Source organism: Saimiri boliviensis, chromosome 7 (assembly GCF_048565385.1).
Source record: "Saimiri boliviensis isolate mSaiBol1 chromosome 7, mSaiBol1.pri, whole genome shotgun sequence".
Lineage (NCBI taxonomy): Eukaryota > Metazoa > Chordata > Mammalia > Primates > Cebidae > Saimiri > Saimiri boliviensis.
This window is the reverse complement of record NC_133455.1, coordinates 12,506,682-13,062,818: the sequence shown is the minus strand read 5'-3', so window position 1 is coordinate 13,062,818 and position 556,137 is coordinate 12,506,682. Positions and strand designations below refer to the sequence as shown.

The window sequence follows — 556,137 nt, the reverse complement described above, 5'->3', positions numbered from 1 at the left end:
TTCTAAAGAGGGGAAAAATGATGGCAGCTGGAATTGGGGACTAAGGTAAGGTTTAATTGCAAAAAGATCTCCAGGGGTCTAATGAGCATGTTCTATAGCTTAATTGCGTTTGTGGTGACATGGTGTATACATTTGTCAAAACTTCTCTAACTATAGCCCTAAAATTGTGCATTTTATTGTATGCAAATTATGGCTCAATAAACTTGGAAAAAATAAAATGTAATTCAAATTGAAATGTGGCCAGGCACAGTGGCTCATGCCTATAATCCCAGCACTTTGGGATGCCAAGGCAGGTGGATCACCTGAGGTTGAGAGTTCAAGACCAGCCTGACCAACATGGAGAAATCCTATCTCTACTAAAAATACAAAATTAGCCAGGGGTAGTGGCACATGCCTGTAATCTCAGCTACTCAGGAGGCTGAGGCAGGAGAATCACTTGAACCTGAGTGGTGGAGGTTGCAGTTAGCTGAGATCGTACCATTGCACTCCAGCCTGGGTACAAGAGCAAAACTCCATCTCAGAAAAACAAACAAACAAACAAACAAAAACCTTTACTTGCAAGCCATCAGGGAGGTCAGGATATAAGCATTAGCTGCCCAATTCTCCTTGCCTGGCACCCTGCATATAAATCCCTTCCCTTCTTCTGCTGCAAACCTTGGTGTGAATATCTGGCCTTATGGTGCCAGATACTCAACCGAGCAGAGCTCGGTTTGGTTTGATAACACCATCCCTCCCCCAGCATACAGGCTGGGAAGCAGGATGGGATAGAGTGAGGCTGTGGATAGCGAAGTAGTTTGGATACTTCTTTTTTTTCTTTGGAGACTGAGTCTCCCCAGGCTGAAGTGCAGTGGCGCAATCTCGGCTCACTGTAACCTCTACCTCCTGGCTTCAAGGGATTTTCCTGCATCAGCCTTATGAGTAGTTGGGACTAGACGTGTGTACCACCACACCCAGCTAATTTTTTTGTATTTTTAGTAGAGACGGGGTTTCACCATGTTGGCCAGGCTAAGTCTAGAACTCCTGACCTCAAGTGATTCACCTGCTTCAGCCTCCCAAAGTGCTGGGATTACAGGTATGAGTCACCATGCCTGGCCTATTTGGTTACTTCTTAATAGATGAGGGGACTCCAATTATTTTTTTCTTTCTTTGGAACATGGAGCCTATGAAGCCTTTTGTCAGCTTTTGAGCCCTGGCTGCCTTTTCCAGAGTTGTCCTGTTACAAAAGGCAAGAAAAAAGGCTTAAACTTCTTTGTCATGTTCCTTATATCATGGAAGTGTCCAAGAATATATTATTTCATGGCATAAAAACATGGACCGGCTGGGGTGGCTCACACCTGTAATCCCAGTGCTTTGGGCGGCCCAGGTGGGAGGATGACTTGAGGCAGGGAGTTTGAGACCAGCTTGGGCAACATAGCAACACCTTATCTCTACCAAAAAAAAAAAAAAAAAAAAATTAATTAGCTAGGCCTAGTGAAAAACACCTGTAGTCTCAGGTATTCATGAGGCTTAGGCGGGAAGATTGCATGAACCCAAGAGTTCAAGGCTGCAGTGAGATAGGATCGTGCCACTGCATTCCAGCCTGGGCGACACCGCAAGACCCTGTCTGTCAAACAAAAACAAAGTGAAATAGGCCAGGTGCGATGGTTCATGCCTATAATCCCAGCACTTTGGGAGGCCCGGGCAGTTGGATCACCTGAGGTCAGGAGTTCGAGACAAGCCTGGCCAACTTGGTGAAACCCCTATCTCTACCGAAAATACAAAAATTAGCCAGGTATGGTGGTGGGTGCCTGTAATCCCAGCTAGTCAGGGAGCTGAGGCAGGAGGATCGCTTGAACCTGGGAGGCAGAGGTTGCAGTGAGCAGAGATCGCACCACTGCACTTCAGCCTGGGTGACAGAGTAAGACCCTCAAAAAAAAAAAAAAAAAAAAAAAAAGCAAAATAAATTCTAAAAATTTAAAGGCAGAAATGTGTGAACCTTAGATGGTAGGGTAGATTCTAGCACATACTAAACAGGAAAGAAGAGAACAGCAACGAACTGATTTTGTGGACTCCCACAGTTTGCTGTTATTTAAGACGAAACTCCTGAACAGGGAGAACAATGGAGTGATGCATCAACATACTTTGTGTTCACAGCAGATAAAAGCAAGACAGCACCTTAATGTGACCACTTTCTCAGGGCATAAAGATTTTCCACAATCATTAGGCATTTCTCTTTCAATTGGCGTGCTTGGTAGTGTATTTTTAGAATTGAAATTTCTCCTTCAGGGGTTGTGTGGTTTGAAGATGATTGCCCTTCCAAGGCAGTTTTCTCTCTGTTCCCCATTAGCAGGGTCTAAAAAAAACAGCCTTTGAAAATCAAGGCTATGTCTTCAAGAGCACAATTTCCAGCTCCCTTTCCTTTGCCAAGTAAAAACTATTTCTAGCACTAACAAAAGGGTAACCCACCTAAGATTCTCCACCAGTTTTTCACTCTGTGTAACTACGATTATTCAAGGAACAAGAAATCATTAAGATTGAACATTTATTGGAACTATTTATGGCAGCCAATCAATGACAGAAATTGGAGTCTATCCATCATAACATATGGAGATAGTCTTGTGGGTTTTTTGGTTTTGTTTTGTTTTTTGAGACAGAGTCTTGCTCTGTCACCCAGGCTGGAGTGCAGTGGCGTGATCTTGGCTCACTGCAACCTCCGCCTCCCAGGTTCAAGCGATTCTCCTGCCTCAGCCTCCTGAGAAGCTGGCATTATAGGTGCACGCCACCACACCCAGCTAATTTTTTGTATTTTTAGTAGAGACAGGGTTTCACCACGTTATTCAGGCTAGTCTCGAACTCCTGACCTTGTGATCCACCCACCTCTGCCTCCCAAGTCTTGTGTTTTCTAAGCTACTAGAGTGTCTCTCTATTCACCAATACTAGTCAATAAAATGAGAACAACCCCATAAGGTGCTGCTGAATGCCTGCTGCAAATTAAATGGGCATATCACTCAGGTCTGTCTGATGTTGCTTTTAGACAGGGTCTCACCCTGTTGTCCAGGCTGGAGTGCAGTGGTATAATCATAGCTAACTGTAACCTCGAGCTTCTGGACTCAAGTCATCCTCCCATTTCAGCCTCTTGAGTAGCTGGGACTACAGGTGCACATCACCATGCCCAGCTAATTTTATTTTATTTTATTTTTTGTAGGGTTGGGGTGTTGCTATGTTGCCCTGGCTGATCTTGAACTCCTAACCTAAAGCACTTCTCCCACCTCAGCCTCCCAAAGTACTGGGGTTACAGGCATGAGCCGCCACTCCCAGCCAGATCTATCTGTATTAGTTATCTATTGCTATGTGACAATATTGCCAGAACTTAGCAGCATAAAATGACCAGCATTTATTATCTCATAGTTTCTGTGAGTTTAGAGTCCAGACGCAGCCTAGGTGGGTGCTCTGTAAAGCTGCAATGAAAGTCTCAACCAGGGTAGTGGGGTCTCCTATCAAGGGCTGACTGAGGAAGGATCTGCTTTTAAGTCCACATGGTTGCTGGCAACATTCAGTTCCTTGAAAGCTGTAGCCGTAGCTTATTGCTCACTGTCAGTGGAGGCCACTTCCAGTTCCCCTTGCCCCGTGGTCCTGTCCACAGAGTAGCTCACAGGATGGCAGCTTGCAAGGGAGAGAATCTCTCAGCAAGACACACATGACAATTTTATGTAACATAATAACAGAAGCGATAACCCATCACCTTTGCCATAGTCACCTGGTTAGAAGCAAATCACAGGTCCTGCCCACAGTCAAGGGAAGGGGAGCACACAGGATATGAACACTAGGAGCATGAGGACCACCTTGACCATCTTAAAGCCTGTCCCCTACACTGTCCAAACTGATTGCCAAGATCACTTTAGCTTAATTGCCAAGATCTCCATCCCATGTCTGACAGATATACCATCTTCTGCCATGAATCCTTTAATTCCAATATAGCATTTACCCCAAATTGATGACAATCTTGGATGATCCTATCTTCTTATCCACTCTTTCTCCTTCCCCTGTCTACCTCCCCTCCAAATACTGGGAATCCACACTGCTGCTCTGGTGGGCACGGCTCCCTGAGCATTGCTTGGATGCTTCCCAGTGAGGTACGCCCATCTCTAAAAATGTGACTGTAAGCCAGGCACAGTGGCTCACACCTGTAATCCCAGCACTTTGGGAGGCTGAAGCGTGTGGATCACGAGGTCAGGAGTTCAAGACTAGCCTGGCCAAGATGGTGAAACCCTGTCTTTACTAAAAATACAAAAAAAAAAAAAAAAAAAAAAAATTAGCTGGGTATGGTAGCACATGCCTATAGTCCCAGCTTCTCAGAAGGCTGAGGCAGGAGAATAGCTTAAACATGGGAGGGGAAGGTTGCAGTGAGCCGAGATCATGCCACCGCACTCCAGCCTGGGAACAGAGCGAGACTCCATCTCAAAAAAAAAGAAACGTAGCTGTGTATGTGGAGGGCCCCACCATCACCACTGTCATCACCATTACTGCTCATTGCCTCCACGGGGCAAAGCACAGTGTCAGACATGAGCAGTGACACAAAAAATAATGAGGCGTACTCAAGATGTATACAATCCACATGAAAACCGCTTTACAGTCTTACCCAAGGGAGAACTGTGACCCTAAAGGGCACAGTGGACAGCTCTTGAAGTTATAAATAATCAGCATACATCGTTTGGATAATAACAAATTTTTTTTAATATAAATTACTTGCAACTAAGAGTGTAAGCTAGGAGTTGAGAGTAGACATCCCTTATCCTACTTTCTGAAACAGAATCCAAAATATCCTGTGTGGGCCAGGCCTGGTGGCTCACATCTATAATCCCAGCACTTCGGGAGACTGAGGCGGGGGGACCGTTTGAGGTCAGGAGTTCAAGACCAGCCTGGCCAACATGGTGAAACCCTGTCTCTACTAAAAATACAAAAATTAGTCAGGCATGGTGGTGCACGTTTGTAATCCCAGCTACTCGGGAGGCTGAGGCAGGATAGTCACTTGAACCTGGGAGGCAGAGGCTGCAGTGAGCCGAAATCATGCCACTGCACTCCAGCCTGCACAATAGACAGAGACTCCATCTCAAAAAAAAAAAAAAAAAAATCAGGCCGGGCGCGATGGCTCACGCCTGTAATCCCAGCAATTTGGGAGGCCGAGGCGGGTGCATCACGAGGTCAAGATGTCGAGACCATCCTGGTCAACATGGTGAAACCCCGTCTCTACTAAAAATACAAAAAAAAAAAAAAAAAAAATTAGCTGGGCATGGTGGCACGTGCCTGTAATCCCAGCTACTCAGGAGGCTGAGGCAGGAGAATTGCCTGAACCCAGGAGGCGGAGGTTGCGGTGAGCCGAGATCGTGCCATTGCACTCCAGCCTGGGTAACAAGAGCGAAACTCCGTCTAAAAAAAAAAAAAAAAAAATCCTGTGTGAACCCCACGCCCACCCCTTGCATCTTCTCAACCATAAACTTGAGGTGGTATAGATCCAACTCCTCCTCCAGAGGTGGGCCTGTATCCAGCATCAGCCAATCGATTTATCCCATACATTTTCCCTATGGTGATTGGTTCAAGATTGAAGCAGAAAACCAACCAAAGCCAATGAGAGGTAAGGAAATGCTTACTGTGGTCTTTGGGAAAGAAAAGTCCCTTCTCTCTTGAGGAAGATGTCAGGTTTTTCTCTTATACCAGTGCTATCCAATAGAAATGTAATGTGAGCCTCATTTGCAGATTTCAATTTTAGAGTAGCTGCATTTTCAAAAGGAAAAGAAAAATATGAAATTAATTTTAATAATATATTTCATTTAACCCAATATATCTAAAATCATTTCAGTGTATCATTAGTAGAAAAAAATTAATCAATATTTTACGTTTTTTTCATTTTGAGTCTTTGAAATCTGACGTGTATTTTATACCTACAGCACATCTCAATTCAGACCTAAATAGATTTCTCAAGAGCCACGTGTGACTAGTGGCTACTGTGAAACCCTGGATGGCAAAGTATAAGGACGTGAAACTAGATCTCTTTACCCATAGCACGAGTAGGTGAAAAAGGAGGACTTTCGGATGAAATTGACCGCAATTAATGGGAAAAAAAGAGCTGGGTCCTCATTGACATCACTGGAGTCATTGGATCGAGCTTCATGTGAAATCAGCATGACCTCAGAAACTTAGTTATGTGAGCCAGTAAGCTCAATTTACTGTTTAAATGTATTGAAGTTGAAATTCCTATTAATTCCAACAAAAGAATCTCAACTGACAGAGAGTGATCAATGATTTAAAGCAATTTATTATGTGCCAACACTGAAGAATGGACAGTAAGCATCAACTGTGCAGAGAAAGGATAAATGCACCTGAGACTAGCCTGGGCAACATAGCGAGGCCCTATCTCTACAGAAAAAATTATAGCAGGGTTTATCAGCATCAGCGCTTTTGAGATTTTGGGCTGCATAATTCTTTCCTGTGGGGCTGTCCTGCACATTGTAGGATGTTTAGCAAGATCCCTGGCCTCTCTAGATGCCAGCAGCACCCTCTACCTCTGGTTCTGACAACTGAAGGTATCTTCAAATATTTCCAGATATTCCCAGTTGAAAGCCACTGCACTAGAAGTTATAAATCTGGAATTAATAACTCTGGAAGACTTGGTGGGATGTACTGATGTGGGAAAGAAATTTTGAGTAAAGGTAGTGATATGAATAAAGGTACCAGGGAAAGAGAATGAAAGGCTCATGAGGAAATGAATCAGGTCATCACTACTAAGTCTCAGCTATGGCTGCCAACAATTAGAGCATTAATTCTTACCTAGAAAATAATTTTTTTAAATATATTTTTTGTAGAGATGGGGTCTCACTGTGTTGCCCAGACTTGTCTCAAACTCCTTGCCTCAAACAATCCTTCTGCTTAGCCTCCCCAAAATGCTGGGATCACAGGCATAAGCCACTACACCTGGTCTAAAAAAATTTTTTTTGTGGGGAGTGGGGGTCAGGCACCATGGCTCATGCCTGTAATCCCAGCACTTTGGGAGGCCGAGGCAGATAAATCACAAGGTCAGGAGACTGACACCATTCTGGGAACACGGTGAAACCCTGCCTCTACTAAAAATACCAAAATTAGCTGGGCATGGTGGCATGCACCTGTAGTCCCAGCTACTCAAGAGGCTGAGACAGAAGAATTGCTTGAACCCGAGAGGCAGAGGTTGCAGTGAGCCAAGATCATGCCACTTCACTCTATCTAGCCTGGGCAACACAGCAAGACCCTGTCTCAAAAAAAAAAAAAAAAAAAAAAAAAAAACTTTTTTTTTTTTTAAATTCTTATTATACACTGTTGGTAGAACACTAAATCAGCACAAACCTTTTTGGAAAGCAATTTGGCAGTATCTATGAAAATAAATGTTCTAACCTTTTATCCAACAATTCTTCCTCTAGAAATTTGCCTTACAGTAAAAAAATCTTTTCCTAACATCATCATAATAACTTAGCAGGGCACAATGGCTCACACCTGTAATCCTAGCACTTTGGGAGATGGAGGTGGGTGGATCACCTGAGGTCAGGAGTTCAAGACAAGCATGGCCAACATGACAAAACCCTTTCTCTACTAAAAATACAAAAATTAGCCAGGTGTGGTGGTGGGTACCTATAATCCCAGCTTGGGAGGCTGAGGTAGGAGAATCACTTGAACCTGGGAAGTAGAGGCTGCTGTGAGCCACTGCACTCCAGCCTCAGTGACAGAGCAAGAAAAAATAATAATAATAACTGAAAAAGGCAAATATCCATTAACAGGGATGTAGTTAAATTAATTCTAGTACATCCACATGATTGAACACAATGAAAAAGTTACTGTGGGCTAGGTGCAGTAGCTCATGCCTATAATCCAGCACTTTGGGAGGCCAAGGTGGGCAGGTCATTGGAGGTCAAGTATTCGAGACCAGCCTGGCCAACATGGCAAAACTCTATCTCTACTAAGAATACTGGACGTGGTGGTGTGCACCTGTAATCCCAGCTACTGGGGAGGCTGAGGCAGGAGAATCACTTGAACCCGGAGGCAGAGATTGCAGTGAGCCAAGATCAAGCCACTGTACTCCAGCCTGAGCAACAGAGTGAGATGCCATCTCAATAAATAAATAAATAGTGACTCTGTGTATACAAAGAAAAGTATCAAAAATACATATGACAAGATATCTTATGGGATGTACCGCGTCATCCCATACAAATAAGATAAAGATCTATTGACATATGCTTGGAAAAAATTAGGGAAATATATATAAAATGTATCAGTGGTTATCTTGGGTAAAACACATATTGTGGTATGGTAAAGAAATGAGGATTACACTCTATCCATTATATACAAAATGTAAAAATAAGTAATTCAAAATCTAAGCTATTGAAACTCTGTTTTGAGCCTTAAAGGAATGTGATTATGGGGCCTGAGTCATGTGATAGGCAGTTGTAACCTAGACAGCTATAATCTTTGTTTCTCTTATTATAGATTAGCCATTTTCCTAACCTATATTGTTTGTAAAATGTTGCAAATGACTAAAAGGCACTAGAGAAGACCCTTTCCCTCTTTAATGCTGATTTTCATTATAGATTAACTTTCCCCTTACCTTTCTCACACAAAGACTTCATAGCTATCACATTGTCTTAAGATGGAATGTTAAATACACTCTTTTAAATTGGAAAGGAAATGCAACCCAGCTGGAAAGCAAAGAAAACAAGCCGTTAGGAAAAGAAAACAAACTGTAGCTAATTAAATTGTAACTCATAAACCAGGTTTGTGTAGAAAATGTTACCACTCTACTAAACTTTCTGTTTTCTGCTTATAAGCAAGAACTTCACTTTCAACTTCAGAACTCTGATCCCATTTCTCTGGAGTCTGTCTCTCCCAGATTGGCTATTCCCAGCTGTTCATTTGAATAAACTCTTTAAGACTGAATTCTGACGCTTCCAAATGTTTCAATTTGGCATCAAAAGTTATTCCATTATACCTGTAATCCCAGCACTTTGAAAGGCTGAGGCAGATCACGAGGTCAGGAGTTCAAGACCAGCCTGGCCAACCCAGTGAAACCCCATTTCTACTAAAAATACAACAATTAGGTGGGCGTGGTGGCACATGTCTGTAATCCCAGCTACTTGGAGGCTGAGGCAGGAGAATCGCTTGAACCTGGGAGGCAGAGGTTGCAGTGAGCCAAGATCACGCCACTGCACTCCAGCCTGGGTGACAAAGCAAGACTGTTTCAAAAAGAAAAAAAAACAAAAGTTATTCCCCACCCAAGCCCCTGGCACTGACTTCTGCAGAACAGGACCTATTTGTTTGGTAAAAACTTTGGGCAGGGTGCATTGGCTCACCCTTGTAATCCCAGCACTTAGAGGAGCAGAGAGAAAAGAATAGCTCGAACCCAGGAGTTTGAGCTCTGCCTGAGCAACATAGTAAGACCCCATTCTTCACAGAAATGAAAAAAAAGACTTTGGTGTGCATCTTGCAGAGTGAGTCTGTTGTGTGTTGGTAATTGTTTAAGAACTAATTAACTGGGGTTCATTTTTTTTTTTTTTAAGAACTAAATTGTAGTGTTTGCCAATTTCTATGGTGTAACTATTCCAATCACAGCCAATTGCAAGCTATCAACATGGTTTCACTGAATGAATGCAGAACTGGAAAGAAGCACACAATTAAGTGTCCTAAGCCTGAGGGAGCCAGTTTCTACACCCATCTCCAGACATTTTTTTTTTTTTTTTTTTTTTTTTTTTTTTAAGACAGAGTCCTGCTCTGTCACCCAGGCTGGAGTACAGTGGTGCAATCTCAGCTCACCACAACCTCAGCTTCCTGGATTCAAGTGATTCTCCTGCCTCAGCCTCCCGAGTAGCCGGGATTACAGATATGTGCCACCACGCCCAGCTACTCTTTGTATTTTCAGTAGAGATGGGGTTTCACGATGTTGGCCAGGCTGGTCTTGAACTCCTGACCTCAAGTGATCTGCCTACCCCAGCCTCCCAAAGTGCTAGGATTACAGGCATGAGCCACCATGCCCAGCCTCTCCAGCCATTCTTGACAAATAATTGATTGATATTGAGCTGCTTTCTATTTTAAAAAGGGTCAGAGTGAGATCAGCCATCTACTGAGCTTTTATCTTTTTGAATGGAATAGGCAAATTGAGAGCCAGAACTGAGCTGTTCCAGAAAATTGAGGAGAATTTAGGTTGTGATGGGGCCACAAAGACAGAGACGGGGAAGGAGGGAGAGGAGAGAGTAGAGAAGGCTGACATTCCAGGGGAAATTTTAGCAGAACAAAGATGTTTAAAAGAAATTACTATTACATGTTGTATGCATTGTAACCCTTCTTCCCTACTTTCTCAAAAAATCTTGAGCAAAAGCCATAATCCTTAATGATGTCTAAGGAACTGGGATCCAGCTTTCTAGGATTTGCAATTAAGTGCTGACTGTAGCCTCCAAGTGCATCCAAGATGAGAGCTGTGGCTACCCTGGGAGCCTTGCCACATTTAGGGTATACATATTTTAGTCATGTTTGATTTTTTGTTTTTAATTTTTATTTATTTATTTATTTTTAGAGACAGGGTCACACTGCTATCCAGGCTGGAGTGCAGTGGCACAACCTTAGTTGACTGCAGCCTCAAACTCCTGGGCTCCAGTGATCCTCCCATCTCAGCCTCCCCAGCAGCTGGGACTACAAGCATGTGCCATCACACCTGGCTAACATCTTAATTTTTGTAAAAATAAGGTCTCGCTATGTTGCCCAGGCTTGTCTCAAACTTCTTCCTTCAAGCAAACTTCCCACCTCGGCTTCCCAAAGTGTTGGGGTTATAGGAGTGAGCCACCATACCCAGCTTGATTTATTTAATAATAAGCATGTATTATTTGAGTAATTAGCAAAAAAAAAAAATATATATATATATATACATTTTTTTTAAGTTACCTGCACCTAAGAACACAGAGTTGAGAGAAATTTCTTACCATACTCAGTAGAACATGGCAGATTCTGGGTTTTTTTGAGATGGAGTCTCACTCTGTCACCCAGGCTGGAGTGCAGTGGTGTGATCTCACTCACTGCAACCATCTCCCTGGTTCAAGTAATTCCCCTGCCTCAGTCTCCCAAGTAGCTGGGATTACAGGCACATGCCACCACGCCGGCTAATTTTTTTCATTTTTAGTAGACAGGGTTTCACCATGTTGGTCAGGCTGGGCTCAAACTCCTGACCTCATGATCCACCCACTTCTTCAGCCTACCAAAGTGCTGGGATTACAGGCATGAGCCACCGTACCCGGCATGAACATGGCAGATTCTTTAAGTGCACGGGGGCACTTAAAGGAAGGAATCAAGTCCTGGAATGTCACCTAAACCAGTTGGGTCTGTTTAGAGAGAGGGTTTTTGTTACAGAGCATAACCTCCCAAAAGCTGCTTTTTTTTTTTTTTTTTTTCAATTCTGTTTTGGCTGAAGTATGTGGAAGCAAATCTATTCCAATCACAACTTTGGACAAAAATGACTCCTATCCATATAATAACAGGACCTGGGAGTATTGCCTGCTGATCCCACCAAAATGTAGAAGGAGAACATCCCTAATGCAACTTAAACTTAGGTTCAAGAAAGGTTGGCCAGGCCAGGCACAGTAGCTCACACCTGTAATCCCAGCATTTTGGGAGGCCAAGGCACGCAGATTGCTTGAGCCCAGAAGCTTAAGACCGGCCTGGGCTACATAGCAAGACCCTGTCTCCAGTTGGGGGGAAAAAGGAGGAAGAACGTTTACCATGGCGTTTATACTTGGAAAATAAATCTCATTTACTTCTTAAAATAGCCTTAAGTACTATATATTAGTTCCATTTTACAGATGATGCAACTAAGATACCATGAGACTAACTGATCCATCCTGAGTGTACAGTTTCATACATTTTGGGAAGTTTGCTGAGTTATGCAATCATCATCAAAACTCAGTTTTAGAATTTTGTTATTATTGTTTTTGTTGTTGTTGTTGTTGTTGTTGTTGTTGTTGTTGTTGTTTGAGACAGAACCTTGCTCCATCACCCAGGCTGGAGTGCAGCAGAGCGATCTCCACTCACTGCAGCCTCCATCTCCCAGGTTCAAGCCATTCTTGTGTCCCAGCCTCCCAAGTAGCTGGGACTACAGGTGTGCACCACCATGCCTGGCTAACTTTTTTTATTTTTAGTAGAGATGAGGTTTCACCATATTGGCCAGGCTGGTCTCGAACTCCTGACCTCAAGTGATTTGCTCACCTCAGCCTCCCAAGTGCTGGGATTACAGATATGAGCCACTGCACCTGGACAGAATATTTTTTATCACCCCAATAAGGTCTCTCATGCCCATTTACAATTAATCCCCATTTCCACTGCCAGCTCCAGGCAGCCACAACTCTACTTTCTCTCCTTATAGTTGCTTTTTCTGGGCATTTCATATAAAAAAAATCATATGTGGTCTTTTGCATCTGGCTTCTTTCACTGAGCATAACGAGGCCCAGGCACGTCGTTGTGTATGTAAGTACTTCATTTCTTTTTATAGCTGAGTAGTAAGGATAGACCACATTTTGTTTACACAGTCACCAGTAAACATTTTGAGTTGCTTCCACATATGGGCTATTATGAATAACGTTGCTGTGAACATTCACATGCAAATCTTTGTATGAAGATATGTTTTTATTTCTCTTGGGTAAATACCTAGGAGTGGGATCTCTGGTGGGCAGCAAGATTCTAGAGTCTTGCAGGGTGTTATACACAATGCTGTGTGGGATAACAGGGCTTTGGTTTTATCCATGATTATTCTGATGTCCAGGGATGTGCTTATGACTCTTGGTCTCTCTGACAATTCTATTTCTATTAAATCAGGGTTTCTCAACATCAGTACCATTGCTATTTTGAACCAGATAATTCCTTGTTGTGGAGGGATGCCCTGGACGTTGAGAAGACTCCCTGGCCTCAGCTCCCACTCACTGCCGAGTTGTGACAAGCAAAAATGTCTCAAGGCCAGACGCCGTGGCTCACGCTGTCAATCCCAGCTCTTTGGCAGACCGAGGCGGGCGGATCACAAGGTCAGGAGTTCAAGGCTGGTCTGGCCAACATAGTGAAACTCTGTCTCTACTAAAAATACAAAAATTAGCTGGGTGTGGTGGTGGGCACTTGTAGTCCCAGTTACTCAGGAGGCTGAGTCAGGAGAATCACTTGAACCCAGGAGGCAGAGGTTACAGTGAGCCAAGATCACGCCATTGCACTCCAGACTGGGTGACAGAGCAAGACTCTGTCTCTAAAAAAAAAAATTTTTTAATGCCTTCAGACATTGTCAAATGTCCCCTCGGGAGCAAAATCACCCCTGGATGGGAATCACAGAGCTTGAATTCACTCAGTAAGTAGAAGTAGTGCCAATCCTGCTTCTGACCTGGGGGTACTTAGTTGGTTTAGCACACGGCTTGGCCTATCTTCCACATTCAGAGTAGGTGTACTGGGTCCTGTCTTGGACTGCATGGCGTTGACATCCTACATGTTACTTTATTTAATTTGTTCTAAATCAGTCGTTCTCTTGTGGATCGGTGTGTATGTGTTTGTTCTCAAATTGGGCCAAGAGAAGTGAAGGGCTGCAGATGGTACAAACTGTAATCTCTGTCTATTTAATTCAGATCAGCTCATCCTGGTGGTATTTATTTTCAAAATATGAGTTTAAGACAACATGTAATAGGTATTTGGAGTGTTTATACAGCTGTGCTTACAAAGAAGCTCAAAGCAAAATAGAGTGCATATTTGTTGTTTTTGAACTGCCAGATACATATATATAAATTATATATATATATATTCTCTTCCAAACAGCACCCTGCTTGCATTTTGAAGAACTGCTTCTCCCTGGCTGTGGGAAATTCATAGGGCAGAGAGTCTAAGTATGCAGCCCTCACACTGTGGAAGCCAAGAGAGGTTTCTGGAGGCTTCTCCTAGCAGATCCCTTCTCTCCAGGCTCAGAGGGATGGGCCTGTGTTCCGATTACTGATGCTGTGTAACAAACAACACCAAACTCAGAGGCTTAAAATGATCATTGTTAATTTCTTATGATTCTAGGGTTGGCCATTTGGGCAAATCTGCTGATCCTGCCTGGGCCCATCCACACAGCTACATCCAGCTGGAAGTTTGGCTAGGCTAGAAGACCGGAGACAGTCTCATTCAGTAGCTGGCGGTGGGTACTGACTGTCCCCTGGAGAGCCTCCGTTTTCTTCCGTGTGACCACTCATCCTCTATGGGGCCAGGCAGAAGCTACAATGTTTCTTAAAACCTGAAGCTCAAACAACATCAAGTCTGATACATTCTGTTGGTCAATGCAAACCATAAGGCCAATTTCAATTTAAAGGAGTAGAAAATAGAGTCCACCTCTTGAAGGGAGGAAGAGCAACATCACATTGCAAAGAGGCGTGGGTAGAGGGCCATCATTTATTTAGTTTTCTTTTTGAGCAGGTTCTCACTCTTGTCTCCCAGACTGGAGTGCGGTGACGCAATCATAAGCCCACTGCAGCCTCAACCTCCTAGGCTCAAGTGATCATCCCACCTCGGCCTCCCAAGTAGCCGGGACTACAAGGTACACGCCACCACACTTGGCTAATTTTTCATTTTTCATAAAGATGGGTAACACTATGTTCTCCAGGCTGGTCTTGAACTCCTGGGCTCAGGCAATCCTCCTGCCTCGGCCTCCCAAAGTCCTCAGATTACAGGCGTGAGCCACTGCAGAAAGCCATTATTATAATGATCTAGCACATCATTTGACCCAGGCCACTTCAATTAAACACTGTCTCTTGGGATTCCAGATACATATACGTGTGTAAGAGTGTTCATGTGTATATGTATACATATACCTATAGGCATAAATACTTGGTTTGAGTTGGCCAGAGTTGATTTCTGTGTCACTTGCAACCAAAAAATCCTAACTGATACACCTATCAGGTCTATCGAGTGGAAGGCCGTTCCCAGATTTTGGCATATCAGGGTATATGTTTACTTCTTCTCATTGGAGTTAAGGGACCAACATCAAGTCCCTGAGACCTATCTTGTCCCCATTCCCAGCTCCAGTGGTAGCTCCTTTTGGCCATGTCTGGACAATGTAATCCCAACTCCTTGACCATACTTGTTGGGACCAGGAATCAAAAGTAATCCTACTGGCCATGCCCAGTAGCACACGCCTGTAATCCCAGCACTTTGGGAGGCCGAAGAGCACTGATCACCAGAGATCAGGAGTTCAAGACCAACCTGGCCAACATGGTGAACCTCTGTCTCTACTAAAAATACAAAAAATTACCCAGGCATGGTGGTGCACACCTGTAACCCCAGCTACTAGGGAGGCTGAGGCAGGAGAATTGCCTGAACCCGGAAGGCGGAGGTTGCAGTGAGCTGAGATCGTGCCACTGCACTCCAGCTTGGATGACAGAGTGAGACTCTGTCTCAAAAAAAAAAAAAAAAAGAAAGAAAAGAAAAGAAACGAATCCTACTAAGCCCAATCAGATTATTTCCCCCAGGACTTAAAATCAGAACATGTGAATCTGTCAGACTATGCTATTGCTTGAATGAGGCCACATAAACTCAAAGACTGAGGATGGTCACCTTCCACCCTATACAGAGAAAAATAGAGACAGTTGATGCGCAGAAAGAAGAGCAGAGATGCTGAGAGAATAGAGATGAGAGATGGTGTGGCATCTAGGAAAGGAAGCCTGGCCAGGAGCAGTGGCTCTGCTCTGTAATCCCAGTGCTTTGGGAGGCTTAGGCAGGCAGATCGCTTGAGGTCAGGAGTTCAAGACTAGCCTGGTCAACATGGTACAACCCTGTCTCTACTAAAAATACAAAATATTAGCCGAGAGTGGTGGTGGTGCACGCCTGTAATCCCAGCTACTTGGGAAGCTGAGGCAGGATAATCACTTGAACCTCGGAGGCGGAGGTTGCAGTGAGCTGAAATGGCACCAGTGCACTCCAGCCTGGGTGACAGAGGGAGACTCCGTCTCAAAATAATAACAATAATAATAACAATAATAAAGGAAGCCTGAGAGATGTTTACTCCTGAGAGCTTTCTGAGCCCTAGTTCTTGTGTCCTGGCCACAGCAATTGGTTCAGAAATCAGCAAATGGCTGCATTCAGGTCAATAACAGAGAGTGAATCCTAGGACTAACGTAAGAGATATCAGAAAATACACTCTTTCTTTTCCTGGATGGTGTGGTATGAAGGTGTGAGATGTACTAAAAAGAGTAAAATCTGGGGGCTGTGCACGGTGCCTCATGCCTGTAATCTGAGCACTTTGGGAGGCCGAGGCAGATGGATCACTTGAGGTCAGGAGTTCGAGACCAGCCTGGCCAACATGGTGAACCCCCATCTCTACTAAAATTACAAAAAAGTAGCTGGGCATGGTGGCACGCACCTGTAGCTGAGACGCCAGAATTGCTTGAACCCAGGAAGTGGAGGTTGCAGTGAACTGAGATTGCACCATGACACTCCAGCCTAGGTGACAAAGTGAGACTCCATCTCAAAAAAAAAAAAAAGAGTAAAATCTGGAGCAGCCATAAGACCACTGGGTGGCCTGTGAAGATGATACTAACACTATGGGAGTTAGAATGGGGAGGCCAGAGCTAGATGTAGTGGCTCACACTTGTAATTCCACCATTTGGGGAGGCTAAGATGAGTGAATCACTTGAGGCCAGGAGTTCAAGACCAGCCTGGCCAACATAGCAAAATCCCATTTCTACCAAAAATACAAAAAAATTAGCTGGATGTGGTGTCACGCGTTTGTAGCCCCAGCTACTTGGGAGGCTGAGGCATGAGAATCACTTGAATCCAGGAGGCAGAGGTTGCAGTGAACTGTGTTCATGCCACTGCGCTTCAGCCTGGGTGATAGTCTGAGACTGTCTCAAAAAAAATTAAAAAAAAAATATATATATATATATATAAAGCTCAGAAACTCCTTTTTTTTTTGTACCCCTGGTCATTGATAAACACAACTCTCCTTCTGCACAATATTGATCCAAAGGTTCAACCAGCAGGATTCAAAAGTGATTTTGGACCTCCAAATGTGATTTGAATAACACCTCAGCTTGTGGGAGTTGATCAGAAAACTCGCTTTATTCTCTTACTATTGCTAACTTATAAAAAAGCAATGTGAGCTCCATCTTATAGATAAGGTAAATTGAGGCTTATGGTGGTGATTTATCAGCTATAGTAGCAACATAAGAAACAGCAAAGCGGGTGGCTCATGCCTGTAATCCCAGCACTTTGGGAGGGTGAGACAGGAGAATCACTTGAGGCCAGGAGTTTGAGACCAGCCTGGGCAACATAATGAGACCTCTGTCTCTACAAATAATAAAAATATCAGCCAGGCATGGTGGTACACACCTGTAGTTCCAGTTACTCGGGAGGCTGAGGTGGGAAGGTCAGCTGAGCCCAGGAGTTCGAGGCTGCAGTGAGCTATAATCATACCACTACACTCCAGCCTGGGTGAATTAGAAAGACCCTGTGTCTAAGAGAAAAGAAAATTTAAAATTTTTCATTATAAAAAAGAAAAAACAAAGAACTAGTGAAGGCACTCACATTTGATGCTCTGTGAGCTCTTAAATCCCCTTTGTAAATCCCATAGTATTTACCTACTTAGACACCTAAAAATAGAACTGGGAGCTCCTCAAAAGCTAAGAGGAGCAGCCCAAAACAGGAAAAAAGACCAGATTATAATTTTTAAATTACAAATGTAGTTTAAATAATCAGGACATGGATTATAGTGATACAGTGCTGGGACCTCATTAGTGACTGACTTCTAAAGAGGTACTAAAATTGTCCAAAAACGAAGACTGTTCCCTCCACAGTTCCACGCATAGAATCAAAAACCATGAGTAAGTATGCAAATTAGCAGGTGCCCACAGGCCCAGGGTCTAAAGAAAATAAATCAAGCAGCTATCCTAAGATAACTTCCAATAAACTTTGCTTTTCCCTTTATTAGCATTCAGTTCAGTTGAGTTCAACAAGCACTTTTTGAATGCTTGCTGCAGGATGCGCAATGGGCATTGCATTTCCATTTGCATGATGGTCAGCTGTCACCTCATTTTCCCCTTCAAGCTCTTCCAAATAAAATACTGTATTCATTTCCAAAGGCTGCCATAACAAAGTAGCACAAGCTGGGTGGCTTAATAATAGAATTGTATTCTCTCACAGTTCTGGAGGCTGGGAGTCCCAAATCAAGATGTCAAGGGAGGCTCCCTCTGAAACGTCTAGGGGATGATGGTTCCTTGGCTTTTCCAGCTTCTGGTGGTGCTAGCTGTTTCTTCACGTGTGTCTGCATCACTCCAGCCTCTCTCTGTGTCTTCACATGATCATCATCTGTGTGTGTCTCTCCGCTCTTTCTAAGACACTGGGCCGGGTGGTTCATATCTGCAATCCCAGCACTTTGGGAGATCAAGGCAGGAGGACCACTTGAGGCCAGGACTTCAAAACCAGTCTGAGCAACATATTGAGACCCCGTCTCTACAAAGGGGAAAAAAAATACCTAGGCATGGTGGTACATGCCTGTAGTCCCAGCTGCTTAGGGGGCTGAGGCAGGAGGATTGCTTGAGCATGGGAGTTTGAGGCTGCAGTGAGCTATGATCATGTCACTGCCCTCCAGCCTGGGTGAAAGAGTGAGACCCTGTCATAATTCCATCTTGAGATCCTTAACTAGTTTCATCTACCAACACCCTATTTCCAAATAAGGTCATATTTTGGAGTTCCAGGTGGACACTATTTAATCCACTACAAATACTGTATCACAAAAGCATGAGTGAGCAACATCAATTTCACTGAAGTTTTTGAAAGGAAGGAAGAGCAGGTTGCGTTTACTCAACCCACTGTAGACACCTTGAAATCCCTGCTGCAGGTTGGGTTCCTGGGAAGCTGACTCTGAGTTGGAGATTAGCATGCAGGACGTTTATTAGGGAGTACTCTGGAATCCCAGTCCTTGGGAAGTTTGAGAAAGGAAGCAGGACTTACAGGAAGAAGTTGAGCTGTGATGCAGCCGCACCAAAGCCCTTAGCTGACCCCTCTCAGGCCAGTAATCCTAGCGCTTTGGGAGGCTGAGGCAGGTGGATCATTTGAGTCCTGGAGTTCAAGACCAGCCTGGATAACATGGAAAGACCCCCATCTATAAAGAAAAAACACAAAAATTAGCTGGATTTGGTGGCGCACGCCTGTAGTCCTAGCTACTTGGGGCTGATGCAGGAGGATTGCTTGAACCTGGGAGATTTATGTCCCCCATTGATTACTGGTTGTGGGCCTCCAAGGAAGGGGGTGTGACCTTGAGTGAAGCCACTCTCTTTTTTTTTTTTTTTTTTTTTTTTTTTTTGAGGCAGAGTTTCGCTCTTGTTACCCAGGCTGGAGTGCAATGGCGCAATCTCGGCTCACCGCAACCTCCGCCTCCTGGGTTCAGGCAATTCTCCTGCCTCAGCCTCCTGAGTAGCTGGGATTACAGGCACGCGCCACCATGCCTAGCTAATTTTTTGTATTTTTAGTAGAGACGGGGTTTCACCATGTTGACCAGGATGGTCTCGATCTCTCGACCTCGTGATCCACCCGTCTCAGCCTCCCAAAGTGCTGGGATTACAGGCTTGAGCCACCGCACCCGGCGAAGCCACTCTCTTTAGCAAAGGCAGTCCCCAGAGGAGGCTGCCAGCCTGCAACACTCCCAGCATCTGGGAAAATGAGTCCTGCTTCCTTGAAGGGTGATCTGGGTAGGACATCACAGTGTCTTCAGCATCTCCTTAGTCATTCCTTCTCTTCTTAGTCATTTCGCTCCCACAGTTGTCAGAAGGGAGAGTTCCCCTTTTCTCTTACCTCTTCACAGTGCTGAGAGACCCTCACATTTCTTGCTCCCACTGAAGCTTTTTCCTCCAAACTTGCAAATGCAAACCCATCTACAAAGAAAAGTCTGCATGCCACCTCTGAGGTCACCTCCGAGGGTATCTCCTTAGAATATATCAAAGGGAGTATTTTCTTATTTATTTATTTTATTTTGAGACAAAGTCTCACTCTGTCTCCCAGACTGGAGTGCAGCAACCTCTGCCTCCCAAGTTCAAGCGATTCAAAAGGGAGTAATTAATAGTTTGTTAATGCTACTTGTTGCATAATGGAATGATTACTGGATTTTGAGTTAGAAGACTCAAATTCAACTGCTAGTGCTACCTTGAGCAAATCACTAGTCTCTAAGAATAGAGGGCAAGAACTGTGTTTTACCACTGATTATGGAGCACCTAGGAGCAGGCTTTAACTAAAGATTCCCTTGGCTGGGCACGGTGGCTCACATCTGTAATCCCAGCACTTTGGAAGACCAAAGTGGGCTGATCACTTGAGCTCAGGAGTTCAAGACCAGCCTGGCCAACATGGCAAAACCCTGTCTCTACTAAAATTACAAAAATTAGGCAGCATGGTGGCACAACTGTAGTCCCAGCTACTTGGGAAGCTGAGCCACGAGAATCAGTTGAGCCCAGGAGGTGGAGGTTGCAGTGAGCTGAGATCACACCACTGCACTCCAGCCTGAACGACAGAGCGAGACTCCGTCTAAAAAATAATAAATAAATACATATTCCCTGAGCACACAAAGGAAGGAACAAATTTTGCCTAACCTTTGATTCCCTTGGGATAATACTGAATTGGTGAGGACAGGCGAGGTCGTGATTCCCAAAGTGTGATACTGGCACTAGCAGCAGCAGCAGCACCTGGGAACTTGCTAGAAACGTAATTTATTGGACTCCGCCCCAAACCTGCTGAATCAGGAACTCTGGAGGAAGGGTTCAGCATTCTGTGTGCTATAGGCTGAAGGTCCACATTCCCCCACAATCCATATGTTGAAACCTAATCCCCAATGTGATGGTATTTGGAGGTGGGGCCTTTGGAGGTGATTATGTCAGGAGGATGGAGCTCTCATGAAAAGACTTTTTTTTTTTTTTTTTTTGAAGGCAAGCTCTACCTCTGTCATCCCAGGCTGGAGTGCAGTGGTGTGATCTTGGCTCCCTGTAGCCTCTGCCTCCCGGGTTCAAGTAATTCTCCCTCCTCAGCCTCCCAAGTAGCTGGGACTATAGGCATTTGCCACTACACCCAGCTAACTGTTAACTGTTTTGTATTTTCAGTAGAGATGGGGTTTCACCATGTTGACCAGGCTGGTCTGGAACTCCTGACCTCAAGTGATCTGCCTGCCTCAGCTTACAGGTATGAGCCACTATGCCCAGCCTAGGATTAGTGGCCTTAGAAAAGAGACTCCCTGGTTAGATGCAGTGGCTCATGCCTGTAATTCCAGCACTTTGGGAGGCTGAGGCAGGAGGATCACTTGGGGTCAGGAGTTCCAGACCAGCCTGGCCAACATGGTGAAACCCATCTCTACTAAAAATACAAAAATTAGCCGAGGATGGTGGTGGTGCACACCTATAATTCCAGCTACTTGGGAGGCTGAGGCAGGAGAATCTTTGAATCTGGGAGGTGGAGGTTTCAGGGAACCAAGAGCCCACCACTGCACTCCAGCCTGGGTGACAAAGAGAGACCTCATCTCAAAAAAAAAAAAAAAAGTTGGGGGAAGGAACGAAAAGAAACCCCCCAGAGCTCCCTTGCCCCTTCCACCACGTGAGGATGCAATGAGAAGACAGCTGTCTAAGAACCAGGAAGTCTTGCTCACCACCTATAGAACGTCATCTTCCTGGGCCAGGTGCGGTGGCTCACGCCTGTAATCCCAGCACTTTGGGAGACTGAGGCAGGTGGATCACTAGGTCAAGAGATCAAGACCATCCCGGCCAACATGGTAAAACCCTGTCTCTACTAAAAATACAAAAATTAGCTGGGTGTAGTGGTGTGTACCTGTAATCCCAGATACTTAGGCGGCTGAGACAGGAGAATCACTTGAACCCGGGAGATGGAGGTTGCAGTGAGCCGAGATCATGCCAGTGCACTCCAGCCTGGCAACAGAGTGAGACTCCATCTCAAAAAAAAAAAAAAGAATGTCATCTTCCTAAGAGGAGGGACCACTGGTGGAACCTAATCCCCTAGAACAATGCCCAAAGCCTACATCTGCACCCTATAAGTGTATATTGAAGGAAGGGCTCAGGGTTCTGCTTCTCTTTTGAGATATTGACATTGTGCTCTGTGGGAAGAAATATCTTCTTTATAAACTAAAGATAACAATTTCTGCAGCAGCCACATTTTCCACATTAAATCAATAGATCCAGAAATGCAGTGCATCTGGCAGCCATGTGGCAAGGAAGTGCCATTTTTAACAAAGGACTTACAGGGTCACTGTTTCAGTTGATATACTTTGCAACCTCACCGCAGATGCCTAGCAAAATATTGTACAAATGGCCAAATTATTTTTGCACATTACTACACTAGAACTGTGCTCAATGTCCTCGTAGTCATGTGTAGATGTGCTTTCAGGAAGAAAATAACATTTATTGTAGGTTTTTAGAATTTCTAATTTCAGAAGAATCATAAGCTCATTGCAGAAAATTTGGAAAATAGAGACAAACGCAAAAGGAAACACCAATCTTCCAAACAGTGAAATATTTTGATGCATGTACTTTCTAGTCTATTTCTATGAATGCCTTAAAAAATGAATTTGTATCATATAAAATGTTTCAGAGTATAATTTTTCACTTAGCATATCATGGATATTATTATTTATTTAATATTGTTCTATAAGATGTTTATATATTGTAACTAAATAATTTTAAATTATATAAAAATATCATGATAAAAAACATTAATAACAGGAGAGCATGAAGAAAAAAGAAAATACTTTTTAAAAAATTTTTTTAAGACAGAGTTTTGCTCTTGTTGCCCAGGCTGGAGTGCAGTGGTACGATCTTAGCTCACTGCAACCTCTGCTTTCTGGTTTCAAGTAATTCTCCTGCCTCAGCCTCCCGAGTAGCTGGGACTACAGGTGAGTGCGACCATGGCCAGCTAATTTTTGTATTTTTAGTAGAGATAGTGTTTCACCATATTGGCCAGGCTGGTCTTGAACTTCTGACCTCGTGATCCACCCGCCTCCCAAAGGGCTGGGATTACAGGCATGAGCCACTGCCCCCTTCTAGGAAGAAAAAAACTTTATGACACTTCTATTACTAAAGGTTTCTTGCATTGCATATCTTTCCAGAATATTCTAGGCTTTTGTATACACAAAGGAAATCACACGATAGTATTGTTCAACTTATTATTTAATGTAATAACACACCTTAAATATCTTTATATGGCTGTATGGTATTCTTGTTATGTAAGTATGCAATACATTTTAAAATTTTTATTATTTTTTTTAATGAATAGAGACAGGGTCTTGCTCTGTTGCCTAGTCTGGATTTGAACTCCTGAGCTCAACTGATCCTCCTGCCTCAGCCTTCCAAAGTGCTGGGGTTACAGGATATGAACCTCCGTGCCTGGAAACTTGATGAAAAATTCATATTTCTTAATTCTTTGATATTACATACAGTGAGGAAATGTTTGCACTCTCGCTCTGTCTCTATATATACACACATATATTAAACATATATATATAACTTGTAAAATGCTTAGAACAGTGCCCACACATAGTAATGTTCTGTGTGTGTGTTTCTTCATCTATATTTATAGGTAATATATATATGGAGATGATCAATTTGGCAAGATCAGCTGGGCAAAGTAGTTCATGCCTGTAATCCTAGCACTTTGGGAGGCCAAGGCAGGCGGATCAGTTGAGGTCAGGTGTTCGAGATCAGCCTGGCCAACATGGCAAAACTCCATGTCTACTAAAAGCACAAAAATTAGCTGGGCATGGTGAACACCTGTGGTGCCAGCTACTCAGGAGTCTGAGGCAGGAGAATTGCTTGAACCCAGGAGGTGGAGGTTTCAGTGAGCTGAGATCGCCCCACTGCACTGTAGCCTCAGTGACAGAGTGAGACTCCATCTCAAAAAAAAGGCCAGGCACGGTGGCTCATACACTTTGGGAGGTCAAAGCGGGTGGATTATCTGAGGTCAGGAGTTAAAACCAGCCTGGTCAACATGGTGAAAATTCCGTCTCTACTAAAAATACAAAAATTAGCCAGGTGTGGTGGCACACGCCTATAATCCCAGCTACTCGGGAGGCTGAGGCAGGAGACTTGCTTGACCCCAGGAGACAGAGGTTACAGTGAGCTGAGATCATGCCACTGCACTCCAGCCTGGCCGACAGAGTGTGACAGTGTCTCAAAAAGAAAAACTGGCAATATCCACCAAAATTTAAATTGCATATTTCCTTTTACTTAATTATGTATACTTTGCAAATCTGTAAATTTTTTAGGTACAAAATTAGTAAGTTGATAAAATACAAAAGTAATAATATATTTTTAATTTTGTTAGATACTGCCAAATTGCCCTCCAAAAGTAGGTGCCAGCTTTCACTTTCACCAAGAATATGACAGTGCCTATTTCTCTACTGTTTTGCCAACACTGGGTAGTATAAATTTTTAAAAATATTCATTAATCTGAAAGGTAAATGTTATATTCCATGGTATCTCCCTAATTACTTTTTTTCAGCCACCAGGCCCAGCCTGCATCTCCCTAATTGTTAGTGAGCTTGATTATGTTTTTATTTTATTTTATTTTATTTTATTTTTATTTTTTGGAGACAGAGTCTCACTCTCACCCAGGCTAGAGTGCAATAGCGCAGTCTCGGCTCACTGCAACCTCTGCCTCCCCAGTTCAAACAACTCTCCTGCCCCAGCCTCCTGAGTAGCTGAGATTACAGGTACCTGCCACCACACCCAGTTAATTTTTGCATTTTTAGTAGAGACAGGGTTTCTCCATGTTGGCAAGGCTGGTCTTGAACTCCTGGCCTCAAGTGATCCTCCTGCCTTGACCTCCCAAAGTGCTGGGATTACAGGCATGAGCCGCTGAGTCTGGCCTCCAAGTTCTACCTCTGATGATGAGAATTTAACCTATTCCCATTAAATTGGATCTATGTTAACAAAGTGGGCAACAAACAATTAATGAATTTGCCTATGAGTTCAGCTTGTATAATAAAAATGTTGAAAGGGAGCAAGGATAACAGGTGAAAGCAAGAGACTATGTCACCCAAAATACTTATCCTAAATGCCCAGCTGCCTAGAATGTTAACAGCACACCATTTCGTGTTGTGTAACCTAACGTCAGACGCTATCCTCCATTACGGCCCTTGCAGTCTTGAGCAGCTCCCTTAAGTTTCTGTACCTTGTTTTTCTTTCATGAACTGGGGAGAAGAAGGGGTGTATTATTTCACAAGGGGGCTGTGCAAAGCAGTCCATGCACACCAGGCCCCGCGGAAAGGCTCAGAGCCAACTGCTCTCCTGATTAACATGAAGCCACTGAATGTTAAGTCGCAGACTCCAGCTCTGCCAACACTCAAGACAATCTCGAGACCTTAATAATCATCGTGCCTAGCACAGAATAGAAATGCGTGACTTGACTGGCTATGCAGTTTCCTACTGACGGCAGTAAAAATAAGAATGAGTTCTCCTCCTTCCCAATCAAAAAGTGACATATGAGATCAGATTCCAGACAGAAAATTGCCTATTAACTCCAGTAAACGTTCTACTCCATTCTTCAGGGGCTGTTTCACCAGTTTAAGAATTTCTTAAACCGGTAGTTCTCAAACCTGAATGCAAACCAGAACCACCTAAGGAGGTTTTTAAAAATGTGGATACTGGCCGGGCGCAATGGCTCACGCCTGTAATCCCAACACTTTGGGAGGCCGAGGCGGGCAGATCACAAGGTCAAGAGATCGAGACCATCCTGGCCAACATGGTGTAACCCCGTCTCTACTAAAAATACAAAAAAAATAGCTGGGTATGGTGGCGTGCACCTGTAGGCCCAGCTACTCGGGAGGCTGAGGCAGGAGAATTGCTTGAACCTGGGAGGCAGAGGTTGCAGTGAGCCAAGATGGCGCCACTGCACTCCAGCCTGGCACCTGGCGAGACTCTGTCTCAAAAATAAATAAATAAAAATACAAAAATTAGCTGGACGTGGTGGCATGCCTATAATCCCAGCTACTCAGGAGGCTAATGCAGGAGAATCTCTTGAACCCAGGAAGCAGAGGTTACAGTGAGCCAAGATCATGCCATTGCACTCCAGTCTGGGCAACAAGAGCAAAACTCCATCTCAAACTAACAAACAAAATATGTAGATGCCAGCTGGGCACTGTGGCTCCCGCCTACCATCCCAGCACTTTGGGAGGCTGAAGCAGGTATATCGCCTGAGCTCAGGAGTTTGAGACCAGCCTGGGCAATATGGTGAAACTCCATCTCTACCAAAAATCCAACACAGGCACGCACCTGTGATCCCAGCTACTTGGGAGGCTGAGGTGGGAGGATTACTTGAGGCTGGGAGGCAGAGGTTGCAGTAGGAGGTTGCAGGCAGTGAGCCAAGATCATGCCACTGCACTCCAACCTGGGTGACAAACTGAGACCATGTCTGAAAAATAACAAGTAAATGCCTAAGCTACACTCGCAAGGATTCTAGTTTCAGTGGTTTGAATAGGGTCTAGGAATCTGTTTTTGTTGTTGTTGTTGTTTTTTACTCTTTATGTAGTTCTAACGCGCAACAAAGTCTGAGAACTTTAATGTGCATTCAAATCATCATTAATGCAAGGTCCTGGTTCCCACCCAGAGAGTCTAATTTGGTGGGTTTGGGGCAGGGGCCCTGGAATACGCATTTTAAACAACCAGTCTAAATAACTCTCATGCCCGCTTCTCCTGTTATTTTAAGGTCTTTTTTTTTAACCTACCGAGTCATAGTTGCAACAGAGAGGGAAAGGAGTTGGCATTTGAATCCATTAGCTCTGCAGACATGCCAAAACACATTGAGGGAGCTAGGTGAAGCTACTGGCTATAAAGAGGTTTGGGACGATTGCACTTATCCGTGCTCTCAACCCACCAGGACAGACACACAAATAGACACACATACGTGCTTCTATATAAGTGGCTACATTCAACCAGTTTGCTGTACTGATGATTGCTAAAATGCTGAAATACTTCCATATCAGCTAATAAATAGCTGCTGCTTGCAAGACCTTATTCCCCCCTATCCACCTGCATGCTAGGACTACTCATCCCTTCATGGAGGTACTCTCACCACAAACCAGGCACAAGAGCATCTCAATCTTCTGAGTTCTCACAGGTCTAGCAATTGAGCCATAGTGTTGTTAAATATTTTCAATAGCCCTTGAAGCTGGGCATGGTGGCTCATGCTTGTAATTCCAGAGCTTTAGGAGGCTGAGGCAGGCAGATCACTTGAGGACAGGAGTTCGAGACCAGCCTGGGCAACATGGAGAAACTCTGTCTCTACTAAAAATACAAAAATTAGCCAGGCATGGTAGCATGTGCCTGTAGTCCCAGCTATTTGGGAGGCTGATGCAGGAGAGTTGCTTGAACTCAGGAGGTGAAGGTTGCAGTGACCCAAGATCATTGCATTCCAGCCTGGGTGGCAGAGTGAGACCCCGTCTCCACATAAATAAATATCCCTTGGCCAGATGTGATGGCTCATGCCTGTGATCCTAGTACTTAAGGAGGCGAAGGTGGGAGGATAGCTTGATCCCAGGATTTCAAGACCAGCCTGGGCAACAAAGTGAGACCCTGTCTCTACAAAAAAAATGTTATAAAATTTGCTGGGAGTGGTGGCACATACCTGCAGTCCCAGCCACTCAAAAGACTGAGACAGGAGGATCTCTTGAACCCGGAAACTTGAGGCTTCAGTGAGTCATGATCATGCCACTACACTCCAGCCTGGGCGACAGAGTGAGATTTCATCTCAAAAAAAAGAAAAAGAAAAAATATCCCACCCACTGCTCACTGTAATACATTTTTCATGCTGGATGTTTGTACACGGCAGTATGAAAGTGTAGAGAAGAGAATGATTAACTCTACCTGGAGGGGTCAAAGAAGAATTTGAAAAATAAGTAGCCTTAAAGTAAATCCCAAAACATAAGGAGATCTGCTTAGGTAAGAAAAACAAAGACCGTTTAGACGTGGAGAAGGAGAGAAGACAGAGAGGTGTAAAGAGCAGGGACGAGGGCGTGGGTAGCATGACATCATTACAGTGTGGGACAAGAAAAAGACCTGGTGGATTAAAGCCAGGTCTGAAAGAAAATGGAATGTCATGTTATATTTAGCCAGTATTACACTGTTTCGCAAAGTATGGTCCAAGAATGACCTAACAAAGAATTACCTGAGTGCTGGCTTAAAAAGCAGATTCCAGCCGGGCGCGGTGGCTCACGCCTGTAATCCCAGCACTTTGGGAGGCTGAGGTGGGTGAATCACAAGGTCAGGAGAACAAGATCATCCTGGCTAACATGCTGACATCCCGTCTCTACTAAAAATACAAAAAAATTTAGCCAGGCATCGTGGCATGCACCTGTAGTCCCATCTTCTCAGGAGGCTGAGGCAGGAGAATTGCCTGAACCCAGGAGGCAGAGGTTGTAGTGAGCTGAGATCACACCGCTGTACTCCAGCCTAGGCAACCGAGCAAGACTCCATTCTTTTAAAAAAAAAAAAAAAAAAAAAAAAAAAAAAAAAAAAAAAGGCAGATTCCAGTTTAGGCCTGATGGCTCACATTTGTAACTCCAGCACTTCAGGAAGCCAGGGTGGGGGAATCACTTGAGCATAGGAGTTCGAGACCAGCCTGGGCAACATAGTGAGACCTCATCTCTACTAAAAATAAAAAATTAGCCAGGAGTGGTGCCTGCCTGTGATTTCAGCTACTCAGGAGGCTGAGGCAGGAGAAGTGCCTGAGCTCTGGAGTTCAAGGTTACATTGAGCCACGATTGCACCACTGCACTTTAACCTGGGTGAGGGTGAGATCCTCTCTCTCTCTCTCTCTCTCAAAAAAAAAAAGGCAGATTCCAGATCTGTCCATCTGATAGCAAATGAGAAAAGCCCATCTCTGCAGTGGGACCCAGAAATCCGTACTCTTTTTTTTTTTTTTTTTTTTTTTTTTTTTGAGACAGGGTCTCACTGTGCTGCCCAGGCTAGAGTGCAGTGGCAAGATCACAGCTCACTGCAGCCTCAACCTCCTGGACTCAAGCAATCCTCCCAACTCAGCGTCCCAAGGAGCTGGGACTACAGGCATGCACCACAACACCTGGCTAATTTTTGTGTTTTTTGTAAAGACAGGATCTCATTATGTTGCCCAGGCTGGTCTCAAATTCTTAGGCTCAAATGATCCACCCACCCTGGCCTCTTGAAGTGCTGGGATTACAGGCGTGAGTCACTATGTCTGGCACAAAATATTTTGCTTCTCAAAGCAGAAGCAAGCAAATAAATAGAAGAAGAATGAATCCAGTTTGGATTACAATGCAGTCATATAATTTTTTTAAATGTTTTTTTAAGATGGACTCTGTCGCCCAGGCTGGAATGCAGTGATGCGATCTTGGCTCACGGAAGCCTCTACCTCCTGGGTTCAAGTGATTCTCCTGCCTCAACTCCCTGAGTAGCTGGGACTACAGGTGCCTGCCACCACACCCAGCTAATGTTTGTATTTTTAGTAGAGACGGGGTTTCACCATGTTGGCCAGGCTGGTCTCAAACTCCTGGTCTCAAGTGATCTGCCTGCCTCAGCCTTTCAAAGTGTTGGGATTATAGGCATGAGACACTGCACCTGTCTTACTTATTTATTTTTATTTAAAGCAGGAAAGAAAGGGTCTTACTATGTTGCTCAGGCAGGTCTTAAACTCCTGGGCTTAAGTGATCCTCCTGCCTTGGCCTCTCAAATTACTGGGATTACAAGCGTGAGTCACCTCGTCTGGCCAAAACATAATTTTTAGTATCTTTTGAGGAAGACGGGTTCACAGAGGAAACAAAAGTGCCTGAGGCCCATGAAAGTCATAATGTGGCCTTGAGTCCACCAAAGGAGAGAAGAATCAAAGCATAGCTCAAGGAACTCTTGAGTTTTGCAGGGTTTTCTCGAATTTTCTATGTGTGAATTTCCTCTGGCAAATCTATGAAGCTGAAGGACTCTTCTCAGAATAATGGTTTTTTTGTGTGTTGTTTGTTTTTGATTTTGTTTTCTTTTGATTGAGACGGAGTCTCACTCTGCCACCCAGACTGGAGTGCAGTGGTGGGATCTCAGCTCACTGCAACCTCCGTGATACGGTTTGCCCTGTGTCCCCACCCAAATCTCAACTTGAATTGTATCTCCCAGAATTCCCACATATTGTGGGAGGGACCCAGAGGGAGGTAATTGAATCATGGGATCTGGTCTTTCCTGTGCTATTCTTGCGATACTGAGTAAGTCTCATGAAATCCAATGGGTTTATCAGTGGTTTCTGCTTTTGCTTCTTCCTTTTCTCTTGCCACCATCATATAAGAAGTGCCTTTTCCCTCTCGCCATGATTCTGAGGCTTCCCCAGCCATGTGGAACTGCAAGTCTAACTAAACCTCTTTTTCTTCCCAGTTTTGGGTATGTCTTTATCAGCAGCATGAAAATGAACTAATACACTCCACCTCCTGGGTTCAAGCAGTTCTCCTGCCTCAGCCTCCCAAGTAGCTGGGATTACAGGCACCTGCCACAACGCCCAGCTAAGTTTTTGTATTTTTAGTAAAAATAGGGTTTCACCATGTTGGCCAGGTTGGTCTTGAACTCTTGACCTCAAGTGATCAGCCCACCTCGACCCTCCCAAAGTATTGGGATTACAGGCGTGAGCCACCACATCCACTCTTGGCCAGAATAACAGCTTTAAACGCCAAAAAGAAAACACATAGGCTTATGAAGGAACCAATTATATTGAAATACATGTTATCAAAATACTTTACAAAACCAATTTGGGATATAGCAATATCGTTTTTATATTGCTATAAACAATTGCTATAAACACATTTTATAACAATATGTGTCTCTATTAATGAACTAAATAATAAGACCTAGCAACAAGTCTAAAAACTGCCATGATTTTAAACTAATAATGAGCATTAATTTTGAGATATCAGCAGCAGCTGTACATGTGGTGTACAAATATCTGTGACTTCTACTACTAACAAAATCACAGGCACTGCCAGGAGTTCCAGACCAGCCCTGGCAAATAGTGAGATATCTGTCTCTACAAAACATTAAAACATTAGCTGGGTGTTGTAACATGTGCTTGTGGTCCCAGCTACTCGGGAGGCTGAGGTGGGAGGATCACTTGAGCCCAGGAGCTGGAGGCTGCAGTGAGCTGTGATCTCACCACTGCACTTCAGCCTGGGCAACAGAGAAAGACCCTGTGTCAAAAAAAAAAAAGAAGAAGAAAAGAAAGAAAAAGAAAAAGAAAAAAAAATCACAGGCACTGCTAACACTCCTGTGGTTCGTTGTCTGCATCCATAATAGAAGGAGAAATGTTGGCTTTCAGTTAAAACTTGGTGAAAATAGAGAAGTGATTTTCCCCACATCCAGGTTCTTGTATATCTGAATTCTATCCATTGTCCCCTGTTGGGGGTTCATGAATCTGAATTAGGAACTTCTAGTTTAATGAGTTTTGGAGATGAAGTGAGGGAGAATGATCAGAGGAACAGAGACAGATCCAAGAAAAACATGACCAAACGTGCAAATGTTTCATAAGAGACGCCCTGAAGTTAAGACAAAGGGAGTGTATGGAGGAGCAACCATTGTCCAGACTGAACTATCAGCCCCTTGAGGACAGGGATTGTGTCCTATGTAATCCAGGGATTAGGGTTGTAGAATCATAAGGACTCTATGAAATCAATGCAACCCATTGCCACCTTTATTTACAGACTGAATGAACGTTGCCTCCTGCATGCCCACATCAGAATTTTTCTTTTCTCTCTCTCTCTCTCTCTCTCTCTCTCTCTTTTGAGAAAGGATCTCACTCCATTGCCCAGGCTGGAGTACAGCAGAATGATCACAGCTCACTGTAATCTCAAACTCCTGGGTTTAAGCAACCTTCCCGCCTCAGCCTCCTGAGCAGTGGAAACTACATACAGGAGCACGTCATCACACCTGGCTCTTTTTTTTTTCTTTTTTTGAGACGAAGTCTCTCTCTGTTGCCAGTCTGGAGTGCAGTGGCATGATCTCGGCTCACTGCAACCTCTGCCTCCCAGATTCAAGTGATTCTCCTGCCTCAGCCTCCTGAGTAGCTGGGACTACAGGTGCTCACCACCACACCCAGCTAATCTTTGTATTTTTAGTAGAGATGGGGTTTCACCACGTTGGCCAGGATGGTCTCGAGCTCTTGACCTTGTGATCCACATGCCTTGGCCTCCCAAAGTGCTGGGATTACAGGTGTGAGCCACTGCGCCTGGCCATTTTTTTTATTTTTAGTAGGGAGACAAGGTCTTGCTATGTTACCCAGGCTGGTCTCGAACTCCTAGACTCAGGCAGTCATCAAGCCTTGGCCTCCCAAAGTGTGATTACATGCATGAGTCACTGTACCCAGCCAAGAATGTTTCAAATATGTGTATGTTTCAAATATGTTTCAAATATGATGATGCTGTAATAAATAAAACAGGAATCTGAAGAGTCCTTAAATCATGGTAGCTTTTAGTCATGTATTTCCTCAACCGGAGTACTTTAAAATTACATGGGAATCACTGGACCTTCAAGTACCCTGTTCCCTCAGCCTAGAGGGCTCAGCCCACTCCCTCTTCTCCTTCTTTGCCAACTCTTACTCCCACTTGAGTCTCACCTTAAACATTGCTTTCCCTTGGAGTCCTGTTTTGACTCTCCCTCAAAATTAGGTCACCCCATTACACGTCACCATAGTCCCGGTCCGCTCCCCATCCTAGCCTACATCACATGTGTAATTAATTATTTCTCTCATATTTGTCTTTCCTTTCTCCATGAGGATTAAGACTGTATCTGTATTCCCAAGTCAGGAATAAATATTTGCAGAATGGACGAGGGGGTGGGTGGAAGGCCCACCTGGGACAGGCACTTAGAGCATAAGAAATCTGTTTCAATATTTTCATTCTTTCCCATTGCCTCATCCATTTTCACTCACTTTGCCTGAAACATGCTTTGTGAATTCCCAGGTTTAATCCCCAGTGCCAGTCCACGTTAACTTCAGGCTCTGAACACAAAAATTGCTGTCACTTTCAATTTGCCCCTCAATGCATTTTTAAGAAATCATTCCCATGGTAGAAATTGGGAGAAAACACAGGAGTGGGTTTGAGGTAGGGAAGTACTGGGGAGGAGGGGAGGAGTGAGCAGCAGAGAATCAATTTGACAGCAGTCAGAGAGGGGTCAGCCGTGGTGGCTCCCGACTATAATCCCAACACTTTGGGAGGCCAAGGCAGGAGGATCACTTGAGCCCAGGAGTTTGTGAGCAGCCTGAGAAACACAGGGAGACCACGTCCCCACAAAAAATTTATGGCCGGGTGCGGTGGCTCACTCCTGTAACCGCAGCACATCGGGAGGCCAAGGCGGGTGGATCTCTTGAAGTCGGGAGTTCGAGACCAGCTGGCCAACACGGTGAAACCCCGACTCTACTAAAAATACAAAATAGCCCGGTGTGGCGCCAGGTGCCTGTAATCCCAGCTGCTACGGAGGCTGAGGCAGATCTCTTGAACCCTGGAAGTGGAAGTTGCAGTGAGCTGATATCACACCACTACACTCCAGTCTGGCGACAGAGCGAGACTACGTCTCAAGAAAAAAAAAAAAAAATAAAGTTTGCTGTGTATGGTGGAACGTGCCTCGTAGTCCAAGCTACTCAGGAAAAACTGAGACTGAAGGATCACGAGAGCCCAGGAGGTGGAGGCTGCTGTGAGCTATAATCGTGCCACTGCACTCCAGCTTGGGTGACGGAGCAAGACTCTGTCTCAAAACCAAACAACAACAACAGCAACAACAACAAAGAAAATGCAAAGAAAAGAAATCAAACGTTTTCTTCCCCATCTCAAACCCCGTGGGCTGACCAGAGGCAACTTCTGAGGGGAAACTTGCTCTTTGCTGCCATCTGGTGGCTGTTATTGGAGCAGTTCCCACAGGAAAATTTTCTAACAATTACGTGGCACCTACTGTGTTCAAGGTTCTGTACCAGGCAATCTATAAATAATTTCTTACATTTGTATATTCATTTACCAATAATGAGGCATTTTCTTTTTTTTGAGACAAAGTCTTGCTCTGTCGCCCAGGCTAGAGTGCAGTGGCACGATCTTGGCTCACTGCAACCTTCATCTCCAGAATTCAAGTAATTCTCCTATCTCAGCCTCCCAGGTTAACTGGGATTATAGGCATGCACCACCATGCACAGCTAATTTTCTGTGTTTTTAGTAGAGGTGGGGTTTCACCATGTTGGCCAGGCTGGTCTCGAACTCCTGACCTCAAGTGATCCACCCACCTAGGCCTCCCAAAGTACTGGGACTACAGGCATGAGCCATCTCGCCCAGCCAGCACCTTGGAACTTTAAATGCCATGTCCAATGCCGCTCTCCCAGATTTCAGAAACAGGACCTCAAGTGCACTTTGGTATTCTAAGACCAGCCATACAGTGTGCTGCCAGTCTTCCTGCCAAGGCAAGTCTTCCTGTTGAGACCACTTTGTGTGTGTGTGTGTGATGGAGTCTCACTCTGCCACCAGTCTGGAGTGCAGTGGCACAATCTTGGCTCACTGCATCCTCCACCTCCCAGGTTCAAGGGATTCTCCTGCCTCAGCCTCCCAAGTAACTGGGACTACAGGCGGATGCCACCAGGGACTAATTTTTGTATTTTTAGTAGAGATGGGGTTTCACCATGCTGGCCAGGATGGTCTCGATCTCCTGACCCCGTGATTCGCCCACCTAGGCCTCCCAAGAGACTATTTTATGTTCCTGTTTGTATAGATCATATCTGAATCTGTTTGTATAAATCAGGGTTTCTCCACCTCAGGACTATTGCCATTTGGGGCCACATAAGTCTTTGTTGTGGGGAGTTGTCCCATACACTACAGAGTGCCTAGCAACATCTCATCCTCCTGCCCACTAGAAGCCAGTAGCATCACCTCAGTTATGATTGTCAAAAATGTCTCCAGTCTGGCCGGGCGCGGTGGTGCACACCTGGAATCCCAGCACATTGGGAGGCCAAGGCAGGCAGATCTCTTGAGGCCAGGAGTTTGAGACAAGCCTGGCCAACATGGCAAAACCCTGTTTCTACCAAAAATACATTAGTTAGATGGGCATGATGGTGCATGCATACAATCTCAGTTACTCAGGAGGCTGAGGCAAGAAACCACTTGAACCTTGAAGGCGGAGGCTGCAGTGAGCCAAAATTGCACCACTGCACTGCAGCCTGGGTAACAGAGTGAGACTGTCTAAAAAAACCCAAATTAGGCTGGACATGGTGGCTTACACCTGTAATCCCAGCACTTTGGGAGGCTGAGGTGGGCAGATCATCTGAGGTCGGGAGTTCAAACCAGTCTGATCAACATGGAGAAACCCTGTCTCTACTAAAAATACGAAATTAGCTGGGTGTGGTGGCACATGCCTGTAGTTTCAGCTACTTGGGAGGCTGAGGCAGGAGAATTGCTTGAACCCAAGGGTCAGGGGGGCAGAGGTTGCAGTGAATCGAGATTGTGCCATTGCACTCCAGCCTGGACAACAGGAACAAAACTCCATCTCAAAAAAAAAAAATTAGCTGGGCATGGTGGTGCATGCCTATAATCCTAGCACTCTAGCCTGGGCAACAGAGTGAGACTCTGCCTCAAAAAAAAAAAAAAAAAAAAAAAAAAAGTCTGCAGTTACTTTCATTGTCCCCTGGGTAGGCTGAATCCTAAGCTGAGAACCACCAGTATAGATCAATGACAGCTTATAATTCAAGGATGCCCACCACCATATGTTTGTGGGAATATACACTGGCACAAATCTTAGAGGGGTGATTTTGAAACTAGGCTTTGGAAAGCAATCATTAAAATATTCAAAATATTTGCATCAGAGGAATGGGAGATAATTTATTATTTATAGCCCTGGAAGTGTAATAGATTGATTAGGAATAAAGGTTTGACAATGTATAAGACTGCAGTTTCCCGTGATAGACACAGATGTGATGGCTGCCAGCTCCCAACAGTCCTCAAAGTAGCTTCGCACATGAGAAACTCTGGATAATTCATTTGAGGTGTGGGCATCAGTCTCGACTGGCTCAGACCACAATGACTGGTCCAAGGATGAGCCAATCAGAGGGCTACCCTAGAGTTCTTCTAGCTTAACCTGAGGGGTCAGGGTCAGGGAAAAGGGTATCTTTCCTTCTTGGTCACAAGGCCATAAAAATGGAAGCCCGGGGTTCAAGACCCATGCCCCCACCTAAGAAAGAAGTTGTTCTCAAAAAAATGAAACCAGTATACAGACAGCAGGATGGATAAGTGGCACAGAAAATCCTCATGATGTTCGGGACATTCCCACAGCTTCCTCGTGCAAGCCAATATAACCATTTTTGTTAATACACAGGGTCTCACTCTGTCACCCAGTCTAATGTGAAGTGGCACAATCATGGCTCACCACAGCCTCAAACTCCTGGGCTCAAGCGATTCTCCCACCTTAGTCTCCTTAGTGGCTAGGACTACAGGTGCATGCCACCATGCCCAGCTAATTTAAAAAAAAAATTGTAGAGATAGGGTCTTGCTTTGTTGCCTGGGTTGGTCTCAAGCTCCTCAAGCAGTCCCCCCTTCGGCCTCCCAAAGTGCTGGGATCACGATCACCAGCCACTGCACCTGGCCCCAACTCTCACTTTTTATTCAAGCTAATTTATATTGAATTTCCGTCTCTTATAACTTTGGGTTCTGACTAACATATCTCGGCAAAGATGTAGAGAACTTTTTTTTCTTTTTAAACAACATCTCACTCCGTCACCGAGGCTGGAGTGCAGTGGTGCAATCTCGGCTCATTGCAACCTCCACCTCCCGGGTTCAAGCAACTCTCCTACCTCAGCCTCCTGAGTAGCTGGGACCACAGGCACATGCCAGCACACCCAGCTAATTTTTTATTTTTAGTAGAGATGGGGTTTCACCATGTTGACCACACTGGTCTCGAACTCCTGACCTTAGGTGACCCACCTGCCTCGGCCTCCCAAAGTGCTCACGTGCCACCACGCTCAGCAGAGAATTTATGTAATTAATGACCAGGAGCACTGGTAAAATATTTTTTCTTTTTTTTTTTCTAAGTCATGAAGAAGATAAACTGGTAAAATTTTAACTTGTAAATGTCTTGAGGAAAGAATTCCTGTGCAAACTAGATGGACCCAATTCCCCTGGAGCCTATTGTGTAAATCCTGGTGTGATTCTTGCAGACTCAGCAAATATGGCTGCCTCTTGGCCTATCCAGACAGCCATCACATCGCCTCCATTTCTTTAAGGTTTTATACTTTCCCAGGCTTTCATGATCATTATCTCATTTGCCTTCCACCACATCCCAACCAGAGAGAGAAGGAGATTTTACCATCCCCATTTCCAGGTGAGAAAATGAAGACACCATGAGGCTAGATGACTTTTTTATGTAATTCAGGGATTTGGGAAGAGATCAGCCGTTCTCAAATTTGATTGGTCATGAACTGTGCCATGAGTGATCTGATGCTAATGGTAAAGTACTATTAGCTGGAGGATGACTCGTGTATTTTTAAATAATACATCATCATCCCTATAACAACCTGATTCTTGCCAGCATTTAATATGCTTTCCCTGTTGGGAGATAAAAGGAGCGGAGTTACAGCTGGCATATTGGGACTTCCCCTGGGAGTGTTAGCATGTGAATGCCTGACCATGTGCAGCATAACAGAAAAAGAAGTGGAGAGTCCATGGAATAGCCAGTTCCGAAAGCTGCTTCCAGCTCTAAAGTGGGATGAATTACCCAAAGTAAACAATGGGTTGATGGCATTCAAATCAAAACTAACCACTTTTCCCTGTCCATGTATCTGACCAATGATCACTCACTTCAAACAGTTGTAGGATGATTAAAAATGTGTCATCTAGGCCAGGCACAGTGGCTCACACCTGTAATCCCAGAACTTTGGGAGGCTGAGACAGGCGGATCACCTGAGGTCAGGAGTTCAAGACCAGCCCGGCCAACATGGTGAAACCGAGTCTCTACCAAAAGTACAAAAATTAGCCAGGAATGATGGCAGGCCCCTGTAATCCCAGCTACTCAGAAGGCTCACGCAGGAGAATCATTTGAACCTGGGAAGTAGAGGTTGCAGTGAGCTGAGATCACACCATTGCACTCCAGCCTGGGCAACAAAAGCAAAAACTCCATCTTAAAAAAAAAAAAAAAAGTGTCATCCATTGACACCTTCGGAAAGAAAGCGGGGAAAATGTGTCATCCAGACCAGGATACTTTTTTTTTGAGACAACATCTCGCTCTGCTGCCCAGGCTGGAGTGCAGTGGTGCAATCATGGCTCACTGCTGTCTTGGTCCCCCGAGCTCAAGCAATCCTCCTGCCTCAGCCTCCCAAGTAGCTGGGACTACAGGCTAGCACCACCATGCCTGGCTAATCTTGTTTGTATTTTTTGTAGAGACAGGGTTTCACCATGTTACCCGTGCTAGTCTTGAACTCCTGAGCTCGAGCAATCCACCCAACTCAGCCTCCCAAAGTGATGGGATGACAGGCATGAGTCACTGTGCCCAGCCAGACTAGGAGACTCTTAAGACAAAAGGGAACATCTAGGGAATGGAACACCAAGGCGACATATTTAACAGAAATTGTGTTGAGCAAAACAGGACTGAAGTTACCCTATGTCTATGCAACTTAAGAAAAGTAAATTTACAAAACCAGAAACCTCCAGTCCTGCCCATAGGAACATGACTCTAAAGGCGAGTTGGATATGTCTTGGGTTCAGTTCCCCCAGAAGCAGACCCTAAGACAAGGACTTGGGTTCAAGTAGTTTATTTGGGAAGTGGAGGAAGCACCTTGTAGGAAGTAGGAAAGTAAGGATACGGGGTTAAGGGAAAAAGGCAACCGATAGGAGTATGTTATCAAGCTAATTACTACTGTGGGCGTCCGGCACGTGATCTCTGTGCTGGTCACGGAGATGGGCCATCCACATGCCCACTCAAGGAAGGACTTGCTGTCCAGGGACTGCAGGGAGTGCAGTCAGCAGACAGACTGCAGCTGTCACCTCTTTCAAGGTCAGCCTCAGCTGCAGAGCCGTGCCCAGCCCAAGGCCATGTCCTTCCCAGGGTAGCCTGCATCTGTTGACTGAGCAAGGAAAGTGTTTTTTTGAGATGAAGTGTTGCTCTGTTTCCCAGACTGAAGTGCAGTGACGTGATCTCGGCTCACTGCAACCACCGAGTCCCAGGTTCAAGCAATTCTCCTATCTCAGCCTCCCAATAGCTGGGATTACAAGCACCTGCCACCACACCCAGCTAATTTTTTTTTTTTTTTTGAGATGGAGTCTTGCTCTGTAGCCCAGGCTGGAGTACAGTGGTGTGATCTCGGCTCACAGCAACCTCCGCCTACCAGGCCCCAGTTCAAGCAATTCTCCTACCTCAGCCTCCCAAGTAGCTGGGATTATAGGCACGGGCCACCATGCCCAGCTAATATTTGTATTTTTTAGTAGAGAGGGGGTTTTACCATGTTGGCCAGTCTGGTCTTGAACTCCTGACCTCATCATCCACCTGCCTTGGCCTCCTGAGGTGCTGGGATTATAGGCATGAGCCACTGGTCCTGGCCTAATTTTGTATTTTTAGTAGAGATGGGATTTCCCCATGTTGGACAGGCTGGTCTCGAACTCCTGACCTCAAATGATCCAACCACCTCGGCCTTCCAAAGTGCTCGGATTACAGGTGTGAGCCACCGCACCCAGCCAGGAAAGTCATTTATAAAGGTCACCCATTCCACCTGACTTGGAGCACTTTGACAGGCACTCCTTGCTCCGAAGCTCCCCTCTTGGTTAGCCAAACCTTGGTCAAACCTGCACTCTAGCTGTATATTTCCCTTTGCCCAATCCTGCTTCTTCTCATTCCTTTCACAGGGACTGATTCCTTTATGTACTTATTTATTTTTGAGATAGGGTCTTGCTCTGTTGCCCAGACTGGAGTACAGTTGAGTGGGATCTCAACTCACTGTAGCCTCAATCTCCCAGGCTCAAGTGATTCTCCCACCTCAGCCTCCCAAGTAGCTGGGACTACAGGCTCAAACTACCATGCCTGGCTAATTTTTGTATTTTTTTTTGCAGAGACAGGGTCTCACCATGTTGCCCAGACTGCTCTTGAACTCCTGGACTCAAGAGATCCAGCCCTCCTCAGCCTCCCAGAGTGCTGGGATTACAGGCTTGAGCCACCGCACCTGGCCTGATTGATTCCTAATGAGCATTTTGTACCCCAAACTCCATATAAGCATCTGCTTCTGGAGAACCTAGCCCCAAACCATGCCTGTGGGGAAACAGGGAGTTAAATAGAACATGTTCCTCAGAGATTCATGGAATGTAAAGCAGCCCCTCTATTTCTAGCATATGAGATTCCTGGGGAGCTCACTTTCCAGCATTGCTGGTAATTCTTTGCTCAATAGAGGTGTAATTAAGAACAGTTTGCCAGGACATCTACAAGCAAAGATTAGGCTCATAAATAGACTGCCTCTGAATTGCCATTGGGTGTTCTTCGATGCACATAGCCTGCTGGGTATACGTTTTAAAGCACCATCTCTAGATCTATCTTTAGTCCCTACCCCTCAGCTTATGCTCATGAAATTAAGTACATCCACATGATGGTAATTTCAAGGGCAACCTTGACCTTACAAAAAAAGGAATTGCAGCCAGGCACGGTGGCTCATGCCTGTAGTCCCAGCATTTTGGAAGGCCCAGGCAGTGAACCATCTGAACTAAGGAGTTTGAGACCAGCCTGGGCAACATAGTGAGAACTTGTCTCTACAAAACAAAAAACAAACAAACAAAAAAATTAGGTGTGGTTGTGCATGCCTGTTGTCCTAGCTACTCAGGAGGCTGAGGTGGGAGGATCACTTGAGCCTGGGAAGTTGAGGCTGCAGTGAGCTGTGATCATGCCACCGTACTTCAGCCTGGGTGACAGAGTGAGACCCCATATTAGACAAACAAAGAAAACAAAAACACAGCACAATTCCAGTATGTTGGTGAATTTCTAATTGGTGGTCTAAGGGAGGCCTTACTGTATGTATGATATGGTTTGGCTGTGTCCCCACCCAAATCTCATTTTGAATTGTAGCTCCCATAATCCCCACGTGTCATGGGAGGGACCCAGTGAGAGGTAATTGAATAATGGGGCTGGGTTTTTCCCATACTGTTCTCATAATAATGAATAAGTCTCATGAGATCTGATAGTCTTATTATTTTTGATTGATTGATACAGGGTCTCAGTCTATCTCTCAGGCTGGAGTGCAGTGGCACAATCTCAGCTTGCTGCAACCTCCACCTCCCAGGCTTAAGTGATTCTCGTGCCTCAACCTTCCAAGTGGCTGGGATTACAGGCATGCACCACCACACCTGGCTAATTTGTTTGTATTTTTAGGAGAGACAGGATTTCACCATGTTGCCCAGGCTGGTTTCGAGCACTTGAGCTCAGGCAATCTGCCCACCTTGGCCTCCCAAAGTGCTAGGATTACAGGTGTGAGCCATTGCACCCAGCCAATCTGATGGTTTTATAAAGGGCAGTTCCCCTGCACACACTCTCTTGCCGACCGCCATTTAAGACCTGCCTTTGCTCCTCCACCTTCTGCCATGATTGTGAGGCCTCCCCAGCCGTGTGGAGCTGTGAGTCCATTAAACCTCCTTTTCTTTACAAATTACCCAGTCTTGGGCATCTCTTCACAGTAGTATGAAAATGGACTAATACAATGTAGGTCCTATAAGTCCCATTAATTCATTCAACACATATTTTCTGGGCACCTGTACTGTATGGCAAACACTGTTCTAACCACTGGGTTTAAGAAATCAGAGGCCAGAGAGGACTGTGCCTCTGTATCTGGGTCTGGTCACAGGGTCAGCTTATAAACCATTCGATGTATCTTTGTGTTGCCTATTATTTTACAGAACAATAATCAAATGTTTTCAATGTGCTCAATACAAGGCTGGGCACAGATGAATACGTGTCTGTTCTAAGAAGATATGGAATGGGGGAAAATGGTCAGAAATAAAGGAAAAATGTTACTCCTCACTAGTATTTATTATTTATACTCTGTTGTGTTCCAGAAGAGATTTAAGGCAGCTTAAAAGGGTACATAAGACATAGCCAGACAGCATAAATTATACATAAGAGAGAAGGAGGAAGAAAAACAAAACAAGGGCGAGGATTGAAATGGGGCCAAAGACAGACCAACACAGGGATAAATATGATCAGTTCCTCTATGCTCATAGCCTGGTGTAATCACTGGTATAGGGGATGCTATTGGGGCCCTGCCCAGAGCCCCCCAACACTCATTTCTAAATACCAAGGATGTTCCTTGTGTCTCTCTGAATGAAGGCTTTGTTCTGGTTGTGGACACACACCTGGTCTGCAAGCAGGATAGCCCAGAAGTCCCAGAAAGTTCCAGTTCCTAGAAATAGCCCTCACTCAGTGAAGGATGGGAGTTGTCAGATAAATACCCCAGCTCTTGGCTGGGCACAATGGCTCACGACTGTAATCCCAGCACTTTGGGAGGCCAAGGCGGGCAGATCACTTGAGGTCAGGAGTTTGAGACCAGCCTGGCCAACACGGTGAAACCCCATCTCTACTAAAAATACAAAAATTAGCCAGGTGTGATGGCAGCTAACTTTTGTGGTGCCTTGGCCTCCTGTAATCCCAGCTACTCAGGAGGCAGAGGCAGGAGAATCTCTTGAACCGGTGAGGTAGAGGTTGAGCTGAGATCATGCCGTTGTACTCCAGCCTGAGCGACAGAGCAAGACTCCATCTCAAAACAGAAAAAAAAAAAAAAAAAAAAAAAAAAAAACCCAGCTCTGTATTTACCCTCCATTGAGATAACACTGAGACGTAAGCATATTCTGTACAGTCTTCCAGGGCTCCCTAGTGAGACCGAGCTCCTGCTGCCCACAGTGGTAACCTGCTTGGTAACACACCTTTTATTGGCTGTCTTCTTTTCTCTGTCTCCATTTCTCTGTCCCCACAATGTTGTTTCCTGGGATCACCTCCCAAATAAACAACCTGTAATTGAATTCTTGTCTTGGCAAGGATTCTTGGGGAACCCAACCCAAGACAATGCACTATGCCCTCATCTACTATTTAATGTAGAGCTCCAGGCTCCTGCGAAGTGTGTTCCCTGTCAGAATTTCCAGGAATGCACAGGAGAGGATCACACACAGAAATGAGTCTCGTCAGTGGCAGGTTTGTGGGTCTTTCCTCCTGTTCTGGATATGCCTACATTAACCAGGCATGATGCTATTTCTGCTGGGTGTTTTTCTGTTTGGTTGTTTTTGTTTCCTGTTTGTTTTTGTTTTTGTTTTGAGACAGAATCTCACTCTGTTGCCCAGGCTGGAGTGCGGTGGTGCAATCTTGGTTCACTACAACCTCCACTTCCCAGGTTCAAGTGATTCTCCTGCCACAGCTTTCAGAGCAGCTGGGATTACAGGCATGTGCCACCACACACTGCTAATTTTTGTATTTTTAGTAGATATGGTGTTTCTCCACATTGGCCAGGCTGGTCTCAAGCTCCTGACCTCGAGTGATCTGCCCACCTCGGCCTCCCAAAGTGCTGGGATTACAGGCTCATGAACCACCATGCTCAGCCTATTTCTGATGGTTTTGGCTATCTCAGTTGAATTCCACTTTAGCCAAAGAACATCCTCACCTCGTACCATTGGGTACCATCTTTGCTATCAGGCACTGTTGGCTTTTATTTGGTAATAACTGGCCCAAGATGCCAAAGCTATATGACATACAATGGTGATGTCCAGTAGAGGGTACCCATACTGTGTTCTGCCATGTGGATGTGCACAAGATGCCAGAACAACATTGCTTGGGGACCACAATGTGGTTTTCATTAAGGAATCTTGTTTTCACTAAATAACCTCTGAAATTCCTTTACTTTTTACTTATAGCCATAATCACATAAAACTCAAGCACGGGTTAGCCCATAAGGAACGGTCCTGATAATTAATCTGAATGATAGCTACCCCACTGTCCTCAAAACTCACTCATTCAAACTTAGCCAAATAAGTCTTGGTGTTTTGGAGGGGGGGTTCTATTTGTTTGTTTGCTTGCTTGTTTAAGACAGAGTGTCGCTCTGTTACCCAGGCTGGAGCACAGTGGTGTGATGTCAGCTCACTGCAATCCCTGCCTCCTGGATTTAAGCCATTCTCTTGCCTCAGCCTCCTCCAGAGTAGCTGGGACTACAGGTACATGCCACTACATCCAGCTAATTTTTGCATTTTTAATAGAGATGGGGTTTCATCATGTTGGCTTGAACTCCTGACCTCAGGCGTGAGCCACAACGCCCGGCCTAGGTTTTTTTATTTAAAATGGAAATCAGTTACAATATGCTAAGCATAAGATGCCAGATACAAAATGTCACATATTGTATGATTCCATTTATAGGAAATATCCAGAATAGGTAAATCCATGGAGACAAAACAGATTGGTGGTTGATAGGGGCTGGGAGGAGAGGAGAACGGGGAGCAACTGTTGAATGAGTATGGGGTTTTCTTTTGGGGTGATAAAAACGTTTTGGAACTAGATAAAGGCGGTGGTTGCATGACATTGTGAACATAGTAAATGTCATGAATTTTTTTTTTTTTTTTTGAGACAGAGTCTTGCTCTGTTGCCAGGCACCAGGCTGGAGTGCAATGGTGCGATCTTGGCTCACTGCAACCTCCGCCTCCTGGGTTCAAGCAATTCTCCTGTCTCAGCCTTCCGAGTAGCTGGGACTACAGGCATGCACCACCATGCCCAGCTAATCTTTTTATTTTTAGTAGAGGTAGAGTTTCACCATGTTGACCAGGATGATCTTGATCTCTTCACCTCGTGATCTGCCTACCTTGGCCTCCCAAAATGCTGGGATTACATGCATGAGCCACAGCACCTAAGCCAAATTGTTCATTTTAAAATGGTTTCTTTTGTAGCCACGTGCAGTGGCTCACACCTGTAATCTCAACATTATGGGAGGCCAAGGAGGGCAGATCACTTGAGGCCAGGAGTTTGGGACCAGCCTGGCCAACATGGCAAAACCCCGTCTCTACTAAAAATACAAAAATTAGCCGGGTGTGGTGGCGCACGCCTGTAATCCCAGCTACTTGAGAGGCTGAGGCAAGAGCATTGCTTGAACCTGGGAGACAGAGGTTGCAGTGAGCCATGATTGCACTATTGTACTCCAGCCTGGGTGACAGAGCCACACTCTGTCTCAAAAAGTTAATAATAAGGCCAGGCGTGGTGGCTCATGACTATAATCCCAGCACTTTGGGAGGCCAAGGTAGGTGGATCACCTGAGGCCAAGAATTTGAGACCAGTGTGGCCAACATGGTGAAACCCCATCTCTACTAAAAATGCCTGTAATCTCAGCTACTTGGGAGGCTGAGGCAAGAGAATCGCTTGAACCAGAGGCAGAGGTTGCAGTGAGCTGAGATTGCACCACTGCACTCCAGCCTCGGCAACAGAGTAAGACTCCATCTTAAATATATATATATATATATATATATATATATATATATATATATATATATATATAAAATAAAAATTTAAATTAATAAAATTTAAATAAAATTCCAAAATCAGTTCCTCAGTCACCCTGTAGCTACAATCCATGTGCTCAATAGCATGAGGCTATGGCATTGCAGGACATGTGACTAGACTATTCCTATGCAATGTGCGTAGCTTTGTAAATCATTTATTTCTGCTTTGGCTTCCCAGCACTTGCCAAAAGCTTTCAAGGTGAAGTGTCCCAGTTTATTTAAGCACCACCTGGCAGTCAATGAAGTGTCACGTTTCTATTTCACAAGAGCTAGCCATGAATCTGATTGCTACTGTTCCACATGATGAGCACTTTTGGGGTGACAGATTGTTGGGTTTACCACACTTCTGAGCAGGTTGTGATTCTGTAATCGTTTTTTTCTGAAAGGCATGAAGCATCAAGAAACTATTGGTCTGGGCTGGGTACCATGGCTCACACCTATAATCCCAGCACTTTGGGAGGCCAAGGTGGGAGGATAGCTGGAGCCCAGGATTTCAAGACCAGCCTGGGCAACATAGGGAGACCCCATCTCTCCAAAAAAATTAGCTAGGCGTGGTGATACACACCTGTAGTCCCAGCTACTCAGGAGGCTGAGGGGAAGGATTGTTTGAGCCCAGGAAGTTGAGACCAGCCTGGGCAATATGGTGAGATCCCATCATCTCTACCAGAAAAAAAAAAAAAAAAAGAAAAAAGAAAAAGAAAGAAAGAAACCAGTGGTCTGCGTTTCAAGAAGTGACATATCACGTTTCCCTGCAGCCCTCACCTCTAGAGAGTTAATGGGAATGGAGGAAGAAGCTCACACAGAGGAGACATGATGGTAGTAAGACATATAAAAAGAACAGTTAAAATGACCAGGAACATCAAACCTTAAGAAACCCCAAGCATAATTCATTAGACTCTGAAGGATCTGATGAGCTCGCCTGATCCACCTTGGATGAATAAGAGCAATTTGCCCTTTTCTTTCAACTACCAAGAGATAAAGATCCACACCAGTCCTTGTTTTCTGACTGCCCTCTCTCAGGTGTCAAAAAGTGTTTCTCTAAGTCTTATCAAAACCTCTCCTATTAGTTGATCTTTCAAACCTCTCTGTTAAGTCTGATATAATGATTGCTGCTCCCTGAATATCAGAACCTTTTACCTGGAAGTAACTTTCTCATTTTTGATGCTTCTATATCTAAATATAATTATCCAATTTGTGGCCAGGCATGGTGGCACACACCTGTAATCCCAGCCCTTTGGGAGGCCAAGGCTGGTGGATCATCTGAGATCAGGAGTTCGAGACCAGCCTGACCAACATGGAGAAACCCCATCTGTACCAAAAATACAAAATTAGGCAGGTGTGATGGCACATGCCTGTAATCCCAGCTACTCAGGAGGCTGAGACAGGAGAATTGCTTTAACATGGTAGTTGGAGGTTGTGGTGAGCCAAGATCACATCATTGTATTTTGGCTCGGGCAACAAGAGCAAAACTCTCTTTTTGTCTCAAAAAAAAAAAAAAAAAAAAAAAAAAACTAAAAAAGATCCAATTTGTAAATTGCCTGGCTGTTTCTCCTCATTTGTCTTTCTTGCTTGTTCTTTGTATGTTTTCCCCTTTCTATCCTTTATCATTTTTATTGGTATTTTTATTTTTGAGATGGAGTCTCACTCTGTTACTGAGGCTGAAGTGCAGTGGCATGATCTTGGCTCACTGCAACCTCTGCCTTCAGAATTCAAGTGATTCTCCTGCCTCAGTTTTCTGAGAAGCTGGGACTACAGGCACCCACCACCACGCCCAGCTAAGTTTTGTATTTTTAGTAGAGACGGGATTTTACCATGTTGGCCAGGCTGGTCTCAAACTCCTGACCTCAAGAGATACACCCACCTCAGCTTCCCAAAGTGCTAGGACTACAGGCGTGAGCCACCATGCTGGCCTCTCTCCTTTATCAGACTGGAGAGAAGAGTAAAATAAAATTTGCATTGGCCACTTTTTTCTTGGCCAGACCAATAGTAGAAATGTATTCAAATTCTGCCTTTCTGGTCGGGTACAGTGGCTCATGCCTGTAATCCTAGCTCTTTGGGTGGATGAGGCAAGTGGATTGTATGAGCTCAGGAGTTCAAGATCAGCCTGGGCAACATGGCAAAACCCCATCTCTACTAAAAAATATAAAAATTAGCTGGATGTGGTGGCACATGCCTGTAATCCCAGCTACTTGGGAGGCTGATGAAGTAGTCTCTTGAACCTGGGGGGCCAAGGTTGCAGTGAGTTGAGATAGCATCACTACACTCCAGCCTGGATGATAGAGTAAGACTCCATCTCAAAAAAAAAAAAAAATCTGCCTTTGTAATATTGAGGTGATAGCTATCAGCACAAATCCATACCTCTCTCACTTATTTGCAACATAGGCCTTGGGTAGTAGTTTTTTTAAAAACAAGAACAACAATAAAATACAAACCACAGTAGCACATTCAATCCTGTTGCTGGCGAAAGTGATGGCTTTTATAGATGCCTCAGAAGAAACGATACATATTCCCAAAAGAGTTGCTGTCATTTATGCCTCTTTCAAGGTTAAACTTGGTTATGTGCAATGTTTTGTTTGCAAGTTTTTGATTGTGAGTAATGGAAATGTCCTATGGCAGAAGGAAGGAGGAAGGAAGGAGGAAGGAAGGAAGAAAAGAAGGAAGGAAGGAAGGAGGGAAGGAGGGAGGAAGGAAGAGAGAGAGGAAGGGAGGGAGGAGGGCATAAGGGAGGAAGGAAGGGAGGGCAGGGAAGAAGGAAGTTAATGAAAGAATTTTGGAGGTATTTTATGGAAGCAAGGAAGAGCTGGACAACTAAACCTTCCTAGAAAAGGAAGAGGCCGGGCGCGGTGGCTCAAGCCTGTAATCCCAGCACTTTGGGAGGCCGAGGCGGGTGGATCACGAGGTCAAGAGATCGAGACCATCCTGGTCAACATGGTGAAACCCCGTCTCTACTAAAAAAAATACAAAAAAAAAAAAAAAAAAAAAAAAAAGAGAAGGAAGAAACCAGGACAGGCACGGTAGCTCACACTTGTAATACTAGCATTTGGGGAGGCTGAGGTGGACAGATCACCTGAGGTCAGGAGTTTGAGAACAGCCTGGCCAACATGGTGAAACCCTGTCTCTACTAAAAATACAAAAATTAGCTAGGTGTGGTGGTGGGTGCCTATAATCCCAGCTTGGGGGGCTGAGGCAGGAGAATCGCTGGAACCCGAGAGGCAGAGGCTGCAGTGAGCTAAGATTGCACCACTGTGCTCCAGCCTGGGCAACAGAGCCAGACTCGGTCTCAAAAAAAAAAAGAAAGGAAGGAAGGAAGAAAAGAAAATAAAAAAAAAAGAAAGAAAGAAACCAGGGTAAGTTTTGAGAATTCAATAGCAACTCATGCTCTTTTCTCCAAAGCACTGACATTAACATCACTGTTTTCCAGGACTCCCGGTCAGATTGACTTTCAACGAACGGCAAATAATTTTTCAGATAAACAATGAATATATCCAGGTGGGACATACTTATACTAAAAAATGACTTGTTCTTCATCTGAAAGTCAAAGTCAACTGGGTGTCAGTCTTATATATTTATTTGCCAATTCTGCAACCATATCCAGTTTGAACCGACTATTCGTTTTTCCTTCCTTTCAGTAGTAGTACCCCCTACCCCAGGAATTTTAGCCCAGCTAGAAATTACATTCTATTTTGTTCTTGTTCTTGTTGAGAGTCTCACTCGGTCCCCCAGCCTAGGGTGCAACGGCACAATCTCCACTCAGTCTACCTGCCAGGTTCATGCAATTCTCCTGCCTTAGCCTCCCAAGTAGCTGGGACTAGAGGTGCCCACCACCATGCCCGGGTAATTTTTGTATTTTTAGTAGAGATGAGATTTCACCATATTGGCCAGGCTGGTCTCAAACTCCTGACCTGAAGTGATCCACCCACCTCAGCCTCCCAAAGTGCTGGAATTACAAGCATGAGCCACCACGTCCAGCCTAGAAATTACATTTCCCTGCCTACCTTGTGCCAGGAGTCCTATGATTAGATTCTTGGCAACAGAATGTGAGTGAAGTGAAGGGTGCCACTTCAGCAGCATGCCCTCCCAGTTCCTCTTTCCCTGCTTCTCAGGCTTAAATGCTGTTTCAGTGCTGGTGTGCCAGCTTGTACTATGCCTATGCCAGGGAATGGCAGAGCAACAACACAGAAAGAACCTGGGTCCCCATTCAGCTTCATGAAGCATAATGGCTGTCTTAGTCTGTTTTCTGTTGCTTATAACATAATGCCTAAAACTGGGTCATTTGTAAAGGGAAGCGACTGGATACAGTGGTCCATGCCTGTCACCCCAGCACTTTGGGAGGCTGAAGGGGGAGGATTCCTTGAGCCCAGGAGTTTGAAACCAACCTGGACAACATAGTGAGACTCCATCTCTACAAAAACTAAAAAACTTAGCTGGGCATGATTGTGTGTGCCTATTGTCCCAGCTACTTGGGAGACAGGCAGGAGGATTGCTTGAGCCCAGGCGTTTGAGGCTGCAGTGAGCTGTGATTGTGCTACTGCACTCCAGCCTGGGCCACAGAGAAAGTCCCTGTCTCAAAAAAAAAGGAGGTGGAGGAAGAAGAAAAGAAGAAAAACAGGGAGGGGGGAGGGAGGGGGAGGAGGAGGGGGTGGATTTTATTAGGCCAGGCACAGTTGCTCACACCTGTAATCCCAGCACTTTGGGAGGCTGAGGTGGGCAGGTCACTTGAGGTCAGGATTTCGAGACCAGCCTGGCCAGCATGGAAAAACCCCCATCTCTACTAAAAATAAAACAAAACAAAAAATTAGCTAGGTGTGGTGGCCGGTGCCTGTAATCCCAGCTACTTGGGAGGCTGAGGTAGGAGAATCGCTTGAACCCAGGAGGCAGAGGTTGCAGTGAGCAGAGATCGTCCCACTACACTCCAGCCTGGATGACAGAGTGAAACTCCATCTCAAAATATAAAAATAAATAAAGTCATCAGTTCCATTCCCATGATAACCCATTAATTTATCAATCCATGAAAGGATTAATTTGACCTAGGAATCTCTTAACGATCTCACCTCTCAATACTGCCACGTTGAGGATTTAATTTCAACATGAGTTTTGAAGAGAACAAATATTCAAACCATAAAAGCCACCTAATCTCCTTGAACCATCTTCTATCTATGGACTAGCACATATAAAAGAAGGAAATTTCTAACTTGTTTAAGCCCCTGTATTTTGAAGCCTGTTTGTTACAGTAGCTTATCTATGAAATAATAGAACTGGGAATGCTGTGTTGGATCTAAAGGGCCTTATGTTTCCTGCCCAGGATGTAGTCATTCGGAAACCCAGCAGGATTCAGGTTTGATACACGGAGGGAGGCTGAATTGCACACTTTTACCTGAATTCCCATGAGGCCTGGCAGCCTTTTGAAATCCCTGCCTTCCTTATTTCCATTAATATCCTTACAGTAATAGGAGACCATCTGTTTCTTGGCACTGAAAACTCCTAAAACAAACTCGCCCCTTATATTCTGCACTTCTCATTTAGATGCATCTTTTCTGTCTTCTCTGCTAAACAGTGAGCTCCAGCCAGGTGAGGTGGCTCACGCCTGTAATCCCAGCACTTTGGGAGGCCAAGGCAGGTGGATCATCTGAGGTCAGGAGTTCGAGACCAGGCTGACCAACATGGAGAAACCCCATCTCTACTAATAATACAAAAATTAGCCAGGTGTGGTGGCACATGCCTGTAATACCAGTTACTCAGGAGGCTGAGGCACAAGAATCGCTTGAACCTGGGAGGCAGAGGTTGCACTGAGCCGAGATTGCGCCATTGCACTCCAGCCTGGGCAACAAGAGCGAAACTCCATCTCAAAACAAATCAACAAACAAACAAACAAACATAGTTGCAGTGAGCCATGATTGCACTACTGCACTCCAGCCTGGGTAACAGAGTGAAATTGTGTCTCAAAAATTTAATAATAGAGCCAGGCATGGTGGCTCACGCCTATAATCCCAGGAATTTGGGAGCTCGAGGTGCGCAGATCATAAGGTCAAAAGATTGAGACCATCCTGGCCAACATGGTGAAACTCTGTCTCTACTAAAAGTACAAATATTAACTGGGTGTGGTGGTGCATGCCTATAGTCCCAGCTACTAGGGAGGCTGAGGCAGAGGTTGCAGTGAGCCGAGATCATGCCACTGCACTTCAGCCTGGGTGACAAAGAAAGACTCCATCTCAGAAAAAAAAAGGCCAGCCACTGTGGCTCACATCTGTAATCCCCCCACTTTGGGAGGCCAAGGTGGGTGGATCATGAGGTCAAGAGATCAAGACCATCCTGGCTAACATGGTAAAATCCCATCTCTACCAAAAATACAAAAATCAGCTGGGTGTGGTGGCACACACATGTAATCCCAGCTACTCCAGAGGCTGAGGCAGGAGACTCTCTTGAACCCAGGAGGCAGAGGTTGCAGTGAGCTGAGATCACGCCACTGCACTCCAGGCTGTCGACAGAGTGAGAGTTGGTCTCAGAAAATAATAATAATAACAATTAGTTGTATCTTATAGGAGGGAAGGCTTCATGGAACTTCTCTCTTCAGGCTCTGAATTCCTACTATCCCGACTTCCTCTGCATCACCATCACATATGACTGAGCCACCTAGGGGCATACCTCCACAGAAGTGTTAGGTCACAGGGGTATGTCTTTACGACCTTCTTTTTAGTGGTCTCTACAGTCTTACAACCCTCTTTCTAAACATCTAGAGGCCTAATACTACAGACTTTTCCTTTATCATACTCAAATAATTATTTCTCTGGGACCTACTTTGCTAGCCTGATTAGAAAACAGAGCCTGAGACAAGATAAAAGTGCTAACACTTTATTCAGGAGTTAAAAGCCTATGGAGGTGAGAACAAGGAAGGAAAGAGGAAAGAGCTGAGATGAAATACAAATCAATGTGATGTGTTGGCTGGGCACGGTGGCTCATGCCTGTAGCCCCAGCATTTTGGGAGATCAAAGCAGCTGGATCACCTGAGGTCAGGAGTTCAAGACCAACCTGACTCCATCTCAAAAAAAAAAAAAAAAAAAAAAAGATTATAGTTTCCCTAACTGCTCTATAGGTTACAACTTCATCATGGTGAAATGTTAAGTTTTCCCTTTAAGATATTCTTTCAGGTCCTACATACCAGTGAAATTACTGACATCAGCTATACTGAAGGACACCATTGGAGCTGAATCACAAAAGAATTCAGTTTCCATGTCCTGATTATTTTGTCCCCCTTACCCTGATCAACAACCAAAATGTTCCTGATCCCCTTAAAAACCCCAGCCCAGAACTCCTTGAGCAGATGGATTTGAGTGTTTCCTTTCATCCCCTCCCTTGGCTGCCCTGCAACCATTAAACTCTTTCTCTGCTGCAAGCCCTGCTGTCTCAGTGTAACTGGTATGTTACTGTACATCAGGCACATGAACCTGTTGCTCGTGTAATATTGCCATGCTGGCCACTGATCCCAATCCTCCACAGCAGGTTACTCATCAGCCTTGCTTCCTTGGTCTTTTCCAGAGAGACCGTGAGGAGCCACATCTAGGAACAGGTCCTCAAAAGGGAGCAAGGAGAAGGAATGTATCTGCTTAGCTGTCTCCCATCTTCCATTTCTTAGCAGCCAAGATCCCTGGGGAAACTAACTCCCCTGTACTCCTTAGTTGTGTAACCTAGCACCTTGCAGCCATCCAGGCTGGCAAATTCCAATGGCATGGCATTACAAATCCGGAAGTAGAGAGGCAATTCAGTGTGGGTAGGGTGCTGACCAGTAGAGAAGGAAGAAGATAATCAAAGGAATCTGGGAAGAATTTCTTTTTCTTTCTTTCTTCCTTCCTTCCTTCTTTTCTTTCTTTTCTTTTCTTTTCTTCTTTCTCTCTCTCTATTTCTTTCTTTCTCTCTTTCTTCTTTTCTTTCTTTTGAGGGGGTCTCACTCTGTCGCCCAGGCTGGAGTGCAATGGCACTATCTCAGCTCACTGCAACCTCCACCTCCTTCAAGGTTCAAGTGATTCTCCTGCCTCAGCCTCCCAAGGAGCTGAGATTACAGCTGCACGCAACCATGCCTGGCTAATTTTCTTTTTGTATTTTTGGTAGAGACAGGGTTTCACCATATTGGTCAGGCTGGTCTTGAACTCCTGACCTCATAATCTGCCCACCTCGGCCTCCCAAAGTGCTGAGATTACAGGTGTGAGCCACTGCGCCCAGGTGGGAAGATTTATTTCAATGCAATCCTCCTGCACCACACAGGTCCACTCATGCCTTTCCATATTGGGCCGCCATCTGTAAGAACAAAGTTGCCCTTACAAAGTTGCATCTGTAAGAACAAAGTTGCCCTTACTCTTTACCATTAAGGGGAGGGACAAGTCCAATCAGTTATAGAGCATATCTCCCAACAAACTCCAGGAAGGCCGAGGCAAGAGGGCTAGTGAAACAAATTCCAGTCTCTGGTAGACAGAATCATGCTCCCTTCACCTCCAAAGATATCCATATCCTAATCCTTGAAACCTGTGAATATTTTACCTTACATGGCAAAAGCGGTTTTGCATATATGATTAAGGTTATGAACTTTGAGAAGGGGAGAATATTCTGAATTATGTAGGTGGGCCCAATCTAATCACATTAGTCCCTAAAATCAGAGAACCTTTGCCAGCTGTAGTCAGAGACAGACATGACAACAGAAGAAGGGCCAGAGTGATGCTTCATTGCTGGCTTTGCAGACAGAGAAGGGGCCACTAGCCAAGGAATGGGGGCAGCCTTTAGAAGCTGGAAAAGGCAAGGAAACAGATTCTCCTCTAGAACCTTCAGAAAGAAATACAGCCCTGATGACACCTTGATTTTAGTCGTGAAATCTATACTGGACTTCTGGACTACAGAACTAGAAGAAAATTAATGTGCATTGTTTTAAGCCATTAAGTTCATGGTAATTTGTTACAGCACCAAGAGGAAACTGATACATAGTCTCTACTGCCAAAGCTAGTTCTAGGGCCACAGTTGTAACCACTCAATGGGTTCATTTTACCCTCTTCCCAAATACAGCCAATTTAAATACAGGAGAATTGCAATAGAGAAAGAGTTTAATTCACACAGAGCTAGCCGAATGGGAGACTACAGTTTATTACTCAAATGAATCTCTCTAACGATTTGGAGGTTAAGGTTTTTCAAGGATAGTTTGGTTGGCCAGGGAATGGGTGCTACTGATTGGTTGGGGATGCAATCATAGGGGTGTGGTCCTTATGCATGCTGAGTCCACTTCTGGATGGGGGGGCCGCAGGACCAGTTGGTGGGTCTGCGTGGAACCACTGGTTGTCAGAAATGCAAAAACCTGAAAAGACATCTCAAAAGTCCAATCTTAGGTTCTACATTAGTGGTGTTATCTGCAGGAATCATTGAGGAAGTAGCAAATCTTGTGACCTCTGGAATAATGGCCACCAGTCATTTACAACTAGATCTTAGCAGAATTCAGGCTCCCCTCATGCTCCTATTCTAGTATTCTTTCATTAGCTTTACAAAGTGGTTTAATTTGGGAGAAGGGAAATTGCTACCTAAATGATAAACTAAATGTCTCCCAAAGTTAGCTTGACTCAAACCCAGGAATGATTAAGGGTAGTTCAGAGGTTAAAGGCAAGATGGGGGTTGGTTAGATCAGATCTCTTTCACTGTCATAATTTTCTCACTGCTATAATTTTTGCAAAAGTATTTCATAATTGAAGTTTATCATCTCTCTCTTCCACAACCTAACTGGGGTTACCCAGACATTCATCCCCAAGGAGTATAGGTGTTTAGGAACCCTTGCCAGGTCACAGTTGTTGTATCTGCCCATTAACAGTCATCCCAAGCATGAAAGCATCAAAGGACACACTAGTGGGTCCTCTGGGTTCCAGACATTTTGTCTCCTGCCCCTGTTGAGAAGCAGCTACCTTAATCCCCAGAACAATCAGAAATGATTATTCCGGGCAGTTCAGTAACTCCCTTCTCTGCTTGTCACTTCAATACAAGGAACCCAAACAAAGTAGTATAAAGTCACAGCATCCAATTCAGTGGAATGCTTACTCTGTCCCCAGGCCTAAGAGTTCTTCCAGAAATTAGAACTCTTATCCTACAGAGCCCAAAGCTACAGAGATGAGAGCACAAAATCTGCAAGTGGGGAACTAGGTGCAATTGTGAGAAAGGCCAGCCCCAGTTTCCCAACCCCAATATACTAACTAGAGAAGCATAGTACAGTATATCACTTGTTAGCTCAAGGAATAAGTTGCATCCTTCAAGACAGCACCCATAACTGGGTGCATTGGCTCACACCTGTAATCCCAGCATGTTGGGAGGCCGAGGCGAGCAGATCACTTGAAGCCAGGAGTTTGAGAGCAGCTTGGCCAACATGGCGAAACCCCATCTCTACTGAAAATATCAAAATTAGCTGGGCGTTGTGGCACGTGACTGTAATCCCAGCTATTCAGTGGGTTAAGGCATGAGAATCGTTTGAGCCCAGGAGGCAGAGGTTGCAGTAAGCCAAGATCATACCACTGCACTCTAGCCTGGGAGATAAAGTGAGACTTTGTCTCAAAAAAAAAAAAAAAAAAAAATGATAGAACCTATCCTGCAAGGTATACTTTTCCAGCACATTAACTGGGCCTTCAACAGGTGCTATTAAGTGTAGATTTTATGATGCAGGTATGGTGAGGCCAATATAGGAGGCAATGACATTGAAAAGATAGTGTGTGTCTCACTCACTGTGCCCAAAAGGAGGGGGCACACCAGACCATGCCTGGCCACATAGGGGAAACACCACTGTGAGAGGCATCTGAACCAGAGTGACTCAATCTTGTGTTTTTTGGGGTGTTTTTTTTTTTTGTGATAGAGTCTCACTCTGTTGCCCAGACTGAAGGGCAATAGCATGATCTTGGCTCACTGCAAAATCTGCCTCCCGGGTTCAAGCTATTCTCCTGCCTCAGCCTCCCAAGTAGCTGGAACTACAGGCATGTGTCATCACCCTCAGCCAATTTTTGTATTTTTAGTAGACACAGGGTTTCACCATGTTGGCCAGGCTGGTCTTGAACTCCTGACCTCAAGTGATTCACCCACCTCAGCCTTTGAAAGTGCTGGGATTACAGGTGTGACCCAGTGCACCCAGTTATGGGTGCTATAGTGACTCAATCTTGAATAGGGGCTGGGTAAAATAAGGCTGATACCTGCTGGGCTGCATTCCCAGGTTAGACATTCTTAGTCACAGGATGAGATAGGAGTTTGGCAGGACTGGTATCACAAGATGCAGGTCACAAAGACCCTACTGACAAAACAGGATGCGAAAGAAGTCGGCCAAAACCCACCAAAATTAAGATAATGATGAAAGTGACCTGTGGTCCTCCTCACTGCTCATTATACACTAATTGTTACAATGCATTAGCATGCTAAAAGACACTCCCACCAACGGCATGACAATTTACAAATGCCATGGCAACATCCAGAGTTACCCAATATGGTCTAAAAAGGGGAGGAATCCTCGGTTCTGGGAATTGCCCGCCCCTTTCCTGGAAAACCCATGAATAATCCACTCCTTATTTAGCATATGATCAAGAAATAACCATAAAACTAGCTAACCAGCAGCCCTTGGGGCTGCTCTGTTATGGAGTAGCCATTCTTTTGTTTATTTCTCTAATAAACTTGCATTCACTTTATGCTGTGGACTTGCTCTGAACTCTTTCTTGCGCAAGATCCAAGAACCCTTTCTTGGGGTCTGAATCAGGACCACTTTCTGGTAATGCCAGGGCTGGTCAGGAACCAGAGGGGGATGAGGGGAAATGTGGGCAAGAGCCTGTATTGTGGTTTTCACAGGGACAGGTGAGGCAGGGAAAATAGGTTTAGGATTAGTCCAGTTGAATAATTTCAGCAGGCTCTGGGTTGTAGGAGCTATCTCTAGTTGTATGGTACCTGGCCCTGGGGTGATTAGCACAGGGAACAGTGGTCCAGAGGATGAAAACAGTAGAGAAAGTTGGGGAAGGGAGCTATGAGCTCTGATTGGTTAGTATGCACTGGAAGGCTCACAAGAGAGCCATTTACTCTCTCTGGGAATTGGCTAGCCCTGGAATGGGCAGGCTCTCCTAGGTCAGCAAGGCCCCAGATATCAAATATGAGAAACAGATCCATATGCCTTAGTGAGGCACCAGTGCAGCCTGAAGTCTCTGCCAGCCACTGATTTCTGTGGGTTCAAAGAAGAGGGGGGATGAGATGGAGGAGACGTGGGACTGGTGAGGCTAGTCCCCCAATATGCAGAGAATGGTGCCTTTGCCCTTTTTTTTTTTTTTTAAAGATGGAGTCTTGCTCTGTCATCCAGGCTAGAGTACAGTGGTGCAATCTCAGCTCACTGCAACCTCTGCCTCCTGGGTTCAAATGATTCTCCTGCCTCAGTCTCCCAAGTAGCTGGGACTACAGGCGTGTGCCACCACACCTGGCTAATTTTTGTATTTTTAGTAGAGACAGGGCTTCACCACATTGGCCAGACTGGTCTAGAACTCCTGCCCTCAAATGATCTGCTTTCCTCAGCCTCTCGAGGTGCGGGATTACAGGCATGAGCCACTGTGCCTAGCCTGGGAACAAGACTTCTAAAAGGCGAATATATTTGGAAGGCTGTGGTCCCAAGGTCATTTTTGCTGGCTATAAGCAGGGGCTCCAGAACCAAAGGGATCACACAGCTCTCCTTAAAATTGGAGGTGTTTATGCCCAAGATGAAACTGAACTCTGTTTGGGCAAGAGATGTGCTTATTTATACAAAGCAAAGAATAACACAGTGACTCCTGGTGGCAAATTGAACCAAACCAGAGTAATCTGGGGAAAGGTAACTCGGATCTATGGAAACAGTGGCATGGTTTGTGCTAAATTCCAAAGCAATCTTCCTGCTAAGGCCACTGGACACGGAATCCACGTGATATTGTACCCTTCAAATATTTAAACTAATGAAAACTAAATCAGTAAAAGTGGATTTGTGCACTTGTAAAAAGAAAGTCGGAAACATACGGTTAATACAACAGGCCATCCTATTATTCTATCAGACCAGTGATTTCTGGGCAATAGGTACATGGTAAGACCAATGAAGCCCATGGCCATAGGCCCATTATCACATCACACCACACTTTCTTTGCTGTAAAAGGGGTCTCTTGGTTCCCAAGGTTGTGTGTGATAGTGATATGATGTGGCCATGTTCCCTTGAATTGTAATAATCCCCAGTGTCGAGGGCAGGGGCAGGTGGAAATAATTGAATCATGGGGGCAGTTTCCCCCACACTGTTCTCATGGTAGTAAGTCTCATGAGGTATGATGGGTTTTGGGGGTTTTTTTTTGCTGTTTTTTTTTTTGAAGGTTTTTTTTAGACAGTCTTGCTCTGTCGCCCAGTCTGAAGTGCGGTGGTGAGATCTCAGCTCACTGCAACCTCTGCCTCCTGGGTTCAAGCAATTCTCCTGCCTCAGCCTACCAAGTAGCTGGGACTACAGGTGCCTGCCACCACGCCCGGCTAATTTTTGTATTTTTAGTGGAGACGGGGTTTCACCATGTTGATCAGGCTGATCTAGAATTCCTGCCCTCAAATGATCCGCCCACCTCAGCCTCCCAAAGATCTGTGATTACAGGCATGAGCCACTGTGCCCAGCTGATCTGATGGTTTTATAAATGGGAGTTCCCCTGCACAAGCTCTCTGTTGCCTGCCACCATGTAAGATGTGACTTTGCTCCTCCTTTGCCTTCAACCATGATTGTGAGGCCTTCCCAACCATATGGAACTGTGAGTCAATTAAACCTCTTTCCTTTATAAATTACCCAATCTTGGATATGTTTTTAATAGCAATGTAAGAGCAGACTAACACAGACAGTATGCCACTATATAACATCTGCAGACCACCAGATGCTGATGCAAGCAGAGACACTTGGAAAGGGGAGGAAAACCTGCTTAAAGGATAAATTTAAAGCTTAAAGTGATAAATTTCTAACTTCTCCAAAGTGAGACGGGTCAGAGAGATGTCCTGGATCTACCACCTGGTGGCCATGCTGATCTCTCTGAAGATTGGTGCCATATTGATCTCTCCTGCCAGCAGCTGGATACTTAGCAATGGCAAACCTAGAGCATCCTTGGTGGACCCACGTTGTTGGACCCACACATGGTCTCCATCCCTGCCATCATGACTACATTTTTCGTGGGCCCATCATGCAAGCTGTGAGGGTTTCGGACAGCCAGCCCCATTGAAGATAGAATTTCTCATTCTTTTTGTTTAACCAGCATATGGCCTTTTACACATAGTGGTTACTCAATAAATATTTTTGAATTTGATTTATTCAAGCTTGATTGAAACCTACAATATGATAGATAATGAGTTAGGTTAAGAATACCAACTTGGCTTGCTCAGATAGTAATGCAAAACAAAATAAAACCAAATAAAAAAAAATACCAACTTAGAGTATCTGTCCTGTGCTGCAGGTTGGGCTCTCTGGACATAGACACTGATAAGGAGTTTGGAGGACAAGGTGTTTAAAGAATGGAAGAGGCAGAAGTCAATCTGCAATGTCAGCCTGATGAGTATTGGTCAACCCAGAAGAAAGCTTCTGGACCAAGAGAGCCATCTTTTTTTTTTAACTTTTTTTTTTTTTTTTTTTCTGAGACAGGGTTTCGCTCTGTTGCCCAGGCTGGAGTGCAGTGGCACAATCACAGATCACTGCAGCTTTGAACTCTGGGGTTCAAGCAATCTTCCCACCTCAGCCTCTCAAGTAGGTAAAACGACAGGCGTGCACCTCCAGGCTCAGCTAGTTTTTAAAGTTTTTTTTTTTTTGTAGTGATGGGATATTGTTATGTTGCCCAGGCTGATTCTGAACTCCTAGGCTCAAACAGTCTTCCCGCCTTAGCCTACCAAAGTGCTGGGATCACAGGCATGAGCCACTGTGCACAGCCTAGCCATCTCTTTATATGCCCTCATCCTTTTAGCTCAGATACAGGTTGCCCTAGGAAGGGCCTGACCTTAAGTGAGGCTAACCCTAAAGGAGCTGCCAGCTGGGAGCCATCTCCTGACTGCACCCCCCACAGCTGGGTGGCAAGTTCTTCCTTAAAGAATTTGAGTAGACACATCTGGTAAACATGTCTGTGTCTACCAGACTCCACCTCTTGCTATGCACAGATCCAGGTCTCCATACACTTTCATGGACTAGCCCCTCCCCTCCATGGGTTCAATGGGCCCCTCTTCCTTTTTTTTTGAGATGGAGTCTCACTCTGTAGCCCAAGCTAGTGTGCAATGGAACAATCTCGGCTCACTACAACCTCTACCTCCCAAGTTCAAGCAATTCTCCTGCCTTAGCCTCCTGAGTAGCTGGAATTACAGGCGCCCACCACCATCCCTGGCTAATTTTTGTATTTTTAGTAGATACAGGGTTTCACCATGTTAGTCAGGCTGGTCTCAAACTCCTGACCTTGTGATCCACCCGCCTTGGCCTCCCAAAGTGCTATGATTAGAGGCGTGAGCCACCACGCCCAGTTTTTTGTTTGTTTGTTTGTTTGTTTGTTTGTTTTTTGAGATGCAGGCTCGCTCTGTCACCTGGGCTACAGTGCAGTAGCATAGTCTCAGCTCACTGGAATCTCTACCACCCGGGTTCAAGCAATTCTCCTGCCTCAGCCTCCCAAGTAGCTGAGACTACAGGTGTGCACCACCATACCCTGCTAATTTTTGTATTTTTAGTAGAGGTGGGGTTTCACCATCTTGGCCAGGCTGGTCTTGAACTTCCTGACCTCAAGTGATCCACTTGCCTCAACCTCCCTAAGTGCTGGGATTACAGGTGTGAGCCACTGCGCCTGGCTGTGGGCCCTTCTTCCAAAATTAAAACTCAGAGATTACCGGAATGAATCACAGCCTTTGCCACTATGATTGGTCTCAAGGTTGCAATTCATTCGCATCCCCTCCTTCCTCCACTACCCATTCTAGATGCCCTCCCCCCAAGCCTCAGCTACTACCTTTGCTGGCTTTAGTGTCTTAGCTGGAGATATGATTTGGACTCTCATCTCTAGAGCTCAACATGCAGGTCAATCTTTAGGGAGCATTCTCGGCATCAACATCCATGGGGGAAGTGAAGGAAGCAGGATTGGACAGAAAGAGAAGTTGGGACATATCACAACTAGATTTCAGCTGATGCCACAGGGAGCTTTGAAGCTGTGCTCATCTATCAGAGCTGTCTCCGCTGGGCCAAGAAAACCAGGCTTTGATTACCTCTACATCAGCCTCTCCTTGGATATAGGCTGCTGTGGGAGATTGAAAGTGATGCTGGGCGTGATGGCTTTCTTCAGCCAAGGGCAACTTCCAGAAAGGGCTGACAGCTGAGACTGGCAACTGTGGCATCTGCCAGCAGCATTCCGAAAGGCTAGGGCAAAAGTCCTTCAGTCCTAAAGGGGAGATTGGAGTGGCCCCAACCACAGTAAACCCTCTTCGTATCTATGACTCAATTCTTGTCTCTCTCTGCCTCTCCAGCTCCTAGTCAGAGTTGTCTCTTGCTAACTCCTCTTTCCAGACTTCTTTTTCATTGTGGTAAAATAAACATAACATAAAATGTACCATCTTAATCATTTTTAAAAATTGACTTACTTTTTTTTGAGATGGGGTCTTGCTCTGTCACCCCGGCTGGGGTGTAGTGGCACAATCTCAGCTCATGGCAACCTCTGCCTCCCGGTTCAAGCCGATTCTCCCACCGCAGGCTACCAAGTAGCTGGAATTACGGGTGTGTGCCACCACGTCTGGCTAATTTTTGTATTTTTAGTAGAGACGGCATTTCACCTTGTTGGTCAGGCTGGTCCTGACCTCAAGTGATCCACCTGCCTCAGCCTCTCAAAGTGCTGGAATTACAGGCATGAGCCCCCACACTCGGCCTTATTTACTTTTTTTTGAGACAGGATCTCCCCCTGTTGCCCAGGGTAAAGTGGTGCATTCACAGCTCACTACAGCCTCAATCACCTGGGCTCAAGCAATTCTCCCACTTCAGCCTCCCAAGTAGCTAGGACTACAGGCACAAGCCACCACACCCAGGTAATTTTTGTATTTTCTGTAGAGATAAAGTCTCACTATGTTGCCAAGGCTTGTCTTGAACTCCTGAGCTCAAGCAATCCTTCCACCTCGGCCTCCTAAAGCGCTAGGATTACAGGCATGAGCCACCATGCCCAGCCCATCTTAACCATTTGTAAGCGTACACTTCAGTGGTATTATGTAAATTCACACTGCTATGAAATAAGTCTTTCCTCTTGCTTTCATCTTGCAAATCTGAAACTCCACACCCATTGACAAGAACTAGCTATTCTCTCTTCCCAGACTCTGGCAACCACCGTTCTACTTTCTGTCTCTATGATTTTGACTTTTTTTCTACATACCTTAGGTAAGTAGACTCCTACTGTAATGATTTTTTTTGAGAATGGCTTATTTCCTCAGCACAATCCCATGAAATTTCATCCATATTGTAGCTTCTTAAAATTTGCCTTCTGGCCTGGTGGCTCATGCCTGTAATCCCAGCATTCTGAGAGGCTGAGGCGGGCTGATCACCTGATTTCAGAAGTTCGAGACCACCCCGACCAACATGGAGAAACCCCATCTCTACTTAAAAAATACAAAATTAGCCGGGCGTGGTGGTGCATGCCTTTAATCCCAGCTACTTGGGAGGCTGAGGCAGCAGAATTGCTTGAACCCAGGAGGTAGAGGTTGTGGTGAGCTGAGATGGTGTCATTGCACTTCAGACACCCCATTTTGTATATTCACTTATCCATCAAGGGACACTTGGGTCACTTCCACCTTTTGGCTACTGTGAATAATGCTGCTATGAACATGAATATATATCTCTTCCAAATCCTGCTTTCAACTCTTTTGGATATTCCCGTATCAACAATGTTTTTATCCAAGATGGGTTTATCTCTCACTGGCTTAATTTCTTTTAGACCCACATAGAGGTGAGAATGAACTGTCTACTGTCTCCTTAGAGAGGCAAGTCTGTCATGCCTGTAATCCCATACTTTGGGAGGCTGAGGCGGGCGGATTACCAGGTCAGGAGATCGAGACCATCCTGGCCAACATAGTGAAACACCGTCTCTACTACAATACAAAAAAAATAGCCGGGCATGGTGGTGCACACCTGTAATCCCAGCTACTCAGGAGCCTGCAGCAGGGGAATCGCTTGAACCCAGGCAGCAGAGGATGCTGTGAGCCAAATCATGCCACTGCCCTTCAGCCTGGGCGACAGAGCAAGACTCCGTCTCAAAGAAAAAAAGAGAGGCAAGTCTGATAAATCAGAACACTCTGGGCCAGGTGCAGTGGCTCCCAGCACTTTGGGAGGCCGAGGCAAAAAGAATCACTTGAGGCTAGGAGTTTGAAACCATCCTGGACAACGTAACAAGACTGTGTCTCTACAAAAAACAAAACAAAACAAAAAATACTCTGGTTGGGTGAGGTTGATGAACATAAAACCTGGTTCATGATTAATTTTGAGCCAACATATACCATCCAGTAGTTTCTGTTTTTTCCACTAAAGAAAAAGAAATCACCTGTAAAGGAAATTTCCCACGTGCTGCTGGAACCTGTTTCACTTTTTGCTATCCCAACTCCCAAGGTTAGTTAATCACAAACAGGACTTTGAGAAACAGCCTTTATGATTAAAGAAAATAAGGCTAAGAGACAGATTCATTAAATGAGACATTAGACCGGGCACAGTGGCTCCCACCTGTAATCCCAGCACTTTGGGAGGCCAAGACTGGTAGATCAATTCAGCCAAGAAGTTTGAGATGGGTCTGAGCACCACAGTGAAACTCCATCTCTACAAAAAAATACAAAAATAGGACAGGCACAGTGGCTCATGCCTGTAATCCCAGAACTTTGGGAGCCGAGGAGGGCGGATCACAAAAATTACCTGGGTGTGGTGGCAGACACCTGGAATCTCAGCTACTCGGGAGGCTGAGGCAGGAGAATCACTTGAACCTGGAGGCAGAGATTGTACCACTGCACTCTAGCCTGGCAACAGAGTGAGATTCTGTCTCAAAAAGAAATAATAAAATACCACTATGCTGAGCATAGTGGCATGAGCCTGTAGTCCCAGCTACTTGAAAGGCTGAGATGAGAAGATTGCTTGAGCCCAGGAGGTTCAGGCTACAGTGAGCCGAGATTACACCACTGCACTCCAGCCAAAGCAACAGAGCAAGACTCTGTCTCAAAAAAAAATAAAAAAATAAAAAACAAAAAAAGGCTGAGTCCGGTGGCTCATGCCTGTAATCCCAGCACTTTGGGAGGCCAAGGCGGACAGATCATGAGGTCAGGAGATTGAGACCATCCTGACCAACATGGTGACATCCTGTCTCTACTAAAAATACTGGGCATGGTGGCACATGCCTGTAATCTCGGCTACTCAGGAGGCTGAAAAAGGAGAATCACTTCAACCCAGGAGTCAGAGATTGCAGTGAGCCGAGTTCAAGCCACTGCACTCCAACCTGGCGACAGAGTGAGACTCTGTCTCAAAAAAATAAAAGACATTAAAAGAGACAGACCAGTTCATTAAATCATAACGAATCAAATGAGGGGACCTTTGGAGTGATGAAGGAAAAGCAGGAGCTGGCAAGGGAGAGAAAAACACTCGGTCGGGGAGGTCGGGCAGAATTAAGAACATTTTGCTAAGAATCTAATGGTACATCGTTTTGTTGGCCTGACTGTAGACCTAGGTTAAGCAATGCCTTAGATAGATAGATATAGATATAGATATAGATATAGATATAGATTTTTTTTTTTTAGATGGCCTCTCACTCTGTCACCCAGGCTGGACTGCAGTGGTGTGCTCACCAGTCTCTGCAACCTCCACCTCCTGAGTTCAAGTGATTCTCCTGCCTCAACTTCCCAAGTAGCTGAGACTACAGACCCACACCACCACACCTGGCTAGTTTTTGTATTTTTAGTAGAGATGGGGTTTCACCATGTTGCCCAGGATGGTCTTGAACTCCTGACCTCAAGTGATCTGCCCGCCTCAGCTTCCCAAAGTGCTGGGATTACAGGCATGAGCCACCGCGCCTGGCCAGCCTTAGACTTCAAACAGCGAAAAAACAAAAATTGTGCTCCTTATGAATTTTTAAACAACAACTCAGGCTCTGGTCTAGGACCTATAAATTTGGAAGAACGCATACACTTCAGGGTTTATTTTTTCTGTTTCTGTTAAGGTTAAACCTAATCGTCATGACTCAAACCAGAAGTTGAAAGAGGCGTCAGATCTTTTGAGCTTTACTTCACTGCAGGTAGCCAGCTGGAATGAGAAAGTGATCAAAGTAAACTTAAAACCTTAGAACTTATTTTCTTAAGGAAATTCTTAACTCAAAAATTCACCCACACAGAGCTATGTGCAAGTGGTTAATTGATACTGAATATATTAATGGCAAAATAGTATTCATACTTCCTAAAATAGCAGAATTGTACCATGGGTAGTTGGGAAGAAGGCTAAAAAATAAATAACAGAAAGATCTTCATATCGCAAAAGATTCTTTCTTTTTTGTGAGACGTTGTCTGGGTCTGTCACCCAGGTTAGAGTGCAGTGGCATGATCTCCACTCACTGCAACCTCCACCTCTTGGGTTCAAGCAATTCTCCTGCCTAATCCTCCCAAGTAGTTGGGATTACAGGTGCCCACTACTATGTCCAGCTAATTTTTGTATTTTTAGTAGAGACAGGGTTTCACCATGTTGGCCAGGCTGGTCTCAAACTCGTGACCTCAAGTGATTCACTCACCTCAGCCTCCCAAAGTGCTGGGATTACAGGGATGAGCCACCGTGCCCAGCAAAAGACTCTTTTTTTTTTTAGAGACAGGGTCTCACTCTGTCGTCCAGGCTAGGATGTGGTGGTACAATCCTCCTGCCTCAGGCTTCTCAGTAGCTGGGACCACAGGTGCATGACAGTTCTCTGGGCTAATTGTTTTTTACCTTTTTTATTTTGAGATGGGAGTCTAGTTATGTTGTCCAGGATGGTCTCAAACTCCTGGCCTCAAGCGATCCTTCTGCCTCAGCCTCCTAAGTACCTGGGATTACAGCAGTGAGCCACCACCTTTTTTAGCCAGCCAGCTAAAAACCCAAATTGATTTTGTGAGACAGGGTCTTTGTTGCTCAGGCTGGAGTGCAGTGGCACAAACACTGCTCACTGCAGCCTCATCCTCCTGGGCTCAAGCAATGCTCCCACCTCAGTCCCCAAAGTAACTGGAACTACAGGCACACACCAGCATACCTGGCTTACTTTTCTATTTTTTGTAGAGATGGGGTTTTGCCATGTTGCTGAGGCTGGTAAAAGACTAATTTTTAACCAGCATTTGTAATGATACTAGATGACTATGCTGGACCTCTCAAGAATGTGTTCTGAAAAGATCAGTCAACTCTAAAGTTTACATTGTTGGGTTCAATTTTTAGTGAGCTGCAGGATACGAACTTTGGTACTTTATCTTCTTGGGATACCCATTTTTCTGAGAGTAATTGTACGTGCTGCTGTACCTGTTCTCAGTTTTGTACCATGGTTCTATACCTTAGATGATTTGCCTGAGGTTCATTACAGTAAAAAAAAAAAAAAGATTGGCAAATAATAATAACACACAAACAAGGCTGGGTGCTGTGGCTCACACCTGTAATCCCAGCACTTTGGTAGGCAGAGGTGGGCGGATCATGAGGTCAGCAGTTCGAGACCAGCCTGGCCAATGTGGTGAAACCCCATTTCTACTAAAAATTCAAAAATTAGCTGGGCATGGTGGTAGATGCCTATAATCCCTGCTACTCAGGAGGCTGAGGCAGGAGAATTGCTTGAACCGGTAGGTGGAGGTTGCAGTGAGCCGGGATCACACCACTGCACTCCAGCCTGGGCAACAGAGCCAGACTGGTCTCAAAAAAAAAAAAAAAAAAAAAAAAAAAAACTCACCTTGAAACACACACACACACACACACACACACACACACACACACACACACAAGAAAACCCAGCACATCTCTGACTGGCTTTCTCCATAGGTCTCCCTTTCAACCTTGGCCTAACTGTGGACAAACTTGAAAAGTTCCCTTTCACAAAAATGAGATCATCTGTCATTTTCAAAAGAAGCTATCCCAGTAAACAAATGAAGCACCAAAAGCAAGAAAAGAAAAAGCCAAGTTGAAAAATTTAGGTTTCTGGGTTTCTGATCTTGTAAAAGCTTCCTAGCTTGCTGAGACAGTTGGTGCTGATCTGACACCCTACTCAAAACAATTTTCTCACTGAATTTTTCTGCTCTTTCTCCTTTGATTCCAATATTTGCAAGTGGGTACCAGTCACCATGAACTTCAGGGGAAAACTGAACTAAAGTGAGGTTGGCAGCCTGAGCCATATGAGTAATGTACCATTTTTTTAAAATTCTACTTTAGGTTCTGGGGTACCTGTGCAGATCATGCAGGATTGTTGCATAGGTACATACGTGGCAAGGTGGTTTGCTGCCTCCATCCCTCCATCACCTATACCTGGCATTTCTCCCCATGTTATCTCTCCATACCCTTCTCACTCCCTGCTGTCCCTCCCCTAGCCACCCCCAACAGACTCCAGTGTATGATGCTTCCCTCCCTGTGTCCAGTGTTCTCATTGTTCAACACCCGCCTGTGAGTGAGAACATGCGGTGTTTGATTTTCTGTTCTTGTGTCAGTTTGCTAAGCAATAGCGAAGACCTGGAACCAACCCAATGCCCATCAGTGATAGACTGTATTCTTCACTCTTCTCCAGGTAGCTTCAAAATAGAAAATCTTCCCCTCACACGTGTAGTTCCAGCTACTCAGGAAGCTGAGGTGGGAGAATTGCTTGAGCCCAGGAGGTTGAGGCTGCAGTGAGCTGTGATCTCACCACTACTGCAGTCCAGGCTGGGTGACAGAGTGAGACCCTGTTTCAAAAAAAAAAAAAAAACTCCTTTCTTAGACAATTGTCAAAGGTTGATTTCCTATACTAACAGTTTGTGGTCATACCAAATTTGGAGCATGTATTACACAAGAGTCTAATGAGATTCCACAACCTAGCTTGAGTCCTGGACACTTAATCTTAGCCTTTAAGTCAAATTCCATTGGTTTAAAAAAAATCTAATTTTTATCATGGAAGTTGTAGCTGTTTTTGATATAAAATTGTATCCTTCACTTTTCGTTTTCAAAACTTCCTCTCATTGAAACAAATCATCCAGATTTATTTTTCAACATCTCAAAGAAGCCCAGTTACCATAATAACCTAAGTGTTAGGTCTTATGTTTAAGTCTTTAATCCATCTGGAGTTAATTTTAGTGTAAGGTGTCAGGAAGGGATCCAGTTTCTGCTTTCGGCACATGGCTAGCCAGTTTTCCCAACATTTATTAAACAGGGAATCCTTTCCCCATTGCTTGTTTTTGTCAGGTTTGTCAAAGATTAGATGGTTGTAGATGTGTTGTGTTGCCTCCGAGGCCTCTGCTCTGTTCCATTGGTCTATATCTCTGTTTTGGTACCAGTACCATGCTGTTTTGATTACTGTAGCCTTGTAGTACAGTTTGAAGTCCAGTAGTGTAATGCCTCCTGCTTTGTTCTTTTTGCTTAGGATTGACTTGGCTATGCGGGCTCTCTTTTGGTTCCATATGAAGTTTAAGGTGGTTTTTTCCAGTTCTGTGAAGGTCATTGGTAGCTTGATGGGAATAGCGTTGAATCTGTAAATTACTTTGTATTTTTAGTAGAGATGGGGAGGCGGAGGTTGCGGTGAGCCGAGATCGCGCCATTGCACTCCAGCCTGGGTAACAAGAGTGAAACTCCGTCTCAAAAAAAAAAAAAAAAAGAAATAAAACTCTCAAAAACCAAATTTCTAATGTTGGCAGGTCAAAAGCATTCTCCCTTTTTAGTCAGAGAAGTCAAATTGATTAGAACACATCTTAAGGAGCATGTAATTAGAACAAGGAGAGTTAGATGAATGCTCTAAGAAAATATCCTTCAATATAGCTTTTTAGATATACTTTGTCACTCTTTGGCCTCATCAATGAGTCAGTAATACTAGAAATCCATTGCTGAGCCATGTTTTAATAGGACTCCCAATCTCTGTGATGCTTCTTTTTCTATTCTTCCAAATAAACCAACTCCCCTCCTGATAGACAAAAAACCTTTTAATTGTATCGAACCCTTGAATTCAAGCCTTACTTTGACTTAGGGGTGATAGTATCTCTCTATTCTGATACAGTGTATATTTATTTCATATACATATATATATATATATATATTTTTGTTTTGTTTTGTTTTGTTTTTTGTTTTTGAGACAGAGTCTCATTCTGTCACCCAAGCTGGAGCGCAGTGGTGCGATCTTAGCTCACTGCAGCCTCTACGTCCCGAGTCAAGCAATTATCCTGCCTCAGCCTGTCAAATAGCTAGGACTACAGGCATGTGCCACCACGCCTGTCTAATTTTTGTATTTTTAGTACAGATGGGGTTTCACCATGTTGGCCAGGCTAGTCTCAAACTCCTGGCCTCAAGTGATCCACCTGCCTCCACAGAGCCATCAAAAATGATGAGTTCGTGTCCTTTGTAGGGACATGGATGAAACTGGAAACCATCATTCTCAGTAAAGTGACACAAGAGCAGAAAATCAAACACCGCATGTTCTCACTCATAGGTGGGCAGAGATTGCAGTGAACAATGATTGTGCCGCTGCACTCCATCATGGATGACAGAGTAAGACCTTGTCTCAAAAAGAAAAGTATCGCGTTCCTATTACATGTTAGGAACTGTGCTGGGCCGTAAGATCCACTAGTGACAAAATTATTTACTTACATAGGGCATAGAATGGTTAACTAACTTCCTTAGGGTTATTCTGGCTAGTAACTGAGGGAGCCTTGACTTGAAACCAGAGCTTACTCTAGAAACCATGTTCTTAACCACTATATTAAAAGTCCTATAGTATGAGTCACAGATATGCCTTGGTGAGGCCATGTCCATTTTCCCTGTACTCTTACACAAACACTGATGGGATACTCTTTGAGGATAAGAAAGGTTTTCTTTTTTTTTTTTTTTTTTTGAGACGGAGTTTCACTCTTGTTACCCAGGCTGGAGTGCAATTGCACGATCTCGGCTCACCACAACCTCCGCCTCCTGGGATCAGGCCATTCTCCTGCCTCAGCCTCCTAAGTAGCTGGGATTACAGGCACACGCCACCATGCCCAGCTGATTTTTTGTATTTTTAGTAGAGACGGGGTTTCACCATGTTGACCAGGATGGTCTCGATCTCTTGACCTCGTGATCCACCCACCTCGGCCTCCCAAAGTGCTGGGATTACAGGCTTGAGCCACCGCGCCCGGCTAAGAAAGGTTTTCTAAAAAAATTTTTTTTTTTTTTTGAGATGGAGATATGCTCTGTCACTCAGGTTGGAGTGCAGTGGCACAATCTTGGCTCACTGCAACCTCCACCTCCCAGGCTCAAGTGATTCTCCTGCCTCAGCTTCCTGAGTAGCTGGGACTAGTCATGAGCCACCACGCTTGGCTAACTTTTGTATTTTTAGTAGAGACAGGTTTCACCATGTTGACCAGACTGGTCTTGAACTATAGATAGATTTCTTTATAGTTTAGAAACTTTAAAAAATTATTTTTCTGTCTGGGCATGGTGGCTCATGTCTGTAATCCCAGCACTTTGGGAGGCCAAAACGGGAAGATTGCTTGAAGCCAGTACTTTGGGACCAGCCTGGTCAACATAGTGAGACCCTGTCTCTACAAAAAAATATTTTAAAATTAACTGGCATGGTGGCACATGCCTGCAGTCCCACCTACTTGGGAGGCTAAGGCAGAAGGATTGGTTGAGCTGAGGAGTTCACAGCTACAGTGATTATGCCACTACACTAAAGCCTGGTGTAAGGCTATATATTTTAGAGACAGGGTCTTGCTCTAGCAACAGAGCAAGACCCTGTCTCTAAAATATATAAGGCTGGGCTCAGTGGCTCACACCTGTAATCCCAGCACTTTGGGAGGCCAAAGTGAGCAGATCACCTGAGGTCGGAAGTTCAAGACCAGCCTGGCAGCATGGTGAAACCCCATCTCTACTAAAAATACAAAAATTATCCGGGTGTGGTTGCACATGTTACCTGGGAGGCTGAGGCAGGACAATCACTTGAACCTGTGAGGCGGATGCTGCAGTGAGCCAAGATCACATCATTGCACTTGGGCAACAGAGTGAGATGCCATCTCAAAAAATTAAAAAAAAATTTTTTTATGTAAGTATATAAATTTCTTAATGGAAAAATTATTAAGATAGCTGCATTACACTATCGTCCCAGAATTCTTAATATGCATATATATTCCACATCTACACATGTGCATCCTACACAAACACAGCCACATTCTCTAGATCACGCAATTAAATTTTGACCCTTCAGAAGATGACAACAATTCCTCTGATCATAGGAGGCACCAAGAAGCAGGCACCAAGAAGCCCATAAAGGCTTTTTACATGAAGTAGGAAGGATAGCAGGAGCAATGCTAACACAAACCATGGAAAACAGATTCACAAGACATTTCACCTACCCACCAGCAAAAGTTTTTAGTTATTCTGGAAACTGGATGATAGATAATTTCCATAATCAGTTTACTCTGAAATTGACAAAGAAAAATAAAGGGAGGAAATTCACTTAAGAAACAGTGTTAGTATGAGCAGTATCAATAGGTATAAATAACTTGCCTGCCAGCAGATTAAACCAGAATGTAATGCGGAAGGAACAAGATAAAACAAATGTTTGGCAAATTCTTGAGATGAAATAAAACTAGGAAATGTTTTAAAATAGCTCAAGATGAATGTTATATGCAGCAAAACACATCGACAATGTGTTTAGAGCCAAGATCATTGAAAAGAAGCAGAAAAATATGAGCACATAGAAAATGAAACCACAAATCTTTCTACACGTGGGCATCGAAAGAACCAAAAATAGCCAACCTGAGCATAAAGCAGTCATTTTCTGATGAATTTGGGCAACGGCGACCACCAAATTATTATAAGAGGGTGGGGGTGGCTGGGAGCAGTGGCTTATGCCTGTAATCCCAGCACTTTGGGAGGCTGAGGCGGGCAAATCACGAGGGCTAGAGATCGAGACTGTCCTGGTCCATGTGGTGAAACCCCGTCTCTACCAAAAATACAAAATTAGCTGGGCATGGTGGCACGTGCTTGTAGTCCCAGCTACTCAGGAGGCTGAGGCAGGAGAATTGCTTGAACCTGGGAGGTAGAGGCTGCAGTGAGCGATCTCACCACTGCACTCCAGCCTGGCAACAGAGCGAGACTCTGTCTCAAAAAACAAGAGGGTAGGGGAGAGTAGAAAGTAATGTAGTCAATGTTGGGAACAATCGCTTCAAAGCAGAGGAGTTTTTTGGTTATTTATTTGCCTATGTGGTATGGCTCTGTTTTGGGCTGGTTTTCCAGAAGAGAATTCCTAAAAGCAGCCAAAGCATCCCTGGGCTCACATCATAGCCCATCGTGTATGTGACCCATTTATATCTTTCTCAGACAACAAACCTCATGGTTAAGTTGTAGAAGCCTGTCATTTTATTTTATTTATTTGAGACAGGGTCTTGCTCTGTCACCCAGGTTAAAAGGCAGTAGTGTGATCACAGCTCACTGTAGCATCAACCTACCCAGGCTCAGGTGATCCTCCCACTTCAGCCTCCCTAGTAGCTGAGACTACAGGCCACCATGCTTGACTAATTTTTAGATTTTTTTTTGTAGAGACAGGATTTCACTATGTTGCCCTGGCTGGTCTTAAACTCCTGGGCTTAAGTGATCCACCCTCCTTGACCTCTTAAAGTGCTAGAATTACAGGTGTGGGCCACTGTGCCTGGCCTAAGCCTGTCATTGTGTCATTTCTTTCTTTCTTTTTTCTTGAAATGGAATCTCTGTCACCAAAGCTGGAGTGCAGTGATGCAATCTCAGCTCACTGCCAAGTTCTGCTTCCCAGGTTCAAACGACTCCCCTGCCTCAGCCTCCCAAGTAGCTGAGACTACAGGAGCACACCACCACGCCAGCTGATTTTTGTATTTTTAGTAGAGATGGGTTTTTTTTTTTACTTCGACCAGGCTGGTCCCAAACTCCTGACCTCAAGGGATCTGCCCACCTTGGCCTCCCAAAGTGCTAGGATTACAGGTGTGAATCACTGCACCTGTCCCAAAGCCTGTCATTTTAAACTAGGGTTTCTCAACTTGACACTGTTGATATTTGGGGCCAGATAGACTGTCCTGGACATTAAAAGATGTTTGGCAGCATCTCTAGTCTCCATCCATTAGATGCCAATAGCACCTCCTACCTCCCAGTTACAACATCCCAAAATATTTCCAGACATTGCCCAATATCTCCAGGGTACTAGGAGGAGGTCAAAATCACCCCCGGACCAAGCTATGGATCACGTTTGTAATTCCAGCACTTTGGGAGGATGAGGCAGGTGGATCATGTGAGTTTGAGGCAGGAGTTTGAGACCAGCCTGGCCAACGTAGTGAAACTCCATCTCTACTAAAAATACAAAAATCAGCTGTGCGTGCTGGCATGTGCCTGTAATCCCAGCTACTCAAGAGGCTGAGGCAGGAGAATCAGGCTGAGGCAGGAGCTGGAGGTTGCAATGAGCTGAGATTGTGCCACTGCATTCCAGCCTGGGTGACTGAGTGAGACTCTGCTTAAAAAATAAATCACCTTCCGTTGAGCACTATTGGTTTAGAGCATAAAGGAGGTGATTACCAGGCCAACTTCTTACCATACAGATAAGGAAGCCAAAGGCTAGGCACATTGAATATCTTGTGCAAATGTTCATAGCTGCACAGCTGGTTAATGACAGATCTAATTCAGAAAGGCCAGATTGTTTGTTATGTTTGTTTTTAGAGACAGGGTCTCGTTCTGTGACTCAGGCCAGAGTGCAGTGGTGCATAGCTCTCTTAAGCCTCGAACTCCTGGCCTCAGATGATCCTCCCATCTCAGCCTCTTCAGTAGCTGAGACGACAGACACATACCACCAAGCCCGGCTAATTTTTCAAGCCCGGCTAATTTTTTTTTTTTTTTTTTTTTTTTTTTTTTTTTTTTTTTTTTTTGTAGAGACAGGGTTTTGTCTTGTTGCCCAGGCTGGACTTGAACTCCTGAATTCAAGCAATTCGTTTACCTTGGCCTCTTAAAGTGTTGGGATTACAGGAGTGAGTCACCACACCTGGCCTATCAGGCTTCATTTTTAAGATCTGTACATAACTGAAATATTTCTGTCTGAACACTGACCTTACCAGGTAAGTACTATCATTATCCCCATTTTATAAATGAAGAAACTGAGGCATAGAGGTCCAAGGTCATCCTAAGTGGCAGAACTAGCTGCAGCCTGGGAAGTCTGGTTCATGAATATTAAGGGGAAAGACTGGAGATGCCTAATTAGAAGGAAGGAAAAATGGGTCAGAGGATGGAAATGAGAGTGATCAGAAAATAACGGGCAGAGGTAACAGGGCAGCTAGACCTTGGGAGTGGGGAGTTCTCACTTGGAAGGGAAAAGTTGGGCAGGGATGCTGATAGGAAAGGATAGAGATTGGAGAAGAGGAAGTTGGAACGCACACTGTGTATCCATGTAGGGACAAGATGAGGTTTCTGTTTACCTTCTGAGTAGCAGAGAAGGAACTTCCCCACATCAGGCAGGGCAGGATGTCTGTTCAAGACTGACGCCAGAAGCTGGGTACAGTGGCTCATGCCTGTAATCCCAGCACTTTGGGAGTCCACAGTTGGCAGATCACGAGGTCAGGAGTTCAAGACCTGCATGGCCAAAATGGGGAAACCCGGTCTCTATTAAAAATACAAAAGAATTAGCCAGGTGTGGTGGCACATGCCTGTAATCCGAGCTACTCAGGAGGCTGAGGCAGGAGAATTGCTTGAACCCAGGAGGTGGAGGTTACAGTGAGCTGAAACTGTGCCACTGCACTCCAGCCTGGGCGACAGAGTGAGACTTCATCTCAGGAAAAAAAAAAAAGACTGACTCCAGTGAACACCAGCCACTGATATTAATATTTGTAGCCTAAAAACCAACTTGAGAACCACCAGGGGTATACACATCACATTTTGCAAAATGTTGAGATCACCCCTCTCTAAAAAATATAAAGTGCTTTGGGTAACATTTTACAAATTTTCAAGACTTTTCTGTTTCCATGACTAGTTCATAAACAAAATATACAACTTAAAACACGTGTGCATCTGCTCGTGCTCAAACACACACATACATCATTGCTCAACGAAAATATCAGGCATATAACTGCTTTATCACACATTTCACCAGCTCCTCATGTTTCTTCAACACTTGGCTTTTCAAAAACAAATTTTTTGGACATGTTTTGTGTTTTACACTTTCCAATTTTCACAGACCAAGATGTTAATAAACAACTTGGGGAAATCGGGTAAATGTTGTCATATTTGTAAATATCAGGATTTCTAAGAAGAAAAAAATGTCATGTTTTGCCCTTAGTGATGTAATAACCCTTATGTGGAAATTCACCCATCGTATGTTAAGTAAGTATGTAAACTGTGGTCATACTCAAGTATACCAGACTATTCAGGTACTAAAACTAACACTAATGCAAATATGTTTTAAAGGAATGTATTAAAATGTGAAGTGTGGGCCGGGCACAGTGGCTCAAGCCTGTAATCCCAGGACTTTGGGAGGCCGAGGCGGGTGGATCACGAGGTCAAGAGATCGAGACCATCCTGGTCAACATGGTGAAACCCCATCTCTACTAAAAATACAAAAAATTAGCTGGGCATGGTGGCACGTGCCTGTGATCCCAGCTACTCAGGAGGCTGAGGCAGGAGAATTGCTTGAACCCAGGAGGTGGAGGTTGCGGTGAGCCGAGATCGTGCCATTGCACTCCAGCCTAGGTAATAAGAGTGAAACTCCGTCTCAAAAAAAAAAAAAAAAAATGTGAAGTGTGACAGAGTAACTAAGAGCAAGTCCTTTAGAGACAGTCACGTCTAGCACTAGCATCATAGTATCATGTACTAGCATATATTGGTGTAACACACTACCATTATAGGATTATTTTGAGGATTAAAAGAGATAGTGTGGCTGGGAGTCGTGGCTCACGCCTGTAATCCCAGCATTTTGGGAGGCTGAGGCAGGCGGATCACCTGAGATCAGGAGTTCAAGACCAGCCTGACCAATATGGAGAAACCGTGTCTCAAAATTAGCCAGGTGTGGTGGCACATGCCTGTAATCTCAACTACTCGGGAGGCTGAGGCAGGAGAATTGCTTGAACACAGGAGGTAGAGGTTGCGGTGAGCCGAGAACACGCCATTGAACTCCATCCTGGGCAACAAGAGTGAAACTCTGTCTCAGAAAAAAAAAAAAAAAAAAAAAGCCTGTAGCTGGGACTACAGGCTCGTGCCACAACGCCCAGCTAATTTTTGTATTTTTAGTAGAGATGGGGTTTCACCCTGTTGCCCAGCTGGTCTCGATCTCCTGACCTTGTAATCTGCCTGCCTCCCAAAGTGCTAGGATTACAGGCATCGGCCACCATCCTCAGCCAGATCTTTCTAATATTTCATGTGATGAAATGGGAAGTACCCATAAAGCACTTCTGCTGTATGCTGAAGTATGATTGTCATCTTAAGGTGAAGCACTTGTACCTCCATTTGAGTTGGGAATTAACTAGCCATATTTTTCATGGAACACGTTTTTACTTGAATAAATGACACAAACTGTGGTATTCAGATTTGGGTATTTGGCAGACATTTTCTCAAGAATTAATGAAGTAAGTCTGTTACTTCAAGGAAACAACTGAAAATATTTGTTACCACTAGTAAAACTCAAGCTGAATAGCTTCCCAATACTTAAAGACTTTTATGATGAGATCAATGGCAGTGATATTAATGTGATTCAGCTGATATTGTGTAATGACACGTGACAATATTTATAAGATCTGCATAACTCATTTTCCCTGTTATGCAATCAATCACACGCATGAAAAAAATCCATTCAAAGTGAAAAACAGATCAATGGATTTCCTTGACATGGTTTTAGATTTCACATTGCAACTAATCTTTAAGAAACTATAACTTGTTGGCTGGGTGCAGTGGCTCACACCTGTTATCTCAGCCCTTTGGGAAGCCAAGGCGGGTGAATCACCTGAGGTCAGGAGTTGGAGACCAGCCTGACCAACATAGTGAAATCTTGTCTCTACTAAAAATACAAAAATTAGAAAAGTGTGGTGGCACATGCCTGTAGTCCCAGCTATTTGGGAGGCCGAAAATATTTTTTTTTTTTTTTAGAGACCAAGTATCACTCTGTCGCCCAGGCTAGACTGCAGTGGTACAACCTCAGCTCACTGCAACCGCCTACTGGGTTCAAACAATTCTCCTGCCTCGGCCTCCCAAGTAGCTAGGACTACAGGCATGTGCTACCATGCCCAGTTAATTTTTGAATTTTTAGTAGAAACAGGGTTTCACCATGCTGGCCAGACTGGTCTCGAACTCCTGACCTTAGGTGATCTGCCTGCCTTGGCTTCCCAAAGTACTAGGATTACAGGCGTGAGCCACCATAGCCAGCAGAAGAGTGTAATGAGATTCTGAGACTAAAAAGCTTAAGAACCACTATCTTAAATAGTTCTGCAAAGTTGGGCTGATTATCCCAAGAAGACAGCGCTTAGAGCCAAACCTACTGTAAGAAATGATCATTTCCCAGTAAGGTTCAGCAGTGGAACACTGTTAGGGAGGAAATTCAAAAGCTAGAGTTAGTACTGTAATAGTTCGTGTTCACAGTAACAGGTAATAACAGGTAAGTGGAATAGATTAGGACCATTGGTTTCAAGGAAGGCAAACAAAGTCCTTTTTTGAAAGATAGGCTGCATGTCTGCATTAAGAAAAAAAGAGCTGAAATACTCCCTGCTTTATTTATTTATTTATTTATTGACAGGTTCTTGCTCTGTCACCCAGGCTGGAATGCAGTAGTGTGATCACGGCTCACTGCAGCCTTGATCTCCCTGGCTCAACCAATCCTCCCATCTCAGCCTCCTGAGTAGCTGGGACCATGGACATGCACGACCATGCCTGGCTAATTTTTTTGGATCTTTCTGTAAAGATGGGGTTTTTGTCATGTTGTCCAGGTGGGTCTCAAGCTCCTGGGCTTACATGATCCTCCTACTCTGGCCTCCCCAAAGTGCAGGGGTTATAGGCATGAGCCACCCAGCTGGTGTAAAGACAGGATCTTGCCATGTTGCCCAAGCTGGTCTTGATCTCCTGGGCTCAAGCCATCCTCCTGCCTCAGCCTCCCAAAGTGCTGAGGTTGTAGACGTTAGCCACAGAGCCTGGTCCTGTTTATTCCTGATGTGTCTCCAGATAGATTAGGGAGAAATTTGTCCTTCTGTGATTCAAATAAGACAAAGGGAGTGGCGAGTGGCGAGTGGTGATTGGATCTCACCAGGGCCCACAATTTGAGCTTAAGGTGGAAGGTCATAATAAAAAGTGTTAGAACATTTCCTTGCTGGAATGGTACCAAGGTCAACCGCAGAAATTTAGCTTTAAGATTGATGTAGGAACCCCTCAATTTTCAGTCTCCTTTCCAGTCAACAAGTGAACGATGCCAGCCCTGAGGTCTAGGAGTTTTTCAGATTCTGGCCTTCAGTCTTACCGTAACGATGTTAAAACTTGAATATTGTTTAGTCCCTGAATTTAATAAGCAATAAAAACCATGAGAAACCATTTGACCCATTTCAGCCTCTTGATGTCCTGAAATTTCCATCTCACTGGGATGAAAAGAAGAAAGGCATGATCCAAGCAAAAAATGGGTTGTCTGTCCAAGAGGAAAAGGAAGCAATAGGGAGGAATTCTAGCTTTAGATGGGATTGTTTCTGAAAACAGGAGACACGGAGCACCACCACCGAGATCAACGCCAAGGACTGACCGGAAGTCACCCAGGAGTCTCTCCAAGCCTTGCTTTAGTCATTCAGGAAGCGTTCCTTCCACATCCACCCAATCCATCTCGGTCACAAAAGACCATTTATCTTCCTGCAGACTGCTTCTATGTGAAGAAAATAAAGAATAATAATTCACGTGATCCCTGGAGTCGGCCTGGCTGGATCTCCATCCTGACTCTACCAATTGTAATGACCTGGGAAGATGACGCCATCTCTCAGTCTTTAATTTCCTTCTCTGTTAAAATGACAAGTGGCAGTACTGATTTTATAAGGTTCTTGTGAGGATTATCTAAAATAATGACGATCAAGCACTTAACACGGACATGGCACACACTGAGTGCCGAATAAGCGGTAGTTATTATTAGGGAGATTCTTTGCTTCGTATTCCCATCTGTGAGCAGTTGTTTTCCGTTATTTCTCCGCAGAAACCCTTTCTCTCGGGGCTGCTGATCTGCGAAGCATCTGGTCCTTCATATCCCTGAGTCATCAGCATAAAGATGCCGGGTTTCCGAAGTCCTCCCTCCTCCTACTGCTCTCTAGGGCTCCCTCTCCTGACTGCTTAGTTCTCCTGGGGGCCCAGACCTAAATTTCGTGACGGCTTGTGTTTCTCGGGGCCGAGCCACCCGTCTTGGAGGAACGTCCTCAGTCCCCTTTGCCCAGAGACCACCAGACAGGCAGCGACGTGGCCCCGAGACGCGCCCCGACCTCCAAGCGGCCGGGGGCGGAGCCGCGCCCGGAGGTGAGCAGGAGGCGGTGGGCGGGGCCACGCTTCGTCCGAGGTGGCAGCGAGGCCACACCCCGAGGCGCCAGAGCTGTGGGCGTGGCCCCACCCGAGGTGAAAGCGAGGCTGAAGGCGGAACCGCGCCCCGAACTGGGTGCGAGGCCGCGCCGGTGAGGCGGCCGGGACTGTTAGGATTGCGCCGTCTGCCTCCTGGGCGTGAGGCAGCGCAGGGGTTAAGGCCGCCGGCGCCACCTGGGCGCGGCTGAGGAGACCTGCGAGCCGGCGAATCCCGCGCGGGCGGGGCGAACAGGTGCCCGCGCGCGTCAGGCGCCGGCACGGGGCGGGGCGAGGGGACGCGGCCGGAAGCCCGGGGCGGGGCGCGCCCGGCCCGGTGAGCGGGAGGAGCCGGGGAAGGCAGGAAGGAGCTCCCCCGGCTGCGCGGTGCGCGATGTGGAGCCGCCGCCTCGGCCCCTGCAGCAGCAGCCGCCGTCGCCGCCGCTGCTGCTGGGGCTGCCGCCGAGCCGAGGGTCATGGAGCGCGGCTGCAGAGAGCGGCCGCCGGCAGCAGCAGCAGCGAGCGTCGCGGCGACCGCGGAGCGCAGCCCGCCCCGTGAGGCGCTGCCCGGCCGGCGGCGGCAGCAGCAGCAGCAGCGGCGGCAGCGGCAACAGGGCGGCTGAGAAGCCGGCGGCGGCGGCGGCGTTCCTCCTCGCTTCCTCGCTTCGCCGTCCCTCAGTCTCCGTTCCCGAGTCCTCCCTTTCCCAGCCTTCCAGTTCCCACCGCAGCCTCCGCTGCTACCCCCTCCTCTAGCTCGCGCGTGAGCAGCTGAGCCCGGGGGCGGGGGAGGGGGCGCGTGCCGTCGGCGCGGGGGAGGGGCGGGCCGGCGCGCGCCGCGCCCAGGGCTCGCGGGGACCCGGGGGGCGCGTGCCGCGGCGCGAGGCGAGGCGCGGGGCGCAGGGCGGCGCGGCGGGGCCCCTCCCCCCTGCAGCCTGGCGCGCGCCGGCCGGGCCGCACCGCTGCGGGCTCCGCGCGCGCGGGCCATGTCCGCCTTCTGCCTGGGCTTGGCCGGCCGCGCTTCAGCACCCGCCGAGCCGGACAGCGCCTGCTGCATGGAGCTGCCCGCCGCGGCCGGGGACGCAGTCCGGAGTCCCGCCGCCGCCGCCCTCATCTCCTTCCCCGGGGGCTCCGGGGAGCTGGAACTGGCGTTAGAGGAGGAGCTGGCGCTGCTGGCGGCCGGGGAGCGGCCGTCTGACCCCGGGGAACACCCTCAGGCCGAGCCTGGGCCTCTGGCTGAGGGGGCCGGACCGCCGCCGCCGCCCGCCCAGGACCCCGAGCTGCTGTCGGTGATCCGGCAGAAGGAGAAGGATCTAGTGTTGGCGGCTCGGCTGGGCAAGGCGCTGCTCGAGAGGAACCAGGACATGAGCCGGCAGTACGAGCAGATGCACAAGGAGCTGACGGACAAGCTCGAGGTGAGTGCCTCCCGCCCGGGATTGGTGGGGAGCAGGGGCCTCCCGGGCGTGCGCCCGGCCCTGGGCAGTTTGGGGAGCCACTCACCCCCACTTCGTTGCTCACCCTACCTCACAGAAAACCTCCTGGAATGAACGCGGGAGGTAGGATGGAGGATTTCGGATTATCAGCTCAGGGCATTCTTTTCAACCCGCTTGACTTCCCCATCCCGCTCACGGCAAATGGGTCCATGCCTGGCTGCAGCCGCTGTGGGCCGTTCTATATATGTACTGTACCCAGCATCTAAAATAGAGCTTACAGTATGACTAATTTATACAGCACTGAGGTGATGTCTGCACACAGAAATGAGAAAGTCGGGAAGCATTTAAAATACGCTCCAGGTTTTCAGAGAAGTAGTTAATCTCTAATCAGGGTGTTAGCTTAAAGCTTTCCAGTTTGGGTGTTGAGGCCTCTAGTTGCCCTTGTCTTAACTTCCTAGCAGCTCAGAGTTGTGGGAAACAAGTGCCCCTAAAGGAGCTTTATATAGCCTTCAAATGCTCAGGGATTAGGAAATGTGGTTCTGTTGCAGAAATCAGGCAAGCCAGGGCTCAACATGTGACCGCTGGTAGTGGATTTCATTTGGGCCTCAGTATTTATGTGTATTTAAACAGTACTTTTATGTGTTCTGGGTTTCAGGCTTGCAGCTGAATGACCAAATGCAACCTATGAGAACCATATTACTTTAACTTCTGTTAAAAATACCTCTGTAGGTATCTGTACTATCTCTGCCAATTCCCTGGGACAGTCTTTCAGAGTTGTTTTCTTGCCCTTAACTAGAAAAGGCCCTTGAATGCAGTATAGAATGCCAGCATTTCTAAATATTAGATTGCAAAAAAAGGGGCAGGGGGTGGGGAGAGGGAGTTGTCTGTGACTTATTCTGCCTGTGCTTTTGCTGTTATTGTTACCTGGTTTGGTTGCAACCAGTTCTTTTCATTCTTAGTTATAGCAAGAGAATAGTACAGACCTGAATGAGGTTTGAAATTGACCCTAATCCAGTTTCATATCACTGCTACTGGTTGAACAGTCAGAGTGTAAACTCAGAAATACTCTGTAATGAGATTTAAGTGTGTCTGTAGTCCAACGACATAAAAGTAAATTCGGGATAAAAAAGGAAACCGGTGAGTGCCCTGTAGTTTGGTTGGCCTGTTAACTAGGTCTGCTAATCGATGAACTCCTGAGATACCTCTGAAAAGTCGTTGGTGAAACCTATAGATAGACTGCCAAAAAGCAACCTAATGAATTGAATTGTTTAATTTTCACTTGAATTAGGGGTCTAGAAATAAAAAGCCTTCTTTGTGTGTGTGTGTGTGTGATTCAATTATACGACTTTGTAAAGAAGCACAACTGCAGAGATTTATACTTGTGATTTGAAATTTCCTCAGTGAAGGACTTGATTGAAGAGACAGCTAACTTGAAAGGAACCCTGTATCAGTTTGATTAGTGACAGATTTCATGGTAATCCCGAGTGTGCGGTTACACACATCCTGGGTTCTCTCTGGAGTCTTTATACATTTCTTCAACAAAGGGCAAAGATTTCAGAATTGTAACAAAAAGAGGTTATATTGTAAAAGAATAAATTGTCTTTGACATTTTGTTATTTACTTAATGGACAACAATAGTTTAAAACTCTTAAACTATTTTTTAAAACCTTAATTCCTCTGCAGGTCAGCATATGAACTCTAGTTTGAAAAGTTCAGTTTAAGTTCTGGAGATAGTCGTACAACAGTGTGAATATAACTAGCATATACTTAAAGATCAAATATCGATCATTGTTGAAACTCAGTGATGAGGGGAGTCAGTTATTTCTTCTAGGTATGTTTGAAAATTATAAAAAATTAACGTTAAAGTTATAAAAATATACATTAAAGATATAATAGAGTTTGCTCTATTAATCATCATTTGCTTGTTAATTCTTCTAGTGTTAATATGAGAGTGACAAACCTGGTTTACAGAGTACTGTTGCATTTCACATCTGCAGTTGAATTTTCCCCACAGAACAATTTTTGAACAACATAGATTTTAGAATGTCTGTTTAGACAAATTGCTTTCTAAAGTGTAACACAAACTACTCTACTTTTTTCTTTTTCTTTTTTTTTTTTTTTTTTGAGATAAGATCTCCCTCTTTCCCCCGGGCTGGAGTAGAGTGGCATGATCATAGCTTATTGCAGCCTCAAGTGACCCTCCCACTCAGCCTCCTAAGCAGCTGAGACCACAGGCGCATACTACACGCATGCCTAATTTTGTAAAAATATTTTGTAGAGATGGGATCTCACTGTGTTGCCCAGGCTGGACTCAAACTACAGGGCTCAAGTAATCCTCCTGCCATGGCCTTACGAAGTGGTGGGATTACAGGAGAAACCACTAAGCCTGGCCTGTATTTTCAATTAAATCAAATACTTGGGAGTATAAAACCAATACTTCAAGAAGCATTTATTCATGAGAAAACTTGACCAGAAGAGAAAAAAAAAAGTTTATAATCTACAAACTGTCAGACACTTGGAGTCAAACATGTTTTCTTACAGGGTAGTTTGAAAGATAAACATGTGAGTGGACTGAGAGAATGCCAGTTTCACTGTTGAATAATGTGACTGGTTTTATTTTAGTCCCATCTTCTCTACTACAAAATTGACACATTTCTAATTTCAGGACAAACAAGGCATTTTCAAGGTATTTTATACGTATTCATTAATTAATAGTAAATACCTCTCTGGTTCTGTGTGCCAAAACTCAGTATTTTGTTTTTTCATGTCAGATACACACTGTTGATGCTACACTATTTTGTCATTAAAAGCATACTGTTAATATTTAAAGTCTTCAGTGGTTTAATACAGAAGTTTTTTTAGCTATATGTCTCTTGGGGTTAAAATAAAAATTCAGGTTAATTGGAAACACGGTAGGGTTTGGGTCATTTTTTCCGCTCTTTAAGTGACTATATTTTATTTTATTACTCATTCATTGAATCAGATGCTTAAAGTTCTTTTTTTTTTTTTTGAGACGCAGTCTTGCTCTGTCGCCAGGATGGAGTGCAGTGGCGCGGTCTTGACTCACTGCTGCAACCTCCACCTCTTGGGTTCAAGCGATTCTCCTGCCTTAGCCTCCCGAGTAGCTGTCACTACAGGCGAGTGCCACCACACCCAGCTAATTTTTGTATTTTTAGTAGAGATGGGGTTTCACCATGTTGGCCAGAATGGATTTGACCTCATGATCCACCCACCTAAGCCTCCTGAAGTTCTGGGATTATAGGCATGAGCCACCGTGCCCAGCCTCGTGTGTGTGTGTGTGTGTGTGTGTGTGTGTGTGTGTGCGTGCGTGTGAGAGAGACAATCTCACTCTGTTGCCCAGGCAGGAATGCAATGGCATGATCTCAGCTCACTGCAACCTTTGCCTCCTGGATTCAAATGATTCTCTACCACAGCCTCCCAAGCAGCTAAGATTACATGCCCCTGCCATCATGCCTGGCTAATTTTTGTATTTTTATAGAGATGGGTTTTACCATGTTGGTCAGGCTGGTCTTGAACTCCTGACCTCAGATGATCCTTGCGCTTCAGCCTCCCAAAGTGCTGGGATTACAGGAATGAGCCACCGTGCCGGGCCCAGATGCTTAAAGTTCTGAAGACATTTAAAAGTTTTTATTTTCATCAACAATTAGCCCTTTTGCTTTTAAAACTTATATCCAGCCATGTCCTTAGTTTTTCCTCCAGAATGTGAAGAAGACAGCAACTTCATTTATAGACTTTTTTTCTTCAGGAATTAAATGTTTGTTGTTAATGTACAGGATCTCCCTTTTCCCACCGTGGCTGAGTGGATTATCTCTTTACTGCAGAGGTCGTTCTCTTCCCTCGGTTATGTTTTCCTCCTCCTTTCTAAGCCAGACCAATTCTCATTAGTCCAGTACTATTTTTTTTTAAGGAAAAAAAAAAAGATGAAAATGAGTACGTAATGGGAGTCACTAGTAGATTTAGGGAAGAAAACCCGCGGGTTCTCATTTGCATTCAGTTCTTGGACCTCTTAAAGAACAGTATTTTTTCTTTGTATTTTTAAAGAATCATGCACTGGACTTCTGAGCATAGTGTCACTTTTTTGGTTTTTGGGTTTTTTTTTTGTTTTTGCAGAATCCATGTCTATAAAAACCTGTTTTAGGTAGGCTAATCTTAATTTGGGGTGGTTTTTTTTTTTTTTTTTAGTTTTAAATAGACTATTTTTTAGATTTTCAGAGGAACTGGAAAGATAATGCAGAGAGTTTCCATATATACTGAACCCAGCTTCCTCCTGTTAACATCTTAGAACAGTATGGTACATTTGCCATAATTATTGAACCAGTACTCAAGTGATTACTAACTAAAGTCTTCAGTTTATTCAGATTATCTTAGCATTTACCTAATACATTTTTCTGTTCCAGGATACCATATTACATTTAGTTTTTGTGTCACTGTAGGCTCCTCTTAGCTGTGACTGGCAGTTTCTTGACCCTATTTTTGATGACCTTGACAATTTTGATATTAACTTTCTGAAATACTACATAACACTGAGAAACGAAGGAGCACATAAGCAGAACTTGACCTTCACACTTCCTGACAATCTCCCTAGAATTTTCTGGCTAATTTAACACTTAATTGAAAATACAATTCTAGGAGAAACTTTCCTTTTCTCAGAGTAGAGCAAATGCCAAATTCTGTACAAAATGGTAAATTCTGTATGTTTATTAATAGGAAAGCCTGAAATTTGTCAAAGAATTGTGAAACATGAAGTAGGAAGTTTGTCTCATGTCCGAAGAAATACAAGGACTGAATAGACTGATCAGCACCACCTGTCCTCAGCCCCGCCCCCAAGTGAATTGGATTGCTTTTGTTGCTTGGTTGGGCTCTTCACTAACAGCTGTTTGCTGAATATTTTTAAGTCACTCTGTTCTTTTAGAACACAAGCCTAATTTATCTGGCCTCTCAGTAACACTGTGATTACTGAGTTCTTGCCATTGCCTTCTGCTCAATCTTTTTCATTTTGAAAAAATTCAGTAAAACCAAGTATCACAATTTTAGGATTGCAATTAGCATTTGTTTCTGCATTCCATCTTGCTGAAGTTTCTACAGTGACTAAACATTCTCATTTTTGGAAGTTAAGCAATACGAGGGATGCATAGAGCAAAAAATTCTCATACTGATGAATAGAAGACCCTCCCTTGTCATTTCTTTTCCCACATTGCTCCAAACAGACTGTATAAAATATAATGTGTCTTTTTCCACAGGTACACTTGAGTGGCTATATCCAGATGAGTTGTCCCCTTAAAGTTGTCAACTTGGGAGTTTTCAGTGAAAACTGCCTTTGCTAATGTGCTCAGAATGTTAATTTTGGATTACTGTTTTTATCTTTTGGCACCTTCCTTTGCTCTCAATCATGATACATTTTCATCTTTTGGGGATAATGACTTTCAGAAACATTTGAAAGTCACTTAACAAAGTAAGGAGAATAACATGGCAGGATGAAAGTAGATAATCTCATTTTTTAGACACACCTCACATGTGAAGTAATGGAACTCATTTTCTTGCATGATTGTAAGCTGCCCCTTTAGGCTTTCCAAAAAAAGCATTCCAAAAAAATATTTTGAGTGGTGAGTACTTCAGTAGAGTAAGAGGGTAGCCTCCCAAGGTAAGGAGATGGCTGAGTAGTCTGAAAGAGAAGATTCATATGTACACTTTAGTTTATTCAAACAATCTTAGTGCTTGATGTCAGCCTTCAGTGTCAGAATTTCCTGTAGAACCCAGTATATTCACATATACAGATATATATACACATGCATAGATGCCTTAGACTTCATTCTATTCTTAACTGAATCACAGTCTCAGGAATTGGGTTCCAGGTGGGTGTATTTTGAACAGTTACACTAGAATGTTTCCGAGAGCACCAGAAGTTTAGGACTATTACTTTCTCTTACATTTCTTAGAGTCCTCGAAGTATAGATTTGACTGTTGTACATACTGTGCTTTTTAAGTAGGAGAACATACTTGCCTCTGAAAAGAGGCATGCGTATTTATCTCAGAGAAACACAAAGAGTCGTTATTTTTTTCAATCCAAAAGAATCTTATTTTATTGAGCTGCTACATTAAACCGTATATACTTTTCCTGCATACCGTCTTTCACACGCAATTTATCAGTCTCTCCCACTAGGATGAAAATTCCATACAGGCAAGGACTGTGCCTGTATTGCTCATTAGAATGTCCCTAGGACAAGGCCAGGTACAGTGGCTTACGCCTGTAATCCCAACACTTTGGGAGGCTGAGGTGGGTGGATCACAAAGACAGGAGATTGAGACCAGCCTGGCCATCACAGTGAAACCCTGTCTCTACTAAAATACAAAAAAATTATCCGGGTGTGGTGGTGTGCACCTGTAGTCCCAGCTACTCAGGAGGCTAAGGCAGGAGAATCGCTTGAAACTGGGAGACAGAGGTTGTAGTGAGCCAGGATTGTGCCACTGCACTCCAGCCTGGCGACAGAGTAAGACTCTATCTCCAAAAAAAAAAAAAAAAAGTCCCTAGGACAGTGCTTGGTTCATAGTAGGTGCTCAAGAATGAATGATTGTATCAGAAATAAATATGCAAGACTTAATGAGCCATGATTTAAGTAGCCCTGAACCTGAACTTGCCCTAATGATTTTAAGTTACATTGTCATATATAGCAACAAATATTTATTGAGCTGTGACTGTGACTTAGAGAACCAAACGGAGTCAACTGACTTAGACACAAATCCCCTCTTTGCCATTTACTAGTACCTACCTTGAGATAGTCACTTAGCCTCTTCTGTGGCTTCATTTGTAAGAAGAGATGATTAATTGAAAAGATCTCTAGAGTTCTTTTCATCCCTGAGAAATTCTGTGATAGTAAGAGCCTGGTATGCCACGCATAATAGGAGACTCCAAAGGAAGCCTCCTTAAAAAAAGAGGAGGGCTGGGCACGGTAACTCAAGCCTATAATTCTAGCACTTTGGGAGGCCAAGGCAGGAGGATCCACCGAGGCCAGGATTTCAAGACCAACTTGGGCAACATGGTGAAACCTCATCTCTACTAAAAATACAAAAAATTAGCCTGGCATCATCGTGCGTGCCTGTAATTCCAGCTGCTCGAGAGGCTGAGGCATGAGAATTGCTTGAACCTGGGAGGCAGAGGTTGCAGTGAGCTGAGATCACACCCAGCCTGGGCCACAGAACAAGACTCCTTCTCAAAAAATAAATAAATAAATTGAAGATTTTGGTTATGGGGCTCATTTTTAATTGTTTAAATGTGTAGTTTACCAATTAATCAGATGACTGGCAAATTTCAAGTGAACTCTCAAGTATAGAACCTTATGCCTAACGATAGGAATAAACATAATAACTTTTAAGTATTTTCAGTAAGAATGGCTTTCTCTTTGTGAAACCAACCTCTTCCCTGCTCTGAAAGAAGAAATATTTTTGTAGCCGTGAATTGAGTAACTTGTCCTGTGTGGCAGGGTGTTTTATTGTGTTCACTGGCTGGGAGAGCATGGAGAGAAAAAATAAAAGGCTGTAGAATTTTTATCAGTGTTTAAATCCTCTTCACTTTTCACCCAGCACTTAGAGCAAGAGAAACATGAACTGAGACGACGATTTGAGAACCGAGAAGGGGAGTGGGAAGGCCGAGTGTCAGAGCTGGAAAGTGATGTCAAGCAGCTACAGGATGAGTTGGAGAGGCAGCAGGTTCATCTGCGGGAAGCAGATCGAGAAAAAACACGGGCTGTCCAGGAACTGTCGGAACAGAACCAAAGGCTATTGGATCAGCTCAGCAGGGTGAGTCACAAATAAAGAATTTAAGATATAAAATACTAAAAGTTGAAATAGGCTGGGCACGGAGGCTCATGCCTATAATCCCTGCACTTCGGGAGGCTGAGGTGGGAGAATCACTTGAGACCAATCTGGGCAACATAGGGAGACCTCATCTTTACAAAAAAAAAATTTTTTTTAATTAGCTAGGCATGGTGACACCTGCCTGTGGTCCCAGCTACTTGGGATGCTGAGGTCGGGGAATTGCTTGGGCCCAGGAGGTAAAGGCTGCAGGGAGCTGTGATCATCTGTGCCATTGCACTCCAGCCTGGGTGACAGAGTGATAGCCTGTCTCAGAAAAAGAAAAAGAAAAAGAAAAAAAAAGCCAGTTGAAATGGAGCTTCTGTTAATGTAAGTCATATAGATGATAAGAGCAATACTAATTTTTTATGCCAAAGTTAAGTATCTTCTATCTACAAGAACTTTGGTATTACTGAACTATGGGCAAGAGCCAAGATGCATGCTTGTGATTAACAAGCCACAGACTTTGACAGTCACTTAACTTGGGAGTGTTCTCATTTTTAAAATGAAGGGGTTGTGCTTAATGATTTCTGACATTTTATAGCTCTCAAAGTTCGTGATTCCTTTACCTAGAGAAAGTCTATCACTGGCAAAATTGTGTTAATTCATTTAGTTCAAATATTACTGTCTTTAAACTTTTTAAGCTTAGGGAAAATTTTTCGAGCAGTTGATTTTTTACTGATGTTGAATTTGTGAATGTACATTTTTTGTATTGTTTAAATATGAAAAGTGTATCTGTATTGAAAATTTGTTTTATTTCCACATTTAGTAAACCTTTATTTGTACCTTTCTAAGGTGGAATAATGGAAGTATTAACCAAAGTCAAGACTGTAAAATCATTTCAAGGAAGTAGGTTGAGGCTAAATAGATGGAAATATAATTTAAATACAGAACCTATCTTTTAAATAAATGCAGGAATGTTATTAATGCCCTGGTCTATAAATCCACCTATTTTAGAAAATTAAGACTTGGATTTACTATTGTACCTCAGTCATTCTTGTATATTGAAAATGAAACTACTAACTCTTCAGTCACCAGAGAAAAAAGAATTTCTCTGATATCATCCCTCAGCACTAATGTTCTCATGAGAGCACTGCCTTGTCTGCATGGTTAGTGTTTGGTGCTTTGGTCTTAGGGAAAAGCATAGATTGGGGAGCATTTTATAAATTCATGGATCTTCCACTAATTTGATGGGTGATGCTGTATGAAATTATGCTAGTTTGTGTCCAGTGGAAAAACCATGTCTCACAAGAGTATGGGAAGTAAGTGCCACCAGTGGGGAAGGGAGGAGAAGAAGGAAAAGTAGAGGAGCGGGAGAAAGAGAAAGAAAATGATGCTTACTAACTTGGAAAATAGTTGCAGGGAAATACCAGAACGTTTGTGAGAGGTGAGGATTCAGGTTTTTAACTTTGTTAAAAGCAAAGAGCTAAACATCTTGCCTGCAGGTTTCTCATCTGGAGAATCCAGTCACCATTTGACTGTCTGGGAAGTAAGAGTTGGACAGTTCAGGAAATCACTTCACAGGGCCAGCTCAGTAACAGGACTTTTGATTCAGTTCTAAAACCTTTTTCAGCAACTGGGAGGGGAATCTCTATCCTCATAAAAATTTTTATATTTTTGAGTGTTTTCATTCATTATTCATGAAAGATTCAACCAGAGAGCCCTGGCTAGTGATTTATTTGTTTGAAAACATTTAATACATATTTTGAGCAAGTGTTTCTTATGGAGACTTACAGAATAAATACAACAAACTAGAAAAATTAAAGGGGAAATTAAGATCTCTTGGGGGCTAAGTTCCTGTTACAAAATAACATGAGCTAAAGCAGACTCAGCCCTATGAAAGATAGGTGACCAAGAGAGATAAAGGGAAAATGCAGATCTCAACATGACATAGCAAAAACTCACAGAGCTTGGGATTTAACTTTGTTACTCATTAACTGGGTGACCTTGTTTGTGCCTCAGTTTCCTTTTCTTTAAATGGGTGTCAAAATTTATGCCTGGACTGGGCGATGTGGTTCACGCCTGTAATCCTAGCATTTTGGGAGGCTTAGGCGAGTGGATCATGAGGTAAAGAGATCAATACCATCCTGGCCAACATGGTGAAACCCCATCTCTACTAAAAATATAAAAATTAGCTGGACGTAGTGGCGTGCTTGTAGTCCCAGCTACTTGGGAGGCTGAGGAAGGAGAATCACTTTTGAAACTAGGAGGCGGAGGTTGCAGTGAGCCGAGATCATGCCACTGTACTCCAGCCTGGTGATAGAGTGAGACGCCATCTCAAAAAGAAAAAAAAAAAAATGCCTCATACAAGTAGTATTGAAATGAAAAATGAGATAATGTGTTTATGTTAAGCAGCATATGAAGGTAAGGATTTGTTTCAGTGTTGATGGCTATTTTACTAAAGCCGTGTCTTTATAATTTGTTCGCTTTGCCTAATTTCTTATAGAAAATCCTGATAAGCTGCTCCCAAAAGAATGTAGGAGGATAACATTTCTACTAGATCTAGATTTTTGTTATCCTCTCTGGCCTTGAATATAGGTTCTTGGTGAGTTTTGTAGCTTTTTCCCTTTTTCAAGCAGGACAGGCCCCTGGGGTTTCCATCAGCAGCAAGTTTAGATAGCATTTTATTAACTGAGTGTACAGGAACCAGAGGAATTAAGTATTTTGAAGTGAATTAAGATTCTCCTAAGACAAGATAATCAGCAGAGGTAGTAGAAGGCGTGCTTTTCTTACAGTGTTTATGTGTTTTTATAAGTGTGAAATGTATAATATCTAAAATATAGTACAATATTTCTTTGATTCTTTCGTCCAGCATTTACATAAATCTCATTGGTTTCCTTGGCCTCCCGGCTACTCTTTACAAAAAATTCTCATCTCATGGAATGATTGGCCATTAATTTGGGTTTAGGTATCATTATGGCTTTCCTGTCCGTCCTGGGAGCATATACTGGAAAAAAGAACTCCCTGTCTCCAACTCTGTGTGATCTTACCTATTCTCAGGCACCAAATGGTCTGTAGTGTGGAGAAGGAGGCAGCCAGATGTTCTATTTTGGAAAGCTGAATGGTGATTGCTTCTGAACAGAGCCTCACGTAGGATATATAATGGCTCACTGTGCACCCTTGATGGCGTCTTCAAGAGTAAAACTCTTGAGAATTCACCTTAAAATAATTTTTTATTTTATTATTTATTTAGGTATTGTGCCATATTCTTTTTGCATTTGTTTTCCCAGAGCCCCTTCCATCATCCCTTTCCCTTCATCGCAGTGCTACAAGTGCTACAAGTGTCTCTAACAAACATCTCCCCAGTTCCTCACTTCCGGGATTGGGGTCATGTGCCTCGTCACTGTGGCATTTGGTAATACCCAAAGGGAAAAGCTGTATTGCGAGCAGTGTACAAAAAGGGCTGTTTCAGAGTCTGAATGAAGCCAAGAAGGGTTTCTACTATAGAACCACTGAGATAGGGAGGCGATAAAGAACATTCAACAGAAAGTTAGGCCTAGGTCCAAGGCCAGGAGAATCGAAAGACTGTGCTTTAAACTAGAAGGAATTAGACCAAGAGATACCTGGAGGAATATAAAGACTGGTGAAGGAAAGACTATTGAAATAAAGAAACAGGCCGGGCACGGTGGCTCAAGCCTGTAATCCCAGCACTTTGGGAGGCTGAGGCGGGTGGATCACGAGGTCGAGAGATCGAGACCATCCTAGTCAACATGGTGAAACCCCGTCTCTACTAAAAATACAAAAAACTAGCTGGGCATGGTGGCACGTGCCTGTAATCCCAGCTACTCAGGAGGCTGAGGCAGGAGAATTGCCTGAGCCCAGGAGGCGGAGGTTGCGGTGAGCCGAGATCACGCCATTGTACTCCAGCCTGGGTAACAAGAGCGAAACTCCGTCTCAAAAAAAAAAGAAAGAAAGAAACAAAGCTCCATTATAGTTCAGGTGAAGCCAGGAAGTTTGAAATCTACGTCTGTGAAAGATTGGCTCCCAATGGGGTGTTCTTTTTATGAACTTTGGTTTATCTGGCTAGGATAGGATTGGTTTCTAAGGAACTTAGCTTTACTGAATAGTTCTTAATATTTAGATATTCAGAAATTCTGGTTTTGCCTCTATCTGAAGTTTAAGTTTTATGGATTTTTAAATTTTTTAAATGTTTATTGTTTTTCCTGATGGCAAAAGAATTCATATTCACTGTAAAATAATATTGAGACAATTGAGAAATGTTCAGTGTAAACAGTGAAAATCTCCCATGATCCTCGTCCAAAGAAAATACTAGTCACAGTTTGGTGTTAATTTTTCATATGTGATACACACACACAGACACACACACACACACACATTGTACATAACTTTTCTACTTAGTTTGCTTCCTTTTAGTTTGTTTTTGAGACAGAGTCTTGTTCTGTCTCTCAGAGTGCAGTGGCTGGAATGTAGTGCCACAATCTTGGCTCACTGCAACCTCCACTTCCTGGGTTCAAATGATCCTCGTGCCTCAGCCTCCCAAGTAGCTGGGATTACAGGTGAGTGCCACCATGCTTGGCTAATTTTTATATTTCTAGTAGAGATGGGATTTTGCCATACTGGCAGGCTGGTCTCAAACTCCTGGCTTTAGGTGATCCTCCTGCCTCCACCTCTCAAAGTGCTAGTATTACAGGTGTTGAGCCACCACGCCCAGCCATTTTTACTTTCATTTTAAACAAAATGGTTTTGTTAATTTTTTTTTCTCTTACTATATCTTGGACTTCTTTAAAGGGCATTTTAAATGGTTGTATATAGTAGTCCTTATAGCATATATGGAGGTACCATGGTTAGTGTAACAGCCATGCTATTGAAGGGCATATGTGTTGGTTACAATGATTTAGTGTTACAAACACTTCTGCAGTGAACATCCTTGTTCATATATTTTTGCACTCTTAACATTTCTCTAGGATAGATTCCTACAAACAGGTTGGCTAGGTCAAAGGGTATGTACGTTTCAATTTGTAATAGATACTATCGTCTTGCCTCCAAGAATGTTTAAATAGTCTGTACCCTTCTCATATCTACCTTCATTAAGACTGCAAAACCTATCATTCTATATGTGTACGTAATACAACTATAAAGAAAACTGAGGTAATTATCATCACAAAAGTCAAGATAATGGTTACCTGGGGAATGTGTGTGGTAGTGGGGGAGGATGGCTGTTATCATGGAGTGGTGCTTGGAGAGGAGGCTTCTGGAAAGCTGGCAGTGTTCTGTTTCTTGACCTTGGTGGGGATTATGTGGGTGTTTGCTTTATAATTGTTAAGCAAGACATATTTGTTTTATGTAGTTATCTTTATGTTATATAATTTAAATTAACAAAGATATATACATTATGTTTTATGTATATATCTTTATGTTAATTTTTAAAAAATCATTCAACATATATTTATAATGTGTACATACGGTGTGTGAAGTCACTGTTCTGAGTGACAGCACTACTGCAGTGAACAAGGTGAATTCTCTGTCCAAAAATAATGCAGGAAGTTGACAGTAAAGAAGGAAATACATAGACCAATCAGCTAGTGGTAGTACTATGAATAAAATAAAGCCAAGTAAGGAGGAGAAAGTGGTAGCTGTAGAGACAACTCAATTTTTAATAGGATTCTCAGGATGGAACCTTTGGGGAGGTGAAGTTTGAGCAGGATAAAAAGGAGCAAAAGAGTATTCCTGGCAGAGAAAACAACATGTAAAAGCCTAGGAACAGTGGAAAGCAGGCTGATGTGACTGGGGTGTGGTCAGCTTGGGAAGGGTTAGGAGAGGAGATGAGAGAGGTAATCGGCAGCCAGATCTCGTAGGGCCTTGCCAGCCACTGGGGATTTTATTCAGGGTGTGGAAAGCCAGAGGTATGTTTTCAGCAAGGGAGCATCATGACCTGATTGATAACAACTTTTAAAAGATTACTCTAGTTACTCTGGGAAGATGGATTATAGGAGCTGAGGATGAAGGCAGAGAGATGGATGAAGAAGTGACTCCCCAGGTAGAGTTGATGGTAGCTTTGATTATGGAGGTGTTGAAGGTTAGATTGGATATATGTCTTAAAGGTAGAACCAACAAGACTTACTAATGGAACAAATGGTTGTGGAAAGGAAGGTTAAAGAAAAAAATAATCAAAAATGACTCTTAGGTTTTTGTCTTGAGCTACTGGAGGAATAGTAGCATCATTAGCTTGAGAGACCAAAGGCTAGAGGAAGGAAAGAGGGATAAGTTGGAATATAAAGTGAAATCATTCATCTTGGACTGTGTGGATAATTAAGATTGAGATGCCCTTTACATACCCATATTAGTCTCACATAAGTAGAACAGTGAGAATTCTGTTGTATTGAGGTGAAATACCAAGTTAAATTTCCACAGCCATCTGAGCTCTCTCATGACCTGAGACCCTGTTCTAGTACCTTTCGTGAGATCACCCAGGAATTTTCTCATTTGCAGTGACTGAAGCTGAATTCAGACGAATGGTCCCCCCACCCCCCACCTACACACTCTCAGCTCCTACAACAGGCGTCCCCAAACTAAGGCCTGGCCCGCAGGCCCCATGTGGCCCCCTGAGGCCATTCCCCCCCCACCCCCGCCCCCCGCCACACTTCAGGAAGGGGCACCTCTTTCATTGGTGGTCAGTGAGAGGAGCACAGTATGTGGCGGCCCTCCAACGGTCTGAGGGACAGTGAATTGGCCCCCTGTGTAAAAAGTTTGGGGACGCCTGTCCTACAAGAACCATCTTCTGAGTTCCTGTCTGTGAGGTGAGATGTGTAGGAGGAAGTTAATGCAAACAGGTGTTTTGTCTGTTCTTGTTTGGAGCTGTTTTCCTCAGTCAGCCTTTAATGCCTTATCCACACACAAAGAATACAGTTTGCATACTAGCTGAAACCAATCTTCCCTGAAAAGACTAATTTTTCTCTGAAGAGTAAACAGATCCTTGTTCTTTAAACAGCTCATTTTGGATTAGCAGCTCTACGCCTAGTACACTTCTTGAAGCAAATTTCTCCCAGGTTCCTTTCTTGGAGTTAAAGACATTAATATAATGTCCATAAGTGTCACTACCACTCTGCCTCTGTTGGGTGATTCAGAACCATCCTTGTTTCTAGGACGCTTTACAGTGAGCAACAGCTGCTCATCAGAAGTAGTTTTAATTGCGGAATAGGCTTTTGTTCCTTTTAAGGTGGGGGCTGCATTTTTTTTTTTTTTGGTTAAAAGTTTGCTTCATTTACAGAAGCTATATGGCAATTTTTAATCAGCCTATTCTTGAAAGCAGTTGTGAAAAGATGATTTCTTAACCAAGTAACAGTAATTTAAATTTCCAAAGGATGTTCTCATGTATGATCTCCTCTAATCCCATTCCTGCCTGTGATAGAAGTAGTGGTAATTACTCTTTTTTTTTTTGAGACAGGATCTCACTTTGTTGCCCAGGCTGGAGTGCGGCAGCACCATCATGGCTTACTATAGCCTTTACCTCCCAGGCCCAGGTGATCCTCAGCCTCCCAGGTGGCTGGGAATACAGGTGCACGCCACCACACTTGACTAATTTTTTATATTTTTTGTAGAGATGAGTTTCACCATATTGCTTGGGTTGGTCTTGAATTCCTGGGCTCAAGCAGTCTGCCTGCCTCGGCCTCCCAAAATGCTGGGATTACAGATGTGAGCCACTGTGCCCAGCCAATAATTACTCTTTATTTGGCAGATAAGGAAACTGAGGTCAGACAGAAGTTTAGTGACTTGCTAAAGGCCTTGCAAAGGTTACGTGTTAACCACTGGCTTGAGGATTGGTTTTTGTACATTTTCCAGAATGGGCAGTCAATTGGAAATAAAAACATCAATTCACGTGTATTTCTGTCTCATTGATTTAGTTGATTTTTTGGTTGCTATTTGCTGGGTGGTATTGTTTTGGATCCCTTTTACATCACTAGGTAAATGAACCCTAAGGTTTTTTGTTTTTTGGGTTTTTTTTTTTTAGCAATTTTTTTTTTGAGATGGAGTTTCACTTTTGTTACCCAGGCTGGAGTGCAATGGCGCGATCTTGGCTCACCACAGCCTCCGCCTCCTGGGTTCAGGCAATTCTCCTGCCTCAGCCTCCTGAGTAGCTGGGATTACAGGCACGCGCCACCATGTCCAGCTACTTTTTTTTTTTGTATTTTTAGTAGAGATGGGGTTTCACCATGTAGACCAGGATGGTCTTGATCTCTTGACCTTGTGATCCACCCACCTCGGCCTCCCAAAGTACTGGGATTACAGGCTTGAGCCACCTTGCCCAGCTTTTTTAGCAATTTTTGTCTGTTATATTAAGGATGTACTAGAAGGATTAAAAAATGGTACATTGAGAAGATCACTTCAGCTAAAACAGCAAAGGGCCTTTTGCATAGTCACTCTCCTCTGTGAAGACAGATTTTTCCAGCATTTCCAGATTATATGGTTGCTAATTAGTAGATTAAACACATTAGGGTGATGATTGCTTATTCTTCCAGCATGAGGGTGTTTTTATTGGTAGCTTCTTGTATTGATTAGTTGAGCCTATCTTAATTATTTACCCAGAGAGCCATGCCTGATTTAAGGGTCTTCAGGTTGGTTGTATGGCTACAAGTATCTGGTTCTGATTTTCTTTTTCAAAAGAGGAAAGCCTAAAGTTCTAGCATATTGGGCCTAAATTTTGGAGGTTGTAAGGCCCAAGATTCAGATTAATTACTGTAGGGGTAGATCTTTTTAATGCTGCTAGATTTGGCTTAAAGTGGCAGTTAGTCTTTTTTTTTGTTTTTTGTTTTTTGAGACGGAGTTTCACTCTTGTTACCCAGGCTGGAGTGCAATGGTGCGATCTCGGCTCACTGCAACCTCCGCCTGCTGGGATCAGGCAATTCTCCTGCCTCAGCCTCCTGAGTAGCTGGGATTACAGGCACGTGCCACCACGCCCAGCTAATTCTTTGTATTTTTAGTAGAGACAAGGTTTCACCATGTTGACCAGGATGGTCTCGATCTCTTGACCTCATGATCCACCTGCCTCGGCCTTCCAAAGTGCTGGGATTACGGGCTTGAGCCACCGCGCCTGGCAGTCTTTTTTTTAACATTGAAATCTGGATTCCTTCAGTTCCTGTAGATAGCTTGGTATATTGTGTAGAAGAGATAAAAACAGAGTTTAAATGAGTTCCCCTTGCCTGATATGAGATGAGGCCCCCAAATTTTATACTCTGCAAATGGTAGGAAGGTTGCAGATGGCAGGAAGGTTGGAGTTAACAGGCAGACAAAATTGGCAGCAAATTATACACTATTTTGTTACTTATGCTAGTTAGCCCATAGTTCTGGTTGCCGCATATTGTTGCTTTGAAAAACAAAATATCCAGTGAATGAACCATCAACAGGAAAGCAAGTAATGTTTTGACACGGATAGCATCTTCTTCATTTCTCTTCATTGGCTAAGAGTCCAGTGCTATCATGTTTTTTAGAGCTAAAAGAGAACTTCTGGTCTATCTGTACCACTGGTTTGTGAAATGTTTTCTCCTAAGGGATTCTGCAAATTTGAATGTGTGTTTTGTTTTTTTTTTTTTTTTTTGAGACGGAGTTTCGCTCTTGTTACCCAGGCTGGAGTGCAATGGCGCGATCTCGGCTCACCGCAACCTCCGCCTCCTGGGTTCAGGCAATTCTCCTGCCTCAGCCTCCTGAGTAGCTGGGATTACAGGCACACGCCACCATGCCCAGCTAGTTTTTTGTATTTATAGTAGAGACGGGGTTTCACCATGTTGACCAGGATGGTCTCGATCTCTCGACCTCGTGATCCACCCGCCTCGGCCTCCCAAAGTGCTGGGATTACAGGCTTGAGCCACCGCGCCCGGCTTGAATGTGTTTTTAAAATTTGTAACACTCCAAAGAACTATTACCAAAATAGTCACCATGGACTCTGTTGAGACAGATGTCACATTGACCACATGTGAGACCACCAGAGCCTAAGTCCGTGCTGCCAGCTTTGCCTGCATGTGTGGAGATGCCAGCCTGCAGTCTCCTTGCCACTTCTATTAACTAAAGAGTATTATGCAGTCGTAAGGTGGGCTGTGTAAAACCAGTCGCATTTGTAACTGCTTCAGGGGGTGAAAAAACAATTTGTTTTCAGTATTTGAAATCAACCAAATTAACAAATAATCAATACTGAGTAAGACTGCCACTATCATTTGTATCCTCTAATTTCAAATTATTTTGAAAAGGTCTAATGTTTCTTATTGTGTTTATAAATTTTATTTAAATTTATAAAATATTTAATAAAAGATTACTGTATCTTTTCGGTTTATTGAGGCTTCACATAAGATTTCATATAGAAAAGGGCTGTGGTTGCCAACAAAAAAATCCTACATAATTTGGAAAACCATTAGTTTAAATCAGCGGTTCTCAAACTATATTCTGAGGAGCCATAGGTCTCTAAGAGGTGCCTCAGGAATAGCTGCAAGGAAGGGCTGAAGGGGTCCTTAATCTCGTGGATTCCTGTCCCCTTCCCCATTTTCACTTCAACCTGAGCGTTTTAATGTTTTACGTATTGAAGTTCTGCATAATATTTTATTTGAGGGAAAAAGTGTTTTTTTTAAATCTGTGTATTAAAGAAAAATGATCTGCTGTAATCACTAATCTATGACTAGTTAAGGTTAGCTGAGCCCCGGGGAAGTTAAGAGATTTGCCCAAGTCTGCAGTCCCAGTCCTCTGCTGCATCCAGTGGGGCTGTTACTGGCTCAACAAGTAAAACAAGCCATCTCTTTGGTAATAAATAATATTATACTAATTGAGAAAAAAAGGGGTGGTATTTATTATTTGTAGAGGAGTAACCCTAGTTACAGTTTTATTTATTAATACTGAAGTTCTTGTGACAGATCAATCACCAAATTTTAGTAGCCTAACAGGAGTTAAAAGCTGGTATTCCTGAGTAGTCAGTGGCTCTCAATTCAAGCAGTGATTCAGTTCTCCAGCTATCTACTTCCATCTTGACTCAGCTGTTTTCAACAGGTGACTTCTAAGGTCGTAGCAGAAGGAAAAATCTTCCCTTCCTGGAAGATTTCTGTGGGCCATGCCTGGAAATGATGCATGTTGCTTCCGCTTATTTGCTTGTCAGAGCTCAGTCACAGGGCCATACTCAGTTACAAGAAAACCTGGGACTGTAGACCAGCTCTGTGCCCAGGGAGGAGAAGAAATGGGTTGGTGAACAACTAGCCAGTGTCCCCCATAATGGAGTCAGTAGAAAGAGTCCGGACTCTCCTTTTCTGAGCTTCAGTTTTCTGAAAAGATTAGAGTGGCTGATTGCTAAGATCTTTCCCATTCTAACTAGGTAGGATTCCAAGGTAGATATAGTTGTAACAGTATCACCTTTTTTTGGTACACATTCACCGTTCTATCCCAAATAGAGAAGCTGTTTGGTCTTTTTGTACTCAAGTAATATCTTTGATTATCACAGAGTTGGGTAAATTCCTTTGAAGTTATAACTTGATCCAGAATCCCCAAAATTAAAAAAGTATCTTTTTCAGAGATTACCTTAGTGTAGGATAGACCTTTTCATAGTTATATTAGGTAGAATAATATTAACGGTTATAATAGATAAACCCTAAGCTCTCAATGGCTTTACATATAGATGTTTCTTTCTCATTCCCTTGAAGCCCAAACAGCATTTCTGTTTAAACATGAGGAAAAGTAACATTGTGTTTTAATGGAAATAATTGGCTTGGAAAACAGAAGACCTAGGTTCTAGCCCATGTTCTATCAGTAACTTTCTGACCTCACTCTGAGTTTCAATTTCTGTCAGTAAAACAAGGAGAATGAAAAAGATGATTGCTTCACTCACGTTTAAATGTCCACATGTATATATGCGATCTCTGTTGGAAAGAAAATTACTCAGGGGATGTTCTCCCATGATGTGGTATATCATGTCTGGTAGCTTTGTAATGCTGCTTTCTTTGCATGCAGAACATAGTCTTTCTTCTCTGGGACCAGGAATGGCTTCTCCTGTTACCCAAATTTACTCCTCTGTGTAATGAGAAATAGAGGGAGGTTGAGATGATTGGTGCCACAACAAAATTTATTTTCCATTCCAGTCATGACACATAAGGTGCTTTCCCTGCACATGACTGACAGTGTGGGGAGTGAGGAGGTGTTTATGTGCTTTTCCTGTTTAAAATTATGCATCATAGTACTAAGGTTTTATGAGGGTGACATTCTTTAATTCTCCACAAATAAGTCAGATTTTCCGCATTGCCCTGGTATGATTAGTTGCATTCAGTGCTGCATGTTTGTCGTTTGCAGAGCTTGAAGAATTCCCCCTATACACACCTCTCATCATCAGTTGCTAGGTTACAGCTTTTCACATTGTCCTGGTCTGGTGATGTTGCCATGGATAACAGTTATTCCTCCTCCTATGACATGTTTCTGGTCAGGCTCAGAGTGCAGGCAAGACGTAACTGTGATGTCAGAGATGTTTTCGCATGTGTCTTTCCCCTTACATTAATGATAAGCTCTAAGTAATACCAATTCTGTGTGCTCTCATGTATGAATTAAAGACATGATATTTCCTCAAACAGTCTGACACTTAGAACCTTTATTCCATTATATATCTTTTGTCTTCTTTTTACTTTTTTTAATTTTTAAAGGGAAGGGAAAGGAAGGGGAAAGCCTTTATTTCATTATTATTCTGCAAAAATGGAACTAACAGATTATAAAATATGACTATAAGGCCTGCTATACTGTGGCCAGCTCATTCCCAACACTCATGAGCACTCTACCTCCTATAGGGTGTGCTATACATGGAATAGCGTTATCCTTGACATTGCCTTCAATGGTAGGGACATTTAGGAATGCTTTTTGTCAAACTCTTAATTTATCTAAATTATAAAGCCTGTGAGATGGGCGCAGTGGCTCATGCCTATAATCCCAGCGCTTTGGGAGGCCAAGGTGGGTGGATCACCTAAGGTGAGGAGTTTGAGACCAGCCTGGCCAACATTGCAAAACCTTGTCTCTACTAACAGTACCAATAAAAATTAGCTGGACATGGTGGCAGATGCCTGTAGTCCCAGCTACTCAGGAAGCTGAGGCAGGAGAATTGCTTGAACCTGAGAGGTAGAGGTTGCAGTGAGCCAAGATCACGCCACTGCACTGCAGCCTGGGCTACAGAGCAAGACTCCATCTCAAAAAGAAAAGAAAAAAGAAAAAATTATAAAGCTTGTGGTCTAAATTTTATTGTCATTTACTGTCACATGATTACATTTCTTTTTCTGAATGGTTTTAGACAATATGAATTGCAGCATAAAACTGTCTTTAACCAGTTTTTATCCCCAACAATTGTTCTGAAGACTGAAATGTAGGTAATAAATAATTTGACTTTAGATTTCTAGCATAATGTTTTAAGATGGTGCGAACCCCCACATGTTACAGTTGTTGAAGGGCAAGATCAACTCATGTTATTTTGTTCCTGTCTAGTCTGACCCTTTGATCTCACAGTTGAAGAAACTGCTTAGGCCCTAGGAGGATGTGACTCATCTAAGGGCACAGCCACTGAAACTGTGGTTTACGTAAATGTGTGTTATAAAAAATATCTTTGAAAAACAGGGTGTAAAATCTTTGCAGTAAAAATAATTCTGTTTACTTAAAACAATTGTGTTTTGTTTTATGCAGTCTGTTTACTTAAAAGCCTAGCAGACAGATATCTATTATAAAAGAGGAACTTCAGTATTTAAAAGGAACCCTGGCTAGAACCTACCTACCAGTTATTTCAAGTCACCTCAAAGTCTTGCATTCTACTTAGTATTTGAATGATTCCTCAAAAACCAAATTAAAATTTAATGTAGCATCAGGTTGAGGCATCTTTCAAAAGTAACATCTGTTTTGAAAACTGGCAGAATTAGAATTTAAAAAAATTCTTGCCTGGGTGTGGTGGCTTACACCTGTAATCTCAACACTTGGGAGGCCAAGGTGAGAGGATTGAGCCCAAGAAGTTCAACACCAGCCTGGGCAACATGGTGAGACCCCCCCCCAACCCATCTCTAAGAAATAACTTAAAAATGAAAATCATTCTTTGTATGTCATGGTAACTCCCTAAAATGAAAGGCATTTATTTACCCAATAGAATCCTTTGGAAAAAAAATGAGTGAAAACATGTCTTCTGAAAATACAGCCTGCTAAAGATATTGGTTATGGACTTTTAACTGTCAGTGGGAGAGACAGACAGACAGGGAAAGACAAAGCCGAAGCCTTCAAGAGAGGACATGTAATTCAAATGCATCTTCCCTCCCTTGCCCCAGGACCAGAGAATTGCGAGTCTGCCCCTTTGTTTCCCTTCCCACTGCCACTTGCCTTGTTAAAGCTTCCTTAACTTTTGAAGTAACCTGAAACATCTCCCTGCCTTTAAGCTCTGATCCTCCATTTTTTCCCATTATCAAGACACTTGCTCCTTGGGAGCTCTAACAACTCTCACTGCCTTTAGGGGACCTCCTTTGCATAACAAATAGTTAAGAAAGGGCATGGCATTCAAAGCCCTGTACCTTCTGGACCTAGCACACATTTCTAGCCCTGTCTCCCTTGCTTTCTACTTATACCACCCTTTGGAATTTCCCCAGTCCTGAAAGCCAAGCACAGTTGCTACTTCCTTCAGGAGAACTTAGCTGTTCCTCTCCCACCAGCTTAGATCTATCCTACTGACCAACTAGAGTGCTTTAATACCTTTCTTTTATTGTTTACATTCTGTCATCTCCTATGGTTAATTCATGTATTTGACTCTGTTGAGTCAAGGACTGTGCACTCAGGGCACTGCCCCCTCCCAGGGCTGAGCACCTTATCTGGAAACTTCATATGTATTACAGCGAGATTCACAAGCCAGCTAAGCATGTTACTTACTTCTGTGGTTCAAATGTATAGCAAACTTGACCATTTATTAAAAGGTTTAACCCACCCAGAGAATTATTTCATTTGGCTTAATATATACTCATTCTTGCTGAATTCCTTTTCCATTGTCTAGATCATTGGTTCCCAGTCTTTCAGTGTAAGGAACCCCCTTTTTAAGACCTAATTGAATGACCTTCTACAATATTTTGAAACAGCCTTATTGAAGCATAATTTACAGTTTATAAAATTCACCCACTGTAAATAAATAATTCCATTTTTAGTATATGTATAGAGTTGTGCACCCATCACCATAATGCAATTTTAGAACATTTCTGTTACCCCCAAAAGTTTCCTCATATCTTTCTGCAGTCAGTCCTCACTCCTGTCCCCATCCTCAGCCCCAGGAAAACACTGATCTGCTTTCTGTCTAACTGATTTCCCTTTTCTGGATATTTCTGTATAAATAGAATCAGACAATGTATAGTTTTTGTGTCTGGCTTCTTTGACTTAGCGTAATGTTTATGAGGTTCACTCATGTTATAGCACATAATAGTTCCTTTTTCAGTATTCCATTGTGTGAATATGGAGATTTGGATTGTTTCCAATTTTCAACTATTACGAATAGTGCTGTTATGAACATGAATGTACAAGTCTTTAACAATTTAATTTCATTTGGGTAGATATTTAGGATTGGAATTACTATATGGTGTGTCTGTGTAACTTTTTTTTTTTTTGAGACAGGGTCGCTGTCACTCATGCTGGAATACAGTGGTGTGATCATGGCTCACTGCTCTGGTGATTCTCCCACCTCAGCCTCCCACGTAGCTGGGACTACAGGCATGTGCCACCATCCCCAGCTAAGTTTTGTATTTTTTGTAGGGACAGTTTTGCCATGTTGCCCAGGCTGGTCTTGAACTCCTGGACTCAAGCAGTTTGGCCACTTTAGCCTCCCAAAGTGCTGGGATTATAGGTATGAACTACCACACCCAGCCTCTATGTAACTTTTTAAGAAAGTACCAAACTGATTTGATTTTCTTTTTTTTTTTTTTTAATATGGAATGCTTCACAAATTTGCGTGTCATCCTTGCGCAGGGGCCATGCTACTCTTCTCTGTATCTTTCCAATTTTTAGTATATGTGCTGCCGAAGTGAGCACCAAACTGATTTTCAAAGAAGCTTGTACCAGTTTATATTTCTACCAACAATGCATGAAGGTTTCAGTTTCTCCACAAGAGGTCTCCTTTTTACGAGGCGGGTGGATCACAAAGTCGAGAGATCGAGACCATCCTGGTCAACATGGTGAAACCCCGTCTTGACTAAAAATACAAAAAAATTAGCTGGGCATGGTGGCGCATGCCTGTAATCCCAGCTACTCAGGAGGCTGAGGCAGGAGAATTGCCTGAACCCAGGAGGTGGAGGTTGCGGTGAGCCGAGATCGCGCCCTTGCACTCCAGCCTGGGTAACATGAGTGGTACTCCGTCTCAAAAAAAAAAAAAAAGAATGTAAGAAAACAAATTGCAGACCTTCACATAGTAAGATATGTTGTTTTAGTATCAGCAGATTTATAAAACAACACAGGGATTCAGTAATACTTTTAGAAGGATTTATATTCTGTAATCCCAACACCATGAATCAACATGATGTGTTCAGTATACAGGCAGTGCTCTTAAAGCAACTCAATGTCCCCAAAGGATTCATGGTTTGTAAGTTGGGAGCCACTGGTCCAGATGACTTGTTTAGAAATAAATGTAAGTTATTTTGTGTCTTTTTATGTATCATTTGTAAAATAGAGACCTGCTGCATGAAGTGTTTGAAGACTAAATGAAAATATATCTCAAGGCAGGAAGATTGGTTGAGCCCAGGAGTTTGAGAACAGCCTGGGCAATGTAGCAAGGCCCGTCTCTACAAAAAATTTTAAAAAATTAGCAGGGCATGGTGGCATGGGCCTACAGTTGTAGCTACTTGGGTGACTGAGGCAAGAGTTCAAGGTTGCAGTAAGCTATGCTTGTACCACTGTACTCTAGCCTGGGTGACTGGGTGAGACCCTATCTCAAAAATAAATAAATAAATTATATATATATGTATATTTGTGTGTGTGTGTCAAGCTTTGGTCCTATAATAGTTGCTCAATTAGTGATAGCTAGTATTAGTAGAAAGCAGTATGATTTAATAGAGTATAGGCTGTGGAGCCAACAGCTGAGAATTCTAACTTAACCTAAATTAGGTGAAATTAATAGTAGTCTGCTTTTCTTGAACTTTTTTTTGAAATGGGAACTATATGGATACTTAGAAACACCTGCTTCCATGCTTGATTTTTACTACAGATTGCTGTTTATATCCACTCATTTCCTTTGGTTTCATCTTTTTGCATAGGAACCTTCTCCTCCCCACCCTCAATCTGTCAAAGTCATTTAGTAAATGCTATTCCTGTATTCTAAAGCTGTAATTCTCATCGCTGATTGCATATTAGAATCACCTGGGCAGCTTTTGCGCTGGATACTGATGTCTGAGTCCCACCCTTAGATTTGATTTAACTGCTCTGGGATGTGATCTGGGCATCTAGATTTTTTTTAAAAGCAGGTGATTATAATGTGTAGGCAAAGATAAGAATTACCATTCTAATGTGAAACCAGAATTGGAGACAGCTGTTCTTGCCTAATTTAGCATCAGTAGCCAATGTTACAAGTTAATTCCTTCATTGGTAAGGAAATTGAACAAAATGGACTCTTTCAGATTCCCCGTTAGAATCTGAGGGTTCCAAGGCACTGGAGGAACCTTTCAAGTAAGCCTTTCTTCCACCTAAGTAGCACAGTCAGTGTCTGAGAAATTGTGTGGAATGAAAGCAAAAACCATAAATCTTGAAGTCAGGGTATATTTCATCCATCACTCTTTCTAGGAGGCCTGTATGTTACAGTGAAAGGAATGCAGGTTTTGGCACTAGATGAACCTGGGTTTATTTTGACTGTGTTGATTATCGGTTGTGTTGGTTCAGGTTCAGGTCGTTTGCAGTTGCACATTTTCCTCATCTGGAAAATAGGAATTGTTAAAAAAATAAATAAATCATACTGTATACCTTGTGGGATTGTTAGGGTTATAGACTACATATAAAGTCTTGTGTCTTGTGTCCACAGCATTAATATGGTGACCTCTCAGGAGTAGGGGACCATGAGCTTGTTTAATGTGAGGTGAATTAGCCTAGGTTAGAAACAGAAGGTCAAAACTTGCATACTGATTAGTAGTGTGATTGTGCCTATGAATAGCCACTCCACTCCAACCCGGGCAGCATAGTGAGATCCTTTCTCTTTAAAAAAAAAGTCTTTATCTGGCTTAGTAAATTGTAACTGCGTTTGTACTGTAACTCATTTATTTATATTTCTTTTCATCCTCTGACTCTCATGTACTGTTACTCATATTGTATCTCATCACCTGGGCATTAAATGTTAAAGGACTATGAAGTTAGAGATTGTGTTTTAGTCATTTATATCTGCAGTGCCTATAATAACTTTTCTGTATGCAGAACGTTACAAAATTTGATGATCCAGAAAACAAAATTTAATTAAAAAAAATTTTTTTCCTGATTTCATAGGTAAGTAACAGAGATGTGGCATTGTATCATTAGTGCTCAGCAGCTAAATCATGCTGCACATTGTTTTTTGTTAGTTTGGTTTTTTGAGATGGAGTCTTAGTGTCTCATCTCTTTGTGTTGCCCAGGCTGGCTTGGAAGTCCTGGGCTCAACAGATCTGCCAGCCTCAGTCTCCCAAGTAGCTGGGACTACAGGTGTGCACCACTGCAACTTGCAGACACTTTATTTTAATGGCGATATCCTTTCATTTTTGTTTACTGAGATTGATGGTCAAAGTCATGCAATGTCATACAACCCAAGGACAAAAATAGTAGCACCTTAGTATTTAGCAAGAGAGGCTTCAGTAATTATAGCAAGTATGATGTAAGCAAGGGAATGGGTATGAGGAGCAGCTGTGAAGAAGCAGGCAAGCAATGAGAGAGAGGTCAAAAGAGGCTAGGATGGATAGGCAAACCAGAATCAGAATATAAAAGTGCAGTTCATGTATCTTTTTTTTCTTAGTTCTGTCCTCAAAGGGCCTGGAAGCAATGAAATACTAGTAGTAATGAGCACCCCCAGTGCCCATATTTTAATTTCTAAATAACCAAGGCTCCCTGGAGAAATGACTAATTTTAGGTCTGAAACAGGAACTTGATAGGGTGAGCCTGACACATTATCTTGTGCCAGATACAAGAACACTATTAAAATCTAATGGAATAATTATACTGCAGTTTAAAACAGACAAACTAATGGAATTATGTCAAAAGGACAGAGAACCAGTTGGAAGGGACTCTAATGGGCCAAAGGTGGAACAGTTGGACAGTTGGCTGCAATTGATTTAAATGCATGAATATGACACATGAAAACTCCAAAGTCTGTGATATGATAATACCCAGAAAAGAGAAAGCTTCCCCTACGGTTGTTAGCACTAAAAATTACTTAAATATCAATATTGATAAAAAGAAAAAATGAAGCATGTTTCCAGGGGGCACCCATTGTTTTTTTTAAGATAACTAAATAACTCTAGGTGGTGAGGGTATGCTCTTCTTTACATAATAATGCCTGCTTGTATTTATAGAAGTAATGATATAATCAGAGAACAACCATTTCAACTCCTAATTAAATAACTGATTCAGGCAAAAATCATCTATAGGTGATAAAACTATTAGGTGAACAGTAAATGAAGAACTGGACATATCAGCCCACAGATTATTTGATGATTACAAGGAGAAAGACACAGCTTTACAATGGGAGGGGTTTTCCTTCATATAGTGCTCTATCTTGGCATCACGAATAGTAGGACAACCCGGCAGTATGACGTAAACAGCCCACCTGTGATGTGTTCTTGTGAAAATTATTTCACTGGAATCTATTCAAGGCTTTAGATGGGCCTTGTGCTGGATTTGGCCATCTTTGTATGTCTCTTGAACTAAGAATGGTTTTTACATTTCTTTTTAGAGACTGAGTCTTGTTCTGTCACTCAGCAGGCTGGAGTGCAGTGGCGCAATCTCGGCTCACTCTAACCTCCGCCTTCTGGCTTCAAGCAATTCTCCTGCCTCAGCTTCCTGAGTAGCTGGCATACAGGCACGAGCCACCACCCCCAGCTAATTTTTGTATTTTTAGTAGAGACAGCATTTCACCACGTTGGTTAGGCTGGTCTCAAACTCCTGACCTCATGATCTGCCCACCTCTGCCTCCCAAAGTGCTGGAATGACAGGCGTGAGCCACCACCACGCCTGGCCTGGTTTTTACATTTCTAAAGGACTTTTACAAAAAAAGACTAGTCACGATGACCCACACCTGTAATCCCAACACTTTTGGAGACCAAGGCAGGCAGATCACTTGAGGCCCAGAGTTTGAGACCAGCCAGGCCAACATGGCAAAACTCTGTCTCTACTAAAATTACAAAAAATTAGCCAAGCGTGGTGGTGCATGCCTGTAGTCCCAGCTACTTGGGAGGCTGAAGTACCAGAATTGCTTGAATCCAGGAGGCGGAGGTTGCAATGAGCCAAGATAGCACCAGAGCATTCCAGCCTGGGCAACAGAGTGAGACTCCATCTCAAAAAATAAAAAAAAGAGAGAGAGAATTGGTGGAGTGTGGTGGCTCACACCTGTAATCCTAGCACTTTGGGCGGCCGAGGCGGGCTGAATCACCTGAGATCAGGAGTTTGAGACCAGCCTGGCTAACACGGCGAAACCCCATTTCTATTAATACTAAAATTAGCTGGGTGTGGTGGCACATGCCTGTAATCCCAGCTACTCAGGAGGCTGAGGGAGGAGAATCACTTGAACCCAGCTGGAGGAGGTTGCAGTGAGCCGAGGTAGTACTGCTGCACTCCAGCCTGGGCAGCAAAGGGAGGCTCTGTCTCAAAAAAATAAAATAAAGGACTTGTATTAAAAAAAAAAAGACAACCAAAAAACAAAGAAGAATATATGACAGGGGTAGTACCTGACTCACAAAAACCACAGTTTTGCTTTCTGGCTCTTTATAGAAAGTTTGTCAACCTCTGGGTTGGAGGAACAGGTTAATTGACTTAATGAGGAAGCCACATCAGATAATTCCAGAAAGTAGACAACCTGTGGGAAAACTACCTAGGTCTGTTCAACTTCACAGAAAAGTAGAAATATATGGGATGGAAATTTGTTCAAGATTAAAAGAGCCTGGCCACAGTGGCTCATTCCTGTAATGCCAGCACTTTGGGATGCTGAAGCAGGAGGATTGCTTGAGCCCAGGAGTTTGAGACTACCCTACACAATATAGTGAGACCCTGTCTCTTAACAAATATATATAAATATATATATTTCTGCTTCCAATCGAGCTGGAATAACAGGGACCAGGTTTACTTTGCCACTTATAAAAACATACAAACCATATGAAACAATTTTTTCAAGACATTGGATATCGCGTAATGCAGGACAGTGATCCCTGAGAAATGGGGAAATAAAAGCGATACAGTCTACAATTGCCCCCGGACTGCCTTGACTTTCAAAGCTGTGGCACCAGGAGCAGAAAATGAAGCAGAGCTCAATGAACTCCCTAAGTTGACATGGTACTATGAATCCAGTGAGACTGGTGCAGCTACAGTTCATAGGAGGGAGTAGCAGAAAGAAGAGAGATATACAGAGAGAACCCCAGAGATCTACAGGTCTCTTGAGTATTCATCAGAGACTGATCAACATAAACATGTCAGCAGACTACTCAGGACTGAGGATTTGAAGGAATGGTGTCCCATGCTCATGCGGTAGTTGAAATAGTGCTTGTTACTACCAGCCAGTACTTGGAAAGGTCTTGCTTTAGTGGTAGTGAATAATTAGCTCTAGACCCGGGGTGTTCAATCTTTTGACTTCCCTGGGCCACATCAAAAAAAGAATTACCTAGGACCACACATAAAATATACTAACGATAGCTAATGAGCTACCAAAAAAAATTGCAAAAATATCTAAAAATGTTTTAAGAAAGTTCACAAATTTTTGTTGGTCCACATTCAAAGCCTTTCTGGGCCATGGATTGGACAAACTTGCATCTAAACTGAGTACTTCTCTGGGCCTGCCTAACAAATCTTAAAAGCAGAATTCAAAAGGATTAAACTGTATCCAAGTAATTTAACTTTATCCCATAATAAAGATCAAAAGGAGTTATGGGAATACAAAAATATTTAATATCTAACGAGGTAAAAGTCACAACATCTGACATCCAATCAAAGATTCTCAAGTATGTGCTGGACACAGTGGCTCATGCCTCTAATCCCAGCACTTTGGGAGGTCAAGGAGGGTGGATCACTTGAGATCAGGAGTTCAAGACCAGCCTGGCCAACATGGTGAAACCCTGTCTCTACTAAAAATACAAAATGCTGTCTCAGCATGCTGGCGGCCACCTATAATCCCAGCTACTTAGAGGCTGAGGCAGGAGAATCACTTGAGCCCTGGAGGAAGAGGTTGCAATGAGCTGAGATTGCGCCAGTGCACTCCAGCCTGGGTGACAGAGTGAGACTCCATCTCAAACAAAAAAGAAAAAAGAAAAAACCCCCAAAGATTCCCAGGTATGCAAAGAGGCAGGAAAATATGATCTGTGATAAATAGAATAATCAATCTGTTGAAATTGATGCAGAACTGACACATGTTAGACTTGGCAGAGAACGTCAGGAGAGATTTCATAACTGTACTTTGTATGTTCAAAACTTAAGTAGAAACATGGAAGATATAAAACACAGACCTAAGTCCAGGCACAGTGGCTCATGGCTGTAATCTCAGCACTTTGAGAGGCCAAGGCGGGCAGATCACCTGAGGTTAGGAATTTGAGACTAGTCTGGACAACTTGGTGGAACCCTGTCTCTATTAAAAATATAAAAATTAGCCAGCGTAGTGGTAATCCCAGCTACTCGGGAGGCTGAATCTGGAAGGCAGAGGTTGTGCAGTGAGTCAAGATCGTGCCACTGCACTCCAGCCTGGGCAACAGAGTGGGACTCCATCTCACACACAAAAAAACACAGTCCTAAATCGAGCTTCTAGAAATAAAAATGACAATGTCTGAGGTGAAAATGCATTAAATGGCGTTAATAGCAGATTAGACATTAGAAAAGATTTCCTGAATTTGAAGACATAGTGATAGAAATTATCCACAGTGAAACACAGAAAAAAACATCTAGCAGTGAGCTATAGAACAACTTTTGAACAAATAATAGCTGAAAATTACCCAAAGATAGTAAGTGTAAACCCAGATCCAAGAAGTTCAGTGAACGCCAAACACAAGAAACTTAGAGAAAACTACACTGTGTTATTTATCTAAGTTTATTGCTTCTCAGCTCCCAATGCACCCTTCAATATGTACTCTCTCTTTTTTTTTTTAAGAGGTGGGGTTGGCCGGGCTCGGTGCCTCAAGCCTGAAATCCCAGCACTTTGGGAGGCTGAGGCGGGTGGATCACAAGGTCTAGAGATCGAGACCATCCTGGTCAACATGGTGAAACCCCGTCTCTACTAAAAATAAAAAAAATTAGCTGGGCATGGTGGCATGTGCCTGTAATCCCAGCTACTCAGGAGGCTGAGGCAGGAGAATTGCCTGAACCCAGGAGGCGGAGGTTGCGGTGAGCCGAGATCGCGCCATTGCACTCCAGCCTGGGTAACGAGAGCGAAACTCCGTCTCAAAAAAAAAAAAAGAGGCGGGGTTTCCCCATGTTTGTCAGGCTGGTCTCAAACTCCTGACCTCAGGTGATCCACCCATCTTGGCCTCCCAAAGTACTGGGATTAGAGGCATGAACTATCACGCCCAGCCTGTACTCTCAAATATAATAATTTCTTTAAGTTCTTCTCTCTTTTTTTTTTTTTTTTTTTTTGACAGAGTCTCACTCCATTGCCCAGGGTGGAGTGCAATGGTGCCGTCTTGGCTCACTGCAACCTCACCTTCCAGGTTCAAGCGATTCTCCTGTCCCAGCCCTCCAAGTAGCTGGGATTAACAGGCATGTACCACCATGCTCAGCTAATTGTGTGTGTGTGTGTGTGTGTGTGTGTGTGTGTGTGTGTGTGTGTATTTTTAGTAGAGATGGGGTTTCACCATATTGGCCAGACTGGTCTCAAGCTCCTAACCTCAAATGATGCTCCCACCTTGGCCTCCCAAAGTGCTGGGATTACAGGCATGAGCCACCACGCCCGGCTGACACCTCCTTCTTTAAAGCATGTGTGATATACTTTTTTAGTACAGGGAACCGGAGGGACATTGTAGGAGACAGAAGCTCTTGTTTCTGGTGTAGACGGAGGCTCTTGTTTCTGTGGGGGCAGAGTTGTGGGTGTGAGGACATCTCTTGGAGCCTGCCTCAGAACATGGTCCCTATGCAGTGTTTACACCCTTGTCCTCTCTTCAGCTCTCTCAACCTGTCCAATGGGGCTTCCACATGACCCTCCACTCTGAAGGCTTCCTGCTCCCACTGGTACTTAGACTCCCTACTGCACAGCATTGACTGCTGATCACCTTCACTCCAGATTGTATCCTTTAAATATGTGCAGTTTACAATATATAAATTATACATTAGTAAAGCTATTTTCAAAATAGGTATAGTATGGTTGGAATTCAAATCTTCACTGGATATCAGATATTAAGGAATTATTTTTCATTTTCGTATATGTGAAATATTAATAGTATTGTATATATTTCTATATAGACCACATCTCTGTTACCACTTTATTTATTTATTTTTACTTTTTATTTATTTATTTTTCTTTGAGACAGAGTCTTACTCTGCCGCCCAAGCTGGAGTGCAGTGGCAACCTCTGCCTCCAGGGTTCAAGTGAGTCTCCTGCCTAAACCTCCCGAGTAGCTGGGATTACAGGCACACACCACTACTACACCCAGCTAACTTTTGTATTTTTATTAGAGACAGGGTTTCGCCATGTTGGCCAGGCTGGTCTCGAACTCCTGGCCTCAAGCAGTTTACGCACCTCGGCCTCCCAAAGTGCTGGGATTACAGGTGTGAGCCATCATGCCTGGCCCACATTTATTTATTTCGAGTTTCATATTGAATTATTTATTTATTTATTTTTTAATTTTTATTTTTGAAATTGACAAGTGCAGTTCATCAGTTTGTTCTGAAATTTACATGGAAATGCATATAAATATGCATTTATAGAGAAGAATATCCTAATGTCTGTGATTTATTTTTAAATATTTTAGAAAAAATTTACAAAGCAAATGGAGGAAACTTAACACTTTTAGGTGATGGACATATCATCATTTGTATAGTATAATATATACTTTACTGTAGGCTTAAGTTGTCTTCCTAACAAGTTTTTAAGTGAAGTCCTAAAAAACAAATAATATTGTCATTTAGAGCAGTGGATAAGAAGCTAGGTAGACAAGAACGTGGAAGATAACGTGGAACAGAAGGCTTTGCCAAGTGTAGACTAACAGGAGCTAATCACCCTTGAGGAAAAAGGACAAAAACTACAGAAGATTTATTTAAAGCACCTATAACAAGGAAATACACTAATAACCAAGGCAAAGGGCTGCTTTAGCTCAGAGGGTTTTAGGGGTTTCTGTGGCAGGAAGGACCATTGCCTGAGACAGCTTCCCAGCACTTGTTGGCATGGGTTGTGAGCAGAAGTTTTTTGCTGCAGCGTCATAGGCTTTAGCTTGTCAGCCATCTTTTTTGCTTTCTTTGCTGGCTCTGTGGATGTGTCCCACTAACCTGCCCAGCGTTACTGTGAGGTCTTGGTGCTGTGGCATGACAAAGACTTGGCAGTATAAGAAGTTGATTCACCCCACCACCACATTCAACTGAATTGGAGTTGGTACTAAACTGAGGTGGGAATTCCATGGAAAAACTTGGATCATAGAAAGAATATGAATTATTGGCTATTCCATTGCCTGAAATGAGAATGAGAATAATGGTGTAACTTCACATCCCTTTGTGAAATAAAGATGAATCTCCTGAGGCACCACTTTACCTTGAAACTGCTTAGTAATAATAGCATTTTTGTTTTCATATATTATCTCAGTTGAGACTGAGACTGCCAATGGTGGTATTAGATATTACCCTTTTTTACAGGTAAGGAAACTGAATTGGGTGGTGTTATCCCAGTTATACAGGTTAGGAAACCGAGACCCAGAAAGGCTGTGATTTGCCCAAAGTTGATCATCTGGGTCCTGCGAAAACTCATACTGTTGTCACTTTCTTGTGTTCTATCATAGCTGTTTTTCCTCAGATTTCTTTGAGATCTTTAAAAATCCAATTTGCACTCTGCAGGTGGTGATGAAAATACGATTTTCTTGTAGAACAATTTATGTCCTAGAATTTTCTCTTGTGTATAGTGTAGTAAGCATCCAAAATATGTTTGGTTCCCACAGCTAGGTTAGCTATTCTTATCCAAGACAGAGGCTAACATCACTTAACACCATCATTCCTAATTGACAGCTTTGTTTACTCTTACTTTGCAATTATAGAGCAGTACAAGATAGGCCAGTAGCAAGAAGATTCAGTTCAGAAGCACCACAATGTTGACTGTCATGTTCCTAAATGGGTGTTTATAAGGCAGAGTTTTATTTGAGGTCATGGTGGGTAGTAATCTCACTCTGCATTACTATACACTATGCTGTTAATGGCTCAGAATTCATTAAGGAAATTGGCTATTTTGAAGGCTAGCTGTAAATGGCTTTTTCTCACAATGTCTGATCATCAGGGTCATGACTATCGATTTAGTCAAGGATCTAGAATTGGAATGTAGCATTATCTGGGCCTACACACTTTATTAGAAATACTGGTTTGGTAGATCTCCAAGTTTCATTTTCACTAGAGTTTTAATTAATAAGAAAGTATCTCTAATTCTGTTTTGTTCTCTACCTCGTAGATTCTTCTGTTTCATTGGCCTTTACAAAGAGTAGTTATCAGTCATGTATCCAAGAACTGGTTTCCAAAAAAAAGATAGATATTGGCTGGGCATGCTGGTTCATACCTGTAATCCCAGCACTTTGAGAGGCCAAGGCAGGTGGATCAGTTGAGGTCAGGAGTTTGAGACCAGCCTGGTCAACATGCTGAAACCTGTCTCCATTAAAAATACAAAACAGTAGCTGGGTATGGGGGCAAGTGGCTGTAATCCCAGCTACTCTGGAGGCTGAGGCAGGAGAATCGCTTGAACTCAGGAGGTGGAGGTTGCAGTGAGACCAGATCGCCCACTGCACACTCCAGCCTGGGCAACAGACCAAAAAAAAAAAAAAAAAAAAAGGATATTAGTGAGAAAATAGCTGAGTGTGGTGGTATACACTTGTAGTTCCAGCTACTTGGAAGGCTGAGCCTAGAGGAGCTTCTGGCTTGAGCCCAGGAGTTCAAGTCTAGCCTGGACAACATAGTGAGACCCTGTCTCTAAACAACAACAACAACAAAAAAACAACAACACGAAAATGTGTTATTTTATGAAATAGGCCACATTGAGTTAGGACTGGCCAGAAACCTAACTATTTAGGCAGAGTCCACAGATCCCTTAAGTCATAGGTAAGCAAGGAGTCAAATTGGAGGGCAACTAACTTAGGAAAAAGCAAGCAGGTAACAATGATCATTGAGGTGGTGGTGATCTAAGAAGTCATTGAGGAGCCTCTAGCAATGCCTTCTGAGCAAAAGCAGGCCCTGAGCTGAGGGTGCAGGGCCTTTAGACCCATGGCTTCTAATGCATGTGGTTAGAGGCCCAAAGTGTACCCTGTTCTAAGTCATACAAGGGAAGACATGTTGAGATCTCCACAGGTATGAGCAGAATGTACTGTGCAACCCCAGGGTGGTATTCTGCTCTGTGCCCTGAATTGTGTGGCTATAATTTACCGAAAGGTTAGCACTATTTTTTCCACTCAGTAGGACAAACATCCTTCAGCTTCATTCTATCGAACACAGTCTCTGAGTTTTTTATTATTATAACTTAGTGTTCTTTTTTTATTTTTAATTTGGTTGCCATTCATGTACTGTGAATTGAAATGTAGATCTATTTAGAATTTTCAAAAGTATTCATAGCAGCTTTCTTTAATAGTATCAATGCCAAGCAATGTGTCTCAGAATTTAAAATGTCCTATGGTCAAGTAAATTGATCTCTTAGAGATTTGCAGTTATGTATTAGTACACTAAAAGCTTTTGTAAGTCTTAATAGTAAAGAAATCTGTTTAACCCAGTGTTTTCCAAATTTTTTTGATCCCAGAATTTTTTTTTTTTTTTTTTTGAGACAGATCCTTTCTTTGTCGCCCATGCTGGAGTGCAGTGTCGCTATCTTACTGCAGCCTCCACCCGCCAATTCAAGCGATTCTCCTGCCTCAGCCTCCTGAGTCTGGGATTATAGGCACCCGTCACCACACCCAGCTAATTTTTGTATTTTTAGTAGAGACAGGGTTTCACCAAGTTGGCCAGGCAAGTCTCAAACTCCTGACCTTAGGTGATTCGCCTGCCTTGGCCTCCCGAAGTGCTGGGATTACGGGCATGAACCACCATGCCCAGCCCAGAATTTTGTTTTTTTGTTGCTAATACCTACCAACCTTCTTTTAAAGTAATACTTTTTCTTCCAGTTTTATTGAAGAATAACTGGAAAAAATTGTATATATTCAGTGTACAGCGTGATGAATTGGTAGATGTATACATTACAAAGTGATGACCATAGTCAAATTAATTAACACATCTATCACCATACTTAGTTACCATTTGTGTGAGTGAGTGGTGAGGACACTTAAAAGTGTCTCTAAGCAAATTTCAAGTAAACAATAAGTGTATTCATAACTATATTTAGTAAACAACTGTTGGGGCAGAACATACTCCTGGAAATAATAGCTATATGACAAGTGGATTGATCTGGAAATGAGGAGAGATGTAGATTGTTAATGTAGCCCCATGATTTAGAGGAAAGGTCAAGCCCTCATTAAACCTGAGAAAGGGCCTAGTAATGACTATCTGTTCTGTTTTCCTGAAGAGATGGCTGTATTTTGGGAAGTGAGACAGGCTTGCATCACTTGGAGCTAACAGGTTGATGAAGATACCTCACATTTGTATTATGCTTAAGATATACAAAATGTGCATTTCCGTGATCAGAACCCCAGGAGGTAGAAAGGCACATATTGTCTCTGTTTTACAAAAGAGGACTCTTAAACTAAATGACTTGCCCAAGGTCACATGACATGATTGTTATGTAGCAAAACTGTTGTTGTCAGCCCTAGGCTTTCAGGTTCCAAGTGCAGGATGACCCCACATCACTAAAGTAGTTGCCTAGAGCTATATGCTAATGAGGGTTTCTTTTATAGAAATATGCACATCTTGTATTCACTTTATTTTCTTTCTTACAATACTTCAAGTTGCTTTTCTACCCCTGGATGATTTTCGTTGTTGCTACTTTCTTTTCTTTCTTTCTTTTTTTTTTTTTTAATTATGTTGTTGCTACTTTCAACAGTAACTGAGTGAAGAGCATAGTCTGGACATGACAAATAGCCAGTTTGCCTAAAGGCATGAGTTTTGGTCTCAGAGGATCAATAACCTTGGGCTTGACCAAATTTCAAATTTCTGTTATGGAACCTGTTTCCAGATAGGAGTTTAGAAGCTACTGTGTTCAACCTGTTTGGGTTTTCATAAATTCATCAAACATTTATTGAGAACTGACCGCCAGCTACAGGCAAGGCACCAGAGTATACATATTTTTCCCCAACACTTTATTAAAAAACTTTTCAAGCATATGGAGAAGTTGAAAGAATCATTCAATGGACGCCATATACCCATCACCTGTATTTTATAATTAACGTATTACTTTATTATTTTTTATCACACGTATATTCATCTGTATTCATCCATCACTTCATCTTATTTTTTGATATACTTCATGGTAAGTTGAAGGTGTCAGTGTACTTTATTCCTACGTACTTCAGTTTCCTTTTTGTGTATGTAGCTCTTTGTGCACCAAGCACATGATAGGTACTTACCAAATGTCTGTTGAATGCATAAATGACTTAATCCAAAAAACAAGATAAAAAAAAGAAACAAGACTAGAGTCTGCACATTCATGAAAGTGGTAGATCCCTATGTAATTCGAAAAGGCCATTTTATGTCTGCTGTCTTGACAGTCTCAAAAGAAAATTCCTGGCTAGGTGTATTGGCTCACACCTGTAATCACAGCACTTTGGAAGATTGAGGCAGGAGGATCACTTGAGCCCAGGAGTTTGAGACCAGCTTGGGCAACATAATTAGATTCTGTCTCTACAAATAAAAAAATTAGCTGGGTGTGGTGGTATGTGCGTATAGTCCCAGCTACTTGGGAGGCTTAGGTGTGAGAGGATCGTTTGAGCCCAGGAGTTTGAGGCTGCAGTGAACTATGATCATATCACTGCACTCCAGCCTGGGAAACAGAGTGAGACCCTATTTCAAAAAGAAAATTCCTCCCACTGTATCTTCCCTTCACCCCATTATGTGTATACATGACCTCACACATACCTGTGTTAGAACCTTGCATTCTCAGAAGCCAGGAAGAATTAATTTTTTTGAGAAAACAAGTCCAGAATAAGTTGGTGTTCCTCTTCCTGGTAGTGATGAATTGGGTAGCTTTGGGGTCCTGAAGAGTGACAAGAAACAAGGAGTAGCTGACTAGGATTTAAAGGGAGATTTTTTTAAAAAATTATTTTGTGGGGCCGGACGTGGTGGCTCAAGCCTGTAATCCCAGCACTTTGGGAGGCCGAGGCAGGTGGATCACGAGGTCAAGAGATTGAGACCATCCTGGTCAACATGGTGAAACCCCGTCTCTACTAAAAATACAAAAAATTAGCTGGGCATGGTGGTGCGTGCCTGTAATCCCAGCTACTCAGGAGGCTGAGTCAGGAGAATTGCCTGAACCCAGGAGGCGGAGGTTGCGGTGAGCCGAGATCGCGCCCTTGCACTCCAGCCTGGGTAACAAGAGCGAAACTCCGTCTCAAAAAAAAAAAAAAATACAAAAAATTAGCTGGGCATGGTGGTGTGTGCCTGCAATCCCAGCTACTCAGGCGGCTGAGGCAGGAGAATTGCCTGAACCCGGGAGGCAGAGGTTGCGGTGAACCGAGATCGCACCATTGCATTCCAGCCTAGGTAACAAGAGTGAAACTCCGTCTCAAAAAAAAAAAAAAAAAAAAAATTTGTGGCCTAAGTATCTTATGGCCTCGTCAAGTCACAGCCCTGTCACTCTTAGGCTGACTGATGGGTTGAACTGACAGTTTCTGCCTGTCCCGTTTTTCAGGACCAGCTGATTAATTAATCTCCACAATGGCTTTCCTCACCACTCTAGCACACAGTGGTTCTTTCACTTTCTGAAGTCACTATCATTTATATGGTACTGCCTTGGGAGATTTTGTTTTAACCTTTTATTACAAAAGTATTACATGTACACTGAAGAAAAATTAAAAATAGAGGCAAGCCAAATAATTTTAAAACATTCCATTTCCACCTTCCAGAGATCACTACTGAAAACAGCTTAGTACAAATCTTTAGGGACCTTCTTCTAGGCATATGTAAATATATCTCTAATTTTTTAAAGCCAAAATCATGTAACATGCTGTGTATACTACTTTGTAACCTGCTTTTTAGATCAATGATCTCCACCTTTTAGCTACAGTAATTTTTCATTATTGTAATCTAAAGTCAAATTGAAATTTCTCCAGTTGACCTCAAAAGATGTCCTTTACAGCTGGTTCACATATCAAGATCCAGACCAGGACTATGTTCAATGTCTGGTGCATTACGTCTGGTCCCTTAAGTGTTATTTATTCTGTTATAATCCTTTTCCTTTTTTATGCCAATGACATGTTGAAGAAATTGGGGCAGTTTTCCTGTGGAGAGTTCTTGCTTTTAAATTTACCTGGTTACTTCCTCATAATGACGTTTAGTTCATTCTTCTATTCCCTATTAACTGGAGACTGTATATATAAGCTTGATAGATTTAGGTCAAACATTTTTGGCTAGAAGATGTGCACTTCTGGTATATTATATCAGATGACATATAGCTGGTGTCCCTCTGTCACCAGTGCTGAGACCCCTGGACTGTGGTGGTGATGTGAGATCCTCCTGTTCAGTTTTTTATCCCCATTAACAAGAAAAGTAATCCATGAAGTGTTGAGGCATTGGCTTTTGAAAGATACTTAATTTCAACACAGCTGGATACAGGCATACAATTTCTCATCTTTTGTGGTCATTGAGCATTTTGATTAAAATTTTCACAAGTAATTTTACTGTATGGTTTTTGGTCCATAAACTTGCTGTTCTCATTTTGGAAAATGAACTAGTATTAGTTACAGACTAACAGAAAGGATACTTTATTCCTACGAATGAAATTAGGAGGGCTGCAAATATAGATGAGATCTGCCATCTGTAAAAATGACAAACTAAGAATTATCTTTTAATGAGTACAGATTTAGGAACATGCAAAATAACAATCAAGGTTACTTGAGTGTAACTCAAGAAGGCATGATGGGACTATTTTTATGACTAAAATTATGATACTATAATTAACACAGAGGGGTTTGAGAGTGGTTGTCTAGAAAGTGGGTCTCCTTCCTTGGAGTAGGGCACCAAGCATGAACAGAGGTATCTGGTCCTGGGCAGTTAATCCCTGGAGAGGGCAGGACATGTGACTTTATGACCCTTTTTGGGATGTAATGTCATCCCAGAAATTTTCTTACTGGGATTTGGCTTCACATGCCAATTTCTTTCGAGGGATGCTGGAGTCAGCTAACTATTTATTATCTCACCATTGCCAACAATCAGGAGTTGGCATGGCTTAACTGGATTCTCTGCTCAGGGTCTCACAATTCTGCATTCAAGGTATTGGCCAGGACAGGTTCTTATCTGGAGCTCAGTGTCCTCTTCTAAGCCCATCCAGGGTGTTGGGCAAATACCATCCCTTGTTGCTATAGGACTGAGGCCTGTGGCTCTTAGATGTTGACCCTGTCTGTAGGCAGTTCACAACACAGCTGATTGCCTCCTCAAGGCCAACAGCATTGCAGCCCTGCCACTTCCAGTCTTTGTTTCATGTAACCTTAAAACATTCTTTTAAATTATTGTCTGTCTTACCTCCACTTGCTGTGCTATTTCCCCATAACTCTTAGTATAATTGTGTTATACACAAAGAAGATACTTACAGTTAGGGGTTTCTGTAATTGTTGCTCCAGAGTAAGAATAAAAGGAGAAGCTGGGCATGGTGGGTCAGGCCTGTAATCCCAGCGTTTTGGGAGGCTGAGGCAGGTGGATCACTTGAGGTCAGGAGTTCAAGACCAGCCTGGCCAACGTGGCAAAACCTCGTCTCTACTGAAAACACAAAGATTAGCTGGGCATGATGGTGCGCACCTGTAATTCCAGCCACTCGGGAGGCTGAGGCAGGAGAATCGCTGGAACCTGGGAGGTGGAGGTTGCAGTGAGCTGAGATCACACCACTGCATTCTAGCCTGGTCACAGAGCGAGACTCCATCTCAAAAAAATAATAGATGAATTAATTAATTGAATAAACAAATAGAGACAAAGTATTGACTGCTTATTGTGTACCAAGCATTATGCAAGAAACCACTTTCTCTCGTTTCATCCCATGTTAACCCTATGCGATATGTAACCTTATCTTATTTCTTTGAAATGAGAAAAATGAAGCTCAGAGATGCTAAATTTATCACCTAAGGTCACCATGTATAGTGAACAAGTGGTAGAACTGGGATTCACCTCAAAGGTGGCTGACTCTGAAATCCTGCTCTTAAACACCTACTAAAACCGGTTGTAAATGGAGCTCTGGGAAATGCTCTCGTGCTGAAATCTTTCTTTAAAAAAAAATTTTTGTATTTTTGTAGTTTTATGCTCTATACAGAAGGAGTATGAAACGTATATTAATGAAATGTTACAGTAAAAGAAATACCTATGTAACTGTCACACAGGTTGAGAAATAATGTTGCCAGCACAACTATTTCCTCTCCATAAGCACAACCTCTTCTTCCCCCCAGAGGAACCACTAACCTGACTTTTAGAGTAATCATTCCTTTTCTTTGCTTATAGTGAGTTTTACCTGCTAAGTATGTATTCATAAATCATACCATTTTGTTTTGCCTTTCTGGAATTTTATATAAATGGAATAATAGATTATGAAATTTTTGTGTGTCTTCTTTCACTTAACATTTTGTTTTTACAATTTATGTTGATGCATGTAGCTTAGTAAATTCATTTGCTTTGGTGTATTATATTTCATTGTATGAATATTAACAGGTCTGTTTCACTGGTGATGGTTTATAGGTTTTAGCTATTAATAAATAGTGCTGCTGTAAACAGTCTTGGACATAGAGTCTGGTGAATATAAGCACACATTATTATGGGATATACACCTAGGGAATTGCTGGGTACATACATCTTTGACAGCTTCTCTGATTATTTTCTAAGGATAGATTCCTAGCAGTAAAATTAATGGATCAGAAGGTATAACCATGGAAGATGATTTCAAGACTTTTATGAATTTACTCAATTATCCATAGGATAGCCTTTATTCTAGCTTAATTATTTCTGCTGCAGTGTAAACCAGCTATATTTTGTTCAGTCTGTGGAAATAAGCTGTAGAATCAGTAAGCAATTTCTTTGTACTGGGAGTGTTAGACTTGTTTAGACGTCTTTAAATTTCATCTGGACACATATTTCTTTCATTGGTCTAAAGCCTGTTCTTCTGGGTTTAGGTAGTAATTATGGCTGATTGACTGGAAGGCTTAGAACTACTGGTGAATCAGGCTGGGTGCAGTAGCTCATGCCTCTAATCCCAGCACTCTGGAAGGCTGAGGTGGGAGGATCACCTGAGGTCAGGAGTTAAAGACCAGCCTGGGCTACGTTGTGAAACCCCTTCACTACTAAAAATACAAAAATTAGCCAGACATGGTGGCATACGCCTATAGTCCCAGCTACTTGGGAGGCTGAGACAGAAGACTTGCTTGAACCCAGGAGGCGGAGATTGCAGAGAGCAAAGATTATGTTGCTGCGTTCCATCCTGGGTGACAGAGTAAGACTCTGTCTCAAAAAACAAACAACAAAACTCTTGGTGAATCTTACTGCACAGAAATATATCTAAGTTCACCACAATCAAACTTATAATAAAGGAATTAATTCAGTATGCTTTATTTGAGGATTCACTTTACAGAACTTAAGTTTATCAACTGAGTGTTTTAATATATGTGTTTCTGTGTTGTTGCTTTTACATTAGCAATTGTGACATCTCATTTGTTTCACTTAGGTTTCATGTCCTGCTTGAATGCAGTGCTGTAAGTTATTTACTGCCTTAATGTGTTGTCTTGCCAGTAGTCGTGTGTTGAATGAAATGGGTACAAAATTATTTGGAATTATTGCCTTTGTTGTATTTGTGCTCTTCTCTAGTATGTTAGTTTTATAAAAAATGAACATTTTGATTTCTAAAGCACCTACTATCTCACCTAGGGATCTGAGGAGACAGGTTATTTGGAACTGGTTTTTTTTTTTTGCTTGAAATAATTTTTCTGGCATTTAAATGAGCCTTAGTCTGGAGGTTTCACATTTTCTTTTCTGTGTTTTTAAGCTTCCCTGCTCCCAAGAATTTTCAGGCTTGTAAGACTGCATGCAGTTCATTAATATTCTCCATCCTGGCATCCCAGACAGACATAAGTAGTTGACTGACATTATGGAAGCAGAGAGGAGTTTAAATAGAATAGTGCTTAGCAGTGAAGGAGAACTTTATACCTGAAAGCTTCCACAGACATTAATCGATTTCTAACACCTTGGAGAAGTAGGAAATGGATTTTTATTATGTATTTAATAGTTGAGCAAATGAGATATGCTTTTAATCTCCTAACTCTTCCTGAGACGTTGATGCTCACTAAGAAACAATTATAATAAATATAATGAATAAAATAATAAAGACATTCTTTGTAGCATGGTCTACATAATACATTTCTACTTTTTAAATATATGAATTTGTTTTACCAGACTCATCCTTTGACCTTCCATCCTACTCAGAAGTAGACAACTGAGTTAATCAAAGTCTGCTGTTTTCATTTCCACAAACCAATCCACTAGGCAGTTTCCAGAAGTATCAAATTGTTCTTGTTCCCCCACCATCCTTGGAGAAACAAGAAAACAAATGCCTGCTCAGAACATTAAGCAGTGTCTAATTGCCCCTGAAGGGTGACCTGGCAGTGGGTAGTTTATCCCATATTTTTGAAGTCCTGAGGAGACAGAGGCCAGAGGAGGAGTTTGGGCTCTTCCACCCTCCCCCACTTTCAGGGAGTATCACCAGTTTTTTAGCACCACATACCGTGTTACCTTTTCAGTGACTTCGCAGAAAATAATTCTGTAATCAGTGGTAAAATCCTATGGGCCTAATTCATATTAGCATTGCTACTATTTCCATGGCAACCATTAGCCAATACAGAACCTTAGTAATGCAAAATATAAGAAGTATTTTCATCAGCAAATACCCAATTTTACTGGTAGAGTGTCCCACTGGGACATTACCAGACTACCTAGCTGCTGTATCTAAAATCTAAACCCTGCTATTCCATATTTCTTTTCCTTCCCTCCCTCCTTCCTTCTTTCCTTCTTTCCTTCCTTCCTTCCTTCCATCCTTCCTTCGTTCTTTCCTCGCTCTCTCGCTCTCTCCCTCTCTCTCACTCTTTTTTTTTTTAAGATGGGATCTCACTCTTTCACCCAGGATCAAGTGCAGTGTTACGATCTTGGCTCACTGCAGCCTCCACCTCCCAGGTTCAAGCAGTTCTCCTGCCTCAGCCTCTCAAGTAGCTGAGATTACAGGTGTGCACCACCATGCATGGCTGATTTTTTATATTTTTAGCAGAGATGGGGTTCCACCATGTTGGTCAGGCTGGACTTGAACTCTTGACCTTAGGCGATCTGCCCACCTTGGCCTCCCAAAGTGCTGGGATTATAAGCTTGAGTCACTGAGTCCAGCCTTCTTTTTCATTTTTTTTTTCCTGAGTCAAAGTCTGGCTCTATCATGCAGGCAGCAGTGCAGTGGCGCCATCTTGGCTCACTGCAACCTTCACCTCCCAGGTTCAAGCCATCCTCCTACCTCAGCCTCCTGAATAGCTGAGACAAGAGGCGCACACTACCACACCCAGCTAATTTTTTTGTATTTCTTGGAGAGACGGAGTTTCACCATATTGCCCAAGTTGGTCTCGAACTCCTGAGCTTGAGCGATCTGCTTGCCTCGGCCTCCTAAAGTGCTGACATTACAGGCGTTAGCCACCACACCTGGCCCCATGTTTCCATGTTGGAACGTTCAATAGGAAATTTTTTTTTTTTTTTTGAGACAATCTCTTTTGCTCAGGCTAGAGTACAGTGGCATGATCCCATCTCACTGCAACCTCTGCCTCCCAGTTTCAAGCAATTCTTGTGCCTTAGCCCCACCCAAGTAGCTTGGATTACAGGCATGTGCACCACACTTGGCTAATTTTTGTCTTTTTAGAAGAGGAGGGATTTTGCCATGTTGATCAGCCTGGTCTCAAACTCCTCACCTGAAGTAATACACTTGCCTAGGCCTCCCAAAGTGTTGAGATTACAGGTGTGAGCCATCACTCCCAGCCAGCAGGAAATATTTTTAAGAAAAAATCTTGCCAAGAATTTTTTCTGTAAGGAGATAGCATTATGCTTGAATTCTTATTGAATAGTTTGTATAAAGTGGACATACCAAATAAGGTAAATCTGAGAGGGAGGAGAAAGATTTTATATCTAATTACTTTGTAGAATTTGTGACTATTGATAATTGTTAGGGGCAAGGGCCAAAAATCAACCTGATTCCTCTCCTATCAGTTTTATTCTAAAGGGAAGACTGAAAGATAAAATTCTTTTTCTTTTCTGAAGTGGAGTCTTGCTGTGTTGCAAGGCTGGAGTGCAGTGGCGCAATCTCAGTTTATTGCAACCTCCACCTCCAGGTTCAGGCGATTCTCCTGCCTCAGCCTACCAGGAGGCTGGGATTACAGGCACATGCCACCACGCCCAGCTAATTTTTGTATTTTTAGTAGAGACAGGGTTTCACCATGTTGACCAGGATGGTCTCGATTTCTTGACCCCGTGATCCACCCACCTTGGCCTCCTAAAGTGCTGGGATTACAGGCATGACCCACCACACCCGTCCTAATATTCTTAGTATTTAAATTTTACCGCTGAAACCTGAACTTATTATGTAATATGGGGATTTTACAGACTTTGTTTTGTTCCCTGTTACAGACAGTCTTAAGCCAAAAATGAGTTAATATAGACATGTTTTCCCAGTATTCAAATTTGTCTGCTGTGTGCCTGGCCCACTTCCGAGTACTGGGGTTATGGCAACAAACAAAACAAAGGCCTGGAACTTTTGGAACTTACATCAAGGGCAGAGGAGGGGGCAATAGCTCGATTAACAAATAACTATCTGGGCCGGGTGCAGCGGCTCAAGCCTGTAATCCCAGCACTTTGGGAGGCCGAGGCGGGTGGATCACGAGGTCAAGAGATCGAGACCATCCTGGTGAACATGGTGAAACTCCGTCTCTACTAAAAATACAAAAAATCAGCTGGGCATGGTGGCGCATGCCTGTAATCCCAGCTACTCAGGAGGCTGAGGCAGGAGAATTGCCTGAAGCCAGGAGGCGGAGGTTGCGGTGAGCCGAGATCGCACCATTGCACTCCAGCCTGGGTAACAAGAGCGAAACTCCGTCTCAAAAAAACCAAAAAAACAAACAAACAAAAATAACTATCTGTCAGGTGTAATAAGTGCTACAGGGAAAAATTAAACAGAGGAAAGGAATAGAGGTCGGCACAGGTAGGGTTAGGGTGACCAAAGGAGGCCTCTCTGATAAGATGACATGTGAGAAGAAACCCGAGTAGACTGCAGGACAGGCCTCATGAATGTCTGAGGGAAGCATGTTCCAGGCAGAGGGGAAGCATATGCACAGATTTTGAAATAAGAGTCTCTTCAGCAGGTCTGAGGGCAGCAAGGAGGGCAGAACAGAGAGACTGCAGTGAAGAAAAGGGGAGATCTGAGATAAGATTGGGATGCAGGGAGGAATCCTATAGAATCTTAGAAGTCATGGTAAGGACTTTATTATATTTTATTCTGGGTAAGAGAGAAAGCTTCTAGAGGGTTTTGAGCAGTGACATGGCCTCACTTGGGTTTCTGAGGTTTGCTCTGCTGCGGAGAATAAGCTGTAGGAGGGCAAGCGTAGGAGCAGGGAGACCAAGTAGGTGGCTCTCCAGTCAGTAGTCTTGGTGGGTGGCAATGCTGGCTGGGACTAGGATGGGAGAGTGAAGGTGGGGAGAAGTGATAGCATCCTGGATGTTAATTGTACCCAGTAAATCTCATATAGCACCTATTATATGCCAGGTGCTGTTCTAATGGCTTGATAAGTATCAGCTCATTTTATACTCATAACAGTCCTCTGAGGTATATTTCAACAGTAGAGTCTACAGGATGTGTAGATGGGTTGAATAAGGGGTATGAGGGGAAAGTCAAAGATGATTCCCATTTGGGGCCCAAAACTCCTAAGAATGAAGTTGCCGTCTTCTGAGAAGGGAAGAGTCAAGGAGGAGCATGTTTGAGTGGAGGCCCTTTGGACATGTTAAGTGTGATGCACATTAGTGTTCCAAGTGGATGTGGGATATAGGCAGTTGGATATAAGAACCTAAGGCTGGGCGTGGTGACTCACATCTGCAATCGCAGCAGTTTGGGAGGCTGAGGCGGGTGGATCATGGGGTCAAGAGATTGAGACCATCCTGACCAACATGGTGAAACCCCATCTCTACTAAAAATACAAAAATTAGCTGGGCGTAGTGGCGCACACCTGTAGTCCCAGCTACTGAGGCAGGTAAATTGCTTGAACCCAGGAGGCAGAGGTTGCAGTGAGCTGAGATCGTGCCACTGCACTCCAGCCTAGTGACAGAGCAAGACTCCATCTCTAAAAAAAACAAAAACAAAAACAAAAAACAAAATTAGCCACATGTGATGGCGGGTGCCTGTAATCCCCAGCTAGTCAGGAGGCTGAGGCAGGAGGATTGCTTTAACCCTGGAGACGGAGGTTATAGTGAGCCGAGATCATGCCACTGCAGTCCATCCTGAGCAACAGAGTGAGACTCCATCTCTAAAAGTAAATAAATAAATAAATACAATAAAATAAGTCAGAGGAGAGGTCAGGGCTGAGGGCTAGAGATATTACAAACAAGATCTCAAAGCATTCAGGAAGAGGTGCCAACCTGGTGTCTATTTTTCTGCTAACCCTAACCAGAAGTGGACACAAGGGCTGTCTTATCCCTTGGGTGTGGTGGTGTGGTAGCACTCTTATTGGCTTTGGGATCAGACTGACGTTTCAGTCCTAGTTCCATCATTTACTAGCTAAGTGACCTCAATTATGTGACCTAATCTCTGCTAGCTTCAATGTCTTATCGATGAAATGGAGCTAACAATACTCATCCTGTGGCATTGTTAAGATAAAATGAAATAGCCTGTGTGTGTTACCTAGAGCTGTCTTTGGACATAGAAATGCTAAATAGGCTGGGCACAGTGGCTCACACCTGTAATCCCAGCACTTTTGAAGGCCAAGGCAGGCAGATCGTAAGGTTGGAAGTTCAAGACCAGTTTGGCCAACATGGTGAAACCTCATCTCTACTAAAAATACAAAAAAATTAGCTGGGCATGAGGGTGCACATCTGTAATCCCAGTCAATCAGGAGGCTGAGGCAGGAGAATTGCTTGAACCTGGGAGGCAGAGTTTGCAGTGAGCTGATACCGTGCCACAGCACTTCAGCCTGGGCAACACAGTGAGACTCCATCTCAAAAAAAAAAAATAAATAAAAGCTAAATGATATTCATCTTCCTTCTCCTGGGGTTTTGTTTGTTGCATTCAACCCAAACTAACAGAAGAAGAGCTGCTCTTCCAGGATGAAAGAAACCTGAATTTATAGCCTACTCCTATGTATATACTTTTTGAGGTGTGCCTATTTAATGACAAGCTCCAAAAAAAGATTTCAAATCCATCCCTTACTAAATGAGAATGACTTTATAAAAGAAAAGACTTTAGTGAAGTTTATAAAGGGAACAGGGAAAATAGTCATGGGTTCTAAGTATTAAGAGTCCACATGCAAAAGCAGGGTGATGGTATAGGTAGAAACACTGAACAGCAAATCCATGGATCAGTCATGCGTAATTTACATCAAAGCCAAAGTAATCTACTTGAGCCATGGTGATGACCTATAGGAGGAAACAGTGCCCTTTCCTGGGGATGGGCTATTTAAATCAAAGGGAATTATCTCATTAATTTTCTGGTGATCCTGGTGGAACCTGGCTAAAGGAGCACTTCTGGGCTTAAACTTAATCTCACTTCTATTTTTCACAGTCATAGCTTGACTTTTGCAAGAATCCCTCATTTAAAGTGTTCAGATTCTATCTAATACAGTACACATTTGAATACCTGCCATGTGCCATGTACTTAATTATGGAAAGAAAGATAAATAGGCAATATAATTCCCACTCTTAAGTCCTTTCCAGTCTAAGAGAAAGCAGACATGTAAACGAACAGAGCATGTGTTAAGTGCTCTAATAGCATATTGCAGCACTGCAAATAATGTAGTCATTTTGTCCTGGGATCTTATAATGGTGATATAGAAGTCATGTCTGAACTGGGCTGTTAAGGTTAAGAATTTATCAGGTGAAAGTTTAGGGAAAGACATTCCATCATGTGCAGAGTCAAAGAGGCATGTTCAGGGAAGAAAAAGCCATACTTTGGTTAATATTCTTGTTTTGCTGGGCACAGTGGCTCACTGCTGTAATCCCAGCACTTTGGGAGGCCGAGGTGGGCAGATAACCTGAGGTCGAGAGCTCAAGACCAGCCTAACCAACATGGAGAAACCCCATCTCTACTAAAAATACAAAATTAGTGGGGCGTGGTGGTACATGCTTGTAATCCCAGCTACTCAGGAGGTTGAGGCAGGAGAACCGCTTGAACCTGGGAGGTGGAGGTTGCAATGAGTTGAGATTGTGCCACTGCATTCCAGCCTGGGTAACAAGAGCAAAACTCCGTCTCAGAAAAAACAAAAACAAAAAACAAAACCTTGTTTTTATGGTGGTGGGAAGAAGAAAGTGATCATCAGTTTGGAAAGCAGTTTTTCCGTAACCCTTCTCCAGTTTCAAATAAGAACATTTTAACCTTGTAAGCTTCTCTTTAGGTCTAAGTAAGTCTCTTGGTGAGCCATATGACCAAAATGGGTGTGGGTGGGGGAGTATTAAAAACACTAGAGTTTCCTTTCTTTATTAGGATTAGACATGACTGCTATTTCCTGAGAGAATCCTGAATGTGTCCCTGTGTCATCACTTGTCTCCAGTGAAGGGCTCCTCAGTGTACACTATAGCCCATTCCCATCCCTATCTTAAGTTAAAGTTTGCTGAGTAGAATGTCATGCCAACTGTCAATCTTCCCTTAACCTTCCTGTTTATTACGAAAAGTTTCTCAATTTATTTTCCAAGCATTTTCATGAAATCTCCTTTTGACAGTATAAAGATTTCACATTCCAGGAAGCCCAAGGTAGTCATAGTATTTTCACCCTTGAAAAAATAGAGAAGCCTGTTCCAAGGTGGACATGTTACTGGGAACTGTACAGTGCCTCAGTTTCATAGGGTGGTAATTATTTTAGCTTGGCTACATTTTTATATCCACTCTCCCCCTTTAGCTTCAAGCCTTTTTAAGTTCTCTCTGTTATTACTAACTACCACTCATAGATGAAAGCAAGTGCCTAAATTCCCTACAACTCTTCATCTGTTATGGGTGTCTTTCCATCTTTCATCAGTCCCTGTGCCAGATTTTAAGCTCTTTCTTCAGGCTCTTTAACGTCTGCTCTTATTTACATTTAATCTGTTAGACTCTTCTGTGCTAGTGACGTAAACATCCGCTCTAAAGTCAGGGTTGATCTTTCAGGTTATTAGAGCTGGCTTATAATAATGATGGAGGTGAATACAGTAACGGCAACAGCTAGCACATGTACTGCCTACTGTGTACCAGACACTGTTCCAAGCACTTTACATGTGTTTATTTCAGTCATTCAACCTTATGAGGTAGGTACTACTTTCTCCTAAACTTATGGGAAGAACCTAAGACACAGACTGTGGTCACACAATACAGTAACTGATAGAGAAGAGCCTGTGTTCTTTTTAGACCTTGAATTTTCCGCAGGAACTGTGTCTTATTTTTCTCTGTATCCCAGTTCAAAGCATAGTAGTGTTCCATCCATGTTGGAATTGGAACAAAGTGTCAGGCCATCAAGTTAACACAGAGGATTGTGTCATTTTGGTTAAGAAAAAAAAAAAAAGCCGGGCACGGTGGCTCAAGCCTGTAATCCCAGCACTTTGGGAGGCCGAGGCGGGTGGATCACGAGGTCGAGAGATCGAGACCATCCTGGTCAACATGGTGAAACCCCGTCTCTACTAAAAGTGCAAAAAATTAGCTGGGCATGGTGGCGCGTGCCTGTAATCCCAGCTACTCAGGAGGCTGAGGCAGGAGAATTGCCTGAGCCCAGTAGGCGGAGGTTGCGGTGAGCCGAGATCACGCCATTGCACTCCAGCCTGGGTAACAAGGGCGAAACTCCGTCTCAAAAAAAAAAAAAAAAAAAAAAGACTGAATCAAAAGCTCCAATTGTGAGTACAATGTAGTGTATTGGTAATATCTGGGGCCAGTTTTATTATGAGTCCTCATAGAATATTTGAAAATTAAAAGATGTATTCTGACTTCTGAAATGTTTTTAATAACCAGCAGTAAGGATCTGGCAGTGAATAACAGTCCTCTTCCAGAAACAAAGGCAGTATTAACATTTGTCCTTTTTTCTTTTTCAATTAAAGCTTGTACTGCTGTGCTGGTCTTTGATGCTGAGGGATTATGTTTCTGATAGTGACTGAAAGGGTAATAACAAAACTTTTATTGTGCTTTAATTTAGATATTAATTCAAATAAAACAAAATTAAACGTGCTCCAATATAATGGGTATATACCTTCTAAATGTCACATAGTGGCTTTTATACATGCCTCCTATAAACAGTATGACCAGTAAAACACTGACTTTATCAGGCATTCCCTCACATGATTAATAACATTGTTAGGGGCATCAGACCTTCCTCATTCCAGGGGATGAGTTTTTGTCATCCCTGGAAATCATCCAGTATGTGACTATTTGTTTTGACTTAAAAAGGGGTAATGAACTGGAAAGAAACTGAAATGGGAGTGAGGAGCTAACAAGTTCTGTGATCTTGGACAGGAACCTTCACTCAAATTGTATCTTCATGGGCCTAACTTTGTTGACCCATGCCTCAGTTTCATCACCTGCAAAATTAGGGCTTTGAACAAGGTTATCTCTGAAGCTTCAACTCTCAAATTGCATGTTTTCCTTTGAGCTAAAGCCAATATTCTATTTGGAATTTTCACTTTATCATAAATAATTATAGCTATAATGTATTACATATTTAATCTGTGTTAAACATTTCTTATACATTATTTCATTTTAATGCTAACATAACTTGAAAGGTATTTTTATACATCACCTGATCTTTCAGATGAGTAAACTGAGGTATAGAGTGGTTAGATAATTTTCTCAAGGACATACAGCTATGTACTTTGTCTGTTCTTAAAATAATTGCTTTATTCTGCCTTGAGTTATTTGTGTACCTCTCAAATCACCTGCCAGTTTATACAGATATATATTCTGTGCTTTATATTGGCTGCTTCATAAGGCTTCATCTCATCTTCAGCTACTTAAGAATGAAGATTGTGTGTCATATTTTATATCTCTCACAGGAACATGAAACTTTGTGCATTTTCAAAATTGAAGGTCTTAAAAAAAAAAAAAAGCAAATGACTCCTTTCCTCCCTCAATCTTTCTAAGCTTACACTTTCTGTAATTTGTTATGATTATTGTATCACTCGCCCCAGCCTCATTATTATTGAAATTCCTAATCTTTGTTTGATGTTACCAACACAATTTTTTTCTTTCACCTTTCTCCCTAGGTTGATGTCTTATGAATTTACCCTTTTTTTTTTTTTTTTTTTTTCAAGAGACAGAGGTCTTGCTGCGTTACCGAGGCTGGAGTACAGTAGCTATTTGCAGGCGTGATCATAGCTTGCTGTAGCCTTGAACTCTTAGGCTTTATTTCTCCTGATTATTAAGATAATACAACCTCCAGCCAAAAGCATGCCAAATGAATCAATAGTTTGATGGAAAAATAAATATTTTGCATCAAAAAATGAGATAGACCAGGCACGGTGGCTCATGCCTACAATGCCAACACTTTGAGAGGCCGAGGCACGCAAATTGCTTGAGCCCAGGAGTTTGAGACCAGCCTGGCCAGCATGATGAAACCCTGTCTCTACCACAAAAACAAAAAACAAAACAAAACAAAAAAACAAAGATTAACCTAGTGTGGTGGCGTGTTCCTGTAGTCCCAGCTACTTGTGGGCCTGAGGTGGGAGGACCACCTGAGATTGGGGAGGTCAAGGCTACAGTGAGCCATGATCATGACACTGCATTCCAGTCTGGCAACAGGGTGGAACCCTGTCTCAGGAAAAAAAAAAAAAGGTAATACGTATTTCAGTAGAATATTCAAACATTATTTTTGTTTGCTTGTTTTGGGGTTTTTTGGAGGGCGTTTTTGATTATTTATTTATTTTTATTTTTGGAGACAGAGTCTTACTCTGTTGCCCAGGGTGTAGTGCAATGGTGTGATCTCTGCTCACTGCAACCTCCACTGTGTGGTTCAAATGATTGTCCTGCTGTAGCCTCCTGAGTAGCTTGGATTACAGGTGTGCGCCACTATGCCTGGCTAATTTTTGTATTTTTGGTAGAGACAGGGTTTCACCATGTCGGCCAGGATTATCTTGAACTCCTGACCTCAGGTGATCCTCCCACCTTAGCCTCCCAAAGTGCTGGGATTATAGGTGTGAGTGCCTGGCCTCCAACATTATTTAAAAAGTAATTTTAAAAATATCATTTATAATAATAGATATTGATTAAAAAGTAATTTATCCAAAATAAAAATTTGCCAGGAATCTCACCCCCCGAGAGGTGATATTACTGATGACATTTTGAAGAATAGCCATACAAGCTTTCTTCTATGCATGTATACATGTAAACAGATACATGCACATAATTGCATGTAAGTGGGATCAAACGTGCTTTTTTTTTTTTTAACTTAGCATTGCATTGTTGAAACCTTTTCATGTTGGGGTAGATGTGTATAGCATTTTCATTGCACTCATACACCATCATTTTTTTTTTTTTTTGAGACGGAGTTTCGCTCTTGTTACCCAGGCTGGAGTGCAATGGCGCGATCTCGGCTCACCGCAACCTCCGCCTCCTGGGTTCAGGCAATTCTCCTGCCTCAGCCTCCTAAATAGCTGGGATTACAGGTACGCGCCACCATGCCCAGCTAATTTTTTGTATTTTTAGTAGAGATGGGGTTTCACCATGTTGACTAGGATGGTCTCGATCTCTTGACCTTGTGATCCACCCGCCTTGGCCTCCCAAAGTGCTGAGATTACAGGCGTGAGCCACCGTGCCTGGCCACCATAATATTTTTAATCCAGTCTGCTAACAGTGAACATTTAGGTTGCCTCCAGTTTTTCACTATCAGAAACATTGAACATCCCTGTACACACATCTTAGGCACAGGGTGGGTTTCATATGCCTGCATCTCATGTCTGGACTAAGGTAGCATTAGTAAAGTAGCACAGCAGATGCCCAAAGCCACAGCCATTCTCACATAGCCACATAAAGGTACAGGAACCCAGGAACTCAGTGTGGGCTATGTGGGTAAACATCTGCCTCCTCAGGCTTCAAACTTTAGGTTGTTCAGAAAACAGATACTTGTTAAACACAATAATAAGCTTGAACACTATGAAGCTTCAGTTTGTTAAAGTCTCATAATTTTCAGGCCGGGCGCGGTGGCTCAAGCCTGTAATCCTAGCACTTTGGGAGGCCGAGGCGGGTGGATCACGAGGTCGAGAGATCGAGACCATTCCGGTCAACATAGTGAAACCCCGTCTCTACTAAAAATACAAAAAATTAGCTGGGCATGGTGGCATGTGCCTGTAATCCCAGCTACTCAGGAGGCTGAGGCAGGAGAATTGCCTGAACCCAGGAGGCGGAGGTTGCAGTGAGCCGAGATCGCGCCATTGCACTCCAGCCTGGGTAACAAGAGCGAAACTCTGTCTCAAAAAAAAAAAAAAAAAAAAACTCATAATTTTCACCTGAACAAATTGTTAAGTATTTGTTTCTGTGTTTGCTTTCATTTGGTAGCAAAGTAGTACTATGCAAGGCCTAAAGAAGATGCCGTATTTTAAAAAATGAAAGTAGAAGTTGAAAGGAAAATGGACTTATTAGAATAAGAAAACATAAATCATTAATTCTCCAAATATGCATTGAATACCAATGATGTGCTAAATAAATATCCTGAATGCTTGAGCTCAAAGTGTAGCAGGGAAGAAATTAAAGTAATAAAATAAGTTTCAAACTAATTGAAGCCTAGGATGAGAGACCAGGAAAAGAAAATGTTTTCCTATTAATATATATTTGCAAACATGGGGATTCTGCTAAGCCTAAGTTTTGTTTTAGTTTCTTCTCCTTCTTTAGCCTTTCACTGTCAAGTGCATTGCTGTTAAAATTACAGGTCCTTGATTTTTTTTGTAGTTCATAAACATGATGATTGGGGCTTTCACACTTGTTTTGAGGTGTGCCTTCCTCACACCTTATTATGATGTCAGCACATTGCCTGTCTGATGTGGGGGGAAAAAATTACAGGTCTTTGTTTCTTGTGATTTGCTTTTCCATTTTTTCCCTTTCTCCCTAAATGGTACCTTATTTTGTTACCTATCCCTTACTCTGTGACCAAGGCATCTCCTCTGGGCCTCAATTTCCTCATCTGTGTAACGAAGGAGTTCAGATAACTGATTCTCTTTTATTTTGGGAAGGTCCATCTCTGACATCGTTGAAATCTAAGATGGTGCCAGATCTGTCTTCTCTGTTTTATTCCCAGTACCTAGGATAAATCTAGCCATACAGAAAGGCTTATTAAACTTTTATTGACGTTTATTTTAAATTTGGGGTCTGTGTGTCTACTCTAGTTTCTTGGAGGTTTTTTTCTTGTTTTCATTTCATTCTGTAGTTACCTACTGTACATTTAAACTTTTATTTCTGAAGGACAGTTTGTTTCGGCCTTGAAAGATCCTTCATTCAGTTCAGGCATTTCTTAGCCAGGCACTGGACTAGCTACTGGGAATACAAAAATGAATTAGACATAGTCAATGTCCTTAAAAAGCTTAAAATGAGGTGAAGGACTCATAAGAAGATAACTGTCATAAAATGCAATATATCCTCTGCTGGAGGTTGTGCCTGGGGTGCTGAGAACACAAAGGAGGGTTACTCTGGAATGCCTGGGAGCACAGAAAGCTTCTGGAAGAGGTGATGCTATAGCTAAGTCTAGAAAGACAGTCCTGTGAAAAGTAGGGAAGAAGCGTGTCTATGGAAAGAAGAAAGATAAAGGGGAAAGAATTACTGGAGTTAGAGGATGGCAGGGGACTGGCCTTAGAAGGCTTTTTGTGCCTATTGGTAACAGGGAACCACTAAAAGATTTCAGCAAGAAAATGTCTTTTCATATTACATTTTTATATGTGTCTTTTTATTTTAAAGAGATCTGCTAATAAGGGCCCTGTTAGTAGTCATTAGGGGAATCAAGTGTTTTCTCTGGAAAGGTCATCTTTTATCTTCTTTTTAAGATCATCTGGCCGGGCGCGGTGGCTCAAGCCTGTAATCCCAGCACTTTGGGAGGCTGAGGCGGGCGGATATGAGGTCAAGAGATCGAGACCATCCTGGTCAACATGGTGAAATCCCGTCTCAATTAAAAATACAAAAAATTAGCTGGGCATGGTGGGGCGTGCCTGTAATCCCAGCTACTCGGGAGGCTGAGGCAGGAGAATTGCCTGAACCCAGGAGGTGGAGGTTACGGTGAGCCGAGATCACACCCTTGCACTCCAGCCTGGGTAACGAGTGAAACTCCGTCTCAAAAAAAAAAAAAAAAAAAAAAAGATCATCTTACTTAGTCTTTGGTGTTCCACAGTTTCTTTACATCTGGGTATGGATTTCTTTTTATTTATTCTGCTTTGGGTTCATTGGGCATCTTGAGTTTGTGAAATGGTGTTTTTCATTGTTACGAAATTATCAGCCATTATCTCATCAAGTATTGCCTCTCTCCCATTCACTCTGTCCTTCCTGGAACTGAAGTTTAAACTTATGGGGAATATACTAACATAGCTCTTCTATTTTCCATCTTTGTCTCTGTATTGTAGGGTAGATAATTCCTTCTGACTAGTCTTCTAATTTGGTAATTTCCCCTTCAGTTGTCACATGTGTTCTTAAACTCTGTCCATTAGGTTAATAAGAAACTGCAAAGGTTTTTTTCCCCCAAAGTAGGTTATGCCGTTTTACACTCCCACCAACAATGTTTGGGAATTCCAGTTTTGGCATTCCTAGTAGTTTGTGGTGGTGGTCTTTATAATTGTAGCCTTCCTATGAGTATGTAGTAGTATCTCATTGTGGTTTTAATTTACATTTCCCTGGTCACTAATGATGTAGAGCACTTTTTCATGTGCCTATTGGCCATTCATTTATCTTTGTCTGTGAAGTACGTTCAAATGTTTTACTCATTTAAAAAATTAGGTGTCTTTTTACTGAGTTAGAGGTTTTCATATATTCTGAATTCATATATTCTGAAAATACAAAGTCATTCATTTGGGTTTGTCTAATGTTTTGTCGGTTAGATTGAGGCTATGCAGTCTTCCCAAAAATAGCACAAAAGTACAGTTGGGCCCTTCTCAGTACATGAATATAAGTTAGATATATGTGTTATAAACATTCTTCCAATCTGAACTTTAAAGATTTATTTTCTTAATGATGTCTTCTAATGCTCAGAAGTCTTTAATTTTAATACTACCCATTGGGTTTTGTGGGGAGGGGGTTTGTGTTTGTTTTTGTTTGAGACGGAGTCTGACTGTTGCCCAGGCTAGAGTATAATGGCATGATCTTGGCTTATTGCAACCTCTGCCTCCTAGGTTCAGGCGATATTCATACTTCAGCCTCCCAAGTAGCTGGGATTAACAGACATGTGCCACCATGCACAGCTAATTTTTGTATTTTTAGTAGAGACAAGGTTTTTCTGTGTTGCCCAGGCTGGTCTTGAACTCCAGGCCTCAAGTGATCTTTCCACCTTGGCCTCCCAAAGTGCTGGGATTTTACAAGCCTGAGCCAATGCACCTGGTCTGGGTTTTTAATTTTAAGTTATTATTTTTTATTTCTAGGCATTTTGGATCTTTTCCCAATCTGAGAATGTTATATTTTACATTTTCCTCTTCGCTGGATATATATATATATATTTTGAGACAGTTTTACTCTTGTTGCCCAGTTGCCCAGGCTGGGGTGCAGTGGTGCGATCTCAGTTCACTGCAACCTCCGCCTCCTGAGTTCAAGTGATTCTCTTGCCTCAGCCTCCCGAGTAGCTGGGATTACAGGCATGTGTCACCATGCCCAGCTAATTTTGTATTTTTAGTAGAGATGGGGTTTCTCCATGTTCATCAGGCTGGTCTTGAACTCCCGACCTCTGGTGATCCTCCTGAAGTACTCCCAAAGGGCTGGGATTACAGGCATGAGCCACCACACCTGGCCAATATTCTCTCCACCCCTGCCAAGATGGAGTCTTGCTCTGTCACCCAGGCTGGAGTGCAATGGCCTGATCTCGGCTCACTGCAATCTCTACCTCCTGGGTTCAAGCAATTCTCCTGCCTCAGCCTCTAGAGTACCTGGGATTACAGGCGTGCACCACCATGCCTGGCTAATTTTTGTATTTTTAGTAGAGGTGTGGGTTTCACCATATTGACCAGGCTGGTCTTGAACTCTTGACCTCTTGATCCTCCTGCCTTGGCTTCCCAGAGTGCTGGGATTGTAGGCATGAGCCACTGCGCCCAGTGCCCTGGAGATGTTTTTAATCTTTTATTTCTCTAAACATAGCATAGTTTTATAGTCTACATCTGATGATATTAGGATCTGAAGTGTTTATGAATCTGTTTCTACCACTTCTTCCTAATGAGTCCTTGTTTCCATGGTGTATGTTTATTTTTAATTTTTTCCTATAATCTGCTTGTTTTTATTAGAAAACTATTTATGGAGATTATTTGATCTTTGGATTGAAGGTACTGTCCTCCAGAGAGGATTTGCATCATCTTCTGTTAAGTGTCTTGGGGGCAAAACTAGTTTGGGATTTTTAAAAGTTAGACTTAAAAAGAAGCTACAAAAGCAATATGGATTCTCAGATACCCTTCACCCAGCTCCCCCTAATGTTAACATCTTTTGTAATCATAGTGCAGTTATCAAAACCAGGAAATTAATATTGAGACACTAGTATTAATTAATCTACATACCGGAATTCTGACAATTTCTCCACAAGTGTTCTTCTTCTAGTTCAGGCTCCCATGTTGTCCTTAATTGTCATGTTTCTTTTCTCTCCTCCAATCTCTGCCAGTTTATCAGTCTTTTTTTTTTTTGAAACAGAGTCTCACTGTGTTGCCCAGGCTGGAGTGCAGTGGCACAGTCTCGGCTCACTGCAACATCTGCCTCCCAGATTCAAGCGATTACCTGCCTCAGCCTCCCAAGTAGCTGGGACTACAGGTGCTCGCCACCATGCCTGGCTAATTTTTTTCTACTTTTTAGTAGAGATGGGGTTTCACTATGTTGGCCAGGCTGATCTTGAACTCCTGACCTTGTGATCTACCTATGTTGGCCTCCCAAAGTGCTGGGATTACAAGCATGAGCCACCATGCCTGGCCTTGATTTTCTCCCCTCTCCCCGCTTCACCCTCCACCCTCTCCCCTCTCCCCTTCTCTCCTTCCTTCCCTCTTTCCTTCATTTCTGTTTTAATTGATGATGGTTCATTCTGAATGGTCTGTTTCTCTTGAACTTGATACTTTTGAAGACTGTTGATCAATTATTTGGTACAAAGTCATTCATTTGAGTTTGTCTAATGTTTTGTCAGTTAGATTGAAGCTATACAGTCTTCCCAAAAATAGCACAAAAGTACAGTTAGGCCCTTCTCAGTACATCATATGGAGGACATGTGATATTGTCGTGTCTTCTTACTGGTGATGTTAACTTTGACTGCCTGGTTAAGGTAGCATTTGCCAGGCTCCCCACTACAAATGATTTTTTCCTTTGCAATTAATAAATCAACAATTTTTTTTTTTGAAATGGAGTTTTGCTCTGTTGCCCAGGCTGGAGTCCAGTGGCGCGATCTCAGCTCACCGCAACCTTTGTGTCCTGGGTTCAAGCGGTTCTCCTGCCTCAGCCTCCCGAGTAGCTGGGACTACAGGTGCCCACCACCACAGCTGGCTAATTTTTGTATTTTTAGTAGAGATGGGGTTTCACCATGTTGTCCAGGCTGGTCTCAAACTCCTGACCTTGTGATCCGCCCACCTCAGCCTCCCTAAATCAGTAAATCTTATGACGAGGTACTTTGAGGATAATGAAGATACCCTGTTTCTCATGAGACTTTTGCCCACAAATTTTAACATTCATTCTGTATTCTGTAATCTTGCCTGCAGCAGTTACTGTGATGCTTGCCTAATGATCATTTTCTTTTCTTTTCTTTTCCTTTCTTTTTTGAGACAGAGTCTCTCTCTGTCACCCAGGCTGGAGTGCAGGGCACAGTCTTGTCTCATCGCTACCTCCACCACCCAGGTTCAAGCAATTTTCCTGCCTCAGCCTCCTGAGTAGCCGAGACTAAAGGTGCCAGCTACTACAGTTGGCTACATTTTATATTTTTAGTAGAGGTGGGGTTTCACCATTTTGGCTAGCCTGGTCTTGAACTCCTGACCTCACTTGATCCACCCACCTCAGCTTCCCAAAGTGCCAGGATTACAGGTATGAGCCACCGTAGCCAGCCTGATTATCTATATTCATCATTTCTTCTACATTTATTCTGTAAAGGAGAACAGCCCTTTCCTGCCCCCTCCCATTTTTTTAAATTGCATTTTAGGTTTTGGGGTACATAAGAACATGCAAGATTGTTGCATAGGTACACACATGGCAATGTGATTTGCTACCTTCCTCCCCATCATCTATATCTGTCATTTCTCCCCATGCTATCTCTCCCCAACTCCCCACCCCCTGCTGTCCCTCCCCTATTTCCCCCCGACAGACCCCAGTGTGTGGTGCTCCGCTCCCTGTGTCCATGTATTCTCATTGTTCAACACCCACCTACGAGTGTGAACATGCAGTGTTTGATTTTCTGTTCTTGTGTCAGTTTGCTGAGAATGATGGCTTCCAGGTTCATCCATGTCCCTACAAAGGACATGAACTCATCGTTTTTTATGGCTGCATAATATTCCATGGTATATATGTGCCACATTTTCCCTGTCCAGTCTATCATGGATGGGCATTTGGGTTGGTTCCAGGTCTTTGCTATTGTAAACTGTGCTGCAATGAACATTCGTGTGCGTGTGCATGTGTCCTGATAGTAGAATGATTTATAATCCTTTGGGTATATACCCAGTAATGGGATTACTGGGTCAAATAGAATTTCATTTCTAGGTCCTTGAGGAATTGCCTCACTGTCTTCCACAGTGGTTGAACTAATTTACACTCCCACCAACAGTGTAAAAGTGTTCCTATTTCTCCACATCCTCTCCAACATCCGTTGTCTCCAGATTTTTTAATGATCGCCATTCTGGCGTGAGATGGTATCTCAATGTAGTTTTGATTTGCATTTCTCTAATGACCAGTGATGATGAGCATTTTTTCTATGTTTGTTGGCCTCATGTATGTCTTTTTTTTTATTGCATTTTAGATTTGGGGGTACATATGAAGAACATGCAAGATAGTTGCAGAGGTACACACATGGCAGTGTGATTTGCTGCCTTCCTCCCCTTCACCTATATCTGGCATTTCTCCCCATGCTCTCTCTCCCCAACTCCCTACCCACCACTGTCCCTCCCCCATTTCCCCCCAACAGACCCCAGTGTGTAGTGCTCCCCTCCCTGTGTCCATGTGTTCTCATTGTTCAACACCCGCCTATGAGTGAGAACATGCGGTGTTTGATTTTCCGCTCTTGTGTCAGTTCGCTGCGAATGATGGTTTCCAGGTTCATCCATGTCCCTACAAAGGACACGAACTCATCATTGTATGTCTTCTTTTGTAAAGTGTCTGTTCATATCCTTCACCCACTTTTGAATGGGCTTGTTTTTTTTTCTTGTAAATTTGTTTTAGTTCTTTGTAGATTCTGGATATTAGCCCTTTGTCAGATGGGTAGACTGCAAACATTTTTTCCCATTCTGTTGGTTGCTGATTCACTCTAATGCCTGTTTCTTTTGCTGTACAGAAGCTGTGAGTTTGATTAGCTCCCATTTGTCTATTTTGGCTTTTGTTGCCCATGCTTTTGGTGTTCTGGTCATGAAGTCCTTGCCTACGCCTATGTCTTGAATGGTTTTGCCTAGATTTTCTTCTAGGGTTTTTATGGTGTTAGGTCTTGTTTAAGTCTTTAATCCATCTGGAGTTAATTTTAGTGTAAGGTATCAGGAAGGGATCCAGTTTCTGCTTTCTGCACATGGCTAGCCAGTTTTCCCAACAACATTTATGAAACAGGGAATCCTTTCCCCATTGCTTGTTTTTGTCAGGTTTGTCAAAGATCAGATGGTTGTAGATGTGTTGTGTTGCCTCCGAGGCCTCTGTTCTGTTCCATTAGTCTAATCTCTGTTTTGGTACCAGTACCATGCTGTTTTGATTGCTGTAGCCTTGTAGTATAGTTTGAAGTCCAGTAGTGTGATGCCTCCTGCTTTGTTCTTTTTGCTTAGAATTGACTTGGCTATGCAGGCTCTCTTTTGGTTCCATATGAAGTTTAAGGTGGTTTTTTCCAGTTCTGTGAAGAAGGTCATAGGTAGCTTGATGGAGATAGCATTGAATCTGTAAATTACTTTGGGCAGTGTGGCCATTTTCACAATATTGATTCCTCCTAACCATGAAAATGGAATGTTTCTCCCTCTGTTTATGTCCTCTCTTATTTCATTGAGCAGTGGTTTGTAGTTCTCCTTGAAGAGGTCCTTTACGTTCTTTGTTAGTTGTATTCCTAGGTATTTTATTCTCTTTGTAGCAATTGTGAATGGCAGTTCATTTTTGATGTGGCTGTCTTTAAGTCTGTTATTTGTGTATAGGAATGCTTGTGATTTTTGCGCATTGATTTTGTATCCTGAGACTTTGCTGAAGTTGCTTATCAGTTTCAGGAGATTTTGGGCTGAGACGATGCATTCTTCTAGATAGACAATCATGTCATCTGCAAATAGAGACACTTTGACCTCCTCCTTTCCTATTTGAATACACTTCATTTCTTCTTCTTGCCTGATTGCTCTGGCTAGAACTTCCAGTACTATATTGAATAGGAGTGGTGAGAGAAGGCATCCTTGTCTAGTGCCAGATTTCAAAGGGAATGCTTCCAGTTTTTGCCCATTCAATATGATATTGGCTGTTGGTTTGTTGTAAATAGCTTTTATTATTCTGAGATATGTTCCATCAATACCTAGTTTATTGAAGGTCTTTTAGCATAAAGAGCTGTTGAATTTTGTCAAAGGCCTTCTCTGCATCTATTGAGATAATCATGTGGCTTTTGTCTTTGGTTCTGTTTATGTGGTAAATTATGTTTATAGACTTGCCTATGTTGAACCAGCCTTGCATCCGTGAGATGAATCCTACTTGATCATGGTGGATAACCTTTTTGATGTGCTGTTGCAATCGGTTTTCCAGTATTTTATTAAAGATTTTTGCATCTGTGTTCATCATGGATATTGGCCTGAAGTTTTCTTTTCTTGCTGAGTTTCTGCCGGGTTTTGGTATCAGGATGATGTTGGTCTCATAAAATGATTTGGGAAGGATTCCCTCTTTTTGGATTGTTTGGAATAGTTTCAGAAGGAATGGTACCAGCTCCTCTTTGTATGTCTGGTAGAATTTTGCAGTGAACCCATCTGGACTTGGGCTTTTTTTAGGTGGTGGGCTTTTAATTGCTGCCTCAACTTCAGACCTTGTTATTGATCTATTCAGGGTTTCGACGACTTCCTGGTTTATGCTTGGGAGGATGCAAGTGTCCAGGAATTTATCCATTTCTTCCAGGTTTACTAGTTTATGTGCATAGAGTTGTTTGTAATAATCTCTGATGATGGTTTGAATTTCTGTGGAATCTGTGGTGGTATCCCCTTTATCGTTTTTTATTGCATCTATTTGATTATTCTCTCTTTTCTTTTTTATTAATCTGGCTAGTGGTCTATTTTGTTGATCTTTTTAAAAACCCAGCTCCTGGATTTATTTATTTTTTTAAAGGGTTTTTTTGTGCCTCTATCTCCTTCAGTTCTGCTCTGATCTTAGTTATTTCTTGTCTTCTCTAGGTTTTGAGTTTTTTTTATCTTGCTCCTCTATCTCTTTCAATTTTGATGATAGGGTGTCGATTTTAGATCTCTCCTTGCTTCTCATGTGGGCATTTATTGCTATATATTTTCCTCTAGAGACTGCTTTAAATGTGTCCCAGAGATTCTGGTATGTTGTGTCTTCATTCTCATTGATTTCGAAGAACATCTTTATTTCTGCCTTCATTTCATTGTTTATCCAGTCAACATTCAAGAGCCAGTTGTTCAGTTTCCATGAAGCTGTGCTGTTCTGAGTTAGTTTCTGAATTCTGAGTTCTAACTTGATTGCACTGTGGTCTGAGAGACTGTTTGTTATGATTTCCGTTCTTTTGCATTTGCTGAGGAGTGATTTACTTCCAATTATATGGTCAATTTTAGAGTAGGTGCGATGTGGTGCTGAGAAGAATGTATATTCTGTGGATTTGGGCTGGAGAGTTCTGTAAATGTCTATTAGGTTTGCTTGGTCCAGGTCTGAGTTCAAGTACTGGACATCCTTGTTAATTTTCTGTCTCGTTGATCTGTCTAATATTGACAATGGGGTGTTAAAGTCTCCCACTATTATTGTGTGGGAGTCTAAGTCTCTTTTTAAGTCATTAAGAACTTGCCTTATGTATCTGGGTGCTCCTGCATTGGGTGCATATATATTTAGGATCGTTAGCTCTTGTTGCATTGATCCTTTTACCATTATGTAATGTCCTTCTTTGTCTCTTTTGATCTTTGTTGGTTTAAAGTCTATTTTATCAGAGATGAGAATTGCAACTCTTTCTTTTTTTTTTTTTTTTCTCTCCATTTGCTTGGTAAATCTTCCTCCATCCCTTTATTTCAAGCCTTTGTGTATCCTTGCATGTGAGTTGGGTTTCCTGGTTACAGCACACCAATGAGTTTTGGCTTTTTATCCAATTTGCCAGTCTGTGTCTTTTGATTGGGGCATTTAGCCCATTTACATTTAGGTTTAATTTTTTTTTTTTTTTTTTTAATTTGAGACAGAGTTTTGCTCTTGTTACCCGGGCTGGAGTGCAATGGCACGATCTCGGCTCACCACAACCTCCGCCTCCTGGGTTCAGGCAATTCTCCTGCCTCAGCCTCCTGAGTAGCTGGGATTACAGGCACGCACCACCATGCCCAGCTAATTTTTTTTGTATTGTTATTAGAGACGGGGTTTCACCATGTTGACCAAGATGGTCTCGATCTCTTGACCTCGTGATTCACCCACCTCGGCCTCCCAAAGTGCTGGGATTACAGGCTTAAGCCACTGCGCCCAGCCAGGTTTAATATTGTTATGTGTGAATTTGATCCTGCCATTTTGATGCTGGCTGGCTGTTTTGCCCATTAGTTGATGCAGTTTCTTCATTGTGTTGATGCTCTTTACCATTTGGTATGTTTTTGGAGTGGCTGGTACTGGTACTGGTTGTTCCTTTCTATGTTTAGTGCCTCTTTCAGGAGCTCTTGTAAAGCAGGCCTGGTGGTGACGAAATCTCTGAGTACTTGCTTGTTCGCAAAGGATTTTACTTTTCCTTCACTTATGAAGCTTAGTTTGGCTGGATATGAAATTCTGGGTTGAAGGTTCTTTTCTTTAAGGATGTTGAATATTGGCCCCCACTCTCTTCTGTCTTGTAGGGTTTCTGCTGAGAGATCTGCTATGAGTCTCATGGGCTTCCCTTTGTGGGTAACCCGACCTTTCTGGCTGCCCTTCGCATTTTCTCCTTCATTTCAACCCTGGTGAATCTGACAATTATGTGCCTTGGGGTTGCTCTTCTTGAGGAATATCTTTGTGGTCTTCTCTGTATTTCCTGGACTTGTGTATTGGCCTGCCTTGCTAGGTTGGGGAAGTTTTCCTGGATAATATCCAGGAAGAGTATTTTCCAGCTTGGATTCATTCTCTTCGTCACATTCAGGTACACCTGTCAAATGTAGATTAGGTCTTTTCACATAGTCCCATATTTCTTGGAGACTTTGTTCATTCCTTTTTACCCTTTTTTCTCTTACCTTGCCTTCTTGTTTTATTTCATTGAGTTGATCTTTGATCTCTGATATCCTTTCTTCTGCTTGGTCAGTTTGGCTGTTGAAACTTGTGTATGCTTCGCGAAGTTCTCGTGTTGTGCTTTTCAGCTCCATCAATTCACTTACATTCCTCTCTAAGTTGTTTATTCTTTTTAGCATTTTGTCAAATCTTTTTTCAAGGTTCTTTGTTTCTTTGCATTGGGTTAGAACATGTTCTTTTAATTCACAGAAGTTTCTTATTACCTACCTTCTGAAGTCTGATTCTGTCATTTCATCACACTCATTCTCCATCCAGCCTTGTTCCCTTGCTGGTGGAGTTGTGATCCCTTGTAGGAGGTGAAGCGTTCTGGTTTCGAGTGTTTTCATCCTTTTTGCACTGGTTTCTTCCCATCTTTGTAGATTTATCCACCTGTCATCTTTGTAGTTGTTGATTTTCAGATTGGGTCTCTGAGTGAACATCCAGTTTGTTGATGAAGTTATTTCTTTCTGTTTCTTAGTTTTCCTTCTAACAGTGTCGCCCCTCTGCTGTAGGACTGCTGAGGTCCACTCCAGGCCCTGCTTGCCTGGGGATCACCTGCAGCGGCTGCAGAACAGTAAGGGTTGCTGCCAGTTTCTTCTGCTCTCTTTGTCCCAGAAGGATACCTGCCAGATGTCAGTCTGAGCTCTCCTTTACGAGGTGACTCTTTGGATATACGGGGGTCAGGGAGCTGCTTGAGGAGACAGTCTGTCCTTTATAGGAGCTCAGGTGCTGAGCTGTGAGCTCTGTTGTTCATTCAGAGCTCCTGGGCAGGTACGTTTAAGTCTGCTGCAGCAGAACTCATAAACTGCCCTCTTTCCCCTACCAGGTGCACTGTCACGGGGAGTTAAGGGTTTATTTATGAGTTTCTGTTGTGCTCCTGCCTTTTTTCAGGGCTGCCCTGCCCAGCGAGGAGGCAGCTTAGTCACTGCCTGCAGAGGCTTTGCTGAGCTGCTGTGGGCTCCGTCCAGCTGCCATGTGAACTTCCCTGCAGTCCTCTTTATATGGGTGTAGTTAGAACTGCCTCGGCAATGGCGCCCCACCTCTATAATGGCAGACTGTCTCTGTAATGGCGGGCTGCCTCAGCAATGGCAAACTACCTCCGTAGTGGTGGACTGCCTCAATAATGGTGGACGCCCTTCCCCCACAGAGCTGGACCATCCCGAGTTCAGCTGTGCTTGCTGTGAAACTCTCAATCCAGAGCATTTCCGATTGCTGTTTTTTTGTGGGGGTGGGACCAGCTGAGCCTGATCTCCTGGCTCCCTGCATCAGAGCTTTTTTTTTTTTTTAAGTTGAACAGTCTACTACCTCCCAAGTGTTCCAGTCGCCTGTTGAAAAGGTGCAGGGATCTGTGTGATTTCCCATGCAGCGACCCACTGTGCCAGCTGAAACAGCAGCGCTGACATTCCTGGTGCTTTTTTGCCCGGGAATCTCCTGGCCTGGCTCCCTGTTTCAGTCCCCTCTTTAATCAGATGAATGGGTGACTCTGCCTTCCCGGAGCTCCAATTGCCAGCTAAAGCCGTGCCCAGACCTGTGTATTTTGTACAGAGAACCACCATGCCAGCGCGCTTACAAAACAGCCGTCCCGGTGAAAACAGCTGAGCCGACCAAACCAGCTACGCTGGCGACCCGTGGGGCTTCTCCACCTGGGAATCTCCTGGTCCGTGGGCAATAAAAATCTGTCTGGAAATGCAGCGTCCACTCACCCTCCGCGCTTTCACTGGGAGCTGCAATCCTGAGCTGCTCCTAATCGGCCATCTTGGATCCTCCCCTGTTTGTTTATTGAATTGTTTATCAGTGTAGACTCATGAATATTTATCCTATGTGTTATAGTCCCTTACTGTCATTATTTGTTTATTGTTTAAACAGTCCTTGCCTTAGCCATTGGGAGCTCCTTCAGATTGACTCCTGTGTCAACCATCATGTTTTTCGTGTTCCACCATTATTTTTTTAGTACTTTCTTACTTTCTAGTACCATGAGATATTCCAGGCTCATCTGTGTTTTTCCTGCCCCTACCCTGAAACTAGCCTTTTCTCCAAGGAGCCTTAGTTCATTTATGAGGGAATGACATATGGAAACCAAGATTTGAGCACTAGGGTGTTTGTATTGCTACTAGAGTGTCATTGTATTTTGGCCCTCTCAGAGGACAGAGCTAGGGAATAAGTATATGTATGCTCATAAACACACCCATAAACACATGTATGTTTATCAGACTCCTCATTTGCGTCTATACATTAAAAATTGTAAGGCTGTAAGGCTGAGTATGGTGGCTCACACCTGTAGTCCCAGCACTTTGGGGAGCTGAGGTGGGTGGATCACCTGAGGTCAGGAGCTGAAGACCAACATGACCAACATGGTGAAACTTCATCTCTACTAAAAATAAAATTTAAAAAAAACTTAGCCAGGCATGCTGGCAGTCACCTAATGCCAGCTATTTGAGAGGCTGAGGTAGGAGAATTTCTTGAACCCGGGAGGTGGAGGTTACAGTGAGCTGAGATTTCACCAGTGCACTCCAGCCTGGGTAACAAGAGTGAAACTCCCTCTCAAAAAAAAAAAAAAAAAAAAAAAAAAATGACGGGTGCAGTGGCTCACACCTAATGCCAGCACTTTGGGTGGCCAAGGTGGGCGGATCATCTGAGGTTAGGAGTTCGAGACCAGCCTGACCAACATGGAGAAACCTTGTCTCTACTAAAAATACAAAAGTAGCCAGATATGATGGCACACGCCTGTAATCCCAGCTACTCAGGAGGCTGAGGCAGGAGAATTGCTTGAACCCCGGAGGTGGAAGTTGCAGTGAGCTGAGATTACACTATTGAACTCCAGCCTGGGCAACAGGGCAAAACTCTGTCTCAAAAAAACAAACAAACAAAAAATGTAAATTCATGCTGATATTTCTTTCTTTCTTTCTTTTTTTTGAGACAGAGTCTCGCTCTGTTGCCCAGGCTGGTGTGCAGTGGTGCAATCTTGGCTCACTGCAACCTCTAGCTCCCAGGTTCAAGCAGTTCTCCTGCCTTAGCCTCCCTAGTAGCTAAGACCACAGGTGTGCGCCACTACACTTGGCTGATTTTTTTGCTCTTTTAGTAGAGTTAAGAGTTTCACCATATTGGCCAGACTGGTCTTGAGTTCCTAACCTCAAGTGATCTACCCACCTCAGCCTCCCAAAGTGCTGGGATTTCAGGCGTAAGCCAGCTGACCAGGTTTTCTTTTCTAAAGAATATTCATCTATCTTGCTGACACAGTAAGGTTGTCCAGTCTGCTTCTACACAGGTAAGTTCTTCCACCACTACGCCAGTGACATGTCTTTATCAATGCATTATAATTGCAAAATATAGGGAAATCCCATGTGCCTAATAATAAGGGAATGGTAAAGGAGTTGATGGAATATTACACAGTCATATAAAATGAGGATTAATAATTAATAGGCCGGGCATGGTGGCTCACACCTGTAATCCCATCACTTTGGGAGGCTCAGGCGGGCACAGCTGAGGTCAAGAGTTTGAGACCAGCCTGGCCAACATGGTGAAACTCCATCTCTACTAAAAATGCAAAAAATTTAGGTGGGTGTGGTGGCACACACCTGTGGTCCCAGCTCCTTGGAAGACTGAGGCAGGAGAATCACTTGAACCTGGGAGGCAGAGGTTGTAGTAAGCTGAGATCACGCCCTTGCATTCCAGTCTTGGCAGCAGAGCGAGACTTTGTCTCAAATAATAATGATAATAATATAGAAATGCTATTGATATAATGCTAAGTTTAAAAAATTAAAACAGGATTATAAGTAATTGTGCACATATATATATATATAGAAAGATTGGGGAAAAAATAAAATGCAGTATTTTTTAAATACTCATATTCTGCAGTGGGATTTTATTACATTTAAATTTTAAAATAAATGTCATCTCAGTGCTACCCCCAAGGTGCCCATTATCCATCATCACCTGGCAGAAGAAAGATTGAGAATTTCTGTCTTAAGGTAAAACTCAATTATTCAGCCAGAATATTAAGATAGTAGATCTTTTCTATGATAATTTCTGAGTTTATTAGTTCATTTTTTTCCTTTTAACGAATATGTAAATGGATACTCATATGTAACTAATGCAATTTCCTTTCCTCCATGTAGCAAGAAAGTCTATTAGTGAACAGTTCTGCTTTGGCAAGTTTAAATAAGCTTAATGTAAAGGTTCTAGTTTGGGAAAATGTTCATATGTTATTAATCATGTTTGTAAGTAAAGTAATGATGGAACAGCTTTGCTCAGTGGGGAGGAAGTAATCTGTCCTAGATGGTACTCTGATGAACAGGGAAAGGAAAACACTATTAGTTTGTTTTGCCAACTTGAGGATTCATTAAATAATAGTCGCCCAAGCAAATTATAGAGTTTATTTCAGATAGTTTTAGGTGTGTTAAAATTTTTAGTATTCTGGAACAGAACTACAACTATTTTTCAAGTGTCTTTTGTTTCATCATGCAATTTGTATTAAGTGAAAGTAAAAGAGACAAGTTTTTGAAGATATTAGAAATGAGTATCTAAAAACAAAAAAGCAGTATCTAAATATTAAAACATTTCATAATACCCAGTGGTGGCTGCATATTGAGAAACAGGTATCAGGCATATTTATACTGTTGATAGGGATATAAACTGATGCAACCTTTTTAGAGGACTGTTTTGCAATACCTTTCAAAGTGAATGTGCATATTATTTTACCCTTTGATTCCACTTACGGGAAATTACCCATAAGCCCAAAGATGGATGAACAAAGATATTTTTTTGCAGCAATGTTTATAATAGCAAAAAAATTTGGAACACTTGAAATGCTCACAAGTAGGGACTAAATTGTGATATAAATACTAGCTAACAATTAAAAAGAATAAGATCTACATAGATACACATATGAATAGAAAATTTCTAGAAAGACTCACAAGAAAAATCTAGTAGTGATTACCTCTCTTGGGTGGCACTAATACTAGGAGTAAGTAGATATTTTAACTTTCATTTTAATTCTTCAGTTCTCTTTCCTTTTTTTTTTTTTTTTACTCTGAACATTTGTGACTTTTGTCATAGAAAAAAAGAGTTTAAAATGGAAAAAAAAAACACCTTAATTAAAATCTTCCCATCTATTTTATATTCACCTATAATTTCAGATGTCTTTTGCCACAGTTGTTACTGGCTGCTTAGTCAGGCATGGTAGCCAAAACTCATCATTTTAGCAAGTAAACTGTAAGACTTGTGTCTGCCATTTTTGGCTATAAGAATGAATTGAGGCCAGGCGCAGTGGCTCACGTCTGTAATCCCAGCACTTTTGAGGCCGAGGCAGGTGGATCACCTGAGGTCAGGAGTTTAAGACCAGCCTGATCAACATGGTAAAACTCCATCTGTACTAAATACATAAAAAATAGCTGGACGTGGTGGCGGGCACCTGTAATCCCAGCTACTCAGGAGGCCGAGGCAAGAGAATTGCTTAAACCCAGGAGGCAGAGGTTACAGTAAGCCGAGATCACACCATTGTGCTCCAGCCTGAGTAACAAGAGCAGAACTTCTCAAAATAATAATAATGAATTGGGCACATTGGCCTAGATGGATGTAGAGACCTGGCAGGCGAGTAGCTGCAGCTCAGGAGCCTGAGGCCAGGCCTTGAGTATAAACACTGACCCTGCTGGGCAGTGAGTGAGCAGGCTGTGGCCTGCACAGCAATACCTCCTTCCAGCCGACCACCTGCCCTTGATGCAGGTTGGGGTTCTGTAGAGCAGAGGGCAGGCTGGGCCCTATGCCAGCCCTGGATCAGATAGGAGCCCAGTGCTTCCTCTAGCCCATACAGGTGGGAACAGTAACGGCAATGGATGCCTTAGAGGAAGAGAGCTCCAGGCTGTCCTCCTCCACCTTTGATGAAGAATTTGATGCTGTGGTTGTATATTTAGAGGACATTATCATGGATGACAAGTTCCAATTATTACAGAGAAATTTCATGGACAAGTACTACTAGGGGTTTGAAGTTCATAGAGACAAGGTTTCACCATATTATCCAGGCTGATCTCGAACTCCTGAGCTCAAGCAGTCCTCCCACCTTGGCCTACCAAAGTGCTGGGATTAAACTATGCCTGGCTCATTTTACTAAACTTTTTGTCTTTCCACGGTATTTCTCCTCTCAAGAGCACAGTGTGTCCCTTCAGAGAGACTGCTGATACTCTGGCTAACTCTCCTATTTCTTTAAAGGTTCTTCAAAGAACCTCTGAAATTCATTCTAGAGCTGAGGCTGGCTTTGTGCTTCCTTAATTAGCATTTAACTTCCACAAAGCATTTAGAACATAAGAGTTAAATATAAACTTAAGGAGTTATTATTTAATTTATGTGCAGAAATAGCTAATACTCATAGTGTTAGTCAAGTCCAAAGTGTGAAAATTCTATCTCTGAAAAAGAAGAAAATAATTTACTTTGGAAGGTGCATTAGCTCCTTGCAAATGGTAGGTTTATGACTCAGATTGATCTATCCCCTCCATCACCATCACAGGCAATTGATTGGCCCCCTGGCTGGAAGATGGCTGTGATGTGGTAGCCAAAGGCCAGTGCAGCCTCTATCTCCTTGTCTGCAAAAGGAGGCCAGTGATTCCTACTTCTTAGGGCTGTTGGAAATTCAGATGAGAAATGGAGGTTAAAAGCTTTAGAAAAAAACTATATCCCTGGGCATGTTTGAGGAGTCGGGGGACATTTAATGGGAACACTGTAGCTTAGTGCTTAATACCTCAGGTTCTGGAGTTTAACTTTCTGATAGGAAGAGACAAAGTTCTATTTCTAAGAAGATCACTTTGAGAGGAGATAGTCTACAGGAGCATTTCGTACCAGCTGGACTAGATTTGCAGCCTCAGTGCACCTCTATGGCTTCGTTTTTGAGTGATTCATGTCAAAGTGGTGATGCTAGGAATAAGATCAGCTACCTAAAGTATGTACCCAGTGCTTTGCAAATCTAAGTATGTTTGAAATCTCAACAATCAACTGAATTCAGTATAGGCTATCAAACTACAGCATATGATTTCCTGATGGGCCCTACCTTCCATTAGAAAAAAAAACAATTTTTGAGGGGTGGGTGATGGAGTTTTTTGTCACCCAGGCTGGAGTATAGTGGCATGATCTTGGCTCACTGCAACCTCTGCTTCCTGAGTTCAAGCAGTTCTCCTGCCTCAACCTCCTGAGTAACTGGACTACAGGTGCCTGCCACCACACCCAGCTAATTTTTGTATTTTTAGTAGAAATGGGGTTTCTCCATGTGGGCCAGGCTAGTCTCGAACTCCTGACCTCAGGTGATCCACCAGCCTCTACCTTCCAAAGTGCTGGGATTACAGATGTGAGCTGGGATTACCGTACTCGGCCTTAGAAGAAATTTTAAGATTCAGATGAAATGCCTAGTACTAAAAAAAGAAGAAAAGCCTTGCTAAATTGGACTCATGTAAAGTTTGGTTTTAGTAATGAGCAATAAAAGTATGAAAAACTATTTCAAAATACAAGAAGATAGTATTACAGTCCTAATTTGAGGGTAAGACAGCCAAAATTATTTTTTTAGACATAGTCTCGCTCTGTCGCCCAGGCTGGAGTGCAGTGGCGTTATCTCACCTTACTGCAACTTCTGCCTCCCAGGTAGGTTCAAGTGATTATCCTGCCTCAGCCTCTCAAGTAGCTGGGACTACAAGCATGCACCACCATGCCCAGCTAATTTTTATATGTATATTTTTGAGACAGAGTCTTGCTGTGTAGCCCAGGCTAGAGTGCAGAGGTGCGATCTCGGCTCTCTACAACCTCTGACTCCTGGGTCCTGGTTCAAGCAACTCTCCTGCCTCAGCCTCCCAAGTAGATGGGATTACAGGCGCATACCACCATGCCCAGCTAATTTTTGTGTTTTTAGTAGAGACAGAGTTTCACCATGTTGGCCAGGCTGGTCTTGAACTCCTGACCTTGTGATCCACCTGCCTCGGCCTCCCAAAGTGCTGGGATTACAGGCGTGAGCCACCTGACCTGGCCTAATTTTTGTAATTTTAGTAGAGATAGGGTTTCACCATGTTGGCCAGGCTGGTGTCAGACTCCTGACCTCAGATGATTCACCCGCTTCCACCTCCCAAAGTGCTGGGATTATAGACGTGTGGCACCATGTCCAGCCTATTTATTTATTTTTGAGACTGGCTTTCAAACTTACAGTGCAGTGGCATGATCATGGCTCACTGCAGCCTCAACCTCCCCAAGGTCAGGTGATCCTCCCACCTCAGCCTCCTGAGTAGCTGGGACTACAGGCTCATGCCACCAAGCCTGGCAAGTTTTTGTATTTTTTGTGGAGATTGGGTTTCACCTTGTTGGCCAGGCTGGTCTCAAGCTCCTGGGCTCAAACAGTCCTCCCGCCCCAGCCTCCCAAAGTGCTGGAATTACAGGCATGAGCCAGCGCACGCAGCCCAGCCCAAAGTTTTTACCATCCAGATTCTTGGGCAAGTTCCTTCACTTTCCTGAGCCATTTCCTTGTTAGTAAATTGGGGGTAACAATCAAGATAATGCATCAAAAGCATTTAGCACAGTTCTCGACACATAGTATATACTCAGTAAATATTACTAATGTGATTCTTAGGCAAAAGTGAGTGACTAATGTGTTTCTAAGTGATTGAGAAGTCTAAAACAGCCTAGTGCATATCTGAAATTAAATTTAGAGTATAAAGGAGAAATAATACAAGGGAAACATTCCCAGGAATGTTTATTGCCAGCATTGTTGACAAGTTTCAGGGTGTGTAGGGTGAGGTAAGGGAGTTGGCAGCCTAATGCTGATGCCTTGCATCATAAAGTCAAGTTACTTCATGTAGCTCTAAACTTCTATGTTTTTTTTAAGGAGTTGGGTGTATGTCAGAATCTTCTTAGCTCATTACTTTTGAAACTTGGGAAACAAAGATAATTCATAGGAAGGAAAATTTAAAGGTCGGAGGATATTTAAATGAAAATCAACTAGAGTATGGTTTGATGTTATTTTGTTTTGTGTTTTTTAATTGTTTTAAAAATAGGACTGTGGATTAAGAATCTTCTGTGCCTCTGTGGTCCAGTGAAGTAACATTTGTTGAATATGTGGAAGCAAAAATTTTAAAAAAAGATTGTCAATTGATTATATAGTATTTGAAGATAAAAGGAACTATTGAACATGTAACCATTACTATGAGAGCCTCATTGAACAGCTAGCCTACTATTTCAACATTATTACATCTTATTTCCTCGGAAAGCCTTTCCTGGCGATTCCAGCACACGGTGATCTCTCCCAAGAACCCGTAAAGCTTACTGACCCCATTTGGCCTCGGAAAAAGCATTGAGGCAGTTACTTAATTTGTCCCGTGGCTCTCCTCTCCACAGGACAGTGAGCAGGGCTCCCTCAGCAGGGTCTGGGCTGGGACCTCAGGAGGAGGGCTGGAGTTTTGTGTTACCAGGTGAGCCTCCTACAACATCAAATGGTATTTTGGTATTTGCTGTATTTTAGCATTAGATAATAAATGGATTGAGGTGGGAAATAGTCGCCTCTGCTGGCACTCCCCAAAGAATTAAAAGTTGCAAAAATGTCCTTGAGGAATGAGCGGCAAAAATCTTAACAGGTCTAACAAGGAATTTCAAATAGTGTGCCCATGTTACATAGAGGAGAGAAATGCAGACACATGTGATTTGACTGAGCCCACTTGAGGAGATTGATGGGAGAAATAAAGGAATTTCTAAGGCAGTAGGTATAACCATCTTATTCTTTCATGTAAAATATTCAGACTTGCAATGTAGTAGATATTTGCTGAGTTTCTGCTATATGTAGAGTAATAATGTTAACTAACATTTGAGAGCATACTATTTTCTAGGGCTGTTTCCTCTGATGTGTAAAGTGGTCTTGGACCAAGACAGAGCCATTAATGGTGGAGGTTGGGGTGGGAGTTTGTCCTGTTTTGGCACTAAAGAACAAATGGATGGTGGGTGGGAAACCAGCATCTCATCTAGTGCTCCTTATAGAATGGAAAGTACAAAGAGATGCTTGATAAATGAAAGGCAGAAATCTTAATAGACCTCTGTACACAACCTCTGAATCAGCTCTGCAGCTCTCCTCTGTTTCAGGCATCAGAAGTTGAGAGACAACTCTCCATGCAGGTCCACGCCCTCAGAGAAGACTTTCGGGAGAAAAACTCGTCAACCAACCAGCACATCATCCGGCTGGAGAGCCTTCAGGCCGAGGTGAGCCTTCCCACGCAGCAGTACACGAAGATGGAGTGCTTTTCTCACTGGGAGCTCTGCACTGGGAGACAAAGGGACTAAAATTTCTACAGAAAGACATTTCTGTGTGAAACTTAATGGGGAACATTTGATCCATGTTTCTCTGCATAGCCTCTTGTCTGGAAAAATGAAGTTGCTCAGAGTTACTGCCGGATGTGTTAAAATCACGAATGACCTACATTTTACTGACTGTGTTGCTCTCTCCAAAAATATCCTTGCCAATCCCAAGTAGAAGGTGGGAAATGGCATCTCGCCTCTCTCTATTCCATTTAGGCCTCGTTCAATCCATCTGAATAAGATCTACTGTTACTCTCATCTACAAAATGAGAGAAATAGAAGTTTCTGCTTCATAGGTTTTTGTGAAGATGTTATGGGTTAATGCGTAAGAGGCACTTCATATGATACCTGGAACAAAATTATGTTATTGAAAACATAGGAGAGGCCAGAACATAGGGGAAAAGAAAGTATCAACAGGGGAACAGTACTATGCGAATCTGGTTGTGAAAGGTGAGGAGAGGGTAAGGATCTTATCACCAGCCCAAACCAGGCCTCCCCCTGGGGCAGGCTTCCACCTGCTCTGCTTTTGAGGGTCCTTTAGCCAAGTATCCGGACAGCAACCCCTTCGCTAAGTCAAAGTTTGAAGGACAGTCTAGAGCCAGGTTGAATGAGTACCTTCCACCGTGACGAAGCGATCAGTCATCATGGTCAGGCCAGAGAAACCCAGATAGCCTTCTCCCCTGCTCAGTAAATGACCTGAGAATGTTTTTCCTAAAGTCTGTCAATATCTTCTCTTTTCTCCTGCCTCCCATTCGGTTTCTTCTCCCTTTCCCTTGGAATGCTTACTGGTATTGAGCAGCAGGTCCTTGAAGTAAGTAGTTTGTTCCAGTGGGGTTTGGCATGCCTGTGTGTGACCATTTGTGTGCATGACTTGCCATTCACCTACCTCTGCCACGCTCTGACTCTTTCAAGTTTCCTGTCTTCCTCTTTCCCCGACCTGTTCACTTTTTCTAGACCCTCATGTTCAGGTCATCCCCAGAAATGTTTATTGCCAGATTTGTTCACAAGTTTCAGGGTGTATAGGTCTGGGTGAGGGAGTTGGCAGCCTAATGCTGATTCCTTGTTTTGTCTATAAACGCTGCTACCTTTAAAAGTCAAGCTATGAGGCCGGGCACGGTGGCTCATGCCTGTAATCCCAGCACTTTGGGAGGCCAAGGAAGGCGGATCATGAGGTCAGGAGTTCAAGACCAGCCTGACCAACGTGGTGAACCCCGTCTCTACTAAAAATACAAAAATTAGCTGGGTGTGGTGGCACATGCCTGTAATCCCAGCTACTCAGGAGGCTGAGGCAAGAGAATCACTTGAACCAGGGAGGCAGAGGTTGCATTGAGCTGAGATCGCGCCATGGCACTCCAGCCTGGGTGACGCAGTGAGATTTCATCTCAAAAATGAAAAAAAAGTCAAGCATGAAATTGTTAGTTTCACTTTGTGTAGCTCCGAACAAAGTTTTTTAAGGATCAGTTGTGTATCAGAATCTTATCACCTCATCACTTCACTGACTGAAACTTGGGAAACAAAGACGATTCATGGGAAGGAAAATTTAAAGGTCAGAGGGTATTTAAATGAAAATCAGCTAGAGTAAGAATTCTCTTCACATGGGTAACTTTGCTTCAGTGTAGGAAATAGTGGGCCCATTCACAAAAGGGGCTTGCCCCTCTCGGTCCCCTACCCAGGTGCACACTTGAGAGACAATATTTCTTTGTTTGACCAGATACCTGATCTCTCTGGACAAAGGCCACATACTTCATTTCCCCAGGACAACATCGTATCTGATTGATTGGTGGCCAGAGAAGATCAGTGCCCTATGATCAGAATTCTAGTTCAGAGAGTGAGAACAGCTAAAAAGCAAAGAGAAAAGTGCATCTCATAGGACTTGAAAGGAGCTAGACATTCCTTTCAGAATTTCCCCTGGAAAAGTTCTAAGGTTGGTTCCCAAGACTTGCCCAAGTAAGAGCCTTAAGGAATTGTTATCCAGGCTGGACTAAAAAACCTAGAGAATGTTTTAACTGTGTTAGGAAAGCATAGTATTTAGAAGCAAGAAGCTGGTTGAGAATCAGTCCAGCAGGGCACTGATAAATGGGAGGATCCACAAGGAACTCCAGGATTCTAGAAGGTCCTCCAAAAGTCAGACCCAATTGGGAAGGCTTTCTGGAGCCCCTGAGCCAGGGTAGTAATCTTTGAGCAAAGCATTTCTGGCCTTGGGGAGCACTGGCTCAGCTTCTCACCCGCATACCTTGAGGCCAGAGGAGACTTGGCATCTCCTTCCTGTTTTCCTCTGTTTTCTCAATGGCACTGAAGAGATTAGACATACCTTCCTAAAAGAAGGTTTACTTATCTGGAGACTGACTAGGTATTCAGTGTGTACGAACATATCAACATGTTACAAATGACTCGCTCAGGTAAAAGTTACTCTTGAGTAAAGCCAGGATTCACTTGTATCTGTGTCCCATTCTATCCCAGGACACAGGCTGATGCAGGAATTACTTTGCTTTCCGTACCCTGGGAACTCTACCCTTAACTCAAGGCACTGGATCTGAGCTGTGACCTCTAGTGCCAGAGGGGCCAGGAGTGGGGAAGAGAAGACAGGGGAATCCCTGGGTGTGAAAACATGGTGCTTCAGAGGATTTCCTGGGCATTTTCTCATGCTCGTGACTTGAGAAGAAGTAGTGCAGCAGGTTAGGTTCACTCCTCCTGCTAATTGGAAGTTTGGGGTAAAATTAAGGGCAGGTAAGGTAGAGCCCTTTTTTATCTTATCTCTGGAATTTCCAGAGCACTAGCCTTCCCTCCCTGCCTGGCATCCCACATTCCAGCTTCCCCAGAGCTCAACTCCCACTCCTTCCCAGACAGGTTTCTAGAGGGGAGGGATTTTCTCTTCAGCTTAGGGTTTCATAGCTGTTCTCTCAGAGATAGGGGTACCATGACATTGGGCAGAACACTGAAAGATACTTGCCTTCATGTTTTTGGGCTAGTCCCTACTTCCTACTTGTCAGCCTGGGTGTAACTCCACACCACCCCTATGGCTCTCCACCCTTTCAGATCAAGATGCTGTCAGATCGCAAACGGGAGCTGGAGCATCGTCTCAGCGCTACTTTAGAGGAAAATGACCTGCTCCAAGGGACCGTGGAGGAGCTACAGGACCGGGTGCTAATCCTGGAGAGGCAGGGTCATGACAAGGACCTACAGGTACTGGGGTAGAGAAGCTGTCCTGGAGAAGCAGGGCCAGATAAAAGGAGCACATAGCCAAAAAGAAAAAGCTGGGAGGCCAGTATTACTGCTGGGGTAAGCCAGGGGTGGATGACGCTGAGATCTCACTGCGGGCCCTGGGGCATTCACTAACTTGGCTCTTTTGACTCTGTCTAAAGGAAATGTATTGCCACCCACAGATCATTTCTCCAATGTGTTCTGAACCACTGGCCCATGGAGTAGTGTCACAGAGTTCTTTCTGGGTTATTAACAAGGCTGGAACAGGGTTAGGAGTGCTATTCCGGCCTCCTGACATTTGTGAAATCTGCTAGAAGGTTTCAGAGGGAGCCTGTGACCTCTCTAACTCAGCTCACAATGCTTTCTGCTACTGCCTTCCCAAGCTCACGGATTTAGTTGGCTGGCATGGAGCAGAAACCAGGAAGCTGCCCACTGAACACAGCAAGATTTATATTCTACTTCTGCCAGTTGCCAGAAAAGGCATAGACTGACCCCTCTGTGAGCCTAATCAGTCTCTTTTTTACTTCCTGATGGAAATTGCTTCATGGCCGTATTTGTTCTTATTTGGGAACTGCTACCAGGCCTCAGCTGAATCCCCAAGCCCATACTTGACAAGAAACAACTCCCAAAACAAAAAGATATCATCATTCCAGTCTCCCCAGAAATAGAGTATAGCATCTGCTACCAAGATGCTTTGCTGGGCTGGCCTAGGCTGATCTGGGGTCAGAAATTAGGAGTGCATTGCTTCCCTTTGGCATTCTCTGTACATGCCAGGGAGTACACTAGTTTGCAACAGTAATGTTTGTGCAGAGGTGGTCAGCCAGGTGTACTCAAGCACCAGGTGGGTCTCTGCCCAGAGGCCAGGCCACAGAAGGTCCCACTAGGCTCCTACGTAGGCTGTTTGAAAGCCTTGGGTTACGGAATAAGGAAAATAGTGTCTTGGGCTATGATTACTTGTCCCTGACACCATCAGCTAAGCTGACACCTGAGTGGTGAACCTCTTTGAGGGAAAATTAATGGCTTTTCTTTCTCCATGTTTTTAGTACCTTCAGCTAGTAACTTTTCATATGTTAACAGTAGTGCCTCAGTAAATGTTGAGTAGAAAATAGTGCTGGCTGAAGACTTACAGCAGTTTTCAAGATGGAAAGGAGTTTCCTCGTTTTTCAAGGTTGATGATAATAGCAGTGAACTTGTGTGCCTCTTTAGCATATGGAGCGCTTTTTGCGTACATCTTTAGCATACATCATAAAGCTGAGATTTAGAAAAACTGAATCGTTTATCCAAAGTCATACAGTGAATCTTTGGTAGAATCGACTGGAACCCTCTCACCTGCTTTGCCTGTAGCTCAGTGATAACTTCTTAGTGTCACTTGTCTCTGAACATCAGTTCTTGACCAGCATTTATTACCCTATCAAGCACTCTCCTGAGGGTTGCTGAGATATGGGAGGAAAAGGAAGGTAAATATGGAGAAAGAGAAAAATGGCCCTTACCTAAAAGAAACTTTCAGTTTAGCATGAATTTACAGTGAAAAGTCTATTTCATATCAAGAATTGGGGGCCTGGGTTGGGGGGCAGAGGCAGAACTAGTTGGCCCTCAGGGGTCTGACCAACACTGTGGGCTGCACATGCTTGAGCAGTGAGAATCCCATCATGCCACATGCACTTGCTCACCATGTGCACATCCACTGTCTTCCTGTTGAACTTCAAGACTGAGAAGGTGTCATTCACCTAAGAATCTGCAGCAAGTCAGGCAGTACTCAATTGATTTGGAAAATCTGCATTTATAGACTGAATTCTCATCTTCCCTAACAACTTATCACTACAGTCCTTCAGTTCATGTGAAACTCTCAAGTTGCCACTAATTACCAGTGTCCTCTAGAAAGTCCTTTCTGTTGCTGAAATGGCCTGTACTGATACAGAAATAAAAAAATCCAGCTTACTCAGGTAGCAGCTGAGTGAGTCTAAATCATACTTGAAAAATGTACAGCTAGTGGCCTTGGAATGTGTTAAATCCCTTGATTTTAAATCCTCAGACAAGGGTGAGGGATGGCTGAGCAGGCGAGGCAACAGGCCTGCCACAACCAGGGGAGCCCCTTTTTGATCTCTTTCACTATATAATTGGGGTCTTGCTGTTAAAAACAGATTTTAAACAACTGATCAAATCCAACTCTGAATTTTTTTAGACCTGAGAATAAAGATAAAAAGTATTATTTACTGAGCACCCAGTATATATCAAGCATTTTGCCAAACTCTTATTATCCAATAAAGGAAATCTGTTTGTCCTTCTAAGTACTACTTAACTGTCCTGTCTCATACCCAGCTGGACATCTTACAGATGTGTGCAGTGCCTAGTCCCAGTAAGTGGGTGGAGTCCATTAGCAGAGCACAGGCCCTGCTCACTGTGTGGCAACCCAGGAAGCAGGTGATGTGGAGTCTAGACCTTGCTCTAATGCTGATTGTCTACCATTTGACAAATCACTTCACATCACACCATCCCAGTTCCCTCAGAGGAGCTTAAATGCAGTGTACTATACAAACACAAAGCATTTAGTGTCATTCTTATTCATACATATGTTTACTTAGTGTCATCTTTGTTAGATAAAGAATGATATGTTTCTTATTTTTTTATTTTTATTAATTTTTTTGAGATGGAGTTTTGCTCTGTCACCCAGGCTGGAGTGCAGTGGCGCGATCTCAGCTCACTGCAACCTCCTCCTCCCAGGTTCAAGTGATTCTCTTGCCTCAGTGTCTTGAATAGCTGGGATTACAGGCATGTGCCACCACACCCGGCTGATTTTTGTATTTTTAGTAGAGACAGGGTTTCACCATGTTGACCATGCTGGTTTTGAACTCCTGACCTTGTGATCCACCCATCTCAGCCTCACAAAGTGCTGGGATTCCAGGCTGAGCCACCACGCCTGACCCAGTGTTTCTTATTTTAAAGGGCTCTTATATGTAACAGACTCTTCTCTTGTGTAGTTTGGTTTTTCTGCCTAAGTCTGTCCAGTTGGTGAATCAGTTGTTGACTGGAGAATGCAGACCTCTCCTGGTCTTTGTTCTCTTGCTGTTATCATTAATTAAGCACCTTTGAGTGTGCATGAATAATTGAACTAATTTTGTTCAGTGTGTAAGAACTTGTACTTGTTTCTGCCGAACTTCTCCTGCTGAGATGTATGTGGAGTTGTCTAAAAAATAATTGTGAAGCTTTTTGCCAGTTTAATATGACATTTGTAATTGTGCCAAATGCTTCCTAGGAATGTCTCCTTTTTTCCTGTAACCCTGATGTTTTTCTTTCTGAGTTTCCTCAAAACTGGGGTTGGAGAAGTTCCCACTGGACCAGCACATATTGCTGATCCACCAGAACTACTCAGAGCAGACTTGCCAATCCTTTCTTCCTTTTCTGGGCAGCTGGGCACCAAACCCTTCCTCATTAAGGCTATTCCAAAACACTGGTGCCATTAGCCAATTATTTCCAAGTACGGACGGTGAAGGTTAGGCTCCCAGGGCACCTAAGTGATAGGCCAAAGGCTCTGCAAGGCAACTTGCTCCCTTTATGAGAACTACAGAGCTCTAATTGGCTGCCAGCCACTCCAGTCTGTATCTCTGCAGGAGCCACAAGCCGACTCGGCCAAGAATCTGGAAAAGACCAGTGCAGTGTCTACTCTCTTTTTAATGGAACAGAGGTGACCCCAGAAATGTTTTATGAAAGAATAAATTAGTCTTAATTTAAATCCCAGGAAGTTCTCCGTACTGCCCCCCCACCCCAACTTCCTGGAGTCTTCTAAGGAGGAGAGGGCTTTGCAGTCCACAAATAGGAAGAGTAGGAAACATTGCTTCTGGGCAGATGTGGCATGTGGCCATGTGCCTAGCCGCTAGCAAACTGATGACAATTCTACAACTAGGGTCTGCTGTATTAAAAGCAAGTTAGTCATGGGGAGTGCACAGATAAGAAGGTAGCATTGGCTGGGCGCGGTGGCTCAAGCCTGTAATCCCAGCACTTTTGGAGGCCGAGGCTGGTGGATCACAAGGTCAAGAGATCGAGCCATCCTGGTCAACATGGTGAAACCTCGTCTCTACTAAAAAATACAAAAAATTAGCTGAGCATGGTGGCACGTGCCTGTAATCCCAGCTACTCAGGAGGCTGAGGCAGGAGGTTGCGGTGAGCCGAGATTGCGCCATTGCACTCCAGCCTGGGTAACAAGAGCGAAACTCCATCTCAAAAAAAAAAAAAAAAAAAAAGAAGGTAGCATTTAGGCTGGACGCGGTGGTTCGTGCCTGTAATCCCAGCACTTTAGGAGGCCAAGACAGGCAGATCATTTGAGGTCAGGAGTTTGAGACCATCCTGGCCAACATGGTGAAATCCTGTCTCTACTAAAAATATTTAGCTGGACATGGCAGCACATGCCTGTGGTTCCAGCTACTTAGGAGGCTGAGGCAGGAGAATCACTTGAACCCAGGAGGCAGAGGTTGCAGTGAACCAAGATCATGCCACTGCACTCTAGGTGACAGAGACTCAGAAAAAAAAAATATATATATATATATATATATACACAGCATTTAGCAGTTATGGTTGGGTCGTCCCCTTACATTCAGCAGTGCTAACCTCCCCAGAGAGTTGTGTCCTGTTGTGAACTCCACACAGAAGGGGCCATGGAGAATGCAGTGGAGTGGAGGGGGCTGAAGCAGCAGCATGGAGAGAGAAGGAAAGAGCACTGCCCACAATTCTGACCCCTGCGCTGCTGTCTTCTTTCTACCACTGGCGCCATTCCCTTTTTCTAAGCTTCAATTTTATCCTGAGATAGTTGGATTCATTGATCTCTGTGGCTCTGCCAGCTCTAAAAATGTAGGTTTATGTGAAAATCTCTGTGATCATTTAAAAATCAAGTGAGAGAGCCTGGGAATAGCCTTAAGGGTATATAATATATATAATATTTGGCTTGCAGAATAGAGCTGTTTGGAAAACTATTGAAAAGGAATATCTCCAAGTAATAAGCTCTTTTCAGTCTTCAGAAAATGACTGAGAGAGAACAAAAGGTGAACACACAGGATGAAGGGCTGATGTTAGACATGGCAAAAATATGTACATTTCTGCCCATGACAGTTAGAACTGCAGCTTCCCTCAGAGATCTTCAAAAAATCTTAAGGGGACAGCCCAGTTAGTTTTTACAAATATATAACTGTGTAACCACCATTGAGATCTAGATACAGACCATGATCAACACCCTAAAAAGAATACTTGCCACTTCCTCAAAAGCAAACCTGTAGTCCAACTTTCTTCTACCTCAGTGAAGTTTGGGAACATTTTATAAATAGAATCATGTATATTTTTTATGTCTGGCTTTTGTTCAACATTGTGTCTATGAAATTTAACCATGTTGCGGCATGTAGTTGCAGTATATTCTTTCATTGTTGTGCAGTATTGCAACATACCACAATTTACTTACTCTAGTTTTATTGGCATTTGGATTGTTTCCCGTTTGTGGCTATTTGAACATCTTATATGTTGGTTGTGCACATTTCATTTTTGTTGGGTCTACAGCCAAAAGTGGATTGTGGAATATAGATTGTATTTAACTTTATTAGAAACTGTCAATTTTCCAATGTATTTGTACATTTTCCACTCCCACCAGCATTGCCCCACATCTTTGTCAACACTTGATATTATTTGTATTATTTATGTTAGCCATCTTGGTGAGAGTCTAATGGTATCTAATTTTGTGTGCCTGTGTGTGTGTTTGATTTTTTATTACAAAGGATTTCAAACATTCCACAGTGGTATAGTGTAATGAAGCCCAACTCTGAAAACCACCTATCCCTGGCCAGTGCTGCCCCATCTTCATAACATCCATTTCCTTTTCTCTCATGTTATTTTGAAATAAATCTCAAATTTTAGTAAGTTCATCTGTATATAAAAAGTACTAACCTCTAAAAGATAAGAACTTTTAAAAATGTAGGCCGGGTGCGGTGGCTCAAGCCTGTAATCACAGCACTTTGGGAGGCCGAGGCGGGTGGATCACAAGGTCGAGAGATCGAGACCAACCTGGTCAACATGGTGAAACCCCGTCTCTACTAAAAATACAAAAAATTAGCTGGGCATGGTGGCGCGTGCCTGTAATCCCAGCTACTCAGGAGGCTGAGGCAGGAGAATTGCCTGAACCCAGGAGGCGGAGGTTGCGGTGAGCCGAGATCGCACCATTGCACTCCAGCCTGGGTAACAAGAGCGAAACTCCGTCTCAAAAAAAAAAAAAAAAAAAAAAAAAAATGTAACTGCAGTACTATTATACCCCCCAAAATTAGCATATTAATACCACAAAATGTCCAGTGAGTTTTCAATTTTTCACTTGTTTTATTAATGTCATATTTTTTTCACAGTTGTTGTTTGAATCAAGATATAAATTAAAATGGGCCTGTACAGTGCAATTGGTTGGTATAACTTTTTTTTTTTCGAGATGCAGTTTTTGCTCTTGTCATTCAGGCTAAAGTGCAATGGTGCAATCTCTGTTTACTGTAACCTCTGCCTCCTGGGTTCAAGCAATTCTCCTGCCTCAGCCTCCCAAGTAGCTGGGATTACAGGCACCCATCACCACACCCAGCTAATTTTCGTATTTTTATTAGAGACAGGTTTCACCATGTTGGCCAGATTGGTCTTGATCTCCTGATCTCAGGTTATCAGCCCGCTTTGGCCTTCCAAAATGCTGGTGTTACAGGCGAGAGCCATGTGCCAGGCCTGGTTGGTATAACTCTAGTCTTTTTTTATTTGTGTTTCTCCTTTATCTTTTTTTTCCCCCTTACAATGTTTTTGTTAAGAAAATGGAGTTGTTTGTCCTGTAGAATTTTCTTTTATTTTAGATGGAGTCTCACATTGTCACCCAGGCTGGAGCGCAGTGGCACAATCTCTGCTCACTGCAACCTCCACCTCCCGGGTTCAAGTGATTCTCCTGCCTCAGTCCCCGAGTACCTGGGATTTCAGATGCCCACCACCATGCCCAGCTAATTTTTGTATTTTTAATAGAGACAGTGTTTCAGCATATTGGCTCGGCTGGTCTTGAACTCCTGACCTTAGGTGATCTGCCTGCCACGGCCTCCCAAAGTGCTGGGATTACAGGCATGAGCCACCGTGCCCGGCCAGAATTTTCTAGATCAGGACTTTGCTGAGTGCATCTCCTGATGCAGTTTAACACATTCCTCTCCCCTGTTTATTTTTCTGTAAATTGGTGGTTGGATCCAGAAGCATGATCAGGTCGAGGGTCAGTTTGTCTTGGTTTTTGTGTTTGGTAAACCTCACTACCATTTGCTCTTCCTTTGAAAGCTGCACCAAAGCCAGCTGGAGCTTCAGGAGGTGCGTCTCTCCTGCCGACAGCTGCAGGTGAAGGTGGAAGAACTCAATGAGGAGAGGAGTCTGCAGAGCTCTGCTGCCACCAGCACATCCCTCCTGTCAGAGATTGAGCAGAGCATGGAGGCCGAGGAGCTGGAGCAAGAGCGAGAGCAGGTGCTGACCTGCCTGTCACCCCACAGGAGAGGCTCCCTGGAGTTGCTCAGGGCCCATCCTCCCTAGTGCTCAGCTGCCAGCCTGGCAAGGCTGTGCCCCTGTGCCTGTGTCAGCCCCTTGGCCTGCTGGCTAGAGTGTTGTGAAGCAGGCCTTGATGTAGCATGTCCCTGGCCCTTCATTTTCCACCCACCTTATCCATTAGGGCATTGAATTGCTAGAGGACAGAGTATCACAGGTACAGCCAGTTCCCAGTCATTGTCACCCCAGTTCCTCTTAGGAAATGCTTGCACCATCATCTCCATACCTCTTATATTGACAGAGTTCCAGAGCAATCATGATCCATCTTCCCCATCTAATTGGTTTCTTTTCACACTTTGCATAATACCTAGAACCATTCATTCTACTAATTGGTTTCTGACTCCCACCAAAGTAACTGATTACATAAAGAAGTGATTTATTTTGCAAATGGAAGAAGCTAGAGAACGGGGAAAATAAGAATTTGGAGTCTATATAGATGTACTTGGCTCAGAATAAGTATTATTTCTTGGGACCAATAAGTTGAAAAAACAAACACAGAACAAAAAGCCCTTTCTCCTCGAACTAGTGTCTTGGGTGTCAGTATTTTGGGTTCAGATGCTAGAAAAAGATGGCCACATGGCAGTTTTCTCTAGAGTCCATAATGAAGAATAATTCTCTGTGGAACAGCTGAGACTGCAGCTCTGGGAAGCCTACTGCCAGGTTCGCTATCTGTGCTCACACCTTCGAGGCAATGACAGCGCTGACTCGGCGGTCTCCACAGACTCCTCCATGGACGAGTCTTCAGAAACCTCGTCTGCCAAGGATGTGCCAGCCGGCAGCTTGCGTACTGCCCTCAACGAGCTCAAGAGACTGATACAGAGTATTGTGGATGGCATGGAGCCCACGGTAAGAGGCCAGTCTGAGATGGTCCTTACCCCACAAGAGCTGGCTATTGGCAGGTTAGAACCCAGTACAGTAGGTGAGATCAGCCCTGAAACTGAAACCCTATGAAATATCTCCAAGAATTTCTTCTGAGCCCTTACTGTTTTGTTTTGTTTTGTTTTGTCTCGTTTTTGTTTTTGAGACAGAGTCTTACTCTGTCACCCCAGCTGGAGTGCAGTGGCACAATCTTGGCTCACTGTAACCTCTGCCTCCTGGGTTCAAGTGATTCTTGTGCCTCAGCCTCCTGAGTAGCTGGGATTACAGGCGCTCACCACCATACCCAGCTAATTTTTGTACTTTTAGTAGAGACACGGTTTCACCACGTTGGCCAGGCTAGTTTTGAACTCTTGACCTCAAGTGATACACCCATCTCAGCCTCCCAAAGTGCTGGGATTGCAGGCATGAGCCACTGTGCCTGTTCATGAGCCCTTATTATTTGAGAACACCAACTACTGGTGTTCTCAAATGAGGCAGAGGGGCCAAGTGTCAGGGCTCCAAAGTCAGCTTCCTGCAGACATCAGGTACACATGGAGACCTTTTCTTCAGGTAGTGATACACAGACAATGGCAGCTTCCAGTTTAAATTTCCTTGGAAATTTTGCATATAGAAATTTGGATCCAAGTAAAAACTATAAATTGCTATTCTGTAGCCATTTGATCCTAATGGTAGAGTTAGCTGTGAATTGGCAAAAGTAAAAGATCTGAAGCTTCCACCAAAAGAATGTAAATGAGCACAGAAAGTTGGGAAGATCAGTTCTAAGAAGATCAGCTCTAGAATCCCAGATGTGGCCACCTGTGGAGGAGAGGACTGTTTCCATGGGCAGACTGGCATTTCTTCCGGCTTCATGACAAATTTCTCCCTGACTTGCCCTCTACTGACACTCCTACCTTTTGGGCTATTATTTCTCCTCATGTTCCATCCTCCTACAGAAAAGTTGTGTCTTTCTACCTGTGTTGGGTAAAATAAGATGAAGGGCAGCTGTTCTGTCTGATCATGCGGTGTTGATTTGTGGAGGTATTGTAATATGAGGCCAGGTCATTGTGGGAGAAGAGAGCTATCGGACTGTGGTGTGCTGTTCACACCACAGAGCTTCCTTTTCCTCAGGCTTGAAACAAAAGTGAACATCTGCTTACAGGTTGAAATTGAGCAATCTCTCTTCTCTACCCCTTCTTCCTTCCACCTTTTGTCTCTGCCCTCCTTTTTCTCCTTCCTTCCATCTTCCCTACTATCTTTCCCCATACCATTTCTCTGCTCTCCCCCATTTCTCTTTTCCTTCTCTCTCCCAACTAACCATCTCTCTCACCCCTCCCCATCTCTCCTCTACCATTGCCATCACTGTCTGGCTGTCTTTCTTTTGCTGTCAGAGCTCCCGGAGACTTGATGATGACTCCTTAGAAGAACAGATAAGGCAGACCAGTGAGGACTCAAGAGCCCTGAGGGAGCTCATGGAGGGAGAGAGGGGTAAACTGAGGCAAAGCCTAGAAGAGCTGCAGCGACTCCACAGTCAGGTGAGCACCCCCACCTTCAGTCCAGTGCAGGGCATGTGCACCTGCCTCTGGCTCTCTCGGGACCCTTGTGAGTTTCTCTCTCCCACTTCTGTATGAGAAGTGGCTCTCCTTCATCAAATCATTAGGGAATGGTGACCTGAAGTTGAGGTAAACTGAGTGTCTTCAAGAGAAGAATGCAGTCCTTTAGTTTGGCCCAAAGTAAAACTGACAGGAATAAGAATAGCTGCCCCTCCATTTCCTCCAGTGACCGTTCTGCCTTATACAGAGCCAAAGTTAATCTGACTGGTAGGTGCTGACAGCCCTCCAGCTATTTACAAATGCTTTTCCAGCAGCTGCTGGGCAGGGAAGTTTGCAAACCAAGGAACAATTGATCTTTACAGCACAGTTCCCTTTTGTAAGTGCCATCACCTCTCTCAGCCTGTTCCTCAGCTTTAGAAGAACTTACTGCTGTCCTTGCTTTTGGTTTCTCCTTTGATCATGATTTTATCTCTCAAATGAGAATGCTAGAGAAGGACATTTATATTCTGATCTGAAAAACTTTAAAAGATTTATAGGCAGCCCCACCCAAAAAGGAGCTTCTAAAGTCTATCCTAGGAGATACATAAAGTCTCTTTATTTTGACTGTGGTCATGTGTAGAGGTTCTGTCCTGCAGGGGAGTAGGGGCTGGGGTGGTACCAAACAAGTAGTTTCTAAACCTGCTCCTGCCCCTGTCCTTTCCTGGCTCAAAGCTGTTCATTCATTACTGCTACATGAGGTTTCTTTGAGATGGAATTTAATTCTGCCTTTCACTTCAGTCAGTATTTCCTCTTTTTTTTTTTTTTTTTTTTTTTCCTTTTTGAGACAGGGTCTCACTCTGTTGCCCAGGCCAGAGTACAGTGGTGCAATCACAGCTCACTGCAACCTTGACTTCTGGGCTCAAGCGGCCCTTTAACCTCAGCTCTCCAAGTAGCTGTGACTGTAGGCATGTGCCACCATGCCCAACTAAATTTTTGTATTTTTTTGTAGAGATGAGTTTTCACCATCTTGCCTAGTCTGGTCTCGAACTCCTGGGCTCAAGAGATCCACTCACTTCGGACTCAAAATGCTAGGATTACACGTGTGAGCCACCACATGCAGCCCCTGTCAGTACATTTCAAATATCAAGTATCTGTGTAGAAAGAAACTCCCCTTTTTGGGGGATCATCCCATTAGTCTTCCTGATATTTTCTTGGAAAATATTAGGGGACCCACCTCCAGCCATCTACTATCCTCTTCCTTCTGTTAGTGACCAGATAACAAGGACACAAAGATGCCGTTTCAAGCTGTGGCTTCGCCAGGCACAGTGGCTCACGCCTGTAATCCCAGCATTTTGGGAAGCCAAGGTGGGTGGATCGCTTGAGGTTGAGAGTTTCAGACCAGCCTGGCCAACACGGTGAAACCCTGTCTCTACTAAAAATAGAAAAATTAGCCGGATGTGGTGGCACACACCTATAATCCCAGCTACTCGGGAAGTTGAGGTGGGAGAATTGCTCGAACCCGGGAAGGCAGAGGTTGCAGTGAGCCAGGATTGTGCCACTACACTCCAGCCTGGATGACAGAGTGAGACTGTGTCTCAAAAAAGCTGTGGCTTGCTTGCAGCCAAATGCTGGAGACTGGGGTTAGGCAGCCATAGACATTCACCAGCCTGAAACCTAAGTTCTTCAGCAGGTAATTTGGCCAGAGAGTGATTCAGGTTCAGAGACAGATGTTCTAAACTGGAAAAATAAAATGGAGGAGAAAGCTGGATCTAAAAGGTCTTTGCATTAATAAAAGTTTTAATTTTAAAGCCTATTTAAATTTCCATGGGGTGCTTCTGTTTATGAGTTCTTTGATATTAACTGGTTTTGTTGTTTTGTTTATCAAAATTATAAAACCAGAACCCCACGGTGAATGGCAGGGGCATTATTTTATTCAGAAACATAAGCATATTGTAGGTTGCCAAAATTCTATTGTAAAACATTTAGGGGCCAAGCGCAATGGCTCATGCCTGTAATCTCAGCACTTTGGGAGGCTGAGGTGGGCAGATCACAAGGTCAGGAGTTTGAGACCAGCCTGACCAACATGGTGAAACCTCGTCTCTACTAAAAATACAAAAAATTAGCTGGGCATGGTGGTGGGTGCTTGTAATCCCAGCTACTCGGGAGGCTGAGGCAGGAGAATCACATGAACCCAGGAGGCGGAGGTTGCAGTGAGCCGAGATCGTGCCACTGTGCTGCAACCGGGGGAGGGAGACTCTGTCTCAAAATAAATAAATAAATAAATACGGCCGGGCACGGTGGCTCAAGCCTGTAATCCCAGCACTTTGGGAGGCCGAGGCGGGTGGATCACGAGGTCGAGAGATCGAGACCATCCTGGTCAACATGGTGAAACCCCGTCTCTACTAAAAAAATACAAAAAACTAGCTGGGCGTGGTGGTGCATGCCTGTAATCCCAGCTACTTAGGAGGCTGAGGCAGGAGAATTGCCTGAGCCCAGGAGGCGGAGGTTGCGGTGAGCCGAGATTGCGCCATTGCACTCCAGCCTGGGTAACAAGAGCGAAACTCCGTTCTCAAAAAATAAATAAATAAATAAATAAATATTGAGGAAGCCATTTCCACTTGGAAATTTTCCTTAGAAATTCAGCCAATAATGGTTTAGGCCAGTTCCTGTCGATTCTCTTTCAGATAGTTCACCAAGCAAAAGGTTGTACTCATGTCCCACACGGGATATAAAATCGGACTTCTCCTATAGGCTATCTCTTACCAAATGTTTAGTCAAAGCAGAAAACCTTTCAACTGCACTGCACCTACCAAAGCCACCTCATGGGGAGTAACACTGGCCTCCCAAGGCAGGCGTGGGGTGCAGATTGAGTCCCAGAATGACTGCCGAAATTGCAGCCATCACGGTAGGCATGGCGTTCCTCACGCAAGGTTGGTTCTGCATCCACTGACACCCACTTGCATGCCTAGTACTGCAGTAGACCCTGAGAGCCACCAGATGGATGTGCAGGGTCCCTGCTCTCTAGGACCTCACAGTGCCATGAGGTCAGTCAGAGCCATCTCTGAGCCCTTTTAGGGGCAGGGCCCAGACATGGTGAGGTGGGACTGAGGTTCTAGCACACAGCTCCTGGACTGGTCTCAAAATTCATCTGATGGCTGACCCAGCCTCTGAGCCTGTTACTTTCCTACCTGAGAGTGTTCTTCTCTCTCTCTTGGAAACTAGGCCAGAGGCCAAAAATGTGGGGGCTAGAAGCCTACCCAAACTTTTTTTTTTTTTTTTTGAGATGGAGTTTCACTCTTGTTACCCAGGCTGGAGTGCAGTGGCGCGATCTCGGCTCACCGCAACCTCCGCCTCCTGGGTTCAGGCAATTCTCCTGCCTCAGCCTCCTGAGTAGCTGGGATTACAGGCACGTGCCACCATGCCCAGCTAATTTTTTGTATTTTTAGTAGAGATGGGGTTTCACCGTGTTGACCAGGATGGTCTCGATCTCTTGACCTCGTGATCCACCCGCCTCGGCCTCCCAAAGTGCTGGGATTACAGGCTTGAGCCACCGCGCCCGGCCCCCAAACTTTTAAATAAAAGAAAACTTAGGTTTAATTTGACTGGTAATTATTTTTTAGAAGCAAAGTCCAGAACCAGACCTGAAGACTTGCCGGCACCTGTTACTGTGCTTAAGGAACAAAGTCCTTCCCATGGTGTTGTGCCCCCTTTCATCCCACCCCCATCAGTGGCAAGGAACTGCCCCCTTCTCTGTTCTCCGCATGGCCCACCCCTCACTTCTGGTATGCATGGAGCAGCTGCTAGGATGCAGGGGGTCTTCCGTGATTAGTCTGTAGAATATGAACACATTATAAGTGAGGACCGCAGCCAGTTCTCAGGCCCGTCAGCCAGGCGATAGGAGCCGGGTGATGTAAGAAACATCCCAGTTCTTCCCAGTTCTGTTGTTTGGATCCTTCATGCTTGACTCGAGTGCACACTTGTTACTCCAGAAGGGGCATGAACATGCAGGGAGCGAGTGCTGGGAGCCTGTGGGCTTCTCATCATATCTGGGTGCCTCTGAAATCTCAGCATGGCCCTCTCCTCCATCCCCCATCCTCCTAGCTCCTGCCCTATTTCAAGACCTGCATCCTTTCACGCCCTGGCTGTGGTCACCACTTCCCAATTTATCTGCCTTCCCTCAGCCCGCCCACCCTCACATGCTTTGGATTGATCTTCCTGAAGCGTGACTTGAAAGTGGGACGTCCCTTACAAGTTCTGGGTGGGTTCCCATATCAAATGGCAGGAAGCCTTGAGCCCTTGTGGCCATGCAGTCTGGCCGCATTCCAGCCACACAGCCTCTGTCCCTCTGGTTTCCCTCTTGCCCGTTTGCTTTAGCAGAACCGAATGTAGGATATAAAGGGCAGTGGCACACGCTCCCCATGCTACCCCCATCTGGGCCTTCTCCCTAGCTTTCTCAGTGCCCGCAAGACCCTTCCCTCCTGCCTGCCCATATCTCCATGCTACTCATCCTTCAAGTTCCCAATCCAGCTTCACTTCCTCCTGAAACCCTCTTGATTCCTTTCCTCATGGAGAACCCTGGCTCTGTCTTGTCAAAGTTACCCTGCTCACATCTCATCTCTGTCAAACCTTAGACCCCATAAGGATGAGCTCAAGATCTGATTTAGCTTTGTCCTCTCCTAAAGCATCTAGTACAGTGCCTTGCTTAGAATAAGCACTCAAATATTGTTGAACAAAAGAGCAAATTAAGCCCTCAATATCTGACTGGGATGTTTCCTTTGCTGTCTAATTTTGGAGACACAACCTTATTTGGGAAAAGTAGATTTGGGGGTGGATGTAACCCAAGTCTTTGTATAAACAAGCCAGCTCAGTTCTCATGACAGCACTGATTAGGTTCCACTTTGCAGGAGGGAGGAGAGAGTAGAGCTTACAACTGTATGTCAGGCATTGCATTGAGCCCTTGACATCGTTTACCTCATTGTAGTCCTCAACAACTTGGTGAGAAATAATTATTTTCATTCCTGCTTTTTATGAAAAGTGTATATAGCTCAAAGAGGGTAAGTGCCTTGTCACCTCTCCTAAGGCACATGTCTGGTAAGCATAATTCCACCAGGTTTTTTAGGCCAAAGTAAAAAGTTCTTCTGAAGGAGTTTTATTTGGAGTATATTAAGAGTTGGCTTTTCCTGCCTAGCATGTAGTTTACGTGTCCCTGTTCTCAGTCAGCCCTGTTCTCAGCTGGCAGAATGTCTGACTGGCCCACAGCTAGCCCAAGGCCATGTCAGGGCTCTTTTGGTCTGAGGTGGTCTGGCTGTCTCTACCAGGTGCTTTGTGGGTGTTGAGTCCTGGCCTATCAGGCTACAGAGCCTACTGGTAAATACTGGGAGGCTGTGCTCTGCCCTGGTGCCTTGTCTGCCTCAGGGTTGGATTCATGTGTGTGCTAGGGAGCCATAGGTGCTCTAGCCTGTTATTCCCCAAGGCTACCCTCCCTACCTACCCAGCTGCCCCTACCAGGAAAGCTGCTCCTTTGGGCTATTCTCAGTACAGAGCACCCAGCCCTGATGTTCCCTGCCAGACTCTGCAGAGTACAAAACCCATTGCTTATAGTAGCAACAAATTGTCCTTCTATCCCTTTTCACTGTTGAGTGTCCTCTGAATTCCTCCAGAGAGTCTGCTACCCCAGGGGCTGGCAGCTCTGCCATCTCAGTCTGGGGAGTGTCTGAAGTATATTGATTTTCAGACACTTCAATATCAAGGGAAGCTTGATCTTCAGGCTTACACCTAGGGCCTCTGCTCAGTTTCATTCTAGCTGAAGAGGATTAGACCTGGGACTTGAAGAACAGAGGAATATACTGAAAGGTGGCAGCTGTCCCCTTGTGAGAGGGAGGAAGACCTATATGGATGGATCCTCCTTAGAAGAATGTCAAAGTATGTGTAATATTTAACATGAAGGCAAGGTTAGGCATCCTGACTCATGTCTGAGCCTATCAGCTGAGAAGAAGGGGCTCCCACCCTTTCGTTAGTCAATAAATATTTATTGAAAGCTCTACCAGGCAGGGTTTCTGGTTGCAAACTGCAAAAATGTGCTCTGCCTAATGTAACCAGAAAGAGAATATATTAGATCTGTAGCTTACAGAATCAACAGGAAAGTGGGAGAACTCGGCTCCAAAACAAGAAAAGGCCATGGGAAAGGGACAACAGAAACAAACTGCCCTTGTCAGTGATTCCCCACTCGCATGGGGCTTTGCTGTGCTCACAGCTGCAGTCCCTGGAAAGGGGTGTAACTGGCAAGTTTGGTCACAGGCCTGTGTCCAGGCTGCCTGGGAAAGGCAGGCTGTCTTTCCCATTGGCTTCTTGAGTTGGAGATCAAGCCTTGTCTCACACAATTAGGAATTCCCCTTTCAAAATAGGAAGAGATTTTGAATGATGACTAGCGAAAAAATGACAATTGTCCACTGCTTTCCGATTAAGCACCATACACAGCCAGGCTCTGGGATGCGCACAGACGGATGTGACACGCTTCCTGCCATCACGCAGATTATGATGTACACAGGGTTACCATACTGTGAGGCAGGGGAAGCTGTGGTCCCTGACGGAGCCACTGGAGGGGTGCCTCACTGCCAAAGGTTGACTCCCAGCTGGGGCCCGAGGACCTGAGAAGGCTGTGGCGCCCTTCCCTGCTGCACAAACCACAGACAAGGTAACAGGTTTGAGGTGAAAGGTGATAAGGTCATTTAGGTGTCTAGGTTCCCTGTGGCTTTCACATGGGGAGCTGAATGAGGAAGAATGAAAGAGAGCTGGGCTGTGCCAAGTGCTGTTAGAGATGGGAGCAGGGTTGCAAGCTTTGGAACCATCCAGGGCTCTGTTGATAGCAGCATCCATGTTGAGTAGAAGATGATGGGAAAGGAAACTGGATTTCCCGCCCTAAAAAATGTGTGTCATGATGCACTTATGTTCGTCTTTCACCCATTACCTGGAGTGCCTTGAGATGAAGGAGGTAGTATGCTGTGCTGAGTGCAAAGGGGATCTGGCCTATGGCTGCAAGTCCAGGGCTGAATTTCCCCCAGCTCCCTTGCCACTGAGCTCAAGCCTAGCATGCGGTACCCTTTCTTCAAGACAGACAGGCCCTCCCTTGGTGCAGAGTGGCAGTGGAATGCTATCAGCCTGCACCCCCACGCATGTGCCCTGGGCCTGCGTAGGGTTTCTTTCTCCCTCTTTTCTTCTTTGAGGGAAAACCACCCAGGTCAGTGATACCATGTTCATTCCACTGTTAGGTGACACTGCTGAGTGTGGAGATGACTGCCCTAAAAGAGGAGAGAGACCGACTCAGAGTGACATCTGAGGACAAGGAGCCAAAGGAGCAGCTTCAGAAGGCCATCAGGGACCGTGACGAGGCCATTGCAAAGTGAGTAGGGATGGTTTCACTTTATTCTTAAAATGAAGTTGAGTATATAGAATTGAGCATAGACTCATTTTTTAAAAAGTAAATCACACAAAAGAATACAAAGGTAGGGCTGGGCGCGGTGGCTCAAGCCTGTAATCCCAGCACTTTGGGAGGCCGAGGCGGGTGGATCACGGGGTCAAGAGATCGAGACCATCCTGGTCAACATGGTGAAACCCTGTCTCTACTAAAAATACAAAAAAGTTAGCTGGGCATGGTGGCACGTGCCTGTAATCCCAGCTACTCAGGAGGCTGAGGCAGGAGAATTGCCTGAACCCAGGAGGCGGAGGTTGCGGTGAGCCGAGATCGCGCCATTGCACTCCAGCCTGGGTAACAAGAGTGAAACTCCGCCTCAAAAAAAAAAAAAAAAAAAATACAAAGGTAAAAGAGTTTCCCTGCTACCCATCCCTACCCCTATTTCCATTCTCCTTTCCAGAGAGATGCTAGTATTGAAAATTAGGTATGCGTTTTTTGTAGTTTTTTTCTAATGCATATGTAGGTGTATAGGCAATGTAGTTGTTATGTGTTTTTAGACATCATGATACTGTACATGTCTTGCTTTCTTTTGCACTTACATCTTAAAGAACTTTCCTTCTTTCCTTTTTTTTTTTTTTTTTTTTTTGAGATGGAGTTTCGTTCTTGTTACCCAGGCTGGAGGGCAATGGCGTGATCTCGGCTCACTGCAACCTCCGCCTCCTGGGTTCAAGTAATTCTCCTGCCTCAGCCTCCCGAGTAGCTGGGACTACAGGCATGCGCCACCATGCCCAGCTAATTTTTGTATTTTTAGTAGAGACGGGGTTTCACCATGTTGACCAGGATGGTCTCGATCTCTTGACCTCGTGATCCACCCGCCTCGGCCTCCCAAAGTGCTGGGATTACAGGCGTGAGCCACCATGCCCGGCCTTCTTTTTTTTTTTTTTTTTTTTTTTTTTTTTTGAGACAGAGTTTTGCTCTTCTTACCCAGGCTGAAGTGCAATGGCACAATCTCGGCTCACTGCAACCTCAGCCTCCTGGGTTCAAGCGATTCTCCTGTCTCAGTCTCCCAAGTAGCTGGGACTACAGGCACTTGCCACCTCACCTGGCCAATTTTTTATTTTTAGTAGAGCTGGAGTTTCACCATGTTGACCAGGCTGGTCTCAAACTCCTGACCTCAGGTGTTCTGCCAGCCTCAGCCTCACAAAGTGTTGGGATGACATGTATGAGCCACTGCACCCAGCCTCCAATTTTATTATATGTATATATCGACCTCACTTTTTTTTTTTTAGTTTTTTGTCTTTTGTTTCTATTTTTTTATTATGAACATCTTCAAGCAAACACAAAAAGAGGAGATATAGGATGACTTCATCTCTCAGCCTCAACGCTAATCAACATATGGTCAGTGTTATTTTATCTGTATCTTCACCCACTTCCTCCACCTCCCTGTTGGGTTCTGTTAAAACAAATCACAACACATAATGTCATCTCCTCCATAAACACTTCGTATACACCTCTACCAGAAAGACTTAAAAAGAAATACCCAACCACAACACAATGATCACACTTGAAAAAATAATTTCTTCATAACATCAATATCCAGTCGATATTAGAATTTCCCCAAGGCCGGGCGCGGTGGCTCACGCCTGTAATCCCAGCACTTTGGGAGGCCGAGGCGGGTGGATCACGAGGTCAAGAGATTGAGACCATCCTGGTCAAAAAGGTGAAACCCCATCTCTACTAAAAATACAAAAAAAATTAGCTGGGCATGGTGGCGTGTGCCTGTAATCCCAGCTACTCAGGAGGCTGAGGCAGGAGAATTGCGTGAACCCAGGAGGCGGAGGTTGCGGTGAGCCGAGATCGCGCCATTGCACTCCAGCCTGGGTAACGAGAGCGAAACTCCGTCTCAAAAAAAAAAAAAAAAGAATTTCCCCAATTGGCCCATAAATATCCTTTCCTTTTTTTTTTTTTTTTTTTTTTTTTTTTGAGATGGAGTTTAGCCCTTGTTGCCCAGGCTGGAGTGCAATGGTGCCATCTTGGCTCATTGCAACCTGCACCTCCCGAGTTCAAGCAATTCTCCTGCTTCAGCCTCCTGAGTAGCTGGGATTACTTGCCCACCATCACGTCCAGCTAATTTTTGTGTTTTTAGTAGAGATTGGGTTTCACCACGTTGGCCAGGCAACTCCTGACCTCGGAGGATCCACCCACCTCAGCCTCCCAAAGTGCTGGGGTTACAGGTGTGAGCCACCGTGCCTGGCCAACAACTAGGTCTTTTTAAAAATGTTTTGTGGTTTTTGTTTGTTTGTTTGAGACATGTCTCTCTGTGTCCCCCAGGCTGGAGTATAGTGACATAATCATAGCTCACTGAAGCCTTGACCTCCCAGGTTCAAGTGATCCTCCCACCTCAGCCTCCCAAGTAGCTGTGCAACCATGCAGGCTAATTTTTGTATTTTTTGTAGATAATGGGTTTTCACCATGTTATCCAGGGCTTGAACTCCTGCGCTCAAGTGATCCACCCACCTAGCCTCCCAAAGTGCTGAGATTACAGGCGCTAGCCATTGTGCCTGGCCGCATTTTATTTCTTTAATTTTTTTGAGAGAGAGTATCACTGTGTCACCCACACTCGAGTGCAGTAGCATGATCTCGGTTCACTACAACCTCTGCCTCCTGGGTTCAAGCTGTTCTCTTGCCTCAGCCTCCCAAGTAGCTGGGATTACAGGTGCACATCACCACACCCAACTAATTTTTGTATTTTTAGTAGAGATGGGGTTTTACTCTTGAACTCCTGGCCTCAAGTGATCTGCCCACCTGGGCCTCTCAAATTGTTTACTGGCATGAGCCTAGCCACGTTTCCTTTAACAGAGAAGAAATGCATTCTCTTATTGAAATGTAAGAGAAACGTATTCTCTTATATTCAGAAACTTTGGAAACAAACATATTTACATATCCCCCACCCCCCTGTGAATTATTTTTTATTTTTTGAGGCAGGGTCTTACTCTGCCACCTAGGCTGGATGGAGTATAGTGGCCCAGTCACAGCTCCCTGCATCCTTGACCTCCTGGGTTCAAGCAATCCTCCCACCTCTCAGCCTCCCAAGTAGCTGGGACTATAGCTGCACGCCACCACACCTGGCTAGTTTTTTTGTTTTTTTTGTAGAGAAGAGGTTTTGCCCCATTGCCCAGGCTGGTCTTAAATTCCTGGGTCCCAGAGATCTACCCAGAGTGCTGGAATTACAAGCATGAGCCACTGTGCCCAGCCCCACCCTGTTTAATGAATATGAAGAGATAGTTACCAAAAATGTGTCTATTTTGGGGTCATTTACAACTTATTTATTTATTTATTTGAGACCGAGTCTTGCTCTGTTACCTAGGCTGGAGCACAGTGGCATGATCTCGGCTCACTGCAACATCTGCCTCCCAGGTTTGAGTGATTCTCCTGCCTCAGCCTCCTGGGTAGCTGGGATTATAGGTGCCCACCACCATGCCAGGCTAATTTTTTGTATTTTTAGTAGAGATGGGGTTTCACCATGTTGGTCAGGCTGGTCTCAAACTCCTGACCTCAAGTGATCCACCCACCTCAGCCTCCCAAAGTGCTAGGATTGTTAGTGTGAACCACTGTGCCCGGCCAATAGTAGTATTTATACATCACTTTACTGTTTATAAAACATATTCATTAATCCTCCCAGCCACAGTAGGAAGTAACAATTTTTTTTTTTTTTTTTTTTTTGAGACAGAGTCTCGCTCTTGTTACCCAGGCTGGAGTGCAATGGCGCGATCTCGGCTCACCGCAACCTCCGCCTCCTGGGTTCAGGCAATTCTCCTGCCTCAGCCTCCTGAGTAGCTGGGATTACAGGCACGCGCCACCATGCCCAGCTAATTTTTTATATTTTTAGTGGAGACGGGGTTTCACCATGTTGACCAGGATGGTCTCGATCTCTCGACCTCGTGATCCACCCGCCTCGGCCTCCCAAAGTGCTGGGATTACAGGCTTGAGCCACCGTGCCCGGCTGGAAGTAACAATTTTTAATCCCAATTTTACAGATGAGGAAACTTAAAAAATACTTTCCCAGGCCAGGCCCACAGCTAGCAGTGACTCATGAGCCTCCACCTCAGGTCTTCTCACTCCCATTTTCCTGACACCCATTTCCTTCTGCTATACTGCTACTTGTTGGAAAGCTAAAATGAGCTCCTTGGAAACAATTTGTAAATAAGATACTACATGCCTTTGTAAAAGAAAATAATAATATGACACACGTTTTAACTTCTGACAGTCCTCATACTCAGGCTGAGCAGGTGGCTCACACCTGTAATCCCAGTACTTTGGGAGGCCGAGGCAGGCAGATCACCTGAGATCAGGAATTTGAGACCAGCCTGGCCAACATAGTGAAACCCCGTTTCTACTAAAAATACAAAAATTAATCAAGCTTGGTGGCGGGCACCTGTAATCCCAGCTACTCAGGAGGCTGAGGCAGGAGAATCACTTGAACCTGGGAGGTGGAGGTTGTAGTGAGCCGAGATTACGCCACTGCACTCCAGCCTGGGCAACAGAGTGGGACTGTGTCTCAAAAAAAAAAGAAAAAAAATTCCTCATACTCTAACATTCTCGCTTCCACACACACTTTTGCCTTCCCTTCTGTTCTCTTTCATTACTTTCATTATCTCCATTTCTGTTTTACCTTTGGGTCCACTTTTCTATCTGGTCAGAACTGCATGTCATGGTGTCTGTCAGTTGCTGGTTTATTTTAGAAATTATTCTTGGTGAAGCCCACGTAACTATGTATCTTTGCTGCTTGGATTTCTGCTATATTTAGTTAATGGATACTTAAGTAACAGTGTGATAAGGCTGGGGCATGGTGGCCCAGGCCTGCAATCCCAGCGCTTTGGGAGGCTGAGGCAGGTGGATCACTTGAGGTCAGGAGTTCAAGACCAACCTGGCCAACATGGTGAAACCCTGTCTCTACCAAAAAAAAAAAAAAAAAACAAAAACACCAGGTGGGAGGACCACAAACTCAGGAGGCAGAGGTTGCAGTGAGCCAAGATCACACCAGTGCACTCCAGCTTAGATGACGGAATGAGGCCCTGTCTCAAAAAAAAAAAAAAAAAATGACAGTGTGTTAGAGGAGGCAGCATACCTTTATGAGTAATAGTCAAATTGTGTGATGGAATAAAATGGTAAAATTAAGATGCTAATTGTGGAAGCCCATTAGAAATAAAAAGCAGGAGAAGGCCCGGCAAGGTGCCTGTAATCCTAGCACTTTGGGAAGCCAAGATGGGAGGATTGCTTGAGCCCAGGAGTTCAAGACCAGCCTGGGCAACATAGTAAGAACTTGTCTCTGGCTGGGCGCGGTGGCTCACGCCTGTAATCCTAGCACTTTGGGAGGCCGAGGTAGGTGGATCACCTGAGATCAGGAGTTCAAGACCAGCCTGGCCATCATGGTGAAACCCCATCTTAAAAATAAATAAATAAATAAGAACTTGTCTCTACCAAAGATAAATTAGCTGAGTGTGGTGGCACACTCTTGAAGTCCCAGATACTCAAGAGGCTGAGGTGGGAGGATCACTTGAGCCCAGCAGGTTGAGGCTGTGGTGAGCTGTGATCATGCTACTGCACTCCAGCCTGGGTGACAGAGCAAGATCCTGTCTCCAAAAAAAAAAACGCAGAATGAAGATAGACGTACACATGGGTTGGTTACCTTCTCTCAGACAAGGAAGAGGCTGAACATTTTGTACAGAACCTTAGTTTTACCAGATGCCTCCATATACGCTCTTTCTGATTCGCCATCCTGGCTGCACATTAGAATCATCTGGGGAGCTCTCAGACACCAGAACAGTACAATCGAAATCACCGTGTGGGGCTCTTTGGGGCCCACTTCTTTCCCTGTTTATTTTAATGTGTAGTCAGCAGTGAGAAAACCTAAGAAAAATAACTTCCTTCTCATCACTCGACTGCAGAAACCTTAAGGTGCACCTTCACCTATACAATGAATGAGTTTCAGGAAAATTAAGTAGCAATTTTATCTCCTTGCAGGTGAAAGGCCTTCACTAAAAACAGTCTTGGGCTAGTAATCTGCCTTAAAAACACGAGTCAGTTACTGACTCGTTTCATTTCTGAAAAGGAATTACTCGAGCCCTGGGAAATATTCCTATTTTTAAAATGTGATTAATGCATCCATCCCGGTCTGGGGTATCCTATGAATGACGAGCACTAAGATTCTTTGGTGAGCAAATGTCCCAGGGCTCCAGCGCGTGGCCAGGGTTGAAGGTCGTCTAGGCAGGCCCTGCCTCAAAGCCTTTTTGGGAAGGATAGGAACCCCAACACGCCTGGCGCTGCGCGGCTGCTGTGGCCCTGGGCCCCTCGGCTCCTCGGCCGCGGCGTTAGTCAGCACATTCCCGGGGCTCCCACTGCTCTCGGCGCCACCTGCCGGGAGACGCCGGAAGCTCAGGAGGCTGCTGCTGCTGTGGGGCACCACGGGTTCTGACGCTACTGGACCACAGGGTGGGTGTCCATGGCAACTGATGCCGCGTGAGGATTTCCGCCGTTTGCTGCCAGCCAATAGCAGCTGCTGTGACGGAGGTAGCCTTCAGCGTCTGAGCCCTCAACACCCATTGGATGGGCTGGGGTCCTGTCGCAGCCGCAGTGGGCGGGGCTGACGTGGTGGCAGGGCTGACGTGGTGGCGAAGCTGTCTGGAGCGGTTTCTGTAGGGGAGGCTGGTGGGAGGGGCACAGTTTAGGTGACTAACTGCGCAGTAAACCTGAAGCCAAAGAAGTGCTGGTCGCAGCAGTGACCAGAGCACTTTGCAAGTGGGAGCCACCTGCTTGCTCCTTCCGGCCACACGTCGGTTAGTGCAGCTCTGGCTGCTCTTGGGCCCTGCACTTTCATCACTGGCTCTGTACAAGGAGCATGCTTTTGTTAGCTTTGTTGTTTCGAGTGCTTGAGGGAGCAATTAATGAAGGCAAGGGGTAAATAATACATGTTTCTGCAGTTGGGCAACCAGGGCTGTCCCTGCAGAGGTCCTTCAACCTTTATTCCCGTTCCCCCTCCCCCAAGAAAAAATTAATTTTCTTTTGCATTGAACAGCCATGATTTAGGAATGTTGGGAAAGGTGAAGAAAGTAATACATGAAATATACACAAAATGTGAAAATAGAAAATACAAAAGTATGTCTGAAGATAAGTTTGAGGTTTTGTTGGTGAGGTTGAGGTAGCACAATTTTAGGATAAGGGTATAAACGTTAATATTTCTCCCCATCAGTAATCATCACCCAGCGATAACCAACTATGTATTTTTGTGCATATCCTTGAATACACAGGCAGTTTTTGTTTTACAAACTAGTGTTATACTAGACCTTGTTTTCTGGTGTTTTTCCACTCAGCAATGTGTTATGAACTGTCAAATACTCTACCTCATAGTTTTTTGTGGGGTTTTATTTTTTGAAACAGAGTCTTGCTCTGTTGCCCAGCCTGGAGTGCAGCGGCTCGATCTTGGCTCACTATAACTTCCGCCTCCCAGGTTCAAGCGATTTTCCTGCCTCACCCTCCTGAGTAGCTGGGATTACAGGTGCCTGCCACCACACCCGGCTAATTTTTGTATTTTTCATTGAGAGGGTTTCACCATGTTGGCTAGGCTGGTCTCAAACTCCTGACCTCAGGTGATCTTCCCACTTCAGCCCCCCAGAGTGCTGGGATTACAGCAGCCAGCCACTGGGCCTGGACACACTTGATGGTTTTTACTGATGACTGTGTTCCATCTTACCATTTATGACCAGTTTCCTGATTGTTGACTATTCTGATTAGACTGTGATGATCACCACTGTGTGGCTACCTTCGCACACCTCTGTATCTTCAGGACAGTCCCCCTAAAGGGGGTTGCTAACTACAAGGAATCCCTTCTATACCAGCAGGACAAGGTTCCTGCCTTCCAGTAGGGATGGGCCTCTTTGGGGAAGGATGAGTAACTCCTTTATGTTGTGTGAGGCCTGTGATCCCCTCTGGGTTCCAGTCCTCATTTTAGTACTGCCCTTTTCCAACTTTCTGAGGTGGAGACGACAAATACGCCTTTCACCTACAGGTTGGTTATGAAAACTGAGAGAATATATGTGAAAACATGTTGCAAACGAATCCTCTACGGGCAACATCTTAGTTATTGTTGTGGCTGCTATTTGTTGGGAGTCGGGGGTCAGGGCCTGATTCCTCATCCTGTAGACTCCAGGTGCCCCAAGTAAAGATCCAGATGCCTTTGGCACAGGTGTCCATGCTCACCCTGGCTTGTCTGTTCTCAGGAAGAACGCTGTGGAGCTGGAACTTGCCAAGTGCAGGATGGACATGATGTCGCTGAACAGCCAGCTGCTGGATGCCATTCAGCAGAAACTGAACCTCTCGCAGCAGCTGGAGGCTTGGCAGGTAAACCAGAGCCCTGAGATCAAGGGCGAGAGAAGATTCCAGGAGGAATCTCTGAACCTAGGCAGAGTGTAAGGAGAGTTTGCTACTGGAGGGCCCATGTGACTGGGTGAACAGCACATCTCAGTCTCTACCTGGCAAGATCAAGAGCTCCTGTTTTCCTAGTCCTGGGGAAGAATGCGTAAGGCTGCCGGAGCCACAGTCCCCAGGCTGTTGCTGTTTGGAGATGTAGTGATCTCCAGACTTGGAACGGGGTCCCCCGGCAGCTGGTTGTCTGGGCTTTAAGCTGGAAAGGAACAACTGGTTAACATGGAGGGCCCAGGAAGCTCCATAAGATTGCATGAAAATTCACAGCTGGATGTGGCTCAGCGGCCCTCCCGCAGCCAGCAGCTGCCGCCCTTCTCCTTTTCAAGGGCCAGCCTCCTTTTTCCAAAGAGCACTGTGCTGGCGCAGGCCCTGGGGAAGATAAATCAGTGGGTCCCTCTCTAAGCCCACTGTATTTGGGGTCCAGCATGGGCCGGGGCTGTGGCTGGCTTGGTTTTATTGGTGAGGTTGAGGTGGCACAGTTTTAGGATATGGGTATAAACATTAATGTTTCTCCCCAAGAATTCTCGTCCAGACAGATGAAAAAGCCATCTGTGGCTTTACAAGGTAAGCCCCCTGAGGAGGGCAGGTTGTTGGTGACCATTCCTCCCAGGCCCCCTTGGGGCTGGCAGCTAGAGCACTGGCCCCACCACAGGGTGCCGGTCCCTGGCTCCTCGGCTCTGCATGGCAGCCAGCTGGCCGCGCCCTGGCTGACCTCAGTTTTCTCTCTTCTCTCCCGGCTACAGTTTGCTTCCTCAGGGCTTTTTACTATCTGGCTCCTTTGGTTTCTGATCTAGTGGCCTTTCTCAGTTCCCGTATCAACAGCTTTAGTTGTACACCCCTCCTGCCTTTGAGGTGAGCCTGAGCCCTGAATCCCATCCACCCTATTGCCCTGCCGTCCCGCTGCCTCCCCTCATGGCCCACTGTGTTCTGTGTGCTGGAGCCTGGCGTCATCTCTGTGCACTGTGACATGTCCTCCAGTCCCAACTTCCTCCTCCATCACAGTCGCATCCGGTGAGCTCCTCGGCAGCACGTGGCCCAGCGCTGATGGCTGTTGCCATCTTCTCATAAATGGCTGTTCTGTCCACTGAGGGACCAGCAGGCATGGAATTGTGAGCAACATGTGTCTGGGAAACTCTAAAGGGGTGAGCCAGACAGAACTGATTGCTTAAACTTAAAAAATGCAGTTTACAGTGTGCCAGACAAAACACTGGCAGCTTTGAAAGGTCGGTTTTTGAAGGGCCCTTTAGCGTTCCTACATTGGTTTTAGCTTAGATTTTACTGAGCACGTCCTAAGTGCAGGGCACTGTGCCAAAGATCATACAATGGAACCTTGCAAGTAGAGACCATGTGTTGGCAAATACCTGGTATGTTGTCAGCTCTGAGGGGCAAGCAGAAAAGGGAATGGAAGAGAAGGGAGGAAGATGAGGGCAAGAAGACCAGGAAGGAGCTGAGTCTGACAGACGGGGCTGAGAGGATGGGGAGGCTGGAGAGCAGGCCCTGAACCAGAGAGCATGAGGAGTCCACACTCACTGCTACCCCACGACGACTCAGGGAGGCCCCTTTGTTTCATGCTGAAACCTGCAGAGATACTAGAACGACACCCACGGGTGAGAGGGAGGAGGAGATGGACAAGCTGCTCAGGTGGAGGGGCCTGGCCAGCCCAACTTCATGCCCTCATCTCACAAGTGGCTGCTCAGTACCAGAGAGGTCATCTACCCCAGCCACAGGGAGCCTGCCCTGAATGCAGGCCTCACCTGTCCTGTGCTCAGATGCCGTAGACTGACTCACTCCAGGGTTTAGCCAAGAAAAGCTCAGGGTCTTTTTACCAGGATGCCACAGAGCCTGCCAGGTTCAAGTCATGAAGCAATCGAGCAGATGCATGTTACATTTACTGATGATGCTAATTACACAGGCTGCTCATATTTCTAAACCAGTAGTTTTCAAACTTTGTTAGTGGCAGAACGCTTTTGTCGAATGGAGTCTACTTAAGAGTCAGAATCTAGCCACTAGAATGGGAAGGGGGTGGAGCTGCCCTGTCCACAGGCTCCTCTATGGGAGAGGCTGCTATTCTGTAAAACATGGTGGGGCGGGCCATGGGGAGGAAGGCATTTTCTGGACAACAGGAGCCCCCAAGTCCAGGCCACTGGGCTGGGAGCTGGTAAACCAAAGTGGCCCAAGGGCTTTCAGGGGCTGGAGGTGGCAAACCAAACCGGAGGCACAGCCAGGCCCACAGGACCCAGGAGGCAGAGCCACGAGGCCTGGTCAGAGGAGGCGGAGTGCCAGCGTGGGGACTGCAGGGGCAGACCACCCGAGGAGTCAGCTGAGGACCATGGTGGTCCAGCAGGGGTCATACTGTCGAGGAGAACCCAGCCCAAGCCTGAGGAGGCTGGAGGTGCCGTACGGCTCCTGCGTGTGCCTGGTGTCATGCCCATGCTCACTGCTTTTGTGGTCAGGGCAGTCCCGGCTGCAGCCGCTCACTCATCTCATCCTCATCTCTCATCTGTCTGATGTTGCCACCTCCCTGTCCACCCCTAGGGCCAGGTCAGAGCAGCTGCTCAGCCCTGACCACTCTCCCCTCTCCTCTGCAGGATGACATGCACAGGGTCATTGACCGGCAGCTGATGGACACTCACCTGAAGGAACGGAGCCAGCCGGCTGCTTCCCTCTGCAGGGGCCATAGTGCCGGGCGGGGGGACGAGCCCAGCACTGCTGAAGGCAAACGACTCTTCTCATTCTTCAGGAAAATTTAAGTTAGGAGGAGTCAGGCCACCAAAGATGGGTGGACTGGAGGCAGCTGGACAAGCAGTGCAGGCGAGGGCCTCCCCGCAGTGTGCAGCTAAGCAGCTGCCCTGCCCCTCGCACTAGGGCCCCGTGGGTCCGGGAGGGCCTTCTCCCTTTCGTCAGTGGGGATGGAAACCTAGAGTTGGGGGTCTTCCTTGGCCACTGAAGGCTGCCCTTGGCCCACCGCCTGGCCGAGCCCACATGTGGGCTTCTCCAGGATCCCGTGCTGGAGCAGGGTTAAGGGGCCTCTTGGTGTTGGGTTCTCGGCGCAGCCCAACAGATTGAAGCTCACCCCCAGGCACTGCTGCCTCCTTGATTTGAGCCAATGGGGAACAGAAGGAATGGAGGCCTTTCTCTGCATGCCTCAGGAGGCCTTAGTCCCGGGGGCCTCGTCCTGCGGGGCAGCAGGCCATGCCTAAGCCTCCATTCCTTCCCTAGCCCCTGGCCCAGGGTCGAAGGGGAGATGGCAGCCCCTCCCCCTCGTGCATGCACCTCTGCTGGCAGGAGGCCAAGCCTCTGGCCGCAGGGCCTAAGAGCCAGGGCTTACCCAAGCTCAGCTGAGGCCACAGCCCCTGAGCCCCCAGGAGGAAGAAGACCCTGTCCCCCGGCCGCCACTACTGTCCCTCCCAGCCTCCAGTCTGCCCCTTAGCAGGGCCAGGCCAGGCAGAGTGTTCTCGCCAGTCATCTGCAGGCTTTAGCCATCCAGCCCTTTCCCCTGCTCAGGGCTGGGGCTGGACGGGGTCTCCTCCTGCCCTCACATCTCCCTTCTCCACCCCTCACATACACAACTTCTTGGCCCAGCCAAGCAAGTCCAGACCACAGAATGGCACCAGAGGGGTCTGTGGTCAGCCACCCCACCTTGAGGGCAGCATGGGCACCGTGGGGTGGAGGGAATGGGAAGGCTGCCAGGAGCCTCCAGACGCTGCCTGCTGGCTGCTGCTCCTGCCTTGGCAGCTGCCCCACCTCCTCCACCCAGGCCCCCAACTCAGAGGCTCCGTGGCCCAGCCAGCCCCCAGCTGCTCACAACTGATTCAGTCTCCCTCCCTCACACGGGGAAAGCACAGCAGGGATGTGCGGAAAGAATGTACCTGTAGATGTGTACATACCACAGTGCTGTAATTTTGTATGTAGCAATCATGTAAATACATGTATGGATTTTATAAATATACATATATAAAAATCTATAAAGGCATATTTTTAGAAAAACAGCACACCACTGCTTCTTTTGAAAATAGTCTGAATAAGAATAAAATGAATTTCTACAGAGCTTCCTGCCTTTGTCTATTTGCACGGTACGGGGGGTTTGGTCTAAATGTAGACGATATGTCAGACTCACCACTGGCTGCTGCTGAAGAGGTAGCACTTGTGGGTTCCCCTGCATCTGGGTCACTGCAGATGCTGGTAGTGAACCAAGGGATGTGGCCAGGAAGGGGGGATCCTGCCCTGCCCCTCTCGCCTGGCACTGTCCCCTGCCAGCGCTGCTTCCCAGGCCAGCAGGGCCCTAAAGCTTGGCAGAAACTTCAAGCCAGAAAGAGCCACTCCAGGCACAGGCTTCCACTGCATCTTTCCAGGCATGCGGAGGGTAAACACAGAGCTTCCCCTGGCATCTTACCACATGTGCTCCCAGCCAATGCATCCAACTAGGGGGAACTCAACTTTGGACCACCTGTTCATGGAGAAATCGGATCTGGCTTCTGGAAGTGTCCCAGGCCTCTACAGGCTCCTGTGCAAGACCTAGACCAAGAACAGGGAAGAGCTGGACACTGTGGGTGGCAAGAAGCCAGGCCCACTCAGAGCACATCTCTGGAGGGAAAGCAAACAGACCCTGGAAGAAAATTTGGCAGCTTGAACCTTTATTTTTAGTATTTTTTTAAAAAGCATAATTAGAAACTTTCAATACAGAAATAATCCTAGCAAACCATTTAAAAGTGGTGGTGTTTGACAGGAATTTCACAACAGGTCCACTAGGACGTCGGTCCAGCCCTGATTCCCCACCCCCACCCCGTAACCCCCATTCATGCGTGTAACAGTGGGACAGGCACATTGCCATGACCAAAATCACCCTACCACCTGGGGCTGGACGTCCAGCTGCCAGAAGCCATGGGGGCTCCTAGCCTGGGCTGGAAGCTCCCAGGACCAACCCCCCCTAACTTATTGCTTGAATTTGCAAGCACACCCCTGCTGGCCTCGCTTGATCACTCAGAGGCAAGCATGCCCCCCACCCACCAGCACAGGAGCCCCCAAGCACCACACATCCTCACAGGGCCCATGGCCAACCAGAACAGTCACAAGGACGGAGACCCCACTTCTGCCACCCCCAGACCAGATGAGGCTGCCTGCTTGTCATCTCTGCAGCCCCTCCATAGTACCCTCCTTCCCAGGCCCACGGAGCTCCCCCACCCCATCTTGTGGCTCCAAAGTGAAGGCCTGTCCCAGAACCACCAGCTTTTGGCAGTTTGGGCACGTGGAGAGACGGGTGAGAAGAAACCCCCAGTTTTTATTGATTAAAAACCCATCCACAGTGCTAACATGGAAACTGCAGTGAGATCTGTGATGTGATTGTCCAATCAGGGCTCTGCCTGGAAATCACCTAGGAAAGGAAATCTAAGGAAACACATCCTGGAATCAGTTCTTCCCAGGTCACTTGATCCCTGTAGGGGAAAGGGTAATGAGGTGTTCGGGCCGGGGACACAGTCATCAAGTGCAGATGACCCTGGTTTTTCTCCAGGGGACTAGGGGTCAAAACTGACCACCCCAGCCATTCCTTCCCATCTGCCAGGAAATCCCCTTGCTACCTTTGTCCTGACAAAGATTAGGACAATGACTGGGGGCTGTCCACGGTCCCAGCCCAGAGGCCCCAGGCATGAGAGCCCAGCCCCACAATGGCAGGAAGCCATTCGTTTTTGTTTTTGTTTTTGTTTTTCTAAAAACAGTGGACACAAAGTGGGTTTGCCCCAACTTTTGCTGCTCTGCCAATCAAACCTCAGGGAAAGAAAATAATTGTGAGGAACTTAATTCACTGATCTGGCTTCATTCTCTTGATCTGTTAAAATACTGCTTCTGCAGCCCCCATGCCAGCCCCATCTCTGCACGAACCTACCCCAACCTTTCTGATGGAACCGAAACCTCTTGGTAGAAATGAGAAGCCATGGCTCCCCTGGGTTTGGAGCTCAGAAGCATCTAGAAGGCAGGACAAGAAATCTGTTGGCCAAGGGGCAAGACTGACCACTTCTGGAACCGCAGGACCTTGAGGCTGGGTTCCCCAGCTCTCAGAATGGCTGTGGGGGCAGGAGAACAGGGAGGGAAGGGAGCTGGCACAGGCCCCGGAGAGGGGGCAAGACCCTGCGTGCCAGGGACAGAAGCTGACAGCCTGTCGGAGAGAATGAGCAACACGGAGCCCACTCCACTGGCGCAGGCTGGCCAAGGATGCTGCTAGAACATGACGCTGTCTCCTCAGGACGCTGCTTGTAGTAAGATGGGCTGGGGAGGGGCGAAGGGAGGGTCCGTTGCAGCAGGCTGGCATCAAGGAGGCAAAAGCCAGAGCAGGACACGGTATGTGGCCGGGTAGAGCAATATACACTATGTACAGACTCTGCGAATCAGTCTGCTCGGCTGGCAGCGTCCTTGCCAGGTCCAGGCGCCTTGGCCGGGGAGAAGGGGGCACCGGTAGGGGAGGGCGGGCTGGTCCAACACCTTCTTGGCACTCGAGGGGGGAGGGAGAGGAAGTGCCGATGGCGCCTCCCGATACAAAAACATGGAGAGAATTCTTTAAATAACGGCACAAAACTGAGACTGTCCCCCGAGGAACCCCCGCGGACCTCGGGCTGGGGGAGGGACCGCAGTGCAGTCTCTGCAGTGGACTGGGCGGCATTAGCAGCATCGTTTCTTTCGTTTACTGTTCTTCGTAAGCTTCACCACGTCGTTCTGTTGTTGCTGCTGCTGTTTCGCCAGGTTGTCTTTCTTTGCTCGGAGGACCAGCTCTGTGATGCAGTTGAACATCTGTGGAGAGGAAAGAGGAAGGGCCGGCCTCACACTTGGCCAGGAGGCCCCTGGTGGCCGCACTTCCTACCTGTGAATGTTTGGTATGTATGTCTTCAAAGCCTATTCTAGAAAGAGGTGGTGAATTATTTTATTTAAAGGTCAAAAAGGAACAACATTGCTAAAACCGTCTCTACAAAAAACACAAAAATCAGCTAGGCGTGGTGGTGCACACCTGTAGTCCCAGCTACTTGGGAGGCTGAGGTGGGAGGATCACTTGAGCCCAGGAGAATGAGGCTACAGTGGGCCATGAATGATACTGCAGCCTGGATGACAGAGTTAGACTCTAACTCAACAAATAAGTTTGAAAAAAGGAACATCATCAAAGGCTCCCCATGAGCTGTGTGGACTTGGGTAGTCAATCTCACAGGAGTTCACAGGGGTTTTCCAGTCCTTTTTTTTTTTTTTTTTTTTTTTTTTTGAGAGGGAGTTTCGCTCTTGTTACCCAGGCTGGAGTGCAATGGCGCGATCTCGGCTCACCGCAACTTCCGCCTCCTGAGTTCAGGCAATTCTCCTGCCTCAGCCTCCTGAGTAGCTGGGATTACAGGCACGCGCCACCATGCCCAGCTGATTTTTTGTATTTTTAATAGAGACGGGGTTTCACCGTGTTGACCAGGATGGTCTCGATCTGTTGACCTCGTGATCCACCCGCCTCGGCCTCCCAAAGTGCTGGGATTACAGGCTTGAGCCACCGCGCCCGGCCCCTTTTTTTTTTGAGATGGAGTTTCACTCTTGTTGCCCAAGCTGGAGTGCAATGGTGCAATCTTGGCTCACCGCAACCTCCTCCTCCCAGGTTTAAGCACTCCTCCTGCCTCAGCCTCCTGAGTAGCTGGGGATTACAGGCGTGTACCACCATGCCTGGCTAATTTTTTGTATTTTTAGTAGAGACAGGGTTTCTCCATGTTGGTCAGGCTGGTCTCAAACTCCCAACCTCAGGTGATTTGCCTGCTTCGGCCTCCCGGAGTGCTGGGATTACAGGTGTGAGCCACCAAGCCCGGCCTCCAGTCCTTTTTTTATAGAGACAAACTCCTTTCCTTCAGCTGGAATCTGGTAACATGACAAATGAAAGTGCCCGTGCCCTGTTCATGGACAGAGGTGACCCAGGGTCTGCCCGCTCCACACCACCTCACGGCATATGGGGCCCAGATGGACAGGCCGGCATCAGGACACCAGTCTGACCTGCAGAGAAGCCTTGCTCCCTGCCACTGTATGGCCCATGTGCCCCAAAGCAGTGGGGATCCTCAGCTTCCCATAGGCCTCTGAGCTCCACACCCCACAGGCGGCCAGTGAGGCAGAGGACTGGTGCAGAAACTGCTTGGCTTCGGTGTGGGACAGAGGTTTACTCAGCTTCTTACTAGCTGGGTGGTGGTCCTTAAGTTACTTCAACACTTGGAGCCTCAGTTTTCCTATTTGAAATGTGGGAATAATTGTACCCACCTCAGAGGACTGCTGAGCTATGAACTAAGATCATTAAAGGGCCTGGCACATAGTAGGCACTCAGTAAATGGCACTTACTAGGACATTTTCTATTGGCCATTTAGATGCAGGCCAACAGTGAGAAGAAAAGGGCCACGGGGATGCGGCGGAGCTGGTGACCCAGGGCCTCACCTCTTCCACGTTGACGTTCTCCTTGGCGCTGGTCTCGAACAACTGGATCCCCATCTGCCCGGCAAATTTGTAGGCATCTTCTGTCTCCACCACCTTCCGCTCAGGGTCATCATTCTTATTGCCCACTTCAAAGCAAGGCAGAGTCAGCGCAGCCCTGAAGGGCACAGCTGGCTGTCGCCCTCCCCCGACCCGACCCCCACCCCTAGCCCCTGGGCACAGTCTCACCTAATATTCGGCACACATCATCACAGTTCTGGTTGATTTCGTGAAGCCACCGCTTGACATTGACAAAGGACTCGGCACTGGTGACATCGTAAACTACAATGACCCCGTGGGTCCCCCGATAATACCTGTAGGGCCAGAGTGTGCAGCACTTCAGCCCCGGCAGGAGCCACCCTCTTGCCAGGACCCACCTGCCCACATCAGGACAGTGACCCAGGAAAGGCGAGGGTGGCCCTGGAGCCTGGGCTCTCACCCTGCTCAGCAGAGACCGGAGCCACGCCCAGAAGGCAGGAGAGGCTGCAGCAGCAGCACTGGCTCCCCCTGCCTGCCCCCAGGCGCCAGCAGGGTGGGAGAGCCAGCCCCTTGGTGGCAGAGCAGGTCTGAGGAGTCACCCCATGCTGTTCAGTCTGCTGCTGTCTTGAAACATCTTTGAAGTTCTTGCTTTATTTTGGGATTTCAGGCAGTTTTTTGTATTTGACTTCATGTTATCACTGTCTTTGAACATTCAAAAAAAATCTTTTCTCCTCAATCCCATTTTAGAGAAACGCGTTTCCAAGAAGCCACAGCATCATGAAGCCCTGGCAGAGTCTGTGTCCCTTCCTCTGGGGCAGGTGGGCGCCTCCCTTCCTGCTGCTCTTGGCTCATCTGTGTAAGTGGCAGGAAAAGCGTGGACACCACACAAGCATCTGGGGATGGCTGGGGAGAGGGACCAGCAAAGCCACCACCCGCACATGCAGACCCCAGGGCCAGCCAGGAGGGCTGGAAGGAGACATCAAACTCCTCTCTAGACCCCATCTCCCCATTCATGCGAATGGTACAGAAAGACATCAATCCCCAGAGGAAAACAGGACCACAGCCTCCGCTTCCCTCTGTCAAAGAGCTGGAGGCCAGAGAGCAACCCTGCCCTGACCTGTGCAATCAGCCAGAGCCGCCCCTCTCCTGCTCTCTCCAAGGCCGCAGGGACCTCCTCCCCGAGGCTCCTCAGGCCACCACACAAACCACGAGTGGACAGGCTGCTTCCTCCCAGCCTTCTGGCTGCCAACTGCTCCAGCCCTAAGTACCTACACCCTGCCCAGCCCTGGGGCAAAGCCTAACCTGCCCCTGCCCCTGCCCCTGCCCCACTCTGGCTCCACCCTCAACACCACTGCTGGGATCTCCTCCCAGGGCTTCATTCTGCCTGCAGCTTTGCTTCCAGGACGACATCGCTCCTTGGCTTTGGGGGAGCTGTGACAATCAAGTTGTCTTGGCACTGGGCCCAAGAACCAGCTCTGGCCTTGGCAGCAGCTGCGGAGAACAACCGGCTCAGCACACAGAACGGCGTGACGGACGCCTTCCAGAGTGAGGGCGCGCTGGAGCCGCAGGAAGAGCAGAGGAAGCGCAAGGAGTGGATGGCTCTGCAGACTCTCCTTTGCTGAAGATGATCAGAGATGCCAAGAAACACCTACAGCCAATGGCCCTGGCGCAGAGCCCCAGCAGCTCCCTGGGTACCTCTGCCTCATCTGAGGCCCAGAAAAGGGGCTTTATCTGAGAGCAGAGAATTTGTCTGCGGATGAAGTCAGGGGCTCAGAGCTCTGGGTAGGAAGGTCCAGAGCACTGAGGCTTCCCATGGCCACCAGGAATCGCTTTCACTCACCAGGACTCTGCTCTAGGCCAGGCTCAGAGCCGGGGGCTTGGTATCCATTACTTTACTAATCTCTGCAGCCACCTGATCCAGGAGACCTCAGGATGGCCATGTGACCAGCGAGGACCTGAGGCTGAGTGCACCAGCCAGATCCGACTCCCAGGCCCAGCCTTCCTTGTCACTTCTCCCCTCACCTCCACCCCACCCACACCTCTCAGCGCCAGCAAACCTCAGCTTCTGAGACCAAGAATCCAAAAGGGGGTGACCACAGGGCTCTTTCCCGCCAGGCTAAAGGGACACAGTTTCAGTTTCTCTTTTAATGCCCTGCATCAGAAAGTCACACTACTGTATCCTGACTGCCCCATTCCCAAAAACTCCGAAAACTGACTTCCCCAAAACTCCTTCCTTCTTTGCCAGTGACCATCACAGGGCATCGAGACTTCCAGTGCGCCCTGCAGGGCCTCCTGCCTTGTGAGGGCCAGAGCGGGACTCTTAAGACAGAGCTACCACTCCGCTTCCCCAGACAGGCAGGATGGCAGCAGGAGTCCAGCCACTGCCCACAGGCCACCCCTTCCTAAGCCCCCTGGGAAAATCCCATGCTGCTCCCAGGAAGCCGAGTAACTCTTTCCAGCTCCCCACGAAATGGAGGAACCAGTTCACCCTCTTCCCGCCCTGCCCAGCCCGGAAAGCAGGTGACTCCATGGTGGCAGGGAGGGACTGTGGCTCCTCCTGGTGAAAGAGCCACGGACACCCCAGGCCCCACCACCCTGCCTGGGGATTTATTCCTCATGGCCACAGGCCTCCCAACCTCTGCTGCCCCAAACCTCTGCCTGGTTTTAGAGCACAGGATGGGGCGGGAAAGCAGGGGAACCACCTGCCCAGTGGAGGAGGGCCTCGGCAGCCTCAGTGCCAACCCTGAGTACCCCTCACCCCTGCTCCCCAAGTTAGGAGGCTTCATCCTCCCTGGGCTTGTTTTCCTGTCCATAAAATGGAGATAGTCACAGGCCTCTCCACCAGGATTAACCAAAATAAAGCAGGTGAAATCCCAGCGACAGGCCCAACCCAGAGCAAGGTCAACGCCCAGACCAGCTGACCCCAGCATAAGGGCTTGTCTTGCCTGGGCCTGCAGCCCCAGGCTGTCCAAAGCACTGATGCCAGCCCTGCCCCAGCAACCTCCGCAGGTCCTCAATGGCAGCTGCTGAGACATGCAGGCCACAGAGCCTCCTCTCACAGGCTCTCCTCTCACAGCCTCCTCTCACTGGTGATCAACCATCACCGCACAGGCTGCACCCAGCAACCCTGGGACTGTGAGCTCCCAGGGATTTGGGCACCACGGGCTGCAGCACACGTGTGCTGTGTGCTCAGTGCAGGGTGAACACAGTGACAAGCCTTCCGCCTTGGCTCCAGCCCCATGAGCTGCCCGCCCAGTGCACCTGTCCCTCCTCTAGCAGTCCTACTCTCTCCCACACTCCCAGCCACCCATGGGGGCACTGTACCCCACACTTCCCACCTCAGGAGATGCCGAGGGGCCAGGGGTGGGCTTCCAGCATGGGATGCACCCAGCTTTCTCACTGCAGGGAGGAAGGGGGCCGCTGGCCGGGACTTCCTCATTTGCCTTCCTGAGGCCACTTCTAGAGATGTTGCTCGAGAGCTGCAGCTCCGTGTGCCTGCACAGGCTGCTGTGTGGAGGGCAGGTTCGGGCACTGGGAGGGACCCCTCCAGGGTGCTCTCTGTAAAATGGGATGACAGTAGCTCCAGGCACACGGAGCTGCTAGACAGCACAACCCAGCCACTCATGTTGATGCCCTCGACAGAGCACCTGGCCCCCTCCACATGGAAACCAGCACCAGAGCAGGCCCTCTGGGAAACAAGCACAGAAAGCCTAGGCAACTTGCCTCAGGACACACAGTCCAACAGCTCCAAATCCCCTTCAGACCCTGCTCCTTCCTAAAACCTGCTCCACTAACAACCCAGTGGGAGCTGCTCCAAAGGACACTCTCATCTGCACTGGAGCCATTTCCCTCTGGCCTGCAGCTCTGCCACAAAGGTGGCAACCCATGGGCAGCCGGATTTCCCAGGAAACAGCTTTAAGGGTAGGGAAAGGCCTAATGACACACACCAGTGTCCCCTCTAGACAGCGCCACCTCCAAGGCAGGTGATGGGGCCTGCCCAGGCCAATTCCGGCTTCCGCAACTGACACTTACCAAAAGGAATTGCCAGTGACTAAGTCCTGGGCGGGCAGGGCACGTCACAACCCTGGCGAGGCAAATACTACGCTGCTCCCTCTGTAAGGTGACAGTGTGGCAGGCCAGAGGGTCGGCTGACTCTCCAAGGGGACAGCCCAAGGCCACTGTCTGGCCAGACTCCACCACGGTGCTCAGCACCACCCACCGTCCCCACCAGCAGTCATCCCACAACCCCTCACACCTTCAGGACCCAGAAAGGCTGCAGCCAAACACCACCCACTACAGCCGACAACAGGCTCACTTCCCGACAGCCTCGGGGACCCACTGGTGACATTTCCACCATAACCAGGCACCAGTTGCTCAACCGTGTCCACAGGTCAGTGGTGCGGGCTGAGTGGGAGGGGGCGTGGACTCACGTGGAGGTGATGGTGCGGAAGCGCTCCTGCCCCGCCGTGTCCCAGATCTGCAGCTTCACCTTCTCCCCGTTTATCTCCACGGTCCGGATCTTGAAATCCACTCCAATCGTGGTGATGTAGCTGCCTGCACACACATGGCAGTTAACGAAGCCCAGCACAGGTCTCCCTGCAGGCCCCCAGCCCCACACTGCACACGACACACCCCCAGGCTCCCGCACCCCCAGCTCATTACATGTGCCTGGTACATTCTAGGACCCATGGACACAGCCCTGAACAGGAACACGAGGCCCCTCCACCCACAAGTAAAGTGAAGGAGGGAGGCAGGATGCAAGGAAACAAACAAGGGACAATTTCTGAGAGTGAAAGTGATATGCAGGAAATAAAGCAGGATGGGAGCGGGACAGGATCTTTTAGAGTGGCTAGGTGGGGACACGCCAGCTATGTCTCAGAATGGTAGACCTATGGCGGGCACACTCTGGGTTTTTCTTTTCTATTCAATTTAAAAATTTTTTGTGGCCCTCAAAATTCACTTCCAAACACACAAATAGGTCATGAGCTGCAGTCTGAAAACCATCGTTCCAGGCAGGGGAGATAGCAGCAAAAAGACAGCAGCCACGGGTGGGATTACGTGAGGTCAAGCCCTCGGCCCAAGGCAGGCAGAACGTGGCGAGGCCAGATCTTGGACCTGAGTGCCACTTCCAAGAATGTGGACTTTCTCTCGTGCGTGATGAGGAGGCACCAAAGGGTTTCATTGGGGTGTGAGATGCATTTTAAATAGCCTTCTTGCAGCATCTGTGAGAAAAATGGATTTTTTTTTTTTTTTTGAGACAACGTCTCATTCTGTCACCCAGGCTAGAGTGAAGTGGGACTGCATCCTTGACCCTTCTCAGGCTCTGACAATCCTCCCAGCTCAGCCTCCTGAGTAGCTGGACTACAGGCACGTGCTGCCACACCTGGATAATTTTTTTTTTTTTTTTTGAGGTGGAGTCTAGCTCTCTTGCCCAGTAGTGTCATGGTGCGATCTTGGCTCACCACAACCTTCACCTGCTGGGTTCAAGTGATTCTCCTGCCTCAGCCTTCCAAGTAGCTGGGACAACAGGCATGCGCCACCATACCCAGCTAAATTTTTTTTGCTTTTTTTTTTTCTTTAGTAGAGACGGCCAGGCTGGTCTTTAATTCCTGACCTCGTGATCCACCGGCCTCCACCTCCCAAAAGTGCTGGGATTACAGGTGTGAGCTACCTCGCCCAGCCTTTTTTTTTTTTTTTTTGAGACAGAGTCTCACTCTGTCACCCACGCTGGAGTGCAATGGCACGATCTCAGCTCACTGCAACCTCTGACCCCCCCGAGTTCAAGCGATTCTCCTGCCTCACCTCCCAAGTAGCTGGAATTACAGGCTCCTGCAACTGCACCTGGCTAATTTTTGCATTTTTAGTAGAGATGGGGTTTCACCATCTTGGCCAAGCTGGTCTCGAACTTCTGACCTCATGATCCACCCGCCTAGGCCTCTCAAAGTGCTGGGATTACGGGCCTGAGTCACCAAGCCCATATTTTTGTATTTTTAGTAGAGACAGGGTTTCACCATGTTGCCTAGACTGGTGTCAAACTCCTGACCTCAAGTGATCCACCTGCCTTGACCTCCCGAAGTGTTGGGATTATAGGTGCAAGCCACCACGTCCAGCCTGAAAGATGGATTTGAGGACGATTTCTAGCTGGCGTAATTGTCCAGTCCAGCCTTCCAAAGCCTGACGCTAGGAAGAGCACAACTTCTCACTACATTTGGGGCTTACGATGTAACAGTACAGGAGACACCACGCACAGACACAATTATGTGAAATGTGGCAAGGGCGGAGCAAAGGTCAAATTCCAAGGTGGGGTGGAGAACAAGGCAGGCTGCAGGGAGGATGTCATAGCTGGGCTTAGCTTGAAAGAACAGGTAAGACTTCAAAGGTTGAGATTAGGTAGGGAAAAGATGTCCCACTCAAAGGCAAATAGCCGAGGCAAACCCACAACCAGAACTTTGGAACACCAAGGAGTGCGGCCCAGCGCCTAGCAGAGTCAGGCTTTCCAGAAACAGCTGGGGGGTAACAAACGGGCAAGCCAAAGAACAAAAGGATGATCAGGTGGTAGGACAAAGCCAGAGAGGTGAAGTGGAAACAGACCATGAAAGACAGTGGTTCTCAGCTGGGATGACTGTGTCCCTCCAAAGGACACTCAACAATGTCTGAAGGCATTTTTGGGTGTCACAGCAGGGGGAGGGGAAGTGTTGCCGGCAATCAGTGGGTGGAGGCCAGGGATGCCACTCGACATCCTTCACGAAGGACAGCCCCACAACAAAAAACACAGGGTCCAAAGGGTCAACCGTGTCCCAGTGAAAACCTTGCTGCAAACTCTGCTCAGGTGAGGGGCCACTGTTTTTTTTTGTTTTCTGTTGGTTTTTTTTTTGAGACAGAGTCTCACTCTGTTGCCCAGGCTGGAGTGCAGTGGCATAATCTCCGCTCAACCATGACCTCCACCTCCCGGGTCCAAGCATTGACTATCCTACCTCAGCCTCCCAAGTAGCTGGGACCACGGGCGCGTGCCACCACACCTGCCTAATTTTTTTTGTATTTGTAGTACAGGTGGGGTTTCACAGTGTTAGCCAGGATGGTCTTGATCTCCTGACCTCATGATCCACCCAGCTTGGCCTCCCAAAGTGATGGGATTACAGGCATGAGCCACTGCGCCCAGCAGGTGCCACTGTTTTTAAACAGCGAAAAGACAGTGCTAGACACACGAATTAGCAGTTCAGGGTGGGTGAGGGTTGCCATAATGCTTCCAGGTAGAACCAACAGCAAACTGAGATACTGGTAGTAGAACTAGAAAGTGGGAAGAGATTGCAAAAATGAGCCCTCCAAGCATCAAATGCTGATTAGATGGGGAGGAAGACAGGCATTAAGGAGGAAGAGAAACATTTTTCAAGCATAATTAGAGTCTGTTAATCAGTTATAATTCTTGAACAGAAGGTAACAGCCAGCTACAACAAATAGCTGGCGTTTATTGAGCAATTACTTAGTCCCAGGCACTGTAACCTGTGCTATCTCAGGTCATCCTATAACAACTCCATGGGGGAAGGACCATTATGATTTCTACTTTACATATGAACTGAGGCTTAATCACTGGCTCAAGGTCACACAGAGAAGCCATTGCTTTCCAACACCACACCACCAGCGAGGATGCAGGGCCAGTGTCAAGGAAAGAAGGGGGGTAGCAAAATCCACTTCTCCACCAAGAGAAATGTCAGCCATGGAATCACTTTCTAAAAGCAGCTCAGCCATGTCAGAGGAAATATTCCACAAGACAATCAATCAGAGACGCCAACCCCACCCAAACATCTGTAACGAACCTGATGTATTTAACAAACAAAAATGTGTTCAGCTGGGCACAGTGGCTCATGCCTGTAATCCCAGCACTTTGGGAGGCTGAGGCGTGCGGATCACAAGGTCAGGAGATCGGGACCATTGTGGCCAACATGGTGAAAACCTGTCTCTATTAAAAATACAAAAATTAGCTGGACATGGCGGTGCATGCCTGTAATCCCAGCTACTCAGGAGGCTGAAGCAGGAGAATTGCTTGAACCAGAGAATTGGAGGTTGCAGTGAGCCAAGATCTCGCCCCTGCACTCCAGCATGGCAACAGAGGGTGACTCCCTCTCAAAAAAAAAAATGTGCTTAATCTTACCAGTGATTAGGGAAAAACAAAGGTAAACAAGTTAGCCCCTTGTGCCTATCAGCTCAACAAGAATGAAGACAGCTACTAAGATCCAGCATTGATCAGGGTTGACAAGGGGCACTTTCCACCCTTCAGCGGCAGTGTGAATTAAATTACTCCAGCTTCTTTGAAAAACAGGTTGGCAGTACCTTCGAAAATTCTTGGTGCATACACCCTGCAACTGTAAGCCCACTTCTACAGAAACACACACACAAGAATAAATATCAGCCGGGCTCTATGACTCACACCTTTAATCCCAGCACTTTGGGAGGTCGAGGTGGGTGGATCACCTGAGGTCAGGAGTTTGAGACCAGCCTGACAAATACAGTGAAACCCCATCTGTACTAATAATACAAAAAGCAGCAGGGTGTGGTAGTGGGCACCTGTAGCCTCAGCTACTTTGTAAGTTGAGACAGGAGAACTGCTTGAACCCAGGAGGTGAGATTGCAGTGAGCCAAAATAGCACCACTGCACTCCAGTCTGGGAGACAGGGCAAGACTCCATCTCAAAAAATAAAAATAAAAAGAGTAAATATCGACTAAAGCCCAAGGAGCTAAGCATCACTGAAAACAGACACAACCAGAAGCCAGGCATGAAGTAAGAGCACTGTCAGTGCACTGTGTGGTGCGCCCAAGCACAGAAAGCGCCCCCAAACTCAAATGAACCCAACGGCCTGCATGTGGAGGGCAGAAAGGAGCTGGAAAGACACACTCTGACCAGAGGCTGCCAGGGCAGCACAGGGGACAGGAGCAGGGACTGCGCCCGGAGGACACCCTTAGACGCTGTTACAGTAACCTTCCTGTTTGGACCCTGGGTGGAAAAATGATAGGCTAGCCAAAGGGTTTTGGTGAGCAGGTACATTAAGATAGACCACAGAGGCTTTTGACGGAAGCTCCACCAGGTCCTAAGGCCCACTCCATCTTCTTCCCTCCTCTGGCAACCAGAATGAGACAGTTCCCAACATTAGGCAGAGTTAAATGTGTTCCGGTGCCAGGGAGGGGATGTCAACAAACAAACAAAAACGACCCCCCAGCAGGACTGCAGGGGAGAACTCACCTGAGAAAGTGTTGTCTGCAAAACGCAACAGTAAACTGCTCTTGCCCACACCTGCAAGAGAGAAAGCACTGCGATGAGGGGGGCAGGTGGGTCCCCTCCCTCCAGCGCCGGCCCTTCTTCTGGGAGATGATGTCTGAGTCCCAACTCTTAAGCAGCTCAGTGGGACCCAGCTCACATCTCAATGATCTTTCCACCACCCTGAGCAGCCACACACCAAGAACATCTCTTCTGCTCGATCCCTGACCTTTTCCTTCGTCCTTGGGTAAGACAAGCTATTCCCAAATCCTCTGGGGGAGACATAAGAAATGGACTGGTATGCAGGCCCTGGGCTGAGGGCTGGCCCAAAGGGAGATGCCAGGAGACAAAGCAGAATGAAGGTCAATCACACGGAACAGCCCCAAGTACATCTACAACACGGTCCCTAAAAAAGTACATGCCACATTATGGCACATCAGTTAGGGAGCAGCCCAGAATGAGGAACTGCAGAGCGGGAAGGGACCCTTGATATCACCAAGTCTATTTCGCAGGTGAGGAAACCAAGGCCCACACAGCTAGAACTCAATGGCCTCCATCTTCCGGGCTGATGGCCCCGCTGGGTGGGCTGGTGGAGTGGAGGGTCTGCCTTATACCTATCAGGGCAATAGCCCTTATGTGCTCAGACCATGCACCAGCCACAGCAGCTCCTGGCTGCTTAGAGCACAAACAGGTATACATCTGGCCTCCCCAACTTTTTTTGTAAAGAGATGGGGTCTCATTCAGTCACTCAGGCTGGAGTGCAGTGGTGCAATCATAGCTGACTGCAGCCTCGAACACCTAGGCTCAAGTGATCCTCCAGCCTCAGCCTCCCGAGTAGCTGGGACCACATGTGTACACCACCAAGCCCAGCTAATTTTTTATTTATTTTTAGTAGAGATGGAGTCTTGCTATGTTGCCTAGGCTTAATTTTTTTTATCTTTTGTAGAGACGAGGTATCGTTATATTGCCCGAGTTGGTCTAAAACTTCTGGCCTCAAGCAATCCTCCCGCCTGGGCCTCCCAAAGTGCCAGGAATTCAGGCATGAACCACTGCACCCAGACCTGTCCCCTTGACTTCAACTCATAGTGCTTTCAGCCTGCCAAGTGCACCTGTCCCATGTCCTTCTATCCCATCCCCAATCTCCAACAACCCTGACGCCAGGCAGTTAATCGACCACAAAGACTTCACATGCATCGGGCCATCTGTGTGGCAAGCCCTTGGGATGCCTCTTTGATTATACTTCTGGCCACAACTCTTGAGATGAGGACACCCAGGCTCAGCACTGCTGAGTAGCCGGCCTAAGTGCCTCTGCGAGAAGCAGTAAAGCTGAGATCCGTGTCCAGGTTGGACCCCTCCAGAGCACTAACACTCCTCCCAATACACACTGCTGGGAGTCTGGACTCTGGTTCAGGAAGGGGGAAAAAAATGACCCTGTGGGGACTCCTACATCTCACTCCTGTTAGATTTTCAATGAAAATGCCACGAAAGCTATGAAACCCCCTGAAACAAATTGCAGATTTTGAGCCTAGGTGTCTATTTGCAGGAGAAGCCCACAGCATTTTTTTTTTTTTTGAGAGACAGGGCCTTACTCTGTCACTCAGGCTGCAGTGCAGCGGTGTGATCACATCTCACTCTAACCTTGAAATCCCCAAGTACCTGGGACTACAGGCATGTGCCACCACACCTAGCAATCTTTAAAAAAAAATTTTGTAGAGATGGTGTCTTGCTATGTTGCCCACACTGGTCTCAAACTCCTGGCCTCAAGCAATCTGCCCGCCTCGGCCTCCCAAGGTGCTGGGCTAACAGGCGTGGGCCACTGCAGTTGGCCCCCACAGCTTTTATTAGATTCTCAAAAGGGCACTGCCTCCACCCCCACACCCCCAGGTAACCAAAGCGGCAAACCACTGCTGCAGCTGTATTTCCCTAAGCCTAACCCAGCATCCTCTCTGGGCAGTCCACTCAAGATCCCTTCTGGGAACTTCTCCTGGTGAGTGAGCTGCCCCAGGATGCCCAGAACTTGTTTCACTGAGTAAGCCTGCATCTTATTTTCGTAGACAGGCCGGCGTGAGGCTCCCCTGGGCAGGCAGATACTGCTCAGCCCCGGGCCCGCAGCACTCATGCTCAGAGCCACTTCCTCCTTGCTCCGCCATGAGGCTTCCTGCTGAGCCCAAAGAGAGCTCGAGTCCCAGGCTGGGTCCTTCACAGCGCTGTGCCCAGCACCAGCACCCCACTGGCCTCACCGCCTCCTCTGCTTCCTCCTGGAGCCTTCTGGGTCCAGCTTACTCAGCTAAAAGCTTGAGTCTGGAAGTTCCTCTAGGACAGAGCCCTCGCTTCACCCGCCCTGTGCATTCACAGTGCTGTAAGCCGGCCCCGGCACTTAGTAGGTGCCAACCAAACACTGCTTAATGAATTTCTGCCTAAACAAATGCCCGCCGCGCTGAAAGCTCTGCTATCTAGTGCTACCACTGTAGCTCAGCAGGCGCCTAAGCAGGCGTTTCCAAACTTCTGCAGGGCAGCAGAATCCTTTTCTTCATTCAAGCTTTACCCAAATCCCATGTCTAACACAGCTCTCTCTGGAATGACACAGTAATGTCCCCTCCAGCTTGCCCTTTCCAGGTCCCCATACTGTCCCCAGGCGCCTCAGCAGAGCAGTTAAAAGCCACTAGGCTGCAGAAAGACCACAACCATCACCGCATTATCTGTTGCTCTGGACCCAACACCAATCTCTAACACTGTTCTCCCTTTGAAAGGAACAAACCCACCCCAAGAAATGCTACCCCCTAAATATCCCTAGAAGCAGCTTCCTCAGAAACACGAGCTGCAGCCATTACCCCACAGCACCAGTGTCCAGTGTCAGGGCGGGAGCAGAGGGCACCCGTCAGCCTTCACCATAGCTACTGCTGAGGCTGCCCAAGGCCCACATCAGTGTAACCCCAACCCTTGAGACAGAGTCTCACTCTGTCGCCAGGCTGGAGTACAGTGGAGCAATCTCGGCTCACCACAACCTCTGTCTCCTGGGTTCAAGCAATTCTCCTGCCTCAGCCTCCCAAGTAGCTGGGATTACAGGAGCCTGCCACCACGCCCAGCTAATTTTTGTATTTTTAGTAGAGACGGGGTTTCGCCATGTTGGCCAGGATGATCTTGATCTTTTGACCTCATGATCCGCTCACCTTGGCCTCTCAAAATGCTGGGATTACAGACACGAGCCAACATGCTTGGCCTTTTTTTTTTTTTTTTGCTTTTGAGATGAGTCTCGCTCTGTCACCCAGGCTGGAGTGCAGTGGCTTGATCTTGGCTGTAACCTCCACCTCCCGGGTTCAAGCAATTCTCCTGCCTCAGTCTCCAGAGCAACTGTGATTACAGGCACCTGCCACCACATCCAGGTAATTTTTTTGTATTGTTAGTAGAGACACGGTTTCACCATGTTGGCCAAGCTGGTCTCGAACTCCTGATCTCAAGTGATCACCTGCCTTAGCCTCCCAAAGTGCTGGGATTATAGGAGTGAGCCACAGCACCTGGCCTTTATCCCTGGCTGCTGTATCTGGTCCTCACCACACCAGCCACACACACGTCTTCTCCTCACCCTGCTCCTGCCTGGGCTCTGGTCCCCTTACTCCTCTCTGCTTCAGTTCCGTCTCTTGAAGAGCACTAGACCTTTCAGTGAAGTGTTCTCAATTTTTTAAAAGTCTGAAACAGGGTCTTGCTCTGTTACTCAGGCTGGAGTGCAGCAGCGCAATCACAGCTCATTGCAGTCTCAACCTCCAAGACTCAAGATTGTTCCCCCTCAGCCTCCCAGGTAGCTGAGACTATGGGCGTGCACCACCACACCCAGCTAATTTTCTCATTTTTTGTAGAGACAGGACCTCCCTATGTTGCCCAGGCTGGTCTCAAACTCCTGGGCTCAAGCGACCCTCCGCTTCAGCCTCCCAAAATGCTAAGATTATAGGCATGAGCCACCAAACCCAGCCTTTTTTAAAAAAAATTTTTGAAACAGTATCTCACTCTGTCACCCAGGCTGGAGTACAGTTGTGTGATCATAACTCACTGTAACTGTCAACTCCTGGATTAAAACAATCTTCCTGTCTCAGCCTCCCACATAGCTGGGACTATAGGTTGGCACCACCACACCCAATTGATTTTTTTTTTTTTTTGAGCTGGGGGGAGGGGTCTCACCATGTTGCCCAGGCTGGTCTCAAATTCAAGTGATCCTCCCACCTCAGCCCCACAAAGCACTGGGATGAGCTACTGTGCCCAGCCATGTTCTCATTTTTAATCCTGCCTCAGCCACTACCTCACTCTATAACCTCACACAAGTCACGCCCCCTCTCTTAGCTTTAGTTTACTCATCTGTTAAGTGAAGGGCTAACTCCATCTCCGAATGAGGATGGCTGATCTGAGGGATGCAGATGAAACGCTGTTACAAATCAGAGCCAATGTTATTACAAGGGAAAGTATAGAAAGTAAAGAACCTCAGGCATAATGAAGAGATGCAGAGGTCGAGGAGTCTACTGCAGAAGCATGCACAATGTGCAGAGTGGGCAGAACTCTAGACGTATGAAGAAAGAAACCAGCTCTCATGGAGGGCCTGTTGTTTGCCAGCCCTGACACCAGCTGCTTGCACACATATTGGCATTGAGGTGCAGTAGCTCTGGCTTTGCCTCTGCTGAGCTGTGTGATTTGGGGCAAGTCAGTCACCTCCTCTGAGCCTTAGTTTCCCTTTTTTTTTTTTTTTTTTTGAGATGGAATTTCACTCTTGTCACCCAGGCTGGAGTGCAATGGCACAATCTTGGTTCACTGCAACTTCTGCCGGGTTCAAGCAGTTCTCCTGCCTCAACCTCCCAAGTAGCTGGGATTACAGGCACATTCCACCATGCCCAGCTACTTTTGTGTTTTTAGTAGAGAGGAGGTTTCACCATGTTCACAGGTTGGTCTTGAACTCCTGACTTCAGGTGATCCGCCCACCTCGGCCTCCCAAAATGCTGGGATTATAGGTGTGAGCCACCACACCTGGCCTTAAGCCTTAGTTTCCTTATCTGACAAACCACACAGGCTGTGGGTAAGAATAAGCATCTGTGAAATCATTTGATATACCTTAAGGAGGCATTCGCACAAGAAGCCCAGTTCAGGGGAGTGCATGATGTCAGTCTCTGTGCTCGGCCGCCAAAGCTTAGTTTGGACTTCCACAGCTACCATCTCCCAGCATTGAGTATCTCTCTGTCAGGAGAAATCAAAGAGCACAGCGTCTATCTCCTCTACAACCCACGCCTACATGACTGACCTAGGAGCTAGACCACATAAATCTTGACCCAATGAGTCTTCTCCCACACCTGACTTTGGAGAGAAAAATCAATTCATCATGCAAAATGTACTGTGAGAAAGCGGGCCAAACCCATCCCCTGGGTTTTACAGAGGAGAAGCGCCAACAAGCTCTGTCTTCCTGCTGAGTTTAGGCTTTTCACTGTTGGATATCAATGCAGAGGTCCGAGATGTCTTGCAGAGGGATAAAGGCTCCTGACCATGGCAGGCTGACTGTCACTCCAAAGAGAGAGAAATGGCCCCATGCCAGTCCCTCAGAACCCAGGCCAGGACTGCAAGCAAATCATGTAGAGGAAGAAGCCTCAAGACCCTGAAGAAAGCCAAAGGCCATCTCCAAGAGAACACTCCAGCTTGCCTGGTTTCCGTTCATTCAAACCATAACCAATCTGTCCTCCCCCTTTCTAACTCCTTCCCCAAACACAGTAACTCTCCCATCTACCTGGTTAGCCCCCAACTTTTCCCCTTATCTCTCCCTTCCTCCAGCAGCCATGGAAACCTCAGCCATCCTTCACCAGATCCAAACCACCAACCACATCTCCATCCAGCTTTACAAGTGAGGCCAGAATCACCCACTTCCCTGACCCAGCTCTGACACTGCTACCCAGCACTCTGACACCCCGGGTCTCACCACTCACTTGATTTGATCCCCTTTCCTTAACAGTCCATGGCCTCTGCCTCCAATCACATGACATCCCTCCCCACACTCAGCTCAGGGCTGGTCTACAAACTAAGCATGCTCCCGAGACTCTTTCATGGACATCGTATAACCCCAGGATCTGAGCTACACTCCCATAAACCTTCTGGGGCCTGCCTCCCTGAGCTCTCGGTCACCCCATAAACCTGCTTCCCTGCCACACTCCAAACAGCTCCAAAACCCTCCATCTTGTTCCAGAAACCAGTCTATCTTTTTTAAGGGCACTTAATATTCATTCATTCTGCAAATACGTCTTAAGCACTTACTGAGAATCCGGCACTGTTGTAGGTACTGGAGCTACAGCAGTGATCAAGAGCCCTCAAGCAATGTGTGTGTGGCCAAAGCATTTTTACAATTTTGGCTGCCACACCCCCAGGACCCCTCCGTGTATGGTAGCGGAACAGCAAACAGTGACCACTCACTGTGTGCCAGGAGCTGTGCACAACACTGCACGATCTCACTGAATACTCACATCAACCCCATAAGGCAGATCCAAACATCATTCCATTTTACAGATGAAGAAACTGAACCATGCAGAGATACAACAATAATTCAGCAGGAATGTGCCAGGCCCGGTGCAAAGCGCTTTACCCGCCTTACCTCATTTAAACCTCATGGCAATCCCATGAGGCAGGTTCTGAGAACGTCCTCTTTTTAGATGGGAAGAAACTGACACTTACAAAGGATACTGATGATAATGACAATAGTGAACATTTATTTCGAGCTTACTTTACCGGGTAGGACGCTGAGCACTTTTCCTACTTTATCCCACGGAATCCTCACACCACCCAGGAAGGCACGTCCCCACTTCTCAGATGAGGGAACTGAGTCTCAGGACGGCGAAGTAACTTGCCCAAGGTCAGCAAGAGGCAGCTGGTAGTCCCGAGACTCGAACCCAGGTCTCTCCAAGTCCAGAGATCGCGCGACTTGACCAAGGTCACACGTGAAGCAGGGGCAGGCACGGTGACTGGACCCAGCGCGCTCGGCCCCTTCGCCCCGCGCCCCAACCTCCCCTCGGCGCGGCCCGGAGCCCCTCGGCGCGCCCCTGGAGCCCAGACAGCCAGGCAGCCCCGCCCGCCCCGCGCGGGCCGGCACCTCCCCGCCTGCCTGCCGCCCCGAGGCCCCCGCGGGCCGCGCCCGGCAGGGCCCGCGCCGCCTCCGGCCGCTGCGGCCCTCACCGCTGTCGCCGATGATGAGCAGCTTGAAGAGGTGGTCGTAGTCCCGGGCCATGGCGGGCGGGGGCGGTGCGCGCGGGCGGGCGGGGTCGGTACTGGCCTCGCGTTCCGCAGCTCCCTCCGGGCTGCTCCGGCAGCGGCGGATCCACTTCCCGAACAAACAGCCGGAACTGACAGAAACACCTCCCTCCGCTCCCCCTCCTCCTCCTCCTCAGCAGCCGCCGCCGCTGCCGCCGCCTCCCTTCTTCCCGCCCCGCCCCGCCACTGCGCAGGCGCACCGTCTGGCACCGCCTTGCGCAGCCGCAGCCCGAGACGGCCGCGCCCTCGCCGCGCACGCGCCCTGGCGGAGTCCCGGCGAGCGCGGGCCCGTCTTTCTGGCGTGTCCTCCTGGAGCGTCGCAGCATCTGTCCGCGTCGCTGAGAGCTGGCGGAGCGGTGCCGCTGTCGAGTCCCAGCTGAAAGAAGCCCAAGGTGCCGAAGAAGCCCGGCCGTGGACGTTCTCTCTCCCTCATCTTCGAGACCCGCAAGCCCTGCAGAGAGGAAATGACAGGCATGCCGCGACCGTGGGGCGGGGCTCACGCGAGCTCCGAGTTTCCCCGAGTCCGAGGCTGGGGACATGGAAAGCAGAGTCGCGCGGGGAAGGCCCGGCACCCCGCCCCTTCCGCACCGACGCTGCTCCCGCGGAGCTGGCCCCGGCCCGGAGCCTGTGAACTGGACGCCGAGGGCGGCGGGCAGCTGTCGAGTTACGCAGAACGGGAGCTGCCGGCGGGAGCAGAGCTGCGAGGCTGTGGGCTTTGAGGGCAGCACGGGGTCGAAATCCCATCCCAGCGCTGTGACCCCCAGGAGCCCACGTTGCCTCTTTGGTGGAGGGGAGGGAGTGATCTAGGTTCAGAGTCTCGTGTAGCTCGGAGCCGAGCCTGGGAGCTGAATGACCCATTGTGCAAGGCGCACCTCGGAGACCGAAAGCAACCGCTTCCCGAGCTTCCACTTCACACCACCTGCAAATACACGTCTCAGAATCTGCGGCTAGGAAGACCTGGGCCGCCGGAAGCAAAGCATGTGCATTTTATCATCAGCCCCGGGTTTCTCGTTTTAGAGTGAGTTCCCACCTGCCCTACCTGAAACACCTGAAAGTAGTATGCCCCCACCGCCATCCTCACTGCAGAACTGCAGAGGGTTTTAAGCTCCTATTTCTTATAACCCTGTCCCTTTCCAGGCGGGTATTTGTTGGATATTTCTGCTTTTCTATCAAATATCCTTTTGTTTTGACTTTATAAAAACAATGTCGGGAGGTTAGGCAGGAGAATCGCTTGAACCCGGGAGGCGGAGGTTGCAGTGAGCCGAGATCGTGCCATTGCAATCCAGCCTGGGCAACAAGAGCGAAACTCTGTCTCCAAAAAAAAAAAAAAAAAAAAGCTATGCTTGTCCTTAAAATTATGTGCAGAAGTTTACTGAAAAGTACAAGTTACTATTTTTCCGTCTGAAGTGGTCCTCACAGGTAAACCCTGTTAGTTTAACTGGTAACCTTAAAATGCTTAACACATACTTGTTGAATGAGTAAGGGCCCTCAGTGAATTTCCTTTGCCTGTACAAACATATATGTATGTACCTTGCTTTTTCTCTTTAACAGTACACTTGTATCATTTAACAGCTGCGTGGGCCGGACGTAGTGGCTCAAGCCTGTAATCCCAGCCCTTTGGGAGGCCGAGGCAGGTGGATCACGAGGTCAAGAGATCGAGACCATCTTGGTCAACATGGTGAAACCCCGTCTCTACTAAAAATACAAAAAATTAGCTAGGCATGGTGGTGCGTGCCTGTAATCCCAGCTACTCAGGAGGCTGAGGCAGGAGAATTGCCGGAATCCAGGAGGTGGAGGTTGCAGTGAGCTGAGATTGCACCATTGCACTCCAGCCTGGTAACAAGGGTGAAACTCAGTCAAAAAAAAAAAAAGAAAAAACAGCTGCGTGGTATGGTACTCTGTCTGATGGTTGTACTTAACCACTCTGCTATTAATAGACACTCATGTTGTTTATATTTTTTGGTTTGTTGCTGGTGGGATCATTGAACAACACACGGAGTGTCTGACTCAAGCCTTGAGTAGTTTTTCCAGGAGCTGAGAATCAGTGTGGTGATGTCTGAAGAACATGAGCTTGGAATCTGAAGGTACTGGCCGGGGAGAAGAGCTGCTCATGTGCTTCTGATAATAGAAAAGTCCCCCTTGTTCTGGAAGGTTGGGCCATCCTCTGACTCAGCAGTTTTAGAAATTATAGGGTGAGAAGGAAGTCACCCAGCCCTGACCAGCCAGCGAGGCAGTAGGTCCTCCCAGCTCATCTTCACAGCCTTGGCTGGAGTCAGGAAGACTGGTTTCAATAGTAAGTTTGGAATCCTGGCCTCCATCCCTTAAAACCTTTGTGATCTTAGGTAAGTCACATCACACTATCTCAGAGCCCCTGTTTCCTCACAGAACGGTTATTTTAGAGGTATGTTTGTAAATTACCTGGTACATGTAGGCATGTGACTGACAGTAACCAATGTTACTCAAGGTCATTTTGCACTGACTCATTCATACTTAGAGCCATTTCCTGTTGTAGACTATAGCACACATTTCCAGCTTCCTGATAATAGGGCTGCAGGGTATTTTTGGGAAATAAATCAAAATTGGCCATTAAAACTATTCCTCACTTTGCTTGGATATGTCATCTGGAAAGCAATCGGCATGAATTCTTCATTTCTTTGGTAACTGTTTAATGAGTGCTTATGTGCCACAGATTGCAGAGGGTGTAAGAACAGCCTTTTCCCTCCGGTTTACAGCCTCATCAGAGTTAAGACATACTCATGAGGAAATTTAAAATATAAGACAATACAGTAGATAGAAAGCTGTCAAATACCCAGTCTAGACTTCAGAGGAGGAAAGCTATCACTTTTAGCTAGAATGACGGAGAGAAGATTTCATCATAAAGATTTCATGATGGCACTGGAATATGAGAGCTTTGAGTGTCTATTTAGACAGCTGCTGTCACAGCCTATAAGAATCCTCAATTTTGGCTTGGAAGGGGAATTCCCTGCGGGTCAGGGTATGTGCCTGGCATCTCAAAATGAATCAGCACATTCTCCCACGGAAACATTGTTATAGATTTATTTAAACTACAGTTAGATGATGAGTTATGTTAAACTCTCTCTCCTCACCATATACATATGTAAACTTTTGTGACCAATGTGTCCTGTGATTGGAAACTTTGTTCCACTGCTCTGAACAACTAACTTAGAGATGAACTTTTATACCACCACCTGTGTGCACATTAGAAACTATTAACACAATGAGGAGGCACTGAAAGTTTTTGAGCAGAGAAGCAATCTCAAAATACTGTTTTAGCGAAGTAATCTGACAGGAGTATGCAGGATGGATTTCAGCTGCAGAGCTTTAAAAGTTATTGCTGAAGCCGGGCGCGGTGGCTCAAGCCTGTAATCCCAGCACTTTGGGAGGCTGAGGCGGGTGGATCACGAGGTCAAGAGATCGAGACCAGCCTGGTCAACATGGTGAAACTCTGTCTCTACTAAAAATACAAAAAATTAGCTGGGCATGGTGGTGCGTGCCTGTAATCCCAGCTACTCAGGAGGCTGAGGCAGGAGAATTGCCCGAACCCAGGAGGCGGAGGTTGCGGTGAGCCAAGATCGCGCCATTGCACTCCAGCCTGGGTAACGAGCGGAAACTCCGTCTCCAAAAAAAAAAAAAAAAAAAGTTATTGCTGAAGCCTGGGTGTAAGGTAACATAACAGGGACAGATGCAAAAGGCAATACGCAAACAATCTCAACCAGACAAAGCAGATTCAAAAAAGAAATCATGTAATTTACCTGTTAACTAGATTCATTCCTTAATTCAGTAAATACCTGCACAGTTACTAGGTGTTATGCACTATGCTGGACCTAGAGGCTGTAACATGAACAAAACAAGCTCCTGTCCTCATGGAGTTTACGGTTTAGTGGCAGAACAAGTCATTCATTCATTTGACAAATATTTGATGACCTACTGTATGCCAGATTATCTAGGAGCTGAGGATTCAGCAGTAACAAACATTTTAAAATGTTAAAAGCTTTCTTAGCACTTCCATTCTGATAGGGAATATAGGCAACAAGTATGTCCAAGGAGAAAACTAAAGCAGGACACACTGAGGTTTGCAGAAGCAGACAGTGAAGCCATGGGGGCGGCAGGAGGTTTGGCGAAGTAGAACAGAAACAGCGAAACTGATGAAATATTTTTCAGGATAGTGGAAGAAGAGGATTAGCAGCCAGGGAATAATCATGAGTGAATATTCAGAGGGAGGATGGCTAAGTGCACTTCAAAGAGCTTAACTCTTGCCAACAGCTGGGAAGTAAGGTGTCACCAACTGGAAGGCAAAATGGGTAAGACCCTCATCTCTACAAAACTTTTTAAAAAATTAGCCAGACCAGGTACAGTGGCTCATGCCTGTAATCCCAGTACTTTGGGAGGCCGAGGCACGTGGATTACCTGAGGTCAGGGCTTCAACACCAGCCTGACCAATGTGGTGAAACCCCATCTCTACTAAAAATAGGGGGAAAAAAATAGCTGGGCATGGTGGCGGGTGCCTGGAATCCCAGCTACTCGGGAGGCTGAGGCATAAGAATTGCCTGAACTTGGGAGGCGAAGGCTTTGGTGAGCCAAGACCATGCCACTGCACTCCAGCCTGGACAACAGAGTGACAACTCTGTCTCAAACAAACAAAAAATTAGCCAAGTATGTTGGTGCATGCCTGTAGTCCTAGCTGCTCAGGAGGCTGAGGGAAGAGCATCACTTGAGCCCAGGAGTTCAAGGCTTCAGTGAGCCATGATCATACCACTGCATTCCAGCCAGGACAACAAAGCAATACCCTACCTGTAAATAAAGGAGTCTTGAGGGCAAAGTATTTGTGAAATGCTGGGTTCAATCCTACTGCACCCAGCTTCCTGGCTCCCTTTTTTAGTGGGTATCTAAGTGGTAAGAAGGATCTAAGGTAAATAAATTCACAGCCCACAGCTTTCTCTTGTGGGGCTTTGGGGCACAGCTCTGAGAGATTATCATGCACTAATTGTCCCTGTGACCAGGCTGCCATCTCACTAGAGAAGTAACTCACAGGAGGGAACCTGACAGGACCTGGGGTATTCCATTCAGGCACAGTCAGGAAGGTTTCACCTAGAAATTCCACTGAGGCAATCATTCCTTGGACCAGTTTTTCCAGTTTCCTGAGCTGTGCTGACATCAACACTCCCGTTCTAGTTCCCCAGGGGTAGGCAGCAGGGAGCCCCCTCCTAACAGAACCTAGGGGCAGCTCAGAGCCACCCTGTGAAATAACTGGGCTCCACCTCTTTTGAAAAGTGAAACCCAGTCACATGCTGAACCTGATTTGTTTCTTTTGTTGAATTTACCTTCCAAATTATTTTTATAGAATCCCCCTGGGGCTTGGTGAGCAGATAATCGATAAACATGGGTTTTTCCCAGTTCTACCAACATGACCTCAGATGCTCCTTTCCATCTGTGCCTGAACTTAACTTTACTCTTCATGAAATATGAAGGAAGCACTGCTCACAGCGGCGGTCACATGCCTCCCTGCCCATGCACAGTGGAGACCATGCGTGTGCTGGTGTACATAATACACTCAGCGTTTTGGAGAATCACACATAGTCATCATCATCATCATCATCATCATCATCTTACCGTTTCTCAAAAGAAATCTCATTCCCCAGCATCCGTGTTTCACTCCCACCATCCATGTATCCAGAACCTCCTTTGTGTGCCTGTTTCTATGCAAAGTGCAGTAGGTCATTCAACACAGAAGGCAACGCGGTGAGACTGTGCTTACTGTCAAGGTGAGGGGATGCACTCAGAGAGGTTAAGGAACATGCTCCAGGTCACATAGCTTAGTATTAAGCAGTGAAATTAAGGTTCCAACCTGTCTTGGAAGTCCCTGTGGCTCCACTATCCTACACTAGAACTTGAATGCGGTATCTACATTTCCTTAATATTTTAGAACCTAGACCTTTTAAGTTAGATTGGTTCCTTTTTTTCCTCACTGAAGCAATTTAAGACACATCCACACCAAGCCATACATTGAGAAGAAACATTCTTAACTGCCAATTGTGTTTCAGAATCTGTCAAATCATGTCTCCAGTCCCTACACCCAAAACTGTAACTCTGCAGCCTCCCTGCCGCTCTACCAAGTCCTCTGGCATCACAGTTCTGGACAAAGAGAACGTACCTGCAGGTCTGGTTCCTTGAAGGATTGTGTGAACCACGTGTTAACAATACTCACCCTTCTTAAAATCATCTTGCTGCCCATGATTCCTGAAGCTCCCAGAGTTAGGTGAAGGTTTGGGAATGCTCATTTTAGAACTTTTTCAGTTTTCTCTGGATTAGTTAAGGGCTTATGACTTTGTCACTGACTTTCAGACACAAGGAAGAGAAAGTGGGACGGTCTCCTCTGGAGGATCACTGCAAGTCTTTGAGAATAATCAGCTTTCTTTTTGAGACGGAGTTTTGCTCATTGCCCAGGCTGGAGTATAATGACGCGATCGCAGCCTCTGCCTCTGGGGTCCAAGCAATTCTCCTGCCTCAGCCTTCCCTGAGTAGCTGGGATTACGAGCATGAGGTACCACGCCCGGCTAATTTTGTATTTTTTTTAAGTAAACATGGGGTTTCTCCATGTTGGTCAGGCTGGTCTTGAACTCCCTACCTCAGGTTATCCATCCACCTCGGCCTCCCAAAGTGCTGGGATTACAGGCGTAAGCCACCGCACCCGGCCTCAATCTGCTTTCTCTAGAGACTTTCTCAGTCAGTGTCCTGTAAATGGAGTGAGGTCCTCCTCCCCACAGCCTGCAGAGCAGCTGAGTAGAGTCTGGCAGGGTGGCATCCCTGGCGAGGCGGCTGGAGCCATTCACCTAGTGTGCTGTACACACAGTCATTTCCTGTATGTACCTGGATGGGAAAGTTCTGCAGACTCTGCTCTGGAGAATGAAAAATACTGATGGCTAATTAGCCAGCACAGGAGAGGTAAGAGAAAGGCTAAAAATGGAGGTCTGGGGATGGACTGCCATTTATTAGCCGTATGACCCTGGGCGAGTGACATCTCTGTGCCTCAATTTCCTCCTCTAGAAAACAGTATTGAGAACCTGCTTCATAGAACTGTTAAGAGGATTCAATGATATCAAACCAAATGTCATCTGTTCTAAGTACCATTAACCCCTAGAGAGTAACTTTGACAACAATATTTAGAGCTTCTCTTCCAAATTCCTCATGGTACAAATGAGGAAACTGGCCGAGAGAGATCAGATGACTTGCCCAAGGCAAAACGGCTATCAGCCTCCAGGACAAATAGCTTTTGCTTCTCTGCTGCTAACCTCAATGTCCCCCAGGGTGCTTAGTCGGGGCTGCTGTTTTCAGGATTGCTAGGACTTCGGGCTGACAAAGTCCTTTTGGGGGCTCCCTGGCATGTCCACAATGGCTCTTCATGGCTCACTTCCTGGGAGCTCACACCCTCCTGCCAGACTCAGAGAATGTAACTCAATATGCTCTGGGAGCCTTTGAGTCATCTCCGTCTGTCAATCATCCTCCATCCATCTGAACGGAGAGAGTGCATCCTCCTCCAGTTTCTGGAACTGGAACCTGGTGTTTTTCCTTTGGATTTTGCTTAATAAGTGTCTGATACATCTAAGTACGTCAGGTTCCCCTGCCAGTTGCAGAAAGGGGGCTAAAAGCCACAGGTGGGTATCAGCATTTGATCCAAGACCCTGGAGGAAACAATGAAGATGGCCTCAGAGTTTAACAGGTTTCCCAGCCCATGCCCCTCAACAGAAACTTTTCCCATATCTCCCCACAGCTGATCGATGGAGGGGAACACATTCACAGACAGCCTGATGGACACATGCCCTTAGCAGCTGGGAGGATGCTGCTGACCATCTGAATCCCAGAGGCAGAGAACAGTTACCATGGCTACCAAAAGTTGTAGACATTGACTGTTTTGGCTACGAGGACTCAGCTCAACTCTCAAGGTCCCTTCCAGCCCTGAGATTCTACAATTACCTCGAGCCAGCTGACACCATGTCTGCTGCAAGAAAACAGGACTCATCAGAAGTGCCTTAGAGGTCACCTTGTCTTACTCATCAGAAGTGTTGAGTCACAAGCCTACTTTCTACCATGGCTGCATTATTAATAACCAAAGTCTTGCTTTTTTTGGCATAGCATTTTTATATCTCTCATAAAGTGAGTTTGCTACCATTGCTTTGTATTTCCTTTTACAGCTCAGGCCAGAAATTGTTGACAGAGGTTTGTCCTGTATTGTGACCAGGGAACAGACCAGAAAAACTTGCGTCACTAGCCCCAGTAGGGTGTGCGCCATCAGACAGAATGTGTGTGTCACGAGCCTTCTAAGAATCAGGAGGAAGGAAGTCATTCATAAAGAAGGCAGATGCTGAAATGCAACTTTGGTTTCCTCTTGCAAGTCCTTCAACTACAGGAATGTGATTCTTTCTTATTCACAGAGGGGCTGGATTTCTCTTTATAACCTGAGTACCAGAAGCTCCCTACCTTTCCAAGTCAGAACAGAACAGGAAAATGGCTAATTCAACCTTTTCATTCTCCACACCGAGGGAGATCACAGGCCTGGCTGCATGCCTCTCAAAACTCCACCTCAGGACAGAGAAGGCTGGAGAGATTGCTAAGACTTCTGAAAGCAGGGGAGAGGGATACCCAGAAATCAGAGAACTGTGAACACTTACAAAAACAGCTGCAAACCTTCCCTTATTCCTGATGCAGGAGGCTTCATGTTTAATGGCTGTTTGGAGATTTTAAAAAATCTACTTCTATCAAGATTAAATCAAAGCCTTTATTCAACATTCCTCTTTCAAACAGCCTGCACATAAACCTATACCCCTCCCTGGACTTGGGAACTGCCAGAGCTGTGGATCATTTTCATCTGACAGGGGTCAGATCCAACTAGGCCTCACAATATTGAAAAGCCAAGCCAAGACACACCACACTGGGCAGACATCCACCGTCTGTGCCCCACTCAGGACCTAGGCAAAAGGTTGGTAGCGCCAGCTCTCAAACCAGAGCTCAAGCACAGGAGAAGAGGAACCCGCAGTCTGACCCTGCTATTACAGCTCCAGACCTAGCCATGCTAAACTGGACAGACAGTTTCTGGGCTGCCATTCACTGAGGCGCATGCGTGTGCTTTTCATTCTCTTCTCCACAGGAAAAGGTAAGAGATGGAGGAGGCAATTTTCAGTTGTGTGTGGGTTTGATTTAAGGCTTTGGCTGTGGTCTGCTGATATATTAAAATACTTTCTGGGAACGCCATCTTCCAAGCTCCCCATCGGAACAAATGTATTTTCAAAAATGAAAACATTGAGCAAAGATGTGGAGCGGCAATGCTGCAGGCCCAGGCCCCTCATGTCAGGATGGTGTCGTCCACCTGCTCCGTGGAGTCGGCCTGGCTGGCCAGCTTCTTCAGGGACCTTCGGTTAACCTCATTCAGCACCTCCAAACTGGCCACATCCAGGATCTTGGAGAGGGACTATGGGGAAGGATGAGCAGGAGGAAACATGGTCAGAAAACATAGCTGCCACATTCTCCAATCAGAGAAAGACAAAAATGAATGTTAACCCCAGAACTAGAGACACTGAGGTGGAATTTGGCAAAATAAGGGAATCAGATGGATCCAAGGAAAGCCTGTGAAAACACTCATCATGCTTTTGTTTTTCCCTTTTTCATAGAGACAAGGTCTCACTATGTTGCCCGGGCTGGTCCTGAACTCTTGGGCTCCAGTGATCCTCCCACCTCGGCTTCCCAAAGTATTGGGATTACAGGTTCGAGTCACTGTACCCGGCCCCATCCTGCTTTTCATGAGACGTGGCAGTGCGAGTTGCAGCTTTTGGGCTTTCAAGGCTGCTGGGGGCTGGGGACTTAGTGAAAAGGACTCTGGGTTTCCACTGGGCAGCTTTCTTTGGAAATGCGGTCCGTCTGTTTGGGTGTCACGTGAGATTTTATTTGAAGAAAGGGCCCTGCTCTGGAAAGACGCCTGAAAACCGTAAGAATGTGTGTTTTTGGGTAGTAGGCCAGTCACCCAAATCTTAATCTGCTCCTGAAAGCTAGCACATTCGCAGTAGCAGAGAAGAGCCTGCAGTTTAAATATTTCCGTGCTGAAGAAGAGCTGAAAGACAAATGCTCACAGCACGCCCCGGCTCCCACCTGAAACACCTCTTCACCCTGCCGCATCTTGAGGAGGTTGACAATCGCCTGGTCGCTGTAGGCCCTGACCATGGTGTTCTTATCCTTCGTGTTGTCAAGAAGAGCCTTCAGGATGGGCTTGATGGCCTGGGGGTCCAGGGGAGGCAGCGGGTCCTTATTTGCCCACCAGATCATCTTCTCAGCCACCAGCCTGATGTCACTGGATGGGTTCTGCAGACACTGTGAAGAGAATCACAGACAGGCTTTTGGATAGGCACATCCAGTCTGTTCCTCAAGGCAGCCCAAATGCCCAGCCTCAACACTCTCCCTACGGCGTGGACACTGACCTCACTGCTCCCATGGGAGGGTGGCAGCGTGACTCAGCCCTGGCTCCCTGCACCCTCATCTCGTGCCACTCTCCCCTTGCTCACTACTCTCAGCCTGCACGTGTTTTTACTTCCTTGAACTGCCAGGCCTCGGGCCTGTGCCCTGGCTACTCCCACGGCCTAGGCTATGCTTGCCCTGGATCCTCTCTAGGTTAGCTCCTTCCCATCCTGCAGTCTCAGCTCCCATGTCATCCTTCAGAGATATCCCCTGCCAACCTTATCTATATCAGGGTCCTCCCCATGGGCTCCAGGGGTCTTGTATGGCTTGTTCATTTCTACACCTTCAGGGCAATGCCAAGCGAACAGGCCGGTGCAGACATGGAGAGAACAGTGGGATGCCATCACAGAGCAAGTTCAATTGAATCAGGCCCCTCAGAAACTCCAACGGCTCCCGGTGCTGCAGGGGGAGGCAGTCATCCCTGGGAACCTCATGACTCAGGGCAAGGTCCATGCACAGCAGCACTGACACTGCATGAGACATGGTTAGTCTCAGGCATGGCCGCATCTCATTAAAATGCACTCTGGCTCTGATTTCTGTGCACACTAACGCTTCAGAAGCATGCCATGTCACATGTGCCACAGGAGCCCTGCTGGCAGATTCCTTGGCTTTCCTAACTAGGGCCTGGCACACAGCACAATAACCACACCAAGAAGTGCTGGGCCAGGTGAAAGAGGGAGGCAGGAAGAGAGAGTTATTAAGATGGGAACCCAGATCTATACCTAATTTTACAAAACAAGGGTGCCTAGAAAGAATGTCTAAAATAGCGATTCTTTTTTTTTTTGAGACGGAGTTTTGCTCTTGTTAGCCATGCTGGAGTGCAATGGCACGATCTCGGCTCACCGCAACCTCCACCTCCTGGGTTCAAGCAATTCTCCTGCCTCAGCCTCCCGAGTAGCTGGGACTACAGGCGTGCGCCACCATGCCCAGTTAATTTTTGTATTTTTAGTAGAGACGGGGTTTCGCCATGTTGACGAGGATGGTCTCGATCTCTTGATCTCGTGATCCACCCGCCTCGGCCTCCCGAAGTGCTGGGATTACAGGCGTGAGCCACCGCACCCAGCCTTAAAATAGCGATTCTTAATATGATTCAGAGTCACAGGTCAGTTTGAGAATCTGACAAAAGGTTGGGCTCTATTGCAGCATATAAAGCACACATAGAAACCCCTCCCACCCCGTTCCATCCCTAAGGGTTCAGCCATCTCCTGGAGGCCATCCACGGAGAAATAGCACACTAGTTGAGGGTGTATTGCTGGTGTTCTCCTCACAAGTCAGGTGTTAGGAGTCAGACACATTCTTGGCCCCCACTCACCTTAACGAACAGGCTGGAGAGTTTGGCGGGCAACTGCCCTCCGCCTGTCTTGATGTGGTATCTCATGAGAAAGCCCATGCCCCGGACCCCGCTCACCGCAATGGGGATCTGTGGAGAACAGACAGCGCTAGACGGGAGGCACCCCGCCCCTTCCCCAGAGCTACGAGAAGCCCAGTCCCTAGTAATATCTGGGACCCTCCACCACATCACCCCTTACCAGGGACACCATGACAGCTCTCATTCAGACAGGAGGCCCTGGCTGAGGCAGATGAGCAGTCACTGTGTCCCAGGAACAGGGATCAAAGACCTGATCCAGAAGGGGCATCTAGATTCCTCAACCCAAATTCCTTGGTTAGATGATGAAACTGGGGCCCAAAGGGATCAAGTGTGGTCCAAGGGGACAGCGAGTTACCGAGAGGAGTAAAATTAGATCCAAGCCTCTTAACCCCCAGTGTGGGGTCCGCCCATGCTGTGTCCACAAGGCGCTGGCTATGGGATATGGCCCAAGGGAGGGAAAGGACTGGTCTGGGTGCCCAAATGCCTTACCCTGTCCGCCGTAGCACTGCTCAGGATCATTTCCTGAACATCACTGCTGTATCTACCCGCACAGAGTCTGCCAGGAGCCACATTCACAGCCACGGAGAGTGCCAGGCTCCGACCGTGCCGAACCATCCAGTCAATGCCAGACACGTCCGCTGGGTGGAAGGACACAACTGGGGTCAACCGGTATTGTACAGCATGGAGACCAGTGTGCTGATTCACAGCACGGGGAAAGCCCAGGCCATCCTCACATGGACTTCCCTGCTATCTTAAGAGAAGCTCCCCAAAGCAGCACATTAAGCAAAGTAAGGAAAGCCTGCTCACGAACCACTCCAGGCTTACAGTTGTGTTCTTTGAGCAGAGATACTCAGGGCTACGGAACCACTGCAAACTCAGTATTGTTTGTTTGCTTTAGAGACAGGGTCTTCCTCTGTTACCCAGGCTGGAGTACAGGGGCGTGATCAACGCTCACTGCAACCTTGAACTCCTGGGCTCAAGTAATCCTCCTGCCTCAGCCTCCTGAGTAGCTGGGACTATAGGTGAGTGTCACACCTGGCCTGGATTTTGCTTTAACTGCTGGATTCCCAAGGACAGGACAGTCCAGTTGCTAAAAGATCCTCTGAGGGAGGGAGAGAGATCTCTTTGCTAGGGCTAAGAGGCCCAGGTCCCTGAAAGGGAATTCCCCAGTGTACCTACCCAGCAAGCACTGCTGAAGAACAGCGCTAAGCTCCTCTTCAGTCAGAAAGGCACACAGTTCCCCCAGGCACCCGGCTGAGGAGACGCGAGTGTTGTCCTGACAGGCAAGAGAAGGGAGTGAGGGGTGCAGGCAACAGCACCAGTTCTGTGGGACCCAGGGCAGGCAGCTCTGAAGCCCAGACGGATGGCAATAAAGAAGGTGGAACAAACCAACTCAGGGACTCAAGGTCCAGTCCCCTCCTCTGGGTACTTGTGCCCCCCTGCCAGACTGGGACTGCCATTCACTGAAACTGCCACTGGTACAGAGTTAAACATTACACACCCAGCACTTCACTTAATTATAGAAAACTCCAGTGTGTATGCATATGGTAATCATCCTTGTAATAGCAGTAATAACTGTATTTACATAGCACCTTTCTTCTTAGGAAGGCTGAATGTTTCACATTTATTATCTCAATTACTATCCACAGCCCTGTGAGGCAGGGAGGGGCAGGAGGGGAGGCACCTGCCCACAGCCACCAGGGAAGCCGGCTAAAGACAGCCACTCTGAGCTCCTTTCTCCCACAGAGCTTGAGTCACCATGTGCCCAGAATGACCCCTGCTATCTCCCAACTGCACGAGTGCCCCACTGCCACCAAAATTACTTGGGTTCATCCTAGCAAGTCAAACTGAAGCGACTAATCAAGCCAAGGCAGATAAGGAAAGGCCAGGACTTCCTGTTCAGTTCAGAGCCAGGTACACAAGCGGCCCCGTGCTTCTCCCTGGCCAGCTAACTATGGAATACCAAGAGGGGATTTTAAGTTATGTGCCTTATTAGAGGTGCCAAGTCAACATGTCCCCAAAGCAAACCACCAACCAGAGACTCAATAACCCAAAAAGCAAATTCCAAGCTGGCACCCTGAATGCCACTTTCAATCTGAGTGGAGGTTCAAAGGGTAAGAGGATGGGCTGCCAGCAGTCTGGGCCTCTGAGCTTGAAGCGGAAGTCCAGGTGCCAAGCTAAAGCTGGCTCTGACACGCACTCTCTCCAACTTCATCTATTTTAAACTGCACTGTGGTGAAATGCAAATATGTTTCAATACTAACTTTTGCTTGTGTCCATGATTCTGTAAAAGCCCTGACAGACTGTGATCAAGACAGTATACTTTCCCATCTGTCCCCACAGAGAACGCTGGGACTGGGCCGGGCACAGTGGCTCACGTCTATAATCCCAGTACTTTGGGAGGCCAAGGTGGGTGTGTCAGGAGTTCAAGACCAGCCTGGCCAATATGGTGACACCCCGTTATCTACTAAAAATACAAAAATCAGCCGGGCATGGTGGCACGTGCCTGTAGTCCCAGCTGCTCAGAAGGCGGAGGCAGAAGAATCACTTGAACCCAGGAGGCAGAGGTTGTTGCAGTGAGCCGAGATGGCACCACTGCACCCCAGCCTGGGTGACAGAGTGAGACTCTGTCTCAGGAAAAAAAAAAAAAAAAAAGGCTGGGGCTGTAGTCAGCCAGCCAGCGCCTGGAGACCAGAACTAGGCCCTTAGAGCCGTGGGAAGTGCAGCAGCAAGTGTGTGTGGGGGGGTGGAGGAATGGGGGGAGGAGTGTGTGTGGGTGTGGGTGTGTGTGCATGTGTATGTCAACAAAGTGTAAAACCATGTGAGCCCAAAGGCCTTCTCCTCCTAGATTAGCTCTACAAATGTAAATTAGGCCGCAACAGAGGGCTGTCCGAAAAGGGAAACAGAAAATTCTTTTCCAAAGACTCAACTTCCTACTGGCCCCACAGTGCTGGCAGCCAAAGGGTACTTGACACATGCTTTCAGACTAGGTGAGGCTGATGGAACTGGGACAGAAGCAGGAGTCCAGAGCTTCTGGTCTGGACTCTACTACGTTCTGGATATAGCGCTGACAAGTCTCTCCCTCTAAAACAGACCCCTAAGACCTCCCACTGGGATGCACCCTGGAAACTGCCGATCCCACTAAACACTAAGTTTCTTGAAGTCTGTGACTGCGAGGCCTGTGCACCCCTGGGACAGGCCTTTTAGCTCGGCCAGTGTTTCATGAACCTTTCCATTTTACGAAAGTGGAAACGAGAGAGAGGCAGACAGAGAAAGTGATTTTTTTTTTTTTTTTTTTGAGATGGAGTTTTGCTCGTTGCCCAGGCTGGAGTGCAGTTGCACAATCTCAACTCCCTGCAACCTCCGCCTCCCAGGTTCAAGCGATACTCCTACCTCAGCCTCCCAAGTAGCTGGGATTAAAGGCATCCACCAACACACCCGACTAATTTTTGGTATTTTTAGTACAGATGGGGTTTCACCATGTTGGGTAGGCTGTTCTCAAACTCCTGACCTCAGGTGATCCACCTGCCTGGGCCTCCCAAAGTGCTGGGATTACAGGTAAGCCACCGCACCCGGCCAAGAAAGTAAATTCTTTAAGATCAGAGAGCAAACCGGTGAGAGGTCTGGGTCTCCACAAAGCTAACTTGCCTCATCTATAAAACAGAAATAACTAGCTGGGTACAGTGGCCCATGCCTGTAATCCCAGCACTTTGGGAGGCCAAGGCAGATGGATCACCTGAGGTCAGGAGTTCGAGAACAGCCTGACCAACATGGTGAAACTCCGTCTCTACTAAAAATACAAAACTTAGCTGGGCATGGTGGCGGGCACCTGTAATCCCAGCTACTCAGAAGGCTTAGGCAGGAGAATCGCTTAAACCCAGGAAGTGGAGGTTGCAGTGAGCCAAGATCGCACCACTACACTCCAGCCTGGGTGACAGAGCAAGACTCAGCCACAAAAAAAAAAAAAAAAAAAAAAACCAGAAATTAAAAAAAAAACAAAAAAAACAGAAATAACCAGTATCAACAATACCTGCCCCATTTCCCTCAAAACCTGAGGAAATGTTTGGTGAATCATACAGGGTGACAGAAATGTCAGGAATGCTTATTACTACTGAGCTGTACTGGGTTCTAACACAAAGTGAAGAACTCAACCCAAGAAGGAGGAGAGAAACCAGTGGTACCACTAACCCTGCCTGCAGCCGTACCTCATCGTGTCCCAGCATGCTCAGCAGGAGTGAGACGATGTTTTTCCGGATGACGGCATCCACTTTGGCCCCTGCTCCCTGAATCACAAACCTCAGGGCCTGCAGCATGGTGTCCCTGCAGAATCAATGAACTGACTTAGGCCCTGGGCGCCTCCACCACCACCCCTCCTGCCAGCACAGGCTCGGCTCAGAGGAACCCCTGGCCTCCTGGAGGCTACAGTGCTCCGTCGCCAGTGCTATACCTGACGCCTGGGTCCTCCATGGCGCGGATGCCATTGAGCAGCTCTGTGAAGAGGGGATCCACCTTGATGTGGATGGAAATGAGCTTCCCCAGAGCATCTGCGGCCTTCAGGCGTACCCCCCGGTTGGAGTCCTGCAGGGCTTTGGTGAAAGTGGTCTGCAGCTGGGGCAGGAAGGGCTTCAGGGCAATCCCAACCTGCGGAAGGAACCCACATCTGTGAAAGGCAGTTGTGGTGGACCCAAAGCCACAGTATACCACAGGCATGAGAACAAACGACAATCCCAAACCACCAGAGTGAGCCCAGCTCTCACACAGGGCTTGGGACAGACAGCCCATCAGAGAGGCCAAGCACAGGCAGGTTTCACTTGGCAGCCGTTGTCTGAGGGAGCTGTCTCACAGCCTTGGCCGTGTTGGGTTTGGCTTAGTGGAGACCTGTCCATATCAATAAGTGACTCAAAACCTCCTCTGAATACATTAAAGAGCAGGGCAGGCTGTCAGCAATGTTGAAGCACAGTTCTAATGCCAAGACAGGGAAAGGGACTCGATGTGTATGTACAGCAGACCCCATCTACTGAGCAACTGATAGTGGGATACATACTCCACATTCAGCCCTCAGAACAAACCTGTGAAACAAATGACCCTGCAGAGTCCTCCCTGCACAAATGTGCACCCATCTAACTAAAAATCCAGTTCAACCCCTGACTATACAGAAAAACAGGCACACTTTTGACAAAATACAGATGGGTGCAAGAGTAAAGATTTACTTATTGTTAAATAGGAAAACCAGAGTGGCTGTTTGGAGGTTCAGTACCAATGAAGGTCTGGAAATACTGGAGCTGGGTGGGTGTGCAGGCTGTGGTAGGCACCCAAAGAGGGTAAATCTGAGGTATGTGAGATCAGGAGTTTGAGACCAGACTGGCCTGGTGAAACCCTGTCTCTACTAAAAACACAAAAAAAATCAGCCACGTGTGGTGGCAGACACCTGTAATCCCAGGTACTTGGGAGGCTGAGGCAGGAAAATCACTTGAACGCAGAGGCAGAGGTTTCAGTGAGCTGAGATTGCCCCACTGCACTCCAGCCTGGGCAACAGAGTAAGACTCCATCTCTGGAAAAAAAAAAAAAAAAAAAAACATCTGCCCACAGGAGACATCTGACTCACAGCCGCGGACCAAATGCTGTGAGGTATAAGGGCTCCGTTTATTGTGTTACAAAAACATCACAGCAAAGTAACAGCAAAGGATGTCAGGTGAAGATGATACTAAAACATAAAACAAAAAAAATTTGCCGGGCGTGGTGGCTCAAGCCTGTAATCCCAGCACTTTGGGAAGCTGAGGCGCGTGGATCACGAGGTCAAGAGATCGAGACCATCCTGGTCAACATGGTGAAACCCCGTCTCTACTAAAAATACAAAAAAAATGCCGGGCGCGGTGGCTCAAGCCTGTAATCCCAGCACTTTGGGAGGCCAAGGCAGGTGGATCACAAGGTCAAGAGATCGAGACCATCCTGGTCAACATGGTGAAACCCCGTCTCTACTAAAAATACAAAAAAAATTAGCTGGGCATGGTGGCGCATGCCTGTAATCCCAGCTACTCAGGAGGCTGAGGCAGGAGAATTGCCTGAGCCCAGGAGGTGGAGGTTGCGGTGAGCCGAGATCGCGCCATTGCACTCCAGCCTGGGTAACAAGAGCGAAACTCCGTCTCAAAAACAAAACAAAACAAAACAAAACAAAAAAATTTAAATCTCAATTTTCGCAAAATTAGTCTGATACAATCCCATTTTCTGGCTGGAAAGTTGCTCACACAGCCACTTCCAAAAGAAAAAAGCTACAGAGTTTAAGCTTCCTTTTGCATCCAGTAAACTCTATCTGAGAATTCTGAGAATTCATGTTCATTCGTTTGTCTGTTTTACAAGTCTTGGCTCTGTTTATACTTTTTAAAACCTAAGCTGGTGGGTGGCTCACTCCTGTAATTCAAAATGCTTTGGGAGCCTGAGGCGGAAGGATTGCTTGAGGCCAGGAGTTTGAGATCAGCCCGGGCAACACAGGGAGACCCTGTGTCTCCAAAAAATTTAAAAATAAGCTGAGTAGTCCCAGCTATTCTGAAGGGTGAGGTGGGAGGACTGTTTGAGCCTAGGAGGGCAAGGCTGTAGTAAGCTGTGATCACACCACTGTGCTTCAGCCTAGGCAACAGAGTGAGACCCTGTCTCAAAAATAAAATTTAATGGGTTTAATTATTGCCATAAAACATCAGAAATGGTTACTATAGCAGAGCTTTTCTTCCTATACTTTTGGCAAGAACTGAAGTGGTTTCAGTTGCTGTCAGACTTCCTTTTCTTCTCTCTTCAGATTCTTTGCATCTCCCACTATGCAGCAGTAATGAAGAACTGCAAAATCTGGCTGGGCACAGTGGCTCATGCCTATAATCCCAACAATTTGGGAGGCCAAGGCAGGTGATTCACGAGGTCAGGAGTTCAAGACTAGCCTGGTCAACATGCTGAAACCTCGTCTGTACTAAAAATACGAAAATTAGCTGGGCATGGTAGCAGGCGCCTGTAATCCCAGCTACTCGGGAGGTTGAGGCAGAATTGCTTGAACCTGGTGAGCTGAGATCACGCCACTGCACTCCAGCTCTGGCCGACAGAGCAACACTCCGTCTCGGGGGAAAAAAGAATTGCAATTATCTTTAAACAATGTTTTCCTTGTATTTATGTGGTCCTGAGTTTTTTTCCTTTGAAAAAGTAATTTTTCAAAATAACAGCAATTCACATGTACTGAGTGCTTAGTATGTATCAGGCATCATGCCAGACTAACTTCATCTAATCCCCATATCTAGCAGCTCTTCATGAGGCAGCTGGCATTATTAGTCTCATTACGGGTGAGGAAACAGGCTCAGGTTATATGACTTCCCAAGGCCATCCTGGTCACAAAGCTACTAGGAGGACCTGAAATTGGCTCACAGTGTAGTGTGTCTAGAGTTCAAGGTCTTACCTCCCTCTGTTATGCTGCTCTCCAGAATAAACCTGTTCCCTGCTGCTACATGACACCTTATATCAGGCTCCTGCAGACAGACCTCTTCTCTAAGATCTAAACAAACTCATCAGCCACTCACCTTGGCCAACAAGAGGCTGAGTGTCTCGAGCAGAGCCGCCTTCACATTCCAGCTGAACCTGTCCCCCAGGATGCGGATCAGAGGGCCAGTGATGCTGACCACAGAGGGCCTCAGGGCATCAGCCGAGGTCAGGCGGATCACCAAGCCTAAGGCTTTGGCTGCCTCCTCTTTCTGCTCAGGGCTGCCGGTCAGGACTCCTTCCCGCAACACTGGAAGGATGGAGGTCACTCCCTGACAAGAGAATCACACCTCAGTCAAATTTCAAATGCCATGGACCCCCGTGTGTCCCATGCAAGCAAGGTGCTTCTGACAGCTGTCCTCCCATCAACTCCATGGGAGATACTGATTCAGTCTAAATCTCAGGATCACAGCCTGAGAGGGTGCTGGCTATGGAACAGTCTTGACAGAGACAAGACAAGGGCCCCAACAGGCCTATCACACAGAAGGAACACATACTGTGGCCCATTCACTCTGGCCAAGGTGACCTGCAGAGCTAAGACCAAAGACAGCATGAACCCTGTCTCTCTCTGGCTACCACAGAAGAAAACATGCTATCTGTGAAGCTGCTGACCACCACCCACGGCTGCTGCTCCAGCTGCCCTACCGCAGACCTGGGACGGGGCACAGGGGTAAGGACCAGGATGGTACAGCAGACTGCATGCCCACAGCCCCCTGCACGAGGCCCTGGCTTACCTTCTTCGGGAGGCAGAACCCTGGCACATGCTCGCCTTTGCTCTCATTCCCTATGAGCCGGATTTCCTTGTGCAGCTCTTCAATGAGTGCCAACTGGTTGCCAGCATCCAGTTTCTGCAGGAATCCAGAAAAAAACGAGAGGATGTACAGCCCTCTCAAGACTGCTTCCAAAGAGTATATGGGGAAGGTGTGGGTGGGAGTATAAACAAGACCTGCCGCGAGTGGGTAAACGCTGAAGCTTAGTGATAGGTATGTGGGGGATTCTTCTAAGTCTGTTCTTGTAAACGCCTGGAATTTTCTATAAGCAAAAGTTGGCTGTGGGGTCAGCAGTCCCCTCACCTTAGTGATGGCATTCAGGGCATCCCAGCTCTCCTCCAGAACCACAGGGCTGGAGTCATTGAAGAGGCGGATCAGGCCCGAGACCAGGCTCCGCAGGTGGCTGGTATAGTCAGCCTTGGAGCGGGAACAGTAGATGTTGAGAATGATGGCAGCAGCCTGCCTCATGCCCACCTCGGGGCTACGGGTGGCTTCCAGCAGATCCTCAATGATAATCCGGTGCCCTGTGTCATCCTCTACGGAGAGGATCACAGCCTGACAATTGGCCATCTCCTGCAAACCACAAGGGACCTGTGTGCTGAACACGGATGCTGTGGGCAGACGGGGCCTGAGAAAGCAATGGGAGCAGGCTTGTCCCTTACCAGCTGCTCATCTGGGGTCCCAAGCTTCTCTTTCAGGGCCAGCATGACCGCTGGGAGGATCACACCAAGATGACGGGTGAGGGCATCACCAGCCACTGATGAAAGGAAAGCCAGCACCCGCGTGTTGACAGGTGGTGTTGTCAGCTGGTGGAATGAGGAACATTAACTCAGTGAATGCTGTGACCTGCTCCACACCAGGTGCTGGGCAAGGCTCTGGGAACAGAATAGTGGGCAAGAGAGCCCAAGCCCACTGCTCAGAGCCAAGCATCTACTGCAGCTTATCTTGGAGGACAATGGGGAAGGGTGTCCTGCTTACACTGCACCCTCCTCCCCCGGCCCCCCAACAGCTACCTTCAGAACTGGTCTTCACTGCAGGCCCTGGAATTTCAATGTTCTGGAGCCAGAGGGTGTTAACATGTTGGGATTTACCTTGGGCACAAGGTAGGGCAGCACCACACGACTCTTAATAGCCATGACTTGCTTCAGACCATCCAAAGCGAACTCTGACACCTCCTCATCATCCTGCAGAGGGTATCGAGGACAACCCTGAGGAATCTGCATCTCTGCTGTCTGAACCAGCCACCACCAACTTCCTTCTCCACCTGTTTCCCTCCCGCCTGTTGCACCCACATTTCCTTACTGTCAAAGGAGAAGCACAAAGCCAAATCTGATCTTGCTGCACCCACTCCCTCTGGCGGGCCCACATTCCGACTGCCTCGGCAGAATAATCGCCCTGCATTTTGCTTCTACAAAGACAGCAAAAGCCAAACTGGTAGGTGTGTGGTGGATCCGCTCACCAGCTGCTTTAGTAAAAATGGGAGAATGTCCTCCAGAGCCTGGTGGCCGATGGTAGAATGCAGCTGCTCAAAGGTCTTGGCTGCCGCCTCTCTGACCTCCTCCAGCGGATCACACAAAGCCTTCCTTGCCGTAGGCACAAGGGATTCAGAGAAATACAACACCTGCAATGGCAAGCAACAACTGTACCACAGGCGGGAAAGGCAAAGAAGGAGCAGAAGCAGACAAGAAGCATGGGCAGGGGACTCTGACCCAGCTAGGCCACCGTAACTCTCTGCCTAACTTTTCTTTTAACTTTTTACTGTGAAATACAAAAAAGGAGAGGGGGCCGGGCATGGTGGTCCAAGCCTGTAATCCCAGAACTTTGGGAGGCCAAGGTAGGAGGATGACTTGAGGCCAGGAGTTCGAGACCAGCCTGGTGAACATGGTGAAACCCCATCTCTACTAAACATATAAAAATTAGCTGGGTATGGCGGTGCACACCTATAATCCCAGCTACTTAAGAGGCTGAGGCACGAGAATCACTTGAACCCAGGAGGCAGAGGCTGCAGCGACTCAAGATGGTGCCACTGTACTCCAGCCTGGGCGGCAAAGTGAGACTGTCTAAAAATTAAAATTAAAACATTAAAAAGCAGAGAGGGGCTGGGCACAGTGGCTCACACCTGTATTCCCAACACTTTGGGAGGTAGAGGCAAGAGGATCACTTGAGGCCAGGAGTTTGAGACCAACCTGGGCAACACAGTGAGACCTCATCTCTACTAAAAATGCAAAAATTAGCCAGGTGTGGTGGTGCACACCTATAGTCCCAGCTACTCAGAAGGCCATAGTGGGAGGATCACTTGAGCCCAGGAGGTCAAGGTTAAAGTGAGCTATGATTGCACCACTGCTCTCCAGCCTGGAAATATGATACACCCCCATGTAGCCTTCACTGAGACCTAATAATTAACAGCTTGAATTTTTTAAGTGAATTCTCAACATACTTCCCATCTTCTTTAAGAACTGCAAACTCCTTCCCATGGCATCTGGGCCCCTCTCTCCCTGGACTCACTCTTTTGCTTATTCTCTTGGAAAACTCCAAGTCATTCTTTAAGTCTCAATCCAGATTTTGTGCTCTGTACAACGAAGCCAATAAAGGCTCTGCTCCCTCGGTACCACTCCCACCACAGCAAAGCCCACTCTGCATTCTCCTGGCTGGTTGGCATGTAGCCCTCATCATTGGACTGTGGGCACTCAGCAGGCAAGAACTCAGCCTCTGTGGAACCCTAACTCTCCAATGAATCACAGCTCTTTTTGGTGACAGAATTTTTTGATTCCTTGCCAAATGTAAATTTCAAAAACCAAATGTAAGACATACATCAATATAGGAGCAGAGGGGTGGGGTGTCCTAAGGATTCAGACTAGGATGCCCAAGCCAAGTAACTGGCTACTTGCTTACATTTCTAGCAGGCCATCCACCTAACTGCTTTGACATTTTCATCCAAACATGAAGGTAGTGCCTATCAGCATTCTTAACCTCCTCCCCCGGGGGGGTTTCCAGGATCAATGACCTCAGAAACTAAGTAAGAGTCATGTGCTCCAAACCCCTTATATGTTGCTGCTATGGAAACAGTTACTGTGCTGCCAGACACCATACGCTTTCTCCCACTGGGCATCACAGCTCTTACTTACTCCCCTCCTGCTAAGGGAGAGTGTACACCCCTCCCGCTCCCTGCTGTCCTACCCACTCACACAGCTGCCCGCCCCGTCTCCCAGAAGGAGGTGACACACATTTTAACTGGACTTATATAGCATCACAAAAGGGACTGATCCTGAGTAACCTTCACAGTTGTAACAGAAAGATCATCTCCAGTTTCCAAAGGTCACTCAAAGAGGCATCCAAATCACTTAGCTCTTAGCCTGCAAAACCATAGGAAAGCTGAGAAAACGGAGATGCAAGTCCATGTCGCCCAGCCAGCACCTCTCCAGAGTGAAGCTGGCGCGTCCCTGAGGGTAACGCAAACCCTCTAGAGGTAAAGTTCCTTCTGTAACCTTCCCCCATCCTCTGAGCAGTGCACAGCTGGTGAGGTCCTTAGAAGATACTCACGGCGTCCCGGCTGGTGGACTTCATGATCTCACTCAGCCCAATGCACACGCCCTGCCTCTCGTCACTCTTCTGCGACCTCAGGCCTTCCTCAAGGATGGGGATGATCTCGGGGAGGATTTTCTCCCCTAACTTCCGCACAAGATCTCCCAATGTTCTCGCTGCAATCTGTCAACAGAGGTGAAGCCAGGAAGTAAACTCCCTGCAAACCCCAGGGCACCCAGAGGACAACTCCAGAATGAGGGCCCTGAAACCTCCCAGGCTTTATCTGAATCACTGACTTAACTTCCCCGAATGCTCTTACCCATAAAGGGCCCCCAATTTTGCAAAACACTACCAAAAAAATTATCTCTGTTTCACACACACCTACACCATCTAAGAGCCAGCACCTTACAGATGAACAAAAAGTTCATCATCCACTGCACAGTCAAGGGCCAATTTCCCTGGATGACTGAACCCTTAACACTGTGCTTTGGCTCAGCAGGAGCTGAATCTGGAACAAAGCTTTAAGGAAAAAAAAACCCATCTACTTTCTGAGGCCTCATGCAAACCCTTCTTTAGAGCCAAATAAAGTTTGCTTGCCAGAGACAGGGGTTGGAAGTAGGCCTAAGAAGATGGTCAGAAATGATCCTCACCCCGCCTGGGTACCTCCTCCAGGACCTCTGACCCCTGTTCATCTGCCCTACCAGCATGCCAGCCTGATCTCATGTCACACTGCTCCTCCCTGTCTCCTCACTCCGGCTACACCAGCCTTGCTCAGCCCATACTGGTGCCATGTTGCTGCCCACCACGGGAACTCTGCATATCCCATCTTTCTATCTAAAGCATTATTTATTCCCTCTGTCTGGAATGGTCTTTCACCACATCTTCACCTGGTTAGTGCTTACTTATCTTTCATTTTCAAGCATCATTTCTTCTGAGAAGTGTTTACTAACACAAGCCCATCCCTCCCCAGCAGGTCAAATGCAGCTATTATAAGCATTTGCAGTGCCACACAGCACTGGCCACAGTCACATTTTACATCTCCTCAACAAGACCGTTTCTAACAAGGATAAGCAATGAGGCTGCCTTTCTTCTCCATTATGTCCTCAGGTGCTAGGCCCCTGCTTAGCTCACAGTAGATGCTAACAAATATTTGCAGAATGACTAAGTAAAGAATACAATGTTCCTCTGTTAGACAGAGTAGCTGGGTACTCTCCCAGACTCTGCAGACTCAGCTTTCTGGGCTCTGAAAGGAGGCACTGGGGCTGCTAGTCCAAAACGAGACCCAGGAAACTCACCGTTCTCTTATCTGCACATGTGCTGGCTAGGAAACCCAGCAGGAGCCCAAAGAGAGTGGGTAGAATCTCACGCAAGGTGCGGGGGGTATTGGAGACAACAATCTTCCAGACGTGCAGGGACGCCTGCCGCACCACCAGCTGGGTGTCTGAGCGGCCCATGTACAGCCCTGCCAACACCCGGTTCCGCCGCTCTACCCCCAGGGCAGTGATAATTGCCTGCAGCCAGTGGAAGGGGACAGAAAACATAGAGTAGTAAAGCCTCTATGGCACAGGCATCAGGGCACACCCTACCATCAGCATGGGCACGAAAGCCATCACTGGGCAGGCACCTTATTGGACTGAGCGGTTCCAAAGTTATCATCCTCGGAGGCAGTTTCTGTGGTCATTTTCCCCGTGACTCCTGAGATGTGAAACAGGAGATCCCCAAGGAGCTGAACAGAGCTGAACCTGAGAAGAAGGCCAACAACACAGTCACACAGCTGCAAGGAGTGGGCTCAGCACAACTGAGCACCGCACAGAAGACGGAAAGAAGTGCACCCAAAATACTCATGCTGGTCATCTTGGAATGGGAAGGGTCAGACGGTTTTCATTTTTTTACACTCGCCCACATACTTTCCAAGTTTCTTACAAATGAACATACATGAATGTTGGGGAAAGAAAACATTTGAAAAATATATATCTAACAAGTTCTGTAACAAAAGTTATAAAACAGAAAGTGAGTACAAAAGGGAAGCATTAACAGGCAAGTAGGAAGACTGATCATCGGAAGTGGGGGAACTAGGAGAGGCCTTAGAAGGATAAACTATTTCTCCTTAAATTAGGTTTCTTGCTTTTAATGATTAGAAAAATAACAGTCTCAAACTGAAATTTCAAGAAATACAGAAAAATAGAAAGAAAGAGAGTGTAAGTAACTACCCAAACTCCCAATACCCAGGCAACCACTGCAACCACCCTGAAGGCTGGTGACACTCGATACACACCTTCCTCTACACAATGACATGCAAGCAGACCCCAAACTACTGCACATTATGTGGCTGGACCACAGCCTGTGCACCATCCTGTTAAAACAGGTTGAGGAGCTTTCTAAGTCAGCTAATAGCATCTTATACCATTCTTTCTAATGGCTAAATAAAAGACCACTGTATGAACGTACTATATTTTTAAATCAACCTCCAATTTTTCAAATGGTAAACAATACTGCAACACACATCATCCTTATGTCTAACAGCCTTAAGCACTTGACCAGTCAATACATTCTTGAAATATATTCCTGTAAGTGAAATTTTTAAAGAGTACTTAACATTTAAAATCTGAATATATATTGGAAACCTGTAAAGAGAGGACTTTTTAAAGAATCAGAATAAAGTCACTGCTATAGGAAACTGGAAAAGTCACAAAATGGTTAAAGCAAGGGTCTGGAAAAAGTTGAGAGCATTCTTGGCAGCATTCTGCTCTTCATTTCTCAACTGGAGTTATCAAAAGGCAAAGCTCAGCCCACTGGGTCTTTTTTTTTTTTTTCTTTTGAAGATAGGGTCTTGCTATGTTGTCCAGGTTGGAGAACAGTGGCACAGTCTCGGCTCACTGCAACCTCCACCTCTGGAGCTCAAGTGATCCTTCTGCTTCAGCCTTCTGTGCAGCTGGGACTACAGGTGTGCACCACCATTCCCAGCTAATTTTTCTTTTTTTTTTTTTTTTTTTTTTGAGACAGAGTTTCGCTCTTGTTGCCCAGGCTGGAGTGCAATGGCACGATCTCGGCTCACCGCAACCTCCGCCTCCTGGGGTCAGGCAATTCTCCTGCCTCAGCCTCCTGAGTAGCTGGGATTACAGGCACACGCCACCATGCCCAGCTAATTTTTAGTATTTTTAGTAGAGATGGGGTTTCACCATGTTGACCAGGATGGTCTCGATCTCTTGACCTCATGATCCACCCACCTCGACCTCCCAAAGTGCTGGGATTACAGGCTTGAGCCACCGCGCCCGGCCATTTTTTATTTTTTTGTAGAGGTGAAGTCTCACTATGTTGCCAGGGCTCATCTCGAACTCCTGGGCTTAAGCAATCCTCCTGCCTCAGCTTCCCAAAGTGCTGGGATAACAGGCGTGAGCCATCATGCATCCTTCCCACTGGGTCTTTCTGCACAAGTTCTCACCTGATTCTCCAAAGGTCATCAAAGAGGCCTTGCTCTAGCTGGGGCAGCAGCAAGGCGATGGCTGTCTCAGCATACATGGAGATAACCCGCTGGCCTGCACGCAGGGCAGTGTCACGCACAAACTCATTCTCATCAGCAAGAGCCTGGGCACACAGAGGGTGCGTCAGCCAGAACTGCCACCCCCAGGTCCCCAGCCCAAAAAACATAGCACTCACTGAAGGCTGAGGGCTGTGGCAGCCAACCCCACCCAGCAGGGATCCCTAGCTCTCCAGGAGAGCACTTGCCTCCTGCCCTCCTCAGAGACTCTACCCTTACCAAGGTCATGGTACCTACTTTCAGGATACAGGGGATAATGGGCCCCACATAAGGAGTAAATTTGTCTCCAAAGGTGATGGGCAGGTAGTTAAACATCATTATGTAGCCATCTCGGACATGGGGCGCAATGTCCACTTTGCTGGCTGTAGCCACGATTTCTGGCATCAGCTTCTCCAACTTCTCCACCCCCAAACCAGCCATGACCTCAGCCAACCCTGCAATGAAAGAACAGAATGAGCCCACTGATCTGAGGGCCCCTTATAGAGCATTTCCAGTCTGGCCACTGGATCTGCTCTGGCCTTACCCTGTGCAGCGCCTGACCGATCCACAGAGCTCTGCTCATAAGTCAGCGTCTCCATCAGCCATGGCAGCAAGTCTTCAAAGCACGACTCCCCCATGCCCTTCACCATGGCCCCGAGGGCCTTTGCAGATACCGTCCGCACCTGTCAAGTCACCGAGAGCGGAGATGGTGTGAGGAGATGTGGCTCAAAACAAGGTAGCCACATGGGAGCAGGGAGGGACACCGAGGGCCTCCTTCCCTTTCCAACAGACAAAAAAGTAGCTTTGGGGAATTATCAGGGATCCATTTTGTGGGGACTGGATGAGATTGTAGAATAAACTATTTCTCCTTAAATTGGGTTTCTTGCTTTTAATGATTAGAAAATAACACTAAAAAGTTATTGTGAAGTGAGATCACCTATCCCCAGTCTAATGCAGACTCACCTCAGGCACAGGGTCCAAAAGTGATGCTTTCAGGCCAGGTGTCACGCTGGGCAGGTATGGAGCCAGGTCCTGGAACAACACAGGAGGTGGCTCAGGCAAGGCCCAACTCCTGCTTTCTCCAGACCCGTTCCACTGTGGACCCTTCCCTCCCCATTCTGCTGGCAAGGAGTGCACAGCAGGGGCCCTAGCGTGCAAACCTCACTGCCCACGGAACAGCATGGGAAGGGCAGCTGGCAAGTAAGTACCCCCCGACCCCACCACCAACTGGTTCTTTGAATGCCTTGTGCAATTATTTGGGGATGGCTACTAGGGACCCCAGGCCCATCCTCAACAGACAGGAGTTCAATGCTCTTGCTCCTCCCCTCTTAAGACCAAGACCCCTCCCACTCTTCTCTTAAGACCAAGACCTGTCCAGACTCTGGAATTTTTAGGAAATTACTTCTGGTACTTTCCTTTCAGAATTCATTAACATCTTCCCTTCCTTCACCTCAAAATGTTTATGTCTCTTGATGGAGCATTCAGCTTTCAGGAATAATTTTAAATACAGAAAATGCCTTATGTTTACTGCAGCATCACTGAAAATAGCCAAAAACCTTGGACACTGTACGACCAATGATACATAAGTTATGGTATATAAACTTGTTGGGATATTATAACTATTAAAAATCAGTTTTGTGAATAACTCATTATAACTTGGGAATAAGTTTAAGTTTAGGAATGCCATTTTTTTTTTTTTTTTTTTTGAGGCGGAGTTTCGCTCTTGTTACCCAGGCTGGAGTGCAATGGCGCGATCTCGGCTCACCGCAACCTCCACCTCCTGGGTTCAGGCAATTCTCCTGCCTCAGCCTCCTGAGTAGCTGGGATTACAGGCATGCGCCACCATGCCCAGCTAATTTTTTGTATTTTTTTTTTTTTTTTTGACACGGAGTTTCGCCCTTGTTACCCAGGCTGGAGTGCAATGGCGCGATCTCGGCTCACTGCAACCTCCGCCTCCTGGGCTCAGGCAATTCTCCTGCCTCAGCCTCCTGAGTAGCTGGGATTACAGGCACGTGCCACCATGCCCAGCTAATTTTTTGCGCTTTTAGTAGAGACGGGGTTTCACCATGTTGACCAGGATGGTCTCGATCTCTCGACCTCGTGATCCACCCGCCTCGGCCTCCCAAAGTGCTGGGATTACAGGCTTGAGCCACCACGCCCGGCCAATTTTTTGTATTTTTAGTAGAGACGGGGTTTCACTATGTTGACCGGGATGGTCTCGATCTCTTGACCTTGTGATCCACCCGCCTCAGCCTCCCAAAGTGCTGGGATTACAGGCTTGAGCCACCGCGCCCGGCCAGGAATGCCATTTTTAAATGTAATTTAAAAAATTAACAGTACTTGGCCGGGCACAGTGGCTCACGTCTGTAATCCTAGCACTTTGGGAGATCAAGGTAGGTAGATCACTTAAGGTCAGAAGTTCAAGACCAGCCTGCCCAACCTGGGGAAACCCTGTCTCTACCAAAAATATAAAAATTAGCTGGGCCTGGTAGTAAGTGCCTGTAATCCCAGTTACACAGGATGCTGAGGCAGGGGAATCACCTGAACCCAGGCAGTGGAGATTGCAGGGAGCCAAGACTGTGCCACTGCACTCCAGCCTGGGCAACAGAGTGAGACTCTGTCTTCAGAAAAAAAAAGAACAGTAATTATTTTTGTGGTAGGGAATGTGGATAAAATGTTAAAATATTTTGGTTTTCTAATTTTTAAAATTAATTAATTTTTAAGACAGGATTTTGCTCTGTCGCTCCAGGCTGACGAGTACGGTGGTATTATCACAGCTGATTATATCCCAAACCTCCTGGGCTCAAGCAATCCTCCCATCTCAGCCTCCCAAAGTCCTGGCATGAGCCAACAAGTCTGGTCTGTTTTCCTGGTTTTTTAACTTCTCAAGTTTTCTAGGATTAATGCAACTTTTCCACTTTATATTTTTTTGCTCATAGCCTCAGTAAGCAAAGCTGAGCTGTGGTAGACAGTGAGATCACACATGCAAGCTCTTGGGGGCTAACCAACAAAGCCTATCTCCCAAACCAGACTCTCCTGATGAGAATACACTGCAAGGAGTCCAAGTGGCAACTACCTGAACACTCTTGAGAGGTCAAAAGACAGACACGCCTATCTGGGCCTCAGGTGAGAACTAAGCTATCAAGGACTTGAACCACCGCACTCTGTAAGATGTCCAGAGAGCCCAGATTTCCACCCCAAAATGGCTCATTTCTCCCACAAAAATAAGTAGAGACTAATGCCCATATCTTTCCTTGTCTAATGGGGAGACTCTGCACCTCTGACTCTGCACTCAGAATCTTCTGGTCTGTCCCACACCAGCCCCAGCTGGGCTGCTACCTTCTGGTCTGTCAGGGAGTACATGTTGCCAATGATCTGGGCGGCCATCTTCCGTGTGTCAGTGGAACGGTCCTGGAAGGCTCTCTGCACAATGGGCATGATGAGGGCCAGGGACGGGGCATCAATGAAGTGGACGAACTTGGTGTCCAGCAGGGTCTGCAAGCACTTCTGGGTCTTCCTGGAGGGGTCCGTCAGAGCATCCAGAAGGACTGGGGCAATGGCTGTACATCCAAAGAAGAGAGCCTGGTTGATAAACATCTATGCAGCAGCAAAGCCCCTGAGCTCCCAGAAATAGAATGGATCAGAAGAGAAGGGAGTCTGGCATACCTACTCCCTGAAGCCCCACAAGTCACCAGCTGGGGAAGACAGGCTGTCCACAAAGAGCAATCCTTGCTTCACTGGTGGGAAGCAGAGGTCACTATGTGGAGGTGGGAGCTGTCACCCTTTGCATTGTAGAGCTGTGACATGAAGAACACCTATGGGCTGGTTTCAATGGGCACTGAACTGCGGCCATTGTGCTGACCTTCCATAAGACTGTCTCTTGACCACCACCATGGACCTGATTCTGAGACCAGCAATCCAGAAAAGATGTTGTGGAAAGCCAGTTTTGTGACACCAAAGGCCCCTAACTAGCAGTGGGGGTGAAGCACAAAGTACTAAGGTTAGATAAAATGAGCTCTTAAAAACCCAGTACCACAGCCCAGGGAGTTTAGCCACTATAAAAATCCATGCTGGGCAACAATAACCAAAAAAAAAAAAAGAATAACGGAATTTAAAAATGGGCAAGGACCTCAATAGACATTTCTCCAAAGAAGATATGCAAATGGCCAATAACCACATGAAAGATGCTCAGCATCACTGGTCATTAGGGAAATGCAAATCAAGATCACAATGAGATGCCACTTCACACCCCCTGGGAGGCTGTAATCAAAAAGAGAGAGAATAACAAAGTGTTGGCAACTGAAATCCTCAAACTTTGCTATTGGGAATATCAAACAGTACAGCCATTTGACACTGGAAAACAGTCTGGCAGTTCCTCAAAAAGTTAAACGGAGTTACCATATGACCCAGCAATTCTCTTCCCAGGTGTCTAACCAACAGAACTAAAGTTTATGTTCACACAAAAATTTTTGCTCAAATGTTCACAGCAGCCTTATTCTTAATGGCCCAAAAGTGGAAACAACCCAATTCCATTAACAAATGAATAAACAAAATGTGGTCTGCCGGTGCAATGGAATATTATTCCACCATATGAAGATATGAAGTACTAAAACGTGCTACAATATGGATGAGCCTCAAAACCATTACACTAAGTGAAAGAAGCCAGACACAAAAGTCAAATACATATTTTATGATTCCATGTATATGAGATGTCCAGAATAGGCAAACAGAGAGAGACAGAAAGTAGATTGAGTAGCTGTCAGGGGTTGGGGGTAGCGGGGAAATGAAGAAAAAATGCTAATGGGTATGGAGTTTCTTTCTGCGTGATGAAAAAATACTCTGAAAATAGACAGCAGTGATGTTTATGCAATTTTGTGAATATACTAAAAACTACTGAATTATACATTCTAAAAGAGTGAATTTAATATTATATTATATGTGAATTATATCTCAGCTTTTTTAAAAGATCTATGCTAGATTCTTAAATGAAGGCATTTCTACTCATGTGATAAGGATGAGACTGTTCTGGGCCTCAGGATCCCTCAGGGATGTTGAGCACTGGAAAAGCTGAACCCCACAGGAGAGAGTAGAACAGTGGCTGCCAGGGGCTGGGGGTGAGCGTGGGAGACATTGGTCGAAGTGTACAAACTTTTAGTAAAGCAGGATAAATAAGTTCTGGAGATCTAATGTGCAGCACGACGATGACAATTAATAATATTCATCATAGGCTTGAAATTTGCTAAGAGAAATGTGCTGAGAGTCGATCTTAAATGTTTTATCTTAAAGGTATAGACAAAAAAAAAAAAAAAAAAAAAACCATGTAAAGTGAGGAATATGATAATGCCTGATTATGGTAATCATTTCACAATGCACACATCATTGTACAAAACATCACAGCCGGGAGCAGTGGCTCACGCCTGTTATCCCAGCACTTTGGGAGGCCGAGGCAGGAGAATCGCCTGAACCTGGGAGGCAGAGGTTTTGATAAGCTGAGATTGCGCCATTGTACTCCAGCCTGGGCAACAACAGTGAGACTCCACCAAAAAAAAAATACACACATCACATTGTACTTATAAATATATATAACTTTTACTTATCAAATATATATCAGTAAAGCTGAAAAAATTATTTTAAAAAGAAATACTGCTTTTTTGAGATGGAGTCTCACTCTGTTGCCCAGTCTGGAGTGCAATGGTACGATCTCAGCTCAGTACAACCTCCATCTCTCGGGTTCAAGCTATTCTCCTGCCTCAGCCTCCTGAGTAGCTGGGACTACAGGTACATGCCACCATGCCCAGCTGATTTTTCTATTTTTAGTAGAAGATGGGGTTTCACCATGTTGGCCAGGCTGGTCTTGAACTCCTGACCTCAGGTGATCTGCCCACCTCAGCCTCCCAAAGTGCTGGAATTACAGGCATGAACCACAGAAATAAAATTTCTGAAAAGCATATGTCCTTAGTAAGTTTTTGGTCTGCCCTATCAGTAATTGAAAAGTGTGTTGAAATCTCCCGCTATAAATAATGTATTTGTAGCCGGGCGCGGTGGCTCAAGCCTGTAATCCCAGCACTTTGGGAGGCCGAGGCGGGTGGATCATGAGGTCAAGAGATCGAGACCATCCTGGTCAATATGGTGAAACCCCGTCTCTACTAAAAATACAAAAAATTAGCTGGGCATGGTGGCACATGCCTGTAATCCGAGCTACTCAGGAGGCTGAGGCAGGAGAATTGCCTGAACCCAGGAGGCGGAGGTTGCGGTGAGCCGAGATCGCGCCATTGCACTCCAGCCTGGGTAACAAGAGCAAAACTCCGTCTCAAAAGAAAAAAAAAAAAAAAAAAGAAAAAAAAAATAATGTATTTGTTAACTTCTCCCTGTAGTTTTATAAATTTTGTTTTATGTATTTTGAGGTTATTCCATACTTTCCATACTGAAGTACACTGAGCAGGCACTGGCAGCTGAAGCTTAGACTTTAACAGTGACATGCTGGTCAAGGTGGCTGGCTGGGTTTTGTTCCTAGCGATCAACCCCTTCCTGGTATTCGAGAAAGAACCACATGCAGAGTATTTAAGTTAATCCTATCCCTTCCTTAACCCTCCCCTCTATCACAGGCCTCCTGGAATGAGACAGAATAGGAAGTTTTCAAAGGTCCTAACATTTTGAATGGTGTTGATGTGGTCCAGAGAACGCCATTCAGTTCTGTTGGCCTCATGCTCAGCTTAGTGCAAAGGGATCTCTTGGAGTCACACTGCTCCTGAGCCAATGACTCAGTGTCTCTATCTGTAAAGCCAATGACACCTGCCCCAGACCAGGAGAAAAACAGAATGAATGCTTCCCAACTACCTTCAAATAACTATTCTAGGAAAAGGGCTTCCCAGGATTTAGAGGCTATTTCACTGTGAATGTATTTGTCCTCAAAGAAAAAGATCTTAGCTGAATGGTGCAAGTTCCCTGCAGTGTCCAAAGGCGGTAGGATTGGTAGGAGTCCAGGGCAAGCACCCTCATGGGAGAAGCCTACCTAGGATCTCTGGGTTTCTGATGACGGAGCCGATCTGCCTGAGTGCCTGCTGTCCGGCCTTCTGGACTTTGACATGGGAATCGGTCAGCACCTCCGTAAGCTTGGGCACGATGTTGGGTAGGCAGGATGACAGCTGCTTAGGAGCACAGTACGCCATCGCCCCGAGAAGCTCCACAGACCCTGTGGATAGCAGACGCAAGCCCAGCACTGAATCACTGAGCACAGGCCAGCAACTCACCTGCACTGGCTACATGGGCAAGGGACATCAACCCTGGTCCCTGCACACTGTGCTCAAGCAGTCACTGGGAATAGGGGAGGGGGCTGGCTCTAGCAGAGAGGTCAAAAAAGCTCTTGAGGCCCGCTAAACAGTGGATCCCAGGTGAGCAGCAGGGCAATATGGGAGAAAGAGACCAGGATCAGGGAGACCTGGTTTAACCCTTACAGTGAGATGCAAGGTCAATTCCCTGAATTTCAGTGAAATGTTTCTTCATCCACAAATGAGGAAACTGATTTAGATTTGTGTTGTTTCAAACTACAGCATGAAATCTGAAGGACCAAGAAGGAGGCTGAGTGGGAGGGTCCTAGATGGTGATCCTCCCTTAACTAGAGCAGCTCTACTTGTATCTGTTTGCTTATTAGGATGCCAGAGATTTTATTTATTTATTTTTTTTTTTGAGACAGGGTCTCACTCTGCTGCCCAGGCTGGAGTGTGATGGCAGCCTCCAGCTTCAGGGTTCAAGTAATCCTCCCACTTCAGCCTCCTCAGTAGCTGAGACTACATGCATGCACCACCATACCTGGCCTATTTTTTTTTTTTTTTGGTAGTGGTAGGGTCTTGCTATGTTACCCAGGCTGGTCTAAACTCCTGGCCTCAAGAGATTCTCCGCCAAAGGTTATATTTAAAAAGAGCTTTCCTGGCGGGGGGAAACTTTAAAGCCACAGAAGAGCTTTACAGCTCTACGATTTTCTGAATTAAGGCTGTAGCTCTTGTCAGATACCTGTTCTTGGCATGAAAGCACATAAACTATAGAAGATTCAACCATCAGAGGCAGAGTTGGCCAGGTATGGTGACTCACACCTGCAATCCCAGTGCTTTGGGTGGCCAAGGCAGGAGAATCACCTGAGCCCAGAAATTCAAGGCCAGTCTGGGCTACATAGCAAGACTACATCATTACAAAAAAAAAAAAAAAAAAAAAAAAAATACAAAAATTAGCCAGGTGTAGTGGCATGTTCCTGTGAGAATGGTTTGCACCCCAAAGCTCAAGACCAGCCTGGGTGATAGAGCAGACTCCACCTCAAATTTCAAAAGAAAGGCAGAGTCTTAACCCTATCCCTGGGCTGGGGAGCTCACAGGACACGAGCTGTGGATACCCAGGATCCTTGCTGAGGCTGGTTTTCAGAAAAGGAAGCTGGGAAGAGACAGAGGGAGTGGTCTTACCAGCTTTGGTCCGCCAGGATTCCTCCTCCAGGGCAGCCAGTAAGGAGGGGAGCACCAGCTTCACCCCATGAGCACTCAAGTTGCTCATCACAGCCTTGGCACAGTCATCTGCAGCCTCAAGGGATGAGAAAAGACATTCAGGGGTGTCCTCGCCCAAGCAAGGGGCAAGGCCTGACACTAGTACTAATGATCCTCCCGTGACAAATGCTTCCTGGGGTTCTATTGTGTCAAACCCTGTGCCAAGGCCTACAGACACAGCTGGGAACACACCTCACAAAGTTTCAATGCTGTTCTCCCATGCAGTTTGGGGACTTACCTCACGCACATACTGGTTCCCATCCCCGAAGCACAGGAGCAAATGGGGCAGCACATGAACCACATAGGGCTCAAAGAGCTTCCCCAGCATGGTGCAGAGCATCTCAAAGGCAAAGAGGGCTCCTAGGGGAAAAGATGGTAGGACGGCTGGGAACAGAATGTCCCCTGGGGATAGCCACAGAGAATAGAAGGGACAGAAACCTCCCTGCCACCTCCTACTCCTCTGGAAACACTCAGAAAAGCTGTGGAACTAGTGGCTGCCACATGAGGAAGCAGCACCTTCTGTCTCAGCTCAAGAAGCCCCAGAGCAGAGATGTGGCTGAGTGGAAGGGAGGAGACTAACAGAAAAGCCAAACCACAGGCCGGGCATGGTGGCTCATACCTATAATCCCAGCATTTTGGGAGGCTGAGGCAGGAGAATCACCTGAGGTCAGGAGTTCGAGACCAGCCTGACCAATATGGAGAAACCCTGTCTCTACTAAAAATACAAAATTAGCTGGGTGTAGTGGTGCATGCCGGTAATCCCAGCTACTTGGGAGGCTGAGGCAGGAGAATTGCTTGAACCCGGGAGGCAGAAGTTGCAGTGAGCCGAAATCACACCATTGCACTCCAGCCTGGGCAACGAGAGCAAAATTCCATCTCAAAAAAAAAAAAAAAGACAAGACCAGCATGGCCAACATGGTGAAACCCTATCTCTACTAAAAATACAAAAATTAGCCGCCTGTAATCCCAGCTACTTGGAAGGCTGAGGCAGGATAATTGCTTGAACCTGGGAGGCAGGGATTGCAATAGCTGAGATCGTGCCACTGTATTCCAGCCTGGTCAACAGAGCCAGACTCCATCTCAAAAAGAAATAGAAAAAAGAAAAAGAAAAGCCAAACCTCAGCCAGGCTGGGTGGCTCACCCCTGTAATCCCAGCACCCTGGGAGACCAAGGCAGGCAGATCACGCAGTCAGGAAATCGAGACCATCCTAGCCAACATGGTGAAACCCTACCTCTACTAAAAATACAAAAATTAGCTGGATGTGGTTGCATGAGCCATAATCCCGGCTACTTGGGAGGCTGAAGCTGGAGAATTGCTTGAATCCGGGAGGCGGAGATTGCAGTGAGCTGAGATCGCTCCACTTTACTCCAGCCTGGTGACAAAGCAAGACTCTGTCTCCAAAAAAGCCAAACCTCTCTCAGCTAAGGGTGTTGCAGAGTTAGAAACTTGCAAGTCCAAGGAAATCAGCAAGGACCTGACTAGACTGGGTTGCACACAGTAGGGCCCTCTGCAGCACACACACAAACAGTAGCCTCCGCCTGGGGTGCCAGGATCAGATTCCTTCCTCTGGCAAAGTGGTGACCAACTTCCCATGCTGGGCAGCCCCGAGCTCAGAGACACTCACCCTCTCGCCGGCGGAAGTTCTTCTTATCCTGAATGGCATCAGTCAGTGCTGCCATCATCTCCTGCTGCTTCAGTGAGAGGATGCCCAGGCCCTTCACCAGGCCCGCCAGTCCGTATGCGGCCCCTTTGCGCTCTGCATACTTGTCTGACTCCAGCAGCTGCTGCATGAGCCTCTGGATCATCCCTCCAGCATCCTCCTTGATGGCTGGCACGAGGGGTGGCAAGCAGCTAGCCACAGACTCCTGGACCTGGGGAAGGGCCCGCTTGTTAATGCTGTGGCTCAGCTGCAGCCCCTTCATGGTTGGTGGCGGGGTGGGGGGCTGACTGTCCCACATAGCACCCACCACTAGATGTCCCAAGCCCCATCTCAGTCACTGCTTACGGGTATCACAGGGCACCAGAGAAGCAAACAATGTTGTATACACAGTATCACATACCCCTCAGGGCGTACACTACAATCTGTTGACAAACGCTTCAGCTCCTATGGTGCCATTTCTGGTCTAAATGGAAAATCTAGTCTGGGCAGCAGGGTGCGGGGGCTAAGGAGGGGACTCTAAAGACTAAATCCTCTGAGAAAGCTTCCAGAGAAGTGTGCTGCTTTGCCTCCATAAAAACAGCCTGTGGCCGGGCGCGGTGGCTCAAGCCTGTAATCCCAGCACTTTGGGAGGCCGAGGAGGGTGGATCACGAGGTCAAGAGATCAAGACCATCCTGGTCAACAAGGTGAAACCCCGTCTCTACTAAAAATACAAAAATTTAGCTGGGCATGGTGGCGAGTGCCTGTAATCCCAGCTACTCAGGAGGCTGAGGCAGGAGAATTGCATGAACCCAGGAGGCGGAGGTTGCGGTGAGCCAGGATCGCGCCATTGCACTCCAGCCTGGGTAATAAGAGCGAAACTCCATCTCAAAAAAAAAAAAAACAAGAACAAAAACAAAAAAAAAAACAGCCTGTGTCTCTGTTTCCAAACTTGTCGATATCACAGAGAAACTGGGCAGGGCCTTACAGGACCAGGCACAAACTGATTGGGACCAAAAGACACTCAATCCTGCCTCCCAGCCACAGCTCACTAAGCCCAGCTTGGGAGAGCAACCTTGATGCCATGCTGGCAGGTGCCCAGGTGTGACCCTTCCGTTGTTTGGACTTTCTGACCACCATATTTGACCACAATTTTGGAAATTTGTTTTCAACTGTGCATTTTTTTTTTTTTTTTGGTAAACTTTTTTGTTGTTTTATTTTGTTTTTAGAGGTAGGATCTCACTTTGTCACCCAGGCATGGCCTCTACATCTGGCTTATTTTTAAAGTTTTTGTAGAGACAGGATCACACCATGTTGCCCAGGCTGGTCTTGAACTATTAGTCTCGATAATCCTCCCACCGCAGTCTCCCAAAGCACTAGGATTACAGGCATGAGCTACCACGCCCAGTGCAACCGTGCATTTTATGAGGACACTCTGGGTGGTCCAAATGCAAATCCAAAATATATATGTACATTTAAAAAATATATTATATATAAAAATGCATGCTTTTCAAAACAAAGAAAAAGAAATTTCTTTGCACTGCAGCTTGCTTAGAGACTACATTAAAATGCATCTGCAACACATAACCAACACATGGAAAGGCCCAGCAAAAGGCCTGACATAAGAGAAAGCCTGCCTTTTTATTTTTTTTTTCCTGTGGATCCCCAGTGCACCTTAGTGAGTAGAAAACATGGAACTATCTGGGAGGTCTATTAGAAAAAAATAACAAAGAAACTCCCTCTCAAGGGGTGTTCTTGACTGTAAAGCAGGTAAGTAGAAAAAAACGAAACTATCTGGGAGGTCTATTAGAACAAAGTAACAAAGAAACTCCTTCTCCAGGAGTGTTCCTGACTATATACCAGGCTCTGCCCTGGGACAGAGGGTGAATCCTTGCCAAGAACCAGGGTTTCTGGGTCTTGATTGTCCAACTCTGCCCCTAGTATCCCACTGCCTAACCAGTCAGGTCCCAATTCTCTAACTAACATGTGGGTCCCAGGCCAGATGGCAGGTACCTGCTGGGAGGGTGTAGACAGGGCAGCGATGAGTTTGGCAACAATGGGCTTCACTTTGGGGTCGCTTTTGTCCAGGTGCTTGGCCAGAGAGCCCATCAGGACCACCACACTCTGTCGCACAGCGTCATAGCTGGCATCATTGGGTGCATTCTTCAGGAACTCCTCAAATACTGGCAACAGCGAGTTGACATTCTCCTGGAAAGCCAAACCCCTCAGAGCCTCAGGTCAACCTACAGGCTGCATCTGAGGATGACAGTCCCTGAAGACCAAGACCAAGTGTAGCTCTAGGATAGGCATCCTGACATGCTCACCAGCGGGTCTTCTAGTTTCCTGGCAGGACTGCTACAGACTTAAAAGAATTTAACATACTATCGTGGTCTTTTTGGCTCAAAGGAAATACACATGCCACATCCCACCCTGTCACTGAGTGCCAGGATTCCTGGCACTTAGCATCTCTGTCCCCTGCTCAGCACTACCACCTGCCTTGGCCTACCCTGTCTCTTCAGCTGTCTGAAATCCTCTTACCTTCCCGTGGGTGTTGAGTGTTGCAAGGGCTGCATCCAACATGCACTTCCGGACATCTGGGTGTCGGTCGTTGAGGGCATCAGGGACAAAAAATTGAAAGAGTGGCTTCACCTGAGAGCTATCCAGATACTGGGAGAGCTTGTTGAGAGCCAAAGCCAAGCCACATCTGGGAAAGAAGCAGGAGCACATCAGGAGAGGCAGCCAGGGGGCCTCCTCTACCACTGAACTTCTGCCAGTACACAGCAAGGAGAGGGAGCTTGCCTCAGGCAAACACCATTTTGGGGGCAGAGAACAGCATGAAGCCCACCACCCAGTGCTCACCCAATGTTCTGGAACAACCAATTTGTCATATGGAGACTTGCCATCTGCCCTGATTTTACCTCCTACTGGGTGACTAGCCCTGCATTGGTTTCCCCAGAGGGGAATGTGAGTGCCGTGCTCACCCCTCTACCTGCAAAAGGTAGGCTGTTAAGAGAAGACAGAGGTAAAGGAACCAGATATATAGACCCTTGGAAATGAACATATTCTCAAAGGGCAAAATGGTATTATTCTTTCCAGTCACAGAGCAAAGAATCTGTGTCCCATCCCTGGCTGATGGTCTGGAATGAAAAATAAGCCAGGATGGGCCCATACACCACCCTGCACTGACACATAAGACCTCACAGGATGAGCCATTCAGAAAACTAACACCCTCGCAAGTTTTGCGCCTGCTCTGTGGGAGACAAGTGTCTTCCACGGTCCCACTTGCTCCCAGACATCTGTCTAATCCTCCAACTGCTACTCGTGGGCTCTGTGGAGAAAGGCTGGTAGCTTCAGTTACTGTGCCCTGCATACAGATGAGGAAACAGAGTCCTGGAGAAAGGGAGAAACACACTCACGGTCACGCAGCTAGTGCAGGAGGAGCCAGTGCTTGAACTCAGGCCTCCCCAACTTTGAGGGAGGCTCTGCTCTTTCACTCTCCGACGCTGCCTCCTCACAGCACCCACCCAGCCAACCTGCCACATCGCAGAAAGCTAAGAGCAGAACGAGGCTGGAACAATTGTTATACCTGGCTTCCCACTGATCTGGAGGAGATTCTGAAATAACTCGTCCCAAAGCATCCAGCACTGGGGGTGGCCGCTGCAAGAGACAAGTTGGTAAATGCTTTGCAATGGGCAGATGAATGACCTGGGCACCAGGACTATGAGGTGGGAAACTAGTCGCAGCTACCCTGAGCCACTGTGAGCCCTGAGATTCCTGTCTGTAGTAGTAGGGGGCTGAGCAGAGACCCACCCAACCGTACTGCGTCAGCGCTGCACAGGTCACTCACGTAGAGCTTCTCCTGGTAAATCTCCATGAGTCTGCCCATAACCTCTGCTGCCTGGAGCTGGTAACGTGCCACTGCTTGGGAAAGGGCTTCAGCCCCCGCCTGCCTTACAGCTGCCTCATGATAGATCACGTCATCGATCAGCAAGGAGCAGAGGTCTGGCTGCAGGTCTAGGCCCATCACTGACCAGAGCCTATGGGAGATCCAAGGAAGGGCTACTTAGACAAAGATCTGCAGCACCTGCTCTGCCAACCCAGCCCTTCTTCCCCACTGGAGGCTGAACACACTGGGTTCCGTTATTTCCTAAAGGGAGAGAGGATAGAGCAGGAGAAAATGATGTGCTGGCTCTCACCTCTCAGCCAGCTTCCGGATCTCCTCCTCCTTATCAAACTTGACCACCCAGAGTCTCCGCAGAAGGTTCAGGCCATTCTTCTCATCGGTATCAGGTGCTGGCAATACCATGTGGAGTTCCATCAACCCCTGGAAGGGGTGGGATTGGACCGTGTGAGGCACGATCTTTCAGAAGAGCCTCTGACCTGCCTCCTCACCTCTCCCTAAGCTGTATTGTCCAAGATGTAGCCACTAACCACATGTGGCTAAAGTTAAATCACTTACAATTAATTCTTAGTAAGTTTCTTAGAGTGTGGTGACAAAATGGTTTTTTTTTTTTTTTTGAGACGGAGTTTCGCTCTTGTTACCCAGGCTGGAGTGCAATGGCGTGATCTTGGCTCACCACAACCTCTACCTCCTGGGTGCAGGCAATTCTCCTGCCTCAGCCTCCTGAGTAGCTGGGATTACAGGCACGTGCCACCATGCCCAGCTAATTTTTTGTATTTTTAGTAGAGACGGGGTTTCACCATGTTGACCAGGATGGCCTCGATCTCTTGACCTCATGATCCACCCGCCTCGGCCTCCCAAAGTGCTGGGATTACAGGCGTGAGCCACCGCGCCCAGCCAAAATGTTTTTTTTTAATGTGAAAATTAAAACATTAAGGCTGGATGCGGTAGCTCACGCCTGTAGTACTAGCACTTTGGGAGGCTGAGGCGGGTGGATCACGAGGTCAAGAGATTGAGAACATCCTGGCCAACATGGTGAAACCCCGTCTCTACTAAAAAATACAAAAATTAGCTGGGCATGGTGGCATGGGCCTGTAGTCCCAGCTACTCGGGAGGCTGAGGCAGGAGCACTGCCTGAACCCGGGAGGCAGAGGTTGCAGTGACCCAAGATTGCACCACTGTACTCCAGCCTGGTGCCAGGCAACAGAGCAAGACTCTGTCTCAAAAAAAAAAAAAGAAAAGAAAAGAAAAAGAAAAAGAAAATTAAAACATTAAATAAACCAGACAGATAAAAACCTCAGAAAAAGTGTGTTCCTTTTGTTCAAATAATTTTTTTCTTCTTTTCGACAGAGTCTCACTCTGTTGCCAGGCTGAAGTGCAGTGGCACCATCTCGGCTCACTGCAACCTCCACCTCCCAGATTCAAGCGGTTCTCCTGCCTCAGCCTCCTGAGTAGTTGGGATTACAGGCATGCACCACCATGCTCAGCTAATTTTTGTATTTTTAGTAGAGAAAGATTTTCACCATGTTGGCCAGGATGGTCTCGATATCTTGATCTTGTGATCCACCCGCCTCAGCCTCCCAAAGTGCTGGGATTATAGGCATGAGCCACCATATGTGGACTGTTCAAATAATTTTTAAGAAAAAATTTACCATATTGCCATCATTTTTCACAATTTACCAAGTGCGAGTGAAAACTCTGTCACATATCAATAGCAGGACGCCACGGATCAGCAGGTAGGAACCACTGTCTTACCACCCCAAGCGGATGTGTTAATTTTTGGTCTAAAAGCCACAAAGAAAAGCCAAGTACATAATAGTGGGCTAAAGAAATGAACACCTCTTGCAAGTTAGATATGTTCTATGAAAGTACTGAGGTCCACAATCCAGTTTAAAAATTAAGTAGTGTTCCAAGGTGAAGGAAAACATAGAGTGATACATCATGACTGCTTAGTTTTCTGATTCTCAGAGAGACCCAACCCTGTGACTTCATCTCTTTGCTTCTATGTCTCCCACCAGGGTGAGGGACATTCTCTCAAATGCCCATCATGTAATTTTTACTTGCACAGAGTGACAAGCAACCCTGTGGTGGCCCCGTGAGAGACTGAGTACACACCCGGAGCGCAGTTTCCCGCACACTGGCACACGGGGACTGCAAGGCACGGAGCAGCACCTCCACCTCCTCCTGCTCTGCAAAGGCACAGCCAACATCACCACTGCTGCTGGCACACAGGGTGGTCAGGGTGTCTGAAGCCAGAACCTAAGGAGAACATCAATCCACTGGTTCAGTCAGCAAATCATTTACTACTATGGGGCCAGAACGGGATATGCACTGAGAACACCCACCCTACAGCACTGCAAAGGTTAAGACCCCAGCTCCAGTGGCAGGACCCAAGCAAAACCCCTCACTAGCTAACAACAGTCAGGCTGGCTTTCTTTTTTTATTTATTTATTTATTTATTTTTTTTTTGAGACGGAGTTTTGCTCTTGTTACCCAGGCTGGAGTGCAATGGCGCGATCTCGGCTCACCGCAACCTCTGCCTCCTGGGTTCAGGCAATTCTCCTGCCTCAGCCTCCTGAGTAGCTGGGATTACAGGCACGCGCCGCCATGCCCAGCTAGTTTTTTTGTATTTTTAGTAGAGACGGGGTTTCACCATGTTGACCAGGATGGTCTCGATCTCTCGACCTTGTGATCTACCCACCTCGGCCTCCCAAAGTGCTGGGATTACAGGCTTGAGCCACCGCGCCCGGCCAGGCTGGCTTTCTAAAGCAGTCCTTCTACCAAAGTCCAACAGTGAGGGCTGAAAAAAACCTAGGACTCCACCCTTTATGCTAGGACCTGAGTTCTGGGTCACAAACTGAGTCACAGCGACAGCCAACTAAAAACCAGGTCACCTGTAAGCGGGGCGAGCCTGTCCCGATCACCCAAGTCAGAAGACGCAGCATGGCCACACGAGGCAGCAACTCCGGGCCATTCTAGGAGAGAACGGCAGGTAAGTCAAGATGAGGCTGTGGGGAGGTCTATAACCCAGCCTGGTGGCCAAGGACAGGGCATCCCCTCACCCACAGGGGAACATTCTGGGTCATACAACTGGCCCCACCATAGAAACCTCATTAGGTTTACAATTAGGTCCACAGGTGCTAGCCCCAGTCAACCATGACCCTCAGGAACTGAAAACTAAATTCTGAAATATGCTGAAATTCAGACTATGAAAGCCAGAAGGGCCATAAATATATGATGAGACACTCAACTTGACAAGAAATGCAAAATAAAATGAGGTATCATTCTTTCACCCATCACTGACAATATTAATACTATCTGAGGTTGCATTAGGCTTTGAGAAAAGAAAACTCCTAGTGAGAGTATAGCTCAGAATATGGCATGTAATCTAGTAATTCCATGTCCAATGAATCTGTCCTAAAGACATGCTCACACAGGGCAAGTAAGGGGCATATACATACAAGAGGGCACATCATAGTGCTGCTCAAAACAGGGAAAAGACAGAAAAAACCTTAAGATATTCATCAATAGGTAGAGTTAAGTAAAACATGGTACATCCATAGCGCAGAATCTCAGCAGCCAACGAAGTCAGTAAGATATGCACTGACATGGTGAGAGAGCCTGAGTCTTCAGTCACATGGAAGAAGAGCCTGACCCGTTTTTTGCCTTAAAAAACCCGCAACACTATGTGAGGCTGCTGTTGGTATAAACACACACCTTCTATTTCCTCATCAGAACTGTTTATGAGACAGACAGTGTCCACAGCCCCTGCCTCCCTGATCCCCTTTAAACCAAGGAGAGAGCAGCGCCTCCCTGCCAACCTCGTCCACCCGCCCGGGTGGGGTGCCTGGGGATGCCCTCAGCTGGGCATGGACAGTAAGGATCTGAAGAATCTGGACCATCCGCTCCTCCTCCTCGTCACTGTGGTGGGGCATCTCGGTCAGCACCATCTTCAGAAACGGGAAGACTAAAGAGAAGGCTGGCGCGGACAAGGGTGCAGCACCTGTGAGAGCATGAAGCAATAGGACGCTGCAGGCAGGGCGAGGCCCTGGCCCACTGCTTCCCATTTCCATCCTCAGGGAAGGTCAGGAAGGGATGGGCCAGAGGCCTGTTCTGACACCTGGAAGCACATGGCACGACGACAGAGACAGCAGCTGGTAGCCCAGTTCTAAAACTAACTCTGCTTCTACTGCCAAACACTGCCCAGGTCCAGGATATGAGGGTTAAAACAAAGAAGACGACGCCAGTGACAAAAAGTAAACCCTCGATTGGGCTCACAGCAACTCACAGACTACCAGGGCTAAACTCAGAAATCCTCCATCTGGTCCAACCACCCAGGCTCAAGGAGGCCCTGGGTGATGCTGACGCTTGAGCAGCATTCCTGGCACCAGCTCACACTGTCTGGTGCCCTTGGTCCCGTCCCAGCTCTTACCTGGCTCCCCCTTGCCCACCCTGCTGGTGATGGTGTGGGTGTGCAGCAGCGTCACCGCCCTCTTCACAGCCACCGAGAGCTCTTCCTGGCACCAGGACTTATCCAGGGCACACTCTGGCTTCAGCAGGCGCAGGGTCACATGGCTCACCAAAGTGCCTGTGTTGAAGAGGAGAGAGCCAGCAGGGATGACACACAGAGAGATGCAGAATCCAGCCCAGGCTCAGACAGGGGACCCAGTGCCTCATCCTTCTGACTTAAAAAAATCTTTCTGCTCTGCCAAAATGTCCCCAACCTAATTTCTCATTTGATCTTTGTGACAGCCTCAGAGGGCAGGTAGGCAGGGAATTGCCCTTTAGACACTCAAGAAATGAGTACGCCGACATGAGACGAGGGCCACCGATGGGTCACTCAGCCGAGAGTGAAGCTCTATCAGTGCAGCACCTCCACCTCTATGCAACAGACAGCCAGGTGACACTTCTGGCAGGTTCCAGATGCAACGACTGACTTTTCCACTCAGAACGACTCCCAGATTCTAGCCTCACCCGTGGGAACATCCACATTAGGCTACGCTAGAAGTCTGCTGAAGGCCGTTAAATAACCCACAAAAGCAAGGCCACCATAATTCCCAACCACCCTACCTGGTGTTTGTTTCTCCAGAGCTAATAGGAAGCTAAAAGTCACAGAGGCCTCTGTTCACTGTCACGTGGCTGCTCAGGAGCCCTGGGCTGCGCTGACTCACCACACTGCACCAAACCATCCTCACTGCCACTGAACTTCTGACTTCTCAGTTTTAAAACTGGTACACGAAGATCGAACACTGACTAGCATCACTCCTCAGAGGGAGGGCACAGATGTGAAGTGGGAGAGAATAGGAGGCACTATGTCTCTCGTAAGCACATCTAGCTGAAATCTCCAAGGTTGCTTCCACAAGAAAACAAAACTCAGCAGCTGATGTCACCACCTACCTCCCCACAGGCACTCAGGGGCACACCCTGTCCAACCCCTGGGCCATCCCTGCAGCCAACAAACAAAGACTAACCCAAAGCCTTGAGCCTAGGAGGCATCACACAGGCAGCCAAGGACAAGAAGGGGTTCTTGATCCTGGGAGCAGCGAGGGGAGACTTCAGCAATGGCAAGAAAGAGTCGACCAAAACAGGGATGTACTGGGTCAGGCCGGACGGGTTCTTGGCCAGGATGATGTCCAGCAGTCCGAGCGCTGCCTCTAGCTCCCCATCCAGCTGCAAGCAGAGTTGCCCAGAAGGCAGGTCAGTAGGGCCTTGCTTGCAACAGCAAGGAGCGGGCCTAGGCCTCCCAGCACTCCTCCAGCATGGGCGTGGCAGGGGTGGCCACTCACCTCCAGCAGCCGCCTCCGGACCTGTGCCTCCCTGTCCAGCTGGGCCTGCAGCATCTCCTTCTGCTTGCTGGTCAGCTGCACCTCCTCTTTGATGCCTTTCTTCTTTTTTATTTCCTAGTAGGGATGGGCAAACCAACCAATCCCATCTCCAGGGAACAGACCTCCCTCCCCAACAGGGAAGGAGAGCTTGCTTCCACACAAACAGCACCACGCCAGCTCTAAGTCTGTGAGTTGGGCCCCTGAACCCACTATGTGCACCCCCTACCTCCCACAAAGTCCAGAGCCACCTGGTTTCTACAGAATGAAGACAGCAATAGAGAAGTAGGTTTTTTTTAAACTGGATTCTCTACTGACAAAGCCAAAGAGGGCTTTTTTTTTTGAGACGGAGTTTCGCTCTTGTTACCCAGGCTGGAGCGCAATGGCGCGATCTCGGCTCACCGCAACCTCCGCCTCCTGGGTTCAGGCAATTCTCCTGCCTCAGCCTCCTCAGTAGCTGGGATTACAGGCACGCGCCACCATGCCCAGCTAATTTTTTGTATTTTTAGTAGAGACGGGGTTTCACCATATTGACCAGGATGGTCTCGATCTCTTGACCTTGTGATCCACCCACCTCGGCCTCCCAAAGTGCTGGGATTACAGGCTTGAGCCACCGCGCCCGGCCCAAAGAGGGCTTTTTATATGTTAGAGAAATAAAAAGTTCCTCAATGTACTCAAAGGGGTATTCTGACTGCCACATGGCTTCAGAATCAAAACTTTAGCCTCCTCCTCTCCAACCCCTCCCTACAGAAGCTCTTCTATAGGATAAGCTGAAGCCTAGAAAAGGCCTGCTATGGTGGCCTGAGACCACCATAGGCACAGAACTCACTCACTCATGCAGCAAACATTTAGTGAGCACCTGCACTGTGCCAGGCACTGTTCCAGATGGCAGGAATACCATGGCAGGGAACAAGATAAAGTCCCTGCCCTCACGGAACTCACAATCTAGCAGGCGAAGATAGACAATAAACAAGTAAACAAACACATAAACAAGATGCTTTGGGGTTATGACAAATGTTAGTAAAGAAATTAATGATGCTTAGTAATTGGGAGGAAGGGTGGGGCCTACACTGGATAGGGTGAACAGGCTGGCCACCTGAGAGGGCAAATGTGGACTGAGATATGAAAGACAAGAAAAATCCTGCCTCGTAAAGACAGAGAGAAGAGCATACGCTGAGACAGGAAAGAGTCCTCTGTGCACCGCTCCTGTCAGAACCAGCTCTGTCCAAAGCTGAATTCAGGAATCAAGCCAGGATTCCCCAGAAGTCCCACTGTACCAGGTGCTGCGCCTGCTATCAGAAGTCTAGATAGCAGTGAAAGAGGGGTCCCAGCTTTCAAGGAAGTGGGGGGACAGACATGGAATCCAGCAACACCACTTAGCAGAGGAGACATGTGCACTGCTGCCAGCACCCAGCAGAGAAAGAAATCAGTTTTGAGTTATGGGTGGAAGGGGCTATTGGAGAAAGGGTCAAGGGAGAGTGTGCCAATGCACCACACACTGGTCAGGGGAACCAGGAGTGTGCCATGGGCCTCAGGATGATCCAAGTGAACAGCTTGTGTGCAGTGGGAAAAACCACCAGCCTGAGGCCACCAAGCTCAGCAGCCATCTCCTGCGAGTGCCTCCATGTACTCACCTCCTTCAGCTCCAGTTCAATGATCTGCTCTTTGAAGGAATATGCTTTGTTCTCTCGCTTCATATTGGCCTTTTTTATGCTGTCTTGCTGGGCACTGAAACACCAGAGCAGGTGATCAACCAGCTTGAAAAGCACCGCAAGGCCTGTCAGCCTCCCACCAGCCATGAAATTCCAACTAGCTGTTAAGTACTGTGCACCGGTATAGTGCCGCATACTGGACATACTTTAGTACCCAGAACCTAAGCACCATGGCAGGGACACAGCAGGCGCTTAGCCAATGAATGGATAGGCTACTGCATTTGACCCACAGGAGGTGCTGGCTCCATCCCACATGCAAGAAAACTATGCCTTGGGGAGCAAAGGTAAATGAGCCCACAAGTGAGGTCTCACCTCTGGATGATGGATTTGTCATACAGCTCCCCGGCAGGGGTCTGCATAATGGCAAACTCCTCCCGTGTTACCAGGCGCAGTGCAGGGTTCTGCACGGAGGCGGTGATGGTGTTGATTAGCTGTGGGAGGACCCGGTCCGGGGACAGGATGGAAAGGGAGCCCATGGCGTTCATGGAGGACTGCCAGACAAACAAACGCAGACATGGTCAATGTGTGCCAAGGCTGGCACTGGCGAGAGGTCCACCACACCTGAATGCCCCTGGCATTGGCTCCCCTTCTTTGTGCCACTGCCTTGTTACTCCTGGGCACTGCCCGTCAGAGTGGCCAGCTGGAGTCTGTGTCTGCTTTCCTCACCAAGCAGTAGCCCTTTGTCTGACAGCACCTGACATGAGGGGATACACTCCTTCCCAATTCTCAATCTTCATGGTTCAGGTGGAGCTGCCCTCACTCTTTCCAGAGATAGGTACGTGACCCAGAACAGAGGACGGGGCGCCAGGATGAGCATGGCCTCCAAGTCAGATTAACCAGGGTCAAAGCGACCCCAAGCCAGTAAACATTATTGAAATACGCAAGCTTTTCCCCCTAAAGCTGATGGGGAGACAAAGCCTGAAACTCTAGTGGCTCTTGTGCCACCAGAAAGGGAAAAAGCCTGAGAATGGAGCCCACACCATGGAAAACGAAGACAAGAGACCAAGACGGATAGGACAGAGTAAGAGAGACATTACCTACAGTGTCCCCAGGGCAACATCTGAACCCTTGTAGTCAGCATTAGCCAAAGCCAGTCATATCCTTAGACTTGGCAGGTAAATGAGGCAGAAAGTTCCCTTTTGTGCTTAAACCAGTTTATATTTCTGTCACTTGCAACCAAGGGTCCAGCCTACATTTCATCCACCTTCACCTGCTTCTGTGAATCCTCTCTTCCTGTACCCTGTGATGAGAGGGCCCCTCCCAGATCTGAGCCCAGACCAGCTTACAGGCCCATCACCTGGTTTAGGGGACTCTGTGTGGTGATCCTAGGAATGATCTGATCCAGGTGCCTGGTGATGAAGGCTTCGGGATCGATCTTCATCCTGGCAAGAAGCGCTGGCCAAAGTCCAGACTGCACGGCCACTGAAGGGGAAGGGAGCTCTTTGAGGCCTTCTGCCTGGCCTGCTCTTACCCCGCCCCATAAAGCCTCGGGCTCTCCCACACCCACCACAGCCACAGACCTAAGGATGGGTGGTGGGAGATGATCAGCATCTCCTGGGCCAGCTGTTCAGTGTCAGTGACATCACCCTTGAGCCCTGGCACGCCAGAGATGACACACAGAGCCTCCTGCAGGACCCGTGGAGGCACGTAGGCCTTGCCTGCCTCAGTCACCTCCCCAGCATTGGTCACCAGAGCCTCTAAGGGCAGCACCTGCATGGAGACACATGAGAACACAAAAGAACCCCACTGCTCAGAGCCCTGTGCAGGCTTGGAACACAGGAACCAAATATGCCACGGACACAACAGCCCCTCATTCAGTTCTTCTCTGGGGTCCTTGCTGGGGTGGAGATGGATGCCCAGCTTCCTGCAAAGGGACCCATAGGCTGTGAGATATACCTAGAAGAAGGAAGTACCTGTGACTCTGCATCTAAAAAGCCTACAGGGGTAAAGAAGGCAATAGAAACTGGTCCAGGAGACCCAGCCTGTGATGGCAAGCTTGGCACTGGCCCACATTCCTCAACAGGCTTACGGAGGGAGGGAAGCAGCAGAACATGGCACAAAGAACACAGAAATGAGAACCACGTCTTTGGGGGTCTCCCCCCGTGGGCTGGGAGACCCTGTGCAACTCATTTGAGCTCCTGGAACCCTGGCCAATTCACATAAAATAAGAATATCAAGCCGTATTTGCCTTTGAAAGGTACTGTGAAAAAACAAAATCAAAAGAAAAAAATGGGAAGAAAATGCTTTAAAAATCACAAAGTCCTTTAAAAACATAAAGTGTTATTCAATTAATCAAGGATAAAGGGGCAGGGCACAGCGGCTCATGCCTGTTAACCCCAATACTTTTGGGAAGCCAAGGTGGGCGGATCACTTAAGCCTAGGAGTTCAAGACTAGCCTGGGCAACATGGTGAGACCACATCTACAAAAATATAAAAAATAAAAAAATTAACCAGGCATGGTGGTGTGCGCCTATAGTCCCAGCAACTTGGGAGGATGAGGTGGAAGGATCACTTGAGCTTGGGAGGCAGAGGGTGCAGTCAGCAAAACAAAACAACCCCTCCCAAAAAAACTAAAAAATAAAGTAAAGCTACATGTGAAAAAAAAGTCTCTGAAAAGGAAACGGAATCCTATGAAAGATGTTACTGGAGCTCGACCGCGGAGCAGAAGATGCTGGCACCACACAGAGTAAGAAAGACCAACCAGGGAGTGGCCCAGCCAAAACCCCACAGCATAAGCAGGGACAGCTAAGTGGATCCAAGAGCCCCAGTTCTAGAGCCCAGATGCCCTCACCTTGTGGGAACTGAGGACAGTCTTCAGCTCCTCCAGGAGTCCGTGTGCCAGCTTAAAGCCCCCAAGAGAGGAGAGCAGCTTGCGAGCCGTCTGCTGAGCCTGCCTGCGGACGTGCCAGGTGCGGCTCAGGAGCACCGCCACCAGAGCCCGGTGGTACTGCCTACAAGCACAGGGACAGACCGGTATGGGGGAAGGCTGGGAGGAGGGCCTTCCATGGCCAATCATTCCACCTGCCACACACCCTTTCTCGGGTTCCTGCCAGCCTTTGCCTCATTTGGCCCAAAAGAAAAGGTAAGCCAGAGTCACGTACCGAACTTTGTTGCCAGTAAGTCTATGCGGGTGGTCAAGGAAAAGTCTCTCTGTCAGATGCAACACAGTACACAGGGCTGGGAGGGGAGAAAAAGAATGGAAGTGTTTTTAAAATAGTTAAACACACATACGTATACCCTGAAATAATAGAATAAGCTGAAAATTAACCTAAATATAATTATCACTCGATGTGAAATTACAGCTTGCTTTTTTTTGGGGGGGAACGGAGTTTCAATCTTGTTACCCAGGCTGGAGTGCAATGGCGCAATCTCGGCTCACTGCAACCTCCGCCTCCTGGGTTCGGGCAATTCTCCTGCCTCAGCCTCCTGAGTAGCTGGGATTACAGGCACACGCCACCATGCCCAGCTAATTTTTTGTATTTTAAGTAGAGACGGGGTTTCACCATGTTGACCAGGATGGTCTCGATCTTTTGACCTCGTGATCCACCCGCCTCGGCCTCCCAAAGTGCTGGGATTACAGGCTTGAGCCACCGCGCCTGGCGCTTTTTGTTTTTTGTAATTTTTTTTTTTTTTGAGACAAAGTCTTCCTCTGACACCCAGACCCACTGGTCTTGAACTAGGAGTTCAAGACCAGCCTGGCCAACATGGTGAAACCCTATCTCTACTAAAAATACAAAAATTAACTGGGTATGGTGGCACATGCCTGTAATCCCAGCTACTAGGGAAGCTGAGGCAGGAGAATTGCTTGAACCCGGGAGGCAGAGATTGCAATGAGCAGACTGTGCCACTGTACCCCAGCCTGGGTAACAAAGCAAGACTCTGTCTCAAAAAAAAAAAAAAGTTACTAAGGTCAAGCACAATGGCTCATGTCTGTAATACCAGCACTTTGAGAGACTGAGGCAGGAGTAGTGCTTAGGCCCAGGAGTTCAAGATCAGCCTGGGCAACATGGTGAAACCCCCATCTCTAAAAAAAATACAAAAATTAGCCAGGTGTGGTGGTATGCACCTGCACTCCCAGCCACTCAGGAAGGTGAGGACTACCTGAGACCAGGGAGGTAAAGTCTCAAGTGAGCCATGATTGTGCCGCTGCACTCCAGTGTTGGCAACAGAGTGAGATCCTGTCTCAACAACAACTAAAAAATTACTATGAGGTTCTAAAAAGAGGCTGGGCACAGTGGCTCACGCCTGTGATCCCAACACTTTGGGAGGCCAAGGCAGACAGATCACCTGAGGTCGGGAGTTCAAGACCACCCTGACCAACATGGAGAACCCCTGTCTCTACTAAAAGAATCACTTGAACCGGCGAGATGGAAGTTACAATAAACCGAGATCTTGGCATTGCACTCTAGCCTGGGCAGTAAGAGTGAAACTGTCTCGGCCGGGCGCGGTGGCTCAAGCCTGTAATCCCAGCACTTTGGGAGGCTGAGGCGGGTGGATCACGAGGTCGAGAGATCGAGACCATCCTGGTCAACCTGGTGAAACCCCGTCTCTACCAAAAATACAAAAAATTAGCTGGGCATGGTGGCACGTGCCTGTAATCCCAGCTACTCAGGAGGCTGAGGCAGGAGAATTGCCTGAACCCAGGAGTCGGAGGTTGCGGTGAGCCGAGATCGCGCCATTGCACTCCAGCCTGGGTAACAAGAGCGAAACTCCGTCTCAAAAAAAAAAAAAAAAAAAAAAAAAAGAGTGAAACTGTCTCAAAAAAAAAACAAAAAAACAATGATCCGAGTGTCACAGCACCAAAATAAGAATGAAGCTCATTATACACTGACATGGACTCATTTCCACGTCTAGAAAACACAGTACATACAGTAGGCACGGTAACATTTTGTAAAAAACGTAGAGAACAAACATGTACAGGTATTTACTTGCGTATATATAAAATATCAAGGCTACAGAAGAAGCTAATAAAATTAGTTACCCACAGCAGATGAACTGGGTAGCCAGAGATCAAAGCAGGGATATAATTTTCAATGTAGGCCCTCCTGTATCTATTTTTGAATTACATGAGTCTCTTTCCTTTTCAAAATTTAAGAATTTTTCTAAAACCAGGAAATGACTAACAGTTGTAACTCATTAATGGGATGTTGCAATTTGTAAGTCAAAAGACTCTTCAAATCACCAATTAGTGGCAGACACCCCTAAGGCAACCTAGAATTTTAAATACACATTTAAAATTCCACTGTTCCTTTTCTGCCAGGATAGAAACCAGTAGTTTTTGTGTTTCTTGGTGGGGGAGTTGAGCCTGCCAGACTCCACCGGAGCTCCTCAGCTGCCTCAACATAGGAAAACCTCGGAGACAGCACCAATTACCCAATCAGCTATAATTGCAGCTTACACTGTAGCTCCACAACCACTACAGTTCCATCTCCACACATCTCCCAAGTCCCATTTCCCTAACCTTTCTTACATTCCCTACAGGAATGAATTCATTCCCACAATAACTAAGCTGTTGGCCAGATTGCTCTGGCCCAGATTTTTGCAGAGCTGACTGGCTGGTCAAGAAAGGGTCCTCTCTGAAGATTTCCCAAAGAGACTTTGTCTCAATCTCGAATTCAACTAAGCATGGAGTAATTTACCATCCTCTGAAGCCATAAGCAGGAATTTCTCAGAGGTGAACACCTGCTTCTTCTCATCCACAATCAGCTGCCAGAAACTGCTCAGTTTGGCCTCTGTAAGAAACAAAAGGTTATCCCATGACGCAGCTCACCATGTCTCCCAGAGCTGATGTCCTCAATCCTGAAGCTGCTGGGGGGGGCTCTGCTGGCAAACCCTTCTCTGTAGCAGGAGTCTGGGTGCTGTTCTATTTGGGGAACTTACCTCAGTCCTTCTGGTATCACTTCCTGTGTGAAACTCTTCGGTGGTTCTCTGCTGCTTACAAGAGCCTAGGTGAACTGCTTCTCATCCAGAATTCCCATCCACCCCAGGTGCCAAGCTGGAATACCTGAGGTTTACAGACTCCGGCTTTCACTGCCCTTCCCTGACTGGGGCTGCTTGGACTCACTCTGGGCCATTCCCTTTAGGATAATGAAATCCTTCCCAGTCTTCAGGGCACTAGTTCAAATGCTTCCTCCATAAAGCCCTTCCCAATACCCATCCCCTCAACTAAAAGCAATCTCTCCTTCAAAACTGCTCTAATGTCATATTTTAAGCTACAGATGTCTTTTTGTGTTTCCTTGCTCCTACTATGAAGTAAGCACCCCGACATTCGCTGAAGAAGGTCATATTCATCTTAGCATTCCCCTAGGTAGCCCAGTGCCTTGCATGGACACAGTGCACACACGATATTATGAAGAGAGCTGAGCTCCATTCCTATCCAAAGGAGTAAGTTCAGGTGTGTCCCAGAGCAGAGAGTGGGAGATGGAATAAAGAAAGCATGAAATGTGTTGTAGCCAGAAAATATAATGATAAAGCTCTTTTTGATGTACTGATTTGGAATCATTTCAAAGATATATTATACATAGTATATATAGTATATAATACAATGTATATATTGTATATAATACAGTTTAGACAGAATGTTACCCAGCATGTTCAATTATATACACACTATCTCTGGACATTAAATTGGTAATACAGTTGGTTTTTGTTGTTGTTGTTGTTTAAAACGGAGTCTTGCTCTGTCACCAGGCTGAAGTACAGCACGATCTCAGCTCACTGCAGTCTCCACCTACTGGGTTCAAGTGATTCTCCTGCCTCAGCCTCCCAAGTAGCTGGGATTACAGGCGCGCACCACCACACCCAGCTAATTTTTATATTTTTAGTAGAGATGGGGTTTCACCATGTTGGCCAGAATGGTCTCGATATCCTGACCTCATGATCCGCCTGCCTTGGCCTCCCAAAGTGCAAAACTGGTAATACTGTTTACGGAGGGAAATTTAACAGCCAAGCAGAAAGTCAGGGCTAAGGGGAAGCTTCTCATGTTATATCCTTTTGAATTTTGTACTGTATAACCAACTGAAACAAATAGTCCCAATACTAAACCCTGGTCCCATCTGGGCATCATTTACAAGCCTGTGTAGCAATGGAGCAACAGGACAAAGGAGGACAGTCACACAGTCCCCTGGCTGCATTCTCATTGTCCATGCAACCCTGAAGTTCATCCTGCAGATGACGAGCAAACCTACGGCTGATCCAGTGTGGTCAGGACCAAGCTAACCCTGAACATTGAAACACTCCTCCCAAGGACTCTTGTCAGAGGCCCCTGTCTCTACCATCCTGGACATTTCTGGACTCATACCAGCCTGTGAGTCAGCCACTGACAGCTTCAAGAGCAACAAGGCTGCGGCAACCCCTTCAGCGACTGTGGGAACCTGAGTGCTTTGGGAGGCTGCCTTCTCCACTGTCTGGATGAGCAAGGGAAGGAGGTCCAGGGCCTGCAACAATGTGTCACCTGTGGAAAGAGGACAGCACCTTAAAGGACATCCTGACCTTTGGAAATGACAGGATTGAGAAAGGATTTATCTACCCAGCTGTGAAATGTATGACTAAAGCCCTTCAGTTAATTTTTTTTATTTTGAGTTAAATATCCCAAAAAGAAGTGAAGTTAAATCAAAACTTAAACTCTACAACCACAAAATTAGAGGCAAAAAGATAATCCTTACTAATCCAATAGTCCAGTTACTCAACTGATGGATAAGCAGAGACATTAAGTGAGTTGCTCAAGGTTACACAGCTAGTTGAGGCAAGTCAGAGCCACCCTCAATCCTATCAATTCCCATATGGTACTCTTCCCCCATATCAGATGACCTTTTGACCCAAATTCTAAAACCAGAACCAATATGCTGGCCTCTGAACGAAACTCATTTTAAAAAAGAAAAAAAAAAACAAGGAGAAACCAGCTAAAACTATAGCTCTGCCGGGTGCCGTGGCTCATGCCTGTCATCCCAGCACTTTGGGAGGCTGAGGCGGGCGGATCACCTGAGGACAGGAGTTCAAGACCACCCTGGCCAACATGGTGAAACCCTGTCTCTATTAAAAAATACAAAACTTAACCAGGTATGGTGGTGGGCGCCTGTAATCCCACCTACTTGGGAGGCTGAGGCTGGAGAATTGCTTAACCTCAGGAGTTAAAAACTATAGCTCAAGCCTATGTTTTCTTTTGTTTTCCTCCCACACCTGGGTTTGTTGTTTCATAGCTACTAAATGGGCATATCAGAACAATTCACAATGGAAGCAGTTTACTAGATAATGCTATGAATTTGAATTCAAGAAATCTTTATTTTAAAGGTTTTGTTTTTAAAAGATTTTATATTATGTTTATTTTAAAAGCAATGAGCACTGTGTTCCGGCACTCTGAATTACATCTTTAAAAAATAAATTAGCCGGGCACAGTGGCTCAAGCCTGTAATCCCAGCACTTTGGGAGGCCGAGGCGTGTGGATCACGAGGTCGAGAGATCGAGACCATCCTGGTCAACATGGTGAAACCCCGTCTCTACTAAAAGTGCAAAAAATTAGCTGGGCATGGTGGCACGTGCCTGTAATCCCAGCTACTCAGGAGGCTGAGGCAGAATTGCCTGAGCCCAGGAGGCGGAGGTTGCGGTGAGCCGAGATCGCGCCATTGCACTCCAGCCTGGGTAACAAGGGCGAAACTCAGTTTCAAAAAAAAAAAAAAAAAAAAAAAATTAAAAGTAAAAGCAATAAGCAGAACTAGCTCAAGCTGAAGAGACTAGGTAAAACCAAGTTTTTACCATCTACAATTCAAGGTTCCACATACAACTGATGGTCATTCAGTGCAGCAATAATGGAAACTGATATATGAGTATAAAGACTTTTTATTTTTATTTATTTTTTTTCTAGAGATGGAGGCTTGCTATGTTGCTCTGGCTGATCTTGAACTCCTGGGCTCAAGCAATCTCCCTGCCTCAGCCTCCTGTGTAGCTGGGACCACAGACAAGTACCACCATGCCCTGCTAACTTAACTTTTTGTAGAGATGGGGGTCTTACTTTGTTGCCTAGGCTGGTCTCAAACTCCTGAGCTCAAGCAATCCTCCCACCTCAGCCTCCCAAAGTGCTGGGATTACAGGCGTGAGCCACCTCGCCTGGCCTCATAGACTGTTTTTAAGTCATGGATATGAATTCACTATATCCCTAAGGCAGCTGACAATGTATTGACTGTACATTTCCCATGGAAAAATCTATGACTTCAATCAGCACTATCTGCAGTTTAAACAAACCTCACAAACCACCACACAAAAATGAGGTATGATTCTGAGCTGAGAGACGTATTCCAGAAAAAGACTTACTGCTTTAAACTCAGTACAAAAATCTCTTAAAGCCAGATTATTCTTCCCTTATCATTAAAAGGAATACGTGAGTACAAAGTTCATCAGACAAGACATTTCACACAGAAGGGTGTCCCCTCTTGAGAGAAGGCCCTGGAATCTCCCAGATGTTTCTTTTTCGTTTTTTGAGATGGGAGTCCCATTCTGTCGCCCAGGCAGGAGTGCAATGGCTTGATCTTGGCTCACTGCAACCTCTGCCTCGGTCTCCAGAGTAGCTGGGATCACAGGCACCTGCCATCATGCCTGGTTAATATGTGTATTTTTGTAGAGATGAGGTTTCACCATGTTGGCCAGGCAGGCTGGTTTCGAACTCTTGACCTCAGGTGATCCACCCACCCTGGCCTCCCAAAATGCTGGGATCACAGGCGTGAGCTACCGTGTCTGGCCCTTAAACCAGTCTTATCTGAATCATTTCTTCATGGCTTCAGATACTGTAGTGATAAGTTCAGGTTCTGGGTCCTCTCTGAATAAAGCTTTGTACTTTGAAAGTCTGGTAAGTGACGGAAGCCAGAATTTGTTGTGAAGATTGAATTTCTAATTTTGAGCTAAGCCCAATGTTCCCATTTATTTCTTCCTGAAGTTCCCATTTATTTCAGGAAGAAATAAATGGTGCTAGATAAGCTGAACTAACAGAGAAAGCCGGGAACACTAATAATGCCCTAAAGACTCAGTCACCTATGCAGGGAGGCCTGGACACTGGCCCTGGGAGGCGTCTTACCCCGATAAGAGGCCAACATGCACTGCAGATAGGCGTGCCTCACCGCAGATGTGGAGGTTTTAAGGCTGAAAGCTTTTTTGAACCATTCAGTGAGCTTCTTGGGCACTTCTGTAGTGAATCGGTTACACCAGAGAGCCAGGACTGAGACAGCGTGCACCAAGGTCCCTTCATGAACTAGGGCAAAAAAAGCATGGTCCAGTCAGTCCAATTTCCTATAGCCATGTCAAATCATTGCAAGAAGTGCAAAAAACAAGCCAGAGTACAAGGGGGAGGAAGCAATGATATTTCAGACAGCTCAAGCCATGCTATCTGAGGGAGGTGTGTCTTCAGGAGAGGTTTACAGAAGGAAATCGTGAAAAACCACAGTCAAGGATGGGTACAGAAGGCATGCTTACCATGCTGCAGAGAATTACCTTCCTGCTGAAGGAATGGGATGAACAGCTCAGCCACAATCCCGTTCAGGACCTGACTGGAAGGTCCAGATACCACGTGATGACTAACGCTCCCAATCCCTATAAGGCAGATTCCCTGTTCAGTCCCTTATCAGCACAAAACCAGAAACAGGCAAGTCTTCCTACTGCTGCCACCTCTGCACTCTGGGTCACAGACCTCTTCTGCATCCCCCAGCAGTCATATCTCTCTTCTGGCCATTACTGATCTTCCCTTAATGCTCCCTCTATACCTCTTGCCTTCTATAGAAGCCAGGCCTCCTGCTAGACTTGAACAGGTAAGTCCCTCTTGTCAAGCAGGCAAGCAGCAGGGTCCTGGGAGGCAGGCGGGACCCAAGATGGTCAGAGGAGTCAAAATCCAAAGAAGGATTCACCTTACCTAAGAGTTACATTAAAGCTTACCTACTGCTAGGGTGGATGCGGTGGTCATGCCTGTAATCCCAGCACTTTGGGAGGCCAAGATGGGCAGATCACAAGGTCACGAGATCGAGACCATCCTGGCCAACATAGTGAAACCCCGTCTCTACTAAAAATACAAAAAAATTAGCTGGGTATGGTGGCATGCACCTATAGTCCCAGCTACTCGGGAGGCTGAGGCAGGAGCAGCACTTGAACCAGGGAGACAGAGGTTGCAGTGAGCCAAGATGGCACCACTGTACTCTAGTCTGGCAACAGAGTGAAACTCCATCTCAAAAAAGAAAAAAAAAGCCTTGTCTACTACTAGATCACGGCTCTACTCCTGGCAGAAAAATCCTGTTCCTGCCTGTAATCCCAGTACTTTGGGAGGCTGAGGCGGGCAGATCACTTGAAGCCAGGAGTTTGAGACCAGCCTGGCCAATATGGTGAAACCCTGTCTTTACTAAAAATACAAAAAAATTAGCCAGGCGTGGTGGTAATCCCAGCTACCCAGGAGGCTGAGGCACGAGAATCACTTGAACCTGGGAGGCAAAGGTTGCAGTGAGCTGAGATGGTGCCACTGCATTCCATCCTAGATGACAGAGCAAGACTCTGTCTCAAAAAAAGAAAGAAATCCTATACCTGAGAGGACGCTCATCTTCTGGGCTACAACAGTTAGTTTTCCTTCTGAACCTGTGAGGAGACAGCAAAGATTCACATTCACATATACCACATTTCCCAAGAAGGTGAACAATGCGGTCATGTGTGTGACGCCACAATACGGTTTCTGATTCCAGAAGTAGCCTTTGTGTTGTGAAGCTGGGTTTAAAACAACATTTACTAGCCTTTTGCTTTCTGACTCAAAAAGTAATGTTCCTACAGAAAACTTGAGAAACAAAAAAAATATAAAGGAAAACATTTAAAAGGCACTCATGTTTCCACTACTCGAAGACATTACTTTCTGGTGTATTTCCTTTAGTTTTTTTCTGCTATGCATACAAAAATGTGTATCTTAAAAATGAAAAACCTGAGATCACCCTATCTACACCAACCTATGAGAGTTTTGTTCATTCACACACATTCACATCCAGTGTGACACAGGCTGGTCACACAGCCTTGTCACACACAGACTTGCAGCATCAAGTCCCCTTGAGATCCCAGGGTTGAAGGAAATGCCAGGGGCCACACCTCAGCCACCCCATGGCTAAGGCTTGCTCACCTCCGAGGATAGCAAATAAGTGCTTGGTCAGGGCTTCCATGGCCGAAGAGTCACTGCACTGCCGTGCCAGGTTCCGCAGTGCCAGCACGGCTTCGTCCATCAGGTGGGGACTGTTGGATTTCAGGTGACCTGGACACACAGAGCCACTGCTCAGAAGCAGCCAATAACTGGCATCCAGACTTTCGTCTTTGTCTTTTCCATGCCCCCATCTCTTTAGTACTAGCTGTATGTTCTCATTAAAATAATCTCAAGAAAGAAACTGCCAAAGCCAATGTAGTTTAGGTTAGGGCCTTATTACTACCCTGAGCTGTCCCCTACCCCTGCTACAACAATTAGGACAAGTACAACCAAAACCCAAGGTGCCACTTAAGGGCTGGAGAGAGGCTGGGATACTCACTAGCCAGTCCTTTCACAATGTCCAGGGCATACTGGCTGAGGTCAAGAGTCACTGATGCCAGCAGACTAGAAATAGCTGAGGAGGACAGAAAACACTGACCATGTCAGTCTCAGCAATAATTCAACAGATAATTTTTTTCCCCTGCTCCTCAGCAAATGCCACCAGGCCTGCTGTCTGGCCACATGGAACCACCCTTCATCTCTACAGGGCTGTATGAGTAGTCCCAAAGCTCTGCCAAAAAAGCTGTATACCACCCCATCCCAATCAGGAAAAATTGCCTTTCCAACATCCCACCAACACATTTCACTATGATACACAGGGACAGACTCAACCCTCAGATCCCATGATTTCAAGTGCCACCTCCACAATAAGTCCAGAACGTCTAGAGAGGAGGTTCTTAACCTGGTCTCCATAAAGTTCTTTTGGAGGGGTGGAGAGGTAACAGAATATCTTGTTTTCTTTCACTCAACTCTGAAGGTGAACACTTGATATTTTCTGGGAATTAAAACAATGGCTAAAGCTATAAACTGATCCAGAGGGTTCTTGAACTCCTAAAACTATATGCAGTATTCTTAGTGGATATACTTCTGTGCATTCTTCTAACAAGAGAGCCAATGACTTTCTTTTTCTTTTCTTCTTTTTTTAAACAGGGTCTCACTCTGTCACCTAAGCTGGAGTGCAATGGCATGATCTCTGCAACCTCCACCTCCCAGGTTCAAGTATTTCTCCTGCCTCAGTCTCCTGAGTAGCTGGAACTACAGGCACATGCCACCTCACCTAATTTTTTTTTGTATTTTTATTGGAGACGGTGTTTCACCATGTTGGTCAGGCTGGTCTCGAACTCCTGACCTCAGGTGATACACGTGCCTCAGCCTCCCAATCTGCTGGGATTACAGGCGTGAGCCACCTGGTCTCTTTTTTGTTTTTTGTGATGGGGTCTCACTCTGTCACCCAGGCTGGATGGAGTACAGTATAGCCGTCTTGGCTCACTGCAACTTCCGCTTCCTGGGCTCAAGTGATCCTCCCAAGTCAGCCTGGGCTCAAGTGATCTGCCCACCTCTGCCTCCCAAAGTGCTGGGATTACAGGTGTGAGCCACTGCATCTAGCTGACTTTCAATAATCTTAAAAAGGTCCCCAATCCCTCTCCCAAGATCCCAACAAGGTAAACAGTGAATACATCCCCCTTCCCTCCCCGCTACCACACACACTTCTTGCTGCCACATATTGGGAACAGAGATTACAGGCAACTCATCTCCCTCCCACCATTCTGGTTGACAGCAACCTACTTTCAATAACATTCTCTGGACTCCTCAGTAAGGACTTCTGTATAGTGGGCAATATCAGATCCTTAAATTCTGAGTGGGACAGGTACCGGAGCAGAGGGGCACAGCTATCCTACAAAGAAAAAGGAATCAGGCACCTAGCCCTCATGGGAACAGACCAAGAAGGAAAAAGAGTTCAGCACCCCAGAATTTAAAATGAGATCATGTGTCCAGGTGAGTAACATCTACCTCCCACTCACCAACAGGTACTTCGGAGGCTTGACTTTGCTCATAAGGATGTTCTTCATGTAAAAGTCCAGTAGGGCACCCTAGAGAACAAAAAGCTCTGGTTAGACCCTGGCATTCTCAAGTATCTCATCACTGGCCTAAGGGGTCTCTCTTGTGAGAGTGCCTCCAAAAAATACAAATCAATGCCCCAAATTTCAGTGTTAAGCACAGAGGTCCCACTGATCATACAACCCCACTTAAAACCGTTCCACAGCTTTCCATGGTCCCCCAGGATAAAGTCCAAAGTCCTTGATACGGCTTGTAAGGGCCTGCCCGCCACTCAGCCAGCTGCGTCTCACTCTCTAACCCAGTCCCGTCACTCCAACCCCACTCGCCTCCTCTCTGTTCCTGCCCACAGGCTGCTTGCTCTGCCCAAAATGCTCTGCCTCGCCTCTTGGCCTTGCTAATTCCTTTTTACTTTCATAGTTCCTTCTTTAGAGAGGTGTGTTCTCTGACCCACAGCCTAAATCAGGTCCTTCTGTTGTGGAGTCTCACAGCTTCTCACACTTTCCCTTTGTAGCACTTAACCATTTACAATTAACTAGACTATCTGTTTAATGTCAGCATCTCAGACTCAGTTCCATGGGGGCAGGGGTCATAGCTCCCTTGGTCACTGGTGTACCCCCAACACCGGGCACAGTGCCTAGAACATGGCAGTTGCTCAACTGGGATGAATCAATGACTATATGAACAAGCAAACTAACACCCAAGCCAGAAACAGAAGGAAAACGTACTTTCCAACTCCTAGAAGTTCATGTATCATGGCAAAAGGCCAGAGTTTCACGAGAAAACCAAAAAGTTTCAGATGAAGTCAACAGCTTGGGTCGCAGGGCAAAGCAGGTTCCCATTCCTTCCCTCCAGCGAGCTCCCAACATTCCCAATGTAGCTAACCCACAGTCACTCCGCCCTGGCACTTGCCTTATGCCGACTGACCACGTCCGTCTCCTTGTGACTCGTGCAGAACTGCACCAGCAGGCCCAGCATGCCAGCATAGCTCTGGTTGGGCTCTAGGCTGAGAATGGCTGACAAGTATTGCTCCACCAGCCCGGGGTTCTGAAGAGGAAAGTGCCAGGCAGGTGTATAAGATGGCAGTGGGGGAGTGGCATGGAAGAAGCAATGCCCACCAGTCCCTGCAGTCCTGTCACCTCTTTCCACAGCTTCGTGAGTTTCTTCACAGCACCATCCACGGCGTGCTTGTGGGAGCCACCCAGCACCTCCAGCAAGAGTAGGCACTGTACCTCCACCTGCCAGAACCAGGAAAGGCTCAGGTCAAGATGGGATATGAGACTGAGGGTCCCATGGCCTTCAGAGCCTGCAGAGACCTCCATCAGCCCCTCCAAATCCTGGCTTCATCTCCACTCAGCTTCTCCCGCTCAACTCTAGCCAGATCCTCTTCCCTCCATCCTGCATTTAGTTCTGTCCTATTTATTAAATGACACTCAAGTGTTCATTTAATAAATATTTGCTGGTCACTTATTATGAGACAATGAAGGCACAAGGGGAGTAAGACATGGTCCCTGCTTTCATGTACCTTAGAATTCAGTGGGAATAAAAGGAGTTCAACAAATAAATACACAAATGAATATATGATTTCAGTGAGGTTTAAGTGCCACACAGGAAAATAGGGCCCTGTTTCATTTACTTCCTATCTGCCTTGACTTGTCCTTTATTAATTCCAGAAATACTTAGTAACTACTGACTAAGCTGAGCATCGTGGATACAGAAGCATAGCTCAATATGGGGATTCGAACTACATAGAGCTCACATCGTCCAACTCAGATTGACACACATAATAGGTGCTCAACTAAAAAAATCTCTGAGGCAGCGGGGTACAGTGGCTGACACCTGTCATCCCAGTGCTATGAGAGGCCAAGTCAGGAAGATCATCTGAGGTCAGGAGTTTGAGACCAGCCTGACCAACATGGTGAAATACTATCTCTACTAAAAATACAAAATTAGCCAGGCGTGGTAGCGCATGCCTGTAATCCCAGCTACTCGGGAGGCTAAGGCAGGAGAATCGCTTGAACCCCAGAGGAGGTTGCGGTGAGCCGGGATTGTGCCATTGCACTCCAGCCTGGGCAAAAAGAGCAAAATTCTGTCTCAAAAAAAAAAAAAAAAAAAATCTCAGAGGCTTTGCGTGCCACAAATGCCCAAGGTCACTAGAGAGCAGTGTAAATGGCCACCCTGATAAAACATATATGCTTGTGAAAGCAATGCTAATAAATTGCATTTGCTCTCAGTTTGCTTCCTAATCAAAAAAAATAAAAAATTCCATTTGCATGTGTATAAAATGTCCTATGCTCAAGGTAATTCATTGCAGCACTGTTAGTAACAATAAAAGACTACAAAAAACAGAGGACTCCCTATACATAATGTGGCATAGAAAGGATTACTGGCTGGGTGCAGTGGGTCACACCTAAAGACCCAGCACTTTGGAAGACCGAAGCAGGGGGTTCCCTTGAGCCCAGGAGTTTGGGACACACCTGGGCAACACAGGAAAACCCCATCTCTACAAAAAAAAAAAAAAAAAATTGCACTAGCATGCCTGCAGTCCCAGCTACTCAGGAGGCTGTGGTAGAAGGATCGCTTGAGCCCAGGAGGTCAAGGCTGCAGTGAGCTGAAATCATGCCACTGTGCTCCAGCCTAGGTGACAGAGCAAGAGCTTATCTCAAAAAAGAAAATGAAGTCTGCAGAATCATGGTATGTAAAAGAAATTTTTAAATATGCTTTTTAAAAAGTAGGCTGGGCACAGTGGCTCATACCTGCAATCCCTGCACTTTAGGAGGCCGAGGCAGACAGATCACCTGAAGTCAGGAGTTTGAGACTAGCCTGGCCAACATGGTGAAACCCCTCTCTACTAAAAATAGCCGGATGTGGTGGCATGTGCATATAATCCCAGCTATTATACTTAGGAGGCTGAGGGACGAGAATTTCTGGAGCCCGAGAGGCGGAGGTTGCAGTGAGGCGAGACAGCACCACTGCAATCCAACCTGGGTGACAGTCAGACTCTGTCTCTCAAAAACAAAACAAAATAAAAAACAAACAAAAAAACACCACTCAGTAGAGATAAGCCTTCTTATTACAAGGAGGCTTTTGGTAACAATGACACCCATGCCCTGAAGGGGATCCAAGAGAGCCCCAGCTGACAGCAATATATAATCATAGACCCTCAAGGTTTCAGTGGCCCTAATCCATCATCAATCAATTATACTGATGGCCATTCCATGTTTGTCCCCAGAGGTGTGCTGGATAAGCTCCCAGGGATGGGGCCCTCTATCTAACTAGCAGGTTGCTTCATAGAGGTACTTGTGTTTCCTAAGGCCACTCATCATTGACAACTACCTGCATAGGACTCTACAGTGTCCACAGCCATCTCAACTCTCAACTAAACCTGTCATCATGGCAACTCTTTGAGGCGGACAGGCTGGGTAGTATTTTCTTTCCCACTTTGCAAATGAGGAAATGGGCTCAGAAGTAAGTGACTCAGCCAAGTCCCATGGACAAGAATCAGATCCAAGGCTGGCCATGGTGACTCACACCTGTAATCCCAGCACTTTGGAAGGCCAGGACAGGGGGATCACCTGAGATCAGGAGTTCCATACCAGCCTGGCCACCATGGTGAAACCCCTTCTCCACTAAAAATACAAAAAGATTAGCTGGGCGTGGTGGCATATACTTTTAATTCCAACCACTTGGGAGGCTGCAGCAGAAGAATCACTTGAACCTGGGCAGCAGAGGTTGCAGTGAGACAAGACTGCACCATTGCACTCCAGCCTGGGCAACAAGAGTGAAAACTTCAACTCAAAAAAAGAATCAGAACCATACCAAGATCCTCAGACTCCTTTTCATTAAATCATTAAACCACTGCTTAGCCGGGAGCAGTGGCTCACACCTGTAATCCCAGTACTTTGGGAAGCTAAGGCGGGCAGATAACGAGGTCAGGAGTTCAAGACCACCCTGGCCAACATGGTGAAATTCCGTCACTACTAAAAATACAAAATTAGCTGGGCACAGTGGCAGGCACTGTGCCACTCGGGAGGAAAATCACTTGAACCCAGGAGGCAGAGGTTGCAGTGAGCCAAGACCGCACCACTGTACTACAGCCTGGACAACAGAGTGAGACTCCGTCTCAAAAAAATAAAAATAAAAACATTCCTCATGACCTCCAGTAAGCCTGTCCAGGCACGTGTCTGCTCTGCTCGCCTCCCAACCTGGTGAGCAGACATGTAGAAAGGAAAGGAGGGAATTTAAGAACTAAAACCAAGACAAGAAATCCATTCCATTCACCAGTTCAACACTGAAATCAAACACAGGGAATGGAATGGTTAGCCAGGAAAAAAGCAAAAGGATTTACACTATGATATTTTCTAGTTTCCTTAATTTTTGGCTATCTTCCCAACTCTGGCCTGTCATGGCTTCCACACATGCCATGAAGTCAGAGGCCTTGTTTCTCCTCTCCATCACTGCATTGCCAGTGCCTAGCACCATGCCTGACAGAGAAGCTCCAAAGTGTCTGATAAACCGAGGAATGTGATTACGTAAGCTGCACTCATGCCCATCCACCAAAGCCATGTGCCTCGGGACAACTCAGAGTGTCTGGTCACCCAGCACCTAGAAAAGCACTTGGAACCAAGAAGGTGCCAAAACACGCTCTAACTCCGGAGAAAGCTGACCCTTACTACTTCAGAGACCCAGGGAACCTACCAGTTTGTTCCAGATGTCTCCTTGTCGCTTGGCTTTTGACGGAAAGACAATGCGCACCAGAAGACAGGTCCAGGTCAAGGCCAGCAAGGCGGCAGAGCCACTGCTCTTACTGCAGAGGAGAGCAGGGGTAAGTTCAGAGCAGCAGCCTCCACCTTGAGGACTAACACTGTCCCTAAGGCCTCGCCTGGTAATGCAGAACTCTCTCCTGACGTCAGGGAACAGAACTTGCAATCAGTTCCCCACAAACTATCTGTGACAATTCAGGGCGAGGAGTCCAGGCTTTAGTGGCCAAACTCCCATCTCTTGGCACTGACAACTAAAAAAACAAACAGATGACTTCCAGCATTAGGGGCCTGGTGGACAACTGGTTCCCCTCAAAATGGCCTTGTCTGCCCTGTTTCCCAACCCTGCTCCTCGGGAAAGTGGTTTTCTCCACTAAGCTTGCCATCCTGGCTCCTCCCTCGGGTGCACAGTCAGCTGCTCCAGCTTCTCCTGAGCAGGACTCCAATTCCCAGGAGGCCACAACTTTTACCTCTTACCTGGGAACGCCTGCTTTGGAGCCAATACCGGAAGATTGCAGAGAGTGTAGAAGGTTCTTAGCAGTGGCTTCTGGCTGGGCCTCAGCCAGCTGCTGGATGGCTGCCTGTAAGGCCCTGCGGGACGCTGCATCTCTAGGGGGAGAGGCAAAGGGGAAAGGTGAACATAGGGACCTCAGGCAGAGGCAGGGGCAAGGCTGCTCAGGCCATGCACTGATCTTTCTCAGGAAAAACAGATCACACCACACTCCAGTGGATCACAGAGGAGGAATTAGGAAATAACCGGATAAACTCACCTCCTCCTAGAGTTCTAAAAGTATCTCATAAGGGTAAATACGCCACTGAGTGTGTAAGGGCAGCCTCTACATTTATGGAGCACTTATAAGGTTCTCCAAGTAGGCCAGGCCATTTAACACACAAGACTAATGGCAGCATACACATACTGACCACTATGGCACAGCAGGCAACTGTTCCAGACACCTCACACTAACTAACCACCACCCATGAGACACAGAATAGAATCATCTCCATTCTGCAGACCAGGAAACTGACACAGAAAGATAGGTAACTTACCCAGGATCTAACAGCTAGGATATGATATAGCCCAGATTTGGCACCAGGCAGTCTGGCTTCAACCTGGGTTCTAACCACTACCCTAAATCACCTCTCTATACAAAATTGTTCCAGATACAGGGCCTTTGGCTGGGACTCACCTGTATCGATGCAAAGTCAAGCAGAACAATTTGCAGAGCCCCTTCACTGCTCCCTCCGGCAGATCTGAAACCAAAGATTACACAGAGAGTAGTCAATAAAAATGACCTGGTAAGCAGCTGCAGTCAGGTGTTCTGCCAGACATGATGTCAGCCCATTGGACACTCCCCGTATATTTAAGACTTTCCTCCCCAAGAGGAAAAAGCAACAAAACAGGATTCTAGGAAAACACCTGGTACAAAAAAGCTTTGGGTAGCCGGGCGCGGTGGCTCAAGCCTGTAATCCCAGCACTTTGGGAGGCCGAGGCGGGTGGATCACGAGGTCAAGAGATCATCCTGGTCAACATGGTGAAACCCCGACTCTACTAAAAATACAGAAAATTAGCTGGGCATGGTGGCGCGTGCCTGTAATCCCAGCTACTCAGGAGGCTGAGGCAGGAGAATTGCCTGAACCCAGGAGGCGGAGGTTGCAGTGAGCCGAGATCACGGCATTGCACTCCAGCCTGGGTAACAAGAGCAAAACTCCGTCTCAAAAAAAAAAAAAAAAAAAAAAGCTTTGGGTAGACATTTGCTAAAGGAACGAAACTAAGAAAATACAAGTGGCCTCAAAACCTCACATGCCATCAAGTAGAGGTTCAGGAGTGCTGGAACGATTCTACTTCTTGAGCTGGGTGCTGGTTATACTGGTGCTTAATTTTAATATGTGATGATTCAGTAAGCTGTTCAATTAGAATGTGTATATTTATTTCTTTTTTTAATTTTTTTTAGTAAGACGGGGTTTCACCATGTTGGTCAGGCTGGTCTTGAACTCCCAACCTCAGGTGATCCACCTGCCTTGGCCTCCAAAGTGCTTGGATTACAGGCGTGAGCCACCACGCCCGGCCTTTTCTTTACATACATTCTAATAAACAGTTTAAAAAACAGTGTAACATTGTAGTACTATGAGTGACAAGAGGGAACAGCACCTATAACTAGATGTTTCTGAAAGTCTGAAAGATACAGAAGCTTAGCCGAATAGATTAGCAGGCTCTGGAAAAATGGAAAGGGAGGGAGACATATGTGGAATGCAGGGTTAAGAAGACAAAATAACTACTCAGGACACATGAGGAAGAAAAGGGGAAGACTAATAACACCCCAGCTCTTAGTGCTTATGAGATGCCAGACCCTGCTCTAAGTAATTCATACACATTAACTCACTTAATCCATATAAAGCGGCACTGTTATTAAGCCCATTTTTAAATAAAGCAAGCAAGCAACGGGAAACCAAGCCGGCCAGCCTGAGTGAAACAGATACACCCTAACTCTGGGCAGAAAGAGTTCAATTCTTGGTTGAACAATAGCACTCAATACGGCTGGGCACAGTGGCTCATGCCTGTGATCCCAGCACTTTGCGAGGCCAAGGTGGGAGGATAACTTGAGGCCAGGAGTTCAAGACCAGCCTGGCCAACATGGCAAAACCCCATCCCTACTAAAAATACAAAAATTACCTAAGCATGGTGGCACGCACATGTAATCCCAGCTACTCAGGAGGCTAAGGCAGGAGAGTCACTTGAACCCAGGAGGTGGAGGCTACAGTGAGCCAAGATTGCACCACTGCACTCCAGCCTGGGAGATGGAGCGAGACTCCATCTCAAAAAAAAAAAAAAAAAAAAGAAAGGTCGGGCGCGGTGGCTCAAGCCTGTAATCCCAGCACTTTGGGAGGCCGAGGCGGGTGGATCACGAGGTCAAGAGATCGAGACCATCCTGGTCAACAAGGTGAAACCCCGTCTCCACTAAAGATACAAAAAAATTAGCTGGGCATGGTGGCACGTGCCTGTAATCCCAGCTACTCAGGAGGCTGAGGCAGGAGAATTGCTTGAACCCAGGAGGCGGAGGTTGCGGTGAGCCAAGATCGCGCCATTGCACTCCAGCCTGGGTAACGAGAGCGAAACTCCGTCTCAAAAAAAAAAAAAAAAAAGAAAAGAAAAAAGAGTGCTCAATAATGTTGGAAAGCCAACCTGTGACAAGTGCTGCATGCCACACTGAAGCATGCAAACAAAAGGGAGAAGCTTCTGAGGAGGAGGAAATTTAACCTGCAGGATAAGACAGACTTATACTGGGTGTAGGAGGCACCGAGAGCAGGAGACCCATGCATGGCTCATATCATTCCTCACACTTCAGGCACCTGAACGATGGAAGAGAAATGAATGAGGTACAGGGACACCATTCCCCCAGAGCCCTGAACACTGCATTGGTCCATGTGATCCAGGGCTATTTCAGTAACTGGGGAAAAAGAATGACTGGGGCCAGAAACAGGTTGTGGCTAAGACAATGACAATAACAACAGCTAACATACACTGTGAGCTTACCATAGCCAGACAATGTGTGACATTTACTCCAACATATCAGGGAAGTATTACTGCTATCTCCATGTTCAACGCAAAAGAAACGGGCTCAGAGAGGTGAAGTAACTTGAAGCAGGTCAAACAGCCTATAAGTGGCACAGCCCAACCAAGCCCTTCATCACTGACTGCTGCACTAGAGGCCTGTGACTGGAAAAATCGGTATCACATGGCTACCTTTCATTTTTTTTTTTTTTTTTTTTTTTTTTGAGACTGAGTCTTGCTCTGTCTCCCAGGCTAGAGTGCAGTGGCGCGATCTTGGCTCACTGCAATCTCTGCCTCCCAGGTTCAAGGGAGTCTCCTGCCTCAGCCTGCTGAGCAGCTAGGACTACAGGTGCACGCCACCACGCCCAGCTAATTTTTGTATTTTTAGTAGAGATGGAGTTTCACCACGCTGGCCAGGATGGTCTCAATGTCTTGACCTCATGATCCGGGATTACAGGCGTGAGCCACCGTGCCTGGCCACATGGCTGCCTTTCTAACTAGAGCTCTCTGCTGGGAAAGTGACCAGAAAAACCTTTGAGGATGCCATAAAACTGATACACTAAAGCATTACACACAAGAGCATGACACACAAGAGAATCTCTTAGAAGCTCACAAACAGCAAATTTACAAGCTTGGGTATCTTACCAGGCACAAGCAGGTCAGAAGCAGCAAATGAGAACTTGGGTGGCGTTGTAGGAATAAAAAGTAAAAGGGGACAGAAAGGGAGACCCAATCTATATGGCTATGGTTTTCTTTTTATTAATTTATTCATTTTTTTGAGACTCATTCTTGTTGTCCAGGCAGAGTACAATGGCATGATCTTAGCTCACTGCAACCTCTACCTACGGGGTTCAAATGATTCTCCTGCCTCAGCCTCCCAAAGCAGCTGGGATTACAGGCGCCCACCAACACACTCAGCTAATATTTTTGTATTTTTAGCCGAGACAGGGTTTCACCAAGTTGGCCAGGCTGGTGTTGAACTCCTGACCTCAGGTGATCCATCCCCCTCAGACTCCCAAAGTGCTGGGATTACAGGCATGACCCACTGTGCCCGGCCATGGCCATGGTTTTCAAACTTTAGTAAACACAGGAATCACCTAAAGGGCTTGTTAAAACACAAATGGGCCGGGCGCGGTGGCTCAAGCCTGTAATCCCAGCACTTTGGGAGGCCGAGGCGGGTGGATCACGAGGTCGAGAGATCGAGACCACCTTGGTCAACATGGTGAAACCCCGTCTCTACTAAAAATACAAAAAATTAGCTGGGCATGGTGGCGCGTGCCTGTAATCCCAGCTACTCGGGAGGCTGAGGCAGGAGAATTGCTTGAACCCAGGAGGCGGAGGTTGCGGTGAGCTGAGATCGCGCCATTGCACTCCAGCCTGGGTAACAAGAGCGAAACTCCGTCTCAAAAAAAAAAAAAAACAAAAAAAAAAACACAAATGGTGGGTTCTATCCCGAGGATTTTTTTTTTTGACACAGGGTCTCGCTCTGTCACCCACCACCGCAGCCTCAACCTCCCAGGCTCAAGCGATCCTCCCACCTCTCAATCTCCCAAGTAGCTGGAACTACAGCACCTCCTGGTCTGATCTGAGGTGCTCCAGTGGAGCTGGGAATTTTTATCTCTAACAGGTTCGGAGGTGATGTTGATGCTGCCTGTCCAGGAACCACACTTTGAAAGCCAATGCTATACAGTAAAAACAAACATACCAAAAGAAATGAAAAAATAACTAGGATTTATTGGGTGAAGGCAAAATGGTCTTACTTAATAAATCCTAGAGCTATCCCTTGGTTATGGTGCAGATCAGAATAATCAGATACGCTCAGCATTTCCCAAAATGTGTTTCCCAGGCCCTGAACAGAAGTTCAACAAAAAAGAGGTTCAAAGAAAACACTGGATTCAAGGAAGCTTTATAAAGTGAAAACATCTTGTTGTGAATATTCCAAGAGGGCATTAAAAAACATGACCCCCCACTGGCTCACACAGGTAATCCTAACACTTTGGGAAGCCAAGGCGGGCGGATCAAGAGGTCAGGAGATCAAGACCATCTTGCCAACATGATAAAACCCTGTCTCTACTGAAAATACAAAAACTGCTGGGTATGGTGATGGGCGCCTGTAATCCCAGCTACTCAGGAGGCTGAGGCAGGAGAACTGCTTGAACCCAGGAGGCAGAGATTACAGTGAGCCAAGATCAATCATGCCACTGCACTCCAACCTGGGAGACAGAGAGTGACTCCAAAAAAGAACCTCTCCCAACTTATTTGATCTTGGAATACTTTATTGAACACAGACTGGGAAAATGATATCCCAAGTCATAAAGAACATGTTTTTGTACTCAGTATACTACTTGAGAAAGGTTTTTGCTATCTTTTTAAAATATTTCCAGTCAAAATGGTTATAAGCATAAACAGCCTTCACACCTGAATGGATAAACTCTCCATTAACCCAAAGGTTTTAACTGTTTCAATTCACTTGATAGCAAGGAAATAAAGGCCATGGCTCTAACGAAACACAATTTCAGCTGGGCCCAGTGGCTCGTGCCTATAATCCCAGCATTTTGAGAGGCCAAAGCAGGTGGATCACTCGAGGTCAGGAATTCAAGACCAGCCCGGCCAACACGGTGAAACCCCATCTCTACTAAAAATACGAAAATTAGCTGGGTATGGTGGTGAACACCTGTAGTCCCAGCTATTCTAGAGGCTGAGGCATGAGAATAGCCTGAACCAGGGAGGCAGAGGTTGTAGTAAGACGAGACTGTGTCACTGCACTCCAGCCTGGGGGACAGCATGAGAATCTGTCTCAAAAAGAAGAAAAAAAAAAACACAATTTATTTTTGAAATGGAATATTGTACAGGGTATATGGATGAAAAATAAATACCTTTTCCAGCCACACACTTCCCCAGTTCACTGAGGATTTCTCTCCGTTCCTTTACACTGGCTGTTGTCACCTTCCCTGCAAAACGCTTTAGTGTCTCAGAAACCTGCGAAGGCCAAGCAACAGAGAAAATTTCACCAGTCAGTCTATAAAACAATGAGTGTGGGTGTATTGAGGGGTGGGTGTAGAATTCCAGGATCTCTCTAACCTGGGGTTTCTTAACCTCCCCACTCTTGACATTTTGGGCCGGGCAATTCTTGGTTGTGGGTTGTGTTTTTAGAAGCATTCCAGATGTCACTAGCAGCCCATCTCCCTCTCCCACCCCAGTTGTGACATTGTCAAATGTCTCCCGGGAGGCAAAATCACTCTCACTTGAGATATACAGCTTTAATTCAACTAGTCAATGAGTCAATATACGTTACTTAAACTTGGGCAATAAGTGGAAAGGCAAAGACCTCTGAACAGAAAATATCCCTTCAGAACTACCCAAAATCTAGCAGAGGCCTACTCTGTGCCAAGCATATTCCCTCTACATTATCTCACTTTAACCTCCCCATAAGGGAAATGTCAGCACCCTGGCAACTCACTGGCAGAGCAAAAGCACGCTGGCTAAAAGGTGAAAGGTTAGGAGACTGGATCCCAGCTCTGCTTTCTATTAGCTGTGGAAACTTAGCCAAATAATATCACTCTCCCAATCTTCGGTTTTCTCATCTATCTGAGGCGGACAATAGCAGCTACCTCACATGACTGTGATGGAGATTAAGTGAGATTGTGTATTTACGGTGCCTACTCTCAACCCAAGCATAAAGTTGGCCACTACTACCAATAAGCCTGCAAGGGAGGCATCAGCATCCCCATTTTATAGGTGAAGAAAACATCTCCGAGAGAGGAAGTCACTGCTCATAATGGAGTCGAGAGCCACAGCACCTGCATTTTTGAAACTAACCTCAAAACCAAACAGGTCTATAAACTGATGCTAACAAATCTTTAGCTTTCAACACCCATCCAAGGTACCATGGTTGCAGTCCACTGCAAAGGGACATAAGCATAAGATCCAGTGAGTGGGACAGTTTGCAAACATCCCTAAAAATCTGCTCCTGAGCAATATTCTACAAGCCACCAAGTGGGCAGGTTGTGGATTCACAACTGGTAGAGCAGGGCATAATAAGACCCATGTAACAGCACAGTGGGGTCATCATCTTTTTTTTCTTTTTTTTTTTTTTGAGACGGAGTTTCGCTCTTGTTACCCAGGCTGGAGTGCAATGGCGCGATCTCGGCTCACCACAACCTCTGCCTCCTGGGTTCAGGCAATTCTCCTGCCTCAGCCTCCTGAATAGGTGGGATTACAGGCACGCGCCACCATGCCCAGCTAATGTTTTATATTTTTAGTAGAGACGGGATTTCACCATGTTGACCAGGATGGTCTTGAACTCCTGACCTCGTGCTCCACCCACCTTGGCCTCCCAAAGTGCTGGGATTACAGGCATGAGCCACTGCACCTGGCCCATCTTTTTCTTTTGAGGGTATTTCACAGGCAGGCCTTTTTTTTTTTTTTTTTTTTTAGACGGAGTTTCACTCTTGTTGCCCAGACTGAAGTGCAATGGCAGGGCCTCAGCTCACTGCAACCTCCGCCTCCCAGGTTCAAGTAATTTTCCTGCCTCAGCCTCCTACGTACTTGGGATTACAGGCATGCATCGCCATGCCCAGCTAACTTTTTGTATTTTTAGTAGAGATGGGGTTTCTCCATGTTGGTCAGACTGGTCTCAAATCCCCAACGTCTGGTGATTTTGCCCACCTCAGCATCCCAATGTGCTGGGATTATAGGTGTGAGTCACCACGCCCGGCTGGCCGGCCTTATTAGTAGCGTAAGAGTCAAGAGTACACACAGAAATAAAATAATACTGAGTTTTTCTGCTTAAATCCCTACCATAATTCTATTGGCAATGAATAAAAGAAACTGATGTCCAAAACTCTGACTTCTACATAAATGATGTACCATTTTAACTTTAAAATGTCTTTTGTTTTTATAGTCATAGATGCACACAGAGTCAAAACCAAACAGTTCTGAGAAGTCTAAAAACCAGCCCCTTGCCCTCACTCTCCATGGGCAACCCTTAGGTTGATTTGGTGGATATTTGAGTAGTTACCTCCATATAGCTAAGTATCTCTAAATATGGAGGTAACTTGCATGTTTCTTGATTTTTCAGTTTTGCTACCTTTCTACCACAGCTCACTTTCCTGCTCTTACCCTACCCCTCACCTTCCCCATTTCCCCATTGGAAGCCCCCAGTTTCATAATATAGGATAGGTCAGTAATCAGTGCTTACACCAAATGTAAGTGGCATTCAACATCCTCTTAATAAACTGTTTCTTATTCTTCCCAGCGTTTTTATGCCCATGGTGTTAATGATTACCCTTTCCCACCTCACTTCAGTTTGACTTGTTTTATCTGTTTTTATAAATAAACCCCAAACTTTTTGCCATATGTCTAAATCTCAGTACATTTAGGCAGATCAGGTATTTCATCAAATTCCACCTTCCTAAGGAAATCTCTCCGAGAGTTTTCTGACCTGCCCCAATTAGGCATGTGATCCTCTACAGCTAGGGCACAGTTTATTACTCTGAACATGAACTTTCTTGTGTTTGGGTGAACACATCCTCCATTCTGTAAACTCCTTGCAAGTATGAAAATATTCTGACCAAATACAGAATTCTAGGTTGAAATCATTTTCCTTTAGAATACTAAAGACAAGGCCAGGTGCAGTGGCTCACATCTGTAATCCCGACACTTTGGAAAGCTGAGGCAGGCAGATTGCTTGAGGTCAGGAGCTCGAGACCAGCCTGCCCAACCTAGTGAAACCTTGTCTTTACCAAAAATACAAAAATCAGCCAGGCATGGTGGCGTATGCTTGTAATTCCAGCTACTCAGGAGGCTGAGGCAGGAGAATCTCTTGAACCTGGGAGGTAGTGGTTACAGTGAGCCAAGATCACGCCACTGAGCTCCAGTCTGGTGACAGAGCGAGACTCCATCTCCAAAAAAAAAAAAAAAAAAAAAAAAATCAGTTGTTCACTTGCACTAGCCACGTTTCAGTGCACAGTTAGTCACATGTAGCTAGTGGCTACTGTACTGGGTGGTGCAGGAAATACTTCCATCATTACAGAAAGTTCTATTGGACAGTACTACTCTAGAGAGACATCTGTGAACTTTAAAGCTGTCTGCATTCTGAAATCAAAAAATAAATGACTTCTCTGAAGGATCTTAGTGCTCTCTTTCTAAGTTTTGTTCTGACAAGGTCTTAAGTGGGTAACATTCATTTTCTGATTAAGAAAAAGAAGGGTCTTAAACCTGAAAAGCTCTTTCATCTTTGTGAGAGAAGCTATGACCAGGAATTTAATGTGTCCTTCTACACATTACCCTGTGGAATCGTAACTATGTGGGAATTCTAGATGGAGGACAGATCGTATACATGTGTCTGTTTTTGCTATCTCTTCACTAAAACTAATAAAGCGTTTAAAAACTAATCTTAGGCTGGTCGTGGTGGCTCACGTCTGTAATACCAGCACTTTGAGAGGCCAAGGTGGGAAGATCACCTGAGGTCAGGAGTCCCAGACCAGGGTGATCAACATGGAGAAACCCCATCTCTACTAAAAACACAAAAATTATAAAATACAGAAATATTCTCCTGCACCACTCAATACAGTAGCCACTGGCTATATGTGTCTAACTGTGCACTGATATGTGGCTAGGACAAGTGAATAACGGATTTTTTTTTTTTTTTTTTTTTTTTTTTTGAGACAGAGTCCCACTCTTGTCACCCAGGCTGGAGTGCAGTGTCGCAATCCCGGCTCACTGCAACCTCTGCCTCCTGGGTTCAAGTGATTCTCATGCCTCAGGCTCCCGAGTAGCTGGAATTAAAGACATGCGCCACCAAGCCTGGCTAATTTTTGTATTTTTAGTAGAGAGAGGGTTTTGCCACGTTGGTCAGGCTGGCTCTAATTTCTGACCTCAAGCAATCTGCCCACCTTGGCCTCCCAAAGTGCTGGGATTATGAGCCACTGAGCCCAGCCAAAAACTGAATTTTAAAATTTCATTTAATTTTAACTAACTTGGCCGGGCGCGGTGGCTCAAGCCTGTAATCCCAGCACTTTGGGAGGCCAAGGCGGGTGGATCACGAGGTCGAGAGATCGAGACCGTCCTGGTCAACATAGTGAAACCCCGTCTCTACTAAAAATACTAAAAAAAAATTAGCTGGGCATGGTGGCGTGTGCCTGTAATCCCAGCCACTCAGGAGGCTGAGGCAGGAGAATTGCCTGAACCCAGGAGGCGGAGGTTGCGGTGAGCCGAGATCGCGCCATTGCACTCCAGCCTGGGTAACAAGAGGGAAACTCTGTCTCAAAAAAAAAAAAAAAAAAAAAAAAAATTTTAACTAACTTAAGTAGCCATGTCGCTGTCATACTGGACAGTACAGCTCTAGAGAGGATTCTTCCCTCAAGTGAGTATCAATGTTAAACATTCAACACGTATTTCCCTAACCCCCTCATACTAAGCTTTTCTTTCTAGGATTCAATACAACATAACTTGAACAAATTATCAGCCACTTGCAAAGGAGAGTATCAATAAACGTCTTTTTGAATGCTCAAGATAAGTGGTCACTTTCTGGGCCTACACATAAAAATCAATCCTATCCCCCTGGAGACTCCAAATGAGCCCAGCTGTTCTTTAGACACCTGTTTCCTTCCCCCTGCCCCGTAACAGTGTCTTCATCTTAAAACATAACCACAACTGACGCTTGGGTAGAGAAAAAGGTTTTCCCAAGTTCTTCCTGAACTACAAGGTACCCACAGGTAATAACACTCAAGGGTGCCAAGACTCTACATGGGCAGGACAGTTCTTTTCACTAACCCTGGATCTGATAAAAATCAACATATTATCAAGCCCTATTTTATCTCACTGAACCTTCACAACAACCTTTTAAGACAGGTATTGTTTTAACCTCATTTTATAGATGAAAACGCAGACGTGGCGGGATTAAGTCACTTACTTGACATGTCACAGAAATCGACAAGCAGAAACTCAAGCCCAGATTTGTATGAATCCAAAGACTACACTGAAAGTCCCTGCTCACAGTAGGTGCTCAAAGATCATTTGCTTAATACAAACTTTAAGGAAAACTTGGCGTTGGCCCAGGGCTCGGGGCTGGAGGGCTTTGGAAAAAAGAAGTGAAGACTCAGGGAAGTGACCTTTGGCAACTCCGGGATCAGGCGAGGGCCCCGCCGAGCTCCAGCTGCCGAAGTCAAGGCGGGAGCTCCCGACTCCTCGAGCCCGCGGTCTGCCCGCGCCGCCAGGGCCGGGCCAAGCCCGCAGCCGGGAGAGGCCGGCCTGAGACTGGCCCCGGACTACGCCCTCCACAGCCACCACCCCCAGCGCCCCTAAGCCGAGGAACGAGGGAGGCCCCGCTCGACAGACACCGTCCGCACCAAGTCGCTCGCCGCGTTGGCCCCGCAGCCACCCGCCTCACCTGCGTGTCCGCCGCCATCCTGCCGGCGCCGACTCCGGAACCGTTTCCGGAGCGCTTCCGGGTCACCGCGGGGCCCACGCGGCAGGGCGAGACCGCGAGCTCGCTGGGGCAGGGCCCCGGGCTTGGCGCCCCCGGGCGGGAAGGCGGCCGCTGCTGCCGGGACAACCAGATCGCGGGCTTGAAGTTGGCCACCCCGGAACCACAAGGCCTCCTTCCCAGGCCCAGCTCTTCAGCCCCGGGCGCCTTGGGGTAGACTAGAGCTTGTAAAGTGGTGAGGCCGCCTTGCAGGCCCTGACCCACTTCCAACCCGCAGGGTCAGCCCCCACGTGGGCTTTTCCTTAATGATGACTACGTTCTTTAGAAAAACAATTAAGTGTTGCTTCCTAGATAGCAGAAATTAAAAACTAGTTAAAAGAGTCGGCGAACTAATCTTTTGTCCTCAGTTTGTAATTCAGTTGGTGGATAACTGGTACACGGTTAGCAAACGTGGGTAGATACCGAGGTCAGGGAAGGTCCAGGAACGGAAGGAGGCCCCTGCCCTGGGGAAATGCTGGATCCCCCAGGCTGAGAGTTTTGAAGGGCCACGAGGCGGGAGGCTACGTGCAGATGTGGCTGCAATTTAGAGAATAGGGTCTCCACAGCCAAGTCTTCGGCCTTGTTAGCAGTGGCTTTCTACCGTTTGACACAAACCTAGTTAGAATTAATACATCATGTTCCGGGAGACCTCTTTAAGTCAATTACAGGAATCACCACAAAACACCTATTCTCAGATGTTGCTGTCTCTTTAAATATCGGGGCCAACCGTGGTGGCTTACGCCTGTAATGCCAGCACTTTGGGAGGCTGAGGTGGGTGGATCAACCTATGTCAGGACTTCCAGGCTGGCCAACACGACAAAACCCCGTCTCTACTAAAAATCAAAAAAAAAATTAGCCGGGTGTGATGGTGAGCATCTAATTCCAGCTACTTACGAGGCTAAGGCAGGAGAATCAGTTGAACCCAGTAGGTGGAGGTTGCAGTGAGCCATTGTGAGATCAAGCCACCACACCCCAGCTTTGAAACTGTCTCAAAAATATAAACTGGTGGCCGGGCGCGGTGGCTCAAGCCTGTAATCCCAGCACTTTGGGAGGCCGAGGTGGGTGGATCACGAGGTCGAGAGATCGAGACCATCCTGGTCAACATGGTGAAACCCCGTCTCTACTAAAAATACAAAAAATTAGCTGGGCATGGTGGCACGTGCCTGTCAAGAGGCTGAGGCAGGAGGATTGCCTGAACCCAGGAGGCAGAGGTTGCGGTGAGCCGAGATCGCGCCATTGCACTCCAGCCTGGGTGGGTAACAAGAGCGAATATAAACTGGTCACCATCTATTGCATTGCAGCACCACCCAGTTTGGAACTTTGCTGTGAGACAGGCCCCAGCATCCACCTGGTGCCTATCTCAACTGACACCAAACTTTAACTTACAGGGACATAGGCCAGTGGCTGAGTGGCCACAGAAATAATTCCAGTATAATATACTTACAACTGTGTCTAGAGGTCTGACCAGTAGCTTCATTCAGATACAATGAGGTTGCCTGAATACAAAGCTCTATGGCTTTACCATGGCTTTAATTTCTAGCATATAGCACTATAAAGCTCAAAATCAAGGGCCAGGCATACAGGGGCTGAAGCCTGTAATCCTAGCACTTTCGAAGGCCAAGGGGGGCAAATCACCACCAGGTCAGGAGTTCAAGACCAGCCTGGCCAACATGGTGAAATTCCGTCTCTACTAAAAATACAAGAAATTAGCCGGGTGCCTGTAGTCCCAGCTACTCAGGAGGCTGAGGCAGAATTGCTTGAATCCAGGTGGCATAGGTTGCAGTGAGCCTAGATCAAACCAATGCACTACAACCTTGGTGACAGAACGAGACTCCCTCAAAAAAAAATCCCAGCACTCTGGGAGGCTGAGACAGTATTCCTTGAGGCCAGGAATTTGATACCAGTTTCTGCAACATCCCTACAAAAATTTAAATATTAGCTGGGTGTGGTGGTGTGTGCCTGTAGTCCCCAGCTACTTGGAAGGCTGAGATGGGAGGATCCCTTGAGCCCAGGATTTAAGACTGTGCAGTGAGTTATGATTATACCACTGCACTCCAGCCTGGGCATCAGCCAGACCCTATAAAAAAAAAAATTACAAACTGAAGACTCCAGAGACTTTTTAAAGAAGACTTTATTTCCTTGTTTTGCAAATAAAGCTGGCTAAATTGGTTGCTTTCTGGTGATTAGTCAAATAGACCAAATCCCATATCCTCGTCCGACTCCTCCGACTCTTCCTTGGCTTCAACCTTAGCTGGGGCTGCAGCAGCAGCAGCAGGAGCAGCCGTGGTGGCAGCAGCCACAGGGGCAGCCGCTGCAAAGGCAGATGGATCAGCCAAGAAGGCCTTGACCTGAAGGAGAAGTGGTCAAAATGGTCATCCACCCTCCTCTATCACCCACCACCCTCCTGCCTTGGTAGAGTTTAAGGACCAACAATATCCTTTTCAGTGTGAAGCCTTTCCTGTCAGAAGTGGCCCAAGCAGGACAACTTGGGTATGTCCTAGTGAGGGGGTTCCTAAGGCCCAGCTCTTGCCCATTAACCCCTTCTTTGGGTCTCTTCATTTCTGAAGTGAGAAACTCCTTCCCTGCCCCCCAACCTCTCAAATATTGTCTCACAAAATGTATCTGCTATATAAAATACAACTATAAAAGCGGTAAGTCAGAAGGCCACCATTTGTCACCCTGCTAATTTGTCAGTCAGGCCACCTGTGGTCCTGGTGGGCTCTTTTTACCTTTTCAGCAAGTGGGAAGGTGTAATCTGTCTCCACCGACAAGGCCAGGACTCGTTTGTACCCATTGATGATGGAATGGGGTACTGATGCAACAGTTGGGTAGCCAATCTGCAGACAGACACTGGCAACGTTGCGGACGCCCTGTGGAAGACATTTCATTTCAGGTGAGACTCCCTACAGGAGAGGAAACCCAAGTAAAGCTGAATAAAGAGAACCCTTGGCAGAGAAGAACTGCCAGGTTGGCAGCTCAGTCTCAAAAGAGGCCATTTCGTCTCATACCAAATGCTCCTGGCAGAGCAATTCAGATCCATCAAATCAATTTTGCCATTATCCAAACCCAGGTGGTGGTCTGTATACGTTTATCAATGGCATTTACTTCCAAAGCCATTACTATCTTGTGAAACGCGTAAGCGACTAACATAGCCATTGAGTTCCAGAATGAAAAAATGTTTAACTATTTCCGTATGTGAATTTTGTTCACTAGTCACACTTTCAACAAGTCAATGAAGCTACCTAATAGTAGCTAGTAATGTCTAATTATATATTAATTTCAATTTTTCATCTGACCAAAAAAAGACATTTTCTATCACTATTATTCATCATTTATAAGGCTTTTTTTTTTTTGAGACAGTGTTTCACTCTGTCATCCAGGCTGGAGAGCAGAGGCACCACATGGGCTCACCGCAACCTCAGTCTCTTAAAGGGCATTTTGATGGCAAAATTTGACAGTCTCAACGCAGACCCTAAAACAGCCCCTCCTACATGCCTCCCACTGTTCTAAGACTTTACGTCCACTAATTCATTATTAAATCCTTCAACAATCTTACGTTGTTTTGACGTTTTACAGGTGAGGCAGGTAGACGATTAGAAAACAGTCCTCGGTTACACAGGACTCAGTGTGACACTTGTCATGCTCTTAACCATCAGTGTAAGAGGGGGCCAGGCTGGAGAGCACGTACCTCCAGGAAGCGAGAGTGCAGAGTTTCCTCTGTGATGTCAAGCACTTCAGGGTTGTAGATGCTGCCATTGTCGAACACCTGCTGGATGACCAGCCCAAAGGAGAAGGGAGAGATGTTGAGCATGTTCAGCAGCGTGGCTTCACTGGCTCCCACTTTGTCTCCAGTCTTGATCAGCTGCACATCACTCTGAATAAGAAACGGGGGCAGTTAATACCTGGACATGCAACAGACCCATGGCCACTAAAAGAAGCCCCCCATCTGGCTGGCTAGCACAGGCAAACCAGGTCCACTCACCAGGATTTCAATGGTGCCCCTGGAGATTTTGGTGGTGATACCTAAAGCCTGGAAAAAGGAGGTCTTCTCGGGCCCCAGACCGGTGTTCTGGGCTGGCACAGTGACTTCACATGGGGCAATGGCACCAGCACGGGCAGCAGCTGGGACCTGAACAAAGACAACAGTGAGAAAAGTCTCTCCACTGAGAATCGTCCGTTTTGCTTTAAGGAGCAAAGATAAAAGCCTCTTTAGCCAGCCCAGTTGTCCCCTTACCTTATTGGCCAGCAGCATGTCCCTGATCTCAGTGAGATCCTCCTTGGTGAACACAAAGCCCACATTACCCCGGATATGAGGCAGCAGTCTGCAAAGAGAATTTTATTGGAAACGATCAGCTTTCAGCCCCATTCTCCAGGAAGAGGGAGACTCGCACCAGGAAGGGAGGACAAAGCTGCCCCGGGAACTGACTGACTTCTCCAGAGCTGGGTTGTTTTCCAGGTGCCCTCGGATGGCCTTGCGCATCATGGTGTTCTTGCCCATCAGCACCACGGCCTTCCCACGGAGGGACATGCGGATCTGCTGCATCTGCTTGGAGCCCACATTGTCCGCTCCCACTATGAAGCATTTCGGATAATCATCCAATAGTTGCTACAAAAAAGCCAGAGAAAAGCCAAGTTTAACAGGAAGAAAGAGGGGAAAAAATGCCAGGAGAAACTGAAAAATGCCACTATTTGTTTCCATCTCACTCCCTTTCTGATATGCTTTTGAAGCCAAAGGGAAATTGGGACCATTCTTCCCACTGGGAGCTACGTTCCAACCCTGCGGAACTGGATGACGACTGCTGGGTAGGAACGGTGAAAATAAAATTAGGTTTCTACATTCAGTCAAGGAGTTTCTCCTTTTACTTCTTAGTTTTTAACTTTTCCCAGTTATGAGGCATATTTCTGGTTCACTAAAATGGTTATAAGAGGATAAAAAGACTTCCAAATAAGCTAGTCAAGAGGACGGTTAAATTCACAGCTTTCAAAACACAACACTAAGCAAATATGCCACGTATTACTTGTAAAAAAAAAAAAAAAAGAAAGAAAATCTGGGCGTGGATATCTGGATTTTTGTACAGTTCTTTTGGGTTTTGTGTCTGAAAACCTTCAAAGTATTGGAAAACGTAATACAAGCTGTGCTCTACAATGCTGCCTAACTGCTTAAGTGCAGTATGGTCAGTGTTTCTGGGCAAGGGGGACCCACCTAAAAGGCCATCCAAAAGAAAAGTCATTGGACGCTTCAGTTTCCTGAATGACAGGTCCTAAATATGCAACAACTTGCTTCCTTACAATGTGTCATTCCTGACCTCAGACCTTCTCAAAGATGGAACAAAAGTGCTCACACCTGTAATCCAAACACTTTGGGAGGCTGAGGTGGGCAGATTATGAGGTCAAGAGATCAAGAGCATCCTGGCCGACATGGTGAAATCCCTTCTGTACTAAAAATACAAAAATTAGGCGGGCGTGGTGGTGGGCGCCTGTAGTCCCAGCTATTCGGGAGACTGAGGCAAGACAATCGCTTGAACCCGGGAGGCAGAGGTTGTAGTGAGCCGAGATCGCACCACTGCACTCCAGCCTGGCGACAGAGACTCCGTCTCAAAAATAATAATAATAATAATAAAAAGCATAATGTGCACTCTTTTGGAAGCCAGACAGACCTGGATATGAATGCCACTTGCCTGAGTCTGTTTATCTGCAACAAAGGAGACCTATCTCAAGGAATTGTTAATTAAATAGGATTTTCCTAAAATGGCCTAATTCAGGAGCCGGAACTGAGGAGACCCTCAGCACTTAGCACCGACTGTCCCTATTTGAGCTGGGGCAGCATGAAGGGCAGCGGCGACCCACCCCGCACTTACTATGATCTTAAGGAAGTAGTTGGACTTCCAGGTCGCCCTGTCTTCCCTGGGCATCACGGCGGTGCGTCAGGGATTGCCACGCAGGGTTTAAAGACGATGTCACTGAAGAGAGATAGGGAGCTCAGGCCTGGTCACCCCAGCACCCATCCCCCGGTCCCAGGCCTATGCAGAGCAGGACACGCGCAAGCGCCCGGCGGCCCGGCCTAGGGCAGCCGCTGCCACCTCGGGGCGTGCGAACCGCCACCGAGGCCCCAAGGGGAAAAGAACAGGACTCCACGTTCCCAAAAGGCCCCCAAAGATCCCTCCATGCTTCCCGCCGCCGGCCCCTGACGCCGATCGGGAAGACACACAAACCTTCCACGAGGACGCCTGGCGAGAGAAGGGCCGCGCGCTAGAGCGTTCATTTTATATGCGAACAAAGTAGCCAATCAGAAACCGCAGATAAGCCTCCCCCGTCTATTGGCTGGCAACATCGCTCGTCCAACAAAGCCGAACGAATACAGGCAGCCATTGGATAATATCGCTGCCACTTCAGTCAACGGGAAGCCGCCTTTAAGTAGGATCGTGAAGGAAGGCGCTGCCTGGCGTTGGAGGCGCTTACTCTGAGCTGCTGCCACCTGCTGGGCTGGAGCTGCCTTCTTGTAGGCGTTAGAGTAAGCTAATTCGGAGTTCCCTCCGCCACCTGGCCAGCTCAGCAAACTAAACAGCGTGACATGGGGCTGAGACATAATTGCATTGCTTAGAGCAGAATGGTCTCTTGGTTTCTCTAGTTTGTTTTTCCTCCTACCAAAACAGAGGGATACTTTTAAAACCTGGCCGGGCGCGGTGGCTCCTGCCTGTACTCTCAGCACTTCGGGAGGCCAAGGCCGGTGGAGCACCTGACAGGGTCAGGAGTTCAGGACCAGCCTGGCCAACATGGCGAAACCCAGACTCTACTAAAAATACAAAAATTAGCCGGGAGTGGTGGCGCATGCCTGTAATCCCAGCTACTCGGGAGGCTGAGACAGGCGAATCGCTTGAATCCGGGATACGGAAGTTGGCAGTGAGCCAAGATCGCGCCATTGTACTCAAGCCTAGGCGACAGAGAGAGACTTCCTCTCAAAACAAAACAAAACAAAAAAACCCTTAAGTCAGCTCATCTCCTTATCTTCTCAAAGCTTTGCGTTTCCTACAGAGTAAAACCTGAAATCTAAATTACCTACAAGTCCCTACCTATCTGCAGGTCATGCTCTCTATAATCAGCTCAGATGTTTTCCCCCTGACTTACCTGCCGCTTTTTCAGAGCAGGCTTCACTTGAGGGCTTTTGCATTGGCCATTTCCTCTTCCTAGAAAACTAGCCAACAGACACCCACAGAGTAATTCACCTCCATCAAATTCTTTTTTTTTTTTTTTTTTTTTGAGAAGGAGTCTCTCTCTGTTGCCCAGGCGGAGTGCAGTGGAGCCATCTCAGCTCATTGCAGCCTTGACCTCCCAGGCTGAAACGATCCTCCCAAGGAGCTGGGACTACAGGTGCATACCAGCACACCTGGCTAATTTTCTGTATAGATGGGGTTTTGCCATATTGCCCAGGTTGGTGTCAAACTCCTGAACTCAAGTGATCCTCCCACCATGGCCTCCTAAATTGCTGGGATTACAGGCATGAGCCACCTTGTCCAACCCTGAGACCTCTTTTTGATGGCCATGTATTACTGCACGCTTAGCATCATCCTAAGTACTCTGTGCACATTACTGAAGCTAATCTTCGCAACAGTCCTCTGAGGAGATACAGTCCTGTGTTAGTACTCCCATTTTATCGATGAGAATACTCACAGAAAGGTTAAATAATTTGCCCAAGTCTCTCAGCCATTAAGTGATGGCTTCAGAACCGAAATCCAGGAGGAAGTTCAAAGCCCCTGGGGCTCACTGTGCTATACAGTCCCTTCCAAACCCTGAGTCTGCCCCCTCTGAATGCACTTTTCCAAGTATATACATATGCAAAAGGTGCATTTCCAAGGACCTCTTAGCTCCGATGATATAAATATCACCTCTAATTGTAGTACATCAATATAACGGAATATCATGAAGCCAGTAGAAAATGGTGCAGATCTATATTTATTGACATGGGAAAATATCCACAAAGCAAAGTGAAAAGCAAATTACAATGAAATATAGCATACTCATTTCTTTTTTTTTTTTTTTTGAGACGGAGTTTCGCTCTTGTTACCCAGGCTGGAGTGCAATGGCGCGATCTCGGCTCACCGCAACCTCCGCCTCCTGGGTTCAGGCAATTCTCCTACCTCAGCCTCCCGAGTAGCTGGGACTATAGGCACGTGCCACCACACCCAGCTAATTTTTTTGTATTTTTAGTAGAGATGGGGTTTCACCATGTTGACCAGGATGGTCTCGATCTCTTGACCTCGTGATCCACCCGCCTCGGCCTCCCAAAGTGCTGGGATTACAGGCGTGAGCCACCGCGCCCGGCTAGCATATCCATTTCTAGAAATAAGATAAATCCAACATGGGCTAGAAGAATAAACCAAGTTACTCTCTTGAACTCCTAGACTCAAGTGATCCTTCCACCTTGGCTTCCCAAAATGCTAGGATTATAGGCCTGAGCCACAGAGCCTGGTCCTGTCATTCTCTTTGGGTGAGGGTTGCAGGTAATTTTCACTTCTGAGCTCACTATAGCATGGGAAGGATTTAGACTAGAATTCAACATGCTGCTTTTGGAGAACCATTCGAAACAGCAGGGAAGCTGTGAAGACACAGCTCAAGGTGAAACAAAGCTGGCTAGAAAGCTCTAGGGAAAGCTTGTCCAATCCACGGCCTGTGGGTTACATGCGGCCCAGGAAGCTTTGAATGGGGCCTAAAGCAAATTTGTAAATTTTCTTTAAACATTATGAGATTTGTGATTTTTTTTTTTTTAGCTTATCAGCTATCATTAGTGTTAGTGTATTTTATGTGTGTCCCAAGACAATTTTTTTTCCAATGTGGCCCCAATGAAGCCAAAAGATTGGACACCCAGTGGGCGCAGTGGCTCATGCCTATAATCCCAGCACTTTGGGAGGTCAAAGTGGGCATATCACTTGAGGCCAGGAGTTAAAGACCAGCCTGGCTAACATGGTGAAGACGTGTCTCTACTAAAAATAAAAAAATTAGCTGGGTATGGTGGTGGGCACCTGTCATCTCAGCTACTTGAGAGGCTGAGGCATGAGAATTGCTTGAACCTAAGAGGCAGAGGCTACAGTGAGCCACGGGCATGCCACTACATTCTATCTTGGGGGACAGAGCGAGACTGTCTCAAAAAAAAAAAAAAAAGCCACGAGTGGTGACTCATGCCTAAAATCTCAGCACTTTGGGAGGCCGAGGCAGATCACTTGAGGTCAGGAGTTTGAGACCAGCCTGGCCAACATGGTGAAACCCTGGCTCTACTAAAAATACAAAAATTAGCCAGGCATGGTGGTGGGCAACCTGTAATCCCAGCTACTTAGGAGGCTGAGGCAGGAGGCAGGAGTATCACCTGAACCCAGGAGACAGAGGTTGCAGTGAGCCGAGATCGTGCCACTGTACTCCAACCTGGGCAGAGTGAGACTGTATGTAAAAAAAAAAAAAAAAAAGACTGGACACCGTTGCTCTAGGGCCTAGGACTGGAGCTCTGGATCTGACCAGAGCAAAGAGGAAGCATGCAAATACGGTCGTGACCATGAGGAGGCAGTAGAGACCCATCCTCAACTCAAGCAGCTGACTGCAGCAGGAGGGGGCTCCACCCAAGTTGTGTGGGCTCAGGCACGGCATTTCAGCGCAGAAACACAGGCAGAGGCAAGCCTGAGGTTCGCATCATGGCTCTGCCCTCACTGATTGCCTTGAACATGTAGGTTCTTGTCTCGGAGTCTCTTTCCCTGTCTCTAAATGAGTGGAAGGCCACCCACAGGCCCATGTGAGTGCAGCTGCCCTCGGTAAACCCAGGTGATCACACCCTGGGAGGGCCCTGCCCACGAGGGTCAGTCCACCGCTCCCCAGCCTGTCCTCACCAACAAGCAAGAGCAAAGCACACGGGGAGGACCCGTGACCACAGGCAAGGAACACAGACCCCAGCCCCAGGGATTTTGACCTTAAGAAAGGAAACACCCACAATTTACCCTCAATCTGGTGACTCTGCTGCATCTGGGGTGGGTTTGGTCTCTGCTGGGACCACGAGGTTATCTCAGACCACCAAGAAATGGCACTAACGCCGGTGAAAATCATGGCAAACTTTATTGGCATAAATCACAGGAACTGAAATGGGAAAAGCCAGGTTAGATGTTTACAGAGAAAAAGATAAAATGAAAATCAAATTTTCAAATAACCATTGACTCAGGGAGTGGACCCCAGAAACCCCAGTCCCTCTTGGGGAAGGTCTAGGGCAGGTCACTGTAAACAGAGCGGTAAGGCCTGTGGGTAGAAGTGGAAACCTCCGGAGGGGCCAGGCTGACCTCCCCACAACCACAAAAGAGGGACCCTCTTCTGAGACCCCAGCACACTTGGCTTCTGCCAGGAGGCCAGTGGAGTGGTCTGGACTCTCCCCGTGAGACCCCGGTGGGGCCCCTTTCTCTTGATCAGGAGCCTAAGGCCGGGCTCCTCTTTCATCCTCAGTCAGGAACTCCGGGGGTTTCCCCAGAGGAGTTTGTCCGTCTGCCCCAAATCCTATCACACTCCCTTATGACCTTCTTTCCAGACCCCCTGGGTGCCGATCCCACAAGTGAATGGGGAGGAGACAGACCCAGGCTCCCGAGAGAGCACATCTGGGGAAGGGATATGCCCAGAGGAAATCAACAAGACCAATGAGACGTCAGAGTCCTGACGGCCAAAATCAGACACCCGCTTTCCTGAGAAGGCAGAAGAGAGCCCCAGAGAAGCGGTAGAGGCTGAGAAGGTTCAGGGGTTCACGGGGGAGCAGAGGCTCCTGAGGGCTTACTCAGACAGGAAGCAGCCCCCCAGAACAGACTTTCCCCTTCTCCTGCAGAGACAGAATAGATGAGGTTCAGAATTCCAGCCCCAAAAGGGTGAGACACTCTTCAACCAGTTTCAGTGAAGAGCTTGCTGGCCTGGGAAGTCAGAAGGGGCTTCCAAATACAGCAGTTTATAAAACAGTCCTGGTGAGCTGTGAAGTGAAAGAGCAGGAGTCAGAGCTGCTCCCAGTTCACCTGCTTGTGCCAAAAAAACATAAAATACAAATTGCTTTCCCACCCCAGCCCTCAGTACAAAGCCAGCTCCACACCAAGGCCACCGTCAGCGACAGGCCCGGTGGCGGTGGACAAGGAGAATACAAAAGGGAACGTCTTTAAAATCTCTTCAAAATCATTTTGTATACAGAAGTAAAAGCAACTCAGGCGATATGAATTCAAACCTCAGTGTAGAAATCTATCAAAGTCCGTACAGTGTCCAGGCATGCCATCCTGGAGACGGAGGAAGTGACTATAAAACATTATTGCTGGAGAGGCTTTTCTCAGTAGAACCAGAGCGGGTATAAAAGGGGAGGGCGGGTAAAGGCAGGGGCGGTCGTCCAGGCCTAGGGCACTGGAAGGGGAGGAGGAGCACAGAGAACCTTCCGTGGCCCCTTAGGTTCGGATGGATGGATTTATGCTGGCATTGTCTGGAGGGAGCCGGGTGTCCCCCAGTACTCACAGAACAAAGACAGTTAGGTCGGGGTGGGGGGAGAAATAAGGATACAAAGAGACCCCAACAGACCCGGCCTGCCCTTCCCTGTCCCCCGCCCCTGGCTGCACTGCTGAAATATGAGGAAGAGATGGCTCCAGTGTGGGGTGCTGGCCAGGCCAGTTCATGGGAACATACGTGGGCTGGGGTGGGGCCCCCCAGCCTCCAACCCTGGGGAGGATGGAGAGTGAGCGGCCTGGGGAGAGTTGCAGGAGGAAGGAGGGGGCCCAGAGGTTCCAGCAAGGGTGAAGACAAGCAGGGAGACCCCTCACGGCCCTCTGTCCATCCTGCACCAGCCATGGACAGGAGGGTTCCAGTTTCGGTCGGGTTTACCCCTTCACCCCAGGGCGAGGTCTCTGGGTCACAGTAGCAGTTGGGGATGCTGGCTGGGGAGGCGGGGCAGAGACAGGGACAGGGCGCCTAGCAGAAGAGCTTGAGGAAGCAGTTCTGACAGTAAGGCTTGTCGTTCTGCTCCTTAAAGGTGCCCTTGTTGAGCTGCTTGAGGCAGAAGGCACAGACGAAGTGCTCGGGGTGGAACTTCTTGGCCATGGCGGTGATGCAGCGGCCGGTGATGGGCTTCTGGCAGCCGGAGCACAGCGAGCCCCGCCGCTCGTGGTAGTGCACCTCACAGTAGGGCTGCCCGTCGTGCTCGAAGAAGCTGCCGTTGATGAATGGCGTGAAGCATTCCTGCCAGGTGGAGAGAGGGGCTCAGAGATGGGCGTGTCAGCACACTCCTGGTGCATCCTACTTGCTAGGCATTTCACATGTGCCATGCTGTCCTAAAATAACACTGATTTTTATTTTTTATTTTATTTATTTATTTATTTATTTATTTATTTATTTATTTATTTTTTGAGACGGAGTTTCGCTCTTGTTACCCAGGCTGGAGTGCAATGGCGCGATCTCGGCTCACTGCAACCTCCGCCTCCTGGGTTCAAGCAATTCTCCTGCCTCAGCCTCCTGAGTAGCTGGGATTACAGGCACGTGCCACCATGCCCAGCTAATTTTTTTGTATCTTTAGTAGAGGTGGGGTTTCACCATGTTGACCAGGATGGTCTCGATCTCTTGACCTCGTGATCCACCCGCCTCGGCCTCCCAAAGTGCTGGGATTACAGGCTTGAGCCACCGCGCCCGGCCTTACTTATTTATTTTTTGAGACTGAGTCTTGCTCTGTCACCCAGGCTGGAGTGTAATGGCACAATCTTGGCTCACTGCAACCCCCGCCTCCTAGGTTCAAGCGATTCTTCTGCCTCAGCCTCCTGAGTAGCTGGGATTACAGGCATGGGCCACCACGCCTGGATAATTTTTTGTTTCTTTTTTTTTTTTTTTTTTTTTTTTTTTTTTTTGAGACGGAGTTTCACTCTTGTTACCCAGGCTGGAGTGCAATGGCGCGATCTCGGCTCACCGCAACCTCCTCCTCCTGGGTTCAGGCAATTCTCCTGCCTCAGCCTTCCTGAGTAGCTGGGATTACAGGCACGCGCCACCATGCCCAGCTAATTTTTTGTATTTTTAGTAGACACGGGGTTTCACCATGTTGACCAGGTTGGTCTCGATCTCTCGACCTCGTGATCCACCCGCCTCGGCCTCCCAAAGTGCTGGGATTACAGGCTTGAGCCACCGCGCCCGGCTAATTTTTTGTTTCTTTAGTAGAGATGGAGTTTCTCCACATTGGCCAGGCTGGTCTTGAACTTCTAGCTGACCTCAGGTGATCTTCCCATCTCAGCCTCCCAGAGTGCCAGGACTATAGGTGTGAGCCATCACACCTGGCCTATTTTTATTATATTAATTTTTTTTTTTTTTTTTTTTTTTTTTTTTTGCCGGGCACAGTGGCTCACGCCTATAATCCCAACACTTTGGGAGGCCGAGGCGGGTGGATAACGAGGTCAAGAGATCGAGACCATCCTGGTCAACATGGTGAAACCCCGTCTCTACTAAAAATACAAAACATTAGCTGGGCATGGTGGCACATGCCTGTAATCCCAGCTACTCAGGAGGCTGAGGCAGGAGAATTGCCTGAACCTAAGAGGCGGAGGTTGCAGTGAGCCAAGATCGCGCCATTGCTCTCCAGCCTGGGTAACAAGAGCAAAACTCCACCTCAAAAAAAAAAAAAAAATTTTTTTTTTTGTAGAGATGGGAGTCTCACTATATTGCCCATGCTGGTCAAACTCGGCCTCCAGTCATCTTCCCAGCTTGGCCTCCCACAGGGCTGGGATATTTAATTCTCTCAACAGGGAGGCAACTGAGGTGCACAGATGATGTGACTGGCCCAGGGTCATGCAGTTACTGAGTTCACAGCCTGGATCTTACATAGGTCTGACTTCTGGGTGCTTAGCCAGGTGGCTGTAACAGTGCTCCCAGAAACACAGGAGCTGACACTGGTCTGTGGTCAAACTCTGCATCCCAGATTCTCATTGGAGAGTCACATGCACATGTAGGTAGAAAAGGCCGTAGGAGGGGCCGGGCACGGTGGCTCACACCTGTAATCCCAGCACTTTGGGAGGCCAAGGCAAGCGGATCACCTGTGGTCAGGAGTTTGAGACCAGCCTAGCCAACATGGTGAAACGCCGTTTCTAATAAAAATACAAAAAATTAGCCAGGCACGGTGGTGGGTGCCTGTAATCTCAGCTACTTGGGAGGCTGAGACGGGAGAATCACTGGAACCCAGGAGGTGGAGGGTGCAGTGAGCCGAGATCGCACCACTGCACTCCAGGCTGGGCAACAGAGGGAGAAATCATCTCAAAAACAAAAAAGGAAAGAAAAGCTCTGAGAAGTATTGGCAGGGAAGCAGGAAACAGTGTTTCCCCAACTCATTTGGTCAGAGAGCCCTTATGAATCCCTAATAACCTCTGTGGGGCCCCAGAATGCAGTGGTTTTGGAAACCACTGCCCACTTCTGTTGAGTCTGCTAAATACTTGCATTCTCTCATTCAATTCTCACACACTCTCCTTCCGGATAGGAATGGCCAGGGCCTCTGCACAGGGCTGGAGGGGGACATGTCTACCTTGCTCCTGGTTTGTCCCAGCCTCAGCACAAGTCCTGGCCCAGGACCTACTGGACCCCCTGCCAGCTCCCCCTATTAATAACCCCAAATGAGGCCTCGGAGTTGGATCCAGAGAGCACAATGCAGAAGACCCCACTCTCCCCACTGCCTGCTCCCAGCCCCCTCCAGATGCGGTCAGGGGCTCCTTACCCGGCACACGAAGCACTCGGGATGCCACAGCGTGTTGAGGGCCGAGATGTAGTTCTCCAGGATGGCCCGGGCACAGCCGCCACACTTGGGCGCGAACATGTCGAAGTAGTCCTTGCGGCAGTAGGCCTTGCCGTCCTTCTCGTGAAACCCTGGGGAGCGGGGGTTTTGGAGGCACAGTGCTTTCAGGGTTCCAGAAGTAGAGCCACCCTGACTCCAGCCTCAGCAGCGTCTCCCACCCCTACCTCCCCAGCCCTCCTAAGAAAGGCGAGTCAGCCTGTCGGCCCAGCCCGTACCTTCAGGACCGAAGAAGGCTCCACACTGGGCACAGAAGAAGTGTTCAGGGTGCCACGTCCGGTCAAGGGCTGTCACCACTTTCTGTGAAAACAAAGTGTGGATCAAGGCTGAGCTCCACCCCACTGGACAGATCTCACGACTGAGACTCCCAGCAAGGCCGTCCTCCACCCGCAGCTCATAGCCACATAGAGCAAAACACTCCCAGGATCCGGGTCTCTGCTAATTGTGCTATGAATGCCTCTAAGAAGGCAGAGTTGCTGAGGATGGGACATGCCAGATACATACCCTCTCCTTTAATCCTCACCCCAACCCAAGTAGAGGTCACAGGTTCTACTGTGAATACGTTTGTTTTGTTTTGTTTTTTTTTTTGAGACAGAGTCTCACTCTACTACCCAGGCTGGAGTGCAGTGGCGCGATCTTAGCCCACTGCAACCTCTGCCTCCCAGGTTAAAGCGATTCTCCTGCCTCAGCCTCCTGAGTAGCTAGGATTACAGGTACATATGCCACCACTTTTTTTTTTTTTTTTTTTTTTTTTTTTTGAGACGGAGTTTTGCTCTTGTTGCCCAGGCTAGAATGCAATGGCGTGATCTCAGCTCACCACAATCTCTGCCTCCCGGGTTCAAGCAATTCTCCTGCCTCAGCCTCCCGAGTAGCTGGGATTATAGGCATGTGCCACCACATTCGGCTAATTTTGTATTTTTGTAGAGACAGGGTTTCTCCATGTTGGTCAGGCTGGTCTCAAACACCCAATCTCAGGTGATCTGCCTGCCTAGGCCTCCCAAAGTGCTGGGATTACAGGCGTGAGCCAGCACGCCCGGCCTATGACTCTCATTTTGTAAGTGAAGAAACATAGACTGAGAGAGGCCAGGCATTTCCTAAGTTCACAGAGCGGGGGCGGGAGACAGCCAGCATCCAACTCCATGTATCTGCTCAGGCTCCTGAGTGGTGGGAGTCTCCACAGAAGGGAATCGAGATGGGAGGTGAAGGGAGGTGGGGCTGCTGGACACGCATTGGGACAGGCTGTGGTTCAGGTGTGGGTTTGAATCCGGCCACACTGTTCCCTGGCCCTGTGAGCCTCAGGCATGTGACCTCTCTGAGGCTCCGACGGCGCCCCCTGCACCCTCAGAGAGCTACGGTGAAGATGGAATGAGCCGAGTAGGCGTGGTGCCCGGGTAGGAACTCACATCCAGGATGGGGCCGTTGCAGTAGTAGCAGCGCGGGGAGAAGAGGTTGTGGTAGTCCTTTTCACAGTAGGGCTGTCCATCCCGCTCGAAGAAGTTCCGGGATCCAATCTCCTCCTGGCAGTGGGTGCAGACGAAGTGCTCAGGGTGCCACGTTTTCCCCATGGCGGTCACAACCTGAGGAGGAAGATGAAATGTGTGCAGGGCCGAGGCCAGCCCCGGAGCACCCCCACCCCTGCAGAGGGGTCCACTGGCCACCCCGCTCCCTCTCCCTCTCATCACCTGCCCGGCGATGGGCTTCTTGCAGGCCCCGCAGACTCCTTTGGCAACTGTGGCAACCCCCAGCTTGTTCAGGTCGGACTGCAGGCTCCCCAGCATGCTGTCTAGCTGGCTCCCGGGCTTCGGGGCCCCCCCAGGAGGTGAACTGCTCCCTGTCTTCCCCTGGGTCATGAACTGTAGAGACAGGGAGGGGGCTGGTCAGGACCCCTGAGGCTCAGGGTATGGTGTCTGACAGCACAGGGATGGGGAGACTTTTCTTCCTCCTGGACAGCTGAGCTGACGGAGACAGGAAGTACAACCTCCTCCAGGGGCCAAAAGCCCTAAAGTGGGTGTGACGTCAGCAGGACCCCCGGTGGTCAGAGGAGCCCACGGGGGGTCAGAAAGGCTCAGGGCACCCAGCAAGCACAGCCAAGCCCAGGGAGAGCACGAGGCGCAGGACACCCAGCCCAGCCTTGGCACTGACCCCTCCCTCATCCTGCCCTCCAGGGCTGCTCCGCCCGCTGTCCCGAGGCCAGCCGGCCGCCCAGCACAGCTCCCCATCCGCTTTTTGCTCCAGGCCCTGGATCTTAGATAGGGGAAGAGATGAGGAGAAGAAATCTTTTTTAAAAATTAAAGAAGAAAGAATAAGAGACCTTGTCACTGGACTAAAAGGGAATCTAGTATGAGACCTGAGGGTTTCTCCCCCACCAGCAGGACCAAAACTGGGGAAAAAATTTTGGAGAAAAAGAGCCCCGAGAGAGAAGCCCAGGGAGAAATGAAGGACAGGGAGGGGAGCTGACCACAGGCAGAGGACATGGCAAGGGCAGGTGGCCAGGCTCAGGGCGAAGAGGCCACACCAGGTACTGGGCCTAGGGGCCAGAAGGGGAGGAGGCAGGTTTCTAGTCTCCCTTCTGGAGTGGCTTCCTTGATTGGAGCCCGCGGCAGTCCCAAGGACCAGTCGAGGAAGGGACAGATGGGAGGGACCCACAGAAAGGCGAGAGGGCAGCGGACCTCCCGAGGGGGAGACCAGGGTCGAGGTTTAAGGCAGGACTGTGGTTACTGTGCTGGGGCTTGTGGATAGAGGGAAGGAGGGTATCTGAGTGTGTACGTGTGTGCGCATGTGTGTGTGCAGAGTGGGGACGGCTCAGGCACTAGGACAGGGAGCAGAAAGGGAGGGTCCCCTTTAAGGCCTGCCTGCACTGGGGGGAAGAGCGGGTCCTCGTCCGTCTGGCAGCCCACGGACCTCACGGTATGGGGTACAGGAGTGGGAAGGGTGGGGCCCTGCACCCCCTCATCATGGTGCTCTTCCCCTGCACTCCGAACCCCAGAAGAATCACAGATGCAAGCTGAGGGTCCCAGGGAGGAGGGAGTGGGCAGGCTGGACAGGGGAGAAGAGCTGCTGGCCTCGGCGTCTGTGTGATGCTGGAGCAAAGGGACAGAAGGAGAAGCCAGGACAGAGATGGTTCTTCTCAAGGGAATGGGAGAGCCAGGAGGGAAGACAACCTGGGGAGAAGAAAGGAGGGAGAGCAATGAGGGGGAAATCACCAGCTCAGCCCGCGGGGACGGAGTGACCTCCCCGGGCTCCCCCTGGGCCTTCCCACTCTGCACCAAGAGTGGGGTCAGTCTTCCAAGTTCACAGAAGCAAGAAACCCCCACCCTCCCCTCTGGCCAGCACTGGGGCCAGGGAAGAACCTGGACCCAGGGTGCCTGGCCCTGGCCCAGCCCCGGCCCTGGGCATCTCCACACCACCTTCTCTACAAGTTGCCCCCCAGCCCGCTTCCCACGAGGCTGCACAGTGATGACGACGCCTTCGGTCAGCCAGTCCTGGGCAGAGAGCCCCGCTGCCTCCGCTGGCTCCTCTGCCTCAGGCTGGATGCCCAGCCGCCCCTGCAGCTCCGCGATGAGCCGTTCCTGGGATGGGGTCCTGCTCAGGGTGGCAGGGTCCAGCCGGCGGCGAGGGGAGGGCTCCCGGGACATGGGGTGTGCATGGCCCGTCTCCCGGCTCCTCCTGATCACAGATCGGATCTGGGGGAGGGGAGGGGAGGCTGTCACCGTCCCACTCTGGGCTTGCACAACACCACTCAGGCCACACTCAGATGCATCAGGGAGGGAGCACAGAAGAAAACCACCAAAGAGCCAAGCAGAGGTGGGGTGGAGGCACGGGGGGAGCAGATGGGACTGGCTCCGGGGCACAGGCTTCGAGCAAGACCTCTGACCCAGCATTCGCCTCCAAGTTGGCCACTGACTTTGGGCAAGATACTTAACTGCCATGGGCCTTAGCTTGCCCATCCTTAAAATGGAACTACAGGATTTTCTTGGCTTACTTCACAGAGGTTTGTGCAAGAATTATTCCAGAAGATGTAAATGGATGCCCCTGACAGGGCATATGGCTTTTTCTTTCTTGTTTTCTTTTGATCATAACAGAAAAAGTCTTTCCTTCCAGAAACCTTTTTAACTGGTTTTTTCTCTTGTTTATATTATTATGCTAATATTATACTTATGCTATCATACTTGTTGGTAGCATTTTAGGGATTTTTGGTTTTTTCGTTTTGTTTTCCAAAGAGGCATAAATATTGGGGTTTTTTTTTTTTTTTTAAGACAGTGTCTTGCTCTGTTGGTCAGGCTGAGTGCAGTGGTGTGATCATGACTCACTGCAGCCTTGAACTCCTGGGCTCAAGTGATTCTCCCACTTTAGCCTCCCCAGCAGCTGGGACTATAGGCATGTGCCACCATGTCCAGCTACTTTTTAATTTTTTGTAGAGACAGGGTCTCGCTGTGTTGCCTAGGCTGGTCTCAAACTCCTGGGCTCAAGGAATCCTCCTGACTCAGCCTCCCAAACTGCTGAGATTACAGGCATAAGCCACTGTGCCAGGGTGAGGCATAAAGGTTTTATTTTTCCGTCTCAAAAAAAAAAAAAAGAAAGAAAATAAGAAAATAAAACCTTTATGCTTACATAAAAAGAAAATAAAGCCTTACAAAAAAAGAAAATAAAATTTTTATGCTTACATAAAAAGAAAATAAAACCTTTTTTTTTTTTTTTTTTTTTTTTGAGACGGAGTTTTGCTCTTGTTACCCAGGCTGGAGTGCAATGGCGCGATCTCGGCTCACCGCAACCTCCGCCTCCTGGGTTCAGGCAATTCTCCTGCCTCAGCCTCCTGAGTAGCTGGGATTACAGGCACGTGCCACCATGCCCAGCTAATGTTTTGTATCTTTAGTAGAGACGGGGTTTCACCATGTTGACCAGGATGGTCTCGATCTCTCGACCTCGTGATCCACCCGCCTCGGCCTCCCAAAGTGCTGGGATTACAGGCTTGAGCCACCGCGCCCGGCCGAAAATAAAACCTTTATACTCACAGTGGCTTACCTCACTGCTGCCAGGCTGGAGTGCAGTGGTGGGATCTCACTGCAGCCTCCACCTCCTGGGTATCAGCGATTCTCCTGCCTCAGCCTCCTGAGTGGCTGGGACTACAGGCACCTGCTGCCACACCCAGCTAATGTGTGTATTTTTAGTAGAGATGAGGTTTCACCATGTTGGCCAGGACAGTCTCATTCTTTTGACCTTGTGATCCACCCACCTTGGCCTCCCAAAGTACTAGGATTACAGACACGAGTCACTGCACCCAGCTGGGGGCATAAAGTTTTTTTGTTGTTTGTTTGTTTGTTTGTTTGTTTGTTTTTTGAGACGGAGTTTCGCTCTTGTTACCCAGGCTGGAGTGCAATGGCGCGATCTCGGCTCACCGCAACCTCCGCCTCCTGGGTTCAGGCAATTCTCCTGCCTCAGCCCCCTGAGTAGCTGGGATTACAGGCACGCGCCACCATGCCCAGCTAATTTTTTGTATTTTTAGTAGAGACGGGGTTTCACCATGTTGACCAGGATGGTCTTGATCTCTTGACCTTGTGATCCGCCCGCCTCGGCCTCCCAAAGTGCTGGGATTACAGGCATGAGCCACCGTGCCCGGGCCCCGCATAAGTTTTAATTAAGCAAAAAAACAAGTAACAAAAGGCCAGGAGCGGTAGCTCACGCCTGTAATCCCCGCAGTTTGGGAGGCTGAGGTGGGCAGATCACCTGAGGTCAGGAGTTCGAGACCAGCCTGATCAACACAGTGAAACCCTGTCTTTTTAAAAAAAAAGCAAATAATAAAAGTACTGTCAGCCATAGCCTATCGAGGGACCGCATGCTGTGTTCTAAATACTTTCCAGGAACTATCTCATTTAATTCTCTGGACAACCCTAATGAAAATGGCCTATTATTCTCTCCATCTTACAGATGAGAAAACTGAGGCTCAGGGAGGGGTTGCCCAAGGTCACAGAGGTAGCAAGTGTTAGAGGTGTGGTTTGTATCTAGGTCTACCTGGTTCCAAAGTCCATGCTTCTAAACCATTTCAGATGAGGCCAGCTTATCTGAAAGGAAAAAGCCTTAACATAGCAAGAGGTGGGTTGATGCTATGAGAAATGCCGGGTCTGCAGAGGCCACTGCCAAGTAGCTGATTGTCAGGTCCGGCCACGGCATCTCAGCATTTTCTGCCCAAGCAGAGCAGACATGCGCAGAGTGGGAGGCTGCATGCGGTTAGCGAGGAGTGGCCACACTCAGACCCGCCAAGGGCCATGCCCAGCAGCCATGCTAGCTGGCGCCTGCCTGGCCAGAGGTGGAAATCCTCTCTGTGGCGCTGGGTGTGCCTGTGGCCATGGCACACAGAAGCTGTGGCTGTTCCTTCCCGGCCTGGGTGGCAGCTTCGGTGGCACCCTCTGGGCTCCTTTGGGTCTCAGGTCCCTGGGTGGGCCTGGCCATGCTTCCCTTCTCAGGCATCTTTCCACCTAGCTGCTCCCTGGTAACTGGGGCAGGGCAGCTGCTTCGCAGCCTCCCTGACTCTGGCCTCGGCCCCTCCTGCTGTAGGCCGTGTTCCTTTGTGAGAGTCCAGGTCTCTGGGAAGATGGCCTGCCGGTCCACTGCCACAACAGCTGGCTCTGTTACTTCTTGGAAGCTTTGAGCAGCTCCACATGGGGGGATTCTCTCAGGCTTGAATACCTCCGAAGCCCATGGCTTCTCCCATGTGGCTGTCACCGCCTCCTCTGAGCATGAAGGGCTAGCTGATGGGCTCTGGGGCTCCCCAGGCTCCTGGGCACCTGTGCTCCCAGGAAGGGGTACAGTGTGGCAGCGAGGAGCCCCAGAGAGCTCACTTGTGAGGTTCGGCAGGTGCCTCCAATCTCGGCCCTGGCTCTTTGTGCCCACTGGCCCCAGAGAACCCTCCACAGAGGGAGACCTTGAGTTGAGGGTGCCAGGCATCACCCCAAGACCAGCCAAATCAAGCCAGCTGGGGGCCACAGGAGGTAGAAGGCCTCGTCCACTCTGCTCAGTACAAGGGGACTCCGGAGTGTGGCCCTGGCCTCGAGGGGAGGGTTTAGTGGTGGGTGGCAGGAATACAGATGGCATGGGAGGAGGAGGAGAAGGAGAAGGAGGAAGGGAGCTGTGTGAGGACGGAGCAGGGCTGGGCAGCAGCCCCGGGGCGCTCAGAGGCACTGTGGAGGAGCTGGTCTGAAGGAGGAAAAAGAGAAAGGCAGAGGGGAAAAAGAGAGAGATGGGGGGAGTCAGGAAAGCTGCGCCCTGCAGGCAGTGTGTTCGGCCTGAGGGCTCTGAGGGCCAGCTTCCATATCGACCAAGGCGGCTGCAAAGCTGACGCGCAGGACTGGCCCTTGAAGGAGACCCAGGTCCCAAAAAGACTTTCCTGGGCTTTACGCACTTAGCCCTCATCAAACCCAAGCACGAGAAAGCAGCCACCGAGCCAGGTCTGTGGGGCCACCCAGGCAAGACATGAGGAAGAAAAGACCAAGGCGTGGCGGACAAATGGGGAGCCGGGTGACTAGGGAAGACAGCCAGGCACAGATGGAGAGAGACCCAGCCCCAGGGGGCTGCTGAGCCCTCCTTGGATGCCGGCCCAACTCAGCTGCATCCTCCTAGACAATCCCAGCTTTCCTACACCCCAAGTCCTAGCTCCAGGGATCTGACTAAAACCAGGGCTGCCTCTCCTGGTATCAGGGTACAGGCTGTCTGAGAAAGCATCAGCCTTACAAGCACCGGGGCACAGCTCCTTTAGGCCAGGCCCTGAATCCAACTTACTGGCTTCTGACCATGGCTGCTCGGAACCACTGGCCTGGAGCTGGAACTACAGCACGCAAGCGTCACAGGCCCATGCTCAACCCTCCACCCCAGCCACACTCTCATCTCCCACCGTGAAACCCCAGCTGGAGGGAGGCAAGGAGGCACCATCAGGCCCAAGGGTGCAGGGACCCTTCACTCCCCATCTCATATTCCCTAGGTCATGCCCCAAAGGTCTCCAGCTGACCCACTTGGAAGTGTGAAGTCAGCAACTGCTGGTGAGTTCTGTCAGTATCAATCCCCATGGAAACCCTGTATCCTGTAAATTAAACATCTCAGGCCTGGCAGGACTGGGGAGGCCTGGCAGGGGAGGGAATGGGAAGGGTACCTCGTGGAAGACTGGCCCCATGGTTTCCCACAGACAGAGCTTGTGGGAACTCAGAGGCCCTGGAGGGCAAGAGAGAAGGATGGGAGAAGGGTATTGAGGGAGGCTTGTGGATTCAGGAGCAGAGGCAGAAAGAAAGAGGATGTTTTGAGGAGGGATGTAGCGTGGGAGATGGGGCTCCAGGGCAAATGACCTCTCAGGCACGGGCTCCCAAGTCCCACATGGCCCAGCAGAGAACACCCTCCCCCACCAAGAGCAGCCATCAACACAAGGTTCTTTGTCCCAGTGTCTCAGCCTCCTGATCCTCTCGACCTGAGTGGCTGGGAACACCCAGGGAGGAAGGAATGTCCCAGCGGAGTACTTCTCTGCCTTCACTGGCTACTGCAATCCTCAGGCAGGCTGGCCCGGCCCTCCCTCGCCTGTCTCTTGGCATCACGGCAAGGCCAGCGCATGACAGGGTCCCTGGCTCAGGGGCAAGGGACCCAAACACTGAGGGGCCAAGGTCCAGCTACTCACACTGAGGTAAGGGAGGAGAAGGCTGAGGGAGGGGCGGCAGGGCAGGGAAGATGGAGGGTTTGCAGGGCACCTTGAAATCCGACAGCGAAGCCATCAGCTCGTCCAGCTCCCTGGTGGCCGAGGAGGCCGAGATTCGTGTCTGCTGCTGGCTGGAGGTGACGCGCTGCGGGCTGCTCATCTCTCCCTGGTTCACAGTGATGGCAGGGCTGCAGGGTGGCACAGCATGAGTGGGGAGCCCACAGTCAGCCCCACAATTCCCAGGGATCAAATTGACATCTCAGCTTGGACACTGGGGTCCCACCATCCCCTTCACTGAGTGAGAAGAAAGGGCAGTTCAACGGCCCCAGGAAGTGCCAGCAAGACGCCTCTGGCCCCCAGCCCAACTGAAAGCTGGCCTGTGAAACAAGCTCAGGCTCTCTGTGTGTTTCCTCCACAACCCTGGATGTGGAGGCGAGGCTCCTGCAGGAACACAACAGCACTGATAAGAGCTCGCATGCATAGCACTCACCAAGTGTGCCATGCACCGCGAGCCAGAAACCATTCCAAGCACTTTAGGTGGATGACTGGTTCTCACCCTTATTCAGGTAGGTGGTCTTATTGCAGCGATCCCATAAACCCATGTCCCATTTGACAGATGGGAAAACTGAGGCTTGAGGGCTGACAGGAACTGTGAGAGCCAAGATGCAAACCCTACTGTGTGGCCCCAAAGCCTGTGCTAAGAGCTGCTAAACTCCAGGTGCTCTTAGCATGTACAACATCTGTCCTTTCTGACTGGTAGTGACTGGCTGAAGGCAGGGATGGTATCCACGAGACTCACCACTATCCCCAGTGCCTGGCAGACAGCAGACACTGGAGGGAATGGGTGATGCCACGGCCAAGAGGACAGACATTGGACCCGGGGTGGGCTGGGCCAGCCCTTTCCTGCCCAGGGAGAGCCTAGCAGGTACTCACACAGGGCTGGGCACGGAGCTCTCCAGTTCATCCAAGAGACTCTCCACACTGGGCCGCACGTCCTCCAGGCCCCGGCCCCCATTCCGCTTAGGCTTCTCTTTCGTCAGGGGCCCAGCTTTGCCCCCCAGTGGGCTGTTATTCTCTGGGACACCATAGTGGGGGCTCAGGGCCCCAGGAAGCGGGGGGCTTGAGTTGGCCTCATCTTGCAGAGAGGAAAGAAAAAGACTGCTCAGCTCTTGAGCCCTCCTGGGATCCAGAGGTCAGCAGGTGGGCCCTGGGGCCCGGCAGACCCTGGCCCAGGGAGCTGGTCCTACCTGCAGGGAAGCCTGGCGAGTTATGCTGCACGGCATTCAGTTCCAGCAGCAGGCGGTCGAGCTCTGAAAGGTTGCTGCCCAAGGAGGTGCTCATTACAGTGGGTGAAGGCTCGGCTGATTTCTGCTTGTTGGGGAAGCTTTGAGAGGCAAAGGAAAGAAGACAGTGAGAGATGCTCCCTGGCCTTGCACTGGCTCGGCAGCTCCCAAATTCCCAAGGACAGCGAGGCAGAGGAGATGCGAAGTCTTCCCCAGCAAGAGGACAGAGGGTGGGGAAGGGACGTGGTGGGAAGAGGGCAGGAAGGAAGCCTTGCTTCAGCTCCCCAGCTACACGGAGATGCTGCAACAGCCCAGAATGTCCACTGCATGGAGATGGCACTGATTAGGTAGGCAGCCCATCGAGAGGCCTTCTGCAGCTTAAACCAGAAGAACCCCGCAAGGGCCAGTCGCCCCGCTGCCTCCCACCCCGGCCAGGTCCCTGAGATTTCTGAGCAGGAGAGAAGTTGCCTGGGGCAGGCTGGGGTGGTACCTGTAGACGTGCTCCTCCTCACCCACTCGGGAGCACGGAGAGCCGACACCGTCCTGAGGGTTAGAGGCACTGGAAGTTTTGGCACTGGAGCCGTACACAGGTGACGAGGACTGAGGCTGCAAGACGGAGAATGCTCAGAGGCTACCCCGAGGGGAGAAAAAGGAACGGGGCCAGGAGCAGCCCAAGTCACCCCCAGGAGACTCCTGCCCACAGCTAGTCTCACCAGGGAATTTCCACAGTCGGGCCAGGAGACCTGTGATTAACCACTTGGTCACTGCCCCACTCACGTGGTGGGTGGGAAGAGCAGTCTCTGGTGGGGGCAGGCCTACTGCCCCAATTCCATTCCATCCACTGGCTCCCCAGGGCCCCTGGCAGGTAAGCTCCCTCTGCCCCACAGCCTCTTCAGCTTTCCTTGCCCGTGTCCCCACCTCACCTGCTGGTGGATGAATCGAGAGCCGCTGGGCTGCCACTGGTCTAAGGGGTCAAGGATCGTGCCATTAAGGGCCTCGCTGGACGGGGGTGGGGGCACAGGGGGTGGCACGGCAATCTCCTGGTATGTGTGGTTTCCAGTTGGGTATGAGTAGGGGGTCTCCTCTGACAAGAACACGGGCCGTTTGGAGATGTGGGAGGTGGTGGACTCCAAGTCCGCCAGCAGGGCGTCTGCAAAGAGAAGGTGCGGGGAGCAGGTGAGAGCTGGGATCCTGGGGACTCTCCGGTGGCAGGGCTCTCCCTGCCTGCACCTCCAGAGTTAATGCCTTCCAGCACCTGCCCCACCCATGGGAGAAATGGCCAGCCGCGGGACAGGAAGCCACCAGCCCTGAGCAACCTAACCAAGAACTGGCTCCCAAAGCTGACTTATTCTGCCTGCCCGGGACTGAAGGTGCTCTAGAGGCGGGCTCTGGGGCTGCCCGTGGGATCTCCTACCTCTGGGAGTCAGGCACCTGGCGCTGCTCCCTCCTGACAGGGCCACGAAGCTGCGAGTGAGAAGTGCCTGCCTGGAACTCTGAATCCGCAGGGCAACACGCAGAGAATGGGTGGGAGGGGCCCCACGTCACAGGGAGGGGCCCTGGCAGTGCCAGGCCCTCACTTGATTTCCAAGAGCTTAGGCTTTCTCAGCCCCAGACTGGAAGGGCACTCAGGATGCCCCCTGCCCTCCTGACCAGGTGGAAGCAGAAGCCCAGGTGCCAGGCTCCTCCTGAGGCTCCAGGTTTATGGAGTAAGGTGTGCAGGGAGGTGGGGGCTGGAGTGAGGCTGGTGCAGCAGTCCCCACCCCCTCAGTGAGCAGGGGGCAAGACTGCTCCGTTGGCTGTTTCTGCGGAAGTCTGGCAAGCAGCCCAGCCCCAGAGGCTCCAGGGCCCCACTGTTCTGCTTTTAACAGCAGCAAGGGAGCCAAATCAGCCCTCCAGTGCAAGCTTCCATTACCCTGGTACCTGGTAGCCAACAGGGGGGCACTAGGTCTCCCCAGTCCTCAGAAAAGAAGGGTATAGAGGGGCAGGGGTAGGACCTACTGACTCCCCACCTCCTCCATCCCCTCCTGGGACCCTCAACAGCCCCACGGCCCAGATAGCCTAGGCAGACGGTCCTGTGGCCCTGGATGCCACACCCTCATTCCTGCCCCATTCACAACTTGCTTGCTGTCAGCTCCCTGGTAACCTGCTGGGTCCACAGAGCTGAGAGCTCCATTCCTAGTCCTTGGGATAATAAACATCTAAAAAGCAATGGCTGCGTTTATTGCCACTTATTAGTACCAGGCACACTGCTAGGCATTCTAGCAGTGTGTACACAGTCTCCATTAATCCCCCTAATACCCCGTGAGGCTGGAATGCTGATTCTCCCTGCATGGATGAGGAAAGTAGGCTTGGAGAGGCAGAGGTGTTTGCTCTGAATAACAAAGGTAGTAAGTGGCACGATTGTCTGACTCCTTAGAAGCCCCAAACCCCAAAAACCCTGGCCTGTAAGAAGCCACTATGACTACCAGATGACACCGTACTTAAAGTGTTCAACTTCCTGAATGTTGGAGGCCCAAGCTGTGAGGCTTGCCAGTCTGATCCTTCCTTCTGGCCTTGCTCCCAGCCCCTCAACCTGTATTCAGAGGAGGGAAGAGAAGCAAGGCCCGATGGGGCCACACCTTCTCCCAGCTGCCTGTCTTGATCTACCCTCAAGGCTAGGCACACCTACCCCAGGCTCCTGGCTCCTGCCCAGACAGACAGAGAGTCTGTTCCAAGGCCCAGGACCCCAGCTCTGGTCTCCTGACCTCCGAAGAAGGTTAAGTCCTACAGCTGCCCCCACCCCCCACTCCGGGTCCCATGGAGGAGGTCTGGCTTCCTGTCTTTAGCAAACCGGAACTGGAGTTGGTAGATATCTAGGTAACAGCAGAAAAGGAACCAATGTCCAGGCCAATCCCCACGGCCTCTCCAGGGCCACATCTGCTGTCTTGGCTTCTCACAGTGTCCTCATTTCCTCTGGGCCCAATCAGCGATGGGTGGGTCCCTCTTTCTCCACCACGGGCAGGGCCAGCTAAAAAACCCCACAGGGCTCCCCAAAACAGGCAGTGAGTGCAGCCCCAGTAGGAGGCAGGAGTGGCTGCCATCCTTGAAGGCCCACTGGAGCCGGGAGCTTCACCCGTGTTACCTGCCTTCCTCTTCACAATGCCACTAGCATGGATGGCGAAACTGCGGTTCAGAAGCAGAGTCACATCCCCACACTGCCAACGCTGACTCAAGTGACAATGCTGGACTCTGAACTCAGGTGTCTTGGGCTCCAAACACCCAACAGAAGACAAACAGGCTTCCTCGTCAAACATTTTGAATCAGGGACTCCACCAAACTCCGGCTCCACACAATGTGATTCTAAGCCCGGGCTTTTGGTTTATGGATTGGATTCTGGTTTATGATGTGAAAGGACTCTTTTGAGCACAGATCCATAGGTTGGTGGAGTGTTGGTGACAGGTTGCAGTCCTGGGGCACAGAGACAAAAGATCACTCATGCTGAGGTCGAGCCAGACCTGAGTTCAAACGCCAGCTCTCCTCTTTACTATTCATGCCACATGGCGAATCACTTAGCGTTTTGGGGCCTGTTTTCTCAGTAAGCTCTTGAATAATTCTGACCTCAAAGTACTGGTATGAGGTTTATAAGGGCTAGCAGAGGGGCTGGGCAAAGGTGGCTCAGGCCTGTAATCCCAGCACTTTGGGAGGCCGAGGCAGGTGGGGCACGAGGTCATGAGTTCGAGATCAGCCTGGCTAATATGGTGAAACCCCATCTCTACTAAAAATACAAAAATTAGCCAGGTGTGGTGGCACGTGCCTGTAGTCCCAGCTACTCCAGAGGCTGAGGCAGAAGAATTGCTTGAAACTGGGAGGTGGAGGTTACAGTGAGCCAAGACTGTGTCACTGCACTCCAGCCTGGGCAACAGAGCAAGACTCCATCTCAACAAAACAAAACTGTTACAAGTACATTGAAAGCTGTAAATATCAGGCTCTCCAGACCCACGTGACCCTGAAGGAGGAAGCTCTGTAGCCCATTGGAAGCTACAAACATCAGATTTGATTTGCTTTGTAAAATCCAGAAAATGTCTTCCTCCAGGTAGAGCAGTGTAGGTAGGATGCAAAGTACCGACATCTCCTAAGTCTTATATGTCTTTTCTAGGTAGAATCTGGGCAAAATATGAAAAGAACAACCTTGAAAAGAAAAGTAATAAAATAACATTTAAAGTGTTGCTAGCCAGGTGTAGTAGTGGCTCACACCGGTAATCCCAGCACTTTGGGAGACCAGGGCGGGCGGATCACCTGAGGTCAGGAGTTAAAGACCAGCCTGACCAACATGGAGAAACCCTGTCTCTACTAAAAATACAAAATTAGGGCCAGGTGCGGTGGCTCATGCCTGTAATCCCAGCACTTTGGGAGGCCAAGGTGGGTGGATCACAAGGTCAGGAGTTGGAGACCAGCCTGACCAACATGGTGAAACCCCATCTCTACTAAAAATATAAAAATCAGCCAGGTGTGGTGGCGCATGCCTGTAATCCCAGTTATTCAGGAAGCTGAGGCAGGAGAATCGCTTGAACCCAGGAGGTAGAGGTTGCAGTGAGCCGAGATCGAGTCATTGGACTCCAGCCTGGGCAACAAGAGTAAAATTAAATCTCAAAAACAAAAATAAAAACCAAAGTGTATCATGTCCCAGCCTAGGCAATATAGTGAGATCCCATCTCTACAAAAAATTTAAAAATCAAGCTGGGCATGGTGGCTCATGCCTGTAATCCCAACACTTTGGGAGGCTGAGGTGGGCAGATCACAAGGTCAGGAGTTCAAGACCAGTCTGGCCAACATAGTGAAACCCCATCTCTACTAAAAAATACAAAAAATTAGCCAAGAATGGTGGTGGGTGCCTGTAGTCCCAGCTACTTGGGAGGCTGAGGCAGGAGAATCACCTGAACCCAAGAGGCAGAGGTTGTAGTGAGCCAAGATTGTGCCATTGCACTCCAGCCTGGGTGACAGAATGAGACTCTGTCTTAAAAAAAAAAAAAAATTAAAAATTAGCTGGGTGTGGTGGCACATGCCTATAGTCCCAGCTACTCAGGAGGCTGAGGTGGGAGGATCACTTGAGAGCAGGAGTTGGAGATCATCCTGGGCAACATAGTGAGACCCCATCTCTTAAAAAAAATATGTAAAAATTAGCTGAGTGTGGTGATACATGCCTGTAGTCCCAGTTACTGAGGAGGCTGAGGCAGGAGGATCGCTTGAGCCCAGGAGGTTAAGCCTACAGTGAACTACAATTGCACCACTGCACTCCAGCCAGGGTGACAAAGTGAGACCCTGTCTTAAAAAAAAAATAGAGTGCAGATGTCAGGGAGAAGGCACATCATGATTCAGTTCTCTCCAAAGTTTTATCTATTTAAGGGACAGAGAAAAACCCCAGCAAGTCCGTCCACCAGCCACAGGGTCTCTGGTACGGCTTCCTCCTCCCTCTCCACCCTTCATCCTTACCAGGCAAGGACTAGGCAAGAGGGGTAAGGGCTGGTGTCTCCAAATCCCCCACAAACACCTCAACAAAGAGAACCAGAAATATAGGAGGCGAGTCAACAGTAGACTCCTAGCTTCACTTTTATTTCCAATGGGTGCAAATACCTGAGACTTCCCCATTTGCTGCAAATGGTTAAGGGCCAAAGTCCCCTTGCAAGCTCAGCAAACGCCCCTGATGGCGTGAGCAGAGCCAGCAGACACTGCACACAGGAGTCCACTTGAAGGCGCGGCCCCACCCCAGCGGGTTCCCCCAGTGTCCAGCTCCAGCCTTTCCCCTCTGCTGTAAATATTCCCTCTACTCATACCCCAAGGAAGGTGTCAGGCTACCCACTCTTCAGAGAAAATGGTACTCAATGAAACCATTCGAGACCAGGAATACACCCTCCCTTCCCACATGCTGGAGGACAGGTTCCAGATATTCTGCTTGGAAGTAGTCGGGAGCCATCATTCAAGCTAAGAAAGGCCTCAACTTCCTGGCATTACTCTACTAAGTTTCCGGGTCCAGGCCTGAGTCCCTCCAAACCCAAGCCACCCTGCAGGAGGAAGCTCTCTCTGGGGCTTCCCATCTGCTTTTCGGAGGAAACCCACCCTGAATTCTGCAGGTTTTCTGTCTCTCTGGGCCAGCGAAAGTATGCAACATGAGGAGGTAGGGCAAGCTGTCTTGAGGCTGTGGGCGGGCTAGGTGCAAAGTCCCCAGCAAGCCCTGGGCAAAGGCCACGGAGCAATGTCCTGGCTCAGCCCTGGCGAGGAAGGGGTGCAGACTGTCTGCTGCTGCCCACCAGAGGGCACCATTGGCTCATCGGCTTCCTGCCACTGGGAGTAACCAAAGATCACCTCGTGCAATCTTGGAATTTTCTAGCTGGAGAAGACCGGGGAGCCCCTGGCCCTGGGTGCGGTGGGGAAGTTTCAATCTTGAGAGAACAAGGCTGAGGTGGAGGAACACAGCAAGCTACTAGGAGGAACGCGGGTGGTCTGGGTACACACTATCACTTGAAGGTGCACCCCAAGGGTGGCACGCAGGGCTCTGGAGAACCAGAGGGGCACGGGCCCTGTGCAAATACAGCGCTGCGTGCGCCCCGTCCCCACCCTACCTACGGCTGCGCCTGGTTGGAGCAACAGCGTGGAGCAGCTGCAGCTTTGGGCTGGGAGGCCACCCTGCGGCAGGTGGGTGGGCAGGCACCTTCCCGGGCCCCAGCAACCAACTGAGTGTAATCCTAGGACTGGTGGGAGCCGCTGCAATGTTAAGGTGCAGACACCCTCGGCCCACTGCTCCAAGGAGGAGGGGACCAAGAGGCTGAGGCCGGTTCGCCTGCATTCCAGGGCAAGTGCTGCAGCTGTGCCCCTCACATTCCTGTACCCACCCAGGGGCTCGGGGTGGAAGGAAACCTGGGTCCCCTTGTACTACAATGAGGGGATGTCCCTCAGACCCTGGCTCTGGGGACCCAGGTTGATCCACTGACACATGGCACTCAATACCAGATTAAAGAGGATCAATTAAACCCTTGCGCCCCCACCCCCAACCGCAGCACAGAAACAAGCCAGGCTTCTTCCTCCTACCCAAGCCCCTGCCCCTTCTTAGTGTGTGATAAAGACTATCAAGACCAGAGGCCTGAAGCTGGAAAGGTGCCAAGAGAGCTGAGATAAAGGTCTATCTCTCTGAAGGGGAGGGAGGACCCAGAGCGATTCCATTCTCTCTTCCCAGGCTCTGAGGACTTTCAATGTTACAAACTTGTAAGGCGAATCCTGAGTCACCTGGACTCTGCTCAATGGCTGAACTGCTCGGATTGGCTGCTTAACTGCTCTTGTGCCTCAGTTTCCTTGTCTGTCCAATAGGAATTCCACCATTACACTCACAGGATTGGGACTACATGAGAAAAATAGATATAAAATGCTGACTTGGAATAAAGTGCTGTGTGAATAGAGCACACAGGAAAGAGGAGTTGCTAAGTAGACACAAGCTTCTTCCCAGAAAGAGGTTGAGCCCCAGGAGGGGAAAGAAATCACCTCCCCATCCTATCCAATCCCTGAGGGCAAAGGGTGCTGCCATCTAGCCCCGGATCAGCAGGAAGCAGGTAAATGTGGGCATGGAGCCAGCTTTCCCATCCTTTCCTGGAGTTTACAGGCTGCCCTGCCACACCAGCCCCAGTGCCAAGGCCCCTCAGCTCCTGCCCACCTCTGCCACTGGGGACTCCTCCACCAGCAGCCCCAGGCAGAACTTAAAGAGGTAGGGGTCCTGTGGCCCTGGGGGTGGGGGGCGCCTTGCATTCTCGAGGCCTGGCCTGGGAGAGGCCCACAGTTAGAACAAAGTCTTTTCCAGCCGCTAACCCGCCTTCTTCTGCAGGCCAGTTTCACTCAGATTTTGTCGCCCCAGGCAGTGAGTGGCCAGTGCAGCTTCCTTAGGAGCTGACAAGCCCAGGGAAGGAGTAGCAAACACTGCCCTGAAAGCTCCAGCACCAGCTGCAAGGGATGCCATAGCACAGGAGCCTTCCTGGAATCCCTGGGCCAGCTGTCCATCCCTGCCATCCCATAGGATACCCGACTCCCAGAGAGACAAGTCCCCACACAAACCTAGCCTCCTGGCCTGTGTATCCTGTTGGGTCCTCAACTCTGGACAAGGGTTCCCAGCCCCCTGCTGACCACCTGGGCAGCATTGGTAGCTTCAAGTGTCAGAGAAGCTGCCAGGCCTCCTCACAGCTTCCCATGCTCAGGGCTATAAGCAGTAAGCGGGGCTTGGCCCTTCCAAGGAAGGAGCTATGTAAACACCAGGACCAGCTCAGGGATGGTCTCATCTCAGCCCCTCTGGTGAGACTCTTCCAGATTAGGAAGGGGAACAGAACGGGAAGGCGGGTCTCCCCACTCCCCACTCCCCGCTCCCCGCTCCGCTGGCCCCAAGTCCTCCTCCCTCCCCCAGCCTGGAGCACTTGAGCAGTTAGAGCAGAGGTAATCTAATCCGCAGCGGGGTGCTTTCACTCGGTGAGTAAGTTCCCAGGAATGGGGAGCTGGGTATATTTATCCTGATAACCGTCCTTCTTCAGTAAGGACCAATCCACAATTAGGCCAGATCCGCTCTGCCCCACCCACCCCCAGCCCAGGGACCTAGGGCCTGGACACTAAGTAGGAACTCAATCTCCTTGAAGGGCCTTCCCTGCCAATTTGGGTTCTTGTCAACTGTCTCCTCTCCAAGAATTAAGCTCCGGAGAGCAGGGGGCCTTGTCTGTCTTGTTCGATGCCATGTCCCCAACAGCTAGAATAAATGGCTGAATGACAGAGGGGCTGTGAAGAGGAGGAGGATGGGGAAGCAGCAGTGAGCAGAGGAAACAGCCAGTGTGGAGGAGGGGAGCAGGGACGCCCTGATCCCAGGCCTGCGGATCAGTGAGGGCCCATCAGTGGATCCTGTCATCTCTCTGGATGTCTTCTCTATCAAGAAAATGGGCAGAACCCAATTTGTCCCCATTCCTAGTAGCACACTCTCAGGAGGAGATAATATGATTATGGGTGAGATTTATATAGCACCTTTGAGCTCTTCCGAGTTAGTCTAAATCCAAGATTCTGCTATTATCTGAATCCCAGACAGGAACTGCGCTCCTAAGAGGATGGATGAGAAACGATCAATACCATAGTGTCATTTAAATATTTAATAGCCATGCCTGGAGGTTACAAAGACTCAGCCACCAATTCTCCTCCGCTGACTCATGCCTCACTCAACAGGAACTGCATTTTACCCTCAGGGCCCTGAAGGAAGTGTGGGCTGGGGGGTGACACACAGGAAACCAGGGGAGAAGACAAGGGGAGAGTTTTCCAGTCAGACGCCAGAGGAGGAGGGGGGTGGCCATTTGGATAAGGTGGTTCTTCCCTGGACTTCCTACATGCCCAGCACAGGAGGGTGGCTTCCTGTCTGCTGACGAGCTCTTCCTCACAGAGGCTGACACAACATGAGTGTGCAGGCAGGCTGGCTTTATTAGCTGCCTGGCTTGTGCCCAAGGTCACAGGGCACAGGTAACTGGAGAGCCGAGAGAATAAAGGCTGCTAGGCAACTCCAGAAGTCACCCTGAGCTCCGGCCAGAAGCCCAACTGTGCCAGGCCCATCTGCGCCAGGCACCCACACAGGGCCCACCCATCAGGCTCCTGGCTGCCGCCACTTCCCCATCAAATTGAGCTCCAGGAGCTTAAGCAACAGCAGGTGAGACAACGAGGAAGCTGCCCAGGTTGACTCTGAGCACGTCTATGCATCTGCCTTGGGCTACAGGCACAGGAGTTCAGGCCAGGCTGGCCGAACACCACATTTTTTTTTTTTTTTTTTTTTTTTGAGATGAGGCTTGATCATAGCTCACTGCAGCCTAGAATCCCTGGTCTCAAGGGATCTTCCTGCCTCAGCCTCCTGAGTAGCTAGGATTATAAGCACACGCCACCATACTCGGCTTTTTGCATTTTCTTTTTGTAGAGACAGGGTCTCGTTATGTTGCCCAGGCTGGTCTTGAACTCCTGGCCTCAAGCCATCCTCCTGCCTGGGCCTTCCAAAGTGCTGAGATTACAGATGTGAGCCACTGTGCCCGGCCCCAGAGTCTCTTTTATATTGTAAATAACTCATCTCTCCTGTCCAGAATCACTGGGCCCCTCCCTCTTCCAGAGGTCCCAGAACATTGTGAACACATTTCATTGGTCAGATGTCATCCACCTCTTTAGGTCACCCAGAGACACTAGACCTTTTAAGGTCAAGTCTATGGCCCCATTCCAGACCCAACTCAGTTCCTTCAATGGGTAAAACCCAGATTCACATACAAAAAGACAGTCAGCCTCAAACCCAGGAGACTCATGAACTGGAAAGGTTCTTAGCTGTTCCAAATCTACTCTAGTCTATTCCGCAATCTAGGCTCTTCCAGGCAAGCTGATCTGTTGCAGAGCAGGACAGCTCCTTGGCCCTCTCACCCCTGCTAATCACCAGCAGAGGTTAGGAGGGGCTCAGAATGAGTCATCGTCCCACAGAGACCCGAACAAAAAGTTCAAAAGTTTGCCTGTTCCTGAGATGAGCTGCAGTTTGTTTTGCGATGTTTGTGGATTTCACAGCATTTCAAAACCCAGTCTTTGCTGGTCAGGTTCTCTCTAACAGCCCGAGACAACCATGGAACCAACCGGTGCCTTCCCTTTTTTCAGGGGGCAAAGTCATTTCCTTCAAGTCAGCTCTCACTTGGCTAACTTCCCCAGTTCTCTTTACTAAGTCCCTTTAATAGGTCCCACATTTAGCTGGTCACCAAGTCACATCAAGTCTTCCTTCTCAGGGCCTCTCCCTGTCATCACTTGCCTCCCTTTCTTTTCATCACACACAGCCAGCCACTTGGACAAGCGTCCGAATCCATGCTCAGTGCCTTCCTGAACCTGACTGCAGCCCCTTACCCAGTTTTCCCAATCTAACCCTTCCTGCAGACACCACCAGTCTGAACTTGGCTCCCAGCCTTTTTGATGCATGCCTCACACTTCACTCTGGCCTCTCTCTTCACTGCAGGCCCTCTGTGGGTAAGAACTTCCCCACACTCCTGAACCTCCAGAGCATGGATACCCTCATAGGCCTCTTTTTTGTTTTTGAAATGGAATCTTGCTCTGTCTTCCTGGCTGGAGTACAGTGGCACAATCTCGGCTCACTGCAGCCTCTACCTGCCAGGTTCAAACGATCTTCTTGCCTCCCAATGCTGGGACTACAGGTACACACCACATCTGGCTAATTTTTGCAGTTTCTTAGTAGAGTCGAGGTTTCACATTGCTGACCAGGCTGGTCTCGGACTCCTGACCTCAAGTCATCCACCCACCTCAGCATTCCAAAGTTACAAGCATGAGCCACTGTGCCCGGCCCTCACAGACCTCTTAGAGGGCCTTCAAAGAATGTGTGCAGAGCAAGGAGCAGAGTTACAATACTCACCCACTGATGCCCTCTCTGCCTATAAAACAAGGTCAGAACTCCTGGGGATGGCATTCTATCCTTGACCCTCTCAGAAGATGGCCCCAAACTGACCTTCACTGCCTCCTTGGCCTCACTGCAATCCACATCTCCAGCCAAACTGGGCTCCCCCTTCCCTTTTTGCCAGTGTGCCTTTCTTCACAATACTGAATGTGCCCCACCACTACCTCTATCCTCTTTCACCTAGTTTGAGCCTCTCACACAAGGATATCCATACCCCCAGGGGACAGACGGAAGCCAGGGGTACAGGAAACCACGTCAGGACAAACTCGGAACACAGTGAGGATCAAATGTACTCAGGGTCAAGAAATGTAAATTCATCGTCTTAAAACAAACAAGGTGGCCGGGCGCGGTGGCTCAAGCCTGTAATCCCAGCACTTTGGGAGGCCGAGGCGGGTGGATCACGAGGTCAAGAGATCGAGACCATCCTGGTCAACATGGTGAAACCCCGTCTCTACTAAAAATACTAAAAATTAGCTGGGCATGGTGGCGTGTGCCTGTAATCCCAGCTACTCAGGAGGCTGAGGCAGGAGAATTGCCTGAACCCAGGAGGCGGAGGTTGCGGTGAGCCGAGATCGCGCCATTGCACTCCAGCCTGGGCAACAAGAGCGAAACTCCGTCTCAAAAAACAAACAAACAAACAAACAAGGCTACATTACAGAGTGAAATGCAAAATGCAAGTGAAATTGTAAGATAAAAAGAGAGGCTTCAAGGCCTGCACGGAGGCTTCTGCCTGTAATCCCAGCACTTTGGGAGGCCGAGGTAGGGGGATTGCTTGAGGCCAGGAGTTCGAAACCAGCCTGGCCAACACGGAGAAACCCCATCTCTACTAAAAATACAATACTTGGCCCAGCATGGTGGTGCATGCCTGTAATCCCAGACTCTTGGAAGGCTGAGGCAGGAGAATTGCTTACACATAGGAGGCAGAGGTTGCAGTGAACCGAGATTAAGCCACTACATACCAGCCTGGGTGACAGAGCAAGACTGTCTCAAAAAAAGAAAAGAAAAAAAGGCAAGAGGACGTTTTGCACATGCTCTTGGGGACTTTGGCAAACAATTTTAAGCAGCACCACAAAGCCCCCACTTTGACACATAAAGCCACCCCTGCCCATGTCACAGATTTGGCTGGTCTGGTGTCGCTGGGAGCCGGGACCGTCGCACAGTTCTTTGGACACCCTCCTGGCATCCCACCTGCATGGCAGCATGGTAGAGTGGAAGGAATGGGCCATCTAAGGTGAGGAGGATGGGTTCAAATCTGCCACTCACCAGCCTTCATGACCAGTGACTAGATCTGGGCTTTAGTTTACTCAGACACCTCATAACACACATAGTGAGTAATGGATGAAAAAGTATGTGAAAGCCATCATGGCAGCTGGGATAAAATAAACGTGAGCCTCCCACTATGACACACAGGAGACACTTAGTCAATAGATCCACATCACTGATTTTCATCTCCCTTAAGGCTGGCAGGGGGAGGAGTCGAAGCCAGGGACTGCAGCCAGGGATCCTGGGAGCTGTGACAGGTTGTCACTAACTCGGCCTTCTTGCTGAGCAAACCACTGACCTCACCCTCTGTGTCTCGGGTTCATTCCAAGTCCTCCTTGGAGAACATCAGCTGAGCCCAGGCGCCTCCAACTCACTGCCTAGCAAGGACAGAGGCAAGCGGGGAAGCTGCAGGGCCCCAGCGCCTCCACCCCCACCCCATCCCTACTGCTGCCGGGAAGTCACAGCTGTCTGAGAGGCCTGTGGCTTTGAACCCAGAATCACGACAATAGAAGGAACTGCCCAAGTTTCACAGCAGCTCCCAGAGGAACCCAGGAGACAGCAGCCTCTGCTCCTGCCACGGAAGCTGTGAGCCCAGCAGTATCAAGCAGGGATTCAAGGATGGGGCTGCAAGGCCAGAGAGCAGCTCAGGAGGGGGTAAGGAGTGGAACCACCCTTCCTGAGCATCTACCGGGAGCCCGGCCTTGCAGCCCCATTTGTTGCCAGGGATTAGAATGCAGATGCCCAGAGCTGTCTCATGAGGCCCCACAAGGACAGCACTGCCTGACTGCAGAGCTCACCCATGTTCTTCCCAGGACACCCCATAAGGAGAGGAATGATCACTTTCAGCAGCTGTCCCTCCTTCTGCTGGTCACCACTCTCCATTCCCACGACACACACCCCCAGAGCCTTCATAGGACTCCAAAAAGGCAGGCTGCTGGGTCCTGCTCCATGACTCCACACTCCAGGGCTCCTGTTCTCTTTCCCTTCTGCCTCCTCCTCACCCTTGGCCTCAGGAGGGGTCCTGAACCACGGAGGAGCTCCTAGTGGTGGTACAGGCAGCTCAAGAATTCAGAGAAGGCTGGAGCACTCCATGTTCTGGTCTAATTTGTGGACGTGCAAGGTCAATGCGCACAAGTGTTTTCCCCCTGTGCTGCACTGCTGATGGTCCCATGTGAGCCCCAGGATGCAAGATGGGCCTGACCCAGGAACCAATCTCTGACCTCACAGAGATGACATCAGAATCATTAGGAGACACACAGGCAGACAGGGACTCCACTATAGGCAACAAACCAGCCAAGAGGGGACAGACAGCAAGACAGCCAGCCTAGATTTTCCAACATACAGTCAGCCTCGATGTTCCTTCAATGGACAGTCACATGTCTCACCCAAGCACTTTTTATTTTTTGAGACGGAGTCTCGCTCTGTCGCCAGGCTGGAGGGCAGTGGCTCAATCTCGGCTCACTGTAACCTCTACCTCCCAAGTTCAAGCGATTCTCCTGCCTCAGCCTCCCAAGTAGCTGGGACTATAGATGTGCGCCATCACACCTGGCTAATTTTTGCATTTTTAGTAGAGCTGGGGTTTCATCATGTTGGCCAGGATGGTCTCAATCTCTTGATCTTGTGATCTGCCCACCTTGGCTTCCCAAAGTGCTGGGATTACCGATATGCACCACCACGCCCAGACCCAAGTATTTTTTTCTACAGAGCAAAAAAGTAGGTAGTTCCATGTCTTGCCCTCTGTACTGCGGTTTTTACCTACTCTGTGTCTGGGCACAAGAGGGCTGCAGAGGGCACAGCATGCTGGAGAAACACAAGCCTGAGCATAGAGCTGTCCTCTACCACTGGCTCTTAACCCTTGATGTGTAATCAATCAGCCATGAGGTGTGCCACCAGTCTTTGGCTAATCATCGTAAGGTATGGACATTTGCAACTGATTTTTTTTTTTTTTTTTTTTTTGAGACAGGGTCTCTGTCACCCAGCCTGGAGGCTAGCGTACAGTGGCACAATCACAGCTCACTGCAGCCTTGACCTCCCGGACTCAAGCTATCCTCCCACCTCAGCCTCCTGAATAGCTGGAACTATAGGTGTGTGCCACCATGCCCAGCTGATCTTTTAATTTTCTAATTTTTATTTATTTATTTACTTATTTATTTGAGACAAGGTCTCACTCTATCACCCAGGCTGGAGTGCAGTGGCGTGATCGTAGCTCACTGTAGCCTCAAACTCCCGGGCTCAAAGTGATCCTCCTGCCTCAGCCTCTCAAAGTGCTGGGATTATAAGCATGAGCCACTGTGCCTGATCACTGCTTAGGTATTTATTTATTTATTGAGACAGACTCTTGCTTCTGGTGCCCAGGCTGGGGTACAGTGGCATGATTATGATTCACTGCAATCTCTGCCACTGGGGTTCAAGTAATTCTTGTTCCTTGGCCTCCCAAGTAGCTGGAACTACAAGCATGTGCCAATACGCTAATTTTTGCATTTTTAGTAGAGATCGGGTTTCACCATGTTGGCCAGGCTGGTCTCAAACTCCTGCTGGCCATTGCTTTTACTTTTGAGAAAATAAACTGAAGTGGGTTCAAGATGACTCCATGATCATCAGCCCCACCCACATGTGTTCCAACGCATCTACTTGAGTGAGAGAAAGGGCTAAAAAGTGCACAGAATGCCAGACACACCCTCGGTGTCATCTGAAGGCTATGTCCTGGCAGCGTACCATTTGAAACCACTATCATAGATGGTCACGAGCTCTGAGAAGTGGGGGAAGCGAAGGGAGGGGAGTCAGGCCAGCTGTCCCCAGAGTGCTCCCCAAGTTGACCCTCAGTGACCCTTTTGTCTCCCTGGAAGCGTCTCCATCATCCTGCCCTGGGTCTTCGTGGGCTCAGGAGCTATGGAAGCCATCTGCTGATTTCAGGGCTCTGGGAAATGCTGGGACCCCTTGACAGCTGGTGTCACCACAGACAGTTGGCACCTCCTGAATAAGGAGTGGTCTCAGGAGGGCCCATCTCATGCACAGAAGCTCCAAGTCTTGTCTCAGTTCCCCGACTCCACTGAGCTTTGTAGGCACCCCAAGCACAATGGCAGGCAGCAGGGCCCTGGTGGGAAGGCATCACAGAGCTACAAAGGAGGAATGCCTCCAGCCACTGTCATGAAGAGGGCAAGGCCAATTTCTCCGGAGGCCCGGAGCCTCGCCAACTCTCCACATGGGGAAATCTGCCTCTTCCTGGACAGAGAGGAAGCAGATGGAGGCTGCAGAGTCACACTGGGAAACCGCAATAGAAAAAGAGGAGAGAAGCTATTTTCCTGAAACAAAAAGCACGCAGGGAGACGTCTGCGCTTTCAGCCTGGCTGGCAAAGCTCACGTGTAGGGATACCAAGGTGCAGGGGAGAGGGAGAGGGTGCGAACAGAACTCAAATGAGACCGTGTAGTTGGTCTGCAAGAAGCCCACCAACCCCAAAGCTGAGGAAGCAGGTCAGGCAGACATGCCAAGCTTCATGGGTAAACCGAACGGAGGTGGTTATGCAGCAGAGAGGGTTCCAGGGCTCCCACCAGGCTTGGCTGGCCTGGCCCGCCTCCACTGTGCCTGGCTGGCTATGCCAGGGATTGATGGCGGAGGGGGTACATACCTTACCCCTGGTTTGGATTTTATTGCAGGAGACACTCTGGGGCTCCACAAATCCAGCCCAGCAGAGCCGACCGCGGCACATGGCCGCAACGCCCAGAAACATCACACAGAAAATCCCCATGTACACACATGGAGCATTCCAGAAGGCTTTTGGAAATTGGGTTTTGAGCTGTGGAGAATGTCTTCTAATAGAAACGATACTCTGAGGGGACACCTGGTGACTGTTCAGGTAGACCACTGACATCACTAGCGCCAGCGGACGCTAGGTTCTGCAGTGTCTGCAGAGACTGCTCTCTTGCTGTGAGGTGCCATCATTCATTCCTCCTTTACGCAGTGCCTTCTCTGTGCCTGGCTATGTATGGGGGGTACAGCTGCCCTTGGACGCTCCTAGGCTAAACTTCCCAGGACAGGAAATCCTGGGCTTCTGCCCCCTAACAACTATACTGCAACACAGGGAGCTTCATGGTCTACTAGGGACCCTCTGATGGGAACCAAATTATCAGGTAGGGCTCCTCCTTCCCCTCCTGTCCATCTTTATGTCTAGACAGGAAATGGTCACCAAAAAAGCCAGGGAGCTGAGCAAGTGCCTGTCCCACTACTGCCCTTCTTGGTGCCACTTGTTTCTCCTTCTTCTTTTTTTTTTTTTTTTTCAGACAGAATTTCGCTCTTGTTACCCAGGCTGGAGTACAATGGCGCGATCTCGGCTCACCGCAACCTCCGCCTCCTGGGCTCAGGCAATTCTCCTGCCTCAGCCTCCTGAGTAGCTGGGATTACAGGCATGGGCCACCACGCCCAGCTAGTTTTTTGTATTTTTAGTAGAGACGGGGTTTCACCATGTTGACCAGGATGGTCTCGATCTCTCGACCTCGTGATCCACCCGCCTCGGCCTCCCAAAGTGCTGGGATTACAGGCTTGAGCCACCGCGCCCGGCCTTGTTTCTCCTTTTTTAATGGTGGAAGTTTCTACCAGGCGTGGTGACTCATGCCTGTAATCCCAGCACTTTGGGAGGCTAAGGCTGATGGATCACCTGAGGTCAGGAGTTCGAAACCAAGCTGGCCAATGTAGTGAAACCTCATCTCTACTAAAAATACAAAAAAAAATTAGCCAGGCATGGTAGCAGGCACCTGTAATCCCAGCTACTTGGAAGGCTGAGGCAGGAGAATCGCTTGAACCCAGGAGGCAGAGGTTGCAGTGACCTGAGATCACACCAGTGCACTCTAGCCTGGGTGCCAGAGAGAGACTCTGCCTCAAAAATAAATAAAATAAAATGAAATAAAATAAAAAATCTGAGCTAATCTGAATACATTGAGAGATTTCACATGAAAGCCAGGATTTCTGGCTTCCCAGGAACAGTCAGAAGAGCTAGCTAGCAACACCGGTCTACTTGACACCTTCTTTGGAAGCAGCATGAAATCTTGCTCCATTTCAGCAGAACTTTGAGTCTCATCAATGTCAAATAAATAAATAAATAAAATAAAAAAGAAATCTAGCTCCCTTTCCTTTGCCCACTTCATCCATTCACATTACCTGCCTCTCCACGCAGGTGAGTGAGTATGCAACAAAAATGTAGCACAGATTTTGTAGCTGAACTACATGGTTTCAAGTCCCAGCTCTGCCACTTGCTGGCACAACAACACTGAGCTCAGTTCCCTCATCTATAGAACCGGTATAATAGCCGCCCCTTACATAATGGGATTGCGAGATTCCCAAGCCTCACTCAAGCTATTTAGAGGAACAAATAAGATAATCGTAAAGCAGGCCTGGCACATCACAAGCACACAGCCACACGTATCATTAGTGCCTATCTCACCAGGTGACAGGTGACAGACGGGGGACAGTTGCTGTCCCACCCACAAAGCTGACATCCCTGATGGCCCCACCAGAGCAGATGCATGCGCAGCACTGCAAGCCACGAGCAACTGCAGAGAAGGTGCTCTGACAGGTGTCAGTTAGGCAGCCTGACCTTTCCACAGTGCCTGCAGAGTCATTTGTTGGGACACCGGGACCAGGCCATCAGACTGTAAACAAGAACTGGGCTAAAAAGCAGAGAGGCTTTGCAGGCCCCAACCAAAACAGTGCTCTTTCTCCCTGGCTTTGAAGCCATTCCCAAGTTCAACGGGTCACCAAGCAGATGCATCTGGAGGCCCCTGCACTTGTGGTGTGGGAAGCTCAGTGCACAAGCCAACGGAAAGAAGGGCACTGCTGATCCTCCCCAGAGCCCAGTCCAAAGGCCAGCATCGCAGCCCCACAGCGTTCCCCAATGCGAGTGCTGAGAAAGGAGTCCGGGAGGCCCTTCCAAGGTCTCCACCTCCTAACTCCGCCAGATCGTTCAGCCACTGGAGCATCAACACTGACCCATCCAGGACTGACTCCAGAGGCCCTGAGTGTCAGGCATCACAGTGCCCACCCACCCAGGGTGGTCTGCACCTGGCCCCACAATCCACCCTCTTCCTGCTGGCTCAGTTTAGCTCCCCATCCCTGGGGCAAAAGTATTCCACATTCTCTTCTCTTCCCTTTCAAAGGGAAAGGGAGGAAGAGAGCCCCAAAGGGAGCTAAACTTACATCAGAAGTCTGAATCTGGCATCCAGAGATGACCCTCCCGGGGATCTGTGGACCACCTGAAATCACACACATCCATGCATGTCCGTACTATGCTACTCTGGGGAGAGAGCTCCCAATAGTCATGATTCAAAGGGGTTGGGAATCTGAATGAAACCACTGCCCTGGGCAGGCCTGACAGTCCACCGCCATGCCCCTCTCAGCTCACAGCTTGGTCCCTTGAAGACAATTCTGATCACTTGGGGCTGAAGCAGCTTCATCTTCACCTCAATCCCAAGTGATCGAAATTTCTGGAATGGGACCTGCCTGGGCACTTACCCGGGCAGCACACTCCAGCAAAACCACCACAGTTCAGGAGGCACAAAATAGATGTGGTCTTGCTTGGGCATCCAAGGCAGAGACACCTGCACCTGCCTCACATGCCTCCTCCAAGACCCTCCCTCCAACGCTCTCACTGGGACAGCCTGACCTTTACTAGTGATAGCTCCAATCACATTCACAAACACATACTGTGCATGGGCACTAAGCTGGGCATGGGAGGGACAAAGATACAAAGCCTGTCCCGGGGGAGCACTGACTAGCAGAAGACTGTCATAAATGAGGGGCAGAAGGCCCTGAAAGCGGCAGTGGGCCAGGAGGAAAGAGGATGGGCTTTCCAGGCAGAGGTGGAAAACAGCCTGGGATAGTGCCCAGACAGAGGGGATTGGAGCTCAGAGCGCAAGTTCCAGCTTGGTGGAAGAGGAGTCAAGGGCCCAGGGCCCACTGGGGAATCTGGACTTACAAGGGCAAACCAGGGAAGGAAGGTGGTCAGCAGCGGAACGGCAGGATCGGGCTTGCACTTTTGATCACTCAGGCAGGGGAGATCGGAGGGAGGCAGTGCGCCGCTGGAGGAAGACGAAGAGTTGCAATGCTCTTCCTGAAACCAGGTAAACGCAGCGTTACCTGGAAACTGAGTGGATGTGGAGAAAGAGGGAAGAGTGCAGGATGCCTCCCATGGAACAGCCAGATGGGACAGGGAAGAAGGTCTGTGGCAGGGGTCACGTGATGATGGCAACAAGGTCAGGAGTCAGATCAAGGACAGGCAGAGCCACAGGGTTCCCTGAGCCAGGGCCCAAGTACTTTCTTTCTCTGGCCAAGGGACCTATATAAGTAACAGTCTGGGAAATGATAATGGTACCCTTCTCCTGAACACAAGTTCTCCCTGTCTGGCCTTGGGAGAATCTCAGGAAGTTGCGTGCAGCCTGCTCTGGGAATTCTCAGAGCGCTCAGGAAGACCATGGGCTCTCTTCCTCTGCCCACTCCCATCTTCACTGAATCTGCCTCTGAAAATCAAAGACAAAGCCAGCCCCATCTCTGACGGCCCTCCTCCAGGAAGAAGAGGGGTCAGGCTAAGCAAGTTATCAGAGGAACCAGATCCTTCCTGCCACATAAGCATGTGGCTCATCACTGGGGCCAGAGGGTCCAGGACACAATCTCAGGCCCAGGACACAATCTCTGGCCCCAAACCCTCATGGAAATGCCCTTCGGAACTGACCCATGGTCCCAGCCCCAGCTGACCACAGAGAGACTTTGCACAGACAAAGCTCACCTCATGGCCAAGCGTGATGGCTCATGCCTGTAATCCCAGCACTTTGGGAGGCTGAGGCGGGTGGATCACCTGAGGTCAGGAGTTCAAGTCCAGCCTGGTCAACATGGAGAAACCCTGCCTCTACTAAAAATACAAAAATTAGCTAGATGTGGTGGTGCATGCCTGCAATCCCAGCTACTCAGGAGGTGGAGGCAGGAGAATCACTTGAACCTGGGAGGCAGAGGTTGCAGTGAGCCGATCTTGGGATCATGCCACTGCACTCTAGTTTGGGCAACAGAGTGAGACTCCAGCTCAAAAACAACAAAAAAAGAAAGCTCGTCTCACTGTCGGATAACAGATGCCCCAAAGGCCAGCCCCATCTCAGCTTTCATAGCAAGGCTACCCCCAAAAAGTCATTCCAGTGAGTATGTAAAGCCTAATGACTGGCCTTGGCCTTGTGGCTCAGGATAACCTTCATTAGCTTGAAAGATCCAACTAGATGCAGGGCACCCAATCACTGCCAATGAACTTAACACACATGCCTGCACACACACACGTCCTCCCTCCACACTGCACAAGCTACTCCCTCTCCCTAGACCACTCTCCTGCCTTCTTTACCAGGTTAAATCCTTTCTAATCCCTTGAGACTCATAATGCCTTAGTTTATCTTCTTCAACAAGAGGATAAAAAGGATCCATCCTGCCCTACCTAAAGAAAAAGCAACATGTTGTTTTTATGCTGGGAAGGCCTCTTTCCAAAATCTTATTATAGAATGACCATTTAAGTAAAGGACAAAGGCTGGGGGCTTTTCCAAATGTTGAGGTTCTATTTAAAAATACAACATAGGAAGTGATCCTGGTAAAAATAAAAATAAAATAAAATAAAAATACAACAGGGAAGAGATAGCATGGGGAGAAATGACAGATACAGGTGAGGGGATGGAAGGCAGCAAACCACACTGCCATGTGTGTACCTATGCAACAATCTTACATGTTCATCACATGTACCCCAAAACCTAAAATGCAATAAAATAAAAAAAATACAACAAAGGGCTGGGCACAGTGGTTCATTCCTACAATCCAAGCATTTTGGGAGGCCAAGGCAGGATGATGGCTTGAGGTCAGGAATTTGAGACCAGACTGGGCAACACAGCAAGACCCTGTCTCTACAAAAAAAATTTTTTAAATTAGCCAGGTGCTGTAGCACACAGCTGTAATTCCAGTTACTTAGGAAGTTGAGGCTGGAAGATCGATTGAGCCCAGGTGTTTGAAGCTGCAAGTGAGCTACAATGGCGCCACTGCACTCCAGCCTGGGCAAGAGAGAAAACCTATCTCTTAAAACATACACACAAAAGAGTCAGTTTAAGGTACTATTTCCTCCAGGAAGCCCTCTTTGACCTAATTACCATACAAAGGGTTTGAGGCTCCATTCCTCTGAGTTCCCAAAGCACTGTGCACTTCTCCTATGAGAACACTTATCAAGCTGGTAGGAACTGTGTCTAAGGAGCCATGTCTCATGGCCTAGGAACAGCACAGTGTGGGTAGGGAGTATGCCTACATTCGTCTTCACCTGAGCATTGAGCAGAGCCTAGCACATACTGGGGGCTCCCTGGATGATACCGAACAAATCAATAAATGATCCGTGCCAAGCCAGTCTGTTGCTGAGATCAGCCTCGCCACTTCAGCTCATGCCACCTGCCAGTCCTCCCTGAGAGCTCACTATATGCAAAACCCAGTGAGGGAGAGTAATACGGGAGCACAGGGTCCAAGTCCTTCCTACTCCATCCTAGAGTGTCCCATCTACTGTGATCTAGTTGCCACCACCCCGCCCCAACCAGCAAAACTCTTACCCTAAAATAAAAAAATAAAAATAAAAATTAAAGGAATAGTCCACAAGACTTTGTGGCTAGAGCACAGCCCCTTGTGGGAACTTAAACTCACTGGGTGGCCTATCTGTTTTCCTTTGTGGGTGGGGAAGGGAAGCTCCGTTAGGTGGGCTTGGTGCATAGGAATGAGGCAACTGGGAGGGAGTCGGGGCCTGGGACTGGGTGACTCTTTGGCTTGGTGCTGGGGAAGGAGGAGGAGGGGCATCACTTAACAACAGAGCAAGAAGGAACAGGAGTGTGGCAGTCCCAAGTCCTGCAGATCCGGTCACACCTCTCCCCATGGAGCACAGAAGGCAGGGGACGTGAGCCGGAATGTGCAGGTTTTCTCAAACGTGCACCACCAGGATGTGTCAGCAACACCAAGCGTGGGGCTATGGAGCCCAGAGACTAACAGCATCGTTGATGATCACGACTGAACCACAGATGGGATGAGCCACAAAGCACACACAAATTAGTGAGGCTGACGGAGTTCACAGGCAGGGAAACTAGCCAGGGAGGAAGAAAACAACACGTTCTCAGGAGAAATGGAAAAGGAGGGAAAGAAAAAAAAAAGAAACCATGTTTTTCCGACAGTTTTGTTAACTTCTTTAGACTTTAAAAGATCCTTTCAAAAAAAGAATGCTAGAAATATTATAGTAAATTTGTGGATAAATATAAAAGGTGAACAACATAGTACAGGTTTCATAATATATGTAGAAACAAAATTATTGACAATAACACAAAAGATGGAGGGGGAAATGGAAATACACTGTTCTTACATTATACCTGAAATGGTATGGTAGGATGTGAAGGAAGATTGTGATTAATTTAAATCTGCAAACCATTTAGAGTGACCACTAAAATAATCAAACCAATGAAGTATAGTTAAATAAGCACAGAGTGGAAATAAAACAGAATCCTAAAAAATATTAAACGAATCTAAAAGAAGGAAAGAGGCCAGACCCAGTGGCTCACACCTGTAATCCCAGCACATTGGGAGGCCAAGGCAGGAGGGCTGCTTGAGGCCAGGAGTTAGAGACCAGCCGGGGCAACACAGTGAGATTCCATCTCTACAAAAATAAAAATCAGCCAGATGCAGTGGCTCATGCCGGTAATCCCAGCACATTGGGAGGCCAAAGTGGATGGATCACCTGAGGTCAGTAGTTCAAGACCAGCCTGGCCAACATGGTAAAACCCCATCTCAACTAAAAATACAAAAAAATTATCTGGGCATGGTGGCAGGTGCCTGTAATCCCAGCTACTTCAGGAGGCTGAAGCAGGAGAATCGCTTGAAACCTGGAGGTGGAGGTTGTAGTGAGCTGAGATTGCACCACTGCACTCCAGCCTGGGCTACAAGAGTGAAACTCTGTCTTAAAAAAATAAAAATAGCCGGGCGCGGTGGCTCAAGCCTGTAATCCCAGCACTTTGGGAGGCTGAGGTGGGTGGATCACGAGGTCGAGAGATCAAGACCATCCTGGTCAACATGGTGAAACCCCGTCTCTACTAAAAATACAAAAAAATTAGCTGGGCATGATGGTGCGTGCCTGTAATCCCAGCTACTCAGGAGGCTGAGGCAGGAGAATTGCTTGAACCCAGGAGGCGGAGGTTGCGGTGAGCCAAGATCGCGCCATTGCACTCCAGCCTGGGTAACAAGAGCAAAACTCCGTCTCAAAAAAAATAAATAAATAAAAAATTAGGCTGGGCACCGTGGCTCACACTCACAATCCCAGCACTTGGGGAGACTGAGGGGGGCAGATCACTTGAGGTCAGGAGTTCGAGTCCAGCCTGGCCAACGTGGTAAAACCCCATCTCTACTAAAAATACAAAAATTACCCGGGCATGGTAATGCATGCCTATAATCCCAATTCCTCCAGAAGCTGAGGCATGAGAATCACTTGAACCTGGGAGGCAGAGGTTGCAGTGAGTGAAGATCCCACCACTGCACTCCAGCCTGGGCAACAGAAAAAGATGCCTTCTCAAAAAAAAGGAAAATTTAGCCGGGCACGTTAGCACATGCATGTAATCCTAGCTACTCAAGAGGCTGTAATGAGCCATGACTGCACCACTGCACTTCAGCCTGGGTAACAGCAAGACACTGTCTCTACAAAAAAATTAAAATAAAAAGGCTAGAAAAGAAAAAATAAAGAACAGACGGCACAAATGGAAAACGAATGGCAAGATGATAGACTTCAATCTAACCACATTGATAATTGCTTTAAAATTTAAAAGGTTTATATACTCCAATTAAAAGGCAGAAATTGTCAGACTGGGTGGAAATGCAGTATTTAATACATGCTGTCTACAAGAAACACACTTTACATATAAAGACACAGATAGATTCAGAGTAAAGCAATGGGGAAAGATACACCATGCAAACACTAATATCAAGGAAGGCAGAGTGGCCCTTTGAGGAAGTCAGCTGGCAGCTGCCACAGAGCTCTGGTGTGCCCTTGCCTGCTCACAACTTGCCACTGTTTGCCCTCACCCCAGAACAAGTCAGCTGGGAAGCCACACCATAGCTATGGCTTTCAAAGCCATCCATGGAACTAGAGGTGGCAATTATTCAAATCAGAATTAACCTAACCTGCCACAACATCAAAATCCCTGGAGAAGGTATGTGCTGACTTGATCAGAATCTCAAAGTAGGATGAGTTCGGATGCCTACCAAGACTTTGAGAATCACTATTAAAAATGCCTCAGGCCGGGCGCGGTGGCTCACGCCTATAATCCCAGCACTTTGGGAGGCTGAGACAGGTGGATCACGAGGTCAAGAGATCCAGACCATCCTGGTCAACATGGTGAAACCCCATCTCTACTAAAAATACAAAAATTACCTGGGCATGGTGGTGCACGCCTGTAGTCCCAGCTACTCGGGAGGCTGAGGCAGGAGAATTGCTTGAACCCAGGAGACAGAGGTTGCGGTGTGCCAAGATCACACACCATTGCACTCCAGCCTGGGTAATAAGAGCGAAACTCCATCTCAAAAAAAAAAAAAAAAAAAAAAAAAAGCCTCATAGTGAAGGTTCTAGGACAAGGGATCATTTCCAGATGAAAATCCACAAGTGACTCACTGACCCGGACAGTCCTCCTGAGATTGCTAAGCAGATTACGTCCATCTGTACTGAGTTGAGATTCAAGGTTAAAGTCACCACTGCAGATGTTTCAAGCAACTATTTTATTAAACAGAATAGCAGTTTTGTAAAGAAAAAAAGAAGCTGGGTGCGGTGACTTACACCTGTAATCCCAGCACTTTGGGAGGCTGAGGTGGGTGGATCACCTGAGGTCAGGAGTTTGAGACCAGCCTGGTCAACATAGTGAAACCCCATCTCTACTAAAAATACAAAAAATTAGCTGGGTATGCTGGTGGGTGCCTCAGCTACTAGGGAGGCTGAGGCAGGAGAATCACTTGAACCTGGAACGTAGAGGCTGTGGTGAGCCAAGATTGTGCCATTGCACTCCGGCCTGGGCAACAAGAGCGAAACTCTATCTCAAAAAAAAAAAAAAAGGAAAAAGAAAAAAAGAAACAGCCAGGTGTGATGGCTCATGCCTGTAATTTCAGCACTTTGGGAGGCTGAGGCAGGTGGATCACAAGGGCAGGAGTTGGAGACCAGCCTGACCAATATGAAGAAACCCCATCTCTACTAAAAATACAAAATTAGCTGGGTGTGGTCCACGCCTATAATTCCAGCTACTCAGGAGGCTGAGGCAGGAAAATCGCTTGAATCCGGGAGGCAGAGGTTGCAGTGAGCCGAGATTTCGCCATTGCAATCCAGCCTGGTCAACAAGAGAGAAACGCCATCTCAAAAAAAAAAGAAAGAAAGAAAAAAAGAAAGGAAAAAAGTCGAAGTACTTCTGTTACTACCAGACAAGGCAGACTTCCAGACAGGAATATAACCAGAGGTAAAGAGGGACATTTCATAAAGATAAGTCAACTTGTCATGAAGACTTAATCATCCTAAATGTAAACCCATTCAACGAAAGAGCTCTAAAGTAGATAAAGCAAAAATGGACAAAATTGGAAAAAGAAAAAAAAAAGCGACATATGCACAATCCTAGCTGGAAATGAGATTTTGACTGTCCAGTTGAGAAAGCTCAATAATTGAGAAAAAGCTCTTCCAAAGGAGGCCAGGGGAAGACAAAAGCAAATAACCCAAGAGAGGTAAAGAGAGGGAGGGCAGCAGGCTGACAGTCTGGGGAACCCCAAGCCTTTGCTCACATGGAAGAAGAGGGGGCTGGAGGATGGCCACAGAGCAGGAAAGGCTCCCTCCTCTCTGCACAGCCCACAGACCTTCCCTAGAGGGAAGCACACCAGCTCACAGCACACTTCTCCCTTCTCCCGGGGTCATTTTCAGTCCCTGCTAACCCTGGGTAGGGGTCAGTGGTCAACAGCCCCCACTGCCCTCGGCATACACCTGGTTGATTGTTTCCTCAATTACTGCACCCCCAAGCACAGCATATATGATCCACAGATGACTTTCTCCCTCCCTCCCTCTCTCTCTCTCTCTCTCTCTCTCCCTCTCTCTCTCTCTCTCTCTCTCTCTCTCACACACACACACACACACACACACACACCCCAGACTGTCCCCTTCTCTTCCTCCCCAGTGGCACTATGTGGCATCACCTTCACTGGCAAGCAGGAATCAGAACAGAGTCTACAATGAGAACAAGGGCTGTATGGGACGGTCACGGAATCCAATCCCAGCTCTGCCACTTACCAGCAACTCACCTGGGGCAAGTCGCTTACCTCTCTGTGCTTTGGTGTCCTTACCTAGAATACCTACTTCAGAAGGCTGCTGTGAGAAAATGATAAGGGAAGGTAAAGGAGGTATTTAGAACAGCACCTGCCACAGAGTGAATAACACTATATTAATGATGGTAGCTATGGCTAGGCACAGTGGCTCACTTCTGTAATCCCAGAACTTTGGGAGGCTGAGGCAGGAGGATCACCTGAGGTCAGGAGTTCGAGACCAGCCTGGCCAGCATGGTGAAACCCTGTCTCTATTAAAAATATAAAAATTAGCCAAGTGTGTTGGCAGGCACCTGTAATCTCAGCTATTCTGGAGGCTGAGACAGGAGAATCGCTTGAACCTGGGAGGCAGAGGTTGCAGTGAGCCAAGATCGCACCACTGTACTCCAACCTGGGCAACAAACTGAGACTCTGTCTCAAAAAAAAAAAAAAAAATGCTGGCAGCTTTGATTCCAAATATGTAAACATGTATGTACCAAAAAGATTTTACAGAAATACATTAACTGTGGTCATCTCTAGATGATTCTCTCTATGAGCTTTCATTATTTTCTTCCTTTGGTATCTCTGTAGTTTTCAATTTCTGTTTTTTGTTTTGTTTTAGACAATGTCTTGCTCTGTTGCACAGGCTGGAGTGCAGTGGTGCAATCATGGCTCACTGCAGCCTCGACCTCCTCAACTCAGGCAATCCTCCCACCTCAGCCTCCTGAGGTACCACAGGTACATGCCATCACACTCTGCTAATTTTTTTTACTTTTTTAGAAAGACAAGGTCTCACTATGTTGCCTAGGCTAGTTTTCTTTCTTTTTTTTTTTATTTTGAGAAGTTTCGCTCTAGTTGCCCAGGTTGGAGTGCAATGGCGCGCTCTAGGCTCACTGCAACCTCTGCCTCCTGGGTTTAAGCGACTCTCCTCCCTCAGCCTCCGAGTAAATGGGATTATAGGCATGCGCCACCACTCCCAGCTAATTTTGTATTTTTAGTAGAGACGAGTTTCTTCATGTTGATCAGGTTGATCTCAAACTCCCAACCTCTAGTGATCCACTCACCTCGGCCTCTCCAAGTGCTGGGATCACAGGCGTGAGACACTGCGCCCGGCCTGCCCAGGCTAGTTTTCAAATTTTCTACAATGAACACGTGTAACACTGATAATCAGTTTCTAAAAATCAGTAAAATATTAAAAGAAACACAAATATAGTTAGCCCATTTAATAGACATTTATAACAAAACACAAAAATAAATTTTAAAAACCGTGTAGATATTTAAACCCAATTGCTTCTTGGCCTTTTGGCTAAGATCAAGTGTAGTTAAGCCCGAAAGAATTGAAAACAGGTATTCAGGTATGTACACAAAGGTTCATAGCAGCACTCTTCACAATAGCCAAAAGTTGGAAACAACCCAAAATACCCATCAACAAATGAATGGATAAACAAAACATGGCATACAGAAATAATGGGATATTATACAGCCATAAAAATGAAGTATTAATATGTGTTACAAATTGGATGAGCCTCAAAAACATTATGCTAAGTGAAAGAAGCCAGTCACAAAAGGTCACATATTATATGATTCCATATTATATGATTCTACTTTCATCGAGATGGAAAGAAGAGTAGTAGGGGGAAGTGATAATGGGGAGTGATGAAATGTTTTAGAACTAGATAGAGATAATAGTTGCACAACATTGTGAAACTACTCAGTGCCACTAAACTGGCATTTAAAATGGTTTTGTGGGCTGGGCACAGTGGCTCACACCTGTAATCCTAGCCCTTTGAGAGGCTGGGGCACGTGGATCATCTGAGGTCAGGAGTTTAAGACCAGCCTGGCCAACATGGCAAAACCCCATCTCTACTAAAAATACAAAAATTAGCCAGGCATGGTGGCACATGCCTGTAATCCCAACTACTCGGGAGGCTGGAGAAGGAGAATCGCTTGAACCCAGGAGGTAGAGGTTGCAGTGACCCAAGATCCTGCCACTGCATTCCAGTCTGTACGACAAGTGAGACTCCATCTCAAAAAAATAAATAAGCCGGGCGCGGTGGCTCAAGCCTGTAATCCCAGCACTTTGGGAGGCCAAGGCGGGTGGATCACGAGGTCAAGAGATTGAGACCATCCTGGTCAACATGGTGAAACCCCGTTTCTACTAAAAATACAAAAAGTTAGCTGGGCATGGTGGTGCATGCCTGTAATCCCACCTACTCAGGAGGCTGAGGCAGGAGAATTGCCTGAACCCAGGAGGCGGAGGTTGCGATGAGCCAAGATTGTGCCATTGCACTCCAGCCTGGGTAACAAGAGCGAAACTCCGTCTCAAATAAATAAATAAATAAATAGGCTGGGTGCAGTGGCTCACGCCAATAATCCTAGCACTTTGGGAGGCCGAGGCCAGTGGATCATGAGGTCAAGAAATCAAGACCATCCTGGCCCGCATGGTAAAGCCCATCTCTACTAAAAATACAAAAATTAGCTGGGAGCAGTGGTGCATGCCTGTAGTCCCAGTTACTCGGACGCTGAGGCAAGAGAATCACTTGAACCTGCGAGGCAGAGGTTGCAGTGAGCCGAGATCAGGCCCCAGCACTCCAGCCTGGGTGACAGAGTGAGACTCTGTCTCAAAAAAATAAAAAATAAGGCCAGGCACGGTGGCTCACACCTGTAATCCAAGCACTTTGGGAGGCCGAGGTGGGAGGATCACGAGGTCAAGAGATCGAGACCATTCTGGTCAACATGGTGAAACCCCGTCTCTACTAAAAATACAAAAATTAGCTGGGCATGGTGGCACACGCCTGTAGTCCCAGCTACTTGGGAGGCTGAGGCAGGAGAATTGCTTGAACCTGGGAGGCGGAAGTTGCGGTGAGCCGAGATCGCGCCATTGCACTCCAGCCTGGGTAACAAGAGCGAAATTCCGTCTCAAATAAATAAATTAATTAATTAAATTAAATAAAAATAAATAAAATGGTTTTGTGAGCTAGGTGTGGTGGCTCATGCCTGTAATCCTAGCACTTTGGGAAGCTGAGGTAGGAGGAAAGCCTGAGCCCAGGAGTTCAAGACCAGCCTAGGCAACATAGCGAGACTGCGTGTCTACAAATGATACAAAAACTATCTAGGTGTGGTGGTGCACATCTGTGGTCCCAGCTGAGGTGGGAGAATCACTTGAGCCTGGGAAGTAAAGGCTGCGGTGAGCTGAGATCATACCACTGCACTCCAGCCTGGGTGACAGAGTAAGACCCTGTCTCAGTAATAACAATAAATAAAACGATTTTCTATCTTTTTTTAAGGGATAGATGGGGTCTCACTATGTTGCCCTGGCTCGACTTGAACTCCCAGGCTCAAGGGAATCTTCCACCTTACACTTCTGCATAGCTGAGACTACAGTTAGGTGCTACTATGCCCACTTTAAAGTTGTTTTGAATTGTACACTTTAAAATGGTTAATTTGGGCCAGGCACAGTGGCTCACGCCTGTGATCCCAACACTTTGGAAGCTAAGGCAGGCAAATCACTTGAGGCCAGAAGTTTGAGACCAGCCTGGCCAACATGGCGAAGCCCTGTCTCTACTGAAAATACAAAAAAGTAGCCAGGCATGCTGGCACATGCCTGTAATCCTAGCTATTTGGTAGGCTGAGGCACAAGAATCGCTTGAACCTGGGAGGCAGAGGTTACAGTGAGCAGAGACTCTACCATGACACTCTGGCCTGGTCAACAGAGTCAGACTCTGTCTCAAGAAGTATACATATATAATTTTAATAAAATAGTTAATTTTACACCATGAATTTCACCTTAGTTTTTAAAAAAATGATGAATATGCATATCATATCCATGCATATATATATATATATATATATATATACACATTAAAAAATGCATAGAAAATGTTTGGGAAAGATGTCCACCAAACTATTGACAATATTATACCTGGTGGAGGAAAGGAAGAAGGAACTTTTGCTTCTGTAGCTTTTTTTTTTTTTTTTTTTTACAATAAGCATGTATCTTCTTTGACAGAAAAACTTTCATAAACATAGGTTGGGCGTGGTGGAAGCAGGAGGATCACTTGAACCCAGGAGTTTGAGATCAGCCTGGGTAACATGGCGAAACTGTGTCTCTACAAATAATACAAAAATTAGCTGGGCATGGTGGTACATGTCTGTAGTCTCAGCTACTCAGGAGGTTAAGATAGGAGAATCACCTAAGCCTGGGAGGTTGAGGCTGCAGTAGGCTAAGATCGTGCTACTGCACTCCAGCCTGGGTGACAGAGCAAGACATTGTCTCAAAAAAAAAAAAAAAAAGTTAAAGAAAAAAAGCTTTCATAAAAGCAAATAACAATATGAGATACAAAATGACATGAAAAAGATCCCTAGGCAAAAATGAAGGTGTGAGGCTACACCATGGCAGGCACGTTCTAGAAATGAGGGAAACCAGGACTCCACATTTCCCAAAAAAGGGCTAGAAAGAGGAAAAGGCTCACTCTGTTACATTTCTGGACAAGCGCTTTCTCCTAGGAAAATGAGGGGGTTGAACTTGATAAGCAATTTTTTTTTTTTTTTTTTTTTGAGACGGAGTTTCGCTCTTGTTACCCAGGCTGGAGTGCAATGGCGCGATCTCGGCTCACCGCAACCTCCGCCTCCTGGGTTCAGGCAATTCTCCTGCCTCAGCCTCCTGAGTAGCTGGGATTACAGGCACACGCCACCATGCCCAGCTAATTTTTTGTATTTTTAGTAGAGACGGGGTTTCACCATGTTGACCGGGATGGTCTCGATCTCTTGACCTCGTGATCCACCCGCCTCGGCCTCCCAAAGTGCTGGGATTACAGGCTGAGCCACCGCGCCTGGCCGATTATTTTTATTTATTTTTAATTTTTATTTATTTATTTATTTTTTGAGACGGAGTTTCGCTCTTGTTACCCAGGCTGGAGTGCAATGGCGCGATCTCGGCTCACCGCAACCTCCGCCTCCTGGGTTCAGGCAATTCTCCTGCCTCAGCCTCCTGATAAGCAATTTTTAAACAGGTGTTTTGGTGTTTTTTTAGGGACAATGTCTTGCTCTGTTGCCCAGGCTGGAGGGAAGTAGCAAAACTTCCCGGCCTCAAGAGATCCTCCTGCCCCAGCCTCCCAAGTAGCTGAGACTACAGGTGTGTGTTACCATGCCCAGCTAATTTTTTTATTTTTTATTTTATTTTATTTTTTTACTTATTTAAAATATATTTTACTTATTTACAAACATATTTACTTATTTTACTTATTTACAAATATATTTACTTATTTGACACGAAATCTTGCTCTGTCACCCAAGCCAGAGTAGAGTGGCACAATCTCTGTTCACCGCAACCTCTACCTCCCAAGTTCAAGCAATTCTGCTGCCTCAGCCTGCCAGGTAACTGGGATTTCAGGCACTTGCCACCACACCCAGCTCATTTTTGTGTTTTTAGTAGAGACAGGGTTTCACCGCGTTGGCCAAGCCAGTCTCTAACTCCTGACCTCAGGTGATCTGCCCACCTTGGCCTCCCAAAGTGCTGGGATTACAGGCATGAGCCACCACGTCCAGCCAATTTTTTAATTTTTTGTAGAAATGGAGTCACAATGTTGCCCAGGCTGGTCTCAAATTCCTGGGCTTAAGTGATTCTCCTGAATCAGCCTCCCAAAGTGCTGGGATTATAGGCATGAGCCACTGTACCCCACTTCAAATGTTTTTACATATTTCACATTTTAAAAAGTCCACAAAACACCTTTTGCAATTGTGGTCTTAGATGGAAACCCAACATATAAACAGAGAAAAGGGAGCACTTCTGACTGAAGAAGGTGATGGCCACCGACTCCAAACCATAGGAGAAAATGACATCCTAAGACTCCTTCCAGCTCTGGAAGCACAGGAAGAGTATAAGAAAGAATGGATCAGTCCAGAAGCACAGAGAGGGAGTGCAGACTGATAATACCCAGCAGACCATTAGGAGGGAAAGTCTCGCAGACAGTGGAAACAGGGAAAAGAGGAAGGACAGAGCCAGAATAAAGTCCAAGCCAGTGATGCCCAAAGAAGCTGCTACCAGCAATGCCCCCAATTGCCAGAGATCAGCCAATCAAGGGTCCCCGTGATAGAAACACCCCAGCCCCTATGCTCTGGCCAAACTCAGGCAGATAACAGCTGTCTCCTGGTCACTGTTCCTGCTGCTCTAGGGGCACAAACAGGATGTTTAGAAGCAGATGACCACAAGTGACCACAGGAAGCCATGACAACCGCCTCCAGGTGACGCTCTTCTTCCCCAGCTTGTTTCCGGCTTGGCTGCCTCCAAAGATCAGGCAAAAAGACTTCAAGTGCCAACTTCCAAAGAGAGAGAAGGGGGAGGAATTCTTGGAAAGTTCAGGACACAGCAGAAGAGGCCATCTGAGGTGGTGAGGCAGGGGAGAAAAGAGACCACCCAGCTATCCCAACAGCTACCTCACCTCAAAGACGCATTGAGGCTGGCCATGCTAAGGAGGGGTGGAGAAACTGCACATCCACTGCTAGGGACAGAGGAGCATCCAAGACGGGCAGCATGTGATCAGGCAGGCTCAGGAGGGCTGCCAAGTCCGGTCTCTGAGGAATGAGTGCAGTGTTCAGGCATCATGACTACTCCTCTGCACCCACCCCAGAGGAGCCAGCCCCACTCAGCTGTCCCAGAGCACATCCATGATGAGAAACTGCCTTAGCCGGCCAGCCGAGCCAGGAGTCCACAGGGAAAATGGCAAATCCAGAGGAAATCAAGTGCAAGCCATCAGACACTCCCGTTTCCACCTAAGGAAGAGGAATGTTCCTGGGAACAGAGACGGGGGAAAGCTCGGCCAGGACTCTCTGACCCACTTCAAACCTTCAACAGAGCCCAGGGTGGGTCCCACAGATCAACCGTCCCTAAAAGGTACAGTGACTGGGCCAGCTTCATGAAACGGCTGTGTCCACTCAGTACATAACCACCAAGTTCACAGTCCAGAAAACCAACTCTCCTTTTTTCTACTTTTTCTACTGCTACTAGGAGGCTCAGTGGCCAGACCACCCCATGAGGCTTTCCAGATGCCTAGAGTGCTAGAAGCAGCTCAGGGCTAATATAGAAGAGGATCCCAGAGCAGCTCTCTGTGGCAGCTCTCACCAACATTAGTGTTAGATGAGCGATTAGTATAAACCAAGCCACCAAGCCACCTCCTCCCCTACCACTTCCTCATGAAAGCCACCAAAGAGGTTCAGGGGACATTAAAAGTCATATAACCAAAACCCAACTTAACACCACTGGCCCAGGGGTATGGCCATTTTACCTCCACAGCGTAGTCCCAAGCATTCTCTAACCCACGGCGCCATGGAGAGTCCTAAATCATATTCTCCCAGAAAATAACCAAAGTCAGATGCTTCCCCCAGGCCAAGCTAAGCAACCAAGCAGGGCCGACTGCACTAAATGCCAACCACCAAGGCCGTGGAAAACACAGCCAACCTACAGATGAAGTAGAAGTTTAAATAGGAAGAGTGGGCCAGGCGCGGTGGCTCATGCCTATAATCCCAGAACTTTGGGAGGCCAAGGTGGGAGGATCACTTGAGGCCAGGAGTTCAAGACCAGCTTAGCCAACATGGCAAAATCCCATCTCTACTAAAAATACAAAAAAATAGTTGGGCATGGTGGCAGGCACCTGTAATACTAACTACTTGGGAGGCTGAGGCAGGAGAATTGTTTGAACCCGGGAGGTGGAAGTTGTAGTAAACCGAGATCATGCCACAATTCCAGCCTGGGCGACAGAAGGAGACTCCTGTCTCAAAAACAATCAATTAATTAAAAAATAAATAAAGCCCGGTACAGTGGCTCATGCCTGTAATACCAGCACTTTGGGAGGCCAAGGCAGGTAGGTCACTTGAGACCAGGAGTTTGAGAACAGCCTGGCCAACATGGTGAAACCTTGTCTCTACCAAAACTTAAAAAATAGCAGCTAGCATGGTGGTGCATGCCTGTAATGCCAGCTACTCAGGAGGCTGAGGCAAGAGAATTGCTTGAACATGGGAAGCAGAGGCTGCAGTGAGCTGAGATCGCGACCACTGCACTCCAGCCTGGGCAACAAAGCCAGACTCTGTCTCAATAAATACATAAACAAACAAGCTGGGCAAGGTGGCTCATGCCTATAATCCCAGAGCTTTGGGAGGCTGAGGCGGGCAGATCATTTGAGGTCAGGAGCTTGAGACCAGCCTGGCCAACATAGTGAAACCCTATCTCTACTAAAAATACAAAAATTAGCTGGGTGTGGTGGCAGATACCTGTAATCCCAGCTACTCAGAAGGCTGAGGCAGGAGAATTGCTTGAACTCAGGAGGCAGAGACTATAGAGAGCCAAGATCGTGCCACTGCACTCTAGCCTGGGCAATAGAGCCAGACTCCATCTCAAAATAAATAAATACGGGCCGGGTGTGGTGGCTCAAGCCTGTAATCCCAGCACTTTGGGAGGCCAAGGCGGGTGGATCATGAGGTCAAGAGATCGAGACCATCCTGGTCAACATGGTGAAACCCCATCTCTACTAAAAATACAAAAAAAATAGCTGGGCATGGCGGTGCATGCCTGTAATCCCAGCTACTCAGGAGGCTGAGGCAGGAGAATTGCCTGAACCCAGGAGGCAGAGGTTGCGGTGAGCCGAGATCGCGCCATTGCACTCCAGCCTGGGTAACAAGAGCGAAACTCCGTTTCAAAAAATAAATAAATACATAAATAAATACATAAAATAAACAAACAAACAAATAAATGCCAAGAGAGTGATACCAAAAGCCAAACCCTCCACCCCAGTTGTCAAGATTATTCCAAGAATGAATGATAATCGCCACCATTTACTGAGCACTTTGAAAGTATTTCGGGAAAGTATGTCAGGAACTGCACCTGTTTCTTGGGTTAGGAGACCAAGGCTCAGAGTGTAAAGTGACCTGCCAAGGTCACACAGGTAGTCAGCAGCAGCATGGATACAGACCGAAGGGTGGCTGATATTAGAGTCTGGGTTCTATGCCACCTCCCTACTCTGAACACGGAATCTCTCACTCAGGCTCTCCAGAGGAGGAAGTGGTTTGCTGCAGGTTCAGCATCATTGTGGGTATCTGCAGTTCATGCCCATTTCATCATCAACCACCATCAAGTATTTATTAAGCGACCACAGAGAGAACAGAGCAATGCTTGGTGGTAAGAGATACCTGAAAGGCAGATAAAATCCCTGTCTTCAAGGAGCTTCCAGGGCAGAGCAGGAGACAAAAGCAAGCCCAATTTACACAGATCTGTAAAGTTTTACCTTAGGAGGAGAGTCAACAGGCTGGCTAGTTTTATCTGGAAAGAAGCCTTCCCAAAAAGGTGAATTCTGCTAAGATTTTAAAGGCAGAGAGTGGCCAGGTGCAGTGGCTCACGTCTATAATCCCAGCACTTCGGGAGGCTAAGGTGGGCGTATCACAAGGTCAGGAGTTCAAGATCAGCCTGGCCAAGATGGTGAAACCCCATCCCTACTAAAAATACAAAAAAATTAGCTGGGCATGGTGGCAGGCACCTGTAATCCTAGCTACTCGGGAGGCTGAGGCAGAGAATTGCTTGAACCTGAGAGGTGGAGGTTGCAGTGAGCCAAGGTCGCGCCACTATACTCCAGCCTGGGTGACAGAGCAAGACTCCGCTTCCACAAATAAATAAATCAATGCAGAGGGTAAGGTGAGTCAGGAGAAGGCTATTTTCTGTGACTTGAACCAAGATCTAGACTCAAGGCAGAGCTGAGTGGTTAGCATGGTCAGAAGTCAAATGTAATTCAGAGACTGTAGTACAAGATACCCCTTAGATTTGGCAACTGCATTTGTTAGAAATATCCAGCGCAGAGCATAATTAGAACCCCCCAAAGCTGGGGCCAGGTAGGAATATGTATTAGGGAAGTGAGTCCCAATGTAGGCAACAGAGAGGGTCAAATACGAGGTTGGAGCTATTGAGGTTAACCAGGTGGTGACACAGAGTACGTGGATTCCATGAAGCCTGATCTGACTTTTCAAAAGAAAGAACATGTAGTGAAACCCTGTCTCTACTAAAAATACAAAAATTAGCTGGGCGTGGTGGTGGGTACCTGTGGTCCCAGCTACTTGGGAGTCTGAGGCAAGAGAATCACTTGAACCCAGGAGGCAGAGGTTGCAGTGAGCTGAGATCGTGCCACAGCACTCCAGCCTGGGCAACACAGTGAGACTCGCCTCAAAAAAAAAAAAAAAAAAAAAAAAACACACATGGATTTTTTTGGTGCAATCTCCTGACCCTTAATCGTTGGCAAGTAATTTGGAATATTTTAAATACCGTGAAGACCAAGCAACAAGGGTCTGCAAGCCAAATCTGACCCGTAGATTTCTTTTTCTTTTTTTTTTTTGAGACGGAGTTTCGCTCTTGTTACCCAGGCTGGAGAGCAATGGTGCGATCACGGCTCACCGCAACCTCTGTCTCCTGGGTTCAAGCAATTCTCCTGCCTCAGCCTCCTGAGTAGCTGGGACTACAGGCACGCACCACCATGCCCAGCTAATTTTTGTATTTTTAGTAGAGACAGGGTTTCACCCTGTTGACCAGGATGGTCTCGATCTCTTGACCTCATGATCCACCCGTCTCAGCCTCCCAAAGTGCTGGGATTATAGGTGTGAGCACCGCGCCCGGCCCGACCCGTAGATTTCTGATTTCTACCTTGAGGTTTCCCATATAAAAAACCAGAAAGAAGGCCAGGCACGGTGGCTCACGCCTGTAATGCCAATTGTTTGGGAGCCCAAGGCAGGTGGATCATCTGAGATCATCTTTTTTTTTTTTTTTTTTTAAAGGTAGTCAGTTATTTAATTAGATTATTAGGACATCTAAAACACCAGTTTGGGAGGATAAATTCCATTTGTCAGGGCAAACACAAATCGCAGGTAGCCCTGGAGCTGAGGAATAGCTTTGATTTTTGGTAAAATTTGTGAGTCCACAGCTTTCTGATCAATCTCGCGCTGCTCTGTAATCTTGTATTTCTTTTTCTGTGTCGAATATCCCACCTTCCTGGTGTCTGGGCTTCCGTAGCTGCTGCTTCTTGAAGTAAGCCTGGCCAACATGGCAAAATCCCATCTCTACTAAAAATACAAAAAGTAGCCAAGCATGATGGCATGCACCCGTAGTCCCAGCTATTCAGGAGGCTGAAGCAGGAAAATCACTTGAACCTGGGAGGCGGAGGCTGCAGTAAGCGGAGATCACACCACTGCACTCTAGCCTGAGTGACAGCAAGACTCCATCTCAAAAAACAACAAAAAAAGAAAAAGCAGAAAGAGACTGGGTTGGGTGTGGGAAAACCCAAGGTTCAGCTGCTTGCATCATTGCCTGTGGTAACACTGGGTGTGTTCCCTTCCCCTAACTCCTCTGCACTTCAGTTCAGCTTTCTCACTGATAATATGAAGATAACTACTACCTGCCTCAAAGGGCGGCTGTCAGAACCATATAAAAAATGATGGTGGTCAGTGGATGAATAGATAAAGAAAATGTGGTATATAGATACAAGGGATTATTCAGCCTTAAAAAGGGAGATTCTGACAATTTGCCACAGCATAGAAAGACATGCTCAGTAAGATGAGCCAGACACAATGAGAAAAAGACTGTGTGATCTCACTTACATGTACTATATACATATATTTATTTACTTGTTATTTTATTTATGTTTGAGATGGAGTCTTACTCCAACACCCAAGCTGCAATGCAATGGCGTGATCTCAGTTCATTGCAGCCGCCACCTCCTGGGTTCAAGCAATTTTCCTGCCTCAGCCTCCCGAGTGGCTGGGACTACAGGCACGCACCACCGTGCCTGGCCAATTTTTATATTTTTAGTAGAGACAGGGTTTCACCATGTTGGCCAGGCTGGTCTCGAACTCGAACTCCTGACCTCAGGTGATCCACCTGCCTTGGCCACCCCAAGTTACATATATATATAACTTTGGGTGAGAGAAAGAAAGAGAAAGAGAGAGAAAGGTCAAATACAGAAATAGGGAATGGAACAGTGGTTACTATGGGTGGAAGTGGGGAATGGGGAGATGTGGGTCAAAGAATACGAAGTGGCAGATACATTCGAGACACACACTTAGAAATCTAATGTATGACATGAGGACTAAAGTTAAGAAAACAGTATTTGGGATTTTCATTACGTAAGTAGATTTAGCTGCTCTTGGCACACAGGAAGGTAACTGAGATGACTGATAGGTTAATCTGCTTCACTTTAGTAACCACCTTACTATCTATATGTATCTCATAACATCATGTTGCAAACCTTGAATATACATAATAAGGTTTAGTTTAAAAAAAAAAAATAAAGAAGCACATGAAAATGTTTCCTCAAGCTTCAAGTGCTGCACAAATGCCCATTATCTAACACAGGCCCAGAGAAGAGAGGGGAGCTAGCAGAGACCAGGCAGTAGATGAGGCCTGGATGGGAAAGTGGAAAGGAAATGAGTTGAGTCTTTGCTGGCGCACAAACCGGAAGAATCAAGACAATAGAATCCACGTCAGGGGTGGAAATATAAATTTGGGAGTTGCCAGCACACAGGTTATAAAAGAGGTCATGGGGCCGGGTGCGGTGGCTCACGCCTGTAATCCCAGCACTTTGGGAGGCCGAGGCGGGTGGATCACAAGGTCATGAGATCAAGACCATCCTGGTCAACATGGTGAAACCTCGTCTCTACTAAAAATACAAAAAATTAGCTGGGCATGGTGGCGCGTGCCTGTAGTCCCAGCTACTCAGGAGGCTGAGGCAGGAGAATTGCCCGAACCCAGGAGGCGGAGGTTGCGGTGAGCTGAGATCGCACCATTGCACTCCAGACTGGGTAACAAGAGTGAAACTCCGTCTCAAAAAAAAAAAAAAAAAAAAAAAAAAGAGGTCATGCAGTTGATCAAACGACCCAGGTGCATAGGAGAAAAACAAGGAGTTCAGAGAAATCCTTTGTGAAAACACCCAGGTGCACCTCCACTCGGGGATCAGGGAAGACTTGGGAAAAAAAGGTGGGAGGGTCTCTGGAGAAGCGAGCAGAGCTTAAGGAAGGGAAGAAAAACATGGCAGCTAAATAGTGAGATAGGTGTCTCAGCAGAAGAGCAAATGTGGAAGAATGGGTCAGGCTGAGTGAAAATTTAAAAAGGACCAAAGTAAAAAAGTTAGTAAGAGCAGGCCAGGCCCAGTGGCTCACATCTGTAATCCCAGCAACACTTTGGGAGGCCAAGGCATGTGGATCACCTAAGGTTGGGAGTTCAAGACTATCCTGGGCAACATGGCGAAATCCCATCTGTACCAAAAATACAAAATTAGCCAGGCTTGGTGGCGTGTGCCTGTAATCCCAGATACTTGGCGGGGCTAAGGCAGGAGGATCGCTTGAGCCCAGGAGGCGGAGATTGCAGTGAGCCAAGATCGTGCCACTACACTCCAGTCTGGGCGGCAAAGCAAGACTCTCTAAAAAACAAAACAAAAAACTGAAGTTAGTAAGAGCAGAAAATTAAAAAGAGGGAACCAGGCCGGGCGCGGTGGCTCAAGCCTGTAATCCCAGCACTTTGGGAGGCCGAGGCGGGTGGATCACGAGGTCGAGAGATCGAGACCATCCTGGTCAACATGGTGAAACCCCGTCTCTACTAAAAATACAAAAAATTAGCTGGGCATGGTGGCACGTGCCTGTAATCCCAGCTACTCAGGAGGCTGAGGCAGGAGAATTGCCTGAGCCCAGGAGGCGGAGGTTGCGGTGAGCCGAGATCGTGCCATTGCACTCCACACTCCAGCCTGGGTAACAAGAGCGAAACTCCGTCTCAAAAAAAAAAAAAAAAAAAGAGGGAACCAGGTGGGACGCATGGTGGCTCATGCCTACAATACCATCACTTTGGAAAGCCAAGGCAGAAGGATTGCTTGAGGCCAGGAGTTCCAGACCAGCCTGAGCAACATAATGAGACTCTGGCTCTACAAAAAATAAAAAAGTAGCCAGGTGTGGTGGCATGTGCCTGTAGTCCCAGCTGCTCAGGAGATTGAGGCAGGAGGATCGCTTGAGTTGCAGGTTACAGTGAGCTGTAGCTGTGATCGGATCACTCACTGTACTTCAGCCTGGGCAAGAGAGCAAGACCTTGTGAGAAAAGAGAAAGAAGAGAAGAGAAGAGAGAAAAAGGGAACGAGAAGAAAAAGGAGGTCCAGGTGGACCTGCAGATGGGGACCTTGAGGCCACATGGGGCCACAGCCATCTACACTGATAGAAGACAGTGGGCATGAGGTATAAAAGGGGGTGGAAGACTGGGCATGGTGGCTCACGCCTGTAATCTCAGCACTTTGGGAGGCTGAGACGGGTGGATTACGAGGTCAGGAGATCAAGGCCATCCTGGCCAACATAGTGAAACCCCATCTCTACTAAAATACGAAAATTAGCTGGGCCTGGTGGTACACACCTATAGTCACAGCTACTTGGGAGGCTGAGGCAGGAAAATTGCTTGAGCCCAGGAGGCAGAGGTTGCAGGGAGGCAGAGGTTGCAGTGAGCCAAGATCACGCCACTGCACTCCAGCCTGGCGCCTGGTAACAGAGCAAGACTCGTCTCAAAAACAAAAAAGGGGGGTGGAAAGACGGGGATGTGGGGGGTGAAATAAGTGTGAGCAAAGAGAGACCATCCTTGAGGGTCTGTCTACTGTATGCTAAGCACCTCACTCAGTCTCCCAACAACCTGGAAGGCAGGCATTGTGCCCATTTCATAGCCTGCTTTCAATAGGTTTTCTTATTTTCTTTCTTTTTTTTTTTTTTTTTTTTTTGAGACTGGGTTTTGCTCTTGTTGCCCAGGCTGGAGTGCAATGGCATGATCTCGACTCACTGCAACCTCCGCCTCTCAGGTTCAAGCAATTCTCCTGCCTCAGCCTCCCAAGCAGCTGGGATTACAGGAATGCGCCACCATGCCCGACTAATTTTGTATTTTGAGTAGAGATAGGGTTTCCCCATGTTGGTCAGGCTGGTCTTGAACTCCCAACCTCAGGTGATCCGCCCGCCTCGGCCTCCCAAAGTGCTGGGATTACAGGGGTGAGCCACTGTGCCTGGCCTCAATAAGGCGTTTATGTTGTTGGAAGAAGTTGGAATGGTTCATTCAAAACGATACACACAGACCAGGATCCGGAGAATAATCAGCCTGAAGCTCGTTGGAGCTCCCTGGAGGGTTCCACCCACCTTGCTCCAGCTCACCCAGGGTTCTAAGACTCAAAACAGCTGGAAATGTGTGCCCTGATCTCCCCAACAAGAAAACAGAACAGAACATGGCTGTTTCTGCCAAGTGAATTCTGAATAAGCTGCATTCCATTTCATTAAAACAATTACCTGAGCTCCAGCCAAGAATTACATAAAGCTTCCTTCCAGCACCCTCCCCCATAAAACACACATCATGCTGCTTTCAAATAGGCAGAGTGAAGCTCCGAGCCCTCGCTGGAAGACCTCACAGTCCTCGCCAAGTGGCCAGCCTCGGCATCTTTGCATGCTGACACAGATGACATGAGGCTGAAAGAAGACCTTGGCATGAAGCCCTCCCCTCATGAGAGCCTGCTGGCTGCCTGAAATGTTTCTAGTAGGCACCAGGGCCCTCACCTCTGCCTCAGAGCCAAGAGGGCCACTGGTGCCAGAATCCAGCTATTTCCCCAAAACAGACTGTAGGCCCAAGAGGGCCAGCTTTGAGTCAGCACAAACTAGACAGGAGGGACCAAGGGAGTGGGGATTCCAGGAGAGGAAGCCTGAAGGCTGGGAAACTGGATGGTCAGACTTCAGCTAGAAGCAAGAGCCCGGGGCCACTCAGCCATCACTGCCCGCAGACTGATGGTGCTACTGTGGCCACAGATAAGGGGTTCATGATGTGAAGCAAAAGTCATCTCCTCCCGTCCAACAGGCTCGAGCTGCCCAGAGACCGTTCCCTGAAGTGTGTAAAGCCTTGCTCTGGCTGGGTACAGTGGCTAACACCTGTATTCCCAGCATTTTGGGAGGCCAAGGCGGGAGGATCATCTGAGGTCAGGAGTTTGAGACCAGCCTGGCCAACATGGTGAAACCCCGTCTCTATTACAAATACAAAAATTAGCTGGGCGTGATAACACACTCCTGTAAACCTAGCTACTGTGGAGGCTGAGGCACGAGAATTGCTTGAACCTGGGAAGCAGAGGTTACAGTGAGCCAAGATCATGCCATTGCACTCCAGCCTGGGTGACAGAGAGAGACTCTGTCTCAAAAAAAAGAAAAAAGAAAAAAAGCCTTGCTCTGCATCCCACCAGCCTGGACAACCCATCTCAAACTCCAACCAAAGTTCTGCATCTCACTCACTTCAACCCTGGTCCGATTTATGTCATCATGCCCAAATAACTCATGAGGCTGCCTCTACACCTATGGACATGCACTGCCTCTTGGCCTGTCTCTTTTCTTTTTCTTTTTTTTTTTTTTTTTTTATTTAAAGACGGGTTTCACCATGTTGGTCAGGCTGGTCTTGAACTCCCAACCTCAGGTGATCCACCCACCTTGGCCTCCAAAGTGCTTGGATTACAGGCATGAGCCACCGCGCCCGGTCAGGCCTATCTCTCTTCTGCTCAGGTCACAGCACTGTGCTCCCCACACCCCAGCTGACAGTTGGTGGTCACTGTCACCTGAGGCCCTCCCAGCTCCTGCCTCTGCTCACCCAGTCTTCCCACCACCTGTGCAATCACAGGAGACCAACAGTAATTCCAGCCAACCACAGGCAGGCGCAGGCCAGCACCTTGGCCCAACAACTCCAAGCCCACCATGGGAAAAGTGGGGTTTCCTGACTTTTCTCCAACTTTTCATTACAAAAATGTCTAAACATACAGAGAAGTTGAGAGACCCGTGTACTCTCACTTAGACTGAGTGGCTGTCATCGTTTTGCCACTTTGTGTAAATGCATGATCCTTGTCCTCTCTGCCCTCTATGTGTGAATCCTTTTTTTCATTATATCATTTAAAACTAAGTTGAGGCCAGGTGTGGTGGCTCATGCCTGTAATCCCAGCACTTTGGGAGGCTGAGGCGGGTGGATCACCTGAGGTCAGCAGTTCAAGACCAGCCTGACCAATATGGTGAAATCCCGTCTCTACTAAAAATACAAAAATTAGCCAGGCATGGTAGCACCTGTAGTCCCAGTTACTTGGGAGGCTGAGGCAGGAGAATTGCTTAAACTCAGGATTCGGGCCGGGCGCGGTGGCTCAAGCTTGTAATCCCAGCACTTTGGGAGGCCGAGGCGGGTGGATCACGAGGTCGAGAGATCGAGACCATCCTGGTCAACATGGTGAAACCCCGTCTCTACTAAAAATACAAAAAAATTAGCTGGGCATGGTGGCACATGCCTGTAATCCCAGCTACTCAGGAGGCTGAGGCAGGAGAATTGCCTGAACCCAGGAGGTGGAGGTTGCGGTGAGCTGAGATCGCGCCATTGCACTCCAGCCTGGGTAACAAGAGCAAAACACTGTCTCAAAAAAAAAAAAAAAAAAAAAAAAACTCAGGATTCGGAGGTTGTGAGCCGAGATCAGGCTACTGCACTCCAGCCTGGGTGACAGAGTAAGACTCCGTCTCAAACATGAAAAATAAAAAAAATAAATTGCAAGACATTATGACACTTCACTCCTAAATGCTTTAGCATGTACCTAACAATAACAATATTCTCCAATAAAACCACAATACCACAATCACATAAGAAATAAGCATTAAAAGACTTTCTTTAAGGGAAGATTTGGCCACTGGGGCTCCACTGGGCCTGGCCAACCGCAAGTTCTGTCTACCACTGGCCCAACATCCAAGGCCTCCCTGGAGAGGCCAGCCCTGAGCCCCACTGGTTAGGCAATCGGCTAGTTAGTTGGAAGACTTATCGGGATGTAAATGTACACTCAAGGCCAGATGTGAGACTCCCAACAAGACCCAGACTACGAAAGGCAGAGTGGACCCCGTGAGGCTGTAAATGGAGGCTTGGGGCCCATCCCAGGTGAGGAGAGCACCCTGAACCCGTTTCAATGACTTGTGCCAACATTTCTGAGGACACTCAGCTTCCTGATTCTTTCTCTTCCTCTCCTCCTCCCACAGACATCCTTCATTCTCCACCATAAAGTTTTCAACTCCCTCCTCTGAATATGGAAAAGACAAGGAGCATGTTTGGGTGGAGTGGGGCTGAGGTACAGGAAGTTCTGATTCCTAAGCAGAGGAGGTGGGAAGGGACCACAGGGGACCTGCCCCATGTTCTCCTTGGCAGTGGCGCTGTAAGCTCACTGCTCTGTCTCAAGAGTAACAGGTGACTGGAGAGGGGGCCAGGGAGGGAGGAGTGGGGCCTCTCCTGGAACAACAGACACTGCCCCCAGGACCCTGCACCTCATCCTGGGTATGTGCCACCAAGAAAGTACAAAAGGGCTGGGCATGGAGGCTCACCCCTGTAATCCCAGCACTTTGGGAGGCTGAGGTGGGCAGATCACCTGAGGTCAGGAGTTTGAGACCAGCCTGACCAACATGGAGAAACCCTGTCTCTACTAAAAATACAAATTAGCCAGGCGTGGTGGCACATGGCTGTAATCCTAACTACTCAGGAGGCTGAGGCAGGAGAATCATTTGAACACGGGAGGTGGAGGTTTCGGTGAGCTGACGTCGATCATGCCACTGCACTCCAGCCTGGGCAATAAGAGTGAAACTCCTCAAAAATTAAAAAAAAAGAAAAAGAAAACAAAACGAAAGAGAGACAAGAAGCTGCAGAGAACAGGGAAAGGACAGATGTGGAAGACAACAGAGAATGGGGCAGGGGCAGAAAAATGTTAGTGTCCTAGAAGCAGAAAACAATCAAACCAATGGGGAACCAATATCAGATGCGGTATTACGAACAGAAGTGTAAAGAATGCACCAGGCGCAATGGCTCACGCCTGTAATCCCAACACTTTGGGAAGTAGATGCGGGCAGATTGCTTGAGGCCAGGTGTTCGAGAACAGCCTGGGCAACATGGTGAAACCCTGTCTCCACAGAAAATTTTTATAATTAGCGGGGTATCGTGGCATGCGCCTGCAGTCCCAGCCACTTGGGAGGCTGAAGGGAGAGGATCACATGGGTCTGGGAAGCTGGGGTTGCAGACCCTGTCTCAAAAAAAAAAGTATGCAAAACAGTTGGCTGCGCTGCAAATCCCACTCAGCAGCCAGATCACCTGGATTCAAATCCTAGCACTGCCACTCACTAGTTGTAGACTTGGGCAAGCGGGCTCACCACTCTGTGCCTCAGTTTCCCTCACTTGTAAAATGGGTAATGGTAATACTACTACTAATAAAACCTGCCTTATATGGCCAGCATGATTCAAACAAACAATGCATGTAAGGTGCCCAGCACGGTGCCTACACATAATAAGTGCTTAATAAATATTCAGCCGGGAGCGGTGGCTCACGCCTGTAATCCCAGCACTTTGGGAGGCCAAGGTAGGTGGATCATGAGGTCAAGAGATCGAGACCATCCTGGTCAACATAGTGAAACCCCATCTCTACTAAAAATACAGAAAAATTAGTTGGGCATGGTGGCGCATACCTGTAATCCCAGCTACTCAGGAGGCTGAGGCAGGAGAATTGCCTGAACCCAGGAGGCGGAGGTTGCAGTGAGCCGAGATCACGCCATTGCACTCCAGCCTGGGTAACAAGAGCGAAACTCTGTCTCAAAAATAAATAAATAAATAAATAAATATTATGGGAAAAATTCCTGTAAACACTGTAAAAAAGAAAAGTGTGGGCCAGGTTACAGTGGCTCACGCCTGTAACCCTAGCACTTTGGGAGGCCAAGGCAGGTGGATCACTCGAGTTTATGAGTTTAAGACCAGCATGGACAACATGGTGAAACTCCGTCTCTACTAAAAATACAAAAATTAGCTGAAAATCCCTTTACCCCAGAAGGCAGAGGGTGCAGTGAGTCAAGTTCATGCCACTTCACTCCAGACTGGGCAACAGAGACTCGTCTCACAAAAAAGAAATGTGGCCAGGCATGGTGGCTCACGCCTGTAATCCCAATAATTTGAGAGGCCAAGGCGGGTGGATCACCTGATGTCAGGAGTTCGACACCAGCCTGGCTACCGTGGTAAAACCCCGTCTCCATGAAAAATACAAAAATTATTAACTCAGCATGGAGGCACGCTCAGTAATTTCCAGTACATGGGAGACTGAGGCATAAGAATCACTTGAACCTGGGAAGCTGAGGTTGTAGTGAGCCAAGATCATGCCACTGCACTCCAGCCTGAGTAACAGGGCAAGACTCTATCTTAAAAAAAAAAAAGAAAGAAAGAAAAGGAAAGAAAAGCATTCTACATATTTTGTTTGTATTTATTTATTTATTTATGTATTTATTTTTGAGACAGAGTCTCACTGTCGTCCAGGCTGGAATGCAGTGAAGCGATCTCAGCTCACAGCAACCTCCGCCGCCCGAATTCAAGCAATTCTCCTGCCTCGGCCTCTCGAGTAGAAGAGCTGGAACTACAGGTGCACACTACCATGACTGGTTAATTTTTGTATTTTTAGTAGAGATAGATTTTACCATGTTTTCCAGGCTGGTCTTGAACTTCTCTGACATCAAATGATCCACCCACCTTGGCCTCCCAAAGTTCTAGGATTACAAGTATAAGCCACCATGCCAGCCAGGTTTTGTTATTATCTATCTATCTATTTATTTATTTATATTTATTTTTTCCCAACATGGAGTCTTGCTCTGTCACCCAGGCTGGAGGGCAGTGGTGTGATCTCAGCTCACTGCAACCTCTGCCTCCTGGGTTCAAGCAATTCGCCTGTCTCAGCCTCCGGAATAGCTGGGATTTCAGGCGTGCGCCACCATGCCCAGCTAATTTTTGTATTTTTAGTAGAGATGGGATTTCACCACGTTGGCCAGGCTGGTCTTGAACTCCTGACCTCAGGCGATCCACCTGCCTTGGCCTCCTAAAGTTCTGGGATTACAGGCGTGAGCCACCGCACCTGGCACATTTTCTTATTATTAATGAAGGCTCTGAGACTTACACAACCCAGGGAAAGGCTGCAATGAGGCTGGAAGTTAATTCAACAACTCTGGTCTTGGAGCAAGGTAAAGACCCAAGAAAAGCTTCAGAGTCAGATACTCCATGCACGATGACTAAACAGGAGAGGAGGGCTGCTCAGCGGCCCCCCAGTAACTCTGGCATTCCATCAGCCTCTCCAGCCAAGGGTATACCCAGCCTCTGCAAGGCATGACGATCACTAGGGAAAAAAGGAATACTGAGATATTCCCTCAAAAGACCTTGAACCCCTAGTGTCAGGGCCCTGGCTTCCAGCAGCCTGAGCCTGTCTCCATCAACCTATGACTGCCCAGGCAGCAAACAGCTTCACATATCAGAAAGGGCACCTGCTGAAGAATCAAACATACCAGGGTTTGAATCCCAGCTCTGCCCTTTACTAGCACACAGCCCAGGAGGCGGCCTGGCACTGACGCAGAACCCACCAGGAGGGCACCATCACTGCAAGGGTAAATGCTGCCTCTGCCACAGGCCCAGCAGCTGGGTGCCCTGACTCTGCCCTGACACACAGAGGGACCACAGATAGGCAAGCCCAAAGTCCAGACTTTCCATGGAAACAGGGAGGCTCCATAGCTCCGAATGCCCCAGGCAACTCCTCTGCCCCCCTACCGCTACCCCCAAGGACAATGAGGCACTGTTTTCCAAAGGGTCAAGACTGCTGAGAAGCTGAAAGAAGACATGTCCAGATTCCAGCAGCAACTGGGCACTGCCAACAGCTGGCTGTTCCCTTTGCTAAAGGATGGGAAGGCAAAGCTACGAGTCTTGCACTGGACACACCCTTTGCCATTTTCTGGGAATGTCCCCTAGGGCAGAGATTTGAAAGGTAATTGTCATTTACTCAGCAGGCCCCAAGGCTCATCCCCTTGGTTAGTCACCAGCACCTACCACCTACCGATGATTAAGGTGACCAGATCTGGAATTGGATGAGTTTGGGTTCAAATCCCAGCACCACCACTAAACTTTCTGGAGCTCAGATTTCCACATCTATAAAGTAGAGGTAAAACACCACCCTCTCCGAAAGGTTGTGATGCAGCTTGTAAAGTGTTGAGTACAGTGCCTTTCTCCCATGAAGTGCACGTGATCGCAATTAGACCACAGCTGTGGTCAAAGCCCCCCACCAAGTACACTAAGAACGTGAACAGAGACAGAGCGAGTAATCGGGTTAGAAAACACAGTCAGAGTGCATCTGTGTTGTGGGAACTCTGTCCAGGAAACTCCGGCCAGAACTCGAACAGAGTGAACTCTGGGCCAAACCAGCATCTAAACAGTAATAAGAAAAGCCACCAAGCAGCCACCCCAAAGCACAAAGTGGAGAGAACACACAGGGAAGGGCAGAACACGCTGTGTTGATACTTTTCTGCTCAGAGAGCCATCAATTTGTAACTTATTAAACAGTACATGGCGAGTCTGTCACTGGGGAGGACAGAGTTCCCAAAATTTTTTTTTAGACCAAAAAACAAAGTCACAGAGGAGGTGATGCCCCCTCTGGCCTTGCTACTGGACACACCGTAAACTCTCCCCGGTCTTAGGGACCACAAAGCACATGCTCAGGAGAAAAATAAAAACAAGAGGCCTGGTCTTTGTGTCCACCCTAACTAAGGAAAACAGCTGACGGGCAGCATACTGAGCCACCATCCAGACAGCTGACGGGGCCCCAGTGCAGAGGCAGATTCCTCTCCCCTCCTGCACACCCCACTCCTCCCACCCCAGGCTCTGGTCAGCCAGGCGTGGCTTGCCCCCGGGGAGCTCAGACCAAGGAAGTCAGGCAGCCTGGATGTAAGCAACTGGGAGCCTATGATAGAAAGCAGCAGAAGTTACAGGTGGCTGCCATCAGCCAATGGCAACCCCTCCTTCAAGTGCCCTTGCCTCCTCCCCACGAAAAAAAAGGCTTCTTGGTATACAAGAGATGCAAATCTAGGAGCTAGGAATTGGGCTTCCATTTACGGTTTTGTAATTTTATGGCTGAGCAGCTTTGGGCAAGAGAATCAACCTCTCTTAGTCTCAGCTTTCTCAATCTGTAAAAAGGCAGGTGGTCATGATAGCATTGGCCTTAAGGGGGAATCTGATAAAAGGGTTGTTGTGAAGATAGCACAAATCGAGGTATAGGGAAGAACTCCACAAACAGCAATTTAAATCGCTACAATCCCCTCTGCTGGATACAGTACTCTCTTTACTTTCAGAACTCAGCTTCCTGGCCCTAAATGGAAGACTGTCAGAAGACAGGAATTCCGGATTTCGACAGCAAACTCTACAAAGACTTTCTCAGTCCTTGAAACGGCACCGGGACTGACGAGAAGCAACAGAACTGCACCAGCATTTTAGAAACTATAACTTTGCTCCCAGTTCCCACTGGGAAAGCACTGAGACTCTGAGATCCTGGTTCACAGAACATCCCCAGCCTCCTTCCAGCTGAGCTATTTTTATGTGAAAAAAAAAAAATACCTGCCTGGAAGCCATGCCAACCTTGAGCACACTGGAAAAATGGGTGCCAAGCCTGACCCAAAGGGAGAACTATGCTTGGCAGCCATCTCACTCTGCAAAACAGGCAGGACCCTACATCACCCCCAGTTCCAGGATCTCGGGGGCACGCTGATCCCAAAAGGAAGCTGGAGGGAAGCAGTCAAGTCCAGCGCCTACAAATAGCCAGTCTTAACTTAGTGCCCGGCGCTGCTTGGTAGAGGTCCATCAGTCCTGTCTGCTGAATCTACTCCTCAGAGCCTGGGACAGAGGAAGCATCAGTGGTGACACAAGCCACCCACAGTCCAGAGAGGAAAGACAAGGCTCCTACAGAGAAGAAACGTTTCCCCTCTCCTCACCTCCTGAACTCAGGGCCCTCCAGCCACAGGCGTGAAGGGGAGGAAGAGACAGTGAATACTCCCACTCCTGCGTTCACGCCACCCAAGGCATTCCTAAAACCCTGGCTCCAACCCCCTTGGGTTTAGAGTCCGCTTCCAGGAGATACTTTTCTTTCCCCTAACAGCAGATCAAGACTGGACTGAAAAGAGTAGCCTTGGGGCTCCAATAACAGACAAACAGTAAAACTCTGTTCTGGGCATCCTGTCCTCTTTACCTGTATGGTTTCCAGCAGGGCCTGATGCCGAGGGGGTGGAGGGACCCTGCTAGCCAGGACACGTTCAGGGATAGCCATACCTTGGGACCTACCTCCCACCTCATTCCCCTGGCATTTCACCAGAATCTGGGGGTGGGGAGAGAATCAGGAGCCCCCAAATTACTGTTCTACACTTAGATATGTAGGCAGGCGGACTGGTCTGTGAATTGAGAGGCTGGTCCACAGAGTGGGGAGGGCAGTGAGAGAAAATGAGTGACAGGCCCTTGAAACGCGGGTGGCCAGATTTGAAGTGGGGGATCAGGAGGGCAGGCAGACTGGGAAACTTGTCTTTGAAATGGGGGTGTGGTCACCACAAATAACACGCTCATCTCTAGCTTGTGCATCTGACTTGTGAAATGAAAGGGGTGGGCTCAGAGGGGTTATCCCCGAAGGGGGGGTGCCAGTCTGTGAAGTGGGGGGCGGCCCTGGAGGGACAAGTAGCAGGTCGAGGAAATGAGGGAGCAGCACATGAAATCGGGCAGCTGCTCCCAAAGCCGGGCGGTGGATCTGTGAGGTGGGGGTGGGGAGAGGTCTGCGAGGTGAGGGTCCGGTAGCTGATGAGGGGGTCTGGTCCAGGAAGTCCCGTCCCTGCAGCGGACGGGGTGGGTCCCTGAGGGGCGAGCTGGTTCCTGGGCCCCTTCTGTGAGATGGGGGTGGGTCCCCGAGGTCGGAGATCCAGAGGTGAAGCCGTCCCAGGCAGGGGGGGTGGCTGCTGTGCGGACGGTGCTGGGGCCGGCCTGGCCCGGGACTGAGGCCGGGTTAGGGATCCCCGCCCCGCGGAGCCCCGGCCGACGGGGACTGGAGCTGAGGCCGGGGCCGCCGAGGGTGGGATCCCCTGGCCCCCACCGCTGGCAGGCGCCCGCTCGGCCCGGAGCCGCGCGCCCCTCGCCTCCTCCTCCCTCGGCCTCCCGCTCACTCACCGAGGTCGTCCATGGCCGGACCACGGGCGCCGGGTGCCGGCTCGGCGTCGCGCTAGCTGCCCGTCCCGGGGCCGCTCCTCTCTGCCCCGCAACTTTTCAGCCGCGAGCCTCGGCCCGGAACGGAACGCGCCGCCGCCGCGCGCCCCCGCGCCCGCCCCGCGCCCCGCGCCCCGCGCCCCGCCCCCGCGTGCACGCGCGCCCCGCCCCCGATCACCTCCCCCCCGCGAACTTGCTGGCCCCGCCCCCGCCGCGGACCCGGGCAGTGGGCGTCGCTGGGCAGGGTGGTGGCGCCCCCTCGCGGCTGAGCGGGCAGGTGGACGGCTCCCAGGCCTCCAGCCACTCCCATCCGTCTTTCTGTCCCTCTCAAAGTCACTAGCCTAACCCTGCGAATGACAAATCCGTCCACACTCGGCCATGTGTCTGTGCATTCGTCAGCTACTCGGTCATCGCCTGTCCACTGGAGTCCGATTTATCCACCTGTCCGTCTGTCTGTCACCCCGTAGCTCACTGCCCAGGAGGCCTATAAATCAGTACCACGCAAGGCTGGCAGCCCGTGGCTGACCTTTCCTGGGGTCGCCCTCTGGATCGATGGCAGTGCATCTTGCAGCCCACCCTTTCTGGCCCAACCTGTGTGGTTCCATCTTCTCAATATTACTTCCACACATCCGCCCTCCCTAGACACTTTTCCAAAACTGTGCATGGGGCAGAGGGGACCCCACATTAGACATTAAAAGGAAAACTACAGGAAAGTCACACCCAGTGCTCCCACACACTCTGAAATTAGGTAATAAAAACAGCTACTAGGCCGGGCGCGGTGGCTCACGCCTATAATCCCAGCACTTTGGGAGGCCGAGGCGGGTGGATCACGAGGTCGAGAGATCGAGACCATCCTGGTCAACATGGTGAAACCCCGTTTCTACTAAACATACAAAAAAATTAGCCAAGCACGGTGGCGCGCGCCTGTAGTCCCAGCTACTCGGGGGGCTGAGGCAGGAGAATTGCTTGAACCCAGAAGGTGGAGGTTTCGGTGAGCCAAGATCGCGCCATTGCACTCCAGCCTGGGTAACAAGAGCGAAACTCCGTCTCAAAATAAAAATAAAAATAAAAACAAGGCCGGGCGCGGTGGCTCAAGCCTGTAATCCCAGCACTTTGGGAGGCCGAGGCGGGTGGATCACGAGGTCGGGAGATCGAGACCATCCTGGTCAACATGGTGAAACCCCGTCTCTACTAAAAATACAAAAAATTAGCTGGGCATGGCGGCACGTGCCTGTAATCCCAGCTACTCAGGAGGCTGAGGCAGGAGAATTGCCTGAACCCAGGAGGCGGAGGTTGCGGTGAGCCGAGATCGCGCCATTGCACTCCAGCCTGGGTAACAAGAGCGAAACTCCGTCTCAAAAAAAATAAAATAAAATAAAATAAAAATAAAAATAAAAACAGTTACTATTTATTGAGTATCTTAATAGACAGATACTATATAGCTATTCTCTAGATTAATCTTCCTAGAGGTAGTTATTATTATCCTATCATCAGTCCTTCCCTACCCATTGGGATGGGTGATGGTAGTTTGTCGATTTTATATAAAACTGCTCTGCAAGCACAGCTTCAAGTTCCCCTTGTCCCTCAAGAATCCAGGCCTGGCTGGGCGCAGTGGCTCACGCCTGTAATCCCAGCATTTTGGGAGGCAGAGGTGGGTGGATCATCTGAGGTCGGGAGACCAGCCTGACAAACACAGAGAAACCCTGTCTCAACTAAAAATACAAAATTAGCTGGGCATGGTGGTGCATTGGTGCATGCCTGTAACACCAGCTACTCGGGAGGCTGAGGCAGGAGAATCGCTTGAACCCGGGAGGTAGAGGTTTCAGTGAGCCAAAATCACACCACTGCACTCCAGCCTGGGCAATAAGAGCGAATCTCCATCTCATTAAAATAATAATAATAATAATAATTCCAGGCCTTCTGGGTCAGGTCAAGTACTCCAGAAAGCAGATGAGATGCTGAGATAAAGTTAGGGGTAATGCCTGTGACAGAGAAGGAGAAATAATCAGGGTTCGGCAAGGAGACTCAGATCTGACAGACAGGTCAACCCATCAGGAAATTCCAGAACAAAAAAAGAGAAGTCCCCTTGGGCAAAAGTATCCGGGTTCCAATGCTCTCACCACATTCAGCCATTTTGTAAAGGCAGATCCAAGTGGCTTCTGTGGCTGCCACATTCTCCTATATTAAATTCAAGAACCAAGACTGTTCCCCAAACACTCTATTGCATGCTCTTCCAACATCTTGCACACACTTTTATTTTGTTTTTGTGGGGGTTTTTTGTTTGTTTGTTTGTTTGTTTGAGGTGGAGTCTCCCTCTGTCACCCAGGCTGGAGTGCAGTGGCATAACCTTGGCTCACTGCAATCTCCATCTCTCAGGTTCCAGTGATTCTCCTGCCTCAGCCTCCTGGGTACATGTGATTACAGGCCTGTACCACCATGCCTGGATAATTTTTGTATTTTTAGTAGAGATGGGGTTTCATCATATTGGTCAGGCTGGTCTTGAACTCCTGACTTTGGGTGATCTGCCTGCCTCGGCCTCCCAAAGTGCTGGGATTACAGGTGTGAGCCATTGTGCCCGGCCTGTTTTTGTGTATTTGAGATACAGTCTTGCTCTGTTGCCTAGGCTGGGATGATGTGTAACATTAATATGACATCTACCTTCTTGAATCTAAAGGTACAGGCAAAAGAGCAAAGTGGCTAGCATGAAGGATGAGTAGCCTCACACCGCTACCAGTTGCGTGGAACAGCATGTGCAAAGGCATGTAGACAAGACATTTAATCCTGACCACAAGCCTAGGAGATGAGCACTGTTAGCCCCTTTTATAGCCAGAAACGTTGAGAGTCAGAGAGGTTGAGTTACCCAAGGTCATACAGCTAATAAGAAGGGAAACTGGGATGGGGAGGCTTATGCCAAGGCCTGGTTATGAAACAGCTAGGTGAAACTGTTACTACTTAGACTAATTCCAGGGCATATACTTGTCTACTTCTCCAAAGGTCTAAAACCTTTATTTTTCAAAGCTGTGTGATCTGGAGGCACCCACTGAATGGGCAAGTTTCTCAATCGTATGTGGAGTTCTAAAGAGAAGTGAAGCCTCAGAGATCAGTGCTGGTGAACTGGAACACTCAGGCCCTACCATGGATTTCCTCATGTAAATAATTCCTAAACCCCCATTTCCTCCCTTGCTTCCTTCCTCCCTTGACTCTCACCCCAGAGGAATGAAACTTGGTGTCTAGTTCAGGCTGCTACAACAATCTATAGACCGAATGACTTATAAACAACAAAAATCTAATTTTCACAGTTCTGGAGGCTGAAAGTTCAAGATCAGGGTGCCAGTACAGTCAGGTTCTGGTGAGGGGCCCCTTCTGGGTTGCAGACTGTTAACTTCTTGTATCCTTATATGGCTCAAAGAGGGCAAGAGAGCTCTCTGAAGTCTCTTTTTTTTTTTTTGAGATGGAGTCTTGCTCTGTCACCAGGCTGGAGTGCAGTGGCACGATCTTGGCTCACTGAAAACTCTGCCTCTTGGTTCAAGCAATTCTCCTGCCTCACCTCCCGAGTAGCTGGGACTATAGGCACCTGCCACCACACCCAGCTAGTTTTTGTATTTTTAGTAGAGACGGGGTTTTACCTTGTTGGACAGGATGGTCTCCATCTCTTGACCTCGTGATCCACCCGCCTCGGCCTCCCAAAGTGCTGGGATTACAGGTGTGATCCACCACGCCCAGCCTGGGATCCCTTTTATAAAGGTACTAACTAATATCTTTCATGAAGGCCCTACCCTCCTGACCTAATCACCTCTCAGTGCACCACCCCCTAATACCATCAAATTGGGATTAGATTTCAACATATGAGTTTTCAAGGATATGAAAAGTTGATAAAAAGTTCAAGGATACGCAGTTGATAATATCAATCAGGTTTTTTCATTCTTTCTAGAGATTAAGTGACATTGACAGAGCAGATGGACAGTCCTGCTGACTTCTTTTTTTTTTTTTTTTTTTTTTTGAGATGGAGTTTCGCTCTTGTTACCCAGGCTGGAGTGCAATGGCGCGATCTCGGCTCATGGCAATCGAGACCAGGTTGGTCTCGATCTCTTGACCTCGTGATCCACCCCCCTCGGCCTCCCAAAGTGCTGGGATTACAGGCTTGAGCCATCGTGCCCGGCCGCCCTGCTGACTTCTTGCTAGTGGTTCATCTTGGGCAATTTACTCTGTGCCTCAGTTTCTTCCCCTATAGAAAGATTAATAGTTAATTAGTAGCTAATTAATAACTAATTAATAGCTACCTCTCAGAGTCCTCATAGGACTAAATAAGAAACTACAAGGCCGGGCGCGGTGGCTCAAGCCTGTAATCCCAGCACTTTGGGAGGCCAGAGCGGGTGGATCACGAGGTCGAGAGATCGAGACCATCCTGGTCAACATGGTGAAACCCTGTCTCTACTAAAAACACAAAAAATTAGCTGGGCATGGTGGCACGTGCCTGTAATCCCAGCTACTCAGGAGGCTGAGGCAGGAGAATTGCCTGAACCCAGGAGGCGGAGGTTTTGCGGTGAGCCGAGATCGCGCCATTGCACTCCAGCCTGGGTAACAAGAGCGAAACTCCGTCTCAAAAAAAAAGAGAAACTACACACCTAGTACTTAGAATGGTCTTGGCCGGGCGCGGTGGCTCAAGCCTGTAATCCCAGCACTTTGGGAGGCCGAGGTGGGTGGATCACAAGGTCAAGAGAATGAGACCATCCTGGTCAACATGGTGAAACCCCGTCTCTACTAAAAACACAAAAAATTAGCTGGGCATGGTGGTGCATGTCTGTAATCCCAGCTACTCAGGAGGCTGAGGCAGGAGAATTGCCTGAACCCGGGAGGTGGAGGTTGCGGTGAGCCGAGATTGTGCCATTGCACTCCAGCCTGGGTAACAAGAGCGAAACTCTGCCTCAGAAAAAAAAAAAAAAAGAATGGTCCTTGTCACCACAAAATAACACTCTTAACTCAGCACTAGAAACAGAATTCGACCAAGCGCCATGGCTCATGCCTGTAATCCCAGCACTTTGGAAGGCCAAGGTGGGCAGATCACTTGAGGTCAGGAGTTAGAGACCAGCCTGGCCGACATGGCGAAACACAGTCTCTACTGAAAATATAAAAATTAGCTGGGCATAGTGGTGTGCACCTGTAATTCTAGCTGCTCGTGAGGCTGAGGCAGGAGAAGCACTTGAACCTGGGAGGCGGAGGTTGCAATGAGCCATGGTCGCACCACTGCACTCCAGCCTGGGTAAGAGTATGAGACTGGATCTCAAAAAAAACAAAACAAAAAACAAAACAAACAAACAAAAAACAGGCCAGGCGAGGTGGCTCAGGCTTATAATCCCAGCACTTTGGGATGCCAAGGGGGGTGGATTACCTGAGGTCAGCAGTTTGAGACCAGCCTGACCAACATTGTGAAACCCCATCTCTACAAAATATACAAAATTAGCCAGGCTTGGTGGCACATGCCCGTAATCCCAGCTACTTGGAAGGCTGAGTCAGGAGAATCACTTGAACCTGGGAGGCAGAGGTTGCAGTGGGCCAAGATCCTCCCATTGTACTCCATCCTGGGTTACAAGGAGCAAAACTCCACCTCAAAAAATAAAAAATAAAAAAAATATGACCAGGCGCTGTGGCTCATGCCTGTAATCCCATCACTTTGGGAGTCCGAGGTGGGCAGATCACCTGAGGTCAGAAGTTTGAGACCAGCCTGGCTAACAGTATGGTTGACTAAAAACACAAAAATTAGCTGGGCATGGTAGTGGGTGCCTGTAATCCCAGCTACTCAGGAGGCTGAGGCAGGAGAATCACCTGAACCCGGGAGGCAGAGTTTGCAGTGAGCCAAGATCATGCCACTGCATTCAGCTTGGAGGACAGAGTGAGACTCCATCTCTAAATAACTAACTAAATAAAAACAGATAAAATTAATGATCTATTTTATCTAATTCAGTATATCCTAAATGTTGGCCGGGGGTGGTGGCTTATACCTGTAATCCCAGCACTTTGGGAGGTCCAGGCGGGCAGATCACCAGGTCAGGAGATTGAGATCAGTAGCTGGGAGCACAGGCGTGCACCACCACGCCCAGCTAATTTTTGTATTTTTAGTAGAGATGGGGTTTCGCCGTGTTGGCCAGGCTGGTCTCTGAACTCCTGCCCTCAAGGGATCTACCCTCCTCGGCCTCCCAAAGTGCTAGGGTTGCAGGCGTGAGCCACCATGCCTGGCCCCACTTGGCCTACTGAACAACCTGAAAGTCATTCCCAGTGACTGGAGCTGAGAAGGGAGGAAAACAGATAAAATTAATATTAATGATATATTTTATCTAATTCAGTATATCCTAAATGTTGGATTTTTTTCATGATTCTCATTGGAGGATCTCATTATGGATCCTCTAATGAATCATTGACCCATAATGAGATCCTCTAATGAGGTCATGAAAAATCACTGGGATTTATTCTGGTGTCATGAAGGTTTTTTTTTTTTTTTTTTTTTTTTTTGAGACGGAGTGTTTCACTCTTGTTGCCCAGGCTGGAGTGCAATGGCGCGATCTCGGCTCACCGCAACCTCCGCCTCCTGGGTTCAGGCAGTTCTCCTGCCTCAGCCTCCTGAGTAGCTGGGATTACAGGCACGCGCCACCATGCCCAGCTAATTTTTTGTATTTTTAGTAGAGACGGGGTTTCACCATGTTGACCGGGATGGTCTCGATCTCTTGACCTCGTGATCCACCCGCCTCGGCCTCCCAGAGTGCTGGGATTACAGGCTTGAGCCACCGCGCCCGGCCCATCATGAAGGTTTTATGCAGGACAGTAACCTAGACCATGCCCTTGCTCTTAAAAACAGGACTGTTGTGGCCAGGCATGGTGGCTCAAGCCTGTAATCCCAGCACTTTGGGAGGCAGAGGCGGGAGGATCACAAGGTCAAAAAATCAACACCATCCTGGCTAACATGGTGAAACCCTGTCTCTACTAAAAAATACCAAAATTAGCTGGGTGTGGTGGCACATGCCTGTAGCCTCAGCTACTTGGGAGGCTAAGGCAGGAGAATTGCTTGAACCAGGGAGGCAGAGGTTGCAGTGAGCTGAGATTGCACCACTGCACTCCAGCCTGGCGCCTGGCAACAGAGCGAGACTCTGTCTCAAAAAAAAAAAACAAAACAAAACAGTAAAAACAGCACTGCAGCTGGTCATCCCCTGAATGGGCAACCAAATGTCCATCAATAGAGTACTGACTAAGTAAATCACATACAGTCTTACAACAGAATATTATGTAGCCACAGAAAAGATCCAGGAAGCTCAGATGTACTGATATGAAATGGCCTCCAGGATCTGAAAAAATGACACTGAACAATGTATGTAACATGGGTATCACTTGTGGAAAAAAGTGGGATACAATATGTTTATAAGATATTTATACAGGCTGGCCACAGTAATAGCAGCACTTTAGGAGGCTGAGGTGGGAGGATCACCTGAGGTCAGGAGTTCGAGACCAGCCTGATCAACATGGAGAAACCCCATCTCTACAAAAAATACAAAATTAAGCCGGGCGCGGTGGCTCAAGCCTGTAATCCCAGCACTTTGGGAGGCTGAGGCGGGTGGATCACGAGGTCAAGAGATCGAGACCATCCTGGTCAACATGGTGAAACCCCGTCTCTACTAAAAATACAAAAACTAGCTGGGCGTGGTGGCGCGTGCCTGTAATCCCAGCTACTTAGGAGGCTGAGGCAGGAGAATTGCCTGAGCCCAGGAGGCGGAGGTTGCGGTGAGCCGAGATCGCGCCATTGCACTCCAGCCTGGGTAACAAGAGCGAAACTCCGTCTCAAAAAAAAAAAAAAAAAAAAAAAAAAATTATACAAACATAGTAGCACATTCCTGTAATCCCAGCTACTTGGGAGGCTGAGGCAGTAGAATCGCTTGAACCTGAGAGGCGGAGGTTGCGGTGAGATCATGCCATTGCACTCCAGTCTGGACAACAAGAGAGAAATTCTTTTTTTTTTTTTTTTTTGAGATGGAGTTTCGCTCTTGTTACCCAGGCTGGAGTGCAATGGCGCAATCTCGGCTTACTGCAACCTCTGTCTCCTGGGTTCAAGCAATTCTTCTGTCTCAGCCTCCCGAGTAGCTGGGACTACAGGTATGCGCCACGATGCCCAGCTAACTTTTGTACTTTTAGTAGAGACAGGGTTTCACCATGTTGACCAGGATGGTCTCGATCTCCTGACCTCATGATCCACCCGTCTCGGCCTCCCAAAGTGCTGCGATTATAAGCGTGAGCCACCGCGACTGGCAAGAGAAATTCTTACACAAGGCCGGGTACAGTGGCTCATGCTTGTAATCCCAACACTTTGAGAGGTCAAGATGGGTGGATCGCTTGAGCTCAGGAGTTCCAGACAAGCCTGGGCAACAAGGTGAAATCCCACCTCTACAAAAAATTTAAAAAAAATTAGTCGAGCATGGTGGTGGGTGTCTGTAGTCCCGGCTGCTTGGGAGGCTGAGGTAGGAGGATCACTTGAGCCCAGGAGATGGAGGATGCAGGGACCTGAGATTGCGCCACTATACTCCAGCCTGGAGGACAGAGTGAGATCCTGTCTTACAAAGTTGAGACAACTCTGGAAGAAAGCATGCCACCAGTGTCATCTGGCTGGGGGTAGGGCTGGGGGAATATGGTGGCTGGGAACCAGGAGTAGGAAGGAGAGTTCACTAAGTACTCTTCTGCATATTTTGAATTTTTTTTTGTGGTGCTGGGGATGGAGTCTCCCTTTGTCGCCCAGGCTATGCTGCAATGGCGCAATCTCAGCTCACTTCAACCTCCGCATCCTGGGTTCAAGCAATTCTCCTGCATCAGCCTCCCAAGTGGCTGGGATTATAGGCACACACCATCGTGCCCAGCTTTTTTTTTATTTTTTATTTTTAGTAGAGATGGAGTTTCACCATGTTGGCCAGGCTGGTATCAAACTCCTGACTTCAAGTGATCCGGCCACCTCCGCCTCCCAAAGTGCCGGGATTACAGGTGTGAGTCATAGAGCTCGGCCCACATATGTAACTTAATCTATTGTTAAAATAAATTAATATTTTAAAAAATAGGCCAGGTGTGGCAACAGAGTGAGACTCTATCTCAAAAAATAAATAAATAAAATAAAAATAAATAAATAAAAGTACATTTAAAAAAATGACACTACTGGCTGGCTGTGGTAGCTAATACCCATAGTCTCAGAACTTTGGGGAGCCAGGCGGGAGGATCACTTGAGTTCAGAAAAACAGCCCATCTCTACAAAACGTTAAAAAATTATCCACTTGAGGCTGGGCGCAGTGGCTCAAGCCTGTAATCCCAGCACTTTGGGAGGCCGAGGCGGGTGGATCACGAGGTCAAGAGATCGAGACCATCCTGGTCAACATGGTGAAACCCCATCTCTACTAAAAATACAAAAAAAAAAAAAAAAAAAAAAAAAAATTAGCTGGGCATGGTGGCGCATGCCTGTAATCCCAGCTACTCAGGAGGCTGAGGCAGGAGAATTGCTTGAACCCAGGAGGCAGAGGTTGCGGTGAGCTGAGATCGAGACATTGCACTCCAGCCTGGGTAACAAGAGTGAAACTCTGTTTCAAAAAAAAAATTATCCAGTTGTAGTTGTGTCAACCTGTAGTCCTAGGTAGGTACTTGGGATGTTGAGGAGGGAGGATTGCTTGAGCTCAGGAGTTGGAGGCTGCAGTGAGCCATGATCACACCATTACATTCCAGCCTGGGCAACAGGGCAAGTCCTGTTTCAAAAGAGAAAGAAAGAAGGGAAGGAAGGAAGGAAGGAAGGAAGGAAGGAAGGAAGGAAGGAAGGAAAGAGAAGGAGGAGGAAGAGGAGAAGGAGGAGGAAGGAAGGAAAGAGAAAGAGAGAGAGAGAAAGAGGAGGGAGGGAGGGAGACAAGAAGAAAAGAAAGAAGACACTACAGACACTAACAAGAGGCGCCTCAGCTGCTCAAGAGTGATTCAACTAAGACTTGAAAAATCTTTCCTGAGAAAGAGCTAACTATGGCCTGATCTTTTGCGAAAGGGAGGTTGTGGGAAGAGCATTCTGGAAGGAGGGGTTGGTATTTGGAAAGGTATGCCGAGGGCCCCATAATAGGGGTAGTAAGATGGAAAGTTTTCAGCCTCCCGCTGCTTATCTCAAGGAGGAGCCTCATGGCTCAGAGGGTGGGTCCTAGTAGGCACTTTGGCTCTCTGGGAGAAGCCCCTGGTGTCCAGGAATCCCAAGACCGGCAAGGCTTTAACTCCCAGTTCTGGCTGGGCGCCGTGACTCATGCCTATAATCCCAGTACTTTGGGAGGCAGAGTCGGTGAATCACTTGAGCTCAGGAGGTCGAGACCGGTCTGGGCAACATGGTGAAACCCTGTCTCTACCAAAAATGTAAAAAAATTAGCTGGGTGTGGTGGTGGGTGCCTATGGTTCCAGCTACTCGGGAGGCGGAGGTGGGAGTATCACTTGAGCTCAGGAGGCAGAGGGTGCAGTCAGCTGAGATTGTGCCACTGCACTCCAGCCTGGGCAACAGAGTGAGACCCCCATCTCAAAAAAAAAAAAAAAAATCCAAGTTCTGTCTGCCACCTGTGCAGTCTTAGGCATGATGCCTCACCTTTCACCTTTCTGAGCCTCACTTTCTCATCAGTAAAATGGGAATGAGGTTCTACAGCTGTTCTTAGTAGCTGTGTGGTCTGAGGCAAGTGACTTGACCTCTCTGAGCCTCAATTGCCTTATTTGTAAATCCGGTTAATAAAACATATATATATATATATTTTTATATATATATATAATTTTATATATATATGTGTGTGTGTGTATGTATATATATATATATATATATATGCCTTCCATGCTTCCATGGCTGTCATGTGGATTTAACAATAAAAATAAAAATGCATAAAGAGGGCTGAGAAATTGTAGCTATTCACAACATCAAAGAACTGAGGTGAGACTTTAGGGCTAAGAGGGAAAAGGACAGGTTTGGCGATTGATTCAGCACTGAATTGAGTTGTGAGTTTAATAATTATTATTATTATTGAGAATGCATTGTTTAACATGTGTAAAACATGTTAAAAGTCTTTAAAAGCTACTGGGTGTTTTATGTCTAATTTTACCAGACAGGAAACTGAGGCTTATTAAGTAAAGTCACCTGCCCCAGCTACAGTTATAAAGTGGAAGAGTTAGGATTCGAACCGAAAACTCTCTGACTCATGAAGGGGCGTGTCGGGATTGTGCCGCAGCCTTTGGGCAAGTCCAGAATCCCCAGCTGGCTTGGACACAGTGCTTGGGGAAGGCCCTGGCTGCCTCTGAATTTTGGAGAAGGGCATGATCTGGGTTGCTGTCCTGTGTAAAACCTTCATGACACCAGAATAAAGCTGAGTGATTTTTCATGATCTCATGAGAGGATGTCATTATGCGCCTCCTCCTCAGCTCTATTTCCTCCCTTCTCAGCTCCAGTCACTGGGAATGACTTTCAGGTTGTTCAGTAGGCCAAGTTGGGCCAGGCATGGTGGCTCACGCCTGCAACCCCAGCACTTTGGGAGGCCGAGGAGGGTAGGTCCCTTGAGGGCAGGAGTTCAGAGACCAGCCTGGCCAACACGGCAAAACCCCATCTCTACTAAAAATATAAAAATTAGCTGGGCGTGGTGGTGCACACCTATAATCCCTGCTACTTGGGAGGCTGAGGTAGGAGAGAGGCCAAGGCAGGTGGATCGCTTGAGGCCAAGAGGGCCGGGAGTTTCAGACCAGACTGACCAATGTGGAAAAACACTGTCTCTAATACAAATACAAAAATTAGCTGGACATGATGACACATGCCTGTAGTCCCAGGTAGTTGAGAGGCTGAGGCTGAGGCATGGGAATCACTTGAACCTAGGAGGCAGAGGTTGCGGTGAGTCGTCAAGATTGTGCCACTGGACTCCAGCCTCGGCAACAGAAAGAGACAGACTGTCTCAAAAAAAAAAAAAAAAAAAAAAAAAAAAAAAAAAAAAATGCTGTGTGTGGTGGCTCACCCCTGTAATCCCAAAACTTTCAGAGGCCAAGATGGGTGGATCACTTGAGGTCAGGAGTTCAAGACTAGCCTGGCCAACATGGTGAAACCCCATCTCTACTAAACTACAAAATTAGCTGTGTGTGGTGGCACACGCCTGTGATCCCAGCTGCAGGAGAATCACCTGAACCCAAGAATCGGCAGTTGCAGCTGCCTGGGTGAGAGAGCAAAACTCCGTCTCAAAAAATAAAAATAAACCGGGCGTGGTGGCTCACGCCTGTAATCCCAGCACTTTGGGAGGCCGAGGCAGGTGGATCACGAGGTCAAGAGATCGAGACCATGCTGGTTGACATGGTGAAACCCCGTCTCTACTAAAAATACAAAAAATTAGCTGGGCATGGTGGCGCGTGCCTGTAATCCCAGCTACTCAGGAGGCTGAGGCAGGAGAATTACCTGAACTCGGGAGGCGGAGGCTGCGCTGAGCCAAGATTGTGCCATTGCACTCCAGCCTGGGTAACGAGCGAAACTCCGTCTCAAAAAAAATAAATAAATAAAAATAAAAATAAATAAAGTATAAAAAAGGCTACCAGATTTGGTGGCTCACACCTGTAATCCCAACACTTTGGGAGGCTGAGGCAGGTGGATCACAAGGTCAGGAGTTGGATGCCAGCCTGGCCAATATGGTGAAACCCCATCTTTACTAAAAATACAAAAACTAGCTGGGCATGGCAGCAGGTGCCTGTAGTCCCAGCTACTTGGGAGGCTGAGGCAGGAGAATTGCTTGAACCCAGGCGGCGAAGGTTGCAGTGAGCCAAGATCTCACCACTGCACTCCAGCCTGGGCGACAGAATGAGACTCTGTCTCAAAAAAAAAAAAAAATGTTTTTAATCAATAAATAAATTAAAAACACCAGGCCCAGTGGCTCATGTCTGTAATCCCAGCACATTGGGAGGCCAAGATGGGCAGATCACGTGAGGTCAGGAGTTTGAGACCAGCCTGGCCAACACGGCGAAATCCTGCGTCTACTAAAAATACAAAAAATTAGCCAGGCCTGGTGGCGGGCAACTGTGATCTCAGCTACTCCGGAGGCTGAGGCTGGAGAATTGCTTGAACCTGGGAGGTGGAGGTTGCAGTGAGCCAAGATTGTGCCACTGCACTCCAGACTGGGAAACAGAGTGAGACTTAGTCTCAAAAAAAAACAAAAAAGAAAAAGAAAAAAAAAGAAAGAAAAGAAAAGAAGAAGAAAGGCCACACATTCCTGACTCCAGGCCTCAGCCAGTGCTGTTACTGCTACTAAAACTCCATCCTGCCCTTTGTCCTGGTTAATGCCTCTCCTCCTTCAGTTCACAGCTTAGTTACCCGCTTCTTCAGGAAGCCCTCCCTAACAACCACCCAGGCTTAGCCAGTCAGTCCCCCAACAACCCCACCCCCACTAAAGTACTTAACTCTGAATCAGGCACCAAAAGCAGCACTTTTCCTGTATCATCTGGCTCATTACTCACCACATCTCTCTGGAGGTGGGTCTCATCCTTGGTGAAACAACAGAAGCTTCAACACACATTTTTTTGCCCTGACCCATTCCTCAGAAATTCTGATTTAGGGCTGGGCACGGTGGCTCACGCCTGGAATCCCAGCACTTCGGGAGGCTGAAACAGGTGGATCACCTGAGGTTGGAATTTCGAGACCAGCCTGGCCAACGTGGAGAAACCCCGTCTCTACTAAAAATGCAAAATTAGCCAGGCATGATGTTGCATGCCTATAATCCCAGCTACTTGGGAGGCTGAGGTAGGAGAACCGCTCGAACCCAGGAGGCGGAGGTTGTGGTGAGCTGAGATCGAGCCATTGCACTCCAGCGTGGGCAATAAGAGCAAAACTCCTCTCAAAAAAAAAAAAAAAAGAAAGAAAGAAAAAAGAAAAGAAAGAAATTCTGATTTAATGGGTCTGGAATGCAGCCAGGGCACAGGGATTTTTGTAAAGCCCCTCAGGTGGCTTTCATAGGCACACAGCCAAGGTGGAGACCTACTGACCTCTAAGATAGGATCGGAACTCTCTTTTTTTGTTTTGTTTTGTTTTTTGAGAGGGAGTCTTGCTCTTGTTGCCCAGGCTGAAGTGCAATGGTGTAATCTCGGCTCACTGCAACCTCCGCCTCTCATGTTCAAGTGATTCTCCTTCCTCAGCCTCCCAAGTAGCTAGGACTACAGGCACCCGCCATCATGCCTGGCTAATTTCTGTATTTTTAGTAGAGACGGGATTTCACCACGTTAGTCAGGCTGGTCTCGAACTCCTGACCTCAGGCGATCTGCCTGCCTCAGCCTCCCAAAGTGCTAGGATTATAGGCGTGAGCCACAGCCCCTGGCTTTTTTTTCTTTTTCTCCCATCCAGGGACACTGAGGCCCAAGAGGGTAGGTGAGTGGCCTACCATCATGCAAGCAGAGAATAACAAAGCAAGGTCTTGAATCCAACTGGTCTGGCTTCAAAGTTTCATGAGGAAAAAAAAATCAGTTGGCCTCAGTTAATTTCCCCAGCCACAGAGAAACTGTAGAGCTTAGGACCAGCTCTGTTCTGAGAGAGACACTGAGGGCCCCTTGGGCATGGGATATTTTTTATTTATTTATTTTTTTTGAGACGGAGTTTCGCTCTTGTTACCCAGGCTGGAGTGCAATGGCACGATCTCGGCTCACCGCAACCTCCGCCTCCTGGGTTCAGGCAATTCTCCTGCCTCAGCCTCCTGAGTAGCTGGGATTACAGGCACAAGCTACCATGCCCAGCTAATGTTTTGTATTTTTAGTAGAGACGGGGTTTCACCATGTTGACCAGGATGGTCTCAATCTCCTGACCTCGTGATCCACCCGCCTCGGCCTCCGAAAGTGCTGGGATTACAGACGTGAGCCACAAAGCCCGGCCAGGAATGGGGTATTTTTAACCTAGAAGTTGGTGATTCTTGCAAACATTCTGCAATGCCTTGGACACTGAGCAGATGGTTTAGGGGCCTGTGGGCCCCTTCCCTGCTGAGATAGCCCTTGTAGTGGGGCTTTTCCAGCCCCTGGAGCCAGTGGGTGGGAGATTGGGAGGGTTGGCCCCATGGCGGGTAGGGTAGGTGGCTAATGTATCCAAGGATAGTCCCACACATGGTGGAGGGGGAGAAGGTGAGTTTTGGATGAGTCCAAATTCCCCCGCCCTGTAAGACATTTTGTCTCACACACCTCAGCCCTTTCTCCCTGCTCTCTGCCTGGGAAACAGCTGGACGACAAACCTAGGTTGAAGCTGGATTGTACAGCCAGGGGTGCAGGAGAACGGGGGCATGCTAACCCTCCCACTTCTTCCCCTCCCTGACCCGTGACAGCCCCGTGAAAGCTACAGAACAAGGCTGGGCACAGTGGCTCATGCCTGTAATTCCAGCACTTTGGGAGACAAAAGTGAGTGGATCACAATGTCAGGAGTTTGGGACCAACATGGTGAAACCCTGTCTCTACTAAAACTATAAAAATTAGCCGGGCGTGGTGGCACGTGCCTGTAATCGCAGCTACTCAGGAGGCTGAGACAGGAGAATCACTTGAACCCGGGAGGTGGAGGTTGTGGTGAGCTGAGATCGCACCACTGCACTTTAGCCTGGGCAACAGAAAGAGACCCCATCTCAAAAAAAAAAAAAAAAAAAAAGTTAGGCTGGGCATGGTGGCTCAAGCCTGTAATCCCAGCACTTTGGGAGGCCGAGGTGGGTGGATCACGAGGTCAAGAGATTGAGACTATCCTGGTCAACATGGAGAAACCCCGTCTCTACTAAAAATACAAAACATTAGCTGGGCATGGTAGCGTGTGCCAGTAATCCCAGCTACTCAGGAAGTTGAGGCAGGAGAATTGCCTGAACCCAGGAGGCGGAGGTTTCGGTGAGCTGAGATTGTGCCATTACACTCCAGCTTGGGTAACAAGAGTGAAACTCCGTCTCAAAAAAAAAAAAAAAAAAAAAAAAAAAAAAAAAAAAAAAAGCTGCAGAACACTTATAAATGTATACATCAAATGTTCCCGAGATGTCCTCATATGTGGCTTTTTGGGCAAATACATTGGTATAGTCTTAGGGGTGCCAATTTGGGGATATCCCTTAAAATGCAAAATAAGCAGGGGCTTTGAGGGAGGCAATTCTACCTATAGAAATTTCCCAGGCCGGGCGCGGTGGCTCAAGCCTGTAATCCCAGCACTTTGGGAGGCCGAGGCGGGTGGATCACGAGATCGAGAGACCGAGACCATCCTGGTCAACATGGTGAAACCCCGTCTCTACTAAAAAAAAAAAATACAAAAAACTAGCTGGGCGTGGTGGCGCATGCCTGTAATCCCAGCTACTTAGGAGGCTGAGGCAGGAGAATTGCCTGAACCCAGGAGGCGGAGGTTGCGGTGAGCCGAGATCGCGCCATTGCACTCCAGCCTGGGTAACAAGAGCGAAACTCTGTCTCAAAAAAAAAAAAGAAATTTCCCACAGGCCCAGATCACCTGAGGTCAGGAGTTCAAGACCAGCCTGACCAACATGGCAAAAACCCATCTCTACTAAAAGTACAAAATTAACCAGGTATGGTGTCTCACGCTGTAATCCCAACACTTTGGGAGGCCGAGGTGGGTGGATCAGAGGTTAGGAGTTTGAGACCAAGCTGACCAATATGGTGAAACCCTGTCTCTACTAAAAATACAAAAATTAGCCAGGTGTGGTAGCGCGTGCCTGTGATTCCAGCTACTCAGAAGGCTGAGGCAGGAGAATTGTTTCAACCCAAGAGGTGGAGGTTGCAGTGAGCCAAGATCGTGCCACTGCACTCCAGCCTGGGGGACAGAGCAAGACTTTATCTCAAAAACAGAAAAAAAAATTTTAATACAGAATTAGCCAGATGTGGTGGCAGGTACCTGTAATCCCAGCTACTTGGGAGGCTAAGGCAGGAGAATCACTTGAACCCAGGAGGTGGAGGTTGCCATGAGCTGAGATCATGCCATTGCACTCCAGCCTGGGTAACAAGAGTGAAACTCCTTAGGATTATTCCAAGTTTTCCCTTAAACAAAACAAAAAAGAATGAAACTCCATCTCAAAAAAAAAAAAAAAATTAATTTCCCCCAGACCTACATGGTAGGTCATGCCTATAGTGCCAGCACTTTGGCAGGCCGAGGTGGGCAGATAGCTTGAGCCTAGGAGTTCAAGACCAGCCTGGCCAACATGGTGAAACCCCATCTCTACAAAAAAATACCAAAATTAGCTGGGCGTGTTGGCATGTGCCTGTAATCCCAGCACTCATGAGGAGAATTGTTAGAGCCTGGGAGGTCGAGGCTGTAGTGAACTGAGATCACACCACTACACTCCAGTCTTGGTAACAGAGCAAGACCCTGTCTCAAGAAGAAAAGAGAAGAAAAGAAAAGAAAGAAGAGAGAGAGAGAGAGAGAGAAAGAGATGGGAGGCCAGGCTCTGTGGCTCACGCCTGTAATCCCAGCTCTTATGGAGGCAGAGGCAGAAGGATAGCTTGAGCCCAGGAGTTCGAGACCTGCCTGGGCAATATAGTGAGACCTCATTCTCCACAAAAAGGCAAAAAACAGAAAAGACCCAAAAAAATAAGCATAACTCCCCTCAAAGAGAGAAAGAGAGAAGGAAGGAAGGAAGGAGGGAGGGAAGGAAGGGAAGGAAGGAAGGGAGGGAGGGAGGGAAGGAAGGAAAGAGATTTCCCTCCCGAAATACCCCAAGAGTAAGCAAAGATGATGTATTGTCAAGCGTATTCATTATAGCATTGCTTATGGGAAAAACTGGAAACAATTCACATGTGCATTAATGGGGGACTGGTAACCTTGATAGGTAACATTCATACGGGAAAGAGGGGAATTAGGTGCTGGCATGGCAATTGTGTCCACAATGTGTTGTTTAGCAGAAAGAAAAAGGAAGTAATAGAACTGTATGTAGAGCATAATCCAATTTTTGTTAATAATTGTGTTGACCTATGAAGAGAACATTTTGGAGGAATAATGTCACCTACCTGTGGCTATCCCCTTGGAGTCGAGGTGAGATTGTTGTGGGAGTGTTTGACTGTCACTGTTTCATGTGTATATTTGAATTTTATATACAAACATGCAGTAATTTTTGTATCCAGAAAAAAGAATTTAGGTTGCAAAACAGAAAACAGTAATATGTAAAAATCACATGGAACCCTCCCTCCCCTCCTTGCCCCGAAAAATAAAGCAAAAAAGGGATTCACTTTAATATGGTTAATTTTAGCCAGGCGCGGTGGCTCAAGCCTGTAATCCCAGCACTTTGGGAGGCTGAGGCGGGTGGATCACGAGGTCGAGAGATCGAGACCATCCTGGTCAACATGGTGAAACCCCGTCTCTACTAAAAATACAAAAAATTAGCTGGGCATGGTGGCTCGTGCCTGTAATCCCAGCTACTCAGGAGGCTGAGGCAGGAGAATTGCCTGAACCCAGGAGGCGGAGGTTGCGGTGAGCCGAGATCGCGCCATTGCACTCCAGCCTGGGTAACAAGAGCGAAACTCTGCCTCAAAAAAAAAAAAAAATATATGGTTAATTTTATGTTATGTAAATTTTGCCTCATTTTTTTTGTTTGCTTTTTCATTGTAGGGGGTTTTGAGACAATGCTGGAAATAGATGTTGGAAATAGAGGCTCAGTGCCACAAAGAAAATGAGCACTGAGACAAAGGATCTTTCAGCAACACAATTTTTACTTCCTGGACTGCAGGAAGGGTACTTTCACTAGCCATCTTGCCACGAGAGTACAAAGAATAAAGCAACACACACAAATTTATCCCTTACACATCTGGGGTCGTCCTTACCACCATGTCTGATCTCTGTTGGCTGGAGCCAGACCTCACAATCTAAACTAAAACCCGACTGGCTAACAACTTAAAACTTTTCTAAACAGGTAAAAGCAATGGAGAGCTGGGACCTGCCTATGAGCATGTCCAGCACAGATATCTTGGTTGAAGTACAAAGACATAGAATGTACTGCGTGCCTGTAAGCATGGCATGTCTAACAGCTACATAGGATGGGGCTTAACAAAGAGTTATTAGCACACTTATTCTTTTTTTTTTTTTTTTTTTTTTTTGAGACGGAGTTTCGATCTTGTTACCCAGGCTGGAGTGCAATGGCGCGATCTCGGCTCACCGCAACCTCCGCCTCCTGGGTTCAGGCAATTCTCCTGCCTCAGCCTCCTGAGTAGCTGGGATCACAGGCACGCGCCACCATGCCCAGCTAATTTTTTGTATTTTTAGTAGAGACGGGGTTTCACCATGTTGACCAGGATGGTCTCGATCTCTCGACCTCGTGATCCACCCGCCTCGGCCTCCCAAAGTGCTGGGATTACAGGCTTGAGCCACCGCGCCCGGCCAGCACACTTATTCTTTAACGAGAAAGGAAACTTTAAAAAGGAACTTTTCTTTTCTTTTTTTTTTTTTTCTTGAGACGGAGTTTCGCTCTTGTTACCCAGGCTGGAGTGCAATGGCGCGACCTCGGCTCACCGCAACCTCCGCCTCCTGGGTTCAGGCAATTCTCCTGCCTCAGCCTCCTGAGTAGCTGGGATTACAGGCACGTGCCACCATGCCCAGCTAATTTTTTGCACTTTTAGTAGAGACGGGGTTTCACCATGTTGACCAGGATGGTCTCGATCTCTCGACCTCGTGATCCACCCGCCTCGGCTTCCCAAAGTGCTGGGATTACAGGCTTGAGCCACCGTGCCCGGCTTAAAAAGGAACTTTTCTACTTCCCACAGAGTCTCACTCTGTTTCCCAGGCTGGAGTGTAGTGGCACCATCTCGGCTCACTGCAACCTCCACCTCCTAGGCTCAAGCAACCCTCGTGCCTCTGCCTCCTGAGTAACTATGATTACAGGCACTTACTAACACACCCAGCTAATTTTTATTTTTTTCCAGGCACGATGGCTCATGCCTGTAATCTCAGCACTTTGGGAGGCCAAGGCAAGTGGATGGCTTGAGCCCAGTAGTTTGAGACTAGCTTGAGCAATGTGTAAAACCTGTTTCTCCACAAAAAAAAAAAAAAAAAAAAAAAAAAAAAAAAAAAAAAAAAAAAAAAAAAAGAAAGAAAGAAAGAAAGAAAGAAAAAAGAAAAAAAAGAAAAAAAGAAATAAAATTAGTCAAGTGTGGTGCCACACGCCTGTGTTCCATCTACTCGGGAGGCTGAGGTGGGAGGATCACTTGAGCCTGGGAGGTAGAGGTTACAGTGAGCCGAGACTGCACCACTGTACTCCAGCTGAGGTGACAGAGCAAGACCCTGCTGTCTCCAAAAACAACGACAACAACAATAAAAAGTCTCTCTTTTTTTTTTTTTGGTCTCACCAGGTGTGGTGACTCATGCCTATAATCCCACCACTTTAGGTGGCCGAGGCAGGCGGATCGCCTGAAGTCGGAGTTCGAGACCAGCCTGATCAACATGGAGAAACCCCGTCTCTACTAAAAATACAAAATTGCCGGGTGCAGTGGCTCACGCCTATAATCCCAGCACTTTGGGAGGCCGAGGCGGGTGGATCATAAGGTCAAGAGATCGAGACCATCCTGGTCAACAAGGTGAAACCCCGTCTCTACTAAAAATACAAAAATTAGCTGGACATGGTGGCATGTGCCTGTAATCCCAGCTATTCGGGAGGCTGAGGCAGCGAGAATTGCTTGAACCCAGGAGGCAGAGGTTGCGGTGAGCCGAGATTGTGCCATTGCACTCCAGTGTGGGTAACAAGAGCGAAACTCTGTCTCAAAAAAAAAAAAAAAAAAACAAAATTAACCGGGCTTGGTGGTGGGCTCCTGTAATCCCAGCTACTCTGGAGGCTGAGGCAGTAGAATCGCTTGAACCTCGGAGGCGGAGGTTGCGGTGAGCCGAGATGGAAGCCACTGCACTCTAGCCTAAGCAATAAGAGTGAAACTCCGTTCCCTCCTACCCCTCAAAAAAGACAGGGGTGTCACAATATTGCCCAGGCTGGTCTTGAACTCCTGCCTTGGCCTCCCAAAGTGTTGGGATTACAGGCGTGAGCCATGATTCTCGGCCAAGAATCCATCTCTAATAAAAAATATATAATAGGCTAGGTGCGGTGGCTCACACCTATAATCCCAGAACTTTGGGAGGCCGAGGCGGGTGTATCACGAGGTCAAGAAATCGAGACCATCCTGGTCAACATGGTGAAACCCCATCTCGACTAAAAATACAAAAAAAATTAGTTGGGCATGGTGGCGCATGCCTGTAGTTCCAGCTACTCGAGAGGCTGAGGCAGGAGAATTGCTTGAACCCAGGAGGTGGAGGTTGCGGTGAGCCGAGATCGTGCCATTGCACTCCAGCCTGGGTAACAAGAGCGAAACTCCGTCTCAAAATAAAATAAAATAAAATAATAAAAATAAAAATAAAAAAATATATATATAGTAAACAGTAAGCCAAGTTTTCCTCTAGAGTGTGATGATGTTAATGAGACAGTGCTATAGTTCTCTTGCCGCTCAAGCTGTGGACCCTGGACCAGCACCTGGGAACTTGTAGAAATGCAGAATCTTAGGCTCCATCCCAGACCTCCTGGATCAGAATCTCTATGAATGGGGATTCGATCCATGTTTTAAGAAATTCTCGGCCGGGCGCGGTGGCTCAAGCCTGTAATCCCAGCACTTTGGGAGGCCGAGGCGGGTGGATCACGAGGTCGAGAGATCGAGACCATCCTGGTCAACATGGTGAAATCCCGTCTCTACTAAAAATACAAAAAATTAGCTGGGCATGGTGGCGCATGCCTGTAATCCCAGCTACTCAGGGGGCTGACGCAGGAGAATTGCCTGAACCCAGGAGGCGGAGGTTGTGGTGAGCCGAGATCACACCATTGCACTCCAGCCTGGGTAACAAGAGCGAAAACTCCGTCTCAAAAAAAAAAAAAAAAGAAAAAGAAAAAGAAATTCTCAAGCTTATTTTCATGCATGTCAAAATTTAAGGAAAGGAATTGTTGTAGTTTGATCTTGAAAGGACATGCACTATTCTTTTCACGTTATTTCTTTCTTTTTTTTTTTTTTTTTTTTTTTTTGAGACGGAGTTTCACTCTTGTTACCCAGGCTGGAGTGCAATGGTGCGATCTCGGCTCACCGCAACCTCCGCCTCCTGGGTTCAGGCAATTCTCCTGCCTCAGCCTCCTGAGTAGCTGGGATTACAGGCATGCGCCACCATGCCCAGCTAATTTTTTGTATTTTTAGTACAGATGGGGTTTCACCATGTTGACCGAGATGGTCTCGATCTCTTGACCTCGTGATCCACCCGCCTCAGCCTCCCAAAGTGCTGGGATTACAGGCTTGAGCCACCGCGCCCGGTTATTTCTTTTTTTTTTTTTTTTTTTTTTTTTTTTTTTAGTCTGCAACCAGGATTTGGCATGTTTTATTAAAGCAAATTTTTAACAAAAGGTGGCTTTTATTTACAGAATTTAATGTGTGTGGGGACTGTCCAAACCATGTGGACTCAAGTTAGGATAACCATTAAGCCTGTTAATGTACTTTCTTATTTTCAGTTTACATACAAATTTTCTTTTGCTTCACATTCATAAAAACCCCAATATTGTAAATGACAAATAAACCCTCCATCCCTTAATTAAATATACAAACAGCTTGAAAACATGGAATTTAAATTGGTTTAATCTTGAAGTGTAATCCAATGAGACTGAAAACTAAACATTTCAAGTCTTGTACCAAATAGTAAAATACTCGAAGGCCTTCAGGATCCTTTGACTGATTTACATCAATAAGAGAACCTATTTTTGATGTGGTAAAAGATATGTGCTCATCTCCAATGACAATTTCAAGCTCCTGTCGGCCAACCCTGTCAGGGGGAGGCCACAAAGCATCATCTTCTTTTGTAATTTCACTGTCATCAATAATTCTCTTCAGTTCTTCCATTACACTCTTGTGCACATAAGCCTCTTTTCTGATCATGACATCATTTTTGTAATTGCTGTTGTTGGCATATCTAAGCTTTCCGTCTGGCCGAAATTCGAACTCCAGAAACTCGTGCCCAAACTTGCCCTTGTGCCCTACGTAGTAGCGCAGGTAGAAATCGCTGGCCATAGACATTTTCGTCCCCGGTAAGCCCGCCGAAAACCGAGACCCGCGCCCGGTTATTTCTAAGTTTTTGATTTTTTTTTTTTTTTTTTTTTTGGGACGGAGTCTCACTCTGTTGCTGAGGCTGGAGTGCGATGGCATGGTCTGGGCTCACTGCAATCTCCACCTCCCGGGTTCGTTCAAGCAATTCTCCTGCCTCACCCTCCCATGTAGCTGGGATTTCAGGTGCCTGCCACCACACCTGGCTAATTTTAAAAATATTTTTAGTAAAGCCAGGCGCGGTGGCTCAAGCCTGTAATCCCAGCACTTTGGGAGGCCGAGGCGGGTGGATCACGAGGTCAAGAGATCGAGACCATCCTGGTCAACATGGTGAAACCCCGTCTCTACTAAAAATACAAAAAATTAGCTGGGCATGGTGGCAAGTGCCTGTAATCCCAGCTACTCAGGAGGCTGAGGCAGGAGAATTGCCTGAACCCAGGAGGCGGAGGTTGCGGTGAGCCGAGATCGCGCCATTGCACTCCAGCCTGGGTAACAAGAGCGAAACTCTGCCTCAAAAAAAAAAAATAATAATAATATTTTTAGTAGAGAAGAGATTTCACCATGTTGGCTAGGCTTGTCTCGAACTCCTGACCTCATGACCTGCCCGCTTTGACCTTCCAAAGCGCTGGGATTACAGGCATGAGCCACCATGCCCAGCCATTTTTTTTTTCTTTTGAGATGGAGTCTCACTTACCTTCAAGTCTTCACTTGCCTTCTCATCCCTACCCTGGTCCTTTAACTGTCAGTGCATTGCAAATTCCCCTCCAAAGTTTTGTTTCGTTTTTTTTTGTTGTTTGTTTGTTTACTGGAGACAGCGTCGTGGCTCACTGCAGCCTCTACCTCTCCAGTTCAAGCAATCCTCCCACCTCAGCCTCCCAAGTAGCTGGGACTACAGACGCTTACCACCATGCCCGGCTAATTTTTGAATTTTGTGTAGAGACTGGGTTTCCTCATGTTGTCCAGGCTGGTCTGAAATTCCTGGGCTCAAGTGATCTGCCCACCTCAACCTCTCAAAGTGCTGGGACTGCAGGCGTGAGCCATGGTGTCCAGCCTCCAAAGTGACTTTGCAAACATATGCCTCCAAGAATGAAAGCAAAGTATGAGTTCCTGTTCCCAGACTGGGCACAGTGGCTCACACCTGTAATCCCAGCACATTGGGAGGCCGAGGCCGGCTGATCACGGGATCAGGAGATCGAGACCACCCTGGCTAACACGGTGAATCCCCATTGCTACTAAAAAATACAAAAAAAAAAAAAAAAAAAAAAAGCCATCATGGTGGCATGTGCCTGTAGTCCTAGCTACTCAGGAGGCTGAGGCAGGAGAATCGCTTGAACCTGGGAGGCAGAGGTTGCAGCGAGCCGAGATCGTACCACTGCACTCCAGCCTGGGCAATGGAGTGATACTACACAGAAAGAAGAGAGAGAGAGAGAGAGAGAGAAGAAAAGAGCCTAGGAGTTTGAGGCTGCAGTGAGCTTTGATTGCACCATTACACTCCAGCTGTGTATGTGTAGTGCAAGTGAGTGAAGTGACAGATTGAGACCCCATATCTAAAGAAAAAAAAAGGGTGGGGGGAGCTCAGCTCTATCGAATTCCAACCTGATGCTAGGCTAAATGGAGATAATTATAATGTTTAGACTCCCAGGGCATCATCTGACTTTCTGATTAATATAAAATTTGCCATGGGTCGGGGGTAGGAGTACTCATCTTTTATTTCCTCCATGCTTGAACAGACACCCAGGTGGGCATCTCAGCAACCAACTGAGACTAAAAAATGACTGGAGTGTATTTTTAGACTTAGTTAAAACTTTTTTAAAATTTAATTTTATTATTATTATTATTTAAGACGGGGTTTCACCATGTTGGTTCAGGCTGGTCTTGAACTCCTGACCTCAGGTGATCCACCTGCCTTGGCCTCCAAAGTGGTTGGATTACAGGCGTGAGCCACCACACCCGGCTAGTCAAGGCTTCTTGATATTTCAGCTTCCTGGCAGCACACACCAGTTCCTCTTGCAGTTCCCATCGTCAGCTTGGGGTCTCCAGGATGTCTCTTTGAGTCGTTCTCACTAAGTCCCTCTTTCCATCACTTTTGCTCAGTTCTGACACATTGGTCCTCAGAAACCTACCCTGGGCTCCAGAGAAGTGATTGATGTTAATTTGTCTTACTCAGGGATGATACAATTCTCTTCCCTTCTCTTCTCCCTTCCCTTCCCTTTTCTTTTCTCTTTTCTTCAGACTGTCTCTGTCACCCAGGCTGGAATGCATTGGCACAATCTTGGCTTACTGCAACCTCTGCCTCCTAGGTTCAAGTGATTCTTTGCCTCAGCCTCCCAAGTAGCTGGGATTACAGATGTGTGCCACCGTGCCCAGCTATGGTTTGTGTATTTAGTAGAGACGGGGTTTCTTTCTTCTTTCCTTTTCAGGGTTAATTCCCTTTCTTTTTCTTGTATAAAAACCCTATGTTTAGGATAGCTCTGCAATTTTTATGAGTTAAAAAAACAAGCGCCGGGCGTGGTGGCTCAAGCCTGTAATCCCAGCACTTTGGGAGGCCGAGGCGGGTGGATCACGAGGTCAAGAGATCGAGACCATCCTGGTCAACATGGTGAAACCCCGTCTCTACTAAAAGTGCAAAAAATTAGCTGGGCATGGTGGCACGTGCCTGTAATCCCAGCTACTCAGGAGGCTGAGGCAGGAGAATTGCCTGAACCCAGGAGGCGGAGGTTGCGGTGAGCCGAGATCGCGCCATTGCACTCCAGCCAGCCTGGGTAACAAGGGCGAAACTCCATCTCAAAAAAAACAAAAAACAAACAAACAAACAAACAAAAAACCTATGTTGTAGCCACAGCTGGAGCCTGGGTTCTCTGCATTGAAACTCTGGTGTGGGTCTTGAGGAGGTGGTCAGTGAATTCCTGATGGGGAAACTTGGTGAATACAGTCTTCTTCCAGAGGTCAGGGGTCAGGCAGCTGTAGGTCTTAGAGATGGCATCAAAGGTGGCCTTGGCGAAGTTGCCCAGGGTGGCAGTGCAGCCCTGGCTGAGGTGTAGCAGTCATTGACACCAGCCATCATGAGCAGCATCTTGGGCACAGGCACAGAGACAATGCCAGTGCCCCTGGGCATGAAAATGAGGCGCACTAGCACAGAGCCACAGCGGCTTGTCACCTTGCAAGAGACAGTGTGGGGCTTGCCGATCTTGTTTCCCCAGTAGCCTCTGCACATGGGGACAATGGAGAGCTTGGCCAGGATGATGTCCCCACGGATGGCAGTCCCCAAATGCCTTGAACCTGGTGTGCTGGCCACCTGGGTCGGCTTCTGCACCGGCATAACCTTCAAAACCTCATCCTTGAGAGACACCCCCAGGAAAAAGTCAATGATCTCAGATTCCCTGATGGGCAGGAAGAAGAGGTAGATCTCCAGGGACTTTATCTTCATGTCCTTGACCAGGCAGCCCGGCTTGGTGACGGGCATCCACTCCTTATCCTCAGCCTTGCTTCCGCGAGCTCTGCGGCCTCACCTGGTCCTGGATGCTACTGCCGAAACCTCCGCAGAAGCCACTGAGGTTCCCCATCCAAGGCCGCTGGCGCCCCCGGTCCCCTCCCAACCCCCGCCACACTGCACGAGTGTCATCCACCATTTGGTGTTTCCTCGGAGAAGAAGGAGACGGGGTTTCATCGTGTTGGCCAGGCTGGTCTCAAACTCCTGACCTCGTGATTCATCTGCCTTAGCCTCGCAAAGTGCTGGGATTACTGCACCTGGCCAGGAATTTTTTCTTTTCTTTTTTTATTCTTGCTTTTTTCTTCTTCTTCTTCTTTTTTTTTTTTTTTTTTTTTGATGAAGTCTTACCCTGTCGCCCAGGCTGGAATGCAATGGTCTGATCTCAGCTGATTGCAACCTCCCCGCCTGTCAGGTTCAAGCGATCCTCCTGCCTCAGCCTCCCAAGTAGCTGGGATTACACCCACCACATCCAGCTAATTTTTTGTATCTTTAGTAGAGACGGGGTTTCACCAGGTTGGCCAGGCTGTTCTCTATCTCCTGATCTCGTGATCCACCCACCACCTCAGCCTCCCAAAGAGCTGGGATCACAAGTCGTGAGCCACCGATTTCAGCTCGCTGCAACCTCCATCTCCATGTCTCCAAACTGTGAGGTCCTTGAACTGGGGACTGAGTCTAACTTGCCACTGCAGCTGTTTTTCCCAGCATGGCCTTTGACCCTGTAGGTATTGTTGCCACCCTTTTTGCCACATCTTTTTGATACAGGATGGAGGAGTGTTTGACAGGTTGTGTCCTAAACAGGTCTAGCTGGATCCACCATGTCCATGGTTATGACTCCTAAGGATCTCTGTCCATGGACAGCCCAGGTCTTCCTAAAAAGATAAGACTGGAAGAAACTGGTGTAGTGGAAACAAGCACAACACTAGGGGCAAGAGGGCCTGCTATCAGCTCCAGCTCCGCCAGGGACTCCACAAGTAGGACCTAAGCAAGTCTCCTGTGTCCTTTTCCCTCTTAGCCGCTTTAAAAGGAAGACTTTGGGACGGGCGCGGTGGCCCACGCTTGTAATCCCAACACTTTGTGAGGTCGAGGCAGGTGGATCACACCTGAGGTCAGTTACAGACCAGCCTGCCCAAGAAGGCAAAACCCAGTCTCTACTAAAAACACAAAAACGGCCGGGCGCGGTGGCTCAAGCCTGTAATACCAGCACTTTGGGAGGTCGAGGCGGGTGTATCACGAGGTCAAGAGATCGAGACCATCCTGGTCAACATAGTGAAACCCCTTCTCGACTAAAAATACAAAATATTAGCTGGGCATGGTGGCGCGTGCCTGTAGTCCCAGCTACTCAGGAGGCTGAGGCAGGAGAATTGCCTGAACCCAGGAGGCGGAGGTTGCGGTGAGCCGAGACCTCGCCATTGCACTCCAGCCTGGGTAACAAGAGCGAAACTCCGTCTCAAAAAGACAAACAAAGAAACAAACAAACAAAAAAACACAAAAACGAGCCGGAGGTGGTGGTGCACGTCTATAACTCCAGCTACTCCGGAGGCTGAGACAGAGAATGGCTTGAACCAGGGAGGCAGAGGTTGTAGTGAGCCCAGATCGTGATCGTGCCACTGCACTGCAGCCTGGGCAAAAGCGAAATCTCCGTCTCAAAAAAAAAAAAAAAAAAAAAAAAAAACATAAGTAATAGACTTTAAATGTGTTGATTTGTTTGTTTGAGTTCGCCTTCCCTTTATGGGAATCTGTGGCCTTCAGTGACAAACGAGGTGGATTCGACCCACTCGCTAGATGCATGTATATAAAGAAGATCAGAGATGACTGGGAACCCAATTTCTAAAGACAGCATGTCTTACATCTTAGAGAACATGGCACAATACTCACACGAAAACTCATAACACTGAACTTCCAATAATATAGAAAAACCAGAACAAAACTAATTGTTGCATAAAGAGAAACAACACACACGGCAGGAGAACTGAAAATTACTATCAGCTTTTCTTTCAAACTTGAAATTATTCAGTCTCCGTAGAGACTGTCAAAAATTGCCAATGCCGACTATATTTCAAGTCGTCATGGCGGGGTATTGGGAAAAGTTTTCAATTAGCAATAATCGCGCCTCGGATAAACCTCATTGGCTACGATACTGCCACTGCGCAAAGCTGAAGAAACGTGGGCCTCACGCCGCTCCCCCACGGATGATGACTCTTATTTCATTGAGGGTGAGTGCCTGCCAGCGCGTCCGTGGATACGACGTGTTCCCACTCCACCGGCTGTATTTAACGCTCATCTGCGTGGGAGGTTTCTTGTTGTTGGAACATCTCGTGTCGAACATTCAGATTTGGGAAACTGTAAGAACATTCGCTTGGGACGCTGGGGAATCTTATGCAAATCAACGTGACGTCACAGAGATGACAGGGTTCAGACTCGAATTTTGAGCGATGAAAGTAGGCAGTGAGAAAAGTGAGCCGGAGGGCACAGAGGAACGATAAACAGTTCGAGGGAGCAGAGAGTGCTGGGAAAAATTTTAAGACGTCTCTGTGACAAAATCAGAATGGAGAACACAGCGCAAGAGCAAGAAAATAGAACGAACAACCCAAGCTGGCAGACAAGAAACCTCACTATAATATCGTCTTAAATTTACTTCTACGTAGAGATCACGGCAACAGCAACTAGGACTTAAACGCAAAGCGCTTACTAGGTGAGAAAAAGTAACTAACTAAATCACAGGTTGCCACAGTTTCCATTTCAGAAAACACTAAATAAATAAAAAAATTCTGCTTTTTGGTACGAAAAATATCAGTCTCCGTAGAGACTGTCAAAAATTGCCAGTGCCGACTATATTGCAAGTCGTCACGGCGGGGTATTGGGAAAAGTTTTCAATTAGCAATAATCGCGCCTCGGATAAACCTCATTGGCTACGATACTGCCACTGCGCAAAGCTGAAATGTTCCGCCCCCTGCCCGTCACTCCCAATAAGTCCGCTTCCTATTTCACAAAGCTGAGTTTAGGGCCCATGGAAAAATCTTCAATTATTGTTTGTTTGAAAATTATTCCATCATAGGAATATGTTTTTGAACTACGTAGATAGTTTCTACATATTGTTGCTTATTTCACTTAACGAGGTTTTGGTGGATATAAAGCAAAGCATTATGGGAGGAACATGCTAATAGACTTAATTCAGAGATTGCACAGGGCTGTTGAGAGAAAAGGGATTTAAGTCAGGGTTCTGTTCACTTGGCTCCAGATTCAGTGTAAGTGACTTCTCCAAAGACAATTATTGTTTTGTCTTTTTTTTTTTTTTTTTTTTTTTTACTTGTGGCAAAGTAAACATACAATGTACCATTTTAACCTTTAAGTAAATTCACCTGCATAGAATATATATTCTCATTGTGCAACCATCACCACCACTGATCTCCAGAACTTTATCTTCCATACCCACGGGTGGAAACTGGGACTGTACCCATTAAACTCTTACCACCTGTTCCTTTCTCCCAGCCCGTGGCAACCTCTTTTCGACTTTGTATCTCTATGAGTCTGTGGGTACTTTATATATGTATATATTTTTATTTATTTTTATTTTTTGAGACGGAGTTTCGCTCTTGTTACCCAGGCTGGAGTGCAATGGCGCGATCTCGGCTCACAGCAACCTCCGCCTCCTGGGTTCAGGCAATTCTCCTGCCTCAGCCTCCTGAGTAGCTGGGATTATAGGCACGCACCACCATGCCCAGCTAATTTTTTGTATTTTTAGTAGAGACGGGGTTTCACCATGTTGACCAGGTTGGTCTCGATCTCTCGACCTCGTGATCCACCCGCCTCGGCCTCCCAAAGTGCTGGGATTACAGGCTTGAGCCACCGCGCCCGGCCTTATATATGTATATAAATGGAATCATACAATATTTGATCTTTGGGGTCACTCTTATTTCACTTAGAATAATGGTTTTTTTTTTTTTTTTTTTTTTTTTTTTGAGACAGAGTGTCGCTCTTGTTACCCAGGCTGGAGTGCAATGGCACGATCTCGGCTCACCACAACCTCCGCCTCCTGGGTTCAAGCAATTCTCCTGCCTCAGCCTCCTGAGTAGCTGGGACTACAGGCACGCGCCACCATGCCTAGCTAAGTTTTTGTATTTTTAGTAGAGACGGGGTTTCACCATGTTGACCAGGATGGTCTCGATCTCTCGACCTCGTGATCCACCCGCCTCGGCCTCCCAAAGTGCTGGGATTACAGGCTTGAGCCACCGCGCCCGGCCATTCATTTTTTTTTTTTTGGAGATGAAGTTTGACTCCTGTTGCCTAGGCAATGCTGCTATTGGTGTGCACAGGCATCAGTTTAAGTTCCTGTTTGCTCTTCCTTGGGGCATATGCCTAGAAGTAAAATTGCTGGATCATATGTTAATTCAAAAGGGTTTTCGTGGCTGCGCAGGGTGGCTCATGCCTGTAATCCAAGCACTTTGGGAGGCTGAGGCAGGCAGATCACCCCATCTCTACTAAAATACAAAAAATTAGCTGGGCGTGATGGCATGCGCCTGTAGTCCCAGCTACTGGGGAGACTGAGGCAGGGGAAATCACTTGAACCCTCGAGGCGGAGGTTGTAGTGAGCTGAGGTGAGATTGCACCACTGCACTGCAGTCTGGCGACAGAGCAACACTCCATTTCTACAAAAAAAAAAAAAAAAAAAAAAAAGGAATTAAAGTGGCTGGGCACAGTGGATCACGCCTGTAATCCCAGCACTTTGGGAGACTGAGGCAGGTGTATCACCTGAGGTCAGGAGTTCAAAACTGGCCTGGCTAACATGATGAAACCCCATCTCTACTAAAAGTATAAAAATTAGCTGTGTGTGGTGGCAGGTGCCTATAATCCCAGCTACTCCAGAGGCTGAGGCAGGAGAATAGCTTCAACCAAGGAGGGGGAGGTTTCAGTGAGCCAAGATGGAGCCACTGCACTCCAGCCTGGCAACAGAACGAGACTCTGTCTCAAATTAAAAAAGAAAAAAAGAGTTAAAGTTAGTTTTACTTACAAGCCTTACTGAGGATTATAGACCAAGGACTATTGAGTGGGAGCAGTTCCATCAGACTGGTCCAACACAGAATTTCAGCCTACTTACATACAAGTGGTGAGTGTTCAGTACCTGAGAATTCACGTTAAACTTGCTTGAAAGATACATTAAAGCACAATCACATCAAGGTTTGGGTGCAAGAGTATATCTGGTTATAGATTACAGAGATATCATTGCTAACCCCATCAGACATTATCTTGTGCAGGAAAAGGCAAGGACCAGGGTCATTTATCTTTCAATGAATATAGCAACTTAGGGAAGAGACATGGAGGGCTGTGTGCTCTATCCTGTCGTGTCTTCAAAGCACCTTTCTGGAAAGCTGCATGTTGTCACAGAGTCAGGGGATTTGTGAAAGGATGCTGGCAAGTCGATAAGGAGGCCAGGTGTGGTGGCACACACCTGTAATCCCAGCACTTTGGGAAGCCAAGGCGACAGCTTTCCTTGAGTTCAGGAGTTTGAGGGTTGCCTCGACCTCCTGAGCAAAAAGTGCCTCCCACTTGAACTTCCTGAGTAGCTGGGACTAGAGGCACACACCACCACACCCAGCTAATTTTATTTTTTTTCTGTAGTGATCAGGTCTCACTATTTTGCCCAGGCTGCTATTAAACTTTTTGGACTCAAGTGATCCTCCTGTCTTGGCCTCCTAAAGTGTTGGGATTACAGGTGGGAGCCACTCATCTTAAAATGGGGGAAGGTGGTCTTTAAGGCTCCTGCTAGCTGCCATCTTTATGTCCAAAAACACTCACAAATTTACTGACATCTTATTTGGGTTATGCTGTAGAGCAGCGGTTCTGTTGTCTACATATTAGGGACATTTGGAAATTTGTAGATCAGAATCACTGGGATTGAGATGCAGGCATTGTACTGATTAACTTAATAAAAAGCCAAGATGATAAATAAAATTGGAGAATCCGCGGGGGGCGGTGTCTCACGCCTGTAATCTCAGCACTTTGGGAGGCCGAGGCGGGCGGATCACCTGAGGTTAGGAGTTCAAGACCAGCCTGGCCAACATGGTGAAACCCCATCTTAAAAAAAAAAAAAAAATTGGAGAATCCAAGCAAGTTAAGTACATTAGTTCATTTATATTTGGCTTCATATTAACTGCAAAAACATCACTTTTTCAAATATTTATGAACATATTTCTTCACAAGTTTAAGGTATTTTACCAAAAGCAGAGAACCCGATTCTGTCGTTGTGAATGAAAAGGATCATGAACACTGACATTTAGAATGAGTCAAATCTAGGCCGGGCACAGTGGCTCAGGCTTGTTATCCCAGCTCTTTGGGAGGCGGAGGCCAGCGGATCACTTGAGTGATCAGGACTTTGAGACCAGCATGGCTAACATGGTGAAACTCTGTCTACTAAAAACACAAAAACTTAAAAAAAAAAAAAAAAAAAAAAAAAAAAGTGGGCCGGGCGCGGTGGCTCACGCCTATAATCCCAGCACTTTGGGAGGCTGAGACGGGTGGATCACAAGGTCAAGAGATCGAGACCATCCTAGTCAACATGGTGAAACCCCGTCTCTACTAAAAATACAAAAATTAGCTGGGCATGGTGGCACATGCCTGTAATCCCAGCTACTCGGGAGGCTGAGGCAGGAGAATTGCTTGAACCCAGGAGACAGAGGTTGCAGTGAGCCGAGATCGCACCATTGCACTCCAGCCTGGGTAACAAGAGCGAAACTCCGTCTCAAAAAAAAAAAAAAAAAAAAAGTCAAATCTAGATCCATGATTAATGACGTGCTTATTTCTCATTGCACGTCTGTACCAAAACGTCTCATGTGGGTAAAGCATAGATAGACACAGAGAAAAGAAAAAAAGACAAAAATAAGAAAAAAGATGGGCGGGCGTGGTGGCTCACGCCTGTAATCCCAGCACTTTGGAAGGGCCAGGCGGGTAGATCACCTGAGGTCAGGAGTTCAAGACCAGCTTGGGGAACATGGCAAAACCCCCGTCTCCACTAAAAATACCAAAAAAAAAAAAAAAAAAAAAATATGACTGGGTGTGGTGGCGGGCACCTGTAATCCCAGCTACTCGAGAGGCTGAAGCAGGAGAATCACTTGAAGCCAGGAGGGTGAGGGTGCAGTGAAACGAGATCGCGCCACTGCACTCCAGCCTGGGCAACGAGAGCAAAACTCCGTCTCAAAAAAAAAACAGAGAGAAAAGAAAAAAAATCATATGTGCATTATAAATATATACGTCTACCATGTGCCTACAAAAATTGAAAACAAAACAAAACAAAACAAATCCACGAGTAAAAGCTTTTATATTAAGGGAGAACCTCTGACCAGAAAGAGCCGACAGGAGGCGATCCTGGACGATCTGGGGCAGTCAATTGCGAGACGCGGAGGATTGTGGGACTTGTAGTTTTTGTCGCATCACTTAAGCTTTCTGGACTACATGTCCCAAAAGGCAAGTGCAATCATGCAATCCCACTGTGGGTTGTGAGGTGGTCCTGGAACTATAAGAGGTAAGTGTGTTCTGTGAGGGCTGCGGGTTTCTGAAGTTGTGGATTTCTTGTGAGGGATTCTGTTTCTCCTCTTTGCCCTTGGGGGGACCGGGAAGAGAGCAGCTGTTCCACTGAAGGACGTTTTCAGCGGGGTTTCCCTGGCCCTTTGGTCTCAGGAAACCAGACTGTGCGTTTGCTTAGCTGTCCACATGTTGCTGTGAAATGTCAAGGAGAAAGCGGGGTCCTGATCTCAAATCTGGAAAGCAAAGCATAAAATAATGTTTACATACGGGGTGCATGTCACTAGAGGATTTGTGCATTTTATCAAATATTATGTCAAAGTCTTTTTTTTTTTTTCCCCCGACGGAGTTTCGCTCTTTTTACCCAGGCTGGAGTGCAATGGCACGATCTCGGCTCACCGCAACCTCCGTCTCCTGGGGTTCAGGCAATTCTTCTGCCTCAGCCTCCTGAGTAGCTGGGATTACAGGCGTGCGCCACCATGCCCAGCTAGTTTTTTGTATTTTTAGTAGAGAAGGGGTTTCACCATGTTGACCAGGATGGTCTCGATCTCTTGACTCGTGATCCACCCGCCTCAGCCTCCCAAAGTGCTGGGATTACAGGCGTGAGCCACCGCGCCCGGACTCCCTTTTTTTTTTTTTTTTTAGACAGAGCCTTGCTTTTTTTCCCAGGCTGTAGGGCAATGGTGCCATCTCGGCTCACTGTAACCTCTGCCTCCCAGGTTCAAGCAATTATCTTGCCTCAGCCTCCCCAGTAGCTGGGATTACAGGCACGTGCCAGCACGTCTGGCTTTTTTTTTTTTTTTTTTTTTTTTTTTTTTTTTGTATTTTTAGTAGAGATGGGGTTTCACCACGTTGGCCAGGGTGGTCTCGAACTCCTGACCTCAAATGATCCACTTGCCTTGGCCTCTCAAAGTGCTAGGATTACATGCGTGAGCCACCGCGCCCAGCCCTCTATTTTTACACCTAGAAAAGCTGACTGGCATGGGATCTTGTCTCTCTGCTGTGTCCAAGTAGCAGAGTTTGCAGGGGAGGGTAAACTAAAATGATAAGGGGGAAATGGAAAAATGAAAGGAAGCCAGGCACTGTGGCTCACGCCTATAATCCCAGCACTCTGGGAGACTGGGGCGGGCAGATCACCTGAGTTCGGGAGTTTGAGACCAGCCTGATCAACATAGAGAAGCCCCGTCTCTACTGAAAATACAAAATCAGTGGGGTGTGGTGGCACATTCCTGTAATCCCAGCTACTTGGGAGGCTGAGGCAGGAGAATTGCTTGAACCTGGTGGGCAGAGGTTGCAGTGAGCAGAGATCGAGCCATTGCATTCCAGCCTGGGCAACAAGAGCAAAACATCGTCTCAAAAAAATAAACATAAAATAAAAGAAAAAAGAAAACAGAAAAGGAGTGTGTGTGTGCTTAATTACATGAACAAAATCAAAACCCTAAAAGGTATAAAAGGCCGTTGGATTGTAAACCCCAGCCAGCAGTGCTTGAAAGTCTCCATTGGGTTATTTGTGCCAGCAAGTCCTCCTTTGGTCACTGAAAAGGACTTAAACAAAACCTGACCTGCTAGGGTCAGCCTCCAAGACTTACGCCTGTAATCCCAGCCCCTTGGGATGCTGAGGCAGATGGATCAATAGAGCTCAGGAATTCGAGACCAGCCTGGCCAACATGGTGAAACCCCGTCTCTACTAAAAGTACAAAAATTAGCCAGACATTGTGGCACTTGCCTATAGTCCCAGCTACTCAGGAGGCTGAGGCAGAAGAATCACTTGAATCCAGGAGGGGGAGGGTACAGACTCTGTCTCAAAAAAAAAAAAAAAAAAAAAGAACACACACACACACACACACACACACACACACAAAACCATGGCCTGGCACAGTGGCTTATGCCTATAATCCTAGCACTTTGGGAGACCAAGTCAGGCAGATCACGTGAAGTCAGGAGATCAAAACCAGCCTGGCCAACATGGTGAAAGTCCATCTCTACTAAAATACAGAAAAATTAGCTAGGTGTGGTGGTGCACGCCTGTAATCCCACTATTTGGGAGGCTAATGCAAGAGAATTGCTGGAACCCAGGAGGTGGAGGTTGCCGTGAGCTGTGATTGCACCACTGCACTCCAGGCTGGGCAACAGAGGGAGATGCTGTCTCAAAAAAAAAAAAAAAAAGAGAGAGAGAGAGAGAGAGTGGGAAAAAAACACCCAAGTTTCTCACGTGAGGTTTCTTTTTCTCTAGAATGAAGATGAGCTTTGGGTTGACTTTCAGGTCAGCAAAAGGCCGTGGGATGGCAAACCCCAGCCGGCAGTGCTCAAAAGGCTCCAGTCGGTTATTTGTGCCAGCAAGTCCTCCTTTGGACCCTGAGAAGGTCAAAGAGTTACAGCGCTTTATCACCCTTTCCAAGAGACTCCTTGTGATGACTGGGGCAGGAATCTCCACCGAGTCGGGAATACCAGATTACAGGTCAGAAAACGTGGGGCTTTATGCCCGCACTGACCGCAGGCCCATCCAACATAGCGATTTTGTCCGGAGTGCCCCAATCCGCCAGCGGTACTGGGCAAGAAGCTTTGTGGGCTGGCCTCAATTCTCCTCCCACCAGCCTAACCCTGCACACTGGGCTTTGAGCACCTGGGAGAAACTTGGAAAGCTGTACTGGTTGGTGACCCAAAACGTGGATGCCCTGCACACCAAGGCGGGGAGTCGGCGTTTGACAGAGCTCCACGGATGCATGCACAGGTGCAGGAGGTGTAGACAGTTTGAACACAAACACGTGTGTTGTTTTGGGAGAGTAGGGACCTTGGCTGACTTGATCACCACAGTCTTAGACCTTGAGAAAGGATTTCAGAGCAAGTTGTTTATTTTGGAGTTGACTCCTGTCAATTCATTGAGTGGGGACATAAAACAGGAAAGAGAGGAAAGCCAAGAAAGGGTGTGTTAATGAGTGGGTTACTGCTTTGGGCACTGGGGTTCAGTCCTGTGAGGACCCTCCAACTGTCTAGGACATGCTGAGGATTGTCTCACTGAAACTTGAGGGCTGGGGCTGGATGCTGTGGCTCATGCCTGTAATCCCAGCACTTTGGGAGGCTGAGGTGGGCAGATCACTTGAGCTCAGGAGTTCTAGACCAGCTTCAGCCAACATGGTGAAACTCCGTCACTACTAAAAATATAAAAATTAGCCGGGTGTGGTGGCACACGCCTGTAATCCCAGCTACTTGGGAGGCTGAGGAAGGAAAATTCCTTGAACCTGGGAGGCAGAAGTTGCAGTGAGCCAAGATCACACTACTGCACTCCAGTATGGGCGACAGAGAAGACTCCATCCGCCCCCCCCCCCCAAAAAAAAAGGAAAGGAAAGAAAAAAAGAAGTTGAGAGCTGTGCACGATGACTCATGCCTGTAATCCTAGCTGAGGCAGGAAGATTGCTTGAGGCCAAGAGTTCAGGACCAACCTGGCCAACATGGTGAAATCCTGTCTTTTTAAATTTTTAAATTTTTTTTATTTTTCTAGCCGGGCGCGGTGGCTCACGCTTGTAATCCCAGCACTTTGGGAGGCCGAGGCGGGTGGATCACGAGGTCAAGAGATCGAGACCATCCTGGTCAACATGGTGAAACCCCGACTCTACTAAAAATACAAAAAATTAGCTGGGCATGGTGGCGCATGCCTGTAATCCCAGCTACTCAGGAGGCTGAGGCAGGAGAATTGCTTGAACCCAGGAGGCAGAGGTTGCGGTGAGCCAAGATCGCGCCATTGCACTCCAGCCTGGGTAACAAGAGCGAAACTCCATCTCAAAAAAAAAAAAAATTTTTTTTTCTTTTTCTTAGCAGGCTTAAAACAGAGATCTTGTCTCTGTAAAAATAAAGTAAATAAAATAATGGATTTTTTTTTTTTTTTTTTTTTTTGAGACAGAATCTCCCTCTGTCACCTAAGCTAGAGTGCACTGGTGTGATCTCAGCTCACTGCAACCTCTGCCTCCTGGGTTCAAGCAGTTCTCCTGCCTCAGCCTCCCAATTAGCTGGGACTATAGCCATCACACCCAGCTAACTTTTGTATTTTTAGTAGAGACAGGGTTTTACCATGTTGGCCAGGCTGGTCTCAAACTCCTGACTTTGTGATCCACCTGCCTTGGCTTCCCAAAGTGCTGGGATTACAGCCCTGAGCCACTGCGCCCAGTCTTTTTTTAAAAAGAAAGTTGAGGCCAGATGTGGTGGTTTACGGCTGTAATCCCAGCACTTTGGGAGATCAAGGCCAGCAGATTACCTGAGGTCAGGAGTTCAAGACCAGCCTGGTCAACATGGCAAAACCCCATCTGTACTAAAAACACAAAAATTGGCTGGGTGTGGTGGCACACACCTCTAATCCCAGCTACTCAGGAGGCTGAGGCCGGAGAATCGTTCGAACCTGGGAGGCAGAGGTTGCAGTGAGCTGAGATCATGTCACTACACTCCAGCCTGGGTGACAGAGAGAGACTCTGTCTCAAAAAAAGAAAGAAAGAAAGAAAATTGAGCAAGCTAGGGTGATTTTTTCTTTTTTTTCTTTGTGTGTGTGTGTGTGTGTGTGTGTGTGTGTGTGTGTGTGACAGAATCTAGAATCTCAGTCTGTCACACAGGCTGGAGTGCAGTGGTGTGATTACAGCTCACTACAGCCTCAATCTCCTGGCCTCAAGTGATCCTTTCACCCCAGCCTCCTAAGTAACTGGGACTACAGGCAAACACCAACACACTCAGCTAATTTTTTTTTTTTTTTTTTTTTTTTTTTTTGAGACGGAGTTTCGCTCTTGTTACCCAGGCTGGAGTGCAATGGCGTGATCTCAGCTCACCGCACCCTCCGCCTCCTGGGTTCAGGCAATTCTCCTGCCTCAGCCTCCTGAGTAGCTGGGATTACAGGCACGCGCCACCATGCCCAGCTAATTTTTTGTATTTTCAGTAGAAACGGGGTTTCACCATGTTGACCAGGATGGTCTCGATCTCTCGACCTCGTGATCCACCCGCCTCGGCCTCCCAAAGTGCTGGGATTACAGGCTTGAGCCACCGCGCCCGGCCACACTCAGTTAATTTTAAATTTTATTTTTATTTTTTGTAGAGACAAAGTCTTACCATGTTGCCCAGGTTGGGTTCGAACTCCTGGGCTCATGTGAGCCTCCTGCCTTGGCATCTGCAAGTGCTGGCATTATACGTGTGAGCCACTGTGCTTGGCCTTGAAGCTGAGGTGTTTATTCACCATCTTTCATCCCTCATCGGCCAGGATTGCTCTAGGGGAATTAACTCCTTAGCACTTTGACTCTGCTCCTCCCAAGGAGGCTTCCATGGGCAGACAACACCCAAGGCAAGAGAGACACAGGAAACTGCTTGTGCACCAGGTGCTGTGGTTCATACCTGTCATCCCAGCAACTCAGGAGGCTGAGACAGGAGGATTGCTTGAGGCCAGGAGATCAAGACCAGCCTGCGTAACACAGCCAGACTCAGTCTCTACAAAAACTTTTTTTTTTTTTTTTTTACATGGAGTCTTGCTGTGTCGCCCAGGCTGGAGTGCAGTGGCAGGATCTTGGCTCGCTGCAACCTCCACCTCCCGGGTTCAAGCAATTCTTCTGCCTTAGCCGCCCAAATAGCTGAACAAAAAAAATTTTTTTTTTTTTAGACAGAGTTTCGCTCTTGTTGCCTAGGCTAGAGTGCAATGGCACAGCACAATCTTGGCTCACCGAAAACTCCACCTCGTGGATTCAAGCGATTCTCCTGCCTTAGCCTCCTGAGTAGCTGGGATTACAAGCATGAGTCACCACATCCAGTGAATTTTGTATTTTTAGTAGAAATGGGATTTCTCCATGTTGGCCAGGCTGGTCTCAACTCCTGACCTCAGGTTATCTGCAGGCCTCAGCCTCCCAAAGTGCTGGGATTACAGTAGTGAGCCACTGCACCCAGCCAAACATTTTTTTAAGAAAGGAAACTGGACTGGGCATGGTGGCTCATGCCTATAATCCCAGCACTTTGGGAGGCTGAGGCAGGCGGATCACTTGAGGTCAGGAGTTCAAGACCAGCCTGACCAACACAGTGAAACCCCATCTCTACTAAAAAATACAAAAAATTACCTGAGTTTGGTGGTGCACTCCTGTTGTCACAGATACTTGGGAGACTGAGGCACGTGAATCGCTTGAACCTGGGATGCAAAGGCTGTGGTGAGCCGAGATCATGCCACTGTACTCCAGCCTGGGTGACAGAGTGAGACTCCATCTCAATTAAAAAAAAAAAAAAGAAAAGAAAGGAAACTGTTCACAAGTGGCCTTTAGCATGTTCTGAGGAAGACATGAGCTCATCACCAATAGCATGTGCTACCAACTGCTGGGTCTCCGATGCCTAGGATGCCTAGAACACAATGTAGCCAGGCATATAGTCAGAAGTCAATGAATAATGAGGGAACAAATACATGGGAGGGTATCATGCTTGTGGGTCTGGCAATAATTGTAGCTAATTAGAGACTATTTCTTTTTCTTTCTTTCTTTCTTTTTTTTTTTTGAGATGGAGTCTTGCTCTGTAGCCCAGGCTGGAGTGCAGTGGCATGATCTCGGTTCACCACAAGCTCTGCCTCCCAGGTTCAAGCAATTCTCATGCCTCAGTCTCCCAGGGACTACAGGAGTACACCACACTCGGGTAATTTTTTGTATTTTTAGTAGAGATGGAGTATCACTGTGTTGGCCAGTCTGGTCTTGAACTCCTGACCTCGTGATCTGCCTGCCTTGGCCTTCCAAGGTGCTGGGATTACAGGCGTGAGCCGCTGTGCCCAGCCTGGAGACTATTTCTTTAAGCCCCAGAGAGGCTTCTCTGAGGACTGAAATCAGTCGGCCAATGGTGAAATATTTACTGGGTGCCTAGAATGTATGATATACATACATTATACTATGAAGCACATTATAACACTATTGTGCCCCTTAGTGGTGTGGAGAGGTCAAAACCAAAGTATAGGCTGAGCGCAGTGGCTCACACCTGTAATCCCAGCATTTTGGGCGGCTGAGTGGGGGCTGACAGTTTGAACTCAGGAGTTTGAGACCAGCCTGGCCAATATGGGGAAACCCAATCTCTACTAAAAGTACAAAGATTGGCTGGGCGTGATGGTGCATACCTGTATTTTCAGCTACTCGGGAGGCTGAGGTAGGAGAATCATTTGAACATGGGTGGCAGAGTTGCAGTGAGCCGAAATCGCACCACTGCACTCCAGCCTGGGCGACAGAAAGATATTGTCTCAAAAACTAAACAACAACAACAAAGTATAAAACATGGTCCACTTTATAGGCAAGAATTTTGTAATATTTGGGGGTACATGAAAATGACATAATTGGCTGGGCAGGGTGGCTCACGCCTGTAATCCCAGCACTTTCGGAGGCTGAGGTGGGCAGATCACCTGAGGTCAGGGGTTCAAGACCAGCCTGACCAACATAATGAAACCCTGTCTCTACTAAAAATACATAATTAGCTGGGCATGGTGGCACATGCCTGTAATCCCAACTACTCAGGAGGCTGAGACAGGAGAATTGTTTGAACCTGGGAGGCGGACGTTGCAGTGAGCTAAAATCACGCCATTGCACTCCAACTTGGGCAACAAAAGTGAAACTCCTTCTCAAAAACAAAACAAACAAAACCCATAATTAATGATAAGTGACAATGCATGATTGCTAAATAGTGTGGTTCTTGACTTATATGCTGTGCATGTTCAAATTCACAGATTTAGTAAAGACTGGATAATCAGTTGAGAAAGCTTTGTATGTATGTATTTATTTATTTATTAATAGAGACAGGGTCTTGCTGTGTTGTCTAGTCTGGTCTCGAACTCCTGAGCTCAAGCCATCCTCCTGCCTCAGTCTTCCAAAGTGTTGGGATTACAGGTATGAGCCACCACACCTGGCCCAATACAGCCTTTTTTTTTTTTTTTGAGGTGGAGTTTTGCTTTTGTTGCCCAGGCTGGAGTACAATGACAGGATCTCGGCTCACTGCAACATCTGCCTCCTGGGTACAAGGTATTCTCCTGCCTCAGCCTCCCAAGTAGCTGGGATTATAGGCATGTGCCACCACGCTGGGCTAATTTTGTATTTTTAGTAGAGGTGGGGTTTATTCTCCAGGTTGGTCAGGCTGGTCTTGAATTCCCGACCTCAGGTGATCCGCCCACCTCAGCCTCCCAAGGTGCTGGGATTACAGACGTGAGCCACCGCACCCAGACCCAAGAAAGCTTTTATGGGCATAGGGGGCTTGAGACTGGCTCAGATTTCTCTAGGCAAAAGAGGGAAACAGGGCTTTCCAGATGAAGGGAAATAGTAGACCCAAGAAGACTCTGGCCTGGCCTCTGTAGAGGTTTGGACCTGGAAATTGTAGAGACCAGAGTATCTGGGAAAGTTAGACCGAAATCATGATTGCATTTGAAAATCAGGCAGTGCAGTTGGGTCTGTTGTGAGACACCAAAGGGGTTTATTAGTGGTTTCGGAGCAAGAAAGCAACATGATAAAAATAGCGTTTGAGGATGGCTAGACAGCATTGAAAAGAGCACGTCAGGGAGGTCAGCCTGAAGAACCTAGATTAGAGTATCTAGGGAATTTGAGTTAATGATGCTTATGGGTTCATTAAAATAATTTTTTCATGATAAAAATCTCTTTTTTTTAAGTAATGAAAATTTCAAACGTTTACAAAAGAGAATAGTATAGTGAATTCTCATATACCATCACCCAGATTCCAAGGTTTTATCAAGATTTTGTCATGTCTACTTTATCCATGCTCTCCCTGTCTCTTCTTAAGCATTTGAAAACAAATCCAGGACTTCTTGATATTTTACAGGGGCTTTTTTTTTTTTTCCTTGAGATGGAGTCTCCCTCCCATCATGCAGGCTGAAGTGCAGTGGCAAGATCTCAGCTCACTGCAAATTCTACCTCCCAGGTTCAAGCAGTTCACCTCCTGAGTAGCTGGGATTACAGGTGTGCACCACCACGCCTCGCTAATTTTTGTATTTTTAGTAGAAACGGCGTTTTGCCGTGTTGGCTAGGCTGGTCTTGAACTGCTAAACTCAGGTGATCCACCAGCCTTGGCTTCCCAAAGTGCTAGGCTTACAGATATGAGAAACCATGCCCAACCTTTTTTTTTTTTTTGAGACAGAGTCTCACTCTGTCACCCAGGCTGGAGTGCAGTGGTATGATCCTGGCTTATTGCAACCTCCACTTCCCAGGTTCAAGCAACTCTACTGCCTCAGCTTCCTGACTATCTGGGATTACAGGTACCCGCCATCACGCCTGGCTCATTTTTGCATTTTTAGTAGAGATGGGGTTTCACTGTGTTGGTCAGATTGGTCTCAAACTCCTGACTTCAGGTGATCTGCCTGCCTCGTTGGCCTCCCAGTGCTGGGATTACAGGTATGAGCCACTGTGCGTGGCCTGGCCTTTTTTTTTTTTAGACAGGTTCTGGCTCTGACACCCAGTCTAGAATGCAATGGTGCCATCATAGCTCCCTGTAACCTAGAACTCCTGGGCTCAAGGAATCCTCTGGCCTCAGCCTCCGCAGCAGCTAGGACTCTAGGCACATGCTACCACATCCAGCTAGTTAAAAAAAAACTTTAGCTGGGTGTGGTGGCTCATGCCTGAAGTCCCAGCATTTTTGGGTGGCCAAGGTGGGCAGTACATGAGGTCAGTTCGAGACCAGCATGACCAACATGGCAAAACTCCATCTCTACAAAAACTATAAAAATTAGTCGGGCATGGTAGTGGGTGCCTGTAATCCCAGCTGCTCTGGTGGCTGAGGCAGGAGAACTGCTTGAGCCTGGGAGGCAGAGGTTGCAGTCAGCCGAGATCGTGCCATTGCACGCCAGCATGGGTGACAGAGCAAAACCCTGTCTCTACCAAAAAAAAAAAAAAAAAGTTTTGTTTTGTTTTTTTCTTTTTTTTTTTTTTTGAGACAGGGTATTGCTGTCTGCCCAGACTGGTCTGGACCTCCTGGGCTCAAGCAATTCTCTCACTTCACTCTCCCAAAGTGCTGGGATTATAAGGTGTGAGCCACCACGCCTAGCCACAGGGGGCCTTTTAAAAGAAGAAAATCAACATAATCTGATGGCTGACTAGAACTAAAAGGAGAAAAATAAGGCTGGGTGTGGTAGCTCACACCTATAGTCCCAGCACTTTAGGAGGCCAACACAGGAGGATCTCTTGAGCCTAGGAGTTCAAGGTTGCAGTGAGCTATGATCATGCCCACTCCAGGTATGAGCCACCACACCTGGCCAAGACCCTGTCTCTTAAAAGCAACAACAACAAGAACAAAAACATTGGCTGGGCATGGTGGCTCACGCCTGTAATCCCAGCACTTTGGGAGGCTGAGGCAGGCAGATCAAAAGGTCAGGAGTTTGAGATAAGCCTGGCCAATATGGTGAAACTCCGCCTCTACTGAAAATACAAAAATTAGCTGGCCGTGGTGGTATGCACCTTTAATCCCAGCTACTTGGGAGGCTAAGGCAGGAGAATAGCTTGAACCCAGGAGGTGGAGGTTGCAGTGAGCCGAGATTGTGCCACTGCACTCCAGCCTAGGTGACAGAGCTAGACTTTGACTAAAAAAAAAAACAAAACACAAACTTCTCCCCATCAGCGGCTCAAGCTCAAGCTCTGATGATTTAGAGAAGTGAGAAGGGAACCAGGAGACACTGTGTCCTGGAAACCAAGAAGGAGAAGTATTTAGAGAGGACGGTAATAGACAGTGGCAAATGCAGCAGATCAACAAGGGAAAGGATAGAGGGAAAAAACGCACGTTTGGGCACTAAGGAAATCAGCAGGCAAGACGTTTGCAGTCATGTTAAGGATATTAGTGAGCTATAGCAGAAGGTTAGGAAGGAGTGTACAGGAAGGAAACAGATGGGCTGGGTATAGTGGCTCATGCCTATAATCGCAGCATTTTAGGAGGCCAAAGTGGGAGGATCACTTGAGGCCAGGAGTTTGAGACCAGCCTGGGTGACATAGTAAAACACCGTCTCTACCAAAAATACAAAACTTAGCTGGGCATGGTGGCACATGTTTGTGGTGTAGTCTGAGCTACTCAGGAGGCTGAGGTGGGAGGATAACTTGAGCCTAGGAGGAGGTCGAGGCTGCAGTGAGCTGAGATCATGCCACTGCATTCCAGCCTGGGCAACAGCCAGACCCTGTCTCCAAAAATAAAAAATAAAAGAGAAAGTATGCCTAAAGCCGGGTGGGGATTGTGTGTGAGGGAAAGCAGCAGTGCTGGAAGGGCTGGAAATGGTTGGGATGAAACGTCTCTGGCAGCTGTGTGCCTCCCAAGGACAGGCTGTTCAGTCGGCGTCTTCCTTCCTTCCAGGGTCCTGTGCTTGGATTGTGGGGAACAGACTCCCCGGGGGGTGCTGCAGGAGCGCTTCCAAGTCCTGAACCCCACCTGGAGTGCGGAGGCCCATGGCCTGGCTCCCGATGGTGACGTCTTTCTATCAGAGGAGCAAGTCCGGAGCTTTCAGGTCCCATCCTGCATTCAGTGTGGAGGCCGTCTGAAACCAGATGTCGTTTTCTTCGGAGACACAGTGAACCCTGACAAGGTTGATTTTGTGCACAAGCGTGTAAAAGAAGCTGACTCCCTCTTGGTGGTGGGATCATCCTTGCAGGTATCTGAGTTGGCTAGAGTGGTAACTACCCCTTGTGCGGAACTGGAAGTCCTAGAGAGACCCCCCTGTTTGGTTTCACTTTTTTTTTTTTTTTTGGAGAGGGAGTCTTGCTCTCACTCTGTCACCTAGGCTGGAGTGCAGTGGCATGTTCTCGGCTCACTGCAACCTCCACCTCCCAGGTTCAAGCGGTTCTCCAGCTTCAGCCTCCTGAGTAGCTGGGACTATAGGCGCATGCCACCATGCCCAGCTAATTTTTTGTATTTTTAGTAGAGACGGGGTTTCACCATGTTAGCCAGGATGGTCTTGGTCTCGATCTCCTGACCTTGTGATCTGCCTGCCTCAGCCTCCCAAAGTGCTGGGATTATAGGTGTGAGCCACTGAGCCTGGATCTTTTTTTTTTTTTTTTTTTTAGATGGAGTTTCGCTCTTGTTACCCAGGCTGGAGTGCAATGGCGTGATCTCGGCTCACGACAACCTCTGCCTCCTGGGTTCAGGCAATTCTCCTGCCTCAGCCTCCCAAGTAGCTGGGATTACAGGTGTGTGCCACCATGCCCAGCTAATTTTTGTATTTTTAGTAGAGATGGGGTTTTCACCATGTTGACCAGGATGGTCTCGATCTCTTGACCTCGTGATCCACCCGCCTCGGCCTGCCAAAGTGCTGGGATTACAGGCGTGAGCCACCGCACCCGGCCTTTTTGAGACAGAGTCTTGCTTTGTCACCAGGCTGGAGTGCAATGGTGCCATCTCAGCTCACTGCAACCTCCGCCTCCCAGGTTCAAGCAATTCTCTTGCTTCAGCCTCCCAAGTAGCTGGGATTACAGGCGCCTAGCACCACGCCTGGCTAATTTTTGTATTTTTAGTAGAGACAGGGTTTTACCATCATGGCCAGGCTGGTATCAAACTCCTGACCTCATGATCTGCCTGCTTTGGCTTCGCAAACTGCTGGGATTACAGGCGTGAGCCACCGTGCCTGGCTGGTTTAACTTTTTCTATATCTGGAGAACCTATACATTCTTATGTGTGTCTTTTCCCATGCAGGTGTACTCTGGTTACAGGTTTATCCTCACTGCCCAGGAGAAGAAGCTGCCAATTGCAATACTGAACATTGGGCCCACACGGTCAGATGACTTGGCATGTCTGAAACTGAATTCTCGTTGTGGAGAGTTGCTGCCTTTGATAGACCCACACTGACTACAGCCTGATGTTCCAGAATGTGGAACAGGGACTTTGACTTGAATCTTGCTGCTAAAGGTAAATGCCTTCTCAGATAATGGATTCCAGTTCCCATTCGACAGAGTAGGGTGCACTGACAAAATATAGAAGGTTCTAGGTATCTTAATGTGTGACTGTTCTTAATTAAAACTCATTTTTTAAATATATTTTTGGCTTTATATGAAATGCTTCATGAATTTTTGTGTCATCCTTGCACAGGGGTCATGCTAATTTTCTCCATATTGTTCCAATTTAAGTATATGTGCTGCTGAAGGAATCACTAAAATTATTTTTGAGACAGGATCTGCCTCTGTCACCCAGGCTGAAGTGCAATGGCCTGACCGTGGCTCATTGCAACTTCTGCCTCCCACGTACAAGCCATCCTTCCACCTCTGTATCCCAAGTAGCTGGAACTATAGGTGTGCACCACCACCATGCCCAGCTAATTTTTTGTATTTTTTATAGAGACAGGTCTCACTTTGTCACCCAGGCTGGTCTTGAACTCCTGAGCTCAAGCCATCTGCCCGCCTTAGCCTATCAAAGTGCTAAGATTACAGGCATGAGCTACCATACCCAGGCAAAACTTTTTTTTTTTTTTTTTTTAAGGCAGAGTCTTGCTCCGTTTCCCAAGGCTGGAGTGCAATGGCACAATCTCGGCTCACTGCAACCTTGGCCTTCCGGGTTCAAGTGATTCTTCTGCCTCAGTTTCCCGAGTAGATGGGACTACAGGCACATGCCACCACACCTGGCTAATTTTTGTATTTTTAGTAGAGGTGGGGTTTCATCATACTGGCCAGGCTGGTCTCGATCTCCTGATCTTGTGATCCACTTGCCTTGGCCTCCCAAAGTGCTGGGATTACAGGTGTGAGCCACCGTGCCCGGCTGATAAAACATTTGTATGTAATATTCAGCCCATATTCAAATGTCCCAGTAGTCCCAATAATTTCCTTGGTAAGTTTGCTCATGATTCAGGATCTAATCTTGGTTCAGATACTACATTTGGTTATCACGTCTCTTTAGCTGCTCTTAATCTAGGACAGTTCCACAGACTTTGTCTTTCAGAGCATTCTGAAGAATCCAGGTGAATTGTTTTGCAGATTGTGTTTGTATTTGTCTGTTTTCCTATTATTACATTCTGGATAAACATTTTTTTTTTTTTTTTTTTTTTGAGACAGAGTTTCGCTCTTGTTACCCAGGCTGGAGTGCAATAGCGCAATCTCGGCTCACCACAACCTCCGCCTTCTGGGTTCATGCAATTCTCCTGCCTCAGCCTCCTGAGTAGCTGGGATTACAGGCACGCGCCACCATGCCCAGCTAATATTTTTTGTATTTGTAGTAGAGGCGGGGTTTCACCATGTTGACCAGGATGGTCTCAATCTATTGACCTCGTGATCCACCCGCCTCGGCCTCCCAAAGTGCTGGGATTACAGGCTTGAGCCACCGCGCCCGGCCCCTGGATAAACATTTTTAACAGAAATACAACATAGAGGTTGGGCATGGTGCCTGTAATGCCACCACTTTGGGAGGCTGTGGTGGGCAGATCACTTGAGGCCAGGAGCTTGAGACCTGACTGGCCAACATAACAAAACCCTGTCTCCACTAAAAATACAAAAATTAGCCGGGGACAGTGGTGGCACAAGCCTGTAATCCCAGCTGAAGTGGGTGGCTGAAGTGAGAGAACTGCTTGATCTTGGGAGGCAGAGGTTGCAGTGAGCCTGGATTGTGCCACTGTACTCCAGCCTGGGCTACAGAGTGAGACCCTGTCTCGAAAAAAAAAAAAATACAAAATAGGGATAAAATAGGTTAAAGTATTAGGAAGTACGAAAAATGAAGAAAAATCGGGGAAAAATTGTTCTACCTCTCAATTTTAGCACATTTCAAACATATACAAAAATAGAGACTGTGGGGAGCGGCACAGGCCAAATCCTGGGGCCAAGAGAGCCCAGGTGCCGCTTGTGGGAAGCTGTGAGCACAGGCCAAATTCTGGGGCCAAGAGAGCCCAGGTGCCGCTTGTGGAAGGCTCAAGTCCTGATGATTCAGGTCCAGCCCGTGGACGGCACGAGGCGTCACGGGGCTGGTAGCGGCACGAGGCACACCAGGCCGGAATTTTCCAACTGCAAGCTTCCTTTGCCCTGCCTCCCTGCCTGGTCTATTTAAGCTGTGAGCTCAGCAACAATAAACGAGACTTGATCAGACTCCTGTCTTGTCTCCATTTCTCGCGTCTCCTGCCCATCCATCCCCACTCCCTCCCTTCGGGCCCCTGTTGTTGTCCTGCAGGTCGGGACAAGAGACAATAGTGTACAGGAAATGTACTATTCTATTTTTCTATCTGTTTTTGTATATGTAAATATCCCTGTGTCCCCATCACCAGGCTTTAGTAATAGCACATGGATGATTGTCTCATCTCTATCCCCCCTACTTCTCACACTCCTGCCACTAGATTTTAAAGCAAATACCAAACATTATTTTATTCCATTTATAGATACTTTAATATGTATCTCTTTTTAATTACAATATTATAATCACATTAAAAAAATTTAAACTATCACTGCCAAAAATCATTGTTGAAAAAAAAACAAAAATAATTCCATAACATCATCAAATATATTCCCTCAGTTTAGGATTTCCCTGGATTATCTCTTTTTTCTTTTTTGAGATGGAGTTTTGCTCCGTCTCCCAGCCTGGAGTGCAATGGTGAAATCTCGGCCCACTTCAAACTCTTCCTCCTAGGTTCAATCGATTCTCCTGCCTCAGCCTCTTGAGTAGCTGGGATTACAGACATGTACCACCATATCTGGCTAGTTTTGTATTTTTAGCAGAGACAGGGCTTTACCATGTTGGCTAGGCTGGTCTTGAACTCCTAACTTTAAGTGACCCACCTACCTCGGCCTCCCAAAGTGCTGGGATTACAGATGCAAGCCACCGTGCCCAGCCTGGAGCAGTTTTTAGTTTGACAGTGAAATCAAGCAGATGTTACAACAGAGTTCTCATATGCCCTGCTCCTACACAGCCACACAGGATTTACCCATTCACCTACTGAAGGACATCTTGTTTGCTTCCAAGTTTTGGCAATTATGAATAAAGGTGCTGTAAATATCCATGTTCAGGTTTCTATAGACTCATGGATAAATAGTAAGGAGCCTCCAATTATTGGATCTTATAGTGAAAGTATGTTTCGTTTTGTAACATACCGTCAAACTGTCTTCCATATGTGGCTGTACCATTCTGCATCCTCACCACCAATGAATGAGAGTTTCTGTCCAAACTTCATTTTTTTTTTTTTTTTTTTTTTTTTTTTTAGATGGAGTCTTGCTTTGTTGCCCAGGCTGGTGTGCAATGGCATGGCCTTGGCTCACTGCAACCGCTACTTCCTGGGTTCAAGCAATTCTCCTGCGTCAGCAAGTAGCTAGGACTACAGACAGAGCCCACCACACCCAGCTAATTTTTGTTTCTTTAGTAGAGACGGGGTTTCACCATGTTGGACAGGATGGTCTCAATTTTTTTTTTTTTTTTTTAGAGATCTGAAGTGATTTTACCTTTATTTCCTTCACTTTAAACCAATCATGAAATTTCACAGTGATTTCTGGGGTGGGGGCAGAAGGAAGGCGGTGTCAAGGCTCATTGGGGCTGTGGCCCAGTCGGCCTGTGGAGGTGCAGGTAGGGTGGGCCTTCACTGGGGCAGCTGGAGGAGCACGGACTGCCCCACCGGCAGGTAGGTGATGTTCCGAGAGCGTGACAGCTGGTATGTCCTCCGAGGCTTCCAGCTTTCGCAGCTCGATCAGGCCGTCCCCTGTGGTGGCCGGTGAGTTGGCAATCAGCTCAGCTGCCTTGGAGTCGCCCTCAGCAGAGATGATAGCCACCTTTTTCTGCTGCTCAGCCTTTTCCACTACAAATCTGGCCCTCTCTGCTTCCTGCTGAGCCACCTGTTTGGCTTCCACCGCTTCTGTGAACTCCTTCCCGAAGGTCAGATGTGTCAAGGACACATCGTCCAGGATGAGCCCAAAGGTGGCTGCTCTCTCTGTAAGGTCGTCGCTCACCTGCCTGGAGACCAGCTCTCTCTGGGTGATTAGTTCTCCAGCATCAAAGCCAGCCACCACTGACTTGAGGATCTTGGTCGTGATGGACAGCAGCACACGCTCATTATAGTCCTCTCCGATGCTGGTGAAGATGTGAGGCAGCTGGCTAGCAATGGGCCGGAAGAGGATGTGCAGTGTGATGTTGACATTCTGTAAATCTTTGCTACCAGTGATGACTGGCACATCACGTGGCCGAGAACGGCAGTCAAAGATAACAGGTTTCTGTACCCATGGGTGAGAAAGTGAGTCCCTTCCCCTACCACAATGTCCTGTACTCCACGGAATCGGTCAAAGGTGACAGCTCTGTGCCCAGCATCCACATTACATAAGGCTGAGTTCACCACGCCTCCTGCAACAGCTAAGGCCAGGCCAAACTTGCCGATGGACTCAAACACTTTGGCAGCCATGTTTTCTTCTGCTGGACCCTCTCACACCTGCTTCCACTCTGACCTCCACATGAATTCCCCAATCACGCATATTGCCGGTCTCAATTTCTTGACCTTGTGATCCGCCCACGTTGGCCTCCCAGAGTGCTGGGATTACAAGCGTGAGCCAGTGCGCCCAGCCCTTTTTTTTTTTTTTGAGACAGTCTTGCTCTGTCTTGCCCAGGCTAGAGTGTAGTGGCTGCATCTCAGCTTACTACAGACTCTGCCTCCCAGGTTCAAGCGATTCTCCTGTGTCAGCCTCCCAAGTAGCTGGGACTACAGGCATGTGCCACCATACTGGCTAATTTTGTATTTTTAGTAGAGACAGGTTTCACCATGTTGGCCAGGCTGGTCTCGAACTCCCTACCTCAGGTGATCCACCCACCTAGGCCTCCCAAAGTGCTGAGATTACAGGCATGAGCCACCACACCTAGCCCATCTTTTTTTTTTTTTTTTCTTTTCTTTTTTTTTTTTTTTGAGACGGAGTTTCGCTCTTGTTGCCCAGGCTGGAGTGCAATGGCGCGATCTCGGCTCACCGCAACCTCCGCCTCCCGGGCTCAGGCAATTCTCCTGCCTCAGCCTCCTGAGTAGCTGAGATTACAGGCATGTGCCACCATGCCCAGCTAGTTTTTTGTATTTTTAGTTGAGACAGGGTTTCACCATGTTGACCAGGATGGTCTCGATCTCTTGACCTCGTGATCCACCCACCTCGGCCTCCCAAAGTGCTGGGATTACAGGCTTGAGCCACCGTGCTCAGCTAAAATCTATCTTAATTGAAGTATACTATATACACAGAGAAATGCACATATCATAAGTGGACAACTTGATGAAGACATACAGCATCCAGATCAAGGTAAAGAATGTTACTGGCACCACCACGTTTAAAAATATGCGCTTTTTTTGAGATGGAGTCTTGCTCTGTTGCCCAGTCTGGAGTGCAGTGACACGATCTTGGCTCACTGCAATCTCTGCCTCAGAGGTGCAAGAGATTCTTCTGCCTCAGCCTTCTGAATAGCTGGGATTACCAGCGCCTGCCACCATGCCTGGCTAATTTCTTGTATTTTTGGTAGAGATGGGGTTTCACCATGTTGGTCAGGCTGGTCTCAAACTCCCTGACCTCAAGTGATCTGCCCTCCTTGGCCTCCCAAAGTGCTGGGATTATAGCCGTGAGCCACCATGCCGGCCCTAAGCCTTTGTTTCCTTGACACTAAGGTCTGGTGTTCGAGACCAGCCAGACCAACGTGGCGAAGCCCCATCTCTACTGAAAATACAAAAAAAATCAGCCAGGCATGGTGGTGGGTGCCTGTAATCCCAGCTGATGGAGAGGCTGAGGCAGGAGAATTGCTTGTACCCAGGAGGAGGTGGAGGTTGCAGTGAGCCGAGATGGCGACATTGCACTCCAGCCTGGGTGACAGAGCAAAACTCTGTCTCAAAAAAAAAAAAAGAAAAAAAAAGAAAGAAATACAAAAAAATTTTCTAGCCATAGTGGCACAAACCTGTGGTCCTAACTACTTGGGAGGGGATGCGGGAGGATCACTTGAACTTAGGTGGTCCAGGCTACAGTGAGCCATGATTGTGCCACTGCACTGCAGCCTGGGTAACATAGCAAGATCCTGACTCAAAACAATAATAAATAAAAATAAAAGATACTTTTAAGGTTGAAGCGAGAGAATTGCTTGATCCCAGGAGTTCAAGACCAGTCTAGACAACATGGCGAGACCCCCATCTCTACAAAAAAATAGAAAAAATTAGTCAGCATGGTGGCATGTGCCTATAGTTCCAATTACTTGGGAGGCTGATGGAAGGACTGCTTGAGCCCAGGAATTCGAGGCTGCAGTAAGCCATGGTCTCGCCACTGCACTCTAGCCTGGACAGCAGAATGAGACCTTGCCTCAAAAAATAAAATAAATATTAAAATAAAATAAAATAAAAGATACTGTCTTGGCCTGGTGGCTCATGCCTATACTCTCAGCACTTTGGGAGTTTGAGGCAGGAGGATTGCTTGAGCCCAGGAGTTCAAAACCAACCCTGGCAACATAGCAAGACTCCTGTCTCTACGAAAATAAAAAATTAGCCAGGTGTGGTGGCACATACCTTTAGTCCCAGCTACTCAGAAGCCTGAGGTGAGAGGATTGCTTAAGCCCAAGAGGTCAAGGCTGCAGTGAGTGGTGGTTGTGCCACTGCACTCCCGCATGGGCAGCAGAGCACAACTGTCTCCAAAACAAAACAAAACAACAACAACAACAAAAACACTTTTAAACTAGTTTCCTATGACTAGAATAATATATATTTATTGTAGAAAGTTAAGCGGTACATGTAAGAGGATAATATAAATTACCCATAATCTCAGCACTGAGAGAGCTGAAGCTTAACATTCTGGTATGACTAAATCTGTTTTTCTGAAAATTGAATCAAGCTGTGCTTAGTGTTTTATTACATCCTATTTTCACTTAACAATATATAGTGGTTATCTTTCCATGTCCTAAGTGCTATGGTATTTTGAATGATAGGCTGATGGTCACAAGCATTTCCTGCATCCCACCCCCAGCTTATCTTGGCATTAACTTGTTTATGGAGCATCCCTTTTTTCTCAAACCTAATCGAAGCTCACTGAGTGCAGCCTGCAGAGGGCGACAAACCACTATCTCTCTGCCATCCCATGTCTCATGCTGTAGCTTTCCCAGACCCTGAGTTAAGGTCTAGGTAGGCTGATGAGATTTGCCCCTGAAGACAGACTTTTTCAAAGAAGCAGCTGCATTCATTTTTATTTCACCTGGCAGGAGAAATGGCCTAGGACATATATAGGCTAGAATGGTCTCTGGAGTGCTAACCCAAGGATCTCACTAATTTTGGGGGCAGGGGTAGAAGGAAATGACTAAATTTATAATCCAAATGACTAAGTGTCTTTAACTGAACCATTTTGATATAATTTTTGAAAAAATAAGTAATGAATTTTTTTTTTTTTTAGACAGAGTATCGCCCAGGCTGGAGTGCAATGGCACGATCTCGGCTCACCGCAACCTCCGCCTCCTGGGTTCAGGCAATTCTCCTGCCTCAGCCTCTTGAGTAGCTGGGATTACAGGCACGCACCACCATGCCCAGCTAATTTTTTGTATTTTTAGTAGAGACGGGGTTTCACCATGTTGACCAGGATGGTCTCGATCTCTTGACCTCGTGATCCACCCGCCTCGGCCTCCCAAAGTGCTGGGATTACAGGCTTGAGCCACTGTGCCTGGCCTTTTTTTTTTTTTTTTTTTTTTTTTTTTTTTTTTTAGACAGAGTCTCACTCTGGCTGGAGTGCAATGGCACAATATTGGCTCACTGCAACCTCCACCTCCTGGGTTCAAGTAATTCTCCTGTCTCAGCCCCCAATTAGCTGGGGCTACAGGCATGAACCACCACGCCCAGCTAATTTTTGTATTTTTAATAGAGATGGGGTTTTACCATGTTGGCCAGACTAGTCTCGAACTCCTGACCTCAAATGATCTGCCTGCCTCAATCTCCCAAAATGCTAGGATTACATGCGTGAGTCACCATGCCCGGAGAGAATGAGGCTTTATAACAGTTTTCTAAGGACTGATTTCTGTTCCATTTAAGCTGTCAGAGTAGACACCTGGATTGAACCTAGTCTGTAGGAACAGTTCATTCCTAAATGGGCACTTAAGTTGATTTGTTTCCACAGAGGAAAGAAGCAAGACTTGTTAGATGCCCGAGTTAGCCAAAAAGAATCTATGTACCAGGCTAAAGCTTTCTGCACAATCTCATCAAAAGTGAGCTGCAGCCTGGGTAACATAGTGAGACCCTATCTCTACAAAAAAATTGAAAATTAGCTGGGTGTGGTGATATGTGGCTATAGTCCCAGTTACTCAGGAGGCTGAGGTGGAGGATCATTTGCACCTAGGAGGTCGAGGCTGCAGTGATCCATGATCACACCACTGCACTCCAGCCTGGGTTGCAGAACAAGACCCTATCTTTAAAAAAAAAAAAAAAAAAAAAATTAGCTGGGCATGGTGGCACGTGCCTGTAATCCCAGCTACTCGGGAGGCTGAGGCAGGAGAATTGCCTGAACCCAGGAGGCGGAGGTTGCGGTGAGCCGAGATCGCGCCATTGCACTCCAGCCTGGGTAACAAGAGCGAAACTATGTCTCAAAAAAAAAAAAAAAAAAAAAAAAGAGCCGGGTGCGGTGGCTCAAGCCTGTAATCCCAGCACTTTGGGAGGCCGAGGCGGGTGAATCACGAGGTCGAGAGATCGAGGCCATCCTGGTCAATGTGGTGAAACCCCGTCTCTACTAAAAATACAAAAAATTAGCTGGGCATGGTGGTGCGTGCCTGTAGTCCCAGCTACTCAGGAGGCTGAGGCAGGAGAATTGCTTGCCCAGGAGGCGGAGATTGCGGTGAGCCGAGATTGCGCCATTGCACTCCAGCCTGGGTAACAAGAGCGATACTCTGTCTCAAAAAAAAAAAAAAAAAAAAAAAAAAAAAAAAAAAAATGAGGTGGATGAAAGAAAGATCCACATTCCTGATAGCGTGTTTTTCTTTCTATCTTTCTTTCTTTTTTTTTTTTTTAGATGGAGTCTGCTCTGTTGCCCAGGCTGCAGTGCAGTGGCACGATCTCAGCTCACTGCAATCTCCTCTTCCCGGGTTCAAGTGATTCTCCTGCCTCAGCCTCCCAAGTAGCTGGGATTATAGGCATGCATCACCACACCCAGCTAATTTTTGTATTTTTAGTAAAGATTGGGCTTCACCATGTTGGTCAGGCTGGTCCCGAACTACTGACTTCGTGATCCACCCACCTCGGGCTCCCACAGTGCTGGGATTACAGGCATGAGCCATTCATTGCGCCCAGCCCTGATAGCTTTTTGTCTAAAATTAGGGCAGTCAATACATGTTCATCCTGCACCTGCCCAGGTAGCAAATTTCAGTCAACTAGGATAACCTAAGATTGTGAAAACACAGAGTTCTTTTCACCTGAGCCACTGCAGGTTTGCTCATGGTCATTAATCTGAAGAGGCGTAAGGTTGTAAGTAAATCTCTTTCCAGCTTTTTTGTGGATGGGGATCCTGAATTGCTTTCAACCAGATTTCCTCAGTTACCCAAAGTTAGTACTAACAATTGTATTAAAATCTGGCTTGAATCTCAAGCCACTGTCATCCACAAATCTCATCAACAATTAAAAAAAATTAGTAGTAGTAGTATTTTTTGAGATGGAGTTTCACTCTTGTTGCCCACGCTGGAGTGCAATGGTGTGATCTCAGCTCACTGCAACCTCCGCCTCCCGGGTTCAAGCAATTCTCCTGCTTCAGCCTCCCGAGTAGCTGGGATTATAGGCATGTGCCACCACGCCTGGCTAATTTTTGTATTTTTAGTAGAGACGGGGTTTTGCAATGTTGGCCAGGCTGCTCTCAAACTCTTGACTTCAGGTGATCCACCTGTCTTGGCATCCCAAAGTGCTGGGATTACAGGCATGAGCCACCATGCTGGGACTAAAATTTTTTTGTAGAGTCAGGGTCCTACTCTGTTATTCAGGCTGGTCTTGAAGTTCTAGGCTCAAGTAATCCACCTGGCTCGGCCTCCCAAAGTGGTGGGATCACAGGTACTTGCCACAGTGCCCAGCTTCATCAAGGTATTGACAGACACAGTAGTAGTATTAAGGTAGTAAGGATACGCCGGGCGCGGTGGCTCAAGCCTGTAATCCCAGCACTTTGGGAGGCCGAGGCGGGTGGATCATGAGGTCAAGAGACCGAGACCATCCTGGTCAACATGGTGAAACCCCATCTCTACTAAAAATACAAAAAATTAGCTGGGCATGGTGGTGCATGCCTGTAATCCCAGCTACTCAGGAGGCTGAGGCAGGAGAATTGCTTGAACCCAGGAGGCAGAGGTTGCGGTGAGCCGAGATCATGCCATTGCACTCCAGCCTGGGTAACAAGATCGAAACTTCGTCTCAAAAAAAAAAAAAAAAAAAAAAAAGGTAGTAAGGATACAAAGATACAACTTCTTGTCCTCAAGTGGCTGGAAGAGAATATACTGTTTCCCCACCGCCACCCCTCCCACCCCATTCTCTAATAAAAAATGTCAGAGTATCACACATATCACACAGAATGACAGAATCAGAGAAAATTTAGTCTATCCTACTTTTTTCTTTTTTTCATTTTTCTTTTCTTTTTTTTTTTTTGAGATAGAGCGTTGCTCTGTCGCCCAGGCTGGAGTGCAGTGGTGTGATGTTGGCTCACTGCAACCTCCACCTCCCAAGTTCAAGCAATTCTCCTGCCTCAGGCTCCCAAGGTGCTGGGACTGCAGGAGCACACTACCATGACCGGCTAATTTTTGTATTTTTAGTAGAGATGGGGTTTCACCATATTGATCAGTCTGCTTGAACTCCTGACCGCAGGTGATCCACCTGCCTCGGCCTCCCAAAATGCTGGGATTACAGGCGTGAGTCACTGTGCCTAGCCTCATGTCATTTATTGGAAACTAAAATCCAGATTTACCTAAGGCCACACTATATAATGTCAGAGCCAGGACAAGAATCCAAGTAGACGTTCCTTCCAGTTTTTTTTTTTTTTTTTTTTTTTTTTTTTGAGATAGAGTCTCACTCTGTTACCCAGGCTGGAGTGCAATGGCTTCATCTTGGCTCAATGCAACCTCTGCCTCCCAGGTTCAAGCAATTCTCCTGCCTCAGCCTCCTAAATAGCTGGGATTACAGGCGTGCACCATTATATCCAACTAATTTTTGTATTTTTAGTAGAGATGAGGTTTCACTATATTGGTCAGGCTGGCCTTGAACTCCTAACCTCAGGTGATCTGCCTGCCTTGGCCTCCCAAAGTGCTGGGATTGCAGGCATGAGCCACTGTGTGTGGAGTATTTATTTTTTATTTTTTTAGCAATCTAATTTGTCTGCAGATTATGATCAGATTACAGATTATGGACCACTGCAAAGGTGGTCCAGCCTAAAGTTGAAATAAAAACCCGTAGTACACCTGGCCAAGGAGATCAGGAATGGTTACAATGGAGTGGCCTTACCCAGGATTTCTGCACTTAAAAAAAGAAAAAAATTTAGTGCCCAACGGAGAGCAGATTAGGCAGCCAGGGAGGGAAGGCAGGCTCGTTCAGCACCTCAGAACTGGCACGAATGACGAAATCAAGGCTGGAGAGCCTCTGGAATGTTTGCTTTGTTCATATTTCCTCCTGAGGTGGAATTCTCTCCACCAAAAAATGCATCCCAAGAGGAACCTGGTATTTCCTGAAGCTGCCACTCCTCATGTCTGTCTCTTTGCTTTAAGTCTGTTGCTTTCTATCAACATGGCAGCCCCTAACCCACCTGTATGTGCCCTTGGTTAGAGTAAGAAACTAGGGGGTGCTATCAGTTTGCCACTGGTCTGGTTCTGTGGTCCCAACTGCACAAGACCAGCCTTGGGCATGACTTTGGGTCACGTCCCCACTCAGTTGCTTCTGCTGCTTTGGCAGTTCCGCTCTGCTGTCATGGTTTTGTTAAGTGGAATTCATATAGGTAAACAGGTACATAAGACTGGAAACTTCCTCCCCACTAACTCATATTCTTCCTCTTCGTGCTCTCATAAACAGATATCCTTTTCTCATCTCTCAAATGCAAGCATTTATTAGCTTGGTGTGGTGGCTCATGCCTGTAATCCCAGTACTTTGGGAGCCCGGGGTGGGTGGATCACCTGAGGTCAAGAGTTTGAGACCAGCCTGGCCAACACGGCAAAATACTGTCTCCACCAAAAATACAAAAAATTATCCAGGTATGGTGGCAGGCGCCTGTAATCCCAGCTACTCAGGAGGCTGAGGCAGGAGAATTGCTTGAACCCGGGAGGCAGAGGTTGAGGTGAGCCGAGATCGTGCAATTGCACTCCAGCCTGGGCAACAAGAGTGAAAAAGTCTGTCTCAAAAAACTGCCACCACCACCACCACCAACAACAAAAAACCAAGCATTTATTGAGCACATACCATAATCCAAACACTGTGCAAAGCACTTAACAATACATTAACTCACTTAATGACAGTACCTCCCAAGAGATGCTTGGGCATACATAAAGGTGAACTTTTGCAAAAGTGAACTATCCTGAAGCTTTTCTGAGTGGATCAAAGGAAGGACCAATAGGAAATCCAACACTCCTAGGTAGTGTGACCATCTGTCACAGATTGCCCAGTACTGAGGGGGTTTCACAAGATGCAGGACTTTGTGTTAAAGCCAGGATGAGTTGGTCACCCTGACTCATCCAACACACACAACAAGCCCAGATATAATAATTAATTCAAAATATATTATCCTTGCTGAGATTCAATACCCTGCTTTGAGATACAGATTTTTTACTTATGTCACAGAACAGCTAAATTCCACTTCATGAAGACAGAAATTAAACTAATCTAAGAGGCGGGCATGGTGGCTCACGCCTATAATCCCAGAATTTTGGGAGGCCAATGCTTGCAGATCACCTGAGGTCAGGAGTTCGAGACCAGCCTGGCCAATATGGTGAAACACCATCTTTACTGCAAATCCAAAAATAATTAGCCAGGAGTGGTGGTGTGTGCCTGTAATCTCAGCTACTTGGGAGGCTGAGGCAGAAGAATCGCTGGAACCTGGGAGGCAGGAGGCTGCAGTGAGCCGCCATGGTGCCACTGCACTCTAGCCTGGGCGACAGTCTCACTCTGTCACCCAGGCTGGAGTTCAATGGCATGATCTCTATTCCCTGCAACCTCCACCCCACCCGGGTTGAAGTAATTCTCCTGCCTCAGCCTCCCAAGTAGCTGGAATTACAGGCACGTGCCACCACACCTGGCTATTTTTTGTATTTTTAGTAGGGACAGGGCTTCACTATGTTGGTCAGACTGGTCTTGAACTCCTGACCTCAAGCAATCCGCCTGTCTTGGCCTCTCAAAGTGCTGGGATTACAGGTGTGAGCCACACCTGGCCTAGGTTTCTCCTCCCCTCCCCCCCCAATTTATTAGAAAAGGAATATAGCATGAAATTAAAACTCTTAGGTAGCCAGACAAGTGGTTCATGCCTGTAATCCCAGCACTTTGGGACGCCAAGGTGAGTGGATTACTTGAGGCCACGAGTTTGACACCTGCCTTGCCAACATGGTGAAACTCTGCCTCCACTAAAAATACAAAAATTAGCCAGGTGTGGTGGTGCACACTTGTAGTCCCAGCTACACAGGAGGCTGAGGCACAAGAATTGCTTGAACCTGGGAGGCAGAGGCTGCAGTGAGCTGAGATTGTGCCATTGCACTCTGGCTGGGGCAATAGAGCAAGACTCCAACTCAAAGTAATAATAATAATAATAGGCCATGTGCAGTGGCTGATGCCTGTAATCCCAGCACTTTGGGAGGCCGAGGCAGGTGGATCACCCGAGTTCAGGAGTTCGAACCCAGCCAGTCTGACCAACACGGTGAAACCCCATCTCTACTAAAAATACAAAATTAGCCAGGCATGGTGACAGGCGCCTGTAAACCCAGCTATTTGGGAGGCTGAGGCAGGAGAATTGCTGGAACCTGGGAGGCAGAGGTTGCAGTGTGCCGAGATCTTGCCATTACACTCTAGCCTGGGCAACAAGAGCAAAACTCCATCTCAAATAATAATAATAGGTTAAAAAAATGGAAAATATTACAAATCAAGGTTTGCTTAATGTAATACTTTTTTTGGTGTGTGTATGAGAAAAAGAGACTTTTGATCCAAGATGGCTGATCACTAGCAGCTCGGGATTGTAGCTCCCAGTGAAAGCACAAAGAATGAGAGGACGCCACACCTTCACATGAATTCTTGTTGCTCACACACCAGGCGATTCCCAGCGGAGGAGCCCCACGGGTCGCCAGCGCGACTCTTGTGGCCGGCGAGGCGGTTTTGCCAGCGCCTCGGAGCATCGGTTCTTGGTGCAGAGTCAGAAAAGCACCATCAATCTTAACGCCGCTGATTTAGTCGGCGCAGTGGGTTGCTCAGATTTTGGCGCTGAGAATCAATAAGTTGGACGTCCACTCAGAAACCCAATTACAAAGACGGTAATTATAAAGACCACAGATGGATACATCTACAACGAAGGGAAGAAAACAGCCAAAAAGGGCTGAGAATACCCAAGATCAGAACGCCTCTCCCTCAGCGGGGGATCACAGTTCCTCATCAGCAACGGAACAAGGCTTGATGGAGAACGAGTGTGTTCCAATTACAGAAGCAGGCTTCAAAATGTGGATAATGAGAAATTTCTGTGAATTAAAAGAACTTGTTATAACACAATCTAAATAAACTAAGCACTTTGAAAAAAGGTTTGACGAAATGTTAACAAGAATACACAATTTAGAGAGGAATATAAGTGAATTGATGGAGCTGAAAAACACAATACGAGAACTACGTGAAGTATGCACGAGTTTTAACAGCCGAATTGATCAAGCAGAAGAAAGGATATCAGAGGTCGAAGACCAACTCAATGAAATAAAACAAGAAGACAAGATTAGAGAAAAAAGGATAAAAAGGAATGAACAAAGTCTCCAAGAAATATGGGACTATGTGAAAAGACCTAATCTACGCTTGATAGGTGTACCTGAATGTGACGAAGAGAATGAATCCAAGCTGGAAAATATGCTTCAGGACATTATTCAGGAAAATTTTCCCAACCTAGTAAGGCAGGATAATATACAACTCCAGGTAATACAGAGAACACCACAAAGATATTCCTCAAGAAGAGCAACTCCAAGGCACATAATCGTCAGATTCACCAGGGTTGAAATGAAGGAGAAAATACTAAGGGCAGCCAGAGAGAAAGGTCAGGTTGCCCACAAAGGGAAGCCTATCAGACTTACAGCAGATCTCTCAGCAGAAACCCTACAAGCCAGAAGAGAGTGGGGACCAATATTCAACATCCTTAAAGAAAAGAACTTTCAACCAAGAATTTCACATCCAGCCAAACTAAGCTTCATAAGTGAAGGAAAAATAAAGTTTTTTGTGAACAAGCAAGCACTCAGAGAATTCATCACCACCAGGCCTGCTTTACAAGAGCTTCTGAAAGAACCACTACACATAGAAAGGAACAAACGGTATCAGCCTTTCTAAAAAATACCAAAAAGAGCATGAATATAATGAAGAATTTACATCAACTAATGGGCAAAATAGCCAGTTAATATTAAATGGCAGTATTAAACTCACATATATCATTATTAATTCTAAATTTAAATTGACTAAATCCCCCAATCCAAAGACAGACAGGCAATTTGAATAAAAAACTAAAACCCATCAGTATGCTGCATCCAGACCCATCTCATATTCAAGGATACACAAAGACTCAAAACAAGGGATGGAGAAAGATTTACCAACCAGAGAGCTAAAATGTATAAATAAAAAGCAGAAGTTACAATTTTTGCCTCTGATAAAATAGTCGTTAAAGCAACAAAGATCAAAAGAAGCAAAGAAGGACATTATATAATGATAAAAGGATCAATGCAACAACAAGAAGAGCTAAAGATCCTAAATATATATGCACCCAATACAGGAATACCCAGACATTCAAGACTTATAAAGAGACTTAGACTCCCACACAATAATAGTGGGAGACTTCAACATTAATATTAGACAGATCAATGAGACAGAAAACAAAGATATCCAGGACTTGAACTCAGATCTGGAACAAGTAAACGTAATTAACATTTATAGAACTCTCCACTTTAAATACACAAAATATACACTCTTATCAGTACCACATCATATCAACTTAGAAGTTTAAACGAAATCTTGGTTGGCTCCTTGTTTGTTATTCTCTTCCCTCATTTTCTTTCATGTCCCCATTATTAAGGACAATTATAGGCATACCCATATTTAGACTGCATTCTAGCCCGGGCAATAAAGCAATACCCCCATCCTCTCTCTCTCTTCCTCTTTCTCTTTCTTCCTCTTCTTTATTCTTTTTCCTATTATATATAAAAAAATCTAATCTCCTTTCCTTCTGTCCCACCTTTCCTCCCCATTCTCTCTTCTTATCTAAAAAAAAAAAAAAAGAAAGAAAAAAAGAAAAAGGAGAAAAAGAGACTTTATTAGGCACAGAGGGCGACTGATGGGCAGTTACAAAATGGCTACTGAGTAGCACCCCAGGGGAAGGAAGGGCAGAGGAGTGTGTGTTCTCTCTGCCTTCTCCCTTCAAGGCTGCATACGAATGGCCCCATCCAGCCGGATGACCTCTCCATTGAGGAATGGGTTCTCGATGATGGCCTGTACCAGATGAGCATACTCAGCAGGGTCACCCAGTCGGTTAGGAAAGGGTACTTGGCTGGCCAAGAAGTTTCGTACCTTCTCTGGGAGGGTGATCAGCAGTGGGGTGCCAAACAGACCTGGAGCAATGGTCATCACCCGGATACCTATGGGAGCCAAATCCCGAGCAATGGGCAGTGTCATGCCCACTATTCCCCCCTTAGAAGCAGAGTATGCAGCTTGTCCAACCTGACCCTCGAAGGCAGCCACACTGGCAGTGTTAATGATGACCCCACGTTGGCCTCCCTGGTCTGGTTCATTCTGGCCCATCTCACCAGCCACCAGGCGGATCACATTGAAGGTGCCCATGAGATTCACATTAAGAACTCGCTGGAAGTCTTCCAAGGTATGGGCCTGGCTTTTCTTTAAGTTGTATGTCTTGATAGCCACTGCGATGCCTGCACAGTTGACAGCTACATCCACACGGCCAAACTTTTCTTGAGACGGAGTTTTTGCTCTTGTTACCCAGGCTGGAGTGCAATGGCGCGATCTCGGCTCACCGCAACCTCCGCCTCCTGGGTTCAGGCAATTCTCCTGCCTCAGCCTCCTGAGTAGCTGGAATTACAGGCACGTGCCACCATGCCCAGCTAATTTTTTGTATTTTTAGTAGAGACGGGGTTTCACCATGTTGACCAGGATGGTCTCGATCTCTCGACCTCGTGATCCACCCGCCTCGGCCTCCCAAAGTGCTGGGATTACAGGCTTGAGCCACCGCGCCCGGCCCAAACTTTTCTTTTGCTAGAGCCAGAGCTGTTTGCACATCCTTCTCAGAAGTCACATCGGCTGGGGCGAAAACGCAGCTGTTTCCTAACTTCTTGGCCTGGGCCTCCCCACCTGAGTTGGGCAGGTCCAGAAGCACAGCAGAGGCTCCCTGCCCCACTAGTCGCTCCGCGGTGGCCAGGCCCAGACCCGAGGCTCCTCCGGTTATTACCGCCACCAGGCCCTGGACGCTCCGACACGCTGCAGCCATCTTTGCGTCCGCCCAATAAGGACTTTCTCAAGAAAAATTAAGGTGTGTATCCTTTCCTCTCCTTCCCCTTAGGAAAGTAAGATTTATTGAACATTTACTATACAACAAGCACTTGGGAAGCATTTACACGACATAGTTGCACACTTAATTCCCACAACCCTATGATATCTATGAGCACTATTATTTCCTTTTGAAGGTGAAGACTGAAGCTTGGAGACCTTGGGTAACCTGCCCAAGGTTACCAAGAGCGTGACTAGGCCAGGAGTGAAGACCAGTCTGTCCAGTTCTAAGCTCGCTCTTGGACTTTCTGCTGTAGAAACCCGCTGGGGTACCAGCAGCTGTACCTGGGGAAGGACAAAGCTCAGGAAACTTCCAGAAGTGACCCAGGCTGGGTTCTGAAAGACAAACATGCCTTCGCCAGTTAGGAAAAGGGAGGAAGCAACCCATGCAAAGGCACGCACGTTAGACCGGCAAATCTCTTCGGGTTTTTACCCCTTCAACGTTTGGGTGAAAATTTAAGTGTAGATTTGGGGCGCCTCAGGGGCCTGTAGCTCGCCCAACATCCCCTCGCCTCGCTGCTTGGACATCTCTCCTCCGCTGCCCTTCGTTCCCTGCACCCCACCGTCCGCGGGATAAAAGCAAAGGCGATGCCCACAGACAACCGGCATGGGGGAAGCTGGGGGGACTGGGAAAAGTGACCTCGAGAGTCACATCCACAGGGGTTCGCCCTCTTTTCACACTCTAGCGCTCACTCTGTCCTTCCTTCTGGATTCCGGCTCAGGAGAAGAGCGCCGCCAGGACCCCAGGAAGCCGCGGCCGCCACAACCTCAAGCAGACGCTGCCTGGGGCGCTCATTTACCAGCCACCGCGCCTGCGCAGACCTGCGTTTCCCGAGCCAGCGCGAGAAGGGCGGAGCTTGAGACGGGCTGGCCGAGCAGAAGGAGACCGGGGGGGGGGCTGGGCCGCTATTCACCAATAGAAAAGGGAGATCGAGAGCCACGTGCCCATAAGAAAACCAATTACAATCAAATCCTCGGGCCAGGGGTGGGGGGCGGTGGACTAGTTTGACCCGGTCGGGCAGGCAGCATCACGTGACATGAAAAGGTAAATACAGCCACGTGGCTTTTTCTTCTTGGCTTCGGCGAACCGTTATGTCACACTGTGCCTTCGCTGAACTATTATTTAATGAACATATGTGATGCAATAGACACTGTGAAGATACCGTGGTTGCTAGAATTTGTAATCTCTCCATCAAATTACTCTGTCCAGCTTATTTCCTTGTTTCTTCATTCTAGCCGTTCAACTGATTTCCCGTATAGTACTTTCATACAAATGCTCATTTAAAGATTGTTAAGAGAATTTATTCTGTCTCTCACAAGCCTTGATAATGAAAAAGAGGTTATTTTGTTTTTGTTTGTTTGTTTGCTTTATTATTATTATTATTATTTTCTTGAGACGGAGTTTAGCTCTTGTTGCCCAGGCTAGAGTGCAATGGTGCGATCTCGGCTCACTGCAACCTCCGCCTCCCGGGTTCAAGCGATTCTCCTGCCTCAGCCTCCCGAGTAGCTGGGATTACAGGCATGCGCCACCACGCCCCGCTAATTTTTTTTTTTTTTTTTTTTTGAGACGGAGTTTCGCTCTTGTTACCCAGGCTGGAGTGCAATGGCGCGATCTCGGCTCACCGCAACCTCCGCCTCCTGGGTTCAGGCAATTCTCCTGCCTCAGCCGCCTGAGTAGCTGGGATTATAGGCACGCGCCACCATGCCCAGCTAATTTTTTGTATTTTTAGTAGAGACGGGGTTTCACCATGTTGACCAGGTTGGTCTCGATCTCTCGACCTCGTGATCCACCCGCCTCGGCCTCCCAAAGTGCTGGGATTACAGGCTTGAGCCACCGCGCCCGGCTAATTTTGTCTTTTTAGTAGAAACAGGTTTTCTCCATTTTAGTCAGGCTGGTCTCCAATTCCTGACCTCAGGTGATCCGCCCACCTTGGCCTCCCAAAGTGTTGGGATTACAGGCGTAAGCCACCGTGCCTGGCTTGTTTGCTTTTTTCTTTTTCTTTGTCTCCCTTCCTCCCTCCCTCCCTTCCTTCCTTCCTCTCTCTCTTTCCTTCCTTCCTTCTTTCCTTTCTTTTTATTTCTTTCCTTCTTTCTTTCTCTCTCTCTCTCTTTCTTTCTTTGAGACAGTCTCATTTTATCACCCAGGCTGAAGTGCAGTCTTACTGCAGCCTCAACCTTCTGGGCTCAGGTAATACTCCCATCTCAGCCTCCTGAGTAGCTGGGACTACAGCCACACACCACCTTGCTAATTTTTTTACAGAGAGGGTTTCACTGGTTTCCCAGGCTGGACTCAAGTAAGCTGTCTCGATTTCTCAGAGTGCTGGGATTTACAGGCCTGAGCCACCACGCCTAGTCCAAGAGATAGATTTTTACATCAGAGGATATCTTTAGAGCCTTCAGTAGCCCTGTGACTGTTCTCTCTCTTGTTTATTCTGTTACCTAAAAAAAAAAAAAAAAAAAAAAAAAAAAGAAAGAAAGAAAGAAGTAAGAACCATTCTCCTAAAAGCCCACTTTTCTTCGATCCAACAGGGACTTCCAATTTCTTTCTGCCAAAGAAATACTTTTTTATGGCCTTCACAGTTCGTTGAAGAATAAGGCCAGGTCTAATTTGATTTTGCATCCCTTGAAATTCTTCATAGCACAGTATGCAAAAAAAGGGTTCTTCAGTCTATGCTTGTTGAATTTGAATTTGAGAACAGACCCATCTTACCTGCCAAAGAATCAAAAAGACCCTGAGCACTGATGTGACTAACACTTCATTTAGCATTCAGCAATAATTTATTGAGTGTCTCCTACAGGCAGGTAGAGAAACAAAAGTGGCTAAGACACCTCACTCTGCCTTCAACAAGTTCATAATCTGATAGCACATCTCCTCTGAATTATCTAGATTTGGGTTCCAAGGTCAGCTATGCCACCCAGGAATGAGTGACTTTTGGCAATCCCTTGCACCTTTAAGCCAGTTTCCTCATCTGTAAGTTGTGGATATAACAGTACCTACAACTATAGAACTTGGAAGACAAGATAATTGTGCAAAAGAAATGACACCTCTGGAGCATACAGCATATCACATATAAGGATGCCAGTTTGAGGAGTAGGAACAAAAGTCTCAGAGAAGACTGAATTGTAGACAGATACTAACATTAAATTATTGTCTTGTGGCCAGACCCAAATACATTATATCATCAACATTTTGTATGGTGCCTGGCCCAGAGTAAGTGTTCAAATAATCATTGAATGGATGAATAAGATGAGGGAGAAATTATGCCAAAAGATAAGTCCTCATACACTCCCCTCTTCAAATGGAAGAAGGTCTTTTACTGCCCACCACATACCCAGAAGTGGTGGCTGTTCCGTCCATCGCCAGTGGTCCGAAACTGCTCAGTGGTACTTTTTCATAGTTCCTATGGTCTTTTCTCAACTTTTCTTTTCTTTTTGAGATGGAGTCTTGCTCTGTCACCCAGGCTGCAATGCAGTGGTACGATCTCGGCTCACTGCAACCTCCGACACCCAGGTTCAAGTGATTCATCTGTCTCAACCTCCCGAGTAACTGGGACTATGGGCACACGCCACCATGCCCAGCTTGTTAATGTTTATTATATTTCATGACTACGATATCAAAATTAGCTCGTAGAGTGTGGTGAAGTCTTTTATGGGTTTAGAAAAGAAAATCATTGTAGAAAAATGGTTTAATACAGTTGAAAATGGAGGCAGAATCATGAGACAGGAGCAAGATCTGGCTCAAACTAAAGCCTACCACTTCAGGCAGGGAAGGGTAGTGGTTTGTTGTCAGACTTGCCCGGTTCAAATTTCTTCTCTGCTTCTTGCTGGATGACAGCATCAGAAAAGTGACCACTCCTATTGAACCTCAGCTTAGGAAAAGAAGATTTGCTATCAGTGCCAATACCTCATAGGGCTGTCAAGTCGATCTATGGACACAGTCCTCGTACAGGATAAATAGTCAGTAAATGGTGATTGTTCATCATTATTCTGATTTCAAGGTGCTTGCTTGGTTCCTGGAAGTGTCCTTCTAATTCAGCTTAGCTTCCAAGGCTGGATGAAAGCATGTTCACAAAAGACTAGGCAGAGTAGCCAGGTGTGGTGGCTCACTCCTGTAATCCCAGCATTTTATGAGGCAGAGGTGGCCTGAATGCTTGAGCTCAGGAGTTTGAGACCAGCTTGGGCAACACGGTGAAATGTTGTCTCTACAAAAAATGCAGCCGGGCGCTGTGGCTCACGCCTGTAATCCCAGCACTTTGGGAGGCCGAGGCGGGTGGATCACGAGGTCAAGAGAACGAGACCATCCTTGTCAACATGGTGAAACCCCATCACTACTAAAAATGCAAAAAAAAAATTAGCTGGGCATGGTGGCGCGTGCCTGTAATCCCAGCTACTCGGGAGGCTGAGGCAGGAGAATTCTCTGAACCCAGGAGGCGGAGGTTGCAGTGAGCCGAGATCGGGCCATTGCACTCCAGCCTGGGTAACAAGAGCGAAACTCCGTCTCAAAAAAAAAAAAAAAAAAAAAAAAATGCAAAAACCAGCCAGGCATGGTGGTACACATTTGTGGTTCCAGCTACTCAGGAAGCTGAGGTGGGAGGATTGCTTGAGCCCGGGAGGTGGAGGTTGCAGTGAAATGAGATTGCATCACTGCACTCCAGCCTGGGTGACAGAGTGTGATCTTGTCTCAAAAAAATAAAAGTAAGCAAAGGACTAGGCAGAGACCTAGTTTATAGACAGGGAATAAAAAAAAGCGATCTCCAAACATGAGGTCTTTCAACAAGGTGCTTTATTGGAGGACACAGTGTGAGATGAGCAGCTAGCGGCGATGCTTTTCAGAGGTGAGAGTCAAGTCTTACAATACTTCTTGGTGTCCAGGTTCTTGTGTTCCTTGTTATATGGAGCTTTTGAAAAGCAGATGGCAGCATTGCGGTCGCAGTTGCAAATGAAGGCCTCGCACTCTTTGTTTTTGCCTGGAGAGGGACAAGAGGAGAGGACTGAGCCAAGGTGGACCCTGCTTTGTATAATCCAGGGGCAAGAAGAATTGATTGGAATAAGCTGGCAGCCATTCCACTGATGTACATTTAGGGTTGACAGATTAGGTGAATAAAATACATGAGGATGCCCAGTTAAATTTGACTTTCAGATAAACAATGAATGCAATATTTGGGACATAGACCGAAAAAATTAGCCATTGTTTATCTGAAAGTCAGATTTATCTGGGCATCTTGTGTGTGTGTTGTGTGTGTGTGTGTGTTTGAGACGGAGTTTCGTTCTTGTTGCCTAGGCTGGAGTATGGTGGGGTGATCTCAGCTTACTGCAACTTCCGCCTTCTGGGTTCAAGCGATACTTCTGCCTCAGCCTCCTGAGTAGCTGGGACTACAGGTGCCTGCCACCACACCTGGCTAATATTTGTATTTTTTTTTTTTTTTTTTTTTTTTGAGATGGAGTTTCGCTCTTGTTGCCCAGGCTGGAGTGCAATGGTGTGATCTCGGCTCACCGCAACCTCCGCCTCTTGGGTTCAGGCAATTCTCCTGCCTCAGCCTCCTGTGTAGCTGGGATTACAGGCATGTGCCACCGTGCCCAGCTAATTTTTTTGTATTTTTAGTAGAGACGGGGTTTCACCATGTTGACCAGGATGGTCTCGATCTCTTGACCTCGTGATCCACCCGCCTCAGCCTCCCAAAGTGCTGGGATTACAGGCTTGAGCCACCGTGCCCGGCTATATTTGTATTTTTAGTAGAGAAGGGGTTTCACTATCTTGGCCAGGCTGGTCTCGAACTCCAGACCTCAAGTGATCTGCCTGCTTGGGCCTCCCAAAATGTGGGGATACAGGTGTGAACCACCACTCCCAGCCTAGTTTTTCTGCTTTAAAGCACATATTTAAAAAATTATGGGCCAGGCGCGGTGGCTCAAGTCTGTAATCCCAGCACTTTGGGAGGCCGAGGCGGGTGGATCACGAGGTCAACAGATCGAGACCATGCTGGTCAACATGGTGAAACCCCGTCACTACTAAAAATACAAAAAATTAGCTGGGCATGGTGGCGCGTGCCTGTAATCCCAGCTACTCAGGAGGCTGAGGCAGGAGAATTGCTTGAACCCAGGAGGCGGAGGTTGCGGTGAGCTGAGATCGCGCCATTGCACTCCAGCCTGGGTTACAAGAGCGAAACTCCGTCTCAAAAAAAAAAAAAAATTATGGAATGTCCTTAAATGGAATATTACATAGGCATTTAGAAAAATTAAGTATGCCTGCACATGGAAACTTTCCCAAATAAAAAAAGCTAGTGTATGCCAAACAAAATCTGGAAGAATATGTATCTAACTGGTTATCTTTGGGTGGTAGGATTATAGATGCCTTCTGTTTTCCATAATAGATATTTACGTAGAGTTTGAAGTTGCATTCCTTTTGGCTTCTTTACTTTTATAACCAAAAGAAACAGTAAGATTACATTTAAAATGCATTTGAACTTTATTATATATAATTTATGTATCTCTGCTTGCTGTCAACAATCTTATTAGTTTTGTTTCTCTCCGATCCTTTATTTTATTTTATTTTATTAATTTTTTGAGACAGAGTCTCCCTCTGTCACCCAGGCTGGAGTGCAGTGGTGTGATCTCAGCTCACTGTAACCTCCACCTCCCAGGTACAAGCGATTCTCCTGCATCAGCCTCCTGAGTAGCTGGGACTACAGGGTGCATCACCACATCGGCTAATTTTTAGTAGAGATGGGGTTTCACCATATTTGCCAGGCTGGTCTTGAACTCCTGACCTCAAGTGACCTGCCCACCTTGGCTTCCCAAAGTACTGTGATTACAGGTTTGAGTCACTGTGCCTAGCTAAGGTTTTTTGTTTGTTTGTTTGTTTGCTTGCTTGCTTGCTTTTTTTTTTTTTTTTTTTGAAACGGAGTTTCGCTCTTGTTACCCAGGCTGGAGTGCAATGGCGCGATCTCGGCTCACCGCAACCTCCGCCTCCTGGGTTCAGGCAATTCTCCTGCCTCAGCTTCCTGAGTAGCTGGGATTACAGGCATGCACCACCATGCCCAGCTAATTTTTTGTATTTTTAGTAGAGACGGGGTTTCACCATGTTGACCAGGATGGTCTCGATCTCTTGACCTCGTGATCCACCCGCCTCGGCCTCCCAAAGTGCTGGGATTACAGGCGTGAGCCACCGCGCCCGGCCCTTGCTTGCTTTTTTAAAGATGGAGTCTTGCTCTATCGCCCAGACTGGAGTGCAGTGTTGTAATCTCAGCTCACTGCAACCTCCGCCCCTAGATTCAAGCAATTCTCTTGCCTCAGCCTCCTGAGTAGCTGGGACTACAGGCACGTGCTACTACACCTGGCTAATTTTTTGTAGTAGAGACGGGTTTCATCCTGTTAGCCAGGATGGATGGTCTTGATCTCCTGACCTCGTGATCCACCCACCTTAGCCTTCCAAAGTGTTGGGATTACAGGCTTGAGCCACCATGTCTGACCTGAGATATTTTTAATTAATACAAACAAACATCCTCTAATGCAGATTTCTTGTCCTAGTTGCAAACATTAAAAAGAATTCCGTGCGTGTGTGTGCGCGCGCGCATGCGTGTGTGTATTTCCCTGGGGAGAGGGTTCATGGTTTTCATCAGATTTGTAAACTTGGCCTTTCTAAAGTGGAACAGGAGCATGTGTAAGCAAATTATTCAGTGATTAAAATAGTAACAAATAAAAACGGTAACAATAAAGGTTTGAGGCAATATGTAAAAGTCATGACTAGGTGGTAAGTGGGAAAAGGCAGAATGCAAGATCGTATTTAAAAAAGAAAAGGAAAGTTTATATCTAAGCTATGTATTTATCAAATATTTATTGAGCACCTACTATTTGCCAGGCACTACTCTAGATCTGGGGATATAGCAATAAAGAAAACAGACAGTAATCAGCCAGGCATGGTGGTTCATTCCTGTAATTACAGCTAGTCAGCAGACTGATGCAGGAGAATTGTCTGAACCTGCGAGGCGGAGGTTTCAGTGAGCTGAGATTGCACCACTGCACTCCAGCCTCAGTGATGGATCGAGACTCAAAAAAGAAAGGAAGAAAATAGACAGTAATCCCTGTCCTGTGGATCTTACAGTCTATTGGAAAGATGGAAAATAAATAAATAAGTGGCCAGGAATGGCGGCTTACTCCTGTAATCCCAGCACTTTGGGAGGCCAAGGTGGGAAGATTGCTTGAAGCCAGGAGTTCAAGACCAGCCTGGCCAATGTAGTAAGACCCAGTCTCTACAAAACAAATTTAAAATTAGCCAGGCATGGTGGTGCAGGCCTGTAGTCCCAGCTACACTGGAGGCTGAGACTAGGGGATCCCTTGAGCTCAGGAGGTTCAGGCTGCAGTGGGCTATGGTTGCAGTGCTGTTCTCCTGCTGCAGTGACAGAGTGAGACCCTGTCTCTAAACAAAAACAAAACAAGGCTGGGTGTGGTGACTCATGCCTGCAGTCTCAGCTACTCAGGAGGCTGAGGCAGGAGAAACATCTGAACCCAGCAGGCGGGGGTTGCCATGATCACGCCACTGCACTCCAGCCTGGGTGACAGAGTGAGACTCCATCTCAAAAAAACCCAACCCAACAACGACAGCAAAAAACCCATCACCACTTGCAATCTTCGTGATCTTGGGCAAATAGCTCAGCCTCTGAGCCTCAGTTTTCTTTCTTTCTTTTTTTTTTTTAAATGAGATGGCGTTTTGCCATTTTGGACGGGCTGGTTTCAAACTCCTGACCTCAAGTGATCCACCCGCCTCTGCCTCCCAAAGTGCTGGGATTACAGGCATGAGCTATCACGCCCGGCCCCTCAGTTTTCTTTCCTTTTCTTTCTTTCTTTCTTTTTTTTTTTTTTGAGATGGAGTTTCCGCTCTTGTTGCCCAGGCTGGAGTGCAGTGGCACGATCTTGGCTCACCACAACCTCCACCTCCTGGGTTCAGATGTTTCTCCTGCCTCAGCCTCCCAAATAGCTGGGATTACAGGCACGCACCACCATGCTCGGCTAATTTTGTAATTTTAGTAGAGACAGGGTTTCTCCAGGTTGATCAGGCTGGTCTTGAACTCCTGACCTCAGGTGATCTGCCTGCCTCAGCCTCTCAAAGTGCTGAGATTACAGGCGTGAGCCACCACACCCAGCCTGAGCCTCAGTTTTCTTATCTGGTAAGTGGGGATAATAATTGTACCTATCCCATAGTGTTGTTGTGAGGGTTAAAGGAGACACTGTCCAGCACCGAGAAAATTACCACTAAATGATGGCTGTTAGTACTGTTATTGCCCTTGGCCTACTGAGAACCTACTAGAATTCATAGGTCAAGGAAGGGGTAAACCTACTGCTACAGGTGACTTCAGAGCCAGAGCACGAGTATGAGTAGGTATTGGTGTACGGGTTGTCCAGAAGAAATTTACAGCTGTCCAGCTTCTTGGCCTGGTCGTAGCAGTGGTCATGTGTCTGGCAGCACCTGGAAAGTGGGAGGGACAGTTGAAACAGGAGTAAGGGCAGAGCAGTAGGTCAGCCCTCACCTGCTCTCTCTCAGGAAAGGTGGCGATGACTTCACCAAGATGCTCTGGGAGAAATGGTCCTATGCCTTGAAAAAATATAAATCCTTTTTATCATATGTTTATTGGGGGCAATTTTTTTTTTTTGTTTTTTGTTTTGTTTTGTTTTGTTTTGTGTTTTGTGTTTTGTGTTGTTTTTTTTTTTGTTTTTTGAGACAGGGTCTCCCACTGTTGCCTAGGCTGGAGTGCAGTGGCAGGATCTTGGCTCACTGCAACCTCCGACTCCTGGGCTCAAGCGATTCTTCCGCTTCAGCCTCCCGAGTAGCTGGGACAACAGGCGAGTGCCACCACGCCCGGCTAACTATTTTGTATTTTTAGTAGAGACGGAGTTTCATCATGTTGGCCAGGATGGTCTCGATCTCTTGACCTCCTAATTCCCCCGCCTCAGCCTCCCAAAGTGCTGAGATTACTGGCGTGAGCCACCGCGTCCGGCCCCTGAAAGCGATTTTTAACATGGTTGCAAGAATACAGTAAAATCCTGTATTCGGAAGGTGCAGTGACACTTTAACCACTGCTGGAAAAATGACACGTGGATTGCCGCTGCGACGTTTACTGGTGCCATATTCGGCCACTGGAGGGCAGCGTCGCCCACTGTTTTGTACGTCGGGCGTTGTTTAGATCTCTTAACGAGGAGCATTCGCTGCAGGGTTCTCTTGGAACACGTTTCTTTATAAGACAAGAGGTGAAAATATGTATCCTTAACAAATATGCAAGTCCCCTTTGTATGCCTAGTGAGATCCTTGGCTTGTGCCCTCCCTGCCCCCAGCAGCCACTCCAGTTTCCCTCCAGGTGGATTACTCACGTGTCCAATTCATCCACAGGGGTGCCTGAGCCCCCCAAGCCACAGTAGCAGCCGTAGTTGTTGTATTCCAACAAGGGGTCACTCCCCGGGATCGTGCACTTGATCATTTTGCGGAACTGCCACAAGGCCCGAGGGCTGACGCCGCTCTCGGCGGCGGCCACTGCAAAAAGACATGACCAGAGTTCAAATCCGTCTGCCAGCACCCGGGGAACTCACTGCCTGCCTGTCCCTCAGGCCCCACACTGCCTCCCTGATCCCTGCCAGCTGCCTCCTCCGAAGACCACTGGCCCTGGCAAAGTGAAAGTGGGTAGAGGTGTTATTTGTTTGTTTTTGAAAAGGAGTCTCGCTGTGTCGCCCAGGCTGTGTCGCCCAGGCTGGAGCGCAGTGGCATGAATTCAGCTTGCTGCAACCTCCACCCCCCGAGTTCAAGCAATTCTCCTGCCTCAGCCTCCGGAGCAGCTGGGACTACAGGCGTGTGTCACCACACCCAGCTAATTTTTGTATTTTTAGTAGAGACAGGGTTTCACCAAGTCGGACAGGATGGTCTTTATCTCTTGACCTCCGGATCTACCCGCCTTGGCCTCCCAAAGTGCTGGGATTACAGGTGTGACCCACCATGCCTGGCTGAGGGTTTTTTTTCTTTTAAATGAAAACTTATATATAAAGTTTATATGTGTATATGTATAGGTACACACACACACACACACACATTCTTCTTTTTGGCTTTCACTCTGTCACTCAGGCTGGAGTGCAGTGGTATGATCGTGGCTCACTGCAACCTCCCGGTGGGAGTTCAAGCCATCCCCCGCCTCAGCCTCCCAAGTAGCTGGGACTACAAGCACCAGCCACCACACCCCAGTAATTTTTTGTATTGTCTGTAGATACAGGATTTTCCCATATATTCTAGGTTGGTCTCTGGGTTCCTAGGCTCAAGGGATCTTTCCGACTCAGACTCCCACAGTGGACGAGGATTACAGGCATGTGTCATCAAGCCAGGCCAGAGAGTTTAAAACTATCTGCATTGTTTATCCAGTTAATTTTTTTTTTTTTTTTTTTTTGGAGACGGAGTTTTCCTTTTATTGCCCAGGCTGGAGGGCAGTGGCGTGATCCCGGCTCACCGCAATCTCCACCTTCCAGATTCAAGTGACTCTCCTGCCTCAGCCTCTCTCAGCTGGGATTACAGACATGCACCACCACACCTGGTTAATTTTGTATTTTTAGTAGAGATGGGGTTTCTCCCTGTTGGTCAGGCTGGTCTTGAACTCCCAACCTCAGGTGATTCACCCGCCTCAGCCTTCCAAAGTGCTAGGATTACAGGCGTGAGCCACTGCACCTGGCCTATCCAGTGACTATTTATTAAGCACTTACTACATGCCAAGCTCTGACCTAGGAGCTAGAGATATAGCAGCAGACAGATATAATAATAATAAATCTCTAACCTCACAGAGCTTATAACCTAGTGGGAGAGAAAAACAATAAATAATAAATGTGGTAAGTCAGGAAACGATACTGCATTAAAAAGGGGAAAAATAGAGCTGGATGAGGCGAATCTAAAAGGGAGGTTACCCAGCCTGGCCAACATGGTGAAACTCCATCTCTACCAAAAAAATACAAAAACATTAGCCAGGTGTGGTGGCGCATGCCAGCTACTTGAGAGCTACAAGTCCCAGCTACTTGAGAGGCTGAGGCAAGAGAATCATGAACCCAGGAGGCAGAGGTTGTAGTGATCTGAGATCACACCACTGTACTCCAGCCTGGGCGACAGAGCCCCTGTCTCAAAAATAAAATAAAGTAATAAAATAAAATGTAAAATGGAGATTGGTTCAATTACTTATTTGACTAAGGTAGGAGGATCGCTTGAGCCCGTGAGTTGGAAGCTGCAGGGAGCTACGATTCCGCCACTGAACTACAAAACCCTGCCTGGAAAAAAGAAAATACAGGCAGGCTTTCTTAGCTCAGGCAGTCTGAGTTCAGACTTGCAGGATGAAAAGGTGCCAGCCTTGAGGGAACCCTAATAGAGGAGCTCGTAAGCCCCACTGGGAACCTCGAATTGAGACTGCGGGCCTGGCCAGCCCTGTCTGCTGTGGTCTGTGGCCCCCATTCCGGAGGAGTGAGATCTCAGCTCACTTGGGAGAGGGGCGGGCAGAGCGGGGGAGACTTGCCTACCTGCGAGCAGCACAGCCAGCACAAGGAGTTTCATCTTGCAGTCGAAGTGAGAAGAGAACTGAGATGACCAGTCCTCCCCTGTTTATAATCAGTCTCCACACCCTCGTCCTGAGATAAGGCTGGAGTGTTTGCTTTGCTCTTGGCTGAGTCTAGGGCTGGCCTTGAATCTATCTGTCTTGGGAATGACCCTGACAATTTGTCAGCATGGGAGCACTGGAAAAAAAATGTTACTCATTTTTCCTTAACAACTGTGAACCAAAGGGATGGTTTCTGAATTTTCAGATCTTAGCATCTTGACCCTCATACCTACCACTTTGTATTAAGTCCAACTTCATGGGCTGGTTGGGGGAAAGCAAAGCTGTCAGTTCAGTCAGACGCTGGGATACGGGAGACTAGAAGGAAGTGCAGCCCGGGCAATATAGAGAGACCTCATCTCTAAAAAAAAAATGTTGACTGGGCGCAGTGGCTCATGCCTGTAATCCCAATGCTTCGGGAAGCCAAGGTGGGTGAATCAACTGAGGTCAGGAGTTCGAGACCAGCCTGACATGTTGAAATCCTGTCTCTACTAAAAATACAGAAATTAGCTGGGCATGGTGTGCCTGTAATCCCAGCTACTCGGGAGGCTGAGGCAGGAAATTGCTTGAACCCAGGAGACGTGAGCCACTGCGCCCGGCCACAGATTTTATTTTTTCCCACCACGCCAATACCACTTCCCTCCACAGAGTGAGTTTGTGAGAAAAACCTGGGCTTTGGATTCCAAAGGTCGGGGTCTGACTTATAAAATAATAATGGGCTTTAGAACTGTCATATCAATTGTCTATATGATATTGTTTAGGTGAAATTCACATATCATTAACCAAGTTTAAATAAACAATTTCGTGGCATTTAGTACATTCACAATGTTGTGCAACCATCACGTCTGTGGGGTTCCAGAACATTTTTATCACCCCAGAAGGAAACCCTGTACCCATTAGAAGTCATGCTCCCTCAGCCCTAGTAACTGCTAATCTGCTTCTCTCTCTCTCTCTCTCTCTCTTTTTTTTTGAGATGGAATTTTGCTCTTGTTGCCCAGGCTAGAGTGCAATGGTGTGATCTTGGCTCAATGCAACCTCTGCCTCCCAGGTTCAAGCAATTCTCCTGCCTCAGCCTCCTGTGTAGCTGGGATCACAGGCATGCACCACCATGCCTGGCTAATTTTGGTATTTTTATTAGAGAGAGGGTTTTGCCATGTTGGCCAGGCTGGTCTCAAACTCCTGGCCTCAAGTGATCTGCCCACCTCAGTCTCCCAAAGTGCTGGAAATATAGGTGTGAGCCACCATACCTGGCTATGAATTACTATTAAGTAAGTGCTAACTCCATCCCAGGTCCCATATGCTAAGAACTGGCATAAAGCTTGATGTAGGTCCAATTACAAACTCCATTTTACAGAGAAGACAGCTGAGGCTGAGAGAGGTTAAGTGACTGTCCCATAGTCACACAGCGGGACCAAGATATGGGTTGGCTCTGGTTCTCATGCTACCATCTCAGGCCAGGGAGTACTGAAAGTCCCTTGAGTACAGGAAGAGATTCAGTCCAACCTATGACTTCCCTCCTTCCCCAAGCAATGAAAGCCTTCTAAAAGGACAATCTGGGCAAATTATCACGTGGTGGAGTTTAGACAAAGCACGTGGTAGGGAGGGGGTCAGGCTGTTGCCACACTGTCTCCCCCTGGAAAGAGACATGCTAACTGTGAGAGCCTGGACCTCTGCAGCCCCTGCCACAGAGGTGACAGCAGAAGGGACCTGGAAGGGCACTGGGTAGCTCCCCAAACTTCTACGCTCTTTGTACCTTGACCTTCCACAACCCCAGATCCCTGCACAGGTGTGCGAAGCACAGCCTCTCCCAGCCTGGGAAAAACACATTCTTTAATGGAAAGAACAGCTAAGGATAGCTTCTTGACTCCTTCAGGTGACGGCATACCCACACTTTAGCAAGGTCATGTCTACTTGACTTCTAAAAGCTAAGGCGCCTGTTTCTGGGAATTGCTTAACAGCAGCAACCAAATACCATTTGCTGAGTGTTTCTCTGCGCTTGGCACCGTGTCAGCACTGTGCTTTACATACGTTGTCTTTCAGCCTAACACTCTTCTGATATGGTTACTATTGCTGTGATGGTTGTCATCATCTTCCCCATCTTACAGATGATGAAGCACATTCAGAGAGTTTAAGTAACTTGCTCAAAGTCACATGGCTAGAAAGTGGTGGAGAAAAAATTTGAATCTGTGTCTACCTGCCTCTGATTCCTGCTATCTCCCCAGTGATAACAACGGCGGCAGCAGCAGTTAACATGCCGTGAAGCTGTGCCAGGAAGGATACTAAGAGCCTTACATAGGCTGGCCCACCATCAGGGGCCAATAAGCAAATTGAGGCAGTATACCAGTGTATCTAAACCTTTTTCCACTCCCAAAGCCACCATCCTCAGTATCCAGATCTTCCTGACAGCCTCCTAACTGCTATAATGGCAATGTCAACCTCCCCGTCTATTCAGAGAAGGGATAGTGCAGCCAGTGTTTCCCAAACTTGACTGAGCCCCGAACTCCCCTGGAAAACTTTAAAGAGTGATACAGTCCTGGCATAGTGGCTCAGGCTTGCAATCCCAGCTTCCTTGGGAAGCGGTGGCAGGACAATTGATTGAGTTCAAAAATTCAAGGCCATATTGAGCTGCGATTGCATGTCTGTACTCCAGCCTGGGGAACAGAGGGAGACCCTGTCTCCAAAAAACAAAAAAGTAATACAGATGATTGGAACATAAGATATGCAGGTTGGGTATAAGGATCTAAAATCTAGGCCGAGCATGGTGGTTCACGCCTATAATTCCAGCACTTTGGGAGGCTGAGGCGGGTAGATCACCTGAGTTCAGGAGTTCAAGACCGGCCTGACCAAAATGGAGAAACTCCTTCTTTACTAAAAATACAAAATTATCTGGGCATGGTGGCGCATGCCTGTAATCAGCTATTCGGGAGCCTGAGGCAGAAGAATTGCTTGAGCCTGGAAGGCAGAGGTTGCAGTGAAATTTATGCTGTCTCTCTCTTTTTATTTTTTGAGACAACGTCTGGCTCTGTTGCGCAAGCTGGAGTGCAGTGGTGCGATCTTGGATCACTGCAAACTCTGCCTCCTGGGTTCAAGTAATCCTCCAGCCAAGGATTGTAATCCCAAGTAACTGGGATTACAGGCGTGCACCACCACACCTGGGTAATGTTTTGTATTTTTAGTAGAGATGGGGTTTCACCATGTTGGCCAGATGGGTCTTGAAAACCTGACCTCAGGTCATCTGCCAGCCTCGGCCTCCCAAAGTGCTGGGATTACAGGCATGAACCACCATGTCTGGCTGCTTTTTTTTATTTAAAAAAAAAATTGTCTAGGTGAGTCTGATAATTAAGTAGTTTTTTTGTTTTGTTTTGTTTTGTTTTTGAGACGGAGTTTCGTTCTTGTTACCCAGGCTGGAGTGCAATGGCGCGATCTCAGCTCACCGCAACCTCCGCCTCCTGGATTCAGGCAATTCTCCTGCCTCAGCCTCCTGAGTAGCTGGGACTACAGGCACGTGCCACCATGCCCAGCTAACTTTTTGTATTTTTAGTAGAGATGGGGTTTCACCATGTTGACCAGGATGGTCTCGATCTCTTGACCTCGTGATCCACCCGCCTCGGCCTCCCAAAGTGCTGGGATTACAGGCTTGAGCCACCGCGCCCAGCCAATTAAGTAGTTTTAAACTTTTATTTTTATTTTTATTTTTTAGAAATGACCATTGGGTTGGGTAGAGGTTCCTGGGTATTTTTATAGTCTTATGCTTTAGAATTCATATATACCATATATTTTTTTTCTTTCTCCTTTTTTCTTTAATTTAAATTTTTATTAATGAAAATACCAAATATACAAAAGTAGAGAGTATAGTATATTGAAACCCATGTAACTAACCCAGTTTCTTTCATTCTTCTTTCTTTCTTTCTTTCTTTTGAGAGAGGATTTGCTTCTGTCTCATATTCGAGACAAAATAGGTTTGCCTCTGAGGTATAGTGGTGTGATCACAGACCACTGCAACCTCTGCCTTCTGAGCTCAAGTGATCCTCCTGCCTCAGCCTCCTGAGAAGCTAGAACTACAGGTGCACACCAGCATACCCCTCTAATTTTTTATACTTTTCAGTAAAGCTGGGGTTTCGCTGTGCTGCACAGGCTGCTCTCAAATTTCTGGGCTCAAGCAGTCCACCTGGCTCAGCCTTCCAAAGTGCTGGGATTGCAGGAGTGAGCCACTGCACCCAACCTCAGCTTCAGTTCTTATCAACATTTCCCAATGTTATTTCATGTACATTTCCACTGTATTAGTTTGTTCTCACACTGCTGTAAAGATACTACCTGAGGCCAGGCACAATGACTCATGCCTGTAATCCCAGCACTTTGGGAGGCCAAGGCAGATGGATCACGAGGTGAGGGGTTTGAGACCAGCCTGGCCAACATGGTAAAACACTGTCTCTACTAAAAATACAGAAATTAACTGAGTATGGTGGTGCATGACTATAGTCCCAGCTACTTAGGAGGCCGAGGCAGGAGAATCACTTGAACCTGGGAGGCAGAGGTTGCAGTGAGCCGAGGTTGCACCACTGTACTCCAGCTTGGGTGACAGAGTGAGACTCTGCCTAAAAAAAAAAAAAAAAAAAAAAAAAAAAAAAAGGAGATGCTACCTGAGACTGAGACTGGGTAATTTGTAAAGAAAGGAGGTTTGGCCGGGCTCGGTGGCTCAAGCCTGTAATCCCAGCACTTTGGGAGGCCGAGGCGGGTGGATCACGAGGTCGAGAGATCGAGACCATCTTGGTCAACATAGTGAAACCCTGTCTCTACTAAAAAATACAAAACACTAGCTGGGCATGGTGGCACGTGCCTGTAATCCCAGCTACTTAGGAGGCTGAGGCAGGAGAATTGCCTGAGCCCAGGAGGCAGAGGTTGCGGTGAGCCAAGATCGCGCCATTGCACTCCAGCCTGGGTAACGAGAGCGAAACTCCGTCTCAAAAAAAAAAAAAAAAAAAAAAAAAAAAAAAAAAAAAAAAAAAAAAAAAGAAAGGAGGTTTAATTGACTCACAGTTCCACCTGGCTGGGAGGCCTCAGGAAACTGAAGGGCAGGGGAAAACGCCCCCATAATCCAGTCACCTCCCACCAGGTCCCTCCCTCCACATGTGTGGAATACAATTTCAGATGATATTTGGGTGGGAATACAGAGCCAAACCATATTATTCCTCCCTTCGCCCCTCTCAAATCTCATGTCCTTTTTACATTTCAAAACCAATCATGTCTTCCCCACAGTCCTCCAAAGTCTTAGCTCATTCAAGCAATAACCCAAAAGTTCAAGTTTAAAGTCTCATCTGAGACAAGATAAGTCCCTCCATCTATGAGCCTGTAAAATAAAAAACAAGTCAGTTACTTCCAAGAAACAATGCGGGTACAGGTATTGGGTAAATGTTCCCATTCCAAATGAGATAAATTGGGCAAAACAAAGGAGTTGTAGGCCCCATGCAAGTCCGAAACCCAGCAGTGCAGTCATTAAACCTTAAAGCTCTGAAATGATCTCCTTTGACTGCATGTCTCACATCCAGGGCACACTACTGCAAGGGGTGGGCTCCCAAGGCCTGGAGCAGCTCCATCCTGTGGCTCTACAGGGTACAGCTCCCATGGCTGCTTTCATGGGCTGTGTACCTGTGGCTTTTCCAGGTGTGAGCTGTCAGTGGATCTACCTTTCTGGCGTCTGGAGGATGGTGGCCCTCTTCTCAGCTCCACTAGGCAGTGCCCCAGTGGGGATTTTGTGTGGGGGTTCCAACTCCACATTTCCCTTCTGCACTGCCCTAGCAGAGGTTTTCCATGAGGGCTCTGCCTCTGCAGCAGACTGGGAAGAAAAAAAAGGTTTAATGGATTTACAGTTCTATCTTGCTGCAGATGCCTCACAATTACGGCAGAAGGTGAAAGGCATGTTTCACGTGGCAGCAAGACACGAGATGTTGTGCAGGAAAACTCCCCCTTATATAGTCAGAAGATCTTATGACATCTGGTACCAATTCTCTGCATTAGTCCATTCTCACACTGCTATAAAGATACTACCGGAGCCTGGGTAATTTATAAAGAAAGAAGGTTTGATAGTTCCATGTGGCTGGGAAGTCTCAGGAAACTTACAATCATGGAAGAAGGCAAAGGGGAAGCAAGGCACGTCTTACATGGCAGCAGGAGAGAGAGAGCAGAGTGGAGAGTGCTACTTTTTTTTTTTTTTTTGAGATGAAGTTTTGGTCTTGTTGCCCAGTCTGGAGTACAATGGAACGATCTCAGCTCATTGCAACCTCCACCTCCTGGGTTCAAGCGATTCTCCTGCTTCAGCCTCCACAGTAGCTACAGGTGCCAGCCACCACGCCCAGCAATTTTTTTGTATTTTTGGTAGAGATGGGTGTTTCACCATGTTGGCCAGGCTGGTCTTGAACTCCTGACCTCGTGTGATCCACCCATCTCAGGTTCCCAAAGTGCTGGGATTACAGGCGTGAACCACCACGCCCAGGCAAGTGCTTCTTTTAAACAGTTGGATCTTGTGAGAACTCACCACTATCATGAGAGCAGCACGAGGGAAACCACTCCCGTGATCCAATCACCTCCCACTAGGTCCCTCCCTCGACACATGGGGATTACAATTTCAGATGAGATTTGGGTGGGACACAGAGCCAAACTATATCACCCACATACTTCTTTTTTAGTGGCGATTTTAAAGCAAATCATAGCTCTCAAGTCATTTCATAAGCACTTCTGTATGCTTTCAAACTTACGAGGGTTTTTTTTTTTTATATATGGAGTCTTGCTCTGTCTCCCAGGCTGGAGTGCAGTGGCATATTGGCGGCTCACTGCAACCTCTGCCTTCCAGGTTGAAGCAATTCTCCTGGCTCAGCCTCCTGAATAGCTGGGATTACAGGTGTATGCCACTATCCCTAGCTAACTTTTGTATTTTTAGTAGAGACGTGTTTCACCATATTGGCCAGGCTGGTCTCAAACTCCTGACCTTGTGATCCACCTGCTTTAGCCTCCCAAAGTGCTGGGATTTCAGGCATGAGCCACTGTGCCTGGCCAGAATTGTTTTTGTTCTGGTAAAAAAAACTCATAAAATTTACCATCTTAACCATATTTGAAAAGGCAGTTCAGTAGTGTTTAGTATATTCACATTGCTAACCTTTTTCATCTTTTTTTTTTTTTTTTTTTTTTTTTTTGAGACAGGGTTTCGCTCTTGTTACCCAGGCTGGAGTGCAATGGCACTATCTTGGCTCACCGCAACCTCCGCCCCCTGGGTTCAAGCAATTCTCCTGCCTCAGCCTCCCTAGTAGCTGGGACTACAGGCATGCGCCACCATGCCCAGCTAATTTTTGTATTTTTAGTAGAGACAGGGTTTCACCATGTTGACCAGGATGGTCTCGATCTCTTGACCTCGTGATCCACCCGCCTCGGCCTCCCAAAGTGCTGGGATTACAGGCTTGAGCCACTGTGCCCGGCCACCTTTTTCATCTTGCAAATCCAAAACTGCACCCATTAAACAAATCTCCTTTCTCCCTTTCCCCAGGCCCTGGTAACCACCATTCTGCTTTCTGTTTCTATGAATTTGACTAATCTTAGTACCTCATGTAAGTGGAATCATACAAGATTTCATTCAGTCTTATTTGACGTAACACAATGTAATGTCGTTTCCTCCATGTTGTAGCATGTGACAGGATTTCCTTCCTTTTTTTTTTTTTTTTTTGAGGCAGAGTCTTGCTCTGTCACCCAGGCTGGAGTGCAGTTGCACTATCTTGGCTCACTGCAACCTCTACCTCCGAGGTTCAACCAATTCTTTTGCCTCAGTCTCCCAAGTAGCTGGGATTACAGGTGCCTGCCACCATGCCCAGCTAATTTATGTATTTTTAGTAGAGAAGGGATTTCACCATGTTGGTCTAGAGCTCCTGACCCCAGGTGAATCGCCTGCCTCGGTCTCTTAAAGTACCGTGATTACAGGCATAAACCACTGTGCCCGGCCCAATTTCCTTCCTTTCTTGGGCTGAATAAATAATCTATTGTATAGATAGACCACATTTTACGTATCCATTTATCCTTTAATGGACTTTTGGGTTGTTTCTACCTTTTGACTATCATGAATACTGCTGCTGTGAACACAGGTGCACAAATATCTGCTTGAAGGACTGGGTATGGTGGTGCACACCTGTAATTCCAGCACTTTGGAAGGCTGAGGCAGGAGGATCGCTTGAGCTCAGAAGTTTGAGACCAGCCTGGGTGACGTGGCAAAACTTTGTCTCTACCAAAAAAATACAAAAATTAGCCAGGCATGGTGTTATGCACCTGTATTCTCAGCTACTCAGGAGACTGGGGTGGGAGGATCACTTGAGACTAGGGGGTCAAGACTTCTCTCCAGCTGGGGCAACAGAGCAAGACCCTGTCTCAAGAAAATAAAAATCTGTTTGAATCTCTGCTTTCCGTCCCTTAGGGTATATACCTAGGAGTGGAATTGCTGGATCCTATGCTAATTCTGTTTAATCTTTTGAGGAGCCGCTGATATGTTTTCCAAAGCAGCTGCACCATTTTGCATTCCCACCAGCAGGCACAAAGGTTCAATTTCTCCACAGCCTCACCAACTTTTTTTTTTTTGAGACAGAGTCACTCCGTCACCCATGCTGGAGTGCAGTTGGGCAATCTTGGCTCACTGCAACCTCTCTTTCCCGGGTTTCAGCAATTCTCTTGCCTCAGCCTCTCGAGTAGCTGGGATTAGAGGCGTGTGCCACCAGGCCTGGCTGTTTAATTTTTAGTAGAGATGGGGTTTCACCATGTTGGCCAGACTGATCTTGAACTCCTGATCTCAAGTGAATCTGCCTACCTCAGTCTCCCAAAGTGCTGGGATTATAGGCGTGAACCACCGCACCCTGCCCTGTCCATTTAAAAAATTATTTTTAGGCCAGGCACGGTAGGTCACACCTGTAATCCTGGCACTTTGGGAGGCTGAGGTGGGTGGATCACCTGAGGTCAGGAGTTCGAGACCAGCCTGGCCAACATGGTTAAACCCTGTCTCTACTAAATATACAAAAATTAGCTGGGTGTGGTGGTGGGCATCTGTAATCCCAGCTGTTCGGGAGGCTGAGGCAGGAGAATTGCTTGAACCCAGGAGGCAGAGGCTGCAGTGAGCTGAGATCAGAGCAGTGCCTCCAGCCTGAGCCACAGAGTAAGACCCTGTCTCAAAAAAAAAAATTGTTAAATAGTCACTTTCCTAATGAGTGTGAAGTGGTATCTCATTGTCAACACTAATCTCTAGGTCAAGTGGAAAGTAAAGACCTTCCCGGGAGAAAACAGGAGGGAGAAAGTGCAGAGAATGTTTAAAAATATTCACTCTATTTAAGTTAAAGGCACTTGAAAAACAGCAGGAACAAGACGATCATGCTCATGTTTGTGCTGTTTCTGAAAAGCAGAAGACGATAATATTCCTGAGTGAAAGATCCCCAACCTATATTAGAAGGAAAGGCAGCATCCTTATCTTCAAGGCCGAGAAGTAGACACGGAGATAATTCTGTGCAGACCTTGTTAAAGTAACTTTGTTTTTTTTGAGACAGGGTCTTGCTCTGTCACCCAGGCTGGAGTACAGTGGAACAATCTTGGCTCACTGCAGCATCTGCCTCCCTGGCTCAATCTTCTCACCTCAGCCTCCCAAGTAGCTGGGACTACAGGCATGTGCCACCACACAACCAGCTAATTTTTGTATTTTTTGTAGAGATGGGGTTTTACCGCATCACCCAGGCCGGTCTCAAACTCTTGGACTCAAAGTGTCGGGATCTGCCTGCCTCAGCCTCTCAAAGTGCTTCGATTACAGCTGTGAGCCACTGTGCCCAGCTAAAATAGCTTTCTTTTTCTTTAAGACAGAGTCACTCTGTCACCCAGGCTGGAGTGCAGTGGCACAACCTTGGCTCACTGCCACCTCTGCCTGACAGGCTCAAGTGATTCTTGTGCCTCAGCCTCCCGAGTCGCTGGGATTAACAAGCGTGCGCCACCTGGCTAATTTTTTGTATTTTAGTAGAGACGGGATTTTGCCATGTTGCCCAACCTCAAACTCCTGAGCTCAGGCGATCCCAGAGCTCCTGGTCTCCCAAAGTGCTGGGATTACAGGCGAGAGCCATCGTGCCTGGCCCAAAATAGCTCTTTATCTTTTAAGCTTCTCCACATAATTGAGTGGCTTTTTCATAATTTACTATTCTTTGTCCAATCCAGTACGTAAGTAACTCTAACTGCTTCTTTAGGTCTTCACTTCTTCTTTTTTGTTTTTTTTGAGAGTGAGAGCAACTTGCTCTGTCCTCCAGGCTGGAATGCAGCGTCAAGAACACGGCTCACTGTAGCCTCCAACTCCCAGGGCTCAAGCAATATTCTTACCTCTGTCCCCTGAGTAGCTGGGACAACAGGCTTGTGCCACCATGCCTAAATCATTTAATATTTTGTTTAGATGAGAGTTGCGAAGTGTTGCCAGGCTGGTCTTGAACTCCTGGCCTCAAGCAATCCTTCCACCTCGGCCTCCCAAAGTACTGGGATTATAGGTTTGAACCACTACACTCCACCTTCATTTCTTTATGAAGGCTCCCATGCCACGCAGAACTTTTGATAAATGTGCATGCTTTTTTCCTGTTCTCTTTTTTTTTGAGACAGTCTCACTCTGTCACCCAGGCTGGAGTGCAGTGGCATGATCTCAGCTCACTGCAGCTTTGACCTTTCGGGTCCAAGCAATTCTCCTGCCTCTGCCTCCTGAGTAGCTGGGACTACAAGCGCCTGCCACCACACCTGGCTAATTCTTGTATTTTTAGTAGAGACAGGGTTTCACCATGTTGGCCAGGCTGGTCTGGAACTCCTGACCTCAAGTGATTCGCCCACCTCAGCCTCCCAAAGTGCTGGGATTACAAGCGTGAGACACCACACCTGTCCCTGTTCATCTATTTTATGTCAGTTTAATTCTTGGACCCAGCAAGGACCCTAAGAGGATCGAGGTGAGTCCTGCCATCCCTAGAGCAGGAAAATAAGGTATCCTTGAATGCACAGAGACACAAGACACTCACAAGCCCAGCACCGTTTTCAAATAATTTATTAGGAATTTAAAACTGAAAATAAAACCTGGAAAAAGAAGTTACAGATGTGGAGAGAAGAGACACCGGAGGTGGTAACTTGTTGGCTTGGAAACACCATGTAACATCTTTTAAAAAAAAAAAAAAAAATCCCAAACAAATCAGAAAACGGAATTCCAGGGTCCTGAGCCCGTGGTGGGGCCCAGCAGGGTGGAAGGGTGAGGGGATGGGAGAGGGGGAGCTAAGTGTCTCAGGACTCAGCTCAAACATGTAGAAAATTAAAAATAAAAACCAATAAAATGCAGCTTCTCTTTTATTAGGAAACATTAAAAAAAAAAAAAAAAAAAAAAAAAACAACCCAAAACACGAACCGCCGCGTATCTCAGTAACAAAGATTATTGCTTTGTGTTCTCAGGGCTGATAGGTTAAGCACCTCACACAGACAATTAACTCTCCAAAGGCCGGGTTTCCGGGCGGGGCGATGCTGGGGAAGAGAGCTGGGGCCCTGGGCCTCAGACCTGGGGGACAGGGACACAGAGAAGGGGGTGGCAGTGGGTGGGCCTCGGCCCTGCCACGCCAGCCAGGCCACTGTTCATGAAGGCCCCCCGCCCGGAGCCTCTCTTTTTCCTAGAACGGGGCTCTGGGGTGAGGGGCTGCCAAGGGACGCGGGCTGTGGGGTCATCCTGGTGGGGAACGTCAGTGAGAGAATGTGGGGGTTCCCTGAGACGCCCTTTGCTTTCCCCTAGGGGCTGCCCTCGCCAGAGCGTCCCCTGGTGCCCATTCATGGCGGGGGTCGAGGGGGAAGGGGGAGAGGCTCAGAGCAGAAACCATGAAGACCCAACCTAGGTAGGGGCAGGGGGGCCCTTTGGAGAGTTAATTCCCGTCCAGCAGTGTCTCGGGCAAGCCTTGCTCTTCCCGCGCCCCTCGACCCCACACCGGGTTTTTGGGGTGGGCCGGCCCAACCAAGGCCTTGACCCCGAGGGCCTGAGAGAGCCGGCCTGCCGCGGCCACAGCCGAGGCCTGCAAGCTTACAGTAACGGTGTCTGAGGGGACAGAAACAGGGGAGGGGGGAGCCCCTCACCCCAGGGGCCTTCGAGAGGGGTGGGCGCATCACCTCACAGTATTTACATATGATACAGGACGGGATGGTTCCAGGGGCTCGGCCTGGCCTCCCCGCAGCCCGCCCTCCTCTCCAGGGCTGGAGGGAGGCGGCCAGGGGCCCACACCCAGATAGATACTTTGTTCTCAGCTGGTGGGGGGCACCTGGCCCCTTGCCCCCTGCGGCCTGGGGCTTCACATTCACAAACCTAGAAATAGTTTAAAAACAGTTTCTTTAAAAAAAAAAAAAAAAAAAAAAAAAGGAAAGAGCAAAGGAGGGCAAATCAGAATAAAAAACAGGGGTTGGGCTGCGGCCCGTGGCAGGCTCCCTCCGCCTCCACTCTAGCTATGCACAATCCAAAGCCTGCTGGGGAGGGGGCGGTCCTAGGGGGGCGAGGCAGGGAGGGAGGGGCGCAGACCCGAGACGGGGGGACCAGAGGGCGGGGCGGGGGGGGGGCAACCGGCTAATCCAAAATAAATAAAAGCGGGTGGGGCCGGGCGAGGGGCAGGTAGGGCCGGGGCGAGGGCGGAAGAGGGGGACGTTAGTAAGGGAGCCAGACGCCGTCGGGGGCGGCAGGGCAGGGGCCGGGCCCGGGGAGTGGGGGGCAGGCAGTAGCGGGTCCGAGTCGCTGCGGGGGAGGGGGCGGCGGCTGCGGCTGAGGTCTCCCGCCCCCTTGCTGGCTCACTCGCGGTCCTCAGTCAGTTGCGGGCCGGGGCGCTGGGAACATAGCGGGGAGGTTATGGGGGCTCCCGGGACATGAGCAGCTTTCCCCAGTTCCCTCTAGGGAGCTTTGTTCACTACCCACTTTCTTTTCCTTTTTTTTCTTTCGAGCTGGGAGTCTCGCAGGCTAGAGTGCAGTGGCGCGACCTTGGCTCACTACAACCTCCACCTCCCAGGTTCAAGCGATTCTCCTTCCTCAGCATCCGGAGTAGCTGGGAATACAGGCATGAGCCACCACGCCTGGCTGGCTAATTTTTATATGTTTAGTAGAGACGGGGTTTGCCATATTGGCCAGGCTGGTCTCGAACTGCTGACCTCAGGTGACCCAGCTGCCTCAGCCTGCCGAAGTGCTAGGATTACAGGCGTGAGCCACCGCGCCTGGCTACTTTCTCATTATTTTTTTAGACAGGGTCTGGCTCTGTTGCACAGGCTGGAGTGCAGTAGCAGCAATCATAGTTCACTGCAAACTCAACCTCCTAGGCTCAAGCAGTCTTCCTGCCTCAGCCTCCTGAGAATCTGGGATTACAGGTAGTATCTAGGACTACAGGTGAAGGCAAACACACCCTGCTCATTTTTATTGTTGTAGCAGAGATGAGGATTCACTATATTGCCCAGGCTGGTCTCAAACTTTTGGCCTCAAGCTGTCCTCCTGCCTTGGCCTCCCAAAGATCTGGGATTACGAATGTGAGCCACCATACCCAGCCAGACTTAGCATATTCTGTTCCCTGGTTGGATGGCTCTTTCCCCAGATTTTGAATGGCTGGATTTATTCAAATGTCACCTTCTCAGAGATACTTTCTCTGAACCCCACATCTAAAATAACCCTCTCACGCACATTCTGGAATTATAGCATATGTTCACTTGATTTTTGTCCTGTGAAATAGAGAGGAATTTGTCCGTCTTGCTCATACCTCTTTCCTGGAATAGGACTCATAAATGAATGGTCTCGTCTCCCATCATCTGGATAGACACTGTGATGGCCATGTACACAGTCCCACAAGTCAAGGTATCCTGTTTTTTGTTTTTTATTTTTTGAGATGGAGTCTCACCCTGTTGCCCAGGCTGGAGTGCAGTGGCCTGATCTTGGCTCACTGCAGCCTCTGCCTTCCAGGTTCAAGCGATTCTTGGCCCTCAGCCTTCTGAGTAGCTGGGAGTACAGGTACGCACCACCACACCAGCCAAGTTTTAGTAGAGACGGGGTTTCACCATGTTGGCTAGACTGGTCTTGAACTCCTGACCTCAGGTGATCCGCCAGCCTCGGCCTCCCAAAGTGCTGGGATGACAGGTGTGAGCCACCAGGCCCGGCCAAGGTATCCTGTTTTGATAGCTGTATACTACACCACTGTACACATACACTAATTTGTTTAACCACCCTCCTTTTGATGGGTATTTCAATTATTTGCAGTTTTAAAAATAAATGCCTGGAAGTGGAATTGTTGGGTCCAAGGGCATGAATGTTTGAAACTGGGACAAACATGCCAGACTGCCCCGGGAACCGCTGAGCCACTGTACTCACTTGCTTCTCCCGTATCTTTACCAAGGCTGGGCATCGTTCATCTTAAAAAATCTTTGTGGGCCAGGTGTGGTGGCTCATGCCTGTAATCCCAGCACTTTGGGAGGCTGAGGCAGAGGAGGATTGCTTGAGCCAGGAGTTCAAACCAACCTGGGCCACATAGTGAGATCCCATCTCTACAAAAAATTTAAAAAACACTAGCCGGGCATGGTGGCATGCTCCTGTGCTCCCAGCTACTTGGGAGGCTGAGACACGAAAACAGCTTGAACGCAGGAGACAAAGTTGCACACTGCACTTCAGCCTGGGTGAGAGTGAGACTGTCTCTATTAAAAATAGTAATAGGGCTGGGCGCAGTGGCTCATGGCTGTAATCCCAGCACTTTGAGAGGCTGAGGAGGGCAGATCACTTGAGGCCAGGAGTTTGAGACCAGACTGGCCAACATGGCAAAACCTTGTCTCTGCTAAAAAAAACAAACAACAGCAACAACAAAAACTCAAATTAGCCAGGCATAGTAGCGCATGCCTGTAATCCTAGCTACTTGGGAGGCTGAGATACGAGAATAGCTTGAACCCAGGGGACAAGGTTGCAGTGAACCAAGATTGCACCATTGCACTCTAGCCTGGGCGATAGAGTGAGACTCCAGCTAAAAAAATAATAATAGGTTGGGCGCGGTGGCTCACATCTATAATCCCAGCACTTTTGGAGGCCAAGGCAGGTGAATCACAAGGTCAGGAGTTTGAGACCAGCCTGGCCAATATGGTGAAACCCTGTCTACTAAAAATACAAAAATTAGCTGGGTGTGGTGGCGTGGGCCTGTAGTCCCAGCTACTCGGGAGGCTGAGGCAGAAGAATTGCTTAAACCCAGGAGGCGGAGGTTGGAGTGAGCCGAGATTGCACTACTGCTCTCCAGCCTGGGCAACAGAGGGAGACTCCATCTCAAATAATAATAATAATAAAAGATCTTAAAAAATCTTTGTGGCCTGGCCTGGTGGCTCACACCTGTAATCCCACCACTTTGGGAGACCAAGGCAGGAGGATCCCTTGAGTCCAGGAGTTGAGACCAGCCTGGGCAACACAGTGAAACCTTGTCTCTACCAAAAAAGTAGAAAAAATTAGCCAGCTATGGTGGCGTGTGCCTGTAGTCCCAGCTACTCAGGAGGAGTCTGAGGTGGGAGGATCCCTTGAGCCCAGGAGGCCTGGATGATAGAACGAGATCTTGTCTCAAAACTAATAATAATAATAATTGTTGCCGACCTGATAGGCGGAATGTGAGGCTGTACTGTTGCTTTGCTTTCTGTGTTTAAATGGAGTAGATTGAGCAGCTTTTCATGTTTACTGACCACAGCTGCTATAAAGATCTGTCTCCCCTGGGACTGTGGGTTCTTGAAGGCAGGGATGGGGCCCATGTCCCAGATTTGATGGCCCAAGACAGGCTTCCTCAGTGCTACCCTGCCACCCGCCCCTCCCCACATCCTCACCTCCTGCCACCGTCCCCTGCTTCAGTGGTACCCATTGGTGAAGGCTGTGGCAATCAAAGGGCCCTGAAAAGGAAAGAATTTGACTCCTAGACTCCTGGGAAAGTAGAGAAAGGCCAGGGGCTCCTTCTCTCTCTGCAGGAAATCCAAGGTGAGGTGCAGACCCCTCTCTACCTACCCAGATCACCCTCAACGAAGGTCTACTCAAAGATTCTCCAACAGAGGGCCAGGCAATCTGCACATAACCAGCACCCTGGATAAAACCAGGGCACCCCGGGCTGGAATTGAACCTCCGTGCAGGCAGAGATACCATGTGTCTCATTTGCACCTAGAGCCCGTTATGTCTAGCATTCAGAGGCGATGACTTAGTGCCCACTGAATGAACGAGAGCCCCCACTGTTCTTCCGTAGTGACTCCGTTCATCCTCCCCAACCCTCCTTTTGCCCCCAAACACAAAGATGGTCTCTCCCTTCCCCAACTTGGGGGTCTCTCAAGGTGTGGGGGGTGAGGTGGAGGCCACCAGGCCTGGCCACTCACCCCAAGACTGTGGCCGAAGCCGGTGCTGGGGGCGGGGCTGGCGGCGCTGATGTAACTGCTGACCCCCGAGTCCTGGTTTGCCGCCCCGTAGAGCTCGGCCATGGGGCCGGGGCTGGTGGTCCCCAGGAAGCCCCCTGTGCGGCTGGGAGTCGAACCTGGAGGGGGAGCCATCGTCCAGGGGTGAGAGCCTGGCAACCCAGAAAGAAGACGGTGATAGCCCCGGCGCCCTCTGCCACCCCACGGCACCCACCAAGCCTGTCTCACCCACTCTAGCCTGGACCCACACATTTCAGCAAGTCCTGTGGGCCTATCTCCTGGAGATCTCCCCACACCCATCCACCTAGTCACCCGTAGCCCTGACCCCCATCATCTCATCTGACCACTCAGCAGCCTCCTCTCCCAAGCCACTTTCCAACCTCTCCCCACCTGGCAGCTGAATGCACGTTCTAAACCCTGACCTGCGTCCCTCTGCCACTTGTCATTTCCACTGTTTCCCCAGCACCGCAGCTCCTCCTGCCTCCTTTCTCCACTGCCCACTTCTGCACTCTCCCCACCTACTGGTTTTCATGCCTTTGCATATGCTATTCCCTCAACCAGAAACATTGTTCCTCCTCTTTGTCTTTGAATGCAAAGTTAGGAGGCCCTTCCTCCTGGAAGCCTTCCCGGCCTTTCCTAGGGGCCCCAGCTGGGAGGTCCTCTGGTACCAGATGCCCCCCCGAGAGCAGCAGCATCAGCCATCAGCATTATTGCCTTTTTAATACCTGATGCCACCACCAGGCTGCAAGCCCTGAAAGGCAGAGACCCTGTCAGTATTTTTTTTTTTTTTTGAGACGGAATTTCTCTTGTTCCCCAGGCTGGGGTCGAATGGCACGATCTCGGCTCACCGCAACCTCTGCCTCCTGGGTTCAAGTGATTCTCCTGCCTCAGCCTCCCAAGTGGCTGGGATTACAGGTGTGTGCCACCACGCCCAGCTGATTTTTGTATTTTTAGTAGAGACAGGGTTTCTCCATGTTGGTCAGGCTGGTCTCCAACTCCAACCTCAGGTGATCCATCTATCTTGGCCTCCCAAAGTGCTGGGATTACAGGCGTGAGCCATTGCGCCTGGCCATCTTCTTTCTTTTGAGATGAGGGAGTCTTGCTCTGTTGCGCAGGCTGGAGTGCAGAGACCTGATCTCGGCTCACCGCAACCTCCACCTCCCAGGTTCAAGTGATTCTCCTGCCTCACCTTCCCGAGTAGCCGGGATTACAGGCGTGCACCACCACACTCGGCTAATTTTTATATTTCTAGTACAGACAGGGTCTCACCACAGTGGCCAGGCTGCTCTGGAACTCCTGACCTCAGGTGATCTGCCCACCGTGGCCTCCCAAAGTGCTGGGATTACAGGCGTGAGCCACCGCGCCCGGCCGAGCCTATCGGTCCTGCTGCTGGCTGGCTCACCCATGCTACGTGATGTCCAGCACAGAGCAGGTCATCGGTTGATACTTGAGTGAATGAACAAGTGTCCCTTTGCAAAGGGGTGGCAGTGGCCACCTCCCCTCCTCTGGACTTCTCTGCTCCCCGTGCTTCCTCATCTCTCTTCCTGCACCCCAGAGAAGCTCACCTGTCCCTCGAACCACAGCTGCCGCGGCTGCTGCTGCCGCCATTGGTCCGTAGGCAGTGAGAGGAATGGCTGAAAGGAAAGGGATGGGCACGTCAGTGTGGTGGCGAGGGGGAAGGGGGTGAAGAAGGCCCTATCTTCTAGGCAGAGCCTCTCTAGCCTGGCCCTACCTCGGAGGGGTCCATGTAGCCCCAGGGTCAAGGCAGAAAAGGCCACCATGGGCCACCATCTGTGTTCTGACCCATGGCGTGGATGGAAGAAGGTGGGAGAGAGGACGGCTTCCCAGTGAGCAGCTGAGCCTCAGTTTCTCCCCTGGACTGCTCATGGAGGGTGGGGCAGGGCACCCAAGCCTGAGCAGCTATGAAGGTTGTCCACAGCTGCTCCCTTCTCCAGGGTGCCCTTGGCAAAACAGGGGCCACTTGGCCCAGAGATGCCCAGGAGCCCATGTCCCTCTTCCCAGCCCAGCCAATGACAGTTAGTGACGGAATGACACAGGGGACAGCCCCCCAGGTCTGCTGCCTCCAGGTAGGGTGCCCCAGGGGTCAGGCTGAGGCTGGGCTCCCACTGAGGCCACAGCTTTGCACCACATCCTCTGCTGCCTACCTGCTTCCCTCACCCCTGTCCCGAGAGCACTCCCAAGGGCCTCCCTGACCACCCAGAAATGATCGCTGCCTCCCCTGAATCACCCCAGCCTCTTTTCTGCCATCGCCTCTTCAGATACAAGCACTATCCCCTTGTTTGCTGTCTGCTGTCATCTTCACCTCTGCAGCACCTAGAACCCTGCCTTGTACACAGCAGGTGTTTAATAACTGCTGAAGGAGTAGAAAGGGTCTCTGCTTAAAACACCTAGTGGCTTGAGCCTGGAGCTCCCCAGGGCTGAGAGGTGAGCAACCCCTGCTGAGAGTCTTTCCTAAAAACGTCATTCAGTGGGGGCTCTTTCTCACTTAGATGTCACCTCCTCTAAGAAGCTTTTCCTGATGCCCCCACTAAGGCAGCCCCTTGTCCCCAACCCTCATGCCTTAGCACATTTTCCTGCTTTAATTTCCTGATGGAACCTCTCACCCTCCAAAAATAGCTTTTTAAAAAATTATTATTATTATTATTATTATTATTTTTTTTTGAGACGGAGTTTCACTCTTGTTACCCAGGCTGGAGTGCAATGGCGCGATCTCGGCTCACCGCAACCTCCGCCTCCTGGGTTCAGGCAATTCTCCTGCCTCAGCCTCCGGAGTAGCTGGGATTACAGGCACGTGCCACCATGCTCAGCTAATTTTTTGCACCATTAGTAGAGACGGGGTTTCACCATGTTGACCAGGATGGTCTCGATCTCTTGACCTCGTGATCCACCCGCCTCGGCCTCCCAAAGTGCTGGGATTACAGGCTTGAGCCACTGCGCCCGGCAAAAAAAATTATTATTTTTTTAAAGATAGGGTCTTGCTACATTGCCCAGACTGGTCTTGAACTCCTGATCTCAAGCTATCCTCCTGTGTTGGCCTCTCAAAGTGTTGGGATTACAGGCATGAGCCACAGCGCCCAGCCCAAAAATATTACTTGCTTTGGGAATACTTGGGGAATCTTTCCTTGTTTACCCGATTTTAATTTTTTTTGAGACAGAGTCTAGCTCTGTTGCCCAGTCTGGACTGCAGTGGCATGATCTCAGCTCACTGTAACCTCTGCCTCCTGGGTTCGAGTGATTCTCCTGGCTCAGCCTCCTGAGTAGCTGGGACTACAGGCATGCACCACCACGCCTAGCTAATTTTAAAAATATTTTTAGTAGATATGGGATTTCACCATGTTGGCCAGGCTGGTCTCGAACTCCTGACCTCAGGTGATCTGCCTGCCTCAGGTTTCAAAGAGCTGGGATTACAGGTATGCACCACCACAGCCAGCTAATTTTTGTATTTTTAGTAGAGACAGGGTTTCACCATGTTGGCCAGGCTGGTCTTGGACTCCCGACAAGTGATCTGCCCGCCTCAGCCTCCCAAAGTGCTGGGATTACTGGTGTGAGCCACTATGCCCGGCCTGTTTCCTTGTTTATTGCTGTCTCCTTTCTCTGGAATATCAGTTCCAGGAAGGCAGGAACCTTGTCCATCTCATTCACTGTTGTGCCTCCAGTGCCTCGAGTGGTGTCTGGCACAATGAATATTTATTGAGTGCATGAAAAACCACCCAAGTCTCCTTTTCTCCAAGGCTAGGAAAAAGTTCAGAGCCCAGATGCCCAAGCACTGTTGATCCTTGAACCTCCTCCCTTGCCTGCCAAGATATCTCTAAAGGGGACATCTCTTCTGTCATTTCTTTAAGACCAGGGACTGGGCTCTGAGGTCTGGTTTTTGACTCACTTAGGCATTTCCATGAAGTCAGAGGCACCAACCCCAGCATGCACTTACCACACCGTAAAGAATGACTTATTTCTACAGTATTTGCCGCCCTCTCTAAATTGCAAGTTCTGTGAGGTCAGGGCCTGCCTCTGTCTTATCCCTACTCTGTCTCCAGGGTCTGGCAGAGCATCCTGTGCACAGTAGGTCCTTAACACATAGCACTCTGTTGCCCAGGCTGGAGTGTGGTGGTGCAATCTTGGCTCACTGTAGCCTTCACCTCTTGGGCTCAAACAATCCTCCCACCTCAGCCTCCCAAGTAGCTGGGACCACAGGTATGCACCGCCACACCTGGTTAGTTTTTTATTTTTTAGTAGAGCTGGGTTTCACCATGTTGCCCAGGCTAGTCTTGAACTCCTGGTCTCAAGGGATCCTCCTGCCTTGGCTTCCCAAAGTGCTGGGATTACAGGCATGAGCCACCGTGCCCAGCACACATAGTTCTGAAACGAGTAATGAGGGCCTCCTTCCAGCCTCCACCCCCACAGTTACTGGTCAAGCTCTCCCTCTTTTCAGGGAAGGGCCTCTGCACCTGTACCTCTAGGGTTCTCCCTCCCCTTCCTTCACTCCAGGTTTCTCTCTTCTGTCCCATTTTGGGGGAACCCTAAGCACCCCTTGGAAGAAAGGTCTTATCTAAAGCAGTGTCCATGCTCACATCTTCCACACATGGCCAGGTTGAGGGGAGAGTCTGGGTGGGGTGGGGGAGAAGCAGGTGGGACAGAGAAACCCCTTGCATCCCGCCCCACGTGCCTGCTGTCTCCTCGGCTCAAGGCTGGCCCCGAAGCTGAACTGGCTGGCTTGAGGAAAGGCCCCTGTCACCTTCACCCCACTTGCCCAGAAGTCACCCGAGGGCTGGATTCAGGCCTTGGCAATATTTCATTTGGCTCACGGTGTTTTAAACATTTGGAATCTGTTGCCAACATTGAAAAATAATGGAAAAATTCATACGAAAGCAAAAGCCAGATTTCTGGCATCTCTGGAAAAAAATGAGTTCTGAGCATAGTGAGTCTGTATCCCCTCCCGGCAAGGGTTGGCTGGCACCGAGTGCAGGTATGGCCACGCCGGTGTGCAGACATCCCTGCCCAGCCCACTTTGCAATGAGTTTGAGACCCTGGCTTGTTCACTGCAGGATCCCAGAGCCTCCATGGAGCCTGGCACATGGGAGGTGCTAGATAAATATTTGCCAAATGGATGAATGAGTGACTTTGCCTCCATCTGCTTGGCTTGGCCCTATGCCCCACCCTTAAGGGCCATGTCGCCACCCAGACTGGCCAGTGCCCAGGCACAGTCTGCTGTTTCCCCACAGCCAGAGGGCTGGCGGGCAGGAGAAAAGGATCCCGCTAGCTTTCCCCAGGAAGCTCCCTGGGCCCCTTCTCTTTCTCCCCATGTGGCCTGAAAGGTATACAAAATCCCAAAATCCGAGCGACTGACCTGTAAGCTCGGGGAGGACTGGGGCGCTCGGGAGAGGGGTCCGCTCTACACGGAATTCTAAAATGAAACGTAAAACAGCTTAGGAAGAAGCAGGGGAGGCCCCTTGGCCATGGCCCAGGGAGGACAAATGCACCCACAGGGACACTGGGTGAGGAGACAGGCCATGCACGGGACCCAAGAGCTGGGGAGGGGACAGCACAGTTCCCAGCAGGCAGGGGAGGGCAAGGAGACAGACACAGAGAGGGGAGAGAGAGAGAGAGAATTAGAGAGAGAGAGAGAGAGCGCGCAGAGCGCAGAGTTGCCACCTATACCCTGGGCACGGGGCAGGGCTGGATTCCAGGTGTTTGTTTCCTTCGTTTCTTTTTCTTTCTTTCCTTTTTTTTTTTTTTTTTTTAAGACAGGGTCTCACTCTGCTGCCCTGGCTGGAGTGCAGTAGCATGTACACAGCTCACTACACACTCAACCTCCTGGGCTCAAGTGGTCCTCCCACCTCAGCCTCCTGAGTAGCTGGGACCACAGGCACACATCATCATGCCTGGCTAACTTTTCCATTTTTTCGTAGAGACAGAGCCTCACTATGTTGCCCAGGCTGAGCTCAAACTTGTGGGCTCAAGCCGTTCTCCCATCTGCCTCTCAAAGTGCTGGGATTACAGCGGTAAGTCACCATGCCCAGCTGCGGGTGTCTCTAAAAGGCTTAGGATTGTACCAAAAACATCTCCCAGAATCCTCCTCTTCTCATGTGTGTATGTGTGTATGTGTGTATATATGTGTGTATGTGTGTGTATGTATATATGTGTGTATATGCATATGTGTGTATGTGTATGTGTGTGTATGTGTATATATGTGTGTATATATGTGTATGTGCGTGTGTGTATGTGTGCGTGTGTATATGTATGTGTGTATATATGTGTATATGTGTATGTATGTGTATGTGTGTGTATATACGTGTATGTGTGTATATATGTGTGTGTATGTGTATATATGTATGTGTGTGTATGTGTGTGTGTATATGTGTGTATGTGTATGTGTGTATGTGTATATGTGTATAATGTGTGTGTATATGCATATGTATGTATAATGTGTGTATATGCATATGTGTGTATGTGTGTGTATATATGTGTGTATATATGTGTATGTGCGTGTGTGTATATATGTATGTGTGTATATATGTGTGTATGTGTGTATATGTGTATGCGTGTGTGTATGTGTATGTGTGTATGTGTGTATGTGTGTGTATGTATATGTGTGTGTATATGCGTATGTGTGTATGTGTATGTGTGTGTATGTGTATGTGTGTGTATGTGTATGTGCGTGTGTGTATATATGTGTGTGTGTATATATGTGTGTGTATGTGTATATGTGTGCATATGTGTATGTGTGTGTGTATATACGTGTATGTGTGTATATATGTGTGTGTATGTGTATATATGTATGTGTGTGTATGTGTATGTGTGTATATATGTGTGTATGTGTATATATGTATGTGTGTGTATGTGTATGTGTGTATATATGTGTGTGTATGTGTGTATGTGTATATATGTGTGTATGTGTGTGTATATGTGTGTATATATGTGTATGTGCGTGTGTATATATGTATGTGTGTATATATGTGTGTATGTGTATGTGTATGCGTGTGTATATGTGTATGTGTGTATATATGTGTGTATGCGTGTGTATATATGTGTGTGTATATGTGTATGCGTGTGTATATGTGTATGTGTATATATGTGTGTATGTGTGTATATATGTGTGTATGTGTGTATATGTGTATGCGTGTGTATATGTGTATGTGTGTATGTGTATGTGTGTATATATGTGTGTACGTGTGTGTGTGTATATATGTGTGTATAATGTGTGTGTGTGTGTGTGTGTGTGTGTGTGTGTATGTGTTGCGGACAAGGCAGCCTGATGAAAAGTGATGGCCCTAGAATAGGTAGAATAGGTCAGGCTTGGGCTCAGGTCCCAGCTCTGCCACTTCCTAGCTGGCTCATCACAGCTTGTCATTCTTCCTCTCTGAGCCTATGACCTCGTCTCTAAAACGCACCCTTCCTCCGTAAGATCATTTGGAGAATTAGGCAACATCACGAACACTAAGTTCTCCAAGCTCAACAGCCCTGGGGCAGAGCATGTAAGTGCTTAGGGGGTTTTCCAAATAAATAAGATCCTAAATAAATAGCCTTGCCTAAGTTTGGTATTTCCTGTTTCAAAGAAAACCCACATGGAATAGTCCTCATGGTGAAGTCCAGAGCTTTGCTGGGCTTCCTGACAGTTACTTTCAGGTCTGGTGTTGTCTTTACGTTGGTTTACAAATGAGAGGGAATGATCATGCTTCTCAATTGTTTTTCAGCATCTAGGGTCTCAGCATAGTACCATGTCTGAACTTGAAAGGGCTCAGCCTAGAGCCTGGTCATTCTAGGAGCTCGTGATGATGCAACCAACAGCGGCCCTCGGAGAGGCCCCCACTACAAGCCCGATGCCCTCTCTGGTGGAAGTGGCAACCCCGGGGTTGGGTGGGGAGGTGAGACAGGCAGGAGGCAGGCAGAGGATGGCCTGGGAGAGAATGGTGCCATGCAGGGCCACGCTGGGAGCCCCTGTCCCCAGCTTCTGGGGAGGGGATGGGGGGGATGGGTGGGGAGAGGCCCTCCTTCCTCAGACATGCCCTTCCTTCCAAGCCTTCAGCAGGCAGACCCCCAGCCATGCACCCCCAGACACCACCCTGAGAAGTCAGACTGCCCAGGAACCAGGGGCATGCTGGCAGCAGAGGGATACCAAGCAGAACTTACCGGGGAATTGGTAGGTGTAGCCAGGGGCAAGGCCTGTATAACTCCGGCTGGCGTAGGTTGTGGCTTGGAAACCTGGGTAACCTGATGGGGGAAGGGGTCAGTGTCAGATGCCTCATCCACAGGGTACGTCCTTCTCATGGAGAAGGACCTGGGCCACGCATGCTCCCTCGCCTTCCTGCATCCTGAATAAATCCTGTACCTTCCAAATACCTTCTTCATGCCAAGCCCTGTGCTGAGCGCACTGCACACTATTATCCTGTTAAATTTACCTTAGAGGTAGGTACTGCTAGGAGCCCCATTTTACAGACAGGAAACTGAGGCGCTGAAAGGTGACACTTTTTGGCTGAGAATAATCCAACACTGTGCTCTGGCTCCTGCTTCCCTCTGGTCCTCGTCTCCTGCACTCTGCCCCTCCCTCCCTCTGCTCCAGCCACAAATGGCTTCCTTGCTGTTTTTCGGCGTTGCCAAGCTCATTCCCACCTCGGGGCCTTTGCACAGGCTGGTGCCTTTGCCTGGAGCACTACTTCCAGATGACTACATGTCTGAGTGCCTCTCATCGTGCAAGACTCTAAAACATCTTCCCATAGGGGTCCTCCTTTCTGTCAGTGACAAACTCTATCATGTTACCTTGGTTTTTTTCTTAGTACTGATGATCATTATCTGAACTTATAGCATGATTTTTTCTTCTTTTTTTCTTTTTTCTGAGACAGGATCTTGCTCTTTTGCCCAGGCTGGAGTGCAGAGTGGAACAATCATAGGTCACTGCAGCCTCAAACTTCTGGGCTCAAGTGATTCTCCTGCCTCAGCCTCCCCAGTAGCTGTGACTACAAGGCACGTGCTACTATGCCTGGCTAATTTTTAATTTTTTTTTAGAGATGGGGTCTTGCTATGTTGTCCAGGCTGGTCTCCTAGCCTCAAGTGATCCTTCTGCCTTGTCTGGAATTATAGGCGTGAGCCACCACACCTGGCCAGAAAGTACTCATGATTTTTTTTTGGTTGGAGGGGTGTGAAATACAGAATGGGTAGTAATGATTTATTTAAGTGCTAACTTTCTGTCTTCCCTCTTTTTTTTTTTTTTTTTTTTTTGGTGAGAGAGAGTCTTGCTCTGTTGCCCCAGCTGGAGTGCAATGGCACGCTCTCAGCTCACTGCAACCTCCGCCTCCCAGGTTCAAGCGATTCTCCTGCCTCAGCCTCCCAAGTAGCTGGGATTACAGGTGCACACCACCATGCCCGGCTAATTTTTGTATTTTTAAGTAGAGACAGAGTTTCACCATGTTGGTCAGGCTGGTCTCGAACCCCTGACCTCGTGATCCGCCCACCTCAGCCTCCCAAAGTGCTGGGATTACAGGCGTGAGCCATCGCTTCTGGCGGCTGATTTTCTGTCTTCTCAGAGAAAAATCACATCGCAATAATGATGCAATTAAGGTTGAAATTCAGAGCTGACTGGCCAGAAGCCTCTTAAGCACCAATCTCACTATTTGTTAGAGAATTTCTTTCTTTCTTTCTTTTTCCACCTTTTAATTAGGGGGTGAAACCAGCTCATGAATCACCTTAGAAGAAAACTTTCTCAATGTTCTATTTAAAACAAGGTGAAAGAGACAGGTAAACTAACTACAATACCTGATTCTAGCCTGGATCTTCTTCTGAAGGACAAAAATATTCTATAAAGAGCATTACTGGGTCTGGCCAGGCCTGGTGGCTCATGCCTTCCACCACAACACGTTAGGAGGCTGAGGCAAGAGGACTGCTTGAGGCTAGGAGTTCGCGACCAGCATGGGCAACATAGTGAGACCCTGTCTCTACCAAAAACAAACAAAGAAAAAAAAGAGCATTATTGCATCAATTAATTGATACAATTGGAAAACAGAGAGTAGATTAGATAAAAATATTGTATCAATTATAAACTTAGGAAGTTGATAGCTAAACTATGGTTACATGAAAGAATACCCCTAATCCTAGGAAGCATCAAAGGGTAAAGGGCCATGAGGCATGGAACCAACCCTCAGATGATTCAGGGAAAAACCACAAGTGTGTGTGTTTGTGTGTATACATGTGTACATACATATTTGCAAACACATATACACACACATACATACACATAGAGTAAAACTGATCAAGCAAAATGGGCCAAAATGTTAAGAACAGGTGAATCTGATAAAAGGGCCAACGGATGGATGTTCTTTGTACTATTTTATTTTTTTGACTCCTCTGTGAGTTTGGAATTACTTCCAAATAACACAAATAACATGTTAAAGAAAAAATTAAAACTTCAAGGAAGACTGTGCCCTGTTTGGAAGCTGCTCGCCTCCCCACTTCCGACCCTCTAGCTCACACTGTGCCCCCTCCTCTGAATTCCCAGAGTACCTCTCTGTGCGCCCCTCCCCCATGCCTGGCATAAAGACCCTCTTGTACTGTTCTGGTTCCGCGTGTACTCATCTCATCTCCCCAGGGAGCCTCTGAGCTTCCTGGGGGCCAAACTCAGATTTACCACCCTCAGTCTTACACCCAAAGCACAGCTGACTCCTGCTCAGCTCTCAAGGTTCATGGCAGCCTTCAGCTCCTCCACGAAGTCTCCCCAGCCTCCAGGTGGGTTTAGATGCCTCCTTGGGCCCCCCACGGCCTCCAGTCACTCTATAGTGGCAGTGCCCATCTACTGCTGTCTCTCACTTGAAGGAGAGTCCCATGAGAGCAGGCTCTGCTTCTCAGAAGTTGCTCAATAAGTGTTACTTGAACGAATAAGACCAGGCAGCCTTCCTTTCAGCCCTCCAAAGGCCTTTGCAAATGCTGTTCCCTCTGCCTGGAACACTTCCCCTTCCCTTCTCTCCAGCCTCCCCGTAACTGGCTCCTACTCCACCCGCAGACTCAACTCAAATGTAACTTCTTTTCCCACTTTGACCACTCCAAGTCGTGGTCAAGTTCCCTGTGACCACACTCCCTCGGCACCCTACACTTCTGCATCTGAAATCTATTTATCTTCTTACTTGTTTTCCCTGCCAGATTGTAAAGCCCCAAGGAAAGTCATTGTTGCCATTCCTGGCATAATGTCTGGCATATAGAGTTGCTCAATAACTGTGTCCTGGATGAATGAATGGATGAAGGAATGGACAGACGGAGGGACGGATGGAGGAGAGCATGGACAGGTTGACAGGACCAATTAATAGGATTGGACCTTTCTTCTGGCCACCACCAGAGGGCAGCACCCCGCAACCAAATCACCCCACCTTGGGTAGGACTGCTAGACCCGACCGATCCCTAGTCCCCACTCCTGCCCAATGACTCAGACAGGAGGAGGGCAGACCACAGAGGAGGTACAACACCCACGCAGCCCCTGCTAGCCCTGGGAGCAGTTCCGGCAGAAAGAAGCCGCAGGCGCAGGCTCGCGCATACCCAGCATGCCGATGCCCAGCATGAAGGCGTCCATTCCGTAGGGCATGACTCGTGACCTTCCCCGGGCAGAGCCCGTCGGCGACATCACCTCCTTTGGCTGAGCTTTCTTACATTCCACCTGCAATGAGACCTGGCGGTGAGTCTTTCCTACAGAGCTAGGGTCATTATCCCTCTTGTTCCTCTTTATTAATTTCATCGTCCATCTGAAAGCAATTTCATGGTTACCACTCATGGAGCGCTCACCATGTGCTAGGGTCTGTGTAAATGGCTTTGCATACACCGATACTATCATCGGGGAGCTTTTCCACTCCCATTGGACAGATGCGGAAACTGAGGCTCAGAGAAGGGAAGTCATCTGCCCGATTAACTACCATGTGACACTGCTTTCCTATCTAGGTTTTCAGGGGGTAGGAGAACTGGCTGTGCCTCCACTCACTCTGAGCCCCTCTGCCTGCCTTTAGAAACTCAGAGCTTCCCTGGCAGGCCCCTAGGAGCCCCAGTCTTCTCTGTACCTTGCTCCATCCAGTCTCAACTCACCATGATTTTTTTTTTTTTTTTTTTTTTTTTTTTTGTAGACAGAGTCTCACTCACTCTGTTGCCCAGGCTGGAATGCAGTGGCACAATCTCAGCTCATGGCAAACTTTGCCTCCTGGGTTCAAGTGATTCTCCTGCCTCAGCCTCCCAAGTAGCTGGGATTACAGACACACACCACCACACCCAGCTAATGTTTGTATTTTTAGTAGAGATGGGGTTTCACCACGTTGGCCAGGCTGGTCTTGAACTCCTGGCCCCAAGTGATCCGCCTACCTCAGCCTCCCAAAAGTGTTGGGATTACAGGCATGAGCCACCGTGCCTGGTCCCAACTCACCATTTTGTTGTTGATTTCATGAAAATGAATTTCACACACTTTCTCTACGATGTCCTCACTCTCAAATGTGACAAACCCGAACCCTAGAAGTTGGATAAAGGACAAAGGCAAGGTCAGAACCAGAGCACAGGGTCAAAACCCAACCCCAGGTCACACCAATACCCCTGCGCCTCTCTCTCTGGGAAGAGAGTTAATCAAAGGCTCTGCTCACAGCCTGGAAGCCTCTCAGTTACCCACTGACACAGGGTTTCAAGTCCCAAGTTATAAGTGAAGTAATTTGCCCAAGGTCACACAGCAAGTTAGAAAGTAGTAGAGCTGTGATGAGAATACACTCAACATGCTTTTTCTTGTCCTCGGGTATTTTCCAAAAAGGGAAGAAAAAACACATGCACACTCATTTAAACTTACGCAAAGGTGTACATGTCCGAACATACAAATGTACACAGACACACATATACACACATGCACACACCTAGGTACCTGCGTATCACACAGACTCTTGGGGTGCTCTACACGTGCAGTTACCCTGACATACCAAATATACACAGATATTTAGGCACAGACACCCCTTTATGCACAGATATATATACACACACACAGCACATACCCCACTCCCAAAATGGACTAGAAGCCCCCAAAACAACTGGAGAAACAACCCTGTCTCCTCCTGGGGGTGCCCCAGTGGCTGGAAAGGGGTTTCTTAGAAGGTAAGGCCCTCGGGAGAAAAAAGCCAGGCAGCGCACATGGTGTGGCCCGGACGCTCCCAGGTTCAGAGGCAAGAGGGCTGAGGGCTGGGCGAGAGGTGTCTGCCTGGGGCTGTGGAGTCAGCCTGACCCTGGCAGCCTGGCCTAAGCTCTGGTTACCAGGGACAAGGTAAGCTTCAGCAGAGGCAGACAGCACTAGGGTGGGGGCGAGAGGCTCAGTGGGTTGCAGGGGGCGGGGGGGGGTACTACTCGGTCCCTCTCGGGTGTCTGCAATTCGGCAAGTTTCTAGCACAGGAAATGGTGGGACAAAAGCCTTCTGTAAGGCCAGGCCCGGGAGAGGACGCAGATCCTGGGGGATAGGATGTCAGGAGGCGAGATGAAAGGGCAGCTGTGACCTGCAGCCCCCTGGCTGACCACGGGGCCCAGCCTGGGAAGGGGGAGGGGCCACACTCACCTCGGTGCCGGTTGGTGGTTTTGTCAAACATCAGCATGGCATCATCCACCTGAAACACAGCCTGCCATGGAGGACCCAGCAGACACCAGGGGAACCCGCCATGACTGAGGAACCCACTGCCCTCCTGCCCACTCCAGACTTGACCTTAAACCTGCTCTCTGCACAGGGGACAACTTTCCTTCTGCAACCCCACTGAATGCCATAGTGCCCCCTTTTCAATCACCGTAATCTCACTGGACCAGCCTGCATTTATTAAGCTTCAACATCCTCCCCACATTCCCTGCATGGTAAGAGCCCGATGGTGTAGTGAATAGGCTCAGAGAGGTGAAGTTGCCTGCCTGAGGTCACACAGCAAGACCTTGACCAACCTGGGGAGGCACAGAGAAGATGCTAGAGAAGGAAACACGGGAGGGAGGAAAACGGTGAGATGGAGAAGCAAAAGCCTCATCCCTTTTTGCAAAAGGTCAGGAGGGCAGCGACCAGACTGGACTCCCCTCTCCGGGTACAGATCTTTTCCTCTAATTGAGGTTTCCTTTTGCTAGAGGCTGTAATTAAAGCAAGTAGAGTTCAGTGCCTGGGCTGCTTGCCTCCCAATGACTGGGGGAGGGGAAGGAGACTGGGGAAGGGGGAGGGTCTACATCATCCATCTTCTCTTGGACCCCAGTCCACTCTTGTGACTTCCTCCAGGTACCCCTTGGATATACGGGACACCAAAGGCCTTGGGGCACCTTCCTTTTGCCTGCATCTGGTGCCTCCTCCTTGCCCTCTTTCTTAGCTAAGGTCTGAGTCACCCTTGGTATAAATCAAGGGCTGCTGCTGATACCCAACCCAATTCCACTCCAGGCCCCGACTCTCTCCCAAATGGCCAGACATCCAAAGGATAACAAACAAACAAAAAAAGCTTCTCTTAAGCTATGGGTTACCAGCTCCTTCCCTCTACTTCCAGGCCCACCATCCACCTTCTTTCTTTGGGAGACAGAGTCTCACTCTGCCACCCAGGCTGAAGTGCAGTGGCACGATCTCGGCTCACTGCAGCCTCCTCCTCCCAGGTTTAAGTGATTCTCCTGCCCCAGCCTCCTGAGTAGCTGGGATTACAGGTGCATTCCACCACTCCTGGCTAATTTTTATATTTTAGCAGAGACGGGGTTTTACATGTTGGCCAGGCTGGTCTCGAACTCCTGGCCTCAAGTGATCCACTGTCTCAGCCTCCCAAATTGCTGGGATTACAGGCATGAGCCAATGCGCCTGACCCCATCCATCATTCACCTTCTAAAGGCCCTCCCCTGCCTCATTAAAGACCCTGAACTACAGTGATCCTCCAGCTCTCCTTAGGCATCAAGCTACAGTGGGCCTCCACTCCCGCTAGGAGAACCAGGACCCCACTGAACCAGGAGGCAACAAGGTCCCTGGAGAATCTCATGACATCGCTCTTCTCAAAGCGCTCCTGCACTGGGGCCCAGGCAGCAGAGTGGCACTCTCACTCCCATCCTATGGACCCAATCTGAGTCCCAATCCCAAATCAGCTGCACCGTCCAAACAGGACAGTCATTTCAGGCTCAGCACATCTTCCCCACCCCTTGCTTAACCAATGGAAAATCAGAAACCCAGAAAGAGTGATTGTGATCAAAACACAGGCTTTGGGTAGGACAGGCCTGAGCTGGAATCCTGGATCCTGCATTTGCTGCTTGGGTAACCCTGGGCAGGTGACTTGCTGTCTGTCTGGCTTTGGTTCCTCATCTGTGAAATAGGCCTAACAGTGTCTATCGCACACTTACAGGCTGAAGTTAAATGAAAGACACTTTTTTTTTTTTTTAGGATATGGGTTTTCACTATATTGCCCAGGCTGGTCTTGAACTCTTAGGCTCAAGCAATCCTCCCATCTCAGCCTTCTTGGTAGCTGGGACTACGGGCACTCATCACTGAGCCTGGCTATGGGAGGATTTAATGAGACAGTGCATGTAGCACTCTTAACTCACAGCACCTGGGACACAGTAAGTGCTAAATAAATAATAGCTATTATTGTTATCTTTACAAGGGAGGGACTTGCCCAAAATTACACCGAGGAGCGAGGCAAGGCTGGAGAGAGGGCAGCCCGATACTACTGGTTTGAAGGTTGCATGAGGACAGCGTCTGTGTCATTTAGGGCCATGACCGCCATCCTATTGAATACCTTGACTGGAGCTCAATCGTTTTTTGAATGAATGAATGAAATGTAGGGAAGAACCAGCCACACTCTGCTTCCTAATCCTACAGCTCCCAGTCCCTGCCTGACCCACAAATGGATTCTGCCCAAATCCACAACCTTTCCTGCCTCCCTCCACCCAACCCTGCAAGGAAGGCCACCATCCCTGGCCCCGCTACACCCTTCAACCTGGGCCTTGGCTGGAGAGGTCCCCAGTGGGGCGGTGGGGTTGAGGCCAGGGCAGGGGGCAAGGAAGATGGCTGGGGGTCCAGGTTACCCCCACCGGTGTCCCCTCCTGGGGCCAGCTGAGGGGAGGGAGGCTCCCGGCCCAGTGTCCTTAATAGGCTTTGGTCTCCATGGGAACCCGGGGGCAGGGGGGATCGGACGGGGGAGGGGAGGCAGCCGAGGCCCGCTGACCAGTGGGAGCCGAGCCGCCAAGTTCGGCGGCCGCTAAGCCTGAGTGGCAGCCATGGCGGCTGACCATTGTTCCCCCCTCGGCGGCGGCCCCTCGATCCGGGCGGGGGGCCCCCCGCCGCGGGGCCCTTGGCATTCCCGGCTGTCCCCCTCGCTCCCTGGCAGCCTATTCTCCGGCTCCCCCTGGCCTCCCCGGGCCGGTTTCACATGCCAACGCCGATTTAGGCCCGAACAAAAGACGCGGCCGCTGACGGCTTCTCCTGGGGCCCGGTTGCCATGGCAACGCCGGCCCCGGGGGCAGGCGGCCTCCAATCACAGCTGCTGGATCAGATTAGTGCGAGCTCTAATGCTCGGCGCTCAGACACAAAGACACCCCGCCGCAGCCGAGCCGGGCCTGCTGCTTCCCAGGAGCGCCCTGCCCTCTGGGGCCCGGACCCGCTCGACCTGCCCTCCTCCCTGACCCAGGTGCCCACCGAGGCACGAAAGCCGAGGCCTCTGGTTCCCCACACCACCAGCCTCCGCCGGCCAGGGGACACCTCCCCCCACACCCAATCCCAGGCCCATTTCCCAGGCCACGTTCCCCTTGGCTTGCCTGGGGGTGACTCGAAGTGTCTTGATGGGAAAGTGGAGACCCAGCCTCTCTCCTGTCTCACCTAAGAAAAGAAAGACCAGCGACCCCTGCCCCACGCAAAACAACCCTCTTTTCCTCCTAGACTTCAAACCTAGGGCCCTCTCTGCCATCTCCGCATGGGACCCCAAAGTTCACATTGTTCGTCTTTCAGAGGACACCCTATTGTCTGATGTCGCCACAACTCCTACCTCTTCAGAGGCCCAGAAATCAAATCTTCAAATAAAACACCCTCGATTCCTGATCAGGCCCAGAAGATTGGCTGTGAGCCCCTCAGAGCTCACAGCCAATCTTCTGGGCCTGATCAGGAATCGAGGGTGTTCTCATCAGCTCCCCGCAATACCCAGGGGACCAGCAGCCCCCCAGCTCCTGCTCCAAGCTCCCCACCTGGGCAAATAGGGTACTGAGAGAACTTGGGAGTCATATTTATTGCCTCCTTATCATGCTCGCCAGGAAGGAGTGGGGAAAGGTTCAATAGCCGGTGACCTGGACAGGTGCAGACTCCCAGGGGGCCACGGGGTGACTTGACTGAACTGGCTGCTGGAGCGCTGCCTCCCTTGGGAGAAGGAAGATAAGCAAGAGAAAAATACAGTGGAAAGGCAACAACAGGGCCAGCTACTGTGTGGCTTCCCTGTCCCTAGGGAAGTCCAGAGTCTGAGGCTCACGGATGAGCCAGGAGGCTGCAAGGTGGACTGCCTCGTCTCCCCCCACACACAGCAGGATCCAGCCCCGCTCTCATCTTTGGCAGGAATTGAACGACCTGGCTGGGTCCAGCTTGCGACTGCCCCATTCTACAGCGCGCTCACAGCCCGAGCAGCGAGCACCCCCAGTTTAAACCCACCTTCCCAAATTGCTCAAAATATTGCTTCACGTCCTCCACTGTGGTGTTCACCGACAGCCCCCCCACAAAGATCTTCTTCGTTCGAGTCACCATCTGTTAGGGGAGGGAATGAGAAAGTGGGCATCTGAGTCCTGTGGCCTACTGCCACCAGCAGGGGCTCGAGCCCCCCTGCCAGGATGCCAGCTGACAAGCTCTCTGTGGCCCCAGCCTCTTGAAAGTCGTCCCCCCCACAGGCTCCCTGTTGGACCCCCGCCTCCAGGCCTGTCATGGGCAGCTGTGCACCCACACCCTGGCTGGCTCGAATGTGCCTCCTTCCTGCCTCCCTCCCTAGGGACTATGTCCAGAAAATGCCTTCCCTAAGGACTAACACAGGGCAGGGGGCAGGCGGGTGACCCAGACCCACAACCTAACTCTAAGACCCCACTGGCCCTCCTGGGAGACCCCCCCACACTCCATCACAGAGTCTCCCTGAGCTGGAAGCCGACATTTTCTTCATCAACCTCCTCCCAACACAACCTCTGGCAGCCCCGTGGCCCCAGCCCTGTTTTAGGAAGAACACATGGTCCTAATTACCCCAGGAGCGCATGGCTAATCCGCGGCAATTCCCAGCCCCATCCTAACACTAAAGCACCTTCTGTCACCAAACTGCTTAATGGAATTAACCCAATTCCGACCATGTGCTCCCTGGTGCGGCTTCCTTCGAATACCTGCTCCGTAATTGCTTTCAGGCCCTCTACTGGACCCTTCCAGAGATGCCCCTTTCCTGTCTCCCAAAATTCTTCCTCTCCTTCAGCCCTGGCGGGAGCTGGGGACCTTGATGGAACTCACAGGCTCAGAATCTTAAAGAGTTCTAGTTCCACCTGGCAGAGGGAGAGACAGAGCTCTCCTGGAAGAGGGGCCTCATCCCAGGACCCAGGATAAGTCAGTAAACTCAGGGGTCCTGACCCCATGTTTTGCAACCAGTCTTTCCTCCTGTCCTCTATATTCAGTCACTTCAAAACGAAGACCTGGCTAGTTGCCCTGAGGTGTGGAATAGATTCTTAGGCCCCTGCCCTGCACCAAAATTTTTTGAGTGCTGTATGGCTCAACTGCTCAGAAATCCATTTTCGGCACACCTTGCTTGCCCCCTCTCACCCGGAGAACTCGCCAGAGCACCAGGTTAAGAGTGTTGAGAAAGCAGCCAGAGACATCTAGACTGAAAGACAACAGGTGACAGAGTCCGTGGTCCCCTCTGCCTCTGCAAAGGGTGACTGGGAGGACTGAAGGGTCGCTGCCTAGCCTGACGGTGGCTTGGCCTCGGGGTCTAAGTCTGTCCTGTATTTCACTTCCAGAGGCCTGGGCGTCAGGACTGTGGCCTATGATGGTGGAATTAGACTCAGGCTCTAAACTCTACTGTAGGCTTCAAATACAGGACGATGAATCCTTGGAGAAGCTTCCCTTTCTCCCAGCACACCCAAGCCCCACTCCAGTCCGCCCCAGAGCTCATGTGGAGTGTCTTCAGGCCACAGAGCAAGGACCTCAAGAATCCCCTCTTCCCAGCCCAGCCCATTCCACAAACATTCAGAGGTTCCAGAAGTATCTTCCAGAGCAGGGAATACTGGGAAAATCACTTCCCAGTATTGCCCGCAGTAAGAGAACTCCTCCCAGACATAGACACACCTACCTTAGGCTGTGCTCGCCGAGGGAAGGCCACTTTGGGGTCAATCTACAAGAAAAGAGAGAGGTAAAAGGGGTCTTGGTTATCACGCTTTTCAGAATCGTGACCACACAGCCAGCCTTCAGCCCTCAGGACCTCTCTCCTCCCAGGACACAAAGGTGCCAGAAACCCCAAAAGCCTCTAGGAGGAGAGAATAATGGTTAAGCACCTATTTTATTTTATTTTATTTTTTCATTTTTTTCAGACAGAGTCTCGTTCTATCGCCCAGGCTGGAGTGCAGTGGCATGATCTCAGCTCACTGCAACCTCTACCTCCCAGGTTCAAGTGATTCTCCTGCCTCAGCCTCCTGAGTAGCTGGGATTGCAGGCATGCACTACCATGCCCACCTAATTTTTTTATTTTTAGTAGAGATGGGGTTTTGCCATGTTGGCCAGACTGGCCTCAAACTCCTGGCCTCAGGTGATCCACCCGCCTCAGCCTCCCAAAGTGCTGGGATTACAGGCATGAGCCAAGGCACCCAGCCAGTTAAGCATTTAGACCCCAACATCCCACTGTTGGGTTCAAATCCCATTTGCACTGCTTCTCAGTTGTGAGACCATGGATAAATTATTTCCCCTCTTTGAATGTCAGGGTCAAGTTCACCTGCAAAATGGGCAAATAATAACACCCACCTCAAAGGGTCATCAGCAGATTATTGGAGATAATGCATACAAAGCACTTGGCATGTTGTCTAGCTCACAGCAAAAACAAAAACAAAAAAAAGGTAAGCCAAGTCTTATTCCTTCAAGTATCAGGTAAATTGAGGGCCTTCCCTTCGCAACTGACTTCACACAGATTACCTAGCTAGGTAAGGTATGCAATTCAGGCTTTGGAAACCCTGCAAATGCAAATGCTCTTTGTCTGCAAAAGGCCACAAGACAGAGTTCATAACCATCAGAAGGCTCGGTTCTGTTTTCCCATCAACATCAAACAGCTCCCTGATAATGCAGCTAGGCTTGGGGCAAGGCAGAGTACAGTCTTCGGTGACGTGAAAGGGCACGGGACTTGAACTTAGAAACTCTGGGCCTCTTGCCAAGACTGTGATCTTGGTAATGCACTCGAACCCTCTGAGCCTCAGTTCCTTCATCTGCAAAGTGGGGACAATCACACCCGCTTTTCCCAGGGGCAGCTTCGGGGAATCAGATGAGATAACACCGTGAAAGCAGCCCTTTGTGAACTGCCCTTCATTGCACAAACAAAGGTGCTATTACCAGCAGGTCACCTTTGCCCTTGGCTGTGAACAACCAGAGGGAAAAATCAGGATGCATCTGGGTGTACTCCTGGGTACTATAGCTGTACGACAAACAGCAAAAGACAGGGCATGAGACACTGTGATCCATGCAGGGCCTACTGGGCCAGGTCAGGCCAGAGCTTTTTGCCACCCACATGGACGGACGTCATTCATAAGTTCACCAGCCAATCGCAGGGAAGATCTATCTTTTCCCAAAGTTCCTTCTGTTCAAAACTCAGCCTCGTTCTAGGCAAGTGGCTCTGGCTTCCCTCTGAATGGCACGAACCAGGAACTAGCCTCCTATAGGCTCCCCCACTGGAATCTGTCCACAGAGATGGAACCTCCAAAATCCATGCTAGGGCAATGCCTCCTTTCCTGCCAAGTCCCATTGGGCTCCCGGGAAAATCACAACTGCCAGTTTCTCCTGTCTGAAGTTTCAATTCCATACCTCTACGGACACGTTTATCCTTCTGTTTCTCCCAGAAGCAGCTGCCCCAGCCACCAGCACACAACATACAGTACCCCTGCACAGACCCCGATGGGGAGACAGTCCCCAAGCCACTTTCCCACAGACCCATGCACACCCAATCCCTGACACACCCCACCTCCACTGTGACTCACAGCTGGCAACATAAATAAAACCCAACAAGTAAATAAAAGGTGAAAGTCAGAACTCAAAATAGACTCTCCACAGTAAATGTCCCTCCTACCCCCTTTCCCAGGCCGGAGGACGCCAAACACAGACAAAGCCCTGGCCCTCCTCGGCCCCATCTCCTAAGGATACTCATTTCGCCCTCCTTCCTCCCTCATTCTCTTCCCCTGTATCAATCTTCCACTCCTCCATCCCCCAGCCCCTAAATCTCAGCTTCCTGAGCACTGCAGAAGCCATCAGTGCATTCTGAGGACAGGGGATGGTAGGAGAACAGGCAGCTTGATGGCAGATAATCACCAAAAACAATAGGCCACTGTCTCTCCATTTCCAGGCTTGGGTCACTCAGGCTGCGCCAAGAAGATCCTTTCAGAGCCGGCAAAGTTGAGGCCTGGCCTCATTTGCTCATTACTGCGAGCAAGAGTGGGAGCCACTGGGCAGAGATAACAGGAGCTGGGGACAGGCGGTAATTTGACAAATTCTTGGGCACAAGCAGCTATTGTTGCAGGTAAACAGGAGCCAGGGACTGACCCAAACAGAGAGGTCCAGGGCTGGGGGACAGCCGGGAAGTGAAGAGAGAAGCGTTACACACTATCCCTGCCCCCGGCAGACAGACACCCCCATCACATGGGGGTAACCCCCTCCCCTGACTTTTCTCCTTTCCCATCTCCCCTGAAGCCAGCGCCCCCTGCAGGGTCTAAGACAAGAAGGAGCTGTGGGACAACAGCAAAATGTTCCAGGAGTTTGAATGCCAACCAAGCAGCTTCTCCTAAGATCTAGTCTTCCGAAGGGTTGTTTCCAGGCAAGCGAGAGCCCTTCTCATAAATCCCCTCCGTGGGCAAAGCAGGTCCCTGTCTTGCACACAAAGCAAGGAGCTCATTGACCAAAAGTCGGGGGAGGAGGGAAGGAGGGAGGGAGGGGGCTTCAAGGATGCTTTGCCATTGGTCTGGATGAAGAGGGGATGTCGCAAAGCCAAATACTAGTTAGAGTTCACAGAAGCCACCGGGTGGGTCACTGCTACCCTGACTCACCCAATTTGGGCTGGGGGAGGGACCTAGCCCCACCCCAAGCTCTGCTCTGGGGCATCATGATTAGTACTTCTAGAGAGAGGGTGGCGGCTGCCTCTTCCCTCACCAGGACTAGGGGAGCAGGGATGTAGCATCTCATCACAGGCCGGGATTTTTCTCCTCCCTCTTCCCCCCGCAACTCTAGTGACAAAGTTTCAGAGCATGGCAGCCCTCTTACTCAGAAGAACTCCCTCCTTCCTCATGGACCCCATCCAGCTGTCCCCTGGGGAGAGTCCTGACCCTCTCCTCCGGCAGCCTCCCTCTCCCAAAGGACCCCTGAAGCCCTGAGGGCCACTCACTGTTTTGGAGTCGAGCTCGTGCCGCGATTGCGCCAGCACTTTATCCACCCCCGCCTGGTCCATGAAAGTGACGAAGCCGAAACCCCTGCGCGCCGTAGTGAGGGAGAGGCAGATGGTTACAAGGCAGTGAGTGGCGGGTGGAGGGGGGCGAGCCGGGAGCAGGAGGAGGGGGTGAGGGGCTCACCTGGATCTCTTGGTCAGGGGGTCCCGCATCACCAGACACTCCTTCACCTCCCCGAACTGGCCGAAGTATTCGCGCAGCCCTTCTGTAACCACACACCCGCCTTCGGACCAGCCCGGGCCCCGCGCCCTTCCCCCCTCCCCCGTCCTTTGCCCCCGGTGACCCTGGAGCGGCCTGGCCGCCCCCGCGCCAAGCTGCCCGCGCGCTCTACACTGCCGCCGCCCCCCCACTGCCTTCGCCCAGTTCCCGCGGAGCCTCCTGGCGCCCACCGGGGCCCGGGGAAGCCGAGGGCCGAGCTGGGCTGGAGGGGGGACGGCTCCGGCCGGGTTCCCGCCGCTCCGGGAGCAGCCTCACAAAAGTTTGAGCCGCAGGTGCGAGCAGAGTTGGCGCTGCCGCCGGCGGGTCCCGGGGGGGCCAGCCCACCCCCCGATATCCCCTGAACCCCTCATCTGTTCCCCTCCACCCGCCAGGCCGGGTGCGCTCGCGGATCGCCCTGCGCTCTCGGGGTCCCCGGGCGGGGCGCGAAAGAGGGCGCGAGGGCGCCCGGGGTCATCAGGGCGCAGGGCCAGGCTGGGGTGTCCGGGTCCGGGGCGCCGGGGGGTCCCGGGTACCCTGCCGGGCCGGCAGGCGCTCCCGAGCTCGCTCACCCTGCGTAGTCTGCCAACTGAGTCCCCCGATGAACATCTTGCTGCGGGAGGAGGAGAGACACAAAGGGCCCGCGTGAGCGCCCGGCGCCAGGGCGCAGGGGGCGCGGGCCCGGGCCCCGGGGAGGCCCGGCCCGACCCGGATCGGCCATGTTGGCGGGGCCGGGGCGGGCGCGGGCCAGGCAGGCCGGGCCGGGCCGTACCAGGGGTCGTGCGGCGAGTCGGGGGAGGCGAGGCCAGGCTGGGGCGCGTCAGTCTCCATCGGGAGCCGCGGGCGGCGCGGGCAGCGGAGCGGCGGCGGCGGCGGCGGCGGCGGCGCTCGGCGCGGGGCAGATGAGGAGCGCGGCGAAGGGGGCCGGACGGACAGGCCATGCTGCCCCCTCCCCCGACCCCGCTCGGGCGGGCGGGCGGGGACGGCCGAGGGGAGGGCCCGCCGGGGGCCGACCTGCCGGCTCCTCCCCCCGCCGCCCTGCGCGCATAAAGCCCGGCGCTCGCCCGCGCGCCCGGGCGCCCGCGGAGGCGGCGGCGCCGGGACCCCCCTCCTGCGGGGCTCCCGGGTCCCCGGGGCCGAGCCAGACCCTGAATCCCGGTGCGGGCCGGGACCAGGGCGCGGCCGCACCCCCCACCCACCCCGGCGCTGGGGCCTGGCAGCGGGAACGCCCTCCCGGAATGAAGCGCTTCCCGGTGCCTCCAAGGTAGCTCGGTTCCGGATCGGGAACACCCCCGGTCTTCCCTCTCAGGTCTCTGTTGTCCAGAATTGAAGAGAGCCCCAATCTCCTTGGGTAGGGCGGGAGACGGCCCCAGTGCCCCCCAGCCCTCACACGCTCCATTTCACCAGTCGGAGCGAGAAGCCGCCCTCAGAGCCCCCAGTTTCCTCCCAACCTAATTTAGAGTCCCCCCGACCCAGGGCTCTAATTTAGAGCCCTCGCTCCGTTCCGTGTATCCCATATCCAGTTTGGGGGACCCTCTCAGTGGCTCGCGTCCCGAGTGGGGAACCTCCATCAGCACCACCCCAGCAGAAACCGTATCCGCTTCCCCAGTCCGTCCTCAGCCCTTGCTGGCCAAAGTGAGAGTCCCCTTTAGCTCCCCCAAATCCCTTCGGTCCACAGTAGTGGACCCTATGGTCTATTGAGAAAATCCCCCGCCCCAAGCCTGGGTTCCCAGTTTGCCGCCACCCCCAACCCCCGGTGTGAGGAGTCTCCCCTGGTTCCCTCCCTGGCTGGTTTTTGTGAGCCCCATTTAGACTTCTGCCCGGATTCGGGAAACCCGGTTCCAGACGCTCACCACCCCCACCACACCGAGGCTGGAGGACAAGGCAGTGCCTCTTAGAGCCTCCCGTTTCCCGTTTAGGAGCCCGACGCCTCATCTGTACATCGTCCCCTCCGAATGACCCCCTTCTTTTGCAGAGGTCTAAGCTCCACCCCATCCGATTGGAAGAGCCTGAACTACCTTCTCACTGCGTTTGGAATGACTTCGCTCGGTTCCTCTTATTTTGAGATACTCCCCAAGAAAGCAGACACCTTCCTCCCTACCCCCATCTTCTAGGTCTCTGAGATCCCTCAGTACTTGCACCCAAGGCTCCTGGGAGTCACCTCACGTACCCCTAAAATTCCCTCCCTCAAGCCTGGGAACAACCCTGAGAAAGTGTATTCTGGATCGCCAGGGGAGCTGCGGGGCCACGCTCCTTTCCTCCACCTCTCCATATCCAAGCCTTAGGACCCCACACTTCCCTGGCTGAAACCAGCCAAGAAAGGGTCAAAGCAGGAAGCTAAGGCGGCCAGCACCCCCACTCCCCATCCCTGCTGGGGGTCTCGGTGCCACACGAGCCCCTCCCTCCCATCTCGCCTCCTACTCCTTCCCCCATCCCTACCTTAATCCATCCGGTGTAATCCAGTGACAGCCCTTGGTGACAAGCCCTTTGCTGTTCACCTTCACATCCATCCTGAATTCAACACCTTTTATTCATGTGTGCAGCAGCTCTGGGCATCATAACTCTGCCCCCTGGAAGGGTGCCCATCCCCCTCTTGTTAGCCTTCCTTCCCTCCCCTTACCCCAACCACCACGCAGAGAAGAACAGGAGAGACTTACAGTAATGGTTTCCTTGGGGACCTTCTGGGAACGCTCAGCAGGTATATCCTGTCGCTCTGTGAGCATAACACTAGGAACAAATTTGCTTTTTCCTGTTTGTGTCCCTACTCTGCCCCACAGTTTCCCAGCATCCCCTGGACTGGGGATTGGGGGGCACCCCACACAGGGCATTTTTTACCATTCCAACACAAACGTTCCAAAGACAGAGAAGGGTGAAGAGGTGACCTCTGCAGTATTAGGGAGCTGACTGTTCTTAGGTTTGAACTTAAAAAGGGTTAATGGAGCGGTCCAGGGAGTAGGGATCTCCCAGTGTTCCTGGGCATTGATTTGTGTGCTGGTGCTGCCGGACAGATGAGCCTGAAGGATAGGAAATGTGTCCTTTCCTGCGGTGACCACCTACCCACGAGAACATGTCTCTCGCAAAGGATCTCCAACCCTCTCCAGAAGAGAAGAGGAAACACAAGAAGAAACGCCTGATGCAGAGCCCTAATTCCGACTCCATGGCTATGAAATGCCCAAGATGCTATAAAATCACCATGGTCTTTAGCCACCAACGAATGGTAGTTTTGTGTGTTGGCTGCTCCACTGTCCTCTGCCAGCCTACAGGAGGAAAAGCAAGGCTTACAGAAGAATGTTCCTTCAGGAAGAAGCAGCACTAAAAGCACTCTGAATCAACATGAGTGGGAAACCATCTCAATAAACACATTTTAGATTAAAAAAGGGAGGGGGGAATGGGTAAGGGCATCTGTTCAGAGCCAGCCAAGGCTGTGTAAGAAGTAGCTTGAGATAGGATCCATGTATTAGCACCTTCATTCAGGATCTCGGAGGAGGAAGCGTTTGTTACTTTTAGTCAGTAGCTTGTTTGTATCACAGTAACATCGGTTAGACTTAGAGAAGTCCTCTTTCACTGCAGGTTTATCTCAGCAGCGCAGCTTCAGTCCACTTTGTTCACAGTAGAGGCAACAAGTCCTTCTAGAGGTAGCCAATGCAGTTGTAAATGCATGATCCTCATAGTAAATTAAGGATCTCAGTGGTATTAAGGAAAAATGATCTTTAGAGCAACTGGCCCAGACTTCAGAATTAAGAGATTAGAGGATGTGGTTCCAGCTTTTTTTCTCTGGTACTACACACACAGAACATCACTCCAAGAATAAAAGAAGAATTTGCTTTTTAGTTTTAAAAAAATCCTCTTGAGAAAGACAGTGGGCAGATGATATTATGCAACTTGGCACACGTGTGTACCGAATGTCTTCTACGTACTAGACACTGTCCTGGGTGCTGTAGTCCCAGCAGCTGCCTTTGTAAAGCTTGCATTCTAGAGATGGGAGTCATGTAAGTACATGAATGCATGAATGAATGAATGAACAATAGATAAATAAAATAAATGGTGTGTTCAGTTAGATGTGGTAAGTGTCACAGAGAAGGAAAGGAATAGGGAGGGTGGGCGCCATGGGGTAGAAGGTGAGATGTAATTTTATTTATTTATTTATTTTTATTTTTGAGACAGAGTCTTGCTGTATCACGCAGGCTGGAGCGCAGTGATGTGATCTTGGCTCACTGCAACCTCTGCCTCCTGGATTCAAGCGATTTTCCTGTCTCAGCCTCCCCAGTAGCTGAGATTACAAGCGCCCACCACCACGCCTGACTAATTTTTTGTATTTTTAGTAGAGCCAGAGTTTCGCTGTGTTGATCAGGCTGGTCTCAAACTCCTGACCTCAGGTGATCTGCCCACCTTAGCCCCCAAAAGTACCAGGATTACAGGCATGAGCCACCTTGCCCAGACCGAGATGAGATTTTCAATCAACAACATTCTCAAGGGAAGGGTGATGATTTAGCAAAGACTTTGAGATGAAACTACTCTATGATACAGAACTCTCATTTAAGCAGAATGTCTGCCTCTCTTAAGTGCAATGATAATTGACATTCATATTTTGACTTTCACTACCCTAAAACTGTGGGCCAAGTAGACTCAGCAGGATGGGAGCTCAGAAAATGGTAGTTTTTGAACAAACACCTCTATCAGAGGAGAAGGCTGAGAGCTGATGGTTTTCCTTGACCACTCTTGGAGAAACACAGCTTTAAAATATATTGAAGAGCCTTTGAGAATGACAATAGAATGAAAGTAAAGATTAAATTACAGTCCACGTGGTTTTCGTATGCAGAGTATTTCAGTGTTGTCCTTCCTTGAAAATGCAGTATCAGCCAGGCACGGTGGCTCACGCCTGTAATCCCAGCACTTTGGGAGGCTGAAGCAGGCAGATCACGAGGTCAGGAGTTCGAGAGATCAGCCTGGTCAACATGGTGAAACCCTATCTCTACTAAAAAATACAAAAATTAGTCGGGTGTGGTGGCACACAGCTGTAACCCCAGCTACTTGGGAAGTTGAGGCAGGAGAGTCGCTTGAACCCGGGATATGGAGGTTGCAGTGAGCCGAGATCGCGCCACTGAACTCCAGCCTGAGTGTCAGATTGAGTGGTGTCAGTGATCATGCCACTGAACTCCAGCCTGAGTGTCACATCTTGGAAAAAAAAAAAAGAGAGAGAGAGAAGATAAAAAGAAAATGCAGCATCCAAGCAAAGCTCTGAATTCCCCAGAACATTCCATTTCTTGTCCATGCAAGAAAAATTTACTGTAAGCCAATTAAGAGCCATTTTACAAACTCCCCCACTCAAAAAATACATATATAGACATTTTACTTTTTCTTTCTTCTTTTCTATTTTTGAGACAGGGTCTCACTCTGTTGCCCAGGCTGGAACACCATGGCACCATCAGGGTTCACTGTAGCTTCAACCTCCTGGGCTCAACCAATCTTCCCAACACAACCTCCCAAGTAGCTAGGAATACACATGCACACCACCACGCCCAGCTAATTTCTATTTTGTTTTGTTTTGTTTTGTTTTGTTTTGCAGAACAGGGTCTCACTCTGTTGCCCAGGCTGGCCTCCAGCTCCTGGACTCAAGCAATCCTCTGCCACCACGACCTCCCAAAGTGCTGGGAATACAAATGTAAGCCGCTGTGCCCAGCCTAAAAAATAGACTTTATTTTTATTGAAGAGAAGGTACAGAGATTTTCCCTCTGCCCTCTGCCCTCTGCCCCCACATGTGTATAACCTTTCCCACTGTCAATATCCGCCACCAGAGTGGTACATTTGTTGCAACTGGTGAACCTATACTGACACATGATTGTCACCCCGAATCCATAGTTTAGAGTTCACGCTTGGTTTTGTACATTCTGTGTGTTTGGACATGTATCTCCTGTTGTATACATGTATAAGGACATGTGTCTCCCATTATACTGTCAGACAAAGTGGTTTCACTGTCCTCAACATTCTCTGTGCTCCACCTATTCGTTCTTCCCTCCCCCAATCCCTGACAACCACTGATCTTTTACGCTCCATAGTTTTCTCTTTTCAAGAATGTCATGTAGTTTGAATCATAAAGTATGTAGCCTTTTAGACTGGCTTCTTTCACTTAGTAATACACATTCAAGATTCCTCCATGTTGCTGGGCAGTAACTCACACCTGTAATCCCAACCCTTTGGGAGGCCGAGGCAGGCAGATTGTGAGGTCAGGAGTTCAAGACCAACCTGGCCAACATAGTGAAACCCGTCTCTACTAAAAGTACAAAAAATTAGCTGTGCATGGTGGTAGGTGCCTGTAATCCCAGCTACTTGGGAGCCTGAGGCAGCAGAATCGCTTGAACCAGGACCTGGGAGGCAGAGGTTGCAGTGAGGCAAGATTGGGCCACTGCAGTCCACGTCCAAAGAAAGAAAAAGAAAGAAAGAGAGAGAGAGAGGAAGGGAGGGAGGGGTTCATTTTTTTTTTTTTTTTTTTTTTGGTTGTTTGTTTGAGACCAAGTTTCTCTCTGTTGCCCAGGCTAGAATGCAGTGGCATGATTAGGCTCACTGCAGCCTCAACTTCCCAGGCTCAAGCGATCCTCCGACCTCAGGCTCCTGGACAGCTGGGACTACAGAATAGTTGGGACTACAGCTGCACGCCACTGCCCCTGGCTAATTTTTGTATTTTTTGTAGAGATAGGGTTGCACCATGTTGCCCAGACTGATCTGGAACTCCTAGCTTCAAGTGATCCACCTGCCTCAGCCTCTCAAAGTGCTGGGATTACAGGCGTGAGCCACCTGGTCTGGCCCCCACCATGTCTTTTCATAGCTTGATAACTCGTCTCTTTTTAGAGCTGAATAATAGTCTGTACTCTAGATGTACCACAGTTTACACGTCCATTCACCTCCTGAAAGACATCTTGCTGGCTTTCAAGATTTGGCAATTATGAATAAAGCTGCTATAAACATCCAAGGGCAGGTTTTTGTGTGGACGTAGGTTTTTAATCCCTCACTTTTTTGTCCTAATTTTTGCCTCTTTTTTTTTTCCTTCTCTCAAATTTCTGGACTCAACCAGAAGGCTATCAGCTGGGGTAATGAGAGCACTTGACTGAGAATCTAAAGGTCCATACGCTGGTCTTGGGACTACCACTGTTTCTGGTTGAGTGGTTCTAGGGATACACCACTTAGCCTTCTGAGCTTCCATTTACTTTCGGAGTTGCTGCAAGACTTACATGAGAGCATGTATTTGAAAGCACCTTAGACACTCTAAAGCACTATGGGAAAGTAAGAGTAGAGCTGTCCATCAAAGCGCTATGGGAGTGCCGGGTGTGCTGACTCATGCCCGTAATCCCAGCACTTTGGGAGGCTGAGGCAGGTGGTTCACTTGAGGTCAGGAGTTTGAGACCAGCCTAGCCAACATGGCAAAACCCCTTCTCTACCAAAACTACAAAAATTGACCAGGCCTGATGGCATATGCCTGTAATCCCAGCTACTGGGGAGGCTGAGGTGGGAGAATCGCTTGAACCCGGGAGGCGGAGGCCGCAGTGAGCTGAGATCCTGCCACTGCACTACAGCCTGGATAGCAGAGTGAGACTCTGTCTCAAAACAAACAGAAAGCAGTACTATGGGAAGGTAAGGATAGAGCTGTCCATCAACTCCATACAGTGGACTATTATTCGGCCATAAAAAGGAATGCAGTACTGGTACATTTTACAACACACATGAACCTTGAAGACATTTTGCTAAGTGAAAGGAGCCAGAAACAAAAGGCCGTATATTTCATGATTCCATTTACATGAGATGTCCACAATAGGCAAATCCACAGAAAGAGGAAGTAAACAGGTGGCTGCCTAGAGCTCGGAGGGTGAGGGAAGACACAGGGAAATGGGGAGTGACTGCCAATGGGTCCAGGTTTCTTTCGGGAGTGATAAAAATGTTCTAAAATTGGTTATAGTGATGGTTACACAATTCTGCGAATATATTTTAAAATGTTGAATTATATACTTTAAGTGGGTAAATTGGATGGCATGCGAATTATATCTCTATAAAGCTGTTACCAAAAAAAAGCAAACCATTTACCTAGTTTGAACCTTTCCCTGATCTCAGTGCCTATCCATGGAAATGAATCTCCTCTTTTCTCCCATAACACTTTGCTTTTACTTTTATTTTATTTATTTCTTTTTTAATATCGCAGTCCTAGATATATATGTACCTAATACTTTTATTATTATTATTTAGAAGTTATTAAGCATTTTCCACATATTAGACATGGTGCTATGGGCTTTTCAGGGATTCTCCCATTGCATTCTCCCAGCAATTCTACAAGGTAGGAACTTCTGTGTTTTTATTTTACTATGCAAGAAAACAAGTCTTAGAGAAGTTAAGGAATTTGTCCAAAGTCACATAGCGATCCTCCTCTATTTACAATGAAGCTACATCCCAATCAAACCATCATAAATCAAAATTACTTTCAGGCCAGGCTCAGTGGCTCACACCTGTAATCCCAGCACTTTGGGAGGCTGAGGTGGGAGGATCGCTTGAGTCTAGGAGTTGGAGACCAGCCTGGGCAACATGGTAAAATCCCATCTCTACTAAAAATACAAAAAAATTAGCCAGGTGTGGTGGCACATGCTTGTAGTCCCAGCTACTCAGGAGGCTGAGGTGGGAGGATCACCTGAGCTCAGGAAGTCAAGGCTGCAGTGAGCCATGATCGTACCACTGCATTCCAGCCTGGCTGACAGGAATAAGACCCTGTCTCAAAAAAAAAAAAAAAAAAGCCGGGTGTATGGCATGCTCTGTAGTGTAGTCCCAGCTACTCTGGAGGCTGAGGCACAAGGTGAGCCTGAGAGATTGAAGTTTCAACGAGCCATGATTGTGCCACTGTATTCCAGTCTGGGCAACAGAATGAAATCCTGTCTGAAAATGTATTTTATGCATATATATGTGTGTACATATGCATACATATATGTGTACATATATATGTACATATATTTTATGCATACAGATGCATACATATATGTACATATATGTGCATATATATGTACACATATATGCATAAAATATATTTAATACCCTGAAAAACCTACCATAAAGTCAAAATATTATAAGTTGCACCCCTGTAAATCAGAGATCATCTATACTAGATGATAAACTAATAGCTACGATGTATTGAGCAATTATTGTGTCCCAGGCACTTTGCACTGGAAAACTCAGTCCTTGCAACAGCTGTCTGAGGTAGATCCCTATTTTACAGATAAGGAAACAGAGGCATTGAGAGGTCAGCTTGCTAATAAAGATCAGATGGGTGATAAGTGGGGGAGCTGAGATTTGAACTCAAGTCTGATACCACAGTTCCCATCAGGAACTGATGATGTTCATCATGAACATCATGAAAATCTGTTTATATTATCCACCTATTTAATGGGCATTCAATGCACCTATTATTACAGTTGGTTCTGGAATGTCTGTTTCGCTGGAATGGGAGCTCTCTAAGGGGAAATCCCTTAAAGCTCGTTGCACTCTCCTCCACTACCCCTTATCCTCAGGACCTTGCCTTACACTAAGTACTCAATAGTTGGCTTTTGTTTGTTTCTTTCTTACTTTTTGAGGGTCTCAAAACAGAGTGAGACATGCTCAAGCCTAGCTATTTTTTTTACTTTATTTTATTTTATTTTTAATTTTCTGAGACAGAGTCTCACTTTGTCACCCAGGCTGGAGTGCGGTGGCACGATCTCGGCTCACTGTACCCTCCACCTCTTGTGTTCAAGGTATTCTCCTGCCTCAGCCTCCTGAGTAGCTGGGACTACAGGCGCCCACCACCATGCCTGGCTAATTTTTTGTAGTTTTAGTAGAGTCGGGATTTCACTGTGTTAGCCAGGATGGTCTCGATCTCCTGACCTCATGATCTGCCCGCCTCGGCCTCCCAAAGTGCTGGGATTACAGGCATGAGCCACCTAGCCCAGCCAACTTTTGTATTTTTTGTAGAGACAGGGTTTCGCTATGTTGCCCAGGCTGGTCTCGAATTCCTGAGCTCAAGCGATGTTCCCGCCTCAGCCTCCCCAAGTGCTGGAAATACAGGCATGAGCCACCACGCCAGGCCTCACTAGTTGTACTTGCTTAGAAACCATCACGGTGCTAAGGCTGGAGGATGAGGCAGTGAATGAGACAGTGATTCCTACTTTCACAGACCTGACAATCTGGAGACACTCACAAGAGTTTAACATACATTTTTTTTTTGGCCCAGGCTGGTCTTGACCTCCTGGGCTCAAGCGATATTCCCGCCTCAGACTCCCAAAGTGCTGGGATTACAGGCGTGCCCTACCATGTCCGGCTGATATGCATCTGTTTAACCAGGTCTTTTGAATCACTGCAATAATTCAATGTAGAAGGTTCTATTGATGTGCTTGCCTTACAGATGACAAAACTGAGACTCAAACAACTGAAGTGACATGCACAAGGTCATGTAGCTGGCCAGTCTGAAAGCCCAGCTCTACCTGCCCCAAACATGCTACACTGTCTCCACTCCCCACCCCGCAACCTTCCCCTGCTGCCCTAGCAGGGAGGGAATTAAATAAACTATTCTGCTTGCCCAGCTGAGAACACCCACAGTCTGTCCAGACCTGCTGACTCTCCCACTTTCTCACTTTCTCACTGTCGCTCCTAGTGACAGCCAGGTCTGGTTTGATGTGCCGGTGAAAGGGGGATGCTTCACAGTTTTATGGTTTTAGCATCTGAAGTCACCTCTCTGCTGTAATTAGCTCTGTGATTTAATCTGCTCAACTAATCATTCTACAATTCAGGAGCCAAAGACAAACATGTTAAGAGCATGCCTCCTTTATGGTTTTTTTTAATGTTTGTTTTGGGAAACTGAAACTGTGGACCTGGAGAAGTGAAAGGGCAGGTCTGTCAGTGCTGACTGTGGCGAAGGGGTGCCAGGCCACGGGCAGGGGCTTCTCTTACACTTAGGCCAGACTTAAAGATGAGGGGCTGGCTAGAGGGGAGGTTCGCATCTCTGAGCCCTGTCTGGAGAACAAAGTGCACTCCCTAGAGACCAGGTTTTCAGGGACCAGGGAAATCATTTTTGGATTTTGTGAACATAGTGGAAAAAGTATCAGGGAGTCAGGAACCTGGGGCTCCACCTCCGACCCTGAAGCTCTTCCTCTCTCTGAGCGCTGATTTATTCATGTGCAAAATGGAAATTGGCCATATTATTCCTGAGATGGAAAATTGGTTTCAGTTTTTCTACTTGCCCTCCCAAAGTATCTTCAAAACGACTGGTAGTGGCTGGGGCTGGGTAAGGATAGAGATCGGTGATTGACTAGTGATGTCTGCCTTGTGCAGGTAGTCATGGAATGGTGGAAGGTGTGCTACAGAGTTGCCTTCTCTGAACTAGATGATCACTACCTCTTTTCCAGTTTGCGTCTTCTAGAGACTTTAGAACAAGAAGGGCAAGAGCTATGCAGCATCACCAGGAATCAGGCAACCAAGGGAAGAACCACATGATTCTAAATGTGGAGGGAAAATATTTACATCAAACCATAAGCCATTTGCATCACGTCATTAACATGGTGGGGAGGCAGCGGGTACATATTGTGTGTTAGTATGAGTATGAATTTTTTCTGTGCATATGGATTTATCTTAACAACCAGAAAACAGTAAAAATAATTTAAATGAGTCTATTTAAAGACTGTTCAAGAACACTGATAGCAGCATTATTCATAATAGTCAGAAATTGGAAGTAATCCAAATGTCCATCAACAGGAGAATGGAAAAACTATGATATAGTCATACACTGGAATACTATGTAAAAATGAAAAGGGCCGGGCACAGTGGCTCTTGCCTGTAATCCCAACACTTTGGGAGTGGATCACTTGAGGCCAGGAGTTCAGGACCAGCCTGGCCTACATGGTGAAACTCCATCTCTACTAAAAGTACAAAAATTAGCTGGGCATGGTGGCATAAGCCTGTAGTCCCAGCTAATTATAGCCTTAGCTACTTGGGAGGCTAAGGCAGGAGAACCGCCTGAACCTGAGAAGCAGAGATTGGAGTGAGCCAAAATCTGGCCTGGGCAACAGAGTAAAAACCTATCTCAAAAAAAAAAAAAAAAAAAAAAAAAAGAAAAGAAAAAGAAAGAAAGAAAAGAAAAAGGAATAAGTGACAGATACATAAAACAATACAAGTGAATTTCTTTCTTTTTTTTTTTGAAACAAAGTCTGGCCTGCACAACACAGTAAAACTCTATCTCAAAAAAAAAAAAAAGGACTGCCAGGCGCGGTGGCTTAAGCCTGTAATCCCAGCACTTTGGGAGGCCAAGGCGGGTGGATCACGAGGTCAAGCGATCGAGACCATCTTGGTCAACATGGTAGAACCCCGTCTCTACTAAAAATACAAAAAAGTAGCTGGGCATGGTAGCACATGCCTGTAATCCAAGCTACTCACAAGGCTGAGGCAGGAGAACTGCCTAAACCCAGGAGGTGGAGGTTGCGGTGAGCCGAGATTATGCCATTGCACTCCAGCCTGGGTAACAAGAGCAAAACTCCATCTCAAAAAAAAAAAGAAAAGCCGGGCGTGGTGGCTCACGCCTGTAATCCCAGCACTTTGGGAGGCCGAGGCGGGTGGATCACGAGGTCGAGAGATCAAGACCATCCTGGTCAACATGGTGAAACCCCGTCTCTACTAAAAATACAAAAAACTAGCTGGGCATGGTGGCGCCTGCCTGTAATCCCAGCTACTCAGGAGGCTGAGACAGGAGAATTGCCTGAGCCCAGGAGGTGGAGGTTGCGGTGAGCCGAGATCGCGCCATTGCACTCCAGCCTGGGTAACAAGAGCGAAACTCCATCTCAAAAAAAAAAAAAAAAAAAAGAAAAAGAAAAGAAAAGAAAAAGGAGTGACAGATACATAAAGCAATACAAATGAATTTTTTTTTTCAGAGATGGGGTTTCACCATGTTGGCCAGGATGCTCTTGATCTCCTGACCTCGTGATTTGCCCGCTTTGGCCTCCCAAAGTGCTGGGATAACAGGCGTGAACCACCACGCCCGGCCAAATGAATTTCTTTCTTTCTTTCTTTCTAGCTGGGATTACAGGCACGTGCCACCATGCCCAGCTAATTTTTTGTATCTTTAGTAGAGACGGGGTTTCACCATGTTGACGAGGATGGTCTCGATCTCTCGACCTAGTGATCCACCCGCCTCAGCCTCCCAAAGTGCTGGGATTACAGGCTTGAGCCACCGCGCCCGGCTTTCTTTTTTTTTTTTTTTGAAACAAAGTCTTGCTCTGTCACCCAAGTTGGAGTGCCTCCCAAGTTTTATATATACATTTTTATATATAGCTGCAACCCAGATTAAGATACAGATCTGTGTTGTCCATAAAAGTGACCACTTGGCTGGGCACAGCAAATCACGAGGTTAGAAGTTGTAGACAAGCCTGGCCAACATGGTGAAACCCTGTCTCTACTAAAAATACAAAAATTTAGCTGGGTGTAGCGGTGGGCACCTGTAGTCCCAGCTACGTAGGAGGCTGAGGCAGGAGAATCACTTGAACCCAGGAGGTGGAGGTTGCAGTGAGTCGAGATTGTGTCACTGTACTCCAGCCTGAGCCACAGAGTGAAACTCCATCTTCGAAAAAAAATAAAACCAAAGTGACCACTCACCATGTGCAGCTGCGGAGCCCAAGCACTTGAGATGCAGCTGTCCCAAACTAACCAGTGCTGTAACTGCAAAGCATACATTGGATGTCAAAGAATGCAGAAAATGAATGTGAAATATAGCAATAATTTTTTATTGATTACATGTTGAAACATAATTTTTGAATATATTACTAAAATACATTTCACCTGTTTCATCTTATGTCTTTTGTTTATTATTTTTATCTCGATCTTTCACCCAGGCTGGAGTGCAGTGGTGCCATCTTGGCTCACTGCAACCTCCGCCTCCTGGGTTCAAGTGATTCTCCTGCCTCAGCCTCCCAAGTAGCTGGGATTACAAGCACCTGCCGCCACACCTGGCTAAGTTTTGCATTTTTAGTAGAGACAGGGTTTCTCCGTGTTGGCCAGGCTGGTCTCGACCTCCTGACCTCAGGTGATCCACTCGCCTTGGCTTTCCAAAGTGCTAGGATTACAGGCGTGAGCCACTGTGCCCGGCCCCTTTATGCCTTTTTAATGTGGTTCCTAGAAAATTTTAAATTACATATGTGGTTTACAGCTGTAGCTGGCATTTTATTTCTGTTGGGCAGCACTGATCTTGAACCTTTACTTCCTCCAGAAAGTTACTTCCTGCTTCCAGGTCAATACCTACTTCCCTCCTCCCAAAGATAAACATGATTATGACCTGTCTTCCTATAGATTCGATTTACCTGTTCCATAATTTCAAATAAATGGATTGTCTGTATGTATTTTTTTGCGTCTGGCTTCTTTTGCTCATACAGTTTGTTGTTGTTTTGAGGCAGGGTCTCACTTTGCCACACAGGCTGGAGTGCAGTGGCATGATCTCAGCTCACTGCAGTCTTGACCTCCTGAGTTCAAGTGATCCTCCTGCCTCAGCCTCCCAAGTAGCTGAGACAACAGGCAAACACCACCACACCTAGCTAATTTTTGTATTTTTGCAGAGACCATGTTTTACCATGTTGCCCAAGCTGGTCTCGAACTCCTAGGCTCAAGTGATCTGCCCTCCTCCACCTTCCAAAGTGCTAGGATTACAGGCATGAGCCACTGCACCCAGCCTCAACATACAGTTTTTGAAATTTGCCCAAGCTGGGCATAGTGGCTGACACCTGTAATCCCAGCACTTTGTGAGGCCAAGGTGGGAGGATCACTTGAGGCCAGGAATTCAAGACCAGCCTGGGCAACATAACAAAACCTCATCTCTACAAAAATATAAGAAAATTGGCTGGGCATGGTTGCTCACGCCTGTAATCCCAATACTTTGGGAGGCCAAGGCAGGTGGATCATGAGGTCAGGAGTTCGAGACCAGACTGGCCAATATGATGAAATCCTATCTCTACTAGAAATACAAAAATTAGCCAGGCATGGTGGTGCATGCCTGTAATACCAGCTACTCAGGAGGTTGAGGCTGGAGAATTGCTTGAACCTGGGAGGCAGAAGTTGCAGTGAGCTGAGATCATGCCTCTGCACTCCAGCCTGGGTGACAGAGTGAGACTCTGTCTCAAAAAAGAAAAGAGAAAATTAACCAGGTGTAGTTGTATGAGCGTGTAGTCCCAGCTACCTGAGAGGCTAAGGCAGGAGGATCTCTTTAGCCTGGGAGTTTGAGGAAACAGTGAACCACTGTGTTCCAGCCTGGGTGACAAAAAAAGACCATATCAAAAAAAAAAAAAAAAAAAAGTAAAACAAAAAATTGAAAGGGGAATAATAGGATGAGCGAGTGGAGATAGAATAACCAAGGTAAAGAAGGATTTAGCTACTTCCATGAATCTATTTCCACCAGCAGAGAAATTCACCAGTGCTCAGTGTCCCCAAGACTGGTTCAGAAAACCATAAAAGATGAAATTTGGCAGAAGCTATTCAAGAGTTTACTTTTTGGTCTTCAGCATCGTATCCCATTAACAACTAATTTGTTATTAGTAACATATAACTAATAACAACAAAGTAGATACTGACAACTTTACTGAGTCCTTATCATATACTCAGCACGGTGCTAAGAGCTTTCCTGCCTTATTGCATCTACAGACCTCTGAAGCTGGTTCTGTGACGATCCTCTCATGTTGTAAATGGGGAAACTGAGGCTCAGTAAACGTGCCCAGGTATACCACACTCAGCAATGGCAAAGAGGGGGTTCAAAGGCAGGTGTCTCTGGCTTCTGGCCTGATATTTTTAACTGCTACCTCTACTGATGCTTGAGAATGCCTTCTTTGCTTTAAATAAATAAATGAAGAAGAAAAAGAAATAAACAAATGAGGAAAAGTGGAGTCAAGGTTATGTCTATAAATAACATCACTCTTGCTCCCTGGCCTTTGGACAAGCTCTCGGAGGGAGAGAGGAAGAGCTGGGTTTCCGTAGAATTCAGACTATCTTATCTGAACACCATGAAAGCATGAGTCACATGGGAATGCCATTCATCAGGAGTGTCCCAATTTTAAAAAGGTTGAGAAAGGCTGCCTTGGAGAGCCTCTGAGGCCCTCCTCTTGCTTTACGGATAAACTTAGAGATCCAAGGAAAGAATTATTTAGCCCAAGGTCACACAGCTAGTACTCAGTGGCTACATCTTTGCATCTTCCCTTCCCAGTGAATGAATCAAATGTGCCTTTTCCACCGTGTCACGTACTCTGGAGGTATTCACACCTGAATAAGGCTTGCTGACAGTTCTTGAGGTATTTACGCTCCAGTAAAGGGACAAATTATATAAAGCAAAGTATGAGAGCCTTAAGCGAGCTTTGGAAGCTCGAGGGAGGGAGGGAGCACAGTGGGTTGGAGAGGAAGGGGAAGGCTGGGGTCTGAGCTGGGTCAGAAAAGCAAACGGAAGAGTGGGCACTCCTCAAACGAGAGCCAGTGGGTACCTGTGTTGGCTGAGCTGTGTGTTCACCATTGGCTCAACTGTTGCCTCTAGTGTTCAATATGGTGATGGGTCGACAGTAAATTATTAGTTGACTGATGCAGAATGGAACTCATTCGGGGGGTTTGGGGGACAGGAAAAAATAAAATAAAATAAAATACAAAAAGAACTCATTTGGCCAGGCGCAGTGGCTCACACCTGTAATCTCAGCACTTTGGGAGGCCAAGGTGAGCAGATCACCCAAGATGAGGAGTTCGAGACCAGCCTGGCCAACATGGTGAAACCTCATTTCTACTAAAAATACAAAAATTACTGGGTGTGGTGGCACGCACCTGTAATCCCAGCTGCTCAGCTGCTTGGGAGGCTGAGGCACAAGAATCACTTGAAACTGGGAGGCAGAGGTTGCAGTGAGCCTGGGCAACAGAGTGAGATGCCATCTGAACAAAAAAACAAAGAACTCACTCATCAGAAATGGAGAGGTAAAGTTAGCTGAGAGGCGTGTGCATGTCCTTGTAATCCTAGCTAGACAGGAGCCCAAGACAGGAGGACCACTCAAGGCCAGGAGTTCAAGACCAGCCTGAGCAATAGATTGATTACTCTGCCTCTACTAAAAATAGAAGATTAGCAGAGCGTGGTGGCTCATGCCTTTATATGGGCCCAGCCACTTGGGAGGCTGAAGTGGGAGGATCTTTTGAGTCTAGAAAGTAGAGGCTGCAGTGAGTTATGATTACTCCACTGCACAAATACACACAGTGCGTATTTGTGTATGTGTATTGTAATGCCTGTGTATCCCGAGGTCATATGCTTCTTAAAAGAAAGGACTGTTAGCCAAGCACCGTTGCAAACACCTAGGCAGCATAACAAGACTCTCAACTCTAAAAAAAATAAAAGTAAGGACTGCTTTATTCTTGTTCCCCATTATGGGTGGCACAGAGTAGGCATTCTTTACATCTTCGCTGAATGAACAAATAGATAAATTGTGGGGAAGACACATTGTCCTCTTTAAGCCTGAAGAAATAATAACCAGCCGGGCGCGGTGGCTCATGCCTATAATCCCAGCACTTTGGGAAGCCGAGGTGGGTGGATCACCAGGTCAGGAATTCGAGACCAGCTTAGCCAACATGGTGAAACCCTGTCCCTACTAACAATACAAACATTAGCTGGGCGTGGTGATGGGTGCCTGTAATCCCAGCTACTTGGGAGGCTGAGGCAGGAGAATTGCTTCAAGCCACTATACTTCAGTTCTGGGCAACACAGCAAGACTCCGTCTCACACACAAAAAAAGAAAAAAGAAAAAAAAATTAGCTGGGCATGCCTGTAATCTCAATTATCCAGGAGGATTGAAGCAGGAGGATCACTTGAACCTGGGAGACAGAGGTTGCAGGGAGCAGAGATTGAACCATTGCACTCCAGCCTGAGGTACAAGAGTGAAACTCCGTCTCAAAAAAAAAAAAAAAAAATCTAGGTGTGAAGCTCACGCCTATAAACCCAACACTCTGGAAGGCTGAGGTGGGAGGATTGCTTGAGGCCAGGAGTTCGAGACCAGACTGAGCAACATAGGGAGATCTTGTCTCTACATAAATTTACAAATTAGCCAGGCATGGTGGCCCCTTCTTTCTGGCCCAGCTACTTGGAAGCATGAGGTAGAAGGGTCAGTGGCATCTGGGAGGTCGAGGCTGCAGTGAGCTGTGATCGTGCCACTGCATTCCAGCCTGGATAACGGAACAATACCCTGTCTAAAAAAATAAATAAATGAAGTCTGAGCCGGGCACGGTGGCTCAAGCCTGTAATCCCAGCACTTTGGGAGGCTGAGGCAGGTGGATCACGAGGTCAAGAGATCGAGACCATCCTGGTCAACATAGTGAAGCCCCGTCTTTACTAAAATACAAAAAATTAGCTGGGCATGGTGGCGCGTGCCTGTAATCCCAGCTACTCAGGAGGCTGAGGCAGGAGAATTGCCTGAACCCAGGAGGCGGAGGTTGCGGTGAGCCGAGATGGCGCCATTGCACTCCAGCCTGGGTAACAAGAGCGAAACTCTGTCTCAAAAAGAAAGAAAGAAAGAAAGTCTGTTAGGACTTTGCTTTTTAATATAGCTATATGGCTTTTTTTTTTTTTTTTTTTTTGAGATAGTTTTTTATTTTCTCACCCAGGCTGGAGTGCAATGGTGCAATCTTGGTTCACTGCAACCTCCACCTCCCGGATTCAAGTGATTCTCCTGCCTCAGCTTTCTGAACTCATTGAAGCCCTGAACTCCTGGGCTCAAGCCTTCCTCCCACCTTAGCCTCCTGAGCAGCTAGGAGAACAGGTGGATGCCACTATGTCTGGCTAATTTCTTATTTTATTTATTTCTTTAGACAGAGTCTCTCTTTGTCACCCAGGCTGGAGTGCAGTGGCCCAATCTCGGCTCACTGCAAACTCTATCTCGCAGGCTCAAGCGATTCTTGTGCCTCAGCCTATCTGGGATTATATGTGTGTGCCACCACACTTGGCTTTTCTTTTCTTTTCTTTTCTTTCTTTCTTTCTTTTTTTTTTTTTTTTTTTTTGAGACGGAGTCTTGCTCTGTTGCCCAGGCTGGAGTGCAATTGCGTGATCTCGGCTCACTGCAACCTCTGCCTTCTGGGTTCAAGCAATTCTCCTGCCTCAGTCTCCCAAGTGGCTGGGACTACAAGCACCCGCCACCATGTCCGGCTAATTTTGTATTTTTAGTAGAGATGGGGTTTCACCATATTGGCCAGGCTGGTCTCAAACTGCTGGCCTCATGATCCGCCTGCCTCGGCCTCCCAGAGAGCTGGGATTATAGGCATGAGCCACCACACCTGGCCTTTTTTTTTTTTTTTTTTAGTATGGAGTCTCACTCTGTGGCAGGCTGGAGGGCAGTGGTGTAATCTCGGCTCACTGCAACCTCCACCTCCAGGGTTCAAGCAATTCTCCTGCCTCAGCCTCCCAAGTAGCTGGGATTACAGGCATGTGCCACCATGCCCAGCTAATTTTTATATTTTCAATAGAATGCCCAGCTAATTTTTGTATTTTCAATAGAGATGGGGTTTCACAATCTTGGCCAGGCTGGTCTTGAACTCCTGAACTCAAGTGATTCGACCATCTTGGCCTCCCAAAGTGCTTGGATTACAGCTTTGAGACACTGTGCACAGCCTATTTCATCTTTTTAAAATTTCTTTTGCATAAATGTTTTAACATAGATGTTATAACAGTAGACTGTATATGTATACACTTTGTGAATATGTAAATGTATGTATGCTGGAAATATGAGCTCAAAGATTGTTTCCTCTTAGGTGTTTATGATCACAAAAATTTGGAGATTATTGGTTAAGATGGCAAAGACAATGATTAACAACAATTATTATAGGATATTTACATGCAAAAGAATAAAGTTGGACCTGGCACCATGTTAAAAAAAAAAAAAAAAACTCAAAATGGATGAAAGACCTAAAACTATAAAAGTCTGAGAAGAAAACAGGAATAAATCTTCATGACCTTACATTTGGCAATGGGTTCTTAGTATGTCATCAAATGCACAAACACCACAAGAAAACAACAGATACACTGGACTTCATTCAAATGTAAAACTTTTGACTGGGTGCAGTGGCTCATGCCTGGAATCCCAGTATTTTGGGAGGCTGAGGCAGGAGGATTGCTTAAGCTCAGGAGTTTGAGACAAGCCTGGGCAACATAGTGAGACCTTGTCTCTACATAAAATAGCAAAATTTAGCTGGGTGTGGCGGCACAAGCCTGGAGTCCCAGATACTTGGAAGACTTAAGATGGGAGGATGGTTTGAGCTCAGGAGTTTGAGGCTGTAGTGAGCTATGATCGTGCAACTGCCCTCCTTCGTGGATGACGGAGCAAGACTCTGTCTCAAAATTAATTAATTCACTTAAAATAAACCTTGTGCATCAAAAGGCACTATCAAGAAAGTGAGGCTGGGCGCTGTGGCTCACTCGGGAGGCTGAGGTGGGAGAATCTCTGGAACCTAGGAAGTGGAGGTTACGGCGAGCCAGGATCATGCCACTGCACTCCAGTCTGGGCAATATGGCGAGACTCTGTCTCAAAAAAAAAAAAAAGAAAGTGAAAAGGGCTGGGTGCAGTGTGGGTGACACTGGTAACACCTATAATCTCAGCACTTTGGGAGGCCGAGGCAGGAGGATCACTTGAGGTCAGGAGTTTGAGAACAGCCTGGCCAACATGGTGAAACTCCGTGTCTACCAAAAATATAAAAATTTGCCCAGTGTGGTGGTGCATGCCTGTAGTCCCAGCTACTTGGGAGGCTGAGGCAGGAGAGGTGGAAGTTGCAGTGAGCCAAGATCGTGCTACTACACTCCAGCCTGGGCAACAGAGCAAGACTCCATCTCCACCCTGGGTGACAGAAAAAAAAAAAAAAGTGAAAAGCCACAGAATGGGAGAAAATGTTAGCACATGATGTATCTATGAGGGCCTAGTATCTAGAACATTTAAAGAACTCTTACAATTCAGTAATAAAAAGACAAACAATCCAATTAAAAATAGGCAAAAGGCTGGGCACAGTGTGCTGGGGCTTAGGCCTATAATCCCAGTACTTTGGGAGGCTGAGGTGGAAGGACCACTTGAGCCTTAGGAGTTCAAGACCGGCCAGGGCAACATGGGGAAACCCTATCTCTACAAAAATAAAATTCAAAAATTAGCCAGGTATGGTGGCGTGTGCCTGTAGTCCCGGCTACTTGGGAGTCTGAGACAGGAGGAATTGAGCCCAGGAAGGTTGAAGCTGCAGTGAGCTGTGATCAAGCCATTCTACTCCAGCCCGGGGCAACAAAGCGAGACTCCGTCTCAAAAAATAAATTAATAAATAAGTAGGCCGGGCGCAGTGGCTCACACCTGTAATCCCAGCACTTTGGGAGGCCGTGGCGGGTGGGTCACGAGGTCAGGAGATCGAGACCATCCTGGTCAACATGGTGAAACCCCGTGTCCACTAAAAATACAAAAAATTAACTGGGCATGGTGGCGTGTGCCTGTAATCCCAGCTACTCAGGAGGCTGAGGCAGGAGAATTGCCTGCACCCAGGAGGCGGAGGTTGCGGTGAGCCGAGATCACGCCATTGCACTCCAGCCTGGGTAACAAGAGCGAAACTCCGTCTCAAAATAAATAAATAAATAAATAAGTAAAAATTGGCAAAGGACTTGAATAGATATTTCTCCAAAGAAAATATACAAATAGCCAATAAGCTCTTGAAAAGATATTCATTTTGAGCCGTTAGTGAAATGCAAGGCAAAGCCACAGTGAGGTATCACTCCAGACCTACTACCACGACTATGCAGAAATAAATGGAAACGACAAGTGTTGGCAAGAATATGGAGAAATTGGAGCTTTCTGTACATTGCTGGTGTCAATGTAAAATGTGTGGCACTGTGGAAAACAGTTTGATGGTTTCTGAAAAACTAAAACAGAATTATCATATGACCCAGCTCCTAGGTACATACCCGAAAAGAATTAAAAACAGGTATTCAGACAAAGACGTGCAGGGTCATAGCAGCACCATTCATGACTGCCAAAAGATTGAAACAACCCAAATGTCTATCAAGTGATGAATGGGTAAACAAAACATAGTATACCCATACAAGGGAATACTATTTAGCTGTTAAAAGGATTGAAATAGGACACGTGCTACAACATGGATAAACCTCAGAAACATTATCCTAAGTGAAAAAAGCCAGACTGGGCTCAGGGGTGCATTTTGCCCGCCTTAATCCCAGCACTTTGGGAGGCCAAGGTGGTTAGATCGCTTGAGGCCAGGAGTTTGAGACCAACTTGGGCAACATGGCGAAACACTATCTCTACCAAAAATACAAAAAATAGTTGGGCGTGGTGGTGGGCACCTGTGGTCCCAGCTACTTGGGAGGCTGAGGCGGGAGGATCACTTGAATCAGGGAGGCGGAGGTTGCAGTGAGAAGAGATTGCACCACTGCACTCCAACCTGAGTGACAGAGTGAGAGCTCATCTCAGTAAATAAATAAATAAACAAACAAACAAATAAATAAATAAGTGGAAAAGAAAAAGAAAAGAGCCAGACACAGAAGGTCACACACTGATTCCATTTCTATAAAAATGCCGATTCCATTTCTATGAATATCTAAAATAGATAAATCTGTAGACACAGAAAGCAGGTTAGTGATTGCAGGGGGCAGGGATAAGGAATGAGAGGTAATTGCTTACTGGATACGACGTTAGAAGTTTGCCTTTAGGGTGATGAAAACGTTGTAAATATACTAAATGCAACTGAAATGCGCTCTTTAAAATAGTTAACCTCAATAAAACAAAAATAATTATTATAAAATAAATACATGATCATAGTAAGAAAATACATTTTTTTTTGAACAGCACGGAATGGTACTAAGTGACTTCTTTCCACGCTCTATTTCTACTCTTCAAAGAAATAAAGGATACTACAATTTATGATGCTTTTTCCCCAAATTTATTCCATACACATAGAAATGTGCACTATGTGTTTGTGTGTAGATATTTCCTTTTCCTTTTATGCAAATGGGATTATATTCCACTCAGTGTACTGCATTTTTCTCTTGGCAATGTGTCAATTACCATTCCATATCAATACAGTTTTCTTAATGGCTTCATAATATGGGCTTCACATACTCCCTCGTCTCTTCATCCTCAGACCTGAGGGCTCCACTGTTTCCCTCCAAGTTCTCAGTCCCAATGCCGTCCCGCCTCGGACTTGCCAGTGACTTTGACCTCAATTGTTGCTGCTTCACGTGGTATTGTAAGGAGTCTCTAACACCCAGCAGGTGCCTGGCCCCATGGGCTTTATAAAAATGGCAGCTCCCTTCTTCCGCACCCTGTGCTATGCTAGGGCCAGCTGGGGGTACTGCAGAATAATGCCCAAGGGTGTAGACTCCCCGTTTTACCAGCCCTATGACCTCAGGCAAGTGCCCTAACCTCTCTGAGCCTCAGTTTCCTCCGTGGCATTGAGGATATTCACAGTCCCATACAATGATGCTCACACAGCGCTGAGCCCAGGGCCCAGCTCGAAGCCGGTCGGTATCACGTGATCTCTCGGGAAGAAAAGTGGGCAGAGCCCTGGGTCGGTGGCCACCTGCTTTTGGGTAGGGTACTAATACGGGGTGCTGAGGCGGGAAGGTGAGGCCTAGCTGGGCGGCCCTGGGAACCCGGGAAGGAGGCGAGGCTGGAGTGGAAACGATTAGAATGAGAACAAACTGGCTCCTGAATAGAAGCTTTTATTCCTGCCGGAGAGGGCTTTGTTCCCCAAACACGTGACACACAAAAGCCTCTACTTGAATTCGGGAACCCTAATTGGTTCTCAGGTGGGGGAGGAGAGGGGTGTCCGGATTTAGGGATTCCTTAAAGGGACAATACTGTGGGGAGCTGAGCCCAGGGTTCCTCCCCATTGTCAGTGGGCGGGGGTGGCGTGGAGCGGAGGGGATAGGATGGGGGGAGGGGAAAGAGCTGGACCAGTGGGGGTGGGGCAGCTGTTAAAAGAGGAGGAGGGGGGAGAGGAGGGGAGAAGGGCAGAGGGAGAGAGGCAGGGAGAGACTTAGAGGCCTGCAGTCCCCTGGGCCAGTGCTTGAGAAATAGTAGGCATGGACGGAAAGAAAGAAGAAAAGAGGGAGGGGAGGAAGGAAGAAGTGGAGGGAAGAAAGGAAGGTAGGAAGGGAGAGAGGAAGGAGGAAGCGGGGAGGGAAGCCGGGGAAGGAAGAGAGGAAAGAGGGTAGGGAGGAGAGGAAGAAGGAAGGAGAGAAAGAAGGACGGGAGGGAGGGAGAGGAAACGGGGAGGAAGGAGGAAGAAAGGAAGGAAGGAGGGAAAGAGAGAAAGAAGGAACGGAGGGACAGAGGGAGGGAAGGGAGGAAGAAGAAGAGGAAGGAAGAAAAGAAGGAAGGAAGGAAAGAAAAATGGGGCCTGGCACGGTGGCTCACGCCTGTAATCCCGTCACTTAGGGAGGCCAAGGAGGGAGGATCACTTGAGGTCAGGAGTTTGAGACCAGTCTGGCCAACATGGTTAAACCCCATTTCTGCTAAAAATACAAAAATTATCTGGGTGTGGTGGTGCTTGCCTGTAATCCCAGCTACTCAGAAGGCTGAGGCAACAGAATCGCTTGAACCCAGGAAGTGGAGGTTGCTGTGAGCTGAGATGGTGCCAGAGCAAGACTCTTGTCTTTTTTTTTTTTTTTTTTTTTGAGCCAGAGTCTCGCTCTGTCACTGAGGCTGGAGAGCAGTGGCATGACCTTGGCTCACTGCAACTGCCACCTCCTGATTCTCCTGCCTCAGCCTCCCGAGTAGATGGGATTATAGGCGCCCACCACCACACCCAGCTAATTTTTGTATTTTTAGTAGAGGCAGTGTTTTGCCTTGTTGGCCAGGCTGATCTCAAGCTCCCCTCAGGTGATCCACCTGCCTCAGCCTCCCAAAGTGCTGGGACTACAGACGTGAATCACTGCCTTTTTTTTTTTTTTTTTTTCAGACAGAGTCTCCCTCTGTCGCCAGGCTGGAGTGCAGGGGTGTGATCTCGGCTCACTGCAACCTCCAACTTCCTGGTTCAAATGATTCTCCTGCCTCAGCCTCCTGAATAGTTGGGATTACAGGCACACACCACCACGCCCAGCCAGTTTTTGTATTTTTAGCCAAGATGGGGTTTCACCATGCTGGCCAGGATGGTCTCCATCTCCTGACCTCGTGATCGGCTAGCATCGGCCTCCCAAAGTGTTGGGATTACAGGCGTGAGCCACTGCGCCAGGCCCTATTTTTAAAAATATTTTTAGTAGAGACGGGGTTTCTCTGTGTTGGCCAGGCTGGTCTTGAACTCCTAACCTCAAGTGATCCTCTAGCCTTGGCCCCCAATGGTTCTGTGATTACAGGTGTGAGCCACTGCGTCTGGCCTAAAAATTATTATTGTTATTATTTCGAGATGGAGTCTCTCTCTTTCACCCAGCTGGAGTGCAGTGGCATGATCTCAGCTCATTGCAACCTCCACTACCTGGGTTCAACCAATTCTCCTGCCTCAGCCTACCCAGTAGCTGGGCCTAGAGGCATGCACCACCACATCCAGCTAATTTTTGAATTTTTAGTAGAGACGGGGTTTCACCATGTTGTCGAGGGTGGTCTCTCTCTCTTGACCTCATGATCCGCCTGCCTCGGTCTCCTGAAGTTCTGGATTACAGGCATGAGCCACAGTGCCTGACCAAATTATTATTATTTTTTTTATTAACAAAATTTTTGTTTGTAGAGATGAGGTCTCACCATGTTGCCCAGGCTGATCTTGCACTCCTGGTTTTAAGCCATCCTCCCACCTCAGCCTCCCAAAGTGTTCGTATTAGAGGTATGAGCCACCACACTCAGCCTTGAAATTTTTAATATATAATTTTGTTAAAGAGGCAGGGTCTTGCTACATTGCTCAGGCTGATCTCAAACTCCTGGCCTCAAATGATCTTCCCACCTCAGTCTTCCAAAGTGCAAGGATTATTGACCAGTTGAAGTGGTTCATACCTGTAATCCCAGCACTTTGGGAGGCCAAGGTGGGCAGATCACCTGAAGTCAGGAGTTCAAGACCAGCCTGGCCAACAGGGTGAAACTCCATCTCCACTAAAAAATATATAAAAATTAGCCAGGTGTCGTGGTGCACACCTGTAATCCCAGCTACTCAGGAGGCTGAGGCACGAGACTCGCTTGAACAGGAGGCAGAGGTTTTAGTAAGCCGAGATTGCATCACTGCACTCCAGCCTGGGCAACAGAGTGAGACTCTGTCTCAAGCAAACAAACAAACAAACAAACAAACAAAAAAGTGCTGGGATTATATGCATGAGCCACTGTGCCACCGGGCCTCTTTAAAAAGTACAGAACTATCCGGTTCAGTGGCTCACGCCTGTAATCCCAGCACTTTGGGAGGCCAGATGGGTCACGAGGTCAAGAGATTGGGACCATCCTGGCCAACAGGGTAAAACCCCATCTCTACTAAAAATACAAAAATTAGCCGAGCATGGTGGCATGCACCTGTAGTCCCAGCTACTCAGGAGGCTGAGGCAGGAGAATCCCTTGAACCCAGGAAGTGGAGGTTGCAGTGAGCTGAGATCACGCCACTGCACTCCAGCCTGGGCAACAGAGCAAGACTCCATCTCAAAAAAAAAAAAAGAAAGTACAGAACCTGCCTCACAAGAGTGTTAAGAAGATAGCAGAGGGAATGTAAGCACTGAGCGGGCACATGATGGGCACCGGGGAACATTAGCCATGCTAGTAAAAAGGCAGTGGATATTTCTACAGAAGAGGGAGGACTCCCATTCCCTCAGCCCCAGCTCTGTGTGGCAGATGCTCTCATATGATATTTTAACCAATACTTTTAAATAACTTAGGAATCAGGTTTTGATCATCCCCAATTACAGAAGAGAAAACAGCCTCAGAGAGGTTAAGAGAATTCCTCAAGATCACACAGCTAGTGAGCAGCAGAGCCAGAATTCTAACCCAGCTCTATCCTCGATCTCATCCCAAAGACTGTGTTCTGCCTACTCTAATCCAAGTGTCCTCTTGGACTTCCAGTGCCAAGAGGCTGTGGGAAGGGGAAGGAAGGGCTTAGGACCCTGAGGGACCTGCAAGGCTGGGGCTGCCCCTGTATGCTCTGTTAGCATCCCACCTGGAGCCTCATTATATGAGTTGATAGAGTCCTGAGTTCCGGACCATGGGCTCTAGGCTTCAGTTACTTATTTTATTTATTTTTGTGACAAATGCAGTGGCACGATCACAGCTTACTGAAGCCTCAGCCTGCCAAGTAGCTGGGACCACAGGCACACACCACCACACTTGGATAATTTATTTTATTTTTATTTTTTGAGACAGAGTCTCGCTCTGTCGCCCAGGATGGAGTGCAGTGGCGCCGTCTTCAACCTCCACCTCCCAGGTTCAAGCGATTCTCATGCCTCAGCCTCCCAAGTAGATGGGAATCACAGGTGTGTGCCACCATGCTTGGCTAATGTTTGTGTTGTTAGTAGAGAACTCAGGTGATCCTCCCGCATTGGCCTCCCAAAGTGCTAGGATTATAGGCATGACCCACTGCGCCTGGCCCAGTTACTTCTTTTAAAAGTTATATTTGAGCACCTATTCTGTATGTGGCATAAGCTGTGAACAGGCCACATCTATCCTTGTTGTGTGCTAATGGGGCTTTGGAGAATGGAAACAGGAGGCTGGTGAAACCCCTGCTGAGAGCAGCCTTTTTGCCCGGCCTCGGGTGAAGCACTATGGCATCACCCACACTTGCCAGGACTGAAGGTACTGTCGGGCCCTCTCCTGCTCCCAGCTCCAGCCAGGGCCCTGTGTATGGGGCCCTTTAAGTAGGCGGTGCCCTCCCTAATTAACCAGCTAAAGAAAGAGCTGGCTTGAAATGGGATTGTGCAGACCCAGCTTTGGGACCCGAGGACGCTGGATCAGGGATTGTTATGCTAATCGCCTGAGATCAGCAGTTCCCGTGCCCTTCAGATGGCAGGTAGCAAGGCTGGGCTCTGCCCAGCGGCTGTGGCTACAGGAGGCCAGGCTTTTCCTCTGGCTTCCGGCTTCCTCTGTTCCCTGCCCCCCGCCCCCCCCGCCCCCCCCCCCCCCCCCCCGCACCACCGTCAGACTTGCCCTGCCTGTCCTCCCACCTGCCCGTTGCCTGGAAGGCTTGGCTTCTCCTAGAAAGGTCCAGGCCAGCTCCTCCCACCCTCCAAAGAGAAACCTGCTTGCCTTCAAGCTGGGCGCTGACTGGGGACGCAGAGGTAGGAAGAAGGTACCCAGCTCCTCCTCCTGTCTAACCCATTCTCATCTCCAGGCATGACAGCTTCATTGGTCCCTCCTGTCCCCTTGGGCTCTGAAAAACACACTGGGTGTTGCCTTTGCCACTTACTAACTATGCCATCTTAGGCAAGTGACTGCCTCTCAGAGCCTCAGTTTCCTAATCTGTAAAATAGGTTGATAATAACAGTAGCTACCTCAAAGCGTTGAAATGAGAATAGGATGAGAACAGGTATCTAACATAGCCAGTTCAGTTGCTACTGCCAATCAAGCACTGGATAATAGCTCCCCTCTACCCCGTGTATAGCACCCACTATGTGTCAGCCCTGTGCTGTGCTGTACCTTTTTAAATTTTATTTATTTATTTATTTATTTTTTTGAGACGGAGTTTCGCTGTTGTTACCCAGGCTGGAGTGCAATGGCGCGATCTCGGCTCACCGCAACCTCCGCCTCCTGGGTTCAGGCAATTCTCCTGCCTCAGCCTCCTGAGTAGCTGGGATTACAGGCACGTGCCACCATGCCCAGCTAATTTTTTGTATTTTTAGTAGAGACAGGGTTTCACCATGTTGACCAGGATGGTCTCGATCTCTCAACCTCGTGATCCACCCGCCTCGGCCTCCCAAAGTGCTGGGATTATAGGTGTGAGCCACCGCGCCTGGCGATTTTGTTTTATTTTTTGAGAAGGGGCCTCACAGGCCAGGAATGGTGGCTCACACCTGGAATCCCAGCACTTTGGGAGGCTGAGGTGGGTGGATCACAAGGTCAGGAGTTCAAGACCAGCCTGGCCAATATGGTGAAACCCTGTCTCTACTGAAAAAAATACAAAAATTACCTGGGCGTGGTAGCAGGCACCTGTATCCCCAGCTACTTGGAAAGCTGAGGCAGAAAAATCGCTTGAACCCGAGAGGCGGAGGTTGCAGTGAGCCAAGATCATGCCACTGCATTCCAACCTGGGCAACAGAGTGAGAATCTGTCTCAAAAAAAAAAAAAAAAAAAAAAGCCTATAAAGCCTCCTCTTTGTCAGGTGGTGGCTCACGTCTGTAATCCCAACATTTTGGGAGGCCAAGGTGGGCAGATCTCCTGAGGTTGGGAGTTCAAGACCAGCCTGACCAACGTGGAGAAACCCCATCTTTACTAAAAATACAAAATTAGCAGGATGTGGTGGCACATGCCTGTAATCCCAGCTACTCGGGAGGCTGAGGCAGGAGGATTGCTCGAACCTGGGAGGCAGAGGTTGCAGTGAGCCGAGATCGTGCCATTGCACTCCAGCCTGGGCAACAAGAGTGAAACTCCGTATTAAAAAAAAAAAAAAAAAGAAGGGGTCTCACTCTGTTGCCCAGACTGATCTCGAACTGCTGAGCTCAGGCGACTCTTCCTGCCCCAGTCTCCTGAGTAGCTGGGATTACAAGTGTGTGCCACCATGGCTGGCCCTTTTATAAGGTGTTACCCCATTTGGCCTTTCCAGTCACTCTATGAGATAATTAACATTATCATCCCCATTGCACAGATGAAGAAACCAAGGCCCAGAGAGATTGACCCACTTGCTCGGGATCTACCCCAAGCCAGTGTTCCCTTAACGTCTATTCTGCAGTTTGGTATGTGGCCATTGACAGTGCAAAAGGTGAGCTTGATCGAAAGAGTTTCCCAGAAACATGTGTCATCGTTATATATTTAATGTGCAGGAGAAAAAAAAATTAAAGTAGCATTTTAAGCTCATGGTTCACAAATAGTATTGCTTAGGTTAAACATATTTAAGTTCATACAGTGACCAGTGCAAGTGTGGTCATAGCAGCTTTATTTATAACAGCAAAAACTGGAAACAAGTGAGACACCCATCAACAAGAGAATAGAGGAACAAACCGTGGAACAGCCACGTAACAGAATTCTCAGCCAGCAGCGAAAGGCAGCAAACCACTGGTCAACCTACAATGGGGACAAATCACAGACATTTTTTTGCGTGTTTGTTTTATTTTGTTTTTGAGACAGTCTCCCTCTGTAGCCCAGGCTGGAGTGCAGTGGCGTGATCTCAGCTCACTGCAACCTCTGCCTCCTGGGTTCAAGTGATTCTCCCATCTCAGCCTCCCAAGTAACTGGGATTACAGACACCTGCCACCACATCCGGCTAGTTTTTGTATTTTTGTAGAGACGGGGTTTCGCCATATTGGCCAGGCTGGTGTCAAACTCCTGACCTCAGGTGATCCTGATCTGCCTGCCTGGGCCTCCCAAAGTGCTGGGATTACAGGGGTGAGCCACATGCCCGTCCTCAGAAAAAATATTGATCGAAAGAAGCTAGACTCAAGTGTACATATTATACTATAAGATTCCATTGATAAGAAGTTCAAAAACAGCTAAAGCAAATCTATGGCTGCCAGTGGGGAGGTGGATACTGTCCAGGGACCCCAGGGAACCTTCTGGGGTGATGGGAATATGCTGTATCTTTTTTTTTTTTTTTTAAGATGGAGTCTTGCTCTGTCACCCAAGCTGGAGTGCAATGACACCACTTTGGTTCACTGCAACCTCCGCCTCCCAGGTTCAAGTGATTCTCCTGTCTCAGCCTCCTGAGTATCTGGGATTATAGGCACCCACTACCATACCTGGCTAATTTTTGTATTTTTAGTAGAGAAGGGGTTTCACCTTGTTGGCCAGGCTGGTCTCGAACTCCTGACTTCAAGTGATTTGTCCACCTTGGCCTCCCAAAGTGATGGGATTACAGGCATAAGTCACCTTGCCCAGCCTGGAATATTCTATATCTTGATGTGGGTGTGGTCATATCAGTGTCCTCGTAGGCAAAAATGCATCAACAGGTACATTTCATATTTGTTCAAGTTAATGTATATGCAGTATGCATCAATAAATCATCGTTAATAGGTTAAGGGAGTTTTTGGTTTTGTTTTGTAAGAGGGGATCTTGCTTTGTTGCCCAAGGTGGTCTTGAACTCCTGGCTTCAAGCAATCATTCCCCCTTGGCCACCCACAATGCTGGGATTACAGGCTTGAGCCAGCACGCTCTGCCAGGGTAAGTTTTTAAAAAATAAATGTACTTAAAGAAAAATCGTATCTAAATAGTAGTTCGGGGTATGCAAATATGGCCAAAAACAAAAACAAAAAGCAAGGCAGCAAACAAAACTTCAACCACCGAAGTTGGGGGTAATATAAGTGCTAGACAATGAAGACGTATTCAGCTTCCCCCTCAAAGGGTGCCAGATAAAACAAGGATGCCTAGTTAAGTTGAAATTTCGGATCATCAACAAATACTTTTTCAGTGTAAGTATGTCCCATGCAATATTTGGGACATACTTATACTTTATTTATTTATTTTCTCTTCTGTTTGTTATTTATCAGAAATTCACATTTAACTGGACGTCCTGTATTTTTACTTGCTAAATCCGACCACCCTGCCTTCCTGGGATCCCGCCCCGTCTCTCAGCCCGGTGCCCACTGCAGGCGGTGCGCCCTGCGCGGTGTAGTCACGCCGGGAGCAGCCTGGCAACGCGGCCACAAAGGGAGCCCGGGAGGCGGAATCTTTCCACATGCCTGATCAATGGGGGCGCGGAGACGGCGGCGCAAACAGGCCTGAGACAGCCGCACAAAGAGAAGGCCCCTTGGCCGCTCCCGCCTTCCATTGATCCTGGTCCTTTGTGGTTCGGACAACGGGGGCGCGGGAGGCGCCTTGTGGGGACTCGGCCCATTCTCATTAGAGGGAGAAGGACCCCTGTCCCGCCGGCCCTCCCCACCGTTCCTCCTCCCATGGGTTCCAGACCTCAGGTCTGGGGCTATCCAAAGGTGTCAGGGGAACTGGGCAGGACACAGGGTGGGGTCGGGCCAGGCTAGGAAAGTCTGGAGCCTGCCTGTGGGGGCCACCCAGCCCCGCCTCCTGAGGACCCCCCAGTCTACTCTGGAAGGCCCTTTCTGTCCCCTTGGTTACAGGCAGGTTTTGCACAGTCTCTATTTTTTTATTTATTGAGCAAATATTTATTGAGCATTTGTTCCAAGCTGTTCCCACTCCGTACTGCCTCCATGGCCACTTAAATGAGCCAATTCTTCCTCCCAGTATCACCTCTCTGGGAAAGTACCTCTCAGCCCTCTCCCACTTCAGGTTGGGCAGTGAACCCCCACCACACACACACACACACACCCTGTGTGCCTCTCCCCATCTCCCCACCTCCCTGCTCTTCAATCACAGTAAGAATGGCTATCAATTATGGAATACTTCCTGTGCCTGCCGTGCTAAACATTTGGCATTTTCTGTCTTTAATGCTCATAACAACCCTCTAGATTAGAACTACTGTGATCTCCATTTCCAGAGATGGGAACTGAGGTTTCGCAGGCTAAAGGGATCACCCAAAGTCACAGAGCAAACAGTAGGGTGGAGATTTGAATGCAGGCGGTGGATTGAGGAGCTTGAGAGTTTCACATCCCAAGTTCCAATCTCGATGCAGGATGCATTGCTGAGGCCCAGTAATGACCTGTTTACTCCATCAGCACATTTACCCACCGTACTGTGTCTATTTGGCCTTTCCCTCCTGTGTTCCCCAGTAGACTGATTGCTCTGTGACCTCAGCACCCAGGACAAAGAAGATGCCCAGGGTATATTTGGTCATCTGAACTACTGGGTTTAAGATTCTTGGCTGGGCACAGTGGCTCACACCTGTAATCCCCACACTTTGGGAGGCCAAGGCGGGCAGATTACCTGAGGTCAGGAGTTCAAGACCAGCCTGGCTAACGTGGTGAAACCCCAGAAGTTCGAGTCCAGCCTGGCTAACATGGTAAAGCCCGTCTTTACTAAAAATACACAAATTAGGCAGGTGTGGTGGTGGGCGCCTGTAATCCCAGCTACTTGGGAGGCTGAGGTAGGAGAATCTCTTGAAACCTGGCAGCGGGGGAGGGGGGTGCGGAGGTTGCAGCGACCCAAGACTGTGCCATCGCACTCCAGCCTGGGCAAGAGTCAGACTCCATCTCAAAAAAAAAAGAAAAGAAAAGAAAAAAAGAATTTTGCTAGGCCCTCGGGCTGGGAAGTGAGGGAAAGACCTAAAGATGAATCTGATACAATCTCTGCCCACAAATGAACTTGAAATCAGACACTTGAATAATGTAAGAAGGGTTGCAGGGCTCTGGAGTCTGGTATATCTTCCCCACTCCCTTAAAAAGATCAGCTTCATTGAGGTGTAATTTACATGCAGTAAAATGCACCCATTTTAAGTGTCCAGTTCACTGAACATTGACAAATGCATACACCCATGTAACTGGTATCACTGTCAGATGTAAAACATTTCCATCTCCCCAAGTAGGTTCCTGAGGCTCTCTGCAGTGAATGCCCGGCCCACCCGCCTCCCACACAACCCCTGATCTGCTTTCTGTCACTATAAGTTAGTTTGCATTTTCTAGAGTTTCATATAAATGAAATCATACAATGTGTATTCGTCTGCATCTGGCTTTTTTCGCTCACCATGCTAATGTGGTGATTCATCCATACTGTGGAGTGACCTCTCAGTTCTAAATCCTCTCTCTGCTTGTGACCTCTTTGAGTTTTACCCGCTTCCTCTATAAAACAGGGGTGGATTCTGTGAAATTTCATTGAGAGAATGTCTGCAGAGTGCACAGGACCTGCACACAGCTGGCATGCAATAAATGCTCTTGCTTAGTATTCCCTTCCTGCTAGACTGTAAGCTCCATGAGGACAGGGACTTTGGCCATTTTGTTCACCACTCTCCATTAACTGCGGTGGCTACTGTTTATTATAGATGGTGAAGAGGAGCTCGGAGACCTGCAGCAAAGTTGCCCAAGATCACACGGCTAGTAAGAGGCAGAGTTGGGATTTGAACCCAGGCAACTTAGTTCTGTAGTGCTTACTTTTTTAATTTTTTTGACACAGGTTCTCACTCCGTCACCCAAACTGGAGAGCAGTGGCACAATCTTGGCTCACTGCAGCTTCTGCCTCTCAGGCTCAAGCGATCCTCCCACCTCAGCCTCCCAAGTAGTTGGGATTAAGGCAACCACCACAATGCCCAGCTAATTTTTTTATTTTTAGTAGAGACGGGGTTTCACCATATTGAACAGGCTGTTCTTGAACTCCTGACCTCGTGATCTACCTGCCTGGCCTCCCAAAGTGCTGGAATTACAGCCGTGAGCCACTGTCCCCGGCCTTTTTTTTTTTTTTAAGACAGAGTCACGCTCTGTTGCCCAGGCTGGAGTGCAGTGGCACCATGGCTCTCTGCAACTTTCGCCTCTTGGGTTCAAGCAATTCTCATGCCTCAGTTTCCCAAGTAGCTGGGACTACAGGCACCCTCCACCAGGCCTGGCTAATTTTTGTAGTTTTAGTAGAGATGGAGTTTCACCATGTTGCCCTGGCTGGTCTTGAAATCCTGAACTCAAACAATCTGCCCACCTCAGCCTCCCAAAGTACTAGGATTACAGGCATCAGCCACCACACCTGGCCTCTTTTTTTTTTTTTTTTTTCTTTTGGAGGTAAAGTCTCTCAATCTCAGCTCACTGCAACCTCTGCCTCGCAGGTTCAAGCAATTCTCTGGCCTCAGCCCCCCAAGTAGCTGGGATTACAGGTGCCTGCCACCATGCCCAGTTAATTTTTGTATTTTAGTAGAGACAGGGTTTCACCATATTGGCCAGGATGGTCTCCATCTCTTGACCTCATGATCCGTCCGCCTAAGCCTCCCAAAGTGCTCGGATTACAGGCGTGAGCTACCTTGCTGGCCAACCTGGCCTCTTTTCTTATGATTTATTATGGTATTATGTATGGGCTCCTTACCATAATCACTATACTAAACTACCTCGAAATCATTGTTCCCCGCTCTAACAACCTCCCTGAATCTTCTCGTCTTGTCACCTTCACCCTGTACTGACCACTCTGTGGATGGAGCATAATATTAAAAATAACTCTACAACTACTAATATATATTTTTAGTTTATGTGCGAGGCAGTATTCTAAGCACTTTACATACATTAACTCGTATAGGCCGGGCGCGGTGGCTCAAGCCTGTAATCCCAGCACTTTGGGAGGCCAAGGCGGGTGGATCACGAGGTCAAGAGATCGAGACCATCCTGGTCAACATGGTGAAACCCCGTCTCTACTAAAAATACAAAAAATTAGCTGGGCATGGTGGCGCGTGCCTGTAATCCCAGCTACTCAGGAGGCAGAGGCAGGAGAATTGCCTGAACCCAGGAGGCAGAGGTTGCAGTGAGCTGAGATCGTGCCATTGCACTCCAGCCTGGGTAACAAGAGTGAAACTCCATCTCAAAAAAAAAAAAAAAAAAAAAAAACCTCGTGTAACTCCTCAATAATGCTGTAAGGTAGGTGTTGGGCATCTCTCCATTTTATAGATAAATGAGGAAATTGTAGTGTAACTGAGTGGCTGTGGTTTTGGAGTCAAGACATCTTCCTTTTTTTTTTTAAAGTGATACATGATAATTGTACATATTTTGGGGGCACGTGTGGTATTTTGATACATACATGCAATGTGTAACGATCAAATCAGGATAACTGCGACATCCATCAACCCAAATATTCACCCCTTCTTCATGTGGGGACAGTTCCTCTCCTCTAGCAATTATTTCTTCTTCTGCCTCCTCTTCCTCCTCTTCCTCCTCTTCCTCCTCCTCCTCCTCCTCCTCCCCCCTCCCCCTCCTCCCCCTCCCCCTCCCCCTCCCCCTCCCCCTCCTCCTCTTCCTGTTCTTGTCCTTCTTCTACTACTTCTTCTTTGAGATGGTATCTCGCTCTGTGGCCCAGGCCAGAGTGCAGCGGCGTGATCTCGGCTCACTGCAACTTCTACCTCCTGGGTTCATTCGATTCTCCTGCCTCAGACTCCCAGCTAGCTGGGATTACAGGTGCGCGCCACCACACCTGGCTAATTTTCGTGTTTTTTTTTTTCAGTAGAGACGGGGTTTTTCACCATGTTGGCCAGCCTGTTTTCAAACTCCTGACCTCAGGTGATCCGCCCGTCTCAAAGTGCTGGGATTACAGGCGTGAGCCAGAGCACCCGGCCAAGCAATTTTGAACTCTAAAACAAATTATTAACTCTAGTCTCTACTGTACTTTAGAACTCTACATCTTATTCCTTCTATCTATATTTTTGTAGGACATCTTCCTTTTGAAGCCCAGCTTTGTCATGCTTTCCATAGGACTTGAGCAAACCTCTTCCCCTGATGTCCTGTGTATTCCTCTCATCAGGACTTCCCCAGAGCTTCTCCTTGACCTGACTTTTTTTCTGGGCACTTCTCTCTGACCCCTCGGCAGGGTTTTCTCTTCGTCTTCTAAGCTTCTTTCCCTAGTCCCTCCCTGGGCCTTAGCAGGCCAAGGCTACAATTTCAAAAGGAGTTGAGTTTCTTCTGGAAAGGGGCTGGGACAGAACCCCTCCCCTCCATGGTCTCTTCCCATAAATGCCCCCTGTGTGCAGCGCCCAGGGGCCCCAGGGAGCCTGTCTGGCTGATCTGTAATTAGAAACTTTTCTGCCTTCACGACAGGAGGAGGGAGGGCCCAGGTCTGGCCTGGTCATTTTGTTTGTCATGAATTATTCAGGAGATGGGAAGTGGGGTGAAGCCGGCCCCTCTGCTGACCAAAGCCCTGCCCACAGCAGCACGACCTACCCAGCTCTGTCCCTTTCACTGTTTCAGACCCAGGAAATAAACAAACCGTGTGCCAGGCAAGTTTACTGAGGGTGTTTCATCAGACTCGGGGAGGGAGGTATGTTCTTTAGCTGCGGAGGGTGACAGGGACTTATCCAAGGTCACAAGCCTGGGAAGAGGACGGCCGAGCTGGGACTCAAACCCAGGAACACGATGCGAGGTTTGGTGCTCCTTTTGCGCTATTACAGATGCTGGGCAGAGGAGGAGCGGGGGAGATCCCACCCCGCCCGCTAGGAGAAGATAAAAGGTGCTTCCCTCTCTCTCTTCCTGGCTCCTGCCAAGTCTGGGGGATGGAGGAGGACAATATGGAAAGGAGAAAACTAACCTCAGGGGCACCAGCTGGGTGACAAGCAAGAATTCTTTTGTATTTTTAGTAGAGATGGGGTTTCTCCATGTTGGTCAGGCAATCAGCCCGCCTCAGCCTCCCAAAGTGCTGGAATTACAGGCGTGAGCCACCGCGCCCAACAACAAATATTTTAAAGGAGTTTCTTCAAGACACGAAACAACTGGTTAACAGCAGGTGAGGGGCTCAGTCCTGGCACTTCTCTCTGCGTTGCCCTCTTTCTCCTCCACTGCTGTGGGTAGGCAAGCAGGGCTACCAAGGAATCTCAGCTCCGGAGTCCACAGTGATCCTTCGATCAGACTTGTCACACCTCTCAGCGTCCAGGTGCTGCTCCAGAACAAACCCTCATGAGCGTCCAGGTGATAGCTGTCATCCCACACTGGTTAACCTCACAAGGTGGTCCTTTAGAAGGCTCAGGGTTTCCTCATGGGCACAAAGCTGGCAATTCTGAGAGATAGATCAGCTCTAAGGGTAGTTCCCGGAAAAACTAAAGCACAGAATTTGGAAAGAATGTCCTGACTCCACTCCTTATTTTCTGTGTTAACTTGGGCCAATTCCTTAACATCTGTCAATTTGTCCATTGATGAAGTGAGATGAGGATAAGAAATAAACATGGCCAGGCACAGTGGCACACGTATAATCCCAGCACTTTGGGAGGCCGAGGCGAGCAATTGCCTGAGCTAAGGAGTTTGAGGCAGGTGGATCACGAGGTCAGGAGTTCGAGACAAGCCTGGCCAACACAGTGAAACCCTGTCTCTACTAAAAATACAAAAATTAGCTGGGCGTGGTGGCATGTGCCTGTAGTCCCAGTGACTCAAGAGGCTGAGGCAGGAGAATCACTTGAACCCAGTAGGGGGAGTTTGTGGTGAGCTGAGATCACACCACTACACTCCACCCTGGGCAACAAGAGCAAAAACTCCATCTCAAAAAAAAAAAAAAAAGAAAAAAGAAAAAAAGAAAAGAAAAAGAAACGTGCTGTTGTGTGGAATGAATATGATAGCATATACAAAGCACAGAGCAATGCTTGGCACATAGCGAGTGCTCAGTAAGTGTTGCCATTATTACTGTTATTGATTATTGTTATTCCTGATGACAGCCTCTCATTAAGCTTGGTTAACAGAGAGGCAGCAACTACCAGATGGTGAACATGTGTCTTCTTGAAACAGCACCCCAGTTTTCCCTGGGGAACTCCCCCTCCCCCAATATCAGTTCCTGTATCTGGGATGGAGCTTACTCCACCCACCTTCGGCTCCAGGGTTGGGCCTGGGATCTAATCTGGCCACAAGGATTGGTGGACGAACCGGCACGTGACACAATGGGAGCCAATCAGTGGGAGACTTGAGATTTTTGCTAGAGAGAGGCACTCTTTTTTAACCAACAGGAAAAAGCATGGGTGGAGCTTCTGAGAGCCTTCTTGTCACCCTGGGGAGGAGAGTGTCTGTCTGAGATTGAAGCCACAGAAGAAAGCAGAACCAAGACATGATAAAGACATGAAATGGAATCTTTGACCTCCTTGATCCAGTTGTAAGTCAGTAAATACTAATAATTATTACGATTATTTGCTTTGTTTGCATCAGTGAGTTGAGTTTTCTGTCATTTACAACCAAGAATGCTGAGGAATCTTGCCAACAATGTGCCAATGTGCCAATGTGTGCCCTCTCTCTCTCTCTCTCTCCATATATATATATATTTATTTTATATTATTTTATTTTTTGAGAAGGAGTCTCATTCTGTCACCCAGGTCAGAGTACAGTGCCACAATCTCGGCTCACTGCAGCCTCTGCCTCCTGGGTTCAAGCAATTCTCCTGCCTCAGCCTCCTGAGTAGCTGAGACTACAGGCGCACACCACCACATCTGACTAATTTTTATATTTTTAATAGAGACAGGGTTTCACCATACTGGTCAGGCTGATCTCGAACTCCTGACCTCAGGTGATTTACCTGCCTTGGCCTCCCAAAGTGCTGGGATTACAGGCATGAACCACCACGCCTGGCCTTCTCTCTATATATATATCTATATATCTATATATAGATATATAGATATACATAGATATATATATAGAGAGAAGGCCAGGTGCAATAACTCACGCCTATAATCCCAGCATTTTGGGAGGCCTAGGCAGGCGGATCATGAGGTCAGCAGTTTGAGACCAGCCTGGCCAACATGGTGAAACCCTGTCTCTTCTAAGAATACAAAAATTCGCTGGGCGCAATGGCACGTGTAGTCCCAGCTATTCAGGAGGCATCACTTGATCCTGGGAGGCAGAGGCTGCAGTGAGCCGAGATCATGCCACTGCACTTCAGCCTGGGTGACAGAGTGAGACTCTGTCCAAAATATATATTTTATATATATATATATATATGTGTGTGTGTGTGTGTGTGTGTGTGTGTGTGTATAAAATATGTGGGTGTGGGTGTATTTGTTTTGCTTTGTAGAGACGGGGTCTTGCTATGTTGGCCAGGCTGATTTTCAACACCTGGCTTCAAGCGATCCTCCCACCTTGGCCTCCCAAAGTACAGATGTGAGCCACTCTGCCCAGCCATACATCTCTCTCTCTCTCCATATATATGATAAAAAATATATATATATATGTATATATATATATATATATATAGTATGATATCTAGAGATAGATGTATCTATAGTGTGTGTACATATATATATCTTTGGTTAAAATAACAATATATGCTGAAGAGTCATTTCTAATTATTGCTTTTGTTTTACAAACTTAGGTCAAGCGAGAATGTCGAGTAAGGCCTTAAGATTCACGACAACGCCTAGGTACAAATTAAGGGCCTCTCCTCACTGAACTTACACAGTCGTGGAGTCACAGACTTAGAGTCATGGCTTGGCTGTAACTATGGTTCTCCTTTCTGCTTTCAGGAAAACATTTAATTTCCACGCTGGGCGTGGTCTCTGCCCAGCTTCCTTGCGGTGCGCTGTTTCTGTCTGCCTTTTCTCTGTGCGCTGGTGTTGTCAGAGCCAGTAACTATCTGTTTACAGTTTCAGACAGAAGCATTAATTGCCTTTTGAACCTCCCATTTTCCTCCAAACACTCCCTGCTCAACTGTCTCAACTGTCTCACTGGTGTTTCTTTCTATGCGGAAATGTCTATTTTTTTTTTTTTTTTTTTTTTTTTTTTTTTTTTTTCTGTAAAATCTGACCACCTGCAAAATCCCTACGCATTCTCTTGTGAGCAGGCAACATGAGAGAAAGACGTGTAGGCGGCAAATATCCGCACAGAAAAGAGCTTACAGGACGAGTTGCCACAACCCTAAAGCTTCTAGGCCAAACGGCAAGGCAGCTGGGGGCAGCAGAGGGAGCACTGGAATTGGAGGCAGACCAGTATTTGAAATCCGGTTTTGTTACTTACTTGCTCTGTGACCTGGGACAAGTTACTTCATACCGCCAAGCTCAGTCTCCTTGTCTATCAAATGGGCACAGACTGAGTGCAGTGGTGTACACTTGTAATTCCAGCACTTTGGGAGGCTGAGGCAGGAGGATCACTTGTGCCCAGGAGTTTGAGACCAGCCTGGGCAACAGAGTGAGAGCCTGTCTCTTATTTCTTTAAAATAAAACAAAAAATAAAATAAAATGGGGCCAGGCGCAGTGGCTCATACCTGTAATCCCAACCATTTGGGAAGCTGAGGTGGGTGGATCGCCTGAGATCAGGAGTTTGAGACCAGCCTGGCTAACATGGTGAAATCCCATCTCTACTAAAAATGCAAAATTGGCTGGTGTGGTGGCTCACACTTGTAATCCCAGCACTTTGGGAGGCTGAGGTGGGCAGATCACAAGGTCAGGAGTTCAAGACCAGGCGGGCCAACATAGTGCATAGTGAAACCCCATGTCTACTAAAAATACAAAAATTAGCCAGGCATGGTGGCATGCGCCTGTAGTCCCAGCTACTTGATTAAAATAACAGTATATGCTGAAGAGTCATTTCTAATTATTAATTTTGTTTTAATAAAATAAAAGACATGTAGGTGGCAAATATCTGCCCAGAACAGAGCTCACAGGAGAATCACTTCAACCCGGGAGGTGGAGGCTGCGGTGAGCCAAGATCGTGCCATTGCACTCCAGGCTGGGAAACAAGAGCGGAACTTCAAAACAAAAATTAACTGGACATGGTGGCAGGTACCTGTAATACCAGCTACTTGGGAGGCCGAGGCAGGAGAATCACTTGAACCTGGGAGGCAGAGACTGCAGTGAGCCGAGATTGTGCCATTGCACTCCAGTGTGGGTGACAGGAGCGAAACTCTGTCAAAAAAAAAAAAAAAAAAAACAGGAAGGAAGGAAGGAGAAAGAAAGGAAGGAAGAAAGAAAGAAAAGAAAAGAAAAGAGATCCAAGATGGCTGATCGTTAGCAGCCCGGGATTGTAGCTCCCAGTGAAAGTGCAGAGAACGAGAGGACGCCACACTTTCAGATGAATTTTGTTGCTCACACACCAGGAGATTCCCAGTGGAGGGGCCCCACTGATCGCCAGTGCGACTCTGTGGCTGGCGTGGCAGTTTTGCCGCTGCCTTGGTGCGAGGGTTCTTGGTGCGGAGTCAGAAAAGCACCATCAATCTTTTCTCTTTTTTTGTTTTGAGATGGAGTTTCGCTCTTGTTACCCAGGCTGGAGTGCAATGGCGCGATCTCGGCTCACCGCAACCTCTGCCTCCTGGGTTCAGGCAATTCTCCTGCCTCAGCCTCCTGAGTAGCTGGGATTACAGGTACGTGCCATTATGCCCAGCTAATTTTTTGTATTTTTAGTAGAGACGGGGTTTGACCATGTTGACCAGGATGGTCTCGATCTCTTGACCTTGTGATCCACCCACCTTGGCTTCCCAAAGTGCTGGGATTACAGGCTTGAGCCACCACGCCCAGCCACACCATCAATCTTAATGCCACTGTTTTGGCCGGCACAGTGGGTTGCTCAGACTTTATCACTGGGAATCAACAAGTTGGACGTCCACTCAGAAACCCAATTACAAAGACGGTAATTATAAAGACCACAGATGGATAAATCTAAAACGAAGCGAAGAAACCAGCCTAAAAAGGCTGAGAATACCCAAAACCAGAACGCCTCTCCCTCTACATGGAATCACAGTTCCTCATCAGCAACGGAACAAGGCCTGTTGGAGAAGACTATGTTCCATTATCAGAAGCAGGCTTCAAAAGGTGGATGATAAGAAACTTCTGGGAATTAAAAGAACTTGTTCTAACCCAATACAAAGAAACTAAGAACTTTGAAAAAAGGTTTAACGAATTGTTAACAAGAATACACAAGTTAGAGAGGAATATAAGTGAACTAATGGAGCTGAAAAACACAACATGAGAACTTCGCGAAGTATGCACAAGTTTTAACAGCTGAATTGATCAAGCAGAAGAAAAGGTATCAGAGGTCGAAGACCAACTCAATGAAATAAAATGAGAAAACAAGATTAGAGAAAAAAGGATAAAAAGGAACGAGCAAAGTCTCCAAGAAATATGGGACTATGTGAAAAGACCTAATCTACATTTTATAGGTGTACCTGAATGTGACAAAGAGAATCAATCCAAGCTGGAAAATACGCTTCAGGATATTATTCAGGAAAACTTTCCCAACCTCGCAAGGCAGGACAATATTCAACTCCAGGTAATACAGAGAACACCACAAAGATATTCCTCAGAAAGACCAACCTTAAGGCACATAATCGCCAGATTCAACAGGGTTGAAATGAAGGAGAAAATACTGAGGGCAACCAGAGAAAAAGGTCGGTTTACCCATAAAGGGAAGCCTATCAGACTTACAGCAGATGTCTCAGCAGAAACCCTACAAGCCAGAAGAGAGTGGGGGCCAATATTCAACATCCTTAAAGAAAAGAACTTTCAACCCAGAATTTTACATCCAGCCAAATTAAGCTCCATAAGCGAAGGAAAAATAAAATCTTTGGTGAACAAACAAGCACTCAGAGATTTCATCACCACCAGTCCTGCTTTATAAGAGCTTCTGAAAGAACCACTACACATAGAAAGGAACAAACAGTATCAGCCTTTCTAAAAAATACCAAAAAGAGCATCAATATAATGAAGAATTTACATCAACTAATGGGCAAAATAGCCAGCTAATATTAAATGGAAGTATTAAACTCACATATATCATTATTAATTCTAAATTTAAATTGACTAAATCACCCAATCCAAAGACAGGCAATTTGAATAAAAAACTAAAACCCATCAGTATGCTGCATCCAGACCCATCTCATATTCAAGGATACACAAAGACTCAAAACAAGGGATGGAGAAAGATTTACCAACCAGAGAGCTAAAATATATAAATAAAAAGCAGAAGTTACAATTTTTGTCTCTGATAAAATAGTCGTTAAAGCAACAAAGATCAAAAGAAGCAAAGAAGGACATTATATAATGATAAAAGGATCAATGCAACAACAAGAAGAGCTAAAGATCCTAAATATATACGCACCCAATACAGGAATACCCAGACATACAAGACTAAAAAAGAGACTTGACTCCCACACAATAATAGTGGGAGACTTCAACATTAATATTAGATAGATCAATGAGACAGAAGATTAACAACGATATCCAGGACTTGAACTCAGATCTGGAACAAGTAAACGTAATTAACATTTATAGAACTCTCCAAAATATACACTCTTATCAGCACCACATCATATCAACTTAGAAGTTTAAACGAAATGTTGGTTGGCTCCTTGTTTGTTATTCTCTTCCCTCATTTTCTTTTATGTCTCCATTATTAAGGACAATTATAGGCATACCCATATTTAGACTGCATTCTAGCCCGGGGAATAAAGCAATACCCCCATCCTCTCTCCCGCTTCCTCTTTCTCTTTCTTCCTCTTCTTTATTCTTTTTCTTATTACTAAAAAAAAAAAACTAATCTCCTTTCCTTCTGTCCCCTTTCCTCCCCATTCTCTCTTATCTCTAAAAAAAAAAAAAAAAAGAAAAAAAAAAAAAGAGACCTGGCATCTGAGACAGGGCAGGAGCTCCCTGTCTCCTCGGCAGGTGCCCGCGTCCACACACCATCTGCAATGCCCTGGCTGTTCCAGGGATTTTTATTATGAAAAATATTGAACTCCATCCACCAGCCTGGCTAACATCGTGAAACCCCGTCTCTACTAAAAACACAAAAATTAGCTGGGTGTGGTGGTGCACACCTGTAATCCCAGCTACTTGGGAGGCTAAAGCAGGAGGATTGCCTGGGCCCGGGGGCAGACGTTGCAGTGAGCCAACATGGCACCACTGCACTCCAGCCTGCACAATGGAATAAGACTCTGTCTCAAAAAAGAAAAAAAAAAAGAGAGAGAGAGAGAGAGAAATATTGATCTCCATCAAGTGTTTTTCTGTACTTACTGAAATAATCACAATTTAAAAAAAAAGAAGGGGAGGGGAGAGGAGTGGAGGACTCCTGACCTTAAGGGATCTGCCAACCTTTGCCTCCCAAAGTGCTGGAATTACAGGTGTGAGCCACCGCGCCTGGCCCAGCTTGATGTCTTAAGAGTCCAGACCCTGGGCAGGGCCTGGTGGCTCACACCTGTAATCCCAGCATTTTGGGAGGCCGAGAAGGGGGGATATCACGAGGTCAGGAGTTTGAGACCAGCTTGACTAATATGGTGAAACCCTGTCTCAACTAAAAATAAAAAAAAAATTAAAAAAAAAAAATTAGCCGGGCGCGGTGGCTCAAGCCTGTAATCCCAGCACTTTGGGAGGCCGAGGTGGGTGAATCACGAGGTCAAGAGATCGAGACCATCCTAGTCAACATGGTGAAACCCCGTCTCTACTAAAAATACAAAAAATTAGCTGGGCATGGTGGCGCGTGCCTGTAATCCCAGCTACTCAGGAGGCTGAGGCAGGAGAATTGCCTGAACCCAGGAGGCAGAGATTGCGGTGAGCCAAGATCGCGCCATTGCACTCCAGCCTGGGTAACGAGAGCAAAACTCCATCTCAAAATAAAATAAAATAAAATAAAATAAAAATTAAAAAATTAGCTGGGCATGGTGGTGCACACCTGTATCCCAGCTACTCAGGAGGCTGAGGCAGAAGAATCGCTTGAACCCAAAAGGCAGAGGTTGCAGTGAGCTGAAATCACACCACTGCACTCCAGCCTGGCCTACAGAGTGAGACTCTGTCTCAAAAAAAAAAAAGAATCCAGACCCTAACTACTGTTGGGAGACATGGTGGAAATAAGGAAGTAGCAGCTGGGCTTTGGAATCCAAATCCTGGCCCCTCCTGGTCACTCGTGCCTCCTGTGTACCAAGGGGAAGGTGGAGAAACCAAGGAGATGTCTCCTGTGGGGGCCTGGAGAGGGGACTCCATGAGCACATCCATCCATCCGTGCTCAGCCATCATTACATCACCAGAGCACTGGTTAACACATGCATGTACCCATGCCGTCAGACTCACAGTGAACACATGAGTACACGTGTGCATATGTGTGGCTCCACAAGTACACACCTCCCTCACTCACACACTCACAAGTCCACCACCCTGCATTGAAATCCTGGATTTTGTCAGAACCCCATTAGGGCCAGGTGCAGTGGCTCATGCCTGGTAATTCCAGCACTTTGGGAGGCTGAGGCAGCTGGATCACTTGAGGTCAGGAGTTTGAGACCAGCCTGGCCAACATGATGAACCCCCCCTACTAAAAATACATAAATTAGCCAGGCGTGGTGATGCATGCCTGTAATCCCAGCTACCCAGGAGGCGGAGGCAGGAGAATCATTTGAACTCAGGAGGTGGAGTTTGCAGTGAGCCGAGATCGCGCCGCTGCACTCCCACCTGGGTGGCAGAGCGAGACTCTGTCTCAAAAAAAAGAACCTCATTAGGCAGAATAGCTAGGTCAAGTGTATGGACTCTGCTCTTGACTATTGGGTTTGAATCCTGGTTCTGCCAAATACCAGCCGAGTCCTTGGGCAAACCCTCTCATCTTTTGATCTGCAAATGAGAGTAATAATAGCATCTGTTCCTTTGGGTTGCTGTTGGGAGTTTAAAGAATTGTAAGGTGTCTGGACTAGAAATTCTAGCTGGTATGGTTTACATATGAGGTCACACACACACACACACACACACACACACACACACACAAAATAAACAGCCTTGAAGTGATGCTATATCCTCTATCCAACAGGTTGGCTTCTTTGGGAAGCAGACTCAGAGATGGAGATTGGTATGTAGAACTTCATCAGGAGGTTCTTGTGGGAGCAACACCCACCGAAGAAAAGGAAGGAAGCTGGACTGGGCAGAGGGAAGGGTGGTGCTGTGATCCGGTCTCAGCGGAGGCCTCAGCCAGCCCCATCGGGAGTTCTGAAGCTAAGATGACCCATCAGAGTTGTTCTGTGTTGAGATGAGGAGACTGAGTATTTACACCTGTGCCAACCAGTCCAAGGATGTGAGCTGCGCTGGGAAGGGGCTGCGACCTCAGAGTGATGACTCCCTTCAGTGTGGCCAAACCACAGAGGGACTCAGCTGTGAGCTGTCAGCAATCAACACCTCCAGCAGCTAGAGAAATGCATGGATTCTAAAGGGACATCAGGCTGGATCCCTTACATTGTACAGCTGGTAGGTGGTGGGAGCATTTTTCCTCCTCTCATCTCTGGACTCCAAACAAAGACCCCTGAAAACAGCCAATCAAGGAACAAGGACCTGAACTTTCCCTGACTTGGGCCTCACACCAAACTGTTTGGTCTTGCTTCTGTATTCCAGGGTACCTTGTTCAAACCTCACTATTTCATGTAGCACATTCCTTGAATAATAATAATAGGTGATGTGGCTAGGCTCAGTGGCTCATGCCTCTAATCCCAGCACTTTGGGGCCAAGGCGGGTGGATTGCTTGAGGTCAGGATTTCGAGACCAGCTTGGGCAACATGGGAAAACCCTCTCTCTACTAAAAAATACAAAAATTAGCCAGGTGTTGTGGCGTATGCCAGTAGTCTCAATTACTCAGGAGGCTGAAGCGGGGATTGCTTGAGCCCAGAAGGTGGAGGTTGCAGTGAGCTGAGATCGTGCCACTGCACTCCAGCCTGGGCTTCAGAGTGAGACCCTGTTTTAAAAAAAAAGTGATCTATGAACCAAATCTAAGCACTTTATAGCCGAACGTGGTGGCTCACGCCTGTAATCCAAGCACTTTGGGAGGCTAAGGTGGGTAGATCATCTGAGGTCAGGAATTCCAGATCAGCCTGGCCAACATGGCAAAGCCCTCTACTAAACATACAAAAATTAGCCGGGCATGGTGGCAGATGTCTGTAATCCTTGCCGCTCAGGAGGCTGAGGCACAAAAATCACTTGAACCCGGGAGGTGGAGGCTGCAGCGAGCTGAGATTGTGTCACTCCACTCCAACTTGGGCAACAGAGTGAGACTCTGTCTCACAGAAAATAAAATAAAATTAAATTAAATTAAAAAATAAACCAGTTCTATGTACGTTATTTATTTATTTATATTTTGAGATGAACTCTCGCTCTGTTGTCCAGGCTGGAGCGCAGTGGTGCAGACTCAGTGCGATAGTGTGATGATCTCGGCTCACTACAGCCTCCACCTCCTGGGTTCAAGTGATTCTCCTATCTCAACTCCCCAAGTAGCTGGGATTATAAGCACATACCACCAGGCCCAGCTAATTTTTGTATTTTTTTTTTTTTAGTAGAGATGAGGTTTCACCCTGTTGGCCAAGCTGGTCTTGAACTTATGACCTCAACTGATCCACCAGCCTCAGCCTCCCAAAGTGCTGGGATTACAGTCGTGAGCTACTAGGCCCAGCCTGTTCTAAGTACTTTACATGAATTAACTCATTTAATGCTTACAACAACTCTATCAGGTAAATACAATATTGTTATCTGCACTTTCAGAGGAGGAAACTAAGTCACAGAAAGGCTAGGTAATTTGCTTAAAGTCACATAGGTTTGTATGTGGTGAAGCCAGTATTCTAACCCAGAGTTGGTCTCAGAACTCTCAGTCTTAACCAGCATGCCCCTGTGATCAGTGGTGAGTATTAACATGGATGATGGATATCCATGAGTCGGTGGATGGACAGAAGGATGGATGAACGCACAGATGGACGGATGGATGGATGGATGGATACCTACTATCCTGGCCTTCCTGGAATGAATGGATGGATGAACAGATGGACGGATGGATGGATAGATAAATGAATACCTATTATCTGGCCTTCCTGGAATTGTCCATCCTGAGTTTCCTCTCCATTCTTGGCATAGCAGCATCTGGGTCCGCATTAGCAAGAAGCACAGATCAGCCCTTCTAGTAAAAAGGAAAGATCGAGATCCTCACCTCCTGGAGGTCAGACCTTCAGCCAAAAGACGATGGGCCGATGTAACTGAATGAGACCTCACAGGCAATGGCAGAATCCCAGGCTTGCCGGCTCTGTGGCCTGGGAAGAGCCTTCCTTGCTGTGCCGCAGAGACCTCATATGTGAAATGCGCTAGCTAGAACTTCTAGTCCAGACACCCTACAGTGCTTTTAAGTAGCAGCCGGCCAGGTGGCTCACGCCTGTAATCCCAGCACTATGGGAGGCCAAGGCAGGTGGGGTCAGGAGTTCGAGACCAGCCTGGCCAACATAGTGAAAATCCATCTCTGCTTAAAATACAAAAATTAGCCAGGCATGGTGGCGCATGCCTGTAATCCCAGCTACTCAGAAGCCTGGGGCAGGACAATCGCTTGAACTCAGAAGACAGAGGTTGCAGCGAGCCGAGGTCACGCCACTGCACTTCCAACCGGGGCAACAGGGGGAGACTGCATCTCAAAAGAAAACTAAAGTAGGAGCTCAGCCCAGGGCATTTGGTGCCCTTTCACCTTTGGAGACCAGGCAATTCCCAGTTCCCTTCTTCGGGGCATCGTCTCCCTCTCCATGGCTTTTTTCTGCAGCCTTTCCCCAGTATTCTCTCCTTCTTCAGGTACTTTCCTTTCCTTCTCTCACATCTTTCTGTTGCTCTCAATGCTTCATGGTCCTCACTGTGGACTGGCCGTGGCTGAACATGCACTGGGTTTGCCAGACTTCCTCCCTGTCTGGGCATGTGAGTGCTTAACTGCTATTTCCTTTAAGACAGACAGCGGGTGGGGAGGTGGAAATGGACAGGCGGCACTCAGGTATGGAGGGGAGACGCACTGCTGAGGCTGTGGTTCTGAGAGGCTCTGAATCTTGCTGTAACCTAAAAGGCCTATGGGAAGATTTTCTGTGGCTGTGTTTTGAAGTTCCTAAGGTGTCAATTCCCTAGATCAGCATCCTGCAACCAGATAATGGAACACAGTGAGAAGAATCCAGTGATCTGGGCTGGGCTCTTTCCCTGACTTTGGGCAAGTCGTATCACTTTTCCAGGCCTTAATTTTTCTACCTGTAAAGGAGAGTCTGATCATGCAAAATCGGGCAAAGGGAATTGGATTGCCTGGTTCTAAGCTCAGCCGTACCACTGACCAGTAAAATAACCTTGGAAAAGACATTTACCACTTTGGCCAGGCACGGTGGCTCATGCTTGTAATCCTGGCACTTAGGGAGGCCAAGGCAGGCGAATCATGAGGCCAAGAGATCGAGACCAGCCTGGCCATCATGGTGAAACCCCATCTTAAAAAATAAAAATAAAAATAAATAAATAAATAAAATCTGCTGTAGAGATGGGGGCCTTGCTATGTCGCTCAGGCTGGTCTTGACCTCCTGGCGTCAAGTGTTCCTTCTGCCTTGGCCTCCCAAAGTGCTGGGATTAGAGTTGCAAGCCAGACCTAAATGTAGATACTTTGATTCTAGGTGTTCCCACCCAATTTTGCCAAGCAGAACTCCTTCCTTTCCCATCTTTTGTCCCCCTCCAGAATGCCTGTGCCCTTCATATTTAATGCAATGTACAGGATGTCTCACGCACTGTGCATGGAGATGTAAAAAAGTATAACACTTTTTTTTTTAGACGGAGTCCCTCTGTCGCCCAGGCTGGAGTGCAGTAGTGCAATCTTGGCTCACTGTAGTAACCTCCACCTCCCAGGTTCAAGTGATTTTCCTGCCTGAGTCTCCCGAGTAGCTGGGACTACAGGTATGCACCACTGTGCCCAGCTAATGTTTGTATTTTTTTTTTTTTTTTTTTTTGAGACGGAGTTTCACTCTTGTTACCCAGGCTAGAGTGCAATGGCGCGATCTCGGCTCACTGCAACCTCCGCCTCCTGGGTTCAGGCAATTCTCCTGTCTCAGCCTCCTTAATGTTTGTATTTTTTGTAGAAACAGGATTTCATCATATTGGCCAGGCTGGTCTTAAACTCCTAGGCTTAAGCAATCTGTCCACCTTGGCCTCTCAAAGTGCTGGGATTTCAGGTGTGAGCCACCACGCCTGGCCAGAAGCATAACACTTTGGAGAAATAATTTGACAGCGATTTTTTTTGAAATGGAGTCTTGCTCTGTCACCCAGGCTGGAGTACAGTCGGGCAATCGGGGCTCACTGCAATCTCCACCTCCCAGGTTCAAGTCATTTTCCTGTCTCAGTCTCCTAAGCAGCTGGGATTACAGGCGCCTGCTACCACGCCTGGCTAATTTTTTGTATTTTGAGTAGAGACGGGGTTTCACCATGTTGGCCAGGCTGGTTTCAAACTCCTGACCTTAAGTGATCCTGCCACCTCTGCCTCCCAAAATGCTAGGATTACAGGTGTGAGCACCACACCCAGTTTACAGCGGTTTTTAAGACCCTGGAAAATGGGTATCTCCTTTAGCCCAGTAACTCCACTGCTGAGACATAAAGATGTCATTAGATACATGGGAAAAAAATGTAAGTATAAATTGTTCATCAGAGTTGTTTGTAATCACAAAAACTTGGAAACAACTTGGTATGTTCATTAACAGAGAATGTTTAGGCCGGGCGCGGTGGCTCAAGCCTGTAATCCCAGCACTTTGGGAGGCTGAGGCTGGTAGATCACGAGGTCAAGAGATGGAGACCATCCTGGTCAACATGGTGAAACCCCGTCTCTACTAAAAATACAAAAAAATTAGCTGGGCATGGTGGCGCGTGCCTGTAATCCCAGCTACTCAGGAGGCTGAGGCAGGAGAATTGCCTGAACCCAGGAGGTGGAGGTTGTGGTGAGCCAAGATCGCGCCATTGCACTCCAGCCTGGGTAACAAGAGCGAAACTCCGTCCCCCCCAAAAAAAAAAAAAAAAAAAAAGAATGTTTAAAGAAAGGAAAGAAAGGATTGTTTATCACTAGGATATTTTGTAACTATTAAAATTATATTTGTATGTTGTTTATAAAAACATGAAAAAACATAGAAATATCAAATGAAGATAAGCAAAACAAAAACTTATACATGTAGAAGGAATGGTATAACGAAGACTCAAATCACCTTCCCGAAGAAAGCTCTGCAGAAGATTTAGTGTGTACACTTAAATGTAAACAGTAGTTCTTCCTTTTTTTTTTTTTTTGAGACAGATTCTTGCTCTGTCACCTAGGCTGGAGTTCAGTGTTGTGATCTTGGCTCACTGCAACCTCTGCCTCCCAGGCTCAAGTGATTTTCCCACCTCAGCTTCCCAAGTAGCTGGGACTACAAGTGTACACCATCGCACCAGGCTAATTTTTGTATTTTTTGTAGAGACAGGGTTTTACCATGTTGGCCAGGCTGATCCCAAACTCCTGGGCTTATGCGATCTTCCTGCCTCGGCCTCCCTAAATACTGGGATTACAGGCATGAACCCCCACTCTCAGCCGACAGTGGTTATTTCTGAATAATAAGGTTTGAGTGGTAGTTATTTTTTATTTTTTTGTAGATATGCCCTTTGTGTATGTTTTTTCATTAGTATATTTTTTAAGATAAAAAAATATATTTAGGCTGGGTGTGGTGGCTCACACCTATAATCCCAGCACTTTGGGAGACCCAGGCAGCTGGCTCACCTTAGGTCAAGAGTTCTTGACCAGCCTGGTCAATATGGTGAAACCCTGATTCTACCAAAATACAAAAATTAGCTGGGTGTGTTGGTGGGTGCCTGTAATCCCAGCTACTTAAGAGGTTGAGGGAGAAGAATCACTTGAACCCAGGAGGAGGAGGTTGCTGTGAGCCAAGATTGTGCCACTGCACACCAGTCTGGGTGACAGAGCAAGACTGCAAGACTCCATCTCAGAAAAAAAAAAAAAAAAAAAAATATATATATATATATGTGTGTGTGTATATATATATATATATATATATACACATACATACACACACACATAGAAAGAGAGAGAGAGAGAGGCCAGGCTCAGTGGCTCATGCCTGTAATCCCAGCACTTTGGGAGGCCAAGATGGGAGGAACGCTTGAGGCCAGGAGTTTGAGACCCTCCATCTCTATTTGTTTAAAAAAAAAAAAAAAATTGCTGTAGGCCGGGCATGGTGGCTCATGCCTGTAATCCTAGCACTTTTAGAGGCCGAGGTGGGTGGATCACCTGAGGTCAGGAGTTCAAGACCAGCCTGGCCATAACGGTGAAACCCCATCTTTAAAAAAAAAAAAAAAAAAAATTATAAAATATTGCCAGGCACCATGTGGCTCACGCCTGTAGTCTCAGGACTTTGGGAGGCCGAGGCATATGGATCACTTGAGGTCAGGAGTTCAAGACCAGCCTGATCAACATGGTGAAAACCCATCTCTACTAAAAATATAAAATTAGCCAGGCATGGTGGCACATGCCTATAGTCCCAGCTACTTGGGAGGCTGAGGCAGGAGAATCACTTGAACCCGGGAGGAAAAGGTTGTGGTGAAGTGAGATCACGCCACTGCACTCCAGACTGGGAGACAGAGCAAGACTCTGCCTCAAAAAAAAAATTTGTAAAATGTTAAAAATATATAAATATATATATTTAGAGATAAAACTAGAAGGAAATAAATTAAAATGTTAACATGGTTGTCTTTGAATGGTATGAGGATTGTATTTTATTAAATCAACACTATTTCGTTTCTTTTTTTAACCTTTTTTTTTTTTAATTTTTTTTTTTTTATCACCTGGGTGCAGGTGGACTAAGGCCAAAAAGGGCATTAGCCCAACACTATTTCTTTAAGGAACTTTGTGTTTATTTAATGGACATTGTATTTTCTTTAACAAATATATATTAGAATTATATATAGAAAAGCCACATTTCTTTTGTTTTGTTTTGTTTTTGAGACAGAGTCTCGCTGTGTCACCCAGGCTGGTATGCAGTGGCACAAGCTCCACTCACTGCAACCTCCTCCACCCCCTGGGTAAACGATTCTCCTGCCTCAGCCTCCTAAGTACCTGGGATTACAGGTGCCTGCCACCACAACCAGCTAATTTTTTTTATTTTTAGTAGAGATAGGGTTTCACCATGTTAGCCAGACTGGTCTCGAACTCCTGACCTCAGGTGATCCACCTGCCTCACCCTTCCAAAGCGCAGGGATTACAGGCGTGAATCACTACATCCATCCCTAAACCACATTTCTATTAGCTATTTTTGTTTTGTTTTTTTTGTTTTTCGAGATAAGCCACTGTTGCTCAGGCCATTGCCCAGGCTGGAGTGCAGTGGTGCTATCTCAGCTCACTGCAACCTCTGCCTCCCAGGTTCAAGCAATTCTCCTGCCTCAGCCTCCCGAGTAGCTGAGATTACAGGTCAAACCACCAAACCTTGCTGATTTTTGTATTTTTAGTAGAGATGGGGTTTCACCATATTGGCTAGGCTGGTTTCAAACTCCTGACCTCAAGTGATCCAGCTGCCTCAGCCTCCCAAAGTGCTGGCATTACAGCCATGAGCCACTGTGCCTTACCTAGCCTTTGCTTTTATAAACACCTTCAAAATGAACAAATTTGTTTCTATTTACCTGCTTCTACCCACATGAGTAGAATTTTCGATATGGAATTGCCCCCAACGGCTTGTGTATTCCATATTTCAAATTATTGCCATCCAGTAATATAAATATATGTAACTGGCCCTCTGCATTTATTTATTCTCCATCCCTGGATTCAACCAGCCTTGGATGGAAAATATTTGGAAAAAAAAATTGCATTTGTACTGAATATAGACTTTTTTCCTTATCATTATTCCCTAAAAAAACACAGAATAGCAACGATTTACAGGGTGTTGAAATTGTATTAGGGATTATAAGTAACCTAGAAATGACTTAGAGTATACAGGAGGGTATGCCTAGATGATATGCAAATATTATGCCATTTTATATCAGGGACTTGAGCATCTGTGGATTTTGGTATCTGAGGGGGGTCCGGGAATCAATCCCCCAGGGACACTGAATGACTGCTGTATATAAAGCACAAGAGGAGAAAAGATGAAAGGAAGAAGAAGACCTCATTGTGCTAAGTTGTACCCAAAATGTTTGTGTGGTATAAGTATGTCAAATGAACAAAAAATAAAATAAACAACTTAGCCAAGAAATAAATCATATAAGGCCATATACCTAAATATTAAAAGTGTTTTTCTTTGATTTCCTTTAATGCAGAATCAAGGAAGAAAAAAATGCTATTTTTTTCAGTGGAGCCACAGTTTTTATACTTTATTTTCTCAGTGTCTTACATCAAATATTAATTTCTTTTCTGTAGCCAGGCATGGTAGCTCACGCCTGTAATCCCAGCACTTTGGGAGGCTGAGGTGGGTGGATCACAAGGTCAGGAGATGGAGACCATCCTGTCTAACACTGTGAAACCCCACCTTTTTTTCTTTTTTAAAGATGGGGTTTCAATATGATGGCCAGGCTGGTCTTGAACTCCTGACCTCAGGTGATCCACCCACCTCAGCCTCTCAAAGTGCTCGGATTACAGGCGTGAGCCACCTCGCCCAGCAGTTTTTTTTGTTTGTTTGTTTGTTTTTTTCTTTTTTTTTGAGATGGAGTTTCGCTCTTGTTACCCAGGCTGGAGTGCAATGGCGCGATCTTGGCTCACCGCAACCTCCGCCTCCTGGGTTCAGGCAATTCTCCTGCCTCAGCCTCCGGAGTAGCTGGGATTACAGGCATGTGCCACCATGCCCAGCTAATTTTTTGCACCATTAGTAGAGACGGGGTTTCACCATGTTGACCAGGATGGTCTCGATCTCTTGACCTCGTGATCCACCCGCCTCGGCCTCCCAAAGTGCTGGGATTACAGGCTTGAGCCACCGCGCCCGGCCTGTTTGTTTTTTTTTTAAACAGAGTCTCGCCCTGTCGCCCAGGCTGTCACCCAGGCTGGAGTGCAGTGTTGCACTCTCGGCTCACTGCAACCTCCGCTTCCCAGGTTCTTGCAATTCTCCTGCCTCAGCCTTCCTAGTAGTTGGCCCTACAGGCACAGGCTGCCATGCCCGGCTAATCTTTTGTATTTAGTAGAGACGAGGTTTCACCATGTTGCCCAGGCTGGTCTCCAACTCCTGAGCTCAGGCAATCCGCCCACCTCGGCCTCCCAAAGTGCTGCAATTACAAGCGTGAGCCACCGTGCCCAGCTGAAACCCTGCCTTAAATAAATAAATAAATAAACAATTTTCTGTAATCAGCAAACACTACCATGGATACTACGAAAACTAACCTTGTGCTTTTTCATTTTAAAAAGCAATACATAGTCATTTTAATAAGTTTAAAATTTTTAAAAAATATATAAAGAAAATGTTAATAATGTCCCTTTCTTTACTTTTAAACTTACCCCTTGGCCGGGTGCAGTTGCTCAGGCCTGTAATCCCAGCAGTTTGGGAAGCAGAAGTGGGCGGATCACCTGAGATGAGACCAGCCTGGACAACATGGTGAAACCCCATGTCTACTTAAAATACAAAAATTAGCCAGGCGTGGTGGCGAGTGCCTGTAGTCCCAGCTACTTGGGAAGCTGAGGCACGAGAATCACCAGAACCGTGGAGGCGGAGGTTGCAGGGAGCTGAGATTGCACCACTGCACTCCAGCCTGAGCAACAGCCTGGGGGACAGAGCGAGACTCCATCTCTAAATAAATAAATAAATAAATAAATAAATAAATTTACCCCTTGAAATAAACGTTAAAGAACTGGATAGGAATCTTCTCACTCTTTTTTTCTATAGTAGAGTATGTTAGTTTTTACATCAGAAATGAATTTTAAAACCTTAAAAAAGGCCGGGTGCGGTGGCTCAAGCCTGTAATCCCAGCACTTTGGGAGGCTGAGGCGGGTGGTTCACGAGGTCGAGAGATCGAGACCATCCTGGTCAACATGGTGAAACCCCCGTCTCTACTAAAAATACAAAAAATTAGCTGGGCATGGTGGCGCATGCCTGTAATCCCAGCTACTCAGGAGGCTGAGGCAGGAGAATTGCCTGAACCCAGGAGGCGGAGGTTGCGGTGAGCCGAGATCGCGCCATTGCACTCCAGCCTGGGTAACAACAGCGAAACTCCGTCTCAAAAAAAAAAAAAAAAAAAAACCTTAAAAAAATGTGTTGAGGCAGCCGGGCGCAGTGGCTGATGCCTTTAATCCCAGCATTTTGGGAGGCTGAGGTGGACGGATCACCTGAGGTCAGGAGTTCCAGACCAGCCTGACCAATATGGTGAAACCTCGTCTTTAAAAAAAAAAAAAATGCCGGGCGCGGTGGCTCAAGCCTGTAATCCCAGCACTTTGGGAGGCCGAGGCAGGTGGATCATGAGGTCAAGAGATCGAGACCATCCTGGTCAACATAGTGACCCCAAGGGCTTGTGTATTCCATATTTCAAAAAAAATTAGCTGGGCATGGTGGTGTGTGCCTGTAATCCCAGCTACTCAGGAGGCTGAGGCAGAATTGCCTGAACCCAGGAGGCGGAGGTTGCAGTGAGCCGAGATCGTGCCATTGCACTCCAGCCTGGGTAACATGAGTGAAACTCCGTCTCAAAAAAAAAAAAAAAAAAAAAAAAAACAACGGGGCTTCACCATATTGGTCAGGCTGGTCTAGAACTCCTGACCTCGGGTGATCCGCCCGCCTCAGCCTCCCAAATTACTGGGATTACAGGCGTGAGCCACCGTGCCTGGCGAAATCCCATCTTAAAAAAAAAAAAAAAGGCCGGGCGCAGTGGCTCAAGCCTGTAATCCCAGCACTTTGGGAGGTCGAGGCGGGCGGATCACGAGGTCAAGAGATCGAGACCATCCTGGTCAACATGGTGAAACCCCGTCTCTACTAAAAATACAAAAAATTAGCTGGGCATGGTGGCGCGTGCCTGTAATCCCAGCTACTCAGGAGGCTGAGGCAGGAGAATTGCCTGAACCCAGGAGGCGGAGATTGCGGTGAGCTGAGATCGCGCCATTGCACTCCAGCCTGGGTAACAAGAGCGAAACTCCGTCTCAAAAAAAAAAAAAAAAAAAAAAAAAAAATGTGTTGCGGCTGGGCGCGGTTGCTCACACCTGTAATCCCAGCACTTTGGGAGGCTAAGGAGGGCGGATCACAAGATCAGAAGTTCAAGACCAGCCTGGCCAAGATGGTGAAATCTCTTCTCTACTAAAAATACAAAAAGTAGCCAGGCACAGGCGCCTGTAATCCCAGCTACTTGGGAGGCTGAGGCAGGAGAATTCCTTGAACCTAGGAGACAGAGGTTGCGGTGAGCCGAGATTGCGCCACTGCCCTTCAGCCTGGGCAATAGAGTGAGACTCTATCTCAAAAAAAAAAAGAAAAGAAAAGAAAAGAAAAAGTGTTGAATGACCCCTGCCTGGCCCTTCAGCAGATCACCCTGGCTATCTCCCCCTGCCAAGCTGTGTGCCCTCTTTCTGCGTCCAAACAACTTGCCCTCAAAGAAACCTACTTGGGGCCCTGCTCCCTGGAGACACCTGCGTCTTTGCCTTGGCCCAGGTTCAGCAGAAATCAAGGCCAGGCCCAGGAAGCGTCGGCCCCAGCTGTGGCCCGACCCGGGCCCGGGAGAGCCAGCGCTCCTCCCCAGCCTGGGGAGCGAGGGGCCGGCGCCAGGCGAGGCCCTGGGCTCCCAGAGAGGCTCCCTCCCGCCCGCTTCTCTAGGAGTAATTAAGAGTGAAATCCTCCTCCTGGTGACCCCGTGCTCCAGGCCCGGGCTGATTTACACATGAAAAGTCTACGGAGGGCCTGGGCTTTCTCCTTTTCACATTCACAATGAGGCTCGGCCTATAAATAAAACCTCTCTGAGAAACAAGAGGCTTCAAAAAATGCGTGTGTAGGGTGTGTGTGTGTGTGTGTGTGTGTGTGTGAGAGAGAGAGAGAGAGCGCCCCAGAGGGAGAGAGACCAGAGGAAGAGGGAGAGTTTGAAAGGGCCAGCACAGGGAGGGGGTGTGAATAAAAGCTGGTGTTTACTGAGTGCTTACTAGGTGCCAGGCAGCCATCCTCACAGCAACCCTGTAAGGGCAGCGTTAGGGTTCCCATTTTACAGATGAAGAAACTGAGGTTCGAGGAGGGCAAGAGTTGCCCAAGATAATACAGTGAATTAAGGGGAAAGCTTGGACTCAAGAAGTGGGATGAATATCAGATTCAAATGATGGCCCAGGTGCAGTGGCTCACACATGTAATCCCAGCACTTTGGGAGGCTGAGGTGGGCGGAGGTCAGGAGTTCGAGACCAGTGTGGCCAACATGATGAAACCCCATCTCTACTAAAAATACAAAAATTAGCTGGGTGTGGTGGAAGGTGGAACGCACCTGTAATCCCAGCTACTCAGGAGGCTGAGGCAGGAGAATTGCTTGAACCTGGGAATCGGAGGTTGCAGTGAGCCTAGATCACTCCACTGCACTCCAGCCCTGGTGAAAGAGCAAGGTTCTGATTCAAAAAAGAGAGAGAGAGAGTTTTTTTTTTTTTTTTGAGACGGAGTTTCGTTCTTGTTACCCAGGCTGGAGTGCAATGGCACGATCTCGGCTCACCGCAACCTCTACCTCCTGGGTTCAGGCAATCCTCCTGCCTCAGCCTCCTGAGTAGCTGGGACTACAGGCACGCGCCACCACGCCCAGCTAATTTTTTGTATTTTTAGTAGAGACGGAGTTTCACCATGTTGACCAGGATGGTCTCGATCTCCTGACCTCGTGATCCACCCGCCTTGACCTCCCAAAGTGCTGAGATTACAGGCTTGAGCCACCGCGCCCAGCCTGAGAGACAGATTTAAATGATGATCTGTGTCTTGATTGTGACGATGATTGCAGGACTATGCGTTTGTCACATATGTATTAGAAAGCGAGAGCCAGGCGTGATGGCTCACACCTGTAATCCAAACACTTTGGGAGGCTGAGGCGGGTGGATCACCTGAGGTCAGGAGTTTGAGACCAGCCTGAAACATTGAGAAACCCGGTCTCTACTAAAAATACAAAATTAGCCGGGCGTGGTGGCACGTGCCTGTAATCCCAGCTACTCAGGAGGCTGATGCAGGAGAATCAAAGAAACCTACTTGGGACCATGCAGCATGGGAAACAAGAGCAAAACTCTGTCTCCAAAAAAAAAAAAAAAGTAGAATTTTACTCTATGTATACTGCAGTAATCATGACTTTTATCATTTATAATTTTATTTATTTGGAGTCTCGTTCTGTTGCCCAAGATGGAGTGCAGTGGCACGATCTCAGCTCACTACAACCTCTGCCTCCCAGGTTCAAGCAATTCTCCTGCCTCAGCCTCCTGAGAAGTTGGGACTACAGGCAAGAATGCCACCATGCCCAGCTGATTTTTGTATTTTTTAGTAGAGAGGGAGTTTTGCCATGTTGACCAGGCTGGTCTCAATCTCCTGACCTCAGGTGATCCACCCACCTCAGCATCCCAAAGTACGGGGATTACAGGCGTGACACCGTACCCAGCCAATCCAGACTTTTAAAAAGGTAAAATAAAATAGGCCAGGCACAGGGGCTCATGTCTGTAATCTCAGCATTTTGGAAGCTGAGGTGAGAGGATCTCTTGAGCTCAGGAGTTCAAGACCAGCCTGGGCAACATGACAAGACTCTGTCTCTACAAAAAATACAAAAATTAACTGGACACAGTGGCACATGCCTACTGTCCCCACTAATGGGGAGGCTGAGATGGGAGGATTGCTTGAGCCTAGGGAATGGAGGCTGCAGTGAGTTACATTTCCACCACTGCACTCCAGCCTGGACAATGGAGTGAGGCCCTGTCTCAAAATCAAAAAATAATAATAGTGATAAAATATAATACATGCAAAAAAAAGCAGAGGCCACTGGGGAGTGATTGGTGAGGTATCCTGGATGCTTGGGCCCTCTCTGTACCATTCCCTCTAGGAGGGCTGTTACCTTATTTGCCTCAATCTCCAGGCTCAGGGCTCAATAATGGGCAATGTAAATATTATGGAAATGTTTGCTTGATTAATGGAATACATGAGCTAAGTAATTCTCTCTGGACTCATTTTGCCATCTATAAAATGAGAAAATGATGAAACACTACAGCAAACACCACCCAATCAGCCCCAGAGGTCACCTCCTCTGGGAAGTCTTCCTGGATTTCCATCCACTCCCAGAGTGGTCAAGGGTCTCTTCTGGCCTCTCACAGAGTCAGGTTGGGTTCCTGTCCCTGCACTGATTATAGTGTACAATATTTGCCTGGTTCTGCTCCATGGGGACACCCGTGCCTCTGCCTTGGCTCAGGTTCAGTAGAAACCCAGGCTAGGCCTAGAAAGCACTGGGAAATGTTCCACGTGAATATTTAAGTTCTCCGCGGTAGGACCCATGTCTGTTTTGCTTCTCTCTCTACCCTCAGTACCTAGCCCATAGCAAGTAGAATGTCTGAGAAGTTAATGAATTAAGGCATTTATGAGTTCTGGTCTCAGATTCAAATGTGAATCATGTCCTGGAGCAGTGGCTCATGCCTGCAATTCCAGCACTTTGGGAGGCCGAGGAGGGTGGATCACCTGAGGTCAGGAGTTTGAGACCAGCCTGGCCAACATGGAGAAACTCATCTCTACTAAATATGAAAATTAGCCGGGTGTGGTGGCACATGCCTGTAGCCCCAGCCTGCAGTCCCAGCTACTTGGGGGTCTAGGGTAGGAGAATTGCTTAAGGCTGGGAGGCAGAGGTTGCGGTGAGCCGAGATTGCGTCACTGCACTCCAGCCTGGGCAACGAGAGCGAAACTCCAACTCAAAGAAACAAAAAGTGAATCACGCTGGTGTTGGCTGGGGCTGGGCGAGGGTCTCAGGCAGCAGAAACCGCCAGGGGAGAAATCCCTGTGCAGTAGAGATGAGTTGAAAGGCCTGACTTCCAGAGCCCCAGGAAAACAATCAGAGGGCAGATGGTTTGGAAAGGGGGGGAGGCTCTTGTGAGCGGGCAATCTGCCTGCATCTGTTCGAGGCTGAAAGTGGGGTGGGGCACATGGATATGGTGAGGTCCCAGCTCTGTTACTTCTCAGCTGTCATTCAGCCCCACCAACCCTCAGTCTCCGTATCTGTGAAGTAGGCAGGGAACATAATGATACCTACTTCTACTTTAACATGTTTATTCAGCCGGGCACGGGGCTTCACGCCTGTAATCCCAGCACTTTGGGGGGCCAAGGTGGGCGGATCACAAAGTCAGGAGTTAAAGGGTTCATACAGAAATCCCGTCTCTACTAAAAATACAAAAAGTTAGCCAGGCATGGTGGCGCATGCCTGTAATCCCCACTATTCGGGAGGCTGAGGCAGGAGAATTGCTTGAACCCGGAAGGCGGAGGTTGTGGTGAGCCGAGGTCGTGCCATTGCACTCCAGCATGGGCAAAAGAGCAAAACTCTGTCTCAAAAAAAAAAAAAAAAAAAAAAAAAATGTTTATTCAGAAGGTGAAGGTACACAATGAGATCAAAGTGCCTAATCAGAAATAGTTTGTATTTTACTTATTTATTTATTTAGAGACTGAGTCTCGCCCAGGCTAGAGTGCAGTGGTGTCATCTTGGCTCACTGCAGCCTCCACCTCCTGGGTTCAAGGGATTCTCCTCTCTCAGCCTCCCAAGTAGCTGAGATTACAGGTGCCCACAACCACACCTGGGCAATTTTTTAACTTTTAGTAGAGATGGGATTTCACCATGTTGGCCAGGCTGGTCTTGAACTCCTGACCTCAAGTGATCTGCCCACCTCGGCCTCCCAAAGTACTGGGATAACAGGTACTTACTTATTTTTATAGAGATGGGGGATGTCCTACTATGTTGCCCAGGCTGGTCTCAAATTCCTGGACTCAAGCAATACTCTTGCCTGAGGCCTCCCAGAGTGCTGTGATTACAGGCATGAGCCGCTGTTCCTAGCCAGAAATATTTAAAAATGTTAAACCTCTGAACATCTTTTCCTCATTTCTCCCAAATGTCTTTCTTTCTTTCTTTCCATCTCTCTCTCTCTTTCTCTCTCTCTCTCTCTCTCTTTCTTTCTTTTTCTTCTCATTCAGTTGCCCAGGCTGGAGTACACTGGCACAATCATGGCTCACAACAGCCTCAATCTCCTGAGCTCAAGCCATCCTTCTAGCTCAGCCTGCTGAGTAGCTGGAACTACAGGCACACCACCATGTCCAGCTAATTGAAACATGTTCTGTAGAGACAGGAGTCTCACCACATCCCCCAGACTGGTCCCCAGTGCTTAGACTCAAGTGATCCTCCCACCTCCACCTCCCAAAGTGCTGGGATTACAGGTGTGAGTTACCACATCCCGCTCCACTTTTTTTCATCCGAATTAAAGCTGCCACTCATGAATTCCTAAAAATAATATTAGCTATTCCTACCATGTGGTGAGTGTCTTCTGGGTGTCAGGCACTATGCCTACACATATCATTTAATTTAACCTCCACAATCATTCTGTAAGGTAGGTTTGTTATTGTTCTTATCAAAGAAGAAATAGGTTCAGAAAGGTTCAGTGGCTTTTCTGATCTCACCCAGACTCTGAGCGGTAAGCCTGTGAGGTGAGCCATCTGCTAACTTCGGGGAACAGCCGAAGCCTTTGGAGGACTTGTTCAAACACAGATTTCTGGGCCCCACCCCAAAGTATCTGATGTAGCAGTTTTGGGGCGGATCCCAAGAATTTACATTTCTAGCAAGTTCCCAGGCGATGTTGCCGCTGCCGGTCCTGAGGCACACTTTGAGAAATACTCCCTAATACCAAGATTTCTCCACTGTCATTATCCCAATTAGGCATGTTATGTCAAGTCCAGCCTTTTACAATAGGTTCCATTCAAGGAATTTGAAGTCTAGTACAGTCCATTTAGCCCTTGGCATATATGACCCTATAGTCTTAATTAAGTCTCACACACACACACAAAAAAAAGACCACACATCCCAACTTTCATCTACAATAAAGGTGCAAAAAGCTGGAAAATATAAATGAGTAAGAAGGACAGAATCAGTCGTTCCACTAACTCCAGTGAGGTCACTTTTTGTTATACGTGGTTGTATAGGAGAAGTTTTCTGGATTAACCAACTCACTGGATTAAAAATTCATGGGAGGTCAGGCATGGTGTCTTATTTCTGTAATCCCAGTGACTTGGGAGGCCGAGGTAGGAGGATCACTTGAGGCCAGGAGTTCAGAAGTAGCCAGGGCAACTTGGCAAGGCCTCTGTCTTTAATTAAAAAAAAAAAAAAAAAAATTCCCTGGAGTTGGCTTACGAGATTAACCAATGCTCTCGTTGCCCGCTGTAAAATCTAGAACAATGTGAGGCTTACAGCAGCTGGTGGGTTCATTTCTAGTGTGACCAGCCACTAACTCCTGCCGAGTGAAGATACGATCATGTGCTTATCAAGAGTCACGTGGGTTAGTTCTCCTATCAGTTGCTTTTTCTTGCAATTAAATCATATAATTATAGAGGACAAACTGATGAAATACGAGTGTTTTCCCACAGATAAGACGGATGTTTCTATGAATGCAGCTAAATGCTTTGGAAAGACTCTAATAAGTTAGTTGGTACATATCGTTATATACCTGTTCAAACCCATAGAATGTACAGCCTCAAGAATGAGCCCTAATGTGAACTAGACAAGGATGATGATGCCTCAGTGTAGGTTTCTGTGTTGTATCAAAAACACCACTCATGGGCTGGGCGCGGTGGCTCACACCTGTAATCCTAGCACTTTGGGAGGCTGAGGTGGGCAGACCATCTAAGGTCAGGAGTTTGAGACCAGCCTGGCCAACGTGGCAAAACCTCATCTCTACTAAAAATACAAAAATTAGCCAGGCAGGGTGGCAGACATCTGTAATCCCAGCTACTCGAGAGACTGAGGCAGGAGAATCACTTGAACCCGAGAGGTAGAGGTTGCTGTGAGCCAAGATCAGGCCACTGCACTCCAGCCTGGGCAACAAAGCAAGACTCAGCCTCAACAAAACAAAACAAACAAACAAACAAACAAAAACAGAAAAAAAACCCACTCATGTAGGGTGTATTGATAAGGGGGGAAGCTGTGCCCGTGTCGGGGGACGGAACAGATGTAGGGGAAATCTCCGTAGCTTCTGCTTAATATTGCTGTGAACCTAAAACTGCTCCAAAAAGGCTGGGTGGGTGGCACACGCCTGTTATCCCAGCACTTTTTGAGGCTGAGGCAGGCAGATCACCTGAGGTCAGGAGTTTGAGACTAGACTGGCCAACATGGTGGAACCCGTTCCCTACCAAGATAAAAAAATTAGCCAGGCATACACCTGTAATCCCAGCTACTCCAGAAGCTGAGACAGGAGAATTGTTTGAACCCAGAAGTGGAAGTTGCAGTGAATGGCATTCATGCCACGGCACTCCAGGCTGGGCAACAGAGCAAGACTCTGTCTCAAAAAAAAAAAAAAAAAAAAAAAAAAAAAACTGCTTTAAAAAATAAAGTTTAGCCGGGCACGGTGGCTCACGCTGTAATCCCAGCACTTTGAGAGGCCGAGGCAGGTGGATCACGAGGTCAAGAGATCGAGACCATCCTGGTCAACATGGTGAAACCCCGTCTCTACTAAAAATACAAAAAATTAGCTGGGCATGGTGGCATGTGTCTGTAATCCCAGCTACTCAGGAGGCTGAGGCAGGAGAATTGCCTGAACCCAGGAGGCGGAGGTTGCAGTGAGCCAAGATCGCGCCATTGCACTCCAGCCTGGGCATCAAGAGTGACACTCCGTCTCAAAAAATAATAATAATAAATAAAATAAAAAATAAAAATAAAGTTTAGCTGAGCGCAGTGGCTCACGCCTGTAATCCCAACACTTTTGGAGGTGGAAGTGGGCAGATCACAAGGTCAGGAGTTCGAGACCAGCCTCACCAAGATGGTGAAACCCCGTCTCCACTAAAACACAAAATAATTTCCCTGGGCCAATGTAGGCCCTCTGGAAAGATTTGGTGCTTGATTGAAGAAATAGGAAGTGAACGAAGTCCGGGCATGGTGACTCACAACTGTAATCCCAGCACTTTGGGAGGCTGAGGCGGGCAAATCACCTGAGGTTGGGAGTTCGAGACCAGCCTGACCAACACGGAGAAGCCTCGTCTCTACTAAAAATACAAAATTAGCCGTGCACGGTGGTACATGCCTATAATCCCAGCTACTCGGAAGGCTGAAGCAGGAGAATTGCTTCAACCCAGGAGGCGAAGGTTGCGGTGAGCCGAGATCACACCATTGTACTCCAGCCTGGGCAACAAAAGCGAAACTCTGTCTCAAAAAAAAAAAAGGGTCCAGACACAGTGGCTCACGCCTGTAATTTCAGCACTTTGGGAGGCCAAGGTGGGCAGATCATGAGGTCAGGAGTTCGCAATCAGCCTGACCATCATGGTGAAACCCTATCTCTACTAAAAATACAAAAATTAGCAGGGCATGGTGGCATGCACCTGTAATCCCAGCTGCTCAGGAGGCTAAGGCAGGAGAATCACTTGAACCTGGGAAGCAGAGGTTGCAGTGAGCTGAGATCGTGCCATTGCACTCCAGACTGGATGACAGAGCAAGACTCTGTCTCAAAAAACAAAAAACAAAAGAATGAATGAATGAATAAAGGGAGAAACTTGGAACAAGACCCCTTGGCCCTGTCTGGACTCAACTTCCCTATTTTTTACTTGTTGGCAGCTAAATTTCTCATCCTTACGAAAATGAGCAGACACAATATTAGACTTTATCTTCAGATGTACATAGATTGCCCTCCTGAACCCCTACTGTGGATCCCTTGGGAGGAGGTGATTCGCTGATGGGTGGTCCCTATGAAGGGAGCCCCTGAATTTGGAGATCTGAGATCCCTTCCAGCCCTGGTGTTAATAATTGTAATAGCCGGGGGTGGTGGTTCATGCCTGTAATCTCAGCACTTTGGGAAACCGAGGCAGGTGGAGCACCTGAGGTCGGGAGTTTGAGACCAACCTGGCTGACATGGTCAGGTCTCTACTAAAAATACAAATGTAGCCGGGAGTGACGGCGCATGCCTGTAATCCTAGCTACTTAGGAGGTTGAGGCAGGAGAATCGCTTGAGGCTGGCAGGTAGAAGTAGCCGTGATCTGAGATTGCTGCATTGCACTCCAGCCTGGGCAACAAGAGCGAATCTCTGTCTCTAAATAAATAAATAAATAAATAAACAGTTGTAATAATGATAATAGTAATAATAATAGGATCCAGAAGTTTCGGGACTTCTGGATCAGGCACTGTCCGAAAAGTTTTATCTCATTTAATCTTTTTGCAGGTTTATGACCCAGGCATTGTTATTATCACTTCCATTTTGCCAATGAGAAAACTGAGACTTAGAGAGGCTAAATGACTTGCTCACGTTGCACAGCCTGAAAGTGAAGCCCATGGTTTCCAATTTAGCACAGCGGACGCCAGAGCCCACCACTACCCTATCTCCATTACAGAAGAGGATAAACATGTGACCTCCATGAGGCTCCTCCCCTCCTTCCTTCCTTCCTTCCCTCCTTCCCTTCTTCTCTCCTCCCCCTCCCTCCCTCCCTCCTTCCTTCCTTCCTTCCTTCCTTCCTTCCTTCCTTTTTTTGAGACCAAGTCTCACTCTGTCACCCAGGTTGGAGGGCAGTGGTGTGATCTTGGCTCACTGCAACCTCAGCCCCCTGGATTCAAGCAATTCTCCTGCCTCAGCCTCCCAAGTAGCTGAGACTAAAGGCTCATGCCACCATGCCCCGCTAATTTTTCTATTTTTAGTAGAGACGGGTTTTCAGTATGTTGACCAGGCTGGTCTTGAACTCCTGAACTCAGGTGATCCACCCACCTCAGCCTCTTAAAATGCTGGTATTACAGGCGTGAGCCACCGTCCTGGTCTATGGGGCTCTTTCAAGGACAAACTCAAGTTGCTGTATTTTTTTTTTTTTTTTTTTTTTGAGATGGAGTCTCACGCTGTGTCCAAGCTGGAGTGCAGTGGCACGATCTCAGCTCACTGCAACCTCCACCTTCCAGGTTCAAGCGATTCTCCTGCCTCAGTCTTCTGAGTAGCTGGGATTGCAGGCACCTGCCACCATGTCCAGCTAATTTTTGCATTTTTAGCACAGACAGGGTTTCACCATGTTGGTCAGGCTGGTCTTGAACTCTTGACCTCATGATCTGCCTGCCTCGTCCTCCCAAAGTGCTGGGATGAGCCACCAGGCCCAGCCAGAGGTGACCTTTTAAGATGAGCCCTGAGGGGTGCATAGGAGTGAGCAGGTCAATGAGAAGAGGGAAGAGACACAGCCATGTAGAAACCCCAGTCCTTGCCCTTCTAAAGTTGACAGCCGGGTGAGCAGAAGGGATATAGTAACCCAGCATAGCAGAGTGATGATGCTCAAGGAGCTTGTGGAGGTGAAAGAAGCCCTGATTCAGCCTGAGGAATCCAGGCGACTTTGCCCAGGAGGGCCGTGTTTTCCAACACCCAGAAATAAGCACAGGCTGCATCACAACCTGGGTGAAGAGGATGGTGTTACAGAGAATCAGGGCTGGCCAGGAGAAAGGGAGGGGTGTCCTAAGTGTTAAAAAACCTCTTATCAGCCAACCAGCGGTGGGCGGGCGGAAGTCCCAGTCAACTTCAGATCTGATCTCGATACTGTCTTCACCTCCATTGTCAATTTGCCTTTGTTTGAACTAACTCCTTCTATCTGAAGTCCTCTGTGACCCGGCAGTGAATGGTGTAAATGGTGACGTTTAAATAAGTGGGAGATTCCTTTGTAATGGGACCCAGAGAACACCTGCTAATTCAGAGAAATCCCAGGATCTCATTCCTCTCGAAATAACCTTCATGGCCACCGTTGCTGAGTGGGTAGCAGGAGTCCGGCCTGGCCCTAGCCAGCCTCATTCAATCCTGACATGGCTGCATTCTAATGACTATCCTTGGATACGTGTTACTTAATTCTCTGATGATGCAATCCCATACTCTGGAGAAGGAGGTTAATAATAGTTTCTACTACCACCAAAGAGTTATTTTGAAAATGGAATTAATTTTCTTATTTATTAATTTTTGTGTGTGAATTAAAGTTTTCATTTACAAAAAACTGAAATATATACATATATATATCGTGTGTGTGTGTGTGTGTGTGTGTGTGTGTGTGTGTGTGTGTATGTGTGTGTGTGTTGTTTGAGACAGGGTCCCGCTCTGTTGCCCCGCTGGAGTGCAGTGGCACAAACACAGCTCAAGGCAGTCTTGAACTCCTGGGCTCAAGCAATCCTCTCACCTTGGCCTTTCAAGGTGTTGGGATTACAGGTGTGAGCCACCTGGCTTGGCCTATGTTTTTTATTTGTATAAGTTTGTGGGGCACATGTGTAATTTTGTTACATGCATATGTTGTCTAGAGCTCAAGGCAGGGCATTTAGAGTATCCATGACCCAAATAACGTACATTGTACACATTCACTATTCGCCTATCATCCTCTCAACTCCCACTCTTGAATTTTCTTATGAAATCTTCTTTTTTTTTTTTTGAGACGGAGTTTCGTTCTTGTTACCCAGGGTGGAGTGCAATGGCGCGATCTCGGCTCACCGCAACCTCCGCCCCCTGGGTTCAGGCAATTCTCCTGCCTCAGCCTCCGGAGTAGCTGGGATTATAGGCACGCGCCACCATGCCCAGCTAATTTTTTGTATTTTTAGTAGAGACGGGGTTTCACCATGTTGACCAGGTTGGTCTCGATCTCTCGACCTTTTGATCCACCCGCCTCGGCCTCCCAAAGTGCTGGGATTACAGGCTTGAGCCACCGCGCCCGGCTTGAAATCTTCTTAGGATCTAGGATCACTGCAACCTCCACTTGCTGGGCTCAAGTGATCCTCCCACTCGCCTCAGCCTCCCAAGTAGCTAGAACTACAGGCTCCCACCACCGTTCCCTGCTAATTTTTGTTTTTTTGGTAGAGAGGAGGTTTTGCCATGTTGCCTAGGCTGATGTCGAACTCCTGGGCTCAAGTGATCCACCCACCTCAGCCTCCCAAAATGCTGGTTGTGAGCCACTGCCCCCTGCCTTTTATGAAATCTTTACAAGAGTACCTGATGCACAGCGAGACCTCAGAAAATGTTAAGTATTGTCATTTTATCAGTTAACTCTGCAAACTGTGGGGGATACAACAACAGCAAAGACAAGCTAAATAGGCTAAATGCTCCCTTGGAGTTTCTAATCTATGTTTTGTTTGTTTGTTTGTTTTTCGAAACGGAGTCTTGCTCTGTATCCCAGGCTGGAGTGCAGTGGTGCAATCTTGATGTACTGCAACCTCCACCTCCCAGGTTCAAGCAAATCTCCTGCCTCCAGTCTCTGGAGTAGCTGGGACTACAGGTGCATGCCACCACACTCAACTAATTTTTGTATTTTTAGTAGAGATGGGGTTTCACCATCCTGTTGTCCAGGCTGGTCTCGAACTCCTGACCTCAAGTGATCCACCCGCCTCAGGCTCTAAAAGTGCTGGGATTACAGGCATGAGCACACAGAGCTCGGCCTGTTTGTTTTTTGAGTTAGGATCTTGCTATGTTGCCTAGGCTGCCCTTGAATTCCTGAGCTATAGCGATCCTCCTGCCTCAGCCTCCCAGGTAGCTGGGACTATAGGTGTGTGCCATCAGGCTGGGCTGGAATTTATAATCTAGTGAAAGAGATTAACAACAAAGCAAACTTAAAACAAACAAACAAACAAAAACCTAACGTGATCCTTGCTGTAGATAAAGGAAGGGCTGCTTGAGCCCAGGAGTTTAAGACCAGCTTGGGTAACATGGTGAAACCCTATCTTCGAGTTTAAGACCAGCTTGGGCAACATGGTGAAACCCTATCTCTACAAAAAAATACAAAAATTAGCCAGGCATGGTGGTGCACATTTGTAATCCCAGCACTTTGGGAGGCAGGGGCAGACAGATTACTTGAGGCCAGGAGTTTGGACCATCCTGGCCAACATAGCGAAACCCTGTCTCTACGAAAATCACAAAAATTAGCTGGGCGTGGTGGCACGCAACTGTAGTCCCAGCTAATTGGAAGGCTGAGGCATAAGAACTGCTTGAATCTGAGAAGTGGGGGTTGCTGTGAGCCAAGATCACGCCACTACACTCCAGCTGAAAAGAGCGAGACTGTGCCTCAAAAAAATTAAAAAATAGCGCCGGGCGCGGTGGCTCAAGCCTGTAATCCCAGCACTTCGGGAGGCCGAGGCTGGTGGATCGTGAGGTCGAGAGATCGAGACCATCCTGGTCAACATGGTGAAACCCCGTCTCTACTAAAAATACAGAAAACTAGCTGGGCGTGGTGGCGCATGCCTGTAACCCCAGCTACTCAGGAGGCTGAGGCAGGAGAATTGCCTGAACCCAGGAGGCGGAGGTTGCGGTGAGCCGAGATCGCGCCATTGCACTCCAGCCTGGGTAACAAGAGCAAAACTCCATCTCAAAAAAAAAAAAAAATAATTAAAAAATAATAA

The 556,137-nt window shown here is 47.3% G+C and overlaps 10 protein-coding genes, 1 long non-coding RNA gene, 5 other non-coding genes and 3 pseudogenes across 29 annotated transcripts; 5 read left to right on the top strand and 14 right to left on the bottom strand.

Moving 5' to 3' along the window:
• Positions 1 to 37,660: 37,660 nt before the first annotated feature.
• Positions 37,661 to 58,472, top strand: LOC120364999 (large ribosomal subunit protein eL33 pseudogene; annotated as a pseudogene).
• A 21,979-nt stretch (positions 58,473 to 80,451) lies between these two features.
• On the top strand, positions 80,452 to 191,292 carry BICDL1 (BICD family like cargo adaptor 1). 3 transcript variants are annotated; one of them, XR_012518332.1, is made up of 11 exons: positions 80,452 to 81,616; positions 89,234 to 89,449; positions 157,968 to 158,084; positions 161,217 to 161,363; positions 168,690 to 168,869; positions 169,575 to 169,793; positions 171,194 to 171,337; positions 178,603 to 178,733; positions 187,022 to 187,142; positions 187,970 to 188,078; positions 189,815 to 189,902. XR_012518332.1 is itself a non-coding variant. In XM_010342820.3 (10 exons), the coding sequence occupies exons 1-10, from the start codon at positions 81,188 to 81,190 to the stop codon at positions 189,974 to 189,976; spliced, it is 1,866 nt and encodes a 621-aa protein (XP_010341122.3). In that variant the 5' UTR covers positions 80,452 to 81,187; the 3' UTR covers positions 189,977 to 191,292. The 3 variants fall into 3 exon arrangements, 2 of the variants coding, with proteins under 2 accessions (XP_010341122.3, XP_003932240.3); XM_010342820.3 differs by lacking the exon at positions 187,970 to 188,078 and having other exon boundaries at positions 189,815 to 191,292; XM_003932191.3 differs by lacking the exons at positions 171,194 to 171,337; positions 187,970 to 188,078 and having other exon boundaries at positions 189,815 to 191,292.
• Positions 105,395 to 105,502, bottom strand: LOC120365124 (U6 spliceosomal RNA). Its single transcript, XR_005580143.1, has one exon. It is a non-coding gene; the product is annotated as a U6 spliceosomal RNA (small nuclear RNA).
• LOC120365218 (small nucleolar RNA U13) lies at positions 137,046 to 137,149 on the top strand. The gene has a single exon (XR_005580225.1). It is a non-coding gene; the product is annotated as a small nucleolar RNA U13 (small nucleolar RNA).
• Positions 191,293 to 193,793: 2,501 nt separating the features above from the next.
• On the bottom strand, positions 193,794 to 212,788 carry RAB35 (RAB35, member RAS oncogene family). 3 transcript variants are annotated; one of them, XM_039471744.2, is made up of 6 exons: positions 212,107 to 212,248; positions 204,904 to 204,954; positions 200,099 to 200,222; positions 195,879 to 196,003; positions 195,654 to 195,778; positions 193,794 to 194,006 (listed from the first exon to the last, which is right to left on the bottom strand). In XM_039471744.2, exons 1-6 carry the CDS (start codon positions 212,156 to 212,158, stop codon positions 193,878 to 193,880), a joined length of 606 nt encoding a protein of 201 aa, XP_039327678.1. In that variant the 5' UTR covers positions 212,159 to 212,248; the 3' UTR covers positions 193,794 to 193,877. The 3 variants fall into 3 exon arrangements, with proteins under 3 accessions (XP_039327678.1, XP_039327679.1, XP_074258262.1); XM_039471745.2 differs by lacking the exon at positions 195,654 to 195,778 and having other exon boundaries at positions 193,801 to 194,006; XM_074402161.1 differs by lacking the exon at positions 193,794 to 194,006 and having other exon boundaries at positions 195,688 to 195,778; positions 212,107 to 212,788.
• Positions 212,789 to 218,995: 6,207 nt separating this feature from the next.
• Positions 218,996 to 220,370, top strand: LOC141585064 (uncharacterized). Its single transcript, XR_012518333.1, has 2 exons — positions 218,996 to 219,144; positions 219,971 to 220,370. It is a non-coding gene; the product is annotated as an uncharacterized LOC141585064 (long non-coding RNA).
• A 580-nt stretch (positions 220,371 to 220,950) lies between these two features.
• On the bottom strand, positions 220,951 to 291,850 carry GCN1 (GCN1 activator of EIF2AK4). Of its 2 annotated transcripts, none has more exons than XM_003932188.4 (58): positions 291,776 to 291,850; positions 286,260 to 286,362; positions 281,021 to 281,084; positions 280,311 to 280,442; positions 279,772 to 279,880; positions 276,213 to 276,311; positions 275,986 to 276,120; positions 275,040 to 275,108; positions 274,804 to 274,912; positions 273,518 to 273,592; positions 273,121 to 273,249; positions 272,544 to 272,594; positions 271,470 to 271,568; positions 271,057 to 271,230; positions 268,294 to 268,446; positions 266,633 to 266,725; positions 264,095 to 264,170; positions 263,785 to 263,944; positions 262,514 to 262,703; positions 262,291 to 262,415; positions 261,306 to 261,484; positions 260,916 to 261,009; positions 259,246 to 259,359; positions 258,931 to 259,129; positions 257,892 to 258,047; positions 257,281 to 257,462; positions 256,354 to 256,434; positions 255,575 to 255,718; positions 253,755 to 253,882; positions 253,406 to 253,595; positions 253,145 to 253,215; positions 252,097 to 252,262; positions 251,572 to 251,766; positions 249,546 to 249,792; positions 248,159 to 248,280; positions 247,843 to 247,957; positions 246,405 to 246,584; positions 242,732 to 242,952; positions 240,356 to 240,424; positions 239,937 to 240,075; positions 239,651 to 239,847; positions 239,318 to 239,460; positions 237,500 to 237,617; positions 237,171 to 237,386; positions 235,894 to 236,058; positions 233,813 to 233,974; positions 233,445 to 233,537; positions 233,016 to 233,159; positions 232,657 to 232,926; positions 232,318 to 232,431; positions 231,625 to 231,855; positions 228,519 to 228,712; positions 228,277 to 228,391; positions 225,251 to 225,347; positions 224,561 to 224,709; positions 224,015 to 224,122; positions 222,340 to 222,558; positions 220,951 to 221,665 (listed from the first exon to the last, which is right to left on the bottom strand). In XM_003932188.4, exons 1-58 carry the CDS (start codon positions 291,791 to 291,793, stop codon positions 221,540 to 221,542), a joined length of 8,016 nt encoding a protein of 2,671 aa, XP_003932237.1. In that variant the 5' UTR covers positions 291,794 to 291,850; the 3' UTR covers positions 220,951 to 221,539. The 2 variants fall into 2 exon arrangements, with proteins under 2 accessions (XP_003932237.1, XP_074258261.1); XM_074402160.1 differs by having other exon boundaries at positions 221,451 to 221,665; positions 262,291 to 262,433.
• A 2,113-nt stretch (positions 291,851 to 293,963) lies between these two features.
• On the bottom strand, positions 293,964 to 298,142 carry RPLP0 (ribosomal protein lateral stalk subunit P0). Its single transcript, XM_039471742.2, has 8 exons — positions 298,063 to 298,142; positions 297,709 to 297,810; positions 296,281 to 296,456; positions 296,085 to 296,172; positions 295,833 to 295,979; positions 295,539 to 295,724; positions 294,580 to 294,720; positions 293,964 to 294,198 (listed from the first exon to the last, which is right to left on the bottom strand). Exons 2-8 carry the CDS (start codon positions 297,760 to 297,762, stop codon positions 294,034 to 294,036), a joined length of 957 nt encoding a protein of 318 aa, XP_039327676.1. The 5' UTR covers positions 297,763 to 297,810; positions 298,063 to 298,142; the 3' UTR covers positions 293,964 to 294,033.
• A 3,781-nt stretch (positions 298,143 to 301,923) lies between these two features.
• On the bottom strand, positions 301,924 to 368,890 carry PXN (paxillin). Of its 5 annotated transcripts, none has more exons than XM_039471739.2 (15): positions 368,721 to 368,890; positions 317,525 to 317,751; positions 317,092 to 317,207; positions 316,566 to 316,702; positions 316,252 to 316,453; positions 315,371 to 315,506; positions 312,942 to 313,838; positions 310,055 to 310,330; positions 309,500 to 309,808; positions 308,790 to 308,891; positions 308,330 to 308,500; positions 308,051 to 308,224; positions 306,866 to 306,947; positions 306,573 to 306,721; positions 301,924 to 304,069 (listed from the first exon to the last, which is right to left on the bottom strand). In XM_039471739.2, the coding sequence occupies exons 1-15, from the start codon at positions 368,731 to 368,733 to the stop codon at positions 303,803 to 303,805; spliced, it is 3,258 nt and encodes a 1,085-aa protein (XP_039327673.2). In that variant the 5' UTR covers positions 368,734 to 368,890; the 3' UTR covers positions 301,924 to 303,802. The 5 variants fall into 5 exon arrangements, with proteins under 5 accessions (XP_039327673.2, XP_074258259.1, XP_074258260.1 ...); XM_074402158.1 differs by lacking the exon at positions 368,721 to 368,890 and adding an exon at positions 318,016 to 318,121; XM_074402159.1 differs by lacking the exons at positions 310,055 to 310,330; positions 312,942 to 313,838.
• A 22,216-nt stretch (positions 368,891 to 391,106) lies between these two features.
• On the bottom strand, positions 391,107 to 391,839 carry LOC141584982 (protein mago nashi homolog). Its single transcript, XM_074401954.1, has one exon. The coding sequence runs from the start codon at positions 391,809 to 391,811 to the stop codon at positions 391,365 to 391,367; it is 447 nt and encodes a 148-aa protein (XP_074258055.1). The 5' UTR covers positions 391,812 to 391,839; the 3' UTR covers positions 391,107 to 391,364.
• A 2,824-nt stretch (positions 391,840 to 394,663) lies between these two features.
• Positions 394,664 to 395,337, bottom strand: LOC120364911 (small ribosomal subunit protein uS5 pseudogene; annotated as a pseudogene).
• Positions 395,338 to 397,342: 2,005 nt separating this feature from the next.
• Positions 397,343 to 397,483, bottom strand: LOC120365243 (U4 spliceosomal RNA). Its single transcript, XR_005580246.1, has one exon. It is a non-coding gene; the product is annotated as a U4 spliceosomal RNA (small nuclear RNA).
• A 639-nt stretch (positions 397,484 to 398,122) lies between these two features.
• LOC120365244 (U4 spliceosomal RNA) lies at positions 398,123 to 398,263 on the bottom strand. The gene has a single exon (XR_005580247.1). It is a non-coding gene; the product is annotated as a U4 spliceosomal RNA (small nuclear RNA).
• Positions 398,264 to 402,775: 4,512 nt separating this feature from the next.
• SIRT4 (sirtuin 4) lies at positions 402,776 to 415,845 on the top strand. Of its 2 annotated transcripts, none has more exons than XM_039471612.2 (4): positions 402,776 to 402,844; positions 405,077 to 405,301; positions 414,154 to 414,448; positions 415,486 to 415,845. In XM_039471612.2, the coding sequence occupies exons 2-4, from the start codon at positions 405,078 to 405,080 to the stop codon at positions 415,636 to 415,638; spliced, it is 672 nt and encodes a 223-aa protein (XP_039327546.1). In that variant the 5' UTR covers positions 402,776 to 402,844; position 405,077; the 3' UTR covers positions 415,639 to 415,845. The 2 variants fall into 2 exon arrangements, with proteins under 2 accessions (XP_039327546.1, XP_039327545.1); XM_039471611.2 differs by having other exon boundaries at positions 402,786 to 402,844; positions 405,077 to 405,574.
• On the bottom strand, positions 415,834 to 415,940 carry LOC120365140 (U6 spliceosomal RNA). The gene has a single exon (XR_005580159.1). It is a non-coding gene; the product is annotated as a U6 spliceosomal RNA (small nuclear RNA).
• Positions 415,941 to 419,287: 3,347 nt separating this feature from the next.
• On the bottom strand, positions 419,288 to 420,587 carry LOC120360111 (prohibitin 1 pseudogene; annotated as a pseudogene).
• An 11,591-nt stretch (positions 420,588 to 432,178) lies between these two features.
• Positions 432,179 to 434,271, bottom strand: LOC120364910 (3-hydroxyacyl-CoA dehydrogenase type-2). The gene is made up of 2 exons (XM_074402157.1): positions 433,125 to 434,271; positions 432,179 to 432,844 (listed from the first exon to the last, which is right to left on the bottom strand). The coding sequence occupies exons 1-2, from the start codon at positions 433,380 to 433,382 to the stop codon at positions 432,302 to 432,304; spliced, it is 801 nt and encodes a 266-aa protein (XP_074258258.1). The 5' UTR covers positions 433,383 to 434,271; the 3' UTR covers positions 432,179 to 432,301.
• Positions 434,272 to 438,207: 3,936 nt separating this feature from the next.
• PLA2G1B (phospholipase A2 group IB) lies at positions 438,208 to 446,047 on the bottom strand. The gene is made up of 4 exons (XM_039471609.2): positions 445,967 to 446,047; positions 443,801 to 443,960; positions 442,774 to 442,901; positions 438,208 to 438,408 (listed from the first exon to the last, which is right to left on the bottom strand). The coding sequence occupies exons 1-4, from the start codon at positions 445,998 to 446,000 to the stop codon at positions 438,284 to 438,286; spliced, it is 447 nt and encodes a 148-aa protein (XP_039327543.1). The 5' UTR covers positions 446,001 to 446,047; the 3' UTR covers positions 438,208 to 438,283.
• Positions 446,048 to 457,098: 11,051 nt separating this feature from the next.
• On the bottom strand, positions 457,099 to 486,255 carry MSI1 (musashi RNA binding protein 1). 4 transcript variants are annotated; one of them, XM_039471607.2, is made up of 15 exons: positions 486,071 to 486,255; positions 485,871 to 485,911; positions 485,227 to 485,308; positions 485,043 to 485,127; positions 481,764 to 481,805; positions 480,101 to 480,193; positions 476,036 to 476,084; positions 474,878 to 474,960; positions 474,010 to 474,127; positions 470,623 to 470,703; positions 467,840 to 467,896; positions 464,040 to 464,108; positions 462,439 to 462,626; positions 461,905 to 461,967; positions 457,099 to 458,910 (listed from the first exon to the last, which is right to left on the bottom strand). In XM_039471607.2, exons 1-14 carry the CDS (start codon positions 486,127 to 486,129, stop codon positions 461,926 to 461,928), a joined length of 1,089 nt encoding a protein of 362 aa, XP_039327541.1. In that variant the 5' UTR covers positions 486,130 to 486,255; the 3' UTR covers positions 457,099 to 458,910; positions 461,905 to 461,925. The 4 variants fall into 4 exon arrangements, with proteins under 4 accessions (XP_039327541.1, XP_039327542.1, XP_074258256.1 ...); XM_039471608.2 differs by having other exon boundaries at positions 462,439 to 462,593; XM_074402155.1 differs by lacking the exon at positions 467,840 to 467,896.
• Positions 486,256 to 556,137: the final 69,882 nt, after the last annotated feature.

Excerpts from the sequence above, each read along its gene's own strand:
- BICDL1 (XM_010342820.3), top strand. The coding sequence starts at position 81,188 with ATGTCCGCCTTCTGCCTGGGCTTGGCCGGCCGCGCTTCAGCACCCGCC. Across the intron at positions 168,870-169,574 it reads TGGAGCAAGAGCGAGAGCAG|CTGAGACTGCAGCTCTGGGA; the intron begins GTGCTGACCTGC and ends TCTGTGGAACAG. Across the intron at positions 187,143-189,814 it reads AGCAGCTGGAGGCTTGGCAG|GATGACATGCACAGGGTCAT; the intron begins GTAAACCAGAGC and ends TCTCCTCTGCAG.
- RAB35 (XM_074402161.1), bottom strand. The coding sequence starts at position 212,720 with ATGTCCCCAGCCTCGGACTCGGGGAAACTCGGAGCTCGCGTGAGCCCC. Across the intron at positions 200,223-204,903 it reads TGCAGACAACACTTTCTCAG|GCAGCTACATCACCACGATT; the intron begins GTGAGTTCTCCC and ends ATGTGTGTGCAG. Across the intron at positions 196,004-200,098 it reads TTCCGCACCATCACCTCCAC|GTATTATCGGGGGACCCACG; the intron begins GTGAGTCCACGC and ends CTGGCCCTACAG.
- GCN1 (XM_074402160.1), bottom strand. Across the intron at positions 271,569-272,543 it reads GAAGATGAGCGTCCTCTCAG|GGATTGGGAGCGTTAGTCAT; the intron begins GTATAGGATTTC and ends TCTGCCTTATAG. Across the intron at positions 261,010-261,305 it reads GACAAATCCATCATCCAGAG|TGCCCAGCAAGACAGCATAA; the intron begins GTGAGACCTCAC and ends CTGGTGTTTCAG.
- RPLP0 (XM_039471742.2), bottom strand. The coding sequence starts at position 297,762 with ATGCCCAGGGAAGACAGGGCGACCTGGAAGTCCAACTACTTCCTTAAG. Across the intron at positions 295,725-295,832 it reads GGGGCACCATTGAAATCCTG|AGTGATGTGCAGCTGATCAA; the intron begins GTGAGTGGACCT and ends TTTCTTATTCAG. Across the intron at positions 294,199-294,579 it reads CCTTCCCACTTGCTGAAAAG|GTCAAGGCCTTCTTGGCTGA; the intron begins GTAAAAAGAGCC and ends CTTCTCCTTCAG.
- PXN (XM_039471739.2), bottom strand. Across the intron at positions 317,208-317,524 it reads CTCGATTCATCCACCAGCAG|CCTCAGTCCTCGTCACCTGT; the intron begins GTGAGGTGGGGA and ends TCCGTCTTGCAG. Across the intron at positions 308,225-308,329 it reads AGAAGCCCATCGCCGGGCAG|GTTGTGACCGCCATGGGGAA; the intron begins GTGATGAGAGGG and ends CTTCCTCCTCAG.
- LOC141584982 (XM_074401954.1), bottom strand. The coding sequence starts at position 391,811 with ATGTCTATGGCCAGCGATTTCTACCTGCGCTACTACGTAGGGCACAAG.
- SIRT4 (XM_039471611.2), top strand. The coding sequence starts at position 405,078 with ATGAAGATGAGCTTTGGGTTGACTTTCAGGTCAGCAAAAGGCCGTGGG. Across the intron at positions 405,575-414,153 it reads CTCCACGGATGCATGCACAG|GGTCCTGTGCTTGGATTGTG; the intron begins GTGCAGGAGGTG and ends CCTTCCTTCCAG. Across the intron at positions 414,449-415,485 it reads TGGTGGGATCATCCTTGCAG|GTGTACTCTGGTTACAGGTT; the intron begins GTATCTGAGTTG and ends TTTCCCATGCAG.
- LOC120364910 (XM_074402157.1), bottom strand. The coding sequence starts at position 433,382 with ATGGCTGCAGCGTGTCGGAGCGTCCAGGGCCTGGTGGCGGTAATAACC. Across the intron at positions 432,845-433,124 it reads AAAAGTTTGGGCCGGGCGCG|TTTGGCCGTGTGGATGTAGC; the intron begins GTGGCTCAAGCC and ends TCTCAAGAAAAG.
- PLA2G1B (XM_039471609.2), bottom strand. The coding sequence starts at position 446,000 with ATGAAACTCCTTGTGCTGGCTGTGCTGCTCGCAG. Across the intron at positions 442,902-443,800 it reads CCTGTGGATGAATTGGACAC|GTGCTGCCAGACACATGACC; the intron begins GTGAGTAATCCA and ends CCCACTTTCCAG. Across the intron at positions 438,409-442,773 it reads CTCTGAAGTCACCTGTAGCA|GCAAAAACAAAGAGTGCGAG; the intron begins GTAGGTTTACCC and ends GTCCCTCTCCAG.
- MSI1 (XM_039471607.2), bottom strand. The coding sequence starts at position 486,129 with ATGGAGACTGACGCGCCCCAGCCTGGCCTCGCCTCCCCCGACTCGCCG. Across the intron at positions 485,912-486,070 it reads GACTCGCCGCACGACCCCTG|CAAGATGTTCATCGGGGGAC; the intron begins GTACGGCCCGGC and ends CTCCTCCCGCAG. Across the intron at positions 464,109-467,839 it reads AGTCCTCCCCGAGCTTACAG|CCATTCCTCTCACTGCCTAC; the intron begins GTCAGTCGCTCG and ends CTTTCCTTTCAG.